At 43.9% G+C, this 576716-nt stretch overlaps 11 protein-coding genes and 1 long non-coding RNA gene across 20 annotated transcripts; 9 read left to right on the top strand and 3 right to left on the bottom strand.

Annotated features, from left to right (window-relative positions):
* Nucleotides 1-31927: 31927 nt before the first annotated feature.
* CFAP210 (cilia and flagella associated protein 210) lies at nt 31928-49752 on the bottom strand. Its single transcript, XM_035113100.2, has 9 exons — nt 49606-49752; nt 47131-47345; nt 44087-44260; nt 41868-42061; nt 39894-40050; nt 39408-39547; nt 37568-37760; nt 36890-37054; nt 31928-33460 (listed from the first exon to the last, which is right to left on the bottom strand). Exons 1-9 carry the CDS (start codon nt 49685-49687, stop codon nt 33122-33124), a joined length of 1659 nt encoding a protein of 552 aa, XP_034968991.2. The 5' UTR covers nt 49688-49752; the 3' UTR covers nt 31928-33121.
* Nucleotides 49753-49805: 53 nt separating this feature from the next.
* Nucleotides 49806-55477, top strand: PHOSPHO2 (phosphatase, orphan 2). Of its 2 annotated transcripts, none has more exons than XM_035135744.2 (3): nt 49806-49869; nt 51167-51297; nt 52926-55477. In XM_035135744.2, the coding sequence occupies exon 3, from the start codon at nt 52947-52949 to the stop codon at nt 53667-53669; it is 723 nt and encodes a 240-aa protein (XP_034991635.1). In that variant the 5' UTR covers nt 49806-49869; nt 51167-51297; nt 52926-52946; the 3' UTR covers nt 53670-55477. The 2 variants fall into 2 exon arrangements, with proteins under 2 accessions (XP_034991635.1, XP_034991644.1); XM_035135753.2 differs by having other exon boundaries at nt 49843-49883.
* A 91-nt stretch (nt 55478-55568) lies between these two features.
* Nucleotides 55569-67996, top strand: KLHL23 (kelch like family member 23). 2 transcript variants are annotated; one of them, XM_060281248.1, is made up of 4 exons: nt 55569-56415; nt 58464-59678; nt 64087-64239; nt 65283-67996. In XM_060281248.1, the coding sequence occupies exons 2-4, from the start codon at nt 58466-58468 to the stop codon at nt 65627-65629; spliced, it is 1713 nt and encodes a 570-aa protein (XP_060137231.1). In that variant the 5' UTR covers nt 55569-56415; nt 58464-58465; the 3' UTR covers nt 65630-67996. The 2 variants fall into 2 exon arrangements, with proteins under 2 accessions (XP_060137231.1, XP_034991622.1); XM_035135731.2 differs by having other exon boundaries at nt 55569-59678.
* Nucleotides 67997-69869: 1873 nt separating this feature from the next.
* Nucleotides 69870-90569, top strand: SSB (small RNA binding exonuclease protection factor La). Of its 2 annotated transcripts, none has more exons than XM_035135683.2 (12): nt 69870-70013; nt 76141-76215; nt 76948-77051; nt 78594-78768; nt 80413-80520; nt 80630-80730; nt 82820-82891; nt 83006-83048; nt 85103-85243; nt 87845-88031; nt 88929-89057; nt 89692-90569. In XM_035135683.2, exons 2-12 carry the CDS (start codon nt 76150-76152, stop codon nt 89790-89792), a joined length of 1227 nt encoding a protein of 408 aa, XP_034991574.1. In that variant the 5' UTR covers nt 69870-70013; nt 76141-76149; the 3' UTR covers nt 89793-90569. The 2 variants fall into 2 exon arrangements, with proteins under 2 accessions (XP_034991574.1, XP_034991584.1); XM_035135693.2 differs by lacking the exon at nt 69870-70013 and adding an exon at nt 75156-75443.
* METTL5 (methyltransferase 5, N6-adenosine) lies at nt 89772-100099 on the bottom strand. Of its 3 annotated transcripts, XM_035135702.2 has the most exons (9): nt 100008-100053; nt 99653-99792; nt 98518-98640; nt 97597-97711; nt 94896-95077; nt 93963-94045; nt 93640-93691; nt 92366-92415; nt 89772-89911 (listed from the first exon to the last, which is right to left on the bottom strand). In XM_035135702.2, exons 3-9 carry the CDS (start codon nt 98624-98626, stop codon nt 89870-89872), a joined length of 633 nt encoding a protein of 210 aa, XP_034991593.1. In that variant the 5' UTR covers nt 98627-98640; nt 99653-99792; nt 100008-100053; the 3' UTR covers nt 89772-89869. The 3 variants fall into 3 exon arrangements, with proteins under 3 accessions (XP_034991593.1, XP_034991602.1, XP_034991610.1); XM_035135711.2 differs by lacking the exon at nt 99653-99792 and having other exon boundaries at nt 100008-100099; XM_035135719.2 differs by lacking the exon at nt 99653-99792 and having other exon boundaries at nt 100002-100087.
* Nucleotides 100100-102744: 2645 nt separating this feature from the next.
* Nucleotides 102745-190641, top strand: UBR3 (ubiquitin protein ligase E3 component n-recognin 3). The gene is made up of 39 exons (XM_035135671.2): nt 102745-103334; nt 112279-112418; nt 113332-113490; nt 114340-114486; nt 115067-115116; nt 117277-117343; nt 119637-119767; nt 121824-122052; nt 122694-122873; nt 123438-123571; nt 125362-125448; nt 125798-125863; nt 125967-126056; nt 126959-127087; nt 127196-127248; nt 129182-129315; nt 129840-129925; nt 132569-132710; nt 135729-135825; nt 138291-138432; nt 139097-139201; nt 140560-140733; nt 143855-144315; nt 147701-147789; nt 153725-153874; nt 154443-154576; nt 157172-157282; nt 159032-159232; nt 160104-160240; nt 168621-168706; nt 177955-178063; nt 179729-179829; nt 182531-182655; nt 184783-184890; nt 185107-185232; nt 185520-185696; nt 186209-186418; nt 187256-187395; nt 187953-190641. Exons 1-39 carry the CDS (start codon nt 102871-102873, stop codon nt 188068-188070), a joined length of 5589 nt encoding a protein of 1862 aa, XP_034991562.2. The 5' UTR covers nt 102745-102870; the 3' UTR covers nt 188071-190641.
* On the top strand, nt 103342-107204 carry LOC132592952 (uncharacterized). Its single transcript, XR_009558440.1, has 2 exons — nt 103342-106169; nt 106547-107204. It is a non-coding gene; the product is annotated as an uncharacterized LOC132592952 (long non-coding RNA).
* An 8669-nt stretch (nt 190642-199310) lies between the features above and the next one.
* On the top strand, nt 199311-452764 carry MYO3B (myosin IIIB). The gene is made up of 35 exons (XM_060281215.1): nt 199311-199723; nt 204719-204761; nt 232648-232831; nt 235906-236040; nt 243028-243132; nt 243431-243530; nt 251285-251361; nt 264052-264197; nt 287576-287641; nt 305464-305619; nt 322991-323087; nt 326011-326127; nt 327907-328011; nt 331638-331721; nt 333662-333864; nt 335155-335253; nt 338888-339002; nt 339282-339408; nt 339698-339908; nt 340796-340943; nt 342033-342186; nt 344737-344825; nt 345966-346095; nt 368559-368638; nt 373832-373909; nt 374583-374788; nt 384879-384990; nt 388456-388618; nt 390767-390847; nt 399648-399762; nt 412163-412226; nt 413617-413752; nt 448977-449083; nt 449491-449537; nt 452608-452764. The coding sequence occupies exons 1-35, from the start codon at nt 199603-199605 to the stop codon at nt 452732-452734; spliced, it is 4128 nt and encodes a 1375-aa protein (XP_060137198.1). The 5' UTR covers nt 199311-199602; the 3' UTR covers nt 452735-452764.
* On the bottom strand, nt 309140-314092 carry LOC132592951 (uncharacterized protein K02A2.6-like). Its single transcript, XM_060281212.1, has one exon. The coding sequence runs from the start codon at nt 313590-313592 to the stop codon at nt 309522-309524; it is 4071 nt and encodes a 1356-aa protein (XP_060137195.1). The 5' UTR covers nt 313593-314092; the 3' UTR covers nt 309140-309521.
* Nucleotides 452765-472751: 19987 nt separating the features above from the next.
* Nucleotides 472752-475611, top strand: SP5 (Sp5 transcription factor). Its single transcript, XM_035112955.2, has 2 exons — nt 472752-472880; nt 473600-475611. Exons 1-2 carry the CDS (start codon nt 472830-472832, stop codon nt 474701-474703), a joined length of 1155 nt encoding a protein of 384 aa, XP_034968846.1. The 5' UTR covers nt 472752-472829; the 3' UTR covers nt 474704-475611.
* Nucleotides 475612-485574: 9963 nt separating this feature from the next.
* On the top strand, nt 485575-508354 carry ERICH2 (glutamate rich 2). 3 transcript variants are annotated; one of them, XM_035135590.2, is made up of 14 exons: nt 485575-485682; nt 485799-485847; nt 489890-489923; nt 492694-492730; nt 494583-494616; nt 494868-494916; nt 496135-496171; nt 496917-497000; nt 498244-498326; nt 500582-500674; nt 503578-503768; nt 504608-504665; nt 506664-506735; nt 507112-508354. In XM_035135590.2, the coding sequence occupies exons 1-14, from the start codon at nt 485675-485677 to the stop codon at nt 507234-507236; spliced, it is 954 nt and encodes a 317-aa protein (XP_034991481.2). In that variant the 5' UTR covers nt 485575-485674; the 3' UTR covers nt 507237-508354. The 3 variants fall into 3 exon arrangements, with proteins under 3 accessions (XP_034991481.2, XP_060137180.1, XP_060137186.1); XM_060281197.1 differs by lacking the exon at nt 496917-497000; XM_060281203.1 differs by lacking the exons at nt 485575-485682; nt 485799-485847; nt 496917-497000 and having other exon boundaries at nt 492645-492730.
* Nucleotides 508355-511982: 3628 nt separating this feature from the next.
* GAD1 (glutamate decarboxylase 1) lies at nt 511983-569321 on the top strand. 2 transcript variants are annotated; one of them, XM_035135577.2, is made up of 17 exons: nt 511983-513892; nt 515990-516146; nt 520884-520946; nt 531725-531883; nt 535681-535923; nt 542892-542982; nt 553732-553844; nt 554239-554354; nt 555324-555403; nt 555587-555641; nt 556054-556170; nt 557328-557392; nt 560099-560177; nt 561342-561491; nt 562799-562906; nt 566386-566475; nt 567568-569321. In XM_035135577.2, the coding sequence occupies exons 2-17, from the start codon at nt 516074-516076 to the stop codon at nt 567739-567741; spliced, it is 1776 nt and encodes a 591-aa protein (XP_034991468.1). In that variant the 5' UTR covers nt 511983-513892; nt 515990-516073; the 3' UTR covers nt 567742-569321. The 2 variants fall into 2 exon arrangements, with proteins under 2 accessions (XP_034991468.1, XP_034991460.1); XM_035135569.2 differs by having other exon boundaries at nt 511983-514416.
* Nucleotides 569322-576716: the final 7395 nt, after the last annotated feature.

The following is a 576716-nucleotide window of genomic DNA, read 5'->3' as shown; positions in this document are numbered from 1 at the left end:
TTTCGTCCTGAGTTTGAGTGTCTTCAAAGCCCATGACACCTTTGGTAAAGGCTGTTCTCCAATTGGAGCACTTGCAGGCCAGTGTTTCCCAATTGTCGGTGTTTATACTACATTTTTAAAGAGTTGCCTTGAGAGAGTCTGTAAACCTCTTTTGTTGACCAGCAGCATTACGCTTTCCATTTTTAAGTTGGGAATAGAGCAGTTGCTTTGGAAGACGATCATCAGGCATCCACACAACATGACCAGTCCAACCAAGTTGACATTGAAGAATCATTGCTTCGACACTGGTGATCTTTGCTTCCACTAGCAGAACAGAAGGATTCAACTAAGTTTTGTGCATAAAATGGGGTCCACTTACACAATGAGACTTTCCCCCTGTCTACTTTTCCCCACCCGAACCCCACAACCCCTATGTCTACACGTAGGTGATTTCGCAGCTGCCCAAGGGCTGTTAATGTGGTGCATTGGTAAGCTATCTCTGAGCCCTCTTTTATCTTGTTATGTTTAGATTCTGCCTCTCTTCCATTACAGAACTCAAGTCAGCATGGATGGGGTTCCCTGATGATCCCACATCCAGGCACAAACCAATCCTTAGCAGGGGCAACTGGTACCCATTGGGACTGATGGAGTGGGAAGCAGGGAGGCTAACAGTAGAGGGAGCTAGAGCCCATGCACATCAGGGGATGGTGTGCTGGAATCTGACTTGGGAGAGAGGGCCAGCGATTTGTGGGGAAATATACCAGTCAGGAGGCAAGAGTCGGAGGCAGGGGAAACTTCAGAGCTGGAGGGTGGAGCACAAGATGAGTCAGAGGAAGAGGAGGAAGAAGCGGGTCAGGCCAAAGGGGAGGGTCGGGTGCTTCCCTACCCTCTTCTGCACCACTGCCTCCCAGAACCAGAACCAGAAGGGGACTGCAGAGGGAAGAGCAGAGGCTGATTCCAGGCAAGCTTAGTCTCCAGCTGCGTGTGTGCAGCCCGTCAGGCTGTGTTCCTCTGTTGCTGCAACTGCAGACCTTGGAATGGCTGCCTAGATGCTAGACAGGTGTGTCTTGGCTGTAGAAACAACTGTAAGTGTCGGCTTTTGACAATAAAGAGTTATGTATATGCCATGACAGCCAACGACAGACGGAGCCAACTAATTCTAGTTTTCTTGCTGTCCTTTTCCCAGCTATATCCTACAAAGGAACAAGGGAAGCGGACAGCAGGCCACTCCCTGGACTGGTTATAAGTATGGAGGGAGGAAAGTGGAGCTGCCTGGGGGCAGAATGAAGTTGGTGGGGCAGCCCCCTATTTGCCCTAATTAACCAGCCTCAACTGGTCTTTACTTCATGCCATAGGAGCCAACTCCTAGGGGCCAAGGTCCCTAGTAAAATATTTGAGGGGGCCAGAGGCCACATAAAGTTGATGGGCATCACCTTTCAAATGGTGTGTGTGTGTGTGCTGTGTCTTATGATCAAGCCCAACCCCCCATATTTTATTCAAGATGGCACCCCTGTTTCATGTCATGCTTAGCATCTTCTGCTTAATGGTCCCTGCAGAAGATGCAACTTTAATAATCACTGTGGTATTTGGAAAGGACTTTGTTAAGCTTAAAGGCTACAAACCACCACCCATTTACACTATTATAATTGGAATAATTGTAACAGGGCTATTTCCTATAGAACAGCCTCTGAAATAATGAGCTGGGAAGGGGGAGAATAATTAAAGTGTTTTTCAATACCTAGGCAATTTTAGGGATAAGGGTAACTGGCAAAAGATTCATATCTTATTAACTGTTTGGGAATTGATGACCTTTTGTGGAATGTATGTAGAGATTCTGGGCATTTTTTTGAAGAAATGCTGTAAGATGCAAATAATAACACCCTTTTTTATTGGCCATTATAGGGACCCATAAAACAACAACAACAACAACAACAAGATAATTAACTTCAATATAAGGTAAAGGTAAAGGGACCCCTGACCATTAGGTCCAGTCGTGACCGACTCTGGGGTTGCGCGCTCATCTCGCATTATTGGCCGAGGGAGCCGGCGTATAGCTTCCAGGTCATGTGGCCAGCATGACAAAGCCGCTTCTGGCAAACCAGAGCAGCACATGGAAACACCGTTTACCTTCCCGCTGTAGCGGTTCCTATTTCTCTACTTGCATTTTGATGTGCTTTCGAACTGCTAGGTTGGCAGGAGCTGGGACCAAGGAACGGGAGCTCACCCCGTCACAGGGATTGGAACCGCCGACCTTCTGATCAGCAAGCCCTAGGCTCAGTGGTTTAAGCTGACATTTAAATCATCACTACTTGGTATTTCAGATATATAACTGTTGGTACCCTTTATGGTGAAATCACATCTGTTCTTCAGAGTGGCATTTTTGAAAAGTGGCTCTGTTTGCAAAACAGAAGGACAAAATTAATTTGTGGCTATTATGTATATCCATCCATCTGACCAGATTGCCTCAGGCACTGTCAGTGGCTTCCAGCATACAGTATATAAAAAACATAATAAAACATTAAACATTAAACAACTTCCCTATACAGGGCTGCCTTCTGTTGTCTTCTAAAGGTTTTATCTCTTTGGCTCAAGGGTTGCATAAGTCCATACCCTCCAACATTTCTCTAATGAAAAGAGGGATGTCCTAAGGAAAAGTGGGATTGTAGCCTTATTTGCTAACAAGGGTCCTTAAGTTGCGTCCAGGCAAGGACAGAGACAGTCAATAACGACTCCGAGGGTTGAATCCAGAGACAGAATTTAATTCTTAAATTTAAGAGACTCTTGGTGCTCAGCTTCATGACAAGAGTAAAGAAAGACAAATTTGCAAAGATTCTTATACACTTCTTGGGCTCCTTCCCCCTTCCCTGTAAGAGTGCGCACGCAAGAGGGTCATAGGTTACAAATACATATATGGATTTTCCTGTGTCCGGTCCTTCTTGTAAACACATGCTGACTCAACAAAGCCTTCAGTAAGGCTAGTCTACACATCAAGCTAGCAACTTCCAGCGTCGGGCTGGAAGTGCATCCGCCGATAATAAGCCTCTCTCTGCCCCTCATTCTGTGTTCCAGACAAGGCCAGCTTATTCGGCCTTGATAGCAAGCTGTCTCACTGTTGAATGTTTTCATTACACTCTGACACAGAGAGAGGCAAAGAGGAAAGCATTTCAAGGAGGAAAGTATCCACGGAATATGGGGGGGGGGCTAAACCATACAATCAGAATTATACAATGCAAACTATATGATCAGATTTAGCTCTATAACACAATTGGCAAATCTCTCCCTTCAGGATCAAATCAGAAACCAGGATGGCTTCTGTAAATCCAGGATTGTCCCTGGAAAATAGGGGCACTTGGAGGATCTGAGATAGGGGTTCCCTGGCTTTAGCAAAACAAACAAACAGCAAAACTAATCACTAAGTCCCTCTGGGGGAATGTTGCTGTTGAATTCAGTTGGGCTTATTTCCAGATAAATGGGGTTAGGATTGCGGCCCAACTCAAATAAAATGTTAAAAAGAGGAGAAATGAAATGAAATGAAATGAAAATACAGTCGTACCCTGGTTGATGAACGCCTTAGCAGTCAAACGTTTCGGCTCCTGAATGCGGCAAACCCGGAAGGGAGTGTTCTGTTCTGCGAACGTTCTTTTGGAAGCCAAACATCCAGCGCGGCTTCCTCCTGCAGCCAATCGGAAGCCTCACCTTGGAAGTCAAATGTTTTGGAAGTCAAATGGACTTCCAGAACGGTTTCCATTTGGCTTCCAAGATATGACTATGGCAGGGGTAGGAACCTGTGGCTGTCCATACCGTATGTTTTTTGATTATAGCTCCCATAATTCCTGGCAGCTGCTGCCGGGCCACAAATTCCCCATCCCTGCAACACAGTGTGAGCAATACCTAGCAATATTCAAATCAAAGTTTATTGAATGGTTACAGACCAATTCGACTCATGTCGAATTTCAGTACAACAATTTCAGTACAAACTGAACAACAATTACACGTTAGAGTTAAAAAACATAATAAGATTAAATGTTAGCATTCCCCTGCGAATTGCCATTGGGAAACTTGTTTCCTACGTCTAATAGCAGATACACAAAATTTTGCAACATTGGTCGTGATTTCGGGGTCCTTGTCCTCTACCAGGGCTCTCAGGCGTTGGAGTTCTGGTTCGTACTTAAACCTTTGTAAAACTGGGGTAATAAAGGACAAACATAAATCCTCGTAGAGGCTACAATATAGCAATACATGTGTATTTGTTTCTACTTCCGATGAGCCACATGGGTAAATACGTGTCTCAAAAGGTTTACCCTCGTACCTGCCTTGCAACAGGGCAGAGGGGAGTACATTAAATCTGGCCATGGAGAAGGAATGTCTATACTTAGGTATTTGTAATTTTGTCAGATAATTTGCAGGAGAGAACCCTCTCCCATAATCTCTTATTTCAGCGTGTTTGTCCATTTTGCCCATATGACATTGCAGCTCCACGTCCCTGACTCATACATAGCAAACATTATGCCGCATTGTAAAATTGTCACTAGGATTCAGACAAAGAGGCAATTTTCATGTTCTGCCATGGCATTATATAGCTGTTAAAGAAAAACAACTCATAAATTGTGGGTTTCATACTTGTATTATGTCAAGCACTTTCTGCAAAAACAGCATGTAGCAGTCTTAAAATACAGGAGCCGAGAAATGTAGCAAGGCTTCCAGCCTTGCAGAAAGACTTCGTGTAAAATGAAAATGACATTCTTCCTGAGAGTTGGAACATATATATTTATGAAGCCTTTCAACGTTTTTTTCCTTCCACTTGTAGATAGAACATGTGTTGCTTTCGCTTGTCTTTGACAGAGTGGAACTCCAAATGTTTTTGGGAGTGAGACTGATTGAAGCATTCTTAAGTGTATTCTTAAGGGACTTTGAATGTAAACACAGAAGTGGAAGGAAATCATAAAGACAGAGATGATTTTCCACTTAGAATTAATGGCCAACTTTAGGCATTTTCCCTTGTTTTTGTTAAAAGCGTAGGAGTTACATGAAAGAGAAAATGATGGCAACTTGAGTGACAGAAAATAAAGTCTGTGTTTTTTAAAAGGCATCTAGAAGTCCTCGTGTCTGATATAAATAGTAAAGACCAATCTAGCTAGGGAAAGATAATAATAATAATAAAAGCACTGGCGTTTAGTTAGGGTTGCCATTTTTCACGAAGTGAAAATCCGGACACAAAAGTCGTTGAGCTGTTTTTACTTTTTTGTGTGTCAAACTTGTTGAGCTTCCCAAAATCTCTCCCCCCCAAAAAAAAACAGTTTTTAAGCAATTTCAAAAACATTTTGGCAAAACAAACAAACAAACAAACCAGCAACAACTAGCAGAATGGATTGCCATACGCCTGGGTTTTCCTGCACATTTTTAAACAGCTGCCAGAATTTCCTCCCAGACAAGACTTTCAGCAGCCGAAATGTCCAGGATTTCCCGGACGTATGGCAGCCCTGTCTTAGTACAATGATGAAGACCATGCAATTATGTACATAACTGCCTAGATAAATCTTTGTGCAGGGATGAGGTACCGATGACCCTCCAGAGGCTGGTATTCTATCTCATCATCCCTGACCACTGCCCATGTTGGGAGCCCAAAAACATCTGGTGGTCACCATGTTGACCCCCCCCCCCTCTCTTAGGTGGTACCTGGAGATAGTGGCAGCAATTTGTGTAGCACCATCTCAGAAACAGCTCGTGACAAGGCTTTTGAACTGTGCTTGGGTACCGATTCCAGTTCCAAGACTGGTGCAGGGTAGAGGCCTGGATCGGAACCAGCTAGCCCAGTTCCGCCCCCATTTTGCTCCCCAAATACCTCATTTCTGGAGTTTCTTGTGGGTACTACTGCTGGTAGTTAGCTACGGCTGTCACCCACCTGCTATTTGGGCGGGTTCTCTGTGCTGGAGGGGAACCCCACGATTCTCCCTGCTGGCAGCGCTAGGTCAAAAGACACCTCTGCATCATCCAAGCTCCCTCCAGCACAGTGGATTGGAGATTTGGGTTTCTGTTATGTACTGAGCTGAATCATAGAACAATAGGATCCAGAATCAGCAGTCTGATTGGTCCGCAGGAGCCACCCAATCCAACTCCAGGTGGAAGTGAATCCGCAACCTGATTGGCCTGCAGGAGCAGCCAATCAGGCGGCTGGCAGAAGTGAATCCGCAACTAGATTAGCCTGCAGGAGCAGCCAATCAGGCTGGTGGCAGAAGTCAATCCACAAACTGATTGGCCCACAGGTGTAGCCCTGAAGTAGTGAATCACGCAAAGCCCATTGTGTAAATAATGTATATAAGCAGATGGTTTTGAGGAAAGGGCATTCTTCTCTTCTTCTCCTTGATGACTACGAGCTGAATAAAGAGCATGAAATTCACTCTCGACTCCGAGTATATTTCAGTTTCCATTTTGACAGTGTAAACAGAGGCGGGTTCAGGGCAGTGTGATTGATTCTGCTGCACCCGGCACCGTGCCTATGGTACGCTGCAGGGCGCTGCAACTGTGACACAGTGAATTGCGCAGAACAGGAAGCAAGAGGCGAGGGGCGCCAAATTTTCACCTCGCGCACAGCACTGCTGAAATTTGAGAGACCAAAATCCAACCCTGGGTGTGAATGCCACAAGTGAAACAAGACATGCATTTTGGTGAACGACAGTACCTGGACCTAAATACAGGAACAGATATAAATCTGCTTGCCTGAGGGTTTTATTTTCTCCTTCCTTCCCCTTTCGCACACCCCTAGTGCCTGATATTTATCTAGATGAATAAAAAGAGCGAGGGAAAGCTTGCAGACAAACACTACACATTCATTTCGAGTCTTAAAAAAAGAAATCCAGAAATAAAGACATTGTTTAGTAGTTCCTAGAGATAGCATCAGTGCACTCAAAAGTCTGCGGAGAAGAAGAGTATTCCTTTCCCACATCCCAAAAGGGTGTTTCCACTGGCAAGGATAATGCACAACTAAGTAAATGGCAAAAAATAGCTCCACAAAAGCTTTTCTCACAAATTTTCTATGGTACGAAGGAAGATAGGGCTTATGAAAGTGTATCCAACATTTGAACTTTAAAATCTCATAACAGTAAGCACCTATGACCCTTTTTCCACCAATGATATTTATTTTGAGGGGATAGTGTTGAAGTTGAGATAAAGCCATTGACTGCGCATTTTCACTGTGAAGTAAGCTGATTTTGCTGGATGGTGACTGTCTTGGTGGAAAATTTGTTTACTGTAGAGAGATCATAGTGTTTAGAAAGCTGTGCTAATTTCTTTATGCAGCTAGCAAACCTTAAATTCTAAAATGTTATGATGCCGTAGTTGCCCGCTAAAAAATATTGCTTACTTAAACGGGCACACAAGAGTACCATTCTCATATTAGTTGTGAACCGGTTGTGGCAGAACACATACAGTACTTTGTATCTAGAAGGTCCCAAGGGAACATTGGAAAGCTTGGGAAAACAAAGCCCTGAGAAAGACCTCTCCCCGAGACTTTAGAGAGCGGCCGTCAATCAGAGCCGACACTACAGAAATCGTCAATCAGTCATCTGAGCGCGACAACTTTATATGAGATTAAAATCTTGTTGTTGTTGTTGTTGTTGTTTAGTCGTTTAGTCGTGTCCGACTCTTCATGACCCCATGGACCAGCGCACGCCAGGCACTCTTGTCTTGCACTGCCTCCCGCAGTTTGGTCAAACTCATGTTCGTAGCTTCGAGAACGCTGTCCAACCATCTCGTCCTCTGTCGTCCCCTTCTCCTAGTGCCCTCAATCTTCCCCCCCCCCCCGATGTGGGGCTTGAACCCATGACCCTCAGATTAAGAGTCTCATGATGTAGTGACAGAGCTATTCACAGTCATGAATGCTGCCCTGCTTGCTGGCATTAGTGGATAATTTTGAAATCTGGGCAGGCATATATGGGTCAAACTCTGGAAGCAGTGATAGAGAGCCTTCATCTAGCTAGCCTGAACCCCGAGGCTCTGAACCCAAACCCAAATAAATACATTCTTCTTCTCCTTTATTTGCACACGATCTGGCCGTGGACAGTCTAATTTACGCATCCAAGAAAAGAACCAGAATCCAACTAACTTATCCTTTTTCCTTTCACACTGGAGAAATTTAAGAGTATGGCTTGTTTACAAATCACCAGCACTTAAAACAAAGACTCCAGTGGGATGAGAGCAGATAGAAGTAACAGAGAAGTTCAGACATAAGGAAAGTACAGCAACCTTACTTCAGAGAAAAGTCCAATTGTCTTTGTCTAATGTTATATTTGGCAGCACTGCTACGTTATATGGTTACAACAAACAAAAGAAAACAGAGCTGCAGGCAGATTAGAATTAACTGGATTTCACGCATGTGAATCGATCCCCCCCCCCAAGCTCAAGGACCATGTGCGCAGCTTCTGCTCGCCTTACTGAAATCTGACACCATCGCAGCTTTGCTGGTGGGTGAATGGTCACGTACCTGTGGCCTATCACCAGGATTTGGCAAAATGTGGTCCACCCTTAACCAGAGCTTCACTCAGTGGTGTGGGACAGAATACTTTAAAAATTGCATTTTTTCTGGTGGGTAATTTCCCATTTCTAACTATCTACTAGAAATATTTTTGGCAGGTAGCATCAACAGAGATTCTCGGCTTGCAAAAGATGTGCGTACATAGTGTAGCTTTTTCCACGGTAATTCAAGAGCATGCTTTCCAATGGAAAACCCAGAGTACGCATCACCAGAAGTTCCAGGAGGCTGAGGGACTGGGCAAAGAGCTTGTTTCTTAAAGACAACCACACAAACAAAAATCAGGTGAAAGGTTTTTGCAAAATAAGGGCTTTGCATCAGAGGTTTTCCTAATTTTCTATACGGCACTTGTTTCTTTAGGCTCATAAAGCGATAAGCTCAGCGGGAAGGCTATAAGCAAAACTACGCTATTTGAACAGCTGAAGATCGGTTCAGAGAGTTTTTGATGGGAATATTGTGACCTCCAGACACTCTCTTTTGGCAGCTGTTCTCAAAAGCTGGAGAAATTCAAGGGGCACAAGAATTCTTCTCTTAATTCAATGAAGATTAAAAAGACACAATGTTTTTGGCCGAGAAACCAAAAGTGCATTTCATTATAACTTTCTTAAAATAGGCATATTTTCTGACAGATTATTATACATGTTATAAAATGTTCTCCTTTATATCTACAGTGTCCATTGTTACACAAATATCCTCCTGCCTCATGAAGGCTGCAATCCCATACCCTGCGAGGATGAACGGCCTAACTCAATGGGGCTTGCTTCTGAGTACATATGTATGGAATTTCGCTGTTAATTAAATTGGTCTACCTCTTCATCAGTTCTTTAAGACAAAGGCAGGTGATAGGCTAAAGGGACCCCTGACCATTAGGTCCAGTCGTGACCGACTCTGGGGTTGCGGCGCTCATCTCGCATTATTGGCTGAGGGAGTCGGCGTACAGCTTCCAGGTCATGTGGCCAGCATGACAAAGCCGCTTCTGGTGAACCAGAGCAGCACACAGAAATGTCATTTACCTTCCTGCTGTAGCGGTACCTATTTATCTACTTGCACTTTGACATGCTTTCAAACTGCTAGGTTGGCAGGAGCTGGGACCGAGCAACAGGAGCTCATCCCGTCGCAGGGATTCAAACCGCCGACCTTCTGATCAGCAAGTCCTAGGCTCTGGGGTTTAACCCACAGCGCCACCTGCGTCCCTAGGTGATAGGCTAACTGGCCTGTAATTTCCAGGATCCCCCCTGAATCCCCCAAAGGGTAAGGTTTATTGACTGCCATCCATGGCCGGTGCTAGGGTTTGTTGCGCCCTAGGCGAGATCACCTTCTGGGGCCCTAAATAAAATAATAAAATAAAAAATAATAAAAATAGAAAATAGAAAAAATAGGAAATAGAAAAAATAGAAAATAGAAAAATAGGAAAAAAGAAAAATAGGGAAAATAAAATAAAAATAAAATAACAGCTGAGAGGCGCGGGGAGGTGGTCCCAGGCTCCTGCTCCCATGCACCTCCGGAGCTTCGCGCAGGACCCCTAGCCTGGGACCACCTCGCTGCACCTGTCAGAATTGAGGCAGCTTCAGGCCGCTCTCCGGAGGCATGCACGCGCCTTGGGATAGCGGTCTGAAGCCGCTCTACAGCTGACAGGCGCAGGGAGGTGGCCTCAGGCTCGCGCTCCCACGTGCCTCTGGAGCTTTGCATGGGGAGCGCAAGCCTGGGGCCGCCTCCACTGTGCCTGTCAGCCGTAGAGTGGCTTCAGGCCACTCTCCGGAGGCACACGCGTGCCTCTGGAGAGCGGCCTGAAGCCGCTCAGTACCGGGGGACGGCGGGCAGCGGGCAGGCTGGCCAGCGCCCCCTCCATTCTGGCGCCCTAGGCAGCTGCCTAGGTTGCCTGAATGGACACGCCGGCCCTGCTGCCATCTATCAATATCTTGAAAGCCTCTTTTATTATTTTGTTTATATTAACTATTACTAGTTATATATTTTGGTATCAACGTACATAAATATTTAATAGAGCTGGCACAAATTTAGAATTGGTATTGGTTAAATGAATGGGCAATTAAATTTTCACCTATTGGCATCAGTTCCAATTTGGACAAATTGGTAGAGTATCCTGATATCTTACCAAAAGGATCAGTTATTGGCATCCCATTGGGGATACTGCTTTGAGGCTTTGAAAGAAACAGAAGAATTTCATCTGCAAATAACACCAATTTGTACTCAACTGAATTTAATGAGGGTGAAAGAGGAGAGCGCAAAATATGGTCTGAAGCTCAACATAAAAAAAAAAAAAACCCAAGATCATGGCCACTGGTCCCATCACCTCCTGGCAAATAGAAGGGGAAGAAATTGAGGCAGTGAGAGATTTTACTTTCTTGGGCTGCATGATCACTGCAGATGGTGACAGCAGTCACGAAATTAAAAGACGCTTGCTTCTTGGAAATAAAGTGATGACAAATAGCTCATAGCTTCTCTGAGTTATTCAAGCCCCTTCGCCACGACAAGGCATTGATCCATGAAGGGGGAAAAAAACCAAGATCATGGCCACTGGTCCCATCACCTCCTGGCAAATAGAAGAGGAAGAAATGGAAGCAGTGAGAGATTTTACTTTCTTGGGCTCCTTGATCACTGCAGATGGTGCAGCAGTCACGAAATTAAAAGACGCCTGCTTCTTCGGAGAAAAGCAATGACAAACCTAGACAGCATCTTAAAAAGCAGAGACATCACCTTGCCGACAAAGGTCCGTATAGTTAAAGCTATGGTTTTCCCAGTAGTGATGTATGGAAGTGAGAGCTGGACCATGAAGAAGGCTGGTCACCGAAGAATTGAGGCTTTTGAATTATGGTGCTGGAGGAGACTCTTGAGAGTCCCATGGACTGCAAGAAGATCAAACCTCTCCATTCTGAAGGAAATCAGCCCTGAGTTCTCACTGGAAGGACAGATCCTGAAGCTGAGGCTCCAATACTTTGGCCACCTCATAAGAAGAGAAGATTCCCTGGGGGAGAAAACCCTGATGTTGGGAAAGATTGAGGGCACAAGGAGAAGGGGACGACACAGGACGAGATGGTTGGACAGTGTTCTCGAAGCTACGAACATGAGTTTGACCAAAGAATTGTGAACTGCTTTGTGAATCTTACAGTGTTGTCTAATCACACAAGCCGGGGGGGGGGGGGACTCTAAAAATATATTAAAAGCAAGGGGGAAAGGGGACATCCTTGTCTAGTTTTTCAGGCCAGTGGAAAAAGAGCAGACATCACACTGTTCACTTTAACTCAAGATGCAGGTGAAATGTACAGTACAGTACTCTTTTTGAAATAATTTTAATTTGAGTTTACAAACATAAAATTATAACAATGCAACAACCATACACATACACATTTAAAGATTCCTCTGAATCTCTGGACTTCCCACCCTTCCTTTCGTGGATCCTATTATTAACCTTTTCTACTGCATCTTTTTCAATAGTCCATATTTTATATAACTCCATTATCTCCATAGTACTTGCTACATTACAGTACAAGTGTTATTCCAATTCTGCTAATATTTTCATCTGCTTACAGTGGTCTCCAAGATAAATGATAAATTTCCCCCATTCTTTGTTAAAGTTTTGGTCTTCTTGGTTCTTGAGCTTTCCGGATAGTTTTTGCCATTTCCATAGTCCAACAGTTTAATTTGCCATTCTTCTCTGGTAGGGACTTTATCATATTCTTTCTATCTCTGGCCTAACCCATTTTATAAAATCTAACAGAGATCCAAATTTGGTTAAAGCTACTTCTATGTACTTATTTAAGGGATCTAGGTAGATTACCACTTTGTCGTGGCTGGAATACATATGTAGCCAGTCTGTGCGAGGGTAGTTGAAGTCACCCGTGACTATAACATTCCCTCTTTCCTTGATTTTGGTATTCATCTCAAGCTCTCCCTGATGATTTGGATCAGGGTTTGACAGCACGTTCCCAGAACTAAATTACTCTTCTGCTACAATGCTCGTTCCAAAAGTAGCTCATAACTTGAGGACCCAGAAGGCGTCTTGCAAGAAGATGGACTGGCAATGTCAGAGAAATGGCGGACAGCAGCTCCCAACGGGGGGTGGGGGAGAAGCAACTGTTTTGTCTGTAGTGTAAGACCAGCCCCAACAACTGACTTCAGTCTAAAGCAGTAGATTTCGGTACGAATAAGACTGCACGCTAGTGTGGGAAAAGGAAGGAGTGTGGGAAAATCTAAAGAGTGCCTGGGAGGTGGCATAACTTTGCATGACCTCTGCTCAGCATTCCCAGAGACAAAGTGTACTGCGAAGCTCATAAAATTGGGGTATCTTCCTGCACAGATGCCCAGTTTGATTTCTGAGTGCTACCCATCCTCCTAAAAGCAATACAGTCGCACCTTGGAAGTTGAACAGAATCCGTTCTGGAAGTCCGTTCGACTTCCAAAATGTTCGGAAACCAAAGCGCAGCTTCCGATTGGCTGCAGGAAGCTCCTGCAGCCAATCGGAAGCCCCGTCAGATGTTCAGCTTCCAAAGAACATTTGCAAACCGAAACATTCGCTTCTGGGTTTGCAGCGTTTGGGAGCCAAACTGCCCAAGTACCAAGGCGTTTGGGATCCAAGGTACAACTGTATTATAAAGGGGAAGAATTTTCTAATGCATGATGCCAAAACACAATGGAAAAATAAGTACACTTTTAAATGTGTCTGGTACACAGGCTTACTTATGCAATTTCCCCTGGCCTCCCATGAGGTTTTCCCACTGTTATAACAAAATAATGAGATAAAAGAAACAGAATCTATGCTTAAGGCTCATCTGTGGAGTCGCCCCTCTTATTTCCAACAAACATTTAAAGCATGTGACTTCCCCCAGAGAATCCTGGGAGATGCCGTTTTCCCCTAACATAACTACAATTCTCAACACTTTTGGTGAACTACAGTTCCCAGGATCCCTTGGGGCAAGCTGTGTACTTTAAATGTGGATTAGGTGTGCTTAAAATATATGGTGCATCTCTGACCATAAACTACATCTGACTAAAGCATTTCCACCCTCTATTTCTCTTCTCAGAACACCACGTTCTATGCTACTGCTGCTGGTGGTTGGCTGATCGTTCCAGTTTCTGATTTGATCCCGGAACGTCCTGCTTTCCCTTAGGACATCCCTATTTTCATCGGAGAAATGTTGGAGGGTATGGAGTTATGAGACCACCCCCCTCCCCACCCAAGCCAAGGAGATAAGTAACTATACAACCTTTAGGAGACATCTGAAGGCAACCCTGTATAGGGAAGGTTCTTCTTTTTGTTGTGTTTAATGTTTTATTATGTTTTTACATATGTTGGAAGCCACCCAGAGTGGCTGGGGCAACCCAATCAAATATAAACAATAAATTATGATTGTGATTATGATAATTATGGAACAGGACATTCCTATTTTCATCAGAGAAATCTTGGAAAGTATGCATAGGGGAATAGAGGAGGCTGCCTTCCGCCTGAATTTGGTATGAGGCTTTTGTGTCATTATTGCATCCCTGGCTCTGTGTTAACTCTTGCGCTGGTGGAATTTGTTCAAGAGGATGTTAATTCATTAATCTGGGGTGAGGGCAGAAAGGTTCGAGCATCTTACGTTTGCTTTGCTTTTTGGTTGCCGTTTGTTCGCAGCCTTGAGTCTCTTTTGGAGAAAAATGAAAGACGATAAATACCAGGCCAGACTATTGGCCCACACAGCCCAGTACTGTCTTCTCTGATTGGGGATGGCTTTTCAAAGTCTCGGGAGATGCCAGGGGCTGAACCTGGAACCTTCTGGAAGCAAAGGTGTGAGCTCTGCCACCTTGCTCTCTGCCCTTCCCCAAAATGAGGAGCGCATGCTCTCCAACATTTCACCAAGACCCCTAGATCCTTTCCACATGCACTCCTATTATGCAGATGTCCCCCATCCTATATTTGGCGTATCTGGTTCTTCCTGCCTAAGTGCAGAATCTGACATTTGTCCCTACTGAAATTCAATTTGTTAGCTTGCGCCCAGTTCTTCAATCCGTTAAAAGGTTGAATTCTGTCCTCAGCGGCATTCACTACCACTCCTAGTGCAAGGGCGGGGGAATACCCCTACTTGTGCAAAGGGGGGGGTGCATCCCTAGAATAAAGTCTGGGCTGTAAGGCAGCTCCTACATCAGTGGCTGCCGACATACTTTGCACACCTCAAGGGGCCAGATCTCAAGAGGCAAGGCTTGCCGAGAGTATTATGCCTCTCTCATGACACTAGGACCCGAAGGGGCCATCCACTGGAGGTAAACACTGGAAGGTTCAGGACATTTCTTGAATGAAAATAGGGGTGTCCTATTCCGTCGTCATCATTTTATTATTTATTTGCACCCATCTGACTGGGTTGGTCCAGCCACTCTGGGTGGCTCTCAGCATATCTAAAAACATAATAAAACATTAAACATTTAAAAAAAAAAACAACTTCCCTATACAGGGCTGCCTTCCGATGTCTTCTAAAGGTTGCATAGTTACTTATGCCCTCGGTTCAGGACTTACATAACTCCATACCATCCAACATTTCTCTAGTGAAAATATGGGCGTCCTAAGGAAAAGCGGGGCATTCTGGGATCACATCAGAAACTGGGACGGCTTCTGTAAATCTGGGACTGCCCCTGGAAAATAGGGACACTGAGAGGCTCCAAGGAGAGCAGTTCTTGTAGGGATGCCAATCCTCGACTGAAAATATGAACGGGGGCCTCTGCATGTATGTGGCTTCGGGGGGGGGGTCTATCTGAAGATTTATAGGAATTGGACGGCTGCCGTCCCCATATGAAACTTGAACCAGTCCGAAATGGCCGAGTTCATTTCGAGAGGAACCCTGCTCCCAGGCAGGCCAACAGACTAGAGTATGAAATGTTATGAAAACATAGCAAACACATGGCTGAGCAAACCCTTCTGGAAGGTTCCCTCTGCGAGAATTAAAGGCTTAAGAAAGAGCACTTCAAAGAGGCATGTATTAATCCTTCCTAGAAGCAGAAGGACCTGGGGTAGGGGGTTAGATTCTACCCCCCCCCCATGCACACACACACACACAAATAGATGTGGACTTCCGCACACAATCTTTCTCCTTTCTTCTTGCCCATGCCTATTTTAGCCTGATGGTTTTATTTAAATGGTGCATACTGTTACGGTTATTTATAGCCCACTTTTCGTCTCAAAGGATCCCACGGCATGTTACAAAATACAAATACATAAAATCGTCACCACCGCTGCCTAGAACATTCAATGTACAATTAAAGTACACTGCTTCCCCCTAAAAAACACAAAACCATGGAAGCTACATTTCCCAGCACCCTTAACAAACTACAATTCCCAAGATTCTTGGTGGGGGAGACAGTTGCTTTAAATGCATGGTGTTGATCTGCCCTAAATGTTGAGGTTGTGTCCCCTGCACTGTTTGAGCTCAGCCCTCTCATTCTGAGCTAAGTTGTTGTGTAACATTTTTATCATATCTTCTGCGATATAAGATCTAACCCAACTGTGAGATTTATTAAGAAACTTCTCACATGGTGGCAAATTACGTCCAACTAGTTTCTTCTCAAAGAGTCTAACCACTGCTCCAAGTATATATATTTTTTAACTCGGATACGAAAGGATTACTGGAATGTACAGTCGGACGTTTCCACTGGACTGAATAAGAATAATCTACAAAGTGAGATGAAACTGATAGTTAAATAAGACAATTCAGGGGGACTAGCTTTCTTGCTTTTCTTTTTTAAAAAGTTATTTATTTGGTTTTTCAGATTAAAATTTTACAGTCACATATCCAACATACAACACAGAAACAAGATTCCAAAGAATCTCCTGGACTTCCCTTTTCTCCCCTTTGTGGGTCCTATTGTTAATAATTTCCTCCTGCATCTTCTGTGATAATCCAAATCTTTTACCTCTCCATTGTGTCCAAAATTCACCATTCAACTACAAGCGATATTCCAATCCTACTAACGATTTAACTGTTTACGATGCTTTTTAAGATAGGTTATAAATTTTCCCCATTCCTTGTTAAAATTTTGGTCTTCCTCATTTCTGACTCTTCCAGTCATTTTTGCCATTTCAGCATAATCCATCCACTTGACCTGCCATTCTTCTCTGGTAGGGACTTTATCTTCTTTCCATCTCTGGGCCAATAACATCTGTGCAGCCATGGTCACATACATAAATAGTCTTTTCTGCTCTCTTGGGATTTCGGCACCTAGAATTCCTAAAAGGAAGGCTTGGGGTTTTAAAAAAATAAAAACGAGTTACAGGTAGGTAGCCGTGTTGGTCTGACGTAGTCGAAACAAATTAAATAAAAAATAAAAAAATTCCTTCCAGTAGCACATTAGAGACCAACTAAGTTTGTCATAGGTATGAGCTTTTGTGTGCATGCACACTTCTTCAAATACTTCCTCAGGTATCAGAAGAAGTGTGCATGCACACGAAAGCTCATACCAATGACAAGCTTAGTTGGTCTCTAAGGTGCTACAGGAAGGATTTTGTTTGTTTGTTTGTTTTAATTAAAAAGTTATTTTAAACATGTTTTTTCAACTCATTGTATATCAGTTCGCAAAATTCCTTTACTACCTTACGTTTCCACCACATATGATAAAAGGTGCCTTCTTTTTCCTAACATTTCCAGCGTGCGTTTGACCCCTTTTTACACTTTTTGCTCATTCACTAGGAGTTAAATACCAATTCACTAGGAGTTAAATACCAACGGCACATCATTTTTATCAGGGGGACTAGCTTTCAATCCTATGCACCATCCATGACTTGGAAGCAAGTCCTCAATTGAAATCAACGGAGCTGGTCTGTATAGCATCAGGGAGCAAGTCAGAGAGTTATCTCCAGCGGAAGCAAAGTGCCTCTTGAAACCTGCTTTGGGTGTCCAGCTAAGAATGCAAAGGCCTTCCTGAAATAACCTGATACGGAGCTGCAGATGGCAGGGGTGTTGGCACAGTCAGTTTGGTTCTGGCCGGACTTGTTGCTCGGAAACTGAAGCTTACAGAAGCATCCTGAGCTGGCAGACACAGAGCTTGTTAGATTCTGGAGGAAGGAAGGGAGCAGCTGGCTTGTTCCATCATGCTAGCATATACCCCTCCTGCTTTTGTTCGCTGTGAGCACACCCCTGCAGTTCTTTATCGATCTGCAGATTTAGATAAAATTCCTCCCCTCCCGACCTGAAACACATCATTATAGCCTGGAGTCCTCTCTCCCTCCAAAGGAAACTCACCTTCGAGAGAGTTTCCAAAGGGGTTGGTCAAAGGAAGGCTGTCTTGGAAGAAAGAGTCTAAGCTTTTGATGGTGGTCCTTCGATATTCGATACAAACTCCCAACATCATTTGCACACATCGGCCCAGTATACCTGAAGGAGCGTCTCCACCTCCATCGTTCAGCCCAGACACTGAGCTCCAGCTCCGAGGGCCTTCTCGAGTTTCCCTCACAGCGAGAAGTGAGGTTGCAGGGAACCAGGCAGAGGGCCTTCTCGATAGTGGCACCCACCCTGTGGAACATCATTTGCACACATCGGCCCAGTATACCTGAAGGAGCATCTCCACCTACATCGTTCAGCCCAGACACTGAGGTCCAGCACTGAGGGCCTTTTGGAGTTTCCCTCACTGCGAGAAGTGAGGTTGCAGGGAACCAGGCAGAGGGCCTTCTCAGTAGTGGCACCTACCCTGTGGAATGCCCTCCCATCAGATGTCAAACAAACAAGCAACTATCTGGCTTTCAGAAGACATTTATCCTTACAACAGCCCTGAGAGGCTGAGCAGTATTATATAGAAAACAAAGTCACAGCTGATCAGTGCTGACTCTTAAAATTGAAAAGTGAAAATGAGGCCAATTTCCACCCAAAACCGTCTTGGAGCAGAGCTCTCCCCGCACCCTCTTTCTTTTTAAATGATGCTCAGAGATTTGTAATTTAAGAAAGGGAAATAGAACAGGTAGATTGGAACATATTGCCCAGATGATTTAATGGGGAGAGGTGTAAGTCCTGAATATAACTACAGTACATGCTTTAAACTTTTTTTTGAAAAAAACCCATAGGCTAATATCTATTAAATACATTACACCACATGTTTATAATTTTTTATTTTATTGGTCATAAGTGGAACAGCCTCCTGTGAGAGGTAGCAGACTCTCCTTCCTTGGAGGTTTTTAAGCTGAGGTTGGATGTATGATCTAGTTAAGATTCTTGCATTGGGGTCCCTCCCAGCTCTACAGTTCTATGATTCTAGGTTCCCTGCGGCATAAAAGCAGCTTTAAGTGAAGCAAAAACCGATCGCCCACTGCAGCAGGTATCCAGTTTGGCTTGGACTATTTTTTTTATTGCATGGTCCCCCTAAGTCATGGGCGGAGAAAGGGAAGAGTGGTCTGAAAGAATTTTTACTTTTCTGTACTGTATTACGAAGATCTCTGGTTCCCTCTTGTGACTAACTAAGGCAAAGCGAATATGCTTTTGTGTTTTCTTTTTCCATTCACAAAATACCATGCTCTGTGGCACCGAGAAGGGAAAATAGATACAAATAAATGTTGTGGTCTAGTGGCAGCAAAGATTCCAGAGTAAAGACGATATAGGCTGCTTCATTAATGGCAATACAGAACACAGCAGTGGCAAAAAATGAAGGTTTGGGGGGGGACACAACCTCAGAGGCAGCAAAGAGAAAAGGAGACTTAAGGCGTGGAGGGCTAAAACAGAGGACTTTGAGTGCAGCAACTATGCAGTCCTAGGTGTGGAGATACCCTGAGGAAAGGGGGAAGTGGCTCTAGCATTTTGGAGGGTGACGAATGCTGTACGATGAAGCATCATAGGAACCTCACGATGAGAAGAGTCTCAGATCTCCTTGACAAAATAGCAAGTGACTCCCCAAGTCAGCTCTATGGAACTGTGTAGACTCAGGTTTCTGGAGGAACCCTGTTTCGCTGCCGCATCTTTCTGTGCCATGTTTAACAAAGGTGCCAAGGTACACATAGACAGTCAGTATAGTGACACGGGACTCAGCTATACAGCCGCAAATAAAACATTTGAAGTGTCTTGCAAAGTGCAAATGTGACACTAGATGGCGATGGCGAGCTATGGCAAACTCAATGTATTTTTCAAAACCTTTTTTTTTAAAAAAAGCATTTTCACAGCGTTTTTTTAATATGTGCATAGATTCCACTATGGTGTCAATTTACCAAGTTCCTTGGGGAAATGTTGCCTTCTCCTGGCATATCACACAAATACTTCCCTATCCCTCTGCCAGGGTGCTGTCAGCAACTCCTGGCTAGTTGCCTGGGAAAGTATAAAGAGAAGGAAAAGTTCCTTACAGTCCTTTTTTATTTCAAACTTTACAGAGAGAGGCTATAGAACCCAGCCTCTTGGATAATGGCATTGTCCCAAGTGAATCTCCACCCCCCCCCCATTTCTCCCACTCCCTCATTCGTCATCACCATCACCTCCTCTACGGGTGATGCTAAGTGCCATCTGTCTTCAAGCTCTTTGCTCTCCTACTTTCAAGGCTCGCCAGGTTTTGGGAGGTGGGGGTCTGGAATGCTTTCTAATGACAACGTGTCAGCTGGGTGTTGCTCTGGCTCTCCCATGATTTCCCAACTTTTCTCCTCCTCTGCCTCTGAGCTGTGACCTCCCTCAAACCCCTGTTGTAAATCTATGCTGTCTTCCTCTTCCTCCTCCCTGGAAGGGTCTGGATGGGGACGCAGTCTCCACCACTCCTCCTCCTCTACCCAGTCCCTGACACCCTCATGAGACTGCCAGGGTCTTTCTCCTTGCAGACCATGCCAATGTTTCTTACTGGCACAACAATGCTAAGAGTCACAGCTGCGGCAGCTTTGAAAGCAAGCAAGTAAGGTTGTTGGGCAACACATTCTACCCAGGTGCAGAGGAACAAAGGGGCTATATTCAGACCATAAGAATGAAGTGAAACACCTGGTGCTTGGTCCACCTATTTTATTTGATAGAATATTAACGTATGCTATGTATTAATGTCAATCATTTCACTTGAAAGGGGAAGTTTGGGGTGATATGCCTTAAACACCCAACCACACCCCAAATACTGCCTTATCTCTGGCAATTTTTAAATTTTTTTGTATCATTAAGTCTTTATAGCAATGCAAAATATCAGAGAGCTATATAAACAATACATTTATTTGCACCTCCCAACCCTCCACTCTGCAAGCCATTAGAGCAGGCATAGGCAACCTTGGCTCTCCAGATGTTTTGGGACTACAGCTCCCATGATCCCTAGCTAACAGGGACAGTGGTCAGGGATCATGGGACTGGGAGTTGTAGTTCCAAAACATCTGGAGAGCCAAGGTTGCCTATGCCTGCATTAGAGGCACAAAAGGTTCAGAAGCCATCTTCAGTTGTGTGTGTGCGCGCACACTTTGCGGACCTAGGAAAGCAATCAGTTTGCATGGATGTCGAAAGAGAAGAAGCCAGTGTCTCAAGGCAGCTCACTCTGGGCAGGGATAAATGTGTTACTCGTCAATAATAAATATATTCCTCCAACTTATTGGGCATTGATCCAAAAGCCCTCCCTAGATGAGATAATGTAATTGACATGAGCAAAACAGCGCTGCGTACAACTTTGCTTCACTGTGCATCAGCAAAATAGAAAATTGTCCCTTCAGTGTTCAGGGAGAAAAATCAAAGGTTGTTTATTTCCACTGAAGTGGTCTTTTTGGGTTGGATGACACCGCACCTGTCAGTGATCAAACTTTCAGCTGCTATCAGCTAAAATGTCATTATGGGACAGTATTAATGAATTATAGAAGATTTGCCAAAAGAATCCTCTGAATTTAATTTACCACTAATCATATTAAAGGATTTTATCCTTCCCCCTTTTTTTTCTTTTCAAGAGCTTCATTTCGTAGTAAGCTGTGGCATGTTGAATTTATTTATGTGTGATTTATAGGGACATGTACAAATAAAAAAACATACAGAAACAAGGACCCCGATGTAAAGTTACTCACGAAGAGTAGTATATATCATGAGAAGAAGGAAAGAGTTGCTTAGATTTATGCCCCTTCCCAAAAACTTGTTTACTGGGCCTTCATCCTAAGTTTATCTGCAGGGAGGGCAGATGGCACGGCACCGATCAAATGCTACCCCATTGCATTTTCCTGTCACTTTCCTAACTGCAAAAAGCCCAATCGTCTGAGGAAGTGGGCGTGTTGTGGAAACCCTCCAAATCAATCAACTTCATTTGTGCAACCTGAATTTGCTGATATGTGATTGAATCCCATTCCCAAAAAGCAACAGTCCTGAAGTGCCCTTAGTCCCCGTCCCCTCCACCCAGTATTGTCATTGACACTGTCAGTCATTATCACCAGAACTCCTAATAGAAGCTTATTTAAATTGTGTACCAGACCCTGAGCATGAAGCAAACTCTAACCACTGAGCCTTTCCCCAAAGGGGTATTTAGGTAAAGGACATATTTAACCCTGACCAACAGGTGGGCAATTCACCTTGCGATCTGCACATCCATTGCACCGTCAGCTATCTATGTTCCTAATGATCATATTATCCACTATCAGAATGCTTCCATCGCAGATGTAAAGGTAAAGGACCCCTGGACAGTTAAGTCCAGTCAAAGGCGACTATGGGGTTGCAGCGCTCATCTCGCTTTCAGGCCGAGGGAGCCGGCGTTTGTCCACAGACAGCTTTCTGGGTCATGTGGCCAGCATGACTAAACCACTTCTGGTGCTACAGGGCCTTCCCGCCACAGCAGTACCTATTTATCTACTTGCACTGGCATGCTTTCGAACTGCTAGGTTGGCAGGAGCTGGGACAGAGCAACGGGAGCTCACCCCATCATGGGGATTCGAACTGCCGACCTTCTGAACAGCAAGCCCAAGAGGCTCAGTGGTTTAGACCGTGTCCCTATTTCCATCCCGGAACAGCATCCTCAGCACAAAAGGAAAGTTGCTTGTGTCCCCACCACCACCACGATTGGTTCCTCTTCCTCAGTGATGTCCTCATTCCCTGAGACCTTCATTCTCCATGACATTTTAGAGAAGCTGTCCCCCTGAAAGTGGGACACCACAATCATGTCTTCAAAAGCCCTTGGCCTGTCCACTAATGTTTCTTTCTTTCAGCTTCTCCAGGCTTTCGCCCCATAGGAGTAAACTTGTTCCATCAGGATGAGGAGCTCATTGCACGGAGCACATAAGCATGACTTCTGTCCAGCAGGCAGGCAGTTGTGTAGGTCCCATTCTGTATAATGCTATGTAACAACAACAACAACAACAACAACAACAACAACAACAACAACAACAACAACAACAACAACAACATATTTCTACCCTGCCCATCTGGTTGGGTCTCCCCAGCCACTTTGGGCGGCTCCCAACAGAATACTAAAAACACGATAAAACATCAAACATTAAAAACTTCACTAAACAGGGCTGCTTTCAGATATTTTCTGAAACTCAGATAGTTGCTTCTTTCCTTGACATCTGATGGGAGGCTGTTCCACAGGACGGGTGCCACTACCGAGAAGGCCCTCTGCCTGGTTCCCTGTAACCTCACTTCTCGCAGTGGGGGGGCCTACCAGAAGGCCCTCGGAGCTGGACCTCAGTGTCCGGGCTGAACGATGGGGGTGGAGCCGCTCCTTCAATGTATACCCCATTTGGCTTCCTACCTGAATATATTTGTTTGTTGAGTTAATTGCTTTGGAGTTTAGTAACTTCTTAGGTCAAAGGAGAGGGAGAAGAGTTTGCCCTGGTCTCATTGCCCTGTTGCCAAATTCACGCAGCGGCCCAACCCACTGAGTTATGCTACATCTACGTGCAAAAGCTGGACATGAGATGTGTCTAGCAGCATGGTCCTCCTCCTTCCTCCTTCCTGTATGCATGGAGAATATCCGAGCAGATCGATGCTTTCTTCACGTTCCTGCAGCATCAACAACATGTTGGGTGGCACCTTAGCTGTCAAACCTTATCGCACGCATATGTCATTAGTTGAATACATCTCAGCAAACCTTCATTAGGTTTTAACCAACCAGACACTCTTCCTGCATTTGTGCTTTGTTGAACACAAGCGGGAACATGGTTTCCTGTGCGATGGCGATAAACATCTGCTCAACTTTGTTGTTGGCTGCTCGAGAAAGTTGAAGACGGTGCCCCACGATCTATGGAAAACTGCATAGCCTTATCAGATCCTTACCAGATATTGCTGGAGGAAATTGACTATGAGGGCTGGCCTACTTAGGAAATATATATTTTTTTACAAAAAAAACCCTGTCAGTCAAAATGTCATTAGATAAACACTTTTGTACACTTTCGCCTAGTCCTTCTAGGCAATGCAGTCCAAATGGCATGCAGACCAAAGAAAAACAGTGTGTTGCATACACTTATATATTTTCTTTGGTAATCAGCCGTATGACACTTTTTCTGGCACGGCATGGTGAAAAAATAAATTGGTGTGAGCTATTATTTTTATCCTCTTCCAAAAACTTTATAAAGCATTTTAAATGTCAAACAATTATAATCAGTGGGACTTTTTCTAGGTACACCAGAAGCTGCCTTTCTGGTGATTCGGACCATTGGTTCGTGTACCTCAGTATCGTCTAGTTCAGGCATCCCCAAACTGCGGCCCTCCAGATGTTTTGGCCTACAACTCCCATGATCCCTAGCTAACAGGACCAGTGGTTGGGGAAGACGGGAATTGTAGTCCAAAACATCTGGAGGGCCGAAGTTTGGGGATGCCCGGTCTAGTTGTTGTGGCTGATTGTGGTTCTCCAAGGGTCCAGAAGGAAGGATTGAACCTGAGCTATAGCTAGCTGGCTGGCTGGCTGGCTGCTAGACAGACAGACAGACAGACAGACAGACAGACAGACAGACAGACAGACAGACACCTGGTTTTTATTCAAGGTCAGGTCAGTACCAACCACAAGAAAGCCAAATGCAAACACCAGATGGAACCAAACAGTAGTGCAATTAGGAATATATATAGGGGATGTTCATATTCTAAACCAACAAAGATTCTATTACAGTATGTAAAATATTTTAAGTATCTGACTTATGATGGTACTGTACTTTGCCTGTCCTAAGTAAATGTAGCAGTAGTCGGATACACATGTTTTACATATGCTTCCGTGAAATTATTTGTGAGGTTTTCCATATTCTTGTCCTGAGGAGTATTTCAGATTAAAAATAAGATAATGGAATGATAATTCTATTTTTGCTTTGATGGCTCCATGTACTTTGTTGACTTACATTGCATCTAATGACTGTCACCGTTTCCTTTGAGTCGCCTCATAAAACTGAAATTACTGGAAGTGAGGGTAATAAATGCAATGGAAATTAGAAGAGAAAGGGAAACAGGATACATTTTGAGTAGCCTGAAATATACAGCCAAATCATTTCTTCATATATTTTTGCTTTGGCTGCTGTAAACTATGTGAAGCACCTATGTCCTCACTGTGATATCCGAGAGGACGGAGCATGAGACTCAATCAGGGGGTCATGGGTTCAAGTCCCACATTGCATGGAAGATGGCTGCATTGTAAGGGGTAGACCAGATAATCCTTTTGGTCCCTTCCAACTCTACAAATCTATGATTTATCACTCAGTGAGGATGTTTGGATGGCTTAATTTGCAGACAGGTTGTTGAGATATTGCAAATGGGTCATTGACCGTAGTTATAAAAACTTCTCCGAGCCTCCCCTTTCAGAAAGAGAAAATCCTAAATAAACGCTGCCCTAAATTTGCTTGCATGGGAAGCGGGACGCGGGTGAAGCTGTGGTCCACGCCACTGAGCCTCTTGGGCTTGCTGATTGGAAGGCTGGAGGTTCGAATCCACGGTACAGGGTGAGCTCCCGTTGCTCTGTCCCAGCTCCTGCCAACCTAGCAGTTTGAAAGCACACCAGTGCAAGTAGATAAATAGGTACCACTGCGACGGGAAGGTAAACCGAGTTTCTGTGTACTCTGCTTTCCATCATGGTGTTCCATTGCACCAGAAGCGGTTTAGTCCTGCTGGCCAAATGGCCCGGAAAGCTGTCTGCGGACTAACGCCGGCTCCCTTGGCCTGAAAAGCGAGATGAGTGTCGCAACCCCATAGTCGCCTTTGACTGGACTTAACCGTCCATGGGTCCTTTACCTTTTTTGCATGGAAAGCATTAATCCCACAGTAAGGACCTGCCTGAAAGCACCTTGAGACTCAAAGCAGATTCCATTGTATCCAATAGTTTTAAACCAGTTTTAAACCCCTCCCCTGAAAGAATTTCCACTGCACATTCAGTCATCATGCAGTAGCGCACTGTTAAGACCCTATCAACTCACACTGCGTGGGTATTGTTTCCCCTCCCTCATGCCCTTATCTAAAACGAACACCTTCTCGCATGTGTTCCAAGATGGAGGCGCGTTCTTACGCTGCGGCTCTGAGCTCCCAATACTTCACCTACTCACGCACAGAACTGGTAAACATCGGGCTCGCAAGAAAAATAGAGAGTTCCAAAGTCCCACTGTATGCCAAACTGCATAGCAAGACCTCTATGGATTGTCGTTGGGAGGGGGAAGCGCTGGAAGAAGCGAAAGAGAAAAGAGCGAAAGCAAAAGCGTGGTTGCAGAGCTGGTCTGTTAACCCGGCTTCGAAAAAGACCCATCAGAGCAGCACTGCCAAGCGTCTTCCTGACCAACATCAGATCTCTCGTCCACAAAATTAACAAATTACAGTTGCTGATGGCGGCAAGCAAGCTTCTTCGTAAAAGGTAAAGGTAAAGGGACCCCTGACCATTAGGTCCAGTCGTGACCGACTCTGGGGTTGCGCGCTCATCTCGCGTTATTGGCCGAGCCGCCGAGGGAGCCGGCGTATAGCTTCCAGGCCATGTGGCCAGCATGACAAAGCCACTTCTGGCGAACCAGAGCAGCACACAGAAACGCCGTTTACCTTCCCGCCGTAGCGGTTCCTATTTATCTACTTGCATTTTTGACGTGCTTTCGAACTGCTAGGTTGGCAGGAGCTGGGACCGAGCAATGGGAGCTCACCCCGTCACAGGGATTCGAACCGCCAACCTTCTGATCAGCAAGCCCTAGGCTCTGTGGTTTAACCCACAGCGCCACCTGGGTCCTTCTTCTTCGTAGGAGCTGTGTAATTACAGTATTACAGAAACTTGGCTACATTCAGCAGTACTGGATGCGGCAGTAGATCTGATAAATCGAGTAATTTATCGCTCTGATAGAAACTGTGATTCTGGTAAAGCTAGGGGCGGAGGAGTCTGTATTTACATAGGCAATGGTTGGTGCGTTAACTGCAAAGTAGCTGACGCGTATTGCTCCCCAGATGTAGAATTGATGACAGTTACATGTCGGCCATTTCATCTGCCTAGAGAATTAACTGTCCTAATTATTATAGCTGTTTATATTCCACCTGATGCTAATGTCAGCGCGGCACTTTCTAAGCTATATGATATCATCTCTAGGCAGCAGCAAATCAACCCAGAGGGTGGGTGCCCTTGTTGTGGCAGGGGACTTCAATCAAGCCTGCCTGAAGACAGTATTTCCTAGGTTTGAACAGTTTGTGAAATTTCCCACTAGAGGGCAGAATATTCTATTATTATTTTTAAATATATTTTTATTGGTTTTATAACAAATACAGAAAAAAATATGAGAAAATATAAGTACAAAAAACAAAAGAAAAACAAAAAACAGAAGAAAAAAGAAAAAACATTTCTTTAACATTTGTCAAATATATTTCTTACTCTGTTGACTTCCTCCTTCCACCTTCCACGTTTCTATTTATAACTAATATAGCACTCTCTACTTCTTAAACCATTTCTTCTTCTAAGATGCTTATTATAAATATTTTCTTGATCCATTTTAACCACACATTCCCAATATTTCAAAGTATCATTTGGATCTAGAAATCTTAATAATTTTTAATAATCTTTCTTTGGCAATTCTTTCCTTGTGATTCTGAGTAAAAAGGCTTCTGGATTCTTAGGAAACGTGTTTTTAAACACTTTCTTCAACTCATTATAAATCTTATCCCAGAAGCTCTTTACTCGGGGACAAGTCCACCACATATGGTAAAAGGTCCCTTCCGATTCTTTACATTTCCAACATTCATTATTCTTTTGATGATATATCTTCGCCAGTTTCACTGGCGTAAGATACCATCTATACATCAGATGTATAGGGCATACATAGAGGGCAGAATATTCTAGATCGCGCGTATTCCAATTTGAAACAAGCATTCAGGGCAATCCCCTTCCCCCACTTAGGCTCATCTGACCATTCTTCAGTTTTTCGACTGTATATAATAATAATAATAATAATAATAATAATAATAATAATAATAATAATAATAATAATTTATTTATACACCGTCCATCTGGCCAGGTTCCCCCAGCCACTCTGTGCGGCTTCCAACAAAATATTAAAATACAGAAATCCATCAAACATTAAAAGCTTCCCTAAACAGGGCTGCCTTGAGATGCCTTCTAAAGGTCTGGTAACTGTTGTTCTTTTTGACCTCTAGTGGGAGGGCATTCCACAGGGTGGGTGCCACTACCGAGAAGGCCCTCTGCCTGGTTCCCTGTAACTTGGCTTCTCGTAGCGAGGGAACCGCCAGAAGGCCCTCGGCGCTGGACCTCAGTGTCCGGGCAGAATGATGGGGGAGGAGACGCTCCTTCAGGTATACTGGACCGAGGCCGTTTAGGGCTTTAAAGGTCAGCACCAACACTTTGAATTGTGCTCGGAAACGTACTGGGAGCCAATGTAGGTCTTTCAGGACCGGTGTATGTCCGAAGTACATCCCTCTCAGGAGAAGAATTCAGCCAGTTATAAAAACAGTTAGAATTTGGCCAGAGGGTGCTCTTAGTCAGCTCCAGGATTGTTTTGAGAGCACTGATTGGAGTGTGTTTGAAGATCAAAATCTGCATAGATACACAGACGCTACACTTCCCTATATTAAAGCGTGCGCCGATAATGTAACATCGAAGAGATGCATTAGAGTCTATGGGAACTGTAAACCCTGGATGACTACTGAGGTAAGAACACTCCTGAAAACCCGGGATTCAGCCTTTAAGGCAGGGAATATAGACATATACAGAGAGGCGAGAGCAAATCTCAAAAAAGGCATTAAGGCAGCAAAACAACAATATAAGCTTAAGGTGGAAAATTATTTAGCCGATAACAACATGAAACAAGTGTGGCAAGGACTGCAGCACCTAACCAACTACAAGGGCAATATGAGGAATATGTTTAAGCCTGATGATTCGTTGGCAGAGGAGCTGAACATCTTCTTTGCTCGCTACGAGGTTAAAAGATTGAACACTTTAGCCCCTGCCTGCCAGCCTTCACACTCTCAGCCACTCATTCTATATGATCATCAAGTGAAAGCTGCATTGAAGGCAGCAGGGGCGTCTTAAGCTTATATAGCGCCTTGGAGCAAGGACCCCTGCTGCGCCCCCACCCCCCACATTTCACTCTGGGCAGGCAGCAGATGGCTGCTCGGCAGAACGGAGGCTCCGGGTGGCCCCACAGCAACCCCGGCAGCGCGTGGAGGAGCAGCGCGTGGAGGAGCGGCCACGGACGGCACCCAGGAGGAGCCCGCACCATGCTTCCCTTCCTTGGCGCTGCTGCTGCTGCTGCACTCAGAAAAAGGCATGGGCTCCTGGCTGTCATGTGCAAGGGCTGGCTTGACATTGCTCATGGCAGAAAACACGACACCGATACTAGAAACTAGCAGCAGTACAGTCTACTGCTGTGTGTTGCGACATATTAGTGTGTCGGCTTCAGTGTGCACAAACGCTCCCTCTGCTCTTCCCAGGGCTGGAAAGGGATTGAACCTCTGGTTTGCTAGTAAAACTGAATTACTGTGTCGTGAAATGCCTAAAAAAGTGTGTCAAACCAACATGAAAAGTTTGGAAAGCCCTGGTCTACAGCAATGCAGCAAGCTAGGGAAGTCAAATGGCAGTACGACTTATTCTCGTAAGCTGATATATATAATTGATCCTACTTGTCTAATTTTCTCTCTATTTGGGTCATGAATCTCCTGATCCAAAGGGTTGCCTCTAAGTTAAGTCCTATTCAGACTAGCAGCCGTATCTGTAATCTTTTGTTCTTACAGTTTGATTCTAAGAGACCATTTGCAGTAATGAGGTCCTGTTTCAGCTATATGAAGTGGTTCAACGTCTCAGCCACAATCGCTGCTGTCTCAAGCATCTATACGATAGGCTGCAATGTAGGCCTGGTCTCTGTTGTATGTCACTTTGCATGCCTTAGGTTCTGCATCCCCAAAGGACCCTGTTTTACTACAAAATAGGATTTTGAATCCCAGCCTTTGTGGAGAGGTGTACCCCAGCTTCAGCATCAAGATTTTCCATGGGCTCTTTGCTGTTGAACTGGTTGGCCTTGTGGCAGCTGCTAATAAATAGAACTCTGAAGCTAAGCTACTATCTTTGAGTGACATCACTAAAACCACAAACTAATGTATCCCTTTATACCAGGGGAGGTCCCCAGTAGGTAGATCCCCCTACCTTGCCTGTAGGTGGCCTCATATTGTGCCTTACTGAGAGGCATGCAACTAACAAGTTACCTACATGCAGTGCAAATACTACCGTAGATGCCTAAAATTGACCAGCGCTTATTGATTCTAATACAAAATCTATACTCTTCCAATACCTGTCAGGTCAAACTCAACACCAAAGGTCACCTTTCATCAGACATCCCAAACTCGAAAGGGGTAAAACAAGGGTGTATTCTTGCCCCCTTTCTATTTAATTTATTTTTATCAGACTTGCCAGATCACCTCCAAAAAATAGAATCACATGCCCCTAAACTTAATCAGAAACCAGTTCCTCTCTTATTATACGCAGACGATGCTGTCCTACTATCATTAACGAGCTTGGGTCTGAAACGTCTTATATCTTCTCTGATCCTTTACTGAGAATGTAACAAACTCTCTATAAATTATGAGAAGACAAAAAATTTGGTCTTCTCGAATGGTTGGAAATTAGAGAAATGGAAAATAAGAGGGCAAGAAATCCAACAAGTGAAAATCTATAGGTATCTGGGAATCTTATTCCAGAGCAATTTAGGGTGGGCAAATCATCGCACAAATGCCATAAAACAGGCAAAGTGCACCTCATCAGCAGTTGCCCGTTTTTATTATTATCAGAAAGGTAATCAATTTATTCCTGCGGCCAATCAGATATTTCAAGCAAAAGTGCAATCCCAGATATTCTATGGAATCCCGCTATGGGTCCAAGCATATAACAGTGATTTAAAAAAGATTCACTCCAGCTTTCTGAGACGTATTCTTGGACTCCCAACTGTGATCAAATATGAAACAATGTGTGCAGAAATAGGCATACACACAATGGAATATTGGGCCTGGACCACCTCAATAAAATACTGGTTACGCTGCCATTTTCGCTGCCCCCCATCAAGTCTGCTCGCTGATTTGCTCAAAGACTCCTATAAATCAAGATGGTATCAGTACCTTGAAAAAAAGATTGAATCTTTAGGCATCGAGCTGGAGCCCCTGTACAATTCTAACGAGCAATACATTTTCCATAATATCCTAACTAGACTAAAGGATGTCGAGAGACAAAATATTATGGTAGCTGTAAACAAAATTTGCTCCCCCATATTCTATGATTTAAGTATCTTAGATAGCAAAGCCAATTACGTCACTAAATTAATAATCCCAGCCCAACGTAGGGCTTTTATGCTGGCCCGTTTGAATGTTTTTCCCTCGGCATTTGTCAGGGGAAGATACCAACACATTCCTAGAAACAAGAGATTCTGCAGATGTTCTATGAATGTCCCGGACACTGTAGAGCATATTCTCTTTCATTGCCCATTGTACAGTACGCTCCGTCAACGCGTGCTCTCCCCTCTTTTGGGTGGTCTGGAACCCCAGCAAGGTGAAAGTGTGGGATTCTGCCTATCTGACGCTGACCAAAGGGTAACGGCGGGGGTAGCCGAGTTTTTGGTAGCAGTCCTCCAAGGAGCAGGTTAACAAGGAAAACCACTGATTCTACATGTATATATATATATGTATGTATGTATGTATGTATGTATGTATGTATGTATGTATGTAGCCAACTGCTGCCTTTTTATATATATTTCAAGGCTTTTATATGTTATTTTCTCTTTTATGGTTTTATTTGCATAATGCCTAATAAAGGTTTGATAAGTGAAGTGAAGCCTAAAATTCCAATGCCAGTTGTATAGCTGCACCCACCTTGTACAAGCAATTCCCAAACCTGAAAGGAAAACTTATTTTGTGTGCATATCTCCTTTGCAGCACCAGGGGTATGACACTAATTGGGTTAGGGGGATCCCATTTAAACTGGCCTTAAGCAGCGAACCACGCTAAGGTTAAGTAGCTCTGAGTCTGGTCAGTACCTGGATGGGAAAAACCATTTCGGGATCCCATTTTTATTGCATTTAGCTCCCTGGAGGAAAGGCAGGACAGAAATGTAATAAATAAATGCTGCAGTTTGTTTTCATTTTATTTATTCATTTTTGGTAAAGAGGATTCCAAAGCATTTCTATAAACAGTCTTGCTTTATAAAAGTCAACACTGAAGAATATTCTTCCCTGGGCACTATGTCAACTCCAAAACTGCAAAATGTTGTCATAACAAAGCTTTTATTACAAGTAAACAGTGCATTGCTGGAAATTATCCTTTACTACGTTGTAAGCCATCTCACACTTAAACTATTGTTTCTTTTCACTGTTCATCAAAGAGGCACTTATACTGAGGTCTTAGTTATCTGTTGATTAAAATATTGCTTAAAGGCTAGATGATGATTGATCAAGAAGGGGTGACAGAAGTTCTATAGGTACATAGTCCATGACTTATACTAAGGGTCAAACTATTCCTACTTTTGTAGAAAACTAGCCACTGCTCAACTTCCTTTTAATCTTTCAAGTTGATGGCACTTCCCAATCTGACACGCAAAGCAGCGAGGGGCAGTTGAAAGGGAACAACAGAAGGCAGCCGGAGAGATGCTGTCTACCTGTTCCATTTATTCTGCAGCCCTAACTACTTTAGATTCCGTCTGGCCCAAGATGTGGTTTCCCAGTCAAGGGGGTGAGGGAAAGGATAAGCACCTCTGTTCCCAACTAGTTACTTCCTTGCATATGGCTCCCTACTTTGAGTGCCACAGTCCCTCCATTGCATGATGTTTCTCTCTTTCACAAATAACCAGTGCAATGGAGGGTAGGTGGGTTCTAACTTTGATTGGGATCAGGGAGTGGCATGCTGGCTATTGAAAGAAAAATAGCCATGGGTGGAATTTTGGCTATCAAGAGGCAAATACTTGGCTAGTTAATGCTTTTAGCCTAAAAAGTTTAAACGGAAGAGGTACAGCAAATAGTTTGTTCTCGAAGTGTGTGTTATTTTTGGTGTTCATACAGGTAGCAGAAACTTAAGGAATAAAGGACTAGAAATTCCTGAAATAAAATTGAATCGAAAGGTGTGAATGGCTTTTTTGGAACTTCTAAATGCTACAAATCATTAGAATTTTTTTAATTTTCAAAGTTATACATAAAAATATTTGGATGGTTGCAACCTTTATTAAGGCATCTTAAACTTGCTAATTTTCTACTACAATTTGGGGTTATTTAAGAATGCATTACTTTCACTGTAGCATTCGGAAGGGTTCTCCTTACCATGAAAAACCTAGCCGACCCTTAGTGTGCCCATATTCAAATTCATTTAACCATTTCATTTCTTGAGCTGTGTCACCTATAAACGGCAGCTTAGTAGGCTGCTTCTCACATGGCTGTTCGTTTTCTCCAAAAACTGGTCTGTTTATACCTCGGTCACCTTCATGGAGTGCTTTGTAAAGAGGGTAAAGATTCCGAGTAGTCTTGGATTGCTCATCAATGACTTTCTTTGCATACTTCTGGAATTCCTGCTCCTTGAATAATAAAATGCGTTCTTTTTGTCTGACATAGTCTGCCTCCACTTGTTTCTCATGATCTTCTTTTAACCTTTTTTCAACCTGCAATGGAAGGGAGGAGGGAAATCTTAAGTATATCCAACAATAATTTTATAATATACTAGCTGACCCGGCCACGCGTTGCTGTGGTTCTTTCCTGTGACACCCCCCCCCCACCCTGTCACGATCCATGACGTATCCTGCCCCTCCTCCCTCCACCCCGGCTCATCCCTGTGTTTCGGTAGGATAGGTTCTGGATTCTATTTCCCAGCATGCACTTTTGTCTGAACCCTCTGTTGTTCCTGGGGAGTGTTGGCCCCTACCCCCGGTATCTTCCTACATTGGCCCCCATCATTGGAGAAGGAGTTGTCAGTTTCTGGGTTCTATTTCCCAGTATTTACTTTTGTCTGAGCCCTCTGTTGTCCCCTCCCCCCTGTATCTCCATACATTGGCCCCTGCGAACGAATCGTGAACATTTCTATATATTTAGATTAAGGATAGGGGATGATGATGTGCCCTGGGACCCAGATAACTACTTAAAGAATCCCAACCCGTGTGTGTGTGTGTGTGTGTGTGTGTGTGTGTGTGTGTGTCAAATAGCGATGCCCCATAGCCCCGTAGCAACAGACAGGCCCAGACAGAAGGAGGGGGGTCATATGGGCCACTTGGGGCGGGCCTCCGAATCTAAAGGGGGCCTCGGTCAGCATATTCACAATCAGTAAAATGATAAAAGTAACAAAAGGGTTAAAAACAGGGCCACATTATCTACCTGGCCCGGGCCCTGTAAGGGCCTGGCAATAAAAGGTGCGTTCTGAAGTACCCGAGTTTTTCAGTTCCATAAAAAACCCAGGAAGTTGCAAGGGGAAGGTAGGGGATTGTAAATGGGGTGGTTATCTACCCCCCCACCCTATGTCAGCCCATGACCTATTTGGGCTCCTCCTCCCACCCAGGGCTCCATTTGGGATAGTATTTAATGGGCTGTAGACCTGAGGCCTAGTATGTAAAATGGAGCCAAGGCCTCCTGTTTTACAGGATCTCGTGGCAGAGGCGGGGTTTGTGGGTGTGGTGTGTTGTTGTGCCTAATCCCTGTGACTGGCCCCATGTGTCCCAATCCATGATCTATTCAGTTTGTCCCCCCCCCCTCCATGACCGGCGTATCTCAGGACGTTTTTAAGGGTGGTATTTATTTTTGTCTTGTGGATTTGGGGGGGGGGGGTTTAGTGGTGCTAAATTGTAAAGTAAAAACCCCTTGCCGTGCCCCCAAGTGTGTTGATGTGGGTTATCTACCCCCCCACCCTACGTCAGCCCATGACCTATTTGGGCTCCTCCTCCCCCCACCTCCCACCCAGGGCTCCATTTGGGATAGTATTTAATGGGCTGTAGACCTGAGGCCTAGTATGTAAAATGGAGCAAAGGCCTCCTGTTTTATAGGATCTCGTGGCAGAGGCGGGGTTTGTGGGTGTGGTGTGTTGTTGTGGCTTATCCCTGTGACTGGCCCCATGTGTCCCGATCCATGATCTATTCAGTTTGTCCCCCCCCCCCCATGACCGGTGTGGTAGTGTTGCTAAATGGTAAAGTAAAAACCCCTTGCCGTGCAGGGGCCTACATAAATCAAAGGCTGTGCTGTGTCCTGTGCCCCCCCCCCCAGGCAGGCCCCGACCTCCACTTGGCAATGTTGGTTTTTTGGTGGGTTTTTTTGGGGGGGGTTAGTGGTGCTAAATGGTAAAGTAAAAACCCCTTGCCATGCCCCCAAGTGCGTTGTTGTGGGTTCCCCCCCCCCGGGCCTGTCAGGGGCCCACATTAAACAAAGGCGTAGTGGTTGGTCTGGTAATGGCCGCCTTGGTGTTCCAGTTGCTTGGTTGATGATGATGTCATTTGGTTTGTGGGTGTGAGTTAGATTTCACAGGAAGGGAGGGGGTGGAGGAGGGTATTACGCCACTTGAGCGTGCTGTTTGAGTTGGTGGAAAAGCATTTCTGTACCTGCGCAGGTGTGTGATTTGAGGGATTTTTGCCCCCAACAACGCTCTAGGAGTGGCCTGGATCGTTGTGTCAAAATTTCAGGACGATCGGTCAAGCGGTTACGGAGAAAAGTGTCAAACACAGTTTCACGATTTTTACATTTTTATATATATAGATTAAAACTGAAACTATAAAGTTATAGATGTCCTGATTCCCTCAATAATAATAATAATAATAATAATAATAAGCACACGACTAAAGCACTAGATGGTATTGTGTGGGTGCAATCCTTGTTCTATGAAGTCAATAAACATTGTGAGTGGGACACAAGTACAACATTAACTACTGAATCTAAAATTCAGCATGCTGAGAATCCCAGTTTAATCAAGTGATTAAACTAAGCTTTAAGTATCTGTAATGGCATTTGTCTATTTTCTTCCCTCCTTGCACTCACGCGGTCTCTTTCATTCATTGCCACTGTTGTTTGCCACTTGGGAACAGGGAACCTGTCAATTTTTGTCTATTTAAATACAGTGGTACGCTTCGGGTTACAGACTCTGCTAACCTAGAAATAGTATCTCGGGTTAAGAACTTTGCTTCAGAATGAGAACAGAAATCGCACGGCGGCAGCAGGAGGCCCCATTAGCTAAAGTGGTACCTCAAGTTAAGAACAGTTTCAGGTTAAGAACGGACCTCCAGAACGAATTAAATTCTTAACCCGAGGTACCACTGTATTTAAAATATCACCTACACTTTCAAAACATGGAAGATCCCCCTCATCTGATTTTGGGACATTCCCCCCTTCCTCTGGCAATGCCCCAGAAACCTACACTGTGCAGGACCCCTATAACCCTCTGGAGAGGAATGGCATGCAGAGGAGGGAGAGAGAGACAAGAGACGGAAAAAGGAAGGAAGGAGGGAAGGAAGGAAGGAAGGAAGGAAGGAAGGAAGGAAGGAAGGAAGGAAGGAAGGAAGGAAGGAAGAATACTTCTGTGAGTTTTCTGCTCATGATATTCAGGATCCAAGCCTCTGTTTACTACACTACAGTGATGATGTTCCCGGTTTTGATTTCTGACAGGACGCAAGGTTTCTTTCTCTAAGACAGGTAGGTAGCCGTGTTGGTCTGAGTCAAAGCAAAATAAAAAAAATTCCTTCAGTAGCACCTTAAAGACCAACTAAGTTTTTATTTTGGTATGAGCTTTCGTGTGCATGCACACTTCTTCAGAAGCATGCACTTCTTCTTCAGATACTTCTTCTTCAGTATCTGAAGAAGTGTGCATGCACACGAAAGCTCATACCAAAATAAAAATTTAGTTGGTCTTTAAGGTGCTACTGAAGGAATTTTTTCCTCTAAGGCGTTTGTCATCTGGAGACAGAGGAAGCCTGTCTCTGGGACCATCCATTTGCAGGTCCAGAGGGCAGTTTTCTCACTCAAGATTGCCCTCTCAAGCACTGGACAGAAATGTACAAGTCATATTCCATTTTCCCCCTTTTTAAAGAAGAATACTTTGCAAACTTAATGCCCATACTTACTATCTGCATGACATGGGTTTCTTGCAATTTTAAGTTTGCACAATGATTTCTATGTTTCTTGTCTTTCTCCAGTTCTTGGTAAATCCGATCTGCTTCTATTTGTCCACGAAGTATTTCTTGAGCCTCTAGTCTGTCCTGTTTTGCTTTCTCTTCTTTCCTTTTAATCTATAACAACACAAGCCAGTTCTTATCCTGTGGTAGTGAAGCCTAACATCTGATGACTCTCTAACCTGCTAGTAACATTAAGAGTTACATATATGCAATTTTGATATTCTGGGCATCCAACTTTTAAATACTTTTATGTGTAAGCCAGTCCCACTATTTTAACGGAACTTGCCTTCATGAAAGCTGCTCAGAAACACAGCGCCATTGTAAAAGAAGTCTATTTTTTTAGACTAAAGGTTGCATCCAACGCTGTCCACTTACAAACTGAACTTCTGCTCTCTCAATGCAACTTCACCTTTCTCTCCCTCCCTTGTGGCCTCCCACATACCCTCAAAATCTGCTCTACATGGCTGGGGGATCCTCTGAAGCCTATTATGGGGTGCATGGGGGAAGAGGTAAAAGTGAAATCCAGTTGTGCAAGCAGAATTCTGCTGACCCAATGCTGGATTCCATTCCAACTAATAAATAAGAAACGGTAAAACAGAAAAGCGTGTTTCATTTTATTTTTCTTACCACATTCATTCTGTGCTCTTTGATGGATTTCAGTTCAGCATTGTTCTTTTCTTCTTTTTCTTTGCGTTCTCTCTCCAGCTGCGCGTCCGTCTCTGCAATGTCCCTAGCGATACGCTCATCTTCATCATCAGCCTCCTTTTTCATATAAGCCAGGAGGCGGCTAGTAATGTTGTCTCTGTGCGCCTCCATTAACCTGCAATGGTTCAGCCATAAGAGCCAGAGTTTCATCAACTGCGTGCTGTGAGGGGAGGCCTGGAGCATGCCTTGATTAAACTACCAAATTGGATAAAACCACACTCCTCTATGCCAATCAGAGGAAGGACTGGTGCTCTGTATCTCTACCCATACATGACATCTGGTGCCAGACAGGTGGAGAGCTGGCTGCCAAGGAGAAATCAGGAGCCTTAAAATGCTCCCAGGTGTTCCTCGGTGAGGGAGGCTTGCTGTCAGCAATCTTCAGCTGCTTGGTGGTGACAGGAAGCCTAACGCCCTGTGATCCTCAGGGGAAGGGCAGAATGGAAAGTTAATACAAGCAACAGCTGATTTACACGCGTCCAATTGGCGCACGACTGTGCACACACACATCGCAGCAAACCGGATGTGGCCGGAAAAGGAGGAGGGCTTATGTGCACTCTGCCATTGTGTGTGATGACCCAGAATGTAAATCGGGAGTTGCCTGTAAATACATACATACATACATACATACATACATACATACATACATACTGTATGTACTACAGTGTTTCCTACCTGTTGATGCCTACCCAAAGTCGGCTTGTGGTCAACATCAATCAGCTGACTAGTGCTTACAGTCAGCCCACTGGGGCCAGATGTACTATGGAGTTGGTGCTTGCCTGAAGTGGGCTTCGCAAGCTAGCTGGAATCTGCACTTGCAGCAAGCCCCAAACACAGTTTGCTGTAAGTGCAAGTATCTCTTTGACGGGCCGGCTTGAATTGAAGCTAGTAACAGAAGAATATTTCTCTGCGGTTGCACTTCAAGCGGCACCTGCAAAGGAATTCTAGTTTGCTTGGAGTCACTTGTGACGTCGGGTGATTGACACCTGTCAGAATGGCCCACAGTACATCACCGAGGTAACTATCTGGCCCACTGGCTGCATGCTATTTCCCATACGTGCCTTAGAGTTTCTCTGTATAATATTAATCTCTTACAGTATATTGATTCCTAGGCAGGTCTGCGGGCACATTTGTTTGTTTGATTGATTGATTTGTATCCTGCCCTTACACCCAGGGCAGCAGGCATGGCAGTCTAAAAAAGTTTTAAAACGTTGTCTCAAATCAGTGATCTCAAGGTTGGGAGATTGCTTGGCAAGGTTGGGAGATTGCTTGTATGCTGCCTTGGGTTCTGTGATGACAGAAAGGCAGGATGCAAATGTTATCAGTCAAATAAGATAAAATAAAATAAGATAAGATAAAATAAGATAATAAAATAAAAAAGTTCGCAGCAGAGTAAAACTGAATTGAGAGTCCTTGGTCCCACAGGGCAGGATTCAACAAACATGTCCTGTTAGCAGAGGCCAACCAAGCACCTCTATTAGTGCAACAGGATTCCCCACCCCCACCCACCCCCGGTTCCCCTGAAATTGGCTTTGTTGGGACCAAGAAGAACCCCCAGAAGAATATGATGGGGAAGAGGGGGGATTGTTCATCAAGCAAGCGGAAACGCTGGCACTGACGCAAGAATTGTCGCAGTGTTACTTTCCTTTCATAGTATCTCTGTGTGCGAGATGGGGTCTCTACCATAATAACTCATAATGCAAGAAAACTGTGCCTTGTTTTATTTGGGTAATGTGTTTCCATTTCCCGCTCACATTCTGCCTACCTGTGCATTTCATCTTCTTTTGCTTTTGTCAGCTTAGCCATAGCTCGCTTTGCTTTATAATGTGCTCGGACTTTATCATCCTCTTCCTCTTCTTTTTGCTTCTCGATAGCCTTGAGAGTCACCTGGTCAGCAACATGTGCCTTTAAACAACAACAACAACAACCAAAAACCTCAGAATGTGTGTTTTGTTTACCGCATCCCTAACAACCACCTATCCAAACAAAATTGTGCATGGAGGCAGCCTCTCTCCTGACCTTTGAACTAAAGGCTCCCCTACAAAGTAATATCTGAAAAGCAATGACATAAGCTCTTGGCCTAAGCACCAGAAACCAACTTCCCCTCCGTTTTGTCATAAGCAAGCCTGTGAGTAATTTGGTCATTTGTCCAAGTTAAGCACCAACTCAAAGTCCCTATGGAATGGAAACTGAAATGCGTTTTTTCAGATCCCAAGTTCCATACATTTGGCTACTAGCTCCCATTTAATACCTGATGCTCCTTTCTACGCCTGAGTTTGTCTTCACGCTCCTCCTGCTCTTTCTGCAGCACTTCCTGTTGATTTAGCCGGACCTGCTCCTGAATCTCTGCCCTTTCCCTTTTGTCTTCCAGCCTCCTTAGTGCTGCTAGACGTTCATGCTCTTTTATCCTAAAACATAGAAAAGATTTGTCAGTGAGCCATGTCTAAAGTTCCTCTACAATTGGCAGAAGTTCTGGATGCTCAAGAAGACTGGTACAGATGGATCGCGGTTATTCGCAGGACTTCTTTTTTCTCTATCTCTAAAGGTGTACCCCCACTTTTCAATCAAATTATCTCCAATACAATTTTTAAAACATTAAAACAGTTCAGAAAATGAAAATTCCTACAGGTGCCCTTGCTCCTCTGGCTGATAAGCAGAGGCTAGGGTAGCCTTCCTCTCAATTATTATTATATTTTTATTGAATTAATATACCGCCCTATACCCGGGGATCTCAGGGCAGTTCACAGAATAAAATCAAGATATAAAGCCACAAGAAACCTAATAAAAATAAAAACAACAACCCAATAGCCCCCCTCCCCACCACCACCACAACAACAAAATTTAAAAGGGCATAGGATGCAAATTGGATCAACCAAAGGCCTGGTTAAAAAGGAATGTTTTTGCCTGGCGCCTAAAGGTATATAATGAAGGTGCTGGGTGAACTTCCCTGGAGAGAGCATTCCACAGACGGGGAGCCACTGCAGAGAAGGCCTGTTCTCATGTTGCCACCCTCCGGACCTCTCGAGGAGGCACACGGAGAGCCTCGGAAGATGATCTCAGGGTCCGGTAGGTTCATATGGAAAGAGGCGGTCCTTGAGGTATTGCGGTCCTTAGCCATTTAATTCTGAACTCTCAGATCAGCTTGCAGTTGGAGCTGAGTGTTCTTTCATTCAAGGAGGGGGGGGGAGGAACCAGGCAGAGGGCCTTCTCCGTGGTGGCGCCCACCCTGTGGAACGCCCTCCTATCAGATGTCAAGGAAATAAACAACTATCTGACTTTTAGAAGATAGCTGAGGTCAGCCCTGTTTAGGGAGGTTTTTAATATTTGATGTTTTATTCTGTTTTTAATCTGTTGGGAGCCTCCCAGAGTGACTGGGGAAACCCAGCTGGATGGGCGGGGTATAAATAATAAATTATCATCATCATCATCATCATCTGGCCAATGGTTGAGGCCAGGCTGGCCTTCAACTCGCCACTTGTATTCTTCCTAAGAGAGAGGAGATGCAGCATCCCTGCGAAGGTCCTTATTCTGTTGACTAGCGGCAGAGGCCTCTCCCTCACTTCCGGAGTCCCAGGGCAAATAGTACTTGGAGTACAACTTCCTTCCAGCAGTGAGAGGGAGTAAGGAGTTACAGCTGCTAATTCAGAACATAGTCCAATATGGTTTGTTTTGGTTTCTTAAATCACCATCTCTCTTTCATATTTATCTGCCCAGGCACTAATGCAGCAGGAGTTGTCAAAATCAAGCACCGCAGACCATTGGTCCATCTAACTTAGGACTGTCTACACCAGGGTTTCCCAAACTTGGGTCTCCAGCTGTTTTGGGGGGACTACAACTCCCATCATCCCTAGCTAGCAAGACCAGTGGTCAGGGATGATGGGAATTATAGTCCAAAAACTGCTGGGGACCCACGTTTGGGGAACCCTGGTCTACGTGGAGTGGTGGCAGCAGCTCTCTCCAGGATTTTAGGCACGGTTGTCTCTGGAGATGCCAGGGATTGAACCTGGGAGCTTCCGCACGCAAAAACATACGCTACGGCCCTTCCCCAAACACTATTGGAAGAATAACAGTGAACACGTGGGGTTTCCTGCCCCATCCCCCATCAAATGTTAAAACAGATCAGTTTCTATGTTGTTGCTTTATGGGGCAAATGTGCTTACGCCAGAAATGACACATTTATTTTATTCTGTGGGCTTGAAAAAAGAGCTCTGCTAATTCTATTTACTGTTCCAGATGATCCTTGCTGAGTTGCACTCTCTTCCTATGGTTCTCTCTGATCTTTTCCTCCTCTTTTCGTATGGCTTTTAGGCGTTCACGTTCTACTTCTTCATCTTTGCAGCGGTACAGGTTTTCTTTTACCTTTTTAAATTCAATCTGAGCATCTCTTTCTTTTATGCATTCGGTAAGCAAGAGGGCTCTCTGCAAAATAAAATTGCAACGTTTGATAGGGATTCTTTTTATTGCTTTATTTAAACAACAAACAATATTTTAAAACAAGAAACGATGCACCAGTGATGTATTATACAAATGACGTTTCCCCTTAACAACAGTGGCTGATAATTTCTAATGGGTTAAGAGTGAGAACTCTGAAAGTTAAGTTACATGATACTTAATAACATGTGTTGGTTTACTGTATATTGTCTTGTGCTTTGTTATTCCAATATATTATAAACAAATTCAATCTATATGTGTAAAAATGTAAACTGAGCATGTGTGTTCGTATCCAATGTTCAACGAAACCACTTGACCGATTGCATTCAAATTTGGACACAAAGTCAAATGTGACTACGAGAGCAAGCCCATACCGTTTGCGTAGACAGATGTCACACCTGGGCCAGGTAAAACCCTAAAAACCACATGTTCCAGAACTCACAATTCAGACAAAAGTGAATGCTGGGAGCATAGGAGAGGTTGCAAAACAGCGCCCTCTAGCGACGGCTACACTGGTACTGCACGTAGGAAAGCTTCCCTCTACACAGCATCTCAGCTCAGCTTTGCAGACTGGGCCGAGTGGAGCTGGGGGCTCGCATGGGTGGGGGATGGGGGGAGGAGGGGTGGGATAGGTCATGGGTCAGGACAGGGTGGGGCCAATCACAGGGATGAGCCGGGGGTGGGGGGTGGGGGGAGGAGGGGCTGGGATGGGTCATGGGTCGGGACAGGGGGGGGGAGTCACAGGGATGCGCCTGTGTAAACAGAACACACGTAAAACAGGGGGTCTCTGAAGGTGAGGGGAGTCTGAAGGGGGAATCTGAGGCTCCATTTAACAGACTGAGCCACAGCAATGCGTGGCAGGACCAGCTAGTTACTCTATAAAATGATCATGAGGTTGTCTTCCTTTTCTAACTCTGACCATGTTTCTCGATTTTATCATATTTACAACCTCCCATATTTTGATTACCTAGTTCTCTGCTGATAGGAGTTTTTTCTTCTTTTCACTTAGGAGCTAATAGTTATACAAGCAACAGTGAATAAATTTATGACCATTTCTCCATTGTCTGTTAAAATGCGATCTTTCACATACCCAAACAATATTGGGTATGTGGGTTCATTAGAAATGTATACCCTGCTATAACATCAATTTCTTTTACATATTTCAATCCAAAGAATCTTCGTTTTGGGACAAGTCCAAAAAATATAATACATATCTGCACTTGTTGCTTTACATAGCCAGCATATATTGCTTGTTGTCCTAGATATATGGTTCAATCTTACTAGTGGAAAGTATCATTGAGATATAGGTTTAAATGTTATATAATTAGAGAAGTTTGCCAACTCATAAGGTTAGGGGGGGATGGGACCCATGAGCCTAAGTCACTTGGTTCATGCCACAAAGATATAGGGATTGGAGCCAACAGGGGAAAGCAGGTTGCTCTGATCTCTGGGTAGAGGCAAAGAGCTGGGTGCTGGCTCTGCTTGCTTCATCAAACAAGTTGATGGAGGAAAGCAAGTTTCTTTCAACTGGGGAAGGTCAAATAAACAGGATGCTATCTCAGAGTCCCCGTACCAGTGTTTCTTCAATAGCCTCGGAACCCACTCCTGTCTGGGGCCTATACACATTAAGATGAGGTGGGGGGTGGCAGCGATTCTTGGACAGTTTGGGATGTGACTGGCCCGCTTTGCAAAGAAAGGCATAAGCTGGTTCTCATGGCCTCACACAGAGCTATTACCCTCTTCCAATGTTAATGATCTGTGTCAATGAAACCAGTTTTTCAAATTTGTTAAGAGGGCTACCTGATAGCAGGTTTTTTATTGATGGGAATGCTACCCCCCCCATTGCTTACTGTCTAATTAGACAATGTTTCCCCAGCTCCTCTCGGCTTCTTCTGATCCCAAGCAAAGCTTATTAACAGCCATTTTGATTGTGCCTATTTCCCTCATTTAATACAGCTCCTATGTTGGAACATATCCCCCACATTAAAGTGAAATAATAATAATAAATGTTACATGGAAGTCTTTCACTCTCTCATTCTGGTAGTACTGATAGAGTTTGGATTCTTCCACTGCCTCTTTTCGCTTCTGTGCTTCATACTTTGCTTCTTCCAGGTCAATTTTTCTTTTTTCTTCCTCATCCCTCTCCTGACGTTCTTTCTTGGCTACCAGTTTTGCCTGTGCCATACCCTGCAATGCAATATTTCATTCATTCATTCAATATTGTTGCAATCTGTCTGTCTCGAGCAAAAATGAAGTCCATCTCTGGGGATGAAGTCAAACTGATGTGTTAGCAGCACCAAAGTGACCTCCTTGGGGCACAAGCCTGGGCAGTGTGTATAGAGGTCTTGTGCTGCCCAGACAACAAGATCCCGCCCCCCTTTCAGCCTAGCTGATCTGGTCCAAAGAAAAAGAATCATACAAGGCGCCAACCATCTTAGGGACACCACTCCAGCTTTGTGCAGGGTTTACTTCTTAGCCTTTTCTTCTCCTGAAGATATCCCATAAGGCAGTAGAGGTTTAGGATCAGTTTTTTCCTTCTCCTAGATGGGCTACCTTCCCAGGTTAACAAGCCTCATCTGTCCTCATGTCCCTCTATAGCACATATAGAAACTGCCTTCTTGACAACTGGACCCACTATTAGTCTCATCCATTCAATCTGCCAGAGCCTGTCTTTGCACACCCTAACTCACCCAGGGGTTGAGACCCATCGGCTACCCACACCTGGTTTATCCAGCCAGTTGAAGCCGCTGCTGCCACAGGTGAGCTGAGGGCAGAGTGGGGACCAAAGGTGGATAAACAATCCCAGAAGGAGTATGAGGCATACCCCAGCAGAGGTACTACCCCTCCCCATAACCCTATGCACCCAACTTCCTTGCATGATGCATTGTAATGAAGTACTCAACTAAGACATTTAGTCTAGAGTAGTAAACAGGCATTTGTTCATTTATAAACTACTAACTACTAACATTTCTTTTACATATAACCCACTGCTCTGGCACACACATGCTGCACATTATGACACCAAGCAAGGCACCCAATGTTGCTGATACAATCTCCGGGGAAATGCTTATATTTTCCCAGTCCTTGAATCACAGCATTTATAAAAAGAGTTTGTAATCATTTATGTAAACACTGCCAACAGTACCCAACAGTGCCAACTGTGTTAAGAAAAGCTGAAATTTCTACAAAAATATTCCTCCGCCCTGCAAGCAAGGCATGGGCTGCTCTTCCACTTGTAGCTCTATGGGCCCGTGTGTTCCAAAAGAAACCTGAAGTCCTGCCACTCACCACCTGTTCCAGGCCTGATGGGTTCTATGAAGGACTGCTGCCACCGCTGTTTAAATTGCTGTTATTTTTTACCTATGTCATTTTAAACTGTATTAATGCTGTATTCTTATCTTAAGATTTCGATTTATGTGGAAATTGTTTTCCATTTGGTTGTGTATTTTTTGATGTGGTTTATATATTGTTTGTGACTTTTGTAATTGTGTAAATCTTGTCATGTTGTAAGCCGCCTTGGGCATTGTTTTTAACTGTGGAAAGGCAGCATACAAATTTAAAATGATGATGATGATGATGGGGATCAGAATGTTGTTGTTTAAACTAGCATCAATGACACTAATACTCAGCAGAATGAGCAGCAGAGAGCAAGGATCTGCCATCACCAGCCACTGCTGTTTTCGCCGGCTGGGCTGACTTCTCCCCTCCCCTTCACAGAGGCTTGTCCTGTGAGGAGCAGGACTATCTGATCTGAGGATGACGGTACTGGGCGTCTATGAGCCATGAGCCTACCTGCTATGATGCCACAAAGTGTTGGCAGATTTCATTTAGGCCCCAGGAGATGACCCAGTAAGGTCAACAACTTCTGGCTGCATTGCAGTCACTTCCAGGTAGGTTGGGTTGCCAGGCTATTTCCCAGGAGCCACCAACAAACCAACAAACAAACGATGATCAGCCTATATCCATCCAATCTGTTAATTTAAAAAAACTTGTACCTTTAAGTTCATGGCGCCTGAGTATGTGTCTTTTCTTTGATCCCCACCATATCCCATTTTCCTATTTTGTCATTTTTTTTTAGTCTGCAAACCTGAGGGCAGGGGCTGTGTTATTTTTATCCATTTGTAAGCTCCTCTGGGAGCTTTCTGGTTGAGGAGTGGGGCCTATACATGTAAAAAGTGCTCAACTGTCTGCATAGTAAATCAGTGTTATTTTTTATCTATTGCAATATGAGTTGACCTGAAAAATTCATGGTTGAGGTGAGTTCTGAACCCAGGACTTCCCAGCTCACACTATAAAATTATCATTATTATCATCATTATTATTTATTAAATCATCTGAAGATCACGGGGAGATTTACAACATAAAAATACAAAATGAGAACACAAGATACCTACGGTAAATAAAAAACAAAATCAAACCAACACCCCCACCACCCCCTGCAACTAACATATTTAAAAGGCCATAGAATGTTTAATCAGTCAAAGGCATGGTTATAAAGAACATTTTTGGCTGGCACCTAAAGATAAATAATGAAGGTGCCAGGCAAGCCATCCTGGGGAGAGCATTCCACAAAGGGGAACCACTGCAGAAAAGGAACATTCTTGTGTTGCCACCCTCCAGACCTCTCAAGGAGAAGACATATGAAGAAGGACCCCAGAAGATGATTTCAGAGTCCAGGTAGGTTCATATGGAGAGAGGTTCCCCTTGAGGCATTGTGGTCCTGAACCATTTAAGGCTTTACAGCAAATTGAATTGGGCCAGGAAACTGATTGTCAGCCAGTACAGTAGGGGCCAGGATTGTTGTTATATGCTCAATCCATCTTCCCCCGGTGAGCAACCTGGCTGCCGAATTCTGCACCAGCTGAAATTTCCGAACCGTCTTCAGAGGCAGCCCCATGTAAATCATGTTGCAGTAATCTATTGCTGATAAACACACATATTCTGATTTTACTGAAACTCTTTTGACTGACCAACCCAGTAGTAAGAAAAAGGATAGAAATACAACCAGGACTGTCATAAACATTCCACAGGCATTGAAATGTATGTGTGTCACTTACTGCAATAGTGTTATGCCAGTTTTTCACAAGTGCTTGAGACTTTAAGTGCAGATCTTTTCGCTCCTTCCTTTCAGCACGAATCCGGGCTGCTTCTCTTGCTGGGGCAGTGAGGCTATCGTGAATCCTCTCCCATTCTTTTTTTGGGAGTATAGTTATTTGGCGAAGATCTACTCCCACCGGAAGAAATATTCCCTCCACAACATCATCTTCATTTGCTAGATATGAAAAAAAGTTTTCTGTCAAATGCCGCTTACAACTCTTTCACCTTCTGGGCTAAACGATCATGCTTTTATACCAGGTTGAGATAGCAACCCTGGGCACGCTGTATGATGGAGACATCTTCACACTGCAACCCTAAAAACATGTTCCTTCTCTGGTTTCAGCAAGAATGCTCCCATGTAAACGTTCATAGGATTAAAACCTTATAGGTCTGCTGAGATGCTTGAGAACACTTCAGAGGTCAGGGGGACTTATTCCCAGCAGAGGCGTCTTTCTCATAGGGCTTAGTGGTGCGTTGCGCCAGGGCGCCAGCCTCTCAGGGGTGCCCCAGCAAGTGGAGAAACTGTGCGGCTTTGCCGGCAGCCTCCCCTTTCCCTGCATGCCCACTAGCTGTGCCCCACCAACCATAAGGCTGACGGGCATGCAGCTTCACTCCCAAGCCTCCTCAGGAGAGCGATCCTCGTAGAGGCTTGGGATGGAAGCTGCGCCCTGCCAACCATATGGCTGACAGGCACGCAGCTTCCCTCCCAAGCCTCTACGGGGATTGCTCTTCTCCCAAGGCTTGGGAGGGGTGCAACTTCACTTCCAAACCTCTGCGAGGATTAATCTCCTCCCGAGGAGGCTTGGGAGGGGCGCAACTTCACTCCCAAGCCTCTGTGGGCTGCATGGGGGAGTTTCCCACCCCCCATGGCTGGCAGTGCGCAGCTACAGCCACCCCAACATGATCCAAGGTAATTTGGGGACGCTGGGCGGATTTTTGCACCCTGACGCCACATCTGCTGAAGACGGCCCTGATTCCCAAATAAATGACTACGGACAGGATTTGTCAAAATATTGGGGCCATTGGGTACATTTTGTATTTTGGGAGGGTGCCATGGGCACCACCCTCTCTGGCAGCTTTTATTTGCCCTTCTCCAGCTCAATCATTCCTGCTACTTTCCCACCAGGGGGTTCGAAGAGAGCTACCCTCTCCTCCTCATGACGGGGTTTGTGGGTGCTCAGAGGCTTCACAGCCACCAAGGAAGTAGGTCCCCAATGGTGTCACTATGCCTACAGCTGTCACACCAGTGACCCCAGCAATATAAGATTCAGCCTTAGTGATTCCTCATAGTGGAATAACCACAACATCGATGACATTTCCCAGGGGCCATTGGCTATGTGAAGGAAATTAAGACCTGAAAACAGAAGTGGCAAAAGGTCCCTATCTAGTATTCTGTTATGAGGCGCTAGAAAACTGTTTAGGAAATAAGGTACAGTATTTAAGATTTTCCCAGACACCCCACCTTAAGCCTATCTCAGTTAAGGCCACATCAATGAAAATGCTGATAGCAGGGAAGCAGGGCAAAAATGAAATGTTTAGAATATAAGCCACAGTTCCTCTGAGGATAGGGAAGACCCCATCTGGAGTAAGTTGTTGTTGTTTAGTCGTTTAGTCGTGTCCGACTCTTCGTGACCCCATGGACCAGAGCACGCCAGGCACTCCTGTCTTCCACTGCCTCCCGCAGTTTGGTCAAACTCATGTTTGTGGCTTCGAGAACACTGTCCAACCATCTCATCCTCTGTCGTCCCCTTCTCCTTGTGCCCTCCATCTTTCCTAACATCAGGTAGCAGCACCCAAATGACATGTAAGTGTCATTTTCCTGCTAACTACAGCTTTTAAATTCAAACAGCAAAGCTGAAATCTCCATCTTCAGGGGCAGCCTCATTCATTCATTCGATTTGTATCCCACCCCTTCGCCTGAAGATCTCGGAGCAGTTCACAGCATAAAAATCCAAGATAAAAAAAACCCAACACAAAATACATCATAAAATAAAAATTCCTTCAATTAAAAATTGTTTTCAACACTGCACTCTAAAAAAGCTCCATGCATACCGTGTTGCAGCCATCTCTTGCTGACAAACCCACCGATTCTGATTTCACTGAATCTCTTTTGACTGACCAACAACCCAGCATCTGAAGAAGTGCGCATGCACACGAAAGCTCATACCAAAATAAAAACTTAGTTGGTCTTTAAGGTGCTACTGAAGGAATTTTTTAATTTTGTTTCAACAACCCAGCAGTAAGATAAAGGATAGAAAGACAACAGAGGAAAAATCGCCCCCCCCACCGCCCCGCATTTTGCCAAGGCGAAGGCGTCGACCCTCATGAGGAGGAGGCTCAACTGGCAGCGGGTCCAGGCGCATCAACCGGGACCGCCCGGCCGCCCTTCTCCTCGGACACCCAAGCAGCGCCTCCTTCCCCTCACACACACGCACGCATGGCTTGGCGCTCCTGCCCTCGGCGCTTCCTGACGAGCTCGGCCTGGCGGGCGGCGGCGGCGGCGGCGGAGCCCTTCATGGCGGGAGGCGACCGGCCGCGTCCGCCGCCGACGCGCGACGACGCGACTCGGGGCCTTAGCTCGCGTGCGGTGGTTGCCAGGCAACGGCGGGAGGGAAGTGACGCGACGTCCTGAGGCGGAGGCGGCGCGAGAGTTGTCCGGGCGCCACTCACGTGACCCGGCTTCGAAGGAGACGTTGCAGGTCAGTGCGGCCGGGTGAGCCGAGTCGCTGCTGCTGCTGAAGCGGCGGCCGCGGTTGTTGTTGTTTGCTGTTGCAGCTATTTACCCCCCCTCCTCCTCCGCGCGCGTGCGCGGCGGCCCCTCCCGCCGCTCAGCCGGTCCCTCCGCCTAGTCCTCCGTGCTTCCGCCGGGCTCCGGCCCGCAGGCGGCCCCAAGCCGTAGGAAGACGACCCGGGTTGGGTGGATGTGGGGTGGCGGGGTGGGGAGGGGAGGGGAAAGGACGGGGAAAGGGTCTCCTCCGCGCAGGCTTTCCCCCCTTTGCCGTGTGTGTGGGACTCTGATGATGGCTGCGATTAAGACGCTTGCTTGGCGCTCGTTTGCCCAGTTATTATAGAGAGGCGGAAGGGGCCCCGAGGGTCATCTAGCCCAACCCCCTGCATTGCAGGAATCTCCAGCCAAGCATCCAACGTCTGCTTTAAAAAAACCCTCCAAGGAAGTAGAGTCTGCTTCACTGTCCGAACAGCTCTTACTGTCAGAAAGTTATTCCTGATGTCCTAATCAATGCCGGATTTACATATAAGCTAAACAAGCTATAGCTTTGGGCCCCACTCTCTTGGGCATAGCTGCCAAGTTTTCCCTTTTCTTGCGAGGAAGCCTATTCAGCATAAGGGAAAATCCCTTTAAAAAAGGGATAACTTGGCAGCTATGCTCTTGGGGGGCCAAAAAAATTTAAAGGAAAAAAAACCAATTGGATGCACATTTACAAAATATAAGATAAAAACCAAATGAAATAAAACCTACATACAGCAACAGTGGAAAATGGCTTTAGAAACCTATTAGGTCCATAAATTACCATATATCATATATTCAACATAAAAAACAGCGACCATTTGTTGTTGACAAAGGACAGCTGGACATATAAAGGGCCCCATTACCTTCAGTAGCTTAGGGCCTCATCAAACCTAAATCCAGCCCTGGTCCTAATGTTATTATTTTCATTTACTTATTAAAATTGTATATCACCCTGTAATGGCAGTTCTCCTTTCTTTGTAATTTGAAGCCATTGGTTTGGGGGTCCTACCCACTGGAGAAAACCATCTCCTTCCGTCTTGCATGTGACAGCCCTTGAGATAGTTGGAGGTGGCTGTCCTATCTCCTCTCTTCTTATCCAGCTTGCACATACCCAACTCCCTCAACCGTTCCTCACAAGACTTGGTTTCCAGAACCTGATCCTCTCGGTTGCCCTTCTCTGCACACGTTCCAGCTTGTCAACGTCCTTCTGAATTTCCTTGTCTCTTCTTTCCTCTCTTTCTAACTAGATCTGTGGCGGCAGCGATGGAAAGCTTCAGACAGCAGCTTGCTTGGGCACTGCTGGGAGGGAGCTGAATAGTGGAGCAGCTTACCAGACTGTTTCTGTCGCCTACTGTTTCTTCCTTCCCCTCAGGACAAGGTAAATACTGTAGTGTTCTAATGTTGAGCACTGACCCAAACTGTCTGCTGCTTAGGAAGAGCAGGGCTGCCAGCTGAATGAAGAACTGTGCATGCCAGAGGCCTGTCAACTGCTTGCCCTCACAGTGAAATGTTTATCCCTAAATGCAAGTATCATTTGCTGCAGAGATTGCAAGGTGTTCAGGGGGCTGAGGATGTTTACATGCAGTTTATGTTGATAAACAGGGAATGGGAAGTGAGGTTAAATCGCCTCCCTGTTCGTTGCCTGTGTTCAGTACTTTTCTTTGGCTTAAAAAAAAAAGGTGCCACTACTCATCTCTTAATAAAAGTCCTGCGCATGTGAGCACACAATGATTGCAAAAAAATGACTCCATATAGGTGAACACTGTCACTTAAAACCCTCTACCTGTGTCTAAAGAACGCAAAAGCAGTTCAGAGTCGAGTGTGGATCATCTTACTTTATGCAATTGTATGAATGCATATTTATTTTCTTGATCTGTTTTTGTCTTGCACTGTCTCCAAATTATTCATGTTCAACCAAGCAGTGCTTTATAATGGTTCTACTGGGATGAAGAGCAAGATTCTAAGCAACTTGGCTCAAAGATTCAAAGATAACTACTACTGACAATGTGTTTAGAATTGCAGCCCGATAATCTTTCAATGAAAACGGAAGCATCGCCAAAATTCTGCTTTGTGTTTATGTACTAAGTCAATAGCTGGCACAATATTTATGTGTGTGTTTATATTTATACCCTGCTTTTAAGCCAAAATTGACTCCCAAAGTGGCTTCCAATTAAGTACAATATAATTAATGACATGTTGGTATGGGAGGTGCTCTTCTTCCAGCTCCTGGCATTTGATGTCATAATCCCGTCTAAAAGCAGCCCTTCTGATCCACTACTAGGGTCTTCTGACACTTAGATATACAATTTGTGTAATTCTGTCATTATTACATTACTGTATGTTATTTTGTCTAAATAGAAAAAGACGTTAGCATCACATTCTTAGTGTTGGAATTGTACTGGTGAGTTCTGGGTTCAAATCCTCAGTCTTCCCTGAAGCTCACTTGCTCATTATAGCCATTATCTCTAAGCCTACTCTATCTCACAGGTTATTGTGATGATAAAATAGGAGGGAGAAGAGTATGTCGCCTTGAGCTCCTTAGAGATAGACTAGGATGCTAATGCAAGTAGTCTTGTCTCTCTTTATGTACAGCTATTGCAAAGGGATCTGCATTCATATTGGGGGAAACTGCTTTTTGTCCCACACCCTCCAATGAATTCAGATTTCAAACATCAGTGTCAGCTAGTGAGTACCATTGTGTTGCTCTGCTATTAGATTATCTACCTTTTGTGATGTACACGTGGCATTGCAACATGCATGTGTGCATCTTTGTGTGTGTCCACTTCAGGTCACACACATTTGCATATTCCAAATGGGTTTCATATCATAGGATATTGTAGATTGCAATACTTTCAAAAGCACGCTTAAATTACTGCCATACACAACCTGATTTCTGAATAAGAGACAATATTTTTTCCAGCATAATTGCATTTCTAAGATCATGGTCAAACTATAATATAATACAGCAATAGCATACTTAAGCAAATAATTCTTTCTCATTTCCAGGTTTATATTTATCCAACAACAATGAAGGCTCTTCTGGTTTTTGATTTTGACCATACAGTTGTAGATGAAAACAGTGATACTTGGATTGTGAAATGTGCACCAGCTTCCAAGCTTCCTGATGAAATAAAAAATTCCTATCGAAAAGGATACTGGACAGAATATATGGGCAGAGTCTTCAGATACCTGGGGGACATTGGCATAAGAGAAGATGAGATGAAAAGAGCTATGACAGCAATCCCTTTTACTGCAGGAATGAAAGAGCTGCTAGATTTTATTGGCAAGCACAAAGACTTTTTTGACTGCATAATTATATCGGATTCCAATGCAATATTTATTGATTGGATTTTAAAAGCCGCTGATGTATCTCAAGTATTTGATGAAGTGTTTACAAATCCCGCAAGTTTCAATGACTGTGGCTCTCTCACTGTGCAGAATTGTCACGCTCATGATTGTGCAAAGTGTCCTATAAACCTCTGCAAGAGAAAAGTCTTGGAAGAATTTTTAGGACATTTAAAGCCCAAGGTGAAATACTCACAAGTGATATATATAGGTGATGGTGGGAATGACCTGTGCCCAGTAATGTGTTTAAAAAAAAGTGATGTTGTTATGCCAAGACAAGGGTATATGTTGGAGAGCTTGATTTCTCAGTTGTCTCAGAATCTTGTTCCCTTGGAGGCATCGGTTGTCGTCTGGTCATCTGGATTTGAGATACTGGCCTACTTAGAAGTACTTACAAAAGGATAGAACTAATTAATACTGGGAAATGGGTGGTGCTCTCTGAATCTTCTCACAGCAGAATCGTTTCTTTATGAATGTTAGGGGGGAAAACACTTTGTTTATGCTACTTTGATTCATTGTCTTCCCTTGTGCAAACTCGGTGGGGTGGGGGTTCCTGAGAAAGGAGGGAAATTCATCAAAAAAAGAGAAGCAGATACCGAAGGTTGCAGTGCTATAGACACTTACCAGCAAGTCCCGTTGAACTCTAGAGGGCTTACTTCTGAGTAGACATGTACAGGATTGCACTGGAAGGCGTCGTTAAATGTAGTTGTCATGCAATAGCTATGTTACATGAGATAAGCTGCCGGTAGGGTATGTTTTATGAGATATAGAAAGTGTCTCCCTCTAATTATCTGATGGAGAGGAGAAATGCAGCAAGAGCTATAGCTAACGTTGCACTATGGTACCCTGGTGGCACGTTCAGCAACAGCTATCCATTTAAGATGATATGATAGGTATCCCTATGAGCTAACTATTAAAAGATTGTCAATATCATGTGGGATGCGGCTTTGGCTTTTGGTCTTGTGAACATCCCTCACCTGGAGCCCCTTGGAACCATTATAATTCAGCTGCTATTTGCAAGAAACGTAAAACTTCCACACTGTATGTGAGTAACAAGCCATTTCTGTATAACCTTCTGATGCTCTTTCTTGGGGGAGAGTTGCTTCCCTTAGCCACAAAATCAGCCTAGAAACGGGGGCTAATTTTGTTGCACCATTTCTCCACGCATCTCGTCCCAATGTGGCTCTCTTACATTATTTAGCAAACAGCAGGCATAATTCAGTATCAATCACTAATCACAAAGTGAAAGTCGGTGGCATGTGTTGGCAGCATTAACAAGGAATAAATGTGGGCAACACTTGAAGGTTGCTTCGTGTTGTCCGACTTCACGTGCCCATGCAGTGTCTGCTTTAACTGCATATGCCCTGTGAAGAAATTAAAAGAGATGATGGAATGATAAAATGTACTCCTCGTAACAGGTAAAAAGGTGCTTCGTATAAATGCAGCCTTCCATGTTTGCTTGGAATTAATTCTTGCTAATTTCAATAGGATTTACTTCCATGTATGTGTGCATAGGATTGCAGCCTTAAAGCAAGTCAGTTTTGCTAAAATGAGTGTCCTGTGTATGATAATGTTGGAAAGGAGAATGCATCAATCCGATTTTGATGCATCTTAATGAAAGTCCCTGTTACTGAGACACCATGTTGTGTACCTCTTTGTAATACATCTGAGGATATTACCCAGGAGTTTGTGGTCCATCTTCCTATGGCATTTTATTAGCATTAGAATGGTGTGTCTGAAATGAAGGGTTTGAAAAGTGGCATATGTTGATGAACAGTATTGTGTTGACCCTTTTACCCTATTGTGAAAGGTGATTGTGTTAAAATGTTTTGCTTAAAATGTGGAATTTTTTTTTAGATAAATTGGTTTTCCTTCCAGTTTTTGAAAGCATACACAAAGAGTAAAGAGCATAACTTGGTAGGCTTCCAGATTCTAGCAATTTGGTGGCAAACTTCCCTTTGAAGAGTTTACTTAGCAATCTGCTAAAATTCAAATACTGAGATACAGTGATCAGTGGATTTCCTTGAAGATCCATTTCTTGCCCAGTTGTTATTTTGTCTGCATACAATGTGCCTGCTGCAATTTTTGGAGTATGTATATTCTTTAAAAAATAAGAAAGATATAAATTTAATTTATCCTGTTTGTAGTTTTGTATTTAAGGATCCATGCTTATATAAAGAATACTTAATTAAATATTTTATTAAGCAACTACATTACAGTTTGAGGTCTTTTGCTTTCATGTAAAATCTTGCTGCAGTGGAAATAAACAGAAGCAACCTGCATTTGTATAAACAGATCTGATATTACAGAGATACTCAAAGAGATTGTTGCACTTATGTAGGTTTTATTTTATTTGTTTTTTTAATCTTATATTTTGGAAATGTACAATCAGGGTTTTTTTTCTTCCTTTAAATTCCTTTTTAAAATTTGGGGCCCCCCAAGAGTCAGCTTGTTTAGCGTATACGTCAATCCGGCACTGCCACACTCCCCTCAAGCCCCCTCTATCTATAGCAAGCCCCACTGCTCCCAAGTCAGCTGGGAAACCTGAGGCAGAAGCTATTAAAAGGGCCTCGTTGCCTTCAGCCTCCCGGGAGCAGCGGGTGGGGACGACCTTGGGGGGCGGAGGGAGAGGCAGCCGAGGCACCAAAATAGGAGCTGCTGTGCAGGCCATCTGCTCGCGGACAGCTTGGCAAGCAGCGCCAACGGAGCGCCTCTTCTTCTTCTTCCCAAAGATGGTCAGGTCAAAGGGTCGCGCCGGAGGAGTAAAGCGCCGCCGCGTTTGCTTTCCCTGAAAGATCCGCGGCCAATACTTCCGACACGCGCACACTGGCGGGAGAATTGCAACCGGTCGCGCGGCGGCGGAGGCAGCAGCAGCAGCCGACGCGCCGCGAGCCCTTTTTGCAGGACCCCCTCGGGCGGCGTTGGTCAGAAGAGCGGACGAGGCACGGGCGGGGTCTCTCCAGCAGCAACCCCTATGATGGCAGGGCCCGCCCGCCCCCCTCCATGCGCGCACAAGGGCCATCCTGAGGGGAGCAGCCTGAGGCGATAGACGCTTCGCTTATTTCCTCCCCCTCACGGCTCGACCCTCCTCGCTTTTTTTTTATTTTTTCGGGAAGCGGGCGCGCGCCTCGCCCCGCGTGGAGGAGAGCAGGTGGGTCTCCGCACACCGCGCGCCGCTGTGGGGGGCGGGGGCGGGGTGTCTGTCCGTCACGATACAGGTGCCTGTTTGTGTCACGCACGCGGCCCTGGGCCTTTGGAAATGTCTGGACTCGCATAGCTGCCAAGTTTTCCCTTTTCTCGCGAGGAAGCCTATTCAGCATAAGGGAAAATCCCTGTAAAAAAGGGATAACTTGGCAGCTATCGTCTGGAGAGGCGACAACCTTCGCTTCCCAAACCGAGCCCTCCTCGCCCGTTTCCTATCGAAGGCAAGGCGAGGGATTTCCCTCCCCCCCCCCACACTAGTCTTCTTCCCGAGCGCACAGAACGAAACGCGGCAAACGCGTGACTTCGAATTGGTTCCCCGTGTTCTCCTTTTGTCTCGCTGCCGGTGCAAGAGAAACTGCTGGCTTTTGTCTGCAGGCGCCAGTTTCGGATTTACGCATAAGCTAAACAAGGCTTAGGGCCCCACTATCTCAGGGCCTCCCCCCCCCAAAAAAAAATTATGAGTCTTTGTAAATTGTGTTTCTAAAGCAACTTTTGTTATTGCCAAATGCCAGTGTGTTGCATTATTAAGTTTGTTATGGATAAAAAATCATTTTAAGTTAGAGCTTAATAATTATTTCACTATTAATATACTTCTTAATTGTATTTCACTATTAATATACTTCTTCTTAATTGTATTTCAGTTCAACGATGACTTTGATAAAATACATATTTTGTTATGTGCAAATGGCTTTAGATACCTTTTAGGTTCATAAATTACCATATAGCATATATTCAACACAAAAAAGCGACAATTTGTTATTGACAAAGGACAGCTGGACATATAAAGGGCTCCATTACCTTCAGTAGCTTAGGGCCTCATCAAACCAAAATCCGGCCCTGGGAGGCGCTGTGCTTTTGAATGCGTACATAGCAGCACGAGTCCAGACTTTCCTGCGCTCTCGTGTGTGGTGCTGCATCCTGTGATCCTAAGGAAGAGACGTTGCAATCCCACTTAATGGGGGAAGAAGCCCCATTGAATCCAGTAGGTTACAGGGCTGCAAATAAAATGTTCCAAGGGTGCTGTAAAGTTGCATTATACAAATGTGACACTAGATGGCGACGGTGAGCTATGGAAAAATACAATATATATTTTTAAAAACTTTTCATTTTTTTTTTAAAAAAAACATTTAATAATTTTAATAATTTATTATTTATACCCCGCCCATCTGGCTGGGTCTCCCCAGCCACTCTGGGCTGCTCCCAACAGAATATTAAAAATACCAGCAAACATTTAAAACTTACCTAAACAGGGCCTTCAGATATCTTCTAAAAGTCAGAAAGAATAAGAATAAATAAGATCTAAAATATGGCAAGACATTGAGATGATGTCCAAATAAGGCAATTTATACTGAAACTAGATAAAGAAGAAGATTATGAGGCCATTCTTCCACAAGTGTGCATTTACTTATTTACACCTCATTTACTTCTTGTTACCTAACACTAGACTTAGCTCTTTGTATTTTACGCCTTACGGACTCTACTATATTGTGGGAGCCAGATGTGGATTGTCTTATACCTTCTCCTTTTTGGAGTACCCCTGGTATGAGAACATCTGGATTGAAGGAGAAGTGTGGGAGGACAGTGATTTGGAGGAGAGCATCAAAGAGCATCACAGAGAATTGGAGCTACAGGAAGCTTAATGTCTCCATTAAACAACAGTATGGATAAGCCCAAAAAGAATATAGTGGTACCTTGTTTTGCAAACGTCTCGGAAGTCAAATGTTTTGAACACCGAAAATGCAGAAGTAAATGATTCCATTTTCGAATGCACCTCAGAAGTCAACCGGCTTCTGCTGAGTCCCCCCCCCCAAATTTTCTCTATTAAATTTGCAGGCCGCCCCTTGCACCTCGGTTTTCGAACGTTTCGGAACTCGGACGGTCTTCCAGAACAGATTACATTCGAAAACCAAGGCACCACTGTTTATTTATTCAGTAGGGCTTACAGAAGGCTCTACAATCTTCATTGCTTTACCATTTCTTGACATTTTATTGCAGAGATGGCATTGACTGAGCAGGAAGAATATACCTATATATACAAAGACGGCTCTCATCCTGTGGAGTTCTTGGATGCATTCAGAACATTCTACCTTGAAGGTGTATTCACTGATATTGCCCTTCAGTGTGCATCAGGCATGGTTTTCCATTGCCATAAAGCTGTGCTAGCTGCCTGCAGCAACTATTTCAAGGCCATGTTCACCTCTGACATGAAGGAGAAGACTAAGAACCAGGTCGAACTTTCTGGGCTCAGTCCCACAATACTGGAATCCCTGGTGATTTACGCTTACACATCAGAGATTCAAATAACAAAGAGAAATGTCCAAAGCCTTCTCCAAGCAGCAGACCTCCTTCAGTTTGCCTCGGTGAAAAAAGCCTGCGAGCGGTTTCTGATACGGCACTTAGATGTCGACAACTGCCTAGGAATGCACTCCTTTGCAGAATACCACGTCTGCTCAGAGCTGGAGAAGGAATCTAGAAGGATATTGTTATCGAGATTTGATGAGGTGTGGGCACAGGAAGAGTTTTTGGAAATCAGCAGCGAGAAGCTCCAGTTTATTCTCTCCAGAAAGAATCTCGGCCTTTGGAAAGAGGAGGCAGCCGTGGAACCCATTGTTAAGTGGGTAGCCTACGACGTGGAAAAAAGAGCTGAGTGCATTTATGATCTGCTGAGCTGCCTCGAAGCAGATTTAGATGAAATGTATCTGAGGTCAGCTTTAAGCTTGCACAAGAAATGCCGGCTGAATGAAAACAAGATCCGGTCTCTAATACACAACGCGTTGCGCCCCAACACAAAAGCAATTTCTACGAGGTCTACGGCTGTTATGTACGTGATTGGGGGATACTACTGGCATCCTTTATCTGAGGTGCATGCATGGGATCCAGTCACCGATGTCTGGATCCAGAGAGCTGACATGCCGGACCACGCGAGGGAAAGTTATGCAGTTGCTAGTCTGGGACCCAACATTTATGTGACAGGCGGCTATAGAACAGACAATATAGAATCCCTTGATGTAATGTGGATATACAACTGTGAAGCCGATGAATGGGTTGAAGGCTGCCCTATGCTTAATGCAAGGTACTACCACTGCACAGTTACCTTGAATGGCTGCATCTATGCTTTAGGGGGTTACAGAAAAGGGGCCCCAGCTGAAGAAGCAGAATTCTATGACCCTTTAAAAAAGATATGGGTCCCTATTGCAAACATGATTAAAGGTAAGTGGCGTGTTGTTGTTGTTTAGTCGTTTAGTCGTGTCCGACTCTTCGTGACCCCATGGACCATAGCACGCCAGGCACTCCTGTCTTGCACTGCCTCCCGCAGTTTGGTCAAACTCATGTTCGTAGCTTCGAGAACACTGTCCAACCATCTTGTCCTCTGTCGTCCCCTTCTCCTAGTGCCCTCAATCTTTCCCAACATCAGGGTCTTTCCCAAGGATTCTTCTCTTCTCATGAGGTGGCCAAAGTATTGGAGCCCCAGCTTCACGATCTGTCCTTCCAGGGAGCACTCAGGGCTGATTTCCTTAAGAATGGATAGGTTTGATCTTCTAGCAGTCCATGGGACTCTCAAGAGTCTCCTCCAGCACCATAATTCAAAAGCATCAATTCTTCGGCAATCAGCCTTCTTTATGGTCCAGCTCTCACTTCCATACATCACTACTGGGAAAACCATAGCTTTAACTATACGGACCTTTGTCGGCAAGGTGATGTCTCTGCTTTTTAAGATGGCGTATTGCATGCTTATTTGTATTTTCGCATGTGTCTTTTAAAAATCAACGAATATTTTTTCTCCCTCTTCCCTAGGATACACAATTTATTTTTTCGTTCAAGCTTTTAAAAGACAGCCTGATCATAACATAACAGCCTTCTGCCCATGAAAAGAAATGTTTGAGATGCAATTGCTTGAGTGAATTGTCAGTTGCATTTTTTCACTTGGAATTTTTGTTTGACTATTACAACGGAATTTCTGCTCCAACACAATCTTTCACTAAGTTTATTCTGGTATAACTACCAGACTTTTAGAGGACATCTGAAGGCAGCCCTGTTTAGGGAAGCTTTTAATCTTTAAGAAATTAGTGTATTCTAATATTTCTGTTAGAAATAGATGAGATGACAAGAATAAATATCGACATCCTGGGCATCAGTGAACTAAAATGGAAGGGAATGGGCGAATTCAGTTCGGGTGACTATCATATCTACTACTGTGGGCAAGAATCCTGTAGCAGAAATGGAGTGGCCCTCATAGTCAACAAAAGAGTGGCAAAAGCTGTAATGGGATGCAATCTCAAAAATGACAGAATGATCTCGATACGAATCCAAGGCAGACCTTTTAACATCACAGTAATCCAAGTTTATGCACCAACTACCGTTGCTGAAGAAAGTGAAATTGACCAATTCTATGAAGACCTACAACAACTTCTAGAAATGACACCAAAGAAGGATGTTCTTCTCATTACAGGGGATTGGAATGCTAAAGTAGGGAATCAAGAGATAAAAGGAACAACTGGCAAGTTTGGCCTTGGAGTTCAAAATGAAGCAGGGCAAAGGCTAATAGAATTCTGTCAAGAGAACAAGCTGGTCATCACAAACACTCTCTTCCAACAACACAAGAGACGACTCTACACATGGATATCACCAAATGGGCAGCATCGAAATCAGATTGATTATATTCTCTGCAGCCAAAGATGGAGAAGCTCTATACAGTCAGCAAAAACAAGACCTGGAGCTGACTGTAACTCAGATCATCAGCTTCTTATAGCAAAATTCCAGCTTAAACTGAAGAAAGTAGGAAAAACCACAGGGCCAGTAAGATACAATCTGAATCAAATCCCTTATGAATACACAGTGGAAGTGAGGAACAGGTTTAAGGATTTAGATTTGGTGGACAGAGTGCCTGAAGAACTATGGATGGAGGCTCGTAACATTATACAGGAGGCAGCAACGAAAACCATCCCAAGGAAAAGGAAATGCAAGAAAGCAAAATGGCTATCCAACGAGGCCTTACAAATAGCGGAGGAGAGGAGGCAAGCAAAATGCAAGGGAGATAGGGAAAGATACAGGAAACTGAATGCAGATTTCCAAAAAACAGCAAGGAGAGACAAGAGGGTCTTCTTAAATGAGCAATGCAAAGAAATAGAGGAAAACAATAGAATGGGGAAAACCAGAGATCTGTTCAAGAAAATTGGAGATATGAAAGGAACATTTCGTACAAAGATTACCATAATCAAGGACAAAAGTGGAATGGACCTAACAGAAGCAGAAGACATCAAGAAGAGGTGGCAAGAATACACAGAGGAATTATACCAGAAAGATATGGAGGTCTCATACACCCCAGGTAGTGTGGTTGCTGACCTTGAGCCAGACATCTTGGAGAGTGAAGTCAAATGGGCCTTAGAAAGCACTGCTAATAACAAGGCCAGTGGAAGTGATGATATTCCAGCTGAACTATTTAAAATTTTAAAAGATGATGCTGTTAAGGTGCTACACCCAATATGCCAGCAAGTTTGGAAAACTCAGCAATGGCCAGAGGATTGGAGAAGATCAGTCTACATCCCAATTCCAAAGAAGGGCAGTGCCAAAGAATGCTCCAACTACCGCACAATTGCGCTCATTTCACACGCTAGCAAGGTTATGCTTAAAATTCTACACGGCAGGCTTAGGCAGTATGTGGACCGAGAACTCCCAGAAGTGCAAGCTGGATTTCGAAAGGGCAGAGGAACCAGAGACCAAATAGCAAACATGCGCTGGATTATGGAGAAAGCTAGAGAGTTCCAGAAAAACGTCTACTTCTGCTTCATTGACTATGCAAAAGCCTTTGACTGTGTCGACCACAGCCAACTATGGCAAGTTCTTAAAGAAATGGGAGTGCCTGATCACCTCATCTGTCTCCTGAGAAATCTCTATGTGGGGCAAGAAGCTACAGTTAGAACTGGATATGGAACAACTGATTGGTTCAAAATTGGGAAAGGAGTACGACAAGGTTGTATATTGTCTCCCTGCTTATTTAACTTATATGCAGAATTCATCATGCGAAAGGCTGGACTAGATGAATCCCAAGCCGGAATTAAGATTGCCGGAAGAAATATCAACAACCTCAGATATGCAGATGACACAACCTTGATGGCAGAAAGCGAGGAGGAATTAAAGAACCTTTTAATGAGGGTGAAAGAGGAGAGCGCAAAATATGGTCTGAAGCTCAACATCAAAAAAACCAAGATCATGGCCACTGGTCCCATCACCTCCTGGCAAATGGAAGGGGAAGAAATGGAGACAGTGAGAGATTTTACTTTCTTGGGCTCCTTGATCACTGCAGATGGTGACAGCAGTCACGAAATTAAAAGACGCCTGCTTCTTGGGAGAAAAGCAATGACAAACCTAGACAGCATCTTAAAAAGCAGAGACATCACTTTGCCAACAAAGGTCCGTATAGTTAAAGCTATGGTTTTCCCAGTAGTGATGTATGGAAGTGAGAGCTGGACCATAAAGAAGGCTGATCGTCGAAGAATTGATGCTTTTGAATTATGGTGCTGGAGGAGACTCTTGAGAGTCCCATGGACTGCTAGAAGATCAAACCTATCCATTCTTAAGGAAATCAGCCCTGAGTGCTCCTTGGAAGGACAGATCGTGAAGCTGAGGCTCCAATACTTTGGCCACCTCATGAGAAGAGAAGAATCCTTGGAAAAGACCCTGATGTTGGGAAAGATTGAGGGCACTAGGAGAAGGGGACGACAGAGGACAAGATGGTTGGACAGTGTTCTCGAAGCTACGAACATGAGTTTGACCAAACTGCGGGAGGCAGTGCAAGACAGGAGTGCCTGGCGTGCTATGGTCCATGGAGTCACGAAGAGTCGGACACGACTAAACGACTAAACAACAACAATATTTCTGTTGGAAGCCGCCCAGAATGGCTGGGGAAACCCAGCCAGATGGGCGGGGTATAAATAATAAATTTTTATTATTATTATTAGCTTTCGTGGGCATGCACACATCTTCAGATATGTGCATGCACACGAAAGCCTATACCAGAACAAACTTAGTTGGTCTATGTGAGGTGCTACTGGACAATTTATTATTTATATTATTTTTATTTTGACTGCGTCAGACCAACACGGCTACCTACCTGAATCTACAATCTTTCACTGTAGCTTAAGCTTCAAGTGTATTCATTGTGCTTATTAGCTTTTTCATAACTCATTATCAGGAGCACATTTCTCTTAATGTTTTGGATATTATTGTCTTCTGTTAAATCATGTGAAGTTCTTGTGTTGCCTTTCTCAACAAATTTCAAATGAAAATATACAAACTTGTGCATTCTCACTTATAAGCTTGATCAGCAGAATATATTGCCATACCTACCTTGTTTCTTCTTAAGCGTTGAAAAAACTAGCTCTGTGACCAAATGCAGCTACCGTATATAATTATTGGAAAAGCTTCAAGATGAACCAGAAACAGCCTTTAGTGTATAATTTATTATGAAATCATTTTAAATATTGAATTTATAGTTCTCTTATTTATACACCATTGCTTATATATTGTACCATTATTTATATATTAGTTGTATTACTAACTTGATGGTGAATGTCACTCAGTTTTAAAGCTTTTTAACAATTTCAGTTTTATTAATTAGGGGTTGGGAATGCCACGGCCTGTGTCTTGAATGAAGTTATCTATGTCACTGGAGGTCACTACGGTTATCGGGGAAGCTGCACTTACGACAAAGTTCAAAGTTATCACTCTAATATTAATGAATGGAATGTCATCACCACCAGTCCGTATCCAGGTAAGCTTTACTCCCACTTGGTGGTTTGAATAATTGCCTACCAAAAGCAGCAATTTGCCTGTTTTTCTTCCATCAAAAAAAATATCTGCAGCCGCTTTGCTGATTTGCACCCACACGTTAACATTCAAAAGCTCACAGCCAGCTTGCATTGTTGAGTAACCCACTTCCTTGCAGGGAGCCCACTGTTGACTCACAGAACCTGCTGCTCCCCTTCCTTTGCTGTTTCTGCCTGTTCAGTATTTTTCAGTGCTTTTGTATTATGACCCTCAAACTCTGGTCTTGCTGTATTTCTACTATTTAGGGATTGTAGAGTTGGAAGGTGTGGGAATGTTCAGGGAGGCAGGAGAGGATATATTGTTTATTAATAACACCCTTCCTAACTTGAGCTAGCAAGTTCTATAATTTAGCAGAGTTTTAGCATTCCCCTTTAAACGCACAGCGGGTAGCTGGTTGCAAGCTTGTTTAAGCTTCTCACTATAGATTCCTGGTAAGATCCCTTCCTTCTCCATCTTCCTTTCATCGTGTGAGCTGCAGTGGCTTCCATATGGGGTAGATCCATAACTAAGTCTGCCTTCAGGGATCCAGCTGTGAACTGATGATGTGAGTAAACTACTTTTATATATCTTAAATAAGATTGTGGCGTGTTTATTCTTTTAAGAGGGAAATAAGGGATCTTACCAGGAATCTATAGTGAGAAGCTTAAACAAGCTTGCAACCAGCTACCCGCTGTGCATTTAAAGTGGAATGTTAAAACTCTGCTAAATTATAGAACTTGCCAACGCAAGTTAGGAAGGATATTAATAAACAATATATCCTCTCCTGCCTCCCTGAACATTCCCACAGAAGGGACCCCTGTGGACCATCTAGTCCAGCCCCCTGCAATGCAAGAATATGCAGCTGTCCCATACAAGGATCGAACCTGCAACCTTGGCATTATCAGCACCATGCTCTAACCAACTGAGCTATCCTGCTGCCTGCCCTTTTCCTTCCTTTTCTTCAAATGCTTATTCAGTGTTTTTCAGCACTCTCTGTTTTACCTGTAGAATATGGGCTGTGTTCCATTGCATTGGAGAACAAGCTGTACCTTGTGGGTGGACAATCGACGGTCACGGATTGCTATGACCCAGAGCAGAATGTATGGAAACAGAAGGCTGATATGATAGAAAGAAGGATGGAGTGTGGCGCTGTCGTCATGAATGGATGCATCTATGTGACGGGAGGCTATTCCTCTTCCAAAGGGTCGTATTTGCAGAACATTGAGAAATACGATCCTGAATGCGATACATGGGAAATTGTGGGGAATCTCCCCAGTTCTATGCGCTCGCATGGCTGTGTCTGCCTGTACAGTGTACTAGAGGTTGAAAATGCCACTTATGGGACAAGGAACTAATAATATAAGGGAGCCCAAACCTAGAGGAATGATGGGACCTAGCCTATGGAGGAAACACGTTATTCAGTCACTATGCAACACTACTCCGTTTGGCTTTTATTGACACTAAGCCTAGTAGTGCGTCAACTCCAGTTAAGCTCCCACATTGTTGATACAAGGGCTACCACTTCTTTTGTTACTACTGTTCTCTGCCCTACAAGCAATGTGAATGTTTGATTGCTGCCAGAGCCAGATCTGATTAACTGTTGGGGGTTAGGGTTTTATATTTCTAAAGGGAGAACAAACATTGGTTTTGTGTGTGTGTGCAAACCAAGTTATTTTTGCACCAAATATGGTCTTAAAGCCAATGTTAAACAGGTATGAGGGGGAATCTGTGACCTTCCTAAACCTTGCTAAACTCCAAGTCTCATCCGTCCCAACCAGCATGACTAATGGTCATGGATGATAGGTGCTGCAGTCCAAAGCATCTGGGAGAGGTTCTCCATCTCTGGTATAACATCTCCAGTTTATCTCTTGACAATAGCAAACTGCAGACTTGGGCTTCTCTTAATACCCAGCACAATTCCCCCCTCCCCTTTTCCACTCTGCCCTTGACATTTGGAAAGTTGTTTGGCTTAACGTACAAGCTCAACATACAACATTCGAGCTTAACATACAACTCAGCAGGTTGGTCACTATTTTGTGATATTTTTAATTGGCCCTAAAATAGTTACTGTGCTACTGTTGCTTTTGGATTTTTGTCCGAGAGACAGACACTGCCTACAATTTGTGTCTAATCAATAGGTGGCATCTACGCTACAGGTTGACCTCCTTTATTAATTTTATGGTACTACTGTGTTGCCGTTGTGTATGAACGGTACAATAGCTATCAAAATAAAATATAGGTGTGTGTGTGTAAATGAGCACAACTCCCTAATTTTAGGGTCATACGAGGTTAGGCAGTGGTACTTTCTTGGATCTGACTGGGCAGAAGACCCCGCTTTTTGTATATTACATAACTGCCTATCCTATAAATTTGAACAATGTGCTTTTCAAATGCATTTTGGACTAGAAATCTATTGTTTATCTTTCATAGTTGTAAAACTACTTTTGCATATCACGTTTGTTTTTCAGAATGACGATCTAAAAGTGACTTTAAAAAATGTAAACAATTGAATTTGTGGTCTAGGTCACTGACGATAACCAGCTGCTTATAAAACGTTGCCGCCTTTTCTTTATTTGGCTTACATAGCACCAAATGCTAAGCCAAACTATGCCTTACCATGAACAAGCAAGAGTGCATCTAGAAAGTCATGGCCACTTCACTCCTACCCTAGTCCTGGTCCTGCTGCTATCATGCTACAGACACCTATGCTACAGACTTAGCATTACATGTAAACCTGAGTTCATTATTTGTCTTCCCTGATGACACAAACCTTGGTTACAGCTCATTGCGGGGCTTTGAGCAAGACAAACCATGTGTCCAGGTTTGCCCATAATGCTAATGGCTTGACTCCTGGTAGCATGGCAACCACAGGCATGGAGAGGGTGTGGAGCAAAGCAGCCACAAGAATTTAAAAGAATTACTACCCGGTAGTATTTGAATTTTAGTTCAAAAGTACCAGCACTGTAATAATCACTTCAGTACTTTTCTTATTTCCAAAAAAAGTTGCTAAGTTCACCAGCACATTGATAGCAAACACTAAGAAAAGGAACCCCCAGTTTCAGGATGACAATGCAAGAGACATCAGCATAAATGTTTACAAACTGCGAGTGCCACTGTTCTGGTCATTATTATTTATAGAAGTGGGAAAGAATTAGAATGTAGAGCTTTCAGGTTCTTGTTACAATTGTATTTATTGTTTTTGCTTATATTTAATTTATATTTAATTCACATTAAGGATGTTGTGCATTTGATAAATATTTGTAAAATGTGATTTACTTTCAGGAGTAAACAAAATGCTGCACTGTTTTCTAAATTATAAGGAATACACTACTTGAAACCCTTTTTCAAGATGTGCTCATTAACTTTGGGGGGGGGAAGACTAATCTAATATCTTATCCCACTGAAAACACAGGCACCCCCCCCCCAACTTGTGCAGGGCTTGCATTCTGGGTCATCACTCGCTTCCGTGAAATCGTTTGTAATTGAAAAAGCCTGCATACACCCCATTATTCCACCCCGGTTCACCCTGGGTCACTTCAGGGTTTGGTGATGTGTGCATGTGCATGATTGCTCACATATTGGTAGTGCCTAACATGGGAGTTGTCTGTAGTACATCTCAAAATGTGCTTAGGACCAAGAGGGAAGAATACCGTTTCCTTGAAGTAACTTCGGCCATTTTTTCTCAAGCATGCCAACATGCTTGCAAGAAGCGATCAAATAAATAATTATATTATTGGCTACAGTCTGGGGGTGGGGGTGGGGTAGGGTATAATTACGTAATACAGTACATCAATAGCACACCATAGTGCCTTTTGTACATTTAGGTTCCAATGCCTAAATAAACCCCATTTCTCAGTGAATTTGTTCAGACCACTGGGCACTCACTTGTGGGGTGCCTCAGATTTCTGTTCTCTCCCCCATGCTTTTTAATATCTATATGAAGCCGCTGGGAGATATCATCAGGAGGTTTGGGCTGGGTGTTCGTCAGTATGCAGATGACACCCAGCTCTACCTTTCTTTTAAATCAGAACCAGTGAAGGCAGTGAAGGTCCTGTGTGAGTGCCTGGAGGTGGTTGGAGGATGGATGGCGGCTAACGGATTGAGGTTGAATCCTGACAAGACAGAAGTACTGTTTTTGGGGGACAGGAGGTGGGCAGGTGGGGAGGACTCCCTGGTCCTAAACGGGGTAACTGTGCCCCTGAAGGAGCAGGTGCGCAGCCTGGGAGTCATTTTGGACTCACAGCTGTCCATGGAGGCACAGGTTAATTCTGTGTCCAGGGTGGCGTCTACCAGCTCCGTCTGGTATGCAGGCTGAGACCCTACCTGCCCGCAGACTGTCTCGCCAGAGTGGTGCATGCTCTGGTTATCTCCTGCTTGGACTACTGCAATTGAAGGTGACCCGGAAACTGCAATTAATCCAGAATGCGGCAGCTAGACTAGTGACTGGGAGTGGCCGCCGGGACCACATAACACCGGTCCTGAGAGATCTACATTGGCTCCCAGTACGTTTCCGAGCACAATTCAAAGTGTTGGTACTGACCTTTAAAGCCCTAAACGACCTCGGTCCTGTATATCTGAAGGAGCGTCTCCACCCCCACCATTCAGCCCGGACACAGATCCAGCACCGAGGGCCTTCTGGCGGTTCCCTCATTGCGAGAAGTGAGGTTACAGGGAACTAGACAGAGGGCCTTCTCGGTAGTGGCACCCGCCCTGTGGAACGCCTTCCCAGCAGATGCCAAGGCAATAAGTAACTATTTTACTTTTAGAAGACAACTGAAGGCAGCCCTGTTTAGGTAAGTTTTTAATGTTTGATGCTGTACTGTTTTTAATATTCAGTTGGAAGCCGCCCAGAGTGGCTGGGGAAACCCAGCCAGATAGGAGGGGTATAAATAATAAATTATTATTATTATTATTATATATCTGACTGTAGGTAAGTATGTTAATTTAACCACAAATCCAGTACACCAAATCTCCAATAACCAATCTGATATTAATGGGAACATTTTGATTTTTCCTATGAAAATTCACACTACTGGTAAAAGAGTTCTATCCCGTTTGACTGACCTGAGCAAGGGAATAATAGCCTGCAGCTGAAAAGCAGGGCAATGATTACGCTTAATCATCACAGGTCAAATTAGATATGCCCAAATATGTACCCGATTGCCAAACAGGTGGGTGCTGCAGCTTGTGATCAATCAATAATCATAGAAGTGTACTTCATACATGCTCAGAGAGGTGCTTTATTTACTTTTTTTATTGATTACCTAGCTTCCAATGCGGGCTGCGAGGCTGATGTCACTTCCCGCTTTTACGAAATTGATAGTTTAGCTGTGCTATGCTACAAAAAACAAACATGGCTGGCTTTACCCTGAATATTTTTTTTACTGTCAGAAAGTTCTTCCTGATGTTTAGCCATAGAATCACACGCAAGAGACGATCATATTTGGAGCTGCACGGTGCGCGCCCGCTTCCTGCTCCTTTGCCAGTGGAGAGAGAGATCTTTGCAAACCATCCTGACAGCTCGCTGGGAAACTTCCGAGGATCCGGATTCAGGAGGCGGGAGCCGCGGAAACCCAGCCCTCGTGGGCCGGGCCGGGGAAAGGGGTGCGGCCAGCGCCGCACAGGCTGCTGGGCTGGCCGGCGAGAGGAGGACGGGAGCGCGTAAAGGCGCACGGAGAAGCGGCGCCGGCGGCCTACGCGATCTAGAGAGGGAGAGGCCGGGGTTTGCCTTGAGCGAAGGTTGGTTCGTTTCCGCGGGCGCGTAATCCTGGCTCCGGGCTTTTTTGGGAGCGCCTACCTTGCGCGCGGCTGCCCGGAGCTCGTTCCAGGCTTGGGGGGACGTTCCCACGTGCGTCGCGGCCGCTCCCGTGGGCTCCCCGGGTGGGATTTCGGGCTTCGTAGCGCTAAGTGGGCAGGTGGGTGGGGAGCGAGGAGGATCGGCTTGCTTGCGCGCCTCCGCCGGCGACGGGTTCCCACGACGAGGCCTGCTCTTTCCCCCCGGCCCGGGGAAGGAGCTGAGCTACAAACAGGGCCCGTGTACGCGCGGCAGAAGCAAGTGCTGGAGGTTCAAAGCCCGGGACAGTTGAGATTTCTTTCCCCGGGGGGCTTGCTCGCTGTAACACTCTCCGGACGTGACCTACACGTGTAGGTCAAACCCCCGGTGCCTGCGGAATGCGGTGGTCGTGGGGTCTCTTTGGGGAGCATGGATGCACCGCTTGGGGGGAGGGGAGAGGAATCCGTCTCTTTTCCCGCTTTAAGGCTTTCTTCGTGTGTTTTTTCTTGGCTTTGCTTTTAATGCACGCGAACTGCACGTGAAGGCGGAATGGGGAACTTATCGGAACACGCATCGGACGTGTTCAGGGGAGAAACTTGCATTTTAAATGTCCAGGGCGCTCTTTCCTATTGGAGGTGGCCGGCGAGGAAGAGCAGCACGATGCGCTGTGTGCGTGCAGATTTGGACCACGTGGAGGATGGTTTGATTGGCAGTTGGGAGTCCTTTGCTGCAAATGCTCATGGAGGAGTGGCAAAGGCTCGACTTCCCGATTCTAAGGGTTTTCGTTTTGCTTCCCTTTCTCTCATGGGTAATACACAAGAGATGAGCTCTCTCTCTCTCTCTCTTTTTGGTAGGATCTCTTTTGTAAAAGTGAGGTCAGGCTGATATCAGTTTGGGATTGGGATTGGTGGCCGGTATCTAGAACCAGTGGCGCTCTTTAATCTCTTAGCGTTTCTCAAACTTGGATCTCCAGCTGTTGTTGGACTACAACTCCCATCATGCCCTAGCTAGCAGGACCCAGGGATGATGGGAGTTGTAGTCCAACAACAGCTGGAGATCCAAGTTTCCCTCACCCCTGAAAAAAAGAGGGGGAAGGGTTGTTATTTTTATTTTCTGCTGGTGTTTATGTTGTTGATTCTCCCTAAATAGCTTTCCTCCATATCAGAAAGGAAGGGTTGTTGTTGTTGTTGTTGTTGTTATTTAAAGGAGACTCTATCTTTTTGCTTACTTGCCCTTCCTCCCTTTGATAAAAATGGAGAGATTGGTGGGAGGAGGACTTGGGGGGGTGGAGGGGAGAAGATTTCGCTGGCTGCCTAATGCTGAAATGGGAGGTTGGGTACCATGTGAGAATGATGGGGAGGTTATTTTCTGTCAGCAGTGTAAGCAAATGTGTCACAAGCAACCCCTACTGAATTCAATGAGGCTTACTCCCAGGAAAGTAGAAGTAAGTTTAGTTGAACTCAGAGGGGCTTAGGCATGCACAGATTCCACTTAGACCTCTGAGCGAGGAAGCAGGTGGAACTAGACTAGTAAATCACTAAAACTACTCTTAATTTGGTTGGAAATATATCACATATAATATATGGAAGTTTATTCAATATTTTTATTAACTCTACTACTTCCTTACATTTTAAGGCCCTCCACCGCTGCAGGGAGCCTCGTCTCTAGGCCCTCAGCTGATGTGGGGCAGCGTGGTACACCCTCGGCTGCTATGGGGAGGTGCGGCAAGGCCCTCCGCTGCCGTAGATACATGTCGTGATATTTAGCTGGTGATATATCGTGATGTTGAAAATCAGATATTGCTCAGCCCTACTCTTTAGCTACCGGTGATGTTGCCTCTTCTGGGATATCAACAGCTTTGCTATGTAACAGGAGTTCAACAAGTCGAAAAGCTGGCCTTACCCAAGAAGAGAACAGCAATAGTGGGCAGCAGCATTTAAGATTGCACGGCAGTACAGTGGTAGCTCGACTTACGAAGACGATCCGTTCCGCGGCGCTCTTCGTAAGTCAAAGTCTTCGGTTGTCGAAGTGCCCGTTTTGCGCTTCTGCGCATGTGTGAACTGTGTGAGCAGCTTCTGCACATGCGCGGACCGCGTGCACGGCGAAAAGACTTCTGGGTTTGTCGACTTCGGAAGTTGAAACCTTTGGAAGTCGAGTCATTTGGATGTCGAGGTACCACTGTAATGGTATTTTTCAGCATGTGAAAACTATAAACAGCAGTGCAAATGAGTCAAAGGGTGGGGTAGAGGTTCTAACTCCTCCTTGGTGTGCATTAAAAAAAAAACAACCACAATGTGATTTTCACACAGGAAAGGGGATTTTTTAAAAAAACCCACCGTCCATTTTGCCTACCCTCTCATTCTGCTACAATGGATAGATCCAGCCAGCGTAACATCCCTCCTAACTGAGGGGAAATGGTCACTGTGGAACTTTTGGGCTGTGGAACTTTTGGGAGGAGGGAATATGATGAATTTTAATTCTATGTTTTCAGTGAAAGCCATGGTACCTCCCCATAACCTAGCCTTCACTGAATGTCTAGATTTGGGACCATGTCCCTGGGCACTGAATGTCTCTGCCGCCCCACAGAACACCTGGAAAGGGCTTGTAAATGCGTACAGATGTCTGTACACAAGCGTCTTATGAACGGTCCATGTCACCATTAAGAACAGGAGGTCGGAATAGGCCAATATATATGTGCACTGTCTCTGGATCAAGTGACTTTTTCTTCTTTAAGGTCTCAGAAATTCTTAACCTACTTCAAGGTTGTCATCTGAACCAGCCAGATGTCGCAGTCAACCCATCATTTGAAAAATGAGACTTTAGAACAGTCTTGCCCCCAAATGGCAACTAGGCACCCCGTTTGGGTGGTTGTAACCTTGGAGCAGAGTTTTTTTTAACAAGCCAATCTTACTGATCAGTGACTACAGTACCATATGAGCACTGATCCAGAGCATATTTTCTACAGCGTTTGTATTTGCTTACGTGTAAGATTGGCTTGTTAAGAAATTGAACTGCATCCTCCTCATATTAATTCTTACAAGTCTGGCTGATGAAGAATTGATCAAGATTGGCTGATGAAGCACTGAACGAAACAGATTGCTTTCCCGGAAACTCTGTTCCGGCGATATTTGGTGACGGATTATGTATATATTGAACTTCTGAATTATTTTACTGCGACTGGTGAAGAAGGGTTAGAGACTTTGGCTGTAATTTCTGATCATTTGTATTAGCCTATAAATATTGTTTAGTGCCATTGTTATTGGTGTTATATTGTTCAGAGTGTACGAAATTGGCCAGGCGCATTTTGCACCGGGCTATCGGCCACTTGCGTCCACCTGACATGGAGATGCACCTGGAGATGCACACCTGGGGATCGTTGGATCTTGACTGTTTTCACACACTAATACCCACAATCCTGTAGAACTCTATCAGTCATATCTTATCTGCACAATTTCAGGAACCAAAATGCTTTCAATGTGCAACCTTAAAGGCAGCAGTGAACAATTGTTGCAGCTTGTCTTCACTTACCATACTTTTCCATGTATAAGACACCCCCATATATAAGACGCCCCATATTTTGGAGGGCTCAAATTTAATAAAATGGGGGGAGATGCCACAGAGTTGTTGAGCTTTTTTTTGCAGAGGATTGCCCAGAGTTGTTGAGCTTTTTTGGGGGGGGTGTTACCCTGGGTTGTTCAGCTTTTTAAGGGGGGGATTGCAAAAAATCGCCCACCCGCACGCATAGCAAAATCTGACTCTCACCTTTCCCCTTGCCGGCAGAAGCTGACAATAGCCCACCCAATTGCCGCAGCGTCAGCCAATCAACACCACCCATTGACGCAGCAACCAATAACACGCACAATACCTGGTGACAGCTGCGGCAGCAACCAATCAAACGTCCACCCTATGCACTACCCATGTATAAGACCAGGCATCCCCAAAGTGCAGACCTCCAGATGTTTTGGCCTACAACTCCCATGATCCCTAGCTAAAAGGACCAGTGGTCGGGGAAGATGGGGATTGTAGTCCAAAACATCTGGAGGGCCGAAGTTTGGGCCCTCTGCCCTCCTCATAGTTGTGAAGGACATTCTCATGTTATGAATGATCTGTGTCACCATTAAGAAAAAGAAGTCAGAATATATGTGGAACTGTCCCTTGATAAAGTGACTTTTCTTCTTTTAAGTTCTCAAATTTCTTAACCCAGCTCAAGGTTGTCAGCAGACAACTGATAGTCAGTCACAACCAATCCATCCTTCGAAAATAATAATTTAGAGTTGTCTTGCCCCAAAATGGCAACTACCGTGTTTCTCCTAAAATAAGACACGTCTTATATTTATTTTTCCTCCAAAAAAACACACCACAGCTTATTTTCAGGGGATGTCTTATTTTTTTATTAAGTATTTTTTTATTAACCATGCATTTTGTAAAGTGGGCAAGGTTGGGGCTCGGATCCGTGAGCGCTGCACCGCTTGCCGGCTTTTGCTCAGTCGGGGCGGGCTGTTGCTGGCTCTCACCGGGTCCCGGGTCTCACCGGCTCTCATCTCGGGGAGGCGCGCTGTTCAGGCTCCCGCTGGGTTGGAGCTCGGCGAGCGCTGCACCTTTTGCCGGCTCCCGCTCAGTAGGGGCTCGGCGCGGCGCGCTGTTGCCGGCTCCCGCTCAGTCAGGGCTCGGTGCGGCGTGTGCTGCGCCTCTCACCAGGTCCCGCTGTGTCGGGGGTCGGCGTAGCGCACTGTTGCAGGCTCCTGCTGAGTCGGGGCTTGGCGAGCGCTGCACCTCTTCCCTGCTCCCGCTCAATCGGGGCTTCGTGCGGCTCGCGCTACAGCTCTCGCCGGGTCCCGCTGGGTCGGGGATCGGCACGGCGCGCTGTTGACGGCTCTCCCGGGTCGGCCCTCGTGGGGTCCTGCTTGTCGGGGCTCGGCGCGCTGTACAGCCGGGACCTGCGGCTCTCGCAGGGTCCTGCTGCAGCTCTTGCTGGCTCCTGGTCAGTCGTGACTCCACGTGGGACACGCTGCTGGGCGATTTGGCGGGGCAGCAACATCCGTTTCTGGGCGCCGACAGGAAACTTCATTTTCCTTTTCCTCTTCCTTGGCGCCATCCAGACCTGCTCCCCCCCCCGGCTTATTTTCGGGGTATGTCTTATATTTATTCTACCCTTGAAAAGCCTGCCATGGCTTATTTTTGAGGCCCGTCTTATTTTAGGAGAAACACGGTAGACATTCTGTTTCGCTGACTGTAATCTTGGTTTAAGGAGCTGTTTGGTGCCTAGCTCTTACACCTGAGTTTCTAACACTGGCTCATGGTTCTCTGCTGCCCAAAGGGCAGGGCCGGCCCACCCATGCGACAAGTGGAAGCGACCACCTCAGGTGGCAGGACCTGCAGAGGCAGCAGATTCCAAGGTAGATATTTATTGCCCCCCCCCTTGATCCTGATGTAGATCTTCACCCACCCCTACTTCCCTGGCTGGGAGAGGGACTCCATTCTGCAGTTCGCCTCAAATGGCAAAATATATTGGGCCGGCCCTACCAAAGAGTAATGGATAGCGCAATTTCTTATTTTCATTAGGCACAATGGGGAGATGCTGGATGTCCTGAACCAGGGCCAGGAGGTGGTTCAAATCTGAAATGTGGGGCGTATGTTTTTCAGACTTGCTTGGAAATCAATATACATTTACAACCGTGTTCGACATTTGCCAGGTGCATTTTGCACCTGCTCATTGGCCGCTTGCAATCAAGCGAAGATGCCCGGGCGCCAGGATCCTTGGATCTTGCCGGTTTTCACACACTAGCGACACATCCTGTAGAATTCAACCTGCTATGTTTTGTCTGCGCAATCAGAATCCATTTCAGGAGCCCAAAAGTCATGTTGGAAAAACATTACTTTTGAGCCGTCTGGCCAAAAAAAAAAAAGGAGGAACTAGGCATTTCGTTTTGGTGACTAAACTCATTTGCCGCCTAGTTTATATATCTGTGTTTCTAACACAGATTAATAGAAGAATGTTCTATAATTCACTAGAGGCAATTGCTGATAAAGTAGGTCTAAACCAATTAACTGAGCCCCAGTGCTAAATGATGTAAAATGTTGCTCTGATTACAGGTGGCAAAAATGGCCGAAAACGGAGACAGCGAAAACATGTCTGACTTGGAAAGGAAGGTCTGCCAGCAGATTGAGGTACGAATATTTGTTGAGACTAGCATAGCATTAATACAAAAGGCCTGTTATAAGCTTTGTGTAGCTGTCTTGGTTGAGTACTTAAAATGAGGATTTCCCCACAGCTTAGAACTGTTTTATTGCTAATATCAGCCTGTATCAGCCTGATGTTTTGGAATAGGACTCCCCATCTGCACAGCTTTGCTGGCCGATCGCTGATAAAAGTACAATACTTCTCAAGTTGAACAGACTTTTGTAATAACGAAGATTAAAAACGGCCTTGAAAAGTCAGGCAAGAAGCTATAAAGGGTTCTGCAGCTGCAGAAATCCTCCGTTCTGATGAAGCAAGGGACAAAATGCAGTCCAGGAGATTGAGATGCAGCCCAGGAGATCTTATCAGAACAATTTTAAGCATCCACAAATTGTGTGTCACAATTGCCCGTGTGTGTGTGTGTGTGTGTGTGTGAGTGTGAGTGTGTTGAACTCAATAATGTAGCTTCATCTGTGCTGATACTTTCCATCCATCAAGCTTCTGGCAAGCAGTTTGTAATATAAAACCATTGAGGGAACGATGTTTAAGGCATTTTAAAATGTCGAACAGAAACCCGGACTTTCAGAAATGTGTGCCGTAAATTCCTTAAGGAAGGCTATTGGAAGCTCCTGTGCATGGAAGCTGGCTTCTTAGTGCTAAATGAAGCAGTAGATTGTCTTTGGCTTCTAATATTTGTGTTGCTCTTCATACTTGCGTGATAGTACTATTTTGGCGATCACAACTTGCCACGGGACAAGTTTCTCCAGGAGAAGATAAAGCTGGACGATGGCTGGGTGACTTTGGAAACGTTAATCAAATTCAACAGGTAAATCTATGGGTGCTTCTTCAAAGTTAACTTAAAGGAAGGGAAAGCGGGGACGGGGTTTTTGTTGAGTCCTATGAGTCCTGCCTCCCTCATCTTCTGCATCCCATGTTGTCCAGCAAGGCTTTAAGCCAGGCTTCCTCAACCTAGGCCCTCCAGATGTTTTGAGACTACAATTCCCATCACCCCTGACCACTGGTCCTGCTAGCTAGGGATCATGGGAGCTGTAAGCTGAAAACTTACTTATTTGGAGGGCCAAGGTTGAGGAAGCCTGCTTTAAAGGGTTGTAGGTGAGGAGAGATCTACAGGTCGAGGGATAAAACTACTTCTATGAGCTTCTCACACATCATGGATTTGATTTAAATCATAGCGATTTAAATCACAATTTAAATCACTAGTCAGTAAGACTTGATTTAAATCATTTTTTAACAAAGACTCATTCTTGCTGGTATAATTTTTATTTACAACCAGATGAAGGTTTCATTTTTGGAATAACAAATTTTCAGAGTAGTTTTTACAGTTATATCAAAAATTACTGATTTGGTTATACTATTAGAAATACATACATAGACAGATAATTGTGAAATTATTGTTTATATTCAGACAACTTTTCTGCTGTACTTTATTGGAAGGAGAAAAATAATCATTTCCTTGATAACAATTTAAACTATTTAACTAAAACAATAACATTATAGCATATGTATCCATGTTTGTTAACTGATGTGGTTAAATGATTTCATGTTTTAGCATACATGAAAAACTTAAAACTTAAAACAAATCCTTATTTCCTGATGAATAGCCTTTGGACTATAATGTAACTTAAATAGAAAACTTATCTTTAGAAAGATTCTTCCTCCAAAAGCATTTTATTTTTTAAAAAATCTGAGTTAAATAAAAAGTATCCGATTTAAATTTTTAAAAATCCAATTTTTTTATATTAAATGATTGATTTTTATCTACCCTGTTCTTGCGTGACCTTACTTTGGGATGTTCAGTAGAAGATACTGTAGTGGTTTCAGTTTTGAGAATTGGAGCAGCCTTCATCATGTTATCTGAATGCAATGCAAGCAATTTTTTATGAATTTAGTACAAATCTAGTAAAAACCACATTATCACAGTACCCAACTACAATTCAATTAAAAACGGAGCCAATCAATCAAAAACCGAATTGAACAATTTGAGGTGACTTCCCAGGCACTGGTTTCAGGATATGAGGTTCTTATTTCTTCCTGCTTTCATAATCTTCATTAATCCATTTACAGCAGTGCCAATCTTAATCCTTTGTTTAACAGCCAAGGGTTTCTTGACTTTCATTCGTAGTTGCAAATTTATTAACTTTAGTTTCTGCAAAAGGAGTTTGTGTCCAATACGTTTCCTGTGCGAGATATTGATTTTCCATCTATTTCTAAAGGGCACCTACGCTTCCACATTTTCGCTCAGGTTGTATTTAGAGGAGACTTAATATAATAGATCTCTCTTTTTTTTATTTAAAAAAGACGAAAACAAATAACCTCTCTTTACCCACCTTTCCACCTTCCTTCCTAGGTTAAATCGCCTCACAAAAGACTTCGATGTAATAGTGGGGGCGTTGAAAAAATCAACGACTGAGCTGATGGAAATTAGCGAAGACAAAGCTAAAGTCCGAAGATCTCCAAACAAACCTTTGCCTGAAGTGACGGAGCAATATAAGAACGCGGTTAAAAGCAGATCTGTGTATATTGTAAGTGGGAACAATGTGTTTTAATGCAACCGGATTTCAAAGGTTCTAGTTGGGGGGACCCCAACTTCTTTGCCATTACTGAGGACACCCTGCGTGTTGCAAAGGATTCTGGGAAGCATATTGTAGGCCCCGGGCTTCACTAGGCTCAGTGAAAATGCACTCTTCCCCAGGGAAGATCTACAGTGGTACCTTGGTTCTCAAGCTTAATCTCTTCTGGAAGTCCATTTAAAAACCAAAGCGTTCCAAAAAGCAAGGCACACTTTCCCATAGAAAGTAATGCAAAGGGGATTAATCGGTTGCAGATTTTTAAAAACAACCCTTAAAACAGCCATTTAACATAAATTTTACTATCTAACGAGACCACTGATCCATAAAATGCAAGCAATAAACAATGTACAGTACTGCAGTCACACAATCAATCAATCAGTAGCTGAACTGGGTTCTACATTGTCACAAAAACAAAACAAAAAAGCTACAAAAAATGCAAAATAAATAGCAAAAACAGACAGGCCTCAGTGTGGCACTTAAATCGAAAGCGCAACAGTAAAAATGGAGCATGTTCAGCTTCCGAAAAACGTTTGCAAACTGGAACGCTTACTTCTGGGTTTGCAATGTTTGGGTTCCAAGTTGTTTGAGTACCAAGGCGTTTGAGAACCAAGGTACCACTGTACTATGAAAATAATCAAGCTGAGGCTTCAGGGCCCCTAATCCCAGAGGAGCCCCAGAAGTGACTTTAGCCCACATTGCTTAAAAAAGCTAGGTCTAGTCGACGCAAGTTGAGTCGCATGACTCAAATTGATTATTTTTTGGTTGTATGTATTTCAGGGTGGATTTTATTTACATCACATCAATTTAAACCACAGTAAGACTTGATTTAAATCTTTTTTTTTTTTACAGAAAGACTCATTCTTGCTGGTATAATCTTAATATTTACAACCAGATGAAGGTTTCATTTTATTTCCAGAGTAGTTTTTGAAGTTGTATCAAAAACTGCTGATTTGGTTATACTATTAGAAATACACAGATAATTGTGAAATTATTGTGAGGTTTAATCAGTTAACTGTTTCTATTTGGACAACTTTTCTGCTGTACTTTATTGGAAGGAGAAAAACAATCATTTCCTTAATAACAATTTAAACAATTTATTTAACTAAAACAATAACACGTATCCATGTTTGTTAACTGATGTGGTTAAACAAAAAACAAAAAATCTCAGACTTGAGTTTTAGCACACATGAAAAACTTAAAACAAATCCTTATTTCCCGATGAATAGCCTTTGGAGTGCAATGTACTGTAACTTAAATAGAAAACTATCTTTAGAAAGATTTTCCCTCCAAAAGCGTTTAAATAAAAATTTAAATAAAAAATCTGTTTTTTAAAAAAATCATTGATTTTTATCCACCATGCCCCATATTATGTTACCTGGTAACAAGCAGTTTAGCTTAAGTTGGCTAATTCTGCTTGACATTCTATTTTTGCTTGTCACGAGGGAGGCTCTCAAATCTAGTTCTTTACCACTATCACTCCAGCTCACGGTTGTTGTTCACAAACCGGCGGCAAGACTACGTCCGTGTAAATACCCTAAACATCCCCAGATATGTGTCTCTGAATATGAAGTAACTGACCGAATCCTCGATTTTCAGAAAGGTTTCCCACTGGATGCAACCCTTGATGATATCAAGGAATGGCTAGATTGTAAAGGCAAAGTTGAAAACATTCAGATGCGGAAAACCATTCAGAAAACGTTCAAGGTAACTCCTTTTTGACAAAGCTCTGCCAACTCTTTTTAATTATTATTATTTTTCTGTGGGAATATTCCACCGATCTAAATTAAAACACCTCCTTTTTTACTTCCTTCAGGGATCAGTATTTGCAGTATTTGACAGCGTCGAATCTGCCAAGCAGTTTGTTGAAACTCCAAACCAAAAATACAAGGACGCGGAGCTTATTGTACTGTTCAGGTGAGTTGTATATTTGATGTGCTAACGCTTAGGGCTTATAGAGAGTTACGAGTCACCCATTTGCTACCAGGTCAGTGTGTTACTATTAGTATTCAAAGCCCTTAGCAACATTGGACCGGTTTACCTGCAAGATCACTTTAACTCATGAGTAGGCAAACTAAGGCCCGGCGGCCGGATCTGGCCCAACCGCCTTCTAAATCCAGCCTGCGGGCGATGTGGGAATCAGCATGTTTTTACATGAGTAGAATGTGTCCTTTTATTTAAAATGCACCTCTGGGTTATTTGTGGGGCATAGGAATTAGTTCATTATTATTTTTTCAAAATATAGTCCCCCCCCCAAGGTCTGAGGGACATTTTCCTGCTGAAAAAGTTTGCTGACTCCTGCAGTTTAACCCATATATGCCCACTTATAACCTCTTTGATCTGTGGAGCTGGTGCTGTCACAAAATACCTGATCCACATTTCTCAGAAATTGATCTCTTAGTGTGATGGCATCTAAACTTTGGAACTCCCTGCCTGTTGACACCAGGCAGGCATTTTCACTTTACCCATTTTGGTGCCCGCTAAAAACACTCTTGTTTATACAAGCTTATCCAGGTATGTAGAAAATTGCGTGTTTTAATCTGTATTTATTTACTACTGATTTGATTTGATTTTTTTTTAATTAAAAAACCCCCGGTTTTATTCTTTTTCCAAACTGCTTTGAGGTGTGTGGGCTTTTTTTTATATAAAAAAAACCAATTGCAAGCTGAAGAAACAACAGAATAGACAGCAAAGATCACACACCTAATAACAATCTTGATCTGATGCAAAAATAGTCACAGTAACTTTAAATTAAGCAACTTCTGTCAACTTCTCCCAGTATATTGCAGGAAGCTCGTTGGTAGATTTGTTTGAATCTCTTTACTTAAGCCAGTGGTGTCCGAACTTTTTTCAAAGAGGGCCAGATTTGATGAAGTGAAGGGCCGTGGGGGCTGGCTAAGAGCCAGCAGAAAGCAAAGTAGTAGTAGTAGTAGTAGTAGTAATAATAATATTTATACCTCGCCCATCTGGCTTAGTTTCCCCATCCACTCTGGGTGGCTTCCAACAGAACATTAAAATGCAATAATTTCTTAAACATTAAAAGCTTCCCTAAACAGGGCTGCCTTCAGATGTCTTCTAAAAGTCTGGTAGTTGTTTTTCTCTTTGACATCTGATGGGAGGGCGTTCCACAGGGTGGGTGCCACTACCGAGAAGGCCCTCTGTCTAGTTCCCTGTAGCTTTGCTTCTTGCAGTGAGGGAACCTTGGTACTCTACCTCAGTGTCCGGGCAGAATGAAGGGGGTGGAGACGCACCTTCAGGTATACTGGACATTAGTATCAGAAGAGAGCAGCAAAAGAGTCAAAGCGGAAGGTGGCTGTGTGACTGGCTTTTTACAGGGTCTTACAGGGTCATGCCCACCTACCTGGTCACACTCAGAGGGAGGATGCTCTAGAGTCTAGACAGGTGTGACAGGTGTAACATCCCCCTGTGTGTCCACTCTGGCTAAACAGGAAGTGTTGTACTTGACTGCTTATGTTACATCCCACGCCAAGTTGTAAAGGCAAGCTTTGATAGCCTTGGCAAAGGAGCCTACGATCAAAGCTGGAGTGGACTTTTGCTTGTAAGTCTCTTGGCAGACGCTCTTATTTTTGGGTGTGCTCTGCAGGAATCTTAGCTATAAAGTATCCTTGACAGGTGGCCATCCAACCTCTGCTTAAAACCCTCTAAGGAAGGAGGATCCACCACTTTCCGAGGGAGATCTTTCCACTGACAATGGTAGCTATTTCTTGCAGTCTGAGGAATAGAGCACAGTGGGGCGAAGAGTCTCATCGTGCTTTGAGGGGGGGAAACAGATGGCCAGTTTTAATAAGAGCTGATTATTATTATTTTTTGTTACAAAGCCAGTCTTTCGGTCAACGCTAATTGGTCACCATTGTCTATAGCAGCACCAAGGCGGCGATTAGCTTGCTTCAAACAACAGCCATACATCTTAAGGATGGCTTTCATATTCCTTCCGTTGCATATAGTACCCCTAAATTGGCTGAATTGAATTATATATTCCGTGCAGGGATGATTACTTTGCAAAGAAGAATGACGAGAAAAAACGGAACAGATTGGAAGCGAAAGCAAAGGCCAAGCAGTAAGCGGAGTAAACTTTTTAACTTTGCAATGATCACCGTTTTTTTTTTTTTTTTTTTGCCAGCAATGTGCTCTGCTTAACATCACAATCCTTTTTCTTATTTTTTCGTCGCAGGGAGAAAGAGGAGAAACAGAAGCAAGCAGAAGATGCTGAAATGGTACATGCCCCTTGATTTCACTGACGAAACTGTGTAATCCACAGTGCCTCTGTTTCCCCCATGTAATTTAGAAGGATAAGGTGGAAGAATAAAGACTTGAAAAGCAATTAGCTAAGACCAAGCTTTGAGTCTTCTCTCCTGGACCTGTTAAGAACAATAAAACAAACAGGAAATTTTTCACCTGGGTTCTCTAAAACACACGGCGCTGTTTAGTAATTGTGCACTTGATTTCTTACACATACTGGGACTGAGCCAGTAGTCAGCCCCAACATCTGTTTTCAGTGCCAAGGCTCAATCCTAGAGCATATGAAGTAAGCAGGGAATGCCCCTGGGCAGGTATAGAGTGCATTTTTGTCCTAGATAAGAGTAACTGGCCATGGACTGGGACTAGCTGTAATGGACTGGGACTAGTTTGCACAGGAACCTGAACCTTGACAACATTTCCTCTGCTGATAATTCCCCATATGGGGCAGCTGCATATTCCTGCATGGCAGAGGGTTGGACTAGATGATCCTCAAGGTCCCTTCCAACTCTACAATTCTATGATTCTTCTAGAAATTTAATTCCGAGTGCCTCATTCATAAGGGCTCTTCGCCTAGTGCTGCTGGAGGTATAGGAGACCTAAAAAGCAGTTCTTCTTTTTTTGTTAATAGGTGGTCCTTGTATTTAACACCTTGCGCGGTAGACAAAAGTCACCTGGAATTTCATTCAAACAAAGGAGCTGGCTGTAGGAGGAAGGGGCTTCTCTTCCAGTCCACTTGGTAGAAGGATTTTTTTATTTAAAAAGCTAGTCAGCATTTTCATGCTAGCCGCAAACTTAATTAGCCAAGGCTACGTTTAGGCCATAAAACGTAGGAAAACGTGGAAAAGGCTGTTCTGACCCAGGTGGGAGAGAATTGTAATGGAATGGTTCATAAAGAGTTGTGTGGATAAGGCTAAAGGCAACAGTTTACCTGTTCAGTTTCAAGTTTCTTCCAAAATAGTCTTTTGGAGACGAAACTCAATTGCCAAAGTGTGTCTGGGATTGTAAACCCCCCCCCCCTTTTTGGATAACTTTTATTCAATTTCAATTGCAATCCAATAATAGCCTCGTTATAACAATGCCAAATTATAATACAGTGAATAATACCAATCATTGAGATTACAATTTAGGTGGCCTTCCACGTGCTAGAATTGATGGTTTGGCGATTTTTGTTTCTGCACTCCAAAATCTTACAAATTTCAAATCAGACTAGAGTGTAATACCCCTTCTTATACCACTGTCCTGTGCTAAACTAGCTTTCCCGGAAGAAGCAGCGCCCCTCCCCCCCCCAATTCCAGATTTAATGTGATCATTGGTACCTTTGTATGCACAGGGTGGGGGGAGACGAGCAATGCCAAATAAATTGACATTATTTGAAGTCGCGGCCGCAAGACTTTGAGCGCATTGGTTTTGTGTTGGTACCACCATATACTGCAGGATGGTGTGATCCAGGGTACTCTTGTCTTAACAGAGGTTAGATCGCTGGAGCATGCTTGGGAAACTGAACATAGAAACAAGCCGCACATAGCTGGAAGCTTGCAACTCAAAATGCGATGGCTATTAGGAGCCACCAACAGCACTATGCAGCCAAAAGCACTGAAGGAATGTTCCACTTCAGGTGTTCTTTCATGACATCATAATCACATGGTGGAAGGGGGTGGAGCTGTGTTGTTTGGAGGTTGGGGAATGGATCCTCCCAAAGTGTGGGTGGCGGGGGGGGGGCTGAGCCATGGAGCCATCTGAGGAGTGTGGAGGTACAATGGCGTGGACCCCACCCTTACTCCATGTGATTATTATGGTAGCATGAGAATCTCTGAATGGGGCTATTTCAATGGCCAGGAACTTGGGAACTCGCTAATGGTCTATCTACAAGCTTGATCCCCCCCCCAAAAAAAACACCTTGGAACGTTCCAAGTTTGCATACTTCTCTTTGTCAAACCAGTCTCTTGCTTGAAGTCTTGTTAAATCCTGCAGGGTATACATGTCTGTCCTGTCTAATGGAATCTTTTCCCTCCCCTTTTGTAAATGGAAGAAATCTCTGGAGGAGAAGCAAGGGTGCTTGCTGAAGTTCTTTGGAGACCTGGAAGATCAGACTTGCCGAGAAGACCTCCATGCCCTTTTCTCTGGCCATGGCGAAATTAAATGGATAGACTTTGTCAGAGGTGCCAAAGAGGTCAGACCCGGGGGTTGCTGCAACTGGCGAAATGGTACAACCAAATGGGGCAATGTTTTCAGGATTTGCTGCGCTCGCTGCCCAATACGATGGTGGTTCTCTTCAAAACGTATATACACCAGGGACGTCCAACTCCCAAGAGATTGCGATGTACTCACAGAATAAAAATCTGCAGAGGGTTCAGTTCAAAAGTTGTGGAGCTTTTTTAAGAAGAGGAGGTAAAAAACGTTGAGCTTTCTTTAGGGGAGGACGGAAAAAGTCACTCGCCAAAAGATCGCTCAGGAAACAATCAGCTTCACAGTGAAAACTCCGTCTTCTGTTCTAGCAATCATGCGCAAATGGAGGACGGGGAGAGGGGGCGGGGCTAGATGCTCTTTTTCCCCAGCAAAGGGGGAAAAAAGTCAGTGATCAACTGCACTCCACCTAAACCTCTCGGGGATCGACCAGAAGATCGCAGTCGACCGGTTGGACATCCCTGGTATATACGATCTGCTAGTACTGAAAATCAGAATGGAAAACTTGGCAGAAACATTCGATTCCTCCTATCCAAGGCACTCTCATAAAACAGGGAGCATAAATTTCATTCTTGCTTGCTAGACAGATTGCTGAGATTGCTTCGCTTTATCCTTCTAAGCAGCAAATTAATAGGTAGAGTTAAAACTTTGCATTGTGGTGAATAACTAACAATGGGTCTGAAACCTAGGAGACCTGTGCCCTGCCTTAAAATGTTTTGCACTCCCACCAAACCCCATCTGATGGTCACAAATGATGGAAGTTGTAGTTCGAAAAGCACCTAAAGGGTGTCGACTTTTCCCATCCCTGCCTTAAACAAATTGGGTGGTATTTCAACTAAGATTTACTCAGAGTACACCCATTGAAATTAATGAGCGTAACAAAGTTAGGTCCATGAATTTCAATGGTTCAACTCTTGAGTAATACCACCCATGGATGTGGCACACGAGCGATGTCCCAGGAACCAGCGCTAGTATAAAACACCCCAGGAAACACTGGCAGCTGCTGGCTGAAGGAGCTTTTGGAGGGCTGCTTTATGCTCACAAGCTACTGGAACTGGTTAATTCCCCTCTTCTCCTGGGAAAGAGAGAATAGTTAAAAGGGCAGAGTTGTGGGCAGTGACCCGTGTGCTGCTTTAGGAACATAGGAAGCAGTATTGTCTATATGGACTGGTAGCGGTTATCTGGGATTTCAGGCGGAAATTTCTCCCGGCCCTAGCTGGAGATGGCAGAGATTAAACCCGGGACCTTCTGTGGGCAAAATCGTTGCTCCGGCACTGAGCCGCCGTTCTTCGGGTCCTACAGTTGTTCTGTCTGGCTTAGGGCTCAGATGAAAAGAACAGTAACTAATGCCAGTACAAGTTGTACCTTGGAAGCCGAACACCTTTGAACTTGGAACATTCTGGCTCCCAAAGGATTGAAAACCAGAAGGGATTGGTTCCGGTTTTTGAATGTTTTTCGGAAGCGGAACGTCCAGCACGGCTTCCGATTGGCTGCAGGAAGCTCCTGCAGCCAATCGGAAGCCGTGCCTTGGTTTCCGAACTGTTTTGGGAGTCAAACGGACTCCTGGAACAGATTAAATTCAAAGACCAAGGTACAGTGGTACCTCTGGTTACGTACTTAATTCATTCCAGAGGTCCGTTCTTAATCTGAAACCGTTCTTAACCTGAGGTACCACTTTAGCTAATGGGGCCTCCCGCTGCCGCTGTGCCACTGGCGCAAGATTTCTGTTCTCATCCGGGTTAGTGGAGTCTGTAACCCGAAGTGATTGTAACCCGAGGTACCACTGTAGTGGCTTATCTCAATTTTTCACAATAATAAACACATGCTTTTTCATAAAAGCACCCGTTTTACGGCAAATGCATAATGACTTTCAGATATGGAGACACCGATGAGCATGATATAAAACGGAGTGAAACTGAAATGTAATAATTGTATAGGCACCTAATACCCCTTAACCTCTGTCCGAGTTGTATTACATGTGGCCAGTACAGACCTAATACCGCAAAAACAGCTTGTGTTTGTGCACACCTGCACAATGTCAGGATTTTAGTTGTATGGTTGTTCAAGGCTTTGATTTTTTTAAGAGAGGTATGGTTTTGTATCTGTGCACTGTGTTCATGCCACACCCCAGTAGAACCATTCTTCCGTCGGCTACTACGTGCACACACCTGTTATATGCCACCACATGCCCCGATATCTGTGCACTATTGTGATAGATGAGTCTGCGCATAGTGTGAATTTGGTGCTTTTCTGTAGAAGTGCGTGACATGCTGCTGCTGCGTTAGAAAGGAAATAGGAGTACTTAACAGTGGGGGCTGCCTTAAGAGGCCTCAGAGGAGTGATTGGTTATGTTCCTGCGCAACTGGATAGAGTCAAAAAGAGTGTTCCAAAAAACCCAGTTTAGGCCGAGGCCTCGTGGAAGTGCTTGCCCTGCGTGGTTCCTTACCGCTGCATCCATTACGACTCAGCGGCAAATTATGCTTTCAAACCTTAGCCGTCTCTTCTGACTGCAGGGAAGCCATAGAAAGAAAACACCTGAGTGGGACGGTTGCGTATTGATATAACGACGCTGCGTTTCTGCACACAGGGAATCATCCTGTTCAAGAGCAGCGCCAGAGAAGCGCTGGATAAAGCCCAGGCGGCAAATGATGGGAGCCTGCAGCTGCGAGGCAGAGAGGTTACGTGGGAAGTGCTGGAAGGAGACGCGGCGAGAGAAGCGCTAAAGAAAATCATGGAGGGGCAGCAAGAACTGTTGAACAAAAAGAAAGGAAAAGGTGATGTTTTGCCTTGATTTTTCTTCTCTAATTTAGTTTACCTTCTTGGAAGCCTCATGTGGATGGATAGTGGGTGTTGAGCAAAGCAGTGGGCTGCTCTTCTCAAGTAGGGTCCCAGTCGGGGGATCTGCCTGCATCAGACTCTTTGGTAGCCTGCAGAAGCCATGTAAGGACAATGAAGATGAGTCCGGCTGGATCAGACCTGGGAGCTATCTTGTCGAGAAATGGTTTAATGCAGCGGTGGACCACTTGCTTTTGGGAAACCTGCAAGCCAGACATGAGCAGCAGGCCAATGCTGGAATAGCTCAGTTGGCACAGAGCATGGCTCTCTTAATCTCGGGGTTGTGTGTTTGAGCTTCATGTTGGGCAAAGCATACCTGCATTGCAAGGGGTTGGACCAGGTGACTCTTGCGGTCCCGGTTCTAGGAATGCTGGAAGAGCAGCTTTGTAGGGGACTGCAAAACTGGCCGTGAACTGGACTGTGCAGCAGAGGGGAAAGCCTATGAAATAAGATCATGCTGGGGCGGTGAGAGCGCTGGGGTTGTAATCCGAATTCTGCAACCGATTCGCACACCTCATTGCTCATGGTTGGATAGGCAGACTAAATCTCGGCACTGTGCGTGAAGGCGATGCACGAGTTCTGCCGGCGGGGTTTGATCTATGAAGGCTCACTCGCACATACCGGCAAAATGCTTGGGGAGCGTTGCACATGAATATGCTTTGCAGAAGGTCTAGGGTTCAAGTTCCAGGCAGGGCAGGGGAAAAGTGGGAAATTGCTGCCTGTCAACGTTTGGCTTAGATAGATAGTTGAGGTTGCAAGTTTTCTTATCCTCTTGAGATGCGTTGCGGTAAGCCCCTGAAGCTGAATATTAAGATGTGCATATTCTTTCCTAACAGGCCGCAAAGGTAAAGGAAAAGGTGGCAAGGGACCTCAAGGTGCGCAGGACAGGAAAGTGAAATTCCAAGGCAAGAAAACGAAGTTTGAGAGTGAAGATGAAGAAGAGGGTGAAGATGAAAGTGTGACGGGTGAGCGGTTTCTTTTATTAGAACCAGATTCTGAATGCATGCATTGGGTTTAGCATCTCGTACTTGGGTTTTTCTGGTTCCAAATACAGCTTCCCACTGCAGAATAGAAGGGCTAGGTAACTCAATCTCACATACTGTAAGTTGGAAGTCTTTGCAGAACTGTCTACCCAGAACAGGCAAAGGTAGTGCTGTGCAATAGCAACTCCAGCCAACCTGATCTTTCAAGGGGCAACTAATAAAAAGGCAGTGTTAGAAAAATTATCTGCACGAGAAAGCCAGTACGATTGGTAGTTCAACGCCAAAATACTCTCCCAGCACACTGGGCTGTGTTTAGCATCCAGCTTGTTCAGGCTTTTGCAGCTGGGGGGAAATGGCTGATCAGTCAGAATAGGCTCAGAGGCCTCTGTTACTTCAAAATAGTCACTTGCAGCTGAATCTGTTTCACCTTGAACAGCTGCAGGTCGGAAGGGGAGAATGGGTCACAAGCATTCCTCAATATTGTTCCATCCAAATACGTAGTGTGGTGTTGTTCTGAGAGAGACAGCAAGGACTGCTGCACAAAAAATTTCAGCAATACTTGTTTTATTGGCAGAGGTATGGATCAAATACTAAGCGAGCTCTTGAATGTTTTTAGGGGCAGCGAGTCCAAAGAAAAGACCACTGGAAGAGGCTGAGAAGGAAGAGCCTGCCCGTAAACAGCTGAAGACAGAAAACGGAGGTGGAGATACAGAATAGTACTCCCAAAAGCATTGAGGGTTTTCTTTTAAAGAAACAAAATGATTTTGTTTTCAATCATTCCTCCGTTCACCCTGTTATCTGCAAGAGAATCTAATAAAATCGACTTCGATGTCCACCTGCAAAAAGGGGATAGAAGAAAGAGTTACATTTAAGATTATTTCTTTGGGGTTTTTTTTAAAAAAAAACATATCTTTTTATAATAGCTTTTGGAGTGAAATCAAACTGTGTTGTCCCTCTTAACATAAATGGGACTTCCCTTTCCTCTGTTCTCCCCTTACAACCTCCCTGCATGCCCCCCCCCCAAAAAAAATATGATCTGGAGGATTGGGGGCAGGGACTGTGGCCTGGATAAAAGCATAAATGTTTGTTATACAATGCACCAGGAGTTGCCAACTCTTCTCGTAGGCCACACACACTTAATTACGGCAACCTTTTCTATTGACTACAACAGAATGCTCTTTTCGAGCCTAATTTCAGCAGTGGGGAAAGGCAGGGCAGCGGATGCCGTAGGTCCCCGGGGAAGGCTTCTGCAGGAAAATCTCTGCCCGTGGGCACCATCCTGGTAACCCCTGGGCCAAAGGGGAAAGGCTCAAGAAAACCGAACCGCCTTCATTCAAAACTATGTACAAAAGTTGTATTTAGTATATACCAAATAAACTTAATGTGCTTCAGTGTTGGAATTCAATGAATTATATTGCAGTAAGTTTCAGAAGTGGAACAACTGGTGTACCACCGTCTTGAGTTTGATAAAATAAAGCAAAATGTGTACAGTTACCCGACTTGCGTGATTTGATTCTGAACTGCTTGCCAATGCTTTCGTTAAAATAGCTGCCTTCGAAATTCATTTGCTTTTTCTGTTTACCACAACAATGGGAGTTTGGCTGTGTGTGTGATCAACCTGGTGCTTGTAAAAAGCCTTTCTTGGCATCCCTCAAGCAACTAGGGGCACATGTCATTTAAGTTGCTTTTTCTTGCTTTGCCACATGGATTTTTTTTAATTGAGATGGGCAGGGTTGAGGAAGAGGAAACTGCCATTTCCCCACCAGCCACGTAGAGCCCCTTAGAGGTTTTTTTTTCCCCAAAAAAAAATGGGGGAGAGAAGGAACAACAAGGGCCACCTTCCTTGCTCAGTTATTACTTGCTTGCCAGAAGGGAGTTGCTTAGTACTGCAGAGGGCCTTAAAAAAACTGTGAGTGGGGACAACCTTGTGTATGTGAGAGAGATTGGGGGGGGGGGGAGTTGCATGTATGAAAATAGGTGGGTGTATCCACCTTGTATATTTTTGCTTCTAATTGAATATGGTGCTTTCTAGCAGCAGCACTTGCGTGTGAAAAATCAATATGGTATAATTGAGACCATCAGCACACTGCTGGCTTCATGCTCTGTTAGTAAACAGAGGCTTAGTGTAATGTTTACCTGAATCTCTGCTGGCCAATACTCTGTTGTACCACCTGCTTGTATCATCACCAATTTGTTTAGGGGGATGTGTACAGTGGTACTTTGGTTCTCAAACTTAATCCGTTCCGGAAGTCTGTTCCAAAACCAAAGTGTTCCAAAACCAAGGCACACTTTCCCATAGAAGGTAATGCAAAACAGATTAATCCATTCTAGACTTTTAAAAACCACCCCTAAAACAGCAATTTAATATGACTTTTACTATCTAACGAGACCATACTGATCCATAAAATAAAAGCAATAATCCAGGGGTCCCCCCCAAACTAAGGCCCGGGGGCCAGATGCGGCCCAATCACCTTCTAAATCCGGCCCGCGGACGGTCCAGGAATCAGCATGTTTTTACATGAGTAGAATGTGTCCTTGTGGGGCATAGGAATTCGTTCATCTATATTTTTCAAAATATAGTCCGCCCCCCCCCCCCAAGGTCTGAGGGACAGTGGACCGGCCCCCTGTTGAAAAAGTTTGCTGACCCCTGATAATCAATGTACTGTACTAAAAAAGAAAGACAGTATTGTAGGTGATAAAAATTGTTTGGATTGGGGGCTTTTATCGATTTCCGCAGTCACAATCAATCAGTAGCTAAACGGGGGTTCCACACAGTCACAAAAACTAATTGAATAAGCCTCAAAAACAAAAGTGCAAAATAAATAGCAAAAACAAAAGCGCCAAACGTAATCCGTTCCGGAAGTCCGTTTGACTTCCGAAATGTTCAAAAACTAAGGCGCAGCTTCTGATTGGTGCAGGTGCCCCAGAAACAATAACCGACAGCCGCATCGGACGTTCGGCTTCTATTTACACTTCCAGGTTTTCGGTGTTTGAGACCGAAGGTACCACTGTATACATAATTGTGTTTAAAATGGGTTTCATGTTGTACATTAGAGTTAAGTGGTTTCTGGGGCTGAGCCATTCTTAAGGCCTCTGGTCCCACAGAGTTGATTCTCGGGATCCTGATTTCTGTTCCCGGATCCAGCTTTAGTGTCCGAACAGTTCAGTCACAGAATACAGAGAGCTCCCTGCCTAAAAGGTTTTCATACGTCGTCCTAAGCGTGTGGGTCAGTTAAAACTACCAAGTTGCTATCTTCACTCTGGCTCAAGAGTGATGTAATAATACTTGCCGATTTCTTCTTGTGAAACTTGAACGAGGCTGGTAGGTCGTATCTCAGTTCTGAAAACAAAATGAGTAAACACATTCAGCTGTAATGGGTGGTATCAGGCAATTATGTCTCTGGGTGTAAATTGCAAAAGCGTTAGGGAATAATGAAGCAAAAGCAGGTAAACACGAATTGGGAAGAAAACACAAGTTTGCACAGACTAAATGCATTTTAGATACACGGCCTGTTTTTCCCAGGGCCATCAACCATCAGCTGCTGTGTGCTAAGGATTCTGGGAGAGGGAGGCAGGCAGGTGAAGGCGACAAAGCCTGAGCTAGGGGAACAATGCACTTGCCACAAAGGAGGACCATCTACACCTGCCACCCTCGAGGAAGGTTGTTGCAGGCTTGTTATGCATGCTGCAATTTTTTAAAAAAGCATTTTGATATTTGTAATCTGTCTTAGAAGAACCTATACCAGTGTTTCCCAAACGTGGGTCTCCAGCTGTTTTGGGACTACAATTCCCATCATCCCTGACCACTGGTCTTGCTAGCGAGGGATGATGGGAGTTGTAGTCCAGAAACAGGAGAGAAGGCAGGATATAAATTAAAATAAAATGGATATTGGAGGTCTAAGGTCTAAGGATATTATTTGTCTAAGGTTTGGATGGGGGGGGGACCTACATTATCGGACAAGCAGTAAATCACCTGATCTACTTCTAAAATGCAATTTAAAAGATTTTTTTAAATTGTCTGCTCTTATTTAAGCACACTTATTTCCCCTAATAGCCAAGTTCTCAGGGCAGCTCAGCCGAAAAAAACAAAACCCTAATTGCTCCTACATCGTATGTAATCAAGTCAGGATCGTCGTAGCTCTTACAAAGACTTTTGGAAGCAGCTCTTTTGAGTTTCGTGTTTTTAGGCACTATAAGACAACCCAAGTACAGTCAAACCTCGGTTGCCAAACGCCTCCGTTTTGGAACGTTTCGACTTCCGAACGCCGAAAACCCAGAAGTGTTCTGGTTTTCGAACGCTTTCCTGAAGCCGAACGGTTTCCGCTTGAGCACAGGAAGCTCCCACAGCCAATCAGAAGCCGCGCTTCAGTTGTCAAACATTTCAGAAGCCGAATGGGCTTCCGTAACACATTACATTCAACAACCGAAGTTTGACTATTAGGCATAACCTGGGTTTTCATTTTTTTTTATTAAATTCAAGTTGCTCTTCCTCAGCCTCCCATGTAGCCCAGACCTTCAGCAAGGGGAACCATGTGCCTTTAAGGCTTATCTAAACAGCTCTTACCTGCTAAAACTTCCATCTTCACGTTCCATTCATCTGCTTTCTTCTGGATATGCTAAGCATGGAAGAAATGCAAGGTGTTTAGTGGTCACCTTGACAATCAGCAGAAGTGTACCTGATCTTTTAAACTGAAGCGATAACTCTGATAGGACTGCTTCCATCATGACCAAAGGGTAAGAATCCTAAACATTGACTGTTGTAATGTAGCTGATTGCCAAATTATGTTTCAAAGTTGTGGTCTTTGTGTCGCTAGAGCTCCCATAAGTTCTGACCCACTCAGTTCCTGTGATATAGGTGGAAAGAAGACAAACTTGCTGGAGATGTACCTGTCGGGTCGAAGTCTTGTGCAAGGAATATACGGCTGTTCTTGCCAACTGCAATGCTGTCTTGAGAAAAGCCATATCCATGCCTAGGAAAATGAAGAGAGTTGTTACGTTTCAAATTGCCTCTTGAATGAGCCAAAGCAGAACTTGTTTTACTGAAACAGCATGCTAGCAATCTTGAAAGGTGCGATGACAAACATTAAATTGATTTTAAACTTTGTCCGTCAGCATTAAGTGAAACTTGATAACTTTTGGGGAAAATGTTTTGTTTACTTTGGAAGCCAAATGTGTCTTCCAGGTTTTCAGCATTGAAAGCCTAATTAAACAGTATATTTCAGCTTCCCTGCCCAAGAAGAGTAAATATTTTAGCTACCTGTTCCTGTCTAAAATCATGCTTTTAGTTTAGTTACAACCGTAAACAAATTAGTACATCTTTTTGTAATAGGTGATGAGTGCGAAGGAACAGTAGCAATATGCCTAAACTTCAGTAAGGCTTTTGCCATTTTCAGATGCTTTACTCTGCGCCCCCCCCCAAACAACAGAGAAGGTTCCCCCCCATTAGATGGCTACAATATACTGGATAAAGTAGCATATGCTTGGAAATTTTAACAAGCAAAACAACACAAGCATCCATCCTAAATATAGTGCTAAATGTAGAAAGAAAGTGAACACTTTTGAAGAACAGAAGGAATTGGGTTTGCACAACCTGGGAGGAGAGCCAAACAGGACTGGTGACCTGCGTCTTCCGATATATGGAAGATGCAAAAGGATAAATCCTTATCATGAACACCACACATGCAGCCTAAAAAAAAATTGCACTAGACTTTACGCAGTCCAAAAGCACTGAAAGAAATTGCCGAGAAGCGTAATCACAAAACATTTAGTTTGTAAAGCTAGTTGCTTTATCACTGGAAATAAGGGTGCATCATTACCAACCTTTATTGTGCTTCGTTCCAAAGGGAGGATTCATAATGACTGTATCAAAGGTTTTTGGCATTCTGTCAGACAAAGAACACACATTGCACTGGACCAAATCAATATTGGTCAGCTCAAATTCTTCAGCGTTCTTGCTAAATACTTCCAAGGCATCAGCATCTATGTCAAATCCTATACATAACCTGGAAAAGGGGAAAATGAAAAACAGCAATTACAGTTATGAATATGTTGATGTTATTCCTGGTATAGGTAAAGGTAAAGGACCCCTGGACGGTTAAGTCCAGTCAAAGGCAACTATGGGGTTGCGACACTCATCTCACTTTTTAAAGCCAGCGTTTGTCCAGAGACAGTTTTCTGGGTCACGTGGCCAGCAGGATTAAACCAATTCTGGCGCACGGAGGACCATGACAAGTTTACCTTCCTGCCGCAGCGGTACCTATTTATCTAGTTGCACTGGCGTGCTTTCAAACTGCTACTGTAGGTTGGCAGCAGCTGGAAGCTCACCCCGTAGCAGGGACCGAGCAACGGGAGCTCAACCCATCATGGGGATTCGAACCGCCAACCTTCCGATCAGCAAGCCCAAGAGGCTCAGTGGTTTAGACCACAGCGCCACCTGCGTCCCTATTCCTGGTATACGTGTACTGTGAAAGAATGCTCAATACTAGCCTTCGTGAAACTGAATAGCTTTTCTGTCGAAGGAAATAACGGATTTGTATTGAAGACAGGATGCATAAATGAATTATTACCAGGATGCAGACCAGTAGCGTGGCGTGACTTTCTTTGTAGGGGAACAGTTAGGGCTAGAAGCAGTAACTTGCGAAAGCAATTGGGGAGGGGACGTCATATATATGAGCATCATGCCTCCCTCCCCCCCCCCACAAACCGGGCAGAAGCTTCCTGGGCTTTGAGGAGACAGCAGGGCTCTGAGAGGATGCTGGAGCCCTCTTCCCTCCTTCCAAAAGCTGGGCAGGCTTGGGGAATGATTGCAGAAAATTGCTCACCCAATGGTTCACAGCCTCCCTGCTTCCCCCTCTGCCATCAGCACAGGGAACAAGAGTTTTCACAGCAGCATTGGCGGCAGCGATGGTACATGGGAGCAGGGCGCATCGCGAGCACTCAGGAGAGACCAGGCTATCAGGTTTTTTTACTCCTGCGATCGACCCGGAGCACCCCAGCAATCTACCTGTCGATCGCAGTCGACTGGTTGGACATTGCTGCACTATGGCTTCAAGCTGGCAACAGTTTACCCAGGCATGGCCAAACTTGACCACTGGTCCTGTTAGCTAGGGATGATGGGAGTTGTAGTCCTCAAACATCTGGAGGGCCAAGTTTGGCCATGCCTGGTTTAAGCTGTGCAATAATGGCAGCATTCAGATGTAGCATACGTCATGATTTCTTTAATTGTACTGTGCATAAACTATGTTCTGCTACAGCAGCTCGTCCCATAGTTAAGTGGCTAAATAAACCACAACGGAGCTGCCTTAGTATTACTCCTGAGCATGCGCTTGTAGTTTGTGTCTCTCCAAATTCCAATCTAAAGGTTTCCCAATTGTGTTATGTGTCAGAAATAAGCCATGCTGGTTCGGACATAACACTAAGCCAAGGATTGGTCTTAGTTTCCCCACTTGACTAAAGGAGGAGCAAAGTAGGAAAACACATGAGCTTTGTGCACAGTATAGTTAAACGAACCATACTCTGTGGCTCAGTGTGGCGTTTGAAGGCAGCCAGTGTATTTAGGGATACACATTACAGTGATACCTTGGTAATCGAACGGCTTGGCTCCTGAACAAATCGGCTGCCGGACGCTGCAAACCCAGAAGTGAGTGTTCCAGTTTGCGAAGCCAAATGTCCGACGCAGCTTCTGCAGCTTCTGACTGAGTGCAGTCTTGGTTTTCAAACCATTTCGGAAGTCAAACCGATTAAATTTGAAAGCCAAGGTACCACTGTATATTCAAAGCAACAAAGCATGGCTAGACTGCACCTCCACTCAGCAGTATATCCAATTTATGCCTGCAGTTTTCAAACCAATATGGATACAAGCCATTACTCAGTAGGTCCCAGTTTCAATCTCCAGCATAAATAGGTGGGACTGAGATGTCCCCCGTCTGCAACTCTGGAGAACCACTGCAATTCACTGTAAACAATACTGAGCTAGACAGACCAATGATCTCACTCAGTACAGTGGTACCTTGGCTTAAGAACAGTCTGGTTTAAGAACAATTCGGTTTACAAACTCCGCAAAATCAGAAATAGTGTCTTGGTTTGGGAACTTTATCTTGGTCCAAGAACGGAATCCGAACGGTGGAAGGGCACCGGCGGCGGGAGGCCTCATTTGGGAAAGTGTGCCTTGGTTTAAAAATGGACTTCTGGAACGGATTAAGTTTGTAAACTGAGGTACCACTGTATTAGGGATTTCCTAATGCACATGTATAATAGATCCAGATCTTTTAGTATAGATCCAGATCAGGATGCGAGCATTTAAAGCAGAACCCGTTCTAAAACTTTATTAACTGCACTTTTTATAGGTGGATTGGCTTCATCAAGGCTTTCTGGTTACACGCTTCATCATTTTTCAGAAATACATCTAGTATCGGCACCCACAGAAAGAAAGAAAGAAAGAAAGAAAGAAAGAAAGAAAGAAAGAAAGAAAGAAAGAAAGAAAGAAAGAAAGAAAGAAAGCCCTTTGCTTTAAGTGACCTACCCTGCTCCCAACATGGCACTTCCAATGCTCAACACACCACAACCGCACCCAAGATCTGCAACAGTCTTGTTTTCAATGTCACCAAAAGTATTGTGAATTGTATAAAGCATACATGCTAGATGACAAAAACAAAGAAATACAGGCGGCAGGTTCAGGGCAAATACAAAACAATACTGTAAGGCTGGAATGAAATGCAGGCCTCTAATCTATCCCCTTTTCGCCAGCTGAACAGTTTCCTATGAAGTCCAAACACTCCCAACGAATCAGCCAACTTTATAGTGGGCAAGGTAAGCTAAGAAGACTAAAGTCGATATATTTGCAAGACAGATTGTAAAAAATCCAGGTGATTAGCGCATTGAAGGACAGAACGTGTTTCTGTTCATGACCCCAAAATATGGGAATTATCTTGATAGCATGTGTTCTTCCACTAAACAGTTTTGAACATGGACTCCTGCTTTTCAGAGGAGTGCAACAGCATAACAAGAGAGTCATAATTCAATATTCACCATCAATTAGCAACTTAAGCTCCAGGGATACAAATTAAGCTCTTGACTTCCTTGACAGCCCCAGGAGGAAAAACATGTTTTATCCACAACCTAAAGCTTGCTAAGCGTTACCTTGACAAAATGAGAATTTTTGCTGGCCACGTGACTTAAATTTAATGCTAAATATACATGATTGCTAAATACATCATTCACACCAACAACCATAGGTTCTAGAATGAGGGTGGTTTCTTGAATTAGCTTGTCAAGCATTTGCAGAATAGATTTATAGGGTTGTAGCCAAGCCACAGTAAATCCATTTAAATCTGTGGACTTGCTAGTCATTATTAATTTAACCCTTTTGTTTTCAATAGGTCTCCTCTGAGTACGTTAGCTACAATCCATAATGTTAAGGAATAGAAAAAATAATGAGATTTACCTGCAATATGTGGTCTTGTTGGATATTGCTCAAGCAGCAGCTTTGGATTCTCAAAATCATCAACTTGTTGAAGATTGCTCTCTAGTTCTTTAAGTTTTAACTTCTTCATGTTTACAGTTTAAGCTTGAAGAGAAATTTATAATCAAATATACATAGGAATTAAACACGGACATGGTTGTTACATGCATGCATTGGGTTCAAGAGCACAATTCCTGTTTTTCTTTAATTTGTTTTTGTCCTCTGCCACCTGTATTTATTAAAGTTTTAGGAAAGAACATAAATAACACAGCAACAAGTCCACAGATTAAATTTGTTAAAAAAGATAAAGTGTTACCAAGCACGATAAAACAACAACAACAACAACCTTATTAGTTATACCCTGCCCATTTGACTAGGTTCTGCTGGTCACTCTGGGTGGCTTCCAACATATATAAAAACATTATAAAACATCCAGAATTTAAAAGCTTCCCTATGCAGGGCTGCCTTCAGATGCCTTCCAACTTTTCTTTCAATTTCTAACTTATTTTTCACTTATTCATCCGTTTATAAGCCACAATATAACAGTCCTCCAGGCAGCATACAAGGTACGACAATGCTATAAACCAGTGTTATAAATGAAATATAGAAAACGCATGACCGTAAAACCAAACAAATGACTCTTAAAAAAACACAAAACAAAAATGGCCAAGAGAAGGAAATGCTGCAGTGCTATGGCAGTTGGAACAACAAACAAAATAATGTGAAACCACAGCATAATACGGCACCCCACCAAAACAAAACCCCACCCTCCAATAGGGTAAAACTTTGATTAAGACCAATTTAAAAAGAGCACAAACTCTCAGGCTGGATGGTAATAAGGAGAGAAACAGGCAGGAGAGAAAAAGGTGCCAGGCCTTATGAAACTGAAGCCATCAGGCCTTCAGTATAAGTGGACCAATATTTTTAATGTGCTTCAGGAATTGTGAGACATCACTGGGGAAATTCCCAAAATTTTGAGAGCTCAAAATCGAGCCCCCTGGTATTTGAACAACTGGCATTAGTAATTGTATTATAATTAGGTATTGTTATAATGAGGCTATTCTTGGATTGTAATTGAAAATTAATAAATTGAGCCCCCCCCCCCTTGCGCGCTTACTCGGAAGTAAAGCTGAATGAAGCGTGAACAGGACAGGAACCTTCCCAAAAGGGAAAAGGAGCTTGCTTCTCTTCCAGCGTTGTATTCGCGTTCCCGGGAATATGGTACAAAGAGCAGCAGCAGCAGCAAGGGTTTTTTTTCTTGGACAACAACAACAACAATAATAATTTTTAATCATTTATATGTCGCCCATCTGACTGGGTTGCCCCAGCCTCTTTGAGCTGCTCCCAACAAAATATTAAAAACACAATGAAACATCTACTTCCCTGAACAGGGCTGTCTTCAGATGCCTTCTAAAAGTCAAATAGTTGTTCAAAATAATAAGTGACAGCCAGGAAGTTGCATTTACCTTTACCTTTTACTGCAGCTTCCACGCCACGAAAGATCACATTTCCGCTTTGTGCTGTTTCTTAAGAGATCCCCTGTACACAAAAGAAACAGCAGCCCCCTCGCTTTAGTTCCTCTTGCTGCTGCAGCGAAAACCCGGAGCAGGAATCCAGCGCCTGCCCTGGAAGCGCGAGAAATGGGTCGGAAACTGCCACTTCGGCCAGGGACCCCAAGTTGGGTTGCCATGTGTTTTTTTTAAAAAAAAGCAGGACACCTCGAAAGTTGTGGAGCTTTTTTTTTAAAGGAAGATCCCAACATTGTTGAGCCAAAAAAGACCTGAGATTTTTTTCTTTTTGAAATAATTTTATTTGATTTTACAAATGAAAAATTAATTACAATGCCAAATACATTGATGTAAAATGATATTTCTCTGAAGTGTGCAACTTCCCCCCACCCCCTCCATGGGTCCTATTGTCAGCATTTCCAACTGCATATTATTTCATAGTCTGTGTTTGGTATATGTCCATATTGTCCATGATATTTGTTGCATTAAAAGTGAAGTTAAAATCCTTCTAATGTTTTCATCTGCTTTCGATCAACTTGCCTAAGATCCAGGACAAAGAAATCACAACCTTTTGGAAATTCAAACCGGACGTCAATTCCGCCTTTGAAATATGGCGGTCCTACACCAGGGAGAAGCAGTTTGGGGAGCGAGAAGTCCATTTGAACTCGTAATCGCCTGGTCGCTTGATTCAGCACAGTTGGTTTCCCTTCTGCCTAAAAGCCCCATTGGATCAGAGGGGTGGATCTGTCCGGTTCTGCACAGATTTTTAAGCGATTGCAAACCCGCTTAAAGCCCAAGATTCAAATGTGCTAACTTCAGTACAGATGGCAGCTTTTAACTATTGCATTTCATGTAAGCCACTTATGTAAGATGTTACGGGGAAGCAGCATACAATTCTCAGCCGAATAAGCTGCTTTCGGAAACCCAACGCCCGCCGATCCATGTCTACTCAGAAGCAAGTCCTGTTGAGTTAAGTGGGATTTACTCCCAAACTGATGTAGCTTTCGGGGAGTTATATGGGGTGAAAGGGCAGCCAGTGTCCATAAACCCTGTGGAGGCCCCAAGGCAGTCGAAATCTCAGTGCCCCCCTAGCAAATGATCTCCTAATACTTGACTAATTTTCTTTCAAGATCAAATCAATATAATTTTGATCTGTTGTCGGGATCCCTAAAAGGTGTGGGGTCGGCCCCTAGGTCTACTCTGCCTATTTGGTAATCAGGCACTAAGGACACCCAGACGCATTGATTGAAAACTTTCTGTGGCTTTTGCATATTTGCAACCATTTGTTTCACCGCTTTTAGTGCTGGGCGACAGATGTTAAGAGAGGGCTATCAGGAGTGGGACGCATCAAAGGTAGCAGCACTTGTAGTGGAATACCCTTGCTTGGTTATTTTCTTTCAAGAACTAATCAATATTATTTTAATCCATTTTTGTGGGGTCCCTAAAAGGCATGGGGCCCATAGGCTGGTGCCTACTCCATGGGCAGAGCCAGAATTTTTGTTGGGGACAGAACCTCAGATTTGATTTTTACTGATTTTGGGGACGGGATAGCAGCCCACTCTGCCCATAGCCTATTCTACTTTTCTGGTAATCTAGCACTGCTTCCAAACCTAGTGGGTGCCTGAAGGAAAGAACCATCGGTCAAAAAACGTCAACCTTCTTTGTGCGTGGCTCAAAGGCCCTGCATGTACATGCCACCCACACGGTTGTTCCCTTCAAACCAGTGTTTCCCAAGCTTGGGTTTCCCGCTGTTTTTGGACTACAACTCCCATCATCCCTAGTTAGCAGGACCAGCAGTCAGGGATGATGGGAATTGTAAACCACCACCCCCCCCCCAAAAAAACCAGCTGCCGCAACCCAAGTTTGAGGAACACTACCTGGGGGTGCTTGTTTTTATTTTGATTATATATTTTGTGGTTTTATATTTTGATTTTGTTCTGTGGACTGCCCTGAAGGCAGCCCTGTTTAAGGAAGTTTTTAATGTCTGGTGTTTTATTGTGTTTTTAATATTTGCTGGGAGCCGCCCAGAGTGGCTGAGGAAACCCAGCCAGATGGGCGGGGTATAAATACAGTAATAAATAATTGTTATTGTTATTATTTGACTTCTGGGTACATAATATTATTATTATATTATTACATTATATTATTATTATTATTATTATTATTATTATTATTATTATTAAACCCAGGGGAGTCAGCTTGAATAAAATATTGAGGGGGGGCAGGTAAAGCTCACCTCACATGACCGATCACATGATGTGGTGCACAATGGCAATGCCCATTAACTTTGGCCTCAAATGTTTTATGGAAACGGGAGTGTCCCCTTCGGCCCCTAGCTAAAGAGTTGGGTTGGGACTCTATAACGCGCTTCTCGCTTCTGAGCGGACACGCGAAGGGGGGCCGTTTGGCCAAAACGCGCCGCTTGGCTAGCTGTGTGTCGTGTGAACGCCGCTAGCGCTTTTCGTTTCATGCGTGTAGTAGGCGCACCAACCCGCACTGCTGCCCTCCACACACCCCCATATAAACACGCAGGTTCCTCCGAAGCTGAACACCGGAGGGGGCGGGTGTGTACAGTAACATCGGGGCGGGGAGGCGCCGCCAGGAGCCAGCCGTGGCAGAAGGAGGCGGCGGCGGCGGCGGCGGCGGCGGACCGAGCCGAGCCGAGGAGGCGGCCTGAGGCGGGCCGACTTTCCCGGCTATCGCGAGAGGCGGCGAAGGGAGGGGAAAGCGGAGCCGAGAGGGCCGAGAGCGAAGGAGCCCGGCGGCCGAAGCTGCGTCGCGGTTGCTGAGGGGGGAAGAAGAAGCCTCGGAGGCCGCCGCCGCCGCCATGGCGGGCGCCGCCGGGGGCTCGAGCGCCCAGGAGAAGCGGGACACGGCGTCGCGCCTCAAAGCGGCCCTCAGCCTGAGCGCGGACGAGAGCGAGGCCGCGGCGGGCGAGCTGCGGTCGCTGCTGGAGACGGTGCTGAGTCCGCCGAGCGGCGGAGGCGCCGGGGGAGGCGAGTCGGTGTCGGAGGCGCTGGCGTGGTGCCGCTGCCTGCTGGCGGGCGGCGAGCCGTGGGACAGCTTCGTGCAGGCGGTGCGGGCCTACGACCCGGCCACGCTGTGCGGCCTGGTGTGGACGGCCAACTTCGTGGCCTACCGGTGCCGGACGTGCGGCATCTCGCCCTGCATGAGCCTGTGCGCCGAGTGCTTCCACCAAGGCGAGCATGCCGGCCACGACTACAACATGTTTCGCAGCCAGGCCGGCGGAGCCTGCGACTGCGGGGACGGCAACGTCATGCGGGAGGCCGGGTGAGTACCCCGGGGGGGGGGGAGACATTTGGCTAGGGCGGAGGGAGGGGGGAGCCCAAGGGAAGGCCTCCCCTGCGGGTGCCTGCGAGTGGGTGGCAACCCCCCCCCATCCCTCCATAAAATATCCGAGGGGGCACCTCCAAAGTGGATGGGCATTGCCATTCAGATGGTGCGTGTGCGCCACGTCATGCGATCGGTTATGTGGGGTGGGTCTTTACCTGGAAAAAAAACACACACAATATTTCATTCAAGTTGGCACCCCTGACATCTGGGAGAAAAGCGAGAGTCCCTCCCTCCCTCGCTTTCACGGACAAGAATAGTGAAAATAATAGTACCAGGGAGGACCGGTTGACTGTCATCTTCCTGTGTGCAAAATCCTGACCTAATCCACCCTATTAAGTAACCCGGAGCAAGCTTGTTTTTGCACTCATGGGCTCTGTTTTGACTCCAGAAACGGACAACAACAACACAATTATTATTACCGGTATTATTATTATTATTATTATTATTATTGTTATTATTTTAGCTATATGCCACTGATCGGACTGGGTTGGCCCAGCCTCTCTGGACAGCAACCGACAAAAAAGAGTAAAAACCCCACACAACATCAAACAGTAAAAACTTCCTTGAAGAGGGCTGCCTTCAGGTGTCTTTTAAAAACCACATAGCTGTTTATCTGTTTGACATCTGCTGGGAGGGTGTTCCACAGGGCATACCTGCCGTGTAATCCTAGGCGTGTCTGCTCAGAAGCAAAGCCGCACTGAACTAAATGGGACTTGTGTACTCTGTAAAGTGCTGCACACATTGATTGAATTATTATTATTATTATTTTATTTCTACCCTGCCCATCTGTCTGGGGCGGCTTCTAACACATAAAAAAACGTAATAAAACCCCAGACATTAAAAACTTCCCAATACCAGTAATAATGGATGCAGAATTGCAGGCTGTTTGCGGAATAAGTTTATGTGGTGAAGTGGGCCTTGTGGAAACTTTGGTCCAGCAGAGGTTTGTCCATTGGGGCAAAGGTGGCTGTGCGCCATCAACCTCAGTTTGGCCTTAGGCAGTCTCCATCTGCCCTCCTTCAGCCTTGCATCCAGTCCAGGAGGTGGCACCTGATTGTTGAGCTGGCACATGAAGCAGGTGGCGCTGTGGTCTAAACCCCTGAGCCTCTTGACGGTTCGAATCTGTGCGACGGGGTGAGCTCCTGTTGCTCTGTCTCAGCTTCTGCCAACCTAGCAGTTCAAAATCATGCTAGTGCAAGTAGATAAATAGGTACCGCTGCGGTGGGAAGGTAAACAGCATTTCTGTGCACTCTGGTTTCTGTTATGGTGTCCCTTTGTGACAGAAGCAGTTTAGTCATGCTGGCCATATGGCCCAGAAAGCTGTCTGTGGACAAACGCCAGCTCCCTCGCCTTGAAGCGAGATGGAACGCCGCACCCCATATTCAAGTTTGGCTGGACTTAACCATCCAGGGGTCCTTTTCCTTTTTTCCCTTTGCTGAGCTGGCCAGAGACATAGTGCTGTGTATCTCCTTAAAGTTTTGTCTTATTGGCACCACTTCCAAAATGGGTGGAGTCTTATGGGATGGGGAGATAGAAAAATTTGTGGGGGGGGGGCATTGATTTGGCCTCTAGGGCAGGAGTCAACCACCCCATCCTACGTTATTTAATTGTACAGTGGTACCTCGAGTTACAAACGTCTCAGGTTGCAAACACTTGAGGTTACAAACTCTGCTAACCTGGAAGAGTTACCTCGAGTTGAGAACTTTGCCCCAGGATGAGAACGGAAATTGTGTGCGGGTGGCGCAGCGGCAGCAAGAAGCCCCATTAGCGAAAGCACGCCTCTAATTAACAACAGTTTCAGGTTAAGAACAGACCTCCGGAACGAATCAAGTTTGTAACTAGAGGTACCACTACTGGGATTCCCTGCAGTGCAGAGGTTCCTGGGAGAAGTCAAAGGGTATAATGTGCTAAGTGGCTTCTTGTTGTTTTTTGAAGCATTTGAGGGTGGGAGTACCTGCTGTTGCTGCAGTAATGGACAGATGTAAAGCTGTGAGGGTGTAATTTCAGCAGCGCAGTAGTGTTTTATTGGCAGGGCGAGACGATGAAGTGCTGCCAAGTTATGGAAGAGTCACTAGCTGCCATATTGAACGCATGTGATAGCTGGAGTCATCCTATCCCCTACTCTCGTTTTAGTAAGGACTGAAGTGTGAACTCTGAAGGTATGCCAGTATGTAAACAATTCCCAAGTGTCGTCTGATCACCATGATAGACACTGTCCATTGTTGGCAGTGCCAGCTGTGGAAGTTGGCTGTTTTTATTTTTGTGTGCTAATGCTGTGTCATCGCAGCAGGCAAGCCTATAATTAAAATGTAGCTGTGCCTTACAAATTCAATTGGTGGGAAGAATATAATGCAGTTGTCATAGTTTCCAAAAAGATTGCTTCCTGATCTGTTTGACTGCTAAATTGCTATGAGAATCTGTGTTGTGTTGCTGGATTCTTCTTGTTGAAGTTTGCATCCTTGATTATCGATGCAATGTGAATGTGGGGACAGTGAAGTGGGAATGTGGGATCTGATAGGGATTATTTTAATTTAGTGATAGTGTGTAGTGGCAGTCTGCACTTAGGTTTTCAGATGTGCCAAATATTCTTTTGGATGACAAGTAACAGTATGTTTTGACAAATCCAATATCATCACATTTGAAGGAGATGTAGCAAAAGTCAATAAAGGTGTTTCCTGGATTATATACTTGAAGTTGATGTGCAAATGAACTCAGTTAGACCTAGTTCCCAGAAATAACAAATGGAATTGTAAGGTTGTTACATGTGGCCAGGTAAAGGTAAAGGTAAAGGGACCCCTGACCATTAGGTCCAGTCGTGACCGACTCTGGGGTTGCGCGCTCATCTCGCATTATTGGCCGAGGGAGCCGGCGTATAGCTTCCAGGTCATGTGGCCAGCATGACAAAGCCGCTTCTGGCGAACCAGAGCAGCACATGGAAACGCCGTTTACCTTCCCGCTGTAGCGGTTCCTACCGGTATTTATCTACTTGCATTTTGACGTGCTTTCGAACTGCTAGGTTGGCAGGAGCTGGGACCAAGCAACGGGAGCTCACCCCGTCGCAGGGATTCGAACCGCCGACCTTCTGATCAGCAAGCCCTAGGCTCAGTGGTTTAACCACAGCGCCACCTGGGTCCCATACATGTGGCCAGAGGGAACCTAAATTCAGGTGGTCATTATATGGCTATCTCCTTGAATTGGACCACTTGTTCAAATACTTTGGACTTCGTGTCAATGAGAAACTCTCATGGAAGTTACATCTGGGTGACATTAAATTATCAAGAGCCAGGTCCATTGGCCAGCTCAGCAGATTTTTCTGTACAAAAGAAAACCAATGAATTAATGCTGTTCTCAAGATCTTTGTGGCTAAAATCAAAGCACAAATGCAGAAATCTGGGAAGTTGGAGCAAAGTGCAATATGGAAGTTCTGCAAAATAAATTTGCAGTAGCAGCCAAGAAGCTGCATTCTAGTCATATCAAGAATTATAGTGTATTGTAAAGTTTTATCCAATGTTTTGTTACCCCTGGAGGATGACATACATGGTTGTTAATGGTTGCTCTGTGATTCCATAGCAAGTCTTTCTTTTAATTCATGTGTTGTGTTGGAATTTTATATATATACACACACAGTGAGGGGGAAAAAGTATTCCTGTTGTTATTCTATCTCTGACAGCTACAATAAATATACCATTCAAATTATGGACTGGCCATTTCTTCGTTAGGGGGCAAACAGGCAAATTTAGCAGGGGATCAAACACTTTCCCCCCTCACACTGTGTGTGTGTGTGTGTGTGTGTGTGTGTGTGTGTGTGTAATCCTACACATAGAAAACTGGCATGTCAAAAAGAAGGCTAGTTTCTATGTTCTTGGAAACTTTTAAATTGAGAATTCAAACATATGAACTCCACCTTCCAGAAAAAGGATTACCACCTCCTCTTATACTTGTAATAACTAGTATTTAATTCCCAACAGTCTTGCATTAATTAATGTATCTTGTGAAAACAGTGAATGTGTTTATAACATAAGAGTATGCTAATTGCTGTAGTAACCAATATCCAGTGAGACTTTGTGGTAGCTTTTATGTCTTGGCAAATCTGCTGATTCTTCCCACTGACTTGATGGAAGTCACTATTTAAGCTAAGGAGCTATCAAGTATAAAAGATAAAGCCCCAGTCCCCTTTGGGTAACTGAAGGGGTTGGTAGAAAGTGAGCTATTTTGTGTGTTACTTCTTAGTTTACAGCTGAGATCTTTTGGACTGTTTCAAGTTCTGGAATAGGAATTTGCCTCTACAATTCTAGACTTTTGTCTTTCTCATTGTTCCCATTCATTCTTCACCTCTCCTTAATATTGTCTACCCTTCCCATGGTCTGTATGAATATCCAGCAGACCAACCAAGACTGTATTAGTCAAGATCATCCTTTATCTGTTTTGTGTTTTAAGTTTTCCATCATAGCAAGCAGTTGCCCTCTCTTTCAGGTCAACATTAACAGCTACCGTGTTTCCCCTTTTTTAAGACACCGTCTTATAACTTTTTTCCCTCAAAAAAACACACAGTGGCTTATTTTCAGGGGGTGTCTTTTTTTTTTAAAAAAGTGCTGGTACAACTGGGACCCACTGGCTCAGGATGCTCGGTGCTCTCTTCTGCACATTGCTGGGCGCGTTGTTGGCGCTGCCAGTTCCGAGCGCCTGCAGGGTGGGGTGGGGGTGGCAGTGCTTTAAACCCCCAACCCTGTAGAAAGCAATGGAAGTTATGGACCGTAACAATCCTTAAGAGGCGCAGGTCTTAAAAAACCCCTGGTATCACCCTTGAAGCACAGCCTTCCAAAGTCAGGGGGGAAGAGGTCTGTTTAGACAAAGGAAAGGATCGGGGTGATTCTGTGCCCTGGGACCCACAGAACTACTTTAAAAATCCCAACCTGGGGTGGGGGGTCAAATAGTGAAGCCCCATAGCCCTGTAGCAACAGAAGGCACATTCTGAAGCACCCGAGCTGTTCGGTTCCATAAAAAATCCAGGAATTGTAAAATTAACAACAATAATGGGGGGGGGCACTCTATCCAAAGAGTTAAGAAGGAATGGGAAAGTGTTGAGTTATATATGGAAAAATATGGAAAGGAAAGTTAGTTAAAGATAAAAAATAAATAATTATCGCAAGGGGAAAAATAACATCATAAAGGGTAATAATATTAAATATAAAATAGACAACACAACAGAAAAAGCAAGTATATGACTAAATGAGATCGCACAGGAGTGAGGGAAGTGGGGAGAGAGGGAGGGGGGTAAGGAATGGAAGGAGACAATGGTTGGAGGAGGGTATAGGGGGATGAATTAAAGGAAAATTAAGACTGAGAAGCGCATGGTTTTTGTTTTTTAAAGATGCAAAGGCTTGCAATCAGCCAAAGTATAGAGCCCAACTTCCAAGAGACTGCGATCTACTTGCGGATTTATAAACTGGAGGTGATCTACCCCCGTTTTATTGGTGTTCAGGTCAGAGTTGTTTTTAGAGAGAGGAAATATCCCATTTTTGAGGTTAAAGTAAAAGTTCCTGACCTTTTTTTTATAATGAGGAAATGCTGCTAAAACTCTGTTCTTCATTCCACGAAGGGGAGAGGGGGCGGGGCCGGGTGCTCAAAGACAAAAGAAATGGAAAAGGAGATAGCGATCAACTCCAGCCTCGCATTCATGCAGCCGTCGGGAGAGGCAGGGGCTGCAGCCGAGTGCTGCTTCACAAACAAACGGGGGAAAGTGCTTAGAACCCAGAGAATCCAGCTGAAAAACACGAAGCAGCAACAGCAATTGCACACACACCATCCCAAGCCAGCACAGTAACCAAGTCCCAAAAGCAAGAAAGGACTCAGCAAACACTGCTGCGGCCGGCGTTGCTGCTGCTGACTCGGGGAGCTCAGTGATCTCTTCCGCACAGCGCCTATCACTATGGCTTATTTTCGGGGTACGGTTTATATTTCTCAAATGCTTAGAAATGCTGCTATGGCTTATTTTATGACTACGCCTTAAAAAGGGGGAAACACGGTATGTAAAAGGTCAGGTTTCTTGGTACTTTTGCCACAGCAAGAATTTCTAGCATGCAAAGAAATAAAGTTCAAGTTGTATTCTGCCTGGCACTACTTTTGTTGTTGTTGCTGAAATCCCTGGTTGATTGTGTCCAGTGTAACGTCTCTTAAAACAACCTCCTTGGCTGCTGAGCCAATGAACAGTTTTCAATAAAGCTATGATTCACAGTACTGTGTACCCATACACAATCTCTTGTCAAACTAAACTTTCTAAAATTTACTTTGCCTGAATACATTTTGGCTTTGAAATCAAGATGGGTTTAATTATTCATCTACCTCTTCCCCCTGACACTTTAGAAATTTTGGGGCTATAAATAAGAGTATAGAAGCTCAGAATCAGGTAGTTGCAATGTGGCTTTTGTCCGATACCACCCCACGAAAACCCCAATCCAGTCAAATGCTGAGAGATGTTTTTTGGTGAATCCAGGCAATTACAAAGTGGCTTTTTAAATCACTGAGTGGTTTTCTGTTTTTAAATTCATCCACTTGTACTTTAAAACAACAGCAACCCAGGCTTATGATTATTAGTGAAACATTTGTATTGACATTTTAATTTTACTGCTGTTACGTTTTTATACAGTTGTAAAACAAATGAAAAAACTTCATTTGTATTTATGTAGAGGATGCTCTTCAGGGCCGTCTTAAGCACCTCTGGCGCCCTGGTGCGATGGATCCCTCCGGAGCCCTGCCCTGTTTTCCAGCACGGCGGGCGGGCGGGCTCAGCGCGCATCGCTGCTGCCGAGGGCGCTGCTGCGCGACGGAGTGCCCGGTGGGCGCCCACCTGGCGGGCTGGCGCCGTGACTCCCTGCGCCACCCAGCCTGGCCGTAGGGCCGGCCCTGATGCTCTTTAACTAAAGATCATGCCAAGATCATTAATATCTAAGGAAACTACATTAGCTATGATAAGTAAAGTGAAATTTTTGAATACAATATAGAAGTGAAAGTCATATGAGAAATTAAAAAAAAATCAGCTGAGGATTTTGCTTTGACAGCAAGCCTTCAGGAACACGTATTTGGCAGGGCAACAACATAGAAGCCAAATGTTATTTCAGTGGTTTATTCAAGTAAGTGGTGTTGGGCATACTCATGCATAACTGAGAATGTGTTCTGTACCAGACCTTTAAGTGAAACATTCTTAAGTTATGTCTTAGGAGGAATTATATAGACTGTTCTCTGAAAAATCTTTTTTGTAACACGTGGAGTCTCTTTTTCCTCAACCATTTAATGCAGTGATGGCCAAACTTGGCCCTCCAGCTGTTTCTATCATCCCTAGCTAACAGGACCAGTGGTCAGGGATTATGGGAATTATAGTCCCAAAACAGCTGGAGGGCTGAGTTTTTCCATCACTGATTTAATGTATCCACAGCTTTTCTTTTGTTGGTATTTTTTTGCCACTGCAAGGATAGACCAGTGTTTTTTGTGTGGTCAGGACAAATCACAACTTCCTCTTAAATAAGCTCTAAATTATCTGCAAATACTGTAGTTTGATTTCTCTCTGTGTTGGATTTGTGTTTTGTCTTTTGTATGTAATAGCCATGACAATCCTTTTTTCTCTTTCATTTCTCCTGAAATTGTAACTCTGCTTCTGTTGTAGCATTTAAAATTGAGTGAGAGACTGCTTTCTGAATGTGTGCAAATGAAAACATTCCAGCTAGTACTGCAAGATTCAGTAGTTGTTTGTCTGGTAGTACAGATGTTTCTATGGCAAGTCCTATATCAGTGAGCTGTGAGAAAGGAACTTTCTTCCCAGTTTCTCTACAGTTTATGGCAGGAATGGGGAATCTGCAGCCGACCATATGTAGTTGTTGGGAGTTGGGAGTCCAGCGATATCTGGAACAGGCACAGGCAAACTCGGCCCTCCAGATGTTTTGAGACTACAGTTCCCATCATCCCTGACCACTGGTCCTGTTAGCTAGGGATGATGGGAGTTGTAGTCCCAAAACATCTGGAGGGCCGAGTTTGCCTGTGCCTGATATGGAAGGTCACATCTTTCTCATGACTTGGATAGTTTTGCATTACTTGGTGGGTATAAAGTTCTCGTCTCGTCAGCTCAATAGAGCTGGAAAAGATTCAGAAAAGAGCAACCAAAATGACCAGGGAGATAGAGCAACTTCCCTTTCCTATGAGGAAAGGTGACAACAGTTGGCGCTTCAAAGTTTACAGAAAAGGTGAGTAAAACTTCATGGTGTGAAGAAAGTGAATAGAGAAAGGTTTTTCACTTCTTATAGTGCAGAACTTGGGGAAATCCAATGAATCTGGATGTTGGAAGAGTCAGGGCAGACAAAGGAAAGTACCCTTTCACTCGGTTAAACTGTACAATTTGCTCCCACAAGAGTTAGTGATAGTCACCAACATGGATGGCTTCAAAATAATATTTCATGGAGGTCATGGTATAATCAGTGGCAACTAGTAACAACGACTGTGCCTCTGAATATCAGTTACTGGAACTTGCAAGGAAAGAAAGTGATGTTGCACTCATGTCCTGCCTTCTGTAAAAATCTGGTTAGCCACTGTGACATCAGGATGCTGGACCCAGTAGGCTCTTCTAACATTACTTTCAGTGCTATTTTTTCTAGAAAAAAGAGGTGCCGGTAAACCTCCCTCATTCTCTTAGAATGGCAATGGTGCCCACCTGAGAGGTGCTGGAACTTAGTTCCTATGACTTCCCTTTGAGAAAAAAAAAGCCCTACTTAGGTTTATGTTTACATATGCAGCCATAGCATGGTTTGTTTGTTTTTCAAAATTAGCAACCACCTGTTCTTTGTTATTAATTAGGTGGCTGAGTATGTTTAACTTTGTATAACTTTATTTGTAGGTTTTGCAAAAGGCATCGGATAAAATCAAGCTCAGAAGTTCCGTCTGTTCCAAAAGATCTGTTGATAATGTCAGAACTAGTTCTTCCACAATTCATCTTCTGTCTTATTCAGTACTTACGGGAAGGCTATGATGAACCAGGTATGGATGCTATTAATATTTTTGGAAAAGTTCACAAGGCAGATTCCCAGTGCAACGAATAAGTGTTGTTAGTTTCATTTTTGTGACAGTTACAGGTAGGTAGCCGTGTTGGTCTGCTGTCAAAACAAAATAAAAATAAAATAGAAAAATTCCTTCCAGTAGCACCTTAGAGACCAACTAAGTTTGTCATTGGTATGAGCTTTCATGTGCATGCACACTTCTTCAGATTTTTGTGACAGTCTATTTTGTTCTGAAGGTAGGGATGATTTCAAACTGCTGGTGAATTGCAAGTGGGCTTTTAATAAAGTGTGATGTCAGGATTGTGAAGTTGAATATGATCAGTGAAGCTTAGGTTAGCCTTCTCCCTGCCACCATGTAAGCAACTCCTTATATTTTGCAAAATGAGAGAAAAGCTGAAATCCTAGCAAAAGTTGATGCAGAGTGTCCTGGGTTACACAGAAAAGAGTGGAGTGGGAGAGAATTATACTTTGAGTGGAGTAAGCCATGGTGTGAATGCTGAGATAGAGTTCAAGATAACTGGGAGCCATAACGATAGTCTGAGAGTAAGGGAAGAATTTAGATACCTGATAATGTTAGAATTGAGGGAATGAGAGGCATCACTCTGTGGAAAGGAAACAAGAACTTCCAACATCCTGTGTTGAATATAAAAAGAAAACAAAAGCTAGTTGCTTGGTTTAAAAAGTTTTTTACTGTTTTTTCTTTCTTTATTGATCATAGAGATGTGAGCAGCTTATCTCTCATACAAATATTGTAATCAGCAAGGGGTGTATAATCTAAAATTTTAATTGTTGGGATGGGGTGATGTTGTAACAGATTACCAAGTAAGGAGCCACAAAGTAGCTAGAACGGTTTGCTCAATCTGCTACAAACTTCTTGCTTGTTTGTTTTTCAGTTCTTGATGTTCCATCAGAGAAAGACCTTCACAAAGTCCTTCAGATATTGGAATCCCACATTTCATTTCTGGAAGATCTGACAAAAATGGGAGGAGCAATGCGTTCAGTCCTTACTCAGGTTTTGACAAATCAGCAGTTCTATAAAGATCTTAGCTCTGGTGAGTTGGTATGTTATTATGTATTGAGGAGTTTTTGGTATTAACCATGCATTCTGTACTTTAAAAAGTCACAAAATAGTGTGGGTATGGGAGAAGGGAGTGGCATTTATTATTGCCGATGATGTCACAGTCTGCGACACACAACCACAATTCCACACTGGTCTTGTGGTAGTTGCAGATGTGCTGCCAACAGAGGAGTCAAATTTTCCTTATGACAAAGCACATTGAAAACACTACTCAAAGGAAGGTATGTGAATCCCATGCATCAAATGAGTTATAGGGCATTTATCGTGTTGCAAAGCCCCAAATGTATTTAACTCTGTGGGCTATTTATTGTTTAATCTCTAGTCAAACTTTCTAACCCATTCAGGCTACAGGAAGCCCAGTTCACTTTCTGCAGCTGATCAGCTGTCAGTTGGGCGGTAGTGGAAAGGTTGCTGTAACAGTGCTGCTAAGCAGTGGGAGGGTGGGCAGCAGTTTTAGTTGCCTTGGGATGGCTGTGGAGTGCAGGCTTTGATCTGCCTGCCCAGAGCTCTCAGTGCAGCTAAAATTGCAATCTCTGCACTGCCGATAACAGTGGGAGGGCGGAATTTTTAGCTGCATCAGGATTACTGGGGGTGGCGTGCAGACTTGTAATGGTTAAAGTTGCATCAGAGTTCCTGATGCAGCTGCAAAGGGGAAGATTAAACTGTTATTGTGAGGTGGGGAGGATATGTGTGTAAGGGGGAGGAATGCACTGGCAGCCCAGCTGCACACCATCACATCTGCAGAAAGGTGGCCACCCCTGCAATAAGGCTTGGTGAGGCTGGTCCCTAGAGTGAACGTAAATCTTTTGAAATATGTTTCCAGGTGGTGCAGAAAATGCATGTGCGAAGAAAAGCCACGAGATGTATCTTGTAGCTCTGAAAGGTTCTGGACTCACATTTCCCGAAGACAAGGCTGCATGTGGAGCGCAGGAGCAAGCAGCTGGAGGAGCAAGCTCTTCAGTAGTTCAAGGTCTCTCTATTTATTTATTTATTTGAAAAATATCTTTGTTATTTGAAGACTCTTCTTAGACTTGCAGCGTTGCCTCATGTCTGCTTCTGAAATAATTGACAGAATGCAGTTGAAACTACACAGTACCAGATAACAGAGAGGAAAACAGAACTCCTTTTCAATTGCTACAATGGGGGAATATCTCAATTCTTACACAAGTAAATTGCAATGGAAGCATTGGGTCCCTTTGATCCTATCCATTAGAAAATGTGTAAGTTCGAATGAGCACTTAGTAATTGTGTGGCACAAGGTCACATTTCATTATCAGCAGCAGCACTACCCCCAGCAACATGCATTTCTGCGCTGTTCCAGGCTTTGTCCCAAACCACATGTAGCACTTTCTGAAGTATTTACCATTTTCCTCCTAGTGTTTTATTTCCAATATTGCTAGACCTAATGCAGCCCATGCTCGAAAAATAAATCCAAACTTACATGGAGAGATAGGTGGGGGCATTGTTTTTTTAAAATGAAATTATCCAATTATTCTTTTGTCCAGTTGTGTATGAATTAGAAAAGCTAATTTCATGTTTAATTTCTCAAGGTTTTGCAGGTGCCACGCCAGCTTCAGGGCAAGGTGACTCTTCAGATGAGGTGAGATTTCTTCAGAAATAAAAGAAAGCACAATAATATGTGAAATAAATTGAAATACCCTAATTTTTATCATGCTTGCCTTTGCTAACATGTACTGTAGACTGGTGGTGTCAGCCCTATAAGCCATTAAACAGAAAACACAGCTCTTTGTATTGATGTAGGGCCAGTCCCTCCCCGCTTTCTCCCCTAGGAGAGTTGTTAATACTGCTTTCGTTGAACTAATTTTAGCAACACTGGGGATCGCAGTGTATATAGCAACTTCTGGAAATAACGCTAACTCATTACTATGTCAGATTCACTTGCTGGGGCAGGTTTTAACTAGTGTTAATGCAGCTAAGGATGTGTTTCAGCTGCATCTTTCCGGTGTTCTTGTATTGACAACAACGGCTTGTTCTTCACCAGGTTCCTTTTCTTAGAATTTGTAGGATAGGAATACTTCTTTCTAACAGGGCGCTCCTAAGCATGTTTATGCAGAAGTAAGTCCTGCTGAGGTTGATGGGGTTTATTTCCTAGAAAGCATGCTTAGGATTTAACTGGGAGTAAGTCCCATTGGAACACTGGGTAGGCGTGCCTGGTATTGTTCTGCACATTAACTATGCTGGGCGAATAACTAACAACATATGTGTGTTTATATATACACATTTTTAAAACAGAAATAATAAAGGACCTATCAGTTGCAGATGTTTCCCAAGAGCTCTTGTAAACCGGAGGTAGGACTCTAGATTAGATGCTGAATAAGCATCTTCCTGAGATCCCTTTACCTTTGTAAAGAAGAGTAAAGTGAGAAAAGTGGGGAAAGAGTCTGCTGTTTCAGTAGTTCCATATCTGGTTCTAATCTAGAACTGGGTTCTTGGCTGCTGAACAAGAAAGATTTTGTTGAAGCACGTCCCACATCTGCATGCAACCAGGAGTCGTATGCTGCAACTGTGTGCATCCTCTAGTTTTTCGTGCACTTAGATGCTGAAGTCCTGTTTTTTCTAACATGTAAATGACGGGAATTTCCCATGGCAAATAATAGTCCATCTTTTTTTAAATAAAAAAAATGGTTCTTAACAGTAGCCTGGCTTAACAGGAATATAACTGGTGAACCTTTCATTGATACCGATATCAGTGCTCACTGAGTGCTCACTGGAAGGACAGATCGTGAAGCTGAGGCTCCAATACTTTGGTCACCTCATGAGAAGAGAAGACTCCCGGGAAAAGACCCTGATGTTGGGAAAGATTGGGGGCACTAGGAGAAGGGGACGACAGAGGACGAGATGGTTGGACAGTGTTCTCGAAGCGAAGCTACCAACATGAGTTTGACCAAACTGCGGGAGGCAGTGGAAGACAGGAGTGCCTGGTGTGCTCTGGTCCATGGGGTCACGAAGAGTCAGATACGACTAAACAACAACAACAAAAATCAGTGTTGGGGAAAGCTTTATGAACTCAATTTCTGCATAACAGGCTGCAGTAAAAGTTGCCAGAATAAAATGCCAGAAAAGAAAAGAAAATAAATCTTTGTTTGAAAACCTTAGTTCAAAACTTTTTGCAGTGTTTTTGGATTTTTGTTCAGCTTCAGGAAATGAACATATTGGTGGCTGCTTCAGAGTCATTTTCAGATGCGAATGCAAAATGAACATGTTGAATGTTTATAACATTTGCACATGATTTCTGGTTAATGCTGAACTGTAATTAAACAGATGTGGAGGGGGGAAATAATTGGTTTATATCCAGAACAATTTATTAGAAGTTTGTTGTTGTTTGTGCAGCAGAGTCTGCTATGCTTTTAGCAGTGCTATTTATAAGCTAATATGTTTCAAAGTGCTGCTGTACTTTCACAGTTTTTAAAAACAAAACAGTAGCTATTTTTAAAAAAATGGCAGTGTAACCGAAGGTGAACTCAAATCTTTGAATTAATGAGACCCGGCTAAAAATGATACTTAAGACACTTCATATTTGGACAGTTTATTATGAGGGAATGAATATGTAAGGTTAGGATTTAGACAGGAATCTGATACAATGATCTTTACAGGGGGAAGTGGGAATGGGAGGGTAGCACAATTATACAGTTCCTTTGTTTCCTTCTTTTTTCTTTGAAAAGCATATTAATAGCATATATAGTCCTGGACAGTAAGATGTTTTATATTGATCCACTTTCAAACTCTTTCCATATCTCAGGAGGACCAGGATGGTGGCCAAGGCGTGGGAAAACGCAAGAGGGTAAAACTAAGCAGCACCACCAAAGGTACATTGGCATATAGTTTGTCAGCTACTTTTGTGTTTTTGTATCTTGATGTCACCAAGCCTGATCAGTTTTTGATCAGTCTTGACTGAAGAATGCAGGATGAGAAAAGACTGAGAAATATGCCGGCATGACACCAGAATTCACTGCTGCCACCAGTGTCTTGTATTAGTTGCATATGTTTCCTTTTAAGCTGCCAGTAAGTTTGCAGTATGCCCCTTGATCAAATGATGAAGAGCGTTCTTAGAGTTGTATCATACGGGGCTTTTGTTTCCTCTCTCCACACACACACACACACACTGCCACATCCCCCCAGAATCTTCTTTGGTAGGTTCCCCAACCCTCTGGAGCTGATTTTGAGGGTGCATGGGGGGATGGAGAGGAGAAGAGCAGAAGAGGAAGTTCTGGTGTGTGCATGGAAATCTGATGTAGCAGCAGAGCTGCAGTGTTTGATACAACCCTCAACATGTAATCGTATTACATATATATATATATATATATATATATATATATATATATATATATATATATATATATATATATATTACACAGTATTTTCCTTGGGGCAAGGAATTCCATGGCTCAGCTTTCCACAAGCTAAGTACATGCATTTGATCTGGAGGTATTTGTGACCCACCTTCTCTGTTTTAGGCAGAGGTTGCTGAAGCAGAGGGCCTATGCAGAAAAGGCTTTTTCTATTATATTTTTCCCTATCCATTCCCCATAATTTTTTCACCTTGTAATTTCTTCTCACAATTCTCCTTTCATAATCAACTTGTACCTTATTTCCCTGCCCCCACTGGCCAACCCCACACCCCATCATTTTCTTTCATCCCTCCTCTCTGCTCCTTTTTTCTTTCATTTCTTCCTCCTTTAGCAGCTTTGCTCTAGCACCTTCCTTTCTATTCTCAGTTTATTTTATCACTGATAATCATAATTATAATATCTCACTTTCTAATTCTCTTCGGCAACACCTCTGGAGGCCTCCCTTCCCTTCCTCCGTTCTCCTGGCCACTTTCACTTTCACTCAGCAAGGAAAAAGCTCCAGGCATTGGTTCAACTAGAAGGCTTTGGCATGGGCAGGACAGGCAAGCGACTAGGCATTGGGCACACTGAGGCCCCTCTGAAATTGCCCCGGGATACATTGACGGGTCCCTGCTGTTTGAGAAGCCTTGGTGCAAATTGTTATGAGCGGCTAACCCCTTCAGAATTCTACTGAATGATGTGACAAGACATGAAAGATGACTGTCTAAAAAAAGAAAAGAAAAGATTGTAACCTAGCTGCCAGGTGGCAGGCAATTAGTATAATTTGCACATCATTTTCATGGATATGGTTTGTGTCAAACTGCAGTTGATGGATGTGTTGTGCCGGTTCTCAGTATTATTATACTCCCTTTGTTATCCTTAAAGACAACCCTCCACAAGCCATTCAGCCATCAGTAGTTAGGAAAAACAATTAATTTAGATATGTCTCTTCCCCCCCCCCCCCATTACTTACTCAGAAACACACCTTTTTACAGAACTTTTTAAAAACAGTAGGCTATTCTGTGTGAAAAGGGTACATAGTGTGTGTTTTGATTTTTAATGCTTGCTGGGTCTACTTTAGGACAAGAGGGTGGGTTTGGAGGGCCTTGACTTCAGTAGAATCATAGGGAACAGGATAAAGCTGAAATTCTAACCAGTACCTGTATGTACCAGATAAGTGGCCCCGGCACAGTGGGCAACCTGTAGGCTGCAGATCATTGCTTGTATACTCCTGTATCTGTAACCTTTAATTATTCACTATGAATGATCAGCAAGCTGTTGTGTACATTTTTCTTTCTGTCCTCCATTTTCTGCAGCTATGGTACCTAACTCTTAAGCAGCCTTTTAAGCTTTGAGCAGATGAGATGAAAAACACTGGCCTGTTTATATCATGGGGTTTGTAGTTGCTGTGTGTGATTTGAATTGTATGGAAGATTTGTACTGAAGTCTTCTTTGAAGAAAAAAAAACCTCTGAAAATAAAGTTCTCTGGGCCAGCCAGATGTACTGACTTGCCCAGGCATAGGCAAACTCGGCCCTCCAGATGTTTTGGGACTACAACTCCCATCATCCCTAGCTAACAGGACCAGTGGTCAGGGATGATGGGAATTGTAGTCCCAAAACATCTGGAGGGCCGAGTTTGCCTATGCCCAATCTAGTTTTTCTCTTAGTAATAAACTCCAGATTCTTTTTTTTTGTTAGTAGAAAAATATTAAAGAGTTAACAATATTTCTTAACAGCCTCCTTCCACTTTTATTACTCATTTTTGTACAGATCAATCCATTATGGATGTTTTGAAGCATAAATGTTTTCTAGAAGAATTATTATTTTGGACAATAAAATATGAATTTCCCCAGAAGATGGTAACTTTCTTACTCAACATGCTTCCAGATCAGGATTATAAGGTATTTGTGTGTTTCCTCTTTCCTTTCCTGTCAAAACACTTCCCCATTGCAGTTTGCATTTGGCACGGGGTAGGTATGGCAGAAGTTCTTCAAATGCAGCATTTATTTATTTTTACTGTAGCGTAAGGTTGCTGGTTGAAAATAGTGCAAAAGAAAATAAATAGCTCAGACTGTTAGAAGGAACAAATTTAGAAACCTGTATAAGCGCCTGTTTCTTTTATGAGCCATAAAAGGACGGAGCGCCCTCTGCATAGCTGGTGCTTCCTCGTGGTTAGCCATGCAATAGCTTGCAGTTATTGTTCTTTGAGTTGCAGAGCTAGGATGTGGAAACCTTTTAGTTTTCTGAAACTCCGTGCAAAATTTCAACTGCTAATGGAGCCCACAAGAAAAGGTCCAGATTTCTACACATGTGATGGTTTCTTAGCACTTGAGTGCTTTGGATAGCTCCAACTTACTATTAAGGGCTTATCATATATGATAACAGGTGCGAGTTCAGACTCTGCTTAATAAGCTGCATTATGAACAAGGCTCGTTCCCCTTTCACGCAGCAGATTCTCTTCTCTCTTTGTCGGATTGACTTATAAACCTGGAACCCTTCTGTTGACTCTAGGTTTTCCATTTCATCTGAATCAGCAAACTATGGCTAACTGCTTCAGGATCTGAAGCCACAATTCAAAGTTGATTTCATATCCTAGCTTGCTCCAAATACATTAACCATTGTTTCCTGGTTGGGTTGTAACAGGAAACTATACGTAGCTGAAGACTTCCTGGCTTGTTTTCTTGTGCAAAGTAATAATAATAATAATAATTTTATTATTTATATCCTGCCCATCTGGGTGGGTATCCCAGCTACTCTGGGCAGCTTACAACACATAATTTTTTTTAAAACATTAGGCATTAAAAACAGGGTTGCCTTCAGATGTCTTTTAAAAGTCAGATAGTTGTTTATTTCCTTGCCATCTGATGGGAGGGCATTCCACAGGGTGGGCACCACTACTGAGAAGGCCCTCTGCCTGGTTCCCTGTGGCTTCACTTCTTGCAGTGAGGGAACTGCCAGAAGGCCCTCGGAGGTGGACCTCAGTGTCTGGGCAGAATGATGGGGGTGGAGACGCTCCTTCAGGTATGCTGGGCCGAGGTTGTTTAGAGCTTTAAAGGTCAGCACCAACACTTTGGATTGTGCTCAGAAACATACTAGGAGCCAATGTAGGTCAATGTAGCCAATGTAAGGCATCTCAAGGCAGCCCTGTTTAGGGAAGCTTTTAATGTTTAATGGATTTCTGTATTTTAATGTTTGATGGATTTCTGTATTTTAGAATTTCTGTTTTGTTGGAAGCCGCCCAGAGTGGCTGGGGGAACCCGGCCAGATGGGCGGGGTATAAATAATAAATTATTATTATTATTATTATTATTATTATTATTATTATTATTATTATTATTCAAGACTGGTGTTCTATGGTCCGCTCTCAGTCACCAGTCTAGCTGCTGCATTCTGGATTAGTTATAGTTTCCAGGTCGCCTTCAGAGGTAGCCCCACGTAGAGCGCATTGCAGTAGTCCAAGCGGGAGATAACTAGAGCATGCTTCACTTTCGCGAGACAGTCCGTGGGCAGGTAGGGTCTCAGCCTGCGTACCAGGTGGAGCTGGTAGAGAGCCGCCCTGGATACAGAATTGAAGTGAAGTGACTGTGTTCAGGGGCACAAAGCTTGTTCATATTCCACCTGATTACATTGAGATGTAATTGTACAAACATGCCCATTGTGTCCTCTAGATGATACTTTCCTGGACATCTGGCCCTCATTAACAGATTTTTAAAAAGCATTTATGTTAGCGGAAGTACAGCCTGATACAATGCAGAGTGAGGCACACATAAAGTCCACTGAAATACAGTAATTGGATTGGGCAGCATGTACTTGGATAGTAATTGCCCTGCATGGCACCCTAGTCTTGGTTTTGTGCAACTACTGGTTTAATATACCTTCGGTAACACTTCTTATTGAGACTTGTTCGGGGGTTGGGAATGCAAATGGTAACGCTAACATTTATTTTATACCCTGCAGATTGCTTTTACTAAAACTTTTGTGCAGCACTACGCTTTTATTATGAAAACCCTGAAGAAAAGCCATGAATCGGATACCATGTCTAACAGAATAGTACATATTAGTGTCCAGTTGTTTAGCAACGAGGAGCTGGCACGTCAAGTGACAGAGGAATGCCAGCTGCTTGATATTATGGTTACTGTCCTCCTGTACATGATGGAGAGTTGCCTTATTAAAAGTGAGCTTCAAGGTGAGTCGAATTCAGAATTTGCTTTAAGAGCACTTGAGAGGCGCACATGGAATATTCTCCGCCTGTATTTAGGCTTCTTTCTGTAAGGGGGATGCAATCTGTTGGACTCCATGCTAGCAGTTGGCAGGGCTAGAGTCCAAGGTGGGCCACCCCTTCGTCTCTCTTATCCTGCTCCCTTCTTTCCCGCTTGTTTCTCCATCCTCTGCACTCCCATGAAATTAGACCCAAGTGCCACAGTTTATCCACCTGTGGGCTGTAGTGGAGGAGGGTCTGTTTTAAGCTTTCTAGCTTAAATAGTGAAAAATGGCTAAAACAGAAGGAAAACGGCCCCTTCTTCCTTCCCCTTCCGTTCCTTTACCGGAACATGCAGACAGAGAGACTGCTTTGCATAAAAGAGAGAAAATGTTGGAGAAGATCATTATTGCTGTAGTCTTAGACATAAAGACCAGATTCAGAATTTACTGCATCTTGGAAGTCCTCATGGAACTTAACTAGCATGCAGGCTCCTTGTGAGGTTTGGGAGAAACAAGGAAGGTGGTTGTAAAGTGAACGAGGAAGTACTGATACAGGTAGAAGCTCTGTGTGTATGTTTAACATTAGCAGCCTTAACCTTTATGTCTTCAAAACCACTTGCCTTTTAGATGAGGAAAACAGTTTGCATGTAGTAGTGAACTGTGGCGAAGCTCTACTCAAGAACAACACCTACTGGCCACTTGTCAGCGACTTTATAAATATCCTTTCACACCAGAGCGTGGCTAAGAAATTCTTGGAAGACCACAGGTTATTAGTAACATGGATGAACTTTGTATCATTTTTCCAAGGTATGTGTCGCTTTTGCTGATTATGTGCCCTAGTATTGACTGTCCAACTATATATACCTATATTAGATAGGGGATGGGGGGCACTGTGGTCTAAACCACTGAGCCTCTTAGGCTTGTTGATCAGAAGGTCAGCGGTTCGAATCCCCATGACGGGGTGAGCTCCCGTTGCTCTGCCCCAGCTCCTGCCAACCTAGCAGCTTGAAAGCACGCCAGTGCAAGTAGATAAATAGGTACTGCTGCGGCGGGAAGGTAAACAGCATTTCCGTGCACTCTGGTTTCCGTCATGGTGTTCCATTGCACCAGAAGCGCTTTAGTCCTGCTGGCCACAAGACCCAGAAAGCTGTCTGTGGACAAATGCCAGCTCCCTCGGCCTGAAAAGCAAGATGAGCGCCACAACTCCATAGTCACCTTTGACTTAATGGTCCAGGGGTCCTTTACCTTTTACCTTAGATAGGGTTTTGATTACTAACTTTCCTTTTCTGTGTGTTTGAATTGCGTACGGTGCGAAAAAGATGGTGTACTGGTTAACTGTAACTTTGCGCAACTTTGTCTTGATCTTTTAAGGAATGAATTTAAACAAGAGAGAACTTAATGAGCATGTTGAGTTTGAATCTCAGACCTACTACGCTGCTTTTGCTGCTGAGCTTGAGGCCTGTGCCCAGCCAATGTGGGGGCTACTATCACACTGCAAAGTCAGGGTAAGCTGAGCACTACCTCCCCCTTTGGTTCTCTAGTGATTAAATATTTTAAATATGAAATATGCAGTTTTAGAAAGTTGTACACTCTCCTTGTGTTACATTGCTGTACACACCCCAGGGCCCGTTGTGTACCTTGCAGTGTTTGACTCTCTCTGAATTTTGTTATATGATAGCATTGCGCTCTTCGTTTAATGCCCTTAAATTTTTATTTAATCAACTATATTCGTCAAGGTGAGCGGTAAAACTCCTTTTGAGGATATGCTCGTTAATCTGTTTTCCTGTTACTGAAAATGTGTTCAGGTGCTTTATTAGTTATGTTGTGCAAATAATAAAACTTTCATGCTTTTGATGGAAGTCCTTCAAAAATGTGCCTTGCTATCAAACACAGAAATGCAGGTCAAGTGACTCCAGTTTGAAAGTACATTTATTCTCTCAGCCCCCACTCCCAAGAGCACAAAATGTGTTAACACTGCTGAAGAATTGTTGTCAAAAACCATGGTTTTGGTTTTTTTTTATATACTTTGATCCAGGGTGGATAAAAATCAATGATTTTTTTTAAAAAAAATCAAAAAAATCGGATTTTTTTGATTTAAATCGGATTTTTTTGATTTAAATCGATTTTTTGATTTAAATTGGATTTTTTTTAATAAAATGCTTTTTGAGGAAAACATATTACCATCCAAAGGTTATTCCATCATGAAATAAAGATTAGTTTTTTAATTATGTAGTATAAGGTTGTATATGTTTAATTTTGGGGGTAAATAAATTCCATTAATCCATTCACAATGTCATGCTCTTCCAGAGGTTTTTGTAAGATTATTGGGCAGTTTCTCTGCCTACAAGATATTATCACAGGTGCTTGGTTTACTTTTGCAGTTCTCAAAACTGAATTTGACTCAACAGAGATCACATGCCTCTTCTTCACAGCAAAAATGTTATAACATGAACAGAGTTGAGAAAAAGACCTTAATCCTATTGTTCTACAAACCTATGAATACAGAAACGACCCCTTCAGTGCTAAGTTTCAAGAAGTTCACTGAACAGAATAGAAGCAATATTTTTCTGATTGTTTGGAGTAGACAGTATTTAAGCTTTTCATGTGTAGGCTGGGCTGACAGTCTAAGTTTCTTAAAATATATATATATATTGTTTTTGTTTAGCCAAATTAGTTAACAAACATGGATGTTTGTTTAAGCAAATAACATATGGTGTAATGTTATTGTTTCAGTTGAATAAATCTATTTAAATTGTTATTATTAAGGTAATGATTATTTTTCTCCTTCCTAAGTACAACAGTAAAGTTGTCCAAAGATGAATGATTAACCTATTAAACTGGGGATAAAAAAAACTAATATGAAAAGTTGTTATTCTAAAAATCTTCATCTACTTGCATATTAAAGTTATACCAGCAAGAATTAGTCTTTATGATTTAAATCAACTATGATTTAAATCAAGCCTTACTGACTAGTGATTTAAATCGTGATTTAAATCAGTTTGATTTAAATCAAATCCACCCTGCTTTGATCACACAGTATTGTATAATTGTTATCAGTAGGTCGAAACATCCCCCTCCCCCAGATATCAGATTGCCAATCATATCCATAAATAAGGATTGGTTCTCAACCCTGAGGGTGTACATGAGGTGAGACTAGAAACAGGACTCAGGTTCCAAATCATACGTTGGAAGAGGGAAGGGAAGGGTAGCTTGCGCCCTCGAGCAAATTTTGCTGTGTCGTTTAACTTCAGGGAGTTCATTTTTCCGTTTGTGCAACCTTTGTATCCCACTTCAGGAGACGCAGGAATACACACGAAACGTTGTTAGATACTGCCTAGAAGCACTCCAGGATTGGTTTGATGCTATCAACTTTGTGGATGAGGTTTGTGTGTCTAATGTATTTGACTTTGCATTATAGAGTAGGATCTTCTATTAAAATTTGGAAGCATCTTCCCTTCAAAACTTTATTGCATGCACCTCCATTCCAGCCTCTCTTATTGCAAGAGATTTCCCTGAGCCAAGCTACCTGGTGGAGGGTTGCTTTTGTGTCTGTAGCAATAAAAGAGCGCAGCGTCACATTGTCTGGAGTGAAAGCAGAAGTGTATACGTGCATGTCGAAGTTTTCAGTTTTACCAGAAGCCGGAAGAGATGAAATAATAAGTGATTTAATAGTGCGCAAAATTGAATTGTTTATTCCTTTGAATTGTAAGCGACCTTTGCTTCCATTGCAGCCTACTCCTAATCAGGTTACCTTTCATCTGCCGCTGCATCGTTACTATGCCATGTTTCTAAGTAAGGTAAGTGAATGGTTTTTGCAGGGTAGGTTTTTTTTGGGAGAGGGGGAGAGGCATTATTTAGGTAGACAAGTCCAGATCAAATATGTACATATTTTGTTTGTAGGCTGTTAAATGCCAAGAACTAGATCTCGATTCCCTCCTTCCAGACCAGGAGATGTTGATGAAGCTCATGGTTCACCCACTTCAGATTCAGGTAAGTTGGCCAAGTATTTTTCTTTCTCTGCATGTATCACTTCTGTGGTGTGTAAAGCGGTACAGTAACCGCAAATAGAGAGCAGGTACAGAGGGTAACATCCAATTAAGTACACCCACAGTCAATACAGAAATCTGCTTGCACAATGGGAATTTTTGGTTTCTCCTCTTCCCCCTCCAGCCTCTTGTGTGGCTCCAGAAGATGCTTTGGTGGGTCTCCAAATCTTCCAAAGCAAATTGGGGAGGGGGCTGCAAGGGGGAGAAAAGGAAGGAGATGCCTCACTGCGTGAATAGACACCTACAAGCACTACATTTGATCTCACTCATGGTTCATTGCCTCAGACAGTTTCCCCCACTGGAGGCAATTGATTTGTGGCTGAATGTAACTGAGTGCTAAGGGCATGGATATTTGAATAACCTTGTATATACAGCACTCTTTGTTTTCCATATATGGATCACAGTAACGAGAGAGAAATTGTTTGGTGATTCTGTTGAATTAGCCAGAGGTAAAGCGAAGGCCAAAAGCAGGAGTATATTTGAGAGCAACACAGAAAAGAGTTAGGCAGTAGAAATAAGCGGGGGAAATATTCAGATCCTATGGAACAACTGCTCAATGGTTGCAGTTAAAAACATGATTACATCCTTGGTTGCGGCTGACATTTTGTCTGGATGGCATCCTATATATTAGTGAAAGTCACAGGGGAGAAATATTGCTATGTTGGTTTTGCACTGCCCCCGAAGTCTAGTGTGCCACCACGGATTGAAATATTCTGCAAAAAGCTGTGTGATCAGCTACAAAAATATATTCTCAGCTTTTCAAGTTTTTAAGACTGCAAAATAGTATGCCTAAGCAACAGGTAGCATGTTGAGCTGAAACAGCTTTCTTTTTGCTCTTTTTGGTAGGCAAGCCTCTCTGAAATCCATAGCAATATGTGGGTAAGGAATGGTCTGCAGATTAAAGGACAAGCCATGACTTATGTGCAGTCCCACTTCTGTAATTCCATGATTGATCCTGACATTTATCTGTTACAGGTAGGTCAGTACTTTTTGTAACCTCATCTGCTCTATGTTATTAGATAGCTAAATAGTAATGACTAATATATATATGTTCTCTCTCCCTCCCCCACCCCCGGAAAACAGGTTTGCGCTTCAAGACTTGACCCAGATTATTTCATTTCCTCAGTTTTTGAAAGGTAAGATACTGTTGAAAAGAACACACACACCCCCTAAGCAATGTCTGCCTTGTGCTTTAAATGCACCATAGGGGACTCTTTAATTCTGCCAACATATGGTGGCAGTGCAAATTCTCAAAAAAAATCTTGGTAATGGAATATGACATATTAAAAAAGTGCACTCCCCCCCCCAAAAAAAAACCCCAGACGCATTCCAGTTAGCAATAGTAGGTCAGGAAACACCAAACAAAGTTAAAAACTTATTTCTATACAGAACAGCAGTCGCAAGAATAGTGTACGCAAAAATGTGGAAAGAGAAGGCTTTCCCAACAAAGGACCAATGACTGCTTAAACTAATAGAATCCGTCAAACTGGTATCTACAACAGCCAAAATAAGAAATAATGATGGGAAGATAGTGACAAGTGAGTGGGAACAATGGTGCCTTGTCTCCAGCTTCTGTCGTGGCACTGCTGAGTTTCCTGGATAAAATGCAGCAGCACTTGTGCTCTGATGTTTATCCCAACGATGTAAGGAACAGATGACAGCCCATCTGCCTTAATGTGCCCATATTCACACGTGTGCATCCTCTCTTTTTCTGGCCTTGGTATTGTAGCGCTGTTGTGTTTCTGAAGAAGTGGCTGATGAAATGCATTCCGGCGCTATGGAGACAGTGTGCTCCCTCCTCCCCATCCATTGTTTACGGCTGCCTTAGGGAATAGAGACGGGCAGCAGGCATTTCACACTACAGTGGTATCTTGGTTTGCATACGTTTTGGATTACAACCTCCCCCCCCCCTTTTTTTGGGATTACGAACAAATTTCTTTTTGGAGACCCCATTGGTGAAAGCGTGCCTTGGATTACAACCTGTTTTGGTTTACAAACGGACCTCTGGAACGGATTATGGTTGTAAACCAAGGTACCGCTGTACTGCATTTCATTGGAAACTCATTGTCAAATATATCTAAGTACCCTCAGACCTGCTCCCTCTGCGTTAAGGTTTGGAAAAAGGCTGATAGACTCTGCATTAGGAGCAGATGTTGCATAGCAGCTCTGGGGCATGTAGGGATGGAGAAAAGTAGAGTTATCTGTAGGCCTCCATCATTCTGCCCAGACACTGAGGTCCAGCACCGAGGGCCTTCTGACGGTTCCCTCGTTGCGAGAAGCCAAGTTGCAGGGAACTAGGCAGAGGGCCTTCTCGGTGGTGGCGCCTGCCCTGTGGAACGCCCTCCCAACAGATGTCAAAGAGGAAAACAACTACCAGACTTTTAGAAGACATCTGAAGGCAGCTCTGTTCAGGGAGGCTTTTAATGTTTAATAGATTACTGTGTTTTATTTTTCCGTTGGAAGCTGCCCACAGTGGCTGGGGAAACCCAGACAGATGGGCGGTGTATAAATAATAATATTATTATTATTATTATTATTATTATTATTATTATTATTATTATATAGGCAAACATAGCACAAAGTGTGTGATAACCCATTTTTAAAAAGCCAAATTTCAATGGAAGGTTGAATCTTGTACTGTGCGTCAGATGTTGCCGTGTAATGGCACAGGGAGACATTTATTACTTCTTCTTTTTTTCTTTTTCTTTTAAAAAAAGACATTCATTTATCCTCACATATATCATGGTGGTATACACTGGTAGGCATGAGTAAAATTTATCGTGCCAAAACCACAATAGAGTAAAATAGTCATCCTCATAAAAACAGTTAGAGGCAACCAAAAACAAGCAGGCTAAAAGATAAAGTACATCAAAATATCTGAGCAAGTAAGTAAGTTGCATTTCAATATTCGCTGCTGTGTTGTGTGAAGTTAAGGGGTCTCCACTTGATCACGTCTGGATGGGCAAATGCCTGGGAGCCTTGTGATCTTCCTGGAGGAGCAACAGGAAATGTTCTTAAATTATTAACCGTACTAGATTTTCTAAAATTGGTATTTTTCCTCTCCTGTAGGTTCAAGGTGGTTGACCTCTTAACAATGGCTTCCCAACACCAGAATACAGTGCTAGATTCAGAGCATGAGAGATCGATGTTAGAAGGCGCCTTAACATTTCTTGTCATTCTTTTAAGTCTCCGTTTACACTTGGGTAAGATTAATCCTCTTTCCGCTTTATGCTTTATTCCTAGTAATTTCTATGCCAGGGTAGGAATGGTCACAGGCACGTACTGAAACTTAAGTTTCAACCAATGTTTAGGTAGGGATAGTGATGGAAACTGCAACCAAAAGCACTTGCTAACTCTTAATGTTCTTGAATTGTTTCTTGGAACCTTAGCCTTTATTAGTCCTTCTTAGCGGAAGCCAAAAGTTGTGGTTGCCCACTAAGTTGTGTTTATTTAGTCAGTCTCCATTCTTGTAACTTGAATCCATTGGTTTGAGTCCTAGCTTGCTCGATCCTCCTTGTGACAGACCTTTAGATATTTGAAGATGGCTATCCTATCTCCTTTCAGTCTCCTCTTTACTAGGCTATGCATGCCCAGTTCCCACAGCCATCCCTAACAAGGCTCTAAATCAGGCATAGGCAAACTCGGCCCTCCAGATGTTCCACCTCCGCTTCCTGTCTTATGGTATGTATTATATGATTATGTTAATTTATCTTTCAATTTCTCCTAGGAATGACTGATGATGAGATTCTTCGGGCAGAGATGGTAGCGCAGCTCTGCATGAATGACAGGACTCATAGTTCTCTACTGGACCTCATATCCTTGGAATGTTGTTAAATGCATTTTTTCTGTGATTAATTAACAGGATTCATGTATTGTGCTTCTCTTTGGTGTACAACAAGTAAGACTATTAGAAGCAATTTTGAATGCCTTGAAACAATATTAGCATATAATTTTCATATGAAAAGTTGCATGTTGAGCTTGCAATGAGCTTTGAATGTTTTTTGAAAATTGATGTTGTGCTGAGCTGGGTTTATATATACATATATGTATAAGCCATCTAGTCTTTCTAGCTCTGGTCTATGAATATAAATCGTCACCTTTCTTCCAACCTTCTGTTTCAAAAGGATAGAGTTGGGATTTACAACTATGTTTGCTTTTCCATTGAATTAAACTACCTTCCCCAGATTGGGTTCTTGCACTCCAGGGAGCAATTGGGCAATATGCCAGGATACTAGTGTTACCTGGTTTGTTTGAAATCCATCTTTCATTCTTTTTAAAAAACTGTAATGCACATGAAGACCCAGAAGGGTGCAGTATAGTGTTGTCCTTCTGGTGATATAATCTTCCATATTTAAACATGTGAAATCAGTCTTCCTCCCCTGTTATCAACCGAAGGATGAGATTAAAAAAAAACCAACAACCCACAACTAGCCAAGGCTTTAGTGTTGTTGCAGGGCTTTCTTTTTCTTACTGATGTGCATATCCTTAATCTAGTGTAATGTGGATTAAGATGGATTAGTAATACCACTTTATTCATGCAATTATGTCCTTATACCAATTAACATTTTGCAATTGTGATGGTGTCATTATTCAAAATGATGGACATTCTTTGGTTTTTGTGTTACAGTTTCCTAGCACCACTGGAATAAGCATTTAGTTATGTATCTAACCATTCCCTTAGTCTGAATTGTACAAACGTGTATTGAAATCTGTGTGCCACCTCCAAGAAAACTTTCTATATTAACACTTAAAACGATGGATCGAACACCATTTATTGTGGAATATAGACCTCTTGTGGTGAAGTGAAGCAACTGGAGAAATCCCTGTGGCTTCTGCCCACCAAAAGACATGCTTATACAGTGGTACCTTAGTTCTCGAACGGCTTAGATGTCGAACAAATTGATTCCCGATCGCCGAAAACCCGGAAGTAAGTGTTCTGGTTTTCAAACATTTTTCAGAAGCCGAATGTCTGATGCGGCTTCCGCTTGAGTACAGGAAGCTCCTGCAGCCAATCGGAAGCCGCGCCTTGGTTTTCGAACGGTTTCGGGAGTCGAACGGACTTCTGGAATGGATTAAGTTCAAGAACCAAGGTACCACTGTAGAATCATAGAATCGTAGAGTTGGAAGGGACTATGAGGGTCATCTAATCAAACTGCCTGCAGTGCAGGAATCTCGACTGACATGGGACTTGAACCCACAACCCTGAGATTAAGAGTCTCATGCTCTACCAACTGAGCTATTAAAAAATGGCTGTGTATTTCTAGATGAAGTTTGGTATGCACGTGGGGGTGTTTAGGGAGGCAGGAGAGGATATATTATTTAATGATATCCTTCCTAACTTGTGTTAGCAAGTTCCACATTCTAGCAGAGTTCCAAACATCCCCCTTTTTAAAATTATGCAGCGATTAGCTTGTTGCTGACTAATCCCTCTTAAAAAGAATAAACACAAGAATCTGATTAACTTTAATTTAAAAGTAGTTTACTCACAGATTCATTCAGGTTCCCAGACATATCCCTGAAGGAAGGCTTAGGTCGTTGATTTAAGAAGTATGTTTAGATAAGATTGGAATTATTTTTTCAATTATTTTTTCATTATTTTTTCTCCTTTTTTCTTTTTTATCTTTTGGGTGCTGCTCTGTTTTTCTTTAAGCAACGCCCACCTTTATTTCTGTTTTTTCTGTTTTATCCTTTTCTTTTTTTAGTGGTTTGTGTAAGAAAAAATTTATGTGATGATATGATAGATGTATTAAATTGGAAAATTGCAATAAAAATTATTATTATTATTATTATTTTTAAAAACGGAAGGCTTAGGTTACTTAACAACTAGAACTATTCCATAAAGAAGTTAGTCCCAAGTGACTGCGACTAAGCAGTCACTTCTCCAAACACACAGCAACATACAAAATGGAGAAGACACGCTGATCAGAACATGGAGGCCGTGTGCTCCTCTATGCTAGTACAACAGACCACACATGTAGTGGAAGTCTGTCCCAGCTCAGGAGGAAACAGGAAGTCTCCTGAGCGGTACAAAACATCCCCTAACATGTCCACTGCAGGAATGTTGTACTTGACTGCAGTTTTGCATCCCACAATGCAGTGGTGACTTTCTGTAACGGAAGGCACTTCTGCTCGCACAAGGCAAGGCATTCAATTTCTGCTGACCCTCCCCACCCCAGCCCCACATGTGCACTTGCAGGCCTCCACTGTGTCCCATATATGTATACTGTTGCAGAGGGTCCACCAACCCTCAAGTGCAGCTAGAGTGGGTGCTAGAATGAGTAGGGAGAGTTGAAAAACAATATGCTTGCCCCATCTTGCAGAAGTGTTTTCTTACTAGTTCAGGGCCACCATTGGATACAACCCGGATAAAGTTAATATAGGCAATGTTCATGGGAACTAACACCTTTCTGTCGAAGATTTTCTGGCAATGATTGTTTACCTTAACACGGGGATCACATTCCAGAAAACCCAAATCCGAAAAGTGGCATTATTCCTGGAAGTTTAAGCTTTGAATCGATGCTGTCGGCTGTGGCAGATTTTAAGGCTCCTGTGTTTGAACCTGGGGGCTCTATGCAGCAGGGAATGTATACACCTAAAGGTATGTTCAGTTTTTGTGGGTGTTTTAGTGTGAACCTGCAATATATGTATGGGTTCTTAATGAGCTGGTATTAATTATAACTCCAGAAATTAATAATAATAATAATGTATACCCTGCCCATCTGGCTGGGTCTCCCCGGCCACGCTGGGCCGCTTCCAATAGAATATTAAAAACGCAATCAAACATTAAAAACTTCCCTAAACAGGGCTACTTTCAGATGTCTTCTAAAAGTCAGGTATTTGTTTATTTCCTTGACATCTGATGGGAGGGCATTCCACAGGGCGGGCGCCACCACCGAGAAGGCCCTCTTCCTGGTATCTCTAAGATGTAAAGGGCTTAGAGATAGTTGATTTCAGTGGAGTATTATATGAATTTTGGTGGATTAATAAATATTTTCAGAATTTCAGTGTTGTTACATGCTTTCAGCTTTTTTGCTTTTCCTCTCCTATTTCCTCTGTTTAAACAAGTGGTTGTTTTTCACACTTTGAACACCATCATGATATGTACAAGAACCAAAATAGTTGATCAGCGAACAGGATACATTGTAATTGTGTATGTTCAGTAATGATAATAAAGATATGTGTTTGGGGATGTTGGCACAAAACTGAAACACTTAGCTGCTGAAAACCTACATTGTGGTTCAGCATGCGCGGGGGGGGGGGGGAAATTGTGACTGTGCTACTCCGTCCTGCTGCTGCCATACTACCCAGTGCTAAGCCGCAATTTGGCTTAGCATTATGTGTGATCCCAGCGGAGTGCCAGACTTGAAGCTGTACCATACTGCGGCTGGTATATGCTGGATTAAAGAATGGGTGAGATTAGAAGATAAAGAATTGTTAAATGTAGAGGGATTCAGAAATAACCAAGGGTGGCATGCTTACTTGATGGAAGAGAAAGAAGGAGGTCACAGAGAGTTTAGGAACCATGTTATTAAAAAGCCACTATTGAAAATCTGGAGAGAAAATAGAGATATATTGGATTTCAAAATTCCGTGGTGGGTTTCCCCCACAGAGATGACATCATTATTTAGTAAAAGTACAGAAAAAAAGTGGGCAACCTATCAGGAATTATTAATAAAAGAGAATGGACAATTAAAATTAAAAACATATCAGCAAATGAAGGAACAGTGCACAAGCTGGCTGCATTACTGCCAAATACAGAGCCTATTCCAAAAACATAAGAAAATTGGGTTTAAAGAGGGGAAATCTAAATTGCAAGAAATTTTGATAGAAAATAATGAAAAACCATTGGCAAAATTATATAATTATTTACTAGAATGGGAGATGAAAGATGAAATAGTCAAAGTAACCATGATTAGATGGGCTCAAGATATTGGGAGGCCCATTTATAGCAACCAGTGGGAGAAACTATGGAAAGAGGGATGGAGATTTACGGCCTGTGCAGGGATAAAAGAAAACATGCTAAAATTAATGTATAGATGGCACCTCACTCCAGAGAAAATTGCGAAAATTTATAAAACAAGTTCGAACAAATGCTGGAAGTGTCGTGAAAAAATAGGAGATTTCTATCATTGTTGGTGGCAGTGCAAAAAAATTAGGGAATTTTGGAATTTGGTTTACGAAAAGTTAAAAAAGATGCTAAAAATAACTTTTGACAAAAAACCAGAGTATTTTTTATTAAGTATGATACCAGAGAACATCCCAGAAGACAGGAAGAATATCCTCCTTTACGCATTTGCGGCAGCAAGACTTTTGATCGGACAACATTGGAAAGGGGAGAAAATCCCAACCATTTTAGAATGGCAGGAAAAGTTAGTAGAGTTCATGACCCTCTCCAAAATGACAGCAGCAATTCGGAATACCCCCAGACAAACTTGTAAAAAAGAATGGAAGTATGTAGAGGACTTTTTGAAAAAAGAAGGATTAAATGTAGATTTGGTGATTTGCTTAGACTGAAAGATATAGAGGGGAATTGGTGAAACAATAATTGAAGTAAAACGAGAGGAAAGAAATTATATAAAGGAAAGCGGTATTCAAACAACAGGAAGTAAGTTTTATCTTTCTTCTTTTTATTTTATTTTATTTTTCTTTCAAGTTTGACATTTAATTTTGACTATATTGATATAGTTTATTTTGTACTTTGTGTTTACTTTGTACTAGTTATTTGTTTATAGTTCTATGTAACTTTTTTAAAGAACTGAAATAAAGTTTTTTTTATACCTCTAAAAAAAAAAAACATGTGTGATCCCAGCCTCCTGGTTTGTCTTGTTTCAGACAAACCAACAGTTATATCTAGAACAAAGTTTTAAACCATAAACCTCAGGGCCAGCTTTAGAGCATCTCACTTGATGGTGCTCTTGTGCCTACCAGATATGGGACCATTATTCTTATCTGAAAGGTTTTTTCAGAGTGAGCACTAGGATGCTTCCAAGATCCAGCGTAAGTGTGGTCATACTTTAGATTGAATTTAAGGAGTGGACTGTCCATTGAGTAGTCTTGTGTTATATGTATTACATTATCAGTTGTGGTATGAGTGGTTTGACTCAGTTTTAGGTTATTTTCATGCTTGATTAGAAAGCAAATGGACATTTTAACCAATATTCCTAGGGAGAGGTAAGAGAGAGCTTCTTGTAGAGTGACAATGTTCTCCTGCCTCTAGCAACTGAGAAGTACAGTCCCACTTGGTGGTTTCGTAGTGCCCACTTAGAAACACCTTTTGGATAAAACTAAGAGTTCCTTCTCATTAATGTGTCCTCCTCCTCCTTCTTCGTGTTGTTATTTGAAATACATGAATAAACAAAATAATCAGTCAGCTACTTTTCTTAATCATTCAGTATTTTTCAAACGCGCCAGCTATAAACTCAGGGTTTTAATGGTTGTTAATTGGATTTCATTGTCTAGTGTTTTTAGACGTTTAAATGATCAGGTGAAGGTATGGTATGTTTATAAGTGATTCTTTGTGTGTGAAGTAATTTGTATTTATTTTAAAAGAATAAAAATAAATATTGAATAAATTTCAGAACTTAATGTCAAACATGTTCTGTCTCTTTAACAATAGCTGAAGTTTGGGATAAGGAGTTTGACCCAGTCATGGTAATTCTTCGAACTGTTTACCGTAGAGATGTGCAATCTGCAATGGACAGATATACAGCATTGTAAGTTGAATGTATTCTAATATTAATACTATATTATGTGATAGTAATATATACAGTGCCTTTTATTCTTAGGCAGTGAAGCCGTTGGCATGTCATGCAAAGCCAGTTTGTTTTAAATCGTGGCTTAATCGTGATTCTTAGTTGTGAATTGTTTGTTTGCTTCAAACAAGCCATGAGAAATAAGAGAGAAGTAAGCTCAAATTTGTTACTGGTTTTATTTCTTGCTTACCACTCATGGTTTGTGTGAATACAAAAACATTCCATACTATGACTTATCTGAGTACATCCTTAAAAGTAGATTAATACGCAATCTGCTGCTGTAGTTAGCAAGGGCAAAATCATTCCATTTCCAGCTTGTTGCCACTCACTTGAAACAAATTATTATTCAACTGACTTGGGTCGGTATACGGCTAAAGTCCTTACAAGTATAATTGTGTGCTTTTTACTGGTGCAATTCTGTGAAACGTATACCTTTTAAGTTTTTTTAAAAACCTTCGCTTTGTGAAGTGGCATGTCAAAATGATGTATTACCTGCCATTTTGAAGAAATACATAACCTTTTCATTTTTTAGTGAACTGAATAATATGTTCCTTGAAGCCAAGTAAAAACAAATTGGAAGTCAACCTTTTGGATTTCTCCTCCCATCTCCTCCCCTCCTACCCAATACTTGCATCTTGAAGAACTGTTCTAGATATACTAACTGGAAATGTTACCCATCTAGAGATTTGTAGTTGTTCTTCATTCCCATCTGTGTGGTAGAACTATGTTTACTATCCAGATTATTAAAAGGATGATTTATCATTGGGAAACGTGTTCAGAAAACAAAGTAAATTTTTTGTTTTCAAGTCTCTTCAATTCCTTGTTTCTGCTTTCCTTTTGTCAGCTGTGAGTTACAGATTTAAGATGAAATTCTTTGAGCTGAATCGCACTCTGGCAAAAATGGGAACATCCTGTTACCTAAAAGATTTTGCCCTCCTTCAGCACACCTGGACTTGAGCTCAGTACAGATGTTAGGCTTAACTGTCTTAATCAGAGTTAAGTGATTGGAAGCAGGCCATTGGCTTCTCCACTTCCTCCTCCTTTTCTTTGTTGGTATTAACCAGTGTGCACCAGAACCAGTATTAATGTTAACTATAAACCTAGGCTTGGAAACTGGCTTGGAAACCTTTTGGATTTCTCCTCGCCTCCCATTAGTATTCACCATGGTAGCACTGTTGTTGCATACTTATCTTGCTATACAGTGGCACCTTGGTTCTCAAACTTAATCCGTTCCGGAAGTCCGTTCCAAAACCAAAGCGTTCCAAAACCAAGGCATGCTTCCCCATAGAAAGTAATGCAAAATGGATTAATCCATTCCAGACTTTTTAAAACAAACCCCTAAAACAGCAATTTAACATGAATTTTACTATGGAGGCCATTGATCCATAAAATGAAAGCAATAATCAATGTACTGTACTATAAAATAAATAAGACAGTATTGTATATGATATTAAAAAAAAAAATTCTTACCTCAACTGGATGGGGGGATGTTTGGATGGGGGGCTTTTATCCATTTCCGCAGTCACACAATCAGTCAATCAATCAGTAGCTGTGCTGGGTTCCACACAGTCACAAAAAAACCCACCAAAAAAGCCTCAAAAACAAAAATGCAAAATAAATAGCAAAAACATAAGCACCAAACTTAATCCGTTCCAGACGTCCGTTTGACTTCCGAAATGTTTGAAAACCAAGGCGCAGCTTCTGATTGGTGCAGGTGACCCAGAAACAATAGCTAACAGTCACATTGGACGTTCGACTTCCGAAAAAGTTCAAAAACTGGAACACTTTCGGGTTTTCAGTGTTTGGGAACCAAGGCGTTTGAGAACCAAGGTACCACTGTACTTGGGTTAACGCTGACAAGGACAGAAGCGTGGAGTCCATGTGGAAGGAGGATTGGAGAATATCAATTGTGCTGGTGAAATCTAAGACCCCAATCCTAAGTACACTTAAAAGAGCGGAAACACACTGAACTCAATGTTTACTTTCGAGTACATACTTAGTGCATCTGTTGAGATATGAAGGTGGTGGCTGCCTCACTCTTTTTGTGATCATAATTTAAGTTCTCGGCTTTCACCATTCTATCTGATTTGCTGTTGGCTTTGGTATTACAGTCAGAGCCATGCATCTAGGGTTGTATCCAATGAAGGCACCCTGCTGGTGCAAGGATTTCTGCTTCCCATCTCTCCCTAGCTCCCGCAAATCTGTTCCTGGATTATGGGGAAAACCCATAATGCATTTGAGCCTATTTTATAATTGGCACCTGGCTTTCAAAATGTTCGGTGCAAGGATTTTTTTAATTTTTAATTTACTACCAGAAATGCTGAAAGGGGCATGCAGCCAAATGGGCATTCGTTAAGTATCACAGTTCTCAGTTGTATCTTCTGTAGCATTAACTTTGAGCAGGTTATTTTTTGGTTCTCTTACAGCTTAAAGCAAAGTGGGAAAGTGCATGGAAACCCCTGGCCTCCTTACAAGAAACGAACACATTTACACCCAAGCTACAAAGGACTCATGAGGCTGTTGCACTGCAAAACTTTACACATTGTGTTATTCACTCTGCTCTACAAGGTACTACTGAATTGTTGGAGTAGGGAGGGGGAACCAAGGGACACAAAGCTACTTCAGACTTCACATAATTTTGGTTTGTGGAGGATGTTTGCTGTAGGTACAGTTTTGAAACAAAAAGTTAAGCCTGACCCATTTTTAAAATTTGTTTTTCCAAGGAGAAATGGAACATAACATTGTTTATTATGTAACATGATTATTGTTAAGAGAAAATAGTGCCACAAAGCCCTCTTGTTTGTTCCTGTCCTGAAACATTCTGCACATTTTCTCAGCTATACAGGATCAAGCTAAATTAGGTGGCCAGACTAGAATTTTTGAAACCTCATCTTGGGCTCATCTCTCTCCCTCCCTCTCCCTCTCCCTCTCTCTCTGTGTACTTCTTTAATTTGTTCCTTAAAATGAAAGCTTGCCTATTTCCACAACACAAACATTTTCTAGTTGTGTTTGGGAAGGTGGTGCTGTGTGTTTGGGAATTGTAACCATTTTTCTCTTGGTAAATCGTTAACAGCTGTCATTCTGAGAGGTTTTCCTGTACTGAATACTGAATCATGTGGAACTGATGTAGCTATATATTCTTTCTTTCTGTTTCCCCTCCCCTCCCACCGAATTTTAAAGTGGAAAAAAAATTGAAAGGGAAAAAGGAAAGTAACGTTTACTTTTGCTTTAGATATTAATGGATCATCAAAATCTGTCAGAACATGTCCTTTGCATGGTTTTATATTTGATTGAGTTGGGACTAGAGAACTCATCCGAGCAGGAACCTGATGAAGAAGTAAGTGCTCACATTCCTGTACTTTTTTGGCGTTGTGCTTATATCTATAACTACATTTTTATTTTATAGACAAAATATTCGCTCTGCTCACAGCAAACATTTACTGGAATGGAGGGGTGGGGGTAAGGCAATTTTCATTCATTCCTTCCTCCTGTGTCCCCTGGAAAGTTACTTGGGTGGGCTAGGGGTCTCTCCAGAACAGCATGGGAGGTGGCACTGTGGACTGTAGGAAGAGGGGGGAAATTGCCCCTTTCCTACAGTTGGAGCCTCTGTTGGCACGGTGTAGTGGTTAGAGTGCTGCCTTTGGCCCTGGGAGACCAGGGTTTAAATCCCCACTCAGCCATGAAGCTCATGGGGTGACCATGGGGCAGCTACCCACTCTCAGCCTAACCTACCTCACAAGGTTGTATGTTCGCCACCTTGAACTCCTTGCATGAAAAGAGTGCTCATTAAAGAAGGCCCTGGACCATCCTTCTCCAACCTTGGGTCCTCAGATGTTGTTGGACTACACTCCCATCTGGGAACTTGGGGTTGGAGAAGACTGCCTTAGACCCTTCCACAGACAGAATGAGTCCCTCTGTTGGTGGAAGGACATTCTGGATCCAACCCACGATCATTTAGGAGCCTTGTTTTAATGGTGGCCTGCTCATTGTGGGTGGATGTTGGCCCCTAGGAGTAACTGAAAGACCTCAAATGCAGTGAGCTCAGAGCCTGAAAATCCCAGCTCAGTCATGAGCCCACTGGGTGGCTTCAGGCAAGCTAAACCGCCTCAGCTCACCAGGTGCCATACAGGGATAACAATACTTCACAAGGCTATCATGGCAACACGAGAACGGGGCCTTCTATGCAACCGCTCCACGTCTGTGGAATGCTCTCCCCAGGGAAGTTCGCCTGGCACTTACGTTATACACCTTTAGGCACCAAGCAAAAACGTTCCTTTTTAACCAGGCCATTGGTTGATTTGATTTACACCCTATGCCCTTTTAAAATGTGGTTTTTTTGTGGTGGGGGGCGCTATTGGGTTGTTGTTTTTATTTTTATTATGTATTTTGTGGTTTTATAGCTTGATTTTATTATGTTAACCGCCTTGAGACCCCCTGGGTATAGGGCAGTGTATAAATTCAATAAATAATAATATTTGGAGAATGTATATGACGCATAACATTGCATAGTACTGTCACTTTAGTATTTCGGGAGTATTTCCCCCAAACAATTAAAGTGCTCTGTAAATACTAAGGTGGCAGCCACAGTTATTTAGGAATAATTTTCCCCAATGTGCGGATTGGATGGGTTGCACTGACCATATATGGTGCTGATGACCTGCTTTGTTTTTGTTTGTTTAATGGCTGATGTGCCAGGATTCCATGGGAGGACAAGAGCGCTGCCACGATAGTTGGTTCCCAGGGAATAACTTGGTGTCTAACATGCGCCACTTCATTAATTATGTGCGCGTCAGAGTCCCAGAGACTGCCCCAGAGGTGAAAAGAGAACCACCTCCAAGTACGAGCGCTGATGGCTCAGCAGCTTCTCAGGTAAGGATGGGATCTTGCAGATTTATTATCATGGTTTAGGATCTCATAAGTCAATATTGGTCAATGTGGTTGAATTACGCTTTGCTGAACATATAGCTGTCCGTATTTGATACTTCAAGACCTGGTATGTAATAATCACATTTCTTAGGGTGTTTTAATGCCATCCTTTCCCCTCCAACTCCCCAGAATCCCAGGCGGCCTAAAGGACTTCAGAGAGAGGTAGAATTCTGTTTATCTTGCGTTCTAATGGCAAGATGGCTTTACCTGTGCTGACCCTAACTTCCCTGCAATTCCACAGTCTTTTCAGGAATGTTATTAAGAAATAGCCATCATTGCATATTTCTAACGATTGTGTTAAAAAAAAGTGCATCGGCCTAGAACATGGCCATCCTTTTTGGTTCCAAATTAATTGTGCTATCTGCTGGAGATAACCTCTTTTTTTAAAAAAAAAAAGGGGGGGGAGAAAAGAATTGCTAGCCTGTTGGAATAAATACTGGCTGCTTTGAGTGTGTGTGAATTTCTGCTGCAGTTCTTGCTAACATTTAATAATGCTGCCGCTCTTTAGCTTCCCATTTTCAATAAGCCTGGCCCTCAATCTTGTTAGAAATTACTTGAAATGATAAATGGTTAGTTGATTCATCTTTGTGAACACATGATTAACTTGTTTGAATGATTTATAGCCAATTCATAATGGGGTTGCCACCTTCTGGGGTGGAGGGATGGTGAAGAACAGAGCCATGGCTCGTTTTCTTATAGTAAATCAAGTATACACTACTACATATTTCATTAGCAGCAAGGCTATGCTAAAAGGAAAATGCTTAATGGAAGGCAAGCATCACAGATATTTTTTTTAAAGACAGAGCAGCAACTCCATAAAACAATCACATTTGTCATGGTTTAGGACAAATTTTAACAAAAAATTGCAGCTGTATAACACACATGGCTGTTTTTTTTTACCCACCTGCAGAGCTGATAACACCCCCAGTCCCTCTTTAAATAATGCAACATGCTCTTTTTTTCTACATACATATCTCAAATTTATAACAATACTCATAGTAAAATGTACACAGTGGTATTCCAAACTTTTGAAAAGGGACTGAAGCCTTTTTAAATAAAGTTTTTTAGCTGTAAACTTTGTGTATTGGGGTGGGGGTAGTTTTGTTTTACTGCATACATATTGGGAATGTTCAAAAGTGTTAAGCAGTTTGGAGCAGGCTGTGGGATTACTTTTTCCCTGCCTTTGGAAGTACTAATTTCCCCAGTCCTTCCTCTGCTGGCCTTAACCGTGACTGAACTTAACATCTGCAACTACATTTGGTTATGATTAAGGCTAACCAAAACTGGAAATCTGAGAGAACCTTGGTTACACTTAACTGCTGATCATATTTGGGTTTGGATACAACTCTAAACCATAGCTTGTTCAGCTTTAACCCACCCAAGCCAACTAATTATGGTTTGTGTGAGGCCAGCAAACCACTGCCTGAAATTATGGTTTTATATTGGCTTGTGTTAACTGTGATTTGTTATATCAAAACTCAGTATCGTATCTTAATCCTAGTCCATTCCTCTGCCACTAGCTTGGCTACCGAGATGCAAGGGGGAAGAGTGGCTAGAAAATAAAACTTCTCATGGGGCTATAGACCAGGCACCCCCAAACTTGGCCCTCCAGCTGTTTTGGGTCTACAATTCCCACCATCCTTGACCACTGGTCCTGTTTAGTTAGGGATGATGGGAGTTGTAGTCCCAAAACAGCTGGAGGGCTAAGTTTGGGGATGCCTGCTATAGACACTTACAGGTGAACATTTTGAAAGCCAGGTGCTTTCCATCCATTTCACCACCCCACTTCCTCACTGATAACCTATTTATTTCATGCCCAGTTGCATAGCTCCGGAACAGCATTGTGAAAGGGACAGCAAATGCATTCATATTTAATGAGGGATATATGTTAAATGCGCACCTTTGCCAAGCTGTACCAACAGATGAATAGATAAGAGTTGCACAGTTTGACCTAAAAGCATTCCTAACTACTGTCATTGCTGCTAACTCACTTCCCATTAATGGAAAAGTCGGAAGGACTTTTGCTCTGAAGGGTCCGGAGGAACATGATAACAAAATGTGTGTTGCTCAGGGGCATGCCAAGAGTGGCTGAAGATTACACACCCATGACTCAGTGAGTCACTACATCCAGCTGTTAACCAGAAGGTTGGTGGTTCGAGCCCACCCAGGGACAGCTGTGGGCTGGATTCCTGTATTGAGGGTCCCTTCCAACTATGATTCTATGATACAATCTCCAAGAAAGAGAGTGTTCATATTTCCTGCCCCCAGTTGCTGCTGGCCAATAGTAAGAGAACTAGTGATGCCCTTCCACAATACACTTTGTTATAGCATCTAGGTATTCACAGAGGAGTCAGAGCTGCAGGAAACCAACTTTAAGCTAAATAAACTATGGCTTGTTTGCTCATCTGCAAGTAGGATCCAAGCTTCTTCTTCAAACCATGGTTAAAGCAAACTTTTGCTTATGTCCAAACACAGCCAATGTCTGCGCAATTGCAATACAGTTGTACCTTAAAAGTCGAACGGAATCTGTTCAGGAAGTCCGTTCAACTTCCAAAACGTTTGGAAACCAAAGTGTAGCTTCTAATTGGCTGCAGGAAGCTCCTGCAGGCAATCGGAAGCCGCAGAAGCCCCATTGGACATTTGGCTTCCAAAAATAGTTCACAAACCAGAACAGTCACTTCTGCTTTTCGGCATTCGGGACCCAAAACGTTCTAGAACTAAGCTGTTCGAAAACCAAGGTACGACTGTACTTTATTGTGAGTAAGATTGGGGGGGGGTGGCTACTTCAGAAGGGAAGGCTGGAGAGGCACATGATCCTGTGGCCTGCTTTTAATTGCATTACTTTGTTAAGCATTTGAGAGTTGTATGTGTGCACCAGCCTCAGGAGATTGTGAAGTAGATTTTAAATGTGAATGTACTTTTAAGGTGTGACCGTTTTTGTTTTAAACAGCTACATAACAAATTGAAATTATTTTAAACATGATTTTAGTTTAGCTTGTAGTTTTCATAAATACTTACTGATTACTGTATCTAATGCCCTTTTCTTATTTTCCCCCCCCTTAAGAATTCAGGAACAGCACAAGTGTTCAGTCTGGTTGCAGAGCGCAGAAAGAAGTTTCAGGAAATCATCAATCGGAATACTACTGAAGCCAATCAGGCTGTTCGACCCAAGACTTCAATGAAATGGTCTGCTCCAGGTGCAACTCCCCAGCTGACAACAGCTATCTTGGAAATCAAGGAAAGCATCTTGTCTTTGCTAGTGAAGCTTCACCATAAACTGTCAGGAAAGCAGAACTCTTATTACCCACCCTGGCTGGATGACATGGAAACGTTAATTCAGTGCGAAAACCCTAAGTACTTACATGGGGATGGAATGACTGCGGTGGAAAGGATTTTATTGAAAGCTGCACTTCAAAGCAGATTGAACAAACGTATCATTGAAGAAATATGTAGAAAAGTGACTCCACCTGTACCACCAAAAAAGATTAGCCCAGCAGAGAAGAAAATTTTGGACAAAGAAGAAAGGTAATTGATGGTGATGGTGGGGTTATTTCAGTGTTTGAACCGATTAGGAAGTTTAACAGTATTCTGTGTTAACAGGCTTCCAATTCTTCATTTGAGACCTTTGTGAATTTAGGACACTGGTTGGCAGTAGAGTTGACTACCAGACTATTGCCAACTATTGTTGCTGCTGGAAGAAAACAGACTAGCAGGAAGAGCTAGGGACATGGGTACTTACTGCATTTCCTTTTCCCTTGTTCCCATGTCTCAAGAGGGAAAATGTTGTCACAATCTGCCCTCCACTGTCTTAACAGAGCTGCAGTTCCAAGGGTGTGCTCGTGCGTGCATTGATTCTATTTGTGTTGCTATAAAACACATTTTTTTCTCTAAACCATACTGGCTGTGTGATACCCGCACATGAGCTTTTGTAATACGAGAGTCACTTTGCGACCTATACCGTTGTGTTTGGACATTCCTGCGCTAGCAATCACCTGATAGAATAACCTGAGCGGGCAAGACTGTGTGTCATCCTGACTCTTTTTGTGGATCCCCACCCCCAATGTGGTGAAATAGGGGCCAGGCCCCTCCCTCCACACCTTTCATGCTGCTTCTCACTCCACCTGACTGTCAAATCACCAAGTAGCTTGGGAGCCATTGCAGCATTTCCTTGTGGAGGTAAAGGTGAAGGACCCCAGTCACGGACAACTCTGGGGTTGCGGTGCTTATCTCACTTTACTGGCCGAGGGAGCCAACGTTTGTCTGCAGTTTTTCCAGGTCATGTGGCCAGCATGACTAAGACGCTTCTGGTGAAACCAGAGCAGCGCACGGAAACGGAATTTACCTTCCCGCCGGAGCGGTACCTATTTATCTACTTGCACTTTTTGGGGGTGCTTTCGAACTGCTAGGTTGGCAGGAGGTGCGCGTAGCCCTAGCACTTTCCCTACAGGTCCAAAATAGCCCGAAATGGTTGTCTCGTAACCGGACGATCCATTTCGCGCTGCCATTCCGCTTCGCAGACTCTTAAATATTGGGAAAGCGTGGGACCTGCGGTGAAATGTATATTTTTTTAGGACTCGCCTCATCTCCGTGATTTCAAGTTGCTTTATACCCCCCCCCGCCAAAATGTGTTTTAATTGTCGTAATTCACCCTGCGATTTTAAGGTGAAGGGTGGGCAATTAATTAAAAATCCAAATTGGCCTAATGAGGATTGAGTGTGCCTGGTGGCTACAGAATGCTGAAAGACTGTTTCGGGGAGGAGGGGATATGGAACTGAGTGGCTGGAACCCGGAACAAGGAGCACTCCTCACACTGCAACATTTGTTGCTGTTGATATTTAGGGTTTGCCGCCCCCCTTCTTTTGCACTTGCAGAATCCTTGGGGCTCCCTGTTTTAGCTACATACGGCAATAGCTCACTCCTGGAAATAGAGGAAATGACGCTTGCTTAAAGCCTTGACAGGAGAGGACGAGGAGGGGAGTGGGGAGCTTGCGTACATATGCTTTTGTGCAAATCCAAAACGAAGATGAATCTCCGCAGGCAATTAAGCTGTTTTGTGTGACCTCAGTGTGTGGAAGGAAGTCGGTAGGAATACAGAGTCCAGTTTGCCGTAATGAAGACGGAGCAGGCTGTGAGCAGTCAGTGATGACCTATTTTCTGGTTTCTTCGTCCTGCAAAGACAAACTTGACATCACCCACATAAGTCGTTGCCATAGAAACTAAGGCATAGAGCTAAAGAAGAATTCAGCAGTGCTGCTTTGCAATATTTTTTTTCAATCATGGTGCGGAGCCCCCCTGGGCCATGGCAGAAAATCACTGAGCTGTACTGAATTTGTCAGTTTGATATGGTCTCCTTATTAAGGGTCTCTATTTACAGTTAGCCTGTTTAGCAAAGGCATAGCATTGGGTTGAGAGGAATTCCCAGGGGGTGGCGGTGGGGTTTAGTATTATGAAAGTTGCCTCATGTTCTTGATACGCCCTCCTTAAATGGGACTAAATGGTGCTTAACTGGGTACTCAGTTGCACTTGTCATACAATAAGTGATGGTGACGATGTGACAGTGGTTTTAAATTGCATAAGCTAAATCTTTGGTATCCTTGATGATCTAGAAGGTTAACTGCATAAGTTACATAAAAGAAATTAAATGGTAATAAAAACTTGCTTGTGTATATTCCTCTCCTCGGAAGCCACAATTTGGATGAGAGGATTTAAGCGCTTGTTAAAGCCATGAAAAATATTTGGTGCCATGTCCTTTGTGTATATCGGCAGCTAATTAGTCCGTTATTGTGACAGGATAATGGCAAAAAAGCATTGTATCTAGGGCAGAAGAATTCTGATTTGTTCTTGACAAGAGGTTTGTGCTGTCGAGTTAACATTTCCACTAGCTGTGTAATTACGTTTTCTGTAGGCTTTTATGCTGTTTCTCTAGAGTTTTTAGGGAAGCTCACATCCTTCTCTGAGACAGTAGAAGCATGGTTTTTGGTTGTGCAAAACCCCAGCGTTTTAACTGAGTCAGGTTCCTAATAAAATTAACATTCATTTTCTGTGTACATTTCATCCTGCTATGAATGTTGTGGTTTTTTTAAAAAATAAATCTTGTATTTCTATGTTGTGAACCGCCAAGATCTATGGACAGAAGGCGGGATACAAATTTAATTGATAATAATAATAATCTGCCACATCTTTTCACAAGAGATCTAAAAAGCCCTGGACAACTTAAGACCTTGATACCTGCAATTGCACTTCTCCCCACCCTGTCTTGACCAAAGCTTCAGATTTTCCAGGGAAGGCCAAGGCTCCTTAGCATACTGTCTTGATGTGTTATACAACATGCCATTATGTGGGAGAGGTCTCCTCTGTGGTGGTGCCCTACTTGCTGAATGTCCTCCACTCTGGCACCAATCTTGTTTTTATTTTGGTGTTCGGCTAAAAACCGGGTTATTTAGCCATTTGTAATGGCCATCACTTCTGTTTTTTAAGATTCTTTACTGTTTCATTGTGCATCCATTCCTGATCTGTAGTTGGGAGTTGTTGTTTTAATTACTACTGTGCCCCACTCTGAAATGCTTGGATGGAGGATATATTTTAATCAATTAATAAATTGGTCAATAAAGCCCTCTGCAGTGTGGGTGGAGCATGCTCTGCTGCTGTCTTAGACTGGTCTGGAGTTCAACTAAGAGGAGAAGGAAGATGTAGAGAGGAAGCATACATCAAGGGCTTCTGGTATATTTGGTAATTAAAGCTTTGGGGTCTTGGGAGATTGACATGCAATAACATCTGGCAAAAATGACAGTTTCAAGTTTTATGTAACTTTTTAGATCTTCTTGTACTCTGCCAACCTAAAAACAGAGCTTATGAATTGAGCTGTCTTGGCATTTGTTCACAATTGTCCACCATCTTCTCTTTCACCTAGGCGACAGAAGGCCAGGGAGAGGCAACAAAAGTTGTTGGCTGAATTTGCATCAAGGCAGAAAAGCTTTATGGAAACCGCCATGGATGTTGGTAAGGTTTTAGTCTCCATTTTTCTTAATGTGGTTTTTTTTCAGGTCTCAAGATGTTTGCAAATGAGGCTAAAGGAGTATTGTTTCCTAGGGCACATTTAATGATGAGAAACAGGATATTTAGACTGAAGGGAGCGAGAAACAGCTTCCCCACGGGAGTTCATTGTAGAACCCTCAAGGAAAGTTATTGTTGTTGCCATAAAAGTAGTGGCTCAGTCTTCTGGTTTAGCCACATAACTGTAGTGATGGCCCTCCACTCGAATCTCTTCAAATCCTGCACATAAACTCACCCAGCAGCTTTGTGCGTGGGTTGAAATGGTAGGGGAGGGTAAAAGGAGCCCTCCAACCCCTCCCCTGGCTAGGGAAATCTTACTACATGGTAACTTCATGACATGGAGTAAGATTTCCCTAGCCATGGTAAGTCTTACCATGTAGTAAGATTTCCCTAGCCAGGGGAGGGCTTCCCCCCTATCAAAACAAGCCAATTGATAGAAATGCTGCCACCACCCTTTGCAAATAACTGCTGCCAGCCCAAACAGAGGGAAAAAGGGATAAACCCCCCTGCTTTTCTGGCTGCACAGCCTGTGTTCACTTTCCGTGAGCACAACTAAATTCCAGAACAGTAGGAGCGAGCAGTCTGGAGCACTTTAGACTTAGCTTTGCCTCATGGAAGTTCCCCCCAAAAATCCACAGACTAGAAATAATCTTTTAAAGGTTTATTTAAAGAAAAACACATATCATATCAAAATTACATAGTTCCCAATAGTTCCCAACAAGATGTTGTTCTTTAGTTAATTAGTTGTTTAGTCGTGTCCGACTCTTTGTGACCCCATGGACCAGAGCACGCCAGGCACTCCTGTCTTCCACTGCCTTCCCGGAGTTTGGTCAAACTCATGTTAGTAGCTTCAAGAAAACTCTCCAACCATCTTGTCCTCTGTCGTCCCCTTCTCCTTGTGCCCCCAATCTTTCCCAAGATCAGGGTCTTTTCCAGAGAGTCTTCTCTTCTCATGAGGTGGCCAAAGTATTTGAGCCTCCGCTTCAGGATCTGTCCTTCCAGTGAGCACTCAAGGCTGATTTCCTTCAGAATGGATAGGTTTTATCTTTTTGGTAGTCCACATCACTTGATTGAGAATTTTGTAAGCCACCCTGAGAAATCATTAAAGGGCAGGATGTGAGTACTTTGGATGTCAGTATTGGCGGATGGTGCATTTCCGGGCACGATTCAAAGTGTTGGTGGTGACCTTTAAAACCCTAAACAGCCTCGGCCCAGTATACCTGAAGGAACATCTCCACCCCCAGCGTTCAGCCCGGACACTGAGGTCCAACACCGAGGGCCTTCTGGCAGTTCCCTCCCTGCGAGAACTGAGGTTACAGGGAACCAGGCAGAGGGCCTTCTTGGTAGTCAGATGTCAAGGAAATAAACAACTATCTGACTTTTAGAAGACATCTGAAGGCAGCCCTGTTTAGGGAAGTTTTTAATGTTAATGTTTGATGTTTTGCCGTGTTTTTGGTATTCTGTTGGGAGCCGCCCAGAGTGGCTGGCGAAACCCAGCCAGATGGGCAGGTTATATTATTATTATTATTATTATTATTATTATTATTATTATTATTTTGTTATAGTCAAAGAACCAAGACAGTAATTTGCTCCCCAAGACCCAAGTTCTGGCTCAGCAGATAAACTGTTAGATCCAGTGTCTGGTGCCAAACAGAAGTGATTTGGGGAGTGAGGAAGACAAGCCAAGAAGGAGGACATGTTCTGTGTTGACCTGAAACAATTCTGTGTAAGGGCTAGAATAGCAGCAAAGTCACCTGTCATCTCCATAGCTTTGGTCTAAGGCAGTCTGGTTGCTGCATGGTTGGGAAACTACCTGAGAAAACTGTGTATGCCACCTTGAGTTCCTTATGGTAATAATACTGATAATAATGTTATTATTTATACCCTTCCCATCTGGCTGTGTTTCCCCAGTTCCTTGGGGGAAAGGCAGAATAAAAATGCAATGCATACAGAAGAACTCATGAGTGGCCAACCAATGGTGTAAGTCAGGGATAGCAGGGCCTGAAGGAAAACCCATCGGTCCCTATTCCTGGTATAAGCGGTTGGATTTTGTGACACTGCTATTGTCAGTGGAGAAAGACACATTCAGTCCATATTGCAGCAGATGACTGATTTTCAAACCTGTCTGACTTGCAAGTGGAATCACCTCATTTTAGAATTCTATCACTTGTGATTTTGTATTTTTTTAAAAAAATTATACAGAACTTAATGTGTTGTGGTTTAATGTTAATCCAGAGAATTCATATGGAACATCCTTTTGACAAGTGGGTAATACTCAGCGTGATTCTGCAGCCCAGCTTTCAATTCTTGGAGCAAATTATTTTTGAGGAGTAGGGAAGGTACATACAATACTCATTTTAATAGCAAGGTGACATAGGTTTTCCCAGCACCTCTCCTTCTGGATTTTATAGGACAATAGATTAGCTTCTACTTATCATCTGGGAATACACATGCTGAGTTAGGGCAAAAGATATTAACATTCTGAGAGTTGCTTCTGTGCTTGGAGACCACCTTGACACACAGTGCTTTGCAAGAGCAATGTTGCTTCCAGTTAACAGATTGTAAAAACCACACTTAGCATGTGGGGTTTCCAGTGCTTAAGCTAAAGCGTTGCAGAATGTTGCAGAAACATACAACATTTAGTGTCGAGTTAGGCATTATTCTCATGGATCAGATACATTGGCTGAGATAGTTTCAGTAACCTAGTGCTACTTGATATTTGATTTGAGTGTTTTGCTCTGTTTTGTTTTTAAAGATGTATACATTTGACATTGTTGAAAGCTGTTTGGGCATTTATGAGTACCAACCATACATTTTATCCACAGTTCCTTTATTCACAGTAATCTATTATTAGCTGGGTAAAAAAACCAGTTGTGGCTAGTGGTAGCAGTCGCCCTAGTGTAGTGGTAATAGTATACATTTATTTTCCCAGTTGCTTACAAATGCCTAGGTAATTTCAATATGACCTACTACTACCAAATTTATAATTTATACCCTGCCCATCTGGCTGGGTTTCCCCAGCCACTCTGGAAAGCTTCCAACAAAAGATTAAAAATACATTGAAACATCAGTCATTAAAAACTTCCCTATACAGGGCTGCCTTCAGGTGTCTTCTAAAAGTCAGGTAGTTGCCTATTTCCTTGGCATCTCGTGGGAGGGCATTCCACAGGGCGGGCACCACTGCCGAGAAGGTCCTCTGCCTGGTTCCCTGTAACCTCACTTCTCGCAGTGAGGGAACCGCCAAAAGGCCCTCGGTGCTGGACCTCAGTGTTCAGGCTGAACGATGGGGGTGGACACTTCTTCAGGTATACTGGGTCGAGGCTGTTTTAAAGGTCATAATGGAAAATAATGGCTGTTTCTGAACCATTGCGAATGTTCCCTTCTCTTACAATAAAGCTGTGCTCAGAATCCACTGATTCCAATTAATAATAACCCTTGCACATACTGTTTTTGAGCTGCTGTAGCCTTTTAGCTAGACCTACATACAGTGGAACCTTGGTTTACGCCTACCTCCGTTTATGAAAGCCTCCGTTTACGAACGCCGCAGACCCGGAAGTGTTTACATCCGGGTTCCACGGCGTCTGATGCGCAGAAGCGCACGTGCAGAAGCGTGCCTTCGGCGAGCGAACGCCTCGGCGGAACAGATTGCATTCACAAACCAAGGTACCACTGTATAATGTTCTCCAGCCTGTATGATCTAACTGCAGAACTATGAACTATGTGTTTGCTATATTTAAAGTAATATAATCAAGTTCTTAATTTAGGCCAGTACTGCAGTGGCTTTTAAGTCTGGTTTGGAAAACTTTTTAAAAAGAACCATTATTAAACAACAAACGGATTTTGTGCCAAAATCTAAAGTCGCTCACCATGTGCTGCTTTCATGTGCTACAGCGATGAGGAGACTCTAACAAGATATTCTATCTTTAGTTAACTGGTTGATTTAATCAGTTTCAAGCAGCTATAACAATTGCCTAATAAATCAGTGATGTTATTGAAGATGCTTGCTCCTTTCCTATACTGAACAACAGAGGTGACTTCCTTATTGTTGCTATGGTCCTGCTGCTATGTAGTTAGTAATCGAAACACTGCATATTCAAATCCTATTGACTTCAGCAGGAAAAGTTGAAGCACACATTTTAATAATCTGTCAAAGTACAGGAATACTCGGTGTGGGATGCTCCTTCTGCATGGCTGTGCAGCCTATGACTGGAGGGTTAACCAGATGTAATGGTTAAAACAATAACTTAATGAATTGTTTTCTATACAGAGATATATCCTATGATTCTGTAGATTGGTGATTGATTTGTATAGTGTGGTTGACTTCTCTTGTCACAGCAAGCCTTAACATTTGAATGTGTTTATATTCAATACTCAATTGAAAATACATGCCATTATATTTCCAAAGCCTTTAAAAAGCTTTTTTTTAGTGATTTATTAGGAAAGCTTTCCTAATGGATTCTTTTTTATCTTTGGAAATGGTGACCTGAATTCCTTTATAGGTTGAAAACATACAGGAGAAAGGTTGTTTTCCTATTTACTCATTATGTCTAACTTCCCTGAGAGAGATTAATATGGAAATACTATACTTTAAGCAGGCATCTCCAAACTGCGGCCCTCCAGATGTTTTGGCCTACAACTCCCATGATCCCTAGCTAACCATTTAAGGGATCACTTCTATAGTGCGTAACTAGAGAAATTAATATGGAAATGCATTGGTTTTCAAACATGAAGATTACAGTATTCATTTCATCTGTTGTTCTTCCACTTGCCACTGGGTGGTGGTAAAAGTGCATATACTGTACTGTAGTGTCAAAAACAATAAGCTTAAGTGTCAAAGACAATATGCTTCCTTTTCTTCCTGCTCCCTAGTTTTCCCCCTAGATTTTGTCCTTTGGCAGCATTGCCATTAAGAAACTAAAGGAAAACAGCATCTTGACCAAGGTTACACTTTTCTCCTTGCCTGTGATAATGGAGTTCTTTGTCAGGGACTTGAATGTGCAGCCAATCTCTGCAGGAAGCAGTTATGTCAGCCCAATGCTTGGTTTTGCTCACCATAGAGCTGGCAAAGCTCCTTGTGCTGTGGTTCCTGGCAACCAGCTGGCTGTTGGGGGCTTCAGAAGCACCTTGCAATGGACTTTGACAGGTGGGCAGAACAACCCACCTATAATTTATCTGATTACCTTGGTTTATTGGCCGGTGGGTTGTCTCACTCCCCTGCCAAAGTTGGTCCAAGTGGATGGGGACAGATAATGATCTGGCCCACCAGGCTGAAAGTGTTCCTCACCCCTGTTCTAGTCCCTCAGTGAGAGAAAAGTCCCACAGGATGCTTTCTAAATGTTGTTCTGGTTTTTCTCATCCGTTGTCTCATGCCAAGTCCCAACTTTTCAAAGAAAAAACAGGAGTTAGATAAGGGGCTCTTGAGATGAAACACATGGAACATTCCAGTGCCTCCACGTTAAATTAATAAATCAGTGATGGTGGTGGCTGTTTTATTTGATATGCATTAATCTTTTCTTTTTGTGTACATATGTTGGCTGCAGCTACATAGATTGCAAAACTGGCCAATGCAGCAGCTTCTCAGTCTCTTCCTGTAGTGGAGGTGGGGACAAGCTTGTCCTACCATCCAAATACTGCAAGGAACATGCTTTACACTCCCCCCCCTCTCTCTGTGTGTAACATAAACATAATTTATAGTAGCATGGAGATAAAGCTCAGTGTGGACAAAATTTAAAATATGTACCATCCTTAGGTGGAAAATAGTAACACGCTGCAATTTATAATTGTTATAATGGTCCAACTGACAAGCCAGCGTTGCATTTACCCATTTACTTATGAAAGTGTCAGTTCTTCACTAATACAGTTTGCTTCCTCTGATCCTTAGAGTCACCAGATGCAGAAATTGCTATGGAGATAGCAACAGCAGAACAGCATGTCCCTGAAGCAGTGTATGATTGTGTTATTTGTGGACAGAGCGGCCCTTCCACTGAGGAGCGACCTGCTGGATTAGTTGTGCTCTTACAGGCCTCTTCAGGTAGGACTGAAGAAACAGCTTACTGAGTTGGAAGAAGATAGGTAGATATCTGAGAATATTTTAACGGCAGCTAGTGTTTGCTGCACTTCAAAGGAGCTGCAGGAAAAGTGTACATACGCCCATCTCACATGGTTATATCCTTGAGCTTTTTGTTGTATAAAACCAAAGCGAGGAACCTTTGTCACCCTGAGGGTTGTGTGTCCCATCCTGGCAACCTCCACATGCCCCGTATGGACAGGGTCAGAGACACAAGTGGGTGGGGCAACAGACATGATTCTTACCTTTGCACTGTACGCTGCGTTCTAGGCCATGCAGAAGCCAGAGGTTTCTATCCATACACACCCTCTCCATCTGCTATCCAGGAAAGCAAGGTGCATTATCACACTTCACAAGCACATTTCTGCCAGCAAAAATCACTGGTTAGGAAGCCATGGGCCTAGCCAGGCAAGAGTGTATGTCCTGCTGGGAGAATATGGTGTGTTGATGTGACCTATGGCTAAAAAGTAGAACTACTTCAGTTGTGCTTCATTTCCTGCTCTGCTGATGATGACATTATTTCTCCCTGCAGTTTTGGGGCAATGCCGCAATACTACTGAGCCCAAGAAGCTGCCAACCTCTGAAAAGGAGCAGATTTATCCTTGGGATACGTGTGCAGCAGTTTATGAAGCCCGCCTCGCCACATTGCAGCACTTCTTTAAAGATGTAAGTTTTCTGCAGCAGTATGTTTCAATGGTGTTCTGTTTCTTGCACTTCATTTAAATATTTAGCTATATTAACTGCTATAATTTTTCTGACGACTTCTTTGAATTCTAATATCAACTACGAATTACTTCAGATGATCTCTGTGAGTGTTCCACAGGGATTAGCATCTGCTAGAACCCGTGTCTCTGATTGTGCACACCGTTCAGTTTAGGACATGTATGTTGAAATGCTTGCTCAGAAGTGAAAATAGCTGCTTATCAGTGTCACAGTTAGGACTGTGGCAAACCAGCAGTTTTAAGGGCATTTTGTCTCCCAGAAGAGGAGTGCAATTTGAAAAGGACAGAGCACTTCTTTATGGCAGTGATTTGATCTCCATTCTTCCTCTTCCTCTTCCTCTTCTTCTCCTTCTTCCAAAAAACAAAACCCTGTTTAAAAAACTATTGACTCTGGTACTGGGATCAGCGGTGATGGAACAGAGCCCTTACCATGATCACATTTCCTCCTAAGAATATCTCTTGAACTATGCAAGCATGTTTTCACAAAAAAGGAGAGAGGAGTCCACTATTGTTCTGGCAAACTGTTCCAGGGCCCAGTAGTTGTAGTTCAGAGAAAAACAAATATATTGAAATTTCTCCACATAATTTGTCACCTGCAAATGGAATGGTGAATTTGGCTGGGTCCTGATTACAGCTCCTTGTTTGTGAAATTAGTATACAACTGATGGGATTTTTTAAAAAACATGTCTGGTGCGATGTACTAAGAAATCAGATGTTATTTTCTGCTTCACTTTGTCATATGTTCTACCTCTCATTTACATTATTTGCTGAAAGGAGCAAAGCTACATGCAATAACATTTCCTTCTGTAGAGGGGAAACACAATAATTTCACATCCTTATAGCCTTTCCTTAGAGCAAATGGGAGGCACGAAACATGGCTTTTCAACAACACTAGCATGTAGACCTTGTTACTACATCTAGTTATAATATTCCCATAAAACCAGAATTTACTTAAATTGTAAACTAAAATATAAAAGCATTGCTTCCTTTCTAGCCAACCAGTGAATGAATAGTTTGGGGTGCATGCATAACCCACTGCACACAAAGAACATTTTCATACATTTCAAACGTTTTAGTCATTTTTATTGTTTTGTTAAAGGGGGCCACATGCGTTTGATTGTGTGAAAAGATCTGAAGTGCCTTGGTACCTGTTAGAAGAGCACTTTATTAGCAATTCTAGACCTTTCTGAAATGCAACATCTGAGCACTGGGAATTCTCCCACTTAGGAAACTGGATTACTCTTTGATTTTTTTAAAAAAAGTATATTCCAACTCAGATATTACTTGGATCAAATGTTTTGCTTTTTCCAGCTTTCCAGATCATTATTGTGCTAAAATGGTCACAGTAGGAAAGCATTAATCCTTAAATTTCTCTTGGCGCAGAAACGGAAACCTCTGTTAAAGCTCTTGAATAGTTTGTTCACCTCAGCTAAGGAATAGGGGAACAAATCCTGTTTTTCTAAAGTTACCTCTTTCCAATTTTTTAAACACACACACACACACGGCTTTTATTCAGCTGGACCTGAATGGAGCTTAGTTCCAGCACCTCTCAGGTGTGTGCCATTGCCATTCTAAGAGGGAGAAGTTCATGTCACCTCTTTTTCTAGAATAATAGTACTGTGAGTATTAATAATAATAATAATAATAATAATAATAATAATAATAATAATAGGAAAAACCAGCAGCAGTTCACATCTATGATACGTTAACAATCAGTTCATTCATTTTAAAATAAACATAAATTCATATAAGCCCTCCATATGTCCAAATAGGTATCCTCATGAAATTGTTACGGTATCTGTAATAAATATGTTCAAATGTAGCCAGGCAGTATGGTCCACAGACCATAGAATCCTTCTAGGCTTATTTGCGATTTAGGTGAGAGGTATAAAAATTTTAACCCACATTATAAATTCTTTAGAAAATCTAAATTTGTCCAAAGTAGCAAACATAAAGTGCCTTGGTGGTATCCTAGCATCCGCTGAGAATCACCTTTCAGGAGAGTGCTAATGGGACCTTTTCAGCATCTAAGGAAATAAGTGCAGCTGGATCATTTCTAAGACTGTTTAAAGCAGCCAGTTGGGTCACCAGTCTTGGGTGATGAGCTCCCTGTCTATGCTGAATAAATCTTGCTTGATTCACATGCACTATGGTTAATACCACTGCCTTAACTCTTATTAGCCTGAATCTCTGTTCATACCCTAACATCTATTCCAGTTAAAGAAATCGGCCTATAACTTTCCAAAATTGTCATGGTCTTTACCAGGCTTAGATGTAACAGAAATATATGCACCATACATTGGAAGTTGAACAGGAACCTTATTCGAAGACCTTTTGATAAACACATAGATGATTAGGGATTTTTTAAAAAATCTGACTTTCTTGGCCCTGGCTCTTTCCTGGTCTTCACTTTATGAATAACATTATATGTTTAAATTAAACAACTAATTACTTGTAACTTATTTTAATTGTGATTAATTTACATTTTAATTGGTGGTGGAAAGATATATGATTTTTCTTTACCCCCCTTTTTTAAAAGAGTTCCTGTCTGCAATCGGTATCAATTGGCTGGGAAGGAGGTGTGTATGTACAAACCTGTGGCCACACGTTACACATAGATTGCCATAAATCCTACATGGAATCATTGCGGGTAAGTTAAAATGGACATTTCTGGATATTGAGCTTTTTTACTCATTAAGTACTATAGGCTTTACTGTTGGCATCGATAGAATCCCAGTGATGCCTTTATGTACCATCTGGATTTTTTTTAAAGAAGCTGCAAAATCCATCTTTTGAAATATAATGCAGTGCTTTATTAACCCCCCCCCCCCACCTATCTCCACTTAAATATTCTCATATATAAAGTGTTATGGTATTGACCATGAAAAATACAAAAATAACATATTTGTTCAATTTTCAATGCTGTCCTATTTCATTGAAGTTGGATGGGCTTCACAGTACACTGCCCCTGTTGGTAACATTTGAATTTGCTAATCTGCTATGTTAGAAACATCTGAATATGGGGTGTAGTGATGGGCCATGGATGATGCAGCAATGGAGCTTAAATTATTGCTTCTTGGGCAATGATTCTGATTCAAATAAGATAGCTTCCATACTTGAATCAAAGTGGCTTGCAGCAACCACCCTATGGCAGTGGGGAATGGGGTGTGGGATCGAACAGCTTTAAAGCGTGATCGCAGTTCACAATGTGGACAAGGTATGCTCAGTGGTCTTTAAAATTAGAGAGGGGTCCCTGCCAAACGACTGCTTTGTGCTTATCACGATGAAAGCCTCACTCACCTGAGCTCTCATTGGTTCTGTGAAAGGAAGTGTAGTCATAGATAGACAATCTGTGAAAGTAACAATCTTTTCGTAGCCACCAGTGTTGCCCTCCATTGCTTGCGATAGAGTCCCCCCTCCCTAAAAAGGTAAAGGGACCCCTGACCGTTAGGTCCTGTCGCGGACGACTCTGGGGTTGCGGCGCTCATCTTGCTTTACTGACCGAGGGAGCCGGCGTACAGCTTCCGGGTCATGTGGCCAGCATGACTAAGCCGCCTCTGGCAAACCAGAGCAGCACACGGAAACGGCGTTTACCTTCCCGCCAGAGCAGTAGCTATCTATCTCCTTTCACTTTTTGGCGTGCTTTCGAACTGCTAGGTGGGCAGGAGCAGGGACCAAGCAACGGGAGCTCACCCTGTTGTGGGGATTCGAACCGCTGACCTTCCGATTGGCAAGCCCTAGGCCAAAAAAGCATCACATGTCTCCCCTTGCCTTGTAACAGAGAGAGAATTAGGCTTAGGGAAAAGCTTATGGGAGGAAGTCAGTGTGACACTATGGAGACTGGTACATCAGTGCACTCATTAGTTGAACCCGGTCCATAGTCTTTCAAGTGTTTTGTTGAGGTTGTTACAGATACCTAGGATAAGAAAATGATGATTCAGTTCTCTTTTCCTGGAGAATCACTGTTGCCATGTCTACAGAGAATTGAGCATTTGCTGCTGTAATTTACAAGTCGAGAGTACTTATCATTAAGGACCCTTAAAAAAAAGAAAGTGCCCTGTTTCCCCCGCCCCCAACATGCTCTTCCCTTAATATCCCTCTCCTGCTTGTTGATTTTCTGCTGCAAATGGACCTCGCACTGGCATTAAAAGGCAAACTGGCACTGGCATTAAAAGGCAAACAAAAGCTGGGAATTCTGTGTTTGCGTAACAGTGATGAAAAGGTTGTCTGAATAATTAGAAGTCTTAACATTAAGCATTTATTCATTAAATTGGTTGGTTACAAAAATAACTACACTTTACCTTGTAGCTGAGCAATTGTTCTTTTATTTCTGGACTTGCTGTCACTAGAACTTAGTATTGTCGCTTCACGGATTCATTAGTATTTCTGTTTTCTTTAGAACGACCAGGTTCTCCAGGGCTTTTCAGTGGACAAAGGAGAATTTACTTGTCCTCTGTGTAGGCAGTTTGCTAACAGCGTTCTTCCATGTTATCCTGGCAACAATGTGGAGAGGAGCCTTTGGCAATGTCACAGCAACAAGAATATGCAAGATCTCATAAAGGAGGTGGAAGATCTTCAAGAGCAGCTGGGAACTTTCCCAGTAAGCATCAGTGTAAGGCAGAAAGATCCTTGTTAATTTGTCTCCATCTTTCAACATTCCTTTTCATTCTCTCTTTCTCCTTCCCCAAACTCATTTGCATTTTATAGAATTTTAAAGCTGAATATCCCCTCCCATCACTCTGTTAAGCACTTAAGAGCTTAAATAACGTTAACATTTTAACAGTTAAGCTCTGTTACATCACCTTTAAAATAGGATATGATTATGTGAGCATTTTGCTCCTGCATTTCAGTCTATGTATTTATTGGCCGTTAAAAGTCATTCTTTCCAGCTTCTCATCTTATACAGAACTGAACTGCATTACATGGAACTCATAATTTCTTTATGATACAAAGCATCAATCACTTGTAACTAGAAACCATTTGAAGTGTGTCAATCAAGAATGCAGATTATTCCTTTTACTAGGACTTTTATGCATTTTGAAGTTTCACAGTGACATTAAAAAAGGTGCAGTTAAAATTATAAGCCTTAGTTACATACACTGTACATTAAAACAGTACTTTTTCTTGAGACCTATTAGTGTTTTAAAATTCTGTGTTCATATTTACTTATTCCAATGTATGCCTAGTTGAATATGTTTATTATAAAATGCATTTGGTGCCTTTGAGGGGCAAACTCCTTCAAGGCGGTTTACAATAAAACATAGAAATAATTGTAGAATGTAGAAGAGTGGTTCGTCCATCTCCATAACTGTTTAGATTTAGTTTCATTATGTAGAATTCAGTATTTCAGCTGTTGATGTATGACTGTTACATAATTCGTAAAAGTAATTCTTAACTTCCCGAGGGTGTCTTAATTCTGTAATCACCTCTTACTGTAGCTAAGTGAAGTCAGCCATCTTTCTTTTTCACAGTCAGAAACCAATTTAAGTAAAGAAATGGAGTCTGTGATGAAGGATATCAAAAGTACTACCCAGAAGAAATATACTGACTATAGCAAGTCTCCTGGATCACCAGACAATGACTTTCTTTTCATGTATTCTGTAGCCAGGTGGGTAAGACATCTGTTTTACAGTCCCTTCCTGTTTGTCAACTACTTGTTACCTCTTTGGTTAAATAAACTGCATACTTGCTATTTTTCCTGTATTGTGGCAAAGCTCTCTTGACTAATTGAGGTTTGAAGAGGGCTCTGGCAGTGTCATGCAGTGTGTCAGAGGTTCTTCATAGAACAGAACAGAACAGAATAGAATAATTTATTGGCCAAGTATCAACCATACTTGGAATTTTGCTTCGACTACATTGCAATGTAAAGAAAAGAAAAAAGTACCTCATACAACCACTATTCCCCTCACAATACAACTACTGTTACACCCATTCCCCTTGAGATAAACGTTTGCACTTGTACTTAAGCAGATTTTTCCATTCTCTTCAATGCTCGAATACACATACATTCCACCTTTCCTTGGCGTGAAAAGGGGTGCTGTCCTGTGTTTTAGGGGCTCAGGGTTTGATTGCAGCTTCTGTGTTGCAAAAAGGTGCAGGATGTCTGCACATAGAGTGCAGTCCATGTACACTGAAGCAAGTGGTTTTTACAGCTCTCAATTCTGCTTTATTACCTATAGCCACAAGTGTTGCTTGCAGATTCTATTTCATTAGTCTCTTTTCCTTCTCATTCTTATCTTTTCTGCACTAACATTAAAAACTTTGACCATGGGGGCATGCATGAACATGTGCACATATAAACATGATACAGTGGTACCTCGGTTTACAAACAGCCCTGTTTACGAACTATTCTGTTTACGAACTCTGCAAAACCGGAAATAGTGTTCTGGTTTGCAAACTTTAACCGAACAGTGGAAGGGCACTGGCGGCAGGAGGCTTCATTAGGGAAATTGCGTCTCGGTTTAAGAACGGATTCAGTTTAAGAACGGAGGCACCACTGTCGTGTAATTTGGATAGTTGGATGTTTGGATTTTTAATGTAAGGCAGTGGGGAGAACTTAACTACTTTATTTTTTTTTAAATAATTTTTATTAGTTTTATAACAGAGAAATGACAAAAACATACAAAAAACACATTTACAACAACAAAGAAGAAAAAATACACAAAAGAAGAAGAAGAAGAAAATCCAAATTCATTTAACATTGTAAATCCAAATTCATTTAACATTGTATGTAGGGACCTCCTCAGGTTCTGCCAATCTGCGTTTCATTTCATTTTTATCTTTAGCAATTTCTTATACATTTTTATATAAATTTCATATTATTTCAAATCTTCCATCCCTCTTATTACTTCACTTATTCTCTAAATCCACAGCGTCTATAGAATTCTAAATCTAATCTTAATATACAATTTTAGCATATTTCTTCAAATATATTTTGAAATCTTTCCAATCTTCTTCAGTCGCTCTCAGGTCATCTCACCCATCTCCATATATTCCATCATCTTCATTTGCCAATCGTCGACTGTTGGCAGTTCATGAGACTTCCAGTTCTTGGCTAATAGTACTCTTGCTGCTGTTGTGGCATACATAAAGAAATTTACATTTTTCTTAGGAATCGCTTTTCCGACTATACCCAATAGGAAGGATTCTGGTTTCTTAAGTTCTTCAGTTCATTATAAATCTTTCTTAACTACTTTAGACCTGTAACTTTCAATTTATTGCTTAAGGTAATACAGGCACTTCTTACAAGATATTTTGTCCTTAGTTCTAGGGCAGGAGTGTGGAACCTTTTATGGTTCCTTGGGCAAGATCCTTATCAGGAATGGCCTTGCAGGACAAATTTGAAACTTAAAAGGAGCAGGGAAAGGGCTGGAATCTCTGTTTATCAGCCTATGCAGAATCAGACCCTGTCGTCCTGCCCTTCAGCTGTGTCATCATCCATGGGCATAGTTCGGGGAAAACAGCCAGGTAAACCACATTGGCTCCCCTGCCTGGCCTATATTTATCTTCAGATTCCCCATCCTTGTTGTAGGAACAAAGAGCAGTTCTGGAAATGAGGGTAGTGGAAGAAATCCCTGAGCCCAAGCCCAAATGGGTATATTTGTATTGCATATAGACCAAAGAGAAAAAAAGACTGCAGTTTTTGTAGAGTTGAGATGAGAGCTGTTTTTTCAGCTGTTCCTAACTCATCAGTAGGAATACTTGAAACTTAAATTGCTGACTCCAGGAAATATATATTTCTAATACTTCCTCATTAATACACCGGGAAGAACTTTTTTTAAAAAAGAATTCCCATTGATAAGACATTCAAGCACATTCAGAAGCCTTCATTGCAGAAAGCTGACAACATGAGATCAGCCCTCTTGACTGTGGTTTTCCTTATTCCCTTCCGCCATCTTGAAAGTGTTTAAAATGTGGGAAGGAGAGTAGCTGACACATAAGAGTGCTGATTATGGTGGAAAGGTTTCCCCAGCTTTTCATTTCATTTATAACTTAGTCTAGTTCTGTAAAACCATGCAAGCAACTAGTTCAGCCTTTGATTGTTGTTGTTGTTGTTTAGTCGTTTAGTCGTGTCCGACTCTTCGTGACCCCATGGACCATAGCACGCCAGGCACTCCCGTCTTGCACTGCCTCCTGCAGTTTGGTCAAACTCATGTTCGTAGCTTCGAGAACACTGTCCAACCATCTTGTCCTCTGTCGTCCCCTTCTCCTAGTGCCCTCAATCTTTCCCAACATCAGGGTCTTTTCCAAGGATTCTTCTCTTCTCATGTGGTGGCCAAAGTATTGGAGCCTCAGCTTCACGATCTGTCCTTCCAGGGAGCACTCAGGGCTGATTTCCTTAAGAATGGATAGGTTTGATCTTCTTGCAGTCCATGGGACTCTCAAGAGTCTCCTCCAGCACCATAATTCAAAAGCATCAATTCTTCGGCGATCAGCCTTCTTAATGGTCCAGCTCTCACTTCCATACATCACTACTGGGAAAACCATAGCTTTAACTATACGGACCTTTGTCGGCAAGGTGATGTCTCTGCTTTTTAAGATGCTGTCTAGGTTTGTCATTGCTTTTCTCCCAAGAAGCAGGCGTCTTTTAATTTCGTGACTGCTGTCACCATCTGCAGTGATCAAGGAGCCCAAGAAAGTAAAATCTCTCACTGCCTCCATTTCTTCCCCTTCTATTTGCCAGGAGGTGATGGGACCAGTGGCCATGATCTTGGTTTTTTTGATGTTGAGCTTCAGACCATATTTTGCGCTCTCCTCTTTCACCCTCATTAAAAGGTTCTTTAATTCCTCCTCACTTTCTGCCATCAAGGTTGTGTCATCTGCATATCTGAGGTTGTTGATATTTCTTCCGGCAATCTTAATTCCGGCTTGGGATTCATCTAGTCCAGCCTTTCGCATGATGAATTCTGCATATAAGTTAAATAAGCAGGGAGACAATATACAACCTTGCTTTGTTCCTTGCTTTGTTACAGAGATACTACCGCTTCCAGATTTCTTCTGGTGCCCCCATCATCCAGGCTATTGCCTACCTCTTCCTCCCCCCATAATAAGCTCTTTCTAGTTTGTCTGTTTTAAATTAAGTTGCTGTTGTACACATGTACTCATTCACCTTCGATAATTAAATCATTCGTCTGCAAGCTTCTCTTGACCTAGTGTTCCCCCCACCCTAACAGTACACATCACCAGCTGCTTTACAAGTCAGTGGAGATGCCCCAAGGCATCCTCCAACCCCCCCATCTCATTTTTTTAGCATAATACATCAAAATTATTGGTGCATGTGGGTCTTTCAACAGACGTTTGTGCAGCATTTTCTTGAACCTTCAGAAATCCAGTGAAGCTATAAAGAACAGTGATTCCTCCCCCCGCCCCCAAGATTGATGAATGGCTTTATACCCTGTCCTTTATAAAAAAAAATATTTGGAACTGAATGTGGTTGGAAAACGCATACTGCAGTCCTCAAACCTCTTGCCTCTTACTCATAAGCGGGCATTTTTGTTAAGCAGAGAATTTCAGGACTCTGGCTTTTATTGGTGGACTTTAGAGGTCATTAAAGGTCATACGGTGCAACCCTTTGCAGAGAAGAAAAAATTACTGTACAGAACCAGTCGTAATCAATGTTAGTTGAGAGTAAGATCTAGCTGAAGTAGCTTTGAAAAAACATTTTCAATTTGCTTCCTAAGTTTGTAACTTAAAAGTACAGTACATTGGTTTTTTTAAAAACAACAACTGCATAAGTTTGTGCCAGGGACTAGTGGGGACGTCTCCCTTGAACTATTGTTCTCATGTCATATCACAAGCAGGTTTTGATTCTACTACCATCATTATAGGACCAGCTTCAGGTTTTTGTAGGTTTTGGACAAGAGAGCTAACTTTGGGCCTGAGCCCTTTTACTCCTATAGCAGTGGTTTCTAAGTCCGTGGCCAGAAGTCCGTGAATAAGCCAGTATCTGAAACTTTGGTTTGGATTTGACTTGTTCTTACTAAACAAAGTTTAAACAAACCAAGTTCCCTGTATTTGACTTAACCACTGCTGAAGCCCTAGAACTAGGGAAATCTGTTTAAAAGTGGAAGCAGTTGCTTCTGTTTGCTGCCTAGTAGCAGCAAATGGGGGAAAAAGAAAGGAACATACAAGTCCGAGACTCACCGCAGCTTGTTTACAAAAATATAAGTTTTTAGTAATAAACATTAGAGAACATGTGAACTAAACAGATAAGTTTACAGTTATTGTTATATGCTGTTGTGAGAGTTTTCTGTCTACTCTGGTCATTCAGATACATATCAAAGAACATCTTCCTCCAACTCTCGAACACCTTTTTTCGGAAAATTTTGTGCGATTCATAATAGAGATAATCAACATCATTTCACTAAAAGTTTTTTTAAAAAATAACCTAAGAGTGAGTAGCTTAAAAAATTGTTGTTGATCTGTCCTTCCAGTGAGCACTCAGGGCTGATTTCCTTCAGAATGGATAGGTTTGATCTTCTTGCAGTCCATGGGACTCTCAAGAGTCTCCTCCAGCACCATAATTCAAAAGCATCAATTCTTTGGCGAAAAAATAGTCTTCACATAACATTGATTATGACCCTTTGAATTTGGCCATGTGTTTCTCATTACAAACATATTTTAAGTTTATTTATATAATTGTCATTCCGTAAGTTTTTCAGAAGCATTTTAAGAAATGTAACATTAGGCAAACTGCAATCTATAGAGCTGGAGAGGACATAAAATGTGGGTGTTTGCAAAGTGATTGTGATGTTGTAGACATTGAATGATAAAGAGTGAACTTGAGGTTCCGGTCTCCGCCTGCAGGACCTGTTTTCCATCTCTCTGACCTTCGTAAGGAATTTGGCGGTTGCTAGGGGAGTAAATGGCAACCCCCTACCCTCTCCGGGGGTTACGGAGAGGGGCCGCTGGCCTGCGATGCCCCCAGACCCACTCCGACTGTTTTTGGAGTGGGGGGAGCTTGGGCTGAGCACTTACGAGGGCCAGGACTCCCGGACGCTAATCTGCATGGCGGGGATTTCCATGGTTAAAGAAGATAATTAGGCTTAAATCTATGGACATACTTCAGAAGGAGGGGAAGAAGCGCTGTTTACTGCTGAGAAATTTATGCTGCTGAGGGAGAGGAGTCAAAGACTGTACTGCATCTGGAAGAAGGATTGATGGGGACGGAGCGATAAGGGAAGTGAGTTTTTATTTTTTTTCTTCATATTGTTGCCTCGTACCTTCCCGGACGCGATGTCCTGGCTTGTTTGGAGTGAAAGAGAAGCAAAAGACTGTGTGAGTTGAACTTTATAACTGTTGTTACTGAGCATATTTTTTAAAGATGTGGAGTTGCCGATGAGAAAAGCCCCCCCCTAGTCGGACGGAAGGAGTTCTGGACGCGCTCGGAGGATTTATGAGCTGTGACGCACTTTAAATTGGAGCAGCGACCTGAAGCTAAGTTCAGCTATAGGGCAAGGAGATCCATTAATTTACCAAGAGTTTATGGTTTGATGTTTGGGTCTCCTGCCTGGAAAAGCTGTAAATCTTATAATGATCGTAAATCTTCATGGCTATGAGAGAAAACGAAAGTGATTTGAGCTTTTTAAGATGGCGCTACTTCGAGCTGCTTCGACGCAACAGGGAGCTCCATTAAGAAGATTTATGGGGAGGCTGGACTGATTAACTCACACAGGAGAAAGAACATCTGTGAAACTTTGTTTGATATTTATCTCAGCAGCTGGGAAACAATCGGATGAAAGTGGAAAACATCTATGTGACTGTAAGGGGAAGATCTGGATTATTATGAACTTGGAGGACGATTTGAACTTTAGAAAAAAGACGGCAGTGGACAGTTGCGAGGAATTCCCAATTTCTTGAAGCATGGGAACCCAAATAAAAAAAATTTTAGATGATTTGGCATAACATTCGGTTTGATTGATATATATATGTGTATAATTTGAAATATTGAATGTGATATAATTGGTTTTAATTGGAAAATTAATAAAAATATTTTTTTTTTTAAAAAAAGAAATGTAACATTAAGAAAAATGAGGCTTGATTCCATCCTGCCCCCAAGTGTTTCTCAAGGAGGGCACAGGCAGACATGAATGCTTGATAGGAATCCAGTTATGTAATTGCTGGCAGAGAGTACAATAAAAGCTGGTTACTAAGAGAACCCTTTTGTGCTGTGTTCTCTGTATGTGAATGGATCACTGCAGGGGAAACAATGTATTTGAGGGAAATGCTTGCCCTGCACCTATGTGGGATCACTTTTAGGCATTTGAGGGTTCAGATAAAAGTCATGCGTAAATCATTGAGAGAGAGAGAGAGAATTCAGACAGGTTTTTGTGAGAATATTCTATCAGGGGAAAACTGTCCAGTAAAGCTCTGGAGCCATATGGAGGAGAATGTTTGGAAGCACATCCAAAATGAATTTATTTTTATTAGACCAAGTCAGGGGCGTCCAGCTTTCAAGAGTCTGCGATCTACTCACAGTATTAAAAAACTGGCAGTGATCTACCCATTGTCAGAGTTGTTGAGCTTGAGGACTTGTGTCCTTGCTGCAGTGAAGACTAAGCCCTTTGGAAGTGAGTGACTTTCAATTGCTGTAGAACAAGACACACAATTACAGTAGCCACCGCCTCCATATCTGCAGAAGGCATTTTTGCTGCGTCGAGTATGTCTTGTTCATTTAGAGCAATCCTTGACATTGTCTTGGGTGTTAGTGTCTGTTTTTACACTGGACATGAATGTTTTGCTGAGCAGCAAAGGTGAGAAACCTTTGATATGTGACAAAATGGATTGCTTTAAAGATTTCCAATAACGGTTAAGCAAATATTTTTTATACAGTAAGTGCAGGCAATTTTACTTGAGGCAGTAAATTAGAAAAATTAAAAAGGTGTGCAAATAAACACATGTCTCATTAATATTCCACAGTGAATTAACCTGTGATCTGTGTTTCCTGTTCTGTCCGTTAATATGAAATTTGTGTCCCAGCTTCTTTGCTGGTAGCTTTTTAGAAGTTCAGCAAGCACTGCAAATCGCCTGAAGAGTGGAAAATTCCCTTGTCACGTGGATGGCCTTATCAGCAGCAACCAGATGGAGCTCAGAGCCCAAACATTATCAATGTTAAATTGCTTTTTCCTGTAGTAGGGAGGATTAAAACGTTCCTTCAAAAATTGGTGACATAAGCTGCAAACTTAGGGATATTAATATTTTGAAACGTTACTATTTTAGTAATGTGCTAATATATTTTAACAAACATTCTATAAAGAAAATCATCTTCTGACTGATGCAGCTGGAATCTTTGCAAAATATTTTGCTTTGAACGAAATACTTCCAGCTTCCCTGCATTCTTCTGATTAACTATACTCAGTGTAATGCTGCAGTTTAGTGGCTAACACAGCACACCTAAGGGGTCTGTTAAAGTGACGAAACCTCTTCCATCTCTCCTCCCTCTTACTCCTCCTCACTGTGGGAAGGAAATAATCGACTGAGCTGTTGGCTAGAAATTTAAAGCACTGAGAGAAATCAGGTATCTGCTGAGCTTCCTGAATAGCTCTGGAAAATCTAGGCAGCTTAAAATCAGGTGGCTCTGGAGAGACTTTGTCAAATACTGTCCTGCCCATATTTCATGGGGAGGGTTCCATGCATATTTAAGGCTGAGACTTCTCCTACTAATGCAACAGCTGGTGTCTGGTGTCACAAATATATATTTACAGAAATACATTTGCAGTAGTCCCACCCATACTCCATGGTAAGCTACTTTTGAAAGTTTCATAAATGTCAAAATTTGCATAGTTACTGGTGTATAGGTCGAGAGAGACTCTTTCTACCAAATCTTGTGGTTGCGAAACTTTTTTTTAAGAGAGATGGGGGGAGGGATAGAATAAATGCACCAGTCTTGATCAAAGTGAAAGGAAACATACAGGGGCAGTTTCATTTCTTTAAAACTTCTAGATAATTTACATAAAGCCTACTCTATTCTTTTTATTATTATTATTCAGGACCAACTTGGAACTTGAACTGGTTCACCGGGGAGGCAATCTGTGTCTAGGAGGTGCAAGCACAGCTGGGAAGAGATCGTGTTTACGTACGTATAAAGTTGTCTCAATGTAATTTAGATTGATTTAAATATTTATTTATTATTTATTAAATTTGTATGCCGCCCTTCATCCAAAGATCACGGGGTGGTGGTTCACAACATAAACATACAAAATGAGAACACAAAATGCGTAGTAAAACAAACCGATAACCCCCCCTCCCACAAACACATTTAAAAGGCCATAAGAGTGTTAATCAGCTGAATGCCTGGTTGGAGAGAAATGTTTTCGCCTGGTGCCTAAATATATGTAATGAAGGCACTAGGTGAGTCTCTCTGGGGAGTGCACTCCATATTATGTTCATAAGAGGATATGAACCGATATGCCCTAAAGATCCATGATGTCAACTCAAACTACACTGAAGTGTATGGCAATGTTTCTAATGTAACGGTGGACGATGTATTAGACAGCTTCATTGTTTAATTCATGTGGTTTATTTGGTACAGTCGTACCTTGGTTTTCGAATAGCTTAGTTCGCGAATGTTTTGGCTCCTGAACACCACAAACCCAGAAGTGACTGTTCCGGTTTGCGAACTATTTTTGGAAGCTGAATGTCCGGCGGGGCTTCCACGGCTTCCGATTGGCAGCAGGAGCTTCCTTCAGCCAATCAGAAGCCGCGCTTTGGTTTCCAAAAGTTTTGGAAGTCGAATGGACTTCTAGAACGGGTTCCGTTCAACTTCCAAGGTACAACTGTATTTGGGTTTGGTAGTAGAACCTAGGGCTGTATAGATTGACCCTGTTTATGAAGTGGATACCTTTCTAAGAACACATGCAAACCCAAGGACCTCCCTTTCAGCCATCTAGTAGGATATACACCTTTCCACACTTTGTACTTGTATTGTGCACCTATAGAGGCTATCATATTACAAAAAGTGTGGGAGGTCCTTGGGTTGCTGAGAATGCCAGAGGACTTTACATCATGCATTGTATGTGTGGGGCACAGCTGCATGCCTGTGAGGATTCCCACCATGTGGGGAAGGGAGAAGGTTATGCATCCTCTATTAACAGAAATATCCAACCAGGAGCTTGAAGTATTAACTCCTTTTAGCCAAAAAGCTGAGCCATAAACAGGCTACAAAGCAGTCCACAGGGTTGAAAAGTTAGATGTTCCAGCTGGGTTAAAGCTAGAAAGGCTGGCAGAATAAGACATATAACTTGGTACCACTGACTACAATACAAAGCAAAGTTGTCAGGGTGGACTTCTTTGAAGATGCCACACATGATGGTCCACTTCAGATATAATGCTAAACCATGGTTTGATACTGCATGTATGAACAAAAGTGAGCTTCAGGCTTACACACCCATCCGCTTCCAATACAGCTGCAAGGAGATTGGAAGCATTGACTTCCCGGACCTCATTGTTACATCTGAACTGGTGGTGGTGGTTCTGGTTAGTTCAAACTGTGGTTCCTATAACAAGCCAGGATCATGAGCCATGAGTTGATCCTGGCTTGTTCCAGCAAACCACACTTTAAACTAACCAGAGTTTTGCCAGTTCTGATATAAGGATAAAGATTTGCAAATAAACTCTGGGTTGGTTTTTAAAAGGAAATGGATGTTTTCAATCTCTTTGCAGCTGTGCCAGTTATGATCACTTCCATTGTAGCTGTTTATCTCAAATATATATTTAAGTAATAGAATTGATAGGAAGCTTAATTTTGAATTTTTTTAAATTGAGGATTCTTTCTCTCTCTCTCTCTCTCTCTCTCTCACACACACACACACACACACACACAATTTGCTTTCTCCCTGTTTAGATTCAAATATGTGATGCATTTATTGTATTGACTGGGATAGGGCCATTTTGTTACACTCTCAACAAGCATGCTTCTGTTTAAGTATAGCCCAATGAAAATCCTTGCAGATCTTTACTCTCATAGATCTTTCAGTCATTTTCTTGAATTTTGCGTAATGAGGTGTCTCCCCCCCCCTCTCTCTTTCTCTATCTCCCTTGTGATTGAGTACGGTGTTCTGCATGAGTCTTGTAACAATTGTAAAGTTTGTTGATTAGATATGGAATATGGTGTCCCAGGTGAGCTCTTACAGCTGCGAGTGTCAGTGAAGATTTGGGAGCAAATAGGTCAAGTGCTGTTTTAAAAGATTGCGCTGAGGGGGCAGCTGTACGCTGAGAAGTAAAATTAGGAATGATTAATGTAGCTGTTCATGCCGTTGCCTTAGACAAGGTGACAAGAACAGTGAACTAAATCTAGCTATTTAAATGGCTCCTTTTAAAGGCCTGGAACTTCAGGTATGTTTTAGACATAATACACAGCATGCTGGTAGTCTAATACTACATAATCTGCTGATCTTTATTGGTTTCAGGAAAGCCAAAAAGAGTGGCTGTAATCTCCATTATTGTCAGCTGTTATAGGAAAGCTTGCAATTGCTTTTTGAATTTTACAAGTCTTCAAGCACTTTCCTTTTGCCCAATGTGGGGCTCAAACCCACAACTGAAATTAAGAGTCTCATTGTCTTCCAACGGAGCTATTTATAAATTTTCTATTAGTTTTGGGCGATATCCAACATTTGTCATACTTGAAGCCTGTTGAATTCAATGGACTTGAGTAACTGGTTTGCTCTGGGTATAACTTAGTTAGCTAGGATCCTTTATATTTGAAAACAGATATGAACTATAGTTCTCCCTTAGATGCAAGATGTCCTTGGCTGGGTTTAAGCTTCCCCTAGTACTCAGAGGCCGGAATGCTGGTGTTTCAAAGAAGGTTATTGGCTGTTTCAGCTTCTGAAGCCTCAGCTTGTTCCTCCCTTTGCTGGGAGGAGCCATTTTATACCTGCTTGTTTTCTGTCCACTCCTACTCAGGCTTGCCGTAGTTTTATTGTCTCTGTGTCTGTTGGCTCAGTCCGAGGCCACTGGGAGTTCTTTGACTGTTGCACCATCTTGAGGCCTGGGCTGCTTCCTCTGCAGCGATCGTCACTCACACCAAAATCTAATAAGCAGCCACATTTATCAGTTGGTCTTATGGTTGTGCTGTTAAGAACATGAAATTCACCCAAGGAATCATGAAGCTAGATTCAAAGACTTAGGTTGAGTAGGAGTGTTGTTGTTGTTGTTGTTTTAAAAAAGTAAAATGTTTCTAAATGTGATAGGAAAATAAAGTACAACTTTAATCCAATTTTATTATTTTTATTAAAATGCAGTCAAAATAGATAAAATTACAAAGATAATATAGCAGCACATTGACTTGTCTATTCATGTCAAAGCCAGATCAAAATCCTTATGTGACCAATAAATAGCAACAAATTGGTCATCTTTAGTGGTCAGAAGAAAATTATCATGTACAATTTAGTCACGGAAAATAGGTCTTATTAGGTTAGGTTTCTTTCAGTGATATGGTGAGCTGGCCTGCAATGAATACACAGTGGTACCTCGGTTTGCGACTGCAATCCGTTCCGCGGAAGCGGCCGCTTGCCGAATCGGTCACTCGCCAAAGGCACGCTTCTGCGCGTGCGCGAAGTGCCGATAGAGTGCTTCTGCACACGCTGCGCAGATCGCTTCTGCACATGCGCGAGCTGCACAGATTGCATCTGCGCATCCGACGCCGCGGAACCCGGATTTAGACACTTCCGGGTCTGCGGCGGTCGCTCGCCGAGGTAGGTGTAAACCGAGGTTTGACTGTAGTACAAAACATAATTATTACCTGTTCCTTAAAACGGTAAAGGTAAAGGTACCCCTGACCGTTATGACCAGTTGCAGACGGCTCTGGGGTTGCGCGTTCATCTTGCTCTATAGGCTGAGGGAACCAGCATTTGTCCGCAGACAGCTTCCAGGTCATGTGGCCAGTATGACTAAGCTGCTTCTGGCGAACCAGAGCAGCACACAGAAACGCCGTTCCTGTTCCTTACAAAGTTATAAATCTTAATACTGTATAGTAAAACAAGATAAGCCTCACCAGTCATGGCCGTGCGTAGTATTCTGATAATTTTGCCCAATCTGCAAATATGAATTACTGTAAATTTAGCTCAGTACTTTAAAGTGTTCACCACTTTGGCTTTGGGGCTATTCCACAACATTCAGTGGCAAAATATCATACAGAGGTGATTGAGTGAGCTGGCGTAGAAGGGACAAAAGACTCCATCCTTCTTCTGTAATGGGCATAGGGACTGAATGGCCCATCAGCCCTCTTCTGCATCCAGCTTAGAAAGACAAGCAGTTGAAAGAGGGATGGAGTTCTCTGGCCCTCCTCTGCCTGGAGAGGAGGGGGGTGGGCAGATCCAGTGCTTAGTGTGGGCTTCTTTCCACTGAGCTATATAGTGCTAAAACTGTGCTTTAGCTTTATGTATGAATGCCGCCTCTGTGTCATCTGTGAATGCGCCATTAGGCTGGTGTCAGGGGTTTATTTATCTTTGAAAAGGGGTTTACGTGTGATTTAGGCTTTACATACTTGGAACTTTGTGTGTAAGGGATTGGACTGTAAAAAAAACCCCAAGCTGTAACCCAAGCTGTAATCCTAGGCATTCTTAAAGGAAAAGGTAAAGGTAAAGGGACCCCTGACCATTAGGTCCAGTCATGACCGACTCTGGGGTTGCGCGCTCATCTCGCATTATTGGCCGAGGGAGCCGGCGTATAGCTTCCAGGTCATGTGGCCAGCATGACAAAGCTGCTTCTGGAGAACCAGAGCAGCACATGGAAACGCCGTTTACCTTCCCGCTGTAGCGGTTCCTATTTATCTACTTGCATTTTGACATGCTTTCGAACTGCTAGGTTGGCAGGAGCTGGGACCAAGCAACGGGTGCTCACCCCGTCACAGGGATTCGAACCGCCAACCTTCTGATCAGCAAGCCCTAGGCTCAGTGGTTTAACCACAGCACCACCTGGGTCCAAGCTGTAACCCCAAGCTGTAACCCAAGCTGTAATCCTAGGCATTCTTACTAGAGACTAAAGCCCATCTGCTCTTAGTCAGACAAACTTTTTTAGAAAAAATACTTTGGACGGCACTGTCAAGTGTTTCTGTTTATACATCTTGCTTTCCATTGCCCCATAGTATGGCCCAGATCAAATTAAACCATAGTTTAAAATGAACTGTGGTTTAATATGAATGAGCAGTGTGCTGGTGCTTGTTCTTGATATGCATCTTGTGGGGTTTTTTGGGGTGGGGTGGGGAGGGTTGACTGTGGCAGTAGAGTATCTTATAACTATTTGGGGGGTATTAATTGTCCTTTGGTCAGTATCGGACTATCATCTGCACTGCTAAAGTATAGTGACTTTCTGCTCTGTATTGTGTATACAGTATATAATGCTGATATAAGTGAATGCTAAGCACCATAACATTAGAGTAAGCAAAAAAAAAAAAAGTCTGCAGAGTAGAAACAAACAGCTAGCCATCTCTGATTTGTGAAAGCATAAATGGGGGTTGTTGTTTTTTGAACTATGAACACTATTAAAGGTCCAGTTCTCATCCTTTTTCTTTGCTGCTGTGTTCCCATTAGGGGGCAATGTTAGTCTTTTTGTTTCTGTCCAGTGATAGAACAGCAGAACTAAATTCTAATAGAATCATTTTTGTTTTTCAACAATTATAGAATATATAAATTTTCTCTAGAAGCAAGGCAACTTTGTCTTCAGTTTAGCTAGCTTTTATGGTTGTTAGTCTTAGAGTGTGACCTGAATAAAGCTAATTTAATACTGAAATGATCCTAGCGTGAATAAGATTGCATTTGCTAGGCCCAGAGAAGCAATGTTTCTTTCTTTTGTTGTGCTGCCAGGGAACCAAAATGCACCTTTGCAAATTCTTCACTATCTAAAAGAGAAAAGCTACATACAATTTACCAAGATAATGTACAAGTAAAGGGAATTTTGCAGAAGCAGCACTGGAATAAATAGAGACTGTACAGGAATGGTGCCGTTTGGTTGGCATCCACATTGTGAGGTGCCAAGATTTAATATCTCTCTGACTGAACAGTGCAATTCTATGCACATATATCCAGAAGTAAGCCCCATTGAGTGCAATGGGAGCTGTTCCCAGGTAAATGTATCTGGGACTGCAGTCTCCATGTTTAAATTGACAGATATCTTTGGTGGCAGTAGCTCTACTTAATTAAGCTGAGAAGAGGCTTATTTGAACGACTTTGCTCTAGGTAGGAGTGGGAATGTCATCTGAAATCCTGGGGAGTCGAGCCATCAGTTTCACAGCACTGAGATAGAGGGACAGTGATCTGACATAGGCAGTTCCCTGTGTTCCTATGATTTAGTGTTACATACACAAGTCTCAGGTCTGACCTACTTCCTCACCTTCTACACACAATTTTTACTTTGCACCTGAATTTTCAGCAAACCAAAGCTTGCCTTTCCATCCATACCGAGGAAACTATGGTTTGTTCAAACCTTGGTTTTCCCACATGCAATGCTTTTATCGTTGTTTGTGTGTAGGGATTTAATTTAGTGACTAATTAGGGGCACCTCTTCAGAGGTGAGAACTTCAATCCATGTTATAACAGCTGCCTGCAGAAAACTCCCTCAACTCTTAAGCAGGGCTGGGCTTGTAGATGCCAGAAATACATTGTAAAAAGAATTCAATAAAAAATAATCCCCGATATAGAAATAGAGAGCTAAAGGTTAGCAGGCAATAGACTAATAAACATACTGACAAATGCAAAACAGCAAGCAATTACGGGACCCAACCCAGGACATGTAGTTGTGAAGATGCCTGCTTGGTCTTACCTCTGTTCTTTTATATCAGGCATCCCCAAACTTCAGCCCTCCAGATGTTTTGGACTACAATTTCCATCTTCCCCAACCACTGGTCCTGTTAGCTAGGGATCATGGTGTAGGCCAAAACATCTGGAGGGCCGCAGTTTGGGGGTGCATGTTTTATATGCTAGGAATTGTCAATTGCACGCCTCTTTAAATGCATAAATTATGATGCTAGGCCTCCAGAAACTCAGTGGTCACCACAAATACATGGGATGGCTAGGTCAAACCCCCTGCCCAGAGGTCATACCGATTCCTTCCCCCCTCCCCCTTTTTTGAAGATGCTATGAAGCTGACGAAGTTCCTCTTTTCTTAGGTCCTGATGATCTAACTTATCTCTTGTCCTGTTTTATTCACCTGAAATAGGTGTATGTCCTGCCTAATGAAATGTATGGATGCATCCTGGTACATGAAGTTGGGACAACAGCATAAGCACTCAGATGCCCAATGAACTTTTTACTCCCTGAACAACTTTTAAAATAAGAGTATCTTGTCTCACTGCAGCTCTAAGTGGGCAACCTATGTTTGAGCAAACCGCTGTTTCCTTGATTTGGATGAAAATGCAAACTGTGATTTGCTAAGGCCCTGGATGAAGGTGCAGAAATTGCATCACATGGAAGGAAAGGGAGAAAATAGTGTACTACCCCCAAGCTCAAGCCCTTTGGGCACAGCACGCACTGTCAAACCATGGTTTAATGTACACAATATGTAAACCTTTGCTGAACTCCTTTCTGCTAGCTAGTGCTTTCTGTTTCCATAACAACAGCATGAATGGTTGTGTGTGTGTGAGTGTTTGTATTTGGAACCAGGAAAGGAAATGTTTTTACTGCAGCTTCAATACAATTATTCCAGCAGAATTCAGTATTTTTTCCTCATAGGCTTCAAAATAGACATATGTAGGATAATACTGTCAGTATAAATAAATAGAAATGCCAGTCTTTTGCCAGGAAACTTGTTTTGCCCTCAATTCACTGCATCTGATTCAGAAAACAGGTGATGGCAATCAGTTCCAATGTCATCTGCGCCTTCAATTATTTCCCAAACCCCAGGAACTAATTACAGCCCTCAAGCTCTGCTAAAATCAGCTGACATAAGCATGAGACTGTTTTGGCCTCCCAAGTGCCTATGAATAATTGTCTATTTGTGGAAAATAAATTAATTCCTCTTGTGATTTATATTTAAATGTGGTATCTCCTGGTCCTGTTCAGCTGGTAGCCAGGGATAGAAGAACAGAAATGAGAGATTATAAATAAAAGAAAGTGTGATCAATAAGGGATTTATATTTTGCAAAGGAAATAGTTACAAAAACTTCTTTGGGTGTGGAAATGGTAGATTGACTATGAGCTGGCTGTCAGCTAGAATGATGGTATCATGAGATAATCAACAAAAAATAAACTGCTCTTTGAAGGAATTAAAAATTGTGCAAAAATGTGTATTTTCCCATTATAGATTCACTTGTGAAGAAGCATACAAAAAGAAATTCAAAACATGGCAGGGGATCCTATAACATGGGGCAACATGCCTGCACTGTGGCAGCCTGGCTCGAATAGAAGAGAGCAATTATGAGTCGTATATTTCCTTATCTGGATTAATTTTGCAATCTTCTTCTCTCATCGGTCTGGTTCTGTAGATCTAGACAAGATCTAAGACTCGGCTGTCGTGTAATTTAGGAAATGTCTCTTTTAAACGGGCTCATTTGGTTACAAATGATCCCCAAGGGGAAATGAACTGCTCTCTGCACCAAAATACAGCCACCTCTGTATTAGATACTGGATTAGCTATATATACACCAAGAAAAGTGGTGTGTGACATTCTGTTGCATTTCTCGTACTTTATTATCGGGTTGCATTTTTATTACTGTATTGCTTTATTCAGTGTTACTACAAAGAGAGAGTGCTTAAGACTATCCGAAAGAGAACGCCACACTGAAAACAGATAATAGAATTTGCCTCTTGAATGGATATAGAAATGGTGATTTGCTGTGTAATGACAGTGCTCTAGAGAAGGCGTAGCCCTAGCCCTTATTAAGGCACTGTATCTCACCTGCAAAAGCCTTTGGAAAGTTGCTGAGCACCATGGTTCAGCCTCATTTCCTTTTCTTGCATGGATGTGACTCAAGCAATTACAATATAAAACTTTTGATTTATTATATTCGTATCCTGCCCCTTTCTTCAAAGAGCTCAGGGTGGCTTACGTAGTGCTTGTCCCATTTTTATCTTTGCAGCATCCTGTGAGGTACATTAACTTTAAGAGATGGTGACTTGTCTGAGGTCGTCCAGTAAATTGTGTAGCTCGTGTAGGATATGAATTCGGGTCTTCCTGTTCTAAATCCACCACACTATCTATCACATGGCTCTTGGTGCATGCTAAAGCCAGCTATAGCGGATTGGGTTGTCAAATATTAACAGCTGGTAATGAGTTAGGGAGCCACAGTAATCTAGAAAATGAAACAATCGGTTGCAAAGAACTATGAAATATTTTAATTTCATTCAACCAAATAATTAACTCATTAGTTGTTTCCCTTTATCCATTCAGATCAGCTGTTTCATGTGTTGGCTATGCACATGCGACTCTACAGCATTGATTCTGCTTACAACCCATGGAAGAAACTAACCCAATTGGTGCAGAATGATGAGAGTTTGCAGTAAGTACAGTTCTATAGACCAATTTCTCTGTAACGTTTTAACCTTGTGAGGCACCAAGTGGAGCACTGTATCTCTGCTGTCCATTACCATTTTAAGGGACTGAATTTGCTGCAGTGTTAGAAACACAGAGCTCACCTCACCTACCCTATCTAAAGACCTTTTATACCCAAACAATTATTCCATCCATTTTTTCAGCTAGTAAAGATTTGGAGACCTTATTAATTTTTTAAGCCACGTATTTATTCATGTTTACTTTCTCTTCTCTTTTAAAACTACATTGTGCAGCAAAATCCTATGCATTTTGCTCAGAAGGAAAGTCCCTTTATGTTCAATGGGGCAGAGAGAGAGAGACAGACAGACAGAGAGAGAGAGAGAGAGAGAGAGAGAGAGAGAGAGAGAGAGAGAGAGAGAGAGAGAGAGAGAAACATGCAAACACACACATAGGGTAACTAATTTGTCAGTATCTTGGAATATAATAGTTTATAGTTACAGATTGTTTATGCCTGAGGCATGGTGCAGTTTGATTCTCTTTTCAATAATTTTGCTTTATCACTATCAGACTTTACATTAGGTTGCCTTTTATTAACTACTTCTGTAGCAGTGTTTTGGGAAGCCACACTTATCAGCCTTCCTCATATGCGTTGAAGGGATTAGCAGGGTGGTTCATTTCCATATTCCAAACAGACTTTATAAAAGACAGTTTTCAGTGTCATGGTGAACAAGTTGCTTAGGCTTTTAATAAATGACAGAGCAGTTTTTAAGAGCTTAATGTGCTCTGGTGCTTGACGTAAACTAAGGAGCTCATCTCTTGGCATTTTATATCATTTCACTTCTTCCGTTATAGCAAAATGAATATATTTAGTCGGATGTTTCACTTGCTCCTGCAAGCCTTCCCTATTTTTGTAATGTTGCCAGGCATCCTATAAACCATGTAAATTTAAAGGCTTGATTGTGCAAACATTATTATTTGACCTGCATCCTATAAAACAAAATTATTGCTATTACTTTATTCCACTTGAAAATTGAGCATACGTTTTAAAAGTTGTATAAAAAATGACTCAATATACTTGTATGTTTATTAATTTATTGAAATGCATCAGGAACGGTCCTGAATTTTCCAAAAGAAAAGTAAGATTGCAACAATTACATACAGCATCTTGGGATCGTTTTATTAAGTCACTAAATGCGGTAATTGGGCAGAACATTTTATAATAATTAACCTGCACATTACACCATTGCACCTCTAGTTCTATATTGGAATAAAAATAAAAAAATTCCTTCAGTAGCACCTTAAAGACCAACTAAGTTTATATTTTGGTATGAGCTTTCGTGTGCATGCACACTTCTTCTATATTGGAATAGACAGACATGTTCTCTTCAGGTGATATTGGATGTAAAAGTAACCCAAGAGTGAGTTTCATTCTCCATTGCGCTCTCTCTCTCCCTTTCTCTCTCTCTCTCTCTCTCTCTCCCTCCACAAGCTTGAAGGTGAACTTTCAATGGGTATCTGAACACCCCAGTTTTGGTTTTAAAGCATAGATTTCTGCTTCCACAAGTATAGTGTGTCCTTATATGTTTACAGTCTAACAGCTTCCAGAAACTTGCATAAATTCCTAAGGAAATGGGGTTATTGTGCCAAATATAATTATTTCCCTAATTTCCAGGGTGTGCAGTGAGGAACAGCCAGAAGTCCCAGTACTTTATAGAGATGCCTCGTCCCTTTTGCTCATCCAGATTTTAACAATGCCGCAGCCATTGCGCAAAGGTATGTTTCGAAAAAAAATGCATAAATAATAAGTCTCGGTGTGTTTCCCTTGTCAGTGGCTTTTAAAGCAGCACAGCAAATAAACCTTGTCTGCTGTGTGTGCTCAAATAATGACTTTGCCTTATCTCTAGAAGTTGGCATCAAACAGAAATTTTTGTGGTGGTTTGACGGGCTTATCTGTGACTCCTGTCTTCTCATCTTTATCAGACAACAGTAGAGTAAAACCACGAGGCCTGAGAATGACTATTAAGTTCCTTGAGATGGGGGGGGGGGGAAGAGGTTGGGTCCTTTCGTTTGACCTTCATTCGTTTGCTGCAGTGGGGCTGCTTAATATTTCACATTGAACTGTGAATGCCTAAGGGTGAAAGGGAATAATTCGTTTCAATTTAGCTGCTCAAATTGTAGCAATTGTGTCACACCCGACAAAGATAATTGCTATAATACAGTATCTGTAATGGTTGCTGCATATATAAATCTGAGCATAAGTTACTGGAATCCCAAGATACTTTTGAAGCAGAAATGATTTATCACTGCTTATTTTGTCAGGTTTTAAAAACCCATTAATTTTACTGTTTAAAAAATACTAACCCAATTATCCCCCCTCCCCCCCCCGATCAGTGATACAGGTACATTTTGATAAAAGTGTTACTTTGGGCGTTACAGAATAGAATTCCTCTCTTTAACAGTTTTATAATTTGTTGACATGGTATTGGCTTCATCTGTGATATTTTTTATATCAGGGACGTTCCATATAAAAGCATAATCAGCCATGAAAGCCGCCTTTTCATATACCGTATAGCTGCATGAGAATAACACACCTTTGTAAATAAAATTCCCAAGAAACCAGTTGTTTGGCCGTTCTAACAGAACTGTGTCCTAAATCGGAAGAGAATCATAGGTTGTCTTTAGCTGCTTAAAGAATTTATTGGCATGGTACAGACAGAAAGCATCTTTCTTTCTTTAATGTGTGCCTAATAGCACATTTTATATGTGGCGGCAAAGCCAATTTTAACTATCACAGGTACAACATAGGTCTGTTGCTAGTCCTGGAAGACACATCTGATTGATATTTCTTGGGTGGTTTTATACCAGGCTTCCTCATCCTCGCCCCTCCAGATGTTTTTGGCCTACAACTCCCATGATCCCTAGCTAGAAGGACCAGTGGTCAGGGATGATGGGAATTGTAGTCTCAAAACATCTGGAGGGCCTAGGTTGAGGAAGCCTGCTTCATACCCTTCTCTTTTTTTTTAATGCAATCTGTCAGGTGGTTATTTGAACAAAGCTCCTTTTTGTTTAAAAAGGTATTCCTTGAGAAAATTGGCATTTAATAAGCAGTGTCCTAATAGCATCTCTTGCCCTTCAAGCAAGGCCATGGGAATTCTATTAACTAACTTATTAACTGTTGAATGGCCTTGGCTATCTTTTTTCAATCCGGCATTGATTAAAGCAAAGTAAATGCCATTCAGGCTGTTCATTCTGAAAGGAAAATTTGATCTGAATCCACCTCAAAAGAGAATACACAAATTAAGCCTTTGATTGTAGGAAAACATCATGTTAGAGGTCAGTGCAGCCAATAGTTCCATCACTTTATACATGGAGGGCTCAAAGAGTTAGAGGGTATAAGTTTTCTTTGTTGCATACGCATTCCGTGCGACTTAAAGGATTGATCACAGTGTTGAAGATATTTAGTTGGTGGAGTTTTGTTCTGAAGTTGCTGGCTTTCATTCTTTCATTTCTTTTTGGGGAGCAAATAAAGCTTTAGTGGAATATTGGCAGTCAATTTCCAGATTAACTGTGAAATAGCCATTCTTCTATCTATTTTGCTTACTAGACAAGTTGCTTTCCCCAAGGTGTAGCCTTTCTGCAGATGACATTTAATGTGGTATTTAATGGCAGTCAGGCAGGATGTGCTGAGTTGTAAAAAGTGGCTTTAGCTGAAAGTGAAAGCCTTCAGAGCATTGGTAAAGTTTGTGGAGTTCCGGAGGGGTATTCTGCAAAATACATTTCTCTACAAGGTTGTTTGTAGATCTGTGCTACTGCAGTAAATGCTCGCCCCAAATTATTCAGCATGTTTCCTATTGCATTTACTTGCATTCCTATTGCATGTACTATCAACATTCCTGATAAGGAAAATAAAACACTTGTTTAATTTATTTTAAATATTGTTGCATTAATCTCTGTTTGGGCACATTGTTAAGTGCTCCAGTTAAAGCTGATAACTGGTTTACAGTTAAAGGCCTTGCTTTCGTTTTCTTTCTTTAAATGTGACCTCCTGATTTTGATAGTAGTTTTGGGACCTGTTAAATTGTCCAGTGAGAAGCTATCATTTCTGTAAATGTACATATTCATTTAAATCCCTTCTTATTCAGTTTGCTCAAAGTGGCTCACAGTCCGAAACCTAACAACATCAGTAAAAACAAAGCAATAAAACCACACATAAAAATAAATAAAATGAACCATTACAACTGCAATAAAACACTGATTCAGACCAGCAGGGATAAATGTAATACTTGCATCTTATAGGTTTTAATGTATTGGTGTATGTTTAGCTTCTTACAAAATATAACTTGATGCGTTTCAAGTTTTGAATGGCTCCTTTGAGGAAAAAATACAAATTTGTAGAGTGTAGAATTGCTGTATACAAAACTGAGATCTAATTTAGAATGCTTGACTGACACTGTCTGTTTTTGTACTTTTGTAGAACACTTTACCTGTATCATAAAGGTGCTCTTCACATTGTTGTATATACAAGCCCTTGTCGCACTTTCGGTTAAATGCAGTGCTGAAGACAGGATGACATGGATGAACTCAGGAGCTCTGAAAAAGGTGTGTTGGTTTATGAAAAGCTAAGTAGACTGCTAATGATGCAACTCTGTATCCAGCTGAGGACATGTTGGTCTCTTTGGAATACAGATGTGTGCAATCTTTATACTGCATTTTCTCCCAAGTGGTGAGATTTTCTTACATCTCGATTGAAAGACAGTGTCAGTCTACCAGGAGGAGGAGCTCCCCACCATCGCAGACCCTCTTTGGTGGTTTTTGAAATGTTTTCCAGCAAAGCATATTAAGTGTAAGGTTTCCTCTGCCTGAGATAGCTAACCAGGTTTTTGAGAACAGGTTTGCCTCTGCCTGGCTTCACCACCATGACAAACATGCAGAGCACTGTGGAGACCAATCTTAGAAAGTTATTGAACCAGCAGTAGTGCTTTATTATGATGTACAAAGCACATCCAATACAAAGTTGAGCCCTTTGGCCTTCCCCCTGCTCCTAGGTGTTGTTGTTTGTTTGTTTGTTTGTTTTACAAAGCCTTGATTATCCAGGTAGAACATTGAGGATCAAGAATTTGTCAATTTCCCCACATTTGGGTCATTTAAACTTGAAGAGAGCAGCAGTTAACTCCATTTTGGAACTTTCTTCGGAGGCCTCTAAATGGGCCTTTGGAGAGTGGGGCAAATCTGATTCTCAACATCTGAATGCTCACAGGTTTCAGAAGAGAGGATTCTTTCTAATCTGTCCCAAGTCAAAAGGTTGTCTGTCTAAACCGTAAAACTATATAGAGACTTATTGGACTGTACGTATCCTTGAGTCTTCAGCTTCTTCTTTGCTTTGCTTCTTTGATCTGACCCTCAAAATAACGTTTTTGGTTGGGGATTCCATCCGCCCATATAGGAACTCAGAATTTGATACCCTTTGAGTCAACATGGAACTGTCAACAATAGTCAACAAGAAGCTGTGTTAAGAATTTTGCCCCTTCTTTATTCCTAAAGTTAACTTGTCTTTTCACAGATCTGAAGGGATTGTGCTTCTCTCCTTTTGTTCCAATCCTTCTCACCCTAATGAGAAGAAATGGCACAATCGGTATGCATGAAAAGCTCTTTGCATCTGCATCATCAGAACTCTGCTTGCCCTATTCTGGCATCACCAAGAATTAGGGCATTGGGCTGTGATATGTAGCCTTCAGCACTAGTTACTGCCACAACTTCTACGACTAGTACATCATGTACTATTATTACTGCAGGTTTTACATTACAGAAGCTGTCAGAATGTCATGAAATCCAAGTCACTTCTGTGTCATGTCCACAGTTTGTTTCTCTAAATGAGATAGACGCCTCTGTGGTTATACTGTATACTGGAGACAGTAAAATTGACGTCGATACAACTACAGCCACTGTGTTCGTTCACAGTCAATTTGATAGATAATAGCCTGTTATTATTTACCTTGTATAACATCCAATCTATTGTATTATTCTAAAATCTTATCAAATGCATTATTATTATTATTATTATTATTATTATTATTATTATTATTAAAAATAATCTTTATTGAGTTTTTGATCTGTTAAAGAGCATTCTCAAGGAAAGCCTTACCTTAGAGAAAAATGAAATAAAGATATGTAAAACAACTTTCACTGTAACCTAAAGGAAAACTGTGTTAAGATGGAAATGGGGTGGCATTGGACGCCTTGAAAAAGTGAAATAACAGAGTAAAGGGCCAGTGTTGGTTTTGTGATGGAAAGATCCTGGAGTATGGTAACTAAGGCGATTAAACAAACTTTTTGCAAATGGGTATGCTAAATAACCCAGTTAGGAATTTTAGGGATAGGAATTTATTTTATGCCCTTTTGAAAGACACGCACTATCTGAAAAGGTAGGGTTATAGCAAATTAGAAGTATCTGGTTTGGCTTTAAATGTTTGTAGCAGCAATATATTAAGGAAGTATAGTTCTCTAAATGATTTGCTAAGCTGCTTTAGTATATTCCTTTGTACTGTTTTATAATTCCCTTTTCCATACTGTTCTATATTCATTTTCATAAATAAGAATAAGAATAATAAGAATATGGAAACCCATATTGACATGGGATTTCGTACGTGTATTTGAACTATTGTTGGATTGGGGTGACAGCATTTGCTTATTTTTCTAATTATCTAATTAATTTCTTCTTAATCACAGAGTATGTCAAATGCAAAAAAGTCTTGGGAAGTATTACTGAGTCATGTGATCAGTGAACTCCATAACAGGAAGATCTATGAGCAAGAGGAAACTGAAGACCTAGCCATGGTACGGTTTATATATATATATATTTTGGTTTGTCAACCATAGCTCAATTGGACGGTTACTAAATATATGAGGATGAAATCAGCATTAGTTTGCAAACCATTCGTAGCACTACTAAGTTTGCAAACTATCAATAGAATTACCAAAGAGCGCCGTTGATTCTTCAGGAGTTAAATCAATCAGGATTTTTTTTTGTTCTTTTTCAAAATTCTAATTTAGGACAGCACAAGTGCTTGGTGCCCACACTCCATGGAGACTTATTTGCAGCAGTTCTGTCTGCCTTTCCTCAGGATTACCAGCCTTCTTCAGCACCATCTCTTTGGAGCAGAGCTACCTAGCTGTCAGGTACTATGAAAAAACTGGTTCATTTGATCTGTTCCAATACCTTTGATGTCACACTAACAAAACATCCTGCGTTATCTAGGAAATGCGCTCGTATAGAGAAAATACTGCCAATATTTCCAAGATTAAAGATTAAACTTGGATCATTTTTGTGTATGTATCACAACAGCACAGTATGAATTTGCATCATGGAGTTGAACTTATGTGCTCAAGCTGACAGCATTATTCTTTGGGGTTTCCTCTTTTTTTGTATATCTGACGCATCTGGCTCTTCATTTTATGTTTAACAGGAAGACGAAGAATTTACCGTCCTTGCTAACTGCCTGGGTTTGTTACCTCCATCTTTCCAATCGTCAGAGTTCTCCAGTGCCTCTTGTCTTGACTGGCCTGTGCCAGCCTTTGACATAATATCCCAATGGTGCTCAGAATTGGTTTCATTTGCAGGCAAGCATCCAACCCAAGTAAAGGTAGGTAAAATAAATAAAAATGGCTGCAGCTTAATATGGTACTCTGCTTTCACTTTCAAATTTAACCCTATTTAAAAATCATTTTTAAAAATCATTTGTTACAAAGTAGCCACACAGCAGGTTCCTTTTTAGCAAATTTTTGATCGGACTGTACTGCCAAATTGTTCTCTAGAAGCTAATAAACTTTATAGGTTTAAACAAATCATTTTAATTGAATTGGAAATGGCTACCATAAGGAAAAAGAATAACATCATAAACATTTTCTGGAAAGAAATATAAGGGCATTATTACTGATGGACCTACAGGAAATCAAAAGAGTGATTTCAGAAACTGAAAGGTGTGCAGAGATAATATCATAATCTGTCTGATTTATTATAATTCTGAAAATTGGTGTGTTTGCCTGTCAGTTTCTCCTAATGTTTTGCTTATCTGGGAAGTTTTTGGGAAACTTAAGATTTATGAAATTTAACTTCTGTACTTCTGGAGAAACATTTCCCCATTATCTCTTCCAGATTTTACTTATACAAGAAGCTAAATGGGACTTGCCACGTCTCCTACAACTGCCTGAAAATTATAATACCATTTTCCAATACTATCACAGAAAAACTTGTTCAGTCTGTTCCAAAGTTCCTAAAGACCCCGCCGTTTGTCTGGTCTGCGGCACTTTTGTGTGTTTGAAAGGACTTTGCTGCAAGCAACAGAGCTACTGTGAATGTGTCTTGGTAAAAAACTAGTAATAAATATTACCTATTTCCCGAAAGCGATTTGGAAAGGAAGCACACCTAATAATGCTTCCACTTGGTTTTTGTGATCCTGGGATCTCTTTCAGATGACCTATAGTGCACACAGAATGCCTCTTGCAAGGTTTCCCCATTCACATTAGTGGTTGTGTCCTATATATTATATAAGAGAAGAGTTTTTTTCTGTGTGTGTCTCTGTGTGCAGAACTGCCCTACCCACTGAAATGAATAAAACACCCCTGTTCATGCAGAAATTCTGAGTAGAGAGAGAACTCTGGACCCAGGGGGAAGCTATGGGAGGAATGAAATGTTGCACTATGTCAGTTGTTCCAACATGAGAAGCATTTCAGCTTGCCTGATGGAATTATCCCCCACTTGTCCCCCTGTTTTGAGGGTTCTCCCAATCCCACCAGAGCCAATTTCAAGGGACTCAGAGGGGAAGAGATGGTGGAAACCCGCATTGTGCAAGCAGAAGGAAGTCCATATGTGAGCTTCTGCTGATGGGATTCATTACGTGAATTCCAGCCTTTATAATCGTTTGAGCTCATTTTTGTTATACAGTGGACCCGCTAGTTATGTACCACTCTGGATACGTAACTTTTGGGTCACGAACGCAGCAAACCCGGAAGCATATACTTCCGGGTTTCGCCGCATGCGCAGAAGGGCTCTCTGCCTACAGACTTTACGGGTTGCAGACAGACCTCTGGAACAAATTTAATTCGTATCCGGAGGGTCCACAGTATTTTGATGCAGATCATTACATTTGTTATAAAGCCATTCACAAATAACTCTTTCCTCTTTTCTAAAACAAAACCCCAGCACTCGCAAAATTGCGGTGCTGGAACAGGCATATTCCTCTTGATCAACGCATCCGTCATCATCATCATTCGTGGTCATCGTTTTTGCCTTTGGGGTTCCGTTTACCTGGATGCACATGGTGAAGAAGACAGAGATCTCAGGTAAGCTTTTTAAAATACGGGATTATTTGCACTGTTTTTAACATAGGGCTCTACCCCCCTTTTGAACTGTTTTGTTCTCGTAACCAAGGCAAATCAGAGGAAATAATTTCATGTAATAATATTACACTTTTTAAAGAGGTTTTAAAGAAAACTGGGTGTTAAATAGGCTTTGGGGGGCCAATCTGAGGGCACCTGCTAAGAAGAAAACTCATGGTGCTGCATGGCCCTTTGTCTGAAAAAGGAGGATTTAAGCTATTCTCAGTGCCAACCTAACTGTAGTTGCTTGAGGCAGCATACCGTATTGGCCTGAATATAAGCCACACTTTTTTCTTTCTTTCAAATTCCGACTGTGAATAGTTAAAAGTGCGGCTTATATTTGGGCCAATATGGTAACTCAAGGGTGTCCGATGTTGGCAGCAATCAAGGTCCCTTGCAGCGTCCCAAAGACTGGTTGGGGGCATCTCTTGAATCACACAATGCAGGTGCTTAAGGTAGCAAATTACATTGGGCTCTCGCTGTTCAACCGATTATTGATCTTATTTTATTCTTTCCTGCAGGCGTGGCAAGCCTCTCTATATATGTAAAGAAAGATACAGAGTCCTTGAACAGCAGTGGGTTTCGCACACCTTTGACCACATCAACAAAAGATGGGGGCCGCATTATAATGGTTTGTAGGTCACTAACCATCCTGCTGTAACATCAATCCTTATTATCAGCGCTACCGGCATGAGCTTTAAGTGAATGGAAGTTCAGTCACTTCCCTGGGGAAGGTGTGAATCGGCACCTTTGTATGAAGCCCTGCGTTATCCAGGTCCTGGTAATAAGACATGTAGTAATGAAAAACACAAAGCAATTAGTCCTCCTAATCCGAGTACGGAAGCTAAATACATTTGATAGTTGTTGCTGTATAATCCACTAATAAACAAGCACAAATTGTACTTTAAAAATGACACTAAATGGCGGATGAGCGTTTTGTTTTGCCCCGGGTTGGGGTTGTGTATGCTGAGGCACTGTATATGTGTAGTACACACCTGCTAAACATACTGCTTCCCCCCCCCCCTTTACCCTTCTTTGTGTTGCTTTAAGATTTTGATCGATAATGTATTTGTAAGTATACAAGAGCTGTAACACTTCTGATTTGTGAAATTGTATAGAAATTGGTCTAAAGGATTTTTAGAGAATATTTCAACTTGCTGCCGCGAAGCTATGGAAGAAAGCTTCAGGCGATACTGAAAACCTTACTCATTCTCAGGAATTTCATAGATATACTCCAGAGAGATTAGTGAAATAGCTGTAAAATAGTTAGCTTGCCGCTCTTAATGTAGTACAAGACATATACAGTATTCTGTCTCTGCCATTTCAGTTAGCTTTATTTACTGGTAACTACTAACACATCCATTTTATGGTCTCTGTACATACGACTTTTGTAAGATGCCCCCAAATGGTAGATCGCAATCCCAGCGGAGCATATCATGGCTCTCTCGATCCCACCTAGCCATAGGTTTCAGTAAGGGGCAGGGTGAAAGTCATGCTGAGTTCCCAGTGAGTTACAAGAAGCATCTTTGTATTATATTCATAGAGCAAGCACCGCCCTTTCTGCTTGGCTTCCCCTAATAGGGGAATTTGGTGGGGGAGTTAAATTGTGAGGTGGCAGTGGTTAAAAAGAAAGGCACCTCCTCTGAATGAGGGTTGGGGCATATTTACAACTATCCTCCAGTCTGCATGGAGCAGTCAAGGCTGTACACAGAGAACCCTTTTTAAAAAAACGGAAATCCCGAGAATCCAGTTGCTTGGCATGGAAGCAGGGGATCAAGGAGCAGCCTGAATCGAGCCCTCCTCTCAAAGAAACAGCTGATCATCATATTGGATCACAGAGGAGAATCACGTGTGTGGCTGTCCTTCAAGCTGGATGGATATATATATATATATATATATATATGCGCTTCCACTCATAGTGGACCTTAGGACACTTATATTTATTTAGATGGCTTTGAAATCAACAAGAATGGGCATCATTGCGGAAAGATGGGTGGGGAACACACCACACTTAACCAGGCAGGAAAAAACAGATCAATACTATCTTGCTGCCAAAACCTTTTTCGTCTTTTTCACAGAATACTCGAACAGCTGTTGGGACTCTTTCTAACAGTTCTGTTGGTCATTTCTGACACTTGCATCCTTTGGCTTAACATAGCTTTTTTCTGTAAAGTGAAGTTTATATATGTAAACTACCATTAAAAAAAGAAGAATAAGAGTTGTAGCCATATAACCATGTATTCAGTTGAAAGCTGCTCTCTTTTCAAACGTCTGATAGGAAATCAGCTGCTGAAATTCGGATAGGAAATAATAAGGAAGTGGGGATGTTCACATGATGAGCCTTATAGGCCACAAAGTTTTTACAAAATCTTAAGAAAAACACATAGCAATGGTTTGCTGTTTTATTTATATGAATTTATCCGTGTGAATATTTATATATAAGCACACGCAAATATATTTGGGTTCTACCTAGGAGCCTACATTTCATTCACCAACTGAAATATGGTCTTTTCCAAAAACATTGCTACATTTTTAATATTGTATCGTATATTCTGCCTATAATATTTTTGCATTGCTCATTTATGAGTACCCAGCCATTTTGTAAGCACAGCGGACAAGCAGAAAAGCTGCTGACATTTCCCAGCATAACACGATTACAGGAGTCTTGGATTTGCTCTGTGTGGTTTGAAACTTCACAAGAGATGTCAAAGGAAACAAGATCCTCCAGAAACTGAACGAGATGTGCTATTTAAAATGGAATGTTTTATGATTGTGTATATGAGTGTGAAGTAAAATTATTAGCCTTAACCTTAAAATCTTCGGATTTCATGGCGTTCATTTTTATACTGGTGAATTAGTCACCGGTCAGTTTTTAAGAAAAAGAAAAGGCACTTGTTTGGAAATCCTACTTGAACTATACCTGCATGCTGCTGAACTAGAACTTTGATTACTCCTATAACTTTTTGAAAACCTGCTTTGTTAAGCTTACTTTGAAAAATAACAGGTCCAACTAGAATGGGTGTGTGTGTGCTGCTGCTGCTGCTGCTGCTATTCCTCCGACGTACTGGTGTGGTATCTTGTATGAATGATCATTTTAAGTACAGTACATTACTGTGGAAACAGAATCAGTCTTTGACACATCAAAATGCAAAACTAAAAATACCGTAATCAACGTTGTAAAATATGTTAATAAAAAGTCTACTGTCATTACGCGTGTGTGTACAGGCTCCTTTTGTTGTATTATATTATGATATTAAGTTTACATGAAAAAACACCAAACATGTTTTGCATTCATTTAAGGGGGAGGACAACTTTTTCAGCCTTGAGGGCTGCATTCCTTTCTAGGCAGCCTGCCAGGGGGCCATGTGTATCGGAAGCGAGTCCACAGTAAATCACACAAGAGTAGGTGAAGTTGACTCCATATTCAAAAAACAGGATCAGCAAAGGAGTGACAGGTCTAAGAAGCACAGCAACACTCTTCAGTAGGTCTTTCTCCATGAGGCAGTTGAGGCTTAAGGCCTTCCCACAGCTGCCTAACTCTCCTCCCAGGTATTTCCCAAGCAATCTGAGACTGCCACACGTCCTTACTTTTGCTCCTCCCTCTTCATGCCTCTCTTGGCCCTGGGAGAAATGGGGGGAGTGGAGCTCGTTGCCGTAGGAGGGGAAACACCCTGGCTTCTTTAACTAGCCAGACTCATCTCTGCCTCTTGGCCTCCCTCCTCTCCTGCTTCTGCCTCTGCTGCTGATTCTGGACTTCTCTCTGCCACAGACTCTCCCCACTCACGAAGCCCTTTGACCTCTTCAGCTTCCGACACCACCTCTTCCCAATCTTCTCTCTCCCTCCACTCGCCATCATGTCACCACCAGCTCCTGGGTCTCTGAGCCTTCGTCCCCTGGGGGTTCTTCAGCTTCTGCCTCTCACTATTCCTCTGTGACCAACCAGTCGATGCCATCATGCCAGTGATGAGTGGATCCAGAAGCAAAAGGCCTTTCACCCCTCTGCATTCCCCATCCATGCTAGCAAGCAAGCAGCATTATCTGGGCTCAAGGACACATTCCAGCCAGGCAAAAGCACAAGGAAGGTGCAAGGCAGTCCTGTGGAAAGGGTGTGACCTTAGGGGAGTCCCAATGGCCAGATTTAGAGAGACGTGGAGGTTGGAAGGTTGACAGAAAAGGGATCTTCATGGATTTCCTTAATTGCGGCATACCTTACCCTAAAATCTGTCCGAAAGCCTCATTCTTTGTCGGATTTCCTTAGAATTTGCCCTGTACGTAAATCCTTCCTACCTTGTTGTTACACGCAGAAATGATTTAATTGTGAGTCTTTCTAATAAGTCAGCGCTCGCCATTTTTAAAGCCTCGAAGTAGTATGTTTTAAGTCACTTGCTACAAGGAACAAGTCAGATCACAACTTCCTGGGACCAGATGCTAAAATAACACAAATATTTGTACCTGGGCATAACGTATCGTCGTTGTAATGACCTTCCAGACAGTTCTAGCCATAGTAGCCTAGACAAAAGCAGGTGGAAGTTGAGAAATCAGCACGATCTCCTGTCAACCAAGTGAGGAAGTGGTTTTAACAATTTGCATACCTTAAAGCGCTGCAGCAAAGGTTAGAAAATACATGTAGGATTCTGTGACCAAAATCGATTCTGCACAAGGCAAATTGGCAGACAAAATGGGTGGTAGGGGTCATTTATATGTATGAGCTCTTGTTTATGTTCTACAAATGCCTTTTTGTTGATATTATGCCCTTAACTCTTCCAACTCAGCATATCAGTTAGTTGTTCAGTTTGCTACTGTGTGTGTGCCAAAAATGCAACAGGAACAGACACACTGCAGTCCTGAATACCAAAGAGCGGTTGTCATGGCAACAACAAACAGGAGAAAGCTAGCCCAATTTAGGTGATTTACCTTTCTGAGTCCTCTGAGCATCACATATGGACTTTGACACTAAGTAAGTTATTGGAACATGAACTGCCCACCCCGACTGAATATTCTTGGATATCTCACAATAATTCTAATATATAAGGCACCTTGTAATAACAGAATCTGCCATTGGTTCAGTCCAGTGTCTCCCAACACGCCTCATTTGTGATTATTTCCTGATCCATTCCAGAGGTGTTAAATTCTGCCTCTTAAAATATATCTGCGTTTACTCTGTCAATAGCTATGGGTACTCTTGCTACTTGAGGGGGACGGGTGGGAGAGATGGGAGTTATTTCCATAGGTGCAGAATAAACAAATGACCCGGGAAGGGGGGGGACACAAAATCAACCGATCAATTGAAAGGAACCGGTGTAATCACTATCCCTCTCCTTCCATCATGTCCTGGGCTCAGGAAGACTCTACAGACTTGGGAAAGAAGCCTGTTTATAGCTCTCACCATGTTTGAACTCCAGCCAGCTCCTAGGCCTCAGCCAAAAGAGAAGGCAAGCTGGGGAATGCTCCCATTACACATCCTCCAGGTGCCCCTATTTTCCAGGGACAGTCCCAGATTTACAGAAACCACCCAGGTTTCTGATTTGAACCCGGAGTGTCCTGCTTTTTCCTTCCCTATTTTCATCGGAGAAATATTGGAGGATATGGCGTTCTCTAACCCCCGAGCCAAGGAGATAAGTAACTCTACAACCTTTAGAAGACATCTGAAGGTAGCCCTGTATAGGGAAGGTTTTTTTTAAAATATAAAACATGTTTAATATTGTAAGGGGGAGGGCTTATAGAGAACAGTCCCCCCCCCCTCATCAGGAGCAGCTCGTCTCAGAGCAGCCGCGAGAGCGAAGAGTCTGATGGGCAGAGCCAGGAAACGGAAAGGGAGTGCCAGCCCTCTAGCAACATCCAAGAGCCCTTGCTCCATAGGCAGGGAGAGAGAGGGGGAGAAAGAGGGGACAGGAGTCAGTCAGTTCGCAGGCCATTCCCCCCCACACCGGAACTGAGGAGGCGGAGAAAAGGGAGACGCTTCACAGTTCCGAGGCTTTTATGTTGGTCCAAGACGAGACGATCGCCAGTGCAGGAATCTGGGATGGAGTGAGCAGCCATGAAACAACCAGCTCATTACACTGTAAATAATGTGCACTAATAAAAGCTTCTGAAAGACAAGGATGTGGAGAATCGTTACTCAAGAGTAGCCACAACAACCCTGACATATATATTTATGTAAATGTTTTTACATATGTTGGAAGCTGCCCAGAGTGGCTGGGGCAATCCAGTCAGATGGCTGGGGTATAAATAGTAAAATAATTGTTGTTGAGCAGGGTGTCCCTATTTTCATCACAGATATGTTGGAGTGTATGTCATTATCATACAGCAAGAGGCCTGAAAGGAGGAGAAACGGGGCCGCCTTTGCTCGCTGACACCACCTCTTCCTCTCATCAAGGTCCAGCTGTGCATTTTCCACCATTTATACACCTTGCAGCAGGTGTGGGGAGCCTCAGGCCCAGGGGTGAAATGAAGCTCTCCAGGCCCTCTTTATCATGCTCTGGGAACCCATGCTGAGGCCCTGCTTGGTGATTTGGCCTAGTTCAGGCACCCCCAAACTTCGGCCCTCCAGATGTTTTGGACTACAATTCCCATCTTCCCTGACCACTGGTCCTGTTAGCTAGGGATCATGGGAGTTGTAGGCCAAAACATCTGGAGGGCCGCAGTTTGGGAATCCTGGCCTAGTTCAAGGATGGTTTCTCCTTGCTTGCCAGGAAGGATGGAGCTGTGTGGAAACCTCTGGCTCTTGTGTGGCTGGGCTGCTTTTCTACAAAGGTGAGAGTCCACAGCTAGCTATTGCTCTGCCTGGTTTCCCCCTCAATGGAGGGAGTGAATCCCATTAGACCAAAGCTTATTTTTCCCCACCCGCTTACTATAAAGCCATCCTTGGTGATTTGGCTGAGGCAAGTGCATATTTTATGCATTGTTTCAGAGTGCCAAGTTCAGCAGGTAAGTTTTGTATGGCTGAGGGACGTGGAAAGAAATGTGAGATGCGGCGATGGTTTTTTTTACGCAACATTCTCAACCAAAGTCCCCACTATGCCTTTAAAGCAGTAGTATACCGCTTTAAGGGACGCGGGCAGCGCTGTGCGTTAAACCACAGCGCCTAGGGCTTGCCGATCAGAAGGTTGGCGGTTCGAATCCTCATGACGGGGTGAGCTCCTGTTGCTTGGTCCCTGCTCCTGCCAACCTAGCAGATCGAAAGCACGTCAAAGTGCAAGTAGATAAATAGGTACTGCTCCACTACTAGTGCTACTCTGGTTTGCCAGAAGTGGTTTAGTCATGCTGGCCGCATGACCCGGAAGCTGTATGGCGGCTCCCTCGGCCAATAAAGCAAGATGAGCACCACATCCCCAGAGTCAGTCACAACTGGACCTAATGGTCAGGGGTCCCTTTACTTTTACCTATACCACTTTAAACAGGCATAGCTGTTCCCAAAGAATCCTGGCGTTTGCTAAGGGTGCTGAGAGTTGTTAGAAAACCCCTGTTCCCCCCCACAGAGCTGCACTTTTCAGAGAAGTTTAGCAATCCGTTCTCTTCCCAGGGAGCTCTGGGAATTGTAACTCTGGTGAGGGGAAGCTTTATGAGGAATGGTTGAAGGAGCTGGGCATATTTAGCCTGGAAAAGAGGAGACCGAGAGGAGATACGATAGCCATCTTCAAATATCTTAAGGGCTGTCACATGGAAGATGGAGCGAGACTGTTTTCTCCTGCTCTGGAGGGTAGGACTTGAACCAATGGCTTCAAGTTACAAGAAAGGAGATTCCAACTCAATGTCATGAAGACTTTTAAGACTGTAAGAGATGCTCAACAGTGGAACAGACTCTCCTTCCTTGGAGGTTTTTAGGCAAAAGTTGGATGGCCATCTGTCATGGATGACCTAGCTGAGATTCCTGCATTGCAGAGGGTTGGACTAGATGACCCTTGACTTCCTTTCCAACTCTACAATTCTTTGATTCCATGAGGGGAAAAGGAGTCTCCTAACGTCTCTCAGCACCCACAACAAGCTACCTCCCCCAAGATTCTTTGTGGGAAGCCACGACTGTTGAAAATGGTAAAAGTGTGCTTTAAACGTGCAGTGCAGATAAGTTTCATGGAAATAACCCTGCTTTCCTACTGTTGGCTCTGAGAGGAGAAACAGCCCCATGTCTTCAGTTATTTGCAAAGTACTGTCTCCCCTAGCTTGCAACAGGCGCCTCACGTTCACATAGATAAATCGAAGGAAAGACCTTTTCAATTAAGTGCTCTCATCGGATAACCTATTCCTGTAAACTGCCAAGCAGGTTAATGAGTGCTAAGAGTACAATTGCTGAGCCAATGGCACATCCTCAGCCTTGTTGGACATGATTGCATGTTTTTAGTTTAAGCAGCTACAAAGTGAGTATCTCTCACAGACAAACCCATCCACGGCAGAATGCATTGTCCAGCCCAGGGCCAAATTTAGGTTTGACGAGGCCCTAAGCTACTGGAGGTAATGGGACCCTTTATGTGTCCAGCTGTCCTTTGTCAACAACAAATTGTCGCTGTTTCTTGTGTTGAATATATGCTATATGGTAATTTATGGACTTAAGAGGTATCTAATGCCATTTGCACAAAACACACCTTAATGGGGTATCCCAGTTCCAGGGCTTGCATTTTTAAAAGGTAAAGGTAAAGGGACCCCTGACCGTTAAGTCCAATCACAGACGATTCTGGGGTTGCGGCGCTCATCTCGCTTTACTGGTCGAGGGAGCCAGTGTTTGTCCGCAGATAGCTTCCGGGTCATGTGGACAGCATTACTAAGCCGCTTCTGTTGAACCAGAGCAGCGCACGGAAACGTCGTTTACCTTCCGCTGGAGCGGTACCGATTTATCTACTTGCACTTTGACGTGCTTTTAAACTGCTAGGTTGGCAGGAGCAGGGACCGAGCAACGGGAGCTCACCTCGTCACGGGGATTCGAACCGCCGACCTTCTGATCAGCAATCCCTAGGCTCTCTAAACCAGTACAGCAAAAATAAATGCCCCAAGTACCTGCTGTGGGATGACCCCCTCGAGATGCGTGTGGCGAAAACATTTCTCTTATGCCATACATCCAACCAGTGCATTTTTCTTGAAAAAGAGGTGCCAGAAATCACCATGAATGCCTCCCTTGTTCTCTAATAATGGTAATGGCGCCCACCAGAGAGGTGGCAGAACTGGGTTCCAGCTGAAGAAAAGGCCTGCCTCCAACCCAAAACTGAGGCTTGTTCTGGTTTGAGCCGGAGGGAGACGGAGAAAGGCCATTAAATGGCTTGACAGCCAGGATAAGTGTTTGATCACCAAGCACAATGACAAGAAGAAAAGAAAATTGTTATTGAGAAACCCTGCTAATGTTCCGCTCCTAACGTTGGCAAGAGTCCATGAAAAAGGCGGGGGGAGGGAAGAGCTGAGAACCAGGAAGAAAGTTATCCTTCACAAAGTCACCTCCAATAAGTTGTCAATGCATCTGGTCAGTAGCAGGACTGGAATATCACTTGTAGTTTAATGGTGACTTTTGGACACAGTGGAGAGAGAAAAGTTTTGGATAAGTTTTTCTTATAACGGTACCAACTTGAATAAAATATTGGGGGGCCAGGTAAGCCCTGCCCCATATAACTGATCATAACACATGGCACACACACCATTTGAATGGCAATGCTCATCAACTTTGTGGGGGTGCTCAAATAATTAATAGGGGAGGGGACCGAAGGGACCTTGGCCCCTAGGAGTTGGCTTCTATGACGAGGACCTCTTAAAAGAGCAAAAGTATTCCCCATTAATTGCCTAAACAAATCCTTCGTGACAAGGTGGGGGTTAAAATAATAAACTCATGGAAAACAACTTTTTGTAATTGTATATAGGTCAACTCACGATTGTACCATAGCTGTTGGTACCTCTGTTTGAAACCTCATGGGAGAACTTTCAGAATCCAGCAGGAGTAGCAACCTTAAGGAACATGGTAGAAACATTGATGTTATGAGAATGATGTTAAGGTCTTATATAAATAAATGTTCATAAAGGTACCAAGCAACACACACACACACACACACACACACACACACACACACACACACACACACACACACACATATAAACCACATGTCTGAAGCCCACAGAAAAAAAGTCCTGAAACCATTTCATCTCTCCCAAATGACCTCAAATATTTATCTGCAAGGTCGAAGGAAATGGAGAGCCTCCCCATTGTCTGTTTGCTCCCAAATCCTGTCTCAAGGGCACATTTAAGATATGAATAGGGTGAGCCTGTGACCTGTGACCTGGATTCAGGGAAATGAAAGAGTGCCCAGGGTGCCCAGGTAATCCAATCAAGTAACCTAGCAGACAGGAGAAAAAAACAACGCACTCAGATTTCTGTTGTAGTCCGCCCCTTCTTTGATGTACGTATGATGTATTGGGCGTGGTCTTGGGCTCCAGGGTGGGCAGTTCAAAAGTCTATATAAGGGCTTGCACACCTTTGTCCTGGGTCCCTCCTGCCTCCTGCGTGTGGCAGTGAGCACCCTGTTGCAACAGTTAATAAAGATCAGGCTTATAGCCGCTTTGCTTTTGTATATCCTGGTCTGGGCTCTGTTCATTTCCTGACTGGTTTGAGCCTTAAAAGGTACGCTCTCTCTCCGAAGTCAACTGTGTGATGTAGCAGCTAATAAAGCCAAAGCAATTCTGGGCTGCATCAATAGGAGTATAGCATCTAGATCAGGCATCCCCAAACTTCGGCCCTCCAGATGTTTTGGTACTACAATTCCCATCATCCCTGACCACTGGTCCTGTTAGCTAGGGATCATGGGAGTTGTAGGCCAAAACATCTGGAGGGCCGCAGTTTGGGGATGCCTGATCTAGATCAAGGGAAGTATTCAATACTACTGTATTCTGCTCTGGTCAGACCTCACCTGGAGTACTGTGTCCAGTTCTGGGCACCACAGTTCAAGAAGGATACTGACAAGCTGGAACATGTCCAGAGGAGGGCAACCAAAATGGTCAAAGGCCTGGAAACGATGCCTTATGAGGAACGGCTTAGGGAGCTGGGTATGTTTAGCCTGGAGAAGAGAAGGTTAAAGGGTGATATGATAGCCAAGTTCAAATATATTAAAGGATGCCATATAGAGGAGGGAGAAAGGTTGTTTTCTGCTGCTCCAGAGAAGCGGACACGGTGCAATGGATTCAAACTACAAGAAAGAAGATTCCACCTAAACATTAGGAAGAACTTCCTGACAGTAAGAGCTGTTCGACAGTGAAATTTGCTGCCAAGGAGTGTGGTGGAGTCTCCTTCTTTGGAGGTCTTTAAGCAGAGGCTTGACAGCCATCTGTCAGGAATGCTTTGATGGTGTTTCCTGCTTGGCAGGGGGTTGGACTGGATGGCCCTTGTGGTCTCTTCCAACTCTATGATTCTATGATTCTAAGGTCCAGCCTTCCTTAAGAAGCTGAACCCCTTGAAGGAACGCCTCAATATTAATGTGCCTTGTGTGGCAAAATTGAGGACGGGGGGAGCAATTCCTTTGGACACTGTTTGCGATGCTGGTTGGTAATGTATGACATCTAGTGATGATACACATAAAAAGTTATTAAACAGTGTGTGACTCATTTCTACCTTCTTTCAGCGGACAATTTCTCTGGGCCTGCAATTTCCATGTGTTTAATTTACTCACCAGCCAAAATCATGAACTGCAAGAATGGGCTGTTTGTGTCGCTGACCGTCTGCCAGTTAACAATGTTAAAAAGTTTCCAGAAGAGACACTGCTTCTGTCCTGGTACTCTAGAAAGTGCCAGAAAGCAGTTTTGTTTTGTGCTTTTGCCAAATGTAGATGGCGGTAGAAAAGTTAATTAGACAAAGACAATGGTGATCGTTCCTACAGCGTAGAGTTGCTTACTCTTTGGAGAGGCCCCCCAAAAGGAGGTCTTGAATTTGAGCACTGGAAAGCTGCAAAAGAAAGCTGAATTTTATAAAGGGGGGGTGAAGGACAGGGAGGAATCCACATGAGGATGGGGACATGCAGAATGGCTTCTTGTTTCCCCCAAGGAAGGCAAGCACCATAAAAGTACTTCTACTGGAGAGGAAAGCAGAAGATTTGGGAACCCCCTCTTAAAACCTGCTTTGAGGTCTTGTGTGTTGGATAACTCAAATCTAGGGAGACAGCTGAAGGCCAGAAGCTCCTGTACTCTAGGTATGTCCAAATGACAGTATAAATGTTTCATCAAGAAAAGAAAAGGAAGGTGAAAACAGGAATGATGAAAAGGAAACAGACAATGCAGCAAAGGGAAAGATGCGAGAGAAACCATTGTGTCAGTTTCACACACCAGGGATCAGGTGAGTGTTAGAACTTTAAACTTTTGGCTATTTTCTAAGGTAAAGGTAAAGGGCCCCCTGACCATCAGGTCCAGTCGTGTCCGACTCTGGGGTTGCGGCGCTCATCTCGCTCTATAGGCTGAGGGAGCCGCTGTTTGTCCGCAGACAGCTTCCGGGTCATGTGGCCAGCAGGACTAAGCCGCTTCTGGCAAACCAGAGCAGCACACGGAAACGCCGTTTACCTTCCCGCCAGAGTGGTACCTATTTATCTACTAGCACTTTGACATGCTTTCGAACTGCTAGGTTGGCAGGAGCTGGGACCGAGCAACGGGAGCTCACCCCATTGCAAGGATTCGAACCGCCGACCTTCTGATCAGCAAGCCCTAGACTCTGTGGTTTAACCCACAGCACCACCTGGATCCCTATGGCTATTTTCTACTCACTTGCAAAAGACTCACCTGCCTTCGTGATCCATTTATTATGCAACGTGCTTTTGCTCCCTATTTCTTGCACACAGTTTCCTTGACAACCTTTAAGGCTGCACGTCTGCCGCAAGAAACCCGGTTCAGGTGACAATACATTTGCATGGGGAAATGGGGATATTTTCTGCAGATATTTTCATGGAAGCTGCACAGGTGTAATAGACCTCTTTGGACATTGTATGGAATGCAATTAGTTAAGACTTCCCAAACAGATCTGGTGGATCACTGTGAGAACAGGCTCCTAGATGGGTCTCTGGTCTGATCCAGCAGTGCTCTCATTGTCGCATTCTTATGAAATAATTTCCCTTAGATGCTGGTACCAGGCTACAAATTTTGTTTACCTTAAAAGCCATTCCAATTCTTCAAGGGCTTTTGTACATCACCACTCTAACGCAGGGCAATTGTCTAGTTATATATACATTTAAAACAAACATTAAGGGTTCTTGCTCTCCATGGAGGTGAAAAGCCATTTAGTGGATCTTGTTTACTTCAGAGGGTATGTGCGGTACTCCTCCTCCTCCTCTTCTTCTCCTCCTCCTCCTCCTTTGACTCTCTTCCCCCATACACCACCCATCTGTTCTGGGGGTTCACCCCACCCTCCGGAGCAGATTTGGAGGGGGCACGCAGGCACAAAAGGATCTCAGGGATGAGGTGGTGTTGCCAACATGTTGAACTACCGTATCTGTTAATTAGACGCCAGTGAATCTCAGTTCTAGTTCCCAACAATGAGTTAAAATGACACATGCACAAACAGCTTTGTGCTTGAGTCCAAACGGAGACAATTTTCTCAAGGCCCTTTCTTTCTTTTCAATTAACAGCTTGCTTTCAGGTGGAGACACTGTGTAAGGTCACGCTGACCTTCCATGCGGTGACAGCGTCGGAGGGAAAGCTGAATCATTGCGCTCCTGCCACGCAGACATTACCGTAGCATAAGCCTCTGATCATTTTAATGCTGAAGTTTTTTTCTTTTTCAAACACCTTACAGTAGATGTGAGGCTCAATCTTGATGGTGCTAAACTGAACCTGCTCCTGGAGTGACCTGCAGTGAAGAGAGCTTTGCTGTTCTTTAATACGGCTCTTTCCAAAGAAGGGCTGATCACAGCAAATTATCAGGATGCTATTGGCGGCTTGTGTAGCTTCTTGTTGACTGCTTGATGAATGGAGGGAGTGTGCAAAGTGTTTATTGAAGTATACCACAAGGTAACCAACCCCCTCCAACATTTTGTGGAGGAGTATTTCAAGACATTCACAAAAAAAAACATAATGTGTTTTGTATTAATTAATCCAGGAAAAAAATGCCACCCGTTGGTCCTGTTCTGGAAAAAGTGGCTAGAGAAACATTTCCCCCTCTCATAATACCAGAACATGTGGGCAGTCAATGAAGCTAATAGTTGGAAGAATCATAGAATCGTGGAGTTGGAAGGGACCCCGAGGCTCATCTAGTCCAACCCCCTGCAATGCAGGAATCTCAGCCAAAGCAACCATGGCAGATGGCCATCCAATCTCTGCTTAAAAACCGCCAAGGAAGGAGAGTTCACAACCTCTTGAGGGAGACCGTTCCACGGTCAAACAGAAAGTTTTTCCTGATGTTTAGTTGGAATCTCCTTTCTTGTAACTTGAAGCTATTGCTTCAAGTCCACCCCTCCCCCCCCGCAAGCTAGCTCCCTCTTCCATGTGACAGCCGTTGAGATATTTGAAGATGGCTATCGTAGCTCCTCTCAGTCTCCTCTTTTCCAGGCGAAACATACCCAGATCCCTCAATTGCTCTTCATAAGGCTTCGCTTCCAGACCTTTGACCGTTTTGGTTGCCCTCCTCTGCACACCTTCCAGCTTGTCAACATCCTTAAATTGTGGTGCCAAGAACTGGACACAGTACCGTTTTTCTCCGAAAATAAGCCATACCCCCAAAATAAGCCATAGTGATTAAAAAATAAGACATCCCCTGAAAATAAGCCACCGTGGTTTTTTTTTTAGGAAAAATAAATATAAGACGATGTCTTATTTTTGGAGAAACACGATATTTCAGGTGGGGTCTGACCAAGGCAGAATAGAGTGGTACTATTACTTCCCTTGATCTGTCTTCTGACCATTTCCACCACAGCTAAAATGCATGTCTCTTTCCACCTTTCTCTGAAATTTGTGGAACTTTTAACAAGAAAAAGGGGGCTTGCCCACCCAGACATTATGCATGACTGCCTGCCTGATGCATCAAGGAAAAGATGAGCTTTGCCCAGAGCCTAACCTTGAATACAAGGAGGGTGCTTTCATATACATGGCAAAGAGAGACAGCACAGCCAAACACATCCCTTTCTTCTTGCTAAAAGCATGCACATGTCTGCATTGGACTTTTCTGAATGGAAAGTGAAAGGTGAAGCAAGGCCTGTTTCCACAGTAACTGTGCATGTAACATTAGGCACTGAGTGAAACAAATAGTTGGAGGAGGTCACCCTTCTGCCAATTCAGCATAATTACTGTACTCATTAAAGTAATTATTAAAGAGATGCTAAATTTTGGACATGAAACACTTGTACACCATTCTCTGGCCTCTTCTTAAGACTGTTTTCTTTCCCAGCAAATGTGGGCAGTTGTAACCTCTCCATGACTTCCTGTCCCATCACCTTCCATTTCCTTTCTGGGTCCTGAGGCTCCCTACTTCTTTCTGTTCCACTGACTGCTACTTCTTGGTACTGTTTTCTCTCCTCACATCCCTAACCCTTTGCCATCACAGTCCTTAGCCCAATTTGCTGCCCACACAAAGAATCAGACTGTTGTTATTTATACATATCTGTAACAAGTGCTATTTTTCTTGTAAAAAGAGGTGCCAGGGCTCAGCACGAACACCTCTATTATCTATTCAGTGGTCTGTGTTTGCCTGAGCTTGAGTCTGGACTAAGGATTCTGAGCCCCCGTGTTCTGATTCGATACATGATATCCAATCACAGAACATTTCAGGATTTGGGCCTCTGTCATTGGCCTTTAAACTCTGAGTCATGATTCGCAGCTTGGAAGTTTAAACAGCCAATCACGTTGGGAGTGGGAGTGGCCCAGGCCTTCAGAGAGGTATATAAGCAGTTGCTTTGCCCCTGTTGTCCAGTTCCATTAGTTCAATAATGGTTCTTGCTGTTATCACTGTGTCTTGCCTCATGAGAACCCACCTATACTTCAACCTCCCTTGTTGTTATGGAATGGCAATGGCACCCACCTGAGAGGTGCTGGAGCGGAGCTCATGTGAGCTCCGGCTGGGGGGAAAAGCCCTTTCTGTGACATAACTTTGCATGTGGCATTGAGACATCATAAACAGAATCACAAATAATTGCGACAGCCTTTAGGATTAATTGGTTGTGTGGGCAAATGTTGCAGATGCTTGCAAGGATAAAGATGAAGGAATGTGGGATAGAAAGAGCCTGTGTTGAATAATTGCAAGTATATTTTTCATATGCTAAAAATAATGGAGCTAATTTTCAAAACAGAAAAGAACGCAGAAGAAAGTATTTTTCAGCTCACCCAGAGATTAGTTTTGTGGCTGGGTGGTCACTGTGCCCAGTAAAGTTTAGATGCTTGTGGCATCTGCGAACCAATGTGAAATATAAGCAGTTTCCTAATGGCAGCGCAAGGCAGGTCTGATTGGGCCAAATGGCAGCTTTGCAAGCACAGTATCAATAAATCAGGAAACAAAATGGTTTGGCTTCAGTAACACAAGCTGTAATTCTGGAAGCACATTATCTACCAATCAATGTAAGGAGGAGTGACTGCTGAAATGGAATCTTGTAAAAAAGAGAAAGTGATCATAAAAGTTGAAGCTTTTGGAATGATATAAAGTTTAGAGATGTGATCAAGCTTCTTAAAATGCTAGGCTGCAGAATCACAGTGTCTGTCTGTCTGCCTGTCTGCCTCCCTACGCACATATGTGTCTCACTCCTGCAGAAAGATGCAGTCGATTAATCTCCCTCTCTTCCCCTGGCGTCAGCTTTCGGATGGGCCAGCTTAGGCTGCAGAACTGTACGGCGTGTTTATCCGGGAATATGTCCCACCCCAGCAAAAGTGTGCGCTGGATCAGGCCGTGAGCCATGTAATAATCATGATCTCCTGATCTCTGAAGCCCCTGCACAATAGAACTGGACAGACTCCCCACCCCCACCCCCAGTTTTGAGTTTCTCCCTTTCTAAACTGCACCACACACTCAAGTTCTTCCTCGAGTTCTTGTTAATTATTAAATCTTCTATCTGTCCTAGATTTATTGCTGGGAAGGGACAATGCCTCTTGTTTAGTGTAGCCTATGAACTATGGCAGGTAGGAAGCGGGTGCATTCTTCTTCCCCAAAACTATCCATATTTTTCCCCCTGCCAGGTCTGTGCTTTAGAGTGCAAGAAACGCAATGTATACAGGGGCCCAACTTGAATCCTTCCTCAGCTGGAGAAATGGCTGGAGCAATGCCCAAAGATCTCAGATGTCTTGAAGGCTGTCCTGTTTCTGTCCCCCCCCCCCTGCACTGCACCTCACATTTGCTTTCCTTTGTTTTGTTTTTCCTTTGTAGCCCCTCTGGAGAAGGCGGCAAGCCCTGAAGCGAATCTGAGCGGGTAAGATGCAATTATGAGAAAGTTTGTCGGCTGACATTTGGAAGGGAAGGAATGGGAGAGTGTGTGTGTGGCCTTTGCAAAAGGTGTTTTATGTACGGTAGCCGCTTGCTCGCTTGCTTCCAGCACAAGGGTTGGGGATCAGAGAGTCCTTCTTTGATCCGGTTAACAAATTATAATGATAATCCGGACAAATTGCAAGTAGCTATTCCTGCTACATCTTGGAAGCAGATGAATTCATTCACTCAAAGCCTGCAATCATATCCACACTTATTCAGGAGGTACGCCCATAGCTGCCAAGTTATCCCTTTTTTAAAGGGATTTTCCCTTATGCTGAATAGGCTTCCTCGCAAGAAAAGGGAAAACTTGGCAGCTATGGGTACACCCCACTGAATCCAGTGGGGCTTACTTCTGCGTAAATGTTGGTTCACATTCAAACCTTACAGTAAAAGGACATGGTCCCCCCCCAAAAAAGATAAAACTGTAGTTTGTTTAGGGTGCTGGAGACTGTAGTTCTGCTAGGGTAAGGTACAGTTCCCAGGATTCGGGGGGCGAGGGGAGGGCAATGTGCTTTGAATGTCCTTTAAATTTATGGTTTGGACGTGATCATGATTTAACCTCCCCACAAACAAATCAGGATGAATACTCAATAAGCAGGATATCTGTATACTGACTTAAGGGTTTTTACAATCAAGCGCTATATAAATTTTATGGAATAAAATCTGGAAATGCCCAATTTGGCTCTGTGGCCATTGTTCTCCTGAGAAATTATTTGGTCTTCTGAGAACTGTTCTCCTCAGAACTGATTTCCCACCCCTGCTTCTGCTGTGATGATGGAACCTGTTTTGTGTTGCCCTGGCATGAGGCCCTCACAAAGCTCATTCAGAGAAACCGAAATATTTCTTGTGCTTATTTTGAATTGGCTTCGTAATGGTGCTATGCGGCTAATCAGATTTGAGGATGTGGTGATGATAAGCGGTAAGTTCAGGCTGTGGGCAGTAAGTCTCACTCTTACTTTGAAAGAGTAAATATTTTTGCCCCCCCCCTAGCACCCATTTCCCTTCTGTGTGATTTTCATGGATTGCAAAAGTTTTTTGTGAGGCATACCCCCTCCCTTTTCGATGCAGCTGGAGTTCAGGGTTCTGGGTTCTCTTTATAATAACTATCAAAATACTCACAGGTCGAAAACCAACTTCTTACCCTTACCCTTCTTACATGATAAAGCGATCTTCAGCCATCTCACCCCTTGCTTTTTCATGCAAGACCATTTGCAGTCGTTTACAGTCGTCAACAGCTATCAGTCAGTCCATCACCCATTTCCACCACCCTTCTGAGTGATACCCCCTCCCCACCCTTTCTCTACATATAGCATCTAGGGACTTCTATTTCAGTGTATCTGAAGAAGTGTGCATGCACACGAAAGCTCATACCAAAACAAAAACTTAGTTGGTCTTTAAGGTGCTGCTGGAAGGAATTTTTTTTATATTATTTTGTTCCTTCTTACCCTCTTACCCTCCGGTGCTTGCACCTGTCCTTTGACCTCAACATCAAACTTATTCATTGCACATACCCTCCGGGGACCAAGCAATCAACTTTCGCAGGGAGTGAGGGGAGCCCTCTAAGGATCACCGCACTTGCGTAAATTCTGTTTAGATCAGAATTACTTCCACTGCTTTAAAATCTATGTGCCTGGGGTTGTAGATGCAGAGGGAGGGAAGGGGAGTCCATTAGCAGGAAGAGTAACGAAGCTCGATCAGTTTCTACCACAGCGCATTAACGCAGTCGAAAAACACGACAGTTGGGGCTGTTGCGCTAAGGTGATCTTCATTCTTGCAAGGCAGAATGTAGTTTAGACTAGCACATTTTTACAGAGCTAGGCAAAGTTGTTCATCTGTGTGAAAGTTCTGAGTCCTGTTAAGTAGCAGATGCCTCTGTCCTTGGCAAAGCGCTCTTTGGGGATAAATGTGGGTATCAGCTGCGCACAAGTTCATGATGGGTGCTGGGGCTTCCGGTCTGAAAACGGTATGCGTCGTATGCATTGGAAATGCATGTAAAAAGTAACTTGACGAGCAGATGCCCATTTTCACAAGTAGAAACATGAAGCAGTTGGGCATCTTTTCTTCCTGGATAGCTCAGCTGGTTAGAATGTGGTGCTGTTAACGGCAAGGTTGCCAGTTCGATCCCCATATGGAACAGCCACATATTCCCACAATGCACAAGTTTCGACTAGATACGCTGAGATAGGAAGGCGCTGCCAGCTTTTATGCCCCATTGGCTGCCAGGGCATGCGTGTAGCCAATGCCCTTTCAGCCAGCAAGGCACACCCCCTGAGGAGGTCACTCATTGGCCAATTTGAAATGCAGCAGCTGGCAGGAACTTGAGCCAGCTGCCCAGGCAGCCAAGTGGAATTCCTTCAATGGCCGCCTGGCCATGTGCGTTCTGTTTGTTTGATTTTTTTTTTTTACTTCTCCCGGGATGGCGACCAAGCGAGGATCTGCAACAGCCGCCCACCGGGTGGAAGGGGTAAGCGTCGGATTCTTGCATTGCACAATGGGTTGGACTAGATGATCCTCAGGGAGGGGGACCCAACTCTACAATTTCATGATGCTATGACTTCTTCATCCTACTCTTCCAAAAAGAAAAGAAAAACCATATATACTAGCAAACTGCGCAGGGTCTGCCAAAAGGTATATGATACAAATGTGTTGCTGCGATATATGAAAGGAATGCAAATGATAAGTGACCCCAAATGTAAAAGACAACCATTTATTTTGAGAAGAGGGGAAGGACCTATGCTATTTAAACCTAGTGTCCCTCAACTCCCATCAGCCCCAGCCAGCAAAGCTGATGGTAAGGGCCCCCATTCCTGCCTGCCAGGGATCCCCGGTCCCTCAGCCTCATTTGTCTATATCACAAGGATCAGGGTCTGTGTTTCTTCAATCTTTTTACTGCCACCAGTTCTCTCACAAGATATCCCATTACATAGACATAAGTCTTTGCACTAATGGGATGGTCTTGCAGGATGCAACCCTATGGCTTGCTGACTCCTCACGTCACACAATTCCTGCATTTTTTTGGCAAGAGGAAACATCGTTAGGGTAGTAGTTTTGTTGTGTTGCTAGTTGTATCGCCCTTGAGTGGGCCCCACCCCCAAGGAAGGAGCCAATCTAAACAGCTGAGTGGTTATTGATTGATTACATTTTATTCTTCTTAGGACGCGGGTGGCGCTGTGGTCTAAACCACCGAGCCTCTTGGGCTTGCCGATCAGAAGATCGGCGGTTCGAATCACCACAATGGGGTGAGCTCCTGTTGCTCTGTCCCAGTTCCTGCCAACCTAGCAGTTCAAAAGCATGTCAAGGTGCAAGTACAGAGGTACCTTGGTTTATGAACACAATTGGTTCCAGAAGTCTGTTCATAAACTGAAGCGTTCATAAACTGAAGCAAGCTTTCCCATTGAAAGTAATGGAAAGTGGATTAATCCGTTCCAGACGGGTCCGCGGAGTACTCAACCTGAAGCGTACTTAACCCGAAGCATGGGTGTAATTGGTTCCGCAAGTCTGTTCATAAACTGAAGCGTTCATAAACTGAAGCGAACTTTCCCATTGATAGTAATGGAAAGTGAATTAATCCGTTCCAGATGGGTCCGCGGTGTTCGTAAACCGAAAATTTATAAACTGAGGTGTTCATAAACCAAGGTTCCACTGTAGATAAATAGGTACCACTGTGGCAGGAAGCTAAATGGCATTTCTGTGCGCTCTCCCCCCCCCCCAAATCATGGTGTTCCATTGCACCAGAAGCAGTTTAGTCCTGTTGGCCACACGACCCGGAAAGCTGTCTGTGGACAAACGTCAGCTCCTTCGTCCTGAAAGCAAGATGAGCGCCGCAACCCCGTAATTGCCTTTGACTGGACTTAACCGTCCAGGGGTCCTTTACTTTTTACATTTTATTCTCAAAGAAAGCACATCTTTTCAACCCGTGCTTGGGCTCTCTGGCCTTAATGGCATGAGGGAAGTTGACACCTTTGCGCCGCCGTCTGAGCTGTGGAATCAGAGAAGTAAAGAACTGTCAGGCACCTCCTCCAATTCATTTTCTTTCAAAGAGACAAAGCTAACATAAACTTGTTGTGTCAGGTACTGCAGCACTCTGAGTACTGTCCTAGTGGCTATGTTGCAGGACAAGAAAAGGGGACGATCACAGGAGATAAAGTAGATGAAGTCTTAAGTGAGGGGGGAAAGGTATATAAAACTACATTACTTTTAATCAGAGCTGTTGGCTAGATTGTAATATAATACTTATTACAGAGGCATAATTTTGTTGTTGTTTTTAACTATACCGTTTAGCTGACTGATATTTTAAAAATTAATCTGGGTTCTTTATGAAATGGCTTTAGGTTCATGCTGGGAGATAAAATGATTCGACATTTGCAAAATTTGTAACAATTGCAATCTGCTCAGTTTATCCCCTGACGTAGTTTCAGGATCTGCTAGAAACCAGTGAGCCTAGTGATGGGGGACTCCTGTCTCCTAGAATTAAATTTCAAAATTGCCTTTGAGACGCCTGAAAAATCTTGATGGGCAGAGCTCGTAAATACAAGTGCTATTTTTTTTGTAGAGGTACGCAGCAGCCATGGCACATAATGAGTCGAATACTTGGGGGGTTCGGAAAAATAAACATTCAGATAATTGGGTTGTTGGCGAGCTTTCTTGGGGTTTTCATTTATTCTTTTAATTCCAAGTCTTCTGACTGCATGGCACAACAGAAATGGAGTTCCGTCAAATGTGGCTGAGTGTTCTTCTCTGGGGGCTTTATATTTATTTACAGTATTTGGAAGGGGAGGGATATTGAAACAAAGTTTCTTCTGAATGCCAAAGTCTGCATTTTTAGCACAAGCTTTGAGAGCAAAGGTTGGCAGACTGCGCCGGAGGGAGCTGAGCTGCAGGAACTTGTTCTGACTGCAAGCAAGGCGAGCCAGGAGGGAGGCCGTTCCGCCTTGTCTTAGCTCCAGTGAGATTGGGAATCTCCTGCCAGCGAGCGGCAGCAATCAGCACCATGCGTGCAGGACAGCAGGAGCACCGCAAAAGGAAATTTTCTGAAAGCCAAGATACTGGCAGAAGAAGCGTTCCAGCTGCAGAAGCAGCTGGGAAATGGAGCAGCAATCAACGCCATATAACAGAGCAGCAAGGGTCCTACAAGTACTTGCCTTAATATAGGTGTGTATATAAGCTTTTAGACTGCTCAGTGGCCGTTCCCTTCGCCCGAGACATAACACAGTTACAAAGCAAAGGGAAGGCTGAAGAATTTGTGCAATGTTTTTCTCCTCATTCCTCGGCAGGCCTGTCTGATTATGACCTTACAAACAGAGAAACAAACTTAATTGACTTTTGTCCCTGATCATCAGCTCCTGTCTCCCTCAGTGTACATGTGCTACATCGCATCAAAAATATCCAAGCTGCCATGGATTTTAACAGATTGAGATTGGACTCGGTGATTGGCTGGCAGGTGTCCCAGGCTCTTTGACAGGACTTTTGCAGCTGAGCAAAACACTGTCGGGAATATTACTGAATAATAGTGGCTCCTTTCTCTCGTCATTATCCCGGAACAGTCTTACTCATTAAGATCACCTCTTGCCTTAGTCAGTGTTATTTATTTTTAAACTCGGATTTGCATTAAAAACTGTATCCTTCCTTCTGAACTTTCTCTTGGCCTTTGTGCAAGATTAGTCCAGGGGACTGCAGCTGATAAAACAGAGCAACCGTATTTCTCTCTCCATAGGACGCACCTGACCATAGGACGCACTTAGTTTTTTAGAGGAGGAAAACAAGAAAAAAAAAATTTGCTTTCTCGAATTGTCCTAGGCATAGCAGCCAACTCCTAGAGGCCTAGGTGCCTTTGCCCCACCCCCCAATTAAATATTTGAGGAAGCTTCTTTTGCAAAGGGGGAAAGCTCCATTTTTTTAAGGATCAGCTCAAAGTTGTGCAGCTTTTTTTGCAAATGGGGAAAGCCCCGTTTTTTTGGGGGGGGGGGGTAAGCTCAGAGTTGAGCATCTTTTTTTGCAAAGGGGGAAAGCTCAATTTTAAAGGATTAGCTCAAAGTTGCTGAGTTTCCCTGCGAAGAGAAAAAATCCTGTTTTTATGAGGTTCAACTCACAGTTCTGCAGCTTCTCTAGGAAAGGAAAAGGACCCATTTCTACAGTTTCCAGACAGATAATCTAATCAGTCAGTTACATGTCTCCCTCTGCAGACAACAATTGAGGCCTAGGCAAAGGGCCTTATCTCCCTCCCCGATCTCTTGCAATCAGCTCCTGAGCGGGTTCTTTCAACCTGCTCATTCCCTCTTGTTAGCCTTTAGCTCTTTCTTTTTTTAAAAAAAGAGCACGATCTGCCTTTAGCCCCTGGGCAATCCGGCTCCAAGGACCACACATTCGCTCCATAAGACACACAGACATTTCCTCATACTTTTTAGGAGGAAAAAAGTGCATCTTATGGAACAAAATACGATAATTATGGTTTTCCTCACCCCCCCATTTTGTAATTTCAGTTTAAAAGGAATGGGGGGGAATTAAGTTCACATTGTTCTCATTTTCTTGTTTAGTTCAAAATGATTTGCAATTTTTGTAAAAAAAAATAAAACTTTGCCAGCTGACATTAATCATAAAAATATTCCATCGATTTCTGTTTAAACACATAAATCTGTCCATATGTCAAAACAGGTATATAACTGAGATCGATGGTTATAAGCCATGTGTTCTAACATAGAAAGGCCATTGAGATTTCCATACTACAGGATAGTGGGTTTGTCTGGTGGGTTTTTACCCTTCTTGCCCGCCACAAGGGTTTGCAGAATGCATTTTTGTCGTCCATCAGTTAGTCCCCAAACCGCAGGGATATAATTTGATAATATATGAACATTTGCACACATATATCAAGGATTTCTCCAAGTCAAAGTTAATATGGACGATAATTCCTGGTCAAAAGGGGAACACCACGTGCATATTAAGATCCTCCCTGAAGCTCAAGTCCGCGTATGCCTGATGTATGATCGGTAGTCACTGGGAAGCATGGTCTTTTCCACGGTGGCACCAAATTACCTGAACTCCCTTTCTGTGGGGCAAGCTAATCTTGCCTCAGCCCTGTGGCTCTTTAGGTACCAGAGAAAGACAGCACTTTTGAAGAGGAGCTCTCAAATTCATTGTATAATCACTTGCAGTTTGCAGCCTGAATATTGCTGCTGATGGTATTCCTGGCAATGACTCACTTCGTTGATTTCTGTTGTTGTTTAGTTTTGATTGAGATAGATATAGATACACTGTATTTTCGTGAATGTAACGCACACCTTTTCTGGGCCAAATTACATCACAAAAATTAAGGGGCGTATTGGATTTGATGGTGTCAGCAAATACTTGTTTGGTTTCAAGGTTTTGAAAATTGAGGTGTGTGTTTAATTCGATGGTGCATTATACTTGTGTAAATATGGTAGATACACACACACACACACACACACACACACACACACACACACACACACAAGCATAATAGGATACCCCCCTTCCACTTCTCACTCCTGTAGTCTCATGCCCCCCAAATCTTCTCTGGGGTTTTCCTTATCCTCCAAAGAAGATTATTGGTGTGCCCTTGTTTCTGTTGCACTGGCAGACTGACTCTAGTGATTTCACACATTGTCTTGAATTAATATTTTTAAAATCTGGTTGAGTGCCTTTTGGAGACGCAGCTCAAAAGGCAGAAGCAACAAGTTTTATGAATATGAAGCTTCATGGCCAGCTCATTTCCAACCACTACAAACAAAATGTACCACACACAGTTCAGCCAGGGAAGCTTACGGCCAACGCTAAAAACACCAGCAATTGATTGGCGACAACCAGCATGAATATTTTATCAGCCAGGCCAATATCCTGTTACGTTTCAGATGCGCTTCTTATGAGCTTGCATCTGCTGGACATCTCAGTTCTTTGCAAACACCAGAGCACAAGGCACAGGGGATTCCCCTGTGACCGAGGAAGAGACCTACCGGTATGTAATGTCAAGAAGAGCTCGACTGGAAGGTAGGTTGATGGGTTCCTTGATTTTAAATTCCAGGCTGGAACATTCATGTGCAATTTGGTGAACTGCACTTTACTGGAAGGTGATGTTTATTAGGCAAAAGTGTTGGAAATGCTGGCCAAAGTGATCTCTCTGCACAGAGGAGGGTTTAGGGCAGCGTGGCTGTTCACCCCCCCCCCCCACACCAGGCGCCGAGCCTTAAGGCTACCACAGGGTGTCACAACTATGATGTAGGAAACTGAAGGCGAGGGGCACAAAATATTGGCCTTGGCCTTGCACAGGGCACCACTGAAATTTGAAAGAGCAAAACCTCCAAGTGTCACTATTTTCCAGGGACAACCTCGGATTTACAGAAGCCATCCCGGTTTTTCTGGTTTGATCCCAGAATGTCCCGCTTTTCCTATTTTCCTCAGGGGGGATATTGGAGGGTATGGAGTTATGGGAGCCCCAAGCCAAAGAGATAAATAACTAGACAACCTTTAGAAGACATCTGAAGGCAGCCCTATACAGGGAAGTTTTTAAATGTTTTATTATATACGCTGGAAGCTGCCCAGAGTGGCTGGGGAAACCCAGTTTATAAATAATAAAAGGATGATGATGATGATGATGATGATGATGATGGAATTGGACATCCCTATTTTAATTGGAGAAATGTCGGAGGAGGGTACGAAGTCTGCCTTTGCTTTGCATTGACTGCATGACAATAACCGTATTTTTCCATGTATAAGACTAGGGTTTGTTTGTTTTTTACAAAAAAAAAATAGGTTTAAAATTGGGGCTCGTCTTATACACAGGTAGTGCTGAGGGGGTATTTTCTTAATTTGGAGTCTCCAAAAATAGGGGGCATCTATTCTTATACACAGAAAAATACGATATATGAGCCCCGGCATTATTTTGTCTGTCACTGTGTTGAAAAGAAAAAAATGCCTTTCACCATAATAGTGTTGTCTAGTGCAGGCATCCCCAAACTGCGGCCCTCCAGATGTTTTGGCCTACAACTCCCATGATCCCTAGCTAAGAGGACCAGTGGTCAGGGATGATGGGAATTGTAGTCCAAAACATCTGGAGGGCCAAAGTTTGGGGATGCCTGGTCTAGTGTAACACTTCCCATTTCCTCTCACAGGGGTGAAGACAGTTGCTCATCTGTATAGGCGAGAGTAAATAGGAGTACACACTGCCACAGTCAGTACTAAACAAGTTCCTTACCCCTGGTGATCCCTGGCCCATGGAGACTCAAGCTTGCTTCTGTCTGTAGTGTTCTATCCTGAGACTTGTTGATTATTTTTTTGCACCAAAAGTGCATGGGCACTTGCTTTTAAGTAGATGGTTGAAGCATCCCATTGTTTCCAGCACCCAAAATAAAAGTTGTGACTCAGAACAATGGCTTTGGCACCAGTGGCAGGTTGACCCAGCGAGCTATGGCAGCGTCAGAAGGTGGGCAAAGGTTCACAATCACTAGTGTATGGTGCAGGATTAAGGAAGTTGAGGTGATAAAAGAGGACTGGGAAATGATCTATAATGAATGATCTATAGTGAAATGTTTAAAAGTACTCCCCCCCCCCAAAAAAACCCAGAGTCCTTCCTGTTGAGGATAATACCGACTGAAATTCCCAGGTGTTAAATAAAGGTTATTTATGTATGCTACTATTGCGGCCCGTTTTTTTTGTTAGCCCCCAAATGGAAAACGTGCAAGGTCCCAACCAAAGAAGAATGGCAACTCAAGTTGACAGACTCTGCACAAGTTGCAGACTTAACATATAGAATAAGAGAACAGGAAGAACATACGTTTAAAGAAGAATGGGAAATGTTTATTGAATCTATGGGAAATAACTCTGTACAGCTGAAAACGCTGGCAGCATTACGATAAATTCAATAGTGTAAATAAGTTTTAATGGATGATATAATGGCATACTGAATGGTATAGTTTTTGAAAAAATATGCAGGGATTTATGATATGTAAAATGAACCATGGAAAGAGAAGAGGGGAAGTCACTGATATTTTAAGGATGCAAAGTGAGTATTTTACATTGTAAAACAGAAAATTTAATGAGAATTATATATAGGCAGCCCTGTTTAGGGAGGCTTTTAATGTTTAATAGATCACTGTGTTTTATTTTTTCTGTTGGAAGCTGCCCAGAGTGGCTGGGGAAACCCAGCCAGATGGGCGGGGTATAAATAAATTATTATTATTATTATTATTATTATTATTATTATTATTATTATTATATTGTAGTTGGCCAGTTGCTTCTACATAGCAGTAACCTGTAATAATGGGAATGCAACTACCCAGGCTGGAATTGCCTCTGAAAGGGACTCAAGCCACCACATGTTGCTATCTGTGTGTTTATCGTTCAGGCCCTGGTGCAAAATTTCATAGCTACGCTGTATGCTTCTGGCAGTCTCTTCCAACTTATTTGCTCTTTCCATCCTTTGCTCTTACACCCCTTTGAAGAGACACATGTTCAGTTGCTGCCTACATGTAAGAAGGATTACAGGTTCTGAAGGTGGAGCTATTTCAGATGTGCTATACCTTTAGCCCTCTAGACATTGCTGAACTACAATTCCCATAATCCCTCGCATTGGCCCTGGGAGCTGGGGCTAACGGGAATTACATTTCAGCAACATTTGGAGGACCAAAGTTTCCCACGCCTGAGCTACTTCCTACAACACTGGGCCTCTTTCCCCCCACTGCATTCTGTGCCCATCAAACCCACTAAATGCCCAGTGCAATTTTGAAATAGTGGAGTGACAGTCGCCAGGAAAACACAGAAGCCTTAAAGATACCTGTCTTCCAGCTGAGGACAAGGCAGACTGATGCCCGCCAACTCAAGCCAACACAAATACAGGGAGGATAAGACTATTAACTGCAACAAGTCATTGGGGCTATGCTTCTGTCCCTTCCAAAATCTCTCCGATGAAAATAGGGGTGTCCGATTTAATGATAATAATTTTGTTACTTATACCCTGCCCACCTGACTAGGTTGCCCTAGCCACTCTGGGCAGCTTCCAACATACATAAAAACATAACAAAATATTAAACATTTAAGAAAAAACTTTCCTAGACAGGGCTGCCTTCAAAGGTTGTGCAGTGGTATCTTGGGTTACAGACGCTTCATGTTAGACACTCCAGGTTACAGACTCCACTAATCCAGAAATAATACCTCAGGTTAAGAACTTTGCTTCAGGTTGAGAACAGAAATCGCGCAGCGGCAGCGGGAGGCCCCATTAGCTAAAGTGATACATCAGGTTAAGAACAGTTTCAGCTTAAGAACAGACCTCCAGAACGAATTAAGTTCTTAACCTGAGGTACCACTGTATAGTTACTTATCTCCTTGGCTCAGGGGTCCCATAACTCCATACCCTCCAAAATTCCTCCGATGAAAACAGAGACATCCTAAGGGAAAGCGGGGCATTCCAGGATCAAATCAGAAACCGGGCCGGCTTCTGTAAATCCGAGAGCATCCCTGGAAAATAGGGACACTTGGAGGGTCTGTACCTCCCATGTCAGAGGTAGTGTGCCTCTGAATACCAGTTTCTGCTGAATGCAAGTAGGGGAGTGCCGTTGCACAGTTGTCTTATTGGTGTGCTTCCGGTGTGCAGCTGGTTGGCCATCGCAAGAACAGGATGCTGGACTAGATGGGGTTTTGGTCTGCTGCAGCAGGGTCCCTCTTGTAACATTTAAGGATTCACACATTCAGGTTAATGGCTGAAATTGATGAGTGGATCCTAAACAAGGACAAAAAAAATCCTTTTCCGTTTGTTGGTCCCTGTGGCGAACTATTTTGGAACTCCTGCTGTAAATCAACCACAAAAGGTGAAGCAATCTTCAGCACAGGACTCATTTTTAATAATCTGCAGTGATGGCAGGCAATCTTTTCATACAGTCATTTGTTGATACATTCCTTTCCTTCAATTTCCATCTCATTCTTCTACCCCCGAGATAGCCAAGGGTGGCAAATGCCATAGTGCCAATGCAATACAATAGAAAATTAAATAAAAAACTAATCAACATTAAGGAGCTTCTAAAAACCTTTAAAACAGTCACATAACACTTTCACCATTAGCACAAACGTTCACAGATATTGTCTTGTCGTCATCTGAACAGGCTTCATGAGGGAAGAAATGGTGATCATTTCAGGGCAAAGCTTTTACCTATTCTGAATCCCGCGGCCGATAACAGAACAGAATCCCTATCATTTTGAGCTTACTGTTCAAACAACAACAAAAGGAAGAAAAGAAGCAGGCATTGGTGCCAGCTATTTATTCAGGCCTCTGAGGGAGCTTATCATTTTTAGTGAATTAAATCATTAGTGAATTAAATGGCTCTCTAAATATTTTAGAATATATCAAATGTCACAAAAGCACAGAATATGAATAATTCATGGCAGAAAATTACCTTTGCGCTGTGTGATACATCGAGGACACAAATATCAAAACCGAGTCTGAAAAATCAACATGCGCGGACGTCTAGTAATCTGTGACAAAACAGCCGGCGTATTCTAGAACCGTGCAAGTGCACACTCACATGTGTGCAAAAAGAAAAAGCAGTGTGATATTGTGGTGTTGACGGGTTCTTTTGCCGACTATTATGCTGGAAGGGCAAAGGGTTTCTGGCTCCAATAGAAAGAGCCCCCTTTATGTTTATGCATCGTGGAGACTTTTTTTCTGACAGAGAAATGAGGGGAAAGTCAGTTCTACCCACCCACCCACCTGAGGCTTATAAAATGTTGCCCTCTCTCCTCTAATATGAGTTGTGTATAGAGTTACGGGCCGTTCTTTTTAATTTCGTGTCAATTGCTTTATTTCTCGTGAAATGTAGTAAGACATCTGTCACAAACTGGCAGGATAACGGGGAGAGGATGAAAAAGGAGGAAGAGGATCCCAGGGAGGGGGGTCCCCGGGCCTGGAACACACTGGGGCAAGCAGGGGATGGGGAAGTAGAGGTTGGTGTAGAAAGTACTCACAGATTGATGGAGGATGATGAGGGAATTGGGGGGGGGAATCAGTGTACAGGGACCAGAGCAGCAGGAGCGAGAGAGGCCCCTGTCTCCATGAACATGGCGGGCTCTGAGGTGTAGGGAGAAGCAGGCAGGGTGCTCTAGGAGGCTGAGGCAGGCAAGGGCCCACATGTAACCCCCCTAGCTGGCCAGGTGGGGCTCGCTAGCTCTGGGAGGTGGCTTGGAACAGGTGAGGGTCACCTGACTCATCAGGCCCAGATGCTGCAATCAGCATGCAAAGCACAACAGGGAAGCAGAGCTGAGGGGCTGTGTCTGCTCAAATGCCCATACTGATGGACCTCAGCTTGGGGGCTGCAGGATCTCTGTGGGACTGGACTTTAGACACGTGCCTCAAACCTGGACTGGGGATTCGACTGAGTGACTTGCCGCCAGGTAGGCCAGGGGTTCAGGACAACATCATGGTACCGAGCATTTATTGATTATTTTATCAATTCATCACATTTATACCCCAAGGAAACCAAGATGGTGCACATGCTTCTCTCCATTTTATCCTTGGCAATAACCCTGTGAGGTCGGTTAGGCTGAGATTCACACATTGCAGGGGGTTGGGCTACAGGGCCATTGGGGGTTCCTTCCATCTCTATGATTCTATAGGAGTGAGAGACTGGCTGAAGGTCACCCAATGAGCGTCACAACTAGCTGGGAAGCTGACCCTGGTCTCTCAGGTCCTAGTCCTCTAACCTCCTCCTCCTCCTCCTCCTTTTTTGCCATCACTCGTAGCAGAGTAAGATTGTCTTCCATGAACATGGTTTTAAAAGTGAGTCCGTAAGTGACTGTGGAGGCCAATTCTGGATCTACACGTCCTTCCACAGTGAGGACATAGGTTTCTGGGCGGGAGTCGATCATGGTGAGGGTTTGCCAAGCATGCCTTCCTCTTAGCATGTTTTCCCCTTTCGTCCTGAGTTTGAGCGTCTTCAAAGCCTTGGTAAATGCTGTTTTCTAGTTGGAGCACTCGCAGGCCAGTGTTTCCCAGTTGTCGGTGTTTATACCACATTTTTTAAGATTTACCTTGAGAGAGTCTTTGAACCTCTTTTGTTGACCACCAGCATTACGCTTTCCATTTGAAAGTTCGGAATAGAGTAGTTGCTTTGGAAGACGGTCATCAGGCATCCGCACAACATGACCAGTCCAATGAAGTCAATGTTGAAGAATCATTGCTTCGACACAGGTGATCTTTACTTCTTCCAGTACACTGGAATTAGTTTGCCTGTTTTCCCAGGTGTAGCACTCTAACCACTACAGCACTGGCTGTCATATTGACGATGTATCAGAGCTGTTGTTCAGAAATTGCCCCAGGAAAGAGAGAGAGCTTGAAACAGGTAGGGTACCAGATTCATAAATATTTTACTTTAACATTTGAAGGCTTCCCCACACCGTTTCTTTCTGTTGATAAGACTCTTGCTGCAGAATCATTCCTCCTTTTTTCTTCCTTGCTTCTCCAACATGGCCATGGCTCCTAGTGCTGTGTCAGAGTTTGCTACCAAACATCCTCAGAGTTTCATCGGTGGTTAGTCAGTGAGGCAGCCGAGGAAAAGGAGGTATTTGTGCAAGCAGAAGTGTACTGTGTATCCCTTTGAATCATGGCCTATTTTATGAAGAAAAAGGGCATATTAGATGACACAGAAACTTGAGGCGGAATGAAAACTGCTGATTTAGTTTGTACTTTGAAGGAAGTATATTTTTATTTGCTCGGGGTTATTTGTTTTAAAGGCATGTAGCCAATAAGGCCTTAGGCTTTACTATAGTCAACCAATATACAGGCATTTAAAATGGCAAGTTCATTTTTTTGAGCGGGGTCTGTGGATTGGGGTAGGGGATACCAATTTTTGTTTGCCAGCTAAGATCTGTCAGTTGTTCCACTAAGAATCATAGGAAAGGCATGTTCTTTTAGACTTCTTCCGCTTCTTTTCCACATGGCCAAGTGATCTGATTAATGGTCTGTTATGTTCTGCTTCCTTCCATTTTGTCTTCCTGCTGTGAAGCCAATGTGTGTGTTAAAAATGCTGATCACAGAGCTGACTGTGACAACCACAAGGCCACCTGACCGTGTGCTAGGCCATGATTGGATCTAGACCATATAAGGCGTCAGAGCATGATACTTCTCCCAACCATATGATGATAAGATTTTTCTAGCTCATTTTGGAGAGAATACCGCTTCTTCCTTATTTCCTGGCTGACTACCAGGAAAAGCAATTTTAGTATGGTACTTTGGGTATTTACTGTGGGAATGTTGTGGATAGTAGGAGAGGATATATTGATTAAATATTATCCTTCCTTCCTCACTCATGGTAGTGAGCTAGTAGCAGAGCACATTCCCTTGCACATTGCTGGAAGCAAGTAGATGGATTCATTACCATCATATAAGTTGAGCAATCCGGCCCATGGACTGCGAGAAGATCAAACCTATCCATTCTTAAGGAAATCAGCCCTGAGTGCTCACTGGAAAGACAGATCGTGAAGCTGAGGCTCCAATACTTTGGCCACCTCATGAGAAGAGAAGAATCCTTGGAAAAGACCCTGATGTTGGGAAAGATTGAGGGCACTAGGAGAAGGGGACGACAGAGGACGAGATGGTTGGACAGTGTTCTCGAAGCTACCAACATGAGTTTGACCAAACTGCGGGAGGCAGTGCAAGACAGGAGTGCCTGGCGTGCTATGGTCCATGGGGTCACAAAGAGTCGGACACGACTAAACGACTAAACAACAACAATAATCTGGCCTGGCTTGTCCAGCCTGGATTGTTCCTGGTAAATTTCCCCTTTAGTTCCCTCTTAAAACCAATAATGACACAACAGTCTTCTTTTAAAAGTAATGATAAAGTTTACTTACATTCAGCTCACAGTATTGTCCTGAAGGCAGGCTTTATCTTGTAGTTACAGTTGTAGAGAAAAGAAGTCTGAGCTTGGCCTCAGACTTTCTGCCTTGTGGTTTTCATCCTCTGTAAGGATGAGTCATGTGCTGCTTGCTAAGAGCCAACAAAAAATAGTAAAATAGCACTACTTGGCTGGAGGACCCCCTTGCAAGATTCAGAGAATTCTGAAGGATGGTCGTGGATTGGTTCACATATTTTTATTTTGAAAGGTGCAGGTTTGGTAGGTTCTTGCATGCTGAGCTGAATACCCACATCTCTACTCATCTTAACCTTTCTTTGCTACCATTCATATGTGGGCAAATGTGGTCCTACGGGACCGCCTCTCCTGGTATGCCCCGCGGAGGACCTTAAGGTCCACAAACAACAATACTTTGGAGATCCCGAGCCATAAGGTGGCTAGATTGGCCTCTACTAGAGCCAGTGCCTTTTCAGTATTGGCCCCAACTTGGTGGAACGCTCTTTCCCAGGAGACCAGGGCCCTGTGGGATTTGTCATCTTTCCGCAGGGCCTGCAAGACAGAGCTGTTCCGCCTGGCCTTTGGGTTGGACTTAGCCTGACCCCTGTGTTTTCCTCCCTCATGGCCTGGATTTATGGACTACTTGAAATGAGGCTGCATTTTAATTTTTAATACTGTATTTTAATCTGTATTTTAATTAATTGTTTTTATGTTTTATTGTGGTTTTGTTGGTGTGAGCCGCCCTGAGCCCGGTTTTTGACTGGGGAGGGCGGGGTATAAATAAAATTTATTATTATTATTATTAGTATTAGTAGTAGTAGTAGTAGTAGTAGTATTAGTATTTTCTCTCTCTGCTCCAGCCACCGCAAATGGGCTGCCCTAGGTTAGGCAGTCTCCTAGGACAGCCTTGAGCTAAACCCAGTTTTGATGTGTGTGTCTGTATGTCTCTTCCCCAGCCAACGAACCACCCACAACCTATCCAGTCCTGACTTAATTTAATTTTCCAATTCATTGCTGATGTAGGTAATTATTGGGCGCTCCTCTTCTCCTGCCATTTTCTCCCAGCTGCTCCCATAGGGGAAACCTGGAAACGTTTGTCTCTCGTCTCTTTGGAATTAACACCCCCCCCCCCCGATTCCCAAAATGGCCTGGAATTGATAACGCATTTGTAATTTATGGGTCTTAACGGGAGGTTCCTTTTGATAAGTCGCTCCATAAAGATATCCGCCAAAGTAACTTTAAAATTAATAGATTCTATCTCAGATGCCTATTATTATTGTTTGAAGCCGCTTGGAGAAGAGAAATTATGTAAATTGGTGTCACGCTAGGCTTCTGCACACACGCTGGGAATGCATAACAGCCAGCTTGACGCCGAAATATTTCATCTTGAGCAAGAACAATCATCCGCATTTAGGAGTCTGGTCCATATTCACTCTTTTTGTAAATGGCCCAAGACTGATGGCTATTTTTAAGGGGGGAGGGAAACCTCCTCAAAAAGGAAAAACGCATAAACCTGTCACTTAAACATTCTGAGAGGTGACCAGTTGCCCTTCAAAGTGAAAAAGGCGCATTGGAAAGCAATAATCAAATGCATTAAGGAGCGAATAAAACAGCCAGCCCTTGCTCCTGGTCGCTTAATAGCTAAGTGGCTTTTATTCTGCAGCCCAATACGTGTAAAAGACTCGATAAATAGATCAGGCTCAGGACCAATTAGTGTCACATTAATCTGCAGCAATAATGAAGCGAAGCTGCTGGGGGTTGCACCAGTTTAGCTGTGCCCTCCGCGACGAGGATCTTAAGTCGGAAGCACATGCCGTGTGCGCCGCGCACTGTCGGGGACACGCCGGGAAGCAAATATGGAGAAGGAGCTGTTTTCCGTAGCACTTAGGAAAGTCATCCTTGGGGAAAGAAGGCAACTGTTTAAATGCTGAAGGAGTCTGATCCTCTGTTTGCGGGACAAAAGCGCGACATCATGTAAGCTGGCTTTAGAAAATTAGGTAGCTCCTGCTAAGTCTGCAGTGATATTATTATTATTATTATTATTATTATTATTATTATTATTATTATTATTATTAATTATTATTTCCTTTCGTATTTCTCTTCCTCACCTGTGCACACTTTCCCCCCCAAATGCTTCCAAGCAGAAGGCGGCGAGAGACTGATTTTGGGTTCCCAGGGTCACTGTTCTGTTGCAGCCGCCGTCCTCCTTACACCTCACATTTCACTGGCACATGTGTTTTGTCCTTGCTGTTAAATTGCTGTCAAAGGAGGTGTAGCAAAAGAACCTTCTCGGGTATTGATTTTCACATACAGGGAACATAGTTCATAGCTATTTGATTTGCCACCTGCAGTTTGTAACCGAGTGGACTCGAGAGATTATAAACTTCATTTCAGCATCATGCCCTAGGGCAGAGCTGAATTCTACTAGCTAATGCCAGCGATTATTTCCCTTTTGCACGTGCTGTTGCTGTTATTTAACTTATAGGAATTGTAGTTAAATCACCCAAACAGCCATTTCACCTAAGTGGTACCGTGTTCTTCAGCTTTACAATGTTTTGAGGCTGCAGAAAAATCTCATTTGCTTAATAGAATTGCTAGACTAATGGCTGTTAATTCATCCTCCGTACAATGGGGGATGGGTTGTTCCCATTATCAACTGCAGGACTTCGGTTTAATATCCAACTAGTTAAATGATTTGATTGTTCTCTTTTAATATTTTTTTGTGCTGATACCTCAGAATGGTGGCTAGCTGATTTCTCAGTTTTGTGGCAGAATAATTTTGATTCATTGTTTACTATAGGGTTGTGCTATGTGCTGCTGCTCTTTGACCTATTTGTGCTCCCCACCTTTCTCTCTTACACACAGGGTCGGCTCTAGGTAGAGTCCCAGTGGCGCGGAGCGCCAGGCCGGTAGGCTGGGCGCTGCGCGGCGAAGCCGCACGGAAGCCATGCTGCGCCCTGCGGGGGCGCCGGAGCAATTCCCGCCCCTCAGCGCCAGGTTGGCCGACCTGCTTGAGACTGCCCTGCTTACACATATATAAACTCAAAAAACAATGGTGCAATTTATTAGGAGCAGCTGAACTGCAATTCTGTGCATAGGATATGCACGGGACTCCATTGGACGCGGGTGGCACTGTGGGTTACACCACTGCGCCTCTGGGATTGCTGATCAGAAGATCGGCGGTTCGAATCCCCACAACGGGGTGAGCTCCTGTTGCTCTGTCCCAGCTTCTGCCAACCTAGCAGTTTGAAAGCGCATCAAAGTGCAAGTAGATAAATAGGTACCGCTCCGGCGGGAAGGTAAACGGCGTTTCCGTGCACTGCTCTGGTTCGCCAGAAGCGACTTAGTCATGCTGGTCACATGACCCGGAAGCTGTATGCCAGCTCCCTCGGCCAGTAAAGTGAAATGAGAGTCGTCTGCGACTGGACCTAATGGTCAGTGGTCCCTTTAACTTTACCTTTTACCATTGGATGCAGGTGATTGCTTCTGTCTGCATTGCTTCAATTTGCATTTAAGATCCCCAGGTGCTTCCCAATAAATAAAGACACAATTGACACGGAATTTAGTTTTAGGTTATTGGCATAATTTTGGCCACCGGTTTATTGATTACAGATAGTGAGTGGTTTGTTTTTTTTAAAAAAAATAAATTTTTATTCATTTTTCACAAACATAATAACATTGATTCAAGTTTACATATATTCCAAACTGTTTGACTTCCTTCCTTCCAACAAATGGTAAATTCTGTCAGTCCTAATTCGTATTTTCTATTTACATCAAGTTCGTAACATTGTAGAGGTTATGCTGCTACCCCTAACGTTCTCATACCCATGTAATTGCCTTTAGCATACTCTATGAATTTACTCCATTCAGCTTGGAACTTCGCATCATCCAAATCGCGTACTCTAATTCCATAAATTCTAGAACCTTCGATTGCCACTCAGTAATAGATGGTATTTCATTTGTTTTCCATTTCTGGGCGATAGTGAGTGGTTTGTTTAGACATTGGTTCCCGACTAGCTGCACCTGACCTCAGCAGGGCAGCACTGACGACTGGGCCCCACCATATAGTCGGTACAGGTAAACATCGTGGGGGAGCAATGGTCCAGGATTAGACTCAAGCTCATCCCAAATGCTCCCAGGGACTCTTGTGTGGCCCTACCCAAGTGGCACCAGCCAATCAGCCAAATGGGAAAATTCCTACCGGGCCCCTGTCCCAACAACAGATGACCCACGGCGGCATAGCAAGGTCATAGCAAGACCCTAAATATAGGTAGGGTGGGAGGGTGATCCGGTGCACGAAGCGAAAAGAGGAAGCTCTACGCAACGTGCAGTGGTATATAAAGGTCCCTCGGTTAATAAACAAAATTCCCCATTGGCCAGATCTGCCCAGCAACCGAGAGACCACCAATCAGGTTGTTGTGGCTATCCATTCACTCCCACCCACACAAACAGTGAGGTCAGTCCTGATGATCTCACCGCAACACATGCCCTCTGTGAGGAGGACTCAATTTCTGAAACACATTGAACTTCATTGAAGGGCAAATATTAGTATTTTAGTAGAAATTCAAAAAAATATTGTAAAAAAGTTCAACAATTTAAATGGCTAATGTGAAGTAGGAACCCAGTCAAAGAAAAGAAAGGGGGCATCTAGCCTCTGCTTGTTTGTTTTCATCATTCTCTGAGTTTCTCTGTGATAATCTTTTACAAACAACTGCAAAGCTTGAAAGTCTTGACAGAGCAAGGAAAATCCTGGTTTCTGATTTGATTCCAGAATGCCCCCTTTTTCCTTAGGAAGCCCCTATTTTCATTGGAGAAATTTTGGAGGGTCTGGTTATGCGACTCCCAAGCCAAGGAGATAAGTAACTCTACAACCTTTAGAAGACACCTGAAGGCAGCCCTGTATAGGGAAGTTTTTAAATGTTTAATGTTTTATTGTTTATATATATATATATATTGGAAACTGCCCGGAGTGGCTGGGGCAACCCAGTAAGATGGGTGGGGTATAAATAATAAAATTGTTGTTGGTTGTTGTTGTTTAGGACGTCCTTATTTTCATTGGAGAAATGTTGGAGGATAAGAATTAAGCCCAAGTTCATGTAATGGCATTTATGCATTATGTATTCATCCTTTTTACAAAGACTTCTCCCTCTCCTCACTTGGTTGTCTTCCTGTCCATTCCCTTCCTGCTGTGAAAATTTAGGCCGTAAGTTCTCCTTAAATAAATAAAACTTTTTTTAATTTAAATTGATTTTTAATATCAAGTAGCAAAACGTAGCCATACATGGAAAACATAGCTTAGTAGTTGTACCGAAAAGAAAGAAAAATAGTGGCTGCTTGTTGTAGTTTTACGCTTGTGGTAGTTGCCTTTACAAGAAAGGCAATCAAATGGAAGAATCTCTCCATAAGGTTCTGTGAGTCGATGGAGGGTGAAAAAGCATGTTCGATTGCCTTGACGAAGCCAATAAAAGGATGCCGTGTTGTATAGAAGGTGTGAGTCTTCCCCCCTCCCAGATCAATATTGCTTTTGTGAAATGGTTAATTCGTCCATAAGCACAATGGCCCATGCCTTCAAAATCCAGGCTTCAAAAAGTTTTGCATTTAAAGTTTTCATTGTTTTCTCCCAATCACTAATCTAGCTGCATTTAATAAATGGAGAATGAGGTTAAGTTCTTGATCTGAGGAGTAAAATAAGATGGTAGGGCCAGTTTTTGGGTCTGCTTGTAGCAATTGTCCTATCATTTCATACCCTCCAACATTTCTCCATTGAAAACAGGGAGGTCCCATTCTAGAATGATAATTTTCCTATTTATACCCCACACATCTCACTGGGTTGCCCCAGCCACTCTGGGCAGCTTCCAACATATATAAAAACAAAACATTAAACATTAAAAAAAACCCTTCCCTATACAGGATTGCCTTCAGGCGGCTCGGGGGTCAGATAACTCCATACCCTCCAACATTTCTTCAAAGAAAATAGGGACATCCTGACTTAAGGAAAAGCGGGACAGTCTGGGATCAAATAGGAAACTGGGGTGGTTTCTCCAAATCGTGGACGGCCCTGGAAAGAGACACTTGTAGGATCTATCATTTGATTGTTTGAAAAACGTTTTCCCCAAAGGGGGTAATTTAAGGGCAAAACCACCACATGTATCCTAAAGAGCCAGATAAATTGCATACCACCCAATTCCGGATTCACAGAAGCTGGGCCGGCTTCTGTTTGAAATTCTGGGTGTCCCGCCTCTGCCTCCACCCGCCTCCTCAGCCTCCACTGCTGCTGCTGTACTTTGGAAGTGGGCACACTGCTTGAAAGCACACTTCCAGAAGCAGGCACACCAATTCTGGCAGCTGCGCTGGCCAAGGAGGCTTGGCCACACTGGCTGAGAAGGGCTGGTTGTTGTGCTGTTGTGCCGAGGAGAGCTGCCTGATCTCTTCCTCCTCCAGCAGCTGTCTTAAGGTGGCCTGCCCCCCACAAATCACTGGCCCACTCCCCTTGATCCTCCTTCTGCCCACCTGTCTCCTCTGCCCACTCCTCAGGCTCCTGCCCATCCCTGACACTTGTTTACACCCTTAGCCTTTCTTCTGAGAAAGTCCACTCCAGCTGTTGCATTAAATGTTCAACAGTATACCAGAAGGAGCATCTCCACCCCCATCATTCAGCCTGGACACTGAGGTCCAGCTCCGGGGGCCTTCTGCCGGTTCCCTCAATGCGCGGAGTGAGGTTACAGGGAACCAGGCAGAGGGCCTTCTCGGTAGTGGCGCCCGTCCTGTGGAACGCCCTCCCATCAGATGTCAAGGAAATAAACAACTGACTTTTAGAAGACATCTGAAGGCAGCCCTGTTTAGGGAAGTATTTAATGTTCAGCGTTTTATCGTATTTTTAATATTCTGTTGGGAACCGGCCAGAGTGACTGGGGAAACCCAGCCAGATGGGTGGGGTATAAAAAAATTAATTGTTTGTTTTTGTTTGTTTGTTTGTTTGTTTGTTTTGTACATTTCCCTTCTACATGGATTTCCAGGCTGCTTATAGGCTCATGGAAGGTGACAGCGGTCCAGGTATCTGGTCTGTGTGCGCGCATGAACATGGGCGCACTGCAATCTCGCCAAACACTCCCCTCTCTTTAGCAATTTTATTCTATTTGAGGCATTGAAAGGCCGCAGTCGATTATCCCACAAAAGCAGCTTCAGCCTTCTCTGTTCCATGTGGCGGCGAAAGCCAATGTGCCAGAGCTAATTGCGCATGCAGACGCTCTCAGCACCATGTGGAGATGTGCATATGGAACAATAAAACAATATTTTCTGCTTTGCTGCACAAGTGTATCTGCTGGAAGTGCCTCCACCACAAGTGTATCTGCTGGATTGCCTCCACCACCCATTGCAGAGTCCCAGAAATGCGTAGTGTTTTACATCCCGACTCCTCAATAAAACACCGCTCTGGAGCCGAGCCTAGAACTAATTTCGGGGCCGATCTGTCCAGAAGGCTTACGTTACTGAGGACTGGCTAATGATTCTCTCCACTGAAAGGCAGCTACTGTTGCTTTCAACTGCAAAGATATTTACAGTTTCAGAGGGCTTGTGCTGGAAATAACACAATCGGTCAGGAAGAGCTGGTGTGGCTCTATTATCCTTGCTCACTGGTCTGACACATCCTGTCCTTTTATGTGTTGAATGAACAGTGAGGACTGGTGACAGAAGAGGGCCGTTGAATCCCCTGGAAACTGTTTCTGCAATGCTGATGCAATCTTGCTGTTGATGGCTAATTTGTATACATTTGGCGTTGCTAATTCCGGTGCACGTTGCATGTTTTGCTTTGTGGTCATTGCCTTACATTTGGGTGGAAGTTCTTATTGGCAGATTGTTCAGGGCAACCTCTAAGGCAGTGTTTCTCAACCAGTGTGCCTCCAGATGTTTTGGGACTACAACTCCCATCATCCCTAGCTAGCAAGACCAGTGGTCAGGGAGTTGTAGTCCCAAAACATCTGGAGGCACACTGGTTGAGAAACACTGCTCTAAGGGTTGACTTAGTCTTATACCAGGCATCCCCAAACTTCGGCCCTCCAGATGTTTTGGACTACAATTCCCATCATCCCTGACCACTGGTCCTCTTAGCTAGGGATCATGGGAGTTGTAGGCCAAAACATCTGGAGGGCCGCAGTTTGGGGGTGCCTGTCTTATACAGTACCAACCTTTCCTAAGCTGATGTCCCCTGTTATAAGAAAAAACTGCTCCTTTACGGGGTATTCGGCCCTTATATAGTCCTTACGTGGGTTCCCTATCGATAGGAGAATATAACAGAGGCCAACCGGAGTATACTGAGAAGCAAAGCGGCTAGTAAGTCTGGTCTTTATTCAAGGAACTGTTGCAACAGGGTCCCCACTCACCACACGCAGGAGGAAGGAGAACCCTGAACAATGGTGCTACAGTGGTACCTTGGTTCTCAAACATAATCCATTCCGGAAGTCCGTTCCAAAACCAAAGCGTTCCAAAACCGAGGTGCGCTTTCCCATAGAAAGTAATGCAAAATGGATTAATCTGTTCCAGACTTTTAAAAAAACAACCCTTAAAACAGCCATTTAACATGGATTTTACTATCTAATGAGACCATTGATCCATAATATGAAAACGATAAACCATGTACTGCAGTCACACAATCAAGCAATCAGTAGCTGGACTGGGTTCTACCCAGGCACAAAAAAAGAGCCGCAAAAACAAAAATGCAAAATAAATAGCAAAAACAAGACAGACCTTAGCTTAACACTCGAAACGGAAGTGTGCCACTCAAAACAGAAGTGTGCCACTCAAAACAGAAGTGTGCCACTCAAAACAGAAGTGTGCCACTCAAAAAAGAAGTGTGCCACTCAAAACAGAAGTGTGCCACTCAAATTGGAAGCGTGACCTCAAAACGGAGCACATTTGACTTCCAAAAAAAGTTCGCAAACCAGACTACTTACTTCCGGGTTTTGATTCTGATAATTGTGTCTGAATCCTACCAGTTAATATTCTTTGTAAGCATAATGATGTAGAGGCTTGGGTACTTTACTTGTTTTCTGGCTGCACTATTCATTTTATAGATGATCCTCTATTGTCAAGTTAATGTTTACGATTATTAAGAGTGAGAGATTGACTGGAAGTTCTACCTCTCATTGCCTGCAGCGCGACTTCAGCGCCGAGGGTGCATCTATGCAATAATGAATGATACCTGCAGCCTCATCTTTCTTAGACAGGGAACCGGCTATCTATATAACTGAAGTTAAAATGTGTTCTGGCTTGTATTCTCAACTTTTGCAAAACTGTCGCGCCAGGCCTGGGTTAATTTGCATTGGCAGATAAAAGGTTTTTAGAGCACAAAGACAGATGTTGCAAATCTGGGGTGGTTGTTTTCTTCTAAGCATCTTTTTTTTAAATGGAAGAGCAAAAATCCTTTGCGGAAATTAGAAGAGTTATCTCCTGTTCATCTTGTATCAGGAAGTTATAGATTTGGGGGCTTTAAAAAAGTAAAGGGGGAAAAGGAACCAGCTTGCTTGTATCAGCAGGCCTATAGCCTGTGGAAGTCAGCTGAAGGGCTATTTCCATACTTAGAGAAGCATTGCCATCCTGCAACCAAATTGTGGTCTTATCCTTTTCTGAAGTGCTTTTTATTATGAGGGGTGTATGGTTTTTGTTTTTTATACCCACAGCATGCGTCCATATGCAGAATAGACACTTAAGGAGGAGCCTGCTACCGGTACCTCCGGTGCTGGTTGCGTGTGGAGACCCTTTAACCCTTTAACCTATAAGAAGGCCTATAAGAACTGCTGTTGCTGCTGCTATCAGCCAGGAGGACTCCCCTGCTCAGCGCCTGGAGGCCCCAGTCCTGCCACTCACCACCTGGCCCAGGGCGGGGTCTGATGGGCTTTATAAAGGACTGTTGCCGCCGCCGCTGCTGGGCAGAGAGGGCTCCATTCTGTTTGTTTTTTTTTTGTTTAAATTCCTGTTATTTTTTACCTATGTTATTTTAAACTGTATTAAGGATGTATTCTTAGTTTTAGATTTTGATTCATGTCGAAATTGGTTTCTATTCGGTTGTGTATTTTTTGATGTGGCTTATGTATTGTTTGTGACTTTTGTAATTGTGCTATTGTTGTATTGTTTTGATATCTGACTGGAAGCCGCCCAGAGTGGCTGGGGAGACTCAGCCAGATGGGCGGGGTACAAATAAAAAATTATTATTATTATTATATTATTAACCTGGCCTAGAAATAAATTCAAACAGGACTCAAATTTTTGGTTTGTTTTTGGCAGAATTTAGGCCACAACTTTATTGATTGCAAATCAAGTGAATGGTTGCATAGGCTCTGGTTCGGCTAGCTTCCTGCAGCATTGCAGGCAGCGCTGACACTGGGCAGGAACCATAAGTCAGCCTTGGGTGAACACCTGGGACAGAGGCAGGCAGAGCCCAGATGAGCCCTGAACTCAGGCTCAGGGCACAACCCTGCTCGGGGAAGACCAACCATGAGTCCTTGGATTTCTTATACCCATCGTATAGAGCAGTGTTTCTCAACCAGTGTGCCTCCAGATGTTTTGGGACTACAACTCCCATCATTCCTGACCACTGGTCTTGCTAGCTAGGGATGATGGGAGTTGTAGTCCCAAAACATCTGGAGGCACACTGGTTGAGAAACACTGGTATAGAGATGGCTAGGCATCCTGCCACGTCTATCAACAAGAACCAGAGCCTATCCGCCAACCTTATAAGTTGTGATGATTTGCTACACGGCAGGCGAAACCCAAGTGGCACTAGCCAATCAGCCAAATGGGGGAAATTCCTGCCGTGCCCCTGTCCCAACGACAGGCGACACACGATGGCATAGCAAGGTCAAGCGCAAGCCCTAAAGATAGGGAGAGGTGGGCGGGTGTTCCAGTGCACTGAGACCCGAAAGAGAAGCTCAGGGTCACGTGCAGCAGTTAAATAGTGGTCCCTCTAACTACGTACTTTGATTGGCATGCCTATAGCTCAATTGCTCCCCGTTAGAGGGACAACCAATAGGGTGTTGTGGTTGCTCCAGTGTTCCCGCCCCAACACCTAGGCCTGATTGCCAGGTCCCATTGCAACACGTGCCCTCTTGTTAGGGAGGTCCTGATTTATATAAATAATGAGAAGCTGGATTTTATTTGTGTAAATATTTGGTTCCTTTCAAGCTGATGGGGAATTAATGTTCAACTCTGATGGTTTTGAGATGCTGATCTTTTCTGACCCTCTAAGTGTCCCTATTTTCCAGGGATGTCCCTGATTTAGAGAAGCCCTCCTGGTTTCTGATTTTGATCCCAGACTGTCCCATTTTTCCTTAGGATGTCCCTATTTTCTTTGGAGAAATGTTGGAGGGTATGGAATTAAGCAACCCCCGAGCCGTCTGAAGGCAATCCTGTATAGGGAAGTTTCTAAAAGGGAAGTTTTTATGTATGTTGGAAACTGCCCAGAGTGTCTGGGGCAACCCAGTAAGATGTGTGTGTGGGGGGGTATAAATAGGAAATTTTTCTCATAACACATCCATATATCCAAGACGAGAATTGCATGCAATAAAATGCAGTACGACAAAATTGGTGGTGGATTTTGACAGAGCAGGAGACCTCCAGTCTGCTGAGGGTAGTCAAGCTGCAGGAACACAAGGTTGTGGAATAAAGTATGTTCTTCCAAGTCAAGAACATAACATCTGTGTTGGGAGACAGATGGGCTGGATAGTGAGATGTTGCTTGCAATAGAATCCCAAATTAAAAGTTACAATGGCTTCTAAATGTCAGTGGCTGCAGGGGTTGGAGCTGAAGCCTAGATTGTACGGAGACTCCTGGGGATGTCGCCACAATTTAGCTTCCAGACTTGGCAACCCCCTCCCCCCCCCCAACTTAATTAACATAGTTTTCCTCATGACAGCCTCTGTCACAGCCGCAAGGAGAGTTGCTTATGTGAAGCTAATCTGGTGATATTTTGTTTTAACCATTTCCTTTCTGCAGGAAGCCACTCTATGGATTGTTTCAGTATAATCAGAACATGATTGGGCTGGAATCATTACCCGATCCCTCAGATACCTGGGACATTATTGAGACCATTGGAAAGGGAACGTATGGGAAAGTCTATAAAGTTACTAATAAGAAGGATGGCAGCTTGGCAGCAGTGAAGATTCTGGATCCTATCAGTGTAAGTAAAGAAGAAAGTTAACCATTTGGTTTCCCTTTCCCCCTAACAGATCCAAGGCCCCCGGCACCAACAGATGTGATCCTCATACTCAGTAATTGGATGAAATGCAAGTATTTTGGGGTAATTGCTTAGTTGTACAAAAATCACATTATGACAAGAAAGCAGGGGCGGTAGCTGTTCCAATATTGCATTTAACCCCAACTGAACTCAGACGCTTCTGTTTGTGTGCAGAAGTTGGGCGTCTGTCTGTGCTGGGATCTAGCACTTTCTTTGGTACTGAAAACTAAACTGGATTCACAAATCGCCTGTGCCTCTGCACTTGCAAGGCTTAAGAAGTCAACTCCGAAGATAGGTGGAGTTCTCAAGTTTCAACATATTGCAGCAAAAGAGCCATTGTTGTTTAGTTGTTTAGTCGCGTCCGACTCTTCGTGACCCCATGAACCAGAGCACGCCGGGCACTCCTGTCTTCCACTGCCTCCCGCAGTTTGGTCAGACTCATGTTGGTAGCTTCGAGAACACTGTCCAACCATCCCGTCCTCTGTCGTCCCCTTCTCCTTGTGCTTCCTGGAGCAGGAACTGGCAAGCCACTCCAGTACCCCTGCCAAGAAAACTCCATGGACAAGGGCAAAAGGCAAAAGACCCATAATCTCTCTGAAAACCAGGGGTGTAGCAAGGGGGACGATGGGGGCGGGGCACCCTGGGTTCCAGCCTGGGCGGGTGACAGTCAGCGTGCCCCTCCCCGCCCCCCACCTCCGCCCGTGCGTGCCGTACGGACACTCTTGCCGTACGCTCTTATGTGGCACCTCTTTATGGGCTGCTGTGTGCCAGCGGCACCCCACATGGACTGTGCATGTGCAGCATCCTGCACGTGCGCACTCCATACAAGGTGATGCCCATGTGCAGTCCTTACGGGCTGCCACTGCCGCTACCGTGCAGGTAGTGTGCACCCCCGCTACTCCAAAGCCAAGCCCCAGGCCTCCCGGTAAACATCCCGCTTGGCATGGCGGGCAGCTGCTGCCACCGCCCGCTGCACCAACCATGCTCAGGAGGCTCAAGGCTCGGCTCTACGTAGAGCGCATGCGTAACTACCCCCCACGACTCCAAAGCCTCCAGCCTCCCGGTAAACAGCCCGCTGCTGCCCACTGTGCCGAGCAGGCTCAGGAGGCTCAAAGCTCGGCTTTGGAGTCGCGGGGGCGCGCTCTACCCCTCTACACATGCACGCTACGAGTGACGCCCCACCCCCGGGTGCACGGCAATTTGCTGCCCCAAGTGAAGCAGCGGCTTCCTACACTGCTGCTCAAAATGCCACAAGTGTCTAGGTTTGGTATTGTTTGTGTGTAGGACATGCATAGATAATGGGTTGTTTTTTTTTTAAGAAAAGGAGATACACAGATTATTATTTTTAATGAAAAAATAGTTATCTGAGAAAACTTAGAGTCAAGTGAAATGATTTATAAATGAAACCTAAATGGTTTGAGGAAAAGCAGAGTTTATGGGAATAAGGTGAAGAAGAAGAAGAAGAAGAAGAAGAAGAAGAAGAAGAAGAAGAAGAAGAAGAAGAAGAAGAAGAAGAAGAAGAAGAAGAAGAAGGAGGAGGAGGAGGAGGAGGAGGAGGAGGAGGAGGAGGAGGAGGAGGAGGAGGAGGAGGAAGGTAAAGGACCCCTGGATGGTTAAGTTCAGTTAAATTTGACTATGGGGTGCGGCACTCATCTTCACTTTCAGGCTGAGGGAGCTGGCGTTTGGCCACAGACAGCTTTCCAGGTCATGTTATCAGCATGACTAAACTGCTTCTGGTGCAGTGGAACACCATAACAGAAGCCAGAGCACAAAGAAATGCCATTTTACCTTCCCGCCACAGCGGTACCTATTTATCTACTTGCATTGGTGTGCTTTTGAACTGCTCGGTTGGCAAGAGCTGGAGCAGAGCAATGGGAGCTCACCCCGTTGTGGGGATTCGAACTGCCGATCTTCTGATCGGCAAGACCAGGAGGCTCAGTGGTTTAGGCCACTCTGCGTGGCAGAGTTTATAGGAATAAGAGCCAAATCTGAAACATCAGAAGAAAGTTTCATTGCATTCCATGGAATTTATAACCTAACAGGTCTTCTTAAGTATGCAGGCAGGCAGAGCAGTCGTATTTTACCCTAACAGGTGAGTGAGGAGGTTTGCTGGCAATGCAACCATTACACCCTACTATGAGCAGGCCAAAAGGTAGGGTGTGTGTCAGGGGATTGTTGCGGCTACTCTCAAGTAAAGACGCTCCAGTCCGATCTGTCTTTTAAGGTTTTATTGTGCATACTATTTACAGTGCAGAGATAGCAGAAAACATGACCTCCTAGTCACTCGCAGAATCCAGCAATGGCGCCCTTCTGCTTCGGGGCCAGCATAATGGCTTGGGGACCCCGAAACGCCACCCCCTAAACCTGCATTTGGGAGCGCGCCTCAATTCGGGCGCCGGAAGCGGCTGCGCCCCCTCTTCCACCTGTTGGCTGGGGCTCTGATGCCTCACTGAGCCTTCCCTCCATTCCGCTCCATTCCTCATTCCCCCACCTGACCCGCTGCTCCCACTCTCGCTGGGCGAAGTGCTGGTCAGGATGACGGGGGGGGGAGGCTTCCTGTAGGGAGTCCCCCTGACAGGGCGTCTTTTTCTTTTATCTTCCCATTGACTACAGCGGGAGGTTATTAACCACGGGTCACTTCCTGGGGTGTGATGGCATCTCTGTGTCTGCGCCCATTGCCCCTGACACACAGCCTTCCCCCTTACTCTGCTAGCACAATATCCCTGGAAGATGAGCTATCACGGGAACAAGCTTCCCATCGGAGGGCTAGGGGATTTCCATTGGCATAAGAATTGCCCTACTGACATACTCCCCATATTCAATAGCAGAGCTTCCCAAGGCCCCTCAGCTGACTTCTGGCTAAGGACAGGATTGATCCCTTTAATCTTTCTAATGCTGCCCCAAAGCCATGTTTATGTGACTGCTATTCAGTCTCTAGGTGTGTTATGTCATGTAACCCGTCCCCAATAAAGCTGTTCACTTTGTAAAGTGCCCATCTCCGTGTGTCTCCAATTTAGGATGTGGATGAAGAAATTGAAGCAGAATACAACATCTTACAATTCCTTCCTAATCATCCCAACGTTGTTAAATTCTATGGAATGTTTTACAAAGCAGATCAATATGTGGGCGGGCAGCTGTGGCTTGTTCTTGAGGTAAGATATTTTGTGAGACGAAATCTTAATTAAAAGAGGGGTTTTTCTTTTTGTTTGTTTTTTACGAGCTAACTCAGGCATCCCCAAACTGCGGCCCTCCAGATGTTTTGGACTACAATTCCCATCTTCCCCGACCACTAGTCCTGTTAGCTAGGGATCATGGGAGTTGTAGGCCAAAACATCTGGAGGGCCGCAGTTTGGGGATGCCTGAGCTAACTGCTTCTTCCAAAAATGTAGAAGCAAAAATATTGGCCGACCATTCTTCTCTGAAGAATTCTGTATCTTTCCGCTCGTGGTTATTAATCAGAGGGTAGGAAATGCAGTGCCAGATGTTTCGTCTACTTAGCATATTTGCTTTTCAATATGCCTGAACTGAAGTGGGCCACTTCATAGAGAATCAGGCTTCATCCAAATTTAGGTAGATGGCAAATTGATCCATACTCATTTGGGCTGTTCCCAAAGATTTGGGACTGATTTGGAGGTGCGAAGGAATCAGTCAGTATATTTGTGAAAATACGGTATATACTTCTCCCAACCTCTCCAAATGAAGAAAACCCCTTTGAGGGAGGAGTGAGAGATGTAGGGGTACAGTTTTGTGATGGACAAATATAGCTTTTAACCACAGGGAATCATTCTGCAAGGGCTCTCCAATCACAGTACTTTGGGGAGGGGCACTGAAGGAATGTATTCAAACAAAGCACCTCTATTGTGTACTCCCATTTCCACACATGTCAAGGAAGTTTTTTTATGTTTCTGAGCACAATTCAAAGTGTTGGTGCTGACCTTGAAAGCCTTAAACGACTTCGGTCCAGTATACCTGAAGGAGCGTCTCCACCCCCATCGTTCTGCCCAGACACTGAGGTCCAGTGCCAAGAGCCTTCTGGCGGTTCTCTCGCTGCGAGAAGCCAAGTTACAGGGAACCAGGCAGAGGGCCTTCTTGATAGTGGCACCCGCTCTGTGGAACACCCTCCCATCAGATGTCAAGGAAATAAACAACTACAGTGGTACCTCGCAAGATGAATGCCTCGCGCAATGAAAAACTCGCAAGACGAAGGTGTTTTGCGATGTTTTCGGCGCTTCACAAGACGAAGTTTCTCGATGGCTTTTTTTTGCTGCGGCAAACTGCGCTTTCGCAAGACGAAAATCTCGCTAGACGAAGCGACTCGCGGAACAAATTACTTTCGTCTTGTGAGGCACCACTGTATCTGACTTTTAGAAGACATCTGAAGGCAGCCCTGTTTAGGGAAGCTTTTAATGTTTAACAGACCAATGTATTTTAATATTTTGTGGCTGGGGAAATCCAGCCAGATGGGTGGGGTATAAATAATAAAAAATTATTATTATCATTATTATTATTATTAAGATGGCAGCAATAATGTCCTCTGGCTGCCTGTCCTTGAAGTGCAGATCCAGTGGGGTCCCTCCCCTAAAAAACCCCTCCCCAACACCTACTATTTTACTAGCTTTGAACACAAAGAAGGACTCCCTTATGCCTTTCATACTGGTTGTAAAGTTGATCTGAAATGGTCGAGAGGCATGTTCTTCACCGAAAATTCAAAACAAAACTTCACTGTGCATTTCTAATGCCCCAGTTTTGGAAGCTACTATTTGTCTCATGTGTGGGCTATGAAGTTATCGGGTGAGAATTTGAAGGAGGACACGGTTTGAAGGACACCCCTGAACCACTGCAAATGCCTTTCCTAAACTCTAAGCTCATTCCATTCTATCTAAGCTTATTAGCTTTCCTAAGCTCATTCCATTCTTTCAATTGATCCGACCGGCAGTTAAATCATACAGCTTCATGTTTCTTGGGATGTCATCCTCTCGGGACATATTGGGTGTTGGTTCCTGTCCTGATCAGGTTGTTGTAGCCTTATTGGAAGAAGCAGGCAAAAGCGAAGGAAGCTTCAGGCCTGTCAGATCTACTTTGTGGGCTGTTGTGGCTGGAACCCACAAATCTGCTGAAGAAGAAGCCACGAGGCAAAAGAATTTATGAACAGGGGGCTTTGGATCATGTTTGGAGATTAGGGATTTGATTTCTTTTCGGTTCCAGACGTGAACTGAGCTCAGAGCTCTTTCATGCATATTCCCACTCCTTCATTTCTGTTCTTCATTTCTGCAGCCCAATTCGAGTGCGGAAAGTTGATTTGCTGTTATTCTGCAGCCCAATTCGAGTGCGGAAAGTTGATTTGCTGTTATTGTTAAACAACTGAGATTCAGGAACCATTTATTACAAATCAACTAGAGATCTGCCAGTAGATCCCTGAGCTACCACTTGCCCACCCCCGATTTCAATCAGGGAAGCCGGTTTAAGCGGAAAGGGTTAAACATCCCCTCCCCCAGGGACTGATTTCCTGACTGTCTTGCTGCTTTGCTTATTGATAAAATTCCAAACCCTGCAGGAGCCCCTGTTGATGCATCCGCTGAATCACATCCAGTTTGCCCTTCAGAATAATTCACTCGTGGTTTCACCCCCTCTGGATTGCAGTCATCAAACTGCAGGTGGGGAGAAAGTTAGCAAAATGTTAGCATTATTGACCCAACTGAAATACCCTGCGCTTCAGGATTTGCATACCAATTTTGTCTCTGTTGTGCTGCAATTGCTATTTATAACACTTGAATTCAATGAAAGAAACTCCATACAAAAGGGCTCGATTTTTTTTTTTGATGAAATCATATATTCTTTGTGATGTGGCTAACTTCTGGGGGTGAAAATGTAATTAAAAGTTCTTGTTTCCCCTCAGGGGATCTTCGTTCTGCCAAGCTTATATTCTATGAGCAATACCTTTCTCACTCAGAGCTCCTTTGAACACTTGGACCTGTCATAACTAAAGTGGTATTATTACCTCAACGTGAGGGGAGGAAAAAGGAACTTTTTCTGCAACCCTGTTCACTTATTTACAAAAGTGAGCACACACACACCCCCGACACAAACCCCTTGCCTCCCCCCTGGCCTCATGCACCAAGTTCTCAACCTTCCTCAACATGGCTACACCCAGATATTTCGGATTTCAGGTCTCATCATCCCCAATCACTGTAAACCCTCCAAGGGTCCCTATTTTCCAGGGATGTCCCTGATATAAAGAAGCTGTCCCGGTTTCTGATTTGATCCCAGAACGTCCCACTTTTCCTTAGGTCTAGGACGTCCCAATATTCATTGGAGAAATGTTGGAGGGTATGGAGTTATCCGACCCCCGAGCCGTCTGAAGGCAATCCTGTATAGGGAAGCTTTAAAAAAAAATGTTTAATGTTTTGTTATGTTTTTAAATATATGTTGGACGCTGCCCAGAGTGGCTGGAGCAACCCAGTAAGATGTGTGGGGTATAAATAGGAAAATCCTCATTCTAGAATAGGACCTCCTTGTTTTCAATGGAGAAATGTTGGAGGGTATGTCACTGGCCATGCTGGCTGGTGTTGATGGGTCTCCAGCTGCTATTGGACGACATCTCCCATCATTCCCAGATAACCAGGGCCAGTGTTCAGGGATGGTGGGAATTGTAGTTCAAAAACAGCTGCCGTCCCACGTTTGGGAAACCTTGATCTAGAGGGCCTTAGGTGGAGGAAGGCCACTTTGTGCTGTGAGGCCACAAGCCTGTCTTTTCCTAACCCCAGTATGAGACACCAAAACAGAAACAAAGGAACATCCACCACTGTCTAGGGTTGCCAGACTCAAGAGAGGACGGGACTTCTGTGCCTTTAATTGCCCTGCTCTCTTTTGAGTCTGGAAACCTTGAAGAGAAACCAGCAGACCCTTTGTTTAATTTCCAAGCGAAGGGTCTGCTGGTTTCTCTTTAAGGTTTCCAGACTCAAAAGAGAGCAGGGCATTTAAAGGCACAGAAGTCCTGTCCTCTATTGAGTCTGGCAACCCTACCACTGTCCCTCTCACCACTGTACCAGACTTTTAGGAGACATCTGAAGGCAGCCCTGTTTAGGGAAGCTTTTAATGTTTAATAGATTATTGTATTTTAATGTTTTGTTGGAAGCTGCCCAGAGTGGCTGGGGAAACCCAGCCGGATGGGCGGGGTATAAATAATAAATTATTATTATTATTATTATTATTATTATTATTATTATTATTATTATTATTATTTATTTATTATTATTAACAACTACATGTTCCTAGGCCAACTCATGTTGGCATGAGCTCACACCTCATCTTAATAGTGTTGTTATGGATCTAAACAGCAAACATATGGTGGTCAGAGCTGCTTCGAGGAAATATACTGGTCTGTCTAGAACTATGTGATTTCATAGCTGATATATTCTACTGGTGAATGCAATAGAAAAAAGACACCAGAGTGATAGCAAAATAGCTACTGGAGAGAGATGAGTGATGAACTAATGATGTGGGCAAAAATCCATTTAGAAAGGTTTTAATTTTACTTTTTCTCTCGTCGTTTTAGTGTGTGGAAAACTTTAGTGTGTGGAAAACTATAGATGGGGGAAATGTTTGCAAGAAGCTGTGCTTTTCTGGATTCTGAATGTTTCATCTCAGTTGTTGGCAGAATGCGCCATCAAGCCCCCGAGTATAGAGATATGTCTGCCATCTATTTTATATTGCCTGCCAGCAGGAGCATTGATGGAGTGAAGGTTTGAAATGATAGTAATTTGTTGCCTCCCAGTTATCAAGTCCATCAATCGTGTCCCTTAAACACACACACACACACACACACACACACACACACACACACACACCTGGATTTTCCTTCACACAAAAAGCAGTTTTGGAAGAGAGACAGCATCAGTATAAAAGTATACCACTTCTGATACACACACACACACACACACACACACACACACACACACACACACACACACTATTTTAAAACAAAGATGAATCCCATAAGAACAACAACCCTCAATTCAGTTTAGGTAACTTTGGGCGAGGACCATAGCTCAGTGGTAGAGAAAGTGATGCATTGTGTGGAGGAGGTCCCATATTCAGTCCCCCATCAATCCAAGTGACACAGCAGCATGCCGGTCAGTAACCACAGAGTTCAAAGTTGGAGTTAACCCCTTATTAGCAAAAAAAAAAAGCATGATCTCCACAGACTTGGTTCAATGTCAGGCCTAATGAGCAGCTCGTTCTCGGTGGTCTTATTCCATGAAAAGCAGTTGCCGAGAATGAAAGTCCCCATCTCCACACAGCTGTCTAAGTCCCCTCCTCTCCAGGGCTTTCCCCAAGCAATGCCTGCTCCACCCTTTTCACGCCTCTTCTGATTCTGGGAGACCAAGAGGGAGGGAAGCTTGTCGCAGTAGGAGGAGGAGACACCCGTGCCTTTTCACCAGCCCAACTCATCTCTGCCTCTTGGCCTCCCTCCCCTCCACTCTCCTCCTTCAGCTTCTGCCTCTGATTCTGGACTGCCACAGACTCTTCCCCGCTCACTAAACCCTGTTACATCTTCAGCTTCTGACACCTTGTATTCCCAGTCTTCTCTCTCTCCTCCCTCTGACCATTCACTGCCGTCCCCCCAAGCCTTCCTCCCTTGGGGGTTCTCCAGCTGGTTCCTTCCATCATTCTTCTGTGTCCAACTTGTCCATGAAACCAAGAAAAGAAAGACAGGAAGAACCTCTGCTTGAGACCCTGGAGAGCTGCCTGTCAGAGTGGGCAAAACTGCGCTAGAGGGACAAATAGTCTGACCTAGTATAATGCAGGTTCCAGTTCTCCTATGTTTTTATATTCCTAATTTTTCTACCTCTTGTGTCAGGCCCAAGGGCTGGCGACTGATCAGACCTACAGCCTATGAGCCTTTTACATTAACAACAGTATCAAAGTTAGATGACTTCGGAATGTCACTTGAAGCAAGAACCTATCTATTATAAGCCATCCTAGTCCCTAACATGGAACCCCCATTGGTTTAACGGAACCTTAGGGTCTCATTCTGATCCCCACTGCATTGACCCTTTAAAGTGAATGTAAAGAGAAGGCAATGAAGAAGGAATAGTTCGGTCGGTAGAGTGTGAGACTCTTAATCTCAGGGACATGAGTCCTAGCCCCACGTTGGGCAAAAGATTCTTGCATTGCAGGGGGTTGGACTTGATGACCCCTGAAGTGTAGATGGGTTCCCACAGGGTAAGACACAGTGATAACAGAACTAACAGAACTGGACAACCAGGGTAAAGCAACTGCTTTTATACATCTCTGAAGGCCTGGGCCACTCCCACTCTCAACGTGATTGGCTGTCTAAACTTCCAAGCTGCAAATCATGGCTCAGAGCTTAAGGGCCAATGGCAGAGGCCCAAATCCTGAAATGTTCTGTGATTGGATATCATGTATCGAATCAGAACACGGGGCTCAGAATCCTTAGTCCAGACTCAAGCTCAGACAAACACAGACCACTGATTGCATAACAACCCACGTGGTCCCTTCCAGCTCTACAATTCTGATTTTGCAGTGGGATTTGCTTCCCTCCTGAAATGAATGGAGAAGGCTTTATGTCTAGGGGAGCTGCATTTATCCATGGAGGCACTGCACTCATTAGTAACCTTGTGATGATGCCAAAGCCTTTGACCCCTGAGATATATATTTTAGGACCCACCCTAATTCTAATGTATTTTAACTGTTTTTAATACTGTGTTTTTTAAAATGGCCATAACCCACCCTGGAACCTCATGGTGAAGAGCGGGAAAGAAATTAAACGGGTAAATAACAGGTCACGAGCATCCTTGATTTCGTCTATGTGAAGCAATGCTATGTGCAGGCATTTGGAAAAGCTGTCACATCTTTCCTTCTAAAGGTGAGAATGGGAAGCCCATGAAGTTCACAAGCTTATGGATTTTGGCTTCTATTTGGAAACAGAAGCATTGTGGGAATCAGGAGGGCCTAGTTTCATTTTCATGAGCTTACAGTCCAGGGTCAAATCTCTTGTGTACATCTATTATTACGGATGCATGAAAGCAGAGATCTGCAAGCTAAACAGGCCTGTTGAGTGACTAACAGGGGGTCTTACTCTGCTTCTCTTTCCCCTCTTCCGCCCCTTTTTGCAGCTGTGCAACGGAGGTTCTGTCACAGACCTTGTCAAAGGCTTGCTGAAGTGTGGCCAACAGTTGGACGAAGCTATAATCTCGTACATCTTATACGGCGCTCTCCTGGTAAGGATGTTCATTAAGCTTCTAATGACAGCAGAGGGTGCAATTTACCCAACTGATGACATTTTCTATTTATAAATGATGGCGCGGCTGACAGTAAAATGCAGATTTTGTTATAGCAGCAGGGGGGGGGGCTGTTTGCAAGATGTGATGCAGCGGGCCGATGTTTCTAACAGTGTGCATGCAGATTGTTTTGATTGCCCTCCCTGAAATTAGGGAAATTACATTTCAAAATGGGAGTAAGCATCTTCTCTCTCTCCTCTCCTCCTTTTTCTCCTCTTTTTTTCCTTTTTGGCACCAGGGTCTTCAGCACTTACACAACAACCGGATCATTCACCGTGACGTCAAGGGGAACAACATTCTCCTGACGACAGAAGGAGGAGTCAAGCTTGTTGACTTTGGTAATGAACAGCTTCTTTCTTTAGACCAGGGTGTCCATTTTTTGACTGCATGGGAAAGCAGAGAAGTCTCTTCACCTGAGTGTTCTTTCGGGGTGGAATCTTGAAATGAGAAGGCACAAAATGCATGAACGTAGCAATGCTAGAAAAGGGGTTGTAGCTCAGAGGCAGCAGAGCTCACGTTTGTAGGCAAGAGTGCCCAGGTTCGATACCTGGAATCTCCAGGTAGGCCTCATTTGAAATCCTTGAGCTGCACCCAAGGGTCTGCTCAGTATAAGGCAGCCTCCTGTGTTCTCAGGTATGGGGAATAGGATGAAGAAGCTGCTAGTCTATCTGGTTACTCGCAGGAAGCCTGACCAGCAATCAGGTCAAACAAGCTGGAGGGTGGAGCTGGTGAAATCATACAAGCTCCCAGCCTCCTGCCAGTGGCTTATAAGTCTTGGATGGAGTCATGGGAGGAAGGAGGCAGAGGAGAAGCTTGGAGAAGGCAGAAGCTGCTGTTTGAGAAGGAACCAGCCAGATCGCTCCTGAGCTGATGGGAAGGGTAAATTGGGGGTCGTTTTCTCTCCCCTCGGAGTTTGGCTATTTCCATCTGACAGAAAGATGGCAGGACTGCCTCCCCAAACATTAGGAGTGTTAATTACCTGCTCTGATGGAACCCCAGAAATTACAAAACAGTTTGGAAGGAAGAGAGGGAAAACTCTGGTCCTGATCCAATTGTATGTAAAGCACACCAGCTGTGGCTATGTGCCCATATCTTGCTCAAATAATTGTTAATAGTAACAACCAGGGTTTTTGTGTTGGTGGTGGGAATCAGGACTCCTACCAGTTACCTGATTTGGGCTAGCTATATGTGCGTAGCCCTGGCAATCGAATCAGGCCAGGAACCTTCCATGCTTCTCCCTCATGCACATGCTGCTTGCTAGATCAGAGCATTTGTTCACAGAAATAATATTGGGAAGAGGTTCTTTTTGCCCAGTGCTGCGAAGGCAAAGATCTCTAGATTTTAAATATTATCTTTTTTCCATACGAAAAGAAGGCACCGTTCTTTCTAAAATGAGTTTTGACTAGCCCTTTAGCATATTTATTCACTCTCGGCAGAAGCTGAAGTGGTCCACTGGGTCCAAAAGCTAACAGATCCATTTAATTTGCAATTACAGCTGTAAGACATGAGTGTGACTGAAAATTGGAAGCCTCCATAAAAGGATTAAAGAGAGACGGAGAGAAGTGGGTTTTGCAGTAGACTTCTGAATAAGCTTGCTGATTTCTTGAGGAGGATGCTAATTCAAGTGATAACGATAGCAATAATAACAAGAGAGGAGGCAGATGTGACTCACGCAGCCAAGTTTTATGTCCTCAGAAATGGGGTCAGCACATTGCGTCTTCCTCCCGTCACCCCATACTTGCAAGCGCTTAGCAGCAACTAACGCAATCAGTTTGCAATCTCCATCTTGGGACAGAGACTATGCACCCATTTCTGGTTAGTCTGGCTCCAATGTGCTTCCGCTGCTGATGTGTGACATCATGACATCATGTCATGACACATGACATCAGCAACAATCCATCTTTATCCTGTAGCTTCTTGAAAAATACTCCTATATGGTGCATTTGCCCTCAAACCATCTTCTATTGAATTCGAAAATGGAGGCCACACTTAAGCAGAGGTGTGTGCAGTGCAGATGTTCATTGCGCACGTGCAGATGATAGCTTCATAGAATTTGATGGAGTTTGATGGGGTTGCAGGCAAGAGAAACAAATCTGGTTGTTGGGCAGTGTTGCTCACGACTTTGTGGCATTTTTGGTTGCTCCTATAAAGGTATTGCCCATTTGGGGATTTTGCAATAAACCTCCACACTCACTCGCCCCCACCCTACCCAAATTCCTGCCCAAAGGGTTATAGCAATAATATAAAGAAGTGAATAAAAATGCATAATACTGAGTTGGGAGAGTTAACCAGCGAACACAGGGTTTTCCATACTGGAGTCTCCAGCTGTCTTTGGACTACAATTCCCATCATTCCTAGCTATCAGGACCAGTGGTCAGGGTTGATGAGAACTGCAGTCCAAAAATAACTGGTGACTCAAGTTTGGGAAACACTGAGCTAACAGAACAAGACAGAAAAGTAATTCACATCAGGTCGGTAGCTCAGTTGGTTAGTGTGTGGCGATGATAATGCCAAGGTTGCAGGTTTGATTCCCTGTATGGGACAGCTGCACATTTCTACATTGCAGGGGGCTGGACTAGGTGATCCTCAGGGTACCCTCCAACTCCAGAATGCTATGATTCTATGAAACCACAATCTATTTTTTAAGGGGGGAAAACCTTTCAGTATGTAAATGTGGCTACTCAAAAACAACCCTACTGGGCAGCAATCCCCAAGCAGAATAAACTGTTTTATATACATCCCATTTGGCACTTTAGTTAAGTGATAATTCCCTGGTACTTCCAAAGTAGCTTAATTTATTTTAAAAACAAAGGCTCTGTGATTGCTTTGTCCAAGTGATGTGAGAGCAGATGCCTGTTTATTACAGGGAAGTGCAGAAATTCGTTGTTGATGAGTAGTTGAAACACACAGTTTTGAGGAGCCATTGGGCAAACAACTAGCCTAAAGCAACAGCTTATTGAGCAGTCTCATTGGCATCAAAGGATAAGGGGTGGAAATCACTTTTTATCCGATGCCATCTTCCCGGGACAATAATTAGTACCAGCAACTCGCTTGAGCTGCAGGAAATAACCCAACAGTGCCAAAAGAAAAGAGCACATTGGAGGGAGGAAGTAAAAAAAGGGGAACAATATTGGTTGAGCAGCATTTTCCAATATTTTGCACATAATCACCATGTTGCACTCCCACAGTGGGATATAAAATCCAAAATAGAACAAGAATGGCAAACGATTGATGCTATTGACTGGCTGTGCTTTAGTTGGATGAGAGAACCATAAGTTTAGGTGGCTTTTTGTCTGATCCTTTGACGTACATTTCTGACATTTCAAAAAACCTCTTGCAAAATATTTGATGGCACAAAACGTAATGTGTTTGCTAAAATGGAATCTACCTGCATTTCATACCCGTTTTGAAACTGGAGGAAAACTAAGCGCTCTACATTTAGTCCACAGAATGAGATAGGTGTAATTTCAGATTTCAGTGTGCTTGCACTTATGCAGTGGCCAAAATTCTTAGGAAGGTACAAAGTATATCCAAATGTCTCTCCTGCTCTTTGATATATTCAAGATTGAATTGCAAAACAACAAAGCATAGCAAAACAAAAGCATGTATTTTCCAGAGCATTTGTAGCCGTTCTATTTCATTGTTATATCTCAAGTATATATAGAATGATTATATGATTCAAAGCAATAATGGCTTTCACTGCATTCCTGTAGCCACTAAACCGAGTGTAAGGCCCATTGAACTCAATGAAACTAACTTTTGAATAAACATGCAAAGGAATGTGCAGCAGGAAGAACCTGGTAGGTAGAAATACAGGTGCTCCTGATATTAAATCTGGTCTGCAACAGAGGTCAGAGAAACTGCTTCCCCCATACTCCCTTAATGATACCCTGAAAAATGGTTAGGTTGCCTTGTTGCTGTTGGCATTCATCTTTCTTGAGAGACAATGGAGTGTGTCTCCAGAGGTGAAGTCAAACGGCTGTGTTAGGAGCACCGAAGTGACTTCCCCAGGGCGCAAGCCTGGGCAGTGTGTACGGAGATCTTAGACTGTCCAGATGACAGCCCCAGCTTGGTCTTACTGAGTTGCTGCCGGAAGGAGGTATACAAGGCACCATCCAACCGTCTTAGGGACTCCACTCCAGCTTTGTGTAGGGTTCACTTCTTAGCCTTTTCTTCTCCTGAAGATATCCCAGCAGAGGTTTAGGATCAGAGTTCTTCTTCTCCTAGATGGGCTACCTTCCCAGGTTGACAAGCCCCTTCTCCCTCTACAGCACGTGCAGGAACTGCCTTCTTGACCATTGGACCCAACGTTGGTCTTGTCCACTCAATCCGCCAGAGCCTGTCTTCATGTGCAGGGCAAGTCCCTAACTCACTGAGGGTTGGAGACCCATTGGCTACCCTCACCTGGTTTAGCCGGCCAGTGGGAGCCATTCCAGGGTGTGGCTGCTGTCTCATGCAGACAGCTTCTAGGAGCCACAGTTGATAGTTGAATGCAAGGTTGGGGACCAAAGAGGCACAAACTAGAATCATAGAATAGAATCTTAGAATCCAGTCCAACCCCCTGCCAAGCAGGAAACACCATCAAAGCATTCCTGACATATGGCCGTCGAGCCTCTGCTTACACCATACACCTTCCAGGTGTATGGTGTGGGTACCACCCCTTCCCTAGCACCCCAAATAGCCCAGTTAGGTTGAAAACAGGGTGGCACACTTTCTCCCAGCACAAAACTACAATTGAATATACCCCATTGCTTTTACACACTGATTTGTCTCTGCTTTCCCCAATGAATCCTGGGGGTTGTAGTTTGGTCAAGGTGCTGAAAATTCCGTTTTGGGGGTCCCCACCTTCCCTTTCAAAAACTACCATTCCCAAGGAAAGGGAAGGGCCTTTAAGTCTACTTTTAAGTCTGATGCAGACATGACTTTTGAATACCTGTTTACTCTTATATACTTGTCACTTTTGGTTGTGATCAATGCATGCTATTAAGCCCGAGAGAGCCATTTTAAAATTGAATACAGATTCTAGGCAATCTGCAGCAAATTATAGAAAAGGAAAATTTTGCACATGGGTGAGAACTACAAAGATCAATATTCAGTTAGTGGACAATTCTATAAACGGTTGCCAAATGACTCTGAACTTCTCTGAGTTATCCCTCTTATAGTACATAATTTGTTCTTTGTTGGATGACTCTGTAAATTCCCAAATACAGGTGGAGATTAGGTTCCCCAGACATCCCTTTTATTGCACATTTACCATGATTTGTGCTCACAATGCTGTTGGGTCTGTCACATGTGATCACACTTCTAATACTGTTTGTATCCACAAGCATTTTGAGGTGGCCAGCCTGCTTCATTTCCAGTCAGTGGGTATCCTGCTGAAATCCCATAACTTTCCTCAGGGCCGTCTTAAGGTCATTGGGCGCCCTGGTGCAGGGATCCCTCGGGCGCCCCCCCACTCTTTAAAAAAAAAAGGAAAGCTCTTTTTTATAATAATTTTTTATTAATTTTCAAACAAAACTAAACAAACTACACAACTACACAAACATACAATACAACACTGTCCCTTCGTTTTCCCTCCACCCACTGGTCCACCTCTGCCACCAGTGAAACCCGTGCGCTTTGAGAATCAAAGGGGGTCCATTGTAAGTTGGGTTTGACCTCCCCCCTCCCTCCTCCCCCCTCTTCCCCCCCCTGCCACTGAAGGGACAGGAATGGAGGAGCTCTGAGGATTGGTTTCCCCCAGCTCTTTCATAAACATACTTAAACAAATATACACATAACAATAATAGGGGAGAATTTTAACTCCCCAATTCTTATTATCTTAACCTTATAATTGTGACTTCCTCGATAGTCTTCCTCCTGGTTTTCCCTAAACAAAATCTAAAAGCTTATGGCGGGTTTTCTATTTCAGTTTAAAATCCTTTTCTTATAATATTAACTCAACCCTCCTCCTTTTCCATGCTGCCCTCCCACAGGCCCCCTCCTGCCACAAGAGGAACCTGTAGGGCACAGCATTTCCAAGGTTCCATTATATCCCCTCCCCCCCCTCCGAGCACTCCCTGCCACTGAGTAGCTCAGAGTAAGGAGAGGAGAGTAGGCAGCTTTCTGCCTAGAACCTAACTTAACTTACAAAAATTTACATTAGCTTAAATACTTTCCTAAGCCGTTCTTATGCCTCCCTCCAGAAAACCCAGCTCTTACCTGGCGTGCCGGGCTGCGGGGGCGGGGAGAGCCTCACAGCGGCCCCCGCACCTCACAGCGGGGCCACGCTGTGCCGGAGGCCGCCCGCCTGTCCGATGCCGGGTTGAGTGGGGGAGGGGGCGCCGCTGCTCTGTGTAGCCTTCCTCCCTTCTCCCAGCGGGCCGGGATGCCTGGGCAGGCCGGGCCGCGCTGGGGCCTTCCCGGCCGTCTCCCGCGACTCCAGCACTTGCTGGGTCCACGGCCGTTTCCTTCCCGCCAACAGGGCCCTGCGTTTCATTGGTAGAGATGCTGCCATGTGGCGTCGCCTCTACCAATGAAATGCAGCACCGGGGTGAGGGATGACCCTGGCGCTGCAGAGCGGAACAGTGTCCTAGTGCCCCTGTTCCGCTCGCTTACCACCCTGCTCTTCCGTCGCGGCTGGTGGAGGGAAAAGGGAGGCCGCTGCGCAGCTCCCCCACTTGCTGGGGCGTCCCTCAGCACCCCCTGATTGCCCAGGTGCCCTGGCGCAACGTGCCACTAGAGTCAATGGGCGAGCCGGGCCTGATTTTCTTGCTTTTGTTGTGTTAAAGAGCCTCAGGGCAGCAACAACGTGGTTACATTGGAGGAGTGCAGGTGACTCCCCTGTGTGCATAAGTGAAATCGTGTAAAGCGGGGAGCACCCTTTAAACGCCTTCTCCACCACTCTCTCTTCAATCCATACCCAAAATGCCGTATATAAAAATATCCACAATTAACATTGAAGCTCTGGGGCTGGCAGGAGGCTGGAGGTTGCTGCTGCACTTCCCCGCAGATCAGCTGTTAGGCGGGGAGACTGAGCAGTGTAAACAAAGCTACACTGAGTCTCCAGGTTGCTTCAGGGCTCCCTCACTGATGTCCTCTTCGGACTCCAGGAAGACCGTCCTCGCAAGACAGGAGGACTCTCCAGGTCTCTCCTGCTATTTCCGGGTTTGAATTGAATTGAATTAATTATTTCCTGGCCACATGTGTATACAAGGTTATTGTGCATGAGTGGGTGGGATGCCTATATTGCAGAGAAAACTGAAGCAGAATAAATCCATCACTGATGCACTATGATTGTGTCAATAAAATGTTGCAGAATACACCTGCAATAAGACACCAGTTTGGAGGGACCCATCGTGATTTCCACAGCTGCAGTATAATGTAAAAAGGGGGCAGGTGGTGCTGTGGTCTAAACCATTGAGCCTCTTGGACTTGCTGATCAGAAGGTTGGCGGTTCGAATCCGCTCAACGGGGTGACTTCCCGTTGCTCTGCCTCAGCTCTTACCAACCTAGGAGTTCGAAAGCATGCCAGTGCGAGTAGATAAATAGGTACCACCGCAGCGGGAAGGTAAATGGCATTTTCATGTGCTCTGGTTTCCATCATGGTGTTCTGTTGCACCAGAAGCGGTTTAGTCCTGCTGGGCACATGACCCAGAAAGTTGTCTGTGGACCAACGCCGGCTCCCTTGGCCTGAAAGCGAGATGAGTGCCGCAACCCCATAGTCGCCTTTGACTGGACTTAACCATCCAGGGGTCTTTTACCTTTACCTTTACCTTTATATATATATGATGTACTTTGTGCCAAATGATCTGCCAATCTCAAATGTAATTTGGTTGACATCTGTCCAAATGGCAGAGACGCGCCACCATAGAAGGTGATTGATTCTATTCAAACAGAAGCCTCAATTGATTCTGGGAATGACATCTTGGCTAGGCAATTCAAAATGCACTGACTTTAGAATTGCCTGACTTGCATCAAGTCACCCATTGGTAGGGGGAATTGTATAAATCTATTGACCTTGACCTGGCATTGTATTGAAAGGGCAATAAGGATCAGTTTTCAAAAAGGAATGCTGTTGTGCCAATATTTGGAATGCATTTTATCATTACAGGTGTTTCTGCACAGCTTACCAGCACGAGGCTGAGGAGAAACACATCAGTTGGAACACCATTTTGGATGGCTCCTGAGGTGAGCTATAGTTTGCTTAGCGTGTGTACGCTTACTTCTATTAAATAGCTAGCTTTGAACTGGTTTAGGTTTTTTTAACTTCTAATTTCATTGTCTTGTTATTTGTGGTTTTGGTGTGTGTGTTTTTGACAATCAAGTAGGTCGTAAGTTATATTACCCTGTTTCCCCGAAAATAAGACATACCCATAAAATAAGCCGTAGCAGGATTTCTAAGCATTTGCGCAATATAAGCCATACCCCGAAAATAAGACATAGTGATAGGCGCAGTTCTGGAAGGCACCGAGGAAGAGGCGAGGCTGGACGCGTAATAAAAATAAGACATCCCCTGAAAATGAGCCATAGTGTGTCTTCTTGAGGAAAAATAAATATAAGACAGTGTCTTATTTTCGGGGAAACACAGTGAATACAAAAATAGAAAGCTAGGTTTAAGATTTCAGGGCTTTAAGATACATGTTATCTGAATTCTCAAACTCCCTTTATATGTAGGATACTAGCCATCCATCTTTAAGAATAAGCTGAGTAAAAAGATTGGGATTTAGCTGAGGTGACTGAAGTTATGTGCCAAAAACAGGGCAGCCAAGTTTGAACCCACATCTATGGTAAATGGCAGTTTCCCACTGAATCTGCTTTAAATCCAACCTGGTTCTATAGCAGATGGTTCTCGTCAGAGGAATTTGTTAAATGCTACTGTTTCTCTAATCTGGCACCGCTCCCTCCCACAGTGAACTCATATGGTGAGTGTCATGTATGTGTGTCAGTGTCATGCCAATAGAATTGGATTCCCCCCCCCAGTTCTTTAGGGGAGGAGGTCAGGAATTCAAATTAGGAGAAAGAAAACTGGACCAGAAGTACCTGGTCTAGAGGGTTCTGTTGTTCCAGTACATCTCTAGCCTTTGGAAGTCACATTGCCCTCCTCTGACTCTTAAGACTCAAAGCCCAAAGAGAGCCACATTTTTTACCTCCTCCATTAGAGTCAAGGGCTGCTAAAGTAGGCTTGTCCCCTTTGAATCAAGAGGTTCCCCTCATGCAAGGTAGAGCCAGCTACTGAAATGATGCCGCAACCCCTATTTAAAGGTCAATCTGAGGATGACTGCCACTGAAACAACATTTGAGCGTTGCTCTTGCGGAGCCATGCACGGAGCTGTCCAGGGTGCTACTGAAGCCTCGCCTCGCCTCCATCCTGCTGAGCCTGTCACTCAACACAGAACAAAGTGGACTGTTCTGTAAGAGGGTGGTGGTGAGAGATGCATCTGGTCCCTTTAAAACATTTAGGCCCAGAATAAATGCGACACCAGAGCCTATGCAATATTCAGCACAAGTAGCACCTCATTTAAAACACCACACAACCAACCTCTGACTGGTCAGTCATCCTACATTCTGCACACTTCTTCGAAATTTCCCGTGCACTTCTCGGCTCAAAAACATGTATTAAAATGAATATTTTGGGTGGCAATGCATGCAATAATGAGCACTTTCAATGCATGCAATAATGAGCACTTTAGGGGGAAATGCATAGAGAATTGATATTTTTGGGGAAAACATACAGAAATGAATATGAAATGTGTACTATTGTTAATGCAAAGGGTTGGGTTTTTTTTTGTAGTTTTGTTAAAAAAAAAAGTTCCTGCAAAATTGGGTGGAATCAATATGTCAAGAGTGAAACGGACAAGAGATGGACTTGATCCCCCTGTACTTGTTTGAAACAAGGACCTATTTACATATAACACCGGTCCTGAAAGACCTACATTGCGCTCCCAGTATGTTTCCGAGCACAATTCAGTGTTGGTGCTGACCTTTAAGGCCCTAAACCAGGGGTCAGCAAACTTTGTCAGCAGGGGGCCGGTCCACTGTCCCTCAGACCTTGTGTGGGGCTGGACTAAATATATTTTTGGGGGGGGGGGTAAACGAATTCCTATGCCCCACAAATAACCCAGAGATGCATTTTAAATAAAAGGACACATTCTACTTCTGTAAAAACACGCTGATTCCCGGACCATCCGTGGGCTGGATTTAGAAGGTGATTGGGCCGGATCTGGCCCCTGAGCCTTAGTTTGCCTACCCATGCCCTAAACGGCCTCAGCCCAGTAAAGCTGAAGGAGCGTCTCCACTCCCATCGTTCAGTCTGGACACTGAGATCCAGCTCCGAGGGCCTTCTGGTGGTCCCCTCACTGTAAGAAGTGAGGTTACAGGGAACCACCAGGCAGAGGGCCTTCTCGGTTGTGGCGCCCGCCCTGTGGAACAGCCTTCCATCAGATGTCAAGGAAATAAACAACTATCTGACTTTTAGAAGACATCTGAAGGCAGCCCTGTTTAGGGAAGTTTTTAATGTTGTATGTTTTATTGTGTTTTTAATATTCTGTTGGCAACCACCCAGAGTGGGTGGGGTATAAATAATCTAATAATAATAATAATAATAATAATAATAATTAATAATAATAATAATTTAGTTGTTAGCGCTCCACCAATGTGCACAGGGGTCAAGAATGCCACCCCTGTGTGAAACACTCATTGCCTGTACGCAAGAAATACTAAATGAGTGAGCAGCAAATATCCGAATGCATTTTAATACAACTTTTTATTTTTAGACTACATGGATTAAACAATAAGGCGGATCTTTCGGGATTTCAAAAATAACGTTCTTACTGAAAAACAATGTAATCTTCAATGGCATTCTAGAACGGTCCTGTTGAACAAGCCTTCCTAGCTGGAAGCTCCAGCGGCTGCTTTAAAGCAAAACTTCTTATCTAATCAAAACCTATTTCTTTTGATGGATCTATTTAAATGATAACTTGCAATACCCATCTTACGTTCAAAATGACACTGCAACTGTAATGTGCCGGGGCAGCTTTAATTAAAAGGCTTTAAATACCTTTCCGTGAAAAGCTAATGCCTAGCAAAAATGACAGGATTCTACGTACAGTAATTGAAAACAGCAAGCTCAGTTTTATAATTCATTGGAAATAAACATCACGCCCAATGCATACAAACACTCTAAAAAAAGGGCCTTGCTTGCCTTTTCCCTTTTCTCCCCTCCAGCATCTCCTATTTGCTGCTCAGTGGCCCACATCACAGGGCTCAGTCCCAGCTTAATAGCTTTAGGTTTCTTTACCTCCTATTTAGCTAACATTAGCTTCCCTGATCTGGACGGACGTTTTGTCCTCTGCCTGAGTACCATTTAAATAAGAGGGAGAGTTTATGTCGGCCAAATTCTAGGGGAAAGATGCACATTTAGACAAATAAAGTTACAAAATCCCTTTAGTTTTTTGATGCCTCAAAGGCATTTCGAAAGTCATTGTGCATGTGCAGATTGTTTGAATGGGGGAAAGGAAAAGCAGGATCTTAACAATGAGATGAATAGCTTCTCTGCAGTAAGGAAATACGTGTCCCATTTATAACATATAAGGCAAATTTAATGCTCATTAGGCACTGTCTCGCTGTAACTATAATTTTGCAGATTCACTCCTCTCCCAGTTTGCTGGTACTTTTGCAGAACCGAGTCATGTTTGGTTTGGGAAGGGGGTGCCATTGCTTGAGATAAACCGTTGCTTGTATAGCAGCCCCTGAGAGAAGGGGGAGATGACTCGCATACCCGCCAACATTTCTCCAATGAAAATAGGGAAATCCCATTCCATAATAATAATTTTACTATTTATACCCCCACACATCTTATTGGGTTGCTCCAGAACTCTGGGCAGCTTCCAACATACAGTATATGAAAACATAATAAAACATCAAACATAAAAAACTTCCCTATACAGGACTGCCTTCAGGCGGCTTTGGGGGTGGGGTGGATAACTCCATACCCTCCAATTTTTCTCCAATGAAAATAGGGACGTCCTAAGGAAAAGCAGGATAAAATCAGAAACCAGGACAGCTCTAAATAAGGGATGGTCCTGGAAAATGGGGACACTTGGAGGGTCTGAACTCATTCTTCTTTCTTCTTTGGCAATCTCTCCTAGCCGAGTAAGATTGTCTTCCATAAACACAGTTTTAACAATGAGTCCGTAAGTGACTGTGGAGGTCAATTCTGGATCCACACATCCTTCCACAGTGGGGACGTTGGTTCCTGGGCGGGAGTTGATCACAGTGTGGATTTGCCAAGCGTGCCTTCCTCTTAGCACGTTTCTCCCTTACGTCCTGAGTTCGAGTGTCTTTAAAGACCATGACACCTTTGGTAAAGGCTGTTCTCCAACTGGAGCACTCGCAGGCCAGTGTTTCCCAGTTGTCAGAGTTTATACTACATTTTTTAAGATTTGCCTCAAGAGAGTCTTTAAACCTCATTTGTTGACCACCAGCATTACACTTTCCATTTTTAAGTTTGGAATAGAGGAGTTGCTTTGGCAGACGATAATCAAGCATCCGAACAACATGACCAGTCCAACAAAGTGGAGGTTGAAGAATCATTGCTTCCACAATGGTGATCTTTGCTTCCTCCACTGCTTGTGAGCTTTCCAAGGGGCATTTTAATGTTAGGAAAAAAACATCTAGGCCAGGGCAAGGGGAGACCCTGGCCCTCCAGGTGTTGCTGAACTACAACTCCCATTAGTCCCAGAAAGCATGGTTAATGGCCAGGGCGGATGGGATCTCCATCAGCATCTGGAGGACCAAAGGTTCCCCACAACTGGTCTCGATGGACCTTCCAGTCAGATCCAGCAAAACCAACCTTATTCCCACTTCACCCTCCAGTTTAGTCCTCCAGTTTATTCTCTGCTGTTTTGCTTTCTGTAATAACTGGTAATGATGCAGCAACAGTTGTCATGAAAAAGATGGAACTTTGGGCTCGCCTATTCACCCCAAGGACTGCCTTCCTTCCTGGCCAATCTCTTGGAGGCTGTGTGGTGGGCTGAGCTAGATGGGAGTAATGGAAGTGACCTCTGTCTTTGAACATTGGAGTACATTCCATCCTCCATCCAGGCAAGCAAGAGGCATTGTTGTAGTCTGGTACCACTGAGCCATGGCTTGCCGATCAGAAGGTCGGCGGTTCAAATCCCTGTGACGGGGTGAGCTCCCATTCCTCGATCCCAGCTCCTGCCAACCTAGCAGTTTGAAAGCACGTCAAGTAGATAAATAGGTACCACTCCAGCGGGAAGGTAAACTGCGTTTCCGTGCACTGCTCTGGTTTCACCAGAAGCGGCTTAGTCATGCTGGCCACATGACCCAGAAAAACTGTCTGCGGACAAACACCGGCTCCCTCGGCCTGTAAAGCAAGATGAGTGCCACAACCCCAAAGTCGTTCGCAACTGGACTTAACTCTCAGGGGTCTTTTACCTTTACCTTATCATATTCCAGCCAGGAAGAATAACCTGTACCTCCTGCTGTGCTGGCTGCCCTTGGAAAAGGTGGTGGAGAGATTCCATAGAGCTTCAGTTCTTCTGAGTTCTACATGCTGCTCGTAATGGGTGGGACTGAATAGAATTGCACAAAGCCCCTTTCCCAGCCCCCTCCCACAATGTCCTTGTCCTTAGGGATGCTGCAGGGATCTGTCCCTACCTCCCCTATGTGAAATGGATGGTGGTTGGGGTAGAGGTGATGATTTTTAGCCACTTTTCCATCATACCGAATACTGGAACTGTTTCCCAGTTGTCTGTGTTTATACCACATTTTTTAAGATTTGCCTTGAGAGAGTCTTTGAACCTCTTTTATTGACCACCAGCATTACGCTTTCCATTTGAAAGTTCGGAATAGAGTAATTGCTTTGGAAGACAATCATCAGGCATCCGCACAACATGACCAGTCCAATGAAGTTGATGTTGAAGAATCATTGCTTCAACACTGGTGATCTTTGCTTCATCCAGTACACTGATATTAGTTCGCCTGTCTTCCCAAGTGCGAAGATGTTTAGGATGAACTCATAAACAGACACCGAGGCAGGGATTTGCCCTTGCCTTTCTAATCAAACATAACTTCTCTTCAAATGCTGTTTACTAAGTCACCGGGTGCTAATGAGGATTGTGATCCCCCAAAAGATTAAGAGCCATTCTTGACATGTGCTAAATAGAATCTAAACAAGCTAACCAAAGGAGGGAAGAATGCCACATATGTAGAAGGGTGCTGGCACCAGCAATGTGCGCAGCATTGGGGGTGGGAATCAATGGCTCAGTCCCTCTTCCCCCTTCTCCCTAGGAGTGTTCACGTGTTGCATTCAATGAGCATACAATCTGAGTAAGTAAACAATCGAGCTGTACCCTTGCACAGGTTGTACACTTCGGCTGGTAGCCCTGCTATGTCCCTATCTGGACAGCGATAGCATAACTACTGTTGTCTATGCTCTGGTAACCTCAAGGTTTGATTACTGCAGGCATCCCCAAACTTCGGCCCTCCAGATGTTCTGGACTACAATTCCCATCATCCCTGACCACTGGTCCTGTTAGCTAGGGATATATATATAGGAGGGCTAAAAATGAAAGGCAATTGATTTTGCTATGCCTAGCAAAATTGGTTGTGATTTCCTTCTGAGTTACTGCCTCAAAGGAGTTCATTTACATGATTTCAGTGAAGTGACATTATTGGGAACAGATGTTTTTGGAAAGAGGATGAAGAAAATTTAAAAGCTTGAAATGTGTTAAGCTTCCTGCCATAGTGTTGCCCCTCACATTTTGACAGTCTCTGTTAATGGCAAATGCCAAGATATGATGGGTTTTTATTCAGGATGTAAATGTTGAGTCATCATTCTGGGAGGACGCCTCACAATCAAATAAATTAGATATATTTAAAAGTAAAAACTACCGGGTATATCTGTCGTTTCCTCCTTTAAATTTTGCCGAGGCATAACTCATAATGGCAAACATTAACCATTTTGTATGCCGTTTTACTTCCCTGTCTCTTTTTCAGCCTGTTCTCCAGGGCCGGCTCTAAGGCAAGGTTGGGTGGCGCAGGGCACTGGGCAGCCCGGGGGGGGGGGGGCGCCACGCGGCTGCGCCCACCAGACAGCCGCGGTGGGAAATGGGGCGGGGGTGGGTGCCAGAGCGATCTTCGCACCACGGCACCAGGGTGCCCGATCTGCTTAAGACGGCCCTGCTGTTCCCTAATGCTTTTGGGGAGGAAACGAAATGAGGATTAGGCGGAGGGGTCGGCCTCTTTCCTTTGGCCCTCGCCCCACCCCCCAGCCGGCTGGCCATTGTCCTAGTTGGGAGGGGTGGGACGATGGCCATCCTACCCAGGTGGGAGGCACCAGAGCAGGTAAGCCCCCCCCCTGGTGTCACAAACCCCGCCCACCTGCTGGGAAGGGAGGGCCGAAATTCTCCCTGTGCAACTCATTGCTCTCTCTAAACAGTTCATAAATTTCCATAGCATATGGCAGCGGGTGAAAATATGGGAAACCTAGGAAGGAAGGAAGATTTATGAAATGGGACTTCTCATATTTTTTATATGGGTTCTGTGGCACACTGGAAGAAAATTCCAGAATATGTATTTGCACAATTCTATATTTGGCCAAGCAAAATGTTACAAAAAAAGTCTGCAACGTGTTTGAGTTCTCCATAATTCTTCATCAGGTTAGAAGGGAACGAAAATGGAGATGGCGGCAACAGGGCCGGCCCTACGGCAAGGCTGGGTGGCGCAGGGCCGCCAGCGGGCGCCGCGCTGCTGAACCTGTGTGTGCTGCACCCGCCAGACAGCCGCGCTGGGAAACGGGGCGGGGGGGCGGGGCGCCAGAGCGATCTCCGCACCACGGCACCAGGGTGCCAGATATGCTTAAGACGGCCCTGGGCGGCAAGGGGGAGCTGGTTGATGCTGGAATCGTGGGGGGAGTCTGCTTTTAATCATGATTTTAGGAGGGGTTGTGGGAACCGGTAGCAGACATATCCCATCTTCCCCACCATTGGCTGGGTGCTTTACAGATTCTAAGGTCTTCTTAGAACTGCTGGGGTGGAAGGATAAGCCTATGGTTTAGGACAGGAGAGTTTCTCCATTGCTCATCTTTAGTTCAATTCTCCAATTTTCTGCATCAGTTCCTGATTTCTTTTTCAAAATTCCTCATGAGAATTCGCCAATGTTTTAGTAAAGTTTTCTCCTGATTACACACGCAGTTTCCCCTAGGAGACACATTCTTGCAAGCAGTTTCTCCTAATAGAACACATTTTTGTACCGTTTTCACTAATGCAGGCATTTAAACGCACAATTTAGTATATCCGTTTTCGTACACATTGGATTGTATTCTACTGAGCTTTACTCCGAGCAAACACAATAAAATCAATGGACATGGAAATTAGAGTCACTAATTTCCATGGATCTACTCTAAGTAATAATAATAATAATAATTTATTATTTATACCCCGCCCATCTGGCTGGGTTTCCCCAGTTGCATACTGCCCATCACTTGGCTGAACAACTGCATTGCAAAATTCTGTGTCAATTTCAAAGGATGGCTGTATTTCAATCCACATTTTGGGGGGGAAAGTGCAAACTAGATGAGTTTGCTTTTAAATGATAACTGGATCATCTCCCCCACCATCCCTGCATACCACTTCTAAAAACATACAGTCTGGCTGTTACTTCCCAGCTCTGTATACATCTGTAGATGAAACATGCCTTATTTTAAGCTTTTTCTTGAACTGGAAGAAGCGCTACATGTTGAGTTACCCTGGAGGAGGCTGTCCTCTTAAGCAAGCCTCGGCTTTGTACCTGATTTTTCTGCTTAGAGAAGAGCAGCAACATATTTCCATGCCTATTATCCTTACATTTTCTCATAGCTCCTGTGTATTTGAATGCAGAGCATTTTATGTATATTCAAATACCGTAGTTGTATGGCAAATGGAAAGCAAGAGAGTGATTGGATTGAGAGACAAAGGAGGATGATTTATTTTAGCTCAGATACACCCGCCACTTGAACACCATTCATTCCTATTGCCAGTCTGCTGACTGAAAGAGCATTGCTCCAGCTCTTAAAATATAAAATGTGATGTAAACCACTCTGTCTTAAATCAGTCAATCCCCCACCATCATTACACACACACACACACACACACACACACACACACACACACACTCTGTCACGATCCATGCGAGTTAGAAATCTGAAGATAGTCTCCCTAGCACAGAATCCCTATAGAATACAGTGGTGCCTTGCAAGACGAATTTAATTCGTTCCGCGAGTCAATTCGTTTTGCGAAAAAATTGTCTTGCGAATCGTGAAATTTCTTTTTTTGCCGCATTGATTAAATTTCAATGCATTCCTATGGGAAACTGCGATTCGCAAGACGAATTTTTCACAAAACGAATTCGTCTTGCGAGTCACCATCAGATCGCAAGACGCATTCGCCTTGCGAAAAATTCGTCTTGCGAGGTACCACCGTATATAAAACCGAGTTGCATGCAGCTTTAATATGTATAGCATCTTGCCTTGGTGCTGTAAATTAAATTAAACGGTGTCGTAACATTACAAAAATTGGACGGTGCATTTTGTTTGCTTGGCCAGCTCTTTTGCTCTCTTTGGAGCAAGGGTAACTAGATTTTGCCATATTCAGGTTTTTGCATGTGTGTACACTGATCCATTTTTCAGCATAATGCCGGCATACCGCATAAGCTGCTTAGCTAGCAACATCACCAGCTTTCCCCCAGGAGCCTCAGACCTTTTAAACTCCAGCTTCTTCCCAGCTTGGTGGGTCAGCGGTGCTAATTGTCCAGTGCAGGTCTCCAGCTAGTCTCACACCACAGTCATAATCATGCCTTGTTATACATTGTATGCCTGCGGCTATTTATTTTTTTAATGCATGTGTTGTGTATTCTGAGGAGAGAAGAGGAGGAGGAGGAGGGGTGGATAGTTTTGCAGTGTAAAATCCAGCAATACTTTTTTAAGGAGTCGCTGAGCAATCCTGTATTCTCTGTGTTTCCTTGTTGTTGTTTGAATCATACAAAACATACAGACCCTCTTGCACCATGTGTCTACATTTTGCCAATTTCTCATCGTTTTGTGTCTATGAAAGCCAGACATATTGTTGGAGTAGAGTAACATATGCAGATGGCGCTGTGGTATAATAATAATAATAATAATAATAATAATAATAATAATAATAGTATATTACTTATACCCTGCCCATCTGGCTGGGTTTCCCCAGCCACTTTGGGCGGCTTCCAACAGGAGATTAAAAACCACTGAGTTTCTTGGGCTTGCTGATCAGAAGATTGGCAGTTCGAATCCCCGCGACGGGGTGAGCTCCGGTTGCTCTGTCCCAGCTTCTGCCAACCTAGCAGTTCAAAAGCACGCCAGTGCAAGTAGATAAATAGGTGCCGCTGTGGTGGGAAGGTAAACGGTGTTTCCGTGCACTCTGGTTTCTGTCACGGTGTTCCGTTATGCCAGAAGTGGTTTAGTCATGTTGGCCACATGGTCCAGAAAGCTGTCTGTGGACAAACGCCGGCTCCCTCAGCCTGAAAGCAAGATGAGCGCCGCAACCCCATAGTCACCTTTGACTGGACTTAACCGTCCAGGGGTCCTTTACATTTACCTAAAGTAACATAGTGGCTGGGGCAACCCAGTCACATGGGTGGCATATAAATATATCATCATCATCATCATCATCATCATCATCATCATCATCATCATTCTAGCTTCCCAAATAAACATATAGAAATTTTGTGAATTGGGGGTATTATTCTATTCTATTCTATTCTATTATTATATTTATGTATTATTGTCACTTACTGAAAGTGGTATCTAAAGGCGGGGGGGGGGAGTAACATGCGTCCATACCGGTAGGATTCATGTAGATTCTGGGTGTGAAACCAGTTCTATCAGTGATGGGGACCCAGATGTTGTTAGAACTATGACCCTGTCTTCCCTTGACCACTGGGAAAGATGGGTCTTGAGCTGACAGATGTTGGAGTTCAACAACAGCTTAGCCACATGCTCCGCATCCCTACCTAGTCATGTTGGCTTCTGATTTTCTTTCATTTCCCTTGAAAGGACCCTGAAGCCCTATGGCACTTATGGCTTGTACCTAGCCACAATTTGCAGCCACCTAAACAAGGTCTAAAACCTAACCTCTTCCATCCGGCGTTAATACTTGGGGAGAAGTTCATTCTGTACCTATCTTCCCACTCCCTTAGAGGTAAGACAGTTGGACCATGGTTTCATCATGGCGGTGCCTTCTCCTCCAGCTTTGTCCAACCTGTTTCCCTCCAGATGTGGCCCGACTACCTCCAATGATCAGGGATGATGGGAGCTGTAGCCCAGTAACATCTGGGGGTAACAAGGTTGGGGAAGACTGATCTATGTTATGGAAAACGTTTTCTAGTTTGGTTTCTTTGGCACTTAATTCGCTGAGCTGTCCACTGAGATCTCTTTTTCTGGTCAGTCTTTACAGGAGAGAGACTGCTGGAACGATCAGGGACAAACTATTCCACCCCCTCTGCCTTTAAAAGGAGGAGCTGATGGTGAATTTTATCATATGTGGTGGACGTGCGAGAAAGTAAAAGGATTTTGGGAAATGATATACAATGAGTTGAAAAAGATGTTCCAGTACACCTTTCCCAAAAAACCCAAAGCTTTTTTATTGGGACTAATGGGAGAGGAAATAGCAAAGGGAGATCAGAGACTATTTATGTATGCTACAACTGCGGCGAGGACTTTATTAGCCCAAAAATGGAAATTACAGGAGATACCAACGATTGAGGAGTGGCAGACGAAAATGATGGACTATGCAGAACTGGCAAAGTTGACCTGTGGGATCCGAAACCAGGGAGAGACAAAGTTCCAGAAGGAATGGAGTAAATTCATTGCCTATATGGAGAAAAACTGTAGAAGTTTAAGGACACTTGCGGGACAGAAATAAATCCTACGAATTTAATCTATCCATGTTTGTAAAAAGGAACTGCAAGATAAGAGTGAGAAATAAAGCTGAATGACGGGAGGGAGGGAAGTCACGGCTCGGCAGAGCGAAATGAACTGAGATGGGCGAATTTGAGATGGAATGTAATTATTATTATTGTGTTGTTGTTTTGTTTATTTGGAAAATTTAATAAAAATTATTTTAAAAAGATGAGCTGCTTTTTAAGTACTTACTCTTGCTCTCTGTTAATGTTTTTGTGGGGAATAAACCATTGCCTTTTTGTCAGGAAAATATGAATATTAATAATTTGAAATGCTGAGATTTGATCCACATGCAAGCTGCACTGGGTTTCCATGATGGTGGGATGTAAATGTGGAAGAATAAATGAGCAAAGTGCAATAATTCCTGTAGGAAGACTACATTCCCCCTTTAGATGCCCATGCTTTTTCTCTCTCTGCAAATGCATGCACTAAAGAGGATAAAAAAGCAACATTGTTTTCAAAAGGAAATGTTGCCGGAGGATTTCAAAAACTGTAATTATTTTGGAATAATTAGCATCCGATGGCAAGAATTAATTTTATTGTGTGCATTCTGTGGCCACTGTTAAAAATTAAGAACACTTGCACCCTGAATTTATGCAGAAAAATTGAATGGGTGTGTCTGTCAGTGGTAGACTTGAATGGGAATTGGTAACTAAGGTTACATTCACACCATATACTTAAAGCACAGTCCCCACCCCCAAAAAAGAATTCTGAGAACTGCAGTTTAGTGCTCATAAATCTACAGATCTCGGGATTCTTTGCAGAGAAGCAATGTGTTTTAAATGTGTGGTGTGGATGTAGCCTAAATAGAGTGCCTTTGTATGCCCTGCTTGGACAATGGGGCAATTGTTAACTCTGATGGGTTTTTTTATTTTATTTGATAGGTCATTGCTTGTGAACAGCAGTATGACTACTCCTATGATGCTCGCTGCGACGTTTGGTCTCTTGGGATCACAGCCATTGAACTGGGTGATGGGGATCCACCTTTATTCGACATGCATCCAGTGAAAACACTTTTCAAGATCCCAAGGTATGGCACTAGGTGGCTCTCTTAGCTTGCTAGATTGTCATTCCTCACACAGACCGTGGCCTTTCAACAGGGAAATGCAAGTGTGAAATTTGGTACATCATTGCATCGTAAGTTAACCCTGACTGAGAAATGCTACTCTTAAGAAGATTCTTGCTTGCCCTGACCTACATGCAGGTATTGCATTCTCCTAGAATAAGAACATTTAATATTTCCATAGGGTTATATATATATATACAGTGGTGCTTCGACTTACGAATTTAATCCGTTCTGAAGGCACTTTCGTAGGTCGAAAAATTCGTAAGTCGAAAAGCGCCATTGGAAATGCGATTTCCCATAGGAATGCACTGGAAATGGAAAAAAAATCGTAAGTGGAAGCAACCCCATCTAAAAATCCGTAAGTAAAAAAAAACCCTATCTAAAACCGTCGCGGTTTCCGTTCGGATGTCGAGAAATTCGTAAGCGTGTGGCCATTTGCCCCACTCGTAAGTCGAGTCGTTCCTAAGTCGAGGTACCACTGTATAAAGCTTTCTCTCTATTTCTCTATGTAATAAAAATGTAAGGCTGTCATCACACCACTGGAGGGTTTGTAGTGCCAGGTCACAATCCTGGATTTGCAGGGCATGGAGCAAGAAGGGAGGGACACTGAGCGGGGAGAAGTGGTGATTTAAAACAACAGCAGGTTTCAGTAAAGCAGGGATGGAGGAAACAGTAAAATGGTGCTTTTGGGCAGATGTTTGAGTACAGGGAGTTGGGAGTAGCTGTGTTTCACTGTCTTCCCCTTCTTACTGCACTTAAACCCCCCCCCCTCCATTTCTCAGCAGCCTCATGTGAGAGAGGTAAAGGGCACTGAGCCCTCAAATATTCCATGGTATCTTCCTCCTACAACCATCTATTTCACTCCGGGTATCATGTGTTGTCTTCAACGTGAAGTTCCAGATTCAGTGTGGCAATTTGGAACTGATACTTGATTGACAAGTAAACGCCCATATATGTACAACACGGACGGGCTGAGCTGAACCTGGGTATCTGACAGGCTGGCTCTTAGTGTTCCATTCTTCTTAAAGAGACAGTAGCGTATATCATCCTGGAGCGTTTGCGCAAAGGGGGCTGCGGGGAGAAGAGGCATGGAAGTGGCTTTAGAAACAGGAGTGGGACAATCAAGCTTAGTAGTTGGAAGGGGGAAGCCCTAGGACATGGGTAGGCAAACTAAGGCCCAGGGGCCGGCCCAATCGCCTTCTCAATCCGACCCGCGGATGGTCCGGGAATCAGCGTGTTTTGACATGGGTAGAATGTGCCCTTTTATTTTTAAAATGCATCTCTGGGTTATTTGTGGGGACTGTGCCTGGTGTTTTTACATGAATAGAATGTGTGCTTTTATTTAAAATGCACCTCTGAGTTATTTGTGGGGCAAAGGAATTCGTTCATTATTATTATTTTCTAAATATAGTCCGGTCCCCCACAAGGTCCGAGGGACAGTGGACCGGCCCCCTCCCCTGCTGAAAAAGTTTGCTGACCCCTGCCCTAGGAGGTCAATGTGGGGGGAATGGCAGTGGGATTGGTAAGCAGAGTGAACAGCAGCACAGCCCCTAGTAACTAATACATAGCATCCCATAGAATGTTTAAGTTGAGATCATACTGGATATACCATTTGTTTCCAAAGAAGTAAAGGCCGTTACTGAAAATATACAGCACATTACAAGGTTATTTTGATGGGGGGAAAGGTCTTGTGTTATTATGCAGCAAAGTGTTTGATTTCACATGTTAGGTGGTTGTGTTGTTTTCACATGGCCGAAGGACCCAGGATTATAAAGACCATTAAGGAATATGACAAAAAGCAGGATGGCATCTCTTAAGCATTTGCCCCAGGTTGATTGCCAGCTGGTATATGCCGGCTTCTTCCATATTCCATTTTGCTATTAGCAATTTGAAAGCTTAGGCAATGAAAATATTTGACCTTTTATTATCTGTACAATCGCACAATTACCATGGGGCGTAAAAAAAAGGGAAAAAGAATTCTCCTGATTGCTATTTGCATTTCTGATTAGGTCTATTTATATGCAGATGAGGCTCTCCAACATTCTGCATCGTATTATCTCTGTTGCACAACCCAGGCTGCCGTCCTCCCTTCAAAAATTATTCGAACTTAAGCAGCAATTCATCTCTCTCTCTTTTCTCTCTCTCTCCCTCTCTCTTTTGCTTTTTGCACATGTGTAAAACAGGCTGTAGCAATTAAAGCGGTGAGGGAAGCTTCAAATTTCTAAACTAATACCCATAAATTTTTATCAGATAGAGGCTGTAAACAGCTTTAAAGAACAACAGTCATGATGAAATACTGTAAAATATCAGCAGGTGATAGGAAGAAATATAGAACAGGACATGGGAATGGTTGTCTTTCAGTCTGTGATTTATCACTTTCTTCCCCCAAAACTGCATATAAATCTGCATGACAAAATAATATATTGTGGTGGCATGTCTTATTTCCATAGGACAAAATACTGAATTTATTAAGTATGCTCCTAACCATCCTATTTTTTATTCTTCACCAAATCTTTGTAATGTCTGAAGCTCAATACTAGCTAGGAATAAATACTGCTTATAGGATGTTAAGTGATTATAGGGACCCGGGTGGCGCTGTGGTCTAAACCACTGAGCCTCTTGGATTTGCTGATCAGAAGGTCGGCAGTTCGAATCACCACAACGGGGTGAGCTCCCGTTGCTCTGTCCCAGTTCCTGCCAACCTAGCAGTTTGAAAGCATACCAGTGCGAGTAGATAAATAGGTACCGCTGTGGCGGGAAGGTAAACGGTGTTTCTGGTTTCTGTCACAGTGTTCTGTTGTACCAGAAGCTGTTTAGTCCTGCTGGCACATGACCCGGAAAGCTGTCTGTGGACAAACGCCGGCTCCCTTGGCCTGAAAGCGAGATGAGCGGTGCAACTCCATAGTCGCCTTTGACTGGACTTAACCGTCCAGGTCACCTTAAGTGATGAAGGGCCATTTAGAAATGGAGTAAATAACCACCAGTAGCATCATAATAAAGACATCTATGAAAAGACATGATAACTCCAGGACATGGCTCAGGCATGTTGACTATGCATTAATTGTCATAGGACTACATTTCCACAATGTTCTTTGGAGAGACTTGTGGCTAAAATTAAAAACGCTAAATACAAACATTTCCCCCCCCCCTGAGTTTCCCTAAGATGACTGGCTTCACGGTAGGCTCCTCTAGTAGCCAGAGGCACCACAGTTTCCAGAACAGATGCCTCTACGCTGAGAAAAATAACTATGTCTCCCTTGTCTAGGCAGATATCCCCCAATCTCTGCATAGCATCACCAAGCTGGTTCTGTGAGAAGGGTAGGCAAAGAGTTGGGGAATGAAGCGACAACATCAGTGCGTTCACCTGCTGCCGCCAGTGGATTATTAGGAAATTGTAGGTGAAGGTATTGGCAGTTGCCTAGCAACCTTCAGATGCCATATTTTCATCCACCAGTATAATAGTCTATATATGTCTCCAAGTAAAACACGCTGAGCACATTCTCCCTTTGCAGCTCTTTGCCCACTATATCAGGGAAGAGGGAAAGGGTGTTGCGATGAGAGAATTTTAATGTAGCCCCCGCTCCCTCACAATATCCTGATTATGACTTCAGGAACGTTAAGTTGCTCAGAGAATATCTACTGCCCTCAAAAGGATACAACTGGGATATTGAACGGGGGCAGCCTCTTGAAGCTTCCATGCAGCTGGATATCTTGGGGGACTTCAGAAAGGAAGGAATTTGGTCTCCCTCTGCTGACTAATCTTCTGTCCAGATTTCACTGATGGCTCCCACTTGGAACATGTTGGGCCCCCATTCTCCTTTCTTCTTCTTTGGTGATCACTCGTAGCCAAGTAAGATTCCAAACCAGCTGTTGGCGCCATATCTCTGGATCTTTGGATTTGTTGTAGCATCTGAACACCTTCCCCCTTTTAAACAAAACACCGTCACACTATTTGAACAGAAGTCTTCTGGGATATTTATTTCCAGCACATCAATTTATTTCAAAAACAAATGCTTTGGGAATGGGTTTTTTTCTTTATTTGTTTAAAAATACTCACAACATATCCCAATGGTGGTCTTCTTCTTTGGTGGTCGCTCGTAGCCGAGTAAGATTGTCTTCCATGGACACAGTTTTAACAGTAAGTGGCTGTGGAGGCGAATTCTGGATCCACACATCCTTCCACAGTGGGGACATAGGTTTCCAGGCAGGAGTTGATCACGGTGAGGGTTTGCCAAACGTGCCTTCCTCTTAGCTCATTTCCCCCTTTCGTTCTGAGTTTGAGTGTCTTCAAAGCCCATGACACCTTTGGTAAAGGCTGTTCTCCATTATAGCCTGGCTATTATTATTATTGTTATTATTATTAGGCATAAGCATAAACATTTCTTTATGATTTCTGTCCAGGCTCTTGCTCACAACTTTCTTTGATTGGAGGTAGATCTAGGGTTCAGCTTTGTATCCCCCTCGATAGGACTTCTCCTGTTCCTGTGTAATGGTTCCTTCCACCCCACAAAATGCCACCACCTGTTGATTTCTTAAATGTGCTAATCATTTTGCTAAAATACATAGAAATGAGGCTAGAGAAATGAGTCTACTGTAGTTCTGAAATCTGCCACTGAAGAGGCTGCATTAATGACAGTAACATAGTATAGAGTTGGGCATCATTTTATCTGGAAATAGAAGGAGGCAGCTGAGTTCAGAATCAGGACAGGCAACAATATGAAGTATTGATTTGCTGTACCTGACTCATTTTTGCGAAGCATTCTCTTTTCCTATTATTTTGACTTCATTAATTCTGTACCGTCGTTTTAGCTGACTGGACTGATCTGCCTTCTAATTGAGGGGCTGTAAATGCCAATCACAAGCCAAGGGCATCATGGTTTTCAGCATCATGGTTTTCAGTAGTCTAAAAATTATTTCACCTCTATTGCCTTACGGTAGTAGCTGTTGCTGATTTATATTTTGCACACTTATAGCAATTTCTGGTGGATATGATCTTAGCCAGGTGAAAATAGGGGCAGTCCTGAGCATGAGTACTTACTTTAAGGCTGTTCAGGATGAAATCTGGTGTGACCCAGGGGTAAACCTTGGGGGGGGGTTATAGGGAATGAGGGGGGGGGGAATGCGTGAGTCCAAGGTTCGTATAGGCTCATTCCAATCATGATAAACCACAGGCTTGAGCGTAGGCCTGGGTCAATGTTAGTGGGCACAGCACTCAGCATACTTTGGAGCTACACAGAGTTCTTCATGACATGACACAGATCTAATGAACAGTTCTGTGTAAATGGAAACTGCATAAACTGCTGCACCTCCAAAAATTGACCCATGACTAATCGTATCAGCAGTATGTCTACATATGGCAGGGAGAAATTCCTTATATTCCTAAATAAGAAAATTGCAATGTGCTCAGTAGGAGAGGGGGAAAGCCTTATCAGTAGACAGAGCCATTGGTTTCATTGTGTCCTGCCCAATGCTTTGTTTGGGTGAAACACACTGTCAGGCATGGTGCTCCCATTCCAAAAGTAGCCAAAATATGTATACAATAATACGGAACTGGAACTGTGCATCCCACAGTAAGCTTTGGGTCATTGCAAATGTTATATTCACACCTTCTAGTATGTGTCCTCCAGAAGATGGCATTGAATCACATTCAGCCAAAAGAGACATGAATTGTTCTGCCCCGCTGCATTTGTGTGTAATGCAACAGATGTAAAAATCACACCAGATGAACAAAACAAATTACATAATTACTCAAACCAGCCATCCGTGGGCTCCAGCTTTAGTTACCTTACACATGTGTGGTGTCAATAGCATGCACACAACCCCAGATGTTCCTTTAAAATCTGGACAGCTGAAGCGTTGGGATTTTCCTGTCAAGGTGGAGGTTTTTGCTCGTGCTTGTAGAGGGAAGTGAGGGGCAGGTGGGGCTCGTCTACCTGGGACGATAGCCTATCTAGGAGAAAGAAAAACTCTGATCCTAAACTTCTGCCTGCCTTGCAGGATATCTTTGGGAGAAGAAAAGTAAACCCTACACAAATCTAGAGCAGAGTCCCTAAGACAGTTGGGTGGCGGTTTGTATGCCTCCTTCCAGCAACTCCTGCAGCCAAGCTGGTGCCAAATGTTTTGCTTTGCTTTGCTTTGCTTTGGATCACATCAGCAAGGCCAAGGGGGGGTAATCTGGGCAGTCCAGGACCTTCATACATATTGCCCTGGCTTTCACCTTGGGGAGATCACTTTGGTGCGGCTAACGCAGTGGTTTGACCTCGCCCCTGGAAGTGTACTCATTTGTCTCTTGATACCAGCTACTCCTGAAGCTGAGGCTCCAATACTTTGGCCACCTCATGAGAAGAGAAGACTCCCTGGAAAAGACCCTGATGTTGGGAAAGATGGAGGGCACAAGGAGAAGGGGACGACACAGGACGAGATGGTTGGACAGTGTTCTCGAAGCTACCAACATGAGTTTGACCAAACTGCGGAAAGCAGTGGAAGACAAGAGTGCCTGGCATGCTATGGTCCATGGGGTCACGAAGAGTCAGACACGACTAAACGACTAAACAACAACAACAACCAGTTACTCAGAACATCATTGTCTGCCCCATGTAAATTGAGGTCCAGCTCTGAGGGCCTTCTGGTGGTTCCCTCCCTGTGAGAAGTGAGGTTACAGGGAACCAAGCAGAGGGCCTTCTCAGTAGCGGCGCCCACCCATCAGATGTCAAGGAAATAAACGACTATCTGACTTTTAGATGACATCTGAAAGCAGCCCTGTTTAGGGAAGTTTTTAATGTTTGATATTTTACCGTGTTTTTAATGTCCTGTTGGGAGCTGCCCAGAGTGGCTGGGGAAACCCAGCCAGATGGGCAGGGTATAAATAATAAATATTATTTGTTTGCTTGTTTGTTTGTTTGGGCAGTTGGAGGGAAAGCTGTGGCTGTTCTGTTGCCTGTGCTCTTTTCAGCAAGTGTTGCAGACCCCCCCCATCCATGCCTAGGTCAACCTGATGACCTCCAGATGTTGTGGACTGCAACTCCCACCAACCGCAGCCAGCCAGCATGCACCAACATCTGGAGATCCCCAGGTTGGCAAAGGCTGTTCTGATAAATCAAAGATGGCAGTGACACCAAACAGAAGGCAGAAGTCTTAAGTTCAGCATCAGTTTTGTAGCATCAGTTTCAAGCAGAGTACAAAGTCTTGGTGGTTTTTATGGCAACTATGCATCTTTGTGGCTGTCACAGATTTTAAAATTTGATTTGGTGCCCTGAACAACTAATCCTTTCTTCTGACCAAAGACCAGTTCACTTTTTCCTTCCACTCATGGTCAGGAACAATTAAGTTATATTCATAACACCAATACATCTAATTATGAAGCTGTTGTACATTAGACACTCTATGCCTTTCTACTGCAACATAGTGTTGCTTTTCTTCATTCCATCATTTTTGTTTACCTCAGTCATTAATGTGGGATGTGAAACACAAGAGCAGTCAAGTACAACATCCCTAGAGTGGACATAAAAGGGGATGTCTGGACCAGCCAGTCAGAACTTCCTGTTTCTCCTAGGCTGGGAGAGACTTCCTCTGCATGTGACTAGAGGTGGGCGTGACCTTACCTGCCCAGGTAACAAAAGAGCAGGACTGGTCAGCCATCTCTCTTTCTCTGACCACATTTGTCAAAGAAGCAACCTCTGCTTAGCCTAAGATGCTCTCTTTTGCTTCCAGCCAAGAGAGGACAAAGGGGCTGTCTCCTTATGGGATAGTTTCCAGGTGTATATTACTTTAGTAACTTAAGTCTGCCTTCTGGGATCCATTTGTGAACAGAATGTGAGTGAGTAAACTCTTTTTATACTTTTATAGAAGACTGTGTTGTGTCTATCTTTTTATGAGGGACAAAAGGGGAAATTACCATAGAAACTTATTTTAGAGGCTTTAGCGAGGCTGAGCAAACACATCCGCTGTGCAAGTTTAAAAGGGGGAATGTTACTCTGCTAAATTGTAGAACTTGTTAACACAAGTTGGAAAGGATATAATCAAACAATATATCCTCTCCTGCATCCCTGAACATTCCCACAATTAACCCTTTCCCTAAAAATTTCACAAGCATATGCCAGCTGAAAAATATCTTTATCTGCCTGATGTAATGCTTTGTGCAAGGTAAACACTGAAGAATTTATTAACCCTATTTTTCTTTTAAATGGTCAGTTCAGCATTGGATAATCATTTGCTTACAGTGGTACCTCTACTTACGAATAACTCTACTTACGAATGTTTATACTTACGAACGGAGCTCCGTCCACTATCTTGGATGGAGATGGTTTAGATAGGATTTTTTTCTACTTATGAATTTTTAGTTAGGGTTGCTTCGACTTACGAATTTTTTCTCCCAATGCATTCCTATGGGATTTGACTTACAATTTTTTCAACTTACGAATGTGCGTTCGGAACGCATTAAATTTGTAAGTAGAGGTACCACTGTATATGTGCAAGCATACACTGAGAGATGGATGAGGTTAAAAATATCAAATCCCCAATTGTCAAATTTGCTAGATCTGACCACCTTCATAATTTAGACCCTTCTATTGAAGATTTGAAAATCTTCTAGACAGATGACATGTTAACAGAATCATTTCATGGTTGAGTGTCTTCTCAGTATGATTTATCTTTACCTTTAGGCAATGGAGGTCCCTGTTTGGGAGATTTATGAGCTAGGCCCCCAAATCTATTTTGATGACATGGAATGTGTGTGTTTATTGAGGGAGGGGGGAGAAATCAAACCTTAGCATTTGCTTTAAATACTAGGTTTCCTTCTCACAATCAATTACGTGAGCCAGCCTTGTTCATGTAACTTCTGCCCTTCTTGTTGGTGAATATAATTAAAAGGATTGAGCTCTGGTTGTTGTGTACGGACTTGACAGAACAACAAGCATTGTAGGTCTCAGACCAACTTTGTATGGAGACCAAACAAAATTGAATTAGTGCATGAACAAATAGAATAAAGAACGCTGACAGCTCCTTTTTTTGTGCAGCAGAGCCCAGAGCATTGCCCGCCTTCTGGGTTTGCTGCTAAATAAGCTTTAAGTGCACTGGGGAAGTCAACTGGTTAATCTTGTCAACAAATTGCCCAGACTTGGAGAGTGCTGTGGATTTAGCAACAGTGAGATTGGTTCTCTTGGGTCACCTGACTTCCAGCTTCATGGCAATTCTAGTTTATGCTGTCTGTGTTCTGCCTTGAACTCTCTGGACTTCTTTTCTCTGGTTAGCAAGCCCAGTGGCACGGCAAATAAGGGAGGGTTGTATTTGTGTCCCTACAGTGCACTCCAGCCCTGAGTGAATTCAGTGTGTGTGGAGTTTGAGAGTGGCAGGGCTCACCTCCCGATACTTGCCTCTGATCTGTGTTCAAGTATCTTAACTAGGTAGATGGATCTATTTGCAATAATGAATTTTGCAATGCGTTTAGAGATCAAGGTTTGGCATGGGGGAGAGAGATTGGAGGCGGAATTTGAGATCTTCCCTAGCCTTAAAACCCCGGCAGAAGAATTGTTGTGCCCATAAGGCTAGCCACGTATTAGAGATAAGCGAGAGGAGAAATCTGAATTCATATTTCCAAATTGGGCTATGCACATTTCAGCTATCCGGGCTGGTGCCGAGAGGCTGATCTGGGGGGTTGCTGGGGTCAGCAGTAGGCCCTGTCCACTTACCAGCCCCTCCTCTCCCCACCTGGAAGCCAGCAGGTGGTGGCCAAGTCCCCTTTGTGGCAGGGGGCTCATGGGATGCCGGGTGCAAACCAAGGCCACCCAAGGGAAGAAGAGAAGGGAGGGCACCCCAGGAGAGAGGGAGGCTTGTGGGTAATCAGGCACCTTACCTGTACTTTGGTGGCTGAAATATACTCGGAGTCAAGAGTGAATTTCATGCTCTTTATTCAGCTCATAGTCATCAAGGAGGAGAAGAGAAGACGAATGGCTCTTTTCCCAAAACCATCTGCTTATATACATTATTTACACAATGGGCCTTGCGTGATTGGCTACTTCAGGGCTACACCTGTGGGCCAATTATATTGTGGATTGACTTTTGCCTGCAGCCTGATTGGCTGCTCCTACAGGCCAATCAGGTAGCAGATTCACTTCTGCCAGCCGCCTGATTGGCTGCTCCAGCAGGCCAATCAGGTTGCGGATTCACTTCCACCTGGAGTTGGATTGGGTAGCTCCCGCTGATTCTGAATCCTATTGTTCTAGGATTCAGCTCAGTACATAACAGTGGCAAAGAAGGAAGCTGGGGTGGCTTGGCCTGGTTAATCGAGGGGGGTGGAATATTTTGGGGGGTGCCGATGGGGTCTGGGCCCCTTAGAGTTGGTGCCTGTGATGCCTAGAATTAACTCTTTTTGCAATTTTGTTCCACCCAGCAATGTTTATTTATTTATTTACAAAGCTCTTTGTACCCAACTTTTGCTTTTAAACATACATTTTTAGCAAATAATCTTTTCCCCTGCTGAATTGTTTAAAGCACAGCCAGAAAATGACTCGAGGGTGATATAAGTAGCTTTTAGCATTGCGGGAGGAACTTTCCTTCAATGGAATGGGTAAAGGCTGCCTTGTTTCATATCTGTGGCGTTGTTAGTGCTGCTTCCCTAAAGTATTCAAAAGGCAGCCGGAAGATGGCCTGCATGTGTCTGTTTCCCCTGAAATAAACGCAACTCTCCGGGGAAGGCCAATCTGTCGCCCTCAAAATATTCCAGGATTCCCCGTGCCCAACAGGCCCAGCAAGGATGGCCGATATTAAGGGAGTTTCCTCACCCCTGAACCACGCCTTTGCAATGACTATATTGATGGGGATATAATGCAGAATTCACCGATTTACACCTTTATCCATTGGGAAAGGAGGTGGTGAACTGCCCTCTGGCTTTGCGGTATGAATCTATATGTAGCTATTCTCACACACCCTGTTTGGGACACCCAGTTCCAACATAAATTACCCCTCTTCAGAAGCTGTTACATAAATGAGCACAAGCTGCTATGATACAGTAACTGTAATTTTGTTTTGCTCCGGTGGAACATGCCGTGCTGACAAGGTCAGGCTCTTGCAGTCTGAGTGCAGCCAAGTGATGAAGGGCAACAGCCAACCTTGTAAGAGGTGGAGGGTGGACAGCCACTAATTATTTCCTGCTGAGTTAGCCTGCCTGTGCATTTGTGGCCCTGCTAGATTTACAGGCCACGCCACTAGGGGGCAGGAGATACCCCTCTAGCCTGGGGACATTTTTGCAGCAACAGAAGATGGGGAGAGAATTTGCTTTCCCTGTGGGAATCAACGATTCAGGTATGTGGGCAAGGAAGGAATTACAAAAGCAATTAATTCGAGTTAGCTTGCCTAGCAGTAGTATGTTGTATTCTGGAGCTGGACATAAAATTGGGGAGCAGCTAACTAATTTACATCCTCACTCAGTGGCGCAGTTTCCTCTTAAGATGGTGGTAAATGCATTTATTTACCGTCGCGTGAGATATTAGTGCACCCAAGAGCTTTTCTGAACCCCATAAATTACCACAAAGCAGCTGCAGTAAGTAGAAGGAGAATAGCCAGGCTGCCAAAATGCTAACCTTCTGACCTCCCGAAATTCCCAACCAGGTTCCATTTAAAAGGGGGGAAAACACAAATGTGAGCTGATGCTTTCCTTTCAGTAGGGCTCTTCCTGGGTCCCAAGTCGATATCTAAGGCTGAATGGTTTAAAATGAAAGTTTTATTATGGCATAAAGCTTTCATGAACTACATGGACTAATACCCCCCCCCTTTTATATATGCCATATTTTGCTTTCATCGATGAAAGCAGTTTCCTTAGTTGCTAGCTTATATTATACTTTTGTAAACATATAAAAAACCAAGCTGCTTATGAAAACAGATTCTTAGGACTCTGGGATTGTGATTTTCTCTTTCTGCAGGGCAGGAGACAGAATGGGGTAATCAGGGAATCAAATTGATCTTTAGAATTTAGGAAGCCCTGCTTTCAATTTATAAATCCCCGTCATTACCAAAGACGGTTGAGAGGCTATGAATGCCTTATTAGCTAAGGCCTAGATAGATTACCCCCCTCTTCTAAACAATTTGCCCGAGCAAAAGAGGGGAAAGGCTTCCAAGTACAGAGGAGAAATGGAATGAAACATCACAATTAATTGAGGTACTTTGTAGCCTTGGAAACAATAAGAGAGCTGTGACATCAGCAACAATTATGTGTAATTTTTAGCTTTGCTTTGTCACCAAGGTAACCAGAACCAGTTTTTCCGCTTGCAGTGCTGGAGAATATCTTGGGGTAGGGAGAGGGTTATAAACCATAGGGCTAAAGAGACTGCTCAAACAGCATTCCAATCTGGCCCATTGCTTGGATCGCTCAGTACAGTAACATGGCTGCCAGTGCAAGGGCAATGACTCTCCTTCAAAAAGCATTGCATGCATGTGAAGGGATATGAGTTGGGTTTTTAAAAAATGCACGTGGTGTTTGATCTGGGATGTCTCATTCAAACAGGCAAGTCCCTACTTGGTTTTGTGGTGATGAATAGAAATCCTGTAGCTATCAGGTCCAATGTGTGTCCAAGCTGGCGCAGGGGCGTATCCAGGATCAAAACTGGGGGGGGGGTCAAGAGAGGGGAAGAGGGAGGGGGGAGGGAGGGAAGGAAGGAAGGAAGGAAGGAAGGGGTGAGAGAGAGAGAGAAGGGAGGGAGGGAGGGAGGGAGGAAGAGGGGGGAAGGAAGGATGGAAGGAAGGATGGAGCTCCCGTCCGCCCCGCCCCCAGCTCAGGCTGCTCCTCCCCCCTCCCACGTTCCTGTCGCTGACTGCAGCCGTGAGGGGGCGAAAACAGCCCGATTTCGGCCTGCTCCTCCCTCCCCCACCGCTGGGAACCATGGCTCTGGCGGCAGAGGCATCCCTTTGGTCAAGGGATCCCACTGCCGTCCGTGCCTTTGCTCGAGGGATCCGCTGCTGTGCCTTCGCTCCATAACCCGCAGCGACTTTTCTCCTTCAGCTTTTGAAGGGGAAAAGTGCGGGATGGTCCGTAAAATACGGTAATTTTTTTTTTTGCTTCTGGGGGGGGCAGCTGCCCCCCTGCCCCTTGCTGGGTACTCCCATGAGCTGGCGTATTTGCTACAGAGGTGCTAAAAGACACAGATGGTCACTTGGCCACCTGGCCACCTTCAGGCTCATCCTGATGTTATCGCAGAGGTGCGGGGAACCCGCTGCGGTGCATCTGCTCCCTGCATAATTCTGGTAAATTGGAAGCCACAGCTCACAAGGGAGGAGTGTGCAATGTGAATCCTTCCCATGGGATCACACCATTCTACTGTGCCTTCCTAGCTTATGTATGTTCCATACATCATATACCACTGGATAGCTCAGCTGTTTGGAACATGGTGCTGATGATGCAAAGGTCACAGGTTTGATCCTCATATGGGACAGCTGCATATTCCTACATTACATTGGGTTGAACTAGAGCAGGCATCCCCAAACTCGGCCCTCCAGCTGTTTTGGGACTACAATTCCCATCAGCCCTGACCACTGGTCCTGTTAGCTAGGGATGATGGGAGAAATAGTCCCAAAACATCTGGAGGGCTGAGTTTGGGGGTGCCTGGACTAGAGGATCTTCAGGGTACCGTCCAACTCTACGATTTTGCGCGGTTAGGCGGAGACCCCCCAAACCCCAGGCAGCCCCCGAGCGGAATAACGACACCAGACGACGTTCTATGGGATTAAAATTGGCCACAACTTTATTAAGATTCAGATGTAGGGAGACCTTGGCACAGGCATTGGGTGTTTATCCTCCCAGCCCCCCAGCTGGGGGTCTGGGCAATTTCCAGGTTATCCAGCATATATGGGGGTTGGGCTAGCTCTGGAGAACATATGTTCAAGCAGATAGCCCACCCCTCCCTTTTCGCCGCCACTGGAGGGGGAGGGCAATGACGGCCCCTGGGCGAATGGTAAATGCCTCCCCCCTAGACACCTTTAACGGGAATCCTGATATCGCCGCTGCAATGGGGGTTGGGGTCACCTCCCCCACGCCCCCCCCCATTTTGGTAAATGTCTAAAGGATTCTGCCCAAGGCCTGCAACCGCCAAAGTTGTGACGAATTGCTACGGGAAAGGCGAAACCTGCCAATGCTGGGAAAGTCCTTTCCGGCCCTTCAACAGCGGCCTTGTCGTAGCAGCGCCTGTGTGCGTGTTCGCCTGCGGAAGAAAAGAGGTTAACCTGCAATGTAAGCATTAATTTTTTGGGAATGGAGGGTGGGAAAGCTCTGGAGCCGTCGACTGCTTCCCAGGTATGTCTCGCCTTCTGCTGCGGGCACTGGGTGGTTACCTCCTCCTACTTGGCCAATCCCACCCTGTCAACACCTCCCCCGGCCAGATTGGACGGCTGGCTGTGTGGGCGGAGACCACAGGTCTCCAGGCCAGGAAGGTGGTGCCAGCCTCTGAACTGCTGGGGGCTTCCTGAGGCTCCCAGGGTGCTACGCGCGACTGCCCAAAATGTGCACCCCTTTTATATGGGGAACGGTCATTATGCTGTCCCAGATGTGTTGATCCTATTATTATTATTATTATTATTATTATTATTATTATTATTATTATTATTATTTCCTGCATGCTGTCCATGAAGGTCATTCCTCACACTAAAAAAAGAAAAAGAAAAGCCCACATACATTATTCTACAATAGAAATGGCAATATTCTAACTGCAAAATTGCATTGTCTGGACCACTATGTATTTTAGTCAGGCACAGAAACACACCCAACTCATTTGTCTTTCTTTGCCGTTTGGCAAATGCTTGTATTTTGCATGCCTGCCGATACTAACAAAAGGATAAAGGAGCAACATATTAATTTGGAACAAAGACGCACGTTGATGATAAGTGAGCAGTCATTCGGGTTCCTTCCTTGCTGCTGTAGACAGTTTTTAATCCCCATTGCCTCTCAACTCCTTGAAAAAGCAGAATGCCTTGTGGGGAAACCATAAAGTTAAGCAGGTTAAATATGTGTTATGAAGCTTGACCACTGGAAAGCCTAACTGGGTTTATTCACCTGCGTTTGTGAAATGAGCTTTTCCACACACACCTACACAAACATACTCTCTGACTACCCCACCAGGTCTTACCTTAGTTAGAAACTAAAACTGAGAAGAAATTGACAGGAATAAATGACAGAGCCTGCAAAAGACTAATAAAACCTTGCAGCTGCCAAAATCTTCCTGAATTCAGTGGCCCATGGATTATGAGGGAAAATGTGAAAGCCCCTCCAGATGTTTCCAAGCAGAATACTTTCCTTTCATACACCAGGCAGCTCCATATTGTGTTGATTTTATATTTTAATGGATTGCTTAATCCTATGCATGTTTACTCAGAAGAATATAACCCCCCATTATGCATACCTGCCAAGTTGCTGTCCGAGAAATAAGGGACCGAGCCGGAAGTAGCAGGCCAGAAGTAGCACTGCCGCCATTTTGGAACTGGGTGGAGCATGCTCAGAAGTGACTTTTGATGCTACTTTGCCCAGTTCCAAAATGGCTGCCACGCCAGAAGTCGCACTGCAGCCATTTTGGAACTGGGCAGAGCAGCATCAAAAGTCGCTTCTGAGCATGCTCCGCCCAGTTCCAAAATGGCCGCTGCACCAGAATAAACCGGGGGGGGGAACAAAAAAAATCCGTTTTTTCAGCTAAGAACAGCTGGAAAAACGGGGATTTCCCGGAGAATACGGGAGACTTGGCAACTATGCCATTATGTTCAGTCTTGCTCATTCCTAGCTAAGTGTGCATAGGATTGCGGCCAGTCAGGGCAATAGCAATCACTGAATTTGAATTAAATCCCACTGTGTCCAATGGGGTATACTCCCTACTGGTAAACAGGGATTGTAGCCTTAAGCGGGCTACTTAAAGATTATGATTTCCCCTTCCTCCTAATGCAGGCATCCCCAAATGGAGGAACAAAGTTTGGGGGTGCCTGTCCTAATGTGATATTCTGATTGCAACACATACCTTCTTCTGAATTCAAAAGAGACTTATGACCTGCAACTTCAATATCACTTCAAATGTCTGTGTTTGCCTATCAAACCACACTGCTGTCTCTCTCTGTGTGTGTTTTAACGAATTCATGCAGTGATTTGTAAATGGCTTCCCGAAACTCCAGATGTTTTCTGCATAATTTTGTGACTGAATTATTTGTTAGAATAGCTCATCAGCGTGGCAAGAAAACTATTCGGTGCTGGAGACCGGCCAGACATTCCTGATTAAACATTTGTTTTAGCATCTTGTGTTGTCGCCCTCACCACACCACAATCACCCTCTATTTTTCTAGATGTTCCAGTTGTCAGAACCATTGACAGAGTTGAAAATACTTACCTGTTGTTTGTTGGTTGGTTTAAAAAATGCATAGAGGAGGGTAGTGGAGGTTGTAAGAGACGAAACAATGGAAGCTTATAATTCACTGTGCCCAGCAAATAACCATTCCCATTCATTTCAGGAAAGGAGAAAGTAAACAAAAGTCCAATTATTTTTGTTTCTGAATCAGGAGTATGAATAATAAGAACCAGAAGGAGCCCCCTGGGGTAACAAATATGTTGTATAATTATGTGAATGTAACCACATACACATTCAAGGTATAAAAGAACTCAAATATGTATTTGTAAAACCAGTGGTATCCATGCATAAAGCACCCACTTAACCTAAAATAAATCTAATAAATTTCTGTATCCTCAGAGGCTTCCATTTCATGTACAGAAGTAGATAAGTAGAATGCCGCTTTCTGTTGTGAATGAAAAATCTGCTAATTGACAGTAAAAATAACTTTTTAAAAAAGACACACCTGACTTTCATTTTTGGAAGGTCAATCGTTTTTCTTTTCATTTACCCATCTCACCAGGAGACAGCTATCCTTTCCTGAAATAATGGCATATGATTTACTTGAAACATCTGTAGGCGACACTGATGATTGAAAGTCTTCTAGTCCTGGCAACTGGAAGAGCCTCTCCTTTTTACTGCTATTCGATGAAGAGAGGAGGGAGATTGGTGCAAAGCAAGCCATCGCTTTCACCCATGCGTATTTGCTGTCTGAGGCCAAGGGAGCCTTTTTGGGTTGTGTGTGTGTAACCACAAATTATTGGATGAAATGAAGCAAATAACTATTTCCCAGTGGTGTGACCTGTAAAGACTATGGAAATGTCTCTCAAGGGTTTTTTTTGGGAAGCTCCATTGATTGTGGCAGTTTAATACCAGACTGGCCCAAAACACTCAGGGGAGCACAATGAAGTGCGAAAATGTGCATCTGAGAAGGAGGCACAAAACGCCTTCCAAATCCTGTGCTTCTTTGTGAATGTGGGGGTTTCAGTTCATACATGGAGCTCCGCTTGGCTTCCCCGTTCAGTTCATTGGAAAGATGTGGTTCTCATACATTCCCCCCATGCCCTTTTAGTGATGTGTTTTGCGACATTTTCAGCCACTTCTGTGTTTACCACTGTGGACACGTACGTGGTTACACGTCTTTCGGGTGCATGTTAATCAGTCATTGCCTGTATTATGGAAATATGTTCATGTTACAAGCTACCCTGAGCACAGTTTTAACTATGGAAAAATGGCTTGCAGATAAAATGATGTTTATGTTAGACATGGGACTGGAGCATTATAAGCCATTCACTTATTTCTGTACCTGAGAACTACAACCAGGGCTGCCTTAAGCATATCTGGCGCCCTGGCGCCGTGGTGCGAAGATCCCTCCAGCACCCCTCTGCCCCGTTTTCCAGCGCGGCTATCTGGCGGGCGCAGTGCATAGCGCAGCTGCCGCAGGTGCAGCAGCGCGGCACCCCCCCTGGCGGCCCGGCGCCCTGGCACCCAGGGACACCCAGCCTTGCCGTAGGGCCGGCCCTGACTACAACTGTATGATCTCTAATCCCTTACCCAGTGTGTTTGGTTGGTAGAATTTCGCTTAGTCCTGCCTGCTGTTTAGAGACAGGGTTATAATTATAATTATTTATTGAATTTATATACTGCCCTATGTCTGGAGGGTGGCTCACACAACAAAACCAGAACAGCATAAAATATATAACCAAGATAAAAACAAGAACCAATAATAATAATAATAATAATAATAATAATAATAATAATAATAATAATATTTCTACCCCGCCCATCTGTCTGGGTTTCCCCAGCCACTCTGGATGGCTTTCAACAGAACATTAAAAACAGAATAAAACTTCATACATTAAAAACTTCCCTAAACAGGGTTGCCTTCGGATGTCTTCTAAAAGTCAGATAGTTGTTTATTTCCGTGACATCGGATGGGAGGGAGTTCCCCAGGGTGGATGCTACTACCGAGAACGCCCTCTGCCCGATTCCCTGTAACCTCACTTCTCGCAGTGAGGGAACCGCCAGAAGGCCCTCGGCACTGGATCTCATTTTAAAAGGACATAGGATACATCCTAAATAGTTATCCGTAACGTCTTATGTCTTTTAAAAGTTGGTTAGTTGTTTCCTTCCTTGACATTTTATGGGAGGGCGTTCCACAGGGCGGGCGCCACTACCGAGAAGGCCCTCTGCCTGGTTCCCCACAACTTGGCTTCTCGCAATGAGGGAACCGCCAGAAGGCCCTCGGTGCTGGACCTCAGTGTCCGGACAGAACGATGGAGGTGGAGACGCTCCTTCATGTATTTTAAGATACTGAAGAGGATGCCCCACCCCCACCCAAAAGAGGGATAACGAACTTAGTTAACGAAGACAGATAATTTCAACATTTACCTCTTGGCCAGCAGCCACAGAGAGATTAAAAAAATGAAACATGTGCACGACCCCTTAGATTAACAAATAACTATTCTGCATCAGTATGCTTTATCTGGGAACATATGGAGTATGAAATTCCATTTAAGGGATTTACATTTCTTAATGCAAGCAATTAGGTGTGTAGTAAAGTCTCGTTATTACACGTGATTAATCTCTCTCCCCCCCCCACACACCATTTTTTTAAAAAAGTGCTCATTTAGTACACTAGCTTTAAGTTCAAGTGGGATGTATTTTAAGACCCAGTAACTGCTCACATATGGCTATATCTCTGACCACCACATTCCATACTCCTCAAAGCTAATTTTTTGCCTGAGCCTGTTTGCCTGAGTCAACTCCTGGGCCTGATGCTCAGCTACTAATTCTCCCATTGGAAACAATGCAGCTGCCTTCAGTAATGTATTTGTTCATGCCCGGTGGTGGTGGTTGTTTTCTTGGGAAAATATTTTGCTGTATTGATTGAAGAAATAAACAGGGTATGTTTTTGCCTATCAAATATTTCCCCCCTCCGGCTTTGTCCCATTTCCCCCCCACCCCTCTCCGTGCAAAAGCTCACTATCAGAGAAGTATTCAAGATCAGTGCAGTGACTCCCTCCCTCTTCCTTTGTTGCCCATTTTAAATCTATTAGCTGTGATCTGTAATTAGGTGCACAGCTTAAAAGAAAGAACAAATGGTGTCCACTGAACCATGGTGCTCGCCTTCATGGCTAAAAAAATATATATGACCCATTTGGTTTTACCAGCTGTGACTTTGGAGCCAGGCTCAATGACATAAAACTCAATAGATTAAAACGTTTCCAGTTGACTAGACATCCAGAGGGGCATGACAAAGGGTCCCAGACCACTGCAGAAAAAAGGAAAAGGTAGGTTTTGTTGGTCCCATATGCTGCATTTCCTTCCTTCCTTCCTTCCTTCCTTCCTTCCTTCCTTCCTTCCTTCCTTCCTTCCTTTTGCTTGGGGGTGGATCTCCTATGGTGGTTTTGCCTTAGAGCAGGCATCCCCAACCTTCGGCCCTCCAGATGTTTTGGACTACAATTCCCATCATCCCTGACCACTGGTCCTGTTAGCTAGGGATCATGGGAATTGTAGGCCAAAACATCTGGAGGGCCGCAGGTTGCGGATGCCTGCCTTAGAGATTGGTAGAGTCTCCACCTTCCAAGACAATAATGCCCACTCACATCACAAAGAGCTCATATAACCCACCTATTCTCAGCAGCCAGAATCATCATAACCAGACACTGGAGAGACCTGTCAGGAGTAAGCATGAACCAATGGTACCAAATAGTATGGGAAACAGCCTTATTTGAAAAACTAACCAACAAACTGAAACTGACACGGGGACAAATAGAAGAAGACGCCTTCAGCCCAGTATGGCTCCTCTTTATCACATACACAGCCCAACAAGACAATGGCAAACCAACAGCATACAAGTCAAAATGGCTAACATGATTCAAAAACACCCACCCGCCCCACTCACACATGAAAACAAAGTTCACCACAGCCAACCACAAACAAACAACCGCACCCTAGGCCAACCCCGACCTCTCTCACCACCAAAGGAACACAAGCGAATAGCAAAGAGAACCTGCACAAGCGCTGCTGACACAAAACCCCACACATACATTAAGTAAAAATAGAAACATGACTAAACCGCTTCTGGTGTAATGGGACACCATGACGGAAACCAGAGCGCAGGGAAATGCCGTTTACCTTCCCGCCACAGTGGTACATATTTATCTAATTGCCCTGGCATGCTTTCAAACTGCTAAATTGGCAGGAGCTGGGACAGAGCAACGGGAGCTCACCCCGTTGCGGGGATTCGAACTGTTGACCTTCTGATCGGCAAGCCCAAAAGGTTCAGTGGTTTAGACCACAGTGCCACCCACGTATACCAACAGCATCAGGTTCTCAAACTAAGGATCTTGACAGTAGGGTACATGATGTTTTAGCCTTTATATCCCTGTACAGTGGACCCTCGGGTTACGTTACCTTTGGGTAACATAACTTTCGGGTTGTGAATGCGGCAAACCTGGAAGTATAAACCCAGAACCCGTGCGCAGAAGCAGCGCCTCTACTTGCGGATTTTTCGGGGTACGTGCAGACCCCTGGAACGAATTACATTCATATCCAGAGGGTCCACTATACTAGCTTAAATCTCAAGGAGCGTACTGCAGTTGGCGGCTGTGCAGGAGTCGGGGAACACAAAGAGAAAAGAGGACTTGGGCCTATAGTCCTACTGATTCTGGACTGGCTTCTCAGCCCACATATGCCCCATGCATTTAAAGCACATGACTTTCCCCAAAGACTCCTGGGAACTGTAGTCTTATCTCACAGGGCTCCAATTCACGGCACCCTTAACAAACAACAATTCCCAGGAGTCTTTGGGGGAAGCCACGTGCTTTAAATGTATTTATTTATTTAATGTATGTATTTATTTAAATGTGTATCCATGACCTCATCCGCGCCCGCTTGTTTAATAGTTGTTGTTTAGTCCATAGCATGCCAGGCACTCCTGTCTTCCACTGCTTCCCGCAGTTTGACCAAACTCATGTTCGTAGCTTCGAGAACACTGTCCAACCATCTCGTCCTCTGTCGTCCCCTTCTCCTTGTGCCCTCAATCTTTCCCAACATCAGGGTCTTTCCCAGGGAGTCTTCTCTTCTCGTGAGGTGGCCAAAGTATTGGAGCCTCAGCTTCAGGATCTGTCCTTCCAGTGAGCACTCCGGGCTGATTTCCTTAAAAACTGATAGGTTCGATCTTCTTGCAGTCCATGGGACTCTCAAGAGTCTCCTCCAGCACCATAATCTGCTAACCTTGACATGGATTTTTTTAAAATAGAAATTGCAGGTAGATGTTTCCCTCTGTTCACTGTTTTCCGGATTAACCTCTGCAGGTGGGATCTGTATGCACTGCTTCTGGTTCTGTGATGCAGGGGGTGTTGGTAGGGACACATTTAATGGAACATGGGAGTAGGCATTAATGTCACCGAATACAACCCATCACATTACTTCCCTAATAGTAAATGGGATAAATGATGCATATCCTGCAAGTATTTTGGATTTCCCCCTTCTCATTTTGTGCTGGTGCTATACCAAAGGAGAAAAGTAATAACACATTCAGCTCAGATAACATGACAAACTGCAATGAAATAGGATAGCTGAAATGGTTTTGAATAGATACAGATGAATGGAAATGGGCCATTTATTACGGAGCCATAATGTCTTTACTGTGGCTTGATTTGTTTTGATTGTGTGTGCCTGTGTGCATGGGATGTGTAGAAATGGTAAAACCCAACTCTCATTTGCTCGTTAACTTTGCTCCAGTTTATGCTGCATTTCTGACTCTTGCTTTCTCTTTTTGCTTTCAAACCTTGCTATATATTGCTCTGAACTGAATGTGGGGGTTATATTTATCAGCAGTCCTGTTCTTGCAAGCAGGTTGTGTTAATAATAATAATAACACAATAGTTGTGTTAATAATAATAACTATTATTATTATTATTTCTACCTTGCCCCTCTGGGCGGCTTTCAACAGAACATTAAAAACAGAATAAAACTTCAAACATTAAAAACTTCCCTAAACAGGGCTGCCTTCAGATATCTTCTAAAAGTTGGATAGTTGTTTCCTTCTTTGACATTTCATGGGAGGGTGTTCCACAGGGCGGGTGCCACTACCGAAAAGGCCCTCTGCCTGGTTCCCTATAACCTCACTTTTTGCAGTGAGGGAACCGCCAGTAGGCCCTCGGAGCTGGACCTGTCTGGGCTGAATGATGGGGGTGGAGACGCTCCTTCAGGTATACTGGGCTGAGGCCGTTTAGGGCTTTCTAGGTCAGCACTTTGAATTGTGCTCGGAAACGTACTGGGAGCCAATGTAGGTCTTTCAGGACCCCTGTTATATGGTCTGTTAACCACCTACTGTTGCTGTGTTACTTGCTTTGGGGTATTTTTGCTGTATGGCATGCTGCTTTCCACTTTGCGCAGGGTTGTGGACCCAAAGGTTCCTGTGCTTCCATGAAAAGAGCCTTCCTCTCATGGAAGGAGGCCTTCTCTTGAAAAGCATCCTTTGCCAGACCAAGGGAATCTTTGATTCCAACCCTTCATTGCAATCATTCATCCTGTTTACATATACAGTGGTACCTTGGTTGTCGAATGGCTTGGCTCCCGAACAAATCGGCTCCCGAACACCACAAACCCAGAAGTAAGTGTTCCGGTTTGCAAACGTTCTTTGGAAACTGAACTTCCAGCACAGTGTCCAATTGAATGCAGGAAGCTCCTGCAGCCAAATAGAAGCTGTGCCTTAGTTTTTGAACGGTTCTGGGAGTCGAACGGGCTCCTGGAACGGATTAAGTTCGACAGCCAAGGTAACCACTTGTTAAACTTGTTAACTTTAGGAAGACAGAGCATATGTCCCTGCAGCTTCTTTAGTAGTGGCAAAAGGATGGAATAATCTCTTTGTTCTCCCTGCTTTTAAACAGCAGAGAGCAGCTAGGCCTGGGCAGTGTCAAACCCCAGATGCTGTAGGAAAATTCATTTGGTTTAGTTTTGTTCTTATAAAACATTTGTGTTTTCCAGGAACCCTCCTCCTACTTTGTTTCAGCCAGAAAATTGGTCTAGAGGATTCAACCACTTCATTTCCCAGTGAGTACAACCCTTTTCAGTTTTAAGCAGCTTACCTTGTGTGCCGTTATTGCAAAATGATACGCAGCAAACCTTTGGCAATGAAATTTCCTTCCTGCAGATAAGAACTCTTTTTAGCTTTTGTTTACATTACATAATTCCTTCTCAACTTTTGTCTTGAAGAAAACTACAGTTTCGCAGAGGATATGGTGTGGTCTGCATTTGAAATTAGTGTCCTAATAGGTTTAGGTCTAAACACCCTACTGTCATTTTTCTTATCCTTAATATTCTTATAAGAAAAAAAACTGCTCCTTTTCCCTTATAAGGTACCCAAGAGCCCATATAGAGTCCTTATGTAGGTTCTCTTTTGGTAGGAGAAAATAACAGAGGCCAACCAGAGAATATTGAGAAGCACACAACTTTGTTGTATCACATTACACTGATTCTCCGAGTTCCCTGAAATGTCTTCAAATGCATGAATTATGTAGGACATGCTTTTGCGCAGCATTTGGGGAGGGTGCCTTCCGGAGTGATTGCCCCAGGCACATTGGTGTGTGGGGTGGTGCACTGCTCATGCTGCCCTCCCCGAGCCAGCCCTACGCCACTTTGTGAGGTGTCGCTCCAGCGGTTGGCGTCGCTTTGGCAGCAAAGGCCGGCTTGGCACAGCGGGCTCTGTTCATCCCCCGGGCCCTGTCTTAGAAACATTCCTTGTAGAGCTGCTCAGTGAGGGTGTGTGAGAAGCAAGCAACATCCATGCACCCTTGATCCCAGCCTTGCCTGAGATTGAAGGGCCCATGGCTGTTATGCCCTTCTCATTCCACACTCCCCGAGCGCTCTGGCGGCAGCTGCAGTGAGAATTGGCCAGGCACAATGGGCTCCTATGCCCTCTGTACCCCACCCCAAGCACAGGCACAATCGCCCTCCCCAGGCGCCGTGGGAACATGCTCTGCCGCCACTTTGTACCATTCTGAATTGATGGTTTGTATGGTTAAGGTTGGTTAATAACCCCAAGAACCTCTTCCTCGCTTATCACCACTCTTTGCCCCAGTTCTTCAGATTCCCTTCTTGAGAAAGTTAGTTGAAGCACAAACATCTGCCCTACATCTCCTCCAGTACAGACAGATGGAAAGAATCCATTCAGTTTTGCTTTTCTCTCTCTCCTTTTTCTCCTTTAGCACACCTTTGACTCCCTTGTTGCCCCAAAGTCCCAAAGTCCCAAAGTAGCTTTTAATATATGGTGACCACTGGCATTTGAGTTATGAGTCATTCCAAATGGGGGGCTTGATTCCAACTTAAAAAGTTGTTTTCTTTTCCTTTTTTTAGAAATTAAAAGCATCAAGCTGTACAGCATCGAACTGTTTGGCCGTTAGTGATAAATGACTCATTTATATGCATTAGTTATGCATTTGTCAGTGCCTGGCTTGTGACAGTTTCATTTTGATAAATTAAAAGAAATGATTGTAACAAGTCCATTGTGCCTTTTATCCGAATGTTAGGACCATGCCTGATGTTCCCGTCACCCTTGTGATGAGTGGTTGAATTTTCAGTAATTCCATTATCTACCTCCTCCCTGATGTTGACTGTAATTTGCATAACAAGCTTATCTGGTTCAAGTTGTGGTCCAGACCTATGTAGCTACATAGAAGGGAGTGTGCGTCTTCAGACAAGTGCATTTCTGAATTCAGCTCTAATACAGCCATTCTCCCCCTCTAGCTGTCATCACCAAATCCTTTTAGGGTCTCGTTCAGAGCAAGTGCTCTGCTTCACATGCCAGTTTTCTTTAGCTTGTGCAGAATTGCCTTTTTATTGTTGGCACATTGGTGTTGTTCAGTAGATTCGATATATATTTAGTAAGAGAACACAGTCCTGGTCAGCAATTATTTTAAAATTGTAGCCATGGACCCACTGGGAAAAGAGTGGGAACAGGGGCATGTCTGACATGCCTAATGGGGTGGCAAGAATTTGATTGGGGTGCTACAACAGGGGACAGACAAGAAGTCTTTGGAGGCAAGATTGAGCCAGCTGCCGATCCTTACAATTTTTTTTTTTACAATAAGAGAAATTTACCCTTTCTCAGTGTGGAGAGGAACAGCACTTAATTACTTTTCATCGCTCAGCTATTAAAGGCTTGGGGGTTGAGTTTCTGAGGCGGGGGAATTTGCGACCACAGCGTGATACATTTACTTCCAGGTTTTCCTTAGCTTTACATTCATGGTTATGTGTTCATTCTGTCTTGATACGTATTGTATCATATGACATATATACATAAAAGGTAAAGGTAAAGGACCATCAGGTCCAGTCGTGTCCGACTCTGGGGTTGCGGTGCTCATCTCGCTCTATAGGCCAAGGGAGCCAGCGTTTGTCCGCAGACAGCTTCTGGGTCATGTGGCCAGCATGACAAAGCTGCTTCTGGCGAACCAGAGCAGCGCACGGAAACGCCGTTTACCTTCCCGCCGGAGCGGTCCCTATTTATCTACTTGCACTTTGATGTGCTTTCGAACTGCTAGGTGGGTAGGAGCTGGGACCGAACAACAGGAGCTCACCCCGTTGCAGGGATTCGAACCACCGACCTTCTGATCAGCAAGCCCTAGACTATGTGGTTTAACCCACAGCGCCACCTGGGTCCACTATATATACATAAGGAGTGCAGTGAACAGTTCCAGTTTTTATATTGGCCCAGTTCACATAGCATGCTAATCCATGGTTTAGTGAGATATACATGAGCAGAAAGGAATTGCTGTGGGCCGTGGTCCTACATGCGCCCTCCTCTCCCATCGCCACCTTCCAAACAGCTGCAGGGTGGAAAAAAAGGAAAGCTTTTATTTGTTTTCCCTTAAACTTGGTTGTCATGTTGTGACAAACTGGGAACTGTGGTTTATAACAAACTCAGGTTAGGTTACCATAGCAGCTTCGGAAATGACAGCTTTAAGCTGACTTGTTTTGAATCTGCCCAGATGTTGTTATAAACCAGGATCTCCCATCTGGATGGCACAATAAAATGAGAGTCAAAGAAAGTAAGGGGGAAGCTGCCAAAATCTTTCACCCAGTGATGCAAGAAGAGGAGAGGAATAATGTGTCCAACTCTTGCCACAGCTTGTTCCTGCTCATGAATATCTTACCAAACCATGGTTTAGTGTGACGTACAAAACAGCTGATTGTGTTACCTTAAGCAAGAAGGTTTTAGAGGCTCCAACTTTATTTATCAAAACTACAAAAAAAAATTATCCAGATAATCTTAGACAAGAGCAAGTTCTCACTTATTTCATTTAATTTCATTCCACAGAATGAAGAGGGTTAGCTTGCTTAAGTTACACCTCAAATTCTGTCTTGGTTTCTCTACAAAACAACAAAACTTTAAAGAAAGCCTTTCTGAACAGAGCCATGCAATTAGCCATCAATCCCTTTGAAGTTCAAAATTGTTTTAAAAGTTTGCTCCCTTTGAAGAACTGAACAGATAAAAGGCTTAAGTAACTGGAATTGGTCATTTCCTGATCAAGTGTTACTGTGGAGGAGCAGATTAAGAAGGTGTATCCTAATTTTTTATTATTCAACCTCTGGAAAGGCTATTTCACATTTACTCAAAACCCTCCTGATTATGACTATGACATACTTCATGGGCAGGTTGAAAAACAAAGGCTGCAACTATTCAGAACATACGTTTGATACATATTTAACCAAAATGTTAAAGACTGCTGCTACTACTACAAGTATTCTTATACAATTTTTCGGTGTCTGTTCACATCTATCCTTGCAACTGAATTACGAGTGGATTTGATACATTTTTGAGGCCACCCATTGTGGAATATGAACCAAGGGCTTTTCCAAAAGAGTTTATGTAGTACAATACTGTATCATTGTAGGTGTTTTATTCAACAGCTGAGTAGGCATTCTGTCTCAAAGTAGCCCTTCTGCTGTGCATTGTTGCATTTTGTCAGCACCCAAAGTCTCATACTTTGTCAGCAAGACATTAAAAGACTTGCCCCCAGCTACTGCTTTTATTGCTATAGTGAAGTGTATGACTGCACCTATTGGGCAATGCCTGTGTGTCACTACTGACAGATACCACATACCATCCACATAATGCAACCTTCTACTTTTGTGCCCAGGGCATTTTGTGAACTTTCTATAATAGTCAGTTTAATTTAAAGTTATTGATTGGTGGGCACATTCTTGTTACGTCTTCGCCGTGTCTTAAAAAGCAGTAAAGCACCACCTTCCTCTGTTCCTTGCCGCCTTTTTTTGTTTTTGTTTTTGAGAAACATTTCCTTGCTGGATGGATAGTCTCTGGTTATGGAAAAACCAGAGGGCTCATTCAGATCAGTTTGCAGGACAAAACAAAACACAAAAACAATCCCAGCACTGTGGCCGTTTAGCAAGATATGTCCATCTCCTGAGCTGTTATTTGGGGTCAAGATGTTCCACTAGGGGCTAACCCATTATATATATTACCCACAGACTTCCCATGTTCTATTGTGGCTGTGTGGTCTGCTGAGTGCAGACTGAAAAGTGGTTGAAGTAATGAATGGGATTCTTAGCTTTGGACAGTTTTAGCCATCCAAAAACCGGAGGCTTCTACCACCCCCCAAATCCTTCCATCCTCCATCCAGACAAGCGAGAGGAATTATCATAGTCCAAGTACACATTTCACCTGGGCAAAAGAACTTGAGGAGGGCTCAGAGGAGAAACAATGTCACTTGTGGAGAGTGTCACTTGTGGAGAGAGGATGTGGCCTGGGAGTGAGGGGTGACCATGGAAAAGTCCCAGGAATCAGACAGAGAGGACTAGGTGGTTGCATGTGGCCTATGATGCTAAGCTTCCCCGCTCCAGTGAAGTTTATTCCCATAAGCTTGGATGACTGGCTAAGAATTTACTCACTTGTAAGCTCTTTATTTTCCTCAGAACTGAACCTGAGTCCTCTTATATTTCTCAGTGCCTTCAGTAAGTTAAAGCTGTTGGGGGGCAGGTGCTCAAATAATTTTGCTGCCAGAGGATTTATTGCAGCTCGGTTTGGTGGCATTCCAGTAGTCGAGTGTTTCTCTTTCCAGCAGGAAGGATTATAAATTTATGATACCTGGTTCTAAGGGGTGGATCGATAGATACATAAATGTGCCTTGTGTACTAGAATGTATATTATGCACTTGATAATTGAATACCTTGCAATACACTGAATCCTGCTTTGTGGAACCTGGGTGTAGCAGTAGGTAGCAAAAAAATAAAAACAAATCAGTTGTTTATCATGCTACTTTGGACACATGTCCTCAAGGCACCTCTGTTATTTGGGTGGCAGGGGGGTGATTTTCCTGAAAGGCGATGCAGCTCGAGAGATAATGCTGCCTGGGTACACGGTGATAGCAGGGATCCTATGGAATTGTGATGAAAGACAAAAGGAAAACAAAAAAAATGGCCGCAGGCAAAGCTATCCCCGTTTCCCTTCCTTTTCTTTTCAACAACAGCAATATAATGCAGCAGTCTGAAGACAGGCAGGTAGCGGGAACAGATGAGCAGATGCGAAAGAGCAGACGCATCACTGGGTCATTATTACAAATGGGTTTCATGATGTGCTTGTTCTCGTCCACCTGTCTACACACGGGAGAAGCAAGAGATGAGGCATTCAGGCAGATGGTTGCGTATGAGGGGGAAATGGGAGGGGGAACAAAGCATCATCCCCAAAGAAACTTGCCTTTCAGTGCTGGGTGTAACGAATTGTGTTCTTTCCCCTCATGACTGGCCCTGCCGTTGGGCTGAGAGAGGCAGTTGCCTTAGGTGGCAAATGCTAGGGTGGTGGGGGAAGAGTGAGTCATTCAGGCAGGTGTTTGTTTATAGTAAGGTGAAGGGACTAACCATTTAGATTTGTTTTCCCAAAGGTTTGCTTTTCAGTTCTCATAATGTGGCCCTTCTCCCTCAGGGCCAGCCCTGCTATCGGGCAGTGTGTGTCATCTGCCTCCGGCAGCATATGTTGAGATGTGTGGAGAGTGAGTTGTGGTGAGGTGTTGGAGAACAGTGCTACCGTATATGTGCCGTGTAGCTTGCCCTCGAAAGATTCCATCAACGGTGTCTCCGAAAATTTTTACACGTCACTTGGGAAGACACGCGAACTAATGCCAGTGTACTGGAAGAAGCAAAGTGTTGAAACAATGATTCTTCAACATCAACTTGGTTGGACTGGCCATGTTGTTTGGAAGCCTGATTATCATCTTCCGATGCAACTACTGTACTGTACTCTATTCTGAACTTAAAAGTGGAAAGCGTAATGCTGGTGGTTAACAAAAGAGGTTTAAAGACTCTCCCAAGGCAAATATTAAAAAATGTAATATAAACACCGACAATTGGGAAACACTGGCCTGTGAGTGCTCCAGTTGGAGAACAGCCTTTACCAAAGGTGTCATGGGCTTTGAAGACACTAAAACTCAGGACGAAAGGAGCTAAGAGGAAGGCACGCTTGGCAAACCTTCACCATGATCAACTCCTGCCTGGAAACCAATGTCCCCACTGTGGAAGGACGTGTGGTTCCAGAATTGGCCTCCACAGTCACTTACTGTTAAAACCGTGTTCATGGAAGACAATCTTACTCAGCTAAGAGTGATTGCCAAATAAGAAGAAGCCCTGTGCTCCTATACTAGCCTGCTGCCCTCTGAAGTAACGGAATATGTTGAATCCATATTCAACTGCTGGTCCAGCCAGCTTCTGTACATTAAATGGGAGCATAGCTGCCAACTTTTCCCTTTTCTCGCGAGGAAGCCTATTCAGCATAAGGGAATTTCCCTTAAAAAAAGGGATAACTTGGCAGCTATGAATGGGAGGGGTAGCTTGTTCATTGCCTCAGTCAGCAAAATTCCCCTGTGCCTGTTTACCCTTCCCATCCCCACTGCGACAACCATTAAGCCTTTGAAAAACCTGGCTTAAAATAATAATAATACAGTAAACGTTCCTGCTGTTGTGTTGCTGGATTGCTTGTTGTTTTGAATTTATCTCGTTCTCTCACTAAAATGGATTCAACATCTCTGATGAGGCTGTGGTGTATGTAGAAGGATATAGCTGTTCCGCCCTGCCATTTCTGTGAGCAACTGGTATAATCTTAGGACCTCCTTTGACTATTAATGTCTCTGTAATTCCAATTTAAAAGCTAGATGAGATTTTAAAGATTCGGAAAAGAGCTTTGTAAGACTGGAGATGGACATTTGTTATTATTGTTTATATGCGCAGGAGGAAATAATTCCATCCACCTCCCCGTCTGTCATCAGTGTAAGGGGATTTGCCTCAGGGGAGTAGAGAGTGGTTCAGCTTTCTTATCAGGAGAATCCTTGGTGGGACTGCTGAAGTGTTTAATGGAGGGGAAAATTAACATCTGAGTTGCAGCTGATTTTGTGACATGCAGCTGCCCGCTACAGATGTGACTTGCTTTGCTATTACGTCTTGTTTAAAGGTAAAGGTACCCCTGACCGTTAGGTCCAGTCACGGACAACTCTGGGGTTGTGCGCTCATCTCGCTCTATAGACCGAGGCAGCCGGTGTTTGTCCGCAGACAGCTTCCGGGTCATGTGGCCAGCATGACTAAGCCGCTTCTGGTGAACCAGAGCAGCGCACGGAAATGTCGTTTACCTTCCCACCAGAGCACTACCTATTTATCTACTTGCACTTGATGTGCTTTTGAACTGCTAGGTGGGCAGGAGCTGGGACTGAACAACGGTGTCAGGAGTATGGGCGGGAGTCAGGCTCTGGGGCCTGTAGTGCTTTGCAGGACTGGGGCCTGCCTCAGCTTGTGCTGGAGAAGCAAGGAGTGGCCACTCAGGTGAGGCCACTTGATACCTCACTGCACCTGGTGGCAGGAGCTGGGAGGGATAAAAGCTCAGCATTTTCCTTCAGCTCTTTGCCACAGCAACGCTATCCCTGCCTTGCTCCTCGACCTTGCCGACACCTTGCTCCTTGACCCTGCGACTGCCTGCTGCTGGACCCTCAGCCCTGCACCTGTTCCTGCTTCTACACCACCATCTTGCCTCTGGTCCTGATGTCCTCAGCCAGGGCTTCAACCCACCGCCGACCGGACCATGACAAACAGGAGCTCATCCCATCGTAGGGACTCAAACTGCAAACCTTCCGATTGGGTTTAGACTACAGTGCCACCCGCACCCCTACATCTTGTTTAGACTACTGTAAAACATTTTATGTGGACCTGACTTTGAAGGCTGCTTGGAGCTGGGTTGTAGCTCTTGCCTTTAAAGCCCTGAACAGGTTGGGATCAGGGCATAGAAAGGTTCACCTTTTCACTCATGAACCTGCTCCAGGTATTAAGATCATTAGATGCCTGTTTCCCCACCCTCAGAAGTGAGGCCGGTGGTGACCATTGAGGGGACAGGGCCTTTTCTGCCATGGCCTCCTGGCTCTGGAATGCACTCTCCTCAGAAAAATTTGTCTTATTTCAAATTTGATGTCCTTTTGGCACCAGCTGAGTTTTTTTTAAATATTTTCACAAGTCTTTCACAAGATCCAGAACAGTTTGGGTCTGTTGCTCCGTTTTTATGCTGATTTTGTTGACTTTAGAAATTATGTGATTTGTATTCTGTTGGTTTTAAATCTCTTGAGCCATTCTGGGAAACTTTGGACTGAAGAGCGTGTTACCAACTTTTCATAGCAAAACTAGCAATACTGTGTTCCATGTTGACTTCCAAAGAAGCCATCACAGGATTAGGGCCACAGTCATTATTGGAAATATCCAGCAGCTTGTTACAAATCATCATCACCTCATAAGAACTTTTTCTTCAACTTCTGGCTCTCAGGGTTGGAGTAAATTAAAAATATGACAGCAAAGCATTAAAGGGGAAAAGCGAGTGACCCACAGCAAGTACCGTACCTTGTTCTCAATGTCAGCCACTCCAAGTGTCCTTATTTTCCAGGGACAGTCCCAGATTTACATAAGCTGTCCCAGTTTCTGATTTGATCCTGGAATGTCCCACTTTTCCCTACGATGTCCCTATTTTCATTGGCGAAATATTGGGTGGGGGTATGGTAGGATGCCCCTATTTTCATTGGCGAAATTTTGGAGGGTGTGAAGTTATCTGAGCCATCTGAAGGCAGCCCTGTATAGGGAAGGTTTTTTAAATGTTTTATTATGTTTTTATATATGTTTGAAGCCACCCAAAGTGTCTAGGGCAATCCAATCAGATGGGTGGAGTATTCAGTTTCCTTTAAAGCTCTCTTCATGTATTATATGGGACACGGGTGGTGCTGCGGGTTAAACCACAGAGCCTAAGGCTTGCTGATCGGAAGGTCGGCGGTTTGAATCCCCGCGACGGAGTGAGCTCCCGTTGCTCGGTCCCTGCTCCTCCATGCGCTGCTCTGGTTCGCCAGAAGCGGCTTGGTCATGCTGGCCACATGACCCGGAAACTGTACGCCGGCTCCCTCGGCCAATAACACGAGATGAGTGCCACAACCCCAGAGTTGTCCACGACTGGACCTCATAGCTGCCAAGTCTCCCGTTTTCCCCAGGAAATCCCCGTTTTTCCAGCTGTTCCTAGCTGAAAAAACGGATTCCCCCCCCCCCGGTTTATTCTAGTGAGGTGGCCATTTTGGAACTGGGCAAAGCAGCATCAAAAGTCACTTCTGAGCATGCTCCGCCCCGTTCCAAAATGGCGGCAGCACTACTTCCAGTCTGCTATTTCCGGCCCGGTCCCTTATTTCTCTGACAGCAACTTGGCAGGGTCTCTTTAACTTTACCTTTATGTATTATATGATTAAGTATCCTTTCTGTATCCTTGATGTCCAAGCATACTACGGGGGAAAGCCTATGTGCCTAGATCTCTACCCAAGCGAGCTGCTCTCTGCAGATGTCCGCATCCGATGAAATGATTACTGGCATGGAGCCCTTTACATTTATCCACTGCCTGCAGATACATACTTTGGGAAGCTTACCAGATTATTCAATGTGGACTCATTGTTCCTGGAAAGTGGAAAGTTTGATAGCTGCTGCCCTTGGTTAATATGTTGCTCCCATCTCCAGTTTAAGAAATAAATGCAAATACTGGGCTATATCTGTTCTGCCCATCATCATGTTTTCTTTGGTGAAGGAGATCTGTTTCTGAAAAGATATGCCACCACCTCTGCTTCGGTTGTGAAATCTATTTTCTATCCGTTTGTTCATTCGTAAATATTTGTTCACACCAGCTGGTTCCCCTTTCATTCTTCCGATTTGCTGGCTGCAGAAAAATGGCAGTTTACATTGTGCACATAGCTCTCTCTGCCTCAACAATGTTATCATCCAAATGCAAGCCGCTTGCCTGTGAATTAGGCCTCTGTGTTGCTTGTTCCCGTCTTAACAAATGCTTCATCTTTGCCTGCCTGTAATTGTGACAGAATGAAATTGTTGTTTAGGAACCTGTAATATTAGATTTTAGTAACCCAGCAGACAACTAATGGCTGCCACCTCTGTTTAACGTAATGACACTAATGAATTCTGAGGATTACTTTTCAGCTTGGGGAAAACATGATGGAAGGTGCCGGAATTTCAAATTAGGTGATGGATTTGCATCCGTTGAGGTCAATATACGCAGCATTTGTTTGCTTTTCAGTATATTTTACTCATACATTAACAATGGTCATCCATTAGGGCAAAATAGAACCATAACACTAGTCAATAGGAACATTTGTTAAAGTGACTGTTAATGTGCAACTCCTTAAGTCTTCTTCAAGTGCTACTGTTAAACCAGCCGCCTTAGGAGCAGTTAGACATTATCGCCCTCTTATCATTGTTGAAGAAAGAATCCAAGGCCGACCAATTGGCTTCTCTATGTGGAATGTTAGGGACCATACCCTCCAACTCCCAGTAAGAAGAATCCGGGATCAGCAGCGGCGCGGAACCGAAAGTCGCTTCTACGTATGTCCGGACATGCGTAGAAGCAACTTCTGGTGCCGCTCTGCCCGATTTCCGGTGCCCAGACATGGGCAGAGTGGCACCCGAAATCGGTTCTACGCATGTCCGGACATGCGCAGAAGGAGCCTCCCTGGCAGGTAGGAAATCCGGGGGATTTACGGGATTTTTCTCTGTTCGGGATAACAGCGGGAAACGGGTTTAAATACGGGGGTTTCCCGCGGAAAATGGGAGGCTTGGCAGCTATGGTAGGGACACCATTGCGTCCTTCACCTCAGGAAGCAAAAGCCTTGGGCTGGCCTTGTTCCCTTGTAGATGGAACAGAACTTCTCCTTTGTGAGCTGACACACAGTCTATCAGTAGCGGTGCCGGATTTACGTATAAGCTAAACAAGCTGCAGCTTAGGGCCCCACTCTCCCCGCCCCCCAACAAATTAAAGGAAAAAACCAATGGTGTACATTTCCAAAATATAAGATAAAAAACAAATAAAACCTACATACAGCAACAGTGTTTTGTGTTGTGTAGGCTCCTACGATGTAAGTCATGGGCCCTGCCTGCTAGCCTGCTCCCTAAAATATCACTGGTTTGCTCATTTCTGTATATAGGGTGCCTACATTCTGCATAGACTGGTTGCAGGGCTACATGTGCAAATGGCTTTAGATAGCTATTAGGTCCATAAATTACCATATAGCATATATTCAACAACAACAAAAACCAGTGACCATTTGTTGACAAAGGACAGCTGGACATTACTTCAGTAGCTTAGGGCCTCATCAAACCTAAATCTGGCCCAGATCAGTAGGTGTAGCTGAGGTTATCTAGGATAGTTCTCTAGAGCTATATATTATTTATTCCATAGGTTACTTTTCATTATAAGGCTAGCAATGCTGTGGGCTTTCAAAATATGATTTGGGGAAAATGGTTTTGGGAAATACGTCATTTTAAGAAACCTAGAATGCTAAACCTTAGAAATCTCCCTGGTCTAGGGCTTCTTCAGTATATTAAAAAAATGTCCAGCTTATCTTTCAACAAGAGGAAAGTTCCTAATGACTGTGGTTGTGCTGCCCTATATTTAGCAGTGCCATCTCATAAAGTAGCATGCTTTGTAACCTTAACAATTGCTGATGTGATGCTGGCTAGGTTGGCTTGAGAATGGCACATTAAATTAATCTCCTCTGAATGAACTGGAGACTGGGTGCTAGATTGGTTTAAGGGGGAAGAGTGGCAGCTGCTATGAAGAAATTGCCTTGGATATTGAAAGAGGTCGCCCTTCTGGTTCCATCCCTGAGTTCTAAAGTCTCCTCAGTAGGACACCCTAAAACCACCGTCTGGGCTACAGAACTTATCAAGGGGATCCAGAGCTCAACGCAAGTAGGTTCCCAAAGATATCTACAAACTTTTAACTCATATAGTAGCTATTCTCTTTGCCTCGGGGCTGGCCAAGACATTAGGCGAGGTGAGCCCACTGCCTCAGGTGCCCAAAGCCCAGGGCAAGATTTGGGTTTGATGAGGCCCTAAGCTACTGAAGGTAATGGGGCCCTTTATATGTCCAGCTGTCCTTTGTCAACAACAAATTGTCGCTGTTTTTTGTGTTGAATATATGCTATATGGTAATTTATGCTATATGGTAATTTATGGACGGTGATAGGTTAAGGGACCCAGGTGGCGCTGTGGGATAAACCACAGAGCCTAGGGCTTGCTGATCAGAAGGTCGGCGGTTCGAATCCCTGCAACGGGGTGAGCTCCCATTGCTCGGTCCCAGCTCCTGCCCACCTAGCAGTTCGAAAGCACATCAAAGTGCAAGTAGATCAATAGGGACCGCTCCGGCGGGAAGGTAAACAGCGTTTCCGGGTGCTGCTCTGGTTTGCCAGAAGCAGCTTTGTCATGCTGGCCACATGACTTGGAAGCTGTCTGCGGACAAACGCCGGCTCCCTTGGCCTATAGAGCGAGATGAGCGCTGCAACCCCAGAGTCGGACACGACTGGACCTGATGGTCAGGGGCCCCTTTACCTTTACCTTTAATAGGTAGATACCTAATATGGACGGTAATAGGTAGATACCTAATAGGTATCCGAAGCCATTTGCAGATAACAAAATATGTATTTTATCAAAGTCATTGTTGAACTGAAATACAATTAAGAAGAAGTATGTTTTGGGGGGCCCAAAACAATGTAGGGCAGCACAACCACAATCATTATGACCTTTCCTCTTGTTCAAAGATAAGCTGGGCATTTTTTAATATACTGAAGAAGCCCTAGACCAGGGAGATTTCTAAGGTTTAGCATTCTAGGTTTCTTAAAATGATGTATTTCCCAAAACAATTTCCCCCAAAACATATTTTGAAAGCCCACAGCATTGCTAGAGAGAGAGTAGGGCCCTAAGCTATAGCTTGTTTAGCTTATACGTCATTCTGGCACGGCTGAAGCCCCTGAGGCCGTGTCCCCATGGGCACCCGCCACCTCCACCACCATTGGAGAAAAGAGACTGGCGTTGGTTCTGATTTATGGTGAGATCTTGCAGAGTGCACCTGAGATTGCACCTGAAATAGGTGCTGTTGCCAGCACTGCTTCTCCCCTGGCGATACTGTATAGGCAGCGGGGCAGGTGGCAGCAGTAACAGGGAAGCCCTCCCCGTTTCATCTCAAATGGCAAAAGAGGATCCTCTGCCACTGCTTTTAACCCAAGGCGTTCTGGGGGTTGTAGTCTTCTAGGAAGAGGGGCTGCTAATTCTCAGCCTCACTAAACTACAAAACCCAGCATTCTTTGGGGAAAGCCACAATGGTTGCCCTTGGGTCCTGCTGGCAGGCTTCTCATGGGCATCTTGTTAGAGCTGTGTATTCAACTAACCTGGCCCACTAATGGAAGCCAGTGCGAGGGTTTCTGTTAATAGGACTTCCCCCCCTTCCCCTGTGCACCCCTGCCTCTCCCAAACCCTCTCTGGAGAGTCAAGAACAGGCATCCCCAAACTGCGGCCCGCCAGATGTCTTGGCCCCAGTGGTTGGGGAAGATGGGAATTGTAGTCCAAAACATCTGGAGGGCTGAAGTTTGGGGATGCCTGGTCGAGAAGAACCCACATGTTGGAGGAGGACAGGGGGAATTGTTCCATCTGACAAGCAGAAATGCTTGCGCTGTCAGCATAACCAGAAGATTTGAATTCCTTCCGTGGTAATGGAGTAATCAAGATTTTGCATCACATCAAGAAACCATTTATGATCTCAGCTGCTGCAGGTGAAGCTACTTGGATTTCCTCCTTCATGGTTTCCAGTGCTGAGCAAGCTCTGGTATTCTAAACAAAATTAAAAAAAATCCTTCCAGTAGCACCTTAGAGACCAACTAAGTTTGTCATTGGTATGAGCTTTCGTGTGCATGCACACTTCTTCAGATACTTCTTCTTCTGGTATTCTAGGCAGCTTAGAGAGGAGAGCCATAGCTGAAATGTGTATGCACAGCACTGTTCAAATGGGTTCACTTTTCGTACTGGCCTTTAATTCTAGGAAGTCGCCATAAAGAACCAGTTGTGCCATTAAAAATGGGCCGTTTTCAATTGCCTTGCTGTTTTCTCCTACTGTAGCTGGCAGTTGGTATTTAGTGAGTCTCTCACCTTTTCTACAAAGGAGGATATAAACTTGGAAGAGAGATTGACAAGCATAATATTTTTTAGATGGGGCCACAGTGGCTTTTTTGTTTTTGTTTTAAATGATGGGTAAGAAAACAAAAGAAACACAGAAGCCAAATGACTGATTTCGTTACATGGGAGGGTAGGAGCGGTATTTATAACCTCTGCAGGAGAGGAGGATAGATATAAGGTGGTTTTTGTTGCTTTAGCTTTTATATTAGGAGGCTCCAGTTCACAGGGGATCCTAGAGTCTCTTGCTCGTTTGTAAAATAGAATGTTTTCTAGGCTGCTTTACTTTGAAATATACAGAAGAGCTCTGTGCAACCAAATTATTTTTGAAAGGTATTTCAACAGGCAGGTGTTACTTAAGGATGATTCTTTCAAGTTAACACAGGCTGGGCTTAGTGTCGTGAGTATATTTTGTCCTTTTCTTATTAATGAAATAATACAGATGTTGAGGTGTGTGTGTGTGTGTGTGTGTGTGTGTGTGTGTGTGTGTGTGTGTGTAAAACACTACATTGTCACGGATGCTGATCACCTGTTGAACTTTTAAAATATGCTGTTTTTATTGCCCGGCTGTGTAAAATGGCTCTCATTGTTTGTCCCAAAGCAGTTTTAAGAGTGTTTATGTGAAAACGATTGCTTCACAGGGCATTGGTAAATCTGAAATATAGAATTGAACATGTGAATCTGAAAATGCGCAGTCAAACAAATTCAGTTCAGGCTGGAACTAATATGAAACTCTTGGAAACTATAGGGTAGATTCAGGAAATAATTATCACGGTACATTAGAGCTTATATTCTCTTGGTTCCCAAATGGTTCTCTAATACGACTGAACCAAATCAAGTTTAACAAACTAACGTGATCAGACATAATAGGGTGTGTTCTGAAAAAGATTTTTTCTGACTCTTCAGTACATTTCTGTATTTAGAACACATTATTTTTGCTTAATCTGAAGCCATGTTATTCTGAATTTTAGCTTCTTTTATGCCTTGCCAATTGCACAGTGTCAAGTTTTATAGTTAGAATGTGTTCAGACCTTCAAAGCTCTCTACCTTGTACTGCTTTCTGTGAGTCTTTTCTGCCTTGGCAATGAACTATTCTTTTCTGATAGTTTCTTTTATTAAGCCATTTATTTATATTGATAAACTAATTGAGAGCCCTCCAGACTGAGCAAAAGCTAGTCATCCCTGAAGTTAGTTATGACTGACGTGCTAGCATTCTTTTCTGTGACACTTTTATCTCAGATAACATTAGCAGGATTAGGACCTCTGACTGCAATTACAGCTAAGCACCACAGTGACTGTGTTTCCTTTAAAATGTAATGCCAAATAATTCTGGTCAGTTTTGGCTGGCTTGTTTCATTCGACCAGCACCTACGGTAGTCACCTCATTCAATTATCATTCAATAATACATGTGAACAATGTGTTATAAAATTGTTACTAAAAAGTTTCTAAACATTTTGACAGTTAAGAGCTGCTCAGCCACAAGAGGCAGTGAAATCTTTCATTGGGCATTTTTAAGTAGAGGTTGGATGGCCATCCATCATGTATGACCTAGATGAGTTTTCTGCATTGCAGGGGGTTAGACTCGATGGCCCTCAGAGTCCCTTCCAGCTCTATGATTCTATGACATGAGTTGTAATGTTGCACTCTGAATTTTTAAAGGGTATGGGGTGATGTCAATTTCTGCTCACCTGCGAGTGGAATGGATTTCCACGAGGACGGGACTCCCCCCTCCTTTCCTCCTTGCTGTAGTATCCTATCCCATACACCCAGAATCTCTTCAAGACACACGTACATGGACTTCTGCTTGGGGAATGTTGGAAATCACCCAATATTTTATTCAGATTTTGTCCTTTTTAAGTATAGTGCTGTATGAAGTTTAGTGACTCTGTTTTTTTAAAGTATTTTTTATTAAAGGTTTCTTGATTTACAAAAGTATGTGCAATGTCTCTCTCTCGTATTTTCCCCATTGATCATTTTTACAAATCAGTTTCATTTGTTGAGACATTGGGAAGAAGGGGGGAAGAGAGGTAGACGGGGAGGTTGGTTGGGTGGGGTTGGGTGGCGATGCTTCTATTTTACTTAATATATGTAGTGTTTGATGTCAGCGTTGCTTGTGTAGGTTCTCTTTTGTTTGCTTGTGTTCCTTTGGTGGTGAGAGAGGTTGGAGTTGGCCTAGGGCGTGGTTGTTCATTTGTGATTGGCTGTGGTGGTCTTTGTTATCATGTGGGTGGGTTTTGGAGTTTAGTGACTCTGTTGAGATACTTGCTCCCACATATAAGACACCCAAGCATTTCACACATTATAAGAGTCTGTATCTAAAAGCAAAATAGCAGAAATAAACAGTGGGTAGTAGAGTAATTGTAATCTGTTTAGGTATTTTAGATTTTGTATGTTTTATATACACACCGTATTTTTCCATGTATAACACGCCCCTGTCTTATACACTATCCGTGTATAAGATGACCCGCAGTCTTAAACTTGAAAAAATAGGGGGGAAATATAGTCTTATACATGGAAAAAATATGGTGTGTGTATGTGTGTGTGTAGTTTATTTATTTGGTTTTTCAGATTAAAATTTTACACATAGCCAACAAACAACATAAAAACAAGATTCCAAAGAATTTCCTGGACTTCCCTCCTCCCCTTTGTGGGTCCTATTGTTAATCATTTCCTCCTGCATCTTTTATGATAATCCAAATCTTTTACCTCTCCATTGTGTCCAAAATTTGCCATTAAACTACAAGTGATATTGCAATCCTACTAACAATCTTAAGTGTTTATGGTGGTCTTTAAGATAAGTTATAAATTTTCCCCATTCCTTGTTAAAATTTTGGTCTTCCCAATTTCTGATTCTTCCAGTCATTTTAGCCATTTCAGCATAATCCATCCACTTGACCTGCAATTCTTTGCTGATAGGGACTTCTTTCCATCTCTGGGCCTAAATCTTGTATGTTTTAAAGTAGGGTTACAAAAATAAAAATCCCCTTGATTTTTTTTAACTGTTTTATCTTTTGTAAATTGCTTTGTGACCTACTTACGAATAACTCTACTTACGAATGTTTCTACTTACGAATGGAGCTCCGTCCGCCATCTTGGATGCGGTTTAGATAGGATTTTTTCTACTTACGAATTTTTAGATAGGGTTGCTTCTACTTACGAATTTTTTCTCCCAATGCATTCCTATGGGATTCGACTTACAAATTTTTATGCATTTGGAACGCATTAAATTCGTAAGTAGAGGTACCACTGCACAATCAAGTGGGTGTGTAGATTTTTATGAAATAAGTAAACAGTTTCTAACAGAACTGAATGTTTGTGTCCATCTGTGTATAAGTAACTTAACTGCTGCATTTTTCAGGTGCCTAATCAAGGACTTCGAAAAACGCCCATCTGTCACTCACCTTTTAGAACATCCTTTCATAAGGCAGGTCCATGGCAGAGACATGGCACTCCAAAAACAGCTGGCAGATCTCATTCAAGCACAACAACATTTAGGCTCCGTAGCCAAGACAAGGTACTGTTCAATTTTGCTATAGCTGTATTACAAAGTTCCAGAAATGTATGACTTTTAATTGTGAGGCATACTGTATACTGCATACGCAGATATCATATAATGCCTTAAAGATTTTTGCCCAAGAAAGATCAGTGTGCCCCAGCCGAAGGAACATCGCAATGGGCATTCCCATCGATGACGCTCATCTGTGCTGCACTTGAATCAGCTAGAAGCATCTTAGTGACCATGGGGCTGCCTTGCCCCATCTGGAGCCCATAGCTGCCAAGTACCCCGTTTTCCCCGGGAAACCCTAGTTTTTACTTACCATCTATGGGCACCAAAAATGGCCGCTGCCGACACCGGAAGTCGCGTTGACGCACTTCCGGTCATGCGTAGAAGCTACTTTTGAAGCCGGCGGCAGCCATTTTTTGTGCCCATAGAAGGGCAAAGCGACACCGGAAGTTACGTCGATGCAACTTCAGATGTCACACGGCTGCCGGTCCCGGATTCTGGACTTGGAAGGTAAGCTGGAGCCATCAGTTCTTATGTATGACAGGTTTACCCCTAACTAGAGCTGCTATATTGCTCTAATTATTATGGATCCTTACATACAGTAATTACAAGATTCCATATAAATGGAGAGCTTCAAGACAGTGGGAAACAACTTTCTCATTCATGTCTTTTAATCGCATTCAGCCATAAGGGGAGCGTCACATTCCAGTAGTTTCCTGGATTTACTGCTAAGACTAACAATAGCATGCAAGTGTTCATTAATCAATAAATGAACTCTTAGCAGGGAACGTGCTCATTTTTGTGATTTTCGGGAGGGGAGGGAGGGCAGAAGATTCAAAATGTGAATAATAAAGTGACAGTGGTGAAACATTCAGGGTCCAAACCTTGATGTTTTGGTTAACCATTGGCCTAATATTACCACTAGTATTCGTATATAGCTGGGTACTTAATATTCACCAGGAAAACCTTCTTTTCCAGTCCAATCTAGGGCTAGCTGCAGGAAATATCTCTTGGTTTCATGGTTGTCCAGAGGGTGGCAGGATTTCGCTGTTTTCACAGTGAATTTAAATGCAAATGAAGGCTCTTCCTCTGCTCTGCAATCATTTTGTAATATGAAATTTGTCTGGCTGCTAGATAAGCTGTAAACCATTATTGTAAATAAATACCTGCTAATGTTGATGAAGAAAATTAAATGTCATGATTCATAAGTCATAAAAATGTGTGTGCATATCCAGCCAGAGTGAATGTGCTATTTGAAAACCCAAGGCCTTTTAAAAAAAAAAAAAAAAACAACAACTTTAAAAACAAAGTAATAGATGCAGTTTCAAGGTGAGTGTGACTTTCCTAATTTCACTGCAACTGGAATTATTCCACATGCTTCTAAAGCAAGGGTTTAGAAGTCAGACTCGCTTTAGGAGGCTCGTCTTTTATGTTTCTCTTCCATCCCCCCCTCCTTGTTTTTAAGCAAACTGTCTCATGAATTCTCTCCCTGTTGATGGCTGCCGTTTGCAATTTCAAAAGAAAAAAGCCTGCCATAAGGTGCAAACTTGGCTGCTGCGCCAAACACTAATGAAAAACATAGACACGTGATTCCACACTCAGATAGAGAAAATAAAAGACTCTTTGAGTGCACTGGCCACATTTCTCATTTCATCATCTGTTTTGAGAGTATACCTATATGGGTGATAAAAGCCCACTTGTTCGCTGTAAGAGGCCTGGTCTGTGCACCAGCAGAATGAAGAGAACTCTGAGGTGGAAAAGAGACCTGTCACTTCAGACTGCAATAGGTGGATATCATTGCTATAATGAAGTATAGTAGTCTGTGGCTAGCTAGGTGCTATACTGAATACAATGTCTGGAAAAGCTTATTCAGTGGTGCAGGTAGGTAATTTTTGACTCTGCATTTAATAGTCATATTCTCCCCCCCCCCTTAGATGGCTGCCATTTTCTTCAAAATATACTGGTAGTAAGTTGGCCTCCTGTGTTTCGGGGGCCTTCCTGCTCATTCTACCAAACGGATTCCTGGACTTCTGCTCCGACTGTCAGGGGCGGAGGAAGGGGGTGCGGTGGGGGCATACCTGCTAAGTCCTGGACCAAAAAATCCGGGATCGGCAGCTGCGCAACACCGGAGGTTGCGTAGACGCAACTTCCGGTGGCGCTCTGCCCTTCTATGGGCACCAGAAAATGGCGGCGCCAGCTCCGGAAGTCGCTTCTATGCATGACCGGATACAAGTAAAAGCGACTTCCGGCGCTGGCGCCTCCATTTTCTGGTGCCCATAGAAGGGCAAAGCGGCACCAGAAAAATGGCCGCCGGCAGGAGCGGATTTAAGGGAGAATAACGGGATAATAACCGATACGGGAGACCGCCAGGAAACGGTAGGAAAAAGGGGAGTTTCCTGGTGAAAACGGGATACTTGGCAGCTATGGGTGGGGGCAGACCGCCCCGGGTGTCTTCGCTGAGGGCCGTTGGGGGAAGGGCAGGAGCTGTGCCACTTTGTTAGCGGCCTTTCCCCCCTTCCCCCTTCATTTTGACAGCTCAGGGGAGGCTTGGAAGTCGCGGCCGGGTGGCGCACCAAATGTCTGCCATCGGCGGCTTGCTCCGCCCCCGGCTGCAGGGCATGCGCACCTCTCCATACACCCGAGCGGCTATCCCGTGCCTTGGAGGGCACCCTCTGCTCCCTGCCATCCTCGGGAGCATGCTCCGTCCCCCTCAGGAGCGCGCCTGTCCTGGGCAGCGCAGGCATACACTCCACTCTACCAGAGATTCTGCTCCTGCACAGGATCAGTTTGAGACATTATCATTCATTAGAAATCCAGCAAAGGAATTGGAGGTTGAAGACCTATTCCATTCCAAAACCAGGGTTCATTATAGGCCAGGGCTAAGGATGGTTCATCGTGTATGCGCTATCCTAGTGATTCTCAAACTATTTTCTTTGGATCACTTTCAGATTAAAAATTTGCTCATGCCACACTGAATTTTTTTTATCGATAAGAAATACATTGAAAAACTGAAAGAGGCAACTCCTAGCAGTGCTTGATTTATAACACAGAACACAACTGCCTTGTAATATGATTCTGGGACATCCAGAAGGTATAAAACATTGCAGCCACATAACAACATGCCATTCCTAAAATATAATATTGATTGCCCTTGAATTTCCCCGCCACATTTGCCATCCTCTTCTGCCACACAAGTGTGATGCGCCACACCCTTTGAGAACCGCTGTACAGCTCTAAGAACACTGGGGCCCATAGTAGAGAGCTGCCATGGCTTTAGAATTCAGAGCCAAACTACATTACCATAAACTCCACTTGATGTATTTCTGCTGGACTTATACAATTTCAGACTGTAAACAGAGCACTGAAAGTTGCAGTAATTTCATACAAACACAAAATTGGCATGGTAAGGGGAGATTACGACAGTGTTCAGAGAAAGGAAGGAAGGAAGATAAAACAAACAAACAAACAAACAAACAAACCACATCCATTTGTGGTCTGAAGTGAGAAGAGATCAGCGATAGGTACTGAAATATACTCGGAGTCAAGAGTGAATTTCATGCTCTTTATTCAGCTCATAGTCATCAAGGAGGAGAAGAGAAGACGAATGCCTCTTTTCCCCAAACCATCTGCTTATATACATTATTTACACAATGGGCCTTGCGTGATTGGCTACTTCAGGGCTACACCTGTGGGCCAATTATATTGTGGATTGACTTCTGCCTGAAGCCTGATTGGCTGCTCCTACAGGCCAATCAGGTAGCAGATTCACTTCTGCCAGCCGCCTGATTGGCTGCCCCAGCAGGCCAATCAGGTTGAGGATTCACTTCCACCTGGAGTTGGATTGGGTAGCTCCCGCTGATTCTGAATCCTATTGTTCTAGGATTCAGCTCAGTACATAACACCCCTCCCCTTTAAGTTCCAGTCCTGCCCGGGAAGTTGCATTCGTAGTCCCCAAGGTCTGCTGGCCGCCTCCGTGTGCGTTGTGGCCTGGGGTGTTCCTTGGTCAGGGGTTCTGGTTCTGGCTCGTGTTCCGAGGCTGCTGGCTGTGCCAGGGCTGTCTGGTCTGGCGCCACTGAACCACTAGGTTGTAGCTCTGGTTCCGGTGTCCTTCCAGCCTCGGGGCGCCCCTCTGTGCCTACTGCTTCTGCTTCCCCTGCCCACCCCTCTCGCTCTACAGGCCTCACTGCCCTGCTGTCCCCTTGGGACCCCTCTGTCCCGCTCTCCTCCCGGGTTCCTCCTGGGAATCGTCGCCGTAGCTGGTCGCAGTGGCGGCGCCAACATTGCCCCCCTTCCGTTAGTACCTCGTACGACACGGGACCGGTCACCTTGGTGACTGTGGCGGGTACCCATGCTGGGCCTGCCCCAAAATTCTTTGCATACACTGGGTCCTGGGCCACAAATGTCCGGGGGTTCCTGCCTTTCCCCACCACTACCTCATCCTGAGCTCTGTCGGGGTGAAGTCGGTCCAGTCTAGTTGCAAGGCGCCGGCCCATTAGTAATTCAGCTGGGCTCCGGCCCGTCGTTGTGCTTGGGGTGCTGTGCTGTGCTAGAAGAAATGCGGCAAGGCGGTATTCCCAGTCCCCTTGTGTCATGCGGCGGAGGCTGTCCTTGGTGGTCCGCACCATGCGCTCCGCTTGGCCATTGGTGGCAGGGTGGAATGGTGCTGAGCGGATGTGGCGGATGGCGTTCTGCGCTGTGAAGGTCTGGAACTCCTCTGACGTGAATGCGGTTCCATTGTCCGAGACGAGGGTGTCAGGGAGCCCGTGGGTCGCAAACAGCTTACGTAGTACCCGGATGGCTGCCGCCGTAGAAGTGGATGGTACCAGTGCGACCTCCAGCCATTTGGTGTAGGAATCCACCACTATGAAGAATGTTTTTCCCTGGAAGGGGCCAGCGAAGTCCACGTGCAAGCGTGACCATGGATGTCGGGCGGACTCCCAGGGCTGGACTGGGGCCCTTGGGGGATCCGGGCGGGATTCTTGGCAGGTCTGGCAGTGTTGGACCCAGGCCTCTATCTCTCTGTCAATCCCCGGCCACCACACATAACTCCTGGCAAGGGCCTTCATCCTCACTACCCCTGGGTGTGTCTCGTGTAGGGCTGTGAGGACCCTTTTGCGGAGGGGCTGGGGAACAACAACCCTGCTTCCCCATAACAGGCACCCCTTGTGGGCCGACAGTTCATGTTTGCGGTTTGTGTAGCCAGCGAATTCTGGCCCGGGGCTGCTGCTGGGCCATCCTCGCCACACCCAGTCCAGGACCCGGGAGATGACCCTATCTTTTGTGGAATGGTGCGCAACTTCTTGTGCCTGAATGGGTCGGTCGGGAAGCAGCTCCAGGGTCATAACCTCTTGCGCAGGCGCTGGGTCGGGGCCTGTTTCTGGTAGTGGTAGCCTGCTGAGGGCGTCTGCGTGGCCTATCGCCTTCCCAGGGCGGTGGATTAGTGCATACTGGTAGCCGGCAAGGAAAATTGACCACCTGAGGACACGTGGAGACAACACTTGGGGGGTCTGCTTCTCAGGGGCAAACAGGCCAAGCAACGGCTTGTGGTCAGTCACTATGGTAAAGGGCCGCCCGTACAAGAAATCATGGAATTTTTTTACGCCCTTCACGATTGCCAGACCCTCCTTGTCAATCTGTGAGTAGTTTCGTTCGGCTGCAGCAAGCGTCTGGGAGAAGTATGCCACCGGCACCTCTCTTCCATCCGGGAGTTGGTGTCCCAGGACAGCGCCGATGCCATAGGGAGAGGCGTCGCATGCCAGCACCACTGGCAGCCTCTCGTCGAAGTGTGCTAAGACCGAGTTCGAGACGAGCAAGTCCTTGACTGCCTGGAATGCGGCCCTTTGTCGCTGGCCCCACACCCAAGGGGCCCTTTTATCTAGGAGTCTGTGTAGGGGCTCCGCTACCGCTGCCTTATGGGGAAGGAAGGCATGGTAAAAGTTCAATAGTCCCAAGAATGACTGAAGTTCGGGCTTGCTCTTGGGCGCTGGGGCCTCACAAATGGCCCGTACCTTGTCACCGGTTGGATGGACCCCTTCTGCGTCCACCTTAAATCCCAGAAAGTCCACCTGCGGCACTCCCAGTAAACACTTTTCCCGCTTCACCTTGAGGCCCGCCGTCTGGAAACGGTGCAGGACGGAGCGGAGGCGGTCCTCAAATTCCTCTGGTGTGGGCCCGGCGATCAGTACATCATCGAAGAAGGGGGTGACGCCAGGAATCCCTTTAAGGAGAGAGTCCATTAGATTCTGGAATATGCCTGGTGCCACGCTAACGCCAAATTGCAGCCGCTTAACTCTGAATGCCCCTCTGTGCGTCACAATCGTCTGAGCCTCTGCTGTGGCTTCGTCCACAGGCAACTGTTGATACGCTTGGGCCAAGTCCAGTTTGCCAAAGATTTTTGACCCAGCCAGGGTGGCGAGGACATGGCTGACCACTGGCACTGGGTATGCATGGGCCGTGAGAGCCTTGTTTATGGTGCATTTGTAGTCTGCACAGATGCGGACCGAACCGTTAGGCTTGACGGGTGTGACAATTGGAGTTTCCCAGGGGGCGTTGGGCACCGGCTCCAGCACTCTTTGCTCCACGAGCCGGTCCAATTCCTCGTCTATGCGGGGTTTCAGGGCGAACGGGACCCGGCGGGCCTTGTGCCTGATGGGTCGTACAGCGGGGTCTAGCTGTAGGGCAATGGGGGGTCCTGTATATCGTCCCAATGCCCCATCGAAAACCCCTGGAAACTCTTTGCATATGGCGTCCACGTCCACTTGTAAGCTAGTGCGGTTCACCCCGGTAACGGCTAGCCCCAGAGGTCCAAACCATGCCAGTCCCAGTAAGCTAACGTAGGGGCCCTTAACTACCAGCAAGTCCAATTGTTGCTTTCGCCCTCGATATTGCACCCTGAAGGTCCCCACCCCTATAGTAGGGACCTTACGTTTCTGGAAGTCCCGGAGGGTGAATGGGGCCGGCCTTAGTTTGGGACCCCCATTAGGGCACAGTTCCCTTAATGTTCGGGCCGAGATTATGGATAGAGTTGAACCCGTGTCCAGCTCCATGCGGCATGGGGCTCCCTCTATCTGTACCTCTATATAAATTTTCTCTGTGCTGGGATGGGGCAACTGGAATACCTGGTAGTCCGTGATCTCCGTGGAGTTGCCTTGGTGCATGGTGCCGTGTGACCTGGGGCTCCTGGGTCGGTCATCTGATGCTTGTCGACGGGTGAGTCGAGCCCGACACACCCGGGCGATGTGTCCCAATTTTCTGCACTGCCTGCACTCTGCGTTGCGGAAACGACAGGTCCTCCTCTCGTGGTTCTCCCCGCAGCTTGCACAGTTCCCTCCTTCTCGTCGAGGCTGCTGTGGTGTGTGTGCTGCTTGAGTGCGCCGCTGTACTCGGTGTACTTCCTCCCTGTCAGATTCGGATTCGTCGGTGAGGTCTTCGTGGTAGACCCTCGGTTGGGATGGCGGGGCCGGTCGTGCCTCTTGCGTTGACCTCTCGGCGGCTTCGGTTGCCAGGGCTTCCTCCAGAGCAATCTGGAACGTGAGGTCTTTTTTGGCGTAGAGGCGTCGTTGCAACATCTCGTCCCTCAGGCCCCCGACGAGGCGGTCACGAAGCATGTTCTCCAATTCTGAGAAGTTGCATAACCGGGCGGCTTGGCGGAGGGAGGTCACAAACCCAGTTATGGTTTTCCCCGGGGCTTGCCGCTTTGCGTAGAAGGCATTTCGGCAAGCTACCACCGAGGGCTGTGGTGAGAAGTGCTCCTTCAGCCGTTCCATTATTGTTTTGTAAGAGACGGTAGCGACATCTCTAGGTGCAAGGAGAGCCCGGGCGATTTCAAACGTCTCCTCTCCACAGACGCTGAAGAATGTTGCCCTCTTCATGGCATCGTTGGTGACTTCTTTCGCTTGCAGGAGGAAGTTGAAACGGGCGGCGTACCCTTCCCAGTCTCCTGATGCTGGTTTGAATGGCGAGAAGCTGCTGTCGGTTGCCATTCTGGGTTCCTTGGGTCCTGGAGCTGAAGCCTGGATGCACGGTGCGATGCAGCGGTGCAGCAGGTGGCGGTGCTGCGGTGCAGTGCGTGGTGGCGGTCAGCTCAGCAGGATCCCACCTTCGTCGCCAGTGAAATATACTCGGAGTCAAGAGTGAATTTCATGCTCTTTATTCAGCTCATAGTCATCAAGGAGGAGAAGAGAAGACGAATGCCTCTTTTCCCCAAACCATCTGCTTATATACATTATTTACACAATGGGCCTTGCGTGATTGGCTACTTCAGGGCTACACCTGTGGGCCAATTATATTGTGGATTGACTTCTGCCTGAAGCCTGATTGGCTGCTCCTACAGGCCAATCAGGTAGCAGATTCACTTCTGCCAGCCGCCTGATTGGCTGCCCCAGCAGGCCAATCAGGTTGAGGATTCACTTCCACCTGGAGTTGGATTGGGTAGCTCCCGCTGATTCTGAATCCTATTGTTCTAGGATTCAGCTCAGTACATAACAGGTACATTACACAATGCTGCTCACTATGATACATGATACATTCAAGTGAATGACAGCTGTTCAGTGTTTTATTTATTTTTATATTGCTCAAGGCAGCTTACATAATTACAATATAACAAAAAACAGTCATAAACAATAAATAAAACACATCAATGATTTCAACAAAATTGAGCAATGTCCACATTAAATAATATAAAATCTAAAAAATAAAGATGAAAAAAATAATACCAATTGCAGCAGCAACAACAAAACTCCTAAACACCATCCCAACCCAAGAGTCTCTTCAGCAGCCTCAGCTTTTGTAGCTGGAGTCAGTCAGGGCACCACCATCCCAGGCCTGGTAGAAAAAGGCCTGCAAGGCAGGGAGCAGGTCTTCCAGGACTCACAGACAGATGGTCTTTCTTTAAAGCTGTTTCTCCCACAGACAGTAAATGATTCTCTGGCCACATCCACAATATTGTTAAATTTTGCAGTTATTTCTGCCCTGCTTTACAAGATATAACTCTTAGCAAGATGAGTTACAAGTAACATTCAGTCTTAGCCAAACAAAAGTTTGACTCCCTAGAACAACAGCTAACACTACCTGCTGGCTCTCATCAGACAGCTTTTTAAGAACAGTAGTCTGTCTCTAACAGGGAGGTATTGCAGCTGGAGTCAATTCCATTACCAATCTGAATGCCGTTAGCTGCAAGAAACTAGCTTATGCCCAGCTTGTAATTTTCTTCATACACCCTGTTAGGACTCATAGATAGCACCAGGCAAAGCTAAAAGGAATAGCAATTGGGTTGTAAAATGATGGGTGTGCAGAATTGAATGTGGTTTTAAAATGCAGTTTCCTCCACACATTGTCTGGGCGAATACCAGGGGACAGATTGCAGACCTGTAAAACCTACTGTGGGCAAGGAAGCAACCATTTTGCAGACTGATTACATTGTAAATGCTAATGATTACACAGATTCTTATTGTAGTTGTGGCATGTGTGATGTTGCAATTAAGGTTGTGCCAGTGTTGTCATTATGACTCCTCTGAAATATACTCAAGAGCAGAGCTCTCTGCCGTGATTGTACTGGACTAGTCAGCATTTGAACTGCACTGGAAGTTTGGTATTGCTGCTGTAATTGAGGTCACCAGGTCTATTCTGCTCCCACTGTGCTAAAGATTTTCCTTGCTCAGTGTTGCAATTCCATCTTTTCAGCGAAAGAAAGAGCATGGAGCAGACTGTTGCTATTCTTCATTTAAATAGAAGGAATCTTTTGTTAACCTTCATAGGGAAAAGGCAATGTAGGTAGGAGGAAAATGAGGTGTATGCTGGCAATAACTCTAGGGCAAATTGTGTTTGTCTTTGGGAAGTGTGGCTTAGCAAATTTCCTTTCGCCAGAAAATAGAGGGCAATACTCCAGTTCTTCCAGCACCCAGGGAACTATTCATAAGAGGGCCAGAATTTTACCTTGTTGTCTTCCCAAATCATTAAGTAAAATCATAATTGGTTGGGGGGAAATTAGTCTGAGACCCCATTCCTAAGTGTTGAACTACTCTACCCAGTATTGGGAGTAGTTTGGGCCAGACCAGATGATTAAAGGATGGTTTATAGTGGAAGCAACCAGAGAGAGAAAAAGTGATATCCATGTGTTGACAGTGGTAAAGCTAGCAACATGGTAAAAGTTAGCATGATAAAGTTGCTGTTTTTTATAAGCAGGAACTTGGGGAAACTGAGTTCCCTTACCTTTTAAAAATTCTTCTTTTCTTTGGCGATCACTCGTAGCCGAGTAAGATTGTCTTCCATAAACACGGTTTTAACAATGAGTCCGTAAGGGACTGTGGAGGCCAATTCTGGATCCCCACGTCCTTCCACAGTGGGGACATTGGTTTTTGGGTGGGATATGATCACGGTGTGGATTTGCCAAGTGTGCCTTCCTCTTAGCACGTTTTCCCCTTGCGTCCTGAGTTCAAGCGTCTTCAAAACCCGCGACAGTTTTGGTAAAGGCGGTTCTCCAACTGGAGCACTCGCAGGCCAGTGTTTCCCAGTTGTCGGTGTTTATACTACATTTTTTTAAAAAATTGCCTTGAGAGTGTCTTTAAACCTCTTTTGTTGACCACCAGCATTACGCTTTCCATTTTTAAGTTTGGAATAGAGTAGTTGCTTATGAAGACGATAATCAGGCATCTGCACAACATGGGGGCACCAAAATCTTTAAAGTGCTTAGGGCCTCTAAAGGTCTTAATACAGCCCTGTGTGTATGGTTGTTATCCCACCCAACATGCATATGTATTACAGCTTCACTTTCACAGAAAACTCTAGCCCTTTTCAAGGATCCTTGATTGCACAGAAATGTCTGTTTCCATTCAAGCAAATGTGAGCGAACCGCCCCTCCCACCAGACCTTCCCTGCTCAACATGTGAAAGTTGAGAACGGAGAGGGCAGAACTGAGGGCAACATTGGGCCAGGGGCATTGTGGATAGAAGCCAGGCTTGGCTCCCCTCCCATTCAAAAAGTGGGTTTGGCGAGGAGCTTAGTAGGTGGTGTTGCTGCTGCTGCTTCCATGGCAGTAGTGGCAGAAGAAGAATACAAAGTGTGGCAGCACTGTTTGTGTATCAGGAGGTGTCAGCCCTTTAGTGGGTTGCTAAGCCCATGCCCATTGGTTGTTCTCTTTCTTTAATCTTGTTGTTGTTGTTTAGTTGTTTAGTCGTGTCCGACTCTTCGTGACCCCATGGACCAGAGCACACCAGGCACTCCAGTCTTCCACTGCCTCCCGCAGTTTGGTCAAACTCATGTTAGTAGCTTCAAGAATACTGTCCAACCATCTCGTCCTCTGTTGTCCCCTTCTCCTTGTGCCCTCCATCTTTCCCAACATCAGGGTCTTTTCCAGGGAGTCTTCTCTTCTCATGAGGTGGTCAAAGTATTGGAGCCTCAGTTTCAGGATCTGTCCTTCCAGTGAGCACTCAGGGCTGATATCCTTAAGAACGGATAGGTTTGATCTTCTCCTCCAGCACCATAATTCAAAAGCGTCAGTTCTTCTTCTTTAATCTTATCACCACCTAAGACACCATCCGTGCCATTATGATTCAGCAATAGTGAAGCAGCTTGCACAAAGCTGAATTTTTCCATTATTGTGTTCATCTTCCATTTTGGTCCAACATGGTTTGCTGGAGTTGGTGGTTCTTTGGTTTTAGCAGTCCCTAGACTAGTAAGTGAAAACTTATAAGGCCAGTAGGCGAACGTGAAGCAAATTTGATGTTATACTTCCAGTATCATCCTTCTGAGTACAACACGCACAGAGAAACAAATGCAATAGATACTCCCCCATTTCTCATATTTGACTAAGAAGTTTGCTTAGCAGCATGTGCTTTTAGGTTGGTTTTTGGTTTTTTTAAGTCTTCAGTAGTAAAACTGACATTTCCCATTGCCCTGGGGGGGAAACACAGTGGGAGTTTTCTATTTATGCGGGTAAGTAGTTCATTTGCAAGCCAAGTCAGCAATTAGAAATGGCTTGGTATAAAAAGGCTGTGAATATAATGGACCCTCAATCCAAACACAACACTTGCAGCCCTTCCACGCACCAAATAAGGATTGCAAAGGCATCTTGGGAGTCCTTCTCAGTGGATACCCCTCAACTCTGAAATGCCTTTCCCCTAGAAACTTCACCAATGCCTAAACAAGTCCCAGAAACAATGCAAGGCTTCTCTATTTCAACTGAGCTGGCATAGGTGAGAGCATATTAGAGCAAACATTCTTAATTTACAAAATATTTCATCTATGGAGAATAGAGCCATTCAGAGACAGGAAACTAAAATGATCAAGAGGACAAAACTGACTCAGGTTGCAAACTTGGAGCTTTTTAGTGAGAAAGAGGGGGACAAGACAGAGTTGTATAAAATTATGCATGGTGGGGTAAAACTGGCTACTAGTTATGATGGTTGTGTTTTAATTTCTATGTTGGATGTTGTCAGAGGCTGTTGTTGCGACTACTCTAGAGTAACGACGCTCCACATTCTTGTCTTTAGACAGTTTTATTTAGTGCAGTCTATTTACAGTGAAATGGGGGTGCAGAAACATGTCTGCTTAGTCTGAGCCAGAATCCGGGAATGGCGCGCCCCTCGTCTTCTTCCAGCATAAGAGTCTCGGCATGCCAAACCTTCTTCCCTGCCTTCTCCTGCGTAATTCCGGAACCGGAGGAAAAAGGGGCCTGCGCTCCATGTTTTCCTTCTCCCCCTTTCCCCCCTCTCTTTCTTCCTCCCTCATGTGTAGCAGGGGCTCTTCTGTGTTGCCGGAGCCCTGCATCCCTCTTCCTCCTTCCTCACTGGACCCCTCCCCCTCCCCCTCCCCGCTGGCATTGCTGCTATTGGAGGAGCTGTTCTTGATGATGGGAGGGGGATCTCTGTATTCCCTTCCCCTTACAGATGTGAAGGATCTTCAGTATGTTTCTGAATGCCAATTGCTGGCAATCACCTGTGGAGAGAGTGCTCTTGCGCTGAGGTCCTGCTTGGTGGCTTCCTATAGCCACCTGGTTGGCTACTGTGTGAACAGAATTATAGAGCTGGAAGGGGCCACAAGGGTCATCTAGTCCAACCCCCTGCAAGGCAGGAATCATCCACCCTATGTGGGGCTCAAATTCATGACCCTGAGATTAAGGGGGTCTCAAGCTTTACCAGTTGAGCTATTTTTATGATTAGATGGATCTTTGGCCTGATCCAGCAGGTCTCTAATTTATGTTCTTGTGCTTCCTGCCAAAATAACTGTGGCAGGAACCGGTTGGAATTGGCGTGGGATGAAGGGGTCAGATATTATTACTGTGTTCCCTTTTACACTCACGACCCAGGGGAAAGTTAACCTGGGAAGATCAGTATGCCACCAAGCTGCCTACTTCTATGAGCAAAGAGTCCTGTTGGTTTTTGAAATCGCCTCTCCTGCAACCAAATTGCTCTACCAGTGAGGCTTGAGGAATCCTGTAACCCCACCACCACCCCCGATGGCACCAAGAGGCAGAGATGAAATGAGAAAGTTCTTATGTATGATTTATTCAGTCATCATAGTAAAGGCAAAGAATTCCGTCATGCCTCCATAACGGAGTTGCTCGCACTGATCTCCTGCCCCTTCCCCTCTAGCAACAACACCTGCTTCTACGGCGTCTGTTTGTGGACAATTGACTCTGCACTCTTTGTTCTTGCTCCCTTAACAAATACCGTGTTTGGGGGGAAAGGGGGGTCGGTTATACTGTCCATAGACATGTCAGCTGGCTGCTCTGTCTCCCCTCCCTCTTCTCCTAACACTGCATAACTCTTATGTTCATCTATCTCTGAACTGTTTTCTTCCTCCAAGCCCTGCTGTAAATCAAGACTGCCTTCCTCCTCTCTGGAAGCTACAAAAGAAGGGGGGGGAGACCCCTCACCACTTCTCCTCTTCAGCCCAGTCCCTGACACCTAGCCCCTTACCTCTGGCTGGCCTTAGTGCAGAAAAACCTAGCATCCGTGTCTGACTACATACCTCAAAAAATGCAGCTCCTTCCAAGTGCTCTATTTCCGAGCACAATTCAAAGTGTTGGTGCTGACCTTTAAAGCCCTAAATGGTCTCGGTCCTGTATACCTGAAGGAGCGTCTCCACCCCCATCGTTTAGCCCGGACACTGAGATCCAGCGCCGAGGCCTTCTGGCGGTTCCCTCACTGCAAGAAGCAAAGCTACAGGGAACCAGGCAGAGGGCCTTTTCGGTAGTGGCGCCCGCCCTGTGGAACGCCCTCCCATTGGAGGTCAAGGAGATAAACAACTACCTGACATTTAGAAAACACCTAAAGACAGCCCTGTTTAGGGAAGTTTTTAAATCTGTGATATTTTAATGTATTTTAATCTTTGTTGGAATAATAATAATAATAATAATAATAATAATAATAATAATAATTAATTGCCACCTCAGGTTCAGTTTTGTAAATTTTTTGCATTGAACCTAAACACATTACACTGACCTGTGCACAGCCGAGAGCCTGCAGAATGGTAAATGTTCAACACTGATGAGCATCAAAGACAATAGACCACACAATGCCTGGGTTTATTTAAAGATATTGGCAATGAATTCGTATCTTTTTTATTATTATTGTGCTCACCAGTAAGTAGTTGCATCATGCCAATTAGCTAAGCTTCTTACCTTGTTGCTTTGCTTTTCATAGTATCTCTGAGGGAGGTTTAGGGTCCACCAACAAAAAGCTTTTAAATCTTTCTAATTGATTTGTTGTTGTTGTTTTTAAATCTCCCCGACACCTTTTATGCATGTAATTATGCTTCAAATGAGCCTGTTGAAACAAATGGGATGCTAATAGGCACTTTGGTGGTCAAAAATAAACCTTGACTATGACTGCAACAGAAACGCAGAACCGTTAATGCAAAATACGCCCCATCAACTTGCAAAACCACTCTTTCCCCTTTCACTCCTTGTTGAAAGGCAAATTGCAATTTCTGATCAATAAAGCATGGATGCCATACAATTATTGCTCATGGTATAGGAGATGAAGGGGAAATGGTGAAATGCAATTTGGACAACACATGATGTATGTGGAGTTGTTTAGAGCCATATGAGCTGATTTAAGAAGCAGTGGGTGGAATTCAACTCTCCTCACCCTGAGCACTGTTCTGGGTGTAAGAATCATGTAGCAAGTAGACTTAGGCGGCAAAATTTTGGGCTGCACCACTTCAGATTGCAAAGTGGGAGTGAAATATTTGAATAGTCCTCCCTGTAAGATTTTTCTTGCGTGTAGCATAGCAATGGTAAAGTTTTAGATAGACTTCTCCCTGGTGTGTGGTTTTACAACGTGCAGATAATTTTTACGTGGGAGCAGGCATTAAAAATATGGCATTACACCTGCTGTTTAGAGTGGTACGACCCACAATTCTACAATCTCATTTGCCCAATGTGTAGAATGGTGACAAGTCGCCCACACCGGGCAAAAAGATTCCTGCATTGCAGGGGGTTGGGCTAGATGACCCTCGTGGACTCTTAAAAAGGTAAAGGTAAAGGGACCCCTGACCATTAGGTCCAGTCGTGACTGACTCTGGGGTTGCGCGCTCATCTCGCATTATTGGCTGAGGGAGCCGGTGTATAGCTTCCAGGTCATGTGGCCAGCATGACTAAGCCGCTTCTGGCAAACCAGAGCAGCACATGGAAATGCCGTTTACCTTCCCGCTGTAGTGGTTCCTATTTATCTACTTGCATTTTGACATGCTTTCAAACTGCTAGGTTGGCAGGAGCTGGGACCAAGCAACGGGAGCTCACCCCGTCACAGGGATTCGAACTGCCGACCTTCTGATCAGCAAGCCCTAGGCACAGTGGTTTAACCCACAGCGCCAACTCTACAATTCTATGATTCTATGCCCCACTTAAGTTAAATGGGACTTTTCTGTCTAGGATGAATGCATAGGATCACAACCTTCTTGCCCATTTTATCTCATGGATTCAGGATGGACTGCTGCAACATACCGGTATCCTTATCTCATTTTATTTCATTTTACGGAGACTCCAAACGTTTGGATAATCTATCAGGTGGTCACACCATAACGATTTAAAGATTTAATGCATGCTATTAAGAAGACATGAGTGTCCCGATGACAGCAGCAAGGACGCCACAGACACATAGTGAACTCCAGAAATGACTTGTTGGGATGAAAGGACACTTGTTAGTAAACATGTTGTGCACAAGAACTTACTATCATGCAACGGATATTGTATGCAGTGTATAGTTTCATACCTTAACTATTCCTTTTTTTAAATTGTTGTTTGATTTGCTTGGGTAAAACACACGTGTGTGTGTGTGTATGTGTGGTACAGTTGTTCCCAGTAGATGCATTGATTTTTATAAACCTTTTTCTTGTATAACATGTATTTTTGTGTATTTGCACTACAAATTTATATTTGTACCAATCTAGTTGTTTTATTTTCTTCCAAAAGACCCTAGTAATAGTAGATTGTTGAGTGCTATATATCACCTGTAGGGGAGAGATCAGTTGTTTCCTTCATTTACAGTATTTGCTGTAATTTACTCCTTCAATTACAGTATTTGCATCCCCTGAAGAGAGGGAATGGCTTTTAAGCATGTTCAGGTCTGTAGTGCTGGTATGTCTTTAGGTTAGGCCAATGATGAACAACCTTTTGAGCCCGGTGTGTCAAAATTCGCCAAAAAACAGAGCATAACTCGGGTGGTGTGTCACTTCAAGAAAAAAACAACACAATTTCGTGATATTTATAGTTTAAATAACAAAAATGTATAATTGTTTCCCCTTTTAAAAAAGGGAAAAGGGGAGGAAAAAAATTATTAAAGTTTTTTTAAGAAAATAAAAAAAATTAAAAGGGGAAAAATAAGGCAAAACCCAGAGGTCTTTCCCAGTGGGACTCTGGGCTCAGGCCTTCCTCCAACAGGTCTGCCGTTGGGGAGGTGGGCTCGGGTTGGGCCTGTGCCGCGGCTTCCTTTTTCCTCTTCCGGCCTCCGGAGTGCCTCGAGGCTGTCCGCCAGGTTCACGGGGTGAGGGTGGGGTCCGGCAGCTCCCTGGTTGCTCCACTGGTGGCCCCCAGTGTCCGGGCGGTGGCGGTTTTGGTGGCTCAGGAGCCCGTCCAGCAGCTCCTGCAGCGCTGGTCACTTTCAGGAGCTCCGCGGCTCCGTGCCAACTGCCATCTTGCCTCGCCGGAAGTCCACAAGGCCCCCAGAGATGCGCCGCCTACGGCATTCTGCTGCCGGCCGGAAGTGAGGTCTCGGCATGCGCCCGCGTGTCACCGAAAATGGCTATGCGTGTCAGTGCTGACACGCGTGTCACAGGTTCGCCAACACTGGGTTAGGCCGACCTCAAGTTCAATTATCATAGCCTATGGCCAAACGTCTACTTGGGAACGGCGATTTCACACAGATACTCTTGTTTACAGGCACGAGCGAATACACACTCGAAGACCATATCGTGTTGATGCATCTGACAAATATTCTCCAGATGATGATCTGGTAAACCTTGAAGTCCTGGATGAGGTAAGGTATGACAAGTTAATGAATTCTCAGTACTGGGTCTTACCGCTTGCTCTTGCCTTCAAGGCATTATTCATATTTCTAACAATATCGCCATGTCACCAAGTTAATTGTTCATAGTCCTGACATAATGAGAAAACTGTGGCATATGATTATGATCTCCTATCACGGGTTCATTTATATTCTGAGCATTTAGATTGTTCTGTTATGCAGGAGAAGCAGATGATGGATGGCAGGAGGGTACATTATTATTTGTGCTTGCTGCTATGAGAAGCTCAGCTCGAAACATCAAGATTAGAGAGGGTGTATATTTCAGAACTACTTTTCCATTGGAAAAGTATTATGCATTAAAAGTATATCACTATTATAAACATAGCAACTTTAGTCAAACCATGCACATCGCTTTCCACTTACATAAACTTGCTTCTTGTACCTCCGGTGATCTTTCACGTATGCAAATGCATGGCATTTTATTGGACAGGGAAAGAGGCAGAGAGATCTAACCACCGCTCCAAGAATGATCCATTTTCTTCCATCTTTCTCCGCCCTGAAATATTCCAACTTCCTGTTGCCCATATCCATCCCTTTCGGCCTGTTTACTTTGTCTCATAAAACTGAGCAAAAGCTGTTGAAAAAGGAGCTGGCTTTTGTTTGCATAGACCCAGTACTGGTGCAGTTTATTGGTGATGCTGGAGTGTGATAGACGGAACCCACTAACTGGCTTTGAACTGTGTGATTTGTTGGGCCCAAGCGAAATGGCCAAGGAGTGCTTGAGCTACAGCACTGCTAAGAGTTTCCACCCTTTCCATGGAAGACCACAAGGTGGGGTGCTGGGGCAGTGTAGCATAAACAGGCAGCAGGGAAGAGCTAAGCTAGATCTTATTTATGTGCACATTCGTCTTGCCCAAAGCAGCAGATCACAATGACGCAAGCAATCACCAGTTTTCTGGGTCATGTGGCCAGAATGACTAAACCACTTCTGGTGCAACGGTACACCGTGATGGAAACCAGAGCATACAGAAATGCCTTTTTCCTTCCTGATGCAGTGGTACCTATTTATCTACTTGCACTGGTGTGCTTTCGGACTGCTAGGTTGGCAGGAGCTGGGACAGAGCAACGGGAGCTCACCCCATCGCGGGGATTCGAACCGCTGACCTTCCGATCGGCAAGCCCAAGAGGCTCAGTGGTTTAGACCACATCACCAGCTGCATCCCACATATGTTTCTTTCTATGTTTCTTTCTTTCTATGTTTCTTTCTATGTTTCTTTCTATGTTTCTTTCTTTCTTTCTTTCTTTCCCTACTACCACTCCAGGGGTGCCAAGTTGAATAAAATAGGCATGGCAGGTAAGCCCCACCCCACATATTTGATCACATGCATATGCACCATTTGAATGGCAATGCCCATAAACTGGGGGGGGGGAAACCCCCTAAATATGCTATTGGTGGAGGATGAGGTCACTTCGTCCCTTAGGAATTGGCTCCTATGCACCACTCCCCTGCTGCCTTTTGCCCCCAGATAAAAATCCTGGCCAGGTTGCACATTTTGATTCCCAATCTGCCTTCCAGAAGCACTAGAGCCTTGCTGTTAAATAAATAAATCTCTGGGGCCCCGTGTAGGCGTGGGCCTTGGCACAATTGCTCCCGTTACACCAGGGATAATCTGCCCTTGCACATGGGCCCCCAGTGGAAATGATGGATCCAGAAGACTGCCAGACTGTTTACCTGCTTTTTGAGAGGCGGTGCAACCCCTTCCAAAATTAGGCGAAATGCCTAATTCCCAGACCATGGACCCACCCACCTATGGGGCCTAAGTCTTGCCAGCGTTCAGCTTCAGTTTGTTGGTCTCTATCCTCCCCACCGCTCCCAGGCAGTGATTCAGAACCTACACAGCCCCACCTGACACACATGTAACAGAAATAGGGCCAGGTGTCGTCAGCATATACAGTTGAACCTCGGTTCTTGAATGTCTCTGTTGACGAATGTTTCGGAACCCGAACGCCAAAAACCCAGAAGTAAATGCTTCCGTTTTCAAACACACTTCAGAAGTCGAACTGCTTCTGCTGTGTGTTTTTCAGTTTTCTCAATTTAATTTGCTGAAAGCCCTTTGTGGCTCGGTTTTCAAATGTTTCAGAAGTCAAACGGTCTTCTGGAATGGATTACGTTCGAAAACCAAGGTTCCACCATAGGTGGAACGTGAACCTGTATTTTCATATGAGGGAAGTATTTGTTTGCTTTAATACAATTAAACTTTGTGGGATGACTTTATTTTCATAGTTTGTGATCCTTTTATCGAAGCGTGGTCAAGGGTCCTGCATCTAATAAAAATTGGCACACATGCATAAAGGTAGAAAATTAGATTTGTTAGCTCTGTCTAGTTTTACTATTTTTATTATTTTAGTTGAGAAGAAAACAGGGACTCAGCCGTGCCAGCGCTAAGCACATTTTATGTGGCAATTGATTTCAGTGGGCAATTGAAATTAATTGCACGTAAAAGGGCTTCACTTTGAGCCTTAGGTAAAATGCTGCAATTGTAAGCAAAATCATTGTACATTTTGTGCTTATAGCAAGTAATTTAGCTGAATGTTATGTTATTGTGTAGATTTTTTAAAAAAAATCAGGAAGTTAAATATATTTTTGTTGTCTCTTTCTATTCCCGGTCCAGTACAGTTTATTTCTCTGACCCAAACAATGATTGAAATGTAATAGATCGGTTTATTGCTTTTAATGTGGCCTACAGTTATAGATTTGTCTTGGAGAGAGATATGAGTCTTGGGAAAAATGGTTTGATACGGCAAAGTCAATATTTGACATAAGTGACAAATAACATCCGAGATTTTTGCTTATTGCTTTTTGCAGTTGATGTACTTACGATGAGTTTCCTGCCTGCAAAATACTGCTTAACTGTAAAACTTGCAATGTTTTCAGGAGACAATTATTCATCAGTTGCAGAAGCGCTATGCAGACTTACAAATTTATACTTACGTTGGAGATATCTTAATAGCCTTAAACCCCTTCCAGAATCTCAGCATATATTCTCCACAGGTAAGAGAATTTTGGGAATGTATCCAGGATGGTGGCTTTGTGGAAAGAACTCCTCATGAAAGTCAAGGCACACCCCTCTCCCCTGCTGCACCCATCTGTGCCTTGTCCCATTCTCTTTCCAGATGTTCCCTCACTTCTCAAGAGCAGTTTGAAGGGACAGGGTGCAAGGACATGGGAGGCTGCAATGGATAGGAGAGATCTGGACAGGAAGAATTCTTGAACAAGCTATTGAGAAATAATATATATATGATAAGAATAATATTGGAGAAAACTGGATATTGAAACCTGCTTAACCTAAATCATATATCCCAGTTTTACAGCGGCCCTTTAAAGTATGCTTCACGCAGAGGCAGTCAGAAGTTGACCTGGCTAAGAAAACACCACCAAGAGCGTAGGGAAATATAAACGGTTGGGTTTCTTTAACTGAAATACAAACTGACTCTAAAGAGACTTTAAACTAAAGATAAATGCTTTCTCTCTTAGCAACATTCCAACCTTCAACCCATTCCAAACCTCCCACAAACTCCCACATAACTCCCATTAAACTACCCAAGAATTAACAGCAAACTAGCTTTATAACTAAGCAACTCTCATACTAAGATTCAACTAAGGAATCTCTTAAACTGAGAGTCTCTCTTACTAAGATTCAACTTGGAATCTCTTAAACTGAGAACAACAGAGAGTGATCTACTTAGAGATGAATCAAACTGAAAGATCTAACTAAGAGATACAGAAGGCTTCCTGGCAGAGCCTTATATACAAGAAGCAGAGCCCACGCCTGTGAGCAATTAACAGAAACACTGGCACCTGTTTCTCTTAAACAGACAGTATTTACATTAGACCGGCTCTAAAGTAACTTGACTATTCAAAAAATCCAACACAAGCAGAATTGGCTTCCACTACAACTTTTGGCTACCCAACCTGTTGTTTTGGTTTTTGAACGTTTTTGGAAGTCGACCGGACTTCCAGAACGGATTCCGTTCAAGAACCAAGATACGACTGTAATCTGTTTGCCCTCAGGCCCTTTGTTTTCATTATACAGTGGTACCTCGGTTTATGAACACAATTGGTTCCGGAAGTCTGTTCATAAACTGAAGCGTTCATAAACTGAAGCGAACTTTCCCATTGAAAGTAATGGAAAGTGGATTAATCCGTTCCAGACAGTCCGCAGAGTACTTAAACTGAAGCGTTCATAAACTGAAGCAAACTTTCCCATTGAAAGTAATGGAAAGTGGATTAATCCATTCCAGACGGGTCCGCGGAGTACTTAAACTGAAATGTTCATAAACTGAAGCATGGGTGTAATTGGTTCCGGAAGTCTGTTCATAAACTGAAGCGTTCATAAACTGAAGCGAACTTTCCCATTGAAAGTAATGGAAAATGAATTAATCCGTTCCAGATGGGTCCGCGGCGTTCATAAACCGAAAATTCATAAACCGAGGTGTTCATAAACCGAGGTTCCACTGTACTGTGAAGTGTTAGGAGTCATGTTGAAACTGAGACACTGTAATTCACTAGAACAGCACATGGGTTGCATGCAGAAGTTTCAATCTTGGCATCTCCACTTTAAAAAGAATCAAGTGATGGGTCACCTGACTAGGCCAGATGGACAAATAACCTGACCTTTATATAGCAGATTCGGTGATCCCATGAAAAATGCAAGCAGCACATGGGAGTGGGGTGGGGAGTTTCTGTTCATTTATTTTTTAACTGGCGGGGGGGGGCTTCTTATTACATGACACACATGTTGTGCTTTGACACCTCTCTTTCCTCCTTCAGTTCTCCAAGCTTTACCACGGCGTGAAGCGCTCCTCAAACCCACCCCACATATTTGCCTCTGCAGACGCTGCTTATCAAGGCATGATAACTTTCAACAAAGACCAGGTAGGAAAACGTTTTAAATGCATAAATATTTTTTTTTAAAATGCTGTTGTCTATACCAGTGGTTCCCACCTGCTTTCTCCCACAGACGTCTTGAAAATTGCAAAGGGTCTTAATTATTTTACCCCCGCCTGTTGTAGCAATTGCAATATCCTGTCCCCGATTCTGTGTGATTTTTAATTGTATTTTTATTGCTTCTTTTATTCTTTATATTGTATTTTATTGTATTCGGGTGGTAAGTCTTCTTCACAGACACTGCAGCCCACCTGAACAAAGCTCGTGAGCCACAGTTTGGGAACCCTGGGTCTACACAATGCAAGAGCATGTCGAATTTTTAGTTTATGTCATCCTTTCTGTGTGGAGCTTTCTGAAGTTTCACGCGGCTAAAATAGAACTCTGAAGGTCCCGGCACTACTTCAGACATCATGGCTTTTAAGTGTAAACCTATGATTTTGAATTTGAACCCGACAAATACAAAATTGAAAACGTGTATCCTAGAGGCTGCAGTTGGGGGAAAATATGGAATCAAAATCAAGAGATTTTAAATTCAGCTTCATTATTCCCACGAGTAGCATTTTGTAGGTCAGATTATTCATGCACAGCAAGTCATGGGATTATGTTTAATGTTCCTTGTATTGGGGCAAGAAGCTATCTGCTGCTGAATCCCCCCCCCCACCTATGACACAGCTTGTTAAAAACAATTTATAACACTTAAGGGTGTATTGATGCAGACCTGGGTCATACAGGTAGACTAGGGTGGATGAAAAGAACTATAGTTCCCTGAGTTCTTTCAGGAAAGGGAATGACCTAATTAATTTACCTAGTTTAAGACTGTGTTGTAGGCAGGCTTCTAATCTGACTCTGGGTTTCAATCACCAGGGCATGCAATAATTAATTTGCATGCTGCCAAGGGAGTAATTAATGCCTCCCTTTAGGTCAGATGTGTGTTGCTGGACTTTGGGAGAAGACTAGGAAGTACCAGACTCTTGTGACTATAAGTCAAAGAAAGTGAGAGTCATTAACTCTGTGATCACTCATTTTCATGGTAAAAACACAATAGGGATACTTCTAATATAACTGTAATGAGGACACAAATCCAATTATATGGCAATGATTTTAATGAAAATGCAGTCGAGTGCTGCAGAAACAGGAGTCTTTATATCCCAAAGATTGCAATCTTGCAAGACTTTTTCACATGAACTATGGCACGCAGAGACGGCTGCTGGCTCTAACAAAAGGCAGCGCTTTTAATTTGACAGTTTTCTCCTTGGCACGGTTTGCCGCAGGATTGTACAATAATCCCAAGTCGGTATATTTTTAGATACAATACGCATCTTAAAGAACCCCGAGAAAATAAATACAGGGATATGGCACTTTAGAAATGGTGGACCCAGTTTGAAAACCTGAATGGAGAAAGAGTTAAAATACACAGTACGGTATGTGAGGATCTCGGAATGCATTGGTTACGGTGATAATTTAGGAGGACCAACTTTTTCAAAAGGAGCACAGCCAAAGAATGGGGATGGTTGTTCTTCTGAGACACTCCAGGAGAGCCAAGTGAGATACTACAGCAAATGTATGGCTGCTGCCAGAAACGACAACCAGCCATTTGGCTCCCTCCTTCCACCACCCTAATACCAAGTTCAAAGTGCTGGTTTTAACCTATAAAGCCTAAAACGGCTCAGGACCGCAATACTTCAAGGACCACCTCTTTCCTTTGAACCTACCCGGACCCTGAGATCATCTTCTGAGCCCCTCCTTCATGTGCCTCCTCCTCGAGAGATTCAGAGGGTGGCAAGATGAGAACGGGTCTTCTCTGCAGTGGTTCCCCGTCTGTGGAATGCTCTCCCCAGGGAAGTTCGCCTGGCGCCTTCATTATACAGCTTTAGGCACCAGGCAAAAATGTTCATTTTTAACCAGGCCTTTGGTTGACCTGATTGACATCCTATACCCTTTTAAAATGTGGGTCTTTTTGAGGGGGTGTTATTGGGTTATTGTTTTATTTTAATTTTATATATTGCGATCTTTTCTGTGAACCGCCCTGTGACCTCTGGGTATAGGGCGGTATATAAATTCAAAACAAACAAACAAAACTGAAATATTTATTTGGTTTATACTGTAACCTTCAATGGATTCCCAGGATGTCTTTCAAAAAAATCAAATCTTGAGAGACTGCTTTCTTTCTTACCTACCCGGTAGGTTCCACCAGAGAACTTCTCCCGCATGTTCCAAAGAGATCAGACCACCACCCCAGTAATTTGGAACAACGTCTTCAGTGTGGCTGCCCCTGTTCTGTGGAACAGCATTCCTGTCAAGATACAGCATGCACCCCCTAGCTCCACTTAGACCCCTAGCTCCACTTAAACTTCCATGACTCTGGCCCACCTGGCTCAAGTTGCAGCAAAGGGAACAAGCTGTATAAATATGATATTCCACAGCAGCTATCTGACAAAGGTTGATTCCAGGGCATCCAGAGGCAATCTGATCCTAGCCTTGTTGACTTGGCACAGCCATGTTTATCAATTTGAATGAGATGACCAGCAACAGAGTCTCATGTGGTCCCTTCCAGCTTCACGATGCTATGTTTGCCTGGCTCACTTGCGTGCCGATTCTTGACCTGGAATGACCAGACCCAGAACCTGAAAGGTTCTGTGGCTGACATTTTGCAGGTAATGTAAAGGGACTTCTCTGTACCCCAACCTGGTTTCTTCCAGGTGTTTTGGACTATAAATCCCAACAGTTCTGGCCAGCAAGGCCAATGGTCATGGATGTTGTTGTTGTTTAGTCGTTTAGTCATGTCCGACTCTTCGTGACCCTATGGACCCTAGCACGCCAGGCACTCCTGTCTTCCACTGCCTCCCGCAGTTTGGTCAAACTCATGTTCGTAGCTTCAAGAACACTGTCCAACCATCTCGTCCTCTGTCGTCCCCTTCTCCTAGTGCCCTCCATCTTTCCCAACATCAGGGTCTTTTCCAGGGAGTCTTCTCTTCTCATGAGGTGGCCAAAGTATTGGAGCCTCAGCTTCACGACCTGTCCTTCCAGTGAGCACTCAGGGCTGATTTCCTTCAGAATGGATAGGTTTGATCTTCTTGCAGTCCATGGGACTCTCAAGAGTCTCCCCCAGCACCATAATGGTCATGGATGATGTAGTGCCAAACTTTTGGTGGACACCAGGTTAGATTCAAAGACAGAAGGACTGTGCAGGTATGTCAAGAGAGGATGATAGTTCACCTTGAAATTTTCCCAATCCTGATATTTCACACATTAATCACACTAATTGAGAGCATTCTTCTTCGTTGGGGAATATAATGCCATAACATGAGGTTATAACATTACGTGGAGCCGGTGCATTTGGTATCATATGTGCTTTTAAACTGACTATACTTTTGACTTTTCCCACTGATTTTATTGTTCTTTAACCCAATGCCTATCATTGTGCAAGAAGCAAGAGAGCTTCTTGTTTAAGCAATATTTTAAAATCAAGTTGAGCATGATTTGTTGACCTCTGCAAAGGCCGCCAAATTGAAGAAGATGCTCGGCTGTCTTAATGGTCTGTTAAGGTGCATGTCTGGGGAGATTAACCACTGGAGCTGTAAACGATGCATATTTACCTCTGTTTTGTGTTTCAGTGCATTATCATCAGTGGAGAGAGCGGTGCTGGGAAGACCGAAAGTGCCCATCTCATTGTGCAGCATTTGACCTTCTTGGGAAAGGTATCTATTGACTGCCATGTAGCATGAATGTCTGTCAGCAGTGCAAAGGACTGTCTGCGTTTGTCCACAGTGCTAAAATCAAGCTCCCCTTCCCATCTTCTCCTCCAGCATGGCTGCAAGGAGACGATTGGAAATGTCTGCTTCTGTTTTCAATTGGCCACAGTTTGAAGTCGGCTTGTTTTGGTCACTCATCGTCAACATTAACTGCAGTTTGCCTGGGCTTTGATGTAAGACTAAGCTGCAAAGCCATTAGCCAAAAACGGGAGTGAAAGATTCAAAAGTCCTCCTCACCACCATGCTGGGGGGAGCAGGAGGGGAGTGTCCAGTCCTGGTGCTCTATTAGACTTGATCTCATAATGCTTAGCCACAGTTTAGCATTAGATGCAAACGTTTGTCTCATGATATCTGCTTATAGATCCTGCCTGGTTGCAAAAGCAGGTGTGGTAGTGGCCTGATTGGGGAAAGCAAGATTTTATAGGGCTGCTAACAACACAGATGACTTGAGGGGTGCATCTTAAGGAATATTGGCAGTGTCATACAAAACCTGTGTATTGTAGGATGTCAGGGGGACTCCTTACAGGGAGCCTCCCCCAGTCATCGTGACCAGCACTTCGCCCAGCGATCGCGTCAGCAGTGGGTCAGGAGGGAGAGAGGAGGACTGGAGTGGTATGGAGGGAGGGCTCTGAGATGCTGCTGAGCCCTTGCACCGACTCAGATGGCCAGTAGAGGAAGGAAGGCTCAGCGATGCAGCGGAGTCACAGCAACATCCCAGCCAACAGAGGGGAGATGGGATACAGCCCCTTTTGGCGCCCGATTTGAGGCGCACGCCCAGACGTAGGGCCATAGCTGCCAAGTCTCCCGTTTTCCCCGGGAAAACCCCTTTTTTCTTACCTTTTCCCGGTGGTCCCCCGTATCACTTCGTCTCCTGTTTTTTTCCATTACAGTGGAACCTCGGTTTATGAACACCTCGGTTTATGAATTTTCGGTTTATGAACGTCACGGACCCATCTGGAACAGATTAATTCACTTTCCATTACTTTATGAACAGACTTCCGGAACCAATTACACCCATGTTTCAGTTTATGAATGCTTCAGTTTAAGTACTCCGCGGACCCGTCTGGAACGGATTAATCCACTTTCCATTACTTTCAACGGGAAAGTTCGCTTCAGTTTATGAACGATTACTCCGCGGACCGTCTAGAACGGATTAATCCACTTTCCATTACTTTCAATGGGAAAGTTCGCTTCAGTTTATGAACGCTTCAGTTTATGAACAGACTTCCGGAACCAATTGTGTTCATAAACCGAGGTACCACTGTATTTTCTCCTGCCGGCGGCCATTTTTTTTCTTTCCGATTTGCCCTTCTATGGGCACCCAAAATGGCCGTCGCCAGCTTCAAAAGTCACGTCTATGCATGTCCGGAAATGCATAGACGTGACTTCCGGTGTTGGCGGCGGCCATTTTGGTGCCCATAGATGGGCGAAGCGGCACCGGAAGTTGCGTCGGCACACTTCCTGACATGCGTACAAGCGACTTTTGAAGCCGGCGACGGCCATTTTGGGTGCCCATAGAAGGGCAAAGCAACACCGGAAGTTACATCGACGCAACTTCCGGTGTAAAATGGCTGCCGGTCCCGGATTCTGCAGTCCGGAACTTGGAAGGTAAGCGTAGGGCTAGGGGAAGGCGTTTCGGGGTCTCCAAGCGCTTATGTTGGACCAGAAACCAAAAGGCGGTATTGCTGGATTCTGGGAGCGACTAGGCAGTCATGTTTTCTGATGACTCTGCACTGTAAATAGTATGCACAATAAAACTCTTAAAGACAGAGCGGACTGGAGCGTCTTTCCTCGGGAGTAGGTTTTGGGGGATAAAGAGATCTTCATGTTTTAAGCAAGCTTTCTTCAACTGGGGAATCCCTTGTAACCTGTTCCCATCTGTGAAGGCTAGCAATCGTGCTTTGCGGGAGAAGATTCTCCAGGTGAACCCCCTGGTTGAAGCCTTTGGAAATGCCTGCACTGCCATCAATGACAACTCCAGCCGTTTTGGGAAATACCTGGAAATGATGTTTACACCAACAGGAGCTGTGATGGGAGCAAAGATTTCCGAATATCTACTGGAAAAATCCAGAGTTATAAAACAAGCTGTGTAGGTATAAATTTTGCTCCCGCCCACCCGCCAGCTAGAAGCAATTTTACCTTCATAGAAAACACACACACACGTGCGGCAATATTTTCAATGCAATTTATTCTAAGCAAGAGGCATTATCAGAGTTCAAGTAAACCAGGGGTAGGCAACCTAAGGCCTGTGGGCCAGATGTGGCCCAAATGCCTTCTCAATCCAGCTCGTGCACAGTCCGGGAATCAGCATGTTTTTACATGAGTAGAATGTGGCCTTTTATTTAAAATGCACCTCTGGGTTATTTGTGGGGCATAGGAATTTGTTCATATTTTTTCCCAAAATATAGTCCACATGGTCTGAGGGACGGTGGACCGGCCCATGGCTGAAAAAGGTTGCTGACCTCTGAAGTATACTGTATTTTTCCGTGTATAAGACACCCCCATGTATAAGACACCTCCTACTTTTAGGGACTCCAATTTAAGAAAATATACATATGCACTATCTGTGTATAATATGCCCCCCCCCCAATTTCTAACCTTATTTTAGAGTTTTAAAAAAACCTAGTCTTATACATGGAAAAGTACGGTTTGTGCAGCCAGGTTGCGCACTAGGGCAGGATGGGGCACACCGATCCTGGCCCAACTGCATCAACTACTAATTAGTTTCCAGACTGAATTGAAAGTGCTGGTTTTGGCCTATAACACATTATGCTACTCAGGACCCCGATACCTCAAGGGCCACCTCTTTCTACATAAACCAGCCCAGATACTTTAGTCTGCATCAGTGGCTATTCTCCATGTTCCTCACCTGAGGGAGGTGCAGAGAATAGCAACATGAGAAGAACTTTTCGGTGGTTCGAATCCCTGCGACGGGGTGAGCTCCCGTTGCTCGGTCCCAGCTCCTGACCACCTAGCAGTTCAAAAGCACATCAAAGTGCAAGTAGATAAATAGGTACCACTCCAGCGGGAAGGTAAACAGAGTTCCCGTGCACTGCTCTGGTTCGCCAAAAGCGACTTAGTCATGCTGGCCACATGACCAGCTGTCTGTGGACAAATGCCGGCTCCCTCAGCCATTAAAGCGAGATGAGTGCCGCAACCCCAGAGTCATCCGCGACTGGACCTAATGGTCAGAGGTCCCTTTACCTTTACCTCCCAAGAGAAACAGTGCGGTTGTGAGAATAGGCATATGCACAATGTATGTAGGTATATGGAATATACATAAGTTTGCACGTGTAATAAAAGTGTTGTGTATAGAGGTATGACGTATTTAATATGTTACTATATAAGCCATCAAAGTAACTTTTTTTTTCTTTAACAGAGGGGAGAAAAACTTCCACATATTTTATTATATATATGCTGGCCTTTATCACCAGAAAAAACTCTTTGAATATAACCTGCCTGAGAAAAAGCCTCCCAGGTAACCCATTACTAATTTGATTTTAATGCCAGTTGTAATTAGGTATTGATTAGCTGTTGCTTCCAGCATGATACTTGAGTTAGAATATCCCTTAACCCTTCCCCAACCCTTAAGGACCCTTTGTCAGCCTATCATGTGTAAAAGTGGATACCGGTAGATAAGATGGGAATTTGACTGTGATGCTGTTTTGCCAAGCCATGCCCACCTGCTCTACACCTGACATCAAGGGGAATATATTGGGTACAGGACAGGTAAAGGTCGGGCCTTGCAGTTCTGTCCAAGTGCCAGGCATAGACCTTGTAAACAGTGATGTACAAACATGCCAGTTCACTTTGTTATTTTCTATTGAACTGCAGTTGGCCTTTTTTGCACAAGCTTTTTTTCCGTATACTTTTTAAAACTGTAGTTTTTAGCTTTAGTAGACAGTAGGGACGGGATGCAGGTGCCGCTGTGGTCTAAACCACAGAGCCTAGGGCTTGCCGATCAGAATAATTTGTTGGAAGCTGCGCAGAGTGGCTGGGGCAACCCAGTCAGATGGATGACATGTAAATTTATTATTATTATTATTATTATTATTATTATTATTATTATTATTATCATCAAGTAAGTGGGGTTAGGAATGCAGCCACTCTCGCCTCCTTGATTTCACAGTTCAGTTTTTACCTTGCATCCCATCTCAGTTTAGTTAAAAGTCAATACAATTTCAGCAGGGAGGAGAATTTTAAATTTCATGTTACTTTTAAAACAAGATTTTAGGATGGACAAAAATGGGCAGTCAAATCCGGATGGTTCTCCTCCTTTAACCGAAGATCAGATCTACAGGTAGCAAAGATGCAAATTATTTCCATTTGAAAATAATTGGATTGAAAACGCATTTCATTGGGTTTTAAAATTCACAATAGGAAGCACATTAAGGGAAGGATCCATTGTAGCACTTTAATAATCGTTCTGTCAGTGTGTAAGCATTTTACCTTGCAAGATGAAAAAATCTTTTCCCCCCCCTCTTCCCTCCCACATGCACTGTTCTGGTGTCTTGGGTCCATCTGTCCCTGAGCCAATTTGGAGAGGTGCAGGGGAGAAGAGGAAGAAAAGCCCCATTGCCCTAGGGGAAGTCCTTGTGCAGGCTTCCGGTAGCAGGACTCATTAGTTGAATCTGTCCCCGGGACTGCAATCCTACAGTCTAAGGGTATATTGACCGCCTCAGAAACAATAAAAAGGAAGAGGTACCTGTATCGTGAATATAGGTTGTACTGTATGCCTTTGTGCATAATGTGCACATGTTTTCAAAAAGTTCTAGAGAACTAAATGGCTTTCGCAACAAGAGTCCACGCTGTAATGGGGGTTGAATGGACAGATGGAAGGAAATCCACTCGGTGGTCCGTTTTTGATGGATTCCCTTGTGCAGTGTTATGTTAGCTCAGTCGATAGAGCAAGAGATTAAATCTCAGGATTGTGAGTTTGAGCCCCATGTTAGGCCGGGGGTTAGACTAGATGGGGGTCCTTTCCAATTCCACAATTTTAAGAATATTTTCCCACCTGAATAGACTTCTCCCCCTTAATGATAGTCGCCTGAAGGGATCCTGTTTGCCTAATACTTGGAGAGCATCTTCAAATGAGGTTGTGCTTCAGTGTCCTCCTTTGAAATGGGATTGATGTCAGTCACCTGAAATTGCTGTGACCCCAGCTGATTGACAAGTGGCTAGTCCTTCCCACCTGTCAAGTTTGCTCACAGCAGGTAGAAGAGGTCGAGATTTGGGCTGCTGGGCTAAATGGATTCCCAACTCCTTTAACTATGTGAATCAAAAATAAAACTAAGCTTTTTTTTCACTCTCTTGAATTGCATCTGTTGTTGTTTTTCAAAATAGTTGGTTTCAGAGTTAATGGTACGTGTTAACATTATGCAAATAAACCCAAATGAATTGTTTTTAAATCTGTACATTATTATTACTTGGGTAATTGGCCTATAAGGACGGAGTTGCACTTACATATTCCATTGTGTCAACTTTCAAGTGTGTGTTGTTGTTGTTTTCTACATTAACTTTATGAACTTGTCTGGTTTTATTGACTAAGGATACCCATTTCAAAATAACAGCATCATGGCAACCCTTTGGACAACTACATTATAGGATAGGCAGAGAGGGGATAAAATCTCTCTCTCTCTCCGTTTGCACATAGGGTTATGTTGAATCCCCGTGAGGCGTGGGCTACGCAGTGTCAGACGAGGAGGATAGGTTTTAATTTCACCCCAGATGCAGTGCTTTTCTCTTCACTGTATTGGAAGAGTCATTCACGTACTGTACATGGGAGTAAGAAAAGAAGTTTTCAACTATGTTATTAGTGGCTAAAAAATTTCGATCTAGTTTTGTAAGGCGGGGGGGAGGGTAGAGCAGGTTTCGCCTGTCCCACAACTTGCTGTTTGTAGCCTTAAAAAGAGTCGTGGACGCTATTGGGGTCGCTTTATTGGCTGAGGGAGCCGGCGTACAGCTTCCGGGTCATGTGGCCAGCATGACTAAGCCGCTTCTGGCAAAACCAGAGCAGCACACGGAAACGCCATTTACCCTCCCGCCAGAGTGGTACCTATTTATCTACTTGCACTTTGACGTGCTTTCGAACTGCTAGGTTGGCAGGAGCAGGGACCAAGCAACGGGAGCTCACCCCGTCGCGGGGATTCAAACCACCGATCTTCTGATCGGCAAGCCCTAGAACACTTACTTCTGGGTTTGCAGAAGTAACCCTGACCCTGACCCTGACCCTGACCCTAACCCTAACCCTAACCCTAACCCTAACCCTAACCCTAACCCTAACCCTAACCCTAACCCTGGGTTTGCAGTGTTTGGGTTCCAAGCTCTTTGAGTACCAAGGCGTTTGAGAACCAAGGCACTTGAGAACCAAAGTACCGCTGTATTTAATAAAACCTCAGAAAGGTTTACAGAAAATGAAAATGAAATACTAGCATTATCAACAAAAGACTGGTCAAAATAATACCCAGGGAGTGGCTTTATATGTTTGTAGATATTGCAGTCTAGACTGAAGTCATATCTTCCATTTGTAAGATGCTACCATTACCACCAAGCTTATGAATTTGCTTAAAGGTAGATTCTCCTTTCTAAAGAGTGGATCCAGCGCTGGATTTGCACTCTGGCAAGGTTGTGCACATGGCTTTCTCCAGGCCCCCACTACCCACTCCAAATCCCCCTGCCCCCTGAAGGTCTGAGAAACCACCCAGAATAGTTTGAAATATGTTGCCGCTGTAGCTGATGGTGTAGGGACTCGGGAGGTCAGTGAAAACTGGGTGCCATGCCTTGGACAACCAGAAGTGCAAATATACCATTGGGTACAACCTACTGAGTTCAGTTTAATTGAAATCAAGCTTTCATCAAGGCTTAATCTGAGCACAATGCTCAGCTCCCAAACCCCTTTACAATTTTGTGGTTCAGCTCTCCAAGGAGAGCTCTCCAAGGATGAATCTGAGAGTGTCTCTTTGTGCATGCAGAGTGTTTTATTTACTGTGAATTTCCAATGCTCTTACAAATGTAGGGTTCCTAAGACAAACTCCTGTACCTGTTGGGTTTGGGTTCTAGACAGGCTCCAGCATCAGCCACCTTGTGAATGAATTTTATCTCTTTTTATTTAGGTACATTGATAACGACACAGGAAGGGTGATGCATGACATTATAAGTAAAGAATCCTATGGGACACAGTTTGAAGCAATCCAGCATTGTTTTAGGATCATAGGGTTTACGGATGAGGTAAGTAGTGACTTTTCAATCTGCTGCCACGAAGATACTTGTCTTGCTCCAGAAGGCGGCAGGAGCTCAGCCATGCTGAGGGAGCCTGTCGGGGTGCCTGGCTGCACCTCTCTCAGCATTTTTCACCCGGGGCCACTGCCCCTCTGGCCCTCCCACACTATGCCACTGGTTACACCCTCCGCCTGCAGTGTGGGTGGGCTCTGAAGTGTTGAGTCTGAAGTCTGCTGGTGCTTCGAGTTCTGACTTCTGAAGAGTTCTCGCTCTTCCTGTTGTTTGCAGGAAGTGCACTCAGTGTATCGAATTCTGGCTGGGATCTTAAATACAGGAAATATTGAATTTGCTGCCATTTCCTCACAACATCAAACCGATAAAAGCGAAGTGCCCAATGCCGAAGCCTTAGATAATGGTAAATATTTGTGGGGGGGGGGAGTCTGTGGATTGTACTTCAGAGGACTTGTAGGGCAGGGATGGGGGACCTGTGGCCCTCTAGGTGTTGTCAGACTACGACTCCCACCATTCCTGACAGTTAGCCATGCCGGCTGGGGCTGATGGGAGATGGAGTCCAACAACAGCCACAGGTTAGCCAGCCCTGCAGTAGTAGAATATGACTAAGAAAAGACCAGTTTCACACAAGATGTCTGCCCAAGGCCAACAGCTTCCATCTCATCCCAACATGTCTGTGTGTCATCTTTCAGCCGCGGCCCTGTTGAGCATTGGCTCAGAGGAACTTCAGGAAGCGCTCACCTCTCATTGCGTTGTGACACGAGGCGAGACTATTATCCGGACAAACACGGTAGACAAAGCAGCCGATGTGCGAGATGCCATGTCAAAGGCACTTTATGGCCGACTCTTCAGCTGGATCGTAAATCGCATAAATACCCTGCTGCAGCCTGATAAAAATATATGGCAAGTCCACACATCAAAAAGCAGCATGTGTGCTGGGGGAGTCTTCTGTGTCTATATATTTCTTTTTATTTTACGGGAGGAATTTACTGTTTGTTTTAGAATAATGCCTCTAAATGGCCTCCATGCTGTGATTCTGCATTTTTGTTTCCAGGACGTTAACTCCAGTGTTTTCGAAGAGCTGGCTGGGATTTAACCAAGTAGGTCAATGGGATCAGTGTGGGGTTAAAATCCCATCAAACTCTTTGAAAAGACATCACAAAGCGATGTTTTTAAAAGTTAGTCTGCTTTATGGTGAAAAGCTACTGAAGTCCTTTCAACGATAAGGCTATCGTGTACAAAACGTTTAACGTGATGTGTTCACACTTAAAACTGTCGCTAAAAGTTACCTGAGCTGATTTAGCAGCTCATATACAAGTTTAGCTGTGTGGTGGGCTGCAAGGAAGGTGGATTATGCCAATTGCATTAAGATCCCCCAAATAATAAAATGGCATTTAGTGAGCTATTGATAAATGAGGAATTGTGCTGTACAATTATTTTATGGGCATATGGAAACATTTAATTATATAATCTAGTGGAAGAGTTCACATAGGCTTGAATGCAAGGACTTCGTGTGCAGTGAATAACTGTAGTTTTGCACTTTCAGGGAGTCCAAAACGCGCTTTGCATTTCTGCCAAGGCATTCTTCCTATATCTTTTCAATGCTGAGAGTCTTGCACAACTTATTACATCATTTATTTTATTTAGTATCATACCTTTCAATAGTTTTCAAAGCAATAAATTGAACACGATTAAAATAAAATATAAAACAGATAGAGCTGAACTTGCATGTACAAAACTGGTTTCCAATGATGTTTCAGTTATGGATTTTGTATGTTTTTTCTACCCAGCAATGCAGAAAGTGGAATGAATGTTGGTATACTGGATATTTTCGGATTTGAGAACTTCACAAGAAACTCCTTTGAACAGCTGTGCATAAACATTGCAAATGAGCAGATCCAGTTTTATTTCAATCAACACATCTTTGCACTTGAGCAGGCAAAGTTTACTTTATTACCATTGGCTGGCTCTGTATCAATGTCTCTAGGCTAAACTTGGGGCTTGTGAGAGGAGTGAACCATAGGAGATGACTGGAACTTTTTCCTTAATTTATCTCCTCCCTTATATATGGTTAGAGTGATATTGGGTATATCTTGAGAGATAAATATTGCTTGGGGGGATTCCCATATGAAGCTTAAGAGAAAAACAATAAGGTGACTAATGAAATTTATGTTGGTATTTTTGGTTAAAGATAAAAGAGATGGTGTATAATAAAAGGAGAATTCCCTGGATGTCTGGATCCAGGTTTGGGGCAAGTATGGTACTCTTTGGTGAGAGAACCCCAGCAGAGATTTAAAATTACAAAATAATATGCAGCAAAATAAAGTGTGGATATAAAGACCTTTAAATCATCCCTGTTTAAGTTGCTTCCAAAGTTCCCCTCTTCCCTTAGCATAGAAAGAGACCACACATTTGGAAGTTAAAAATGATTTACTTACAAACTCTTTGAAGGTCAGATTCATGTGCTTTTCCATGCAGCAGTAATAAAAACACAGGCAGGAAAACTCAGATTCCAAAGTGGTAAATGTTTCTAAATTATTTGTATAGAAGCAGAAAGATAGCTTGCTTAAGCCACACGGTCTGAGTTTGGAGCATTCTTCATAGACCTTGCTGGTAGGGTTCACATGGTAGAATGGGAAGAACAAAGGTCTGATAACGGCTGCTTATCCTACAACTTGGACCCCAACAATTTGGGCTTGGCACCTTGTAGCGGGTTTCACATGTAGTGTTTGTGAAAACAGAATGCCATTGCTGGGCACAACACAAGCATGACTGATCTCTGCGATATTTCAACAATATGAATCTTGTATAAGCTTTAATTATATGGAAATTAACCAAGGGGGGAGGATGTCTGCAAGATGCCTGGAAAAGAGCGGATTTACCTTCATTTAACCATCAGATAAAATGTGTGTTGCAGTGGTTTGCCTCGCTCTGTTGCCAGCTTTGTAAATAAATCACACTGGGCAAGAAGAGACAGCTGATAGGGGTGACATTTAAATTTGCTGACTTTCATAAATCTTGCTTTAGATGGAATATCAGAATGAAGGAATTGATGCTCCTATAGTTGACTATGAAGACAACAGGCCACTCCTGGACACATTCCTTCAGAAACCAATGGGGCTACTTTCTCTGCTTGATGAAGAAAGCCGGTTTCCCCAGGCAACAGACCTTACTTTAGTTGGTACGCCATGTCCAGTAATCCTCAACTGTGATTTTATATATATAGAGGGCCATAGATATTTTCATATTGCTTTAACTCATAACCATGTATTAAATCTCTGTTGCTTTGGTCAACCTATTAAGTCCCCGTGTGCTCTTCATGAGCTTTGCCCATTGGAATTTTCTCCATACAGCTCACTGCTTTTCGGTTTCGGTTTTAATTGATTTGTTGTTGTTTAGTTGTTTAGTCGTGTCCGACTCTTCGTGACCCCATGGACCAGAGCACGCCAGGCACTCCTGTCTTCCACTGCCTCCCGCAGTTTGACTAAACTCTTGTTCGTAGCTTCGAGAACACTGTCCAACCATCTCGTCCTCTGTCGTCCCCTTCTCCTGGTGCCCTCCATCTTTCCCAGCATCAGGGTCTTTTCTAGGGAGTCTTCTCTTCTCATGAGGTGGCCAAAGTATTGGAGACTCAGCTTCAGGTTCTGTCCTTCCAGTGAGCACTCAGGGCTGATTTCCTTCAGAATGGATAGGTTTGATCTTCTTGCAGTCCATGGGACTCTCAAGAATCTCCTCCAGCACCATAATTCAAAAGCATTTAATTGATAGGGGTCTGTTATCTACTACCGGTAGGAGCGCTGTTAATATTAGCTCACCTTGAAGACCCATAGGAGGTTCTGGTGTCATTGGCTTGGATCCTAGCTTCTGTCCCATGAATGGAGCAGAACTCTTCTGATGCCAATAGAACTTTCCATCCTCTCGCTTCCCTGTCCAGGGCACAGCCTGCTTTCCCTCCTGAAAACCTATTCCTGGGGGTTAGAGGACTTGCATGCTTGTACCAGTTTGCTTCTTTTCATGCTGCAGCTCTCAAAACATTTACAGAAATTTTCAAACAACCATCTGTAAAAAAAAAAGGCAAAAGAACAAATAAAAAATGTTATCCCTTCCCTGACTATAGCAGGAAAAGAGAATCACGAAAAGGCAGGGGTACCCCACCACCACCAAGGGAACTTCATTCTGCATGTGCAACAGCATCTCTGGATGTGAATGACCTGGCCAGACCATTGCATTGGAAATACAGTAGTGAGTTAAAGAAAAAGCATGGGATGATTCATGTCGCCATTGCCAAAAACGACATGGTCATGTGGAAACATCTCCTTGAGGGCCCAACTGTTGTTTGCCACATCCAGAAAAATGTTAGAAAATCAGCATTTTCCATGAAAATTGAATATACAGAGCTTATTTGAGAGTAGCTCTGAAACTATTTCGCAATGTAAAAAGTGGATCACTTTGCAGTGACTCCTCTGGATCAAAAATGGTTGCGTGATTCAGGAATGGGCTCGTGGGAGCAGCACAGAGATTTATTATTATTATTATTATTATTATTATTATTATTATTATTATTGGCTACTTGTTTGCTCTATTGGCTTTGGCTAGCTCCCTACTAATTAAACAAAAACTGTTTGTTGCTACTCATTTTATGCCAGCTGGTCAAACACTGGGAAATTTGTGCAACCCACCCTAGACATCTGCTAATATTGGGACAACAAATTCTGTTTTCTGCTTAGACTTCCCGCTCCAGTGGTGATAGCAGGAAAATAGACACTGGTGCTATTTCTGCTAATGTCGAAGCTGACTTTTTTTTTTTAACCTTACCCTATATATGTTAGTCAACTGTTGTTCTAAACCTACCTGTATATCAAATATGAAATAAATGTCAGGTGAAGAAAATTAATGCAGTTGCACACGACATGGAAAAATTATTTAATAAAGCTGGTAGCATCCAGAAAGTTTGATCTTTGTGAAACATCTGGCCATTTTGAGCTTTAAAGGCCTCTCCCCTTCTATAAACTGTCTTGCCATCCTTAATGAAACTACAGAAGCATAGGTGTTAAGAGGACAGAATTGTGAAACAATTATTTGCACTTTAATTTTAATCTCTGGCATGTATCCAATGAACTGGGCCTTAGAGAAGCCATTCTTCTTTTCTGCCTTAATACCCCCCCCCCACTGCCACTATTAATACAGTGGGGATGATAACACTGACCAACCTGCCACACCACAACACAACACAACACAACACAAAGACAACACACTTTCTCCCTTCAGGCGTCACTCACTACTGACTCTCTGAATTTCCAGAATCTTATACTTGTGGCTTGTAGTAGGGCTGTGAGTAGTTCTCAAGATATATCCTAAATGTTGCAGCTTTGCTTTGTAAAGAAAAAAGTAAGGCAAAATAAGACGGATATTGGCAATCTCTGCTGGCAATCCTCCGGCAGCTTTCCATAAATAGCTGGGAAGTGGTAGGAGGGTGACAGAAATGCGAGGGGAAAGTGACTTACCCGTTGGTTCGCTAGGATAATTCCTTTTCAAAGCAAACAGAAAGAAAGAACAAAAGAGTCGTGAGAGATGTCAAAGAAAGAAGTGTGGGCTGCCGCCATTGCTGCACAAAGAAAAACACAATAGTTTGTCTATGTGGGCAGGAAGCATCCCCACATAACTGCCAAGGCCCGTCTGTGGTTCAGAGAATGGACTAGTAATTATGTTTCCCTCTTCTTTAAACCATTAGATAAATTTGAAGATAATTTACGATGCAAGTACTTCTGGAGACCCAAGCGAGTGGAGCTGTGTTTTGGCATTCAACACTATGCCGGAAAGGTAGACGCTATATATAACTTGATACAAGTCCAAATGCAGTACTGTATGTGATCCAGTTTCTCTTAAAGTGCTTTCAGATTCTCTTTAACGTTTTAAATGTGTTCGTATTTCAAAATCTAGAAACTCTCTTTAAAAACAAAACAGAACACCATGATAGCAGTGTTTGAGGATGTTTTAATCTCTACTGTCATGGTCTGGGGGAAGAAACATCTGGTGCCTTGCATCTATTTTGAGCCTACAGCTGGCTCTCTCAGGCCATTGACCTACCTGAACACACATCCACCCACTAGCCTTTGACATTTGATACTTGTGGGGCCACCTCTATTGTTTTATGTACATTCCTTGGTTTGTTTTAAATGGATTTCAGGATTCTATGGTTGTAACCCACCCTGGGACCTTGTGATGAAGGGCAGGTGAGAAATTCCTTAAATAAAACAATAAATGGAGTGTTAATACAAGTGGGCTTGTGAAGAAGGCGCAGCAGAGACTGTATTTTTCCAGAATTTTAAGGAAAAACCATCTTCCACAAAAGCTGCTGCTTGCCTTCTATCACTGTGCCATACAGAGCGTGCTCACGTACGGTTTATGTGTGTGGTACGGAAGCTGTACTTCTCAGGACAGAGCAGGGCTGTGTAGAATTATTAAAACAGCAGAGAGCATTATTGGCTGCTCACTCTCCAACTTAGAACAAATCTATACCACCAGGTGCCATAGAAAAGCACTAGACATATCAAGAGATCCAATGCACCCTGGTCACCATTTCTTTCAGCTCCTGCCATTGGGACGGAGATATAGAACTATGCAGGCAAGAACGAGCCGTCTCAGGAACAGTTTCTTCTCTAGAGCGATTTTGGCCTTAAATGGAAAGCCTGGACTTTGAAGTCATCTTATTTTACTTGTTATTTGTATTATATTTACTGTTTTTAATTAGGTTTTGTAATTTTGGATTATGCGGAATGCTTTATCTGAGTGGATGTAGCAACCGAGTAATTTCGTTGTTCCCGCAAGGGGACAATGACAATGACAATAAAGATATCTTATCTTATCTTAGATATCTTAAATAACTATAGCTTTTAAATAGATACCGGTAGCAGAATTTTATAACGGCCGGTTTTGCTTTTAACCTCCCATATGGTATAGGTGCAGTACGATGCTTATGGCTTCCTTGAGAAGAACAGAGACACTCTCCCTGCTGACATAGTGGTGGTACTGAGGACCTCAGAGAACAAACTTCTCCAGCAGCTCTTTTCAAGTCCTTTAACCAAAACAGGTACTCCTTATCTTCTTCTTCTTCTTTGCCGGTCACTCGAAGCTGAGTAAGATTGTCTTCCGTAAACACGGTTTTAACAGGGAGTCCGTAAGTGACTGTGGAGGCCAATTCTGGATCCCCACGTCCTTCCACAGTGGGGACATAGGTTTCCAGGCAGGAGTCGATCACGGTGAGGGGTTGCCAAGAGTGCCTTCCTCTTAGCACGTTTCTCCCTTTCGTCCTGAGTTCGAGCGTCTTCAAAGCCCATGACACCTTTGGTAAAGGCTGTTCTCCAAATGGAGCGCTCACAGGCCAGTATTTCCCAGTTGTCGGTGTTTATACAACATTTTTTTAGATTTACCTTGAGAGAGTCTTTGAACCTCTTTTGTTGACCACCAGCAATATGCTTTCCATTTTTAAGTTCAGAGGTCCATCTCAGGTCTATTACCATGTTGATTAGCAGGATGGATTTCTATGAGCTTTCAATGAGCATGCAGAGATCTCATGTGAATAATAATTTGTCAGTTCACTTCTGTGTTAGGAAAAAGCTCAGCATGCGTGTTCCTGATGCATCCATGGAGCTCTTTCGGACATGAAAGTGAATGGGAAACCCTTCCTTGTGAGTGTGCCAAAAAGAAAAAAGAAAATTCACCTCTCTGTGGATTAGACAGCACGATTCTGTTAACACACACCACATAAAGATAACCTGTACATATGCTCACTGTTGGAAGCAAACAGAATCTGTCAGTAACCACTGCATGGAAGAAAAATAGTTCACTTCACAGTAAAAGCCTATCTGTGGCATAATAGAAATGATGTATGGTACTTGTAAAAATACATGATGGCTCGTAGGTCTAACATGACATTGTTTTAATGAGTTGAAAAGACCAAGTAAATCACTTGTGATTAGAGAAGTGTAATGGAGGCAAGTCGTACAAGGAAACTGTGATTATGAGAGAAAGGTATCTCACGTGTTTGCTGTTTAATAGACAATCTCAGGATCACTGTTCAGAAGATGTCACAAGATATTTTGAAACAAGCTGAAGGAAATAGCATTCTAGCGTTTTCCCAGGCCTGCTTTAGAGTATATTTTCCTCCATGTTCTCCTCCTGCACATGTTTGGAGCATGAGATTATGCCTGCACCTCTTCAAACATGCTAGACATCAATGATCTCTGCAGGGACAATGCACAATGTGCCAGGGTGGCTCGATGCAAAAGAAGAGAGAGCTCTTGTGCCTTTAATAGCTGTGTAGAAAACAGAATTTCAACAGGTGTAGCTTTCACGGCACTATAGAATCACAGAATTGTAGAGCTGGAAGGGACCCCAATGGTCATCTAGTCCAACCCCCTGCAAAGCAGAAATCTCAACTAAAGCATCTATGGCAGATGGTCATTCAACTGCTGCTTAAAAAACTCCAAGGAGAGTCCACACCTCCAAAAGGAGTCCATCGCACTGTTGAACAGCTCTTACTGTCAGAAAGTTCTTCCTGATGTTTAGTCAGAATCTCCTTTCTTCCAACTTGAATCCATTGGTTTGAATCCTACCCTCCAGAGCAAGAGAAAACAAGCTTGCTCCCTCTTCCGCGTGACAGCCCTTGAGATATGTGAAGATGGCTATCATATCTCCTCTCAGTCTCCTCTTTTCCGGGCTAAATATACCAAACTGCCTCAACTGTTCCTCACAAGACTTGGTTTCCAGACCCTTTGGTCACCCACCTCTGCACACATTCCAGCTCGTCAATATCCTCCTTAAACTGTGGTGCCCAGAACTGGACACAGTACTCCAGCTGTGGTCTGACCAAGGCAGAATAGAGTTGGACAATTACTTCCCATGATCCACTTGATACTTCTGTTGTTGCAGCCTAGAATAGCGTTAGCCTTTTTTAAAAATTTTGCTGCTGCATCACACTATTGACTCATGTTCACCTTGTGGTCTACTAAGACCCCTAGATCCTTTTCACACATACTACTTGCAAGCGAGGTGTCCCCCCTCTTAAAGGAGTGAGTGCCACGCCCTCTTTTCTGCACCTGGTCACCCTAGGACATACACAAATGCCTGCACAGGTGAGCTCTAATTGCTTGTTATCTACCATATGATTTGAGCCTACATGTCCTGGATTTCACACATGCACTCCATGTTCAGACATTATGCCTGGCCGTGGGCATCTGGAGGTGCCAAAATTACAGGTGAGGCAGGAAGACACATTTTCACTTTCCTACTACACGTTGGGAGGAGGTAGAGGAGAGTATCATTTGAATGCATCCCTAGATTTCTCAGGGCAATCTTGGAGCCTTCACATTTCTGAAATCCCATTGAGAACAGTTGATGCCAAGGAAGGCTGGGGGATATCAGTTTAGATAGGACAGGTGCCTCTTTGTTATGCTGTTTCTTCCATAGAATTTGAGGGTGGTTGCTGCTGCTGTAGCAATGCAGGGCTTACAGAAATCTTCCAAGTATTGCCAGATTTTTCTTAACTGTGCAGTTAACCCGAAGGGCTTGTAGTATTTGCGGTGCAAAGCAGAAAATCGACCATCAATTCCTGTGTGCAAAGCAGATTTATTGTAGAAAGTTTCTAGGGCGGGGGAATGAATCCAAAAAAGCAAACAGGTCTCAACAGTTCCTGTAACATTACACGCACTTCAGAACTCTGAACTACACATAATATAACTGAGACGACCGAGATGTTTCAGATCTCTGAAGTACGTGTGATGTAATTGAAACAAGAGAGGATTCCCCCCCCCAAGAGCTCTGATGTATGTGAAATGTAACTGAGCCTGTTGAGTCTTGCTTCTATCTTTCGATTGAGATCCCCCCCCCCCCGATGAAGATCTTAGATAAGGCTTGAAATGTATTGTGCTTGTTATCATGCCTTTCTGCAATGAATCTACTTTCTTCTTAATGTCAGATCGTTGGTTTTCTATTTTGTGTTGCCAGAGCCTGACCCTCTTGTCAGACTACCACAAATACTTTCATAGGGCTGCAAACCTATTTCGTTTTTAAAAGCTGATTAGCATGCTTTCTTCAGTGCATTGCCTAGCCAATGATTTTGTGAACACTTGTCTGAAATAATTAACTCAGGTACATAATGGAGAATGCAGCAAGGGACTAAGAAATAACCTGCTGGAGAAATTTTGTAGATGGATTTGTCCCCTTCACCTCAAATTGAGGGGCCGACAGCTTCCCGCATAATAATGCCTGCCCCTGCAAAGGGGTATGTGTGAGAGACATGGGTTTCCACTACTGTGGTAAACTTTGCCAGAGGCATAGATGTATGCCCAGCTGAAATTATCAGCATGCACTAAAAGGTCTGTGAAGTTTTGTGAAGGCTACCCCTTGCATGGTTTTGTCAACTGTAGACTGCTTTGAGGTTTTGTTTTTACAATCAAGCAGCATATAAATTTTATGAAGTAAAATAAAATAGATATGGTGAAGGTTGTGCCAATCTTGAGCCAAGGGCAGTGGGGAATATTCAGTTTCCTCTGCCATTTGCAGTCCGGATGGAAGTTCTGGTTGGTTCAAAGCTCACATGGTGTATGTTGGTTGTTGCTGTCATCTGTCTGTCTCAAGAGACAATGGAGTGCACCTCCAGGGGTGAAGCCAAACTGTTTTAGTTGCACCAAAGTGGCCTCCCCAGGGCACAAGCCTGGGTAGTGTGTATGGAGGTCCTGGGCTGCCTAAACAACAAGACCTACCTCTTGGCTTCACTGAAAGGAAAGCAGAGCAATATGTTTACCACCATCTTGGCCGCAGGAGACCAAGCCCTTCAGGTTGTTGACTAAGAAAATGTTATGTTGTTCTTGTTAATTAAATTTCTATACTGCTCTTCATCTGAAGATCACAGGGTGGCTTCCAATATAAAATCACAAAAATACATACCATAATAACAGACAAAAACAGTACAAAACAACACCCAACATCTTAAAAGGCCATACAGTATATTGTTTAATTAGCCAAAGGTCTAAGAGAAGAGAAATGTTTTTGCCTGGCACATAAAGATGCAATGGCACCAGGTGAGCCTCCCTGAAGAGAGCATTCCACAATCAGGGAGCCACCACCTAAAAGACCCATTCTCAGGTTGCCACCCTCCAGGCCTCTCACACGCACAAAGAAGGGCCTCAGGTAATAATTGCAGGGTTGGGGTCGGTTCATATGGGGAGAGGCAGTCTTTGAGGTATTGCAGCCCTGAGCTGTTTAAGGCAAGCCAGCAGTTTGAATTAGGCCCAGAAAATATTTGGCAGCCAGTGTAGTTGGGCCAGGACTGGGGCAGCCCTGTGTTTAATGCATTGCAGGAATCTAACCTAGAGGATACCAAAGCATAATAATAATAATAATAATAATAATAATAATAATAATATAATTTATTTATACCCCGCCCATCTGGCTGGGTCCCCCCGGCCACTCTGAGCAGCTTCCAACACACATTAAAATACATTAAAATATCACAGATTAAAAACTTCCCTAAACAGGGCTGCCTTTAGGTATTTTCTAAACGTCAGGTAGTTGTTTATCTCTCTGACCTCTGATGGGAGGGCGTTCCACAGGGCAGGTGCCACTACCGAGAAGGCCCTCTGCCTGGTTCCCTGTAGCAATGCTTCTTGCAGTGAGGGAACTGCCAGAAGGCCCTCGGCGATGGACCTCAGTGTCCGGGCTGAACAATAGGGGGTAGAGACGCTCCTTCAGGTATACATAGACAACAAAGCTATTCCTCTTCAGATAAGGACACAGCTGGGCCACCAGTCAAAGTTGATGGAAGCCGCCAAGGCCACTTGAACCCCAAGCGACAGCAGTGGATCCAGGAGTACCTCCAGAATGAGAACCCACTGCTTCAGAGGGAGTGTGACCCCATCAAGAGCAGGTAGCCTCCCAGCCATCCAGTTTAGGGAACCAACTACTAACAGTCCCTTATAGTCTCACCAGAATTGATCTTAAGTCTCTTGGCCTCATCCACTCCACTGGATGAGACTTGGCATTCAGCAACAGCAGCCACAGTCCCAAGGGCTGGCTAATAGGACAATCGAAACTCCCCATGTTGAAGGAGGGGCTGGCACAGTCACTAACTGCCTGTACCATGTGCCCCATACCAAGCCTGGCCCGCCTCCCACACCATACCTCCCTGAACTGCTGCAGTCGGGGGCTCCCCTGCTCTCCCCAGCTCCTCTCTCCCCACTTTCCTGCCAGTAAATATACAACAACGATAAGTTGATGTCCCTTTCATGACACCCCAAATCATCTGCCCGAGATAGTCACCTCACTCTACCTAATAGTTGGGCCAGCCCTGTGGGACGGAGATTTCATACATAAATAGATAATAAAAACTGATGATGTCATTCAGTTTATTGCACTGGTTTTTGTTGCTGCGCAGCATAGACGGTTTTGAAAATAGAAAAAGGGCCTCATTATATCACTGGTTAAATGCATAAGGTTGCATTTTCTAAGCTGATAGGGACCCAGTAACTCCATTCTGTGTAGGAATGTACCACTAGGTGGTGCTATCACAGAGCAAAGAATTACTTTGAAAAGGATGGCCTCTACAAAATATATTTTCTAAATCAGGGGTGGCCAACTCTCAAGAGACTGCGATCTACTTTCAGAATTAAAAACTGGCAGTGATCTACCCCCGTTTTTGGGGGGTGGGGTTCAGCTCAAAGTTGTTGATCTTTTTAGGGAGGAGAAAAGCCACGTTTTTAGGGGTTATAGAAAAAGCTTGGGTTGGGGAGTTCTGTTTTTGGGGGGGTTAAAGGCAAGGGACAAAGGGGTATAGTCACTCACAGAAAGATCCCTATGGATCAAAACGGCAGCCAGAGAAAGCTCCGTCTTCCCTTCCAGAGATCATACAACAATGGAGGGCGGGGCGAGGGGGCATGGCAGGAATCAGTTTTAGAGATGCTAAGGAAAGAGAGCCAGAGATCGACCGCTATCTACCAAAACCTCACAGGGATCTACCAGTAGATCACGATCAACCTGTTGGACATCCCTGCTCTAAATATTGTTCTGGATAGGTGTTTGGGTTTTTTTAAGTACTCCCTACCATGTTGACATCATCACAGAGAACATTTTGTTTGTTTGTGCGTATATTATTTACAGTGCACGTTTACTCACTCGATTCAGTGAGGCTTGCTCCAAGATTAGTGTTTACAGGCCCGCAGTCTTACAATAGCAGAACTGAAGCAGCAATAAACCAAATTAAAAAGGCAAACTCGCTCTGTTAATGTAAGATTCTAATGTGACAATCTGTACAATAACATTAAACATGTTAGTTCTAGGAGCCCATCATTCATTTATTTCTGTCAATGTTTTGAAATGTAAAGGAGAAGATGGTGTTTCAATTGTTGCAAAAAAAAAATTGCAGCAAATAGTTCCTTGTGAACAAGAAGTAATTGCCCTGCTTTTGGGTTAGTTGCATCATTTTCTGGTCCTAAGCTCTAAGGATATGCAGGTGAGTAAAACAGAGTGAAATGCAGCAGAGCTACCTCTCCTGGGATTTCCACACTGGAGAATTGCATTTAGATTTGGAGATCCTTTCTGGGCTAGGATGCACATTTATTTAAAGCTTCTCCCAGAGAATCTTGGGAACTGTAGTTTCCTGAGGGCCTGGAGAAGTATGGCTCTATCAGGGGGGAAATACAGTTCCTGAGATTCTTTGGGAAAAGAAATGTGCTTTCACTATGCATTGGAAGTCCTTTAGCTGTGTTGTGTGGATCTGACCCCAGTCTGAAGCAGGGATATTTTTAGCTTGATACACCACAGGCACCACAGGTGCTTGCATTTATCATGACCAGATAAATGTAACAGATGAGCAGGAAAGAAAGAAAGCAACAGTAATCACTCTAGGTCTGAACTTGGTTCCCAGGGGAAAGGGATAGGATGTTTCACAGCTGAAAACATACCACTGTGCAGCACAAATTAGACCAGAACTGTGTGCTAATTCATCAGCATGCGAAAAGAGTTCTAATGCATGAGGGTGGGATGCAGGTAGCGCTGTGGTCTAAACCAGCGTTTCTCAACCGCTGTTCCGCAGCACACTAGTGTGCCGCGAGACGCTGGCTGGTGTGCCGCGATGTGCGGCGACGAGAAGGGCGATTTTGCAGCTGCAAAATCCACCTCCCTGGGCATCCTATTTCTTTGCCCCTTCTAGTTTCCACAGACCAATCAGCTTTCATTATTTCCATTTTCCCCATGCCTCATGTGACAGGATCATCCCAGAATCTTTAGCCAAGATGGCAGCCCCCAGCTAATAGTGCCGCACGTGTGTCTCTTTTTTGGAAAATCGAGCGGACTTCAAGTAGCTACTTGTAAAATATTCAATCTCCATCATTCAAAAGGTAGTTTGTTGCTAATTCACGGAGGCATGAAGACCAAATTGTCCTCTCACAAGTCCGAGAACACGCACAGGGTAAGATACGGGACGGCGGGGTCGGGTGGGATGGATCAGAAACCCGGATCTTTTAAGAACTCGGCAGCGCTGACCCGCCGGAAAGCAATATTTGGCAAGTGTTTCTTACAGTCATAATTATAATATAGGGCGGCACAGAGTTAATTTTTTAAACTTTTTTAATGGTGGTGTGCCTCGTGATTTTTTTCACGGAACAAGTGTGCCGTGGCCCAAAAAAGGTTGAGAAACACTGGTCTAAACCACTGAGCCTCTTGGGCTTGCCAATCAGAAGGTCAGCGGTTTGAATCCCCGTGACAGAGTGAGCTCCCATTGCTCTATCCCAACTCTAGCAGTTCGAAAGCACACCAGTGCAAGTAGATAAATAGGTACCTCTGCGGTGGGAAGGTAAACAGCGTTTCTGTGTGCTCTGGTTTCCGTCACGGTGTCCCATTTGTCCCAGAAGTGGTTTAGTCATGCTGGCCACATGACCCGGAAACCTGTCTGTGTACAAACACCGGCTCCCTTGGCCTGAAAGCAAGATGAGTGCCACAACCCCATAGTCACCTTTGATCAGGGGTACTTTACCATTTACCTTTTTTAATGCATGAGGGAAAAGGTCTAGTTAGCATTGCATTCTGTTTCCACCAATGATGCCCCTGGGAAGCTTACGGCCTGATGAAAAAGAGGACAGAGCTCCTGCACATTTAACAGTTATGTAATAGAGGGAATTTCAGCAGGTCATGCAAGCTGCAGCTGCCAAAATTCCCTCTTCTGCACAAATATTAAGGGGGCAGGAGTCCTGTCCATCTTTACATTGGGCCACCCTAGCAGGCTGTAAAGGCAACAGTGTTAAAGTTGTTAGGTTGCAATCAGTGGTGCAGCTAGGTAATTTTAGACCCATGGCTTAATGGGGGGGGGGTTACAACTGTGTCTACGTTTTTGATATATTAAAGCAAAAAACAAACAAAGCAAAATGCAGCTTGCCAACCCTGATGTAGGAAAAGAAATACTCTGAGCATGTGCAGTCTTGCCATTTAAACTCACTTAAATTATAACACTATCTGTTTGCAAGTGCCCCTATCACCTGTCATTCTCTGGGTCCCCTTTTGGGCTTGCCCTGGGCTTGCAGGTTCCTGGGCTTCATGTCTGAGTTCCAGCCCTAGTTGCAACCAAGAGACCACCTCTTAACCCTGCAAGGAGACTAAGCCGTAGCAACTTCTCCAGTCCTGCCCACTCAGGGGCGGAGGAAGGGGGTGCGGTGATGGCGGACTGCCCTGGGTGTCACCACTGAGGGGGGTGACAAAATGTCAGGCGGCACTCACTGTGGGGCCTGCAGCACCCCCAAGCCACGCGTCTCTCCTGGGAGTGACATGGTGGCTTGGGTGCCCGCAGGCTCCACACTGCCCCAAACGGTCCGCCCGCTGCCTCCCCCTAAGCTGTAGGGCAGCTGAGGGGGAGGAGGCAGGCAGACTCCTCGGAGGCTCCCCAGAGCATCCTGCCACAGCTGGCCCCACCCCGCAAGTGGCTGGCCCCGCTCCTGGGCGCAGGCATGCGTGCCACCCCAGGCACCCAATCGGCTTGCTCCACTGCTGTGCCCACCCACCCTTTCACCGCCTATTCTGCAAGCAGGATCTCAGAAGTGCTGTGTTGCTGCAAATGGAAGAGGTATCAATAAGCGGGAGAAGGAAATCTTGAAGGACTGTGGCCTATTCGTAATTATTATTTTTCTGTTAAGGTTTAATGCAGCTTTCCCCAGCCTGGTATCACTCCCATTATGCCTGGCTATGCTGACTGGGACGTGGGTGGTGCTGTGGTCTAAACCAGTGTTTCTCAACCAGTGTGCCTCTAGATGTTTTGGGACTACAACTCCCATCATCCCTAGCTAGCAAGACCAGTGGTCAGGAATGATGGGAGTTGTAGTCCCAAAACATCTGGAGGCACACTGGTTGAGAAACACTGGTCTAAACCACAGAGCCCAGGGCGGTTTGAATCCCCGCGATGGGGTGAGCTCCCGTTGCTCGGTCCCAGCTCCTGCCAACCTAGCAGTTCAAAAGCACATCAAAGTGCAAGTAGATAAATAGGTACCACTACAGCGGGAAGGTAAATGGTGTTTCCGTGTGCTGCTCTGGTTCACCAGAAGCAGCTTTGTCATGCTGGCCACATGACCTGGAAGCTGTACGCCGGCTCCCATGGCCAATAAAGCAAGATGAGCTCCACAACCCCAGAGTCATCCATGACTGGACCTGATGGTCAGGGGTCCCTTTACCTTTATGCTGACTGGGGCTGATGGAACTTCTTGTCTAAAACATCTGGAGGGCACTGAGTTGGGGAAGGCTGATTTAACAGCATCTTCTTTAGCAAATGGCACTTTCGGAGAGATCACAGATTGTTCGGGTTTTTTTTTTTACTGTGCCACTTGAATTCCAATCTCAACGTGATTGATGTATGTACAGAATTTATTCCGTGGCCTGATACGCATCATATACATTCATTTAAACGTAATATGCTTCCACTTAAGTTTATGCTTCTCTCTCTTTTTTTATTTCCATGAATAATCAAAGCGGGGCGGGGGGAAATGACTCCAAAGCTATTTACAGTTTATTAATTCTGCTCATGATAAAATGGAATGGAGGTTTGGAATTGCATGCTTTCTTGGCTGAAAGATGACTGCAGACTCCCCCCCCCCCAATTACCCCCAATATAATGGACCGGTAACAAAGCTATTACAATGATAACGTCTCCATTTATAGATAAATCAAAATGTATATTTTCCAAGAATTGAGTAAAGTTAATTGAAAGTCTATAGTGCCTGCCTTAGAACTTTAAGGGCTTTTCTTGCTTCTACATGTCTGGCCCATATGATAAAAAGCTTGTAAAAATTAATTGTATTTTGCCGTGTTGCCAATGCTTTGTGCACAAAGAGCAGGTCTTAAACCACAGATGGGCAAAGGAACATTTGTGAACTACACTGGTCTACAGATGTGGGACATTAGTGAACTTGATTAAATATAGATTAACTGGGTCTGGGATTATATGAAGTTTTTATTACACTTAGTGGGCTTTCAATGGGCCTCCCTTCAAACTCAAGGTTGAGTTGAATGACCAGTTGTTTTCCATCATGTAGTGCCTTTTTTTAGTGCAGTGCATCACATGTTTGCTCAGAAGAAAATCCCTCTGGCTTTTGGTGGGCTTACTCCCAGGAGAAGTGTGCATAGGGTTGCAGTAATTATCCTTTACCTCACAACTGGCAGGAACTGAGCTGAACTGGAAAACAGCTGATGTTCACAGTTAAAATCTCTCAAGCAATAATTCCTGCAGAGAGAAATTGGGAAAATCCCCTCCATGCGCCAAGAGGCTAGGGGAGAGTATCTAGGGCTGCCAGGATGAAACATTGGAGAATGTGGCCCTCCCATTGATTTGTTATCTAGTCTGTCTGTAAGAAGGTTTGTTGACACAGGAGAGGTAGCCTTGGACTGCGATTAGTGTTGTTTTTAAGTATGCTATTCAGTTCTTTCCAAAAGATGACATGAGCATGCGTTTCCGTGTCAAGGCCCTGAGCCCTCCCCCATTTGTTGAATAATGAAACACATGGACATCAGTATTTTAGGTTAATGGGCAAATTAAGGCCACAACTTTATCGGTTACAGAATGTGAGTGGTATTGGCTTAGGCATTGGAATTGAACCGGCTTTATCTGACTCCTACGCCGTGCAGGTAGTCTAGTAAGGATCAACCACCCTTTGTGGTTTTAGATTTTGATTTTATTCTGTGAACCACCCTGAGACTTCCGGGTATAGGGCGGTATATAAATTCAATAAATAACAACAATAATAATAAGGCCGCTCCACTTCCCTGTGGGGCGATGTTGTGGGCAGGCCATGCGCTCTCCCCGTGCATAGCGGGGGCGTGGCAATGCCACTGCATCATAGGGGAGTCCCGGCCGCGCCACGCCCCTGGCTGACCAATCCAGTTGGCTGGGGGCATGGCTTACCGTAATTTAAGCAGCTGCTTAAATTAAATTAAATTAAACCCTGGGGGAGCTCCCAGTTCATGTACATCAGGATTCCCCAAATTAAGACCCACCGGCCAGATGCAGTCTGCAAGGCTCATTTATGCGGCCCCCGACAACCCCTGCCACTCGTTGCCGCCGTCTGCTCTCACCGGCGCGGCGTGACGCAGCTGCCCACTTCCAGGTCGGAAAGGTGCCGGAAATAGCTTGAGCGCATGCGCAAGCGTCATTTCCGGCGCACTTCAGACGTGGAAGTGGCCAGCCGTGCCGTGCCATGCCGGTGAGAGCGGGCGACGGGAGTTGCTGGGGGCCACATAAATGAGCCTCGCAGGCCGCATCCGGCCCGCAGACCTTAGTTTGGGGAAGCCTGAATTAACTTTTGTGTCATAGGCATGTATGGCTGTACAATACTGCTGCTGCTAAGGCTCCGAGAAGCCACCCTCTCTGGTATGGTAGCATATAGAGAAGGAAGTAGATATGGTGGGTCAGGCCTGAGCTTTATGGCAAGGGTGACTAACCTGGTGTGATGGCGACAGGTTAGCCACCCTGCTCTAGTCTGGAATCATCCTCTTCTTGAAATGTGCACAGAGGGCAAAGGCAAGACAATGCTTATTGGTGATATCCAGCTATGCACATCAACATAGAATCGTAAAATTAGAAGGGACTCTGAGAATCATCAAGTCCAACCCCTTGTGAGGCAGGAATCTCAGTGAAAGCATCCATGACGGATGGCCACCCAACCAACCTGTGCTTAAGGACCTCCAAGGTAGGAGAGTCCACAAACCTCCCAAGGGAGACCTTTCCACTGTCGAACAGCTCTTACTGTCAAAAAGTTATTCCTGATGTGTAGTCAGAATTTCCTTTCTTGTAACTTGGTTCTAGTCCAGGCATCCCCAAACTGCGGCCCTCCAGATGTTTTGGCCTACAGCTCCCATGATCCCTAGCTAACAGGACCAGTGGTCGGGGAAGATGGGAATTGTAGTCCAAAACATCTGGAGGGCCGAAGTTTGGGGATGCCTGTTCTAGTCCTACCCTCCAGAGCAGGAGGAAACAAGTTTGGTACATCTTCTGTGTGACAGTCCTTAAGATACAGTGGAACCTTGGTTTTCAATCGTCTCGGAAGTCGAACGTTTTGGTTTTCGAACACCGAAAACCTGGAAGTAACTACTTTGGTTTTCAAACATTTCAGAAGTCGAACGGTCTTCCGGAATGGATTACGTTCGAAAACCAAGGTTCCACTGTATTTGAAGATGGCAATCATATTTCCTCAGTATAATTGGGTTATACTGACTTTACTGTTTTGTATTGTATTGTGAACTGCTCCTGGAAGCTGTTTGGCTGAAGGGCAGTATTATTATTATTATTATTATTATTATTATTATTATTATTATTATTTCATTCCATGTTTGTATGCTACCTTTCCATTAAAAATCTGAGCTCAAAGCTACTTACAGCCAATTTTTGGAGTGGCCTTACAGTCCCTCTCAGAAGGGAGGCTGACCATTGGATAGCTCAGTTGGTTAGCGCATGGTGCTGATAATGCCAAGGTTGCAGGTTCAATCCCCATATGGGACAGCTGCATATACCTGCATTGCATGGGGCTGGACTAGATGATCCTCAGGGTCCCTTCCAGCTCTACAATTCTATGATTCTAAGGGACTTTCTCACCCAGTGCAGGCAAACAAGGCTCTTCTTGACTGTGGTTTTTCCTCCTAGTGGAATAAAAAGAAAGATAGTCATTGTAGGGATAAATAAGTGAATGTCAGGTTTCCCCCATCTCCAACAAGGATGCAAGATAATTATCTCAACAGTCCATTTTACCCGAAATGCATTCAAAATTGCTGTCAGCTTTAAGACTGTGGCAAATGTGCTCAGTAGAAAGACATTCCTTTAGTATTAATTTTTGGACTGACAGAGAGAAACAACTGGTTACTGTTCATTTAAATTTAGGAACTTTTAAAAGGGTGCTGCTTGTATCAATTGGCTAGCTTTGAAAGCAAGACAAGAGGAAAACCTGTGTAGTTTGCACAATTCACAAATGTGAGCTGGGCTGCTAGGCGTACCATCTAATGCATGCATCTAAATTTGCTACTCTATGACATCCAAAGATATACCGTATTTTGTCCATGTATAACACACCCCTGTGTATAAGAGGCCCCCTATTTTGGGGGACTCCAAATTAGGAAAATGGGAGGTGATTGCCCGGAGTTGTTGAGCTTTTTGGGGGGAGGATTGCCCAGAGTTGTTGAGCTTTCCTTATCAGAAGCCGCCAATCACCCGCCCAATTGCCACAGCAACAGTAAATCAACACCAGCCATTGCCGCAGCCACCAATAACACGCCAAATAGCCGCTGACAATCTCCAGGTCGCGGCAGCAACCAATCCCATCCCCCCCCCCGATGAACTATCCATGTAGAAGACGACCCCCCCCCTTTTGTCATAATTTCAGAAGAATAAACCTTGTCTTATACAGGGGAAAGTACGGTATATATATGACAACGGAATTATTAATTCTTCCTCTTGGAACTTGCTCCTTTTTTGTGCTGCCCTATATACTTGATTCCCTAACTAAAGCACTTCGTATAGGAGCCTTGTAATAAATTCAGTTTCAATTCAATAAATGTCTGCGCTATCAAAATATTTCATTGTTTCAGCTGCTGCCTATGTAGTAAAATGTGATTTTTTTTCTCTGGGAAACCTAGGGGGAAACGCTGGCAGCTTAAACATTTGGTATGTTTGTGATTGTGAGTGTATGTGTATGTGCATAGATATTATAAAATTTCCTAGTAAAGCATGAAGCAATGATGCCTAGAATATTAATTGCCATGTCTGTCTTGATTTTATTTATATTCTCAATTCAGTGTTTTCTATGAGGGTAGTGGTGGTGCTGGCCGTGCTCTGATTTTGTACTTTGCTTTGACAAGGTCCACCTTCAGTGCCCCTTCACCACACAGCAAGCTCCAAAGGTCAGTGGTCTTCTGAATGTGCATGCCTGCTTTCCTGTTAGTGAGTTTGGGATTTTGTTTTCCTTTGTTGTTGTTGTTATTTATTTCGTAAAAATTGTATACCGCTTTAAGGAGTGTCTCCAACCTCATCGTTCAGCCCAGACACTGAGGTCCAACTCCGAGGGCCTTCTGGTGGTTCCCTCACTGTTGGAAGCGAAGTTACAGGGAACCAGGCAGAGGGCCTTCTCGGTGGTGGCACCTGCCCTGTGAAACGCCCTCCCATCAGATGTCAAGGAAATAAACAACTGACTTTTAGAAGACATCTGAAGGCAGCCCTGTTTAGGGAAGTTTTTAATGACTGATGTTTTAATGTATTTTTAATCTTTGTTGGAAGCCACCCAGAGTGGCTGGGGGAACCCAGCCAGATGGGCAGGGTATAAATTATTATTATTATTATTATTATTATTATTATTATTATTATATTGTAGGAAAAAAACTCAACACACGCATGCACACACACACAAATTTTACTCTTTGGCAAATGCTCAAAACTGAGTAGCCTCAGCAGAGAACTTCATGGTTGGGTACTTTGGGGAGCAACTAATTAAAGGGGTAGTAACCAGACCTTCCAAGTGTCCCTATTTTCCAGGGATGCCCCTGATTTAGAGAAGCTGTCCCGGTTTCTGATTTGATTCCAGAAGGTCCCTTTTACTTAGGACATCCCTACTTTCACTGGAGAAATGTTGGAGGGTATGGAGATATCCGATCCCTGAGCCGTCTGAAGGCAATCCTGCATAGGGAAGTTTTTTTTAATGTTCAATGTATTATTATGTTTTTATACATGTTGGAAGCTGCCCAGAGTGGCTGTGGCAACTCAGTAAGATGTGTGGGATACAAGCAGTAAAATTCTCATTATGGAATGGGCCGTCCCTGTTTTCATCGGAGAAATGTTGGAGGGTATTCCCCCTCCAAACTGTACGCTTCTGGAATGGAATCTTTTTGTTTGTCTAGTATCTAATTTAGATTATATAAGGGAAAAACTGCTCGCCAGCATGAACCTAAAGGCTACTTCAGAAATAAGAATTGATATCCAACCTCAGTGGTTTCCTGGCTTTAAAACAATGATAGTCTGAAAGATCATATATCTCCTTATATGACCTGCCTGGGTGCTAAGTTCCACTTTCCATCAATATCAGAAGTGCATTGGTGGTGATATATGAGAGAGAGAGAGAGAGACTTTTCTGTGGCTGCTGCCTTATTATGGAATTCCCTCCCAGGAGTGGTTAGGCTAGCTCCTCCTTTGTTATCCTTCTGCCAGCAGGGTAAGACCTTCCTATTCAGACAAGCCTTTCAAAACTAAGGTACAGGTGATTCTGATCACAGGGCTGCTGTCAGGCCAATTGTATTTTTAACTGGTTTGTTTTTATTGCTCTGTATTTTACGACATTTTTAAATGTTGTAAACAGCCTTGAATTCCAACTTGGAAGAAATGTGGGCTAGGTAAAGGTAAAGGGACCCCTGACCATTAGGTCCAGTCATGACCGACTCTGGAGTTGCGGCGCTCATCTCGCATTATTGGCCGAGGGAGCCGGCGTACAGCTTCCAGGTCATGTGGCTAGCATGACAAAGCCGCTTCTGACAAACCAGAGCAGCACACGGAAACGCCGTTTACCTTCCTGCCAGAGCGGTACCTATTTATCTACTTGCACTTTGACATGCTTTTGAACTGCTAGGTGGGCAGGAGCTGGTAAAGAGCAACAGGAGCTCACCCCGTCGCAGGGATTCAAACTGCCGACCTTCTGATCAGCAAGCCCTAGGCTCTGTGGTTTAACCCACAGTGCCACCTGGGTCCCTTAAAGGTAAAGGGACCCCTGACCATTAGGTCCAGTCGTGACTGACTCTGGGGTTGAGGTAAAGGTAAAGGTAAACTTGGGAGAAATGTGGGCTATAAAGATACTCAACAACAACAACAACAACAACAAACTCTGATAAATCAGAGAAATTGTTCTCCCCACCCTGGTTACTTAGGCCACAGTAAAAGCAGTTCTCTTGGATAGAGAAATATTTTTGCAGAGTTCCCAAATGTCTTTAAAATGTATCAACAGCTGTTTCTGGATTTTTTTTCCTGGTCTCTGTATCAACTACTGCCAAATTAATTTGGCCTTAGTTATGAAGGAGATTTTGAAAGAGTGGTTGGATCAACAATCTCAGCTATTCATCATAGTTGTTCTGTATCAGGTCTTCTTAAGGATGGGTTGGCAACACGTGTGGACTAAGCAGCAACAGCCTTAATGTGTTTTATTCGTTATCTTTTTCCATTTAGAATCTAAAGTGTTTCCGGTGTATATATAGGCACTTTAGCCTCTATCACGCAACATATATTATGCTAGTGTCTATAAAAGTTAAGCTGTTCTCCTCCTGGGATTTCAGTGGCAAGCTTTGCAGTTAAGTAGCAAAATTAGAATATCTGCTCTTTTGCAAACTCCACTCCTCTCAGAAAAGAGCAGAACACGTAATAATATGTCTTGTTTCTTGAGTAAAAGGTTGAAGAATCTGAACCTTAAATGTAGAAAAAAGCACCAGCTTTTAGCAACTTCCTTTCTGTCTTGTTTTTTTTAAAAAATAATAATCGTATTGTTCTTGTGTGCTATATGAAAGTACCATTGCAAATACTCCTAGAACAAAATGTGGCGTAGAAGCACTCGTCAACAAACCCACTGAAATAAAGGAGAGTTGCACAACAGCACAGTTGATGGTGGGTACGGTATATTTGTGAAATCTGTGCAAGATTGAGATTGAGGAATGCACCCAATTATTGCTGTTATTTCCTTGGGTATTGCTCTGAAGTATTTGCATAACATGCTCCAGGTATGTTATGGTACCTGGAGTACCTGGCAAATGGGGCAACTGTAAAGTTAAGGTAAAGGTAAAGGAACCCCCATAGGCGACTATGGGGGTTGCAACACTCATCTCGCTTTCAGGCCGAGGGAGCCGGCGTTTGTCCACAGACAGCTTTCCGGTTCATGTAGCCAGCATGACTAAGCCACTTCTGGCACAATGGGACGCCATGACGGAAACCAGAGCGCACGGAAACACCGTTTACCTTCCCGCCGCAGCAGTACCTATTTATCTACTTGCACTGGAATGCTTTTGATTTGCTAGGTTGGCAGGAGCTGGGACAGAGCAATGGGAGCTCACTCCGTTGCAGGGATTTGAACCGCCGACCTTCCGATCGGCAAGCCCAAAGAGGCTCAGTGGTTTAGACCACAGGGCCACCCACATCCCTGCAATTGTATATGTGTCTTCTTGGGGAAAGGCCCATTGAGTTAAAGTGGCCTAAGTGAAGCCACAAGCACTATAAATGATTTTATACATTAGCAAAATTGTGTGTGAGTGTGTGTGTGTGTGTGTGTGTGTGTGTGTGTGTGTTTTAACTCATGTTATGCACAGTTTGCACCCGATCGTCTACATTTTTGGCATGATACTTCCTCAAATTATATAGATTCCTCTATAGATCCCTTCTCTTGCTTACACATTAGCCAAAAAAGGAATAGTTCTGGCCGCAAACCTTTAAACCAAAGGGGTGGAAAAATAATTTAAAAGTATCTTCTTTAAAACGTGTGCTGACAATAAAAAGCAATAATTCTGTGGAGAGCATCCAAGGGTTGGGGATCGGTATTGGCTATCTAAACCAACTAAGAAATTATTAGTTCCCAGATGTTGGAACAAAAGCAAGCATTTTTTTCCGGTCTACCCAATTGCCTGTTTTTTTAAAAAAACAACAACAACAAGCCAGCAAACAAGCAAACAACCGAACATGAATGGTGATCCACTGTTGCCCTTGAAATCTCTATATTTTGAGTTACAAAAGTGCTTACCAGCAATGAAAGTGAGAATATCAAATGTCCTTTCAGTATAACACAGCCACTATGCTAATTGAATTTTCTTCCTGGGTGATTACTTACATTTTAAACATGGACTCTGGTTTTGTTTATTTAATATTTCCTCTTTCCAGTTATATACCATTGGCTGTGATTTTTGGACTAAAGAAGGCTGTTCAGAATTAACATGCTTTCTGTAAAGCGGGGGCGGGGGGGGGGGACACAGGAGTTGCTGCAAACAAGGCACTTTTAACATCTGAAAGAAGTGTTAACACTTTATTTACATTTAAATTAAAATGGAAACTTATTTGTGTGTTACGTTTCTGAAAGGTGTGTGGCACATCTGCAGAGGCCTATTGTTTATTCATGCTGTAAATCCTTTGAAATGTGTTAAAATGCTTCCCACTCATTATAAAAATCCTGCCACCCATGGATTAGGACTTTGATGTCACCAATCCTGCTTCAAAGGGTTCTTTTCAATGCTATTAATCACAGTTTAGCCTCTGAAGATATGTAGCCAGAGAAAACATTTGGACATCTTGTGCTCCACTCACTTAAAAACTTTGAAATGTATCTGGAATGGTTTGCACATGCCTGGTCCACATCACTTCCTTTCTTCCTCTCCAAGGTTTTATTTTTAAAAAATCTCCCTCCCAGCCGCCCCACCCAATCCTCTCTCTCTCTCTCTCTCTCTCTCTCTCTCTCTCTCTCTCTCTCTCTCTCTCTCTCTCTCTCTCTCTCTCTCTCTCTATATATATATATATATATATATATATATATGTCAACCAAAGCTGGCCACTTTTCAGTCCCCTTCATTTCAAGAAGAAAAACTTAAGCACATGCTTAATCTTCCTCTTTGAAACCAATGGGATTCTAAAGTGTTTAACTTGGGCTGGATCAGGCCCATTATTGTTAACCGATTAGTCAAGGCGGCCTTTGAAATCATAGCCCTAGAAGGTCATGAAGTTCAAGCTTCTTATCCCACCCCAAGGCGCATTCTCCACAGGTCAACCCCCCCTATGGGTTAATCTACACCATCCAGATTAGATCGTGCTACAATGGGAAAGCTACTTACATCTGAAGAGCAAGCAAAGTTTTAATGTCAGAAAATCAATGATGGTTTTATCATGTTCTCATAACCTTTGAGTCAGAGGTGGCGCCTAAGTGCACCAGAGATCTTGAGAATCCATGCGCAGTGGATTCTGAGCAGTGCATGCAAGCAGTGCAGGAGCGACCAGTCATTTATTATCTAGACTTCTGCTCTCCTCCTTAGGTTCAATTTATATTATCCAATGCTTATCAAGCCAAGATGCAGCAGCTCCCATGGACTGTGTACTTCAGTTTTCACCCATGGTTACAAGAATTATTCCATGTAGCAAGGGCGTACCCACCATGCGGCAAGTTAGGGCAGCTGCCCTACTCTAGAAGCAGGGCTGGTGGGCAGAGGCGGAGCACAGCCCGGCGGAGCGCGAGTTCGCCGTTCCCGCCCGCCGCGCTGCGCCCTCCCTCCAGCTCCCCGTTGCGCCCTCTGGCAAGGCCAAGCGCGGCGGGGAACCAGAGAGCGCGGCGCGGCGGGCGGGAACGCTGAACTCGCGCTCCGCTGGGCTGGGCTCCGCCTCCGCCCACCAGCCCTGCTTCTAGGGAGGGGCACAGCCCGGCGGAGCGCGAGTTCGCTGTTCCTGCCCACTTTGTGGCCCCTCCCCTTCCGTGCCTTGGCCCCTCCCCTTGCCCCCCCTAGTTTTGATCCTGGGTACGCCCATGCCATGTAGGTAGAAAAGAAGCCTAAAATGGTAGCCATATGACTCAAGGTCTTAAAGCAGTCTCAGTATAAGGAGATGTCGAGAATGAAGCTTGCAGCAAGCCCAAAGAGCCAAGGCAGGCTTCCATATAACAAAAACAGCCCTGAGCTAAGCGTTCACCAAACCAGGATCTCTGCAGTTACTTAATGGAGCTGAACGGAAGACATGACCGGGTTGGGGTTAGGATTCAGCAGGTATGAGGCACTGCCCTTTTGACAAAGAAAGGACACAGGTTCTGGATCTGCTATTTATACCAGGACTGATGGGTCCAGGCAGGGGTCAGCAAGGTTTACCTTGCCTGGGCCGGTTCACTCCAACAGAGATCCCTCCGTGGGCCAGATCACACACACACACACGATTTCCGGTGTCTGCTTCTGTGCAGAAGCGATTTCTAGCATCTGCACAGATGCGATTTCCGGCGCCGCAGAAGTGATTCCCTGCTCCGCATAGCGCCGGTTTACCACAGCGTGCAGGAACTCGCCAAGAGGGCGGCTCAGTTCGGGAGTTGCTCGTGGGCCGGTTAAACGACCCTCGTGGGCCGCTTATGGCCCATGGGCCTTAGGTTGCCTACACCTGGTCCAGAGGCTAAAAACTTCCTCCAGATTGATCAACTGTGGCCTTAATCCCAGACTCCACTGTAGTGATGGTTCACATCTTTGCCTGAAGAGGACTTTGGCTTCTGAGAAAACACTTCCAACAAGCCTACTTGGTTAGGTCCCAGCCCCAGCTCCTCCTGAACTGCAATATGCCGATTCTAGCAATCCTACAGGTATAATCTTCACACACATACCAATAGATGGGGCTCAGGGCTTAGGATCACACCTGCTTGGCCTGCTTCTGACCGCCATACATTCAAGATGCGTTCTACACCTGCATGCATATGCACAATCCTCATCCCGTGACAATTGAGAGTTAAGCACCAATAACACATAGAGAGTATATGGGTGTTTTGCCTGAACTTGCATAGGCCTTTTGGGGTTGCTGTAGGTCCTCTTTTTCATGATGAGAGTCGTCATAGACATCCAGTGCTGGATTTACGTATAAGCTAAACAAGCTGTAGCTTAGGTCCCCACTCTCTTGGGAGCCCAAAAAAAATTAAAGAAAAAAATAAACTGGGTGTACATTTCCAAAATATAAGATGGGGGGGGGGGAATAAAACCTACATACAGCAACAGTGTTTTGTGTTTTGTAGGCTCCTATGATATACAGTGGTACCTCGGTTTATGAACACAATTGGTTCCGGAAGTCTGTTCATAAACTGAAGCGTTCATAAACTGAAGCGAACTTTCCCATTGAAAGTAATGGAAAGTGGATTAATCTGTTCCAGGCGGTCCACGGAGTACTTAAACTGAAGCGTTCATAAACTGAAGTGAACTTTCCCATTGAAAGTAATGGAAAGTGGATTAATCCGTTCCAGATGGGTCCGCAGCATTCGTAAACCGAAAATTTGTAAACCGAGGTGTTCGTAAACCGAGGTTCCACTGTACATATTTTGTTATGCGCAAATGGCTTTAGATACCTATTAGGTCCATAAATTACCATATAGCATATATTCAACACCAAAAAAGCAACAATTTGTTGTTGACAAAGGACAGCTGGACATATCAAGGGCCCCATGACCTTCGGTAGCTTAGGGCCTCATCAAACCTAAATGCAGCCCTGTAGACATCCATAGTCGGCATATGTGTCCTCTTTTTTGCTCTTCGAAATATGGCAACCCTACTGGGGAAATGGCATGTTGGAGTTTTTGCAGAGAGTGCAATCCTATACCAGCCCCTTAGAGGTGGTATACATACCGTGTTTCTCCTAAAATAAGACAGGCCTTAAAAATAAGCCATGGCAAGCTTTTCATGAGTAGAATGAATATAAGACATACCCCGAAAATAAGCCATACCGGGTAGTGTTGGGAGCAGGCTGCGTGAAGCCCAGGACCCGGCGGTGGGTGGCGCGCGAAGCCGGCAGGAGCTTCAGCAGCGCCGCATCGCGCGAAGCAGGCAGGACCCAGCAGCAGCCTCAGCCAGCGGCTGCATGAAAGCCGGGACCCGGCGGCGGGCGGCGCGCGAAGCCGCAGGAGCCGGCAGCGGCCTCAGCCGCGCCGCGTGAAGCCCTGGGACCCGGCAGCAGGCTCAGCGGGTGGCGCAAGAAAGCCCTGTACCATACTTACCGGTAATAATGCTGTACCCTACTTAGGTAAAAAAAATAAATAAGACATCCCCTGAAAATAAGCCGTGTTGTGTTTTTTGGGAGGAAAAATTAATATAAGACGTGTCTTATTTTAGGAGAAACACGGTAGAGCTGAATGTGCAAAGCTCATTGCTACGTAATACAATAAGTTCTGCGATAACCTTTCTCTTCTTGCCCTGTTCCAGCTATCAGGTAGCATTCATATGTGTTTTCCAGATATTACTTTTCTTAGGCTTTTTGCCCGTTGTCTAAATTTTTGCTTTCCTTCCTTCCTCCCTCTCTCTTTTTAACAGGCAACTTGGCTCAGGCGAGAGCTAGAGTGACAGCGGCGTCCAGGTCTTTGCCTCCGCAGCTCAGTGCTGGTCGTATCAAGGTCAGTACACACCTAATGCCTTTGCCTGCATATTTGAAAAAGTGATCTGCAATGCACTGCGGTTATACCGAATGCCAGATCCTTTACTGTTTCACATCTACTTGGTTTACATTAGCAGGGGATTGGGTGTTTGTTTGTTTGTTTACAACACAGTGGTCGGACAAAGATAATTATATTTTATTCAGATTATATGTTTTCTCACTGTTCACTGAATTCTTCACGGAAACTGATCACTTGTAAAATCCAAATCATCTCTCCCCCCCTCCAAATAAACTTTATAAAATTAGGGGGGTTCATTAAAAACAACAACAGGTTTTGCTAAATCCCCCTCCCCATTTAATAGGGGAATCTCTCTTTTGATCATCATAATCTTTTCCCGCCGTACTTTTGCCTAAGCACTTCCCTTTCAGTTGCACACACAGGAGGATTAATTTGTAATCTTCCTCTGGGGAATGATTCATTAGTTTGTCAGCAATCAAACACAGGCCCTTAGGTCCCACCCCCACCCCACCTACGCACCCCACCCCCGATCCTGGTCCACATCAAACATAGGGGTTTGAACATGCCTGTCTGGATCAGGTTTTTGCTTATGAGTCAGACCAGCAGTTTGGCAGAAACCAGGGACAACGCTAAGCTTTTTTAAAGCTTCTTCACAAGATCCTCTCCTCTTACCCATGTATCTAGTTCTCTTGGCTTTCGGAGGGAGTACCCAAACATTAACTCCTTGTCTGGAGCATGCAAACACTCACTCAATAGCCTTGCTGAACTAGCCATTACAGATACTGTATATATACCCGTGTTTTCCCTTTTTTAAGACACCGTCTTATAACTTTTTTCCCTCAAAAAAACACGGGGTGGCTTACTTTCAGTGGGATGTCTTATTTTTTTTATTCCCAGTACTGTTTTTACGGCTCAGGGCGCTGGCTCAGGGCGCTGCTGGGCTCTCTTGAGTGCTCGGCGCTGCAGCAGCCACCGGTTCCGGGTGGCAGGCGTCCTTGGCCGGGCCAGGCGGAGGCCGCTGGCTCAGGCGCTCCGCCCGCTGCTGCAGGGTGCTCCAAGCTCCTTGGCCGGGCCAGGAAAGGAAGAAGCAGTGAGCCCAGCGGTGGCGGCAAGCATGGAAGCAGCAGGGATGGCGGTGAACGAGTAGGCAGAGTGCGGGGATGTAGCCAGCAAGGCGGGAGCACGATCAACTGTTCAGCGGAGCGCTTGGAGCGCCACTTCACAGCTGATCGCGCTTCTACAATGCCAGCTGCATGGAGTGACTCTGAGTGGAGGTGCCTGTGGGGGTTGGTTTCCGCAGTGCGGAAGTATGGCTTATTTTCGGGGTATGTCTTATATTTCTCAAATGCTTAAAAACCCTGCCATGGCTTACATTATGACTACATATTAAACAAGGGGAAACAGGGTATGCTCTCCCCTCTCTCCTATCACTGATCTGGTGAAACTTAGCAGATCACGCAAAACTGTCTTCGTGCTCAGAATTTCTCCGCCTTGCTGCTTGCTGCAGTTTTGTTTTACTTAATTTATTTATTTAGCAAGATTTATATGTCACTTAATTTTTTTAAAAAAGAAATCTGAATGGTTTGCATAATAGTAAGTAAACAGACTTTATAAACAGCAGACAGTAAAATGATCAAACTATGGATCAAAACAAGCAGTTTTTAAAACATAATATGCATACTAAAACGTGTTTTATTCCCTAGCAGGGGAGAAATGTGGGACATAAGTAAAATTATTATTATTACCAGTGCTTTTTTCTGGGGGACACACAGGGGTACACATACCCCTAAACATTTTGTGAATCTATGTACTTTTGTCCATTTACTGTATTTATTTTTCCCAATTTGAACTATAAAATGGTGATTATCTTGAGTCAAAATGAGAGTACCCCTAAACATTTTTAAGGGGAAAAAGCACTGGTTACTACTACTACTACTACTACATGTTTGGAGAGGGCTGCCTAAACAAAAAAAGCTTTTGGAAGATGTCAAAAACAGCACAATGAAGGTATCTGCCTAATATCAATAAGCAGGGAGTTCCAGAGAATATGTAGGTCCCACCACATTAAAAAATTGATTTCCCACAAGTAGGGAATGAACATCATGTGGCGCTTGTAAGAGTGCCAGTTCAACAGCTTGAAGCAGTCATGTGGACACATTTGGAGCAAGGCAGAAGGAAGAAAGGAAGGAAGGAAGGAAGGAAGGAAGGAAGGAAGGAAGGAAGGAAGGAAGGAAGGAAGGAAGGAAGGAAGGAAGGAAGGAAGGAAGATCAGCTTCTCCTTTCTGTCTCCCAGATCCCATCAAGCATGATTCAGCCCTGGAATCCTTCCCCATCTCTTCTCTGGAAATTAGCCAGAAAGGCTGAAAATCTCAGCCTAATAGGAAGAGTTCTGAAATACCTCCTTTGCATCATTCCCTGTGGACATTCCCTGCAATGCTAAGCAGAAGGATTGATATTTGATTGGTCATGTGACCTTCTGAAATGTTTGATGTGATCTCTGCTGATGCATGCATTTCCCTTCCTTGTGCTACATTATAGGGCTTCCCTTTACAATCTCCCCCCTCCCCCACCTTTGAAAGAGCCCCATACATTTTCTTTGTCACCTAGTCATTCAAAGGGCATTTTAACACTTGCGGGGCAAGAAACTGCAGCTGCTATGGATTACGAAAGAGTGGCTCTCTGTTTTAACTCTCTCACCTTGTGCATTCCATCCAAGTCTGATCTTCAAGCCTGTTTTCCCTCCCACCCTGTTCTGCCTGTATATCTGCTGTGATGCTGTTTAGCAGTTCTTTCTTCTCCTTTCTGTTTTGCATGCACATGCAGTCTCCTAAGTATCTTCTCAAGGTAAGGCCACACGATTGCTATCTTGGGAGCAGCAGTCTTTTTCCTGCCCCTGCCCCTTTGAAAATATCAGCCTTGATCAGGAGTAGGAAATACACTGCATGATCTGAAGGCCACTGCTTATAACGCAGGTGCCGAAGCTGCTGTTCTCTGGTTCAAATGTTCTTCGTTGAATACACCAATGCCACCTGTTCACAGCAGATGGTGAACTGCCACAGAGCGTGTGTGTGTGTGTGTGTGTGTGTGTGTGTGTGTGTACGTGCTAAAATGTTTCTATTGCACCATGCGAACAGAGGGCAGATTGTTTTCTCTAATTTTTGTTGAACTGTGTGATGCAACAGCACAAAGCTGCTTTTGATTTCTAACTAGGGGGTGTGTGTGATATTTTTAATTCACAAAGTCAGCTTTGATTCTTTTTTTGTAAAATAAAAAATAAAGAACAGCTTTAGTGACAGCGTAATTAAGGTGCGTAATGAACAGTATACTTGTTACACACACCAAAAAAAATGTTTTTGATTTGTTTTAATGGAGAGCGTTCGCAATTTGCCGGCATGAACCAACTAGAGACATGGAGTAATGAAGAAGAAAGTAAATTAAAAAGGGAAATGCTGTTTTGTGTTCGGTGACAAGGGTGATGTGGTGACTGTAGTGATAGCTGACTTCATGCTTATCATGGCTGCCTGCCACGCGTCAATCACTGCTGAGATCTACGTTCATTTTTGTGTTGCTTCTGGAAGTGCATAGTTTTAAACTGGGCTAATGCACTGTGGACTGTTGAGTGTGGGCGTCAGCTGACTTCTCTGCGGCCTATAGGCTTCCTCCCTTGTCTTCACCTAAAAATGCAGAGGGAGGTGTGATCCCATTGCAATCCCTTCTCTCCTTCCCGCTGCCTAACTGGTGGGTGCTGGGAAGAGCTGAGGAATGACCGGAGAGGGAAAGGTTAGGGGTGTTTGGGAGTGAGGGGGGTGCCTTGTGACTCACAGTTTGTGAGGTTGTCTGTGGGAGACTGTGTCAGGTTGTGTGTGTCTGTGTGAGAGGTTGTTATGGGTAGGTAGCCGTGTTGGTCTGACGTAGTCGAAACAAAAAATAATAAAAAAATTCCTTCCAGTAGCACCTTAGAGATCAACTAAGTTTGTCATAGGTATGAGCTTTCGTGTGCATGCACACTTCTTCAGATAGAAGTGTGCATGCACATGAAAGCTCATACCAATGACAAACTTAGTTGGTCTCTAGGTGCTGCTGGAAGGAATTTTTTTATTTTGTGTGAGAGGTTGTGGGGGATCTGATGAGTTAGCCCCCCCAACATCTAAATGCAGCCCCCAATCTACCACCCATCATCTCAGGTGGCCCTTGAGTACAAAACGGTTGCCCACCTGTAGGTTAGAATAGTTGTGAAGTGACACGTTTTAGATTTGTTCACCATCATCCTAGACCATGTCTGTGGACAAACATCGGCTCCCTCGGCCTGAAAGCGAGATGAGTGCCACAACCCCATAGTCACCTTTGACTGGGCTTAACCATCCAGGAGTCCTTTACCTTTACCAAACCATGGTGTTGTGCCACAGGCAACAACAACAACAACAACAACAACAACAACAACAACAACAACATATTATTTATACCCTGCCCATTTGGCTGAGTTTCTCCAGCCACCCTGGGCAGCTCCCAACAGAATATTAAAAACACGATCAAACATTAAAAACTTCCCTAAACAGTATTGCCTTCAGATGCCTTCTAAAAGCCAGGTGGTTGCTTATTTCCTTGACATCTGATGGGAGGGCGTTCCACAGGGCAGGTGCCACTACCAAGAAGGCCCTCTGCCTGGTTCCCTGTAACCTCTTGCAGCAGGGGAACCGCCAGAAGGCCCTCGGAGCTGGACCTCAGAGTCCAGGGCTGAACGATGGAGGAGGGGTGCATTCTTTCTCTCTTGTGGCTGAGAGAAATGCTTTTAATAGGTCTTCAGGCTGTAACTTTAGTGAGTCTCCAGAGATGAATTATTACATAGCTAGGAAAAGGGAGGCAGGCACTGAGAACACCTCTCTGCAATGTTGTCATCTCTCTGTGATACGCACCCATGAAGTGTCACTAAGAGGCATGTTTATCTCAGAGTCCATTAACAGGAGACATGGACCTGAGATATGCGGCAAGAAGTTTTGACCACATCCTGGCTGTTGCCCAGTAGACAATTCCTCTTGGAGTCAGAAGCCACCCTCCATACCTAGGGACTTAGGGTGGGCGCAGAACCTTTGCTGATGCAGTAAAGAGATGAAACAATCTTAGGAAACATATACTGAGGATTAGATTATAAACGACTCTACACATTGTGTGTCTGTCTCTGACTTGTGCTTTCAGGTGGACACCATGGAGATTATGAGGCACCCTGAGGAAACAACTAACATGAAGAGGCAAACTGTGGCTTCCTATTTCAGGGTATGCAATCTGCATTGTAAAAGTGCAATATAACTTTTATTGACAGCCCCCACTTTGTCCTTTATAGTGCTGGCAGTGTGCCAGGGACCCTGAAAAGCAGATAAGTATCCCAGCCTGAAGGGATTCCTGTAGATGCACAAGGCAGCTCAGGAAATGATCTCATCGTTTTTTAAGGAAAGTTGAAGAGAGTTAGGTGGCCATCGGGAAAGAGCTAGGCTGAGCTTAGTGCAGGGGCGAGAATGGTTCAGGGGGTTCTTTGCCAAATCAGTGGTCTTCAGTGGCAATGCAATCATATACCTACAGTATCTACTCAGTAGTAAGCCCCACTGACTTCAGGGAGACTTACCTCCAGGTGAGTGTGTATAGTATTACAGTACAGCCTTAAAAGAAGAGATTTTAAAAAGAGAACATTTTCCTGCAGCTTTTGCTTTACTCGGTGATGAAAATGGGAGAGAATGAGGCTGATTTCAAAAGGAATACTTTAATTCACCTTGGACATCTGATCTGCAATGTTATGCATCTTTTCCCCTCCCAACTCTTTCAAGTTTGTTAATACTGCTTTTTAGATGTGACGTGACTGGAATGAGCAGACTACTAGAATTTCATTCCTTTAAAAGGAAGGGTGGCATCGTCGAGCCTCATTTTTTTAAATTTTTTGCTTGCATTTCCCCAGTATTCTCTGATGGATCTGTTGTCCAAAATGGTGATTGGGCAGCCTCATTTTGTTCGCTGCATTAAACCCAACGATGACCGAGAGGCACTGAGATTTTCTCAAGAAAGAGTTTTAGTGCAGCTGCGGTACACTGGCATCCTAGAGACGATCAACATACGCCGGCAAGGGTATTCCCACCGCATTCTCTTTGATGAGTTTGTAAAAAGGTGAGCGGCATAGTGTTGGGTAATGTAAGAATGAATGAACCTCTGGAACTTCCATTCTAATCTATACATTGGGAGGGAGAGAATCACATGGCTCCTGTGACAGCCGTATTCAGAATTGTGGGAATGTTCAGGGAGGCAGGAGAGGATATATTGTTTATTAATATCCTTCCTAACTTGCGCTAGCAATTTCCTTTACTTAGCAGAGTTTTACATTCTCCTTTGAAATGCACAGCGGATAGCTGGTTGCAGGCTTGTTTAAGCCTCTCACTATTGGGTTCCTGGTAAGTTCCTGTATATCTCTCTTAAAACAATAAACACGCCACAATCTTGTTTAAAGTATACAAAATAAGGTTACTCACGTCCTCAGCTCACAGTTGGATCCCTGAAGGCAGACTTAGTTACAAAGTATATACATGTGGATCTGCCCCATATTGGGGGGGGGGGTGTTAATCCCAGTGACTGCAGGCTAGCAGTCACTGCAGTCCACATGACGAAAGGAAGATGGAAAAAGAGAGAGAGTGGCAGCATGCCTTGTCTTTTTGTTACCTGGACAGGTAAGTTCACACTCACCTCTAGTCACATGCAAAAGGAAGGATGTTCCAACCCAGGAGGAACAAGGAAGTTTTGACTGGCTGGACCAAACATCCCCTTGCATGTCCACTTGAGGAAAACAAGGAATGTTGTACTTGAATGTTATATATCACATCCCACAAGAATGCCCCAGGCCTTCCCACCTCCCAACATGGCCAACATGAGCGGCAGGACTTTTTTATTGTTTCACTAAGCCATATTTCAGCTTAGAAATTTATCAGCTTTGGACCATTGAGGCTGGTCAGCTCCACCCTGTTTCAGGGCCTTCCGGTGGCTACTACTGGGAGCCCCACAGTTGGTTGTGCATGTTGTGCCACATTTTCTGCGGTAGTGGAACTCCCTGCTCTGCCAGTAGACCTTGGTAGTGTGGGAATGTTTAGGAATGTGGATGAGGAGATATTGTTTAATATATCCTATCCCAGCTTGTGTTAGCAAGCTCCAAACTTATCAGAGTTTATATTCCCTTTTAATGCACAGCAAAAACGGTTGCTCAGGCTTGGTGAAGCCTATAGAATAATATATATGTTTCCTGGTATTTTCTCCTTTATCCCTCTTAAAAGAAAATACACAACACAATGCTCTTTAAAAGTATGCAAATAGTTTACTTACAGACTTCCTGAGATACAGCACAACTCAAGAGGCAGACTAGCTTAGATAAAAGTATTTACATGCTGAATCTGCTCCATAGGGGAAAGCAGATTCATTGTTCTCTTGGCTGGAAGCCAAGAGATCTATTCCTTAGATGTTGCTTGCTTGAAGTCCAAATCGAAAGAGAGTGACTTTACCTGGCCAGGTAATGCCCACTTCAATTACAAACAGAGGAAATCCCTCCCAGATCAGTGGCAGGAAGTTTTGCTACTGACCTGGTCAGGTGTCCTTCCATGTGGTCACTCTAGGAACTGTTGTGACTTGACTGCACCTACGGTAGCTTTACATCCCACAGGTAGAACCTAGCAAAGGAACGCCTTCACCTCATCCTAACCTCCGTTACTTGACAGTAAATTCAATTGACATCAATAGGGATTAGTAACTAAAAGAGTGCATATAGTGTCCCGATAACGGGTAGCAATCGTACTGGACTGTTCTGCCTTGTTAAGACCACACCTGGAGTATTGCGTCCAGTTCTTGGTGCACAGTTTAAGAATGATATTGACAAACTAGAGAGCATGTGCTATGGAAGGAGACCAAGATGATCAAGGGCCTGGAAACCTAGCCTTAAAAGGAACTGTGGAGGGAGCTTGGTATGTTTAGCTTGGAGAAGAGCAGATTGAGATGACCTGAAAGCCATGTTCAAATATTTAAAGGGCTGTCACATGGAAGATGGAGCAAGCTTGTTTTCTCTTGCTCTGGAGGGTAAGACCCAAACCAACGTTACAAGAAAGGAGATTCTGCCTAAACACCAGGAAGAACTTTCTGGCCTTTAGAGCTGTTTGACAGTGGAGCAGACTCCCTTGGGTCGTTGACTCTCCTTCCTTGGAGGTTTCTAAGCAGAGGTTGGGTGGCCATCTGCCATGGATGCTTTAGTTGACATTCCTGCATAGCAAGGGGTTTACCCTCTGAGTCCCTTCCAACTCTTCAATTCTATAATTCTATGATTTTTTAAGTAAAGCCCACCTTCTTAATTTAATGATGCTAAGGTTGTATTATATTTTTAGGGTGTTGTGGTTGTTGCTGTTGTTTTAACTGACCATACATGCCAATTCTACACTGGATGCAGAAAGCAGAAGATGCCATTTTTAAAATTTTGATTAATCTGATATCACCCTTCTGGGCCAAGTCCACCTTCAGTCAGATTTCTCAATCTGCATTGTCTGCTTTTATGTAGGTCAGCCTTGCAGTTTACCAGGAGAGTTGGCAGGCATGGTACCCACAATTCTTCTCAGTGTGATGTATCCGATGATACACAGTTGAAGAGGTTCTGGGGTAGTCCTTCACTGAAGAATAATTAATATGCTGACATCAACCAAAATGGTCAAAGGCCTGGAAACGATGCCTTATGAGGAACAGCTTAGGGAGCTGGGTATGTTTAGCCTGGAGAAGAGAAGGTTAAGGGGTGATATGATAGCCATGTTCAAATATATGAAAGGATGTCATATGGAGGAGGGAGAAAGATTGTTTTTTGCTGCTCCAGAGAAGCGGACACGGAACAATGGATTCAAACTTCAAGAAAGAAGATTCCACCTAAACATTAGGAAGAACTTCCTGACAGTAAGAGCTGTTCGGCAGTGGAATTTGTTAGCAAGGAGTGTGGTGGAGTCTCCTTCTTTGGAGGTCTTTAAGCAGAGGCTTGACAGGCATATGTCAAGAATGCTTTGATGGTGTTTCCTGCTTGGCAGGGGGTTGGACTGGATGGCCCTTGTGGTCTCTTCCAACTCTATGATTCTATGAATGTGAATGAGAAGTACTAGAAAATAACTGCAGACAGTTTGAAGCCAATGGCTCTATTTTCATTTTAGCCAGTTTTGCATTTAGTACTTTCATTTTCATTGTAAGCCGCCTTGCAAAATATAAATAAAATTATAAAACTTTGGAAGCATTTGCCCATGGCACAGGAATCTGATTTTTAGCCCTGACTAAGTTAAGTGCTTTAGACACCACTAAGTAGTTGAGTACATAAAAACATTTGAGAAAAACAGGTCAAATGCTAAACAGATTGACGCTTCTTTGTTCCTAATTTTAAAAAAGCCATTAGGCAAGTATGAACAAGAGTTTTGAAATGTCAGTAAATCTGAGGATATCAAAGATTTTTCTAAGCCAGCCAGTTAATTGGTATTTTGATCCTTTTGAGCAACTTAACAACAAAATGTATGAACCAGCAGTTTTTTGCTCCTTGATGTTATTAAACAAATAGGTACACTTCTTATCTTCCTGTTCACTAGCTGCTGTTTTGTAAACTCTTAGCAGGAAAGATGAGAACAAAGCAATCAAAGGCAGGAAACAGAGACGATCAAGGTTTATCAGGTTGAGGTAAACAAAAGCTACAATCTTGTCTAATGCTCTGGCTGTCTTTGGTTTCCATATGGCATGGAAAGTACTTCATACAGCAGACCTGCAAGTTTGTTTATTGCATTAGAACGGAAGGCTTAACTGTCACCAGTTCCTCTACCACTGCTTCCCCCAGCTTGTTAGCCTCAAAAGTTTAAGATTTAGGATCAAACATGACTTTGGGTTTAGAACCTGATTTGTGTGCCAGTTTTCAGTTTTGGAAGCTGACATGCAGTTTTTAAAGAAAATGACAGATTGCCTCTGAGCATGATGAAAGAATATTTTATTTACCTCTGAGTGTCCATGAATTTGAGATCGTGATACAGGACTTTGCTGGCAGGCAATCTGACGTCCAGGCCTTTGGGGTTTGTTTGTTAGTTTACAGCGTTTACATTGCCCATTAACAAATGCTGCGTGGATAGTGCCTAATTGTTTGTGTCTATCTGTGTCAAGTATTAGCAACATAGAATAAAGTCTAAAAGACCTGATACACAAACCTGTAATGCAAATATACCATATGTACATCAAACGGGGTGTGTGTATTTTAGTGACATTTTTCTGATTTAAAACAAGATTTTTCTAACTCATTCATACAGTTAGAATATGATGTTGTATAATATATTTGCACCAGTCAGTCATTGTGCGGCCCCCATCGGAGGTTAGCACTGTTTAAAATATAGTGTTCCATATAGATTCAGCACCATTTCTACAATTTTGCCTGGTTGCATAGGAGAAATTCAGCTGAGCACAGCTTGTATACAAATGCAATAGCCTCCCTTCCTTCCACTCAATCTAGATGATAAGCTTATGAATATAAGTTTTTTAAGAGGAAACCGCAAATGCAGAACATGGAGGAAAAACAATTCTGTTTGCTGCGGCATTCTATTATCAGAAGCAGTCAGTTTGTTACTGATTAGGGTCCTTATTCCCTATTTCATTTTGGTGAAAGTGGTGGCGCTCACATTTGCATTTCTGCCTTTTATTTGCTAATGCTAATGGGGACTCATACAAGTGCATCAAGACAAGGCCCATGGCTTTGATCTTGGCTTAAATTTACCCGGCTTGTGAAATCTCTCAGAAGGGCCATTTATTACAGAGCAGAGTGCTGCTTGCGCTATTCATATGCAAGCAAGTATGTTAAGAGAACATTTAAATGATGAGTTCATGCAACTCTTGGGCCCCAGGGAAGCAAGCAATGCAGCTACTGGCAGCTGGGGCAGCCTCAGAATTTGGGCTGGAGAAGACCCATAGTGTGGCATTCTTAGCTGTGGGACTGCACGCACCCTCTCCCCCCACCTCAGAATATTGTTGAGTTAGTAACACCTGTTCTCATGGTCTCTGGAATTGTGGTGGCAGCAAATTAGAAGCATTGCTGACATTCTATGTAACTGTGGTGTGCTTTCAAAAGAAAGGGCATAAGGCAGGAGCCCCCAAACTAAGGCCCGGGGGCCAGATGCGCCCAATCGCCTTCTAAATCCGGCCCGCGGACGGTCTGGGAATCAGCATGTTTTTACATGAGTAGAAACTGTCTTTTTATTTAAAATGCATCTCTGGGTTATTTGTGGGGCATAGGAATTCGTTCATTTTTTCCCCAAAAATATAGTCCGGCCCCCCACAAGGTCTGAGGGACAGTGGACCGGCCCCCTGCTGAAAATGTTTGCTGACCCCTGGCATAAGGCATCACCAATGCTGAACGCTAAATAACTATACAGTACATCCAGCTTTCTTTCAGTTTTTTCTCAGAGCGCACACACGTCAATCTCTGTAATCCTTACAACAAGCCTGTCTAGAAAAATGGAATCATGGAGTTGGAAGAGGGCCCAAGGACCATCTAGTCCATGGGTAGGCAAACTAAGGCCTGGGGGCCGGATCCGGCCCAATCGCCTTCTAAATCCGGCCCAATCGCCTTCTAAATCCGGCCCGTGGACAGTCCGGGAATCAGCGTGTTTTTACATGAGTAGAATGTGTCCTTTTCTTTAAAATGCATCTCTGGGTTATTTGTGGGGCATAGGAATTTGTTCCCCCCAAAAAATATATATATATATATAATCCGGCACCCCACAAGGTCTGAGGGACAGTGAATCGGCCCCCTGCTGAAAAAGCTTGCTGACCCCTGATTCTAGTCCAATTCCCTGCAATGTAGGAATCTTTTGCCCAATGTAGGGCTTGAACCCATGACCCCGAGATTTAAGAGTCTCATGCTGTACTGACTGAGCTATCCAGCTGTGGGAAATCCCTGTTATTATCCCTGCCTTTCAGGTGACGGGGTGAAGGCTGAGAGACAGTGGTCTGCCTCAGACATCTGGCAGGTTTATGGATGAAGTGAGGTTTCAACTGGGAGCGGATAAGCCCATTGGTCAAACTGTTAGCCATTACTATAAGAGCACAGCAATTCTCTACACTGATAGGCATTCAGAGCCTGTCCTCTATGCCTCCACTCAGGGGAGTCCTTAGGGGTTGGCTAGGTTGGCCCCTGCCAAGGGTACAGACCCAGAGGGGTGCAAACATCGCGAAGAAAGGCAGAGACATAGGAATGTGTGTGGTTTTCTTTTAAAAAAAAACATTTCATTTCCTTAAGACCTATAATTCTAGTTACAGGTAGGTAGCCGTGTTGGTCTGCCATCGAAACAAAATAAAAATAAAATAGAAAAATTCCTTCCAGTAGCACCTTAGAGACCAACTAGGTTTGTCATTGGTATGAGCTTTCGGGTGCATTTGGTATCTGAAGAAGTGTGCATGCACATGAAAGCTCATACCAATGACAAACGTAGTTGGTCTCTAAGGTGCTACTGGAAGGCATTTTTCTATTTTATTTTTATTTTGTTCACACCTGTAGTTTGCAAAGCTCCCTTTGTCACACACCCCTGCTCCAGGGCATGTTAATCTAGCATTGGAGGGTGGTGGTGGAATTTGGCTTCTGGGTAACTACTTAGGTCATACTCCTAAGCACAGTGTTTATTTATGAATTTTGTAATCGTAGCCTTCAGCTGCATGCAAGCATCAAGGGAGCAGAACAAAATAGAAGTTGGCTGATGTTTTAAAAGGCCTGGGGGAAATGAATCTTGCTATGATAAAGACTTAGTACGTAGTTACCAAGCAAGATTCTCCAGAGATGGCCTTACAGTCAAGAGAGGATCTTCTGAATGGTCACTGCTGGCCTAACATCAGAGGGTCAAAAGGCACCACCCAGAGAAGGGCTTCTAACAAGAATATTAATGTATAGCCAGGAAGATTTGATTGATTGTTTAGGTGACAATTATTATGGTGACCACTGCAACATTTATATGATACATCATTTATTATTATTAGAAGTATTATTATTAATAATAATAATTTGAATGGCTGTTTTTTTAAAAAAAGATTCACCTTTATGATTATAAACTATAATTTTACCATTTTAATATGTTTTAAGCAATAGATTAATCTGGGAACTTAGTTCAGGAAGGCTGGCTTACAGATGGAATGAATAAACAACTAAATAAATGTGGGGAGGGAGAAAGAGTCACATTGTGGCCCTTCAGGACCGCAAACATGGTCACAATTGCCAAACATATTTTAGTAAATTAAATACGCTTTGGATAAGCATGTAAGAGGCAATCCACCATCAGATGTCAGGTGGACTTCATCTATTATCATTGGTGAAGGAAGGAGTGACTTTCAAACACAATGGAGAGCAAGAGATGGATTTGATGCTGCTTGTAGGACTTGAACTGTGATGAAAGCCAGGAGTCCCCCGCAATGCCTGAGGAGAGGGTGATGCTGGTGGCAAACCTGCTTCTTCTCCACCTGACTAGAGAATAAATCTGTGTCTAGTGATGGAAGATAGACAAACCTGGCTAAGTGGTGGCTTATTTCAGGGGAAGGTGGTTTTGTTTTTGAGGCAGGGCAGAGGGAGGCTTGCAATTGCTGCTTTGCTTTGATCCATGATGAGTGTTACTCCATCCTGTTGACAAATCAGGTTGCAATTCCATGCACCCATACTTGTAACAACGTTCCACTGGAACTGGTAGAAGTTACTTTCAAATAAACATGCACGGGACCAGGTTTTAAGTGTTGCAAGCTTACTCTTGAAAAGTAACTATCATGACGTTACTGTTTCTTGAAAAATAAACCCATTTGCATTCACAATGGGAATTTCCAGTTTTCCCCTTTCGTCATTGCTTGCACAAAAACATGCTCATCCTATGTCTGTTTAGAATAAGCCTCGTGCTATCCAGTCCGTTCTGCATAGTTGGTGAGCCATGCTAAGTTGGGTTGTTCCTCTACCAAACAAAGTTCCTTGAGGACTATAGCCTGGTGTACAGAGAGAACTGTAGCTTTAAAGGGAGGGAGAGAGTAAGAAAGAGACAGCTGGTGATTGCAAGACAGTGTTCCAGAATTAAATGCTGCATAATTACTACGATGACGACGACGACTACTACTACTACTACTAATAATAATAAGCCATGTGTTATTTTCATAAAATCATCGAATCATAGAATGGGAAGGCACTTCTAATATAAGCTTTTGTGGAAAGCTGAAAGGCTGCAGTGCTCAGAGTTCTTACTTGCCCTCTCTGCTTTATGTGGTGCTCAGAATGGGACCTGGCAATAGGAACATTGCTCTGGCCACTGTAGCCTTTCTGCAGAGGAGAAAATGGTCGTGCTGCCTGGCCTTCAATCACCCTTCTGGCTCAGAGGAAGACATGGAATACACTTGGGGAGCCATCACCCCCATTCCATAGTGACCACTCCAACAGTGAAGGAGCCAGTGACTGCTGAATTGAGCAGTAGCCCTTGAGAGGTTGCAGCCAACAGCAAGTTCAGACCAGTCAGCCTTCAGAAGGCCTCTTGCTGGTGAAAACCACACCTTTCCTTGGCTGAGTTCCAGTACCTGCCTCAGTGACCTGTCCAAGGTCCTGAAAGGCCTGGCCAGTTATGATTCTGCATAGCCAACCTTGACTTGATTATTGGTCTATATGTGACTCTGCCCTTTTCCTGTAAGTGCCACAACTTCAACCCAACCTCCCTTGGAAGTCCCAAGCAAAGCTAAGACAGGTCAGAAGTCCTTAATATGTGTCTCCTAGCCTTGGGAAGTTGACAGGGCAAGCCAATATATGTTTACTCAGAAGTAAGTCCCACTGAAATAGGGACTTCAAGGCCAAGGGGAGGAAGAATCTTCATCTCTCTTTGGGGATTTTCAAAAACCTTCCTAGAACCTAGAGAACACTTCAGCAGTTTGATGAACAATGTCATTTACCTTTAACTTTCCAATTATTCTTAATTTCTAGAGCCACAATCAAGATGCACTGGGAATATGTGGTTCTTTCTTTCTTTCTTTCTTTCTTTTAATAAAGATGGATATGGAAGTCATTTTTATTATAAACTAATTGTAGCCCTGACACACACTAACAGAATCTCAAGCTTAGCCATATTTCAGTGTCGGTGTGCTAAAAGAATGGCTAGCAATTATCTGCTGGATATTAAAAAGGAATTTGGAGAGGGGGGTGAACCTGAAAAAAATTATCCCCACTTGAAAGTAACACACAAGTGCCACTGATCTTGGAATGGGTAAAAAAAGGGGGGCTCTGGGACATTGCTTTATTAAATTTCAATAAGTTATTTAAACAATTATCAACTAGTTGAAAGGTTAGATACAAATTTAACAAAATTTATGAAGAGCCTCCAATCAAACAGCAGTCCTAAGATAATTACGGTATATTTGACATTAAACATAGTCAACATATTGTCCTCCAGAGGTTTTGAGGACTCCAGCTCCTATTCGCCCTAGCTAACACGGCCAATGGTCTGTAGTCATGGGAGTTGTAGTACAGCAACCTTTGAAAAACATCATGCAGGCTGCTCCTGCCTTGTCCTACTCATGATGACAGGACCTAAGGTGGGGAAATACTTGAAAATCACAAGCGGGCCATCTCATGCCTGCATCCAGCTGGCCATTTGTACTGGCTGCCAAACACTGAGTACCTATTTCAGTTTGCTCAGAACCAAGCTCTGCACTTGAGCGGCACAAAACGCCAAGTGGCTGGGATCTGGCAGGCCCAGGAAGTGAGTGGATTTATGTTGCCATCTCCAACTCCTGCTCCTAGTTGCTCACAGTAACACCTATTACATTTATTGAGACTTAAGACTAGCAAAGCAAAGAGGGGAGGGGGGTTGCTTATAATACTAATTATCTTCATTTTGTCCTTTTTTATATTATTGTTATTGTTTTCTCTCCTTTCGGACGGACGGACACACACACACACACACACACACACACTGCTTTGTGTAACATCTAGTTTGGAAAAGTGTTCTGAGGAACTTGAAAGCTAACTCACGGTTTTGTGACATTTTGTTTGGTGCTAATAAAGGTATCACCCAGCTCTGGATTTGGGGGGCTTCTCTCTCTCTCTCTCTCTCTCTCTCTCTCTCTCTCTCTCTCTCTCTCTCTCTCTCACACACACACACACACACACACACACACTCATCGACCAGCACAACAGCCTTTGCTTTCTTTGTATTTTCTGTTTCTGTAGGTATTATTACATTGCTTTCAAAGCACATGAGACTCCTCTGCCCAGCAAAGAAAGCTGTGTTGCTATTCTGCAGAAAGCCAAGCTGGAGAAATGGGCTCTCGGGAAAACAAAGGTAGGATGAGTTCTGTTCCACTTTGTTGAGAGCAAAAGATACATTCAGTGTGGCAGCCTACTTGTAAAGGGGATGGGAGGAGGAATCCGCTTCTCTTTTCTGTGTTTGAAAGCGGACTGTCCTTCTCACAACAGATTCCCACATATTGTGAAATTGTTTTTCTTCCCAGCACTTTCTTTTGAGGAGAAGGGATGTACACACACACACACACACACACACACACACACACACACACACTTTCTCAGACATACATATGCACACAGATGACATTGTGGCCCCTCAGTGTTCTTTGGAGATGCGCCAACTTAATAATAATAATAATAATAATAATAATATTTATACCCCGCCCTCTCCGGCCAAGACCGGGCTCAGGGCGCCCAACACTGAATATAAATACAGTTAAAACATTAAAAACAAAACAAAAACAAAAAACAAAAAAAAGTTGATTAAAATACTGTATAAGTTAGAATACAGTTTAAAATGCAGCCTCATTTTAGTGGTAGCCCATAGATCAAAGCCATAGGGGGAGAAAACATCAAATATTCACCGGGGCCAACTATCCATGCTGGTCCACATGGGCCAGCAAAAAGAGCCGAGGGAAAATTTATATACAAATTCCCATATAAGAGGTTCCATCAAAAAAATGAGAGGGGGTGGTTAGACTGAGTCCAGCCCAAGGCCAGGTGGAACACCTCCTTCTTGCAGGCCCTGCGTAAAGATGTCGAATACTGCAGGGCCCTGATCTCCTGCGGTAGGGCGTTCCACTAGGCCGGGGCCAGAGCTGAAAAGGCCCTGGCCCTGGTTGAGGCCAATCTAACCTTGAGGAATGCTGCTTCCTACTCCTTTTCTTATAAGATTTGGGGAAACAAGGGACCTTCTGGGGCAGTACTTTTGCAATCAGGGATGTTCCATTGGCAATGCAAAATAGGACCAATGCTTAAAATAGTATGTGGTGCTCCTATTATGTTCTCAGCAGAGCTTAATGGTGCAACTTAAGGGCTGATTCAGATGTCATAATGCATTGGGGGGGGGTGGAGAGAGACAAGCACTGCATGTGCACATCAGGAATAAGATGTATAAACTGGAAGGTGTTGATAGGTGCTTTCAGGCAAGGTACAGTGGTACCTACTTACAAATTTAATGCATTCCGAACGCACATTCATAAGTAGAAAAATTTTGTAAGTCGAATCCCATAGGAATGCATTGGGAGAAAAAATTCGTAAGTCGAAGCAACCCTATCTAAAAATTCGTAAGTAGAAAAAATCCTATCTAAACCGCATTCAAGATGGCGGACGGAGCTCCATTCGTAAGTAGAAACATTCATAAGTAGAGTTACCTGAAGGAGCGTCTCCTCCCCCATCGTTCTGCCTGGACACTGAGGTCCAGTGCCGAGGGCCTTCTGGCAGTTCCCTCGCTACGAGAAGCCAAGTTACAGGGAACCAGGCAGAGGGCCTTCTCGGTAGTGGCGCCCGTCCTGTGGAATGCCCTCCCACCAGAGGTCAAAGAGAATAACAATTACCAGACCTTTAGAAGGCATCTCAAGGCAGCCCTGTTTAGGGAAACTTTTAATGTTTGATGGATTTCTGTATTTTAATATTTTGTTGGAAGCCGCCCAGAGTGGCTGGGGGAACCCGGGCCAGATGGGTGGGGTATAAATAACTTATTATTATTATTATTATTTATTATTTATTATTATTATTATTATTAGTTATTCGTAAGTAGAGGTACCACTGTACAGTATTGTCCTCCACATACATATCTAATAAGGTGGAGCAGTGTTTACCCTGTACCCTGCTTAACGCCAGCATTGTTTCTGCAAATCGGAATAGTGGTGATGCACAGCCCTTCTTGGGAACTATTTCACTGCAGAATGCAGGCTGAGAAATGGCCAGTTTGGTGGCTCCACCATGTAAAAAATACTGCCCACACATTTTAAAAGTAAGAAAAGCCTTGCTGGATCAACACAAAGGTCCACCTAGGCCCATCCTATTTTGCAAAGGTCCCTCTTACGTTGTTCCATTGTTCCATCGTTATTTATTGCATGTCTATCCCATCTCTCCTGCGAGGAGCTTAAGGTGGCATACACTCTTTCTGCCTCCGTATTTCCCCCTTTCGACAACCCTGTGAAGTAGGTCATGCTGAGAGTGAGGGATTGATCCAAAGTCACCCAGTGAGCTTCATGTCCGAGGGGGGATTTGAACCCTGGTCTCCCAGGTCCTGCTCTGACACTGTAGCCACAACACCTGCCTCTGGGAAGCAGGACAAATGTGACATGCTCATAACGCCACCTGCCATGATTTGAACCTGGTCCCCTTCCACGGTTGGTTTTTCTCCAGCTGAAGCTGCAGCTTCCCCTCGCATCCCCACCTTAACTGGGTGCTGTTGCAGCAAGCAGGGGTTGGAAGATGGTCTCTTTCTGCCCACTTCCCGGCACCTGGAGTGTTGTTGCTGCACCCCCAACAAATATAATTTCCCCAGGGTGCCTGGAATTCATTCCGAGGAGATCAGATGCACCAGAAGCATTGTAAATCCTGAGAGAGAGAAATAATATACAGGTACTAACTGTGGGAAGATTAGGTTGCCTTTCATTCTACACCCCAACCCCCCAACCCACATTTCAAGTAACTCACTGCAGGTATTGTTGCTTTACTCCCAAAAGTAATAAGGTTTGGGGGTACTCACAGATCAGGGATTTGTCATTCTGCCAGTTCTGCCATCAGGAGCGCAATGGGGTCTGAGGTGCCAGGCTCAGAACTGAGCTCAATAAAAATAAGCTGTTTTTCATGGTGGGTGGGTGGAGGAGAACCTGTTTGCTGTAGGGGTGGATGGACCAATCCATTTTGATCTCTCAGTTTCTCCTTTTGCCAATCATAAATTCGATTAACAAATTGCTGCCTAAATGTGGGAGGTTAATATTATTTTTAATCCTCATGAAGCATCAGGATTTTAGTGTGCATTTCTCCTAATAAACACATGTTTGTATGCAGTTTTTTCCTACCGTACACATATCTCCATACATCATGCATTATTTTCACTAATACACGCATTTCTGCCCAGCACTTTAACATATGCGTTTTTGTACACATTGATTGGCTGGGTAGCTGCGCTGCAAAATTTAAAGGAGTTTGAAGGGTAGCCGTGTTTTGGTTCTCGCATCGTTTCGCAAAGTGTGAATTTGGTAGGTTCGCCTTTAAATGCAAACTTAATCCGTTTCCTTTCCCATCCCATGCTTGCCAAAACCCAGCCTAAGAAATAATGCAGCCATCACCATAAAGAAATCCTATGCTACACATTCATTTACTGTGCGTGCAATGTGGCAAGGTACTTTACAATGCAAGTGCAAATTTCAACAGCCAGCATCACTGTTCCTTTTCCTATCACCCTCCAGAGTCCAGAACACCCTCCTTAATTATTTTCTCATACTTACGTGTCACGTCACGTTTGACCTTGTTGGTTTCATTGCAGGTTTTCTTGAAGTATTACCATGTTGAACAACTGAACTTGTTTCTGCGTGAAGTTATAGGCAGGGTGGTGACCATGCAGGCTTATACCAAAGGGTGGCTTGGAGCTAGGAGGTACAAGAAACTCAAAGAGAAAAGAACAAACAGTGCCATTGCCATTCAGTCAGGTAAATGTTCCCGAGTTCCCCTATATCATAGATGATCCCAGAGTTTCAAGCTGTTAAATTGCACACAAATTGCCTATTCGTTTTCTTAATGGCTGGATGTTAAACCCCAAATAACATGTGGTGGGTTCTTCCTCTCCAGTTAACTGATGCCAGCATTACGCAGATTCATTGCTAACTTATCAACTTTGTAATCGCTAATGTCTTTGCTTAAACACATTTATAGGCTTTGCCTGTAAACAAAAGAAGAGCAGTGCTGTTAATTGTCTCTTCTGGGCTATGAAGCACACATGAGAAATGAGGGGCTGCTGGTGTGATGTTGATTTTTTTTAAAGAAAAGAGTACGCACATCTACATTCCAAATGATTGCTGTGTCTGCTGGGCCTATTTCTGGAATGCCATATATTCCTTCAGTTTGAATGCAGAACCTGTTTGGTCTTGAGGCTATGTTAGACTTCTTAGGATGCTCAGCATAGTAGGGTTGTGTTTAAGGACACAAAAGAACCCCCAACAAACTGCCTGCCGTTTCTGCATTTTTTTTCCAGTGGCCTACTGAGTGCTCTGCATATATTATAGAGTTGGCAGGGACCACAAGGTTCATCTAGTCCAAGCAGTGGCATAGCGTGGGTTGTCAGCTCCCGGGGCCACACAGAGGGAAACGTACCCATCTACATTCAACTGCCCAATGGCACCTGCATCACCTGGGAGATCACAGCTGCAGAGATAAGAGTCATTCCGTTGTCTGGAGAGGTCACTTCTTGGTTTTCATTAAGAAGCCGTTTTCAGTGGAGCCCAAGGAGGGAAACACTCAGCTGGATTGAGGCAGCCCCAGGTGCTGAAATTTTGCACCCCTAACAATTTTGCACCTGAGGCACCCGCCCCTTTGCCACACCCCCACTACACCACTCTGCCCACTACGTCACTCTGCCCAGGACTCTTTTACCCAACCCACAATCTGAGATTAAGAGTCCCACGCTCTGCTGAATGAGCTATCCAGGATGGGTTAACTCCATATACCCTGCCCTTGAAAATGTTACCTTTCAGGTGTTTTTAAAGGCTACAGTCAACAAGAAGATAGATAGTCTCTTGGCAAATGAAAGAGAGGAATTTTACCATTTGTATTTTACACTGGGGGGAGATGTTCGAGATGTATGCTGTGTTTTTGCCTGCTGGTGAGCAGTGCAAGGCGGAAAGCAGCTTCTGATCTGGCAGGTGCCTTCCCTCAGAGCCAAAAAAAGCAAGGACATTGTTCCTTATAGGCCTCTGCCTCCAGGGTTGACTCCTTTCACATTGAGAGAGGGTGCTTTGCTGGGATGAAAGCAAGTGTGAGTCACTTCTAACCTGATGCGGGGAAGGGTTCAGTGAGACTTGTGGGCCATCTGTTACTCAGCCCTGCCTCCGCCTCTCTCTGCCCTGTCCATTTTTTTCGCTAAGATGGGAGGAAAGGTTCCTATTTAAACAGGAACACAGTGGCATCCCATAGTCTGCAGCTGATGGTGCTCCTAAATGCTTTCCATTACGTCAGCGACACAGCTGACCTCCAGTGCAGGCAGACGGATGTTGCTGGAGATTGTAGTCTAGTGAGATCCCAAAAGCTGGAAATTAATATTAGAGAGCATCTTGTGGTGGCAAAGACACGAGGGGTGGCATTGGTCTGCTGCGTACTTCATCGCATCAAGATGCAACGGAAGCGCTTCTTGTATTAAAGCGGCTTGTTCTGTGTAGGAACCTGGGGGCTAAAAGGTTGCTGCTACCTTGACCTTTAAAAAACGACAATGGTTCACCCTTAGTTGCTAAAGCGCTCTGCGCTGTGTTCTGAATTTGCCTATATTCAAACGACTCAACACATGCAAACAAGCATTCGGCCACTGTTTTTTCTTCCCACTGGGGGAGGTGGCAAACCTAATCAAAGAGCCCACACTGTGACAGAAAGGCTGAAGGAACTGTTTGAAGCCGCAGGGAGCTGCTTAAACCTACTTCAGTCATGAGCCCAGCATTCAACAGGCCACTTAACCGGGAGAGCGCTTTGGTGGGGTGAGGAAGAAGGCTGAGGGCAGGAGGGATCAAAACGGTGGCCCGTTTTTTCTGACTCTGCGGCAGCCTTTCCTTTAAAGCGAGTGTAATTCACAACACATGGCTTTGTATTTTTAGCCTGGAGAGGATATGATGCACGCAGGAAGTTCAAGGATATAAAGAACAGAAGAACTGATGCTGCTATTCATATTCAAGCAGGTAATTAAAACAATATTTTCACAGCTGACACCTATTTTACTGCGGGTAACTTCCCATGTCAGTGTTTGTGTCTGGCAGAAATCACGCGCAGCCAAAACAAAAGGAACTTAAACACGCTTCTCCTGACTGCTGGCTTCCCTGTGCCTGAAGTTCGGATGCGCCATTCAGGAACCTGGTGGAAGAGCTGGCTCCGACCAGGGTGCAGATTCAATGCATAATACAGCAACCCCATTGTCAGTCTTACAGGCACCCCAGCATTCTGTATTATATCATTACTACCCTTGGGGTGGTTTTTTTTAAAACAAGCAAACTTTTTTTCCCCACAAAAAGCAAACAAGGTGGTAAGGCGCCAATTATCCAATGGTGCGGTACATCTTTAGAGCAGGCAGACCATATAGATTCATATCTTTTTTTTATATAAGAGGTAGTCAAGGTATGTTCAATTAGCAACTCTGAAATAAACAGGACCAGCATGAGAAAAGCCTTGGTATGCTTTAGAGGCAAGTGTGCATAACTTCCCCACCTGCCTTTTCCTCACAGCACAATCCCCCCCAACCAGTTTTTTTGACGCAAAAATAAAAAAAGTTCCTGCTGGGGGGGGGGAAACAACCCTGCCCACAACTCCCTGAAATTCTCTGCTGAGGGGTGCTTAATAGGCTGGGCTGTGACACAGGAAGCTTGAAGGGAACCCCCCAAAATTGGACAAAGGCAACAACTGTGAGGTGGTGCTTTGTCAGCATATACAATACCTACGTCTTTCCATTCCAATGGGATGCGGGTGGCGTTGTGGTCTAAACCACTGAGCCTCTTGGGCTTGCTGATCATAAGGTTGGCGGCTTAATTCCCTGCGATGGGGTGTCCCAGCTCCTGCCAACCTAGCAGTTCGAAAGCACGCCAGTGCAAGTAGATAAATAGGTACCGCTGTGGCAGGAAGATAAACGGCGTTTCCGTGCGCTCTGGCTTCCGTCACGGTGTCCTGTTGTGCCAGAAGCGGTTTAGTCATGCTGGCCACACGACCCGGAGAGCTGTCTGTGGACAAACGGCGGCTCTCTCGGCTTGAAAGTGAGATGAGTGCCGCACCCCATAGTCACCTTTGTCCAGGGGTCCTTTACCTTTCCATTCCAGTCCTGTCCCTCTTGCATTATTACTGCTATGAGGACGCAGGTTGTCTGGTACCGTAGTATTCATCAGGAAATGCTTTCCCCAGGATCATACACCATGCACTCTGGGAGAGCTTTGTTTATACTGCAGTGCTGAGGGCCTTCTCTCTCGGGTTGCCTCTGAGCACAGACATTCCCATTGCTCAGCTGAGTTCATCACCCCTCTCCCATGGTTGTGGGGCGGGGGCACTCAGTCCACACCTGCCATAGGTGTGTGAGGCCTTAGAAGGCACTCCCCACCATGTGCACGAGGAGGGCCACTGCTTCTAGAAAGACATTCAATAACAAAAGGGTTTTTTGATGCTCAAATGGACCAGTTCACATCTGATCCTCTTTAGCCGGCACTTGGAAAACGACTCCACATTTCTGCCAGGCTCAGAAGGAATGGCATATTTATCACTCGCTGTGCTCTGCGATGATGCGCAGGCAGCGCCGCTCCCAGAGGGAGGCACAGCTGTTTTCGAAGTTTGATGCTGTGGTTGCCAGGCAGTTGCCTCAGGACGGGTTTTGATGGTTGGCCACCAGCTGTTCCTCCTCATAGCACTTGAGAAGGCAGGCCATAACTAAACCAGCAGGGACAGCACCAGAATTTAAAAGGGGGACGACGACAGAGGAGGCAAAGTATATTTCTAGGTGGGCCTGCTCTGGTCTATGGAGTCACAAAGAGTCGGTCACAATAACAACAACAACGGTGGGCGAGTTGTGTCCCGTATGCTACGGTCTCTGAAATAAAAATAGCAGGGGATGTTAATGACCAAAGTTCAGCAATGAAGGGCAGGTGGAAGGAGATGTGCCTTGCTTGAGGGGAGGCTTACGTACCCTTCCCAGGGCTGCCCGTGAAACCAGGCCCTGTGGCTGCGAGCCTTTCCTGTTCTGCTGGGGGCTAGTGAAGCATGCGCCACCTCAAGAGACAAATGCGTGCATTCCCTGTTAGGCATGACAGCCCACAGCTGCTGCAGCATAGCAATGACAACAAACATTTCTAAATCAAATTCTAGCTCTCAGAAAAGTGGCTTGTCGTGCTATCGGATTGGATGCGTTAACATGGATATTTATTCCTGCGAATGGAGCAAGTTATATGAAGTGTAGGTGGGTTCCCACGAGGCAAGACACGGTTATAGCAGCAAGAACGTTTATTAAACTAACAGAACTGGACAACAGGGGCAAAGCAACTGCTTTTATACGTTTCTGAAGGCCTGGGCCACACCCAATCCCAACGTGATTGGCTGTCTAAACTTCTAAGCTGCGAGTCATGACTCAGAGTTTAAGGGCCAATGGCAGAGGCCCAAATCCTGAAATGTTCTGTGATTGGATATCATGTATCGAATCAGAACACAGGGGCTCAGAATCCTTAGTCCAGACTCAAGATCATGCAAACACAGACCACAGAATACATAGCATTAACGTGGATATTTATTCCTGCAAGTGGAGCAAGTTACAGTGGTACCTCGGGTTAAGAACTTGATTCGTTCTGGAGGTCCGTTCTTAACCTGAAACTGTTCTTAACCTGAGGTACCACTTTAGCTAATGGGGCCTCCTGCTGCTGCTGTGCCGCAGCCACACGATTTCTGTTCTCATCCTGAGGTAAAGTTCTCAACCCGAGGTACTGCTTCCAGGTTAGCGGAGTCTGTAACCTGAAGCGTTTGTAACCCGAGGTACCAGTGTATACAGTATATTATCTTAACCATTTTATTTATCAGGCACTCATGGGCACTTTTGCCCCAAACAAATCACACCACTGATATTGCAGACTGGCTTCTCTTTTCAGCAGCCATTTCGTTTTGGCACACGCAATCGATAGACGCGTACCAGCGCCACATATATATTTCTGAACCAAGAAAGGTAGCAATGATAGCAATAGGATAGTGTCATTTCCCCCATCCTTGAGGAGAGCAGCTTTGTTATTGGAGGGGGGTGAATGTGTTTCCTGGACATGGGGTGCCGCACGAACGTTGGGGGTGCGGAATGGAAAACCAGGAAGGGAGAGGAACCAAGAGCAGCAGCACTCTTTGCGGCAACAGTTTAATGCAAGTCCCACTTGTTTATCTCTGCATCCATATTTCCAAAATATAAGCAGCAATTACTATGTGTAGCCATTTCCCCCCTGATTTTGCTAGACTACAGATGTGTGATGCTTAGAGTATGGTGCCTTTTCTATGGACTTTTGTTATTTATCCAGGTTTCTAAATAACATTTTGAATCTACTGTGGACTGCTGTGGCTTAGTGTGGTTTCAATACAAACCGTAAACTAGTTATACTGTCTTTGTTATGAGTAAAGCTTCTCTTTTGGTTTTTTTTGCTGTCTTTTATCGCTTACTGTTGATTTTAACTATTGCATTCTGTGTTTTCAGTATTCCCTTCACAAGCCACTCGGTGAATGTTTATTGATGGGTAGTCAAATAATATTATTTTAAAAACACATCAATGCTTGTGTTGGATCAACACTGCTTGGTGTTGTGAAGACCCCACACCCCAGCGCTCACAATGGGGTTGTAATTAAGGGACAGTGTTTCATTCACAAGAAATATGAGCACGAGGAGTTTTGATTCTACGAAGTGCATCGGTTGCATTTGTTACCTGGGCGTTCAAAGAACCATCTAATTAAAATATATGTCTCTGGGGGAAAAAGAAAAGAAAAGGAGAATGTTACAGGGGTGGGGAGGAAGAAAGGTGGTCTTGAAATTTAGGAAGCACTTGGCTTGCTTGTTTCTACAGCTCCGCTCATATTGAGATTTGTTTCCCTTTCATCTCCTTCCCAGTAAAAGCAGCACTGAGGCTTATCCCTTTAGCTTCCTCAGAACTTCCTTTCAGAATTCCCGATCTATTACCAGCACATTCACATACCAGAAACAAGATGCCTTTTCATGCTGTCAACCTTTTTCATCTGAAATGTAAATTAATTCTTGCCTTGACAGAGATCAAAGTGGGGGTATTAACCTTATTGGACCCTTCCCTCATCAGAATCTGTTCCAAAGACTATGAGGCTGGTGTTGTTGGGATGTGGGGGAAGTGGGTGGGTGGGGGACGACGACGCACAGTCTTTAGTGTTATCTATGGCCCTCCTCCAGGCAGGTCCCCCTGTCTACAAGTTGCCATTTCAAAGGCAGTGGTTTCTTTTGTAAATGACCTTATCATTGCTTCATACTGTGTGAAAAAAATGATTTGCCTGAATAATTCTTCCAGGATTAGCCTGCTCATTTTAATTGTTGCAAGGGGGGGGCAGCTTCATTCAGATTTCAGGATATCCTCTGAGTGGTTTTGACAGCAAGAGATCTTGGCCGGGTTGCTCATTTCCTTGCAGTGCAGTCTTTTGAGGTGTAGGCTGCATTTGCATTTTGAAAATAAACAGATGCCTTTCGCATACCCGAACGGCTGGGCTAGGAGTTCTCAGTGGAACCAAGGAGAACAGCAGCAGACATCAGATGAAATGTTGGAATGGGTGTGTGGGTGGGGAGAAAATGTTTGTTTCTATCCTCCAATGGGGGTAGAAATTTTATCTATTTTTTTAATAAAAAACAAAACAAAACCTAAATGCACTTGAGAATCCATTCCCTAAGAGGAAGCATAGTGCTGCCGCAAAACAAGTCGCTGTAGAATAATTGAGGAAAGGAGAAAGCTGATCCTAGAATTTGTAGTAGAGAGGTGGCTGCAGGATTAATAATTTCCGCTCACTTAGTCTCTCTCTGCTTTGATATAATTGTTATTGAATTTCCCTTTTTATATATATAAAAAAATGACTTCAAATTAAACAGTCACGTTGTTTCATTAGGTTAGAGCATGGTGCTGAGAACCCCAAGGTTGCAGGTTTGATCCCTGTACAGTGGTACCGGTACCTCTACTTACAAATTGAATGCGTTCCGAACACACATTTGTAAGTCGAAAAAAATTGTAAGTCGAATCCCATAGGACTGCATTGGGAGAAAAAAATTGTAAGTAGAAGCAACCCTATCTAAAAATTCGTAAGTAGAAAAAAAAATCCTATCTAAACCACATCCAAGATGGCGGACGGAGCTCCATTCATAAGTAGAAACATTCATAAGTAGAGTTATTCGTAAGTAGAGGTACCACTGTATAGGACAACTGCATATCCCTGGACTAGATGATCCTCAGGGTCCCTTCCAACAATACAGTTCTAGGATTCTATATATTGACTTCCCACCCCCACTTCCCCAGTGTTTTTGTTCAAACCCTTTTCTCCTGCGTTATATACCAAACTCTTATCTATTCCAGAAATCCCTCTGATACGATTACTTTTATCATTTTTCATCCTCTGCTCGTATCTTGAATCCTGCCCGCAGTTTCATTTGATTGTGGTACTTTTTCAAACAGTCCCCCAAAAGGCCTCCATTCTTCTATTAAAAAGTTCATCATTTTGATCTCTTAATATTGCTGTTGGCTTTGCCATTTCTGCATAGTCCATTACTTTTAAAAGCCATTCCTTCTTCATTGGTACCTTCTTTCCATTTCAGTGCATATACCGGTAGCATTCTAGCTACTCTTGCCACATCCATAAGTAGTTTGATCATTTACTTCAGAATTTCCGTCCCAGTTATCCCTATAAGAAAAGCTTTGGGTCTTTTGGGAATAGCCCATTTCAACATCTTCATTTCATTATATATCATTTTCCAAAAGCCTTTAGCTTTTTTTTTACATGTCCACCATATATGAAAAAATGACCCTTGCTCAGTCTTAAGAAATCTCGGCAGATGGGTGAAGCCTCTCTCACTCCCAATCCTCACTGCCCCCGTACCCTAGCCAGTGAAAAGCAATCAGCTAGCTTTTTTTATGATTATACCTCACCTTTCCCCCCTGACAAAGACTCAAGGTGGCTTACAGATAAAAAAAGAACGGCTTAAAAACATGGGAGGAATCATGTAAAACAATTAAACATTGATAGAATCAAAACTCTCTCTATCTTTCTCTCTCTTTCCACATAAAAAAATCTAAAATGGCAAACAATTAAGAAAACTATCAGTCTAAGCAACATAGTTACATTAAACAGAAGTGCAAGCAAACAAATCTACTGTTACCTGGCATCTAAAAAGATGTTAGTTTTAATATATGTTTTGATTGCAACTTGCATCATCCCTAGCTACCATGACTCTGCTGCCTTAGGGATCATGGGAGTTGTAGTCTAAACCATCTAGAGCAGTGATGGCCAAACTTGGCCCTCCAGCTGTTTTGGGACTACAATTCCCATCATCCCTGACCACTGGTCCTGTTAGCTAGGGATGATGGGACTTGTAGTCACAAAACAGCTGGAGGGCCAAGTTTGGCCATCACGGATCTAGAGGGTACCATTTGGGGTAGGCTGGCCTAAATCAGGTCCCCAAATCAGGCATTCGTTTCTCCTGGAGATAATTGGGGAGTGGGTTCAGAGGCACCCTCTTTTTTCATTTTAACAAAATTGAACCACACCATGAATGACTGATACACCTCAGCACGTTTTATAGGAATGCAATGCACCCATTGAAGCTGAGGGGAGTCTCGTTTTATGTCAATACTGTATCAATATTCCCAGCACACCAGGTACACTTCGCCCCAAATGACTAATAATAAAACGACAGCAATATTCATTTCAAGTCTTACTCCGTTGGCCCTGAGTCTTAATAGTCCCATCATTAGCAATGCGAAGATTGGGATCTAATTCATTATGGCGGTGCAACGGAGAATATTATTAAATGCATAAGGTGAGAATAAAGTGGCAGCTGGTAATCATTCTTCTTCATTGATGTGGGGATTGTTCCTGGGGCACTAGCAGTGTGTGCCTGCTAATTTCACACTCCTTGAGCCAAGTGCTTAGTGTCAAAACCAGGGATAGTCAGCGATGCAAATAGCTGTGATGGCTCATCCACCTAACGTCAGCTTTCCCCCCCACCCCTCTCTCCTGCCCACCCACCCCTGCCTTCTTACGCTAACAGGATATTCTGTAAACATCTTTGCTGGGAAATGATTTGCATCTATCTAAATGCTACAGCGAGTGAGCTGTCCCTGGTATTCCTGCACCGCGGCATATTTCAAAACCCATTCATATTTGCATTGATTTGCTGCTGGCATTATTTGTTCAGCAAAGCAGGAAGCAGGGAAGATCATAGGACTCTTTCATCAGCAGCTAGTTCTGCCAGTGGGCCGCTTTGGGAAAGGAGTTGAAGCTTCTGCCACTATCCCTGGCAAGTCCCATCACTGTAGCAATTCTCTTAACGCTCCTGCGTTCACAATTGGGGCTGGGAGCAAGCCTCACCCCCCTCGAGCTGTCAGATTTGGACCAGATCCACTAGTCATCTGATCTATATAGCGCCTGCTTTGCAAGACCTTGAGTCTTTTGTTTCATAGCATCAGATCTTGCCATCACATCCATTCCCCGACAGCTGGAATAAATGCTTCTTTTTTCTCTGCATGATTGTTGTTGTTGTTTAGTCGTTTAGTCGTGTCGGACTCTTCGTGACCCCATGGACCAGAGCACGCCAGGCACTCCTGTCTTGCACTGCCTCCCGCAGTTTGGTCAGACTCATGTTGGAAGCTTCGAGAACACTGTCCAGCCATCTCGTCCTCTGTCGTCCCCTTCTCCTAGTGCCCTCAATCTTTCCCAACATCAGGGTCTATTCCAGGGAGTCTTCTCTTCTCATGAGGTGGCCAAAGTATTGGAGCCTCAGCTTCACGACCTGTCCTTCCAGTGAGCACTCAGGGCTGATTTTCTTAAGAATGGATAGGTTTGATCTTCTTGCAGTCCATGGGACTCTCAAGAGTCTCCTCCAGCACCATAATTCAAACGCATCAATTCTTCGGCGATCAGCCTTCTTTATGCTCCAGCTCTCACTTCCATACATCACTACTGGGAAAACCATAGCTTTAACTATACAGACCTTTGTCGGCAAGGTGATGTCTCTGCTTTTTTTTTTTAAGATGCTGTCTAGGTTTGTCATTGCTTTTCTCCCAAGAAGCAGGCGTCTTTTTAATTTTGTGACTGCTGTCACCATCTGCAGTGATCAAGGAGCCCAAGAAAGTAAAATCTCTCACTGCCTCCATTTCTTCCCCTTCTATTTGCCAGGAGGTGATGGGACCAGTGGTTGACAGAAGGACCGATGGAGGGGTTGGTGGGAAGTCCAGAGATTCGGAGAAATCTCTAAATATGGATATGTATTTCGTATTGTTATAACTTTACACTTGTAAAATCAAATAAAAATTATTTCAAAAAGAGGTAAGTTGCCGATCAGATAGATAGATGTTTTTATTTTAGACTCTGCTCATTTGTAACATAACAATCTTTCCTGTACCACTATTTGCTTCAGCCTGAGTCTACTGCATTTTAGATTGCAAGCATAACCATGTTTGCTCAGAAGAAGTCCTGTTGAATTCAGTGGGACGAACTCTCTGGAAAGTGGGGTTGCATGGCAGCGTTACACTCAATAAAAGTGGAATCCACGCCTAGGTGTTTCTCCCACCCCAGGGCCCTTGACATATAGAGGCCCTCCCTCCATACAGATACCACCCATCACAATGGCAAGCATTTTGTTAGTGCTATGAACATTTTAATTTTGTTTCTCAGGCCTTGGACAAATATTTTTGTCCTCCTTCTGCCGCAACAGTTCAGGGGCTCTTGCCCCATGTTTTAACCTTCCCTTTCTTGCTGTCTGCTTAGCTTTCAGGGGATACTTAGCTCGCAAAAAATACATCAGAATGAAGAAGAACAGTGGCTGCCCATCGAATACACAGCCCATGAGCGTTGCTTCTGGTCTGAGTTGTGAAGAATACTGGTGAGTTTTGGTTATTCTGTCCAAAGAGAGGTGAGAGGGGAAGTGTGTGGAAACAAAAATGCTTGTTCTCTGAATCACTGGACTGCTTTGCACATTAAATGGAAACCAACCCAAAGATGTCGTCATCATCATCATCATCATTTCATCATTTATCATTTATACCCTGCCCATCTGGCTGGGTTTCCCCAGGCACTCTGGGCAGCACTCAACAGAATAATAATAATAATAATAATAATAATAATAATAATAATAATAGTGATAAAACATCAAACATTAAAAACTTCCCTAAACAGGGCTGCTTTTAGATGTCTTCTAAAAGTCAGATATTTGCTTATTTCCTTGACATCTGCTGGGAGGGCGTTCCACAGGGTGGGCGCCACTACCAAGAAGGCCCTCTGCCTGGTTTCCTGTAACCTCACTTCTCACAGTGAGGGAACCGCCAGAAGGCCCTCGGTGCTGGACTTCAGTGTCCGGGCAGAACGATGGGGGTGGAGACGCTCCTTCAGGTATGGCCACTCGGGAGAGCCGTAACCAGTCACAGCTTCTGAGAGTTGTACCTGTTTGATACACTTCTGCAGACAAGCATTTGTTGCATTCCCCCATGATGCGTGAAGCAGCCTCTCACAAGCTTCTCATTCTGTGAACCATGGAAGCTGTTGGGGGGAAGAAAACCTTCGCCACTTCGTCTATCAATTTATGTTTTCCTTTCATCGTGAACTTTATGCATCTGAGAAAAAGCACTTTAACCTGCTGCAACTTCAGGCAGAGTCCTAAGAAATGCAAGCAGATTACTGTGTGGATCAGTCTAATGTCACAGAGAGTCTTTGTGGCCGGGACTGGACGCTGCTATTGTGGAAAATCTCCCTAGCACACACTTGGCCCAATCCACATGGCAAGCAGCTTACAAAAGTTGTGAACGCCACCTGGAGCTGCTGCCTTGTCTCCATTTCCACACATTGAATCACTACTCACATCATGTGTTTTCTCCAGCAGCTGGGAGCTTTTGCCTCTTAAGCCATCATGCAAAACAGTTCCAGTGACCTCTTCCTAGATACGCCACTATGCTTTAATTTGTGCACGTGTCTCACGTACTCTACTAGTCTTCTGTGATACTTGTTCTCCTCCATACACTAGTAGAAAAATCTCCTTTTCAGAGCTTCTAAGAAATGAATATTGGACTTCTGGACTTCTGGACTTACTGTATTATTCTGGACTTACTGTATTTTTCCGTGTATTAGACCAGTGTTTCTCAACCTTTTTTGGGCAAAGGCACACTTGTTTCATGAAAAAAATCACGAGGCACACCACCATTAGAAAATGTTAAAAAAATTAACTCTGTGCCTATATTGACTATATATAAAGTAATTCTCCCACGGCACACCAGGCAACATCTCGCGGCACACTAGTGTGCCGCGGAACAGTGGTTGAGAAACACTGTATAAGACAAGCTTTTTTAAATTGTAAAATAAAGTTAAAGAGGGGCGTCTTATACATGGGTAGTGTTGGGGGGGGGATATTGGATTTTTTGCTGCCATGAATCAGAGATTGTCAGCAGCTATTGTTTGTGTTTTTGGTGGCTGCGGAAAGGCTGTAGTTGATTGGTTGTCGCTGCTGTATGTGTGCTAGCGATTGGCTGATTCTGCCGGTGAGGGATAGGTGGCTTGTTAGATGCGCGCAGCTGGCAGTGTTGGTCCTGCGGGTGAGCGATTTCCGTCGACAATTCTCCCTAAAAGAAAGTGTCGTCCCCCCCCCCTAAGGAAATGCTCAACAACTCTGGGCAATCCTCCCCAAAAAAAGCTCAACAAGTAAGGGAAATCTCCCCTGATTTGGAGTCTCCAAAAATAGGGGGCGTCTTATAAATGGGGGCATCCAATACACGGGAAAATACGGTATTCTGTTTCGTCATGTTTGAAAAACACAAAATTGCATGCTTATCACATGTATTTGTGGGCTTTTAAGCTGCAGCTTGATCCTATGCATGTATATTTGCAAGTATATTCATCATGAATCGACACCTTTCTGGGGGGTCATCCCAATCAATCTTGTATGCAGCTGTATCGTGCAGTATGTATCATGTTAAGATGCCAATTGTGGCTTATAATGCTCACCTTCAGCTTGTGTTCAATGAATTTTGAAAGATTGGTTCTGTAGAGTGCTGGACACATGCCTTAATGACCATTGGATTCAGATAAGAATCGCGACATTTTTTCACAGAAGAAGAGCCTTCGTTCCATGGGAAATTAAGATCTACGCCCATTTTCTAGTTTTGTTTGGCCCAATAAAAGTCCCACCCCTCCACATGTGGCTGCTGCTGCTAACCATATGGCTGTTGAGTCACAAAGGAAACAGGAAGGATGATGAAAAATAATATTTCAGTGTTTAATTTAGTTGCTTTTGGTATGTCCATGTGGTCCCATGGATGCAGGGTTGCTGTAGTGTTAGTCCAAAATTCAATTCTGTGTGTCGTTCAGGATACATCCAGGACTAGCAAGTAAATGCTCAAGGTGAGGTTCAGCAATCAGTGGGCTGATAGCCCATCGCAACCTGTAGCTGGACAGTGGGGCTTCAAAAAGCCTGTGGTCATTGCTAATGATAAATTGCTAATTTGCCTTGAAACTTTGGGACAGGGGTAGGCAACCTAAAGCCCGTGGGCCGGATGCGGCCCAATCGCCTTCTCAATCCGGCCCACGGACAGTCCAGGAATCAGCGTGTTTTTACATGAGTAGAATGTGTACTTTTATTTAAAATGCATCTTTGGGTTATTTGTGGGGTCTGCCTGGTGTTTTTAGATGAGTAGAATGTGTGCTTTTATTTGAAATGCATCTCTGGATTATTTGTGGGGAATTTGTTGATTTTTTTCAACAAAATATAGTCTGGCCCACCAAATGGTCTGAGGGACGGTGCACTGGCCCATGGCTGAAAAAGGTTGCTGACCCCTGCTTTATTATTATTATTAATTGTTATTATTTATACCCCGCCCATCTGGCTGGGTTTCCCCGGCCACTCTGGGTGGCTTCCAACAAATACAAAAATACATTAAAATATCACAGATTAAAAACTTCCCTAAACAGGGCAGCCTTTAGGATAATGTAAACTGGTCTTGGCTATAATCAATGGCAAAACTGAGAAATCAATTATTATTGTGTGTGTGTGTGTGTGTGTGTGTGTGTGTGTGTGTGTGTGTAAGAGAGAGGGGGGGGAGAGGGAGAGGGAGAGAGAATTTATATCCCGCCCTTCTAGTGTTTTACTGAGGGTAAAATGATTCCAATGATTCCAATGATTAAAACCAACTATACAATACAATAACTCTTAATTTAAAAAAAGCCAATATACAGCACTATTTTTCTAGAAAAAGACGTGCCAGAACCCACAATGAACGCCTCTCTTGTTCTCTTAGAATGACAACGGCACCCACCTTGGAGGTGCCGGAACTCAGTTTTGGTAAGTTCTGGCATAAAAAAGCTCTGCCAATATAACATAAAAGAGAGACAAACACAGCAGATAATATAAAGTCAAGCAGAAACATTGGGTGGTATTACGAAGTGCTGGAGGGAACTGATGTTTTAAAGATTATATCAATGTCTGGGCTATCCAATTTTCACAGGAATCCCTGAAACAGATAATCAATCATTCAAAGATTATTTTTCTGAAAGTTCACAACCTATATAATATTCTGGTTTTTTATGTTTTGCTAAATGCTTCTTATATTGAGGAATGAGTTGCTTGATTATCCAAGCACATCTGAAAGCTGCCAGCAGGCTACCAAGAGGAATGTCAAAATATGGTTATGTTTTTGTGAAAACCATATTCAAGACTTGTAGTGAAATGAGAGGAAGAATAAACTGCTGGCACTGTGCAATGGAAAACTGTCATGGGGGGAGAGAGAGATGTGTTCTAGGAAGCTCCACTGTCAAAAACACTTGTAATGACCAATATTTGCAAAGGAAATATGGAGAGCTCAAATTGGGCAAAGCCTCACACAGCTTTGCTTTGCAGAACACAAAGTGAGCTCCGTGTATCTGTAAACACAGGCAAAATCTTTGGCTCAATTCCACTGTACACAGAGTATGTTGCTTTTGTTTAGCCTTTTTAAAGAAAAAAGAAAAATTCTTAATGGGAAACAACTCAAAACTACATTACTTGGGAGTGCTTTTTGCTCTTTTCAGATGTAGTATTAAAGCTGTTATGAAAGATATTTCCATTTATTTGTGGCTATCTACATGGATCTGTTTATAAGTGCGTATTTCTCAAATCTTGAGCAACATGTATGATTAAATTTAGCCAACTCAATGCACTTCCTTCTTTAACACATTAACTGAATCTTGAAATTGCCTCTCTTTGTTGCAACCATTTCTCTAGCTTGTGTGAGTAGTAGCCAATCAGGCATTCCCAAAAACAAAAACAAAGTATTACCCCCAAAGAAGACAAGGTTTACATGTGCTACTTTACATGTAAGATGCAAATTTAGAAATGATTACTATAATTTAAATAGAAGTACATCTCATCCTAGCAGGGAAGACTGTCCGGTGTTAAATGTTGATAGGTAACGTCAAGGCCCCTACTCTCCCTTCTTAGGATTCCTTATCTTTAAATCAGATTTGATCCAGACACCACAACCTTTCAAACAGAGGAGTCAATCACCAGCTCTTCAAACAGAATACCATCTTCTATAAAGTAGGCCATTACCTAGAATAGTTGAAGTCACCTATCACTACAAAAAAAAAATCTGCTTCAGTTGCCTTCCAGATTTCTCTTTCCCTTAGGATTACCCTCAGAGTTTTGGTCAGGGGGATGAAGTGTCGCCCATACTAAAAATTTTGGGGTTGGGGGAGAGGCTTGGTATCTCCTCCTGCAGTGACTCTGAGGAGAAATCCTCACTTTTTAGCTGAATTTGCCTGTTGCTGAATCGCTCACTTGATATGCAGTCTGGAGTCACAAGAGAAGACTCTCTTCTGTGGTTCAGTTTTTGTCTGAGTGGCATTTTGAAAAGGGAAGCAGATGATTTACATTCACGTGATGGCACCATTTATCATTTCGCCTCATCCGACAATATCTCTAAACAGAGTCTGACAATAAAACTCACTGTACCTGTCAAGATCTAATGGGTGCCTCAAAAGAACATGATACATTCAACACATGCAAAACCTTTCCCACACCAGATCAAAGGGAGCAACGACACTTGCATTTTATTTTTGCATTGACAAAGTTGAAAGGATTGATGGAGTTTGTTTGTTTTATATTTTTAAAAAAATCCAATGTAGATTGTACAATGTTTCTGGTAGCAACACAGTAACGCCAATTAAAATGATTCATCGGTTGATTTTTTTTTTGTATTTATATTAGCAAATATGTCCACAGAAACGAGATGCTGGTGAGAATTATAAAAATTGTGCACCCCAAACCTATGGGTGTTTACTTAGTTCCGCAGACTTTACTGGGGATTGCTTCTAAGAAAGCACACACAGGAGTGCAGTCCTTGACTCTAGATTTTGGACATTGTTTTATAAACCCAAGGTCAAGAACCAACACGAACCACTATGGAAATTGGATAGATTGTTTGATTCATATTTCACCTTTTTCCCAGCGCAGGATGGTTCACAGCATAAATCAAAAACACACAATAAACATAAACATTTTTTTTGAGTAAGTTATTATATTTATTCCAAAGGCCTCTTTCCCCTGCAGTCCCCTGAACCACCACTTCAGTTTACATTTTGAGGGTCCAAGACAGGCATCCCCAAACTTCGGCCCTCCAGATGTTTTGGACTACAATTCCCATCTTCCCCGACCACTGGTTCTGTTAGCTAGGGATCGTGGGAGTTGTAGGCAAACACATCTGGAGGGCCGCAGTTTGGGGATGCCTGGTCCAAGAGATGGATCTGCCCATTTTGGTTTCTTTCGGTTTCTCATTTTTCCAATCTTAAATTCAATTCTTTGCATTTCTGCGGCAATTTCCAATTTAAAAAGAAGAAAGATTGGGGGGGAACCCTCTTTTAAAAAATCATCAGCATTTTAGTGGAGATTTCCCCCAAGAGACACATTCTTGTATGCAGCTTTGACTAATAAACACGTTTTGCAAGCAATTTTCCCAAATGTAATGCAAGATGGGGGGTAACTGTGCCCCTGAAGGACCAGGTGTGCTTCCTGCAAGTCATTTTGGACTCGCAGCTGTCCATGGAGGTGCAGGTGAATTCTGTGCCCATGGCAGTTGTCTACCAGCTCCATCTGGTACGCAGGATGAGACCCTACCTGCCCGCAGACTTTCTCACCAGAGTGATGCATGGTCTAGTTACTGTATCTCTCGCTTGGATTACTGCAATGCGCTATACGTGGGGATACCTTTGAAGGTGACCTGGAAACTACAACTAATCCAGAATGCGGCAACTAGACTGGTGACTGGGAGTGGCTGCCGAGACCATATAGCACCAGTCCTGAGAGACCTGCATTGGCTCCCAGTACGTTTCCAGGCAAAATTCAAAGTGTTGGTGCTGACCTTTAAAGCCCTAAATGCCCTCGGCCCAGTATACCTGAAGGAGCGTCTCCACCCCCATCGTTCAGCCTGAACACTGAGGTCCAGCTCTGAGGGTCTTCTGGCAGTTCCCTCCCTGCGAGAAGCAAAGTTAGAGGAAACCAGGCAGAGGGCCTTCTTGGTAGTGGCACCCACCCTGTGGAACACCCTCCCACCAGATGTCAAGGAAATAAACAACTATCTGACTTTGAGAAGACATCTGAAGGCATCCCTGTTTAGGGAAGTTTTAAATGGCTGATGTTTTACTGTGTTTTTAATATTCTGTTGAAACCCAGCCAGGTGGATAAAGTATAAATTGTTGTTGTTGTTGTTGTTGTTGTTGTTGTTGTTGTTGTTGTTGTTAAATCAAGGGTGGCTCCTATGCTAGGAAGGCTACAACCCCAGGAAGAGAAAGGGAGGAGAGACTTCTAGGTGCACAAGTAAAGTTTTCCTGGCCCAGTGCATTTTGGAACAAACCCTTCTTCAGCAGCAGTGACTCCTAATATAGTGCTGTGATGTTCCTTTCCGTATCAGAGGCAGTATCTCCCTGAATACCAGTTGAATGGGAAAGGGCTGCTGTGCTCCTGGCCTGCTTCGCAATAGGCATCTAGTTGTGACATTAGGATGCTGGACTAGTTGAGCTCTTGGTTCAACTCATTAGGATTCTTCTCATGTTCTTTCGGAGTTTCCATAAAAGCTTCACATAATCACCGGTAGAGAATTGATTGAGATTATTATTATTATTATTATTCATTTCATTTATATAGAGCTTTATATTTTTAAGAAGAATCACAAAGCGCATCTCACCACATTAAAACACCAATAAAACAATCCAGAGAAAAACATTACTGAAGAAAGTCAGATATAAAGTATACAGTCAAAGCAACATAATTAACAGGAGAACATTCCCTTAAAGATTTCAAAAAAAATCATGACAAAGGAGGTGAACTACAGAATACATATTTAACACAAACAAATTTAACAAAAAAAATCTTAAACTTTTTTTGTTATCAGGAGTGTCACAGGTGGTGGAAGGCTGTTATCTTTACATTTATTGTAGTTGTGTCCGTCATGCTGGGAGTTGGCCCATTTAAATCAATGGAACATACATTTAAAGTACACACCCACCCCAAGATTCCTGTGAACTTTAGTTTGTTAAGGGTGCCAGGAATTGTAGTTGCATGTGGGACAGAGTGCAGTCCCCAGTATTCTAGGGGTGGAAGTGAAATGGGCTTTAAATGTACTTTAAACGTATGGCATGTAGACCTGGGCGATGTATCGATTACATTGTCCAGGACCAGTTTGAGGGCCAGAGTGAGATGGAGGCTTCATCCGGCTGCCTCCTTCCTCCCTACACTGGTTGCTGGGAGCGGCAGGAGCAACGGTGGTGGTTTGGTTTCACTTCGCGAGGCTGGGGCGAAATGATGCTCCTTCCTTTTCAACATCACAATGTATCACTATATTGCTATGTTTAGCTGGTAATGTTGAAAAGCTGATATCGCCCAGCCCTAATGGTATGTATAAATTCCAAGTCAGATGCGACTTTTGGTATATCTACTATTAAATTCTCCTGCCAAGCTAGCAGTTCGAAAGCACGTCAAAGTGCAAGTAGATAAATAGGTACCACAGCGACGGGAAGGTAAACGGCGTTTCCATGCGCTGCTCTGGTTTGCCAGAAGCGACTTAGTCATGCTGGCCACATGACCCGGAAGCTGTACGCCGGCTCCCTCAGCCAGTAAAGCGAGAAGAGCGCCGCAACCCCAAAGTCGTCCGTGACTGGACTTAATGGTCAGGGGTCCCTTTACCTTTTACTATTAAATTACTGTCGTTCGGAATAAAACTATCATACACAACAGTAGCAAAAGGTAAAAGTTAAAGGACTCCTGGACATTTAAGTCCACTCAAAGGTGGCTATGCAGTGCTCATCTCGCTTCAGGCTGAGGGTGCCGGCGTTTGTCCCATAGCTGCCAAGTTATCCCTTTTTTTCAGGGAAATTCCCTTATGCTGAATAGGCTTCCTCGTGAGAAAAGGGAAAACTTGGCAGCTATGGTTTATCCACAGGGAGCTTTCCAGGTCATGTTGCCATCAGGACTAAACCACTTTGTGACAGAAACCAGAGTGCACGGAAACGCTGTTTATCTTCCCGCCACAACGGTACCTATTTATCTACTTGCACTGGCGTGCTTTCAAACTGCTAGGTTGGCAGGAGCTGGGACAGAGCAACGGGAGCTCACCCCATTGCAGGGATTTGAACCGCGGACCTTCTGATCAGCAAGCCCAAGAGACTCAGTGGTTTAGACCACAGCACCACCCGCGTCCCTTCACAACAGTAGCATATCAACACTGCCAGTGCAGTACACAATTCAGATGATCGAACCACATTCAGAAGGATATAATACAGCTGAAGACAGTCAAAGAAATAATAAGTCCACATATCAAATATGGATGGTGGAATATTTTTCTCAATAAAAAAAGAAGCTGCAATGTTTTTGGGGAAAGGACAGGCATAGGTGTGATCTATGTGAGCAGCTAACTCCTGTCACAGTCAAGTGGCCCATTCATTTCAAGAATCTGTCCTGCATGGTACATTTGTAGGTGATGAATGTTCCCATTGACTTCAGCAGCCGCAGGATGAGGCCTTAACGAATTAAGTGGCCAAACAGAGGTGCAGTGAAATCCTTTTAGCCACAAGCCACAAATTATGTAAGCCAACACACTGGGAAATAGGTACTTAAGAGGAACTACTGCCTCTTTGTGGTTTGTGGCTCTTTCCATCGTTGTCCTTAATTAAACCAGGCTTCCAGGAAAGCACAACTTGTGTTCTTGTTACACAACAAGTTTTGTTTCATTTCTCCCAGGACTACATTTGTGATTGGGTTCAGCTCCCACCGTCTGTTTTCAAGACCAGGACTTAACCCTGGGATATGTGATGGGGGGCTAGGGGAACACCCTAAAAAATGCCCCTGGAAAAAGTCCAGACTTACTTCCCACTCCATGTTTTCCCTACACCATTGCATGTTATCATTCTCATGGGGCAAGGCTGGCCCAAGACATTTTGGCACCTGAGGCAGGTCTCAAAATGTGCTCCCCTCCCTTTCAGGGAAGAAGGGGTGAGGGAAGATCTACATTAGGAACAGGGGATGGGGTGGAGGAGAAAGATTGACATTGGGCTCTGCTGCCTGAGGCAGTCGTCTCACGTTTGCTTCATGGGTGGGCCGGCCCTGTCATGGGGCGTTCCAGCCACATTTCCAAGTTGTTGCTTGCAACAGTGGCAACCTGTTTTCCCTTGTCCTTAATTTTTATTATTTAGTACTTGGTTTTATTTGTGTTTATGAGATGCCAAATTCCGTAGGTATTGCTCGCAAAAAAAGTAAAAATGTAACAATGGAGAAAAAAGATAAATTAATGAAAAGCCCTCATTCACCTCTGTCTCCTGAAAGTGCTGTAGGTTCCACCTACCCACCCACCTGAAAGTCACCACTATGCCCCATGGCACTGGGAGGGGAATTCACCCAGACACGGGGACGCCGCAGGGGTGCGTTTTGAGCCCGCTTTTATATACGCTCTATACAGCTGACTGTGCCCCAAATACCCCAGTAATAAGACCATTAAGTTTGCAGATGATACAACAGTGGTTGGTTTAATCACGGCTGAAGAGGGGGAGGTGGCCTATAGGAAGGAAGTTGAGCAGTTGGGGGAGTGGTGCAGGAAAAACAACTTACTCCTTAACTTAAAGAAAACAAAAGAAATTACAGTGGAACCTCGGTTTATGAACACCTCGGTTTACGAATTTTCGGTTTGCGAACGCTGCGGGCCCATCTGGAACGGATTAATTCACTTCCCATTACTTTCAGTGGGAAAGTTTGCTTCAGTTTATGAACGCTTCAGTTTATGAACAGACTTCCAGAACCAATTACACCCATGCTTCGAGTTAAGTACGCTTCAGGTTGAATACTCCGCGGACCCGTCTGGAATGGATTAATCCACTTTCCATTACTTTCAATGGGAAAGTTCGCTTCAGTTTATGAACGCTTCAGTTTATGAACAGACTTCCGGAACCAATTGTGTTCATAAACCGAGGTACCACTGTATTGTGGACTTTAGGAAGTGTAAATTGAATATTCAGCCACTTATTATCGAGGGAGAGTGTGTGGAACAGGTCTTGGTGTTTCGATTTCTGGGAATGGAGTTGAGACCTGGGGAGAAAACAGCAAAGACCTGATTAAGAGAGCACAGCAGAGGTTATACTTTCTGAGAATTCTCCGGGGGGGGGGGAATCTCTCAAAGGACCTGTTGACGGCATTTACCATTGTACTGTTGAGAGTGAATTAACTTATGGTCTGTGTGTGTGGTTTGGGAGCTGCACGGCCAGGGAAAAAACAATGCTGTCCAGGGTTGTAAAGACTGCGGAGAGAATCTATCTACCTATATTTGCACATATGTCAATACTGATATAAATTTGGCTGTTAGATTCCTGTGAATGGATCTGTGGTCATTACCATTTTGCCTAAGAATTGCTTGACAAAAGTTAATAATTTGATTTAAAAACCAAACAAACGCGCATATTAATGTTCCTTTAATGGCTTTGGGTGTTTCCTAAATGGACAACACACTGCAGTGTTGGGAATCAGACACTAATGCGATCTAGGGAGATTATTTTTTGGGGGGGGTGAGGATTTTTGGGCTGAGAGGCAGAAATAGATGAGAGCTGAGAGTTACTAGTTTGAAATGACTGGAAGAGGGGGCTAAGGGCCCTGCTCTAGGAATACCTGCTTGTCTTGTATATACTGTACACTGCTTGCATATTCATGAATGAAAAAAAGATGGCAACGATGCCATCATAAGTCTCCAGGGATTTTCCAGCCAACTCCCTAGAATTTCCCACCTCCTCAGCGAAGTTGCCAGCATGTGAGAATCTTTACACAGTAAAATTTCAAGTTGAGGGTAACAAAAGAGGTGATAAGCGTGTGGAGGAGAGAATGCCATACGCTAGTTAAAGCTTTGTTTCTTGTTTTCTTGTTTGGGAGCTAGCAGTTGTCTACTGAAGAGAGAAGCTACAGTGCATTGAATTTAAAAAAGTGGCTTGCCTCTTCTACAGGCAGCACAGACATGCAAATAAGCAAACAAGGTTTTGGCTGCATGTGCAATTCCCCTGCCTATCACGGCTATTGATCCTAACCAATGTTTTTACTGAAGGAGACCTGTTGTTTTATTAATTTTAAAGCAATAATAATAATAATAATAATAATAATAATAATAATAATAATAATAATTTATTATTTATACCCCGCCCATCTGGCTGGGTTTCCCCAGCCACTCTGGGCGGCTTCCAACAGGACATTAAAATACAATGATCTATTAAACATTAAAAGCTTCCCTAAACAATGTGTTCCATGCACAATCATGATATATACATTAAGCTTTTAATATTTTAAAACAGTAAATTCAGAAGTGTGTGTGTGTGTACACACATACATACACACCCTGATAATTAAACAGTGGAACCTTAGTTCTCGAATGGCTTAGTTGAGTGCTGGAAGCTCCTGCAGCCAATCGGAAGCCGCACCTTGGTTTGGAAGTTGAACGGACTTCTGGAATGGATTACGTTCTAGAACCAAGGTGCCACTGTACTAGGTTTTATTTATAATGCAATTGTTGTATTGTGAGTTTGATTTCGTGTATCCCATCCTGGTGTCATTTGTTTGATGAACAGTAGGTGAGCCATGAAATGAAATAAAGTAAAATAAAACAGTAATTTGCTTACCTAATGAGGAAGCATGATTGATGGGCTAGGCACATGTGGATAACGTTTGCAAAAAAATTATTAAGATACAAATAGTAGTAGTAGTATTAAAATGATGAAAATGATTATAACTTCTTGTTGTGTTTTAGGCAGCAAAGCAACAGCGTAAGTTCTCCTACAGAGCTGGATTTTCTCAACAAACAAACAAGCAAGGTACTATGAAGCTCAGACTCTAAAATGGCATGAAACCCCTGCATCTACAGTTCTGAAGTGTGTTCACGGTTGCTTGGCATAACCATCAGAACATGAAACCGTTAGTGGTGTTTTGAAGTCTTTGAGACAAAAGGCTGCTTGCTAAGAACTTTAGTTCTGTAGAAAGACAGGGAGGTACAGTGAATAAGGGAATCAAAAGGCTGGAAATCTGCTGCTGAGAATAAATGCTAGCTGCTCCCTGAGGTGATTTGTCTGTGCACTTCACTTTCTACAGATGTTAGAGCCTCTTTTTTTAGTAAGGACCTAAGGTTCTTTGGTAGCACTTTGATATCCTGCTTGAATTCAATATGTGAAATGGAGGAGTCGCTCTGTGACTGGGAGCACAGCACAGTCTTTGAAGTCTGATCCAATTTTTGCTGCTTACCATTTGATGTTGAAAGGATGAAATGAAGAAAATGTACCGTTTTTGCCAGTAACTCTGCTGAGCATATGTAAGATTAAAAAAACAAAATCCCTTGGATGATGTACTTAGAAATGTTAAGCAGATTAATACCTTCCTATAGCTTTCTCCCCCTCTCTTCTTCTAAAGATACAAATTAACTTTGAGAGGAAAATCAGCATACACTATACGCCATTATTAGTTGCCTCTGTGCCGGGGTACAGGAGTGAACCGGTGGCAGGGAAGAAATAAACATTCGGAGATGCAGGTGTAAAAACACTGTTGGCCAGGAAACACACAGGGCTCAATCCAGTCAAATACAGGTGCTGTGTGCTCATGTATAAATCCAGAGGGTGGTGAGGGGGCAGGATCCCACCACATGAGACAAGATTTTCTCCATGGTGGTATCCCAGCTATGGAACTCCTTCCCTACCGAGATCCACCTCACATTGTAACTATTCAAATGGCAACTCGAAATCTGTTTGTTCTGAGTCTGACAGGACTTTGGAGCACAATCCGAATGATTTACAATTCGAACCCCCTGTGCATTTGTGAAATGTAATTTGAATGTAATTTAAGGCTGACTTTGTACTGTGATTTAGTTTTGTTTTCTCCACCCTGCAGCTTTGTTGTTTTTTACTATCACGGGTTCTCGTGAGGGGAAGGGCAAGATAAAAGAAAATAGTAAATAAATAATAATGATAACAACATATTGTGGAATGCCAGAGGCCACGGCAGAACTGAAACTGGATAGATCAGATCCTAAGTGGTTCTCATCTATAACCATGGGCATTTGCACAAAGCTGTCCAGACGTTTAGGCTGTATTCTTACAAATCCATTCACACACTTTGTTTTCTTGCTTGAATGGAACTCAAATATTGATTTGTGGTTGGGTATTTTTTTCTAAAAGCAATCTTTCCCATTCCCTTCCTCCCCCCAAAAAAATATAGGGTTCAGCTGACACTTCGGCACCAGTGATTGTCCTAAGACATTCAGACCAAATGAAGACTTTGCAGCCCACCAGCCAGTCCAACTCAGTGACAGATCACAAGTTGTCTTGTCCACTGAGGTCGCATGAAACACAAGGTAAGACATATTCAAACACACCAATAAAACCCAACACCCTTTATTGTTGTGAATACCTGTTCTTTGTGAAAGATCCTCAGTCGCAGCAGTGGTGGGCAATGTCCATCAAATTCAACAGAGGGTCAGTTACCTTTTAATCTTTCCCCTTGCTTTTCACCCAAGGAATGGAAACCCACCATGACGGTGGATCTACTCTATCTCTGTCAATATCATCTCTACATTGTTAGTGTTGCTGTGCATTTTAGGCATGCTTTGATCATATCAGTTGTAGCCGTGTCTTACGGATGTAGCCTTAGGATACTTTATATCCAGTGTCTTGAATGTCATGGATTCTGCTGAGATCCTTCTTAGGGAAGATGTGTGATGACCAGGGAAAGGACCCTTTCAGTGGTGGCTCTATTTGCGGAGCCCTTTCCCCAGCAGACATACCAAATATTGCAACTTCTCAGCAAAATGCCTTCTCATTTACAACGTCTGTTTAGTTTTTTTTATCTGATGTATGGCTGCTATATATTTTTTCCCCTTTTCACTCCGTTGTTTACTGTATTCCCATTGCTTCTTTTGATGCTTTTATCATGAACCAGTTGGAGCTAAAGGGTGGGATATCGCATGTTATAAATAAATGCACAAACAAACAAAAGCCCTTTGGACTTCATGTATCCTGTAAAAACACAACCCCAGGGCCAGGTATCCTACAGTTCAGTAAGCTTATTGATTTAACTTTTAAAACCAACGATCTCGTATAGTATCCAAGAAAACTCTCAAAAGAAAATCGTTAACTGGGTGTCAATCCGTTTGTTCATTTCTTGAAGTCTTCCCACCCCTGCAGTATACCATGCTGGTTCTCAGTGTGTGTCTGCTACCTACAGGTTTGTGTGTTTTCTGGATCAGGGCTTGGAGCCCAGGTGGGTAAGGTAAAAGGTAAAGGACCCCTGGACGGTTAAGTCCAGTCAAAGGCGACTATGGGGTTACGGCGCTCATCTCACTTTCAGGCCAAGGGAACCGCTGTTTGTCAACACACAGCTTTGCAGGTCATGTGGCCAGCATGACTGAACCGCTTCTGGCGCAACGGGACACTGTGATGGAAGCCAGAGCACACGGAAATGTCATTTACCTTCCCATTGTAGTGGTACCTATTTCTCAACTTGCACTGGTGTGCTTTTGAAGAGGTGGAATAAGATCTGGGACAATGCAGAGGGGAAGATGGGCAGCCAAGAACAGAAATAGCAGAAAACCAGCTGGGGGGTGGAGTTAACTGTTACAAGTGAGCTGAGGACAGAATAACAGTGTGGGAGCAAGAGGATGCAGCCATGGTCAAACCAAACGCCTGCAGTTGAAGATGTAGTCCTGTTGCAATGTGGGTAGAAATCAGAAGCAGGAGGGCCTTGCATGAAGGGGGGCAGAAGCAGGATACTACATCTGGTTCAGAGAGGGAGGGGAATGTAGAGAAGCAGAAGACCAAGCCAAGAGAAACTGCTGCTCAGGCAAACAGCTCTAGGCTGCCTTGGCACTTAGCATTTATACCCAGCAGGTTAGCAGTGATCTAAATGACAGCAGCACCAGATACGTCCGAGATCAAATCTGCAGCAAGACGGGAACAAACACGACTTGCAGCAGTGAGCCAAAGTGCAGCATTCGCCAATTAAGATCTCATGCTCCTCCTGACATCTTGCTGCATATAATTAAATGTTTTCAACCCACCGAAACAGCCCCACAAAATTCTGAGTTATATGCAGTGTGTTGCACGTAACAAGTAAGTAAAACAATGAGTCGCTGTGCCGGTTTTTTAATAATAAATTTGGCAGAATTTCCCTCTTCTACACAGGAACAGCTTCCCTCTTTTTCTTTTCCATTTGGCCGCCATTTTTATATTCCACCTTCTTATCAAAATAGGTTCCAGGGCTGTTCTTGCTGATGCAAAAGCAAACCAGATGAAGCTATCTACCAACAACAGAGCACTAGATAACCCACACAAATTTAGGCAGACCTATTTTTGGGGGGGAGGGACTGTTGTGGTAGTATAGTGGCTAGAGTGTCAAACTAGTACCTGGAAGACCAAGGTATTTAGCCATGAAGCCCAATGGGTAATCTTGGACCAGTTACTGTCTCTCACCTACCTCACAGGGTTGTTGTGAGGAGAAAATGGGGAAGGTGTACCACCTTGACCTCCATGGGGGAAAGGTAGGAAATAAATGTAATAGAACAAAACATACAGTATTATGTTACATTAATTATGTTATCTAATATTAATGAGAAGGGATGGAGAAGGAGACAGAAGAACAAAGGTTGCTGTGGAAGATTTTGACAACATTCAAGATATTGGTTGTACCATAGGCAGAATGTAAATCCCACTGTGTTCAGTGAGGTTTAATCCCAGGGAAGTGTGTATACGACCTCAGTCCCCCATATATTGAGTAAATAGTGGGACGCAGATGGCGCTGTGGTCTAAACCACCAAGCCTCTTGGGCTTGCCGATCAGAAGGTCGGTGGTTTGAATCCCCGCGACAGGGTGAGCGCCCATTGCTCTGCTAACCTAGCAGTTTGAAAGCATGCCAATGAAAGTAAATAAATAGGTACCACTGCGGCAGGAAGGTAAACGGTGTTTCCGTGTGCTGCTCTGGCTTCCGTCACGGTGTCCCGTTCGACCAGAAGCAGTTTAGTCATGCTGGCCACATGACCCGGAAAGTTGTCTGTGGACAAACAGCAGCTCCCTTTGCTTTGAAAGCGAGATGAGCGCCACAACCCCATAGTTGCCTTTGACTGGACTTAACTGTTCAGGCGTCCTTTAACTTTTACCTTATTAAGTCCCCACTTCAAGAATAGAATTTTCCACCTCCTGGCAAATAGAAGGGGAAGAAATGGAGGCAGTGAGAGATTTTACTTTCTTGGGCTCCATGATCACTGCAGATGGTGACAGCAGTCACAAAATTAAAAGACGCCTGCTTCTTGGGAGAAAAGCAGTGACAAACCTAGACAGCATCTTAAAAAGCAGAGACATCACCTTGCCGACAAAGGTCCGTATAGTTAAAGCTATGGTTTTCCCAGTAGTGATGTATGGAAGTGAGAGCTGGACCATGAAGATGGCTGGTTCCTGAAGAACTGATGCTTTTGAATTATGGTGCTGGAGGAGACTCTTGAGAGTCCCATGGACTGCAAGAAGATCAAACCTATCCATTGTGAAGGAAATCAGCCCTGAGTGCTCACTGGAAGGACAGATCGTGAAGCTGAGGCTCCAATACTTTGGCCACCTCATGAGAAGAGAAGAATCCCTGGAAAAGACCCTGATGTTGGGAAAGATTGAGGGCACTAGGAGACGGGGATGGCAGAGGACGAGATGGTTGGACAGTGTTCTCGAAGCTACAAACACGAGTTTGACCAAACTGTGGGAGGCAGTGGAAGACAGGAGGGCCTGGCGTGATCTGGTTCATGGGGTCACAAAGAGTCGGAGATGACTAAACCACTAAACAACAACGACAACAACATATTCATGGAACAGGACTTTTGAGGATGTGTGCATTGCACTGGAACACTATAAAAGAATTCCATATTAAACAATAAATCTGCTAAATGAAACCATTTCCACCCCCGCCCCCCAACAAAGCCTGTGTAAGAGATGTCACTTTTACACTCCCGGCTTTCTCTTTAACGCTGAATAATACCTTTCTCTCTGGGTAGCCCAACAAGATGGCAGATGCATTACCAGAGCAAACTATTGCCCATGCTGAGTGAAAGTGGCAGAATTCTGCAAATGGGGCAATAGAGAGTCCATTGTAAGCAAATACAAGCTAGCTTTGTGACAGCTCCTGTGTCAAAGGAGCACCAGTTATTATTATTTTTGTTTTTGAGGAAGAAACCGTTACACTATTGACTTGATCTATCAATGAAATAAGTAGGTGGAGGGAACAAGCATGCGACCACAGCCTTTCTTGGTAATGTGTTTAAAGCACTTAAAGGAAGCAGTGATTATCAATCACTCCTAAATGAGTAAGTGTTAAAGATATGAACCTGTTGAAGACTAATAGCCTATTTCAGTGCTTTTGAAAGCGCAGCTCTTCAGCTGAAAATTCAAATGCTTTCACACCCCAATGAGCCTGAATTGCTCCGAGTGCCTGATGTGTACAGTGCTTGAGCTAAAATGAAATGGCAAATGCAATGCAGTTTATTCTTGGAATAAATTTAGAACATAAGGGTAACAATGGGCAGCCATTTCAATGGGCCATACATGTAGCCCGGTCCTGCACAAGTAAGTAAGGTGACCAGATGGGATAGCTCAGTTGGTAGAGCATGAGACCCTTCATCTCAGAGTCGTGGGTTCGAGCCCCACGTTGGGCAAATGTTTCCTGCATTGCAGGGGGTTGGACTAGATCAGGGGTCAGCAAACTTTTTCAGCAGGGGGCCAGTCCACTGTTCCTCAGACCTTGTGGGGGGCCAGACTATATTGGGGGGGGTTGAACGAATTCCTATGCCCCACAAATAACCTAGAGATGCATTTTAAGTAAAAGGACACATTTTACTCATGTAAAAACACACTGATTCCCGGACCATCCGCGGCCCGGCTTTAGAAGGCGATTGGGCCGGATCCGGCCTTGGGGCCTTAGTTTGCCTACTCATAGACAAGATGACCCTTGTGACCCCTTCCAACTCTACAATTCAGTGATTCTATGAAAAGAGGACAAGGCTCATGTACCTTTTAATAGCTGTGTAGAAGAGGGGATTTCAGCAGATGGAGCTTGTCATGCAAACCACACATCCTGGAATTCCCTCTTCTTCATATCTGTTAAACATACAGGAGTCGCACCCTCTGTTTCATCTGGTCACCTTAAAAGAAAGTACATGGGAATGCGGACTTAATTTCACATTTACTCGCAGATAATAATAATAATAATAATAATAATAATAATAATAATAATAATAATAATTTATTATTTATACCCCACCCATCTGGCTGGGTTTCCCCAGTCACTCTGGGCGGCTCCCAACAGATTATTAAAAACACGATAAAACATCGAACATTGAAAACTTCCCTAAACAGGGCTGCCTTCAGATGTCTTCTAAAAATCAGATAGTTGTTTATTTCCTTGGCATGTGGTGGGAGGGCGTTCTACAAGGTGGGCACCACTACCAAGAAGGCCCTCTGCCTGTAACCTCACTTCCCACAGTGAGGGAACCACCAGAATGCCCTCGGAGCTGGACCTCAATGTCTGGGCTGAACGATGGGTGTGGAGACGCTCCTTCAGGTATTAAGGCAAAGCCACCCTGATAGCTCCTTTTCCACAAACAGCAGCTCTAGGAAAGGGCTGTATGACTAAGTGACTAGGCGGCCCATTTCATAACTGCCTCTTGTCCACTCCAAATTGCTTCCTCTCCCTCGCTGCTTCCCCTTATTGTAATGTTCTAAATACATTGCTGTGAGGGATCCAGGCCTCGCCTCTGAAAGAGCAGTGCTGAAAGTTTCTCTCTGTGCAGTATGCATGCTTACTTTGGAGTAAGTCACATTGGTTCCGCTGTAAATCTCTTCCAGCTCTTTCCCACACATTTCCTGAAACTTTAAAATGATCCATGCAAATCAGGATGTCGATGAATTTGATCTTACACATGAGTCTCATCTGGTTTCAGCATTACTTTCTATATTACGTTTCAGAAGTGATGCATTAAAGACAAAATAAGCCATCATGGTGTCACTCGTGAAACATGCTGCTAACTGGGTTATTTTTAACAAATCTCCAACAAATCTTGTAACATGCCTCTCATGGCTTTAAGAACAATATATTTAGCTTTTAAAATTGGCAGTCAGTCTGGGGAAAAAATATTGCAAAACTATTGTATCACCTGCAGAAGTTTCCCCTTCTCCCCAACAGTGCTGGGAACCCTGTTCTCTTTTGCATCTGTCCACCATGGTGAAAGGAAATGTGTCATTCATGTCCAATGATTAATTGGGACTCAGGACACACACAAAACCTCCAAATACCGTTTGCAATAAACCTGCATCTCCATCAGTGATGAAATATTGGAGTTTGAATAGTGCAACACCACCAAGGCAAAAACATGTGGCTTGTGTACAACAAATGAGAAGATTTGCTTTTTTGCAGAAATTGTTGTGTGAAAAGGCCCCCTTTCATTTGAGAAGAAAGCAAAACAGTTTTCATTTGTATATTCATATTTCATTTGTAAAAGAGAAGCTTCATAAAGGCTTGGTTTTCTTGACTTTTGTTATGATCCTATGGCCACTTACCTGGGAATAAGCCAGATTGAACTCAGTGGGGCTTATTTCTGAGTAAACAAATACAGTATAGGATTTCACTGTTAGTATTCTGTGCAAAGACTTTGTTCAACTGATGCTCCAGTTGTCTTCTTCAGTCCATGGGAGGAGTTCATATTACTCTGAATGTGATCAGGCATCAACACTTTTATTGCTTCAGGGATTCCTATGCATGCCTACTCTCAGAAGTAAGTCCAGAGTAAAACTTTAATCTCTCTCACCTTCCCATTACATATTATGATCCCTGTTTAAATCTTAAAAACACACACACACACACACACACACACACAAATTGCTGGAAGTCTGTGCACTCCTGTGGTGCACAATGTCTTCATGAAGTTAAACCAATAAATTCTCAAGGCAAACACAGATCAATGGAAAGAAAAACCACTTTAAGCTTCCTGGGTAAAAACAGACGAAGTCTGGAGAGAAGCCCCTTGTCCATTTCATCTCAGCATCAATTCTAGCGGAAGCCTCAAGGCAAAGTCTCAAGGTTTATTGTTATTATCATTTACTTTAGCTCTTTTGTGACCGAAGGATTAGCAGCTGTGACACACCAAAAACAGAAATACTTTTCTTGGAGCATTCAATAAAAGTGCTGCTGAACGCACAGCCCTCTCCACTTTGTGGATAAGTTGTCTTTTGCACTGCATATATCATATCCCTTCGTTCAGTTTGGGTGAGGGTCAAGCATAGTCTTAATAATAATAATGCGCAAGTAAAACAACAACATTCTACCCGTCTTAGCTACACGACTTGCCCCAAAAAGGGGGAGGAATCCATTTTCATATGATTCGCCTAGCTAATCAACAAAGGATTGTTGCCCATCACCAAACATTCACATTCCAACTACAAGAACAAGAACACAGCTCTGTTTCCAAAAACTATTCGGCTGGCAGGCTAAACCAAGTGAGGGTAGCTGATGAGTCTCAAAGCCTTGGTGAGCTGGGAATTTCCCTTGCATGCTACCGGTAAGACAGGTTCCAATGGATTGAGCATACAAAACCAATAGTGGGTCCAATGGTCAAGAAGGTAGTTTCTGCACGTGATGTAGAGAGAAGGGAGGGGCAGATGGGGCTCCTCAACCAAAGAAAGTAGACCATCTAGGATAGGCATCCCCAAACTTCGGCCCTCCAGATGTTTTGGGACTACAATTCCCATCTTCCCTGACCACTGGTCCTGTTAGCTAGGGATCATGGGTGTTGTAGGCCAAAACATCTGGAGGGCCGCAGTTTGGGGATGCCTGATCTAGGAGGAAAATTCTGATCCTAAACCTCTGCTGCCTTGTGGGATATCTTCAGGAGAAGAAAAGGCTAGGGAGTCAATGACACAAATCCAGAGTGGAGTCCCTAAGACGGTTGGATGGTGCCTTTTACGCCTCCTTCCAGCAACTCCTGCAGCCAAGCTGGTGTCAAACATATTCTCTGCTTTCCTTTGAACCACATCAGCAAGGCTAAGAGTCTTGACATCTGGGCAGCCCAGGGCCTCTATATACACCGCCGAAGTTTGGGACCCAGGGAGGTCACTTAGGTGCTGCTTAACACAGCGGTTTGACTTCACTGTCAGAGGTGCACGCCATTGTCTGTTAAGAGACAATGCCAACAACATCATGTGCATAACCGATTTTTAGGTCTAAGCTGTGGGTTTCATTTCAGACTGGTAATGTGTACTACTTTTCATGGGAAATGTCCAGTTGTCAGTATTGATAAGAACTGGTTAATACCCGAATCCTTTGGTGAGGATTCAAAGATGGGAAATCAGAAAGAGGTGTACAGTCTATGCAGAACTATGTGAATTAGACTGAACCGTTTCTACTGAAAATCCACATCTTTCCCCATAGCTACAGAAGTCGCAGTGCAATCTCCTTCTCACCTCCCCCTGCTTTTCACAGTTCGTGGTTATCACTCTCTGTCGCAGATATTTAACTTTATATCAGGGTGCTTCGGGAAACCTAAGCAGCTATTTGTGCCTTTCATCTCTAGTCACCTGGATTCCCAAATTCATGTCAAAACAAGGGACGAGAGGTTGGGTATTGTGAGGATCCGGCTAATAACTTGACAGATAGGTTGATTCCCTCAGGCATAACTGGATTATGATCCATTAGCGTCAGAGTGGATTTCCCCCCAAAAGTCAAATTTGAGCCACTTAACCCCCAACATAATTGGATGGCTTTAAATGTTTTTGAAAGGCAAGATATAAATAAATGAAGGACAAAGAAAGAACTACAGTGGCGCCTCGCTAGACGAAATTAATTCGTTCCACGGGTCTTTTCTTATAGCGAAAAAATTCGTCTAGCGAATCCCATAGGAATGCATTTAATTTTTTTTGAATTTTTTTTTTTTGCCCATAGGAACGCATTAATTGAATTTCAATGCATTCCTATGGGAAACCGCGATTCGCTAGACGAATTCTTCGTAAAACGCATTCGTCTAGCGAGGCAAGCTCCGCTCGAAAAATCCTTTTGTTAAGCGGAAATTTCGTTAAGCAGGGCATTCGTTAAGTGAGGCACCACTGTATCTTGAATGGCAGCTTTGTCATTGTTACGTTACATAATGTTGCATACATACACTACACAACACTATTTGTGTACTATTTGCATATCATCATTGCCTACTTCACACACACACAAAATCCCTTTTGGTCTTCTAGTGATGGTAAAACATGCAGAACTATAATTGAACCTTGGGGTTTGGGGTGGAGAGTAGGGGAAAGCATTGTGCTTTTTAATATTAGATTTAATTATCGTGGAGTTAAAAAGAAAGACTAAAAGGTTCGGAAAGACTTGCGCAGCAATTATGCATAAAATATTGTAACAAAGAAATGCTTTTTCACATTTGAAATCAAAGTAGCTAGCAATTTGTTTCTAACCAGTTTCCAGTCTATGTGGGGTTCCCTCCCCCCCCCACTACTCTCTCTCATTTTCTATCCCTGACATGGAGCCTTTGACTAAGTACTTCTTTTTCTTTACCACGTCTTTGTTGATGGGCTAAGCTTTTTATCGTACTGTACCTCGCTGTGCTGTTATTATTGCTCAAAGTTTTCCTAAATATCCTCTGTGAATCCCTCTGACAGCTTTTCTGCCAGTGCTTAGCTACTGCTGTGAGTACTCCAGAACAGCTGCATATGTCTCTGACGGTCCCCTCACTGAAATATTGTACCTCCCCAATTAATTTCTCTTCACTTCTCTCCTAAGCTTGTGTATCGCTGCAGAAATTATTAAAATTGCAGGATGGTTTTTATCTGTGCTCTCTTTGTCTGCCAAGTCACCTTAGATCTGAGCTTCCTTTAATCATGCTCCTTTATGATTAGAGATAAGAGACTGGCGTTTTCATATTTGTCTCCCAATCTTCCATTTGTAGAATATTTTCTCTTTATGTTCTCTTAAAGCCAACAAATGCAACAACTTGGTTCAAATCACTGTACAGTATTTATAAATTTGGAGGATGCCTACGATATACATGATTGACTTTTGTGGCAAACGAAAAGCACAGGTAGAAGTCCCTAGAACAAAGTGGAGAGTCATAATAAAAGGCAGATTTCGGCTAGCCAAAGACCACTCCTCAAAACATTTAGCCAAACTAGATCAGCTACCTAAACACACAAATGCACACAGCTGTTCCCTGTTGACACTGCCAGAGGCTATGGGCAAGGTGTGGGGAAAAAACCCTTATAGAGCTGTTGTTTGGGGTTATGAATATATTTAGTTATAATATGACATAATGGAAAATGATGCTTATTATCTGTCAATGGTACTTTTACCTCTGGGAACCAATACAAACCTCTAGTTTGTGAAGCAAAAATCTAGCATAAATTTCAGAGGTCACCCAGGTAGCCGGAGCAGGCAGGCTGGTGAGTCAATAATAGTTAGGGTTACTATTACAGCTGAGGGAAATTTGCCAGTATAATCAATATTAGGAAAAGCCTTTGCTAAGTTTAAGGATCACCAGAGGAGGCTCGTTTTAAAACATGTGGGTGGCAGCGTAACCTCCCCTGGGGTTTTTCCATTTGATGTCACCCTGTAAGTGCAACTATTTATTTGGGTACAAAAAGCAAACTAAACTAAAAAAAAAAATTCAAGTTTAGAAATCTCATGACCAAATGAACTGCCATAGGGATTATATTAAAGTTTTATTACAATTAATATCAAACATGATTCCCTGATCTTTTAACTCAGCCAGCTTCGCTGTACACTGCCTGCTAAATACCTTTTTCTTAAGACAAGCCTACCCAGATATGTAGATTGTGTATCTACAGATATATGAGGCATTCACATGTACAGTGGTACCTCGCAAGACGAAATTAATTTGTTCCGTGAGTCGTTTCGTATTGCGAAAATTTCGTCTTGCGAAGCGCGGTTTCCCAAAGGAATGCATTGAAATTTAATTAATGTGTTCCTATGGGCAGAAAAAAGCCGCTGCCCTCTGGGGTTCCTGCAGGTCCGTCCCCGTGGCACGCTCACTTCCCCTCCCCCCAGCTCGCCTTGGGAGCTGGAGCTCTTTCCCGCCGACTCACCCGCCGAGCCAGGAGCAGCCACAGCAGCCACATTGCCCCCAAGCGCCATGGCCACTTTAAGGCTCTTCCGCTCCATGGCCGTTTTAAGGCACCCAAGAGAGGAAGAGAAGCCCACCTGCCTCCCTCACAGCCCCGGCGCTCACCGGAATCATTTCCGGCGCCGGCGCCGAGGCCCGAGCCGGCTGAGCCGAGACTCCACTCTGAGGGAAAGGGGTGAAGCGGGCGCGCAATGGTGGGGAGGTGCGGATGAGGCAGGGCCAACATTCTTCAGGGGGCTCCTTTTCTCCTCAGTTGTCGCGGCGACGGCGGCGGCTTCCCTTCCCGTCACGAGGCTACTTCATCTTGCGAAGCACGGCCAGAGACAACTTCATTTTGCGAGTCTTCAAAAAAATCACGCGTATACAAATTTCACAGAATAAATAACTAAAATAAACGTATACAAATTTCACAGAATAAATAACTAAAATAAACGCAGAAATTTAGTCCCAAATACACTTAATGTAGCCTGAAGGCCACAAGTTTGTAAAACTCGCGTTCATCCTTTTGTTTCGATTTATTCATTTATTTATCAAATTTTGCATACTGCCTAACTGTAAATAAAACCTCCAATGTGTTTCCACTAATACATAAGGAAGTTTTTGCAAGTACTGTGTTCACAAAGCAAATTTGTGGAATATTCTGAACTATTAGACACCCTTTATTCCGAGCTATTATGCATGTTGCCAACCTTACTCTCAGCTGTCCTGAATTAATTGCTATATATAGAATTTCACTCATCGGTGAATCTATAATCACACACAGCTGTGAAAAAGAATGATAATAGCCCATTGATGGCCTGGCCTATGTTGAGAGTTGTGCATTGCTAGAAGACGGCACCTGTATAGATAATATATTAAATGTATTCTGAAAGGTAATTAATCTTTATAAAATTATAATGCAGTAAAGATTCTGCAAACCCAGTCCTGAATCATCTGCTTCACAATTACTAACAATATTTCATAAATCAATGCAAAGGGCATGATCATTCCTTGAGCCAAACTTTTTTTTAAAGCTGGAGGAAAAGGGCAGTCAAACTAGTGTACACTGCAGCGGAGCAGTATAAAGATCACATGAGAATGGAGCTAACAGGTTGTCTAGCTTGGCCCTAAGAGCTCACATGTGACAGCTGAGTGGCTTATGGCACCTGTGTTTATGATATATGTCTTATCCCAGCATCTGAGTGGAAGCTTGGTTGAACATTGAGAAAGAGAGGGAAGGGCAAACAAGGTGTGTTTCAGATCACCCCCTCCCTTGATTTTATTCATTCAGGTGCTTGGTGAAGAAGTGGTTTTATAGAAAGACTTTCAACGGATTGAAATGCCTTTTTTGTACTGACACAGGTTGTGTTTCGCAGGATTTGTTGATTTCTGGTGTTCTGTTGTATTCAGGGCCAGATTTAGGTTTGAGGAGGCCCTAAGCTACTGAAGGTAATGGGGCCCTTTATATGCCCAGCTGTCCTTTGTCAACAACAAAATTCTCGCTGTTTTTTGTGTTGAATATATGCTATATGGTAATTTATGGACCTAACAGGTATCTGAAATACAATTAAGAAGAAGTATATTAATAATGAAATATAATTAAGAAGAAGTATATTACTTTTACTATTGGGAATTTACTATTTCCCAACCCTACTTTACTGTTCCCAACCCTGATCCTGCGGAAAGCCATCTAATTAGATTTTAATTTGATCCTGACTTGTTTTTAGGAGGACTTGTTTTTAATTATTGTTTGATTTTATACCAATGTTATATATTTGATGTTAGCCACCCTCAGCCCAGTCTCGGCCGGGGAGGGCAGGATACAAATACAGTCATACCTTGAGTTGCGTTTGCTTCATGTTGCGTTTCTTCAGGTTACAAACGCGGCAAACCCGGAAGTGTTTACTTCCGGGTTCACCGCTTCGCGCATGCGCAGGAGTCATCTGCGCGCTTCGCGCATGTGGTAAGTGGCACCTGTCATTTTGTCAACCCCCTCAGTGGTGACACCTGGGGCAGACTGCTCCCACCACACACCCTTTCCTCTGCCCCTGCCCCCGTAACCTAGGAAGCCTCTGTCAATTGGCAAGGGGTCTTCTGACCTGGCACCGGAGTAGCAACCCCTACTGGCACCTGGGGCAGAGAGATCGCCCGAAGTTCTTTTGGGAACAGCTTTTCTTGGGAGATAGCACTATCAAAGAAGGGCATCTGGGAGGGAGAGTGGCTCCTACACCCTGCAGCCCCCATGACGCCCGTGTGCCCATCCTTCCTATGATACTGTGCCCAGGTGATGGTTTCCATTTATGGACCATTTACTGTATTCAGTTTTATTCCTTAGTGGCTTGCACTCAGCTGGCCCTGCCAAGCTAGCCAGGTTCGATTGTGTAAGCTAAATCCAGGGATTCCCGTGTTTGACACAGTGCAATCAAACTCTGGGAGCGGGTGGCACTGTGGTCTAAACCACTGAGCCTCTTGGGCTTGCTGATCAGAAGATCAGCGGTTCGAATCCCCGTGATGGGGTGAGCTCCCATTGCACTGTCCCAGCTCCTGCCAACCTAGCAGTTCGGAAGCACAACAGTGCAAGTAGATAAACAGGTACCACTGCGGCAGGAAGGTAAATGGTGTTTCCGTGTGCTTTGGTTTCCATCACGGTGTCCCGTTGCGCCAGAAGCGGTTTAGTCCTGCTGGCCACATGACTCGGAAAGCTGCCTGTGGACATACGCTGGCACCCTTGCCCTGAAAGCAAGATGAGTGCCACAACCCCATAGTCACCTTTAACTTAACCGCCCAAGGGTCCTTTACCTTTACCTTTTACCTCAATCAAAACCTACTTAATTCTTCACTTTTACTAAATCCGAGAATTATGGGGAGGAGCTGTCACAAACTCATAACACATTTAGGGGGATTTGGCCCCCGCCTCCATACTCATAACAATACCCTGCTAGTTGTTTGTGTAGATGAGTCGTATGAGTGCTTGTCTATCTGGGTTTTCTGTGAAACTCTGGAATTTTAGAATTCAAATATTTTACTGTAGCCCAAGGCAATAATGGGTGTGGTAAGCAAATATTGCTTTTAAAGAGGATGCCTCCTGATTTACATATTTTAAAAGTACTAAGATCAAAAGTAATGAGAATTTAATCCATATGACATATAAAAGATAAATAGGAATATTAATACTGTATCAAATACTAATTAAAGGAAATACACGTTCCATTTTTTTTTAAAAAAAGTCTTGCACAGATAATACAAATAAGTTGATTAAAATCTTAACATCTGGGTGTTTTGTTTTGTTTTACAAAAATGCATGCTACTTGTTGAGAGTTCCACAAAATTAACAAATTTAATCCAAAACAGAAGTTTGGATCTCAAACAGTGCCCAAACCACAGTACATTATAAAGTATCAATAATATAAGTTAAACTGATGTAAATAATTAAGTCGGTTGCTGTACCCTTGCTAGGATACTTATTTTCCTCCCTCCCTCCACTTTAGGTTGATTCTTCCACCCCACCCACCACCCACTTCAAGCTCCCTCTTAACCTCTTCCCATTCAACTTTCATTTAAGACCTTTTTGTGAATCGTGGCATGCACATTGCATATCACAGTTAACATAGTCCTGATCTGTGCATGCAGCAGAAGGAGGTGCCAGGAAAACGAAGCAGTAGAGTGGACTGTGCCATTGAAAGTGCAAGCACAGATTCCCAGCAGATACTCTCAGGAGAAGAGACAGTGACTCATTTTCAAGCATAGATGCTCGTGTCCTAGCAGATTCAAGCAAATCTGCCAGAAACAAGCTTTTGGGAGTTAAGGGCAGTCCTAGTGCCAGGCATGGAGAGTCCTCACCTCTCTTCGGTGACTTTACAGACAAGAGTTAATGGGCAGTTTATAATTTATAGTTGTTGTTTTTTATTTAATCTGGTTGCAAGCAAAAATCCACATCTCTCCACAAGGAGAGCAGTTGGCTACCCTTCCATCCCTCGCAACATCCTGGGCACCAACGGGAAGTTCCTCCTCCTCTCTGCATTGTTTGTTCTCTAATACAGACCGACCTCCTAGTTCGTAGGGAGTGAGGGTCCCCCACACTCTCTAATGACGTCTCTGCTGGCTGTTCCCTCCCTTCTGTTTCTGTTTCCATTATCTCATAGCTAGGTAACTCCTGCCAAAGCTGCTCGGTGTCTGTGTCTCTCCCTGCTTCTGAAACCGCTGGAGACAAGGGGGGAGAATCTTTCCCTTACAGCTTCTCTTCAGAGAAGAGGTGATCTGCATAAGAATGCCTTTTGTCCTCTCCCATGCATGTTTCTCCTTCATTTCAGCTCATGCTTCTTAGAGAAAGAGTGAAACCTAGGTGTCAGGGAACGATCTGAATCAGAGGATTGCCCAATCCTCTGATTCAGATCGTTCCCTGACACCTAGGTTTCACTCTTTCTCTAAGAAGCATGAGCTGAAATGAAGGAGAAACATGCATGGGAGAGGACAAAAGTCCAAACACAAATGTTAGGGTTTGCCATATGTCCTCTTTTTCCAGGATATGTCCTCTTTTTCATGGGTAGAGCCGTCATAGCGATCTATATTTAAAAGTAAAGGTAAAGGAACCCCTGACCATTAGGTCCAGTCGCAGACGACTCTGGAGTTGCAGCGCTCATCTCGTGTTACTGGCCGTGGGAGCCAGCGTACAGTTTCTGGGTCATGTGGTCAGCATGACTAAGCCACTTCTGGCGAACCAGAGCAGTGCACGGAAACGCCGTTTACCTTCCCGCCAGAGCGGTACCTATTTATCTACTTGCACTTTGATGTGCTTTCAAACTGCTAGGTTGGCAGGAGCTGGGACCGAACAACGGGAGCTCACCCCGTCACAGGGATTCGAACCGCTGACCTTCTGATCGGCAAGCCCTATGCTCTGTGGTTTAGACCACAGCACCACCTGCGTCTCTATTTAAAAGTAGAAGTAGAAATTGGCAAATGTGTCCTCTTTTTTCCTCTTCAAAACATGGCAACCCTACAAATGTAAAAGGACCTAAAGCTCCCAGTCTTCCAAGAGGTCTTCTCCTACCCTCCCCAGAAGCTGGTCTCCTCTTCTAGAGAGTGTACCCATATCCTGTTCCCTGTTATCCCTGAGGTATCAAAGCCTGGTCTAGGGCAGCCCCAGAGTTAGGGCAGCCCCAAAGAGTTAGGGCAGCCCCAACTGCTGGAGGAGCATTTAGAATATCCCTGCCTACATTCTCCAGGAATGTCCTCTGGAAACAAATTTCTGTTCTCATATTCTTCCAGAGGGCATTCCCAAACCTGAAATTTCCTCAGGAATACTTATAACAATAGAAATCAATGATAAGAAAAAATTCCTTGGGGTTTTTCCTGCCTTTCGGTCGGTACAGACAGGGTGATGCTTAATATCGCTATGTTCATTTTTCTCTTTTCTTTTCGTATGAAACTCTTTTGCATATATATATATATATATATATATATATATATATATATATATATATATATTCATTTTCTCCAGCTGGAAAAAATTAAAACAGAGACACTTCATCAAATCTTTGCTGCAGTCCTGAAGCAATTCTGAAATGTTGACTGAAGCAATCTAACTGCCCTGGAGCACTTTTACAACATCAAACATTTTAATGAAAATGTTTTCCTCAAACCCTAGAGCATTTCCAAATATTAAATGTAGAAAAGGGATGATTTTCTCTCCAGCCCCAAAGCTATTCTAAAATATCCAGTGCTAAGTTGAGGGATAGAAGTGTGAGTGTGTGTGTGTGTGTGTGTGTGTGTGTGTGTGTGTGTAATAGATGTAGACATACACACATATGCGTATTAGTGTGCGTAAGCAATATGACTACAAACTACAGTAGAACTGTAGTAAGCATGGGTTATTCAATGTCCATCTGAACACTGCTTGACGAGTGAATATGTTACACAGTGAAGACTGACTGACAGAATTTGGAATGTTTTGTCTCAAGAAAAACAAATGTTTCAATGTAAGGTACTGAAAGTCTGCTGGGAATTCAACTGGAAATACTTTTCTCCACCCTGACAGACTGTGGAGAAAGTCTGGCTGTTGTGATGACAGATCTCCTTGCACTGGCAAGCGACAAGTTGTCTGAGAGGAGCAGTTTCCATAGCTGCCAAGTCTCCTGTATTCCCCGGGAAACCCCTGTTTTTCCAGCTGTCCCCAGCCGAAAAAAACAGATTTTTTTTGTTTTTTCCCGGTTTATTCTGGCGCGACGGCCATTTTGGAACTGGGCGGAGCATGCTCAGAAGCGACTTTTGATGCTGCTCTGCCCAGTTCCAAAATGGCTGCAGCGCGACTTCTGGTGTGGCGGCCATTTTGGAACTGGGCACAGCAGCATCAAAAGTCACTTCTGAGCATGCTCCGCCCAGTTCCAAAATGGCGGCAGCGCTACTTCCGGTATGCTACTTCCGGTCCGGTCCCTTATTTTTCAGAGAGGAACTTAGCAGGCATGAGCAGTTTCACAACATCTCATCCACCCCCACCCCCACCCCACCCCCATGCTTGCTATATATTCAGAAATGCACAACCACCAACATGTGAGAAGGCCAAGCCTTTTCTCCCGTCACATTTCTGCTTACATCAGCAAAACAGCAGTCTCTCTGCCTTCCTTCGGTATTCCAGCAAGAAACGTAAAACAAAACAAAAAATGGAGGGAAGCATTATTTACCATGCTTTGTGCATCCCCCTTTCTGCATGGTTGGAAACACCATACCTAGCACAACGGGTCAAAACACAGAATATGGAAATCCACCAGGAGTGAATGCAATCATGGCAGTTTGGCCCCGACCACACACCCGAGACCTGTAGTAGCCATATTTGCTGTCTGGCCCTCTCTGCTTATTGGATTTTAGGGATCGCATGGGTCTCCATTAAGGTCTTGGCTTGGGACCTGGGAACTCTGAGTCAAAGTAGGCTTGTACCATGGGATTACCTCACCCCCTGGTAAAAGATAAAAAGGTAAAGGACCCTTGGACGGTAGTCCAGTCAAAGGCGACTATGGGGTTGTGGTGCTCATCTCGCTTTCAGGCTGAGGGAGCTGGTGTTTGTCCGCAGACATCTTTCTGGGTCATGTGGCCAGCAGGACTAAACCGCTTCTGGCGCAACAGGACACCATGACAGGAACCAGAGCACACGGAAATGCTGTTTACCTTCCTGCTGCGATGGTACCTATTTATCTACTTGCACTGGCATGCTTTTGAACTGCTAGGTTGGCAGGAGCTGGGACAGAGCAATGGGAGCTCACCCCATCGCGGGGATTCGAACCGCTGATCTTCTGATCGGCAAGCCCAAGAGGCTCAGTGGTTTAGACCAGTGGTCCTCAACCTTGGGCCTCCAGATGTTTTTGGCCTACAACTCCCATGATCCCTAGCTAGCAAGACCAGTGGTCAGGGATGATGGGAATTGTAGTCTCAAAACATCTGGAGGCCCAAGGTTGAGGACCACTGGTTTAGACCACAGCGCCACCCGCGTCCTAGTCCCCACCCCCTGTAACCCCTGCCCTCTCATGCAGGTAACTTTATCTGGTTGGGGTTATTTCTCCCTCTCTCCAAAGAGAAGGACAGGAAATTCGCTTTCTGGGACCTTCCTCCCACAGTTCACAGGAGCCAAGCCATTGTATATTGAATTATATTAGGATAGTTACCTTCCAGAAATGTCTATGCTACATTATATATACACAATATATTGAGGGTATTGTGCAACATTCTCTATTCTCCTTGGAGAGGAGTCTAGTTCAAGTGGCTGGGGCCGGCCTCAACACACAGCAACATGAAGCAGAGGCTTAGGGCAGCAGATTCCGTTGAGGACACCCTTTCCCAGCATCTTATCTCAATTTTTTGTGCCATTAAAAATGCAGGATTTTATGCTTTGGTGTCTAATAGTGGCACTTCAGTCTGCTTGGTTTGTTTGTTTGTTTGTTTGTTTGTTTGTTTGTTTGTTTGAAGGTGCTGTATAAAAGAGTAGTGATAAACATTTAAAATAATAATAATATAAAGTATGCAATTTAAAAACAACAAAACTAAAAGATGTAAGCATAGTTGTAGCTCAGCAATTTTCCAGACCAGGAAGAGGGAGGATAAATGTTTATTCTCACAAGAGCCCTGCTAGGTAGTTTTAGGCTGAGATATAGGCTCAAGTTTATCCAATGAGTTTTGTGGCTGAGTAGGGATTTGAATCCCTATTCTTTGCACACTGGCTCTACTAAGTTGCTCATCTGTTCCTTGTTTCCATATTTTTGAAGAAAGAGTGAAAAGGAAGGAAGGAAGGAAGGAAGGAAGGAAGGAAGGAAGGAAGGAAGGAAGGAAGGAAGGAAGGAAGGAAGGAAGGAAGGAAAGCTGAGGACTTGCAAGCTAGTAGCCACAGGCAATTGAAATGTGAACAATAAAGTTGTGACTCCAACCTTCTTAACTGAGGACACAGCATTCTGGCCTGACAAGAGAGTCATTTTCTTCACTGAGACCTTTCCAAAGTTAGTTATACAATTGGTAGTTTCTTAACTACAGCTTCCTTGACAACTTTCATCATCTTCATCTTCTCAACTGCTGGCTCTCAGTTTCCAGAGTTTCTGCCTTTAAAAAACAAACAAACATTAATATCCTTTCTTTCAGAAGCTTTCTTTCCCAGGTCATCTTTCCGCCTGCCATTTCTGGCTTAATCTACCTGTGATTTATACTTTTAAAGGGTCCCCCTCGAGATTGTGAAACAGTTTTTGAAAATAAAGCAGCGTGCCTTCCCTGCTTCCAGGGCAGCCAGAACAGATCTCAATAACTGGTTCTCTTTCTACATGGCTGGCCGCATAGGATCAGCACGAGAAAACCAACCTCTGAGGAACTGGGTGTAGCACTCAAAGGAGAAACTAAATCCTCGAGCGTTCTTAAATCTTCAAGTCAGCACATACATGGGCTACGTTTTTTTTATGTGCTGTGTGCATTTGGCAATTATTTAACAGTGTGAGCAAGTGGATTTAATGATCTCCCTGTGATTTATGCATAACTTTTATTAATTACGCCAGTGGGAATGAATGATGGCGAGAAATAAAGCCAGATGTCTATTCCATATTATTCTCAACAAATAAACTCTTGAATGCTATGAAATTTTGCTGCTTCTTTTTTTTAACAAGAAACTTTACACGTGATATTTAACCCTTCATTCCTTCCCAAGCCATGTATAGCAGTGTTCCCCAACCTTGGGCCTCCAGCTGATGTTGGACTACAACTCCCATCATCCCTAGCTAGCAAGACCAGTGGTCAGGGATGATGGGAACTGTAGTCCAAAAACAGCTGGAGGCCCAAGGTTGGGGAACACTGACTGATGTATAAGATGAAATAGTTTTATCCCCCATGCGCCCTGCTTGTTAGCCAGATATGCAGAGGACAGCGGCGGAGGAAGCCGCTCGGGCACCTGGGGTGGCGTGCCCAGGGGCGGGGCGCACCACAGGGCCTCCAGAGTCTGCCTGCCTCCTCCCACTCAGCCGCCCTACAGCTGTGGGGGAGGTGGCGGGCAGACTGTTTCGGCAGCGTGGAGCCTGCGCGCGCCCAAGCCACTGCGTCTCTCCCAGGAGAGACATGTGGTTCGGGTGCACTGCAGGCCCCGCGGTTAGTGTCACCCGGCATTTTGTCACACCCCCCCTCAGTGGTGACACCCCGGGCAGCCCACGCCCACCACACACCCTTCCTCCGCCCCTGGCAGAGGATGCAGGGTCAGGCCATCATGTTGCACTGAGGGCATTTACAACTGGTCGTTGGAAAGTGAGTCTGTCTTTTATGAAGGCAGCCCTGTTTAGGGAAGTTTTTAATGACTGGTGTTTTAATGTATTTTTTTATCTTTGTTGGAAGCCACCCAGAGTGGCTGGGGAAATCCAGCCAGATGAGCAAGGTATAAATAAATTATTATTATTATTATTATTATTATTATTATTATTATTATTATTACAACTACTACTACTACTAGCTGTCCCGGCCACGCGTTGCTGTGGATCATCCCTGTGACTGCCCCACCCTGTCCCGACCCATGACCTATTCTGTTCCCTTCCCCCCCCCCCGCGGCTCATTCCTGTGACTCCCCCAACTCTGTCCCGACCTATGACCTATTATGCCCCCTCCTCCCCCACCCCCAGGTCATCCCTGTGATTCCCCCCACTCTGTCTCGACCCATGACCTATCCCACCCCCTCCACCCCCCGGCTCATTCCTGTGACTGGCCACACCCTGTCCCCCTCGCAAACCCCTGCAGCCTGGCCGGTTCCCCCGCATGGTGTTGTTTTCTGTTAAAGGCCCATATTCAGTTGGTTGGAATGTTCTGTTGTGATGTCACTGATAGTATGCAGCCAATGGCAGCAGGTGAGGTGTATGTTCCTTTGACGTCCAGTGGAGGGCGCTATGTTTTTTGAGAAAATTCCATTTTTATCTGCCAAAGGTTTGCCACGTGTGGAATCTAAGGTTATGTTGGCACTCGTGTATTGGTACTGGGCGCTGTGTCCAAATTTGAACACAATCGGTCAAGCGGTTTCTGAGAAAAGTGGAAAGTCCCAAACATGGACCCTTTACGTGTATATATATATATATATATATATATATATATATATATATTATTAGAATCGACTTTTTGTACCTTTGACTGAACCATAACAGTGCATCTGTAGACTTACAAAGGTAGGGTTGCCGTATTTCTTGGATTTTTAAAGCATTTATTTTATTTTAAAAATTGCCCTACTTGCCATACGTCTGGGTTTTCCCAGACATTTTGCCCATTCAGCAAAAATCTGCCCAGACGCCATTTTTGGAGCCCAATTCCCAGATGTGTCCAGGAAAACCCAGATGTATGGCAACCCTAACAAAGGCTGTAGCCTTCTACTTCGTTTTTCCACTGCTTGAAAGGACTAGGTTGTCCTTTTAAAGAGATAGGGTTGACTTATTTTCTGCTGCTGCTGTTCTGCTTTCTGTCTTCCATTTGTCACCATCTAACCAAGGATCTCAGTTGGTCCCTTCTGCCTCTCTACAATCTAGAATGTACATCTTTCCATTTAAAAGCAGATTAAGATAAAAGTAGCCACAGGTTTGGTAACATCTACGATTACATCTATGATGTCATAAGAACTGACTCAGATTTGACATGGGATTGGATATCCAAGTATACATATTTTTATGTCCATTTAGGCATTGTAATAAGTTAGACTCTCTGATTCCAACCCAACCAAAATAAAGCATTTTAAATTCCATTGATTTCAGATTTTTAAATAAATTCTATTAGAGGTTATAGAGAACAATACAAGACTTAATATCAAATATCTTTTTTATCCAACATTAGTCTAATAAGACATCAACATAGTGAGGAAGAAAGAGGAAGAGAAGAAAAGAAGAGAGAGAGAGAGAGAGAGAGAGAGAAGAAGAGTTAGAAAAAAGTTTAAAGAGAAAAGAGAAAATAAACAATACTTGCTTAATTCACTCTAATATAATACCCAACTAAACCACTTTCTATAATCCAACATTATCTTCAGTCCCCAGTTCCAAATGTCGTTATTTCATTTCCTTTTTCACACACAAACTCTATGAGAGGTTTCCAATCTTTAGTAAATGTTAACAACTTTTCTCTGATTAAATTAATTTGCATTTATTTCAATGAGAGGGTTAAGCATGAACTTAAGTTGTCTCCTTCTGAAATCAGTGAAACTCTAATTAACTTTGAGTCCAACTAAGCTCAATGGGACTTATTCTCCAGTAGGTGGGATTGCCATCTTAAGTGATCCTCTTTGGCTTGATCATTTCTTTTGTTATCTGTAGAGTTTCAAAATCCCAGTGATCTCACAAATGAGTTTATGTGTTCCCAGCTCAGATTCTGATAATTTCTCAGACTTCACATACCAATATATTGATGTGATAGTTGACAGTACCAAACCACATGCCAATATGTTCATCTACCATGATGTCACTGGCCAAGCTCAAACTAATAATTAAATCAAGCAACTATTGTCATCTTTTATTTTGGCCTTTTCTGACAGATATGGTTAGACAATAGAGTGCTGCCACTGCCAGCATTATGTTCTCAGCCTTTGGTTACTGTCAGATACCGCTGAGAACTAAATTGTGCCAAGTTTGGTGGTGGTTATTAATTCAATATGGCATATTAGCAAAGTGTAAGTATAGCATTTTTATGTTATGAATAGCTGTCAAACTGTTCCACTTTGGGCAAAGCCTTTTCTGCACTTCAAGGACTGATATAGTTTGGAATTTAAAAGGGATGGTCAGGAAGGAAGTTGCCAAGAACGTAAGTCAAGGGTGGGATAGCAGAGAGGAGGAGGAGAGTTTGGATTTGATATCCCGCTTTAGCACTACCCTAAGGAGTCTCAAAGCGGCTAACATTCTCCTTTCCCTTCCTCCCCCACAACAAACACTCTGTGAGGTGAGTGGGGCTGAGAGACTTCAGAGAAGTGTGACTAGCCCAAGGTCACCCAGCAGCTGCAGGTGGAGGAGCGGGGACACGAACCCGGTTCATCAGATTACGAGTCTACCGCTCTTAACCACTACACCACACTGGCTTTCATCAATGGAAATGATGAAATAACTCTCCACTCATATCCTCAGTAAAGGGTTTGTTGTTGTTTAGTCGCTCAGTCGTGTCCGGCTCTTCGTGACTCCATGGACCAGAGCACACCAGGCACTCCTGTCTTCCACTGCCTCCCACAGTTTGGTCAGACTCATGTTGGTGGCTTTGAGAACACTATCCAACCATCTCGTCCTCTGTCATCCCCTTCTCCTTGTGCCCTCCATCTTTCCCAACATCAGGGTCTTTTCCAGAGAGTCTTCTCTTCTCATGAGGACCTGAGGGTATATTTCAATGCATACATCCAAAGAAACAAAGCAAACTTAAATCCAATTGAAACCAATTACTATATAAGGTTTTTTTTTTTCATATCTAGAGAGCCTGCTTAAAAAAAATGAAGGGACAAGCACAGGCCCTATCTTCCAGGCCTGTAATCTAAACAAGGCAAGGCACTCAGTGAATGGGCCTGGTGGGAAGTGGTCACAGTGTGATATCAGAGACTGAAAGTTTAATCCTGTGTTCAGACAGATAAAGCCAGACCTTCAAGAAGTACCTTCTCCCTCTTCCTTCTGCAGGATTCATGCAATGACAACAGTGGCACTTCCTAAGATCAACTTCTTATTTCAAATTATATTAAGCAGAATCGCTTTAACAGAAATATGTGACAATTCCACCACAATCAATCATATGTGCCAACTCCTAGGGACCGAGGCAGTTTCGGTGCCCCCCCATAGTGTTTTTTTAGGGGGGGCATTTTGAAATGAATTAAATGCTTGACAATTGACTTCAGCAAGTTGACAAGTGCTGTGCATTTTTCTTCAATAGATTTAGAGAAGGGAGCTTTGGGGATAATGATATAGCCATTTGTCTTTTCTGAAACTGTTGTGTTGGGTCAACATCTAGGATGTACATCACCCATGAGTTGTGTGACATGTTTGTCATTTTATTTATTTATTTAAAAGGCACTTTTGTGACCAGTGTTAGCCAGTGTGATTTATAAGGGTGTTCCCTACACATGCTCAGTAGGAACCCATTGTAAGAGCAGGTTGAGTGGAGTGGGGAGGGATGGAATGAAACATTGGAGGATGGGCAGATGACAGATTGTGGCTGTGTAAGACCCAGAAAATGCTAAGGAAAGAGGGGAGATGAGAAAAATGACATAGTCCCAAACTAGGGTTCTCAGCCTTGAGCATTTTACAATTCCGGTGGGCCAAGAAGTTCAAAGTTGGCTATGAAAGGAGACAAGGTGCAAAAATCACAGATGTGTAAAAATAGTTCAAGGGACATGGAGGTGATAAGGAAAATATCCCTGGACTTCTGACAGACAACTTTTGAAGGCAAAGGGGAAAGGGAGATTTAGGGAGCTTGGTGTGTGCTTCACCTGCTGAATTTCTTCTTTAAAGCAGGGTGGGGAACATTTTTCTGACCAACAGGCCAGATCCTTATCTCCCCAACCCTGGCAGGCCAAATTTGACAGGTAGGCAAGGAAAGGGAAAAGTTGGGAACTTTATTTCTAATGTCTTTCTGTTGTTCTTTTCTTAAAACGAACTGGTTGTTACAGGTAAAAAAGGAGAATGGCCAGTAAAAGTTGTCACCCCGTTAGAGAAAGTATAGGAGCCTTGTAATTGTAACTTGCATGATAGGGTCCGTTACATAGACTCCATGTGTCTTATTCCAGTGAACAGACAACTCTCAGGCTTAGGTCTACCACTCTGCCACTGACAGCCAAGCTTGTAGACTAGAACCCACACCATGAGCTGTATCAAATCATCAACTGGTAGATTTTGCACATTGTAACCTCCAGATTGTCACTGTTTTGAGGGAGGGGTTGAAATTTAGGTTTGTGCAATTAAGGTAGATTAAACCACTCTTTCACCTCAGCACAATAAATCCACTTTTCATTTTTGGACCTGAAAAGTATGGGATGAACAAATGATTAATGGGAAGCTGTATGATTACCCCACAAGCATACCAGGAGGAATTGCTCGTTGTTGTATAACTGCCCTGTAAACAAAGCAGAACAAATGCTCAGTACAGACTGAACAGAACAGCCACGAAAGCTTTGTGCAAGCAAATTGGGACGAATGATGAATAAGTAGATCATCTGGAGATGTGCGTGTATAGGAGAGAATTGTAAACACTGAGGCCAACAACAAAGCATCTTGAGGCACCTTGGCTCCTCATAAACATGTATGAAACAGCCTATAGTCTTTAGAAAGAAAGGACCTTGAAAAATGTGTGATCTTTGTAATTTAAAGCATGTGATTCCACACAGAACTGGTGTCCAAAGTGAAACCATAAGTCATGAAACCACGCAGAGGGAGATGCATGGCTTCTGTTACGAGCGCCTTCTGAGAGCATGTGTGCGAGTGTGTATTCAAATGGTTCTGTTTAGAGGTTATAAACAAAAGGCAGCTCTCCCCGTTGTAGTAGAGTGTGTGCCACAGATTCTGGGATACAAGTGACATCAAAGCAACTGCGCTAATGAATTTCCTTAGCATTCATTGGCTCTATAAATGTGCTCCATCTGAGTAAACAAAGCTGCTGTTGTTGGGAATTAGAAGTGGTTGAAAAGTTGGAATGTTTCAAAGAGAAGTGAAAAGAAAAACATCTCCCCTTGACTGCTTCAGAGTTATCAGATAGGCACATGGGTGTCTGTGGGGAGGGGCAAAGGAGGCACTTAACCACCCCCAATCCTAAATGTATGTATTGATGTACATACACACATCCACACACACACACACATTCAGATTGTCAACAGGATGTTTAGAGTGATCTCTGAAACCATTCCAACTGAGTGTGGCTACCGGACTCTGACTCTCTGCGCTTTTTTGATGAAGTCTTCCTGGTCCAGCAGGCAGCTCAGATGAATGACGCAGCTTCTGGTTGAATGATGCTGCTTCTGCAGATGTTGTAATATTTGGAAACCCTAGAAACATAATGATTATATAAGGAGTTGTGGTGCTTTGTTACAATCAGTTGAAAAGTTTGGGGGTGCTGCTGGGCCCAGCTCTGCTTTTTGAGGAGCAGGTCAAGGCAGTGGCCAAGAGTAGAAACTAAAAGGGCTAACATGTTGCTCAGGGAATGGGTAGAGAGAAACTCCTTTCCTTGGGAAAAAGAAACTTAGTGCTACTGTTTTGATTGGTTCAAGGAGGTGGGAAGGCACAAGGTTTTTCTATACAGTCGTACCTTGGAAGTCGAGCGGAATCCGTTCCAGAAGTCCATTCGACTTCCAAAATGTTCAGAAACCAAAGCATGGCTTCTGATTGGCTGCAGGAAGCTCCTGCAGCCAATCAGAAGCTCCAGAAGCCACATCGGATGTTCGGGTTCCAAAGAACATTAGCAAACTGGAAAACTCACTTCCGGGTTTGCGGTGTTCAGGAGCCAAAATGTCCAAGTACCAAGACGTTTGGGATTCAAGGTACGACTGTACAAGGTTGCTAGAGAAGGAAAGCAGAGAAGCGGAGCTATTTCACTTTTTTAAGCTATGAATTTCGGCAACTAAGAAGACAGCTTAGCTTGAAAGCCCTAGCCACATCCTGAAGATACTGCTTCAAGTATGTCATTTTATGGAGAGCTCAGTTGGTTAGAGCATGGTGCTGATAATGCAAGTCTGATTTTCCAGCATTGCAGGGGGTTGGACTAGATCAGGCATCCCCAAACTGCGGCCCTCCAGATGTTTTCGCCTACAACTCCCATGAACCCTAACTAACAGGACCAGTCTGTTATTGTAAGGGGGCGCTTTGATCCAGCAACGGTTCCTGTCTTGGGATCGGGTTGCCTCTTTTCTGCCAGGGAAGGTTTCATGGACCCTCCACAGCTGGCCAGATGATGGGCGAAGCGTTTCTCGTTGCAGCACCACTAGGCTGAGCCAAGGCTGTACTTCTCGAATGCCTGCCTGCCGCACAGTTGCCCAGAGCACGGAAGCCCTCACCGGGGTGGTGATGGTGGTGATATGCCTACTTGAACATATAGAAATCCTTAGGTGATAACATGTGCTTTTGGGGTTGTGTCGCGGCCGCCGCTTCGCGGCGCCTAAGTGAGACCAGAGTCAGTTTCACCTGGGCTCCATAGCCCCGCCCACGTTCCCACTTTGTGGCCCCTCCCCTCCCGTGCCTTGCCCCCCCCCCGCAGTTTTGATCCTGGGTACGCCCCTGGATGGGGGTTCAAACATAGTAGGAAAAGAAGGCGCACAAATCAGGAGCACAATTCAGGGCAATCTATCCTCAAGCAACCTTTGTCCATAGCTTATTCCTCAGCTTGGGAAGGAGCATAAACAACCCTGGCAAAGTGAATTACAGTGGTACCTTGGCTCTTCAACTTAATTCGTTCCGGGAGTCCGTTCCAACTCCTGAAATGGTTCAAAAACCAAGGCGCTGCTTCCGATTGGCTGCAGGAGCTTCCTGCACTCAATCGGAAGCCGCAGAAGCCGCATTGGACGTTCGGCTTCCGAAAAACATTCACAAACCGGAACACTCACTTCCAGGTTTGTGGTGTTCGGGAGCCAATTTGTTCAGGAGCCAAGCCGTTCGAGTACCAAGGTACCACTGTACTTCTCACTCATTCTGGGATAAGTCAGTGACAGCAGAGATGTCACATACCTCAAGATAGCAACATGAGAAACTCACAGAATTATCGCACTTACAGGGCCTTAGTTTGTCTTTGTAAAGACTTTGCAAAGACCTTGATGCTCAAGGAAGCTGCTTCTGTTTCTGTGCCCATAAAAGTGAGGTCCTGCTTTCAGGATTTTGCTAGAAACTTATATGGTGCTGAAGAAATATTTTTTTCCCCCTTTGGAATCAACATCCTAGACCAGCTTCCATTCATTCTTGTAGTTTCAAGACAGAAGAAGTACATTTCCCCCCATTTCCCTGAGACTTCAAGGGGGTGGGGGATTGAAATCTTGAAAGAAGAGATGCAATCCAAAGGGAAACTGGAAATTCTCAAAAGCATCAAAATACATATAAATACATATAAATTATCAAAGGAGAACAAAGACATGTTTTTTTTTTCTTCTACAGAAATCTTCTCCCTAGGCTATAACAATGCATTACTCAGGCACAATCAATATATCTGAACTTGAGAACCAAAGTACTTTGAAATAAATTAGACTAGTAGGAGAAGAAACAAAGAACAAATTAACATGATTTTAAACACTGCTTAAATTTTTATGAACTTGGACCTTGAAATGTTATGATGAGCTCCCAGGAGCCTGTGCTAATATTTGCCAATAATTAAGAGTTGCACTTTCATGTTCCCTCTGATGTGAAAGGTTGGAAATCAGTGAGTTTGCTATCTTTATGGTCATACTGATATATCTTTAAAATAATTGTTTATTTTCTTAATTATTAATGAAATTCTTTAAACGGCTCTATTAAATTTTATTTGTTGGCTTGTTCCTCCACCTCTTGCTGTTAATACCCTAATGCTTGAATACTCCTACTCCTCGCCCAGCTTTACATTACTTTAGATTATTTAGAAGGAATGGAAAATATACATAAAACCTGAAACATGCAGCTCTGAGGATTTGCAAGTACCATCCTTTGAAGTATCCTGGGGAACAAACAAACTGCAACATTTTACCTGCTTAAGGCAGGCAGCATGCCCTTAAAGCCATTCATGAAAGTGACAAGGGTATATTTCAAGCATTCTGTGAATATACTCCAATGAGGTATATTCAGGACTGAATATACAGTATCAGGACTGTTGCTGTTTTAATCATACTATTGGGCTGCAATCCTGTAGCCACTTTCCCAGGTGTAAAACCCCTTGAACTCAATGGGACTTCCTTCTGATCAGGCATATGTAGGGTTGTGCAGTTAGTCCATCAAAAAGCCCTATCAAAAGAGGTCAACTTACTTCAAGAACTCAAGGTGGAGACAGCTCTAACTCGCAACCTGCCACCACCCCAGTAATTTGGAAACTGTGCACCAACGTTGTCAGTTTCAAGATCCCCTCTTTCCAAGGGGCAGGGAAGGGCTCTCAAGAGCTCACTGCAGTCATTTCAAACATTCCCCGTTGGCTATCTTCGCAGGCTTTTAGCTGTTGGGAGGAGCAGAATTTCTCTAGACAGCAGGGAAATGTAAAATAAGACTTCTGCCCGATTATTAGAATAAAATTCTAATCCCGTTACTTATGGGTATGATTTTTTAAAAAGACATTGTTATCAGGGCCTCACTTTCATCTGAACTTAATATTTCTAAAACAAGTAGTAAGATGCAAAAGATGCCATGTAAAGAGAGAGGATTTTTTGTTCTTCCCACCACCACTCTTTTGAACTGAAGGGCTGTGGTGATTTCTCTCTCTCTCTCAAACAGAAAGCCTTGGTGTTCTGACTCACTCCGCCAGCCTAAAATTTTAAATGATGTTGCCCGGCATGCAAATGTTCACACCCTCTTCTCTCTTAAGGGTGTATCTGAGCCAGCACTGTCTCAGGTCCATGCAATCCTCTTCCCTCAAGAATGCCTTTAGCACCAATGTATTCTTGCTGAGTTGCTACATTCATATACACCAGGCACATCCAACTCCCAAGAGACTGTGATCTACTCACAGTATAAAAAGACTGGCTGTGATCTACCCATTGTCATTGCCAAGAGTTGTTGAGGGTTTTTTAGGGGAGGGTTGGCCAAAGTTGTTGAGCTTCTTTTTTGTGGAGAGTAGACCACAAAGTTGTTGAGCTTTTGGGGGGCCAGGGTTGGCGAATGTTGTTGAGTTCTTTTGGGGGGGGGTCTACAAAAAACGCTAAGGCGGTCAATAAACCGCGATCAACCTGGGACACCCCTGCGATCAACCGGTAGATCGCAATTGACCTGTTGGACATGCCTGAGATAAACCCCTCTCTATTTTCCACATGGTTAGAACAGGGATAGCTCTACCCTTCATCATCAGAGGCACTAGTGAGCAATGAAGAAGCACAGACCCCCATTAAAACGCCACCAGAATCTGTAATCCTTTTACAGCAATGGTACCGTATCTAAACTATTCTTGATCTATCAAAATAAAGCAAATTCAGACAGAAGTTTTAATATAGCTGCATAGGATCTGTGCGTGTCTGGAGCTAGCTAACCAAGAGTAGTAGTCTAAGGGTTCATCTCATGGGGGAGCGGGGAATAGGAGTGGGTCTGCTTGTCTGTGCTCTGTATAAACTGCTTAGCTAGATAGGCATCTTTAGAATGAATGCTTGGCAATAGTTTCTCAATCACAGGCTTTCATGGACAGCCATTGATGTAGAGCCATTCCAGTTTATACCACAGTATATGAACAATTGCTAATTTAACGTGCAAGATCCAGATGTCTCCCCTCAAGAAAGCGTTTCTGTTCAGAGGATATGGCAGTCTTTAAGGTGCCGCAAAATTCTTCATTGTTTTATGTGTTCTTGCATTTCCTGGTGAGTGGTAGACTCGTAATCTGGGGAACCGGGTTCGCGTCTCCGCTCCTCCACATGCAGCTGCTGGTTGACCTTGAGCTAGTCACACACTCTCAGCCCCACTCACCTCACAGAGTATTTGTTGTGGGTGAGGAAGGGAAAGGAGAATGTTAGCCGCTTTGAGACTCCTTAGGGTAGTGATAAAGTGGGATATCAAATCCAAACTACTACTACTACTCTTCTTCTTCTTCTTCTTCTTCTTCTTCTTCTTCTTCTTCTTCTTCTTCTTCTTCTTCTTCTTCTTCTTCTTCTTCTTCTTCCCCCTTTATTTTCAGAATAACAATGTCCCAGATGAAGTTGGCTCTCGTCCACAAAAGTTTATGCCATAATAAATCTGTTAATCTGCCACAAGACCCTTGTGGGATAACCAGCCTCATAAAACCAACATGCTTAAGTCTAATTTATGCATGAATGGGTTATAACCATAGAGTAAGCTGTCCTGCTAGGATTAGATCACCTAGGGAGGGACTAAGTAATCAAGCCTTTGTTCCCCTCCAGTCTACCAGAGAAGCTTAATGTTCCTATATCAATAATTTAGGTATTTTCACCACTGTAACTAAGCCAAGTTCTACAACTATATCTGAATGCTGTATGGAAAAGCACAGGAACATGACCTTTGGAGAGTTTGTAAGTAAAGCATTTTTAACTTTGCATTTTTAGACCTTAAAACCTCCACCTGTAAATAAATTCAGACAAGACTCAAATTTTGGTTTGGTTTTTGGCAGAATTTAGGCCACAACTTTATTGATTACATCTGGTGAGTGGTTGCATAGGCTCTGGTTCGACTAGCTCCCTGCACCATTGCAGGTAGCGCTGACCCAGGGCACCAGCATAGATCAGCCCAGGGTGAACACCTGGAATGGTGGAAAGATGGGAACATGCTATGTCCACCACCCAGATGTCACCCTGGACTCAGGCACGGGCACAACCCCTCTCAGGGTTGACCAAACCATTGAGTCCCTGGATTCCTTTAATGGAATACCCTTCGCATAGGGATGGAAAGAGTGTTCCCCCATCCCTATCCCCTGAACTAGAGCCTATCCGCAGCCTTACAAGTTGTGACGATTTGCTACGCGGCAGGCGAAACCCAAGTGGCACCAGCCCATCAGCCAAGTGGGGGAAATTTCTGCTGTGCCCCTGTCCCAACCACAGACGACAGATGACGGCATAGTAAGGTCAAGCACACAAGCCCTAAAAGTAGGGAGAGGTGGGCGGGTGTTCCGATGCACTGACCAAAAGAGGAAGCTCTGAGTCACGTGGATGGGCATATATAGGTCCCTTGATCGGTTTGGCTAGCGTCCCATTGGCCTGATTCAGCCCAGCATCAATTGACCTACCAATAGGGTGTTGTGGCTATCCAATTGTACCCACCCACAACACAGGGTTTGGTTGCCAGGTTGCACCGCAACACGTGCCCTCTTTGAGGGAGGACCCGATTTCTAAATGTGTAGTCTTTTTCTATGCTAGGGTAAGACAGAAGTTTTGGAAGTCACAATGGCATATTTCAAAGGTCTAACAGTCTGTATTTCCGTGGTTTACTTTGCTGCATATTTTGTGATTTTAAATCTCTACTGGGTTTATCTCACCAAAGAGGACTTGCACCAAACCTAGATCTTGGCACCCAGGAAGTCTCCTTTCTATATACCTATTTTTTCCTTGCCACCGACAACTCTTACCTGTTTCTTCTGGGTTCACACCCCTGACTTTTGTCTTGCTCCAGACCTGAAGTTTATCTGAGAGAGGGGGAGGGAGGGAGTGTGTGTGTGTGTCAGGAGTCAGTAAGAGACCAAATGGGAGTGAGCCCACAGGAGATGACCATCAGTGGATAGCTGACATAGCTTGGGTTGTAGAAGCTAGGTCAGCTCAATCTGCAAGGCTACCCAGGCACTCAGGGATTTGGTGTCGGATGGAGAGACATGCTCGCTATAGAGCAGTGTTTCCCAACCTTGTGCCTCCAGATGTTTTGGGACTACAACTCTCATCATTCCTAGCTAGCAAGACCAGTGGTCAGGAATGATGGGAATTGTAGTCCCAAAACATCTGGAGGCACAAGGTTGGGAAACACTGCTATAGAGCACCTGAGGCATTACGCTTTTGCTAATAATTTTTCTCAGTTTGTGTAGTCTTTTATAAATAAACACTAGCCAATAGGTGAATGAGTTGCTTGACCTACCCGTAACTTTAATTTTATGAGTGGATCAAAACGTATGAAAATGATTTGCAAAATCTGTCTAATGACACAGCAGAGAGCACATGTTAATATGGTTTCCTCCATATATGGTTGTCTGTGATAAACGCTACCAGATTTCCCGCCCCCTCCCACCCACCCACCCATCGTATTTTAGGCTACTTACACAAGGAAGACAAATGGGCTCGGCGAAAGGGCATTTCCTTTGGAGGATGCAAGCTACAGACCACCCAGGATCAAGCTGGAAAGCCAGCACAGGGCTTTGCTAAGTCTGAGAATGCAGATAGCTGCAATAGGCACTTTGAATCCATTGTGAAAACAGGCATGAGATAACTTTTTAACATAAATATAAATTTAAAAAATAGCCTAGGATACTAGAGGAGAGTTGCGTGTCCAGCTGAGGGTGAGAAATGGACTGTGTACAATGACAGAGCAATGAAATAAATAAATTAGTTTAGCATTTCAAGAGGTCTTTTGACATCCCCTCTTGCATTAAGAACCTTATAAGCTGGTAGTGGCAGTTGGTTCTATAACTGTGGTACGTAGCCACAAATGACGCTTAACAACAGGGTGTGGGTGTGGGTGTGTCTGTGTGGGTGTGGCTTGTCTGTCTGTCCTCTGTACATTCGAAACAAAATAAAAAAATCCTTCCAGTAGCACCTTAGAGACCAACTAAGTTTGTCATAGGTATGAGCTTCCGTGTGCATGTACACTTCTTCAGATACACCCCTTGAGATATCATCACTGAACTTGGCATAAGGGTTCCTGGGGTGGAAGAGCCCGTTTTCATCTATAATGGTGAAGCAAAATGTTCCAAACCGCACCAATTTGGACGCCTCTTGAGATATCATCACCCAGTTTGGTGTGACGGTTCTAAGACTGTGCCAAGGATCTGCAAAGGGTAGCCCAGGGGCTGTTTGCAAGAGGACTTTCAAACTGCCCTGCCTGTGCCTGATAGACAAACTGAGCAGAATTGAAACCTCCACTGATAAACTGGTGAGCGCTAGGTGCAAGCCTGGTAGCTGCAGGGGTCTGTTCCACCCATGTTTTACCTACATGTGACCTGCTAGGAAAGCAGACCCCTGCAGGATTAAAAAGGGAGTGACCAAGACTGCATAAGTCCAAAGGCAAAAAGAAGAGACCTAATCCCATGACAGGGGGGGTGTCAGAGAAGAACCAGCTACTGCCCCAAAGTTCGGCCTGTGCTAGAATTTGGTCAGTCTCTTACTGGAAGCTGCCCAGAGAGGCTGGGGAAACCCGGCCAGATGGGCGGGGTATAAATAATAAATTATTGGTGGGAACTTATTATTATAATCAGTTATGGCTCCAGTGGGAATAGTCACATTTCTGAAGGCAGCCCTGTTTATGGAAGCTTTTAATCTTTAAGAAATTAGTGTATTTTAATATTTCTGTTGGAGGCCGCCCAGAGTGGCTGGGGAGGCCCAGCCAGATGGGCGGGGTATAAATATTATTATTATTATTATTATTATTATTATTATTATTATTATTATTTCAACATTGGGGTTATGGCCCCAACGGCAGCAGTTTCTTAGAAGTTATGGGCAGAGCCAGGTACTTTCAGCTAGTATCTTATATTTGGGGAGGTGAGGAATGTAACAGCTACTACTACTACTACAGTGGTACCTCTGGTTACGAACATAATTCGTTCTGGAGGTCTGTTCTTAACCTGAAACCGTTCTTAACGTGAGGTACCACTTTAGCTAATGGGGCCTCCCGCTGCCGCCGCACAATTTCTGTTCTCATCCTGAGGTAAAGTTCTTAACCCGAGGTACTACTTCCGGGTTAGCGGAGTCTGTAACCCGAGGTTTTTGTAACCCAAGGTACCACTGTACTAGCAGTTATAGCTTGTCACCACAACACTGAAAGATATGCTTACTATATATAGGGTTTGTATTTGTTTGCTCCATGATTACTACACACACACCCCTGTTCAATTTAGCATCGAACCCAAGGTGGTTTTGGGGGCAGCTTGCCCAGGAGCCCATCCACACCCTTAACATATAGTTGAACCAAGGGGGTGAATCTTGCCTTCAGACCACACCCTGGGATTAGAAAACAAATGCAAAGTTTTTGCTCAGTTTTTTCTCCAAACTCAACACTGTATCCCAGTTTCCACGTGCCTACATAGAACGGCACAGGTTGAGGGGGAATAAATCCTGGAATTAGGAAGCCAGAGCTCTTTTGATTGTAAAATATGCTAAGAGATTTACAGCACCTGGCGTGGCGGAGATCTAAATTGTGTTATCGTCCTGCAGGTTCCCCAAGCTGCCTCGAACAGAAGCTCAAAACGCCCCGTCGAAGGTGTCAGCAGCCTAAAGTGCTGAATAGCCCCGAGGACAACGTTTATTATAACCAGTTAAATGTGAGTTCAAAGTGGCAATAAAGCAGTTTTACTGGCTTTGTCTCCAGTTAATAATTTTGTTATTGATACCTGTTCCAACCCCTCCAGTTCCCCCACCCCGCCCCCACCCCGTTGCCCCCACCCCACCCTGATGTTCTTCAGCTCTCGTCTTGAACATGTGCTTATGCTCTTTATCTGTTGCTTTCATGTCAGGATGTCTGCCTTCACGGTGAATAATTGATGTGGTTTATCAAAGACGAGCAAGATGCATGCTTCATCAGGCTCGCTTGAGCCCTTTGATCAAAAAAATTATGCTGTGACTTCTGATATTATCAGCATCTGCTTGCATTCAACACAAAATCACTTTGAATTAAAAATTAACGACTTGCTGCCTTGCTTTGACTGTGTGTTCTTGGCCCTCTCCACAGGGAACTCTAGAATATCAAGGGAGCAAGAGGAAGCCAAGAAAACTTGGGTAAATAGCTATCTTCTTAGTTCTAAGCAACTGTAAACAGAAGAAGGTCCTTTGTGATATTACAGAAAACGCACAAACTTTCTGGAGAGAATTCCAAAAATAAACAGCCAGACTATCTCAATATAGCAACCTTGGATATTCTGCTACAGAAGCAAACAGAAAACTGCATCTAATCTTGTCTGTTAAAACGTGGCAACCATCTCTTGCAAAGCTGAGGGCAACCGGACAGGTTTTTCTTGACGGAATTTCTGCAAAGTTTTGATTTTTCTTTGTTTGTTTTGTAATGGGTTTGATACAAGTAGTGGACTGGGAGTCCTAGAAGCAGATGTCTGCACTGGCTCAGAATGAGGGGCAGCAAAATGCAGAAGTCCTTCCTGGTCTATGACATGGACCAGTTGAAGGAAGAAAAGACAGAAAAGGCAACGCATTTGTTCCTCAAAGGAGGCGGTCCATGTTCATTCTTGGCTGTGGTCTGCTTTGTTTGCGACTCTTTTTCCTTAAAGGGAAAATCATGCGCACTCTCAATTATGAAGTGTCCCATTCTTGTTTTCCAGTGAATCCCTAGATCAGATAGCCACTGAGTACATGGGTTATAAAGCATGCTAACAACAACAACCACCTGACCCCTCAAAAGCCATCCCAGATAAAATAAGCTTATGATGCTTCTGAACCTCAAATGTGATTCAGACTTATCTGTCACTCTGCGTTTTATATAACTTGCTTGTGTTTTAAAATTGAAAACCAGCTTCAGTGCCTTGGTAGAAAGGCAGTATATATATCCAAATAAAGCGTGTTGTGAGGGAATGGATGCAGTCAAAGAAAGCTGTGCTTGGTCCCCATTGACATCAATGAAACACAAGTCACAATTAACTTGCCCCCTTGATTTCACTGCAGCCTAAGTTCAACTGAGTCTGAATCCAACCCAATTTGTTTGTGAACATTCATTTAAGACTTCCTTTAGTATGTTATGATCCTTTGTTGTTTTGTGTGTGTGCTTACAAACAATAGTTCGACAAATTACCACTATTATTACTACTTTTTTGTGTATGTTATCTGGGAATGGCATCTTGTCTTATAGAGAATCATGCTAGCAATGCAGTTACCTTCTCGTAGTGCCATATAGGAACAGTTTTTTATCTTAGTGTGCAAATTTTAATAACCACTCAGGGCAGGACCAAGGGAGCCCGTTGAGGAAGTGGAAAACACTTCCATTCACACAAGGGAGGAGGCATCCAATTTCTACCAGTGTGTCTCTCACCTAAAGCCCATCACATCCCACACTGTTTCAGAGCATCTCCTGACCTACCAGAACTGCTTGGGGCAGGGAAACAAGGCGCCACAGCAAGGAAGAGGTGCAGGAAACCTTCCTTGTGTGAAATTCCCCTTGCAGTTCTTAGGATCCATCCACAAAGTTTAAGCAACCCATAAGCAGTGGTGCTTGAAGTGCAGGTGGGTTCCCACGAGGCAAGACACAGTGATAACAGCAAGAACGTTTATTGAACTAACAGAACTGGACAACAGAGGCAAAGCAACTTGCTTATATATGTTTCTGAAGGCCTGGGCCCCTCCCACACCCAAAGTGATTGGCTGTCTAAACTTCCAATCTGCGAATCATGACTCAGAGTTTAAGGACCATGACTAAGAGTTTAATGGCAGAGGCCCAAATCCTGACATGTTCTGTGATTGGATATCATGTATCGAATCAGAACACAGGGGCTCAGAATCCTTAGTCCAGACTCAAGCTCAGGCAAACACAGACCACAAAATATATAACAGTGCTATTCCATTACATGAGCATCCGTTGACTATGTGCACAACGCCACAGCATAATTGCTGGGTATTTTTGTCATTGATCCACTGGAAGTGGAATCTTCTCATTTGTGTGAAGCTTCTATGAGTTATTCAGGAAGCATCTTGGTTATTTTAGAAGTATGGCTGATCACTTAAAAACAAACCAGGCAGTCTTCGTGTGGCATGGATTTGTAAGAATCATTTGGTAAAGGTAAAGGGATCCCTGACCATTAGGTCCAGTCGTGACCGACTCTGGGGTTGCGTGCTCATCTCGCATTATTGGCCGAGGGAGCCGGCGTATAGCTTCCAGGTCATGTGGCCAGCATGACAAAGCCGCTTCTGGCAAACCAGAGCAGCACATGGAAACACCGTTTACCTTCCCGCTGTAGCGGTTCCTATTTATCTACTTGCATTTTGAAGTGCTTTCGAACTGCTAGGTTGGCAGGAGCTGCGACCGAGCAACGGGAGCTCACCCCATCACAGGGATTCGAACCGCTGGCCTTCTGGTCAGCAAGCCCTAGGCTCAGTGGTTTAACCACAGCGCCACCTGGGTCCCTAAAGAATCATTTGACAGACACCCAAATCATGGCTTTCATCACTATAGAAACTTTGAAACACTGTAAATCCAAACTGTATTATTGACGAATGATTCATACCCGGCTCCTAAGCAGGAAGTGGCATGCTATGTTCCTGGGTTTTAAAGCCTGGAAGAGTCCTAACTCAGAGCCAACACCTTAAGTTGATCCCAGTGACTCTAGGGAGCTAGTGCATGTCTACTCTGAAGTAGGCCCCACTGAGTTCAGCCGGACTCACTCCCAGGTTAATGTGCATATGATTGCAGCCGGAGTGTGTTATTCTTCGAGGCTCTGCCCAGAAAAGCCATATACTTCACCTAGGGTTGCCATATTTCAAAAAGTGAAAATCAACAAAAGTTGTTGAGCTTTATTTGCAAAATCTCAATGGAAAAATGAGTTTTTGAGCTACTTTTAATGAAATTCGCCAAAATCTACACTTCCGACACGGGCTGCCATATGACCGGATTTTCCTGGACATGTCAGCGGTTTCCGCCCAGACACTGTTTACGAGGGCTAAATACCGGCTACGTCCAGAAAATTCATGGCAACCCTAACTTCACCAGCCAACAGTCAGTCATGAAGCACAAGATTGTTTTTGTTCTACCACCCATACGAAAGCACATTTTGTACCCAGTAAACATAAACTTCTAAAAAAAATGTGGTGAGCCATTCAGAATGGTTTGTGTTTCCTTCTTTTTCCTTAGGCAAATAAAAGTGCTTGATTGGGAGGATGAGTATTACAAATCATTGTCAGCCGCAGATTCCATCACAGAGGAGGAAAACACATTCCAAGCTTTTCCTTCTTCCAGAGGAGTGTCCTTTCGGAGCTGAACTTTTACCACTTAACTCTTTTGGTGCAATGCTGGTAAGAAACTTAACATATGCTTCTCATTTCTGGTTCACGTGTGTATGTGGCATGCACATATGTGAATAATACTTTAAATACATATTTTGGGGGTACTTTAACATACACTATTTGACAACATAGGCAGAACAGGAAGAGATTCGACAAATGCTGTTATCTACCATGCTTCTGTATCCTGCATAAACACCATACGTTTAAAGCACAATTTTATTTTATTAAGTTTTCAAAAGTTTAACATATAATCTTCAATACATCATGAATTTATCTTTTTTTCCACTTCCCACCTCATTTTCCACAGTGTTTTTATTTATCCCCCTCTGCTGCACACTACCTTCGATTTCTTATCCCATAACAACAATACTGTATTCTCTAAATCCTTCAGTTGCTCATAATTCAAATCCTGCTCGCAAGTTCATCATACTGTAATAGTTCCTTAAATAGTCCGAAAAGGGCTTTCATTCTTCCACAAAACAATCATTAGGTTTTCTTATTTTGGCTCTTAACTTTGCAAGTTCAGCATACAGTGGTACCTTGGCTCTCAAAATTTATCCGTTGCGGAAGTCCGTTTGACTCCTGAAACTGTTCGGAAACCAAGGTGCAGCTTCTGATTGGCTGCAGCAGCTTCCTGCACTCAAGAGGAAGCCACATCAGACGTTCAGCTTCCAAAAAACATTCACAAACCGGGACACTTTCTTCCGTGTTTGCAGTGTTCAGGGGCCGATTTGTTCGTCAACTAAGCCATTTGGGAACCAAGGCACCACTGCAATCCATTGCCTTGCCTATCTATTCTTCTTTGGTGGGAACTTCTTCTTCCTTCCATTTAAAGCACCATTTTACCCCAAAAGAGTCTTGTAAACAGTAGCTTAGGCCTCCACAAAGCTACAACTCCCAACACACTTAACAAACTACAGTTCCCAGGATTCTAGATGGAGGGGGACGACTTGCTTTAAATGTATGGGATGTACGCTGCCCAAGAGAAGGCAAGAAAAGAAGGTAAATCAAAACATATATGTGGCAGCCTTGTCTCAAAATGATGGCTTGTTTCTATAACAGAATATCTTGCTAACCATAATGGAATGGAGGGGTCATAGCCTAGTGGTAGAGGAACTACCTTGCAAGCAGAAGGTGGGAAATTCAATCCTCAGCATCTTCATGTACAGCTTGAAGAGACACCTGCCTAAAACCTTGGACAGCCACTGCAAGTCAGTGCAGATAGTAATGAGCTGGATGGACCAAAGGCCTGACTCTGTATGAAGCAGCTTCCTCTGTTCCTGTGCATGACACGAGTTAGGGTGACTCTTGCAGCTTTTGCCTCGTAAACAAAACATGACACAGCATTGGAGGAGGCATTCTGAGACACAGCCGAACTCTGAAAACTGGAGTAGATTCATAAAGCGAGGAATAATTAGCACAGTGGAGGAAGCTAGTATAGCCTCCGTTCAAAATGCTGAATGCGTGCTTTTTGACGTTATCCTGTCAAACGGTATTTTTTGATAGAACATGTGGGTCTTATTTCCCTAGAGTAGAAACACGCGCACATTTTCAAAAAGCCTAAGCGGTAGAACAGTTAAGAGCATATTACTGAACCGCTTGATTTAGCATTTTATAACGCGAAGTTGGAAATAGTTAGATCTGAGCCAAGACTTTGCAGCGCCTCGGGAAAATAAATTATATGGTCTGCTGTTGGATGCCATTCATGTGGACTCTTAGGTCGCTATGTGCCGCATTTCAGCCAAGCTGTGCAACTTGCAGTGGTGTGCATTGCCTTGTTCTCCTGACCCCTTGGTATGGGGAAAACAGTGGGCAGCTTAAATGGACAGCAGCCCAAGAACACGTCACATCCCAGGGAACAGTAGCCTGTGACTCTTACCACTATGGGCTCCTGATTTTAGCCCTGATAGGCAAATCCTGATGGTGGGCTTGGAAGATAAGGATGGTATGCTTCCATTGATTTAATGGGAAGGCGCCATCTTTAACGAGTGATGGAAAAATTGAATTGGGGCTGTGTTGAGGGCAGAGGCCTACCTAGGCTCCCTTGCGCCCTTGGCAAGGAGCTGTATCAGGGCCTCCGAAGCCAGGAGAGACCATGGACCAGAAACTCCAAACGTTTGCTTTCCGTCTCCTTTCACACTTCAGCCACTGCCATCAGGGTCAGGTCTGCTCGGCTCAGTCACCCCTCGTCCTCTTCCTCCTCCTCCAGCATTCTGTCTGTCTGTCTGCCTTCCTGCCTACCTCTCTCTTTCTACATGCTGCCTTCCCTTCCTCCTCCTCCTCCTGCAAGTCTCGCCCTCTCTCTCCATCTTTCCTCTCTCCGAGCCCCAAGCTCCCCAGAGGATCCTGTGCCCCTCACCTGGCCACCCAGAGCAGCTAAGGAGCAGCCCAGAGACACTGCACCCAGGCGAGCAGCAGTGGCAGAGCTAGCTGCATGGTGTGAAGAGTGAAGAGGTACAATAGCCTGCACTCTTGCCAACTTAAGAAACCCCTAGGTATGCCCCTGGTTGAAGGCACACCTGTTTATTTTTTGTTTATTTTTTTTAAAAGGTACTTTGGGTCTCAGATATCACTGCAACTGATATTTCAGGAGAAAACTGATATATAGCCTTTCTTTCTAAAAAATGAGGGCTTGTGCATATATTTTCCAGCCCACTTTTTAACCATTATCAGTGCTTATTGTTGGGGTGTGGCTGCATGAAGTCTTGGTGGCATCAAAGAAAAAGACTTTGGCAGCCTGGGCTTCCCTACATCATAATGTGGATGTAGTGTTTTAGCAAGACATTGGATGAGGGCAGGGCCGGTCCTATTATGAGACAGATTGAAGTAGCTGCTTCAGGTGGCAAGCATGGGGCACTGTTTAAAAAACAAAAACAAATTGGCTGCTGTTTATTTAATTTTTTTTTATTATTATTGTAGGAGCATTCATCTGGATTTTTTTTTAATCCATGCCCAAAAAATTCTGGGTGGGCTGAGGAGGGAGGGGCATACGGAACCAATCACCAATGTCTCCTTATATAGCAAATAAAAGGCAAAGTAATATCCTCCAACAAAATCCCGTTTCAGTGATGAAACTTCAATGATTTCAGAGTCAGAAGACCTACAAGCAACCCAGGCCTTACAAGACCCTGTACTAATTTGATATATGGGGATGAGTACTCTGATGATGACAAGTAGTAGCTGAGGAGGGAACTAACCCAGGCATCCCCAAACTTCGGCCCTCCAGATGTTTTGGGCTACAATTCCCATCATCCCTGACCACTGGTCCTCTTAGCTACGGATCATGGGAGTTGTAGGCCAAAACATCTGGAGGGCTGCAGTTTGGCTCCTCTTCCCCCTCCTCTCTGCAGCCGGTGAATTGCCTTTTTCCACGGGGAGGGGCTCGAACTTTGCGTCTGAGCCCCCCCCCCGAAAAGGGTGCCTTGCTCCCTGGCTGCAGAGGACGGAGCTCAACTGCTTCTCTCTCGGAGGCAGCGCCACAGAGGTTGGCTGGCTGCATCTCACTTGGCTGCTGCTGCCTGCTAGCTTTGCTCATTGATTTTGTGGCTGCCCGGCCCCCATCAATATATTATTGTGGGTGTCCAAGCACGCACCATCCCCTAGAGTTGGCTCCTCTTGCCTATACAATGTATGCTTTCTGTTTATAGTCACTGGCAGCACCCAATATGGACTAGTGACGTGAATCGCCCTGTACACTAGAGGAATTCCATTTCCATTTGGTTCATAGGTATCAGGGGTGAAACCTGCTTGATGCAATTCAATTTAAGGTGGTTTGCTGTTTTCCTGCTTTTGACTGGGAGACTAGATTTTCCTGAAAGCCACACTTTGTGGAAGTTAAAGGGTAGAGGCACTGGATTTGAGTAATTTTGTACTACTATTAGTTGCTGGCAAACAGCTAGAGAAAGGCAGTCTCAGAGGCGTTTTGATCCCTGTGGTTGGGACTGGCATGCAAATGCTGGCTGCCAATTCCTTATCATTCCTTCTCAGCCTATCGTTTGCAAATAAATGGATTGTTTTCCCCAAAGACCCTGTGAAAAAGAGCACCGCTCTGGTCTTCCACCACTCAGGAAAGTGACAGAGAAAAATTTAAGTACAAGGGTTTCTTATTTTATTTCCCACCCCCCAAATCTCTTTACTGGATACTTGTCAAACCACGTTTCACAATACATTATATTACTTTGGTTACAGAAGAAAGGAAAAACAAAGGCAATGCATTTCTGTCAGTCATGAAAGTAGTTTGTTATAACACAAAAGGTCAACTGGTTAAGAACAAGTTTGCAAGTGAATCTCTCCAAGCACCCGGCTGGTCCTGTTTAGCAGAAATGTCAGAACTGTGCAACGCGTAGCCATTGAGTTAAGGCCAGGGGACAAGTCAAGGATTGGCATCGAGGGAATCAAGCCAGAAATTCAGAACCAGGGAACATGGAGACACTATCATTACCCACCCAAAGCTCTGAAGTCTTTATAGCCCTTCCTGTCCAGGAGAGCCAATAACCAGCCTGGGTAGACGAAGTCACTCCAATACTGTACTTGGTAGTCAGGACATGGATAAATGCCACCTAGAGCCAAGTCTCTAGACTTCTCCATTTAGATTTCTCTGCTCTAGGAAACGAACCACACGGGGAAAGTGCTGATTGGCAGCACTTTCAGACCCACTTTACCTGCCCCACAGGTGGGGGTGGCATGGGGAGAACAGCCTTACAGGCCAAATTGGGACCATGGAAGCCTGGTTGGGCCTGTGACTGGAGGTTCCCCGTCACTGTTCAATCTACATCAGAAGAGATTGCAGTAAAGGTCCATTTGCTAAAAGTGAAGCATCCTTAAGCCGATTCCACTACGAGCTCCTTGTAATACAGAAATGCATCAATCTAAAACATTTGAAACCCACTTGCAATTAGTTTTCCTCAAGGAGAGCTAGGAAAACATACTAGGCACCTCCTCAGAGCAGCTGCATTAGGGTCGCCACTGTGGTCACTGGGAAGTGCGTCCCCAAAACCTGGTGCAGGAAACTCGCCCTTATTATATTATAACATTAAGTGCTACTTTTTATCGATCTGATCCTCTGGCTTAATGATTAGAACTTACTGGTGTTTCAATAATAACCTTTGCACACTTTCTCCCATTTTACTTGGTTGCAAATCGTTGCAAAGAAGAAGAAGAAGAAGAAGAAGAAGAAGAAGAAGAAGAAGAAGAAGAAGAAGAAGAAGAAGAAGAAGAAGAAGAAGAAGAAGAAGAAGAAGAAGAAGAAGAAGAAGAAGGTGCTGCGGAAACTAACTTAGCATAAACATTTTGCAGAGGACTTTAAAGGCTAGAAGGAAGAGTAGGATTCGGTTGTGCTGCATGCTAACTAAAGGGGGTGGGGGAATCCCACCCTTTCCAGATAAAAGGGAGCCTTGAGTGTGAACATCAAAGAATTGTTAATGACCAGAAATACCATTAGGGTTAGCATCCCTTTTGTTTCAAGCCTCTCACACCTGCAGCGCATCAGACACTGCCTTTGTTGGTCCATCTGAATTACCTCTATTAGCATTTTATAGAAAAGTCATTGGCAAAACCACTAATATCGCTCCTCTGTGCCTCCTTCCCCCCCCCCATTTTAAGTCTGATATTAGTTCTCTGTGGGTTTCCTTTATGATACAGGATCTGCCAAAGGAAAAGCCAATAGCCCAGGATTCTGTTGATTGCAAATGAGCTCGGCTGTGAAAGGAGAAGGATAGCTTTTGTTACTGAAAAGTAATATCGGCAACTGTACGGAGAAGCACACATAAGAAGCTCACACATTAGTGAGAGCAAAACCAGAGCGTGAAATTCAGATTAGGCTACCACAGGCTATCAGAAGGAGCTGTTGGTGTGGGGAGCGAGGGAAGAGAGAGGCAGGAGCAGTATTGGGGGAACTTGGCACCGGCTGAAGGTGTAACCTGTTCCATTTGGCCCCTGAAAAGCAGTTTAACAGATGGCAGGACCAGCTGTCCTTTTCAGCCATTTAATAAACTCTTTGGTGGTAGCAGTTTGGGAAGCAGGGGGCAGAGAGTCTTTAGGCTAGAGGGGAGAGGGAGGAAAATCAAGAAATCTGTCCCGGTTTTGTCTTTGCCAAGTATTAAAGTCGACCTTTAACAAATAATTTTTTTATTTAAAAAATTGCAAAAGGGGGAAAGAATCTAATGGAGGATGTTGCCCTTCTTATCTAGGTTCCCCACCCCCCAACTCCAAATGCCTATTTTCCTCTGATAAATAAATGCCCAGTATGCCAACATACGAAAAACACTTATTACACTGTTATCTTTATTTGTCATTTCAATTTCAGCCTTTGCAAAGGAGGTGCCTAATTAGAAATCTTAAATGAACTGTGGAATGAAAAATTGAGCTGGTAGCTAAGGCATGAGCATGTGACAAAATAATAGTCAAAAAATGACCTATTTTTATCCATAAGACCGAACTTTCTTTAAGGTTCAGGCAACCAACCAAGAAAAATGGATCCTTCAATGAACTCATAGGACTCAATAATTTGAAATGCCACTGCCATTGCCTTTCTGAGCATGCGGATGCTACTGAGAGTTTTGATGCATGACCTCTTTACTTCTAGTGATGACACTAGCAAGATGCTTTTTCATCAATAAAATTTCAGGGAGGTTCTGTGTGTCTTTTTTTAATTTAATTAATATTCTTAATGCAACAGTTTAAGTGGCAAGTCTCAATTATGTGAGAGATGTTTTATTTAAAAAGCATGTCTGGTGTCTTTGAAGGGAACATTCTTTCTGCACATTTACATGCTCCCCAGCTGAGCGGCCACCCCTTTCATTTGACAAGGGCTTTGTTCTGCCTACAGGCCTATTACAAGCCCTAGATTGTTTGCCCTTAATAAACTGCAGCAGCAAGGCAGCTAAACTCCTTTTCAAGTTAGGGGTGCAATTGCAGGGTTCGTCAACCTAAGGTCCATGAGCCACAAGTGGCCCATGGGGGTCATTTAACCGGCCCACAAGCCGCCCCCGAACCGAGCCACCCACTCAGCAAGTCCCCGCGCACTGTGCTAAACCAGCTCGGCACAGGCACTCGCTTCCACAGTGCCTGAAATCGCGTCTGCGCATGCTCAGATGCCAGAAATCACATCTGCACAGACGCCAGAAATCGTGTCTGCGCAGACACAGTCGCCAGAAATTGCGGCCGCGCACACACACACACACACGATCTGGCCCACGGAGGGATCTCTGCTGGAGTGAACTGGACCAGGCAAGGTAAACCTTGCCGACCCCTGGGTGCAATGCAACACATACTCCTCCCCACTCAACATTTGCCGAGCACCTAACAGTTAAAGTGGCTCCAGGAGCAAACTTGTGAGTCTTGTTGGCTCAGCTTCCCGGCCACTTCTGTAGCAATCCGCGAACTACATTGGTTACTTTGCATTAGTCTAGGCTAGTAAAAGCAACGATTGCTGCAACGGTTTGCATCATGTGTTACAACGTCAAGCTGTATTTTTAAGGCTGGGTGCATGAAATCGTCCATCATCAGACTGTTTTCTTGCGGATTAAAACCGAGGGCTGTAATCGGATTGTAAATGGTGCTGTTACCTCGCCGCCAGGAGAATCAGAACATAAAGAAAAGCCTGCTTGATCAGGCTAGTGGCCAGTCTAGTCCTGCAACGTGTTCTCACAATGGCCAGCCACAAATGGGCAGGGTGATGAGTTAATGGTGGCTGCTGTGGCTATGTGCCTTTCCAGGGGAAGCCAGAAATCCATTTATTCCTGCAGAACAGAAGCCTAGACGTACAAGGATAATAATATGGATTTTACACCTCTGACAAGTGTTGCATCCACCTTGGTGATAAGCAGTCCTGAATTCTGGCATAGCATTCTGTTTTGCCATATTAACTAGGTCAACCATCATTACCCCAGTATTATCTATCTATGCTGGGTGGCCCTCCAGGTCTTGGGCAGAGGTCTTTCTGGCACTCATTACCCAGTTATTTGATTGTCAGTAGCAGGGATTGAACCCGCAACCTTTGGCATGCAACACACACGCCTCCCTAGCAAAGTTGTAGTTGTGCTTCCTTTTTATGGTTATTTGGCTATAACTTTTGATGGAATACAGATAATTGAACAGACTTTGTTGCATTCCATTTGTCATTAAATTATCTTTCCATTGATATATAATTTTATGGTATTACTCAGAAACCAAGTGGTGTTATGAGCCATCAAACCTCGGAAATACACTTTCCCCAATAGGTTTCCACAATTTTGGCTACTAGTGTAACACTGTTAAGCATTTAGTTAACCCGTTGAAAGCCGATAAGCAGGCTGATAAAGGTTAAATGTGTAAGAAATAGTAATAGAAAATGGGATATGTAACGGAAAAACCCGAGTGGGGCCTGCAATAATTTGTTGTAGCGCAGAGGGCTCCTGCTCAGCAACTCTACTCGTCCACCATGCCATCTTTCAAAATATTCTGTCCTGTTCCCTGTGCCAGTTATGCTATCAGTGAGATAGCATTCTTTGGGCAATGGACATTCTTAGCCCACATTAGGCTGCTCAGAGAGGATTCTCCCTTTTGCAGATATTTTTAGGACTCCTACAAAGCATGGAGCTTCCCCAAGCCTACTGCTACTTCACTTGTAGCTACTTCCCTCATTTTGGGGTTTCCCCTGTAGTTTCGTGAGAGAGGGTTACTTTAAAGTGAGGGCAAAGGGACGCAGGTGGCACTGTGGTCTAAACCACCGAGCCTCTTTGGCTTGCCAGTCAGAAGGTCAGTGGTTTGAATCCCCGCGACGGGGTGAGCTCCCGTTGCTCTGTCCCAGCTCCTGCCAACCTAGCAGTTCGAAAGCACACCAGTGCAAGTAGATAAATAGGTACCACTGCGGCGGGAAGGTAAACAGTGTTTCTATGCACTCTGGTTTCTGTCACGGTGTCCCGTTGTGCCAGAAGCAGTTTAGTCATGCTGGCCATATGACCCGGAAAGCTGTCTGTGGACAAACCCCAGCTCCCTCAGCCTGAATGCGAGATGAGCGTCACAACTCAAGTGAAGGAATTTTTTTATTTTGCTACAACTCCATAGTCATCTTTGACTGGACTTCACTGTCCAGGGGTCCTATACCTTTACCTTTACCATGGGGAAGGAGGAATAGAAATGCAATAATAACAACAATAATAATCAATCAGATTTTATTCGACCATCAGTCAGAAACAAACATTTATCCATACAGAAATTAAGACATCTAAAGGAACTGAAAACTTAAACCTACAATAAGAAGTAGGCTATACATTTAGACCCATGTCAATGCTGTCAGTTTTAACCTTACGACGCTTAAGGGCCAGAAAAAGACATTTGGCCACCAAGGAGGCTGTTGTTCCAGTAAACTTGTTCACCAAAGACAAAACCTGTCTTTCTCTGGCTACAGGGCTAAGTTGGCCTAGGAGTGGAGCTATAAGTTTTTGTCTAAGATCTGCATAGAATGGGCAGATCAAAAGAATATGTTCAGTTGCCTCAACCACTCCCAAGGCACAATGACAAAATCTCTGGTCATATGGGACTCCCCTGTACCTTCCCAACAATACCGCTGATTCCAGGACATTTAACCTAGCAGCTGAGAGGAGTCTACGGTATTCTACATAGTGGATTTCCGCAAGATAAGGGGCTGGTGTAATCTGAAATATCTGATCCCCCCAAAACATCCCAGGTTTCACAAAGGCAATGTCCTCTTGTCTAGCAATGTCACTCAGTCTTTGAGAAATCACAGCTCTGGCTTGACTGAATGCCATAAGACTCCAGGAAAAGATGTGACAATCCGCAGGCCTGCACTTCGTTTATGATCTCCTTTTAATAATAATAATAATAATAATAATAATAATAATAATAATAATTGCTATCCAGCAATTCAATGACAGCTTTTATAAGCTTGTAACAAATTGTTCACATGTATAAAAAAAATATATGCCATGCATCTCCACTTTATCCTGTAGAAGATAGCTTCTGCATATATGCTGCACATTTACCGCACATTTATACTTTCTCACATTCTCCTCACCCTGCAAATTTGTTGTAGATAAATAACTCTAGTTTTCTAGGGTTGGAATTTCTTAAGAGAAGCAAGATAAGTATCCTTCACTAGAGCTCATTCTCCTGTGGCAAACCACAGATATCAGCTGGGATAAATTACCGTATTTTCCCCATGGGCTTTCCCAGATTGCACAAAGTGGTTTGCATTTTATAACAAATTACCTCTAGATTGAGACACATTTGGATCGCTCTGAAATGTGTTTATAATTTTTCAGCTAGTAAAAAAAAACGATAGCGGCATCACTTAATGTGCCGGCTACTGAGATGAAAGAAAGCTGGTGCCACCAGAATTATTTATATTTACGGTAGCTCAGCAGCTGCTTATGGGCAGTGGACCTCTGATGCATGCAGTCCTTTGCATGTGTGAATCTGTTTCCTTCTCCACCGAAATGAATGGTGCTAGCTAGGCAGATAAGTGTCCTGGGAGCATCACAATTACATCAGGGTGATAGCTTTCAGAGTTGCAATTTCTCGCAGCATGCTAAGCTTTTCAAACTACAGGTTTCTAACCATTCCTCGGACCACATCAGACATGACAAATTTCCTACCTGGATAAAGAGTACATATATTGTTGCACACGTGACAAACACCCACTTAGCTATTTGTTGTTGTTGTTGTTGTTTAGTCGTGTCCAACTCTTCGTGACCCCATGGACCAGAGGCACTCATGTTTTGCACTGCCTCCCACAGTTTGGGCAGACTCATGTTGGTAGCTTTGAGAATACTGTCCAACCATCTCGTCCTCTGTCGTCCCCTTCTCCTTGTGCCCCCAATCTTTCCCAACATCAAGGTCTTTTCCAGGGAGTCTTCTCTTCTCATGAGGTGGCCAAAGTATTGGAGCCTCGGCTTCACGATCTGTCCTTCCGAAAGCTATTTATCTACGTTTATCTAAAATTACCTAAGTTTAATGGCCAAGAAGTGAAATACTCATGTGTGCTCATTATACATGATGGTATGTACACATCAAGCATATCTTTTGCTATACAGAAGTGATATCCATTGGAAAGAAAAGATATAGCCATTTGAAAGAAAAGATGCTTTAAAATGGTCAACAGCAGGCATCCTCAAACTGCGGCCCTCCAGATGTTTTGGCCTACATCTCCCATGATCCCTAGCTAACAGGACCAGTGGTCGGGGAAGATGGGGATTGTAGTCCAAAACATCTGGAGGGCCGAAGTTTGGGGATGCCTGGTCAACAGTGTTACGGAATTTAGCAAATTTAACCACAATTCAGGAAGGCTCATTTCAGTCAGTTTCAGTGTCACTTTGGTCTATATATGAATCATGAGCCCCAGGGACCTCTCTTGGAGAGCAATCCAAGGATCATCTGTCTGTCTTATTAACAATGTATAATTGTTAATACATGAATGTATAAATGGCTTCAGCCCTGTATACCCGAAGGAGTGTCTCCACCCCCATCGTCCAGCCCGGACACTGAGGTCCAGGTCGGAGGGCCTTCTGAAGTCTCCCTTTGTGAGAGGTGAGGTTACAGGGAACCAGGCAGAGGGCCTTCTCAGGAGTCGCATCCGCCCTATGGAATGCCCTCCCAGCTGATGTCAAGCAGATATACAGCTGTGTGCTTTTTAAAAGACATCTGAAGCCAGTGCTGTTCAGGGAAGTTTTTAGTGTTTGGTGTATTGTGCTTTTACTATTTTTGGTTGGGAGCCTCCCAGATTGGCTGGGGTAACCCAGTCATATGGGTGACATAATAATAATAATAATAATAATAATAATAATAATAGTTGTTGTTGTTGTTGTTGTTGTTGTTATGCCCCATAGTGTCAGTTCTCTGGACTGCCGATAGTCTAGTTGTTTTGCAATTCTGCCCGGTAAATGAATAGGATTTATTTTATTTTATTACTTGTTTTTTTTATTAAAAAAAATACTGCCATTCGACATTCTTGACTCCAGGCTGGGCTACAAGCCTATAAAAACAACAAAAGAAAACCTATCACAAGAGGAGCAGATGAAACCAATACTCATAAAGCCATCAAAAGCTGTGGATGGCTCCGTAAAATCGCAACACTTAAAAGCCTGGGGAAATAAATATTGAGTTGCTGCTGTGCAGATAGCACTGTATGTGTCTGCTGAACTTCCAGAGGGAGGTTATTCCATATTTGGAATGTCACCGCTGAGAGAGCCAATCCTCATATCAATGCAGAATGTGTTGTACCAGTGTCAAAGAAGGCCTCTCCAGTACTTGACAAGCAGACAGGACCCTACCAGTACGGTGTAGTGGTTAAGAGCGGTAGACTCATAATCTGGGGAACCGGGTTTGCGTCTCCGCTCCTCCATATGCAGCTGCTAGTCACACTTCTCTGAAGTCTCTCAGCCTCACTCACCTCACAGAGTGTCTGTTGTGGGGGAGGAAGGAAAAGGAGAATGTTAGCTGCTTTGAGACTCCTTAGGATAGTGATAAAGCGGGATATCAAATCCAAACTACTACTACTACTCCCCTTCTTCTTCTTCTTCCTCTTCCTCTTCCTCTTCCTCTTCCTCTTCTTCCAGAAGAGGCACTCCATCAGGTATCAAGGTCCTTAGTCATGCAAAGCTTTATACAGCAAGCCCTGAATTGGCTCCGGAAGCATATCAGGAACGAGCGCAAACCCTGTATATTTAACATTTATTTCAGTAAAGCAGATGTGCACTGTAAATCTCCTTTGAGATCAACAGAACCTGTTGGTTGCGATCACCTCGTTGATTTCAGTGGAAGTTAAGGACAACCAACTTGTTTTGGATTGAGGCCACCGAATTATCATTGTCTTCAGTAAGAGCAAACAGAAGAAGAAACCTACTGGGGAAAAGCGAGAATTCTCTGGTAGGCAGTAGGTTGACAACAAACATAAACAAAGCATATGTCAGAAACATATGAGACTCTTTTCGGCTGAGTTCTCCTGCAAAGAGAGCAGCGGAGGGAAGAGGAGGCTAATTTTTATGAGTGCTGACATCAGAGCCTCTGTGAGGACCATAAAAAAAAAAAATACAGAGCAAGAAGTAAAAGGTGGCCTGCCCAGAATAATGGCTGTAAATTCACAAGACAAAAAGACCCTCATGCAATGTGACAAAAAGGCTGAGGTGGAAAGTTTGCTCATCTCTACCGATTGCAGAGATAAAGAAGCCTTTAAACCTAATGCTTTGTTCTGCTCTTGTGCCAAGGCTCTGAACATCTTAAAAATTAGTTTCTCTGCTGAGACAGCTTAAAAGCAGGAGTCTCCTTTGGAGATCTCCTGATTTATGGACGATAGATTACTCTGCCAGTAACAGGTTGGGTTTTTTTTTCCCCCAGAATAAGAAAGCTCTTGCTCTGAATGCGGAGGTAAGTTTATGACAAGCGACAAAGGAACTTCATTTAATCCGTGTGATAAAGAGAGGAAAATGTAAGGGAAACCGCTTGTTTCTGCACAGGCTTCAAGTTCGGTGCAGAGTCTCTACTGTTATTCAAAGGCTCCCCACTCCCCAACGACCCTTACTGACACATTTTGGTCAAGGTGGGAAAATATGGTAAATTACAAAGTACCAATTGTTGCTACTTGCAAGGATACATAGAATGTTTTCTCTACTAATTTATGGGTATAGATTGGTTTCCCAATGGCATTCCCAGCTGTTGAATGCTGTAGCACTGTGAACTAGCTTTCGGAAGTCAGACAAGAGGCAGGTTCTTTCATTTCCACAAGAACAATAGTCTGTGCAATTTATTATTATATTATATTATATTATATTATTTATTTATTTATACATACATACATACATACATACAGTACATACATACACCGCCCATCTGGCTGGGTTTCCCCAGCCACTCTGGGCGGCTTCCAACAAAATATTTTAAATACAATAAAACATCAGACATTAAAAACTTCCCTAACCAGGGCTGCCTTCAGATGTCTTGTTAAAAGTCAGATAGTTGTTCATTTCCTTGAAGTTTTCATTTCAAAATGTACCATGTGCAAATTCCTTCTGATGCGCTCCATTTGTCGACAAGGTGTGTATTTGCTGCGTTGCAAGTGAGTGAGAATGCTAACTTTTAATCATTGTTTGCATTCGGGCACATCAGTGCTGCTCTCCTCTCCTTAGCCAACATCAGCTGTGCTCCGAAAGAAAATGCCCCTGAACTGAACAAAGTTTCAACACTGACTGTTTCCCCCAGGGGTGTCTGAAACATAGGGTTGCAGTACAATCTCTTAAGGCAACCTCTGGTGAATGAAGCAAGAGGAAATCACCACAACAGCAGTTGGGTTTCACCTAGAGCAAATCACTTCATACCCATAATAGGATATTGTGGTTTATTAACAATTCCATGGGTTGCAGCCCACGTTATTGCTACTCAGAGTAGATGCATTGAAAATAATGGACATGACCAACTTAGGTCTGTTAATTTCAGTGGGCATTACTTACTTGGAGACAACCTCGTGTGTTTTCTTGAAGGTTCATAATAAAGAATCAGTTGGGTAACTGGGCAGTCAGCAAATTTAATACACAGAAGCACCCAACTCTTGAAGTAGCTTCAGTTTTTAGCTTGTTTTTAGTTCTGACCCATGTTTAGTTCTGACCCATGCAATTTTTTAATTATTTTTTTATTCATTGTGGTACAAAAGTCTTCTTCTTCTGCTTTGGCGATCACTCGAAGCCAAGTAAGATTGTCATCCATAAACATGGTTTTAACAGTGAGTCCATGACTGTGGAGGCCAATTCTAGATCCATACGTCCTTCCACAGTGGGGACATAAGTTTCTGGGTAGGAGTTGATCACGGTGTGGATTTGCCAAGCGAGCCTTCCTCTTAGCACATTTCTCCAATGCATCCTGAGTTCGAGTGTCTTCAAAGCCCATGACACTTTTGGTAAAGGCTGTTCTCCAATTGGAGCGCTCACAGGCAAGTGTTTCCCAATTGTGGGTGTTCATACTACATTTTTTTTTAGATTTACCTTGAGACAGTCTTTAAACCTCCTTTGTTAACCACCGGCATTACACTTCCCATTTTAAAGTTCGGAATAGAGTAGTTGCTTTGGAAGACGATAATCAGGCATCCGCACAACATGACCAGTCCAATGAAGTATATACATATTATCTCTAGATACATATCATCATTTTAGATTGGATGCTCAGAGTATATTCCACCAAACGTTGCAAGCTGTAATTGGGAATTTGGTTACGCAGAGGTGCCAACAGGATTTTCTGGGCCCAGTACACTGTATGTGGATCGGGGCCTCTGACCCACTTGCAAAAGACAACACAGATTTGTATAAAAACTGTATTTGCTTTGTGTCATATGCATCTTTTGCAGTTGGAGAGCCCCAAAATAAATCAGAGGCCACACATGCCTTAAAATGTCTGGCAGACAGAATGCAAACAGGTGAAGCTGTTCCCATACAATGGAACCTCGGAAGTCGAACATGAGCCATTCCAGAAGGACATTTGACTTCCGAAACATTCAAATTCTGAGGCGCAGTTTCCGATTGGCTGATAGCTAGGCTTTTTGCAGATCGGAAGCCGCATCGGATGTTCGGGTTCCGAGGAACATTTGAAAACTGGAATATTTACTTCTGGGTTTTCAACATTTGGGAGCTGAAACATTTGGGAATGGAGCTGTTCGAGAATCGAGGTTTCAGTGTACTGTAATTGGATTTTCATGCTAGATAAAGCTTAAGTTGTTGAATTCTTCATGAGTGCTTGGTATTTGGCTTCCGTCTAAGTCTTTTTGCAAAGTTTTCACATTTTGCATTTGCCATTGTGGAGGCAATGTAGCCTGGGAACCACATATGCCTTGGGTTCCACAATAGAAGAAAAATGGAATATAAATGTAAGAAAACTGTAAAAGCTACTGCTTTAAAAAAAACAACTCTGGAGAGTTTGAGCTTTTAGGGAAAGCACTGTGCATGAATTTCCTGGCAGTACTCCAAATTCTCTTTGCTGAGTGACCTGGGGAAATTAACCACGTCTTTGCTCTCCTTCTCTCCAGGTTGCCTTTGTCCCATTTCCCTGTGGGGTAAAGAAGAAGAAAGTGGGTGGAGATGCCTCTTCAGGGAAGGGAACACCGCCAAGAAGCCTAAACCCATCACCTTCTTACTACTGCTGTCTCTAGGGAGACAGGTCAGTAGCTTTGCCTTGCTACTGTCCTCTTATCTCACCCCAGCTGAGGCCATGACAACATGGGCTTCTAGATAACTTTCTCTTCTTGCCAAGAAGCCAAGTTGGAAACCCTCAACCTGCCGCTGGACCAGAGAACAATGAGTTAAGCTTGCTCCCAGTCCTCTCTTGCACTTGCATCACAATCTTATGTGCATGTCTACTTGGAAGTAAGCCCTACTGAGTTCCACTGTCAAGTAAGTATGCAGATGATTGCAAGCTCAGACCGCAGTGCTGTACACACTAAACTGGGACTTCCTTCTCCGTAGACATGCATAGGACTTGCACTGTTACAGTACTTGTCTGGGCTCTTGATGTTCTCTTTATTATTATTATTATTATTATTATTATTTTAATTCCTGCAGTGTCTCTTTTCCTGCTTTTGTGTAATATTGAGCAAATATTTGGCCTTGATGTACCTGTGTATCTCCCCAAGACTGAAAACAAATTTGTGAAATAAATATATAGCACTGTGCTCTTCTAAGGACTTTTTTTAAAAAAGCAATTAATTTTGACCATATTTAAGAGGAGTGGAATGCAGTTATTTTCCAAAACTAACTGAACAGGCAGCAAATGATTGCCACCCTGAGGTCTTCTGTCTCATTTGATTTGGTCCAAACCCCAGACACCCACTCCACACACACACACACACACCATTACACAACAATTCATCCTATTTTACAAGGCTATCCTATACATGGGACCTCAGTGGGTTTTATTTCTGAATAGCATAGCTGCCAAGTTTTCCCTTTTCTTGCGAGGAAGCCTATTCCGCATAAGGGAAAATCCCTTTAAAAAAGGGATAACTTGGCAGCTATGCTGAATAGGCAGATATAGAATTGCACTGTAAGACTGCAAACATCCATACTTCCTTGGGAGTAAATCCCACTGAAACTGGTGTGCTCACTTTGGAGGAAACAGATCATAGTTAGCTGTGCTTTTCTACAACATGGAATCCCAGTTTCATCCAAGCAACACCTGCAGCCAGAACTTCTCCAGAAGCCCTTTGAAGGATGCCCATTCATTCCATTATCATTCAAAAACATTGCGTGAGGCTCTTTAATTTCAGGGCTGTGGGTTCGAGCCCCAGGTTGGGCCAAATAGGTTCCTGCATAGCAGAGGGTTGAACTTAGATGACCCTCGTTGTCCCTTCCAACTCTGCAATTCTATAATATAGCAGACCCTCCAAGGACAGTCCTGGATTTACAGAAAGATGCCCCGGTTTATGATTTGATCCTGAATGTCCCACTTTTTCATCATCCCCATTTTCATCAGAGAAATGGTGGAGGGTATGGAGTTATGTGACCCCCCCCCCAAAAAAAAAAAACAAGGAGATCAGTAGCTATAGAACCTTTAGAAGTCACCTGAAGGCAACCTTGTATAGGTAAGTTTTTATATGTACAATGGGTGGGGTATACTTATAATTGATTAGGACGTCCCTATTTTCACCAGAGAAAAGTTGGAGGGTATGATATAGTGCATATAACTTTTCACATACTAATACCGTGTTGTCTGGTCGCTGGGATTGAGCAAAAGGCCTTTTTTTGCAGGAGGGCAGCATCAATCTCTCCTTTTCCTCTTCCCACGTCTGCCCGCATCTCCGGAGTATCGATTCCGATTAAGCAGTTATAAAGTCACTAGGCAAGGATGGGCCTTGGCTGCCCCCGCTATGCGGTGGGTGGCTGGGTGCATGCATTCGTCGTCAGGGAGGCAGGGGCTTCCCCTTCTCCCCGGGACTCCATATGGAGCCGTGGGAGAGAGGGGCTCGGCCCTTTAATCCCTTCAAAGGCACCGATGCGTTCGGAGGCCCTGCAAAACTCTTTGGAAGTCTTTGGAGAGGCCACGGGTTGTTTGTACGGAGAGGCCAGATAAAGATCTCTCTGTGCGGGGCGGTTAAAAAAAAAAAGGTTTCAGTGGCAACGCGAAGACAATGGCATCCAACTCGCTGCTGGGCGGGATCGGGTTACCTGTGGGGAAGTGGGAGAAAGGCCAGCTCGAGGGGGAGGCGCAGGGCCACGCGGAACCCCCACCGACCCACCCCTCCTTCCCTGGGAAGGCCGCCTTGGCACGTGGCCAAGCATCAAATGGTTCTCCCCCAGTCAAGGGGTATCGCTTGGGATCTCACGAGGCCGGATAGACCCAACAGCTCTCAAGCAGATGCCCAGGAAACTGCATACGACGGCCAAACTTTTGAATGCCCCGCTCCCCGCCCCCCAATAATAATAATAATAATAATTTATTATTTATACCCCGCCCATCATTTGTGTTACCATGATTTTTATCTACTTCTCTCTGTGTGCGCGCCCGATCAGAAGTGTCAGGTTTTAAGGCGATCCAGAATCGAGAAGACAAAAGGCAGCCCAAAATCACCACCAGGCTGCTTGTTCTGGGCTTCGTTTGCAGAGAGAGGCTGAAAAATGCTTTGGCGCGTCACTTCTTCCCTTGGCAAATGAAGACAAGCGCGCTCAGATTCTGAGAAAGTATTTGGAAGAAGAAGGGGCTCCGGACCATTTCGCTGGGAATGGTTCTCAAGCTTATGTGCTGCTGTTTGCAGCCTTAACGTACCAGAGGTGCAAGACCCAGTGGTTCCAACGCAACTTTCATTGCGTTGCATTTCAAGTCGACTCCCCGCCGCTGCCGCAAGTGCCCCCCCCCAGGGTCCCAGGAGATGGTAAAGAGCAGGAGCTGTAATTGAACGTGTTTCAGATGAGGGTAGTATAAGAAACAGGTCTGTTAAAGTTTGGTCGGATTTCCTACTCTAGGAGCTGTTCAGAACTCACTTATTTTTTTGAGTTCTTGCAGACCACCAGAAACCACATCACCTGCATAGAAAATAGGAATTTCTTCCCCCAAAGGTATTAATTAAACCAAATTCATACCACCGGGGGGGGGGAGAGAGAAAGAAAACCCTTTTGGTATTGCACTCCCAGTTTTTAACAAGGGCAGAGGTCATGCTGTTTGCAGCATAACAAAGCGTTGGCGGCGCAGCCGATTCCAGAAAAGCAATGGAACGGGCGCAAAATGACATATTTGCTGTTTGTTCCTGTTCTCGATTGTATTCTCCAGAAAATCACGCCCCACAAAGTGCAAGAACTTTTCCTGTCGGGCTGGGAGTTGCCAACGTGCTCAAAAGTTATTTACAAATAAGTGAACTTTAAGTCATTTGGTGACAATAAAACTATTGGCAAACGATACCGTAGTCGAACAGGGAAACCCGGGGTTGATATAACTGAAGATTACAAAGAAGTATTGTCCCTTTTAGGGCTCTGCTACAAATCCTTAATCTTAATATACTTTTTCTTTTCTTTTTTAAGGGATGGGAAGCGGGGGGTTGGGCGGGGTTGAGATGCGATGTCTTGCACGTCGAGTGAGAGGGGTCTCCAGGCGGTAAAGGACCCTTTGATCAAGAAAATCCAATTATTTGTGTATATACATTTCCCACATAGTGATTACTTCATTAATTGTCCCGCCTTTATCTCCTCCCTTCCCATCCCCCCTAATAATCAGCTCTTTTATCCAGACCAACAAACACACCATAGGAGCTTTGTGGATTCAAAGGATTTGCTTTCGCTTCTGAAAGAGCCGCTATTCTTTGATGATTGGGTAGCGGCAAACTTCAAAGCCATAAATCTTCCTTCTGACTGGCTGGCGGCCCAGCAAAGTCCTTATCAAATTCTTGGAGGTGATCCTGGCGCAGGCAGACAGTCCGCGGAGATCGCGCTGAGCCGGGGCTGCCTGGCTAGTGGAGGGAGGGGACCAAGGGGGGTGCAAAAGGCGAGGAAATCTGAAAGTGGGTGGGTGGGAGAAGGAAGGAAACTGGGCAGTTTTCCGGCTTCCCCTTGGCGACTCCATGCCGCGGCGTCGCCCCCCTGGCCTCGCCTGGCCCCGGACGCGGTAGCCATGGCCGCAGTGGCCGTCCTTCGGAACGACTCTCTGCAAGCGTTTCTTCAGGTCAGTCGCCCCGTCGAGCCGGGAGGTGGAGGGGAGGAGAACGGGATGCGTTAAAAGAAAGACAAAAAAACCTAGGGGCATCTTTTTGAACATCCAGGCAAGGAGGCAGAGAGGAGGGAGGGGATGCCTTTGCTGGGGGACCCCCAAAAGTTGAAGGATCGCTCGGGAAGTGAGCTGTAAAGTGCTACTACCATGCCTGGTTGGGTGTATGATGCTGATGAAATAGAAATGTTGAGAGGCTTCACTTCTGGGTTGGCGAAGAAACTTCTTGGCTTAGAAATACGCGCCTAGCGCTCGCTCGAGGGACTGGGCTGCCCTGGAATCGGCAGAGAAAAACTTTTCTCTTCCCGGTTACAGCCAAGCCTCGCAAGGAGGGCGAAGCTGGAGTGGACGGGGGAAGGGTGATGTTTGCTTCCAGCGCAGCTCGCTGCTGGAAGCTGCATCCCCGGGGTGGTACCGGTTTAAAAGGAGAGGAAGTGGGGTCGCAGCGTTTGGCCGGGTGGGGGGGGCTGATCGATGCAGACTCCAGCCCACCCCCTCTCTGAAGTTTCCTGGGAAACTTCCCCGCCCACGTGCTAGGCAACCGATGCCGATGCCTGACTCCTAGCAGCGAACTTTTGGGGAGAGGCCGCTTGGGAGCCAGAAGGCAGCCGGTGCCCGCTTGTTGGTGGGCGGGAAGGGAGCTGGGCGACAGGCGACTAACGACGTCTCTCCCGCAGGACCGCACTCCGAGCGCCTCCCCCGACGTGGCCAAACACTCGCCGCTGGCTTTACTGGCCGCCACCTGTAGCCGCATTGGACAGCCCGGCGCGTCGGGCCCGCCGTCGGACTTCCTGCAGGTGTCCTACGAGGCCAGCTTGGGCTCTCCGTCCAGGATCTTCCACCCGTGGAGCAGCGACATGCCGGCGCACTCGCCAGGCGGCCTGCCGCCGCCCAGCCTGGGCCTTACCCCGCAGCCGGCCTTCGGCAGCGCCCACGAGCTCCCGCTGACGCCGCCGGCGGACCCGTCGTACCCGTACGAGTTCTCGCCCGTCAAGATGCTGCCGCCGCCGTCCATGGGCGCGCTGTCGTCCAGCTGCGCTCCACCGCCGCCTGCTGCCTACGTGCCCTACGCCGCCCAAGCGGCCCTGCCGCCGGGCTACTCCAACCTGCTGGCCCCGCCGCCGGCGCCCCAGCCCTGCCGGCAGCTCTCCCCGGCGCCCGACGACATCCCTTGGTGGAGCATCCAGCAGGCGGCGCCCGGCGCGGGCGGCTGCGCGCACCGCTTCGCGGCGGGAAGCCTGCAGCGCGGCCTGGTGTTAGCGCCGTCGGAGCTGGCGCAGTACCAGACGCAGCTGGCCGCGCTGCTGCACCCCAAGGCGCCCCTGGCGGCCACGGCCAGGAGGTGCCGGCGCTGCCGCTGCCCCAACTGCCAGGCGGCGGCGGCCGGAGGTGGGAGCGGCGGCCCCAACGGGGCGCCATCATCCGAGCCGGGCAAGAAGAAGCAGCACGTGTGCCACATCCCCGGCTGCGGGAAGGTGTACGGCAAGACGTCGCACCTCAAGGCGCACCTGCGCTGGCACACGGGCGAGCGGCCGTTCGTGTGCAACTGGCTCTTCTGCGGAAAGAGCTTCACGCGCTCCGACGAGCTGCAGAGGCACCTGCGGACTCACACGGGCGAGAAGCGCTTCGGCTGCGCCGAGTGCGGCAAGCGCTTCATGCGCAGCGACCACCTGGCCAAGCACGTCAAGACGCACCAGAACAAGCGTCTCAAAGCCGCTGCCGCGCCGGGACACGGACACGCGTGTGCCACCGTCAAAAGAGAGGAGCCCAGGGACATGTGACCTGCGCCTGCCCTGAGCTTGCCCTCCCACGCCCGCTTCCTGGGTTGAGTTGGGCCATGAAGCGCCCAGGCCTGCCCCTGGGGTTGAGCTGCTGCGCTCTGCGGGATCCCCCTCCAGATCCCCCTTGCAGATTTTAGAGGCCTGGGAGAGTCTGGGGAACTCCACTTTGCAGAGATTTCTGGGAGGAGGACTTGCACCCAGGACCCACCCTTGAAAGTCTGGGCGGCCTGGAAAAGGGGGTGGGGGACACAAGAACACCTCCTTTGAACATAGCTGCCTGTATTCGGTGAGCTTGTAATGAGTGTTCACGGAGCAGTTGGCGCAGCATCATCCCATATCGGAATCGAGGCCAAGGTGACGCGCCAGGAAAACGCTGCCTCTGGGAGGTGATCCTTGCCTTGGGAGCAGAAGCCTGGCTCTCATCTTTATAAGATTTGGAACTGTGTGCTCTGGGGGTCGGAGATGTCCGTTTACGTCAACCCACCCTGTGGATTTATTTTATTTCTAGGTTTTTGCTCCTGGTACTCCCAGATACTGTCACCGGTGAGGATCAGGACTTACAGTGCCAACTGTTTGCAACAATTACTCGGACTAGAGGGCACACACACACCCCAAATACCATTTTGGAAACATCTGGTCAAAGTGGGCTGGATTACTGTTTTAAATTAAAAACAACTGCAGCATTAGCCTGGCTATAGAGGGCCTGGCTCCATTCATTATTATAATTTTACGCCTTTCTTTGGGGGGAAAGGCCAACCTTTTCTGTACAGTTTATTTAATAGCTTTGAATAAAAAATAAAAATGTTTTTCCCCCTCCCCCTCCTTGTTCTTGGCTCCATATGGGGGCTATAGCATGAGATGTGTCTGTAAAGCAACCTGCATTTGCAGCTTGATAATAAATACATTAACTCTGGGGTCATATGGAAAAGACCCAACTGAGTTTGTTTCATTTGATCTTGTTTGTTTGTTTGTTTCTGTTTTAAGGGGTTTTTCGGCCCAAACAAACAAATCCTCATTTATTTGGTCAACACTCGTGAGAGCAATTTGTATCTCATTTGATTTCCCCAGCTTTTGCAACTGATCCCTTGCGTTTCCCCATTGTGATTGGGGTGAAAGGTAGGGCTTGACTTCCTTGTGGCTCCACTCATTATTTTTGGAAGCTCTCACTGATCAGAGATTATAACATTCAAATTGAGCATTCAAATATGTAGTTGATTTGAGTACTGTACTTTGGAAAGTTTTACTGATACAAACTTTAAAGTGAATCGTTTTTAGGGTTGAACTGTTGGTAGAAAATTCCACCTGAAGTGGACCTATGTAACTGTAATTTAATATATGTTTTTAAATCTAAATTATGTGGTCACATTTTGAGGGTCAGTATGAAGCTGGATTGATAGTCTACCCCAAGCTATGAACTGGAAGCAGCAGTTGATTCAAACAATTTATCAGGAATACTGTTGTCAAATCGAGTTTCTGGATTTGCATTTATTTGCAACTGCACATCTTAAAAATTGCATTCTATAGATGTAGTTAGTGATCTTTTACAGATCTGCTTCCAGGGATTTATTTATTTATTTATTTATTCATTTATTCATTATTAAGTAATTGAACCAAAGTTTATGCATAACATAAGATTTAATAGGAAGTTGAAAATGCAATCTGTTTAAGATTATGGAAGTTAACCTTGAAAAAATGGGTGATCAAATCATGGAATAAGCAACAAAAATGCCTTCAGCTAAGCTGTTGGTTGGTGTTACTCTGCTTAGAACTCGAGATTTCACCCTTCCTAGTATGTACATCAGGATTTCAATTTCAGATTATTTTATAGCATTGCCTTCCAAGGAATTATTGTTATCTCAGGTGCAAGTGTATTTTAGATGAAGCAAGGTTTTGAGTCGGGTTTTTATTCAAACTCTTAAGAAATCCTTTTTCTTTTGTGCAGAGTTTGATCTTTCCTTTTAGAGTGTAAAATACCAGTGAGTCAATCCTAAACAGGCCAGTGAGAGTGATTTTTCGGATTGTGTTATAAATAACAATTGATTTAATTAGAAATCTATCGGGAAAGCACCAAACTGGATTCCTATTCCAATTACAAGTACTTGGATTTTTTTTATTTAAAAAAATAATAGCATGCATAGAAAAGATGATGCATCACTTAAAGAAAGAAGACAGTAATTTTTGTAAGCTAAAAAATAAAAGAGTAGGCAAAATAAATATGTGGACTAGAGGCCTAAATATTTCTGATTCTATAGCAGAAGATTAATTAGATTAGCTGTACTGTTGGACAGTTGCCCTTTTCCATCCAAGTAATTTGATACAATTCTTTTGTGCCAAATCAAACGAAAATAAAATAGGTCAATTAGCTAGTACCATAGCTGTTCCTAATCCGACTGTACAGTAAAGGATGGATTGCAATTGGATTAGAAATTTGGTTCGGTTTGATTTGTGATCTATTAACTGATCAATTTTCAGAACTGATGGGGAACAGAATCATTTATATATATATATAATATACAGTAGTCAAATTGTGATACTCTGTTTCTGTTCACTTGTCATAATAAGTTTATGTGGATCTAAGGCAACAATTCTAAATGCACACACTAGGGATTAGACCCCATTCTTTCTGAGTAAACATGCATTGAATTGTGCAGTGCAGTGCTGGAAATCACTCATTAGTGACATGATCCTGCCCAAAATCAACCACATTTAAAACTTCCCTGTTTTTAATGAGGAAGTTTTAAGAACATATTTAAGCATGTAAGTATGGGCTTGGGTGAGTGAAGATGGATTGTACACCAATTTTTTAAAATATACAGTGCTATGTGAATATAAAATATAAATTCTCCAGTTCTTGTACAAGTGAATTGGGGTTTTTTGGTGACTGGATTACATGCAAATTGTTGTCCTCTAGCTTATGATTAGAAACCAGGGAATGTGGTAAGATCTGTGTGAACACTGGGTTCCTCAAAAGGTATACTGGTGCACTTTAAAAAAATGCAGTTTACAGACTTGAAAACTGAACTAAATGGTACATCTGAAAATGACATATATTTTGTAGTTACTTTCATACTTTATTCAGTCAAGTCTTTAATATAACAAGTGTTGGAATTGTTTTATATGTCCTGATTATAATGAAATCACTGTACAGTCCTGGATTACACATCCACAAAAGTTGTAGATCACTTTCCAGCTAAAGACTTTTAGAAGTTCATTCCTATGCATGTTTATTCAGCTGTAAGTCCAATGAATACAATGGCCAGGTTTATGCATAATGCTAAACCTAGTTTATTAAACTATGGCTTTATAAACCATGGCTTAGTGTTATGCATGAACCCAACCCTGCAATTTAATTATAGTTTTTGATTATAGTTTTATTAAGTATGGTTATAGGTCACACCTATAGTTGCTAGGTTAATGTGTGAACCCAGACCACCTCCTTAATATTAATATTGGGTGAGCCATCATCACCCAAAAGCTACAAAGCTACAAAAGCTACACAGACACAAGTGAAGAGTGATTCTTCCTGGCTTGTGTCTTCTTTAAAGCGGGATGTTGCAATAAACCAAGGTTTATGTAACTATGGTTTGTTAAAAATGACTAATGTTAAAACATGTGCAAACCAGGTGATAGAGACTTATTCCCTAGGAATCAAGCTCGGAATTGCATTCTTTTTGAACCCAGTGTAACAAGTTAGTCACAAGAAACTATATCGTTGGCAATAGGATAATTGCCACTATCTTTTCCAGGATCCAAGCCTGTAGTACGTGAGATGCTTCATATCGCTCCATCCTCCCCTTTTTTTTATATATACCATGGAAACATTGGTGCTGAACGTGTATACGCTTTGTATACAGTTTACAATAATCACCTTTGAAATGGGCACATTATTCCAAGGAGTTCAATATTTTGGCTCAGCCCCGAAAAAGTTCAAGACACACATTCCAGCAAATGTGGGTGGCTGACTTCTAAGGCCTTCTAAATGTTGACTCTCAACTTCCATCAGGCCCTGCCACCATGGCTGATGGTTGGGGATGATGGAAGTTATACTCAAGCAACATCTGAAGGGCCAAAAGTTACCCACTCCTTTAATAAATATTTAAGGCTGCAACCCTAAGCGTTCTTAAGTCCAACTTAATGTAATGATACTTATTTCTAAGTAAATATGGATAGGATAAGGCTGCCAAGTGGTATTGATTTCAGTAGTATTGGGGGTTTCTAACTTTGTTGGAACAAAAAGGGCCTATACATATATTTTCTGCTTGGTTTTATGCAATTGAAATTCAGCTCTCCTAGCTGTCTTTTCTTGCTTCAACTTGCTTTAAGGTAGGAAATGCACCTACATCATTGGGTATAGAACTGCTGGCTTCAGGGGAACAATTCCAATTCTCAATTTGGCACATAGCATAAGAAAGATGCTTTTTAAGACAGCATCTTAAAAAGCAGAGACATCACTTTGCCGACAAAGGTCCGTATAGTTAAAGCTATGGTTTTCCCAGTAGTGATGTATGGAAGTGAGAGCTGGACCATAAAGAAGGCTGATCGCCGAAGAATTGATGCTTTTGAATTATGGTGCTGGAGGAGACTCTTGAGAGTCCCATGGACTGCAAGAAGATCAAACCTATCCATTCTTAAGGAAATCAGCCCTGAGTGCTCCCTGGAAGGACAGATCGTGAAGCTGAGGCTCCAATACTTTGGCCACCTCATGAGAAGAGAAGAATCCTTGGAAAAGACCCTGATGTTGGGAAAGATTGAGGGCACTAGGAGAAGGGGACGACAGAGGACAAGATGGTTGGACAGTGTTCTCGAAGCTACGAACATGAGTTTGACCAAACTGCGGGAGGCAGTGCAAGACAGGAGTGCCTGGCGTGCTATGGTCCATGGGGTCACGAAGAGTCGGACACGACTAAACGACTAAACAACAACAACATAAGAAAGATGATAAAGAATTGAACTAAAGAATGAAGCCGGCAGTGAGAACTGCCAATCCATCAATAAGAGCAACATGCATAGATAATATGTAATGTAATGCCATTTATTGAGACCATTCCAAAGGGAATCCTGTTTCTGGTGTGACATTGCCAAAGACAAGCAGGCCACTAAATTCTCTCTATTGCTTTCATACTTTTAGACACTAGTAATCGCCACAATGGGACGCGGGTGGTGCTGTAGAATACCCGCGACAGAGTGAGTTCCCGTTGCTCGGTCCCTGCTCCTGCCAACCAGCAGTTCGAAAGCATGTCAAAGTGCAAGTACATAAATAGGTACCGCTCTGGCGGGAAGGTAAACGGCGTTTCTGTGTGCTGCTCTAGTTTCTCCAGAAGTGGCTTTGTCATGAACTGGAAGCTGTCTGCGGACAAACACCGGTTCCCTTGGCCTATAGAGTGAGATGAGCACCACAACCCCAGAGTCATCCGCGACTGGACCTAATGGTCAGGGGTCCCTTTACCTTTACCTTTTAATCACCACAATATCAGCATCAGTAAATCCAATATTAAAATTGAAAGTGAAATCAATGTTTTGAGCCTCAACCCTGACTAAACAAGGCCTTTTGTCTTTGCACCCTATCTTTTTCTCTGCTTGCTAATCCATCTTTTGAGTTGAGTAATATGCCCAAACAAGTAACAAGGATTCAGAATAGTTATTTATAAAACACTTAATAACTGGAGGATAATGTGTGTGCATAAGGGAGGCGGAGAGAGAGAGAAAGAGAATATCTTTGCACAGTAAGTCTTTGATAACTCTTTATTTGTAACTTTTATTATTAGAGGAGAAAAACATTTAAAAGGTAAAGTATATTTTGAAAATTCTATAAAGAGTTAAAGTGATTTACTTAATGTTGAGTGAGCACTGAGGGTGATGTAAATAATCTAAAAGCTTCTTGTATACCAGTAGCACAGGTGATTAAGTGCTTTTACTGAAGGCAGGAGTAGATAATTTCCCCCCATGATATATTCTATAAGGATATAGAGTTCTGTGTTTGTGTTATATGGGATATTTTCAATTTATATGTTCTGCCTCATAAGGATTCACTTGTTGCTATTCCATCATTCCCTTTTGTTAAAGCACAGTTTCCATTAGTCTATTGAAATATTTCATTTTGCACATTTGATATTTCTGCTGTTAACAAGGTATACTTTTATGAAGCAAGATTAGCTTCAGGGGTGGCTCACAATATATTCTCTGCATTGCTTAAAACAAATGATCAACATCATCTGTCATACAGTACTTCCAAGATTTAATTGCAATGTTAGAAGCCTCTACAAATGCATGCATAATCATGGCCAATGCCATATTTCTTGCCTTTGAATTAGCATATTTATATGTGATATTTGAAAGGTTTGTGCTTAAATCAGTCTTTGATGGGAGAACCTGTTATTTATAAAGAATACTATATGGGTTGAATCCAGATGGGTGAGCTAGTTGTATTTTGATCCATATGAATCATTGGGAAAAGTTAGTAATAACTTAAGTTGCATTGATTTCAGTGGGAACTAAATGGAACAAACTTGGTCTGGGTCTAACTCAATTTCTGTTCCATTTGATTTTCTGCATTGACAACATCCATAGATGTGGTGCATATACAGAGATTTGAGAGATGCTAAGATGTGCTTTTAATGTGATGCCTAATAATGCCTGTGGGGTGCAGTGTAGCCCAGTTCACTTAAATGCACCTAACTCCGTTCTGGATTGCAATTTAAAAAATATTCTAGAAGGCAGCAGTAGATCCCTTAGGGGTCTACACATTATGTTCTAGTGTTCACTGGAAACTGTGTCCACATGATAAATTCTGCTTCTAATTTCCTATTGTTACCACCAGAGCCGGCCCACCCATGAGGCGAGATGAGGTGACCGCCTCAGGCAGCAGCCCAGGACCAGACGATCCTCATGTCAATCTTTACTCCTGCCTTGTTCCTGGTGTAGATCTTCCCTCACTCCCCTTCTTCCATGGTGGGAAGAGGGGCACTTTGGGGGGGGGGTCCACCTCAGGTGTCAAAATGTCTTGGGTTGGCCTTGGTTACCACACAAGTGGTAATCCTAAGGAAATGGGAAGCAGAAATCTTACTATACATTATGGCCACCAATATGGCGGTCAATTGCCATGCCAAGTTGGCTTTTGTCAGTCAGTGTCCAGGTGATAAACAATGTGTAGACCAGTCCAGCATATTGTCAGGAAAGAGCTTTTGAACATAAACCCTTGTTGAAACAAACTCATGGAAAAGCGCACCAAGATTATTGTGAGTAAAACCATTACAGTAAGTGTAATGTGGAGGAGGGGGCAACTTGGAGCCATCTTGAAGTCCACATTGCCACAATATTGTGGCCTGCATCACACCCTCATGCCCCTTTCCCTCTTTTGGAAACTCCACGTTGTGGTTTAGCACAGAAGATCCATCTGCTCCTATCAGTACTTTCAAGGTCTTCTCTACATGGAAACCCTGTTCTTGCCTCCTTGAACACAAGGAAGGGGCTGCCATGTTTGGAGCAAGGAGATGAGGGAGAGAAGTGCAGGAAAGTGGCAATTAGAGACTCAAATAAGTTGTTGTTGTTGTTATGCTGTGGGTTAAACCACAGAGCCTAGGGATTGCCGATCAGAAGGTTGGCGGTTCGAATCCCCGCAACGAGGTGAGCTCCTGTTGTTTGGTCCCTGCTCCTGCCTGCCAACCTAGCAGTTCGAAAGCACGTAAAAATGCAAGTAGATAAATAGGTACTGGTCCGGCGGGAAGGTACTGGTATATGGCGTTTCCATGCACTGCTCTAGTTCGCCAGAAGCAGCTTAGTCAAGCTGGCCACATGACCCGGACACCGGCTCCCTCGGCCAGTAAAGCGAGATGAGCACCGCAACTCCAGAGTCGTCCACGACTGGATCTAATGGTCAGGGGTCCCTTTACCTTTACCTTTATCCAATGCTAGTCAAATTGAAGAGCAGGTCCATTGAAATTAAAAGACCTAACTTAGGTTCATTAATTTCAATGGGTCTACTCTTAAGTTGAACTAGCACTTGATAAAAGTATTTTGACATGGACACAGTTCACCTTTGGACAACTAGGTAGTTGTGCTATATAGTAGGGACCAGTTTTACTTGAGTTCTAAGGACAGTTCCACATGACCTCTTTGCCTAGCATTCATCCTGATCTTTTTTGCAGGGAGGTTAGACACTGTGTTATCCCACACTTTGCAGGCCATTTTCCTGTCCCCTTTCCTTCCTTATTGCAAAAAGTCCAGTCCTTTGGGGAAGAGGGTTTGTTGTGCAAGACTTCCTAATCAGCTATAATTGTGCAATGTGAATTTGCCAGTATGTGACTGAATTGTGCCTTAAAATAGCAACAGTCTAGAAGCTCCAAACTGCGGGAGGCAGTGGAAGACAGGAGTGCCTGGTGTGCTCTGGTCCATGGAGTCACAAAGAGTCGGACACGACTAAACAACAACAACAACAACAAGAAGAAGCTTCTTTACTAATCTACAGCATTACTTGGCCAGGGAAGGCCTGAAGGGGTGAATCTGCTGTTATTTGTTCCTGTTTTATCACCTTCCCATCAACTAGGCCTATTTGATGTTTAACCTAGTGTGAAACGTGCCATTACAAAGGTGCAGCAGGCAATTTTCTTCACCGATTACTCTGTGTGTGTTCTGAATTTTCTGATAACTCTTGTAAAATATTACCCAAATTGGCCCTTTCTGAATGATCTGAGGTAACCTTTCCTGTTATAGTAGTGAATAAAACAAATGCCCTAAAATATAAATTCTGAAAACTATTGTATTTCAGAGTTAGATTTATAGTATGTCAAATACTCAGCTTATGGGAATGCATGTTTTTTTGTATTTAAAATCCAAGTAATATTTTGAAGTTTTGATTTCCAAAATTATTTGATGTGCCTCATAGAAGCAAACAGTTCATGTTCCTTCATACTTACTGGCCAGTTTGGGGAAGTATTTTTTCATTTAATGTTGAACCAGTGTTTATCACTTGTCTATACAGTACTAAGTTTGTGTGTTTCAGGAATCCGTGCTAATGACAAGATTATGTGTTATTTCAAAGAGAAGCTGATCCCCTACCAATGGCCTGGTATTAAGAATGTGACTACAAATGCATTTCTATTCTATGTGGTGGCTTGCCCTTAATAATGGTTTGATTTTTTTTCTTCATTCTCACACTGGAAGCATCAGATGTCCCTCATACTATTAATTATCAGAAGTTTATTATTGTTATTAATATTTGTTTCTATTCTTAGTTTTACTTAATTGATATAATTTCTTTGTAAAATGAGTGTGTACTGTTAAACATGAGTAGCACACACGTATGTTCACAGCTGAATGTGAAGAGAGAAGAAACGCCATGGTCCATTTGTAGCAGCGCAACTGGGATGCCTTCATCTCCCCAGCTGCAACAAAACATGTCTCTCCTTTTATCAGTCTCTACAAACGTTGCAACCTTCCAGCAGTTGGGGAACTGCCACTCAATTCTCCCACAAAGATTCATCCCAAAGTCCAAGCCTGAGCAATTTGTAAAACTCTAGATGCCACCAAATGAGGACCTAAGATTGAATAAACAAGCATTTGAGCCCATCCTAAATCAAAGTGTATGGACATAACAGTCAGCAGAACTGCATTGTAGAGCTCTGCAAGTAAAATTGTCTACATATTTTTATTTTATGTAGTCATAAAGCCAGATGGTAAAAAGGGTTGAAACCTTTATCCCAAGCCCTCTCAGTGCATGTGCATTGATGGGGTCAGGGAATTATCAACGCCACCCTACACCCTAATTTTCAATACAGCCAGAGATCAAGTTGTCAGATTGAGTCTTGTCATTTTCTAGGTATGAAAAAGTTCATTTCATCCCGATCCTGGATCTCTGTTTCCTGGAGTGGACCTCTGGCTGTTTCGACTGAATATTGTTGTTGTGAAAAAAGTTGCCCGCTGCCCCGATCTTGTTTATCAATTGAAGGACATGACCTATCAGACACATGAGAAATCTAGTGAAATTGTCATACATATGAATCATGTTTCTATTATTATTATTATTATTATTATTATTATTATCCCACACTGCCTGAATCCAAAGCTACCCAACGGACAAGCAACCCATAATCTCCACTGCCATTTAATAACAACAGCAACAAACCCATTTCCATTCCTGCTTTGTTTAGGGGACGCATACCCCTAAACATTTTGTAAATCTTTGTGCCTTTGTCCATTTACTGCATTTATTTTTCCCGACTTGAACTATAAAATGGTGATTTTCCTGAGTCAAAATGAGAGTACACGCCTAAACATTTTTAAAGGAAAAAAGCACTGTTCATAGCCCATGCTGTGAGTTAAGTGACTGCAATAAAAAAAACCAGACTACCCGCAGTCAGACAGGAGGAGGCAATCGCCTCAGTCAGCAGATTCTGGGTATCGTGAAAAGGCAGGGCATGGTTGCTTTATATTTAAACTTATTTCTGTTGCGTTTTTACTGCTGGGGAGGAAAAGAGGCGCATAGGAGACGATTTGCCTCAAGTCCCAGGCACCCAGGCGGGCGAGCACCATGTGCAGCAAAACGTCTCGGGCAGTTTACTATGCAGTTTAATCCAGTATGCACGAGTATGACACGTGTATGCCCACCCAGATCGCCGAAAACCGGGGGCATGTGAGCAATGAGAGTGTGCGGCGCAGGCCTTCACAATCGGGCGGGGGGGGGGGTAGTTTAGTGCTGCTTTTGTCTGTTGGCTCCTTTTGCTGCTGCTTGACAAGGCGCGACTGCGGCGGACCGCTTCTCCTCGCAGGTGGGAACCATTTCGCCCCGCCCCTCCGTTCCCGCCCGGCCCCCTTTTCCAGGCGGCCCGGAGGCTTGACAAAGCGGCGCTTGCTGCGCGTTGCTATGGTGACGACGCGGCCTGCCTGTGGCCTGTGGGCGCTCTGTCGGCGCTGGGAGTGGAGCGTCCTTTGCGTTGCCCCAGTCAGTTGAATGAGCCCAGGTAGCTCGGCCGCGCCATGAACAGGTAGCCTAGCACCAGCGCTGCTTTATTTATTTTTTTGCGTCGAGGGGGTTTCGAGGATATGGAGCAGCGCAGCTCTAACCCTCTCCTTCTTCTTCTTCCCTCCGCCCCCTATCTAGGTTTAATATTGTCTTGGGCCAGGGGATACCCAGGCCGACAGCCCCCAAGGTAGGAGACCCCACCCCACCCACGTATTTAAAGGTGGCCTTCCTTTTTAACCTGTAGCCCTTAATAAAAGCTGCAATAACAATAACAATAATAGCAATAATAATGATTGACAACGATGACAATGCAATTCAGTGGGAAAGCTGGCTGCTGCACCACCGCCGCCAAGGAAAATGCCGGGTTTTTAATTATTGTAGCATCAACAACAACAACAACAATGCAAATTCTTGACAACAACGACAATGCAATTCAGTGGGGGAAATGGCTGCTGCTGCACCACCACTGCCAATGAAAATGTCGTGTTTTTTAATTATTGTAGCAACAAGCAGAATAAATTCAGCAAGTGCTGCCCTACTCTCTGTTGGCAGCACTGCCATGCTGAGAAGTTCTTCCTGCCGCCTCTTCACATTCTCCCTGTTAAAAGCACAGCAGCCCTGCAGGCGATGAACAAAAGAAACATTGAGATGTTTAGTGCAGCCTTTCTCAACGTTTGGGCCCCTGATATCGTTGGACAACAAATCCCATCATCCATAGCCAGACAGGATAGCAGGCAGGGATGGTGGGGGCAGCGGTCCAACAATGCCTGGGGACCCAGGGTTGAGAAAGGCTGGTCTAGTGGATCTGGTGTATAACTTCCCTGTCCAGGGAAGCTTTTAGTGTGTAATGTTGTATTGTGTTTTTACTATTTTCAATTTTTGGCGGGAGCCGCCCAGAGTGGTTGCAGCAACCCAGTAAAATGGGTGGCATATACATACATTGTTGTTGTTGTTGTTGTTGTTGTTCCAGAATAGGCACCCCTGGGTATGAGCAGCTGCAGCTCTAGCTCCAGTGAAGGCTTGGTACCACTAACACAGTCACTTAGTGTTTGTTTTTTTTAGTTTTCTACACAATTGCTAATAAAATCAATTTATTTGACAGTTGAGGATGGTAATGGGAAATAATCTCTTCGCAATCTCATTCATTTTAATATTTGAGATTGAAAAACAGACCTAATTAGTTGTGTATGCTGAAGGGGGACACATGGAAATTCTGTTAGTGGTTATGGATTTGGAATCCAGGACCTAGGGATAATGGCCAAACCTTCTGCAGTCAAAAGGAAGTGATGTGTTTGTGGTGATATTAAGCATATACACATTTATTGATTTACTAGACTTGTATACTATTCCATAGCAGAATACCCTTAGTGGTGCCTGTTTCGCATTCTCCCCCACCCTATTCAAATGTTGGCTGTGGGGCTGCATGAGTCATTAATCAAATGTTGGTTATGATCTACAAAGCAGTTAAGTTGGCTTGTTCCCATTTGAAATCAAGCCAGGCTTGCTGAATTCAGTTTGCCAACTTAAATGGATTTCAGATTATGTATATGATGATTAGCAGAGGCTCTAGTGTCCTGTAGAAATAACAGCTGTTGCACACATGATTGTGTGCAAATTTAAATCTGAACACTGTACTGAGAGAGGAAGACTTACAGCCAAGAGTTGTGATCTTATGGCTTACCTGTTGATGTGACAATAGAGCTGGGGAAGGTCACATGGCAACTATTAATGAGGTTACTGTACTTCTACTTTGAATGCAAAGTGGAGTCTGACTTCCTGAAGAACATCCTGACCCATCCAGAGCATTGTGACACTAAGTGGATCCTATAATTATCTTTCCCCGAATATATGCTAATTCCCCAGAGAGGTAGCATTCACAAAAGCTGTTTTGGCTGTTACTCCAAAAATTATGCCTCTGCAGTTACATGCTATACCTTAATTGAGGTGCTTAGATGAGCGCTGCATAATATACATTCGCAAAGCAGATATATAAGTGGAGCCATACATCTAAAGTAATCCTTTCTTGTTTTTGTTTTCCATTGTTTTAGATGTAAACATTTTACCTTATCACACATAAGTTTTACCCTTTAAAAGTTGTGAGGAATTGTTTCCCTATGTTTTTAAAATGAATATTAAGCATTATTGCTGTTTGAGATTTCTAATCTATCTGTTATATAACAGATACACACACAAAAATATGTTGGGATCTGCAGTATGTGATCAGTCATAACTTTTCTTTGCTTAAGCAAACACTTTCACACTAGAAATGGCACAAATTGCATTATTGAAGAAGTGCAACATACATTACAGCCTAGTTGCTGCTATGTTCACCCACATTTTATGTTAGCTATGTTAATTATATGGAAATTAAATATGGAAATTAACCACTGTCTGTCACTTGTGTTTCCATGGCAGCCTAGATAGCTGAACAAGTAGGCCATTTCTGGTTATGATGCTTTCTCTCTCTTAAAAATGATAAAGCTGTTGAAATTTAGGGATTTGAAGGTAAGGACAAGAAACTTGTGCACAATCCTGGAGCATGCAAGGCAGCCAATGTAGGAATTTCAGGAAAGACTTTCCATGGTCTGGTGAACAAAAGTGAATGGTTTTGAAAGCAGAGCGATTGGTAGAAGTAGAGGGCCAAAGTGAGATAAGGAAAGACCAAAGAGGAGAAAACTCTAGTAGTCAAGGCAAAAAAAAAATTGCCAGCTTGATGTGACTCAGTGTTCTGCCAAGGAGGCAGATAGAAAGGACTATGTTTTTGTAATGCTGTAAAGAGAGAATCGACCTGGTATTGTGATGGTGTAAATAGGTCTGTGTGTCAAGGAAGGAAGGAAGTCAAAGATAAAACCAAGGATTTTAACTGAAATCATTTGACATTAGGATGAAATTATATTCCATATTCTTATGTTTTTCCCCTGTTCAACCAGTAAAGTGAGCTACAGTATAGTTTTATCTGTATAGAGTAAGTGTAATGTCAGCACGTCCATCAATTACATTTTTTCACAATTCCGTTGATTGTAACCTTATCTTAAAAATTGGTATATATTCTATACTGAAGTTATTTGGTTCCAGCTATCTGTTGAAACTCTTTTAGTATGCTGAGTAAGGCAGCATTAAGGGAGTAAATCTAGCAGACTTTACCAGTTGCAATCACACACAGAGTGTAGGTAAGAAAAATAACAAAGTACTTTATTGTATGAAATACGTACTTGGATAGACAAGTTCCTAATTCTAGTCTAACTAGTCTCTAGTAGAACAAGGCAGCTGTGCTTGCTCCTTTGTTCCCTTGGAGGATGGTTCCAGCATGATGTCTCATTTTGAGGTCTAAAAGAGAAGTGAAAGTAACAGGAAGTTGTAAAACAGCACAACCTGAGAATATCAGTCTAAATGTAACATCAAAAGAGATAGAGAGAGCTCAGGAAATTTGGAGTTCCCTAACCCTGTCTGTCTTAAACCATGCCAGACCCCTCTTCTGCATGCTGAGTTGCACCCAAATTTCCAACACTCCCCAATTCACATTTAGAAACAAAAATATAATAGTGTTTCAGATGCAAGGTGTCGTTAACAACCATGTCGCTGGGGATGGGGAGGAGATTAGGAGTCAGGTCTTTTTGATACCTGAAGAACTCACAATTTGCAGAGAAAGGCATTCATCACTATACTAGTGGCCAAAATTGTGGAAACCTTTTGGGAAAAGTGTATTTCTGAGGTTTGATGGCTCATAACAACCCTCCCTTTTTATACTAATACCATAAAATGATATATCAATAGAAAGATAATTTAATGAAGAATGTAATGCCACAACGTTTGTTCAGTTATCTGTATTCTATCAAAAGTTATAGCCAAACAACCAGAAAAATGAAGCACAACTTGCTTAGGTTGATATGCAGTAGCTTTCCTTCATTTGAATGAAGCCAAAGAGCATGAGTGTTTAGAGAGCCAATAAGGTGTTATGAGCCATCAAACCTCATAAATACACTTTTTTTCAAAGGTTTTCTACAATTTTGGCCACAAGTGTACATTGGGGTGTCTTTTTATATATTTCTCCCTTTTGTGAATGCTCTCTACTTAGTTTCAGTAAAAAGTCAACTAAGAAACAGTGTTTGGAAACTTTCTGTGGCCTCTTTTGCAGGCCATACTGCATTGTATATAATATATTCATCTTATTTGCTCCTACTAAGCTTCTTAAAAATGCCATTTGGAATCTTTCCTTTACATCTTTTTAGGTTTCTGGAATGATGGAAGTCATTGCTCCTGAAGGTATTTGCAGTAAACAATGCATTTGAAAGTACTTTCTTATAGCTCCTTATATTCTAAAAAACAAACAAACCCTACCCTCTTTTTTAAAAAAGGAAAAAGGCTTAAAAGGAAGAGGGTAGGGTTTGTTTGTCATAAGAATTCTTCATAGGTTTTTTTGTTCTTAATGCTTTTATCAATATTCCAGAGCTAAGAGTGCAACTCTATACTTGTCCACTTTGGAAGTAAGTCCCATTAAGGCTGTGTACAGATTACCAGCTTAAAAAGCAGCTGTGTCATTATTTTTCTCAATTCAGATGAAAGCTGGGTTGGAGGGGGGATGCATCAAAATGCAGTATTTCATAAGAAATGACAGGATAGATATGTGGGGGTAACACCATGTGCACACCACTTTCCAAACTAGTGAAGGGAGTGCTGTGCATGCAGAGCAAATGGGATTGAATACAGAGCTTCTGGAAGGACAGATCCTGAAGCTGAGGCTCCAATACTTTGGCCACCTCATGAGAAGAGAAGACTCCCTGGAAAAGACCCTGATGCTGGGAAAGATTGAGGGCACAAGGAGAAGGGGACGACAGAGGATGAGATGGTTGGACAGTGTTCTCGAAGCTACCAACATGAGTCTGACCAAACTGTGGGAGGCAGTGGAAGACAGGAGTGCCTGGCGTGCTCTGGTCCATGGGTTCACGAAAAGTCGGACACGACTAAACAACAACAACTTACAGAAGTGTGCATAGAACTATAGCAGGCTGCAACTGGATAGCCACTGCCTTGGAAACAAACCTCGTTCAACTCAATGGGACTTACTTTTGAGTACACATGTAGAAGATTGCATTGTTATAGAAGTTATTGGCATGAATGTGCCCATTTTCACCTGTGAATTGTGAAATTGCTATTCCTGTTCTGTGGAGAGTTGTGCTACTCAATGAAAACATGTGGACAGCAAATGTTTCACCGTCCTTCTCTTAAACAAGAGCTACACATCCTGTGTTGTGTTTTAAATTACAGAAATTCCCCTGCATCCAAGTCACTTGCATATATTGAAATGTGATGTAGGCAGGGTTTATATACATAGTTTCCCAAATTAGTTTTTAGCCAGTTGTTAGTCTTATGGCACAAATTGTAATAAATAAAAGATTTATACTTCTATGGTAGGCATGGATATATTAGTCAAGTTGTACCAAGGATGGCAAAGTTTAGAGGAGAAGTGGAGGTAAAAAAATGTGGCTTAATTGTGCATATCCCCCAACCCTAATCAGGAGGCAAACACTTGGAAGAACATAAAACACAGAAGCAGGGCTGTCAGGAACTATACCGTGCCTTTGGAACTTCACAGTTAATTCCAGTTCCTACCCTTGGACATTGATTCTAGGTCAGAGGAACAGGGACATCAGTCATAGGCCTCAGAGAGCACAGAGGTGACTGCAGAAGGTGCAGTGGATAGAAGGACTTCTGCCACTTCCCAAAGGAGGAAGAGAGGTGTGGTGGTCGGTGACTTTCTACTGAAGGGGACAGGGATAGCGATGTGTGGACTTGATAGGATGCCCCAGGAGGTGTGCTTTCTTGTAGGTCAGGGACGTCAAGCTAAAGTTGTTGGGCTTTTTAAGATGGGGCGCCATAAATCACTAAACAAGTAGTAATTACGGCAGCGGTAACTCCTTCTTCTGTTCTTGTATTCGTGTGCGAATGAAGAACAGAGCGAGGGGCTGGGGCTGGATGCTCCTTTCCCCCCGCAGAGGAATATGAGCCTGCAATCGACTGCTATCAACTGGGGATCGACTTTTCGATCGCTGTCGACCGGTTGGACATCCCTGTTCTAGGTGCAAAGATTCAACCTGTGACAGAGAGGTTTCCAACTCTCAAGCCCACTGACCATTACCCCTTTCTTTTGACCCATATGGATACAAAATGATACTAACAAACACAGTCTTCAATGTGTTGCAAGGGACTATGAGACTCTGGGTGGGAAGCTGAAAGGATCCTATGACACAAGTGTTTATTTCATCATGCCTTCCTGTTGAAGGTCATGGCCCAGGAAGAGAAAGAAAAACACGAAGTAAATAACTGACTGCACAGATGGTGTCATTGGGAAAGATTTGGCTTCCTGGACCATGGTCTCCACTTCCATGAAGAAGGACTTCTGGCAAGAGATGGTTGGACCTGACAGCAGTTGGCAAAAATGTGTTAGGAATCTCACAAACTTTATCAGGAGAGCTTTAAACTGAATCCTAAGAGGGAAGAAGACAATATTTCAGAGCACAGGGGGACACCAAGTACTGGGGATAATAACTTTGTTGGTGTACAGGAACCTGCTTATGGGCAGGGGGGGAAACCAAGAAGGAAGCAGCTTGAGGGAATGACTTTCCCGTTTTCTCTATACTAATGCATAGGGCATGGGGAATAAACAAGATGAACTTGAGCTCTGGCATTACTGAAACTTAGTGGGATGAGATACAGGACTGCAATGTGGTAATTGAGGGATATAACTTATTCAAAAGGAATAGACCAAACAGGAAGGAGTAGCGTGGAATGTAAAGGATGTGTGCACCTGTGAGGAGATCCATGACCTGGAGCATGAGAGTATGGGGAGAGCATTTCGATAAAAACTTGTAGGGGAGGGAAACAATATGTCTCCTAAGATTTTTTTTTAAATTAAATGCATCTCAAAAGTTTATCAATTTAATGTTATACTCTGTCATGCTGAATTTATACATTGAAAACATGCAGGTCTGATTTAAGGATATCATGCAAAATACACTCAAACATTTTGTTTTAGATGGATTTGTCCTAGAAACACGTTTGCCTTTGCCAAGGTAAGGAAAGGAAGATGGGTTCTTGCCATTGTTCAGTTTATCCCTCTGAGAATATGTGATCGGACCCCAACCTTCCCAGTTTCAGCAAGGTGGTAGCCTTACGTGCCTTCAAGGCATATCCTAGGACAGGCTTCCTCAAACTTGGCCCTCCAGATGTTTTTGGCCTACAACTCCCATGATCCCTAGCTAGCAGGAAGAGTGGCCAGGGATGATGGGAATTGTAGTATCAAAACATCTGGAGGGCCTAGTTGGAGGAAGCCTGTCCTAGGATATTTTGGTCTCTTCTTTCCCTGCATTCTTTTATAAGACACTAGCAGCTCTGTCCTCCTGACCATCTCTACAAGTTGAAAATAAGGCCATGTACACATTGCCAGCTTAAATAAAGTCAGGGGTTTTGTGTTTGTGGGTGCACTATATGAGTAGGTATGTTTTACACACAGGGAGAGATAAAATAAAACTCTTAAAATAAAATAGGGAACAGTTCAGTTAAAGAGGATTTGTCAGAGGAAAGAGACTTCTCTAACTCCCCCTACCCACACTGACATCAGACATGTAGAACCAGCCCCAACTCACAACCTCAAATGTACACACCTGGGTTTCACTACACATTCAGTACTGTTGCCATTCTCAAATTGGAATGAAGCTGGCTTGCAATGAATCGCATGAAAGTGCAGTATTTTTACAAGAAACTACAGGATAGCTCTAGATTGTTGCTAATTCCATGTGGGCATGGATTCAAAACCCAGTGGAGCAGTGCAGTGGAGATGGTCATGTGCACAGCCTAAATCCAGCTGATTGAATGGAACCTACATACGTGGAAGTATTTTTAGGACAACAGCTGAAAGACCGGAGTGCATGTTACATGAAAATACTGTAGCACATGTACAAACTATTTTTAAAGAAAAGCTGTGAAGGTCAGTTGCCTGTTCTGAACAGGGTCTCACTCCTTCCTGAAGAACCACATATGTAGCTTACAGGTGATCCAGGATCCATATTTGTCACTAGAGACCCAAGCAGCCTCAGTAGCTCAGAGCAGCTTTAGCTGGTGTGCCAGTCATACCCGTCCTTGGACAGGGATAGCTTGGCCACAGAGGTGCATGCAATGATAACCTCAGGGTTGGATGGTTGCAAAATGCTCTGTGTAGACCCATAATTGGTCCACAAACTACAGGCTGGTGCAGAATGCTGTGACTCAGCTGCTATTAGGAGCAACCTACCTCCAGCATGTAACATGGCTGTTTAGGGATTTGCACTGGCTGTCAGTTAGCTATGGGCCAAGTTTAAGGTATTATTATTATTACTATTACTATTACTATTATTATTATTATTATTGTATAAAGCCCTTAACAGCCTTGGGCATGTTTACCCAAGAGACTTCCTTTTCCCATTATCATCCTGCCTGAATACTTAGGGCATCAAGTAGTAAGGCCATTTTATGGGTAATACATGCCCTCGGAGTTCATTTAGGCAGAGGTGGAAATAGTGGGAACCACGGAAGGAAGAGATCACGTCCTCTTGGGGCTCACTATATATAGGAAAAGGAAAGCTGAGTGTAGTGGATACATATTCTGAACTTTAAGAAATATGATTTCAAAAAAAGTAATGAACTGCTGGTTGTGATCTCATGGTCAGAAATACTAAAAAAGCAGAAAACAAATAAGGTAGCATAGTGTTCTGCAGTGCAAAGCTTACTGGACTAGTCTACAGTGCTTTGGCTGTGATGAATTCTTATACCGTACTCTATTATGTCAAATATGAGAGGTAGGCTAGGATGCAAGCTGATTTTTAAGCATTATATCATCTTGAATAATCTGTTCCTTATATATGCAACTCATTTTATTGTCTTATATAGGCTTAGTGGCTTAGGAAGGACTGATTTAATGAAGGTAAAAGTTTTTATTTCAAATTTGATATACGTTTATCTTTAAAAGGAATTGATATGTTGGTATTTAATGGTTTCTTGATGTTTTGGTTTTAATCAGTTTGTACTGATCAAGAGTCATATCTGTGTTTCAGTGTTTTATTGCAACTTATGGGAATTCTCAGTAGTCAGAGAAATCACGGTGAAGAATTTTAGGCAAAATTACCGGTACATGGCAGGTCTTGTGGTTGGTTCTTACTTTTGTCTTTATTGCAGGAACAGAAGACTAGACAAAATGGAAGGTTGCATGTGTTTGGTCCTAAAGGTAAATCTGCTGAGCTTTTCAAAACTCCACTGATTTTTAACCACTGCTTTCAAACTGCACTGATTTTTTTGGGGGGGGGGGTGTCTTAGTACATAGCTGCCAAGTTTTCCCTTTTCTCGCGAGGAAGCCGATTCAGCATAAGGGAAAATCCCTGTAAAAAAGGGATAACTTGGCAGCTATGGGTCTTAGAATTCTGGATGCTGGTACAAAGGTGCTAGTAGTTTAGAAAATCATACTGGTAATTAAAACCAGGGACGAAACTAGGCTTTAATTATAACTCAAAACAAATTGCCAGTTAAAGAATAGAAAGCATTCCTCCGTAAGCATTAGTATTTGGTTGATTGATCTAATTTCATTAATCCAGCAGAATCCCCAATGCAACTTACATAAAATAATGCATTGGAGAAGTTTGTGGTTGCTTCTACTCTTTCTGGTACATACATGGCTTTGCTCTAGAATAGAAGCCTTACTTTCTTCTCTCTGCCTCCTGCTCCACTTTGCAGCACTTTTTAAGGTCTGTGGGCATCGGAGACACAGAAGCCAGCACAGAAACTGGGCCACAGATGAGCAATGGTGGTTGAAACATCTGTTGCTTCCTGACCTGTGTGCCACTTCTGTTGCCTGATCTGTGTACACACCTAGATATTATGTTAGTCGTGTGAACACTGTTACCACATACATTTTGTAAGTAAATAACCATGTGGGGCTGCGATAGCTCTTTCTCCCCACCTTCCTGATTCTGTGTTCCTCCCCCCACCAAAAAAACCCCTTCCCCCTAAAATGCCTCCCTTCATTAATTCATTCTTAATTCATTCAATTAAGATCACATCTAATTTCGCCCTTATTCCTTTGCCCTAAATAAATATTAAGTCTAACCTATTCATTCCAACGGTTGTATGTTGGTCAGCCCCAGCAGTGATTGGAAGCCCTTAGCCAATAGTCTTTTAATCGGAATTGGGCTAATGAGCAAGAATCGAGGGTTTTCCGTGTGATTTTTTTGAGGGAAATTTGCCTTGCAGTGGAGGGAACAGGCTAGAACGAAACCACTGGCTCAAAGAGATGTTGTAAATTGTTAATTAATGTTAAGAAAAGCTTGGGAAACTATATTACATTTATTGCTTCATTAAATTTAAAATTACTCTATTTATTTTGGGGGGGTAGGGGATAATCTGAATGTGTATCAGTTGAACCAAATATTTCAATTTATTTTGTTTTTAGAAGAAGTAGTCCTTGAACCTGTTAAAAGAATTCCACGGTAAGATCTATTGTGCAGCTCATATATGATCTGCCTTCTTAACCAGTCAGAGAAAGATAGTGCAATTATTCGTCATAGATTACACAATCCTTTGCATGTTTACTCACGTATGTCAGTGGGGCTTACTTCAAAGTAAGTATGTGTGGGATTGCAACCTCTCTTATATTTAAAGAACTAGAAACACATATCTTTCTACTTTAACCTTTTGATTGTCAACATGAGTGTATATATCACTAGATAAGTACTATCATTACTCTCACTTAAGTTGGGCTTTCTTTCCAAATAAGTATACTTCTGATTGCGACCCAAATATCAACTATGAAGAGGGTATTCCAGATGCTGCAGTCCAATACTGATTATTGTTGGCTAGCTGAATCAAATTCTTTCAGTTTGAGTTTCACTTTTGAAAAAGCTGAGTTTCTGTAATAATATATCCTTGCTCTATAGTGCTGCATGTTTCAAAATAAGTTTTTAGAAGAAGTTGTATTGATTGCTCCCCAGCTTGAATCATGTATTTTATGCACATACTCTTATTTGACTTGCTACTAATTCAAAATCAGCCCTTGATCTTGGATTCTCAAAATGTACTTGAATACAAGAAAAGAATAAATAAATAAAAGGCTGCAGCAGTTGGTTAGAATCTACATTTTAGTGGAATTATTATTCTGCAGTTGATGTCAATACTTTTTTGTGATGGTTCTTTTCCTTCCTTCCTTCCTTTATTATTTTTTTTAATCCAAGGCAGCATGGGATGTGGAAATGAATCTATAAGCAGACCTTACACTCCATCAAAGCAGATCTTGTTACGTGCAGCTAAATCCGTAGAAAAGCAAGTCTCACTTCATTTGCGTTCTTAATTAATTTCATTATGAGAAGAAATTGCTGACAAAAATTTTCAAACAAGTAACCACTGTCCTATTGTAGATCCCAACAAGTTCTTGAGGCATGTGTGGAAGAAAGTGTGGCTTGGTCTGTGTATTTTGCTCATCATGGGGTGCTGCCAAAACACACACACGGTGAATTATTCCTGCTCCAGCTGTGACATTTAGAAGCACAGAACTCAGTTGCCATGTTGAGGGCTTCTGCACCTTGATCGTCTGTAGCTATTGGTGACATACATTGATGGTGGTGTTCTGCATGGGATGTGCTTCCAAATGTTATAGGCAGGAATCTCTTTATCACAAGATTTTGGAGGTCTCTTCATGGCAAATGTAACATGTGCAGCAGCCTTCAATCAGCCACTGGGAAATATGAAATTCGTTCTTGTCACTCAAGATTAATTGGCAGCAGATGGGCAAAAGATAAAGTTGAAAGAGAAGGCAGGCTAAGTTGAAAAGTCATAACAAAGAGGTTATGCCATTTATCCAGGAGCTCCATATGGCTGGGTGGCGCTGTAAAGGTTTGCTAGCCTTCAAACTGTCTCAATTTTTTTCTGAATCGTTCAGGAATGTTTCAGCGTAGAATAGAACGAGGCCGTCTCTAGCATTTGTGGAACTCCTTGTAACTTGAGCTTGTTCTCTGCACATGGAATCATTTGCATGCTTGCACTGGCACAAGAATCAGGCAGCTCAGTACCAAATTAGATACAATGTTAACTTCATTTTTGTATCTAAAGTGCACACTTTGAAAAATGCACATTACTGCTGTGGGAGTTGATAGTTATAAGAAACCACTGCAGGCAAGGAGAAGGAGTTTAACCCTTGCCTCACCACTGTAGTCCCTATTTATTTCAAAAAGCTTCCTTCTGAAGCTGCTATTTGCATTAAGAGGAAATGCAAATAGCTTCAGAAGGGTGGTTTTTTGATCTGATGATTGCAATAGGAAGGAAGTCCCTCCCCTATTTCCTGTGATTTCAGTAACTATCCTAATAGTTATTATTTGCATTTTTAAGACATGCATATTAAATGCAAATGATGCCTTTAGCACCAAGTCTAATTTTGTTTTCAGATAACTATTTTTACTGGATACCACTCTAGCTGTGTTGAACCTGAAAGCATATTATCTCTGTAGTCTCAAAAACGTGTGTTGGTTTTTTTTTTGTCTTCCCTTGAATAACACTTGCAAATATTTAGGGGGAATAATTTAAAAAGAATTGCAAGAAATAAAAATCCAAAGATGAGTGTAAGATTGCCTGACCGCATAGAAGAAGAGACAGGTGAGATTTATGTTGCATATGTTATATATATATATATATAGAACCTATGCAGTTCTGTGTTACTAGACTGCAGACTAGGAGAGTAGAGTTCAAATTATCCGTCAGCCATGTGCAGGCCAGATCCAAGCACTGTTTGAGAAAACTGATTTTCTAGATCCATTTCAGTTGGGGATTGGCCCAATTTTGCCATCAAAACTGCTTTGGTCATGATGACTTCTGTCAGAAGAGAGACAAAGGAAATGTGTCCTTGTAAATTCTCCTTGACCTCTCAGTGGCTTTCAGTGTCATCAGCCATGGTATTCTTCAGTAATGCAACAACAATGCATCAGTGGTAGAGTTATACTGGGCTGTCCATAAATCACTCTGCCCTATTAGTTGTTCTGTGATGCCTCCCTAATATCATCACATTACTACCATCTGGAAGGGCAGTCTTGCACTGTAATGCAGCTAAAGTGGGGCGAAAAACAGCAACCCAGGAAAAATTGTGTTACGTAAAGTTGCAGGGTTTCAGCGGGAAGTTACAGGAGGTGCACGGATTAGAAACAAAAGCAGCATGCCACCCTGTAGCCTTTGTAGGTGCAAACAGTATTAAAAGATAAATTGTGTATAATTGCCCTAAAACCACCATGAGCACAAATGTGTGCATCATAGAAAAGATATCTAGAAGGGCCCCAAGTCAAACCATTGGTTCATCTAGGCCAGTGATTAGTAGCTGCTTCCCAGGGTTTGTCAGGAGTCTTTCCCACCTTTGCTGGATTCGCTTAGTATCAAGCCTGGAATTTTCAGCATGCAGAGCATGTGCTTTATCACTGAGCTATGACCCCCTCCACAGTTGAAAGTACCTTTGCTGAACATGATTCATCTTGATAAAGTGGTATCTACGTGAGCAGCAAGCATTCTGTATGCTTTCCATATCAAGAGGGAATCCTCACCAACTGTCTTTTCTTTGTCATCATTTTATTTTGTAGTTCCATTTATTTTGTGTTCTCTCTACCTGCATTGATAGGCCATCTCCCAGTGGCAGTGATGCTCCCATGAAGCATTTTTAAGCGTGTCGGTGTCCTAATAATCTCTGCAGAGAGTGTGAGAGCACTATTCTATGTACCCTGGCCTTTACTTAAGCTCTGCACACATCAGAGCAGGAGTAGGATGCAGGTGGCACTGTGGTCTAAACCACGAGCCTCTTGGGCTTGCCGATCGGAAGGTTGGCAGATCGAATCGCCGCGGCGGGGTTAGCTCCCGTTGCTCTGTCCCAGCTCCTGCCAACCTAACAGTTCGAAAGCGCGCCAGTGCAAGTAGATATATGGGTACCACTGTGGCAGGAAGGTAAATGGCGTTTCCGTAAGCTCTGGCTTCCGTTATGGTGTTCCGTTGTGCCAGAAGTGGCTTAGTCCTGCTGGCCACATGATCCGGATAGCTGTCTGTGGACAAACGCCAGCTCTCTCGGCCATCCAGGGGTCCTTTACCTTTTCCTTACCTTACTTCATAAGAGTTAATTTTCATACCTGCTAAGTATTCAATGATTAATTTGCTTTGAGACACCCATATTACAATACCTAGTATGAATTATTCTATATTTTTATAGATTATATTTTTTACAGACTACAATACGCTAATTGCCTATAGATTGTAGCATGCAGTTCTACAAGTGCTTCTCTCTCTGAAATGAAAGAAGATGAGGATTGCATGTACATTGTGGTTTCTGAGTTGAATTCAGTATCAGCTGACATCGTGTGCACTTCTTTCTTGGCAGGGAAAAAATTACCTTTCTGTTACTATATGCTAGCTTCATTAGACTATCACAGGCACGTCCAACAGGTAGATCGTGATCTACCGGTAGATCACTGGACATCTGTCGTAGATCATTGGCTCCCCCCAAAGCAGCTCAACAACTTTAGCTCCCCTAAAAAAAAAAGCTCAACATTTTTGCCCTGCACCCCCCCAAATGTGGCTTCCTCCTCCCTAAAAGAAGGTCAACAACTTTGACCTGAACACCCCAAAACAGGGCTTTCTTGCTCCCTAAAAAGCTCAACAACCTTGACCTGAACCCCCCCAAAGGGGGTAGATCACTGCCATTTTTTAACTCTCTGAGTAGATCGCAGTCTCTTGGGAGTTGGCCACCCCTGGACTATCAAACATGTTGATATATGAAATAGTATGGATTTCTCTACCCTAAAGACATAAATTTGAGGGGGGAAACATTGTTGCTGTTGATTCGCGCTGCATTTTATCTCTTCTGCTTTCTCTTCTCCCAGAAATTCATAATGATCAACAATTAGAAACTGATTTACAGAGGCTGAATCATGAAACTAAGATAACTGAGGTGAAGACAGAATTGGAAGTCAATGGTTGGTTCAAACAAAATATATTTCTTTTGTTAATCTCTTTCAGCTATAAAGTATGTCTAGGTTTAGTTGAATGTAATATCAAAAAGGTATTTTATTGACTGATCGAGAGATGCCATTAATTTGTGTGTTTCATCTTAATTCGAACCTCATGGATATAGTGTAAGCTTCAATGAAAGGTACTACAACTAAGGAATACTTTTAACTTTGTCTTTATTGCTGCTGATCACCCTACTAAAGTATGCTTTAGCCCAAAATGTAGTAATGTTATGTTGTTGTTGTTTGTTTGTTTTTAATAAAATTTATACACTGCTGGACCATAAAAAACTTCAAGCAGTTTCGAAAGGTGAAACACCAAAATAAAGAAAAATCCACAACTGCACTTTAAAGCATACAAAAGTTAAAATACTAAAGTAGATTAAATTTTCTTTCTAAGCATCTGGGTAGGCTTGTCTAAACAAGAATGTTTTTATTATTGACCACTCTTCACCCAAAATTTCCATGATGGGTTGCAACGTTAAAAACCCAATATTAAAAGCAGTTTAAACAACTTACAATCACAAAAATAAGGTGGGTCCTAAAAATATACACCTCAGGTGTCAAAAGTCAGGTTAAAGAGATGGATCTTCAGCATTTGCCAGAAGCTGTTCAGTGAAGGTGTCAGATGAACCTCTGTGAGGAGGGAGTTCCACAACTTAGGGGCCGCCACAGAGTGTGCCCTCTCCCAGGCTGTCACCCTCCCCACAAGCCTCTGGGGGCTGAGGAACTCCCAAGAAGGCACCCTCTGCCGATCTCAGCGCTCAGTATCGTCTGTAGGGAAGGTTTTTTTTCCCAAATATGGTATGTGGGGAGAGATTCTGGTCTCCCCACAGCATCATTGCTATTTTTGGAGCTGTTCTTGTAGCATCACAGATAGATAAAGCAACATAGAGGCATTGCTCACCTTAACTTTCATAGTTCTGGGGTGTTTTTTTTTGTTAATTACAGATATGAACAAAGGGAAGCCTAATACATGTTACAAAGAGCTTTATCTTAAAAGGAGCGGTCTCTTTTGAGTATGTGAGAAAGAAAGCAGATTGCCTTCTCTAAGATGGTGTCTGCCACTTATGGGGATACATGAATTGGGCCACCACCTTTCAGTTTCACTGTACAGTGGTGCCTCGCTAGACGAATTTAATTCGTTCCACGGGTATTTTCTTATAACGAAAAATTCGTCTAGTGAATCCCATAGGAATGCATTGGAAAAAAAATTGAATTTTTTTTTTGCCCATAGGAACGCATTAATTGAATTTCAATGCATTCCTATGGGAAACCGTGATTCGCTAGACGAATCTTTCGTAAAAACAAATTTGTCTAGCGAGGCAACCTCCGCTCGAAAAAACCTTTCGTTAAGCGGAAATTTCGTTAAGCAGGGCATTCGTTAAGCGAGGCACCACTGTACCTTTATTTCTTTTTTATAATCCTTATAATAGCTGACAGGTAAACTGTTACAAGTGGTGTGTTCTTCCTTCCTTTAAGGAAATTCTGACTTGTGCAGTTGCTCAACGCATATAGCCCTTTTTGCTGCTTTTGATTACTTCTTTGTGAGCTAACTCTCATGTCATAAACTGTATGTGATGTCGTGGCTCATCCAACCCTACTAAATAAAAGTCTAGGCTCATGTGGATTTAAAATTTGGGAGTGTCGTCTGAGGACTGACAAGGCTGGCAGAGGTGTACCAAAGCAATGGAATCAAAGATACTTGGTATGTGAATTTCATGATCAAGACAGGAGGAAGAGATAGTAGTCCACATTTGGCAGAGTTATCTGGAAAGGAGGGAAGTTTTATTATTATTATTATTATTATTATTATTATTATTATTATTATTATTAATATACCACCCTATACCCAGAGGTCTCAGGGCAGTTGTATAGAGATTATGTGGATTATGTCTCTACTAGGCATCTAAAAAGGATTAATGGGGTACACATCCCGGATTTACTGGTAATTTAAATGGTGTTATGTATAAAAGTTCTTTTGTCTGTTCTGAATCTACTGCCATTTAATGTTGACAGATGACAAAATATGGTTGGGTGGGAAACGGAGAAGGAAAAAATCTCTTTATATACTCTTTCCACACAATGAATATATGTATAAACCTCTATCACAGGCACCCCCAAACTTTGGCCCTCCAGATGTTTTGGACTACAATTCCCATCATCCCTGACCACTGGTCCTGTTAGCTAGGGATCATGGGAGTTGTAGGCCAAAACATCTGGAAGGCCGCAGTTTGGAGATGCCTGCTCTATCACATACTCCTCGGCTGTCTTTTTCTAAGCCAAATACCCCCAAACATGCTAGTTTTCCCTCGTAGTGAAGTTGTTTCAACTCCTTAATTATTGTGGTTGTCCTACTGAAAGCAGGTGTGGAACAGTAGGTAGACTGGTGCAACTGAGCTGAAGAAGCATGGATTCAAATCCAAGCATGTGGAGATAAAGTAGCACAACCCTTAGGGTTGGTGCCTCTTTGGAGAAAAGACAAAATAAAAACATGATAAAATAAATCAGTGGGATCTAAAAATGCATGGATTTGACTAGATCGTATCCTGGGGGGTTTCATTGTCTGTTCACACTCTCTTTATTCTACTAATAATATCTGTGTTGAAATATTATTTAACACAGGATACAGTGAAATAGCAATCATTCAGAAAGTAGCCTTATGGCTCCTTAAAGACTAACATCTTGTAGAGGGGGTGCTAAACCATGAATACTTACGCTATAATGAATGAGTCAGGACCCTCTGGTTTTTTTCCTGCTGCAAGGCTAGCCCCTGAAATTTTTGGGAAAGGTAATCTAATTGGTCACAATTTTGCTTACAGAAATGTTTATTAATTCCTCTTCGTCTATAATATAATTTTTTTGTGTAGATGAAAACATGAAAAATTCCACAATTGTTGAAAAGCTACCCAGTGGTGAGGTCAGTACTGAGAAGCCAAGGGAAGATGTGGCTAAAGAAAATGCTGACAAGAAGACACCAGAGAGTTCAGAGGACGAAAATAATGAACAAAGTGACTATGAAGTTGAAAAGAGAATTGCACCGCTACAGTTAATGGGAGAGGTACAAATACTCCCGCACCACCACCAATGATTAAGCAAACATATATTCTGGCAAAACTAGCCGTTCCTACAGGAGGAGTAAAGTTTTGAATACTTCTCCGTGTGATAAACATTGATCAAAATATTATTTAAAATCTAGATGATTGTAAAAGAGGTTAGATGCATACAAGACTGATTCTTAACAGAGCATAATAAGCATGACTGCAGTTAATACATCTAAAATGGGGTTTTTTGGTTAAATAAAAGGGAATAAGAAACTACAGTTGTACCTCGGAAGTCGAATGCCTTGCGAGTCGAATGTTTTGGCTCCCAAACACTGCAAACCCGGAAGTGCGTCTTCTGGTTTGCAAAAGTTCTTTGGAACCCGAACGTCTGACGCAGGTTCTGCAGCTCCCGATTGGCTGCAGGAGCTTCCTTGGTTTCTGAATGTTTTGGAAGTCGAACAGACTTCTGGAATGGATTCCGTTCAACTACTGAGGTACGACTGTACTTGCCACTCCAGATAAGCAGCCTCTGGAAGAAAACAGCCTAGAACATAAGAGACTCTTCCTTCCTAGTGGTACATTGATGCATGTAGATCATCTGCAATATCCACAGTCTTTATGATGCTTTAGATCACTGCAGATGAGTTGGTAATGACATACGGTGTGTGGAGGAATAGATCTACGTGACAAAGTGCCAAGCATCATGTGTCCTTAGTTTGAAAAAGTTGTCATGCTGAAGCTGTCCAAACTGGACTTTGCATCGCAGGATCAGCACCCTTGAGTTGACTTGAGTGCAGGTTGAGTCATATTGGCTCGTATTTGTATTAATCTGCATACTTTTAAATTTTCTTTATAGTTTCTGAAGGCAATAATGGAGCAGAAATACAGCCTTGCAAAAAAGCTTTGTCAGATGAGTAAGTTCTGTAAAAGATTTTTTTCTGACTTGCATTGTTTCCCCAAATCTGTTTCCTAAGTTGTGACATTCCATTTAACACAGGGGTGGGGAACCTTCTCCAACTGGAAGCCCATTTTGACAATCACAGTCAAGAACTCCATAGTGCTGTTCATAAGCCCTGGCAGATTCCTCGCTTCGCAAGGAACAACCAGGAGCACACTTTAAGGCAGGCATCCCCAATCTTTGGCCCTCCAGATGTTTTGGACTACAATTCCCATCTTCCCCGACCACTGGTCCTGTTAGCTAGGGATGATGGGAGTTGTAGGACAAAACATCTGGAGGGCCGCAGTTTGGGGATGCCTGCTTTAAGGCATAATTGTTCACTTGTGGCCTCATGATGTTCGATGAGAAGCAGGTGAGTGTGGTATGAAGAGATGGCCTCACGGGCCAAATTTGGACTCATGACAGGCATCATTAAGCCCACCAGATATGATTGTCTTTCTGCACCCACAGGAATTCTTTTTTGGGGGGAGGAGTCTCAAAGTAAACACTCCAAATCAATAAACATACATAACAATAATATTTGGACCGAGCACGGATGAGGCCTCAGTAGACATGGCCTCGGGGTAAGAAGAGTCTGCCCCAGCCTTTTAGTGCTACTTGTTTCAGTATCAGAAGCTTAAATGCTGAATAAGCATTATGCATTAAAAGTGAAAGGCACAGAGGAGAATTTGTTCCTTCTGTTTTCCTGTTTTCAACCACTTCCTGTATCAATTAACAGAATGGTAACTTGCGAAACTAGATAATAGCATGAGGTTCATTAATGTCATTTATATATAAAAAAAAGTTAATAGCAGCATGGGGGCTATGATGAAGATTATGACCATGCCATATGGGGAAGTGGTTTTTAAAAAACCCCCCTCCTCTTCACCACAGACTTGATGCACCTGCAAACTGTTTGCCCTCCCCTGTGGCACAGGAGAGGAAAGAGTTAACCCCCACTTTGCATGTCATATTCATGATTCTGGAAAAGAGTGGAATGCTTTTGTATATTTCATGTTATCATTGGTTTGCCTTGATGAAACATATTGGCAAGTAATTTCTAGGGTGCTTCCAGATCAGAGTTTGTTGTTGAATCGGAGATACCGTATTTTTCGCTCCACAAGACGCACTTTTTTCCTCCTAAAAAGTAAGGGGGGTTCTGTGCGTCTTATGGAGCGAATGTATGGTCCCTGGAGCTGAATTGCCCAGGGGCGAAAAGCAGATTGTGCTTTTCATTTTTAAGAAAGAGCTAAAGGCTAACAAGAGGGAAAGAGAACCCACTCAGCAGCAGATTGCAAGAGATCGGGAGGGAGATAAGAGAAGCTAGCTCCCTTCCCGGCCCCACCCCCTTGCCCAGGCCTCCATTGTTGTGTTTCCCCAGCGACATGTGACTGGCTGATTAGATTATCTGTCTGGAAACTGTTGAAATGGCTCCCTTTCCTTTCCTAAAGAAGCTGCAGAACTGTGAGTTGAACTCCATAAAAATAGGATTTTCCCCTTTGCAAGGTAAGCTGCACAACTTTGAGCTGATGCTCAAAAAAATTGGAGCTTTCCCTTTTTGCAAAAAAAGCTGCACAACTGTGAGCTGATCCTCAAAAAATGGAGCTTTCCCCCTTTGCAAACAAAACTGCACAACTGTGAGCTGATACCCCCAAAAAACGGGGCGTTTCCCATTCGCAAAAGAAGCTGCTTTGAGCTGATGCTGAAAAAAATGCTGGAAAAAATGGAGCTTTCCCCCTTTGCAAAAAAACTGCACAACTGTGAGCTGATCCAAAAAAAAAAAACCCAGGGCTTTCCCTGTTTTTTGTGACGCATCTTTTGGTCAGGTGCGTCTTATGGAGCGAAAAATACGGTACTTTTATGAGAAATATATTTTCACTTCTATGAAGTAGGTCAAACTATTATTGCAAAGTCCTATTTTCTGTTTCATCCTATAGATATCAATAATGTCTCCTCCTTCCTTATCAAATTCCAGTTCTAATATATGAACCAGAAAACCCTGAGGCCCTGCAGTTTCTTCCACTTATTGAGAAAAAACTAGTATTAGGTAAGTGCTAAAACTGTAAATACAATTGAGAACTATATTATATTTTATAAGTGTTTTTACAGATCAGTGTACACCCAGCCAAGGAATCTGCCCCTGTGCTCCTTTTGGCACTATTGAAAGAAGACATTCCAAGAGGTCCCTGTCCATTGCTTCTTCCCTTAAGATATAAACACTTCCTGGATTCAAGGGAAGCAGCACCACTAGCAAGTAACATGGGAAGCATGCAGAAGGGCTGTGGCTGATGCCTGTCCCCAAAAAGAGAAGGGAGGAAGGAAGAAGGGAGCCCACGATGGAAGCCAGGAAATGCACAGATTACTCCCTGAAAAGGTAGTTGCAAGAGTGACTTACCTTTGTATCTTTTATATTTCCACGTTAGAAAGCGAACGTGCTGCTAGAGAAGATGAAGAAACCGGTGAAGGGAGCAGTGAAGAGGATAGCAATACAGATAAAAGTGACACTGAAAGTGAATCAAGTTCTGGAGATTCTGATAAAGATGCTTAGAAATTTGAAGAGACCATGAATACGTGTGTTCTTAATTATCTTTTCTTTGAAATGCACATATTAAAATGAGCTGGATTAATTAGAAGAATCCTACCCCCAAAATATGTTTTTTTTATGCTTAACCTTGCTTTCAGTGCTCCCCTGTTGCCATCAAGCTGTTATTGTTACTGCCATAAGCAACTCCTGAAAGTTTTGTCGCTGATCAGCAATTTGTGAGGTGAAAAGCTCCAGGGGCTAACATAAAAAGTGTTCCGTTCTGTTGATTCTAGTAGCCCAAGCTTCAGGGCTAGCCGAGCACACCTCTTCCTGGCACAAGACTAGCACAGTGTGTTGGCATACAGGACCAGGGGTTTATTGGTGTTGAAAGTACTGTATTCATGCAGCTCTATTGTACCATCAAATCTAGTGTGCACGTCAATTTTCAAAACCTTGAAACCCAAAAAGTATTTGCTTATGTCAGCAGTGTTTTTCAAGCTTGCAATCGAATCTAATGCGCCATCAAATCTAAGGTGTACCCTAATTTCCGTAACATAATTTGGGCAAAAACAGTGTGCATTACATTCGAGTAAATAGGGTACAATGCAAGAGTTCTGTGGGTGCCAGGTGCAACTTTTTGCTGCAATTTCTACGTCTCTTAACGATTCAGCTCAGCACCTATCCTCTTACTCTCATTTCTGCCCTCTTCTCTCTCTGTCCTACTCTCTTAAAGCACCGGCATTTGTAAAAGCAGTGCTGACAGACAGGTGAATATTTGGGTCTCTGTGGGCATTTGTATGCAACAATTCCAAGAAGTTATGAGAACACCAGGAGACTGCAGTATCCATTATCACATTATTTTTCAGCAGTTTTCCTGGGGCTTGTCTGTATTTGAGGTTTTATATCAGTGAGGCAATATATTTCCTTGAGTAACAAATGGAGCTGCAAACCTCTCTCTCTCTTTCTCTCTCTCTCTCTCTCTCTCTCTCTCTCTCTGTGTGTGTGTGTGTGTTATATAACCCCAATTAATCAAGCAGCAAAATTATACCAATAGAAAGTTGTTATTTTATCTGTGAAGGAGTCTCTATCAAGATTTTGATCAGAGTATCACCAAAAGCACATCTCCTTCCAGACATTGTCTATTACAGCAGCGTTTCTCAACCACTGTTGGCTGGTGTGCCGTGACGTGCAGCGACGAGAAGGGCGATTTGCATTGTCACGTGCCTGGGAGCCGCGAATGGACAGCGCTGACCCGCCGGAAAGCATTATTTCTCCTCCTCTTTCCCAACGCTCAGGCAAAACGAGCCTGGCAGCCGCCAATACACAACACTGACCCGCCGGAAAACAATATTTGGCAAGTGTTTCTTACAGTCATAATTATAATATAGGGTGGCACAAAGTTAAATTTTTTAACTTTTTTCATGGTGGTGTGCCTCGTGATTTTTTTCACAGAACAAGTGTGCCGTGGCCCAAAAAAGGTTGAGAAACACTGTATTACAGGCTTCCTCAAACTCGGCCCTCCAGATGTTTTGAGACTACAATTCCCATCATCCCTAACCACTGGTCCTGCTAGCTAGGGATCATAGGGGTTGTAGGCCAAAAACATCTGGAGGGCCAAGTTTGAGGAAGCCTAGTCTATTAGCATTAAATGAGTCCTCTTCCCATCTCAGTGTAGGGGTGCTGTGCATACAATGCTGTATAATATAATCTGTTTATGAAGGCACTGATAAACTGCAGCGTATTTTTGGTAGATTGGATTTCCTTTTTTTCCTCCCTTCCCTAGATAGGTTGGGTACAATAATTCTGAAGCGGGTCTGTTCTTAGCCCGTTCTTCGATTCCAATTAGACATTGCAGTTCTCGGCCTGTAAGAGCTTTATATGTTGTTGTATAGCAGTAACAGCTGGAAAGCTAGGAGGAAACTCTAGATTATAGGCCTGGTCTTCTGGGACAGTATGATCCCAGTGCTGCACTCATGATTGCCAAATTGCCAATGTAGAAACTTCATCAGGCCACTGTTCAGACTTGCCTACAGGAGCAGCACCATGCACAGGTAAGGACCCATCTAATTAACTACAAGTATTTCCACTGCCATCATCTTATAAATGTGTGCTTAATTTTAGAAAAAGAATTTTCAGATTTAAAACATAAGGGTACTTAATGTCAGCTCTGAGATTGGCACTTTTAAATTGGCATGGCGTTCTTTGCATTACCATTGTGCCAGAGGTAGCTTTCAAATAAAAATGTCTATTTTTACTTCTTTGACTGTAAGATCAGCATGGGATCTAGAAGCCTGATGAAGTATCCTGTAATTTTTTGATGTTTGTGGAGCATTTTTCTTGAAATACCACAAATCCACCAGTAAAATTCCTATAGTTCCATAAAACTAAAATTTATCAACCATGCTGTTCTTTTAGAATTCTGGAGGTGCTGCTTATTAGTATTGCTTATACTTGTTAAGGAAATAAATGTCATTATGCTCAATGTATTTGTACATGGGTAACAAATATTCTTAAGGAATAAGTTATAGCAACTACTAGAGGGAATGCTTGTTCCCTCCATACAAGTGCTGAATATCAAGAGAGCTCAATTGTATGAGGAAATATGAAACATAAAGGGTAAAGGGACCCCTGACTGTTAGGTCCAGTCACGGACGACTCTGGGGTTGCAGCGCCCATCTTACTTTACTGGCTGAGGGAGCCAGCGTACAGCTTCTGGGTCATGTGGCCAGCATGACTAAGCCGCTTCTGGCGAACCAGAGCACCACACGGAAACACTGTTTACCTTCCCTACCTATTTATCTACTTGCACTTTGACGGGCAGGAGCAGGGACCAAGCAACGGGAGCTCACTCCATCATGGGGATTCAAACCACCGACCACCTGATTGGCAAGCCCTAGGCTCTGTGGTTTAGACCACAGATTATTAGGCCCAGACTATTACTTTCTTCTTGAGTAAAAAGTGAATTTAAAATATTTAGTCGTCGTCGTTGTCCTGTAGGAGGGACTTTGAAACATTTCTCAGGGAAAGGGGGGGTGGACTCCAGTTTCCTTTCCTCACTGCAGTACTTAAGGTAAGCCCCCATACTACTTAAAGGATCCTTGAGGGTTAGAATTGGGATTGTATTGAACTTGAAATGTAGACTTGTCCCTGGAGAGCATGTGTACCAACTCTCAGTTGTGGCATCTTGATAGCCAAGAGAGACACCATGTTAAACAAACAGAATGGTGAATAAATGCATCGATGGATTAAGCCATTGAGGATTACCAAGAGGGGTGAGGGGCAAGGTGTCAGGGAGCTCGGTGCAGAGTGGGAGCAGAGATTGGTTCCACCACTGTGCACACCCGCTGCTGAGTTCCCTGCGCCTCTCCCATCTTGCAGAAACAGTGATGACACTTGGAATCGGGAAGACAGGTGAGGAACACTGCTTTGCCAGCCCCTCCTGGATTAACCTACCTCACAGAATTGCTGTGAGGGCAAGGAGGGATGCCAAATGCTCTGTCTTGAGCTTCTTGGAGAAAGGGTGGAATATAAATCCAACGTAATGAAAAAATAAAATAAAAAAGCAGCAGGAAAGAGGAACCCAAAAGTTGCTACATTTGGTGCAGCTTCAATGATACCCTGTTATTCTGTGGTGTTTCAAGGTCTTACCACTGGATGAGTAAACAGGCGGCATTGGTGAGAGAGGCCTGGGAAGGTTTTTTCAACAGGTGCATGTAGTGGCGGCTGTTGGAACAGATAGTTGCTACTAGAGCATTTTTACCATATGGAGCCCATACGTGCAAGATCCATGTGTTAACTTATTTCAATATGCCAGCAATTGCTATTCTCAACCCTTGCTTCAGTGTAAATAGGCAGGGTCAGAAGGTTATCGCTACTCCAATCAGTAATTATTGTGTGCTAAGCCTGATGCCTTTTGCAGCGTGTGACAGTTGAGAGGTCATTATGGATGCATTCATGTTGGGGGAAATGTCAAACTCGACATAACATTTATAGGACCACATAGTCCTGATGCATATTTATATTGACATAATGGGGCCTTGGTGTCTGTACAAGGTGTTCAGGTGATTCAAGTGCCTGAATCTGAGAGGCATCACTCTCTAGCAATAAGAAATGTGATGTTTCAAATTGGTTGAAGACCTTACGTATTGCAAATTTCTGAACAGTAATTAAATATTTACAGTAAGTTCACAATCTGATATTGAGATATAGCGCCACCTGGGGGAAATCTCATGTCTCAGAAAACACTTTTTTAAAAAATGCATTTCTTATATAATGGGTGTATAATACAGTAGTTCTGTTGGTTTTAAGTCCCACTTTTTATTTATTGTGGGTTATGCTGAAATCTGTTTCAGCAAAAGTGCTTTGCTTTAAACTGTTATTTATGAAAAGTGATTTGTAATTATCAATAGCATTTCTGGGTGTTTTATTTTCATAATAATTGCTTGTTTTGGGAGACCCATAATTGAGGATATTATTTGCATAAGCTGCTGTGGCTTTCCCTAGACATTTACTCAGAAGTTCAAAGCTCCTGCAGAAAAATGCCGCCATTCCCATCTAAGAACTGCTTTCTTAATGCTTGCTCCTCCTTAAGTCTGCGAGTACTCTAGCCCAAGTGTCATGTGTTCATCCTGGACAAAAATAAAATTATCATTAATAATTACTTCTTTAAAAAAATACATTGTAACATTGTTTGAATGTCCCATTCCTGCCATGGTTAAAAGAGAAATAAATCTGGAAGGGGGCGTCAGCCTTCAGTTGGGAGCAGTTTGGGGATCTTAGATATGTTGTTTCGTATGCTAGTGAGTGAAGACTTTGATAAGGAGGTGTCTCCTAGTGCTCTGAGCACAACCCCTGGTTTCGAAGGACCAGCTGCCACCATGTGGGGCGCTTTCCATCCGCAAATGCATTAGTATTTAACGGGCATTCCTTGTGGCGGTGTCTGCAGTGCTTCTCTGGCAGTGGCCTATTTCTTTTTTTCCTATCCATGAGGTCTGACGTCCAAAGAGGACATCCCTCCCATAATGGACCCTTGTGACAAACCGTGACATTTTACTGTGGGCCTAAGTAATAAATGTCCAGTGAGAGAAGGCCCTTGGGTTGGATCAACACCGCTTTTGCAAAAGGTTAAGCACTCGCCGCCTCCACCTTCGTCTCAAACCCCCTTTTCCATGGAGTTGCTTTCATTTTTTTTCCTTCGGCAAATCAGCGTCGCTTTGGTTACCCAGACCTCCTTTGCGCTAAGTGCTGCTGTCCGACGTGCTGAATCGATGGCTCACGGTGCACGAGCCCGCCCTGCATCTTTCGGAACAATAGCCTGCTGTGAGCCATACGGTGGCCATTATCTTTGGGTGCCTGCCGCGGAATGAACGTCAGGGGATCGGCTTATTTGCTTTCTTTTTTCCTTATAAGAGAGGAATGTTTGATAAAATAAATCATCGTTTGATTTGTATAAGTAGGGCTCAGTATTGCGAGAGTACACTTGCTACATGGCATATGCTAGCGAGAACCTGTCCTAACACACATCACGCAGGTGGTAGGATTCTATCTTGGTGTTAAGCTCCAGGTTGGGTGCGAGGGCACCCTGAAATTATGAATACACAGGTTTGTGTAGCGGAAGACTACCTTTGACACACACAAAAGCATTATATGTAATTATATGTACAGTACTTGGGATAGGGCTCCAAGTGCTCAGACATTTCTCCTGTACAGCAAAGTGTATTCAGATGGGCAGGCTACAAATCATAAAATTAATATTATTGTTGTTGTTGTCTTGCCTCAGTTCTGCAGACCTCCCAGTGAAGGTGGTAACTTCGTTTCCACGAAGGAGTCTTTCAGAAAGGAGATATGGCTGACACCTTTACACAGTGTTGCTGTTTGGCCTCTGGTAGAAATCTTTCACGCCCATAGCACGCGTGCGCGTGTGTGTGTGTCCCCACAACATTGTGTATTTTCCCTTAGACAGGCGCTTGTTTCTTCATCTGGTTAGTTGCTTTCTAGCGCTCGAGATAAAACGTCCTTCATGTATTGGCAGAAAGTGGAATATTTAAAAACATTTATTAAAGCTCCGGATGCTATTGGGGGACACAGGCTTCTCTTCTCCCCTTCAATTTTATTTTTTAGCGAATGGGTGCAGTAAAGAAACTGAGTTTGATATGCGTGAGTGTGTTGCTAAATCGGAGTCCTCTAACAACAAAGCGGCTTTGTAAACGGACTAGATGCAGAGCAATCCCGTCTTTGATTCCTTGGTGCCCCCCAGTGGACAATTCCAAAATAATTATTCAAGCTTTGGATTCCCGCCCCCTTCGTAGACGGCAATAAATGGACGGTGGGCTTTATAAAAATTCTCTAAGCTCCTCCAAATGAATTGAGAAGGGACGACACCCCCAATCCTTCTTTTTAAGACGATTGCTCAACAGTACGACCAACATGTTCCGAGCGCTAATAAGGTTGCTATCAGAGAGAAGCGACCATCAACCCAAATTAGGATTGAGCAGGTGGCTTTTAAAGAGCGAACTTTTATAAAGAAGTCTCGTTGGAGAGAGGATGGCAATACTCCCTCGTGGAATTAGGAATGCAAGGCTCTGTGTAGCGTGGCGTGGTCTGATCTGGACCTGTGAAGATCACGCGAACACCTTGGTCTGAACAGGCAAGCAGCCTCTCTTTCCAGCAATCGGAGTGCGGTAAGTATGCGCACAGAATCCCTTCTCGGGTCAGCCGTGATCTGGATTCAGAATCAAGGTGCAAAACCACACGCGCTCCTTCCCCGCCGCTCTTCCTTGGGGGAACCGCCTGCACACCTGCGAGTGAATCACGCTTGCTTGGGAAGGCGCAACGCTTGGAGGCGCGTGATTCCTCTCCGTCTCTCTCTCTTGCACCCCCCCTCCCTCTCTCGCCGCCTTAGTCAACACCCGCACTCCTGCCCTCCCAAACTCCAGCTCTTTGGCTTCCCATCTTGGTGAAAACGAGTTGGAGGAGCTGGAAGAGCAGTGACTCATGCCTGCGTCGCAACAGATCAGATTTTTTTTGAAAAAAGGCGAATCTCAAGTATTGGTGGGGCGCTAAGGTCATCTCGAATTAAATGCCAGTGAAGCCATTGATATTCCGACGTCGTTCGTGGCGGAGTTTATAAACGGCGAAGTCCTTCCAAAACGGAAGATTTCTCTATCCTCCGCCGTTTGGGTTCCTGGAGTTGGAGCCTGGGTTGGTAAGTCTCTCTGATTTATTTTATTTTATTTTTCCTAACGAAAAAGAACTCGCCCCTCCGTTCTTGGGTTCCCGGAGGATTTTGGAGGCTTTCTTCCGAGACGGTAGGGCTGTCTCCGTACTTGAGGAAAAGATATTCGGTATTGGAAGGCTGATGTTTAGGAGGAATAACCTGTTACTTCACTTTCCACCTTAGCCCAGGACGTATCCCCCACCTCTCTCTCTCTCTCGTTCTTTCTCTACCTCCTGAGGTTCAGGTTTGTGACTCGAAATTAAACGCGTGTAGACAGGATGCAATCCTTCACCCCGCTGACCCAACCCCCCGGGGTGCACTTTATTCACGATAACTTTTTTCGTTTGGTGAAGATGCCACAGTGACAGGTGGCGTTAAATCTTGACCAGACTTAAACCTATTTCCCGTGAGCTTAGATTTTGATTTTTAAAAATCATTATTATTAAATAACGTGGACCAAACAGCTTTGAACTCCAAACTCCCGAATGGGGTTGAGATCATGTATTGATCGATCCGCTGCTTCCTGACGACCAATGAACATCCGGAAGAGGGTTACTGGACGCGGAACGAAATGTATTCCCAAAGCAGCGCAAAGAACACGCGTGGAGAGAGATAGCCCCAGGAAGGCCAGCCACTGTACTCCGTAGAACATCTCAGTTTTCTTTCATTCTTTCATTAATTAATTCATTCATTCATTGTATAATTTGAAAACCGAAATGTTGGGCATTTTAACTGCGTGGAGCTTAAGTGCCATTCTGGTTCGTTTGTGCGCATTCAGAGGCGCAAGTTGCCCTATAAGATAGATCGGCTTGGCTGTTCCTTTCCCGCAACATTTGCCCCCAATATTCGCCTCTCCCGACATCGTTTCGTTTGCCTTTCGCAAACCCGGGAAGGGAGAAGGCACCCCGGGGACTACCGCCGGGATCGCTCGGAGATCTTTCTTCCTCATCCATCGCCGGTCTCTTCCACTCCCGACGTGTTTCTCCGCTTCCCCATTCGCCTCGAGCCGTCGCCTCCTTCGCTGCCCATTGAGCAAGAAGGGGCGTCGAGTGAGTGGCCGGCGGCAGCCATCCTCCTCCTCTTCCTCCTCCCACCTGCTCTTCTCCGCCGCTTTGCTTCCAGGGGCGAAGACGAAGGGTGCTCGTCAGCCCCGTCCAGACATTTCCCCCGCTCGCCAGCCAGCCAGCCAGCGAGCGCTGCCTTATAAAAACCAACGAGGTGTCGTCGCCTCCAGCCATTTCTCCAGCCACGTTGCTTTGTCTGAGGAGAAGAGGCGGGCGAGAGATCCGCGCACCTCCGAGAAAGAAAGGGATCCTTCTTCTTCTCCTCTCCGCGCTGGAGGTGCAACAAGGTCCCTTTTGTGTGCATGCCCTGCCCCCTCCCCACCTCCGACGGCCTGCGACTTGGCGCCCAGTTTAATGGCTTATTGTCGCGCCTTGGCCGAAGCGAGAGGAAAGAGAGGGGGCGGGGGGTGACCGAGAGTCACATCTCGAAACACACACACACACACACACACACACACACACACACACACTAAACCCGCCTTTCTCTTCCCTTGCAGTAAATCATTCTGCTGGGATCCGAGGAAGGCTAACGCCAAGAAGAAGAAGCAGCCCGGGATCCAAGGGCTTTGCCTCAGCACCTCATGGCGACCTCGGACCCGTCGTCCTCGTCCAACACGGCTCCGGATCCCAATCCGAGCAACTTGCGACCCACAAGTAGGTCTCGCCTTCCCGTTTCGCGCCGCCTTCGTTTGCTGCCTGCTGCTGCCGGGGTTGTGGTGGTGGCACCGGCACGCGTCGCCGTCGTCGTCCTTTTTCGGAGGGGGGGGGTGGCTTCACCGCAAAATTCTACATTCACCACAAAACCACCGCGACGAAGACGACCAACATGGAAGCTCTCCTTCGAACGAGAAACCCCTTTCCCTCCACCACTACCCCACCCAGAAAAAGAAAAGCACGAGTTCAGGCCGAAACCGTGGGGTGGTGGGCGTGGGTTCGGCTTGGGGAAAAACAAAGGAACCGAGGAATATGGGACCATTGCTACAAAAACGAGAGAAGGGGTGGCAAGGTGGGGAGGAAAGACCCTGTTCGCTGACGAGGACTTTGTACGTGGATGCTGGAGCGGGGCGTGAGGGGCGGGTCGGGGTCTCCGACCGTTTTTCGGGCTGACAGACCCGGCCGGCGCCAAGTTCCACCAGTGGTTTCTGACGCGCGACGCGAGTCTCTTCCCTTCCCGCCGTTTCTTTTTCCCGAGGGAAGCTCTGATCCAGGGAGGCTTTGGGGACCCATGGAAGCTATTCGAGAGGCTCCCCCCATTCCTTGTCCCCAATTGCCCCGTGTTTTGCCTGGAGTTATTAAGGTGTGAGTCGGAAGGGGAGGGCACGAAGGAGCCGGGTTTATAGCTTTCGGCTAGACAGACATTCGGCAACCCTGCGGAGAGGGGGGGGGAAGGCGGGAGGAGGGGGCGCGGCGGCTTGAAATACCGGTAAGCCTGGACGACATAATCACCCCAAACGGGGAGGGCGATAAATGGAAAGAGTAAATGGAAGCTTGGCAAGCACCGGGAAAGCAGGGAAGGGGTTGTGAAGCATGGGCACCCCGTCATTATTGGGCCACATGAGGGGAGGCGAAACCCACTTGCCGAAAAAAGCTCTCTTTTTTTGTGGCGGCCTGGCGCCTGTTTGTTTGTGTTTGTGTGGTGTTTTTCTTTCCTCTCGCCTCTGAGCTGTCAAGCGGTCAAAGGCTCGCCTAATTGTTTCAAGGCTCTTCTGCGTTTAAAGGAAACCCGTGGCGGGCTTTTATGGGGGGTGGGGTGGGAGACACGACAAAAGAAGGGGCGAGGCGAGCGCGGTGTTGTGTACGTGATGCGTGTATGTATGCGTGTGTTGTGTATCTTCTCAGGAAGAATCCCCTCTCCCTCCGCCACCATTTCAAGGAATGCGGCCTCCTGTCAGGCTCCCTCAGCAGGGAGCAGCGCGGGCTGCGCGCCGTCTTCCCGCGCTCGCGCGTCCATTGCCCATTGTTTCCCGACGGCGCGCGCGCGCTCCCTCTCTCTCTCCCGCCTCCTAGTCCGGCCGTGAGCGCGCGCGCGCGTGTGATTGAGGGGAGGGATTGAAGAGGTGTGTGTGGTGCGTGTCCCTTCTGGTCCTCTTCTGGTCATGCTCCACCTCGCCTTCCCCTGCCTGAGGCGGCGGGGCAGCGAGCGAGGCCGCCTTAAAGTCCTGTCAGAGCTGCTTCCCCTGCCTGCCACTCTTCGGTCCCGCCCTCCCTTTCGGCTCCCCGGCGCCCTGTCCTTCGTCCTCTCTGGCTGTCCTTCTTAGGCAGCCGGGCGGCGGCCTCCTCCCTTTCACCTGAGGCGACCTTCTCCCGCTGCCTCCTCGTCGTCCTTGCGCCTTTCCAGCCCGCTGACCCGCTCGAAGGGCTCTCCACCCGCGCCATTTGTCTTCTTCCCGTTCTCTTTCCCGCCCTCCTCTTGCCTAGCCGCTTTTTGCTCCCCTTCCCTGCGCGTTTTCCTCTCTGCCTCCTTTTCTTCCCCTGCCTGGACGGCTCCAGTTCGATCACCACGCACCACCACCACAACCTCCTTTTTTTTTTGCCACCCATTCCCCCGCCCCCTCAGCAAGCATCGCTCCAACTCTTAAGCTTAGAATCTCCCCACCTTCCACCCCTTCAAATGCGCTCTCTACCCCGCCACCATTTCTCTGGGCGCGCCTTCTCGCGCCCGCCTTCCTGCCTCTTCTCGTCCTCCCAGCCAGAGCGCCCCCTACAGGCGCGGTTTTTTAAAAGCGTGGAAGGGGTGGTAGTAAAGGCGCGAGACCCAGCGCGCACTGCGGGCGGAGCCAAAGCCCCGCCTTTTCATTTAGATATTTCTGTCATTTTTTTTCCAAGGGGCAGCTGGGGGGGGGAGCTGTCCTCTCCGACTTGCCGGTTTTGAGACTGTGGTTGCATCCATGCTTGAAAGGAAATGAGCTCCTCCATGAATGCCAACGGACACCTGCTTTCAAGGGGGGTGAATCGCATGGAAAGCCTGGCGATCTTTCTTGAAAGGAAGTTCCGTTGGAACCAGGGAGTCCCGAAAGGAACACTGTTAAGATGCAACTACTAAGGCCATAAATCTGAATTCTGGAGCAGTTACCCACTTTGGTACTGGGACCTAAAACAATGGTCAAGTAATACACTGCTAGCTAGAACCTTTATTCTCCCTCCTTCTTTCCTGCGTCCCTCAGTCTAGCACTGGCTTTACTACAGGCCCAGCTTTTGGTCCCTTGGAGAAATGGGGGGGTGTTTGTTTCCACAATTCTATGATGCAGGGTTTTAACTCCATCCACCATCTTTTGCTTATTTATATATTTATTGGCAATCGAAATTTTCTCTTTCCTCCCCCCACCCCACTCCATTAATTGCTTCGGATGGGCTCCTCCATTTCCCCTTATTGCTAATTTCTTCCAGGAGTAGTGGGGGTGGGGTGGGGGGGAAGCACACTGGAAATCCACTTATGAATTTCGAGTTGAATTTCACACAAATACACGGCAGGCAGGCAAGCTAGTGGTCTTCTTCAGGCATTGCCAGTATCCGTGCTTTGGGACAGGCAGCTTAGGTTTCATTTAGGCCGCCTCCTGAATGATGCACGCATACCCTTTAAACTTGAAAACATGTTTTATAATGCCGCTAGCGCTTTAGAGTTTAAAGAGTCAGAATAAAATACGCTTTTCCTTCTGGGTTACATTCACACGGTGTCCTTTCTTAGGATCCGGTTTGGTCATTGGCAGAGCCGCAATTATTGGGCATTAGAAGCCATCTGCCACATAGGCTTACTCGGAAGTAAATCCCCCTGAGTTCAGTGGGGCTTACTATTGTAATCCTTAACACCACGGGAAAGCTGTTTCCAGTTCCCCCGGCCTCTTGAAGTCTCTCGGCCCGCTGGGGCTGTTATGGTTGACAATCAGTTATCTTTCTGCTTCCTTCCTCCTGCGATTTGTTTGTGGGGTGTGTGTTGTTGTTTTTTGTTTGTTTGTTTTATCTCTTCCCTACTTCATCCCTTTCTATTTGCCTTCTCTCGTTTCAGTTAGCGCCCCAAACTAACTCACACTTGGTAAACCTGACTGAAGGTCGTTGCCGCCTCTCGCACTTTCAGCACCGCCTGAGATGGACAGCGCAATGCGTGTTCCAACTGCCTGATAGGGGTTGCGGGCAGTATGAATGGGGTTGTCTCGGAAAATGGGGAGCAGGGGGACGTGAGGGGCCTTTCAATTTGTCTCCCTGACTCGTCATTCCGGCTGCAACCTAGTCATGCAAGTCTGATCATCTAGTCAAATACTATTTTTCACCCAATTAATTCCTGAACTCTTCCGTGACCCCATTTCATGCCAGTTTATTTTAAGCTGCCACTTTCTTGGGGCCGTGCCAATAAATTATTAGGAGATAGTCAGGCCTCTCTCTCCTCCAGCTGCTTTGTCTCTTCCCTTCTTCCGGGTGGTACCTACCGTATACTGCCAGCGACTCGCCTGCGCGCTCAACCTGCTATTCCCTCCCACCCACCACCCACCTCGTAATTCCTTCATAGGCCCCAAAGGCTCCCTTAAAAGGAGAGCGTGCTCGACTTTGTTATAAGACCACGGAAATCACAAACTGGAGGCTTGATAGGGAACCTGGAATAGCAGGAAGCTGGGGGAGGGGGGTGGCGGCTGCATGAGGTTTCTTTCCGTTGTCTAACGGGGCTGCGACTAGACAACAAAGATTTTGTTGTGCTCGTACCAGATATCACAGGGGAAGTGAAACTATGTCTTTCTTTGGACCAACGACTGCAAGTCTCCCAATCCTTGCGTTGACCTGGAGACTTTAACGTAAAGCACACACCTGTGCGAAAAGATGCAGGTAGCCACGCTGAGAATGGAGGCCTGCCATTTTCTTCCACCAGCACTCACATTCTTACCGGAGGCATTCTTAATGATCCCAAAGAGGTTTCGTTTTAGAGTTAACCCTTCTAGCTGTCATGAGGTTAGAAAACAGAAAGATAAAATGCGTTCAGCTTAGAGCAGTCCCTGTCCTGGGTAAGTCTTCGCTCCCACGAGCGACGCCTCTCCAATAACCCCTTCTAGGACAGTGGAGGAGGCAAAGCGCACCCTGCTTATGGCCGGCTAAAACTCTTTGCCCATTCACCTTTAGAGTGAGATCTGCTGCAATAAGGTAAATTAAGATTGAGATGCCAGTGTAATTGCCGTCCCCCATTACCCCCAAATCGCCAGTGCGATCAGTCACCTTTTGTGGCCCGCTCTATCTTTTGTCTAGCAGAACATTATGGTCCGCTAGTGGGGCTGTTAAATATTTCGTTTGCGTTCTGAGAGCTGCAGGTCGGCCGCTCCTTCGAAGCACAGGTAGCAGCTGGGGATTGCAAAGTAGGCTGTGCCGCTCATTTCCACGGCCATAAAAACCTCTTGTCTCTGTTCCTTTTAGCTTATGACACCTGGTGTGGTGTGGCTCATGGCTGCACGAAGAAAATCGGGCTGAAGATATGTGGTAAGTGAAAAGATGCGCGCGCAAAAAAATCGTGTAGCTCTGGTCATTTTCTCTCTGTGTGTGCCTGTGCCTGCCTCTCTTTCTCTTTCCTTCTCTCTCTCTCTCTCACCTCCTTCCCTCCCTCAGGCTTTGTCTTGAATCCATAATAATCACCGAAGCCTTTTTATCACTTGCTTAAACCCATCATCACTCCCTTTCTGAAGCAACTGGGTTGGCCAACAAGAGAAAAAGTAGGCCACAAGTAGGGAACGAACCCGCAAAGAAACGTTTCTCCTCCCCTCTTCCTCCTCCCACGGAGAAGTGTGACGAGGCAACCATCAGCAATACCCCAAATTCGTTTTCAAGGAGGTGGTGGGATGGGCGGGCTGTGTGTCTGTGTAGGAGCGAAATTGGCGCGTCTCTCTAGTCCTGTGCTAAAGGCTCTTGCGCCACCTACTGTCCGACGCAAGCACAGACCATGAGCAGCCAGGGCAAAGCGCAGCTGGAGGTAGAATTTACCGGTTCTCCATTAAATTGACCTACTGGTGCTAGAAAACAACAACTGATCTGGGGCTGCTGGAAATACACCACAGGCTTCCCCCCCCCCAGGGCGTTTGAAGCGAGATGGGCGTTTAGCAGATGGATAGCGCTACACCTGTGTGCATTTGCAAGAGGTCCCTTGGACTGGAGACCCCCTGCCCAAAAAGGACTGCAGGTCCTTTTGCGCGTGCGATGCAGCTGGTAGATTAAAGAGGGCTAGCTTTAGGAAGAAGGCATCTCCACGATTCTGCTCCTCCTGCCAACCTCAAAGGGGGTAACTCCTCCTGAAGCCTCCGGGTATCCAGCTCCCCCCTCGACCCTGTGAAACGGGGGCCGTCGAGGAAGGCTGGGGAAGGGGGTGTGGTGGCGGCGGCGGCGACGCGCAAGACCGAAGGCGAGAGCGAGCAGGAGGAGGAAGGAAGCGCTGCCAGGCAGCGAGTTGGGGCTGCTTTGCCACATCTCACTGTCTGAAATTTTTCAACCTTATCGGCCCAGAAAATACGGATCTCCTGGGGGAGAAAGATTAACGAGAGCCTTATTAAAGAGCCATTCGTCAGGCTGCTGCGTTCGGGAGATAGGAGGCTGGCAGCCAGTCAGCGCTCGGGTGTCTTGAAGTGAAGGGAGGAGGAAGGCGAGCAAATAATATGCCGTCAGATTGCACCCGCTACAGCAAGAGATTCATTTGCGGATAACGAGACTGTCTGCCTCTCTTTAGATTTCTTTATAACGCCTAGGAAAGGGGGGGGGAGGGGACGCCTAAACGCAGGCAAATCTTGGTCCACGTTTTGCTTTTGGAGGTTTTAAATGCATTTAACAATAGCCCGGTCCCGGTCTTGTGTGCGCTTGCTCGTTAGAAAACCCCACTGAGCTCCATGGGGTTTACTCCCAGGAAAACACGCGCAAACACCCGGCCTTTCAACGGAAGCCCTTTGCGCGCTTATTTTGGAGTAAGGCTCGGGTTAGGGACTTGCTTCTTGGGTAAACACACATAGGATCAGGCTGAGAAAGAAGCGCTTTCATCAGATCACGTGGGGGGGTGCTCTTAAGCATGCACGCGCATGCACCACGCAAGCACTCAGTCACACGTTTTTCACTAATATTTCAGCATGCCAGAGGGTGGTGGTGTATTTTAAATACGAAGGAAACACACGGGAGTTTGGAGTCCGAATTAAGGCTCGTCTGAAAAGCACCAGCGCCAAGCTTGCTTTAACGCTTCCAGACCCGGCAGAGGTTGCCTTGGAGCCGAAGCAAGGACTGCTATTAACTCCTTCCTCTTCTATAAATAGCTCCTGATCTGGGCTTAATGGGCCGCTTCCTTGCTGGTCCCTTCAGTGACTGGAGCAGCGAGGGGTTTTTTTCATCATCATTTTAATTTAGCCCGGCAAGCAGAACTGATAAAGTAACGCGCCGCTGCCTCTGGTTGCTAGACTACCGGAGTTTATGAAGGGGCAACCCTTCTGCTGCCAGTAAACAAATACAGACCGCTGGAAATACTGCTCGCTCTCCCAACGACCGTTCTCAGTGCTGCACGGTGGGCAACAGCGCGATCCCCCAAACCGGTCGAGCTGTTAAAGGCTAAATGGCTTTAAATCCAGACCTGCAGCGTATACAGTAGAACGTTTTGGACTGAGCCGCAAAGTCCAGCTGGTGGTTTAGAGCAGTTAGTCTTTAAGGTGCCCCAAGACTCGTTTGGTGGTAGTGTTTTGTAGCCTGCGTTTCTTTATTATTTTTGCTTAGGGATGGGTTGAGCGCGCCTGCATCCTCCCACTTAATGAAATACATGCATTTCTAAGCTGCTTTAGAAATTTTAAACAACGGGACCTCCTTATGCTGCAGCCATTTGATCGCTATTAGATTTGTTCGTTGGTTTCAGGCTTCCCTATGAGGAAAGGGCAGGTTGGGGTGTGCGCAGATTAGTTAGATCCACTTTAATTCTTTCCATATTAAACTCAAAAGAGTCTTTTTCTCACAGTTGGGAATCAAATTTTCATCGTGTGTGTATGTAAATCCCTTCGTTGCGTCTGGCGTTTCCAAACGTCGCCGGTTGCCGGGCCATTAAGGACTTTCAAGTCGATTACCCTGCGCGATTGATCAGTTAATTAGCCAGCCCATCAAAGCGAGTATTATGGTCTCTCAAGGCAGGCGCTGGCTGGCGGATGCTTCCTGGAGCAAAAACGTGCCGACTTATAGGGGACCAATCACCCGTTTTGTCCAGAGGAGAGACAACCCACTTTCGTTAAAGGCAGTCCTAACTAAAAAGCGTACTGAATATTTTTATTTATTTTTTAAAGCCAGCCGTGAATAAATTATTATGGAGGTGATCTTGGTCTAACCGGAAAGGGAGAAGATGTGAGAAAATTATTTAAACCCAGGAATATTCGCATTTCTTTTTCCGGCGCCCACACCACCCGTGGATACAAGATTTTCCATTTGAGATATTATACCTATAAACCAGGCCTGGGAAACTTGCTGTACTGCTCCCTGTTGCTGGACCCTAACATCCACCCATCATCCCTTGACCGTACTGCCTGATGGGCTTTGAGTCCATCAGCTTCCGGAGGGCTGCCGGTTCCTCACCTCGCTCTGCGGTAAATTATAATCTCCTCCCTGAGAACTAGCAGCTTTGTTTGAGGATCCCGGTTCCTCAAGCTCCTGTGGTGTCTGCAAAAAGAGGGAGGGGCCAGAGATTTCAGGGTCCCACCAGGAGGACGGAGGCACATTCAGCAGAGATCTGAATTGAGATCAAATCCTACAGAATTCAATTTACTTCTGAGAAAGCACGTGTTGTCAGACAGCGCTGCTCCCTTTTGCCTTGCCTTGAAGCAAGGATTGTCTTTTAGCGCCCACAAACCCTGGCGGGGGCGATCGAACCCTGAAAATATTTATTCACATAAGTAAGTAAATGCAAAGCGGCCTCGCCTCAACTTCGAAGCAAGCTCTTTTGTTTTCAGCGGACTTTCTGGTTTCTCCCCGCGGTGTTTCTAGGGACACGAAGTCTGGATAAAGGGGCGTCTCACCAAGACTGCGACCGCCAACTCAGTGTGACTTAGGTGGCTGCAATCCTTTACCTGGAACTGTGACTCAATGGAACTTGCTTCTTGAGCAGAGAGACATGTTTAGAATTGCGCTGTTAAAGTAAGAGTGCAAAGGATTGCCGCACAATTGGAAAGAAAAGGCCACCGAAATCCAGCAGGATATACTTTCCCCAAATATAACAGGTTTAGGATTTGTGCTGCTTGATCGATGCTGACCACACCTACGCATGTTTATTCAGAGAAATAAGTCGCCGACGCGCTGCGTCCCACGGTGGAAATCACTTCTAAGTAAATGCGCGCAGGATGAAGAATTGCCCAACCGCGATGGTGCCAAAGAACAGAACAGAACAGGGAACATGAGGCTATATTGTATTATATATCTCACCTGTCCCCTAAAGACGTCGAGGAGATTTGAACAGACCCTCCCCTCACTCTGGCACCTAGTTTGGGAAGTTCTCGAAGGACACAAGCGTTCTTATTCGGAAGTGTCCAAAGCAAGAAAAATAAAAGAAACACACAACACATATCCCGTCTATTCAGCCCAGTAGAAACCATAGCGATCTTAAAACTACCGCAAAAGTTACCACAGTGTATCCCAGAAGCTGTACACTACTGTAATAGGAAGCGGTTTAGGGGAGCGATTAGGTTTGAAAACCCACTAGGGACGAAGCAGAGAACATTTCCAGCGGGACGCAGCATAGAGGCCACACACTACTTCCCGTGAGGTGGTGGATACATTGGTTGAATAAATAAATCCGTTAACTTGCAAACCAGTTAAATTGCAGTCGTTCGACCTGAACAGTATTTATGAAAGCAGGACCCACAAAACTGTTTCCTTTTATACAAGTTTAGATTCTTAAAACTTTCCAGTACTATCCAAGCTTGTGTCCTTGGGTCGGTTTCAATGTTGCGCATTCATTCACAATCCGCAATGGAAATAAATGCCTGGTTCAATTTCTGTTCAAATGTACAGAAAAACTAGGGAAACTTCTCTATTCTGAGGCGAATCAGAGTGGGCAGTAATTTATTCTCTGCTGCCCCTAGTGCTTGTTTTCCCGGTATAATTATTTAATTCAAGTATTCAAATTGTTTTATTGTCATTCTTCTGTTTTGGTATTTTGTTGTGTTGTGTGTGTGTGGCTCTGACTTAGACCCAACTCGCAGCCGAAAGGAATACGCTCCTCGTTTTAGAAATAAGCGAACCCAACGCCCTTCCCCATCAGCCAACCAGAGTGAAGTAGGACTCCTTTCCTAATTGGCTATGCTCTCATTTATGTAATGTCATCCGCGCTCGGATTTATCCAATGAGACTTCAGTAGAACATTCATTAAAATTCTGCGGTGGTTCTTGGGTGGGCGGACTGTAGAATGCAGTCACTCTTGTTTCTAGTCCTCAAGGCCGCTGCAATAGAGCAAAGTCGAAAACGAAACGGCTGCGGAAGGTTGTGTCGCTTGCTCTCAAAGGTGGTCCATGGCGACCTTAAGCTGAGGTGCGGTCTGTCACAGAGCGCTGCAATGGAGTTGGGATTTTGCTATTCCTTCCTGCTTCCGCTCTTTTTTATGAACACAACCCAGTCCTGTGATCCCAATGGAAACAGACAGGTCTAGTAGTCAAAATTCAAATCCCTCCCTTTGACTATAGAGCAGTACTATTATTTAAATAAACACCTTATAGTTTTCGATAGTCGAATCCAGAATGGGATGAGCTGTGTTTAAAGAGTCTCTCTCTCTCTCTCTCTCTCTCTCACACACACACACACACAAATTGTCATTTTTCTATAACTATGCCCCTCAGTAGTTTAATACTATTTTCTCTAGGGCCTTTAAATCTTGCCCTGGAAATAATTGGCTTCCTTTTATATGCCCAGTAGCGTCAGATCAAGTCGAATTACCTTCTAGGAGAGTGGGGAAGGGAAGGGAGAGACAATCTACTGTAAAATAATTGCCCAATTTGTACCTATTACTTCAACGTCGCGTGGATGCAGCAACCTGGTTAACTTTATTAGCTGAAGATTTCCTGATACACCATCCTCGCAGAAGTTCAATTTGGTTTGGTTTTTAAAACAAGAATAACTGATTAAATCTTTAAATGGGAGGAGGAAAGGGGAGGGCCAGCCCTGGCTGGCTCTAGACAGGCCCCGCCAGATCTCGTTTTAATTAAGTTTTCTGGAAATGAGCAGCGTTGGACTCCCGCCCTCCTTTCTGGATGCACAGAAGGACGGAAAGAATACTACAAGTAGAACAGTTGATGGTTATCAAGTAAGCCTCGCCAAGGAGAAGTAGAAGAAATCCAAGACGGCAAACAGGGACGCTCCTGTTAGCTGTGCCACTTGTTCAAGGAGACCGACGGGTCTACTAATTTCTTGGGGCCACGATCTAACGAAGTGGAGTTTTCTGACTAAACCGCTTCTGGCACAAAAGAACACCGTGACGGAAGCCAAAGCGCACAGAAACGCCTTTTATCTTCCTGCTGCAACGGTATCTATTTATCTACTTGCACTGGCGTGCTTTCCAACTGCTAGGTTGGCAGGAGCTGGGACAGAGCCACGGGAGCTCACCACCTTGTGGGGATCCGATCCAAACCGTCAACCTTCTGATCGGCAAGCCATTGAGGCTCATTTAGACCACAGCGCCACCGGCGTCCCTCTTTATAGCCACCACTACGCGATGCCATTGCTCACGCGTTGCTCGACATTTTAATCCTCTGCTGAAAGTTCAAACCCCATTTGTGGGGGCTTCAGCTCAAGGGACCCCCGTTATCATTCTTTCAGTTGTTGGCAAGCTAGTGCCTTTTGGAATTGAAGACGGCTGATGTCCTCTCCAGTGTAACAAGCGCGCGCCCACAAAGGCGCACAGCACACGCGCACTCATCGAACCGTATTCTCTGGAGAACAGCGACCCCTTCCTGTCTCTTCACTCTCTTTACACACACAAAAATATCTAAACTGAACTTGGAGAGACACAAATAATAGGGGGAGGCTTAGGTTCAATTTCCCCACTCACGGGGTGATCTTGAGCCTCTCTTTGCCAGGGCTTTATTAGCATTATTTTATCCATACTCTGCTTATCTGTCTGGGTTTCCCCAGCCACTTTGTGGGGATAATTCCTCCCTGACCACTTTTAGAGCAAGAGGGGGGGAGCTGTGGCTCCTCCAGAAATTTATGGGACTCCACCTCCCATCGGTTCCAGCCAGCATGCCAAATGGGTCGTGGTTGATGGGAGTTGTAGTCCAGAAACATTGGGAGGACCAGTAGCTTCCCGATCGCTGCTAAATACGACGCATTCGTTCCTCCCGCTTTTTGAGCAGAAATCTAAACTTAAGATTGCGGTAGTTTGCCTGTCACCACCAGGGACCTCTGGTGGATGAGATCCACTCCGAAGTCAGTGGAGACACGTTTTGCAGCCTTCCTCGGCTGAAAACTTTATTTTTTTTAAAAAAAGCAACCTTCCCCCTCTCTTCGTCCCGATGCGCGCGCGCTCTAGCGAAGACGCAACACCTCCCAAGTTTTATTCTTGGCGCCGCGTGCTTTCGCCTTGAAAGGGAGCCCCTGCTGTGACACGTGCCTTTCTGTAAACCCCACCCCACCCGCCCCCCCTCCTTCCTCCCACTGAAGTCAGCGGGACGTTTTGCCTTGGGCTACTCCTTGCAATGGGGGGGAGGGGAAGCCTGGCTGTCATCACGAGGGAAGAACCGCGAGGGCGTGAGTGAGCCGGAAGAAAAGGAAGCGCGTCCCAAAATCGTGAGCCTGAGTCAAAGTGACAGGAGAAGACAGAAATAGCGACTGCCATGGGGGGCTTCCCACCCCGCCCCCACCGGCACTTGCACGCACGTCTTCCTCTTCGACTGACGACGCAGTTCTTCTAAGGAAGCTATGGGATCCGTGCAACGGGCTCCCCACTGAAGGCAACAGCTGAGATCACCCCACTTGGTTCCAATCAGGCCAGAGGGTTGCTAGCTATGCTCAGAGCAGACCCTCCAGTCTACTAGCCCATCATTTTCAATAGATCTTCTCTGTTTGGGCAGGAGCATACAATGCTACGTAGTGTGTATTACGTGTTACAGCATCGGTACATCTAACCTCCTCTGTCTTGTCTACACGAACTGGCTGCGGTTTTCTGGGACTTCAGGCAAGGCTCTTTCCCATCCCCTTCATGGAGATGCTGGGAGTTGAACCCAAGACCTTCTGCATGCACAGCAAGGGCTCTGCCCCTGAGCTACAGGCTCAGGGTCACCCATTCAACACTCACGAGTGGGACTTGCTTCGGATTAAACGTTTCCCAGGGACGGGGTGTCCCAATTCCTCCATCGGATTTCTTTGCACCTAAAACGTTTCTGAATAGGAGCTAACTTTCGTTATGGCTCAATTTATGATCTCAGAGGAGCTTTCCCCATCCCACTTTTACAGTGCCAGCCTATGCATGTTTACTCAGAAGTAAATCGCACTATGCTGAAAGTGGCTTCATCCTAGGTAGACGTGTGCATAGCTTGGAAACCTTTATTATTATTATTATTATTAGTAGTAGTAGTAGTAATCATCATAAATAAGAATAAAAATGTGCACCCAACCGCGAGACCATTCCATTGGAGCTATCCAACCTCCCAAAATTTCAACACCTCTTGCGATGGTTTGACCCCTTTCCGTTTGAACAGTACAAATTCTACAAACACCCTCCACAACTCCTCAAAAATCATTTCTCCTGCATATTCCCCGTCTTACCTTAATGGCACGTGTTAATTTATCATTAATAGCTATATCCCACACCTCTTTATACCATTATTCCGTTCTGGAAGGAACCAAACTGAAGAGAGAATCCTGTTCGGAAAGTCTCTCTCTCTTTTTAAAGGTTATATAAAAACAGGAGTAGAGGTCGTTCTCCTTTTATTTTGAATTCGTTTGTGTTGAAATCTATCGCAGTGATGCGCGTTGCGAGCTTAATACTGACGAACTGATGCGGAGGGGAAACGCATTCATTCACGCCCCACGCCCCTTCCCACGAAGGGAATAATTCTCTTTTGGAGGATGTGAAGCGAGCGCAGCCTTCCAACATATACAGTAGATTAGCCTCCGAGGTGGTCCCATTGAAGCCAGGCATAATAGGGCATCTGTTCCCATGGCAACGAGAAGCAAACCCGGAAAGCTGGGGTAGAGTCTGACTGAAGCCGGGAAGCCTTGACCGATTAATCAGCAGCCGCTGGGGGACGACTGACGCGCATTCGCCGCGGATTGCAGAGCGCGAGCGCCGAGCTAGATTTCCTGAAGGGGAGCCGTCCTTCCCCACATCCTAAAGTCTGGTCCTATGCGCCTGTTAGCTTAGAAATGAGTCCAATCTCAGAGGGACTCGCTCCCTGACTAAGCGCCGCACTCATGTCAGTTTCAGAGCACATTTGATGAGGATTGAGCTCCCCCCCCCCCACACACACATTCATTTTCCTCCGGTTTGGGGGTCACGGACCTTTCCCCTAAATCGATGTATCCAGCCACAAGGAAGAAGAAATCTCGGTGAGGCTGCGCTCCTTTGTTCTGCTAAGGCTGCGATCCTAACCGTGTCTGCCCTGAAGGAAGAAGTGCTACAGTATTCAGAGGGGCTTTACTCTCGGGTAAATGGGGTTAGGTTTGCAGCTTAACATGGAAGTAAAGCTTCATTCAGAAAAGTGGGTCTAGAGACACTTGGAGAATGAGGCGGTCCTTTACTGTTAAACCGTCCGATAGTCACCTCCGCAATATCTCTCCTGTAGGTTGAATGCTATCGATTTGAACAGCGCTGCTGATCGGCCTTTGAAATCAATGCAACTGGCTTCTAAATAAGAGCAACCGTTGCCAGCGGTGTCCCTGAACCTTTCGCAGTTCTGCGCTTTTGGGTTTGGAAAATGAGCACCGCCACACACTCCACCTTCCGGGAGCAGTTGTTGTTATTTATTAAATTTGTATACGGCACGCCCTTCATCCCAAGGTCAACAAGGCGGTTCACCACATAAAATTAGGAAACAAGAACACAAAATGCATAACAATAAGACCAAACAAAAGCAAACCAATCACACACACCCTCCCACAAACACATTTAAAAGGCCATAGACTGTTTAATCAGCCAAAGGTTTAGTTAAAGAGGAGCTTTTTCGCCTGGCGCCTAAAGGTGCATAATGAAGGCGCCAGGCGAGCATCCTTGGGGAGAGCATTCCACAAACGGGGAGCCACTGCAGAAAAGGCCCTGTTGCCATCCTCCCTGCCTCTACTGGAGGAACCACACAAAGAAAAGCCTCAGATGAGGATCACAGGGTCCGGAGGTGGTTCATATGGGGTCGGTTTTACTGGTGGCGTTTTACCCTGGATAAGTAAAAGCCAAACTGCAGGCCATACCTTCCAAGGGAGGTCGAGGATTCTGTGCATACCGGTAGTGCGTACAAAACCCCGTATGACTGCAGTGGGAATCACTTCCGAAAATTGTGGAGGACATGTCCTGCTCTGTGTTCCAGGGCTGGCTACGAAACCAGAGAGGCTTAAAAGCAGCGGCGGGGGTGTGCGTTTCCCAGATTTTTGAGATGTTACTTTTTTGGTATTAAAAAAAAACAAACCCTCTCTTCGTTTGCTTGGCTTCGATGGCCGCCCATGGCTCCTATCACAGTCCAGGCAGTCCCTTTCTCCTGAAGTCCACAAAACTTCCACCTCTGGGGAAGGAAAGTTGGGACGAGGTGGGGGCCTCTTGCCAGGATGCCATTGACTTCGTCCTGATCTTTCCCCTCCTGCCTCTCTTTTGGAGGAGTGGAATCTGTCTGATCGATTTAACAAGGATTTGCCATTGCACTAAATGACGAAAAATTGCGAGCGCTGTCTCCCCCCTCCCCGCCTCTCCCGCACCCTGTCCTTTTTTCTTGCCTGACTGGCTTTTTGCAGCTGATGTCCTTTGAGCGCTTCTTCCTCGGGGCGAGTTGTCTCTCCCCATAAATACTCTCCCTCTCCGACCTCGGTAGGGGAGAACCTCTGGAACCAGCCCCACTGCGGGAACGGGCGGTGGGGTCTGGCAAAGCAGGAACCAGTTTGGGGAGGGGGGGAAGCAGGTGTGGCTGGGTGCTTTGCTGGGTGGGGTTATCAGCAGCACGGAGGGTCTCCTTCGTTCTCCCCTCCCTGCTAACTCTCCTGAGCGGCTCGGTGGTTCTTTTGCTAAGCCAATATGCTGGGAAGCGAGATCAAGCCTCCTCTGACCTGTCCGCCTTGTAATAACGATGTAGGGTTCTTGCAAAGGAACAACAGCCTGGAAGACAAGAGCCGGCTGGTGAGCGCGCTCAAGGAAAGGCAATCTTCCAAAAACCTGGTGGCCTGCGAGAACAGCGAGAAGGAAACCCGGTTCCGGAGGACCGAGACGGACTTCTCCAACCTCTACGCCAGGGGTAAATAAATCCTTGCTGCTGCTGCTAATTCTTCTTCTTTCCCAGGTAGGGCACATTCCCACTAACAGGGGCTCCTTTCCCAAAAGGAAAGGCGAAGATTTGAGTTGTCTGATCTTGAGTCATACTATCCGTCCATCTAGTTCAGTACTACAGTACTTGCACTGAACTAGCAGCGGCTCTTCAGAGTTGCAGCCTGAAGATGCTGAGGCCTGAACATGGGACTTTCTTAACAGAAAACAGTTCTCAACCTATAGCCCTTCTCCTAAAGATACAGGCACATTGCCTCATTGGTAGCTCAGTGATTGCCGTGGCTGTCCTTGATCTCAGAAAGGGGACATTTCCCACCCTACCTACAGAATGCTGGGCTGGGTGAATTTGAGACCTTCTGCGTACAAGGTAGATGCCCCACCACTGAGTTATGGCGCTTCCCTAATATTTTGGGGGGCGGGTGGGAGGAGGGAGAGGGAGGTGAGAGATGGTCCATAGCATAGCTGCCAAGTTTTCCCTTTTCTCGAGAGGAAGCCTATTCAGCATAAGGGAAAATCCCTTAAAATAAGGGATAACTTGGCAGCTATGGTCCATAGAGGTTTAAAGGCTGCAATCCTAACTCCACTTTCCGGGGAGTAAACCCCGTTGATTTCAGTAGCACTTCCTTCTGAGTAGACATGGTTGGGATTGCGCTGATGGGAAATTATGCACAGAGTGAAGAAAGAGAAGTGCCCTCTCACCCAACACACACACACTTTCTCACACAACTTAAAATGGGAGTCATCCACTGAAGCTGATTGACAGGAGAATCACCAATACAAGCAAAAGGAAGTCTTTATCTATCCCAAGTATATTAATGTATGGGAGTCACTGAGGCAAGATCTGGTGATGGCCACTGGCTTAACCATCACCACTCAAGAAGTGAGTTGCATTGAATTCAAGGGGGCTTACTCCCAGGTAAGTGGGGTTAGAGTAGCAGCTTTAGATGGAGTTATAATAGTGGGGATTTGGACAAAATTCATGGTTTATCAGCCACCATAGCTATATGAAGCTTCTGTGTGCAGAGACATTAACAGCAGTTGCTGGGGGAGGGTACACAGTGTGTGGGAATTGCTGCCTTCATGACTTGCTTCTATGGGCTTCCAGGGGCACTTGCCTGGTCAGGCTACTGCTGGTAACAGGACACTGGGCTAGACAGGCTTTAATCCTGGTGCAGCAGGGCTCTTAGCTAGCAGCCCCCACCAAGCTGAGATGTGACGGTAGTGCTGTGATGACTCCATAAAAGTGACAGGAAACACACTCTGTATGAAAGCAGAGGCATTTCTGTATTTTTCAGGCGTTTCAGACTTTGAGCCATGCAGATTGTGTAGCTCAGGGTTTGACGTAGCTTAATTCAAATTCAGCACCAAGGAGAGCTCCTACAGAGCAACTTATGTAAAATCAAGGGCTGGAGGTGATCTTTTGAGCCTCTCTACCTCCAATCCACTTCTCCTGTACTCCTCTCCCTTTATTGGGGCCCTAGGGACTTAAAAAAGGGCAAACTCAGCCAGTCATACTGTAGCCTCTGACTCCAGCAGGCAATGTGCTTTCGGTGTCCAAGAAGCTGCTGCCCACAATAACTACCATTTAGGTAGGTCAGATGATGCTGAAGGACCACAATTGTGATTCTACATGTACACTGAAAAGGTGTAGACATTAATTATTCAAGACTGTTTCAGATCGCTTGCCATGTGGAGTTAAATTTATGAATTTCAGAAACACACACACACACTGCAATCAACAGATCTGAATCCACACAGTAGGAGCCTTCAACTACTATATATAAAAAAAGATGCACTAAAGCTAGTTATATTCATGCTTGTGGATGGTTTCCATAGTTATAAAACATATAGCAAGCTGTTAATGCACCCCAAATGTAAGATAAATGTAGTTGAATGAGTGGCGGCTTTTGGGGGGGGATATTGTGATAAAAAAATGCTCATTAATTTCTAACATTGAGAGGCACGGACCTTCCTGGAAGTCAGCCTTGCCCCCAAACCACCAACACACAAAGGGATAGTTTATAGTTACCCAGTGATGCAGGAAAGGCACTCTGTACATGCTCGAAGACACTTGCTCTTCAGAGAGACAATTGTGTTAGTTTGTTGTCGCAAAACAAAAAGAAGCCTTGAAGCACCTCGAAGACTAATAGATTTGTCACAGCACAAGGCTTTGTGGGCTTCAACCTCTACCATCAGACACATATCTTTGTTCTGTTCTTGAGTATGGAAGGAAATATTGAAAACAGTGGGGCCAGAGTTCAACAGGAGCAACAGCCTGTGTAACTATTCTGACTGGGTCCCTGTATTTTTTAATAGCTTGCTTAGAAGCAGAAATTCAGCAAGTGGCCTCATCATCCTCCGTCGCCACCTCCCCAACAGATAATATAATATATAATATAAACTGACAGACTGAAGATAACACTTCATGCCTCAGACCAAGCAGGCTCTGGTTTCATGAAATTTTATGCCATAGTAAATCTGTTAGTTTTTAAGATGCCACACAATGTTGCTTTGCATAGTTCTTCATAGTCCCAGGTCATATAAAGCAGGCAGAGTTGTGTGTGTTTTGGTTCACACCACCCCTTTTTTTTGTTTTAAAAAACATTAAATCAGGGTTCACCAACCTTTCTGAGAATTGAGATGGAATCCTTTTCTTCCCTACACTTCTTACATTTCTCCAGTTAAAGGGCTACCTTCCTGGGGAAGGGGGCCTTGAGACAGGTGTCCCAACTGCTTTTCAACTAGGGATCTAGTGCCTTTTATAGTTGTGTGGCAGGCAAGATCCAGCAAGTTACTTTTTTCTTTCTTTTGCAAAACCAGTGCCAGTCAGTGCCCACAATACTGGTGTTAGCTGGACAAATGGTCCGACTTATTATAGTGCATCTTCCTAGAATTCCAGACTTGTAGAGTTGGAAGGGACCATGACGGTGACCTATTCCAACTCCCTGCAATGCAGAAAGATTTCACTGTACATGGGGGCTTGAACCTACAACCCTGGGATTAAGTGGGCCCTGGCTCTAAATAGGTTGAAGATACCATCCCTAGATGCAGTGATGAGGAGAGTGAGTATGGGGACAAGGGCCCTCTTGTTTTCTGGGGGGAAATAATCCAGAGAACCACATCCAGTTTTTACATGTGTATGTACTAACACGGACCAGACTATCCACATCTCCCCAAAGCATGCATTAAAAGAATGCAGAAATTCCATCCAATTTCCTGTTTGGTTACCCTGTTCTTGAGCACAGAGAGGGCAAAGGGCTTTAGTGGTCTTAAATTTGCATATTGATATGCTAGTGGTAGCTATTCTGGATTAACCAATGTGTAGCGAAAGATAGTGTGGTGTAGCATTTAAGAGGGTTGATCAGCAACATGTTGCACTGTTTCTTGTTAGCTGTGTCATTTTGCTGATCCAAAAATAAACAAAAACATGACAAAAAGAGTGTTGGCCACCGGGAGACCCAGGTTCAAAGTCATACTTGGTCAAAAAGCTTGAGGTGCAACATGGGTCCACTCATTCCGTCTCTCTGTCTAACCTTTCTCACTGGGTTATTTTGAAGATAGTGCGGGTGACTGGTTAAGAGTCTGTGTACTTCCTTGAGCTCCCTGAAGGAAAACCAGGATTACAATTGTACTCAGTCAATAAACATGCACTTGAGAGTAGCTTGGCAAAAGAGGATGTCATGGGGGGGGGAGATATCACACACCCTCTTGTTGGCCTGCCTTAACAGGGCTGTTGTTGTTGTTGTTTTTTATCGGTCCCTTCCTCAGATTTGCTTCCAGCTAAGAATGGTGAGGAGCAGACCGTGCAGTTCCTCCTGGAGGTGGTGGACATTCTCCTGACATACGTGAGGAAGACCTTTGACAGGTCCACCAAAGTCCTGGACTTCCACCACCCGCACCAGCTCCTGGAGGGCATGGAAGGCTTCAACCTTGAGCTCTCTGACAACCCAGAGTCACTCGAGCAGATCCTGGTGGACTGCAGGGACACATTGAAATACGGAGTCAGGACAGGTGAGAGCTCTGTCCAGAAGAGAGGGGTATGTGGGCAAGGCTTCTGCCAGGCCAGAGTCTGAAGGCACACAGGTTGTGGCATCTTGGCTGAAGCCAAGCGCATTTGGGTCTGGCTAGTGCCCTGATGAGAGACCACTGGGGAGCCAAATATATACCACCTTTAGTTCCATCATGGAAGAAATGTCAAATATAAACGTCAAAAAAGAAAAGAAAAAGAAAAACACTTTTCATATCCCACATACTTCCAAAAAGGAAAGAAAGAGAGTCTTATGCTCTCATACTGAGTGAACTTAATTTTGATGCCTTTCTTCCTGGTTTGCATGAGGCCTATTCCCCAGAAAAGTGTTAAAGATTGGGGTGTGAGTGAGCTGGAGAGAGGTGGTCTGGACCAAGCAGTTGTTTCTGAACACATGTGGACTTTGATAAGCGTGCAATGGCTGTGATCAGGGTCAGCCCAAGACGTTTTGGTCCCTGGGGTAAACCACAAGGGAGAAATAAAGATCTACATTGGCTGGATCTGCTGCCCCTGTAGATCTTGCCACCCGAGACGGTCACTTCACCTTGCCTCATAGGTTGGCTGGGCCTGGTTGTGATTCTAGCTGGCACACTTTCCTGGGAACAATTCCTTCTGAACTCAGAGGAACTGGCTTCTGACAGGAGCACTACAGAGAGAGGAGGAGGAGGAGGATATAAGCCCCCCCTTATATCTCTGACTATGTTATTTTCCAGGAATGTCTATATATCTGGGGATATTATGAAGCATCTCAAAAGCAGCAGTGGCAAATGCTTTTAAAATGCACTGCTTCCCCCCTGCAGCTTAACTTGAATATATGCAAGAAGCAGGCTTTCAAATTTGCCTGTGAATTTGGCTCCACACCCCACTGCCCTAGCTGTCAGACTAAGGAAACCTGCCCACCATGGCAATACGGCTTCCCTATAGGATCAGACTGCAAGCCTCTGCTTTCCTGTGCATGGGGCCTGAATCTCTCTCTCCCTCTCTCCCTCCCCCCCCCACATATAGAGTCCTCCCTTTCGAAGTGACTCTTGCCTTGTTGCCTACAGTAGGCAGACTGTTGGCAGTTCGGTTTGTCACTCAGGTGGGCATTTTTGTAGCATTGGGTGTAGACAGCGCGGACAAGCACATTTGGAAAGTCGTAATCCCTTTCACTTGATGAAATGCAAGCGGCGTGTATCTCGGGGGAACGATATCATTAGGTAAATGAGGGCATAAATGACACTGAATTTGCAGTTTTTCTTCTTTATGTTCCCAAGGCATTTAATGCCAAAAAGCAAAGAAAGGAAAGGGAGAGAATTTGGTTTCTTGGGATCATTAATACCTGGCCGCCCTTCTGATAACTCATCGGGCAAGGGGAGTCTCCGGTTTCCAGGTCTTTTCTGATAAAGGTATCAAATGTAATCTTCCCCCCTTCATTTGTGAGTATGAGGTTTTCTAATAATAATAATAATAATTTATTTATACCCCAGCCATCTGGCTGGGTTTCCCCAGCCACTCTGGGCGGCTTCCAACAGAAAAATGAAATAAAATAATCTATTAAACATTAAAAGCCTCCCTATAAACAGGGCTGCCTTCAGATGTCTTCTAAAAGTCTGGTAGCTGTATTCCTCTTTGACATCTGTTGGGAGGGCGTTCCACAGGGCAGGCGCCACCACCGAGAAGGCCCTCTGCCTAGTTCCCTGCAACTTGGCTTCTCATAGCGAGGGAACTGCTAGAAGGCCCTCGGCGCTGGACCTCAGTGTCCGGGCAGAACGATGGGGGTGGAGACTCTCCTTCAGGTATACTGGACTGACGCCATTTAGGGCTTTAAAGGTCAGCACCAACACTTTGAACTGTGCTCTGAAATGTACTGGGAGCCAATGTAGATCTTTCAAGACCGGTGTTATGTGGTCTCGGCGGCCGCTCCCAGTCACCAGTCTAGCTGCCGCATTCTGGATTAGTTGTAGTTTCTCAAGCCAATTTACATGTAATTTTCAAGAAGGGGTGTGTGAGTGTGCCTGAAATGTTTTAAATCTCGCAGGGGAGCTGTCCAGCAGAGTCAGCAAAGTTTCACAAAGAAGTTCTGGTGCTGAATAGCAGGTGAGCTGTCCAGGAGACCAGTGGGGGGGGCATGAAGCAGTTACACCAGCAGCTTCCAGGAAGCAGCTGAGGGTTTGTGTAGTGAGCCAGGCTACCCCATGCTTCTTGGTAAAGCCTTGATCTTAATCATACTTAAGGTGATGCATCAAGAAGAGGGCTGTGCCATTAGATATGAGCTACTGTTGGACTCATTGTCATTTTTGTTTCTGATGTCCCAATGACAAGCACAAAGAAGCTAGAGCTGGGGGAGGGAGTCCTGTTGGGGTGCAGTATGAAGGAACTCTGGCTGGAGCGAAATCTCAGGGGCTCCCTTGGGGTGCCCTGACCCCTTTACAGTCTGGCTCAGGTAGAGGCTTGCAGTTAGCCTGGGCATCAACTTTTAATTTATTTTTAAAAGCCGGTTGTTCAAAGTTCTTCCTTGGGAATCTTGTTCAGGAAAGAATGGGGCAAAATGATGTTTCTATGCCCTGCACTTAGCATGAGTAGATTGTCCTAAGCACTTATAACTCTTTATTAAGAGCAGTGGAGCAAGGAAGCAAAAGTCATTTTTGAGCTGGAAACTACTTTTTATCACAGAATAGGTGTCAGAAAAGGGGCAACAGCCACCATACTCTGCTCCAGTATTTATTACTTTTTCATTTATAACCTGCTTTCTTCCATCATGGAACCCACGGTGGTATATTCTTGGTTCTCGAGAGGTCTGTTCAAGTAATAACCAGACCCAGACCTGGTCTGGTGAGATGGCAGTAGTCTCATGTGCCTTATCCTGGATATTATGACATATGGGGACACAGTGCAATGACAGCAGAGCGTGCCAGAATCCCTAGGCTGAAATCAGCCACTGTCAACACATATGATGCTACTCAGCACTGAAACAGAACATCACACGAGGCAGCTCATTCACCTCTCATTTTGAAGGATGTACCAGCTCCCATTGGATCAAATAATATTTGATAGTTGGGTGCTAAAATGGGTAGGTGCAGCATATCATGGTAGTCCTATCCATTGCCTTACATAGAATGCTGCTATGGCTAGATTGGCATTTCACACTCTCCATGCTGTTACTCCTTTAAGACCTGGGTATTTGCAGCTGAGCAGTTACCAGATGTAATACAGCTTCATACTGCATTCTGTATAAATACACATAAATCCCAGAAAGATGGTTATCCAAACGTTACTTGACTTACCTTCGTGAAAGAACATCCCACAGTCTCCCTCCATGGCTTGTCCCCATTGCAGATGGAAACTATTTCCTAATATTTAAGTCAAAATCAATACTTCCATAATTTAAAATCATTAGTCTTTTCTGTCACGGGAGAGATCAAGGAGAGATCATGGACCTTTAAAAACAATACTACGTGGTCCACTGCTTTCACTAACACATGTTTACTCGGAATTAATCCACACTGTATTCAATGGGGCTTAACTCCTAGGGAAGAGTGTGTAAAGCTAACTTGTGTGGCCTTTCATATGCTGTTGAGCAACAGGCAGGGATTATGGGAGTTGTCCAAGAACATAGGGAGGGCCACATGTTCAAATGGAAAAGTTGTTTTGTCACAGATACTGAAACGAGTTTTCCATCACACACAACAGTTCTGTTCAGCAAGGTTCCTAGAATACTTTAACTCACAGCCAGGGGCATACCCAGGATCAAAACTGGGGGGGGGGGCAAGACATGGTCAACTAAAATACTGATCAACTAGCGGCTCAGTACAGTGACGCAGAACTTGGTTTTTACACCATTTCAGTGTGGTAAACAACTGATTATTCCCCATTGCCCTACCTAATTTTGTTTCTTTCATCACTTTATAACCATTTTTTTAAAAAATTGCTTCTGGGGGGCAGCTGCCCCCCCTGCCCTATGCTGGGTACGCCCATGCTCACAGCAAGCACTTGGGCCTGTAGGATAGATTAGTTGTGACTAACTGAGTCCAGTTGGTTGCAGTGGAAGTGATGTGCAGTGCTATTTTTCTAGAAAAAGAGGTGCCAGAACTCACCACGAACACTTCCCTTGTTCTCTTATAATGGCAATGGCGCACACCTGAGAGGTGCCGGAACTGAGTTCCGGTAAGTTCTGGCTGAAAAATGCCCTGGTTATGTGTGACTAACTTTAGTTGAATTGGGACCTTGTGCTTTGCTTTCATACAGGGGCGTAGCCAGGATGAAAATCAGGGGGGCAAGGGGCGGGGAGCAAGGGGCGGGGCCAAGGGGCGGGGGCGGGGCCACATCGGAGCAGCCCGAAATCGGGCTGCTCCGACTCCCTCCTCCCCCTCCGCGATAGGAACGGACGAGGGGGAGCCAGGATCAGCCCGAAATCGGGCTGCTCCGACTCCCTCCTCCCCCTCCGCGATAGGAACGGACGAGGGGGAGCCAGGATCAGCCCGAAATCGGGCTGCTCCGACTCCCTCCTCCCCCTCCGCGATAGGAACGGACGAGGGGGAGCCAGGATCAGCCCAAAATCGGGCTGCTCCGACTCCCTCCTCCCCCTCCACGATCGGAAGGGACGAGGGGGAGCCAGGATCAGCCTGAAATCGGGCTGCTCCGATCCCCTCCTCCCCCTCTGCAATCGCTGGGGCAGGTGGAGGGAAAGCCCCAGAGCCGCGCAAAGCGGTTGCCTGGCTTTCCCTCCGCCCGCCCCACAGCCAGCCGGCTAGAAGGGAGGTCTCCCTTCTCCCTTGCTGGCTGTGGGGCGGAGGGAGGGAAAGCCAGCCAAACGCTTTGCGCGGCTCTGGTGCTTTCCCGCCGCCCGCCCCACAGCCAGCCAGGGAGAAGGGAGACGGCACCGGGCGGGCAGTGGGGCAGGCTGGCCAGTGGCCCTGCTTCTAGGGGGGGCAATTGCCCCCTCCTGCCCCCCCTGCCTACACCCATGCTTTCATAACAGGTTGTTGAAAAGACAACTGTTGTGTTTCTATAAGTGCCGGTCAGACATCCCTGCCACCCTCAGTTCAAAGGTCATATTTAAAGTCAAGTGACTCAGGCGATCAGATTTGTGGGGAGGAGAGTGCTGGGTTCAGGGCATGCCTGCTGCTAGTTTTCTACTTTCATATTTTCTTTTCTGCCGTCATGGCGTGACACCATTTGGATTTCCAACCTTGGGCATCAAATCATCCTGGACTACCTCCAGATGTGGATTTCCTTGGAGCAGACATTATGTCTTGCTAGTTAAATCCAGTTGTTCATATATATATTTTAAATCACAGTTTTAATCACAGGATTTAATTTTGCAATACTTACAGAATGAACAGGTTTGGGTCAAGTCTTGCTAGTAGGGAGGGGATAATGTAGCCGCCGAATACCTGTTTTCACTGAAGCCATGAAAAATAGTTCAGTGATTAGATTTAGATTTTTCTAGGGCCTTTTGAGTGTGTGCATCAAACCTTAATGTGAGTCCTAATATGATCTGACAGTGTTCTCTCTGCTACTGGGCACCAGGCAGCTTTATGAACTTGTGTCAGAACAAGCCATTAGGTTGTCAGCATGGTTTTGCATGAAGTACGTTTTCTGAATTACCTTCTGTCTCTCACTCTCAAAAAACCGATGCTTTTTAAAAACTAATTTTCTTTCTGAAGGTCACTTGAATAAAGCTCGTTGGTTGAAAATAGGAAACAAAAGATACTCCTTAAATTGTGGGTCAGGATCACAGGCTTCTTTGCTTCCATGATCTGGCTATAACAAAGGGGTTGGCAGTCTTTTAACCAGCTGCTAAATAAATATGCAATCAGCCATCCAGAATGGAAGGTCTTGAAATTATGTTTTCCTAATAGGACACTCACAGACCCAGGGACCCAGGTGGCGTTGTGTGTTAAGCCACTGAGCCTAGGGCTTGCTGATCAGAAGGTCGGCGGTTTGAATCCCTGTGACGGGGTGAGCTCCCGTTGCTTGGTCCCAGCTCCTGCCAACCTAGCAGTTCGAAAGCATGTCAAAATGCAAGTAGATAAAACCGCTACAGCGGGAAGGTAAACAGCATTTCCATGTGCTGCTCTGGTTTGCCAGAAGCGGCTTTGTCATGCTGGCCACATGACCTGGAAGCTGTACGCCAGCTCCCACGGCCAATAATGCGAGATGAGCGCGCAACCCCAGAGTCGGTCACGACTGGACCTAATGGTCAGGGGTCCCTTTACCTTTAATAGGACGCTAGAGGGAAGGGGTGCTATAACAGGTACCTGATATATTTTTGAATTCGTTAGTAATAGAAGATATACAATAATTAAACTATTTATAGAACTGCAGTCAAAATATAAAATGAGTTGCTTCTACCTCTTTGTGATTCATTGCCTGTAGGGCTACAAATGCAACCCTATGCATGTCTACTTGGAAGTAAGTTTCATTGAATATATGAGGCCAGCCCGAACTACCAGGAGTCGCATTGGGATCCGGGGGGGGGGCTGCACACAACCACACAAAAGCCCCCCCCCCATTTGATGTGGGGAGTGGTCATTCCAAGATTAGTGGGTATGGGATTTCAGTCTTAAAGAAGAGCAGAGGTAAAGAAATAATTACTATACAATAAGCAACCTGATTCACAGATCCATCCCTATTTATTGAGACTTCATTTTAATGCATATAAATCAAATTCTGATGCATTCTAGATTAACACACTTCTCTGAAAAGGAGTAGATGAATGCATGGAGTTAATTATTGGCATTTCCCATTTCCCACCTACCTAAATTATAAACATGTTTCCTTATTGTAAATAGTAATAACAAAAAGTAGCATTTCTGGTTTGAAAGCATAACTTTATGCAACACATTTTGCAAAATCATTTGGGGGGGGGCTACTGATAAAAGAATATGAAACCTCAGAGAACCAGAAGCAATGCAGATGCATAGATAACATGCATGTTTCCTTTAGATGGTGTCATTTGTTTTTCTAGGTCACCCACGCTTTTTCAACCAGCTTTCTACAGGGCTTGATATCATTGGCTTGGCTGGAGAGTGGCTGACGTCTACTGCTAATACAAACATGTAAGTACCTTAGGACTTTTCTCTCTGCTGTATGGTGAGAAGGCAAAGTCCTGTAGATGTTGGTCTACAGATTCCATAAGCCCTGACCATGTTCTGTGGGCTGGGGGCTGATAGGAATTGAAATCCAACAAATATAGAGCATCACTTCAGTGTGCTAAAAACAAAAACAGATGAAATGGTTAGACCAGGCATCCCCAAACTGTGGCCCGCCAGATGTTTTGGCCTACAACTCCCATGATCCCTAGCTAACAGGACCAGTGGTCAGGGATGATGGGAATTGTAGTCTAAAACATCTGGAGGGCCGAAGTTTGGGGGTGCCTGGGTTAGACTGTCTCTGTTTATTTTTTTCTCCTCTTGGGTTTGGACTCTGTAGACAAAAGGATATTTAAGGGTGTGTGTATGGGTATGTAGATAGATTAATTAGGGGTTCAGCTTCTGTGATACTGTGGCACCTAGATCATATCAATAAAATTAAGGGACTTGCGGGGTCATGCTGTTCTATGGCATGGGTGTAGCCAGGATTTTTGTTACGGGAGCAGGACTTTGGGGGGGGGCAGAACCGACGTGATTGGTCAGTTAGTTAAATATTTGTATTGTTTTACTTGATCTAGGGGGGAGGGTGTGGATAAATCTATGGGAGGTTGGCAGGTGGAGGGTTGGAAACAGGCAGCAGAGTTAAATATCCACAATAAATAGTTCTAGAAATTCATTGGGTGCATCATCTATTTATCTTCACACAGGGCAGTCTCGAGCAGGTCGCGCGCCCTGGCGCTGAGGGGCGGAGATTGCTCCGGCGCCCAGCAGGGCACAGCATGGCTTCCGCGCAGCTTTGCCGCGCAGCGCCCTGCCTACCGGCCCGGCACCCTGGCGCCCCGCGCCACCGGGACTCTACCTAGAGCCGGCCCTGTCTTCACAACAAATGGATAGGAGGTTGAAACTGCTTGCTGTGCATGCATTAGGAAAGGTAGCATAAGTACTCCAGCTGCTGCTGCTGCTAACCCCCATCTTGGGAGATAATCAGGGGAAAGCTGATCCATCTTCTCCACTTTTAGAAATTTCTCCTGGTTCCTTTGATAGGTTCATTTCACATATTCTGAATGAGAAATTAAACTAATACAGAACGTAGGCATATTAACATTTATCTGAACCTGGCTCAAGGTTTACTGCTGTCTGTCTTTGAAGTTGTCCTGAGTATATTCAAAGTTATTGGGAGTGGTAAAGATTTTTTTAAAAAAAATTCGCCTGTTTGAAGTCTTGGAATTAGAAGGCGTGCTGGCTACAAACCTGAAGCTAGTTGTTTGTTTTGTTTGTTTTGTTTGTTTTGTTTGTTTCTTTTGTTTCTTTTGTTTCTTTTGTTTCTTTCTTTTCTTTCTTTTCTTTTGTTTGTTTTGTTTGTTTTGTTTGTTTTGTTTGTTTTGTTTGTTTTGTTTGTTTTGTTTTAAAGATAACCAGAAAATCTGGAGGAGTCACGCTTTCATATTTTTTGTATTAAAAGGAGGGCTAAAGTTGAGTTACAATCAAAACCTTCCACTGGAATTGATGTAAAAAAAAATGTGTTCAGAAGGTGAGGAGAGACCAGAACTAGATTTTAAGGTTATGTTTTAATCACCTGTAGAAGCAGTTGGTAAGATGCTCTTCAATGATGCAGAATGGATTAAGAACCAGAAAGTGGAGTGATAACATACTCAGCTGAATTATTAGTCTTTGTGTTATGCTTTAACATAGTGCAAAGAAGGACTTTCCATAGCAGAGGAGGAAATTGCAACTGTAGCTAGCGTTAGATTCCATCATTTTATGAAATGCAATTATCTTTATTGATACGGAGGTTGCAGGAAAGAAAGTTAAAATGAAGTTCAAGGTGATTGTTGGTATCAGTCCCCGAGACCAAAATGTCTCCTCTTTCCTTCCCTACTGAAAGGGATGGAAAGCGGGTGTGAGACATGCCTGGAGGCAGTTTGAAATTGTGTATTGATTTGCATGGGCTTTAGAAAGTGTGACATGAGAGGACTCCAAATACTCATCAGCGATCAAAAGGCAGGTTTCTATTTCAGAACGCCGTTAGATGTGTGCAGCGATCACTACATTCATTAGCAGCTGAAAAATCTCACCAGATGGAAAAGCAAGTTCATTGTGGGCAAAATGGCAATGCATGAAGGAGCTTTTCCTGCAAATGGAAAAGCAAACTTTCTGCCACTTGCACCATCCACTGTTAATGCTCTGTTGATTTCAATGGGAGAGTTAAACATCTGTCACTCCTTGCTTGTTTGTTATATACTGCCCAATAACAAACAATCTCTGGGCAATTTACAAGTAAAAAAAAAATCAACATGCATAATAAATGTGAACTCCAACAACACAACTAAACCAGCCACAAAATAAAACCAGGGTAAAATCAGTAGCAGCAGAACATGGCATCTATACAATGGCTCTACAAAGCACTGGAATGTTTTCAAATGGAAAAAACCTAGTGTAAAAATGACCATAAAGACATTTCCAGGCAAACCTCTCCAAGGAAGGGCTTTCCACATCCAGAGAACCACCACAGAGAAGGCCCTGTCTCTCACAGCCACCTGCCACCCCTCATTTAGTGGAAGCACCCAGAGAACAACCACAGAAGACGATCTTGAGGTCCAGAGAGGTGTATGTCCTTCAAGCAATCTTGCCCCAGGCCAATTTTGGCCTTAAAAGCTCATGCCAGCACTTTGAAGTAGGCCTGGAAATGGACTGGAAGCCGATACAGACATCAAAATACTGGCCTAATACAGTACTTTGGTGTAGTCTCACATGCAATGCATTGCAATGATCCCAACTAAAGAATGCCAGAACATGGATAACGGTAGCAGGGCTATTTTTGTCCAGAGTGGGTCCCGACTAATTTATCTGCCTGACCTGATGAGAACTGCTCCAAGCCACAGAGGCTACCTATGCCTCTAGGAAGAGCTGGATCAAATATAGGGCTGCCATACATCCAGATTTTTCCCAGACATTACCAGGATTTCAAAGACAGAATTGACATCCGGGGGGGGGGGGATTTCCAAAAGGCAGCGCCTTGTTCTGGATCTTAGGCAATTGAAAAATCACATTGTTGTTGTTTTGGTGTTTTTGTAAAAAAGAAGCTCAACAACTTTGGGGGTGTTCTGGTTTTTACTTTTAGAAATATAGCAACCGTAAAAGGAGTGTGTACCCTATATGAAACTGGTCATTTACGGTGAAGTGCAACACCTACCAAACAGATTGAACACTAATCAGTCGTGCAATGGAACTCACTCTCCCTCGCCTGGGTTGAATCTCAGCTTATTGCTACTGATTCATAATACCCATTGTCTCACATTTGTTCAGAAGGAGTGGGAGAGCTGGGTTCCATCCACATATTGGTGACAACCTAGATCACTTGACTTTTAAAGGTAAAGGGTAAATGACCCCCTGGTTGGTTAAGTCCAGTCAAAGGTGACTATGGGGTGAGGCGCTCATATCATTTCAGGCCGAGGGAGCTGACGTTTGTCCACAGAGAGGTTTCCGGGCCATGTGGCCAGCATAACTGAACTGCTACTGGCGCACGGATTACTGTGACAGAAATGCCATTTACCTTCCAGCCGCAGCGGTAACTATTTATCTACTTGCACTGGCGTGCTTTCGAACAGCTAGGTTGGCAGGAACTGGGACAGAGTAATGGGAGCTTACCCCATCGCGTGGATTTGAACCACCGGCTTTCCGACTGGCAAGCCCAAGAGGCTCAATGGTTTAGACCACAGCGCCACCCGCGTCCCTTGTTAGCTATATGCAATACAATATAGCTTTCAGCTGGAAGTTGCTGGAACTCGGTTCTGGTACTTCTCAAGTGGGCACCATTGCCATTTTATGAGAATATGGGAAGCATTCATGGTGAGTTCCGGCACCTCTTTTCCTAGAAAAATTATACTGTTTATAGTGGCAGCCCTGGTGTGTAGTGTTCAGGGGTATGAAAACTTCCATGGACTTTTGGTTCAAAGAATTGAAGGAACCCCATATACAAACACTCACAAACAGAAATTGCTTGAATCTGAAGTTTTATAGCAGCTGGTATAAGCTGAAATTTTTTTACTAGCCCAGTTTTAAAAAATCATGGATAGCTTTTTATTTTCCTGATTTTATTAAATCAAAGCAAGTGTTGAAATGGGGATCTGAATGGATCATTTTACTTTATTTTTGCACCTGTTGATCACTGTCATCATCATCATAATGGAGGCTTTTTGGGAAGTCGCTGTAGTGTGTAGTTTGAAGATCAGGAGATACTCAGATATTCATTACAGATACTCATACGCTAATCCAAAATGCACTGAAGCCAATGGAAGAACTCCCACTGCCTTCAGCAGACCTTGGTATAGACTCCCGAATTAATGACTCAAGCTGTGTAGCTGTCTTTTTCGGGGGCCCAGCTGGCTGATGAATGCACATGCAGCCTATAAATGTACCATCCCTGGAAAATTTCACATCTTGGATGTTGTACAGGTGAAGATTGCTTGCCTTGTTTTGATCAGAATCCATAAACTATGTAGGGTAGCATACCTAGCACACTAGCTACCTAAGGTAGTTTATGGATTGCCATCTTCTCGTCAATTTATTATATACAAATTCCAAACCTTTTGTTTCTCACTCTGATGGTACTTAAAGTCTATGCGATGTACTTGACACAAAATACCGGAAGGGAAGAAGAATGTGGTGGACATGCCCCAAGATAAAAGGCTTCTGGGAAATGATTTATAATGAAATGAAAAAGATATATAAAAATACGTTTCTGAAAAAACCAGAGGCCCTTTTACTTGGAATAGTAGGGAAAGAAATTCCCAAAAAAGATGTCAATCTGTTTATGTATGCCACCACAGCTGCGAGGATTTTAATTGCAAAATATTGGGGGGGGGGAAGGAACTGCCCTCTTTACAGGAATGGCAAATGAAAATGCTGGACTTTATGGAACTGGCAGAGCTGACAGGAAGACTCCGAGATCAAGCAGGGGAAAGAGTGGAGGAAGACTGGAGAAAGTTTAAAATATATATAGGGAATTACTTTTGAAAGTTGAAAATCTGAATATCTAGGGAAATACAGAAGTTAAGGCAATAGGGAGATAAGAGGAGTTTATAAGGTTGAAAAATTGATACGCAAATATAAAGATGAGATTAAGAGGAACTAAGGAGATTATAGTATGAAGGAAGTAAAAGAGATGAAATAGAAACTGCTACAGTGATATTCAAAATGAAAATCAGATAGTGGGGAGTTGGGGAAGCCAAAAAGACAATGATTTAAAAAGTTGATTAAAGATGATATGTTTATGTTTATGTTTGTATTGATGTTTTTTGTTGTTGTAACGATGTTCTTTGTATTTTTGGTATTTTCTGTATTTTTTGTTTGTTATAAAATGCTTAATAAAAAAAATTTTAAAAAAGAAAGAAAAGAAAATACACCTAATAGTAAACCACGTTTAGTAAGACTTTGTACAAGGAATTCCCTGATGAAAGGAAGTTCGATCCTCAGCACCAAACCCTTGGCTCGTGTTTCCTTAGAATACATTTTGACAATCTCAGCCAAAGAAACCCATTTAAAAGTCCTTCACTGCATTAGTTAAACCAATTACTGTATTGCTTTTAGAATGCAACTGTTCACAAGACTCCAGAAACATTCTCGACTCATTATGAAGACCATGGGTATTCCAGACACTTGGTCACGTCTAAGCCGAACAGAAACAACACACTCTGTTGAGACATTTTAGCTGGTACAGAATGCTACAGTTGACCAGAACTTATGTTTGGAATCACTTGTCCTTGCTGGCCAGTAGTCACATGAAATAGGGTCTTCTTGGTGGTAGCACCTTGTCAGTAGAGCTCACTAGCCTAGGCAGTTCATTTAGTTCTCTCCCTGCTGATTTTCAGATGCTAAAACAAAACTATACCCCCCCTCTCTCTCCTCTTTGTTTCATGTTACCCGTGGCTTCTATGCTCTTTTATCTGCTGTCATTTTAATTTTCTCTTTATTTTTATGCTGTTTTCTATTGTTTCATTGTATCAGTTATAATTGTGGGCTGTGCTGGAGGTACTATGTGTAAAGGGAGAAAGGCAGGGTTTAAATATTTTGATTAATTGGTTAATGATAAGATATTAAAATAGGAATACTTTGTATATGTACAGCATTTTCCGAAACATGGAAAAGTGCTAATTATTTATCTCTCTTTCTCCCTTGCTTCTCTTATGAGTGCATAAAATTGGTCAGGGGTCCCTGTTGCCTGCACATATATGCAAAACAAGATATACTAATAGTTACATGCAATATACAGACACTTACTCTATATTTATTTATTTATTTATTGCCAACTTGCTTGCTTGCTTGTATCTATATCTCACCTTTGCTCCAAGGAGCTGTCTCCATATTATCCTCACAACAACCCTGTGATGTAGGATAGGCCAATAGTTGGTGGCTGACCCAAGGGACCTACTCAGCTTCATGACTGAGTGAGGATTTGAACACTGGTCTCCCAGTCTGATACCTGAACCACTATGCCACCTTGGAACCACATTCATTTTGCAATGTATGAAGCCAGCCTCAGTGTAGCAGGAGAAGGGGTTTGGTTTTTGTTGTTGTTTTTTTTACAGGGGGGGCAAGCCAGACAAAGCTACACATGCCCTACATGTACGTTTGTGAAACATGGACCACTTATAAATGCCATCTCCAACTCCTTGAAAGATTCAATCAACGGCATCTCTGAAAAAAATGTACACATCACTTGGGAAGACAGGTGAACTAATTCCAGTGCACTGGAAGAAGCAGTGTCAAAGCAAAGATTCTTCAACATCAATTTCGTTGGACTGGTCATGTTGTTTGGATGCCTGATTATCGTCTTCCAAAGCAACTACTCTATTTCGAACTTAAAAATGGAAAGAGTAATGTTGGTGGTCAACAAAAGAGGTTTAAAGACTCTCTCTCGAGGCAAATCTAAAAGAATGTAGTATAAACACCGACAACTGGGAAACACTGGCCTGTGAGCACTCCAATTGGAGAACAGCCTTTACCAAAGGTGTCAAGGGATTTGAAGACACTTAAACTCAGGACAAAAGGGAGAAGCAAGCTAAGAAGAAGGCATGTTTGGCAAACCCTCACCTTGATCAACTCCCACCCAGAAACCTATGTCCCCGCTGTGGAAGGACGTGTGGATCCAGAATTGGCCTCCACAGTCACTTATGGACTCGCTGTTAAGACTGTGTTCATGAAAGACAATCTTACTCGGCTATGAGTGGTTGCCAAAGGAGGAGGAGGAGACATGGGATGCCATGTTAGTTAGCTGTTGGGCACAAATCGCTGCAGCTTGTGCTATTGGAACTGATGCAATTGGGCTACAAGAAAAATTGCAGTTATCTATCTGGTCTTTCCTTGGAAAAGACCCTGATGTTGGGAAAGATTGAGGGCACTAGGAGAAGGGGACGACAGAGGACGAAATGGTTGGAGAGTGTTCTCGAAGCTACGAACATGAGTTTGACCAAACTGCGGGAGGCAGTGCAAGACAGGAGTGCCTGGCGTGCTATGGTCCATGGGGTCACGAAGAGTCGGACACGACTAAACGACTAAACAACAACAACAATCTGGTCTTAACCACTGCAGTAGAAAAATTTTATTGTGGCAGTTAGCTATAATTCTCTTTGGGTTTATTTCCTTTATTGTGGAGGAGTGAAGAGTTTTGCCTGGAACTTTAATGAAGGAACAACTTTCTGTTTGATGCAAATAGTAATTTTGCTTTAGACTTTTCTTTGTCTTCAAATAGAAGAATAGAACATGCTTTGAAATTTTAGTACACGGGCAGAAATACATTAATTGGAACATGCACTGATTCTTGCTTCCCATTAACTGGATGAAGCCATGGACTGCTCTCTTGTTATCTGTAATTGGTAATTAGAAAATCATCCTTTTTAATTACTCTTGACAGGTATTGATTGTTTGGTACGGTATAATTAGTTGTCCTTGGGGCGTATATGCAGAAAAAAACCACACAAATAATTGGTTTTGGTGTTTCTTAAAGCTCAAGTTCAATATTTCTAATTATATTTGTGAGAAGCCTTCTGATGTTTACTGTTTTCACAGCCTCTCTGCATTCTGGCTACATGTTTTCTAAATAGGAATAAGACACTCTTTGAACTAAAACACTTTGCAGCCTCACCAGCAATATAGTTATAATGGCTAAGGCTAAGTGGTGTAATCACAAAAATGCTACAAACCACTGTAATTTTTAAAAGTTTGGAAAACAAATTAAAGGATACTTGTGGGGGTAGGGGGTGTTCAAGGAACTTTATCTAATTGATTAAATAGACTTTTATAAATTATTTATATATAGAAGTCATAGAATCATAGAGTAGTATATTTAAAAATAGCTAAACAGAGAAGTCCCAATCCATAATGCACTGTGCTGGACAAGTAATCCTCTGTCCATCCCTTCCTGGACCCACCAGCTTCTGTCAGCGAGGGACCCCTGCCCCATTGCACCCTCTGAAATGGCTGGGGGGGGCAGAAGCTTCTGCCTGCAGTGTCCTTGGTAGCGATAGCCAGCACACACACTCCAAAATAGGGTTCAGAGCTGAATTGGTAGAGGAGCCACTGAATTTCTGAGCCAGCCCTGTTGGTGTCATGTGACGGCAAATTTCAAGGTTCTTTGCTATGCTAGCATAGGATGTGGTGTATTGAAGAGGCTTCCCCCATCCCCCACCTTCTGCAGAGGCCCATATGAGGAGCAGGGATGATATGGGTGCATTGTTCTTTATTAAGCCCCAGGGATTTGAACTGCCCCTTCAGTTTTATTTTCATTTTCTAATTATGTTTATATTGCACCTTTCCTTAAAGGAGCTCAAGTTGGCAAACATGCAGTGTCCCGTCCCCCCCCCTAACCCTAACCCTAACCCCCCCATGCCTCTTTTTATCCTCACAGCAATCCTTATACAGTGGTACCTCTACTTATGAATTTAATGCGTTCCAAACGCACATTCGTAAGTCGAAAAAAATGTAATTCGAATCCCATAGGAATGCATTGGGAGAAAACATTCGTAAGTCGAAGCAACCCTAACTAAAAATTCGTAAGTAGAAAAAATCCTATCTAAACCACATCCAAGATGGCGGACGGAGCTCCATTCGTAAGTAGAAACATTCGTAAGTAGAGTTATTTGTAAGTAGAGGTACCACTGTACACCCAAAACCATGTCAGATGCTCTTGAGTCCTGGAAAACTGTAGTCAATGAAGTTGTCTCATAAAAGAATTTGGTCATTTCGTTTCATGAGCCTCTCGGATGCAGCAACAGGGGAATCTGCCAAGAGCCAATGCAGAGCAGAGTGTGAACACAATTGTTTGGTTCGTTGTGCAGAGGGTAGCAGATCTATCCCAGTGGCCTCTGGTGTTTTTAAAGCTGAAATTGCAGCCCAGATTCTGCTTGGAGTACCTGCCTGGTTTCCATATTTTAAATCTCCCTCTAGGACGACTTCAGTCCTACTTTCTTCGATTTATATTTGGCATGCCTAGACGCACTGCTGCTCTTCGTTTGAAAGCTATTCTGCCTGGTTTGGATATATAGTCAATTCACTCTCTCAGCTTCAGAGCTTTCTCCCAGGTCTTTTGTATTCCAGGTCATGACAGACTCTTGTCAGTCTGCCTGGATGAAGGAATTGCTGCCAAAAATTTAAAAACGGTTGCTTCGGTGTGGCTGCTGTCTCCTCCTTACTGTTTATGTGTAAACTGTGAGCTAGACAAATGTATGGTCAAACACAGATTAATTGATATTTATTCATCTGTTTATTAAATTTCTGTACCATCCTTCACCCAAGGATCACAGGAAGAGTTTACAATATAAAAACACAAAAAATACACAGCAAAAACAAACACACACACACCCTATCCTACAATTTAAAGGGCCATACATTGTTTAAATCATGGGAGAACATACAAGAGTTGGACTGCTTTAAAGCCTGAGCCTCAAAACTTGTAGAGGGCAGATGAAACAAAGCTCCAGTAAATAACAAAGAAGTAGAGTCAGTGTTGCATGTTCTTTTCAAATGTGGCTTTTATCAGGAGGCAAGAGAAACTCTGATATACCCCATTACACAGTCCTTTCCAGGACAACCTTAATAAATCCGAGAGTTTCTTTTTTTTCAAATTTTCAAAAAGAAAACATAATTTTTTATACACACATACACACAGACATATACACTTAATTTCACAAAACTATAGTCATATCAAAACATGTATGGGGTTCCCTGCACCCCAGGACTTCCTCCCACCCCTCCCTTGGTTTCCAAAGTTCTTCCCCTTTTAACTGCCTCTAATTACTACTTTATCTAAATTTGTTATATGTACTGTACTTCATTTTTATCCTTTGTTAATTTAAATTACAGGCGTTATGTGAATCCTGCTAATGTTTTTAAGCTCTTACAGAGTTTCAATGTCCCAGTATTCACACTTGTTTTGTCAACCGGGATTCTCCTGCCATTTCTTGAATGTTTTAAACAGACTGTTGTTAACTGAAAATGCGGTCCTGTACATGTCTACCCAGAAGTAGGCATATACGGTACACTGAATTCAGTGGGGTTTATTAAGTGGGCATAGGATTGTAGGCTGAGTCCCATAAAGGTTGTAAAAGCAATAGCATCTTTTCAGAAAGCATAAACATTTTAATATTTATTCCTGTGAAACAGGTATTGGCATTTAATTAATTAATTTATTTTTTTGCAAATGTCTATTCACGTACCCAGGTTTACATACGAAATTGCACCTGTCTTTGTCCTCATGGAACAAATCACGCTTCGAAAAATGAGAGAGATTATCGGATGGTCAAATAAAGATGGAGATGGAATATTCTCACCGGGTAAGTTCCATTTTTGACATGTTGCCCACAATGCCAAGTTGTCGGTTAAGGCTGGAAAAATACAACCAGCTGCTGAGCATGTATGCTTTTAACTGTATGCTATTACTTTGTTTAAAAACATCAGTTACTATCTGCTAGGCCATTTTTAAGAGGATCAATTAAAAAGAAGAACCATGGATGCAATTGGTCCTACCATTGGGCAGAGTAAGGCGACAGGCTAACTTAGGGGGTTGAGGGCAGACCACAAACAACTCCAAATTCTGCCATGCCTGTATGAAATATATGTAGCACGTTTCACCAGCTATGCTTTTCCGCCTCCATTCATAATATCAAACTTCTCCCACCCTCCCTCTATCTCTCTTCTGATATTTATTGTCATGTTCTCTTGTTACAGGTGGTGCTATATCCAATATGTATAGCATCATGGCTGCCCGCTACAAATATTTCCCAGAAGTCAAAACCAAAGGCATGGCTGCAGTGCCTAAACTGGTCCTCTTTACCTCAGAACATGTGAGCTCAACAAGCTTAATTAACTGTTGTTACTGCAATTGGGTTTTTTTGGGAGGGGCTAAGGAAGACGCCTTTCCATCACTGTCAGCGTTGCATATTTTGGTGGCCCTAAAACTGTCACAGAAAATGATCTCCAACTACTCCGTCTCTGTCATTAAGCTAACTTTGGAGGCAATATGCCTGGCACAGCTGCCACATGGAGGTGGGTTTTACATCCCCTCCCTTACAAATGTTTCCTTGTGACAAAACCACTTGCCGCACTCTGACAGAGATTTTCCTCAAACCAGATTGTAGGGCAGTGTTGGGGACAAGGAGGCTGTAAGGAAGACAAGATGTTACCGTGTTATCCACAAAGCTTAGTCACCCCAAATATCTCTTAATATGTCTTAGAGCTTACCATGTCCTCAACTAATTAACACTTCCCCTCCCCCTTTTTGAAGCATTCATAGTAATGTTACTTAATGAATAAAACCCCCACCCCACCCCACAGATCTGATTCCTGGTATCTCTCTTTTTAATATTTGGGCAATGCTCCTACCTTTCTGCATAGCAAGCTGGGGAACCCAGTTGGAATAATGTTTTGGGTTGCTGTTTCTCTTCCTTTTTCTTTTTCTTTTTCTTGAAATGTTTAGAGCTTATAGCTTGCTATGGTGCTCCTAAACCATGTCTGACCCTTATTTCAGCACTTATTCCTGACCATTCCCACTGACTGTTACCTCTGCATTCAAACTGCTTCCTATAAATGGTTGGTTTGTGCCTGGAAGCAGCTGCCCCAGAAAGGTGTGTAATAACAGCCTTTTGTGCGTGTGGCACTTGCAATGAGCAGGGAGGGCATCTCCTGCTGGCAACCTTTGCTACTACACAACTAAACTTGACTTACCCATTTGACTATATTTTCTTTCATTCCTACATTTTCTTTCATTCCTTTCTAAAAGGGCTGACATGTTTTTGTTGCTGTTGTTTTTGCAGAGTCACTACTCAATAAAGAAAGCTGGAGCTGCGCTTGGTTTTGGAACAGAAAATGTGATTTTAATAAAGTGCAACGAAAGGTATGCTCCCATAGCAAAATAGCTGTATTGAGTTGTTTTTTTTGTACTGTGCAACAAGATGCTAATGTTGTTACTAATTAGATCAGTTGATTTAATTAAACTATGGTTAGGGTTTGCTTCTGTTTGGTCTTTATTCATTTGTTTTATAATATTCTTTGTTTTTGTCTTTCACGTTGACTGCAGAGGCAAAATAATACCAGCTGATTTGGAAGCCAAAATTCTGGAAGCCAAACAAAAGGTAACCCTGATGTTTGTTTTTTTGGGGGGGGACCTGAATATATTTCCTATTCAGATGAACATAAGTAACATACATTTTGTCTTCTACATAAATGCATACCACACAGTGTAAGACAAGCTAAGGAAGAAATAATAAACTAATTTACAGGGCAATACTAACCCTTTGCTGCTGGAGCTCCACTGCCCCCCCCCCAGGCCCCCAGCAATGGGAATAATTTATAATCCACTGGTGATTGCATCAAGTCCTAAAATGGACTTTTGGGGGAACCAATGAAAGAAGATGTGACAGTTAAAAATATGCATGGCAGAATAGTTAATGAAAGAACTTGTAATCAGTTGCAATAATTTAAGTTAGCTTCTGTTTCCAATATATATGTTTCCTCATGAACTTTATCCTCTGCCTTACCTCATAGGGGTATGTTCCCCTTTATGTGAACGCAACGGCTGGCACAACAGTGTATGGGGCCTTTGACCCAATTCAGGAGATGGCGGACATTTGCGATAAATACAACCTTTGGCTCCATGTGGACGTGAGTAAGACAAGCTGCGATCCTATACGCACACACACTTGCTGAAAAATAAAGTCCCACTGAAAGCAGGGGGACTCACAAATCGTGTCCCCATCATGGAGGGCACATGTTGCGGTGAGATCACCAAGACTGGCCTCACTGTTTGTGTTGGTGGAGTCGTTTGGATAGCCACAACAATCCGATTGGGTTCCTCGGTTGCTGGGGTAATTCTGGCCAATGGGGTTGAGAGAATTTGCAGCCAGGAGAACTACATGTTGCGTCGAGCTTCCTCTTAGCGCCTCGTGCATCGGATCACCCGCCCATCCTCCCTATATTTAGGGTCTTGCTGTGAACTTGCTATGTTGTCGTGGGTTGTCTGCTTTTGGGGCTGATTGGCTGGTGCCACTTGGGTTTCACCTGCCACGCAGCAAATCGTCACAACTTTGTAAGGTTTGGCAGTTAGGCATTGGTTCAAGGTGTGGTGAGGAGAGGTTGTCACACCTGCCCCTCCCAATGTGCGATAGGGTATTCCATTAAAGGAATCCAGGGGCTCGCCATGCTTTTGTCCGATCCCCTTCCAGGGGTTAGGGGCAGGCCAGAGCACCTGGGAGCATTTTGGGGTGAGGTTGCATCTGTGGTAGGACCAATGTTCCCCCAGTATGTTTACCCTTACTGACTTCTGCCAGTGTCCAGTTGTCATTGCTGCCCTTCCGGAGGTGTAGGTGCAGCTAGTTGAACCAATGCCTAACCAAACCACTCACATTCTGTAAACAATAAAGCTGTGGGTAAAATTATGTCCAATGACCTTAAACTAATATTGGTTTCAACTCTTGTCTTTCTTTGCGAGGTCTTGGGGGTCTTCACACGCAACACTTCTGAATAAACACACATAGGATTGCACTGTGAATATTTATTCATTTTTTTACCATTTTCAAGTGGAAAAGAGGATCCTCCTAGTAACTCTGCTTGTTAGTATTTGTATTGTAGTAACACAGGTCCACTACTCCTTCTTTGAAAGTGTGAAATTAAGAAGAGCGCCTGTTTGTGAAATCATGAACGTTTTCATCAGAAATTTAGTGCCCAGAGTTTTGACAACATTGATCCTTTTGCTAACCGTGGAGTGTCAGATACTTTGAAGGTTCCTCCTAACCCTTTGAACTTTCTTCCATCACTTTCAGGCTGCCTGGGGAGGTGGATTGCTAATGTCCAGGAAGCATCGTCATAAGCTGAGTGGCATAGAAAGGTATCAAATCATTCTCATTTGCATGTTTATTTAGTTAGAAACTTCTCCATGGTACATATGCCCTTTTGCAAATACCTAGGGAAGATAAGCCCCTATCTCAAAAATATTATGGAATTTTTAAAAAGAGCAATTGACAAGAATATAAAAGGTCCAATGTGGGGGGGGGAATATTCCATGTGTCCATGTAGGACAGAAGCAGCTGTTACGCAAAATTTAAATTTCACATTTACATTACATACCAGAATGAAACAAGAGAGACTTCATGCCTGTCTTGCCAAATGCAAGGCGGTTCTTTTAAAATGAGATTCAGAAGTAATACAAAACACAAGTGAATGAGAAGATTAAAGATTTTATTCTAAACAGCAAACAATATATACATACCAAGCAAGCACTTCCATCTGCCACTTGGAAGCCCTCAAGAAGAGGCCAGGTAGCCTCAGTTTGCAGGGCCCCACGGCCGATCAGTCTGTGCACGAGCTTCTCCAAAACTCCAAAACTCCAAAACCATCCGATTTATAGATACTGTAGCTAGCCTGTGTGGCTTGCCCGACTGGCAACGTGCAGATCATTCATGACTGGCTATGTGCAGATTATTCATTCTCCACCCCCTCCCAATGCCTCACTTTCTCAAAACAGTGTTCAACATCAAAGAAGGTACCCAGCACTTTCACTTCCTCCCAACTGATTAGGACATTAAAGGCTGTTCTCGTGCCATCAAATAACTTAACAAGAGGGGAAGGAACAGAGGCAAGTAGGGCAACCATGTTAGATCACTAACTCCTCGATATACAATTTATCTTCCAGATAGATTGCCCATACAATGCCTCACGAGTGAGATGCTTTGGGACGAAAATTAGTGAGACCTTTTGTCTGCATCAGCTGTTAGCTTTGTCTCACTTCACAGTCACACTCTCTGTGAACTGCGCTCAGCTTGTGGCCTACCTTCCACCCCGGTCAAGGCTGGAGCTGTCATCAGTAATTGGCAATAAATGGCCCCAGTGGTTCTGCTATTTATTTTATTTTTGCATTAATCAAGTGCATTGATCTGTGTGCGCTGGGAAGGGCACACACTCTCTAACTAGAGTTGCCACAGGCAACACTTGCCAATTTTGGAAAGACCAACAACATGCTCACAAACAATATGTGCCAATAGGGGTTAACAATAGAATCACAGAATTGTAGAGTTAGAAGGGACCTCAAGGGTCATCTAGTCCAACCTCTTGCAATGCAGGAATCTCAGCTAAATCATGCATGACTGATGGCCACCCAACCTCTGCTTAGAAACTCCCAAGGAAGGAGAGTCCATCACCTCTCGTGTGAGTCTTTTCCACTGTCAAACTGTAGGAAAGGTCTTCCTGATGTTTAGTTGGAATCTCCTTTCTTGTAACTGGTTCAGATCCTACCCTCTGGAGCAGCAGAAAACAATCTTGCTCCAGCCTCCATGTGACAGCCCTTGAGATATTAGAAGATGGCTATCATATCTCCTCTCAGTCTCCTCTTTACCAGGCTAAACATACCCAATTCCCTCAAGTGTTCCTCATAAGGCTTGGTTTCCAGACCCTTGATCACCTTGGTCACCGAAGCAGTCCCACTTTTGTACACTTTTAATGCTCTGCTCATTGCATGAGATTCATTTCTTTAACAGGCTGGATCTGCAGAACTGAAGGATCATAATGTCAGCTTTCTCACAGAGGCTGTTATATTTGAACAACATTCACAGCACCTTGTAGTTTATTTAGAGCAGGAATCAGCAGAGTCCAGACTCATGGGAACGACTTAATCTTACTATATCCCCGAGACCCACCAATTTGTGTGATGTGCTTACATAATAGCTTAGTGGGGGCAGACATAAACTCAAATCTAAAGGAGGACACTGAGTATATCGGAACACATGCCCATATCTCTCCCAAATTTTTTTCATTTCAACAGTCAGAAAAAGAGGTGAAGAGAGACACCATTGGTATTGTTGGAGGTCAGAAACCTTTGCTGATCTATTGCAAGTCTCTCAGGGGACTGATCTATCAGTCATTCCTGACCCACCTTTCGCCCATTCCTGATTTTCTAGAGAAGATTTTGGATATCACTTGCTAGCACATCTTGGTGATAAGGAAATTTCAAACACCAGCCTATGTCAACAACTGTATTTTAGAGGAGGGGAACAATTAGTGGGGGAAATAGCTGAATATCCTGTTTGCCTAAACTTATAGAAATTCTCGCACTGCTGTTTCTAGAAGGTGGCTCTTTCAGGAATGAAGTTACAGTATCAGCTAATCAGCATAGACCTGACAGTAATTAATTACCATTCATTACACTATCAGCTTCTCAGTATTCTCTCTTTACCAGTAACATTAATCCTGAAAAGACAGCTTCCCTTAGTGCAATTCCAACCTTCGGCTGCAATGCTTGCCCCACAGAATAAGACTATTTGCAAATTTTGTCATCTTGTATTCCTAGTATAGACCCTTCTCACCTTATTAGTCCTAGTGGTGCAGGGTCTTAACATCGGAGTGAGGAAAAATATGCCACAAACTGCATATTGCAGATAAGAGACGTATTTGTAAGCCCAGGAGATATTTTGCCCTGACTATCTCAAAGAGTAAGTAAGTCCCACTGGGATCCAGACTCTGGGAAATGGCCCTGCTCTGGATCCACCAAAGCTACATCTCCTACTCCATTAATTCTAAGCACATTCTTTTCTTTTTGCAGAGCCAACTCCGTCACATGGAACCCACACAAGATGATGGGAGTCTTATTACAATGTTCTGCCATTCTTCTTCGGGAAAAGGTTTGCTTGCATGTCAATTTCTTATTAAATGGTACAGAACAAATACAAATATGTTCTGTTTCTACCTTTACAGCTTCTCCCAAAGAATCCTGGGAACTGTAGTTTGCTGAGGACTCTCAGTTTGTGAGAGATCTCCCAAAGAACTACAAATCCTTGGGATTTTCTGGAGGAAAAAGCATTACTAAACCAATTTAAGTATGTGGTTGTTATAGCTACAAGGCCAAAAGACTTTCACTCTTCTCGCCTTTCTATTGGATTTATTCAGTGCTATTTTTATAGAAAAAGAGGTGCCAGAACTCACCATAATCACCTCCCTCATTCTCTTAGAATGGCAATGGCGCCCACCTGAGAGGTGCTGGAACGGAGTTCTACCAACGTCTTGGTATTCCAGCCCTTCAGCAAGGTTTCCAAGTTGGCATTGGCATAGGTCTTGGTGGCACCTAGAGTGCCTTATGCTGATGTAGGTACAACTGACTCCTATGGCTGCCACATGGGATTTGGTGATTCCACTGTGCTTTCTTGCCTACTAAAACTCCACTATAAAGGATAACCGAGGAACATCAAATAAGTAGAGTTGTCTAGTGTAACTGACTCCAAAGCAGTCAATGTGCTTTTAAGGTGCTCCATACATTAATTGTGCCACATTTTACACCCACCACTCACCTCTTCTCTGCCATGTTGAAGATCTCCCGATGGCACAAGGACATTGCTACGCCATTGTAATATTTTACGTTGGCGCAGTGACACATTTTGCTGGTGTGGAGGGTTTTAAGGGTGAGTTTATCCTGTCTGGATGAATGATGTAACTCATGGATAGGAAGATCACTGTTAGTCGCTGCCATTGGTTTTTGTAGTTAAATGCTTAATAGTCACAAAACTGGTCTGAGATCCAGGAGAACTAGTAATACACATGTAAGAAAGACTGTACGGGCAGCAGGTGCTGCTTTCTGTTTTGCAGCCATTAGCAGGCCATGCAATGAGGGGAGTTGCTGAAGTAAGAATGGACGAAGAAAATCTAGGTGGGCATGAAAAATCGAGCTTAGATTCCCTTGGGAAGTGCTGCATATAAGTGGAATGCCATGCACATACGTTTTGTGCATGCGGCACACTATATTTTATCTACTGCTTGATTTCATATATTTGAAGAGGGTGTTCTTACAACAGGGCATACTTCAAGGTTGCAACCAGATGTGTGCAGGATATCTGTTCCAACAAGACAAGCAATACGATATAACCTACGACACTGGGGATAAAGCAATACAGTGTGGCCGCCATGTGGACATATTCAAATTCTGGTTGATGTGGAAAGCCAAGGTAAGCAATAAAATGTCAGGAAAATGCACATCAGTTTTATGTAAGAAGATAGACCAACTAAGTCCAGAATGCGGCAGCTAGACTGGTGACTGGGAGCGGCTGCCGAGACCATATAACACCGGTCCTGAGAGACCTACATTGGCTCCCAGTACATTTCAGAGCACAATTCAAAGTGTTGGTGCTGACCTTTAAAGCCCTAAACGGCCTCAGACCAGTATACCTGAAGGAATGCCTCCACCCCCATCGTTCTGCCCAGACACTGAGGTCCAGCTCCGAGGGCCTTTTGGCGGTTCCCTCACTGCGAGAAGTGAAGCTGCAGGGAACCTGGCAGAGGGCCTTCTCAGTAGTGGCGCCCGCCCTGTGGAACACCCTCCCATCAGATGTCAAGGAAATAAACAACTATCTGACTTTTAGGAGACATCTGAAGGCAGCCCTATTTAGGGAAGTTTTTTAATGTTTGATGTTTTATTGTATTTTTAATATTCTGTTGGGAGCCGCCCAGAGTGGGTGGGGTATAAATATTATTAATTAATAATTAATAATTAATTAATAAATTAATTAATTAATTAAGTGGGTTTATCACTGTAGCCTTAAGTTCCCAGAAACCTGAATCTGTTAGTTTTAAATGTTTATATCTTCATGAATGGAGGAGGAAGGAGTTTTTTTGAAACTTTTAGCAAAATTACATTCCTTTCCACAAGATTGTTTTTGGATAGACTGATCTCCAGAACCCTAAATTCTCCCAATACAGATTTTGGCAATTGCTGAATAGAATTTAATTTTTATCCCCCCAGTGACCCATTTTTTGTGAGTCTGGTCATGTTTTATATTCATTTGTGTACAATTTTGTAAAAAGAAAATAAAACAACAGGGGAATGCTTATAAGTAATGGCATTTAAACCAATGGTTCTTTTTGTTCAAGTAAAACTAAATATATGAGTATATGCTTGTAAGTCTATTTTCAAGATCTGTATTTCTTTTTTAAAAAATATATATTGAAATTTGGGTCTGCTTGAAGGGCATATTATTTATAGTTCATTTTTTAAAGATTCTTATTTCACACAGGCTAGAAAACATGGTGTAATTTGTAAAATTAAATAGTGAATTTAACATTTAAAAATCACAGAGACACTAAAAATGAAGATATAAATTTCAAAAGAATATTCTATAGTTTAGCAACTTTCAGAATTTAAAAGAATAACATGGAAAATAAATATAGTTGAACACAAAGCTAACCAGAGCAAATATGTGCAAGGAAGAATACAGAACTGAAATTTAAAAACAGTTTTCTTTTTTCCCCAAAACAGGGTACAGTGGGATTCGAAAGTCAGATCAACAAATGTCTTGAATTAGCAGAATACCTCTATAATAAAATTAAGGACAGAGAGGAGTTTGAGATGGTTTTCGAAGGAGAGGTAAGCAATGGGCCACAAACTACTTTCAATTAAAAATGGGCATTTGGGGAATAGAAAATGTACCATCCAGCCCAGAGCTAAGTACTTTAAAGCCAGTGTTATTTTCAATGGGGGATATTTAACTACATGTTTGACTCACCAACTGAAGTCAATGGAGTGTAAAAGTGCTGAACTTTGGTTGGCTCACAGCAGGCCCCAGGTTTTCGGGCAGGCTTTGCCAACGAAAGCCATGAAATGTAACTCCGCACCCCAACCCCAGTGTCAGCCAGCTGGGCAAATGGTCACTTGTTTTTGTTTGCTTGTTTTCTTGCTTGCTTACTTTTAAAGGACAAAACTGCAGTATAAGTACTTAGCTGCAACTAGAACTGTACAATGTTTGCATGTAGGCTCTACTGGGGTCTGTGGACAATTTGAAAACTGGGTGTACCAGTTGTAGACACACACACACACACACACACACACACACCACAGTGCCGGATTTACATACAGTGGTACCTCGACATACGAACGACTCAACAACCAAATTTTTCAACTTACGAATGGGGCAAATGGCCGCACGCTTATGAATTTCTCGACATCCGAACGGAAACCGCGGCGGTTTTAGATAGGGTTTTTTTATTTATGAAATTTCAGATAGGGTTGCTTCGACTTACGAATTTTTCCGTTTCCAATGCATTCCTATGGGAAATTGTGTTTCCAATGGCGCTTTTCGACTTACGAATTATTCGACCTACGAAGGTGCCTTCGGAACGGATTGAATTCGTAAGTCGAGGCACCACTGTATAAGCTACACAAGCTATAGCTTAGGGCCCTACTCTCTTGGGGGCCCCCAAAAAAATTAAAGGAAAAAACCTGGATGTACATTTCCAAAATATAAGAGAAAAAACAAATAAAATAATAAAACCTACATACGGCAACAGTGTTTTGTGTTGTGTAGGCTCCTATGATGTAAGTAATGGCCTGCTAGCCTGCTCCCTAAAATATCACTGATTTGCTCATTTCTATATATAAGGTGCCTACATTCTGAATGGACTGGTTGCAGGGCAACATGTAGCATGCAGCTAATGTGTTTGCATTATTAGGTTTGTTATGAATAAAAAAACATTTTAAGTTAGAGCTTAATAAATATTTCACTTTTAATATACTTCTTCTTAATTGTATTTCAGTTCTACAATTAATTTGATAAAATACATATTTTGTTAGGTGCAAATGGCTTTAGATACCTATTAGGTCCTTAAATTACCATACTGTATAGCATATATTCAACAGCAACAATTTGTTGTTGACAAAGGACAGCTGGACATATAAAGGGCCCCATTACCTTCAGTAGTGTCACAGGGGTCCTTGATGGGCTACTTCAGAGTAACGACTCCACACAGCTCTGCATTTTATCTTTTATTTGGTGCTGCGTATTTACAGTGCTAAAGGCAGTGCTATTTACAGAGACACATCCTATCCGCTTGAGTCAGAACCTCCGAATGGCGTTTGGCGCGTCTTTCTCCAACATAACAGCTTGGGGAGACCCAGCCTCTTCCCCCGACGCTTCCTGCGCAATTCCGGAGTTGGGGGGATCGGTCTACCCCCCTTGCTTCCCCCTTCCTGTCCCACCTTGGACGATGGCTCTGCTACCTTGCCTGAGCCTCGGACACCACTTCCTGCTTCCCCACTTGAGTCGGAACTCTCCCTGCTTTCCCCAGTGCTCAGGGATGGGCTGGACCTCAAGATGGGAGGGACTTCTCTATATCCCTTGTCCCTCACAAGTAGTTTAGGGCCTCATCAAACCTCTGACCCTGCAGACACACACACACACACACACACACACACACGACAACCTGCTCTGTTGTCAATAATGGAACGCTTCTTTCAAGCCTATTTCCGGCAGGCAGAGAAGATATTGCAGATGCCATAGAAGGCAGGTGCCATGTTGGTGACCCCTGTGTACAAGCCAGCAACCCAAAAACCATGGAACTAGTTCCATGAGCCCAAGAAGAATTTTAGGCTTCCTTCTGCCGAATAATACCACACCACGCCACATGACAAAATGCTTTTTAAATTGGTGTTGGCGGCGAGCTGTTCAGAATCAGTTTGCAATATGGTTGGGGCTCAGCTGTAAACAACTGGAACGTGACAGAGAACGTATGTTGGAAAATACAGGAGCTGCTACTAAATGAACATAGGGATACATGGAATTTCAGCATCATTGCAATACTCTAAACCTCAAGCAGTAGCGGACAGCATGGTGGTGGTGAAGCACCTACCTAACTACCTGGCAGGTGAGTCGCTGCTGCTTACGGGGAGCCATGAGGCAGCAGGGTACAGCGCAAATGCACAAGGGGAGCCAGTTGCTCCCAGTAAGCCACAGTGATTCACCACCAGAAGGTCTGCCCCACTGCATTATCCACTACTGATCTAGAATCACTTTTGGGTGGATTTTATGCACCATCCACAAACACTGTAGTTAACAAAGAAGTATTGCCCATTCAAAATACCATTGGAGAGTATTCCGTGGAGGCAGGAATCCTGCGCTTCTTCCTGCAAAGCCACCGAAAAGGAAAGTTCAAAGTGTGAAAATCCACTGGGCTTTTGTAAGCACCTCCTATGAATTTCCCTTTCCCTCTTTCGCCTCAAAAGATATTGTGATGTGCCACAAGTCCGACTAATGGCATTGGCAGCAAAAGGCCACGCTTCCTTAGGAAGATAAGGCTCATAAACTGATTGGCAACCCTAAAGTAATCTGCTCTTAGCTGAGATTCCACGCTTCATTTTCTGCTCTGCAAAGGTTGCTACTTTTGTTAATTCTGCTGCTGGTGCTTTCTGATGGTTTCACTTCATAAACTTTGGCTGATTGGACACTTGAGTGTGCTCCAGTTCCTTATTTAACTTAAAAAAAACTGATTCTCTGCCTTTTAACATGACAGAGTGCCTCTCTGTATATACTGAGGATTTTGTTGGCACAGGAGTGTTGGGAGGGAGGAAATGTGTTCTCATCCACTTAGTCCTAAATGGGCTGTTTGTATTCCAGATCATTATGAACTACTGTAATGTAAAAAAAAAGATCTGGAGAGAGAGGAGAGAGAGAGAGAGAGAGAGAGAGAGAGAGAGAGAGAGAGAGAGAGAGAGAGAGAGAGAGAGAGAGAGAGAGTCTTAAGATGGTAGCTAAATACAGAATTGCATCTATTGGCTGTTGCTATTTATTAACAAGCAAAATGTCCAGCTGTGGTTGAGAGAAGGCTCCTTTCACAGTGATGACTTACAACAGTTCCTGACCCAAGCTTGCCTACTCATCGCTTGCATGCTCAGCCAAACTCCCAATCCTAAACTTCCTAAACTTTGGGGAGGAGGGGTAGCAAGGGGGTACATCACCCAAAGTGTTTGGTGTGTGATGAGTTTTTTAAAAAATGAAATCTGAATTCTTGTGTTAGTCTTTTATTTACCTACATTTTTGATGAGTTTGCTTTGTTTTGCTTCTGTGTTTATAGCCTGAACACACAAATGTTTGTTTCTGGTACATTCCACCAAGTCTCAGAGGGATCCCGGACTCAGAGGAGAGGAGAGAAAAGCTACATAGGGTAATCGTAATCTGTTTTAATTACTCCTAAGCATTTCAGGGCAAGCCCTCACAGTAAAACAAATACAAGAAAACCACATAAGTTGACCTCTGTGACAATGGCTCAACCTTCTTTAAGCCAAGGCCAAGGCCGGAGATCTAGCTCTCTGTGAGAATAATAAACCTTTATTGTCACTACACATAGCTGCCAAGTCTCCCGTTTTCCCCGGAAAACCCCCGTTTTTACTTACCTTTTCCCGGTGGTCCCCCGTATCACTTTGTCTCCTGTTTTTCTCCATTATTTTCTCCTGCCGACGGCCTTTTTTCTGATTTGCCCTTCTATGGGCACAAAAAATGGCCGCTGCCGGCTTCAAAAGTCGCATCTACACATGACCGGAAATTGCGTCGACACACTTCCGGTCATGCGTAGAAGCTACTTTTGAAGCCGGCGGTGGCCATTTTTGGTGCCCATAGAAGGGCAAAGCGACACCGGAAGTTACGGCGACGCAACTTCTGGTGTCACACGGCTGCCGGTCCCGGATTCTGCAGTCCGGGACTTGGAAGGTAAGTCACTACATTACCTGTGTGCAGTGAAATTAAACAAGCCCCCCTCCCCCCCCCACGTACACTCAGTCTTGTTCGCACTCTGTGTGCTTGTCAGAAGTCAATTGCACCACTATTTTTTTCCCATTCAGCAGCCCAACAGCCCACGGATAAAAACTGTTCTTTGACCTGTTGGTGCGGCTGACTATACTTCTGTATCTCCTGCCCGAAGGTAGGAGATTAAAGATGTGCTGGCCAGGGTGTGAGTCGTCCCTGAGAATTTTCCTCGCTCTCCTGAGGCAGCGGTCTCCTGCGATGGCATCTAGCGAACTCAGGGGACAGCCCGTGATATCATGTGCTGTATTCACCACCCTCTGTAGGGACTTCCTGTCCGTGGCTGTCAAACCAGCGTACCACATTGTAATACAGTATGAAAGGACATTTTCTATTGTGGATCGGTATCCCGAATAGGATTCTGATAAATCTTATAAGGAAGGGGATTTTTTCACATGCTACTCCTGTAAAGAAACAAAGGACTAAACATTTCCCTTTTTCTGTTTGAATCAAAAAGGTCGCACCCAAAATCAAGGCGCTGATGATGGAGTCAGGTACTACGATGGTTGGATATCAGCCACAGGGAGATAAAGCAAACTTCTTCCGAATGGTTGTCTCAAACCCTGCGGCTACCAAGTCTGACATTGACTTCCTCATTGAGGAAATAGAAAGACTGGGGCAAGATCTGTAATCCACTCAAATGACCCGTTTTACTTCTCTAACAGCACTATTTTCCAGTACTGGCTTCTTCTGGTTTTGGTTTGTTTGGGGGTTTTTTTGTAACCACTTCTGTAGAACACATTTTAAGGTAATCCCTTTCTAAACAATGACAAAACCCCCTGTATATTATGAAACATATATGTTGTACCGGTATTAGTAGGTTATTTTACCAAAAGGGGGAAATATATTATCTTAAACTGCATTGTCCGCCCTTATTTAAAAGCCTGGCAAATCTAGTTAGCAGGAAGCTAATTGTATTAAGGTAGATAATTAAGAACTCTGCACAACAGATGTGTACAGTAATATATATATAATATAAATAAATGAATATATATATATATATTATAAATAAAGTGGTGGTGAGCCTAAGAGTAATTCACAGTATATTTTCCAGTGCAGAGGTGTTCTCAGTCAAGGACCTGCTCCTGCACGGCTCCATTTGAATTAATGAGGCTTGACCAGAGCATTGCTTGATAGATTATACCCCAACACCCTCATTGCTTGGGAGTTACTTCCATTGGTTTGAATGGATAGCACTGGGCACCATCCACCTCCCTAAGTTTCTACTGGTTTTTAATGGGCGCAGTCAAGCCAAAGTTGAGCATTTTTAAGCCCCTCTGGAATCAATGGAACTTAAGAGGACTTAGCTTTGACTGGATCACGGCCAGGATGTGCAAATATTTAGGACTGGGGTGGAAGGAAGCTAATGTTTTCATCTAAAAGGTAAATCATGCAATAACTGGGCCGATGTCATATCCCAGGTGAAATTAGGTATGTATGGGGAAAACATTTTTAAAGATGTAGATTCTTAGGAACTATGGAAAATGTTTAACCTTATTTAAACTTTGTTGCTGGTGCGTTTCTGTTGTATAAAAGAAACAGCAATGTTTTCCTAAAGAGAACCACCTACTAGATGTATATATGCCCCCATTAGTTGTCATATCAGGGGATAGTAGTAGCTGAGATGTGTTAGGCCATAATATTATTGTTGTGTTTTTTAGAATTTGATTTGTGTAGATTGTATACATTACTGTTAGACCGCGGGAGGAGGGAGGAACTAAATGTAATAGTTTTCCAGCAAGATAACTGTTCAGTTCTCGGTATATGAACTGTTTGCTTTCTTTATATGCAAAGATTTACCATGCTAAAGAGCTGTCTTGTACTTACTTCCATTTGTAATGTATCCTATTTATATAATTATCAAAGTTCTAAATAATGTTTATTGGTATTTTAGTGTACTTGTGAGCCAAAGAGAAGATTAAAAATTAGTCAACACATTTATATAATAGTGCCCTTAAAACAATAACTTAATAGATGGTTTTACTGTCTATAAGGAATCCCAACACTGTATATAGACTTTAGCCTAATGAAATACTTTCATTTTAATAGAAATGTCACCTTTACTAATTGTACTGTCGTCTGGCTGTACGTTCTGTGTTCTGGGTGCTTTTTAAGTGAATCATAAATGCTTACATTAGGCCGCTGCATACTCCTGGTAGTTTAGGGCCAAACTCTGTAATTTATTTAGATAAATTATGTGGCAAGATACCCAAAGAGTGGTGATGATTCTGTGAACATGCTCCCAGATCTCATGAACCTCAGAAGGGTACCACATTGTCATTTGGAGTTTATAAGAGAGAAGGAAAAGCTTGCCACAGGACATTTCAAGTATGTATGGCTGCCTTGCCACAGTGATTTCCACATTGTTAAAGATAGCAGATTTGCCTCGGATTTTATTTGCCCGGTAGTCAGTATTACAGATTCTCAGTCCATCACCCTTCTAGGAGCTAACAAAGTCACAGAACCAATAGAACTGGCTGTCAACAGAGTAATTTGACTCAAGCAACATCTTCTGACTGAAGAGCCTTCCCGAATATGCTGCTATGGCTATTATTAGCTTCAGTTTTAAGGCCTCGTGTTTCCGGCACATAATAAAGGCTAATGATTACAGCCCTGCACCAAGTTACCAACACGGTAACTTCCATGGTACCAACACGGTAATTTCCTTGGAAATGGATGGAATGTATATACGTCAACTGAAGTTTTGCACAGGTAAACTTTATGGCCCGGATTAAAACAAAGCAAGCAATTGCTTTGTTGGAAAACATTAGCAATATTTCGGCGAATGTTTGTTGGCATATGTGTGTAGCTTTTACGTTTTTGGTTTCCAAGTGTGGAATGAACAGCATTTAAAAGTTGGTCCCCGTCCCCCCTCTGCTTTGGGTGCCCTCTCTCTCGCTCTCTATCTCTGGTTGGTTCTTCCTTCTGTGAACAGCACTCCTGGATCAAGATGTGTCTAGACTGCTCTAAATGTGTTAAAAATGTCCATATGGTATTTTTAAATAGCATTTGGATGGAACAACCGAGAAGCCATTTGCAAGGAGTCTTAACATCTGCTGCCTCTAATTAATCTCCAAATATAGAAAGTTTCGCTCTGAAATGAAAAAGAGAGATCCGCATCTGTATTTTTTTAGGCATGGTGTGATAGGTCTCGCGTTCTGTTTCCAGAGAAGGAACTTCCTTACGGAGCATTTGCTGCGCTCCTGCTCCCCTCTTTAATCTTCCCATGACAGTGCAGTAAAGATAATGGGCTCTTCCTGTTCTATGACCGCTTCTTGCAACTTGACTTTAACATCCGGGAGATGATCTATGTTTGTTATCTAATCCAGAGCCCTAGTGATCATAAAAACCACTCTGCAGTCCTGTGCGGTAGACATCCTGCTATTTCTGCTTCAGAACCATCGTTTTGTTTTACGCAGCTTCTAACACAGGGCAGGTACCACTTCCTTATAGTTCTTAGGTACAATCTACCTGCAGGGTGTTCAGACTTGGAGGTATATTGGTCTTCAGCTATGAACAAGGAAGCACAAGCCAAACGGCAATAAACCTTGTTGCTAGTAGCGCCTTTGACACTAAGGAATTTGTGTGCAAGTCTCAATGGCGCAAAGGCTGAACACTACTGCACATGCCATCGGCAATGGCGCCCATGCTAGCTTTTTCTTCTGATTGAAATATGGCAGACTTTCTTCTTAGGCTTTTGATTTCTTTTCTAATCACCAAGCTTCTAGGGAAAGGCATGCCAATCAGCTGACCGATAACATATTTTTTTGACTCCAGTCAAATGTTCCGAGGTTGCCACTATGTAGATTTTGGCTTACCTTTCAAAACTCCTTAGGCCATGCATAGTGCTTCGAAAGCTCCGAGGAACAGCTGATAGGCGGCAGTTGCAAAGCACTATGCAAGGTGGGAAAATCCCTTTTGGCTCAGCTGCATCTCTAATCAACCAGAAACCTGACATTATATATGGCATCCGGTATGAGCAGGTGTGTGTGGCTTCTCCAAAAAGAGCCTCACAGACCAAATGTGGAAACCTGGTGGCCCTTAATAATAAAAAATAATCTATTATTTGTACCCCACCCATCTGACTGGGTCGCCTCAACCATTTTGGCCTGCTTCCTACATATATAAAAACCTAATAAAATATTTAAAAGCTTCCTTATATAGGGATACCTTCAGATGTCTTCTAAAGGTTATATAGTTACTTATCTCCTTGACATCTGATGGACGGGCACTCCACAGGGTGCCACTACCGAAAAGGCCCTCTGTCTAATAGGCCCTCATGTCAGATTTTCCCCATAGTTGCATTATAGTGCAATTTCCCTTGCCCCGCCACCCAAAGCCAATGTGAAGATAGCTTGCCCACTAGTCCTGCTGCAGTTGGGAGGCTGGTCTAGCGGAACAGCAAAGCTTCTCTCAGTGGTTACCTGCTATAACTGCAAGCATCTCCAGACAGGAGCACAAAGAGTCCTCAGTGGCGAAGACCTAGAGGAACGAGAGTTGGACTAAGACCAAGGAGACCCAAGTACCAATCTTCACTGAACTATGATGCTCGTCAAAGGATGTTGTCACACCCTCGGCAGTTTTAACCTACCTCACAGGGATGTTGTGAGGCAAAAAAAAGTGGGGGAGGGTGGTTGTATATGCTACCCTATCGTCCTTGGGGGAAGGGTGAAATAAAAATGTAATAAGATAATTAAAATAAAATAAATTCGTTTTTTAAAGCCAATAATGTCATTGTTTCACAGTAACAGCTACTGTAAATGCTATTGAGGTGGGGATGAAGAGAGCCACTGTGCAGAAGACACTTGCCACAAGGGAACAATAATGAGTGAACCGGCACAAGAAGTTTGAATATTGGCATTTTGCCGTGGAAATAGAGCTCACGTTCCTCGGTGCAAAATCAGCAACAGGCTATTGCAGAGTTCCGTTCACTCTTCCATAACGTAACCATTTGCGACCAGCTCTTCTCCCTTACTTAAGGAGATTCCACAATGGCATTTTTTGAGGCTTGTAATAAACTCTTCCTGCTTTTGGCTGCCACTGTGAAATAACTCTTCCAAGCTCCTTCATTTCTCAGAACCCTCCAGATTCTAATCATTCCCATTTCATGGTTACATTTTTAACCCCACAATAATTGCCATTTGAATAATATGTTATAATCAGGACATTTTTTTCAGCCGGAACTCACCAGAACTGACCGCTCTCAGACCCCTTTGCCATTATAAGCAGAACAAGGGAGGCGTTCATAGTGAGTTCCAGCACCTCTTTTTCTAGAAAAATAACACTGGTTATAACGAATGTATGAGGCAGGTAAGAGTTACTCTTTCGAGGATACGTTTGATGAAGTACTAGACATGTTCAAGATTATTCAGTGGATTATCCTTCTGCGTTCCTGTTGAGATCCTGTGAAGTAGGGCCTGCAACGTTACTGTGTGGTACTGGGGTTTCTCCTGAGACTGCTATCACGAGCCTGCATGGAGTATTTATTAACTTGCTATAGCGATACTCCCTCCTTCTCCCTACATATATGTTGTTGATTTAGATAGTTGGAGTTTTTTTTAGAAAGACTAACACAGAAAACCAATTAGAGGAGTCATAGAATCATAGAATCGTAGAGTTGGAAGAGACCACAAGGGCCATCCAGTCCAACCCCCTGCCGAGCAGGAAACACCATCAAAGCATTCTTGACATATGCCTGTCAAGCCTCTGCTTAAAGACCTCCAAAGAAGGAGACTCCACCACACTCCTTGGTAGCAAATTCCACTGCCGAACAGCTCTTACTGTCAGGAAGTTCTTTCTAATGTTTAGGTGGAATCTTCTTTCTTGTAGTTCGAATCCATTGCTCCGTGTCCACTTCTCTGGAGCAGCAGAAAACAACCTTTCTCCCTCCTCTATATGGCATCCTTTTATATATTTGAACATGGCTATCATATCACCCCTTAACCTTCTCTTCAACTCTATTTCCCCTTCAGCTGAACTGAATCCCACCACAACTTCTCAAGTAAAAACCTTCATGGAGCTTTCTTGCATCATCCATACAACACATTTTTGCAGATGAATCCTAGAATTGTAGAGTTGGAAGGGAGCGCAAGGGTAACGTGGTCCAGCCCCCAGCAATGCAGAAATCTTTTGCCCAATGTGGGGCTCGATCAAGAGTCTCTACTGACTGATCTGTAACCTACCAAGTAGATTCTGATTAGGCAGTATGGCAATTCTATGCAGAGGGTGGCTCATTTGCAGTGCAGTCCACACCCACCGCCATGAGCAAGTTTGGAATAGGAAGATCTTGGGCTGTCCTGGCCGAACTGGGGTTATGCCAGCATAACTCTCTCAGCCTGGCTGAGGAAGGGCTATGCTGGCTCAGCTGGGGTTCAGCCAGTGGAATTTAGGGTGGCCCAAATCCCTCCAGCTGATTTAGCTGTACAGTATTCAAAGGAAGCACAGTAGAAGTTCTGTTTGTTCCAGGTTGTCTTTCTGTGTCAAATATGGCACCAGATTTTAATTTCATTGCTGTGTTGGAGCCGTCATGCCCACATCCCACTTTATCCAAATGGTTTCGTAAATAAATCCAGAGACTGCTGTATGTCTTCAGCAAGCAGCTAGCTCTCAGCTATTTGACCTGCATGTTGTAAAGCAATTATCCCGTGCATAACTTATATGCTCCTGCCTTTGGGGGGGGCGGGGACTGGGCATGCATGCTTCTGCAAGATCTGACCAGTACGCACAACTAGCCTCAATGTTTTAAATTCATGTTTCACCCCTCTCCATTAGTTACAAGGAGACCCCTTGCCTTTGCTTCAGTCATTTTCCTGTGGATTTCTCTCTTGTGATCCATCTGGGATGGAAACCAAAATTACCCTCATTTGAATACATCATCTGCAGTACAGGATGAGTCAATAGGCAAGTAATTGTAGCAATTTTCCTTCTCCTAAAGTCTGAAGGAACCTGATGATTTTAGTGTCAATTATTGCCCTTAATAAGTATTTGTCAAGCTCTGCACCCTGTAGCAATGAAAATAGCAATGCTTAGTATTTCAATAGTGTTTCCAAGCATTTGAAGTCCCTTGCATGTTATTGCCTTACAGTCCTCACAGCAATCTGACTGAGGAAAGGGCCTTTTTGTCATTGGTGCCCCATTTATTAAATATCCTCTTCAGAAGGGTATACTATATCCTGTCCAGGGCTCCAGGCAGTTGGGAAAAGGAGTCTTATCACAGGGGCGGACTTTGGTAATCTTTCGTAATATGGTGTCCTGTGAGAGGACAAATTTTGGCGCCCCCAAATGGATCTTCTCAATTATCGTTTGCCTCAATTTTGCACCCCTTCAGCTTGGCACCCTGAGCAGGGGATCTGCCCTACACCCGGCACTGCCTTATCGTCCTGTTCAAGCCTCTCGAATCACGTCCACATCATGCATTTAAAGGGTGCCTAAAGCACGCAGCTTCCCCCAAATAATCCTGGGAACTCTAGTTTACCCCTCACAGAGCTACAATTCACAGCACCCTTAAGAAAATACAGTTCTTGTGATTATTTTGGGGAAAGCCGTATGTGGATGTGACCTCACTTTGGGAAGGGGAGTTAAAAGAGGGGGAAAGGGACGCTTCTGTGTTTCCCCATTTAATCCCATTCCCCAAGCCTTCCTTTTCTATGCTATAATGGCACAAGAGCACTCAAGTTTAGGGCTGCTGCTAGCCTCTGAATGTGGGCTTGTCCAGAATGGTGTTTTACTGTGGTTGTCATCTGCAACATGTTCTCGATTTGGGGCTTTTCCACAATTGCCATTTATACTGTACTGCTATAATTGCTGGGGTTTGGGGGGTTGGCATGCAGCCACACCATGTCGTCACGTCATTATTCAGCTAGTACTAGGGAATCGCATCCTTTAACAAAGGCCTTTTTCGTCTACTGCAAAAGAGCCAACTTTTGTGAAAGATCTGTGGTGGATCATCAACATTTTGCGGCATAGATGCAAGCACCATCCCATCTTCTATGGAGAAGGGCTTTCGGTTTTGGGGGTATGGTTTGGGAGATGCCCACCTTGTGCCACTTCCCTCTGACTGGTCAGAGCTGTCCAGTTTGGACTGGTTTCTGTTCTTCTGCTCCTGGCCCATGGAAGTGACTGTTAGCTGCTGATAAAATTTCATCCAAATAACCAGGTTCGTCATAGCTCAGACAGACATGTAGCTCCTCTTCTAATCTTGTTGTTTAGTCATTTAGTCATGTCCGACTCTTCGTGACCCCATGGACCATAGCACGCCAGGCACTCCTGTCTTCCACTGCCTCCCGCAGTTTGGTCAAACTCATGTTCGTAGCTTCGAGAACACTGTCCAACCATCTCATCCTCTGTCGTCCCCTTCTCCTAGTGACCTCCATCTTTCCCAACATCAGGGTCTTTTCCAGGGAGTCTTCTCTTCTCATGATGTGGCCAAAGTATTGGAGCCTCAGCTTCACGATCTGTCCTTCCAGTGAGCACTCAGGACTGATTTCCTTCAAAATGGATAGGTTTGATCTTCTTGCAGTCCATGGGACTCTCAAGAGTCTCCTCCAGCACCATAATTCGAAAGCATCAATTCTTTGGCAATCAGCCTTCTTTATGGTCCAGCTCTCACTTCCATACATCACTACTGGGAAAACCATAGCTTTAACTATACGGACCTTTGTCTGCAAGGTGATATCTCTGCTTTTTAAGATGCTGTCTAGGTTTGTCATTGCTTTTCTCCCAAGAAGCAGGCGTCTTTTAATTTCATGACTGCTGTCACCATCTGCAGTGATCAAGGAGCCCGAGAAAGTAAAATCTCTCACTGCCTCCATTTCTTCCCCTTCTATTTGCCAGGAGGTGATGGGACCAGTGGCCATGATCTTGGTTTTTTTCTTCTAATCTATACTCCTACAAATTAGAATTCCAAAATACTGGACACTGATTATTACTTTGTAAGTTGCAGAAGGGCTATCCCTATATGCATGTTCATAACTCCAGCATTTACTGGTTGGAGGAACACAAGGTGTGTGACAACAGCCATGGAACTTTTCTCAATGCAGGCATAACCTGCCATTAGTGCAAAAAGGAAAACTCCACACTCACTCTTTAATGACAGCAATATGCATTTTGGGGAGGATGTGTTGGTTTCCAGTGACAGGAGCATCTATTGCCTAGCAAATGTTATAAAATTCCACTCACTTGGTTTTTTTGCTCCTTTTAAATTGCCTCCGCCCCTTATTCCTAATAGCATGTTCTGTATAAGCATTGAGTGTTTAAGAGCTTTTTGGGGAGGGAAAGTGGAGAAAAAAAATAATATTTAGAACATGAAAGGCCTTTCCTTTTTTTCTTTTTTGGCATCCTCCACCAGAGGCAACATTCTGCCTTAGTGATGTGACAAAGATCAGTGAAATGTCAAATGTTCTGTTTTTAGTATAGAACAAATAACCACCCTTGTTGGGAAGATAAAGGAGGCCTTCCCCTTGAGGTCTAAAGGGAAAGAAGTTATATCAGCCACGGAGACAGAAGTGAATTAATCACTGAAGACACTGAAGACTTCACAGGGCCAAAATATCAAACAGAAAGGAAGTTAAGGGCTGATATTTGTTCCCTCGAGAAAGAAGTGAAGGG

This window comes from Zootoca vivipara, chromosome 1 (assembly GCF_963506605.1).
Source record: "Zootoca vivipara chromosome 1, rZooViv1.1, whole genome shotgun sequence".
NCBI lineage: Eukaryota > Metazoa > Chordata > Lepidosauria > Squamata > Lacertidae > Zootoca > Zootoca vivipara.
This window is presented reverse-complemented; position numbering and strand designations above follow the sequence as displayed.

What these genes read in the sequence shown, in the direction of transcription:
- CFAP210 (XM_035113100.2), bottom strand. Translation starts at nt 49,687, where the DNA reads ATGAAGGGCTCCGCCGCCGCCGCCGCCGCCCGCCAGGCCGAGCTCGTC. An exon ending in AGAGAGTGAAAGACTTCCAT is followed by an intron (nt 42,062 to 44,086) that starts GTAACATTTATT and finishes TTTATTTTGCAG; the next exon opens with AGAGCCCTCTTGCTTACCGA. An exon ending in AAACCCATGTCATGCAGATA is followed by an intron (nt 33,461 to 36,889) that starts GTAAGTATGGGC and finishes CTTCCATTGCAG; the next exon opens with GTTGAAAAAAGGTTAAAAGA.
- PHOSPHO2 (XM_035135744.2), top strand. Translation starts at nt 52,947, where the DNA reads ATGAAGGCTCTTCTGGTTTTTGATTTTGACCATACAGTTGTAGATGAA.
- KLHL23 (XM_060281248.1), top strand. Translation starts at nt 58,466, where the DNA reads ATGGCATTGACTGAGCAGGAAGAATATACCTATATATACAAAGACGGC. An exon ending in TATTGCAAACATGATTAAAG is followed by an intron (nt 59,679 to 64,086) that starts GTAAGTGGCGTG and finishes TTTATTAATTAG; the next exon opens with GGGTTGGGAATGCCACGGCC. An exon ending in CACCACCAGTCCGTATCCAG is followed by an intron (nt 64,240 to 65,282) that starts GTAAGCTTTACT and finishes TTTTACCTGTAG; the next exon opens with AATATGGGCTGTGTTCCATT.
- SSB (XM_035135683.2), top strand. Translation starts at nt 76,150, where the DNA reads ATGGCCGAAAACGGAGACAGCGAAAACATGTCTGACTTGGAAAGGAAG. An exon ending in AAAGCAGATCTGTGTATATT is followed by an intron (nt 78,769 to 80,412) that starts GTAAGTGGGAAC and finishes CTCGATTTTCAG; the next exon opens with AAAGGTTTCCCACTGGATGC. An exon ending in TGAAGATGAAAGTGTGACGG is followed by an intron (nt 89,058 to 89,691) that starts GTGAGCGGTTTC and finishes GAATGTTTTTAG; the next exon opens with GGGCAGCGAGTCCAAAGAAA.
- METTL5 (XM_035135711.2), bottom strand. Translation starts at nt 98,626, where the DNA reads ATGAAGAAGTTAAAACTTAAAGAACTAGAGAGCAATCTTCAACAAGTT. An exon ending in AACAAGACCACATATTGCAG is followed by an intron (nt 97,712 to 98,517) that starts GTAAATCTCATT and finishes TTTGTCATCTAG; the next exon opens with CATGTATGCTTTATACAATT. An exon ending in GAAGATGGAAGTTTTAGCAG is followed by an intron (nt 92,416 to 93,639) that starts GTAAGAGCTGTT and finishes TTTTGTTTTCAG; the next exon opens with AACTGAGATACGACCTACCA.
- UBR3 (XM_035135671.2), top strand. Translation starts at nt 102,871, where the DNA reads ATGGCGGGCGCCGCCGGGGGCTCGAGCGCCCAGGAGAAGCGGGACACG. An exon ending in AACGTCATGCGGGAGGCCGG is followed by an intron (nt 103,335 to 112,278) that starts GTGAGTACCCCG and finishes CTTTATTTGTAG; the next exon opens with GTTTTGCAAAAGGCATCGGA. An exon ending in ACTAAGCAGCACCACCAAAG is followed by an intron (nt 117,344 to 119,636) that starts GTACATTGGCAT and finishes ATTTTTGTACAG; the next exon opens with ATCAATCCATTATGGATGTT.
- MYO3B (XM_060281215.1), top strand. Translation starts at nt 199,603, where the DNA reads ATGTTTCATCAAGAAAAGAAAAGGAAGGTGAAAACAGGAATGATGAAA. An exon ending in TCTTATACGGCGCTCTCCTG is followed by an intron (nt 243,133 to 243,430) that starts GTAAGGATGTTC and finishes TTTTGGCACCAG; the next exon opens with GGTCTTCAGCACTTACACAA. An exon ending in CCTGAGAAAAAGCCTCCCAG is followed by an intron (nt 335,254 to 338,887) that starts GTAACCCATTAC and finishes CTTTTTATTTAG; the next exon opens with GTACATTGATAACGACACAG.
- LOC132592951 (XM_060281212.1), bottom strand. Translation starts at nt 313,592, where the DNA reads ATGGCAACCGACAGCAGCTTCTCGCCATTCAAACCAGCATCAGGAGAC.
- SP5 (XM_035112955.2), top strand. Translation starts at nt 472,830, where the DNA reads ATGGCCGCAGTGGCCGTCCTTCGGAACGACTCTCTGCAAGCGTTTCTT. An exon ending in CTCTGCAAGCGTTTCTTCAG is followed by an intron (nt 472,881 to 473,599) that starts GTCAGTCGCCCC and finishes TCTCTCCCGCAG; the next exon opens with GACCGCACTCCGAGCGCCTC.
- ERICH2 (XM_035135590.2), top strand. An exon ending in CGCTACAGTTAATGGGAGAG is followed by an intron (nt 503,769 to 504,607) that starts GTACAAATACTC and finishes TTTTCTTTATAG; the next exon opens with TTTCTGAAGGCAATAATGGA. An exon ending in TGAGAAAAAACTAGTATTAG is followed by an intron (nt 506,736 to 507,111) that starts GTAAGTGCTAAA and finishes TTTCCACGTTAG; the next exon opens with AAAGCGAACGTGCTGCTAGA.
- GAD1 (XM_035135577.2), top strand. Translation starts at nt 516,074, where the DNA reads ATGGCGACCTCGGACCCGTCGTCCTCGTCCAACACGGCTCCGGATCCC. An exon ending in TCTACTGCTAATACAAACAT is followed by an intron (nt 542,983 to 553,731) that starts GTAAGTACCTTA and finishes TCACGTACCCAG; the next exon opens with GTTTACATACGAAATTGCAC. An exon ending in AAGCTGAGTGGCATAGAAAG is followed by an intron (nt 557,393 to 560,098) that starts GTATCAAATCAT and finishes TTCTTTTTGCAG; the next exon opens with AGCCAACTCCGTCACATGGA.